Source organism: Manis pentadactyla, chromosome 16 (assembly GCF_030020395.1).
Source record: "Manis pentadactyla isolate mManPen7 chromosome 16, mManPen7.hap1, whole genome shotgun sequence".
NCBI classification, from domain to species: Eukaryota; Metazoa; Chordata; class Mammalia; order Pholidota; family Manidae; genus Manis; species Manis pentadactyla.
Window position 1 is genome coordinate 31,561,650 of NC_080034.1, and position 569,562 is coordinate 32,131,211.

At 46.8% G+C, this 569,562-nt stretch overlaps 15 protein-coding genes, 4 long non-coding RNA genes and 1 pseudogene across 59 annotated transcripts; 13 read left to right on the plus strand and 7 right to left on the minus strand.

The window, feature by feature from the left end:
• Positions 1–35,049: 35,049 nt before the first annotated feature.
• On the minus strand, positions 35,050–37,177 carry LOC118933286 (uncharacterized). Its single transcript, XR_005033065.2, has 2 exons — positions 36,749–37,177; positions 35,050–36,320 (listed from the first exon to the last, which is right to left on the minus strand). It is a non-coding gene; the product is annotated as an uncharacterized LOC118933286 (long non-coding RNA).
• On the plus strand, positions 37,177–75,968 carry LOC118933378 (platelet-activating factor acetylhydrolase). Of its 2 annotated transcripts, none has more exons than XM_036927594.2 (12): positions 37,177–37,317; positions 57,657–57,799; positions 63,975–64,096; positions 64,536–64,680; positions 66,223–66,316; positions 68,367–68,435; positions 69,001–69,124; positions 69,971–70,084; positions 71,214–71,302; positions 72,502–72,672; positions 74,920–75,068; positions 75,508–75,968. In XM_036927594.2, the coding sequence occupies exons 2-12, from the start codon at positions 57,691–57,693 to the stop codon at positions 75,648–75,650; spliced, it is 1,329 nt and encodes a 442-aa protein (XP_036783489.2). In that variant the 5' UTR covers positions 37,177–37,317; positions 57,657–57,690; the 3' UTR covers positions 75,651–75,968. The 2 variants fall into 2 exon arrangements, with proteins under 2 accessions (XP_036783489.2, XP_036783490.2); XM_036927595.2 differs by lacking the exon at positions 37,177–37,317 and adding an exon at positions 39,434–39,770.
• Positions 45,480–51,053, minus strand: LOC130681378 (uncharacterized). The gene is made up of 2 exons (XR_008994496.1): positions 50,981–51,053; positions 45,480–50,938 (listed from the first exon to the last, which is right to left on the minus strand). It is a non-coding gene; the product is annotated as an uncharacterized LOC130681378 (long non-coding RNA).
• Positions 75,969–79,094: 3,126 nt separating the features above from the next.
• LOC118933370 (tudor domain-containing protein 6-like) lies at positions 79,095–99,476 on the minus strand. Its single transcript, XM_036927570.2, is given in 4 exon segments — positions 79,095–79,124; positions 83,425–83,514; positions 84,794–84,918; positions 92,759–99,476. Coding segments are annotated over 4 exon segments (6,297 nt in total). The 5' UTR covers positions 98,811–99,476.
• A 5,815-nt stretch (positions 99,477–105,291) lies between these two features.
• On the plus strand, positions 105,292–106,873 carry LOC130681232 (uncharacterized). The gene is made up of 2 exons (XR_008994314.1): positions 105,292–106,104; positions 106,435–106,873. It is a non-coding gene; the product is annotated as an uncharacterized LOC130681232 (long non-coding RNA).
• Positions 106,874–109,240: 2,367 nt separating this feature from the next.
• ANKRD66 (ankyrin repeat domain 66) lies at positions 109,241–139,208 on the minus strand. Of its 3 annotated transcripts, XR_008994313.1 has the most exons (5): positions 139,062–139,208; positions 133,027–133,200; positions 131,185–131,413; positions 126,678–127,150; positions 109,241–110,183 (listed from the first exon to the last, which is right to left on the minus strand). XR_008994313.1 is itself a non-coding variant. In XM_036927617.2 (4 exons), the coding sequence occupies exons 2-4, from the start codon at positions 133,187–133,189 to the stop codon at positions 126,949–126,951; spliced, it is 594 nt and encodes a 197-aa protein (XP_036783512.2). In that variant the 5' UTR covers positions 133,190–133,200; positions 139,062–139,208; the 3' UTR covers positions 126,425–126,948. The 3 variants fall into 3 exon arrangements, 2 of the variants coding, with proteins under 2 accessions (XP_036783512.2, XP_057349822.1); XM_036927617.2 differs by lacking the exon at positions 109,241–110,183 and having other exon boundaries at positions 126,425–127,150; XM_057493839.1 differs by lacking the exon at positions 109,241–110,183 and having other exon boundaries at positions 126,425–127,150; positions 133,027–133,197; positions 139,062–139,180.
• Positions 110,219–119,571, plus strand: LOC118933389 (24-hydroxycholesterol 7-alpha-hydroxylase-like; annotated as a pseudogene).
• Positions 139,209–139,325: 117 nt separating the features above from the next.
• Positions 139,326–187,079, plus strand: LOC130681227 (anthrax toxin receptor-like). 2 transcript variants are annotated; one of them, XM_057493828.1, is made up of 16 exons: positions 139,398–139,459; positions 162,610–162,798; positions 167,893–167,964; positions 169,141–169,212; positions 170,421–170,502; positions 170,615–170,648; positions 171,649–171,728; positions 171,811–171,879; positions 172,250–172,330; positions 172,417–172,477; positions 176,619–176,711; positions 177,468–177,537; positions 178,082–178,172; positions 179,680–179,898; positions 182,171–182,245; positions 185,232–187,079. In XM_057493828.1, exons 1-16 carry the CDS (start codon positions 139,398–139,400, stop codon positions 185,364–185,366), a joined length of 1,485 nt encoding a protein of 494 aa, XP_057349811.1. In that variant the 3' UTR covers positions 185,367–187,079. The 2 variants fall into 2 exon arrangements, with proteins under 2 accessions (XP_057349812.1, XP_057349811.1); XM_057493829.1 differs by lacking the exon at positions 162,610–162,798 and having other exon boundaries at positions 139,326–139,459.
• LOC118933416 (anthrax toxin receptor-like) lies at positions 146,234–246,684 on the plus strand. Of its 4 annotated transcripts, none has more exons than XM_057493833.1 (16): positions 146,234–146,731; positions 223,599–224,408; positions 229,504–229,575; positions 230,752–230,823; positions 232,045–232,126; positions 232,239–232,272; positions 233,273–233,352; positions 233,435–233,503; positions 233,874–233,954; positions 234,041–234,101; positions 237,605–237,697; positions 238,454–238,523; positions 239,068–239,158; positions 240,668–240,886; positions 243,155–243,229; positions 246,394–246,684. In XM_057493833.1, the coding sequence occupies exons 2-16, from the start codon at positions 224,209–224,211 to the stop codon at positions 246,526–246,528; spliced, it is 1,434 nt and encodes a 477-aa protein (XP_057349816.1). In that variant the 5' UTR covers positions 146,234–146,731; positions 223,599–224,208; the 3' UTR covers positions 246,529–246,684. The 4 variants fall into 4 exon arrangements, with proteins under 4 accessions (XP_057349816.1, XP_057349817.1, XP_057349815.1 ...); XM_057493832.1 differs by lacking the exon at positions 146,234–146,731 and adding an exon at positions 218,090–218,233 and having other exon boundaries at positions 224,220–224,408; XM_057493834.1 differs by lacking the exons at positions 146,234–146,731; positions 239,068–239,158 and adding an exon at positions 218,079–218,233 and having other exon boundaries at positions 224,220–224,408.
• Positions 187,228–216,324, plus strand: LOC130681228 (anthrax toxin receptor-like). Of its 2 annotated transcripts, XM_057493830.1 has the most exons (16): positions 187,272–187,431; positions 193,400–193,588; positions 198,684–198,755; positions 199,932–200,003; positions 201,220–201,301; positions 201,414–201,447; positions 202,448–202,527; positions 202,610–202,678; positions 203,049–203,129; positions 203,216–203,276; positions 207,424–207,516; positions 208,271–208,340; positions 208,885–208,975; positions 210,487–210,705; positions 212,981–213,055; positions 216,034–216,324. In XM_057493830.1, the coding sequence occupies exons 1-16, from the start codon at positions 187,385–187,387 to the stop codon at positions 216,166–216,168; spliced, it is 1,470 nt and encodes a 489-aa protein (XP_057349813.1). In that variant the 5' UTR covers positions 187,272–187,384; the 3' UTR covers positions 216,169–216,324. The 2 variants fall into 2 exon arrangements, with proteins under 2 accessions (XP_057349814.1, XP_057349813.1); XM_057493831.1 differs by lacking the exon at positions 212,981–213,055 and having other exon boundaries at positions 187,228–187,431.
• Positions 246,685–248,531: 1,847 nt separating the features above from the next.
• LOC130681230 (anthrax toxin receptor-like) lies at positions 248,532–277,493 on the plus strand. Its single transcript, XM_057493836.1, has 16 exons — positions 248,532–248,593; positions 254,574–254,762; positions 259,858–259,929; positions 261,104–261,175; positions 262,393–262,474; positions 262,587–262,620; positions 263,621–263,700; positions 263,783–263,851; positions 264,222–264,302; positions 264,389–264,449; positions 268,596–268,688; positions 269,443–269,512; positions 270,057–270,147; positions 271,659–271,877; positions 274,149–274,223; positions 277,203–277,493. The coding sequence occupies exons 1-16, from the start codon at positions 248,547–248,549 to the stop codon at positions 277,335–277,337; spliced, it is 1,470 nt and encodes a 489-aa protein (XP_057349819.1). The 5' UTR covers positions 248,532–248,546; the 3' UTR covers positions 277,338–277,493.
• On the plus strand, positions 253,343–308,316 carry LOC130681231 (anthrax toxin receptor-like). 2 transcript variants are annotated; one of them, XM_057493838.1, is made up of 16 exons: positions 253,343–254,535; positions 285,343–285,577; positions 290,672–290,743; positions 291,920–291,991; positions 293,212–293,293; positions 293,406–293,439; positions 294,440–294,519; positions 294,602–294,670; positions 295,041–295,121; positions 295,208–295,268; positions 299,416–299,508; positions 300,263–300,332; positions 300,877–300,967; positions 302,477–302,695; positions 304,967–305,041; positions 308,026–308,316. In XM_057493838.1, exons 2-16 carry the CDS (start codon positions 285,378–285,380, stop codon positions 308,158–308,160), a joined length of 1,434 nt encoding a protein of 477 aa, XP_057349821.1. In that variant the 5' UTR covers positions 253,343–254,535; positions 285,343–285,377; the 3' UTR covers positions 308,161–308,316. The 2 variants fall into 2 exon arrangements, with proteins under 2 accessions (XP_057349821.1, XP_057349820.1); XM_057493837.1 differs by lacking the exon at positions 253,343–254,535 and adding an exon at positions 282,213–282,684 and having other exon boundaries at positions 284,768–285,577.
• Positions 308,317–329,787: 21,471 nt separating this feature from the next.
• TREM2 (triggering receptor expressed on myeloid cells 2) lies at positions 329,788–345,523 on the plus strand. Of its 4 annotated transcripts, none has more exons than XM_057493822.1 (7): positions 329,788–329,921; positions 339,848–339,968; positions 340,737–340,840; positions 342,343–342,693; positions 344,077–344,167; positions 344,944–345,137; positions 345,232–345,523. In XM_057493822.1, the coding sequence occupies exons 2-7, from the start codon at positions 339,925–339,927 to the stop codon at positions 345,246–345,248; spliced, it is 801 nt and encodes a 266-aa protein (XP_057349805.1). In that variant the 5' UTR covers positions 329,788–329,921; positions 339,848–339,924; the 3' UTR covers positions 345,249–345,523. The 4 variants fall into 4 exon arrangements, 3 of the variants coding, with proteins under 3 accessions (XP_057349805.1, XP_057349804.1, XP_036763093.1); XR_008994304.1 differs by lacking the exon at positions 329,788–329,921 and adding an exon at positions 330,090–330,219 and having other exon boundaries at positions 344,888–345,137; XM_057493821.1 differs by lacking the exon at positions 329,788–329,921 and adding an exon at positions 330,096–330,219.
• Positions 345,524–348,025: 2,502 nt separating this feature from the next.
• Positions 348,026–354,554, plus strand: TREML1 (triggering receptor expressed on myeloid cells like 1). Of its 3 annotated transcripts, XM_036907194.2 has the most exons (8): positions 348,026–348,120; positions 348,809–349,131; positions 349,328–349,431; positions 349,549–349,660; positions 351,617–351,749; positions 352,134–352,219; positions 352,732–352,784; positions 353,132–354,554. In XM_036907194.2, exons 2-8 carry the CDS (start codon positions 349,005–349,007, stop codon positions 353,432–353,434), a joined length of 918 nt encoding a protein of 305 aa, XP_036763089.2. In that variant the 5' UTR covers positions 348,026–348,120; positions 348,809–349,004; the 3' UTR covers positions 353,435–354,554. The 3 variants fall into 3 exon arrangements, with proteins under 3 accessions (XP_036763089.2, XP_036763090.2, XP_036763088.2); XM_036907195.2 differs by lacking the exon at positions 349,328–349,431 and having other exon boundaries at positions 353,132–354,542; XM_036907193.2 differs by having other exon boundaries at positions 349,328–349,660; positions 353,132–354,540.
• Positions 354,555–381,896: 27,342 nt separating this feature from the next.
• Positions 381,897–405,673, minus strand: NFYA (nuclear transcription factor Y subunit alpha). Of its 13 annotated transcripts, none has more exons than XM_036907176.2 (10): positions 405,535–405,673; positions 399,406–399,552; positions 397,793–397,879; positions 394,790–394,936; positions 391,137–391,268; positions 390,855–390,960; positions 389,392–389,558; positions 388,131–388,304; positions 387,240–387,341; positions 381,897–384,024 (listed from the first exon to the last, which is right to left on the minus strand). In XM_036907176.2, the coding sequence occupies exons 2-10, from the start codon at positions 399,478–399,480 to the stop codon at positions 383,971–383,973; spliced, it is 1,044 nt and encodes a 347-aa protein (XP_036763071.1). In that variant the 5' UTR covers positions 399,481–399,552; positions 405,535–405,673; the 3' UTR covers positions 381,897–383,970. The 13 variants fall into 13 exon arrangements, with proteins under 13 accessions (XP_036763071.1, XP_057350125.1, XP_036763073.1 ...); XM_057494142.1 differs by lacking the exon at positions 405,535–405,673 and adding an exon at positions 405,299–405,477; XM_036907178.2 differs by lacking the exon at positions 405,535–405,673 and adding an exon at positions 405,159–405,296.
• Positions 405,674–405,769: 96 nt separating this feature from the next.
• On the plus strand, positions 405,770–411,605 carry OARD1 (O-acyl-ADP-ribose deacylase 1). Of its 11 annotated transcripts, none has more exons than XR_008994427.1 (7): positions 405,813–406,308; positions 406,584–407,004; positions 407,330–407,474; positions 408,471–408,529; positions 409,488–409,600; positions 410,925–411,136; positions 411,254–411,605. XR_008994427.1 is itself a non-coding variant. In XM_057494156.1 (7 exons), exons 3-7 carry the CDS (start codon positions 406,966–406,968, stop codon positions 411,025–411,027), a joined length of 459 nt encoding a protein of 152 aa, XP_057350139.1. In that variant the 5' UTR covers positions 405,814–406,308; positions 406,584–406,828; positions 406,925–406,965; the 3' UTR covers positions 411,028–411,605. The 11 variants fall into 11 exon arrangements, 10 of the variants coding, with proteins under 10 accessions (XP_057350141.1, XP_057350140.1, XP_057350139.1 ...); XM_057494156.1 differs by having other exon boundaries at positions 405,814–406,308; positions 406,584–406,828; positions 406,925–407,004; positions 410,925–411,605; XM_057494157.1 differs by having other exon boundaries at positions 405,813–406,294; positions 406,925–407,004; positions 410,925–411,605.
• Positions 411,606–413,697: 2,092 nt separating this feature from the next.
• On the minus strand, positions 413,698–424,842 carry APOBEC2 (apolipoprotein B mRNA editing enzyme catalytic subunit 2). The gene is made up of 3 exons (XM_036907185.2): positions 424,560–424,842; positions 416,312–416,874; positions 413,698–413,857 (listed from the first exon to the last, which is right to left on the minus strand). Exons 1-2 carry the CDS (start codon positions 424,688–424,690, stop codon positions 416,331–416,333), a joined length of 675 nt encoding a protein of 224 aa, XP_036763080.2. The 5' UTR covers positions 424,691–424,842; the 3' UTR covers positions 413,698–413,857; positions 416,312–416,330.
• Positions 424,843–428,222: 3,380 nt separating this feature from the next.
• On the plus strand, positions 428,223–449,785 carry UNC5CL (unc-5 family C-terminal like). Of its 5 annotated transcripts, none has more exons than XM_036907170.2 (10): positions 428,223–428,419; positions 434,075–434,373; positions 441,851–442,303; positions 442,800–443,100; positions 443,850–444,112; positions 444,803–444,904; positions 445,168–445,235; positions 446,097–446,197; positions 446,351–446,464; positions 448,000–449,785. In XM_036907170.2, exons 3-10 carry the CDS (start codon positions 441,916–441,918, stop codon positions 448,220–448,222), a joined length of 1,560 nt encoding a protein of 519 aa, XP_036763065.1. In that variant the 5' UTR covers positions 428,223–428,419; positions 434,075–434,373; positions 441,851–441,915; the 3' UTR covers positions 448,223–449,785. The 5 variants fall into 5 exon arrangements, with proteins under 5 accessions (XP_036763065.1, XP_036763066.1, XP_036763069.1 ...); XM_036907171.2 differs by having other exon boundaries at positions 434,075–434,296; XM_036907174.2 differs by lacking the exon at positions 434,075–434,373.
• Positions 433,525–436,735, minus strand: TSPO2 (translocator protein 2). The gene is made up of 3 exons (XM_036907175.2): positions 434,759–436,735; positions 434,245–434,386; positions 433,525–434,008 (listed from the first exon to the last, which is right to left on the minus strand). The coding sequence occupies exons 1-3, from the start codon at positions 434,929–434,931 to the stop codon at positions 433,808–433,810; spliced, it is 516 nt and encodes a 171-aa protein (XP_036763070.2). The 5' UTR covers positions 434,932–436,735; the 3' UTR covers positions 433,525–433,807.
• A 50,907-nt stretch (positions 449,786–500,692) lies between the features above and the next one.
• Positions 500,693–510,816, plus strand: LOC130681346 (uncharacterized). The gene is made up of 3 exons (XR_008994437.1): positions 500,693–500,791; positions 509,624–509,688; positions 510,569–510,816. It is a non-coding gene; the product is annotated as an uncharacterized LOC130681346 (long non-coding RNA).
• Positions 510,817–569,562: the final 58,746 nt, after the last annotated feature.

The following is a 569,562-nucleotide window of genomic DNA, read 5'->3' on the forward strand; positions in this document are numbered from 1 at the left end:
TATGGTCGTTAACAACAATAAAATTCTGTATAGGGGACTTAATGCACAATCATTAATCAACCCCATGCCTAATTCTCCACAGTCTCCAATCTTCTGAAGCATAACGAACAAGTTCTTACATGGTGAACAAATTCTTACATAGTGAATAAGTTACATGGTGAACAGTGCAAGGGCAGTCATCACAGAAACTTTCGGTTTTGATCACGCATCATTAACTGTAAACAATCAGGTCAATTATGATTATTCGTTTGATTTTTATACTTGATTTATATGTGAATACCACATTTCTCCCTTATTATTATTATTATTATTATTATTTTTAATAAAATGCTGAAGTGGTAGGTAGATGCAAGATAAAGGTAGAAAACATAGTTTAGTGCTGTAAGAGGGCAAATGTAGATGATCAGGTGTGTGCCTATAGACTAAGTATTAATCCAAGCTAGACAAGGGCAACAAAACATCCATGGATGTAGGAGATTTCTCTCAAAACAGGGGGGGTGAGGTTCTAAGCCTCACCTCTGTTGATCCCCAATTTCTCACCTGATGGCCCCCCTGCAACTGTGCCTGTCTTAGTTGTTCCTCCCTTGAGGAATCTTACACATCTCTGGCTAACCAGTCATCTTCCGGGGCCATACAGGGAAATGTAAAGTTGGTAAGTGAGAGAGAAGCAATATTCTTTGAAAAGGTTAGCTTTTTACTTCTTTGCAGATTTATGCCCTGTGGCTTCTATGCCCATCATTTGTCTTGAGGTATCTTTAACACTTGGAAGAATTATGATACTCGGTAATTTTTGATATGAGGCACTAATTCTACTAGAGGGTTGTAATTAGGAAGGAAGAAGAAAAGCTATAGAAGTAGCAAACGGAAGAAAACATGGGAAGATTGATTATTTCTTTGACATATCTTCGTGTAGAGTAACATAAGCATGTATAGGTTTTAAACTACTAATCAAATTGCGCACACACATTAACATAATAGGAATGCAGTTACATAACCAAAGCAGACCTACAATTACCAGCCATATCCAGTGAAACCAAGAAAACCAGTTAGGCACCCTAGGCATTTGTGAAAAATTATCAATGATATGATGGATATTGTCTAACTGAATTTGAATATTTTGAGAAAAATCAGACAAATTAAAACAACACATTCCTGGGAATTGTTCACATCCCATACGTTCTTTTAACAGTAGATAGTCTATAGTTGCAAGATTTTGGAGCACTACAATTTGCACTTCTCCTAATTCTTGGTTGAGTTCCAACAGTATAGATCCAGTCAAATTTGTTGTTTTACTGTATGCACAGGCCAGCTTAGATATCTCCTTCTTCATTCCAATGGCAAGTCCAGGAACCGGTGGGATGAATGCAGCTACAACTGCAACAGCACCAGGATCTTTGTTGAAGTTTTTTGATGATCATCTTCTGGAATGACTCTTCCAGAGAATGTTGATGTTGGAAGTTCTTCTTCATATTGTATCTTAATTCATTTTCTGGGTAGCCAAATTAGGCTTTGATCCTCTGTATAAACACAAACAAACCCTTTGCCCACACTTTGATATGCCCTTTATACCACTGTGAAGAACTTACTGGAGATCACCACACAGGGACTGCCTTTTTTTTTTTAAGAGAAAGGAATATTATCAGAAAAATGTACTTCCATAGGTGATCATCTGACATCCTTTAAATGATCAAAATTAAGGATATTTAAAGCATGCATTAATCTGTGATTTGCAGTTAGTTTTATCCTATCAGGGAGTAATCCCCCTTTTCTTTCTTTTTTTGTTTGTTATCATTAATCTACAATTACATGAAGAACATTATGTTTACTAGGCTCTCCCCTATACCAGGTCCCCCCCAAAAAACCCCTTAAAGTCACTGTCCATCAGCATAGCAAAATGTTGTATAATCACTACTTGTCTTCTCTGTGTTGTACAGCCCTTCCCTTTCTCCCACCTCCCCCATTATGTATGCTAATCATAATACCCCCTTTCTTCTTCTCCCCCTTTATCCCTCCCTACCCACCCATCCTCCCCAGTCCCTTTCCCTTTGGTAACTGTTAGTCCATTCTTGGGTTCTGTGATTCTGCTGTTTTGTTCCTTTAGTTTTTCCTTTGTTCTTATACTCTACAGATGAGTGAAATCATTTGGTATTTCTCTTTCTCCGCTTGGCTTATTTCACTGAGCATAATACCCTCTAGCTCCAGCCATGTTGTTGCAAATGGTAGGATTTGTTTTCTTCTTATGGCTGAATAATATTCCATTGTGTATATGTACCACATCTTCTTTATCCATTCATCTACTGATGGACACTTAGGTTGCTTCCAATTCTTGGCTATTGTAAATAGTGCTGTGATAAACATAGGGGTGCATCTGTCTTTTTCAAACTTGAGTGCTGCATTCTTAGGGTAAATTCCTAGGAGTGGAATTCCTGGGTCAAATGGTAAGTCTATTTTGAGCATTTTGAGGAACCACCATACTGTTTTCCACAATGGTTGAACTAATTTACATTCAGTGGGCTTAATCTTACATGCCACTTTGAGCCAAGCACAGCTGAGCCTCAGCCAACCCACAGATGCATGAGCAAGAATAAAAGAGTAAATGAAAGTTGTTTCAAGTCTTGAGTTTTGGGTGGTTTGTTATGCAGCATTACTGATAGCTGACTGAAACAGCATAACATTTTTATCAGTTAGTCATAGGTTCTCTTGGAGTAACAAAGAATGAAAAAAAAGAAAGCTAAACAATAGTTTGTTTTTCAAAAAATGTTCAGAGATAGGGAATCTCAGGAGAGCAAGTTAGCTCCAGAATCCCAGGGGCCCAGAATTTTTCCATTAGATTTCTCTGTCATGCAGGGCATCCAATCCTAACTTCACTTAGTAGCTCTTGACGGCTGCTGGGGCTCTAGTCAGCACATGTTCATGTCAGGCAGCAGCATGAAGGAAAATAAAGATAAAAGAGGTTGTACCAGTGATGTTTTCATTGCTGTTTCTGAGCTCTGAGGTCGGGACTGCCTCCAGGATTTCATCCCGGAGACTCAAGGGCAGGCCAGGACCAATGTGGCTAAAATAAATCATCTTAAGCCAATTCACAGAGACCAATACACCCAGAGGCACTAGCAGTGCACCCACAAAATCGGACAAACTTGATCCTAAATTCTATTATCTACAAAATGGAGAAGATAGTATATATCTCACAAAATTACTACGAGGATTGAGTGAGACATTGTATGTAAAAGCTTGGTGCCTAATAAATAGTAGTTATTATTATTGAAAGTAGAGGGACTCTAGCTTCTTTTCAAATATTTAAATATTTCAAAATACTTAAAAAATATTTCATTCTGTACTAAAAAGATCAATAAGGGGGTTATAACATCTCAACGTTTATTTGTCCTTAAAGGGGTCATCATTTTAAAAATAAAAATAGTAAGAGCATCACATCAGACTAATTCCTCTGATCCCAGAAATTGTCCCCACAGTGGAACAGGAGGGGTGTTCTCTGGAGGTACATCAGACTCATATATACACATCTTTAATTTTCTATTTCAAGTTATCTAAGTCATAAAATCATGGTGTAAAAAAGTTGGGCTCTTGAGATACACACCCTGTTTGGGGTTTGCGTCTTCCGGGTGTTTGAAATATTTCAGGTATCTGAAATATTTGGGCAGTTGCTAAGCCCCTAAAAGTCTCCATTCTGCCTCTCTCAGATAGATAATAATAGATCTCTAATATGACTATTCTCAGAATAAATGAGTAAATCCTTCTAAACATTTGTAGAAGTGTCCGTGGCATGGTATCTCTCCAACTAATGTCTGTCATCATTAATAATCAATATCCACAATGTCATGTTTGCTTGACTTTTAATTTTACACAAACACACCAATACACACACGGAATAGCAGTACAGAAAAGTTCTGAAAGAAAGGCAAACCAGGGCGGTCAGACACTGCCTGGGGGCGGTGGGGAACGAGGCCCCGCAGTCATGCGGGACACTCATGCTGCTCTCCGCCGGCAGTGCGGCTGCAGCCCCTGTACTCGGCCCTGAAGGCCTCAGTTCCAGCCTATCAAAAGAAGCCTTGACTAACAGACTGTGGGATTATAAACTGACATCTGTTAAATGTCAAAGCAGTGCCTCACCCTGAGACAACGGGCCCGAACACATCAAGAAAGATTAATCATTGTCGTACATCCGAACCTCTGGACCTTCAAAGACTGCCTTCATAAACCCCACACCAGCCCCTTTCCAGCGGGCCTGACCTCTCTGTCTGCTCCCCTAGTATGCAAGAGATCTCCAGTAACCTCCACCTGCTTTCTTTCTTTTGAATTCAGTGTTCATTTCTGTAACACGGAAATCAAGAACCTGGTGTTTGCAGGGCTGGTAACAGTCTGATAGCCTTTGATTCTTCTCATGTCCTGAATGTCAGGGTTGGGGGAAGAAGGCAGGTATTCTCCAGGGGGTCAACAGAGCGGGATTCCAGAGGTGACGGAGGCCACCAGGGCTTTTCCTTTAACAGAGCCACAGACTCTGCCATTCCCCGACAGTGACCCCTAACCCCACGTTTCCTGGGCACCTCCCAGAGGCCCCTTCCCGCGGAGCCATGTGCCCAAGTTCCTCCTGGCAGTGCTGCACCAGCGAAGACGCGGTCCTTCTCAGGACTGGAGGCCAGAGGCTGATCTGGGGCCCACTCTCTACAGTTTCCAGTCCTGGGTCCGGCACGACTGAAGGCCCGGATGCTGTGCCCTGTCCACCCCAACGGAGGGTGTTCACTCCACAGTTCAGTTCACAGGTCACCAGTTCACACTGGTGGGGATGCAGCGCAGAGAAATGGCGACTCCACCCTGCAAGTGTTCAATACAGTGTGCTGTGAACGGATGATCCTCCTTGCCACACAGCGAAGAGCAGGTGAGAAGGACGGAAGGCCGCAGGGCGCAGAGTGTGGGAAGAAGGAAATCTTGGGATGCTCTTGGGGAAGAGGACAGAACCAGAAACTGCGGCGCGGGTGGCACTGCGCTTGCGCAGGCTGGCGGGGCCCGCGCCGTCCAGCCAGCAGGGGGCAGGGCAGCCCGCCGTCCCCGGGTGTCTCCCGGAGGGCTGCGCTCGGGCCCGCCGCTGCTCTTCGGGGGCGGCCCCGGGCGGCCCCTGCGGTGGGAGGACCTCTGTGCCAGCAGGCCTGGACCGGTGAGGCCACCGATTCACTGGGAAACCCTAAGGGAATCACCGGGTCTCTTGTGCCTCAGTTTCCTTACTGTGAAAGTGGTAGGGACGACTGCTTCACAAAGATTTTGTGGACATTAAATCAGACAGTGGTTCCCAGACTTGTCAGCCTACTGGGATCACATGCGGAGCTTCAAACACGCTGGTCCCACACCCCCGGGCTCAGGTCATTGGTCTGGGTGGGGGCCTGGGCGTTGGCATTTTTCACAACCTGCAGAGGATATTCTAAGGTGCAGACAAGTTTGGGAATCCCAGAGTTACTCTTATGACCAGGCTTTGTAAATCCAAAGTTGTGAATGTGACTTTACTTCCTCCTAAGATTCCTCTTCCCCTGCTTTATGTCCATGAAACTAAAACCCCATCTCCTCTCTCTTCGCATCTCCCAGCTCCTCTATAGCCTCTCAAAGTGGAAAATGCAGATTTCCCTCACAATCCGAGCTCGAACTACTTAAACATTCACTCCTACCACCTGCACAGAGTTATCCAAAGTGTGCTATTTATTAAAAAGCCTGCTTTGACAAGCCGAGGGAGACAGTCAGGGCGCCTGAGTCTAGGAAAGAGGGGTGGGTCTCAGCCCTCCTGCCTCTGCTGTTCTCCCTGGGGGCTAGGCAGTTGGGGGAGGAGGGTTCAGGTACCTGGAGCTCAACCAGCCCAGGCCCAACTTAGATAAAATCCTTGGTAGCTTTAACTCATTATTTCATGTTTATTTATATCAACATCAATGTCTACAGTGTAGAAGGGAAATGTAATTTGTGTCTCAAACCACATAGAGTACATGTATTCTACATACAAACCTACTTGCTAGAGACATTAAACATGAAATAATGTGGTATTTAGCATTCTGGTATTTAATACTGTGCCACATGCCTGGAGCTGGTAACCAATGTGTGAGAGGGCACAGTGGTAAGTGGGGAAACGGCCTGGGGGCTGAGTGGCCTGGGAACGTTTTACCATGGTTCCTGTTTGCTGTAATGAATCCAGACTCCTAGTACGCATCTCAGGGGCAGTGAGAGTCTGGGAGTAGGTGTCATCTCAACCATGCACCCTCCAGGCTGGGAGGCCTCTGCTCTCCCTGGGGACCAGAGGGGCTTAAGGGCTGGTCAGGCCTCAAATGGTCCCTCCCTGCCTTCAGCCAGTCCTTTCCTGGGGGGTGGAGATGGGCAGAGAAAGCCAGGACTCCAGAAGGGTGAAATGAAAGGGAGAGAGACTGAAGTAATTAGGGCATGTTCTTCCTCCACCTCCCTCCCTCCTGGGCCTTTCAGTGGGTCAGTGCTGAGTGGTGGATAGAGTGGGCAGGGGGAGCCGAGCAGTAGACACAGTGCCTGGGCTGCCAGGCCCCTGCAAGGCAGAGAGGATCCCAGAGCGGGAGGTTCCTCCAGGTGGCGCCCATCCTCCTGCTGCCCACGGAAGTCACCCTGCAGGCCTCTTACTTACCCAACCAAAGGCTTTCCTTTCTCAGTCTTACTCCTCGATGTGCTGGGGCATCTGGACAGTCAGGCCCAGCTTGTGGTCTGTCTGTCCTGTAACCATCTGTAACCCCCACTCCATGCACCCTAGTTCAAGGAGAGGGCAGTATGACATGGGAGGCCCCACACCTGCTGCTGGTCCTGGTGCTCCGGGCCTTAGGTGAGCCTGTCCAGGGGGACAGGGAGGGAAGGTGGAGGTGAGGGGAGGTGGGCTATGGGACAGTTATCGGTCACACTGCTTTTCTAGTGACAACCAGTCCAGACTCCATCAGTGGCTTGAGCACAGGTAAGTCTGGGGTTTCACCAGAGGGAGGGGGCTGGAAAGGTGGGACAGGTGACTTGTAAGGCCTCTGATTCAGGAACGGGGAGGTTGGGGGGTGGGGCATCGCGGCCTGAAAGGGGCACACAGGCGTCAGCTCAGAGCTGGGCTGGGCTAGCAAGGGTGAAGGAAAGCTGTACACCTCCTGTGAGATGCTGCCCAGCAACAGCTGCTCTCTGGAATGAAAGAACTTTCTGGGCTGATTCTCAGGTGAGGTACATGTGGCCTGTCCAGAGTCCCTCAGCTCCTTCAGGCCTGAAGCAGGACTAGGACCCAGGCCTTCGGGCTCTTGGTCCAGAGCTCCTCCTGGGCTCAAAGATTCTCTGTGGGCACCACTGGGTGGCCTCTGCCCAGGTTTGTCCATTGCAGAGCTGGGGATTTGTCCCCTCTTATTTTTTGCCTTGGGACCCGAAGACCTTCGGCTCCCTGCCCATTGGTGCTCCTTGCTGTGGCCCCCGACAGTGTCACCCGGAGAAATGACAACTCTGGTTAAGTTTTTTTTTCTTGGCAAAAACTCCCTCCACCCTGGGAGCCTGGGTGCTCGTGACCTTGTTCTGGGAGGCCCCTGTGGTCTGGCCTATAAACAAGCTCCAGCCCCATGCCAGGTTCAGGGGTTGCTCTGCAGGCCTGGAGCCTCCGTCCCTTCTTCTCCATGTTCCCACAGTGGGACCAATCTGCCTGCCGACAGTTTCCTGGTGCTGTTGTGTGGACCTCTTGTGACCAAGGACCTGGTGCTGATAGCCATCCTCATGCACCTGACCTGTAAAGCTCTGGGCTGGCCCGGGGGGCCGGGGGAGCAGGGGGAAGCTTCTCTCCTAGGAAGGGACCACAGGATTTGAGTAGCCAAGGATCACACAGGTGGCATTCTATCAGTTGCAACTTACACCAATTTAAATTTTCTTTTACCCCTTCTGTCTCTGCACACTTCATTTGGTCATTACAAGCCAACATCTCCTTTGACCTTTGGGTCATGTCCACCTGCAGCAGCCAGGTTGCCCTGCTTTGAGGCTGGCATCAGGCAGATGAGACACACACACACACTTATGGGAATTCATTCCCTCCATCAGGGTCAGAACTGCACACTCAGAAGAGTGCACACTCCTTAGATTGTCCCCACTAGCCTTGAGCCCTTACCACACCTCTAGAGCTGCCACCCCAGGACGATCGTGCTGTCCTGAAAAAGTGTGCACAGGAGGGAAAGGAGGACAGAGTCTGCCGAGGAGGATAGTTGCTAAGGGATGGAAAGGGAGGCGCGAAGCAGCCCGTGAATGCACTGCGCATTTGGAATCCCTCCTCCTCGCCTCACTCCCCAGAGCTGTACGAGTGCTGTGGGAGTGGCAGCATCGGCTGCCCGCAGCCCCACCAGGACCGCAGGGCCCACGGACAAGCCCCACGGAGCCCACCTCCTCCTGCTCCTCCGTGAACACTGAGGTCTGGGGCCTCTGAGAGAAGGCCATCCCTGTGCCTCTGGAAGACACCTGCCAGCACCCGGACACACTGCTGTGGTGGCACTGAGGACCCCAGAGTGCTTCTCCAAGCCCGTGTCCAGAGCGGGGACCCGCCACCTGCAGGACTCTTCCTGTGCATCTGGGTCACCCTTCTCCCATCCTGCCCCCTCGGGGGAACCGAACCCAACTGGCAGCTGTGATCCCCATACCTGGGTCCCTCCCTCACCAGAGACAGGGTTTCCTGCTTCTCCATCGGCCCACAGATCATCTGGCCACCCGGGTCACTATTGCCCATTGCCCTCTGCTTTGGTTCCTTTTCCTCGCTAAAGGGAATCCCTTTAGTTCATAACATACAAAAATGTAATATTTGATATTTTGAAAAATGACATCAATTCTAAGAGTATATGTCAACAAAGGGAAAGTATTTCCATCTTACAGGCTAGATAAAAGGTTTAATAGCTCTAGTACATAAACATCTTCTTTTAAATAAGACTCAGGCAAACGTTTCCATTTTAAAGAAGGCTAAGGATATGAACAAGTAATTCACTACAGAATAAAGAACAAATAATATGTATGTCTGTGTGTCTAAAATGGCTGATAGTCAAAGAAATGTGAAATCAAGTGAGACCCTGAGCTTCACCTATCAGTTCAAAGAAGATGAAAATAAATGATAATCCTATTCAGTGCTGGAGAGGGGCAGGGAACAGGGAATTCTTGTGAATCGTTGGAAGGACATAATTGATAGCCTCTTCCTGGAGGGCAATGCAGTGATGAATTAAAAAGCAGAAAAAGCCATTTATTCATCCACTGTTGATGGACATTTGGGTTATTTCTAACTTTTGACTGATGTGACTAAAGCTGTATGAACATTGAAAAAAAAAGGCAGAAAAAGAAAAACAAAAGCAGCAACTAGCTTGTGAGGCAACAGTTCTAGAACATTGTCCAAATAAGTAATTTGACATGTGTGATGATTGCTGTTGTTTGAGAAGAAAAATAATGGTGCGCCAACTATACTTCAATAAAAATATTATAGTTGCAAACATGGCCTATATTCTGGGGTGTAATGTGCCCATGCTGAGGTGCCCAGATTCCCTTGTGGGCAGAGGTGGTCGTTTCACTGAACTCTGCCAGTGTGATCAAAGTCCAAATATTTGGTAGGAATTCCATGTTATCTCAAGAGAAAATGTTTGGCTTGCTCTGTGTGCTTTTCTCCCATGTAGCAAGCTATTACTGTTTTCTTTTCTGTATAATAATTTGTTTTAATTGGAATTTAAATAATTGCTTTTTAAACTTATTTGTATGTTATAATTCAACCCCATATTCTCGGCCACTTGTCTGAATCTCCTCTCAAGACATTCTGACATATCAGGAATTCTGTTGGTTCTCTTCCAAAAAAGTCAGTCCTGCAGCCCTCTGTGGCCCCAGGGTGGGCCTGCAGCCTTCCATAGCTAGCATTCAGCCATTATCTGGGGTGTCTTTCCCCATGATCTGGGGGCTCTCCTTTGTCTCCCCTTGCACCGTTTTTCTGTTTCTTGCACCTTTGCTTACCTCTTCGTGCTGCTGGAACACCTCCTTCAGCAGCTGCTGGAGAAAGGGAGAACAGAAATACATTTTGAGACCATTTATATTTAAAAATGTCTTCTTTTCACCTTGACACTAGTAGTTTGACTGAGATATTATTTTGACTTGGAAATTATTCGTCCTCAGAATTCTGAAGGCATTGCTCTATTACCTGCCAGCTTCCCCGATTGTTAAAAAGTCTGCAGCTGTTATGATAACTATGATAATATGTGATTTGTTGTTTTCACTTCATTTGTATCTTTGTGTTCCCAGGGCCTGGATTGCCACAATGAGGAAACTCAGAGGGTGTCTGTGGCCTTTTCAATGTAGAAATTCATGGGAAAACTTCATGAATTAGGTCATGGATGATTTCTCTCTCTGTTTTCTTTGTTCTTTCTTTCTAGAACTCCTTTTATTCAGATACTAACCTTTTGGGCCAGCTGTCTTTTTTTTCCCCCTTTCCTGTTTCTCTGCTGCTGTTATTCTCTCTCCCTCTCTCCTTCTCTTTTACTCTTATTTTCTGGGAGATATTCTCAACTTTACATTCTAATCATTTCAAGGAAATTTTAATTTCTGCGGTCATATATATTTAAATTCCCAAGGGCTGCTTTGGTCCTCTGAATGTCTGTCATAACAAGTTTTCCTGTTTTTCTTAATGGCTCCCTGAGAGGGTCCCCGTTTCCTCCAATTTGCTTTCCCACTGTCGAGTTTCCTTCATTTCTCTTGCACTTGAGAGCTTTATATAGATAAAAGGCGGCTATCTGCTCAAATTCCAAAGACCACTGGGTGCCGTGAGCTGCTGGCAGGGCTTGTACGCCAGGAGGACCAGGAGGCTGATGTCCTTAGTGGTCTGTTGAGGAGGCATTCTTGTCATGTGGTTCAGCCTTCCCCCTCGGGCTGCTGGGCTCCCTGGGGAGACTCCCCTTGTTCTTTGTCTGGAGGAACAAACTTGTCTCTTGTCTGGCTGCCAACTTTCTGGAAACCAATAGGAGAAGAGGGCTGGGGTATTTCTCAGACACTGGCCTGCGTTCTTCATGTAAGCCCTTGGTTTTCAGGATGCTCTCATCATCTTTAACCATGTCTATTATCCACCTCCTTCCCACCACCCCTAGAGACCTTCGTAACCTGTCTGGGGCATTCAGTACCAGTATTTTGCTAACGTGGGGACATGTCTACCATCCCTTTGCAAAGATCACAGAGACACTGCCTGCAGGCCCCAGGAGATCTCTTGATCCCTGATGGCTCCTCTATCACCATTCCCTATCAATGGGCCAGAGTCTTGGTGGTTGCCACCCTGCCCCAGGACTATAGGCATATTGTCCAGCAGCTAATATACATCCTTCTCTCATTTAGAATGTTTTTGTTCCCTCAGTTTGCAGAAAATCTCCATGAACTCAATCCATTCCCTGTGGACTTCAATCAGTGTTCTGCTTGAAGCACTGAGAGTAAGAATATAGGAACACCTCACACACATGCCACATATATCCACTTGTGTGCACACACACTGTACACAAATGCACGTGCATGCCTACGGGCTGTACACAGATGCACATTGACAAACACACATCTGCACACCTGTCTTCATTAAGTATTGCTATGCATCATATATTGTTCTACTATATCCTTTGCTTTTCCCATGCATATTCCCTTCCATTCCCATTTTTACATGTAGGGTTGAATCACACAATGGGGCAAACATTCATGGCTGACCTTTGTAGGCTGAGACTGCAAGATCAGATTGGATGGAGCACTCTTCAGAATCTTTAAAGGTTTTTTTCTCCTTTGCAGATCCCCCGCTATTTTCTTAAAAGAGAGTAAGAGGTGATAAAGTTGAGTGGTGGGTGGGGTCAGTACTCAGAGAAAGCAAGCTATGCCAGAGATACAAATGTATTCCAGAGGCAGTGAGGCATTATGGTGACTTGTTTAAAGTTAAATGCACTTAAAAAAATAGGACTTCTGGTATCCAGTCTAGCATGTAAGGAGCTTGGAAGTTGTCATTCATCTCAACAAATAAAAAACTAACTGAAAAATCAATAACTCTCCTTAGATCTGTCAGAAAAGTGAGGTCACAGGGTGAATGCTGCTCACAGATGGGAGAGACATATGGGCAGATACAGAGAATCACAACTCACTGGAGTAAAACCCATGAGCAGAAACCTCCGTGGGGACCAGTGCCAGGGTAGGAAAATATGAACTGTCATTGACAAATTACTGGCAGCTCAGAGTGGACACATCTGAGAGATAAAACCTCCAGGGGTCCCCACTCACGGGAAGGGACCCACACGTTTGTGAGTTTTACCTTCTGGATCTGTACCAGTTCTTGCAGTGAATATTGGAGAGCCCCACCCCTGCCCTGTTTCTGGGAAACAGGAGCATTTTGGAAGGTGTCAGAACACTTCTTCTTAACAAGGTCTGCCCTAAGGAGAAACTGTTTTAACAGAGCCTGACCTGCTGCAGTTTTATCAAAGTACAAATTACTTGGGAGAAGGAAAATACCCGACTCCAGCCAGCACCAGACTTCTCCAGGGGATAAGGGAGAGACCCAGATGTACCCCCTCCAGCCATTCGGTCCCACTTACGGAAGGGGGCAAAAAACAGAATCACATGTGAGGGTCACAGTCTAGGGGCACAAGCTCATTAAAACACTGAGACCTAGTCAGTCTCCTGCTCCCCTTGCACCATACCACCATGTTACTAAAGACCTATTTACTGCACTTCCTTTACCCAGTATATGGTCTGGCTATCGAGAAAAAATTACAAGGTATACTAAAAGGCGAAACACACAGTTTGGGGAGACTGATCTATGTCAAAAAGTCTATGATGAATATGCTAAGGGAAAAAGTTGATAACATGCAACAATCATGGGACATGTAAGCAGAGAAATGGAAATTCTATGAGAGAATAAAAACTGCTAAAAATAAAAAACACTCCAACAGAAATGAAGAATACCTTTGATGGACAAAGTAGACTGGATACAACTGAGGAAAGAATCTCTGAGTTTGAGGATACGTAAATAGAAACTTCCAAAACTGAAAAGCAAAGAGAAAAGAAATGGAAAAAAACAGGACTGAATATCCAAGAACAACTACAAAATGGGTAATGCATGTAAAAGAAATACCAGAAGGAAAAGAGAGAAAGGAATGGAGAAAAAATTTGAAGCCAAAGAAAGCAGTATTAATTTCAGAGCAGTCTTGGAAGCAAGGAAAGTTCCTAGGGATAAAGAAGGTCATCAGATAACAATAAAGGGCTCAATTCTCCAAGAAGACATAATAATCCTTAATGTTTATGTGCCTAACAACAGAGTGGGAAATTACATGGGGCAAAAGTTGATAGGACTACAAGGAGAAACAGATGCATCCACTACTGTAGCTGGAGACTTCAGCACCCCTCTCTGAGAAATGGACAGATCCAGCGGGCAGAAATCAGTAAGGACATATTTGAACTCAAAAACATTGATTAATCAACTGGATATAATTAGCGTCTGTAGACTACTTCACCCAACAGCAGAATACACATTCTTCTAAAGCTCACAGGCAACATCCAGCAAAGATAGGCCACATTGTGGCCCATGAAACCTTAACAAAATTAAAAAAATATGAATCATATAATGTCTGCTCTCAGATCACAATGGAATTAACCTGGAAGTCAATAACAGAAAGATAAACGGAAAATCCCAAAATACATGGAGAGCAAACATCACACTTCTAAATAACACGTGGGCGACAAAGAAGACACCTCAAAAGAATTTTAAAAATATTTTGAACTAAATAAAAACAGAACTTATCAAATTTGTGGGATGCGGTGGAAACAGTGCTTACAGGGAAATTTGCAGCACTGAATGCATATATTAGAAAAAAAGAAAGATCTAAAATCAGTAATCTAAGTTTCTACCTTAGGATATTGGAAGATTAAGAGCAAATGAAGCCCAAAGTAAGCAGAAGAAAAGAAATAATAAGAATTAGAGCAGAAATCAATGAAATTGAAAACAGGAAATCAATAGAAAACATCAATAAAACCAAAAGCTGATTTTCTTCTATAGTCAACATTATCTTTGAGGAAGGAGGCAACGACAGTACAATGAAGAAAAGATAGTCTTTTCATCAAATGTGCTGGACATTCACACGCAAAAATTGAATTTAGACATAGACCTGACAACTTTCACAAAAATCAATGCAAAATGGGCCATAGATCTAAATGTGAAACATAAAACTGTAAAATTCCTAGACCATAATGTAGGAGTGACCTTGGGCGTCATGATGACTTTTTGGTACAATATCAAAGATATGATCCATGAAAGGATAATTGATAAGCTGGACTTCATTTACAAATATGAATTTAGAAATTCATAAATAAAATTAGAATTAAATATAAATTAGAAATATGAATTAAAAGCTTTTGCTCTCTGAAATACACTATCAAAAGAATGAAAAGACAAGCCACAATCTATTGAAAAATATTTGCAAAAGACCTAATAAAGGACTTTTATATAAAACATACAAATAACTCTTTAAAGACAATAAAAAACAAACAACTTGATTTTTTTAAATGGGCACAAGAGCTGAACAGACATCTCCTCAAAGAAGATATACAGATGGCAAATAAACATGTGAAAAGATGCTCCACATCATTTGTCATTAGGAAATTTCAAATTAAAACAGCTATGAGATACCACTACACACCTATTAGAATGGCCAAAATCCAAAACATTGACAAAATCAAATGGTGACAAGGATGTGGAGCAGCAGGAACTGTCATTCATTACTGTTGGGAATGCAAAATGGAACACCCGTTTTGGAAGACTGGTGGTTTCTTACAAAACTAAACACACTCTTACCATACTTCAGTAATCACACTCCTTGATACTTACCAGAGGATCTGAAAAGTTATGGGCATGCAAAAAACCTGTACATGAGGGTTTATGGCAACTTAGTCACAATTGCTGAAACTTGAAAGCAACCATGATGTCCTTCAGTAGGTAAATGGATAAATAAACTGTGGTGCCTCCAGACAATGGAATATCATTCAGGGCTAAATAGAAATGAACTATGAGGTCATGAAAAGACATGGAGAAAATTTAAATGCATATTGCTAAGTGAAAGAAGCCAATCTGAAAAGGCCACCTATGGTATGATTTAAGCTATATGACATTCTGGAAAAGGCAAAACTATGGACACAGTAAACAAGATCAGTGATTACCAGGGGTTAGGTGGGGAGGAAGGGGCCACAAAGGATTTTTAGGGCAAGGAAAGTATTCTGTGTGATGCTATAAGGAGGATACATGTTATTATACATTTGCCCAAACCCACAGAATATACAAGACCAAGAATGAACCCAATGTAAACTATGGACTTTGTGTAATAAATCATGTGACAATGTAGGTCCATTGGTGTGGGATGTTGATAACAAGGGATGCTGTGAGCACCTGGGGTAGGGGGTATATGGAAACTCCCTGTGCTTTCTGATCAATTTTGTTGTGAATCTAAAAATAAAGATTATTTCAAATATACATGCACCTGGTAACAACAAATCCCAAGTGGTTTAGAAGTAGCAAGTGAAAAGTTAAAGTCTTTCTTGTCCTTCCTTAGCCTTCAGCTTCTTGCCTCAAAGATAACCACAGTTAATTGATTTCCATGTATCCTTTCAGAAAATGTCCTATATTAAAAGCACATGTATTGCTATCTTTTAACATTTTTTCCACAAAAGGCACCATGTAATAAATATAGTCCTGCATGTTTTGTCACAGGAACTCCATCTTGGGGATTGCTCTTTATAGAGATCTGATCCAACTCATTCTTTTGTTCTTTTTTTTAGCACAAAATGTTTATTAATAGCAAAGAACTCATTAAACTTAAAAACTCCCTCTGCTCAAAATACCTCCTTCTTCACCTCAAGTTTACTAATCTTTAGATTTACCTCAGAAGTCAGCTTCCCATCGGGACTTTTTCTCAGATCAACATGAGCTAGATATCCTTTCTCTGTTTCCAGTTATCCTGATAAAACCCTGTATGTATGAATTTCTACATGGAATCTTTGAGAGTGCAGTCTTAAAAATTTAGGTCTTAGATTTGCTGCACTGGCATAATAAGTGTTCATTCTTTTTTTTCCTAATAGTTTGTTCTTTTTTTTTTTTTTTAGGTGTCATTGATATACACTCTTATGAAGGTTTTACATGAAAAACATTGTGGTTACTACATTCACCCATATTATCAAGTCCCCCCGCCCTTACCCCATGGAAGTCACTGTCCATCAGTGTAGTAAGATGCCACAGAGTCACTACCTGTCTTCTCTGTGCTACACTGTCTTCCCTGTGACCCCCCACACCATGTGTACCAATCATAATGCCCCTCAATCCCCTTCTCCCTTCCTCCCCTCCCCCTCCCCTTTGGTAACCGCTAGTCCCTTCTTGCAGTGTGTGAGTCTGCTGCTGTTTTGTTCCTTCAGTTCTGCTTCATTGTTACACTCCACGAATGCCAACTCATCCTTTCTAATGGCACTGTATTGCAGTTTACTCAAGCTCTTCCATAATGATTGTGAAAGTTTAACAAGACGCTGACTAATAGTGCTGCAGTAAACTTCTTTGTACCTAAATTGGTAATTTTTAGGCACATCTATAGGCAAAGTTCTAGCTGTGGAATTGCAGGGTTGATGGGTAGGTGTATTTCCATTGATTCTGTCCAAGTTGTCCTCTTCAGGGGTTACACTAACTTGTACTCCTCACAACCAGCAGTGCGCTAATGCTAAAAGTTATCAGTCATTTCAGTTTTTGCTAATCTAATAGGTCCAGATTATATTTCGTTGCTGTTTTGTTTCACATCTTTTCAGTTCTAAGAAGGGTGATCCTCTTTCTGAATGGCGACGGACTGTTTCAATTGCTTTGTTTCTGTGACCTGCTGTTCATGTCCTTTGTGCATTTTTCATTAGGTTATTGGCCTTTTAGTAATTGACCTCTTTGGATTTCAAATGTTTTCAAATAACCAAGTAATGCAGAGATGTGCGTCAGGAAAAATGATCTGAAAACTGTGAGCGGACTGGATTGAAGCAGGCGGAATATGAAGCAGTATCAGCTTCTGGCGGCTCCGACAGTGATCTGGGGAGAGGTGGCGAGGGAGTCAGTGGGAGATGGGACCAGGGAACGGGCTGGAAGGTGCAGGAGCATTGGGCTGAGACAGAATTGACTGGTCTTGGCAGAAGCGGGATGTGGGAGATGAGGGAGAGAGCCAGGAACCACAGCTGGCCCCGGAAGTAGCTGGGGTGACTGACAGATTATGGGGCGGGTGATGACAGAGGGACACTCCAGAGGAGGAGGGGGAGGTCTGGGGTGAGGAAGAGGTCTGAGAGTCCTTGGCCTGGGTGAGGAATGCACCACTGCTGCCGGGCAGTGTTCTCCATGCACAGTGTCAGGGTCCTGCCCTTCGTGGAGGCTGTGTGGCTCCCTGGCCAGGGGCGCCCCAGGAGGCATGCACAGCAGGGGAGTGAGTACACATGCAGGGTGTCCAGGCTTTACTGCAGATGCTCATGGCCCCTGTGGTCCAGACTGAACGAGAGGCAGCACCACTGATGCTCTCCTTTCTTTCTACAGGCCCCGGGGAGAAAGGAGGAGGAGAAAGGTCAGAACGTGGAATGAAGCCATTCCCTGACTCTGTCCTCAGAGCCCCTCAAGCCTGCCCCTCCCCCCAGGCCTGCCCCTTTCCTCTGGCCCTTCCCTGTCACCTGATATTTCTCCTTCCTGTTTTGCCACTATCCTCTTCTTTCAGCTCAACTGTCCACGAGCAGAGATACAGAGAGGAAATCTGTCATCCTGTCACCATCGCCCTCCCAATTCTCTGGTTATTCTCTCCTGTGCCCTCAGGGTGCTTGCTCACTGTCCAGAGATCCCCCTGAGAACACCAGCCGTGTCAATGTCTAGGAACATTTTGGCCCCTTATCTTAGAGTGGGTCCCGTGGTGGGAGGCTTGGGAAAGTCCTGGGCACTAGCCCTCCTGCGGGGAGCAGTGGGAATCCCTTTGGTCTCTCTGATGACTCGACTAGGCGACTGTGAAGGACGGAGCAGAGCAATCAGGAGCATGCATGGAGGAGGGCTTTGTGTGAGTGCTAGCAGGACGGACACAACTGATGACGGGTGGAGTGTGTCTCCAAGCCTGGGAAGGTGAGCAGCCACTGCTTTGACATCCTTTCAGATGCTCCACACTCTAAACAGGAGGTCTTCCATCTCCCTGACCCCCAGGTGTAAGTTCAAGACTAGATCATTCTTCTAGACTTTGAACCACAGCTCCCAGAAGCATGGATTCCTCAGACTGATAGCATTTCACAAAATATGTTACATGCTGACTTAAGGCCAAATTTTTATTGTATACAAAGATTATTTCCATGTTCTTTGACTGTCATTTTCTTTAAAGAAAAGGCATTTTGACATCACAAATGTTGCCTCAGATCATGAGTATAAGAATCACACCTGATGATGGCAGCACAGTGATCTGGAGGTGGCCTCGGGCCTGAGACCTTGGAGCACAGTCCCCAGGCACCTTTGAGACAGCATAGCTCTGCATTTCACAGGAGATGGAAATAAACTTCTAAGCTGTATTAAGCGCTGTTGTTTGGAGTTTTTCTATTCCATATAGCTGAACCTAATCTTAATGAATATAGCTTTCCTATTGAGAGCTTTGTTAGGTATACAATTTCAGTTCAACAGTTATTTTTCTTAAGCACTTCGATGATATTTCACTGCTTTCTGGCTTGTTGCTGTTGAGAAGTCTGTTATTTAAAGTTTCTTCGTAAGTGATGGCCTCTTCCTCTCTGTTTTGTGTTCTGCAATTTCTAGAACAACATGTCGAGATGAGGATTTCTTTTTGTTGATATTGCCTGGTTTATGATAGCCTGTATCTGTGGCTTAATGACTTTTGATAACTCTGGAAAATGCTCAGCCATCACATCTTCACAAACTGCCTCTCAAGGTGTTTATATCTAGGATGTAGAAAACTCAAGCAAGTGCTTCCCTCAACTGAATGAGAAGCAAAAGCCAGGCAAACTACAAAGTCATAGCTTTTCCTGAACCCAAGAGAGAGCCGAAGTTGTAAGCTAAAATCCAAGGGAAGACAGGCCATTCCAAGTAGAGCACTGGCTCGCCTGTCTCACAGAAAGGGAGGAGAGAGGCAGAATACTCAGGAAGTGGGTGAGAACAAGTCGGCTAAGATTTTAACAAGTTGTCAAAGATAAGTGCATGAGAGCATAAAACTCCTGGGATCCCAAGACACAAGAGACACCCACTTGCAATCTTTTGTCCAGGTGCTCATGAGAAGGATTAAGATAATCTCCTTTAGTGATGAGTCCTCGCCTGAGAAAGGATGGGGGAAATAGACCCTTGTCCTTTATGGAACAAAAGCCTCAATCACTGGAGTAGGGGCATCAAGCCCTGCCCTCCCCAGGGAGGGCACTGAAGCTAAAGAAGTGTATAAGTAAAAACTCTCTGACTTCCTAGAACACAAATGTGATGGTTGGTGCTCCAGCAGCCATTTTGGCCCATAAGAAGACAGAATTTGGAGGCCATGGGCTGGAAGGTGGGGCAGAGAGAAGGAACCAAAGTCCCTGATGATGCAGAACTACTGGACCAGCCCTGAGCTGCCTATCTCTGAACTTTCTGGTGAGAGGTAATGAACTATTATCTTGCTTAAGATGTTCCTATGCAGTTTTCTGTTACATCCAGCCAGCTAGTTCTGACTACTCAGAACCAGACCTACAACCCAATTATAGAAGAACCTCATGACTCTGGGACCCCTAGAGCATAAACACTGTATGTAAACCAAGATTTGGCTAGGCCAGAAGGCAACCTCATGTTTCCATGGGTAGATCTCCTTGCAAACTCCAGCTGCTATAACAAAATTCTTCTTGGTTAAAATTATTTTAGTGTGAAACTTATTACTAGGAGGAAACTTTTTGAATGTTGAGGCCTGAGGATAAGGAGTCTAAAAACTACTGCCCTTTAGAATGCAACCCTCCCCATGTGAAGTTGTAGAAACTTATCTAAAGATAAACTGGATAAATTGTGTCCTCTAGTGGTTACTTTGGATTTACACAAAGTTGTGACCTGATGGTTTTGTTTTGTTTCAGGACAACAACAAAAAAGTCTGAGTTTGAAACTTCTTAAAGTGATTTTAAAAACTTTTTTATTTAAAAAGTGAGTTTGTGTTTCTTCTGTTTGATAATGGTGCAGTTACTATGGGATGAATGGCATTTTCCCCCCAATAAAACTTATATGGCTAAGGGTTTCTGATGTTATTATTAAAAAATAACTGAAAGTTGCCATTATCAGACTGGTTATTGTATACATAACTAGCATCTATATAAATTGGGTTTTCTAATCTGTATAAAACTGAAAATTGTATGGATCAGTGCTATCATTCCATTTGGACCTTTTGGTAAAGTTCTAAAAGCATAGTATTTCTATGATAATTCTTCATATAGTTGAATTGATTGCTGATAATAATCTAGTTTTATGATATTATTAATAAACTTTGGACTAATACAATGCTGGGGCAATGATATTTTTATCTAAATATTTTTGAGAAATTGGAGTTCAAAATTAAAATGACTAGTATAGTTGACCCTTAAACAACATGCTTTGAACTGTGTCAGTCCACTTATATGTGTATACTTTTCAATCAATGTATCAGAAAAATTTTTGGAGATTTGTAAGAAGCAGCAAAAAACATATTTTATCTTCTCTAGCTTACTCTAGGAACACAGTATATAAATTATATAACATACCCAATATGTGTTAATCAACTGTTTATTTTATCAGTAAGGCTTCTGGTCAACAGTAGGCTTTTAGTTGTTAAGGTTTTGAGGAGTCAAATGTTGTATATGGATTCTCAACTGCACGGGGGTCAGGGCTCCTAACCCTGAGTTGTTCAAGGGTCAGCTGTAACTTTATATATTGGGGGCTGAATCTAAATTAAAGGTCTAGTATAGATCATACATACATTCATATATATAAAATATACATGCACAGTGACACACACACCCATACCTATATGTAATTTTGATCAATGGAGTAACAAACTAAGAAGACTTTAGGTAAATCTTCACAAACTTTTTCTTGTCTGTATTCTCCATTTCATTTGTCACATGAAATTCTCCCTGAAGTTATTAGATACTCTCCCTATTCTCTTCCTAAGGCTAAACCAGAAGTGTTCCTTCTCAGTTTACTGTCACTATTCTGTGGTCATGCTAACAGGAGAATGCTCCAGACAAATACCATGTAAAATAAATGCCCAGCTATTTGGACTAAGAATTATGATGAATAACTATACAATCCTCATGCAATTCCCATGAGTTCTATACCTATGCATATGTGTCAAAATATAGAATGTACTACTTCTTTCTAAAACCCAAAAGGAAAAGGTAAGGAAACGATTCTATTGTGAACATTATCCACAATAGACACTTGGCCAATACAAGCTTCTAAAGGAAGTGCTTTCTTAATTTCACTTTCAAATTGTTCACTGTTGTGTGTAGAAATGCAACTGCTTTTTATGTATTGATCTTGTATCCTACAACTTTGCTCAAACTATTAGCTCTAATAGTGTCTCTTTATTCCTTGGAATCTTCTATGTAGAGGTTCATGCCATCTGTGAATGGAGATATTTTTATTTCTTCCTTTCTATTCTGAATGCCTTTTATTTCATTTCCTTGCCTAATTGCTCTGGCTAGAACCTCCAGGACAATGTCAAATAGAATTGGCAAGAGAAAACATTTTCATCTTATTCCCCATCTTAGAAGGAAAGCTAGCAGTTTTCACCATTAAGTATGATGTTAGCTGTGGGTTTTTATAGGTGCCCTTTTTCAAGTCAAGAAAATTCCCCTCTTTTCCTAATTTGTTGAGTGTTTTTTTATCATGAAAGGGTGTTTGATTTTGTCAAGTGCCTTACCTGCATCTGTTGAGAAGCAACCCTATTTCTGGGATTAATCCACATAGTCATGGCATATACTTTTTTTTTTAATATGCTGTTGCATTCAGTTTGCTAGTGTTTTGTTGGGGACTTTTGTGTCTATATTCATAAGAGGTAGGGTTTACAGTTTTTTTCTTCTTGTGATTGTTTTTGTCTGGTTTTGGTGTGAGGGTGGTACCAGTCTCATAGAATTAGCTGAGAAATGTTTCTTCCTCTTCTATATTTTGGAAGAATTTGTGAAGTATTGGTGTTAACTCTTCTTTAAATGTTTGGTAAAATTCACCAGTGAAGTCATCTGGTACTGGAATTTTCCTTTATGGGAGGTTTTAAGATTATTAATCTTTATTAAAAAATTTTTTTTCTTGGCTCTTCTGAAGTGGCTTGAGGCAGGGTTACCTCAGTAACTGTAATACTCATGAGAAACAACTAATAGCCCTCACTTGGCACCAGATTTTGGTTTCTGGGATTGTTCTTCTGTTGAAGGCTTCTTGGACACTTAGAGGGTGGCTGATTCCATGTTTGGATAGGAGAACTCAAAATGATCCTGGGGCATCTTTCTCCATTCAGGAAGGATACATTCAGTAATTCTGTGTGGTGGTGACAGGACACAACAGCCAGCTTAAAGGACTCCCAAAAGCCAAACTGTGACTCTGTGAGCATTAAAAATGAGATACCAGACAAAAGACCCCAAATAGCCAAACCAATCCTGAGAAGGAAGAATAAAGCAGGGGGTATCTCACTTCCCAACTTCAAGCTCTACTACAAAGCTACAGTAATCAAGACAACTTGGTTCTGGCACAAGAACAGACCCACAGACCAGTGGAAAAGAATAGAGAGTCCAGAAATAAACCCAACCATATATGGTCAATTAATATGCAATAAAGAAGCCATGGATATACAATGGGGAAATGACAGCCTCTTCAACAACTGTTGTTGGCAAAACTGGACAGCTACATGTAAGATTACAGAAAACTGGATTACTGTCTAACTCCACACACAAAAGTAAACTCGAAATGGATAAAAGACCTGAATGTAAGTTATGAAACCATAAAACTCTTAGAAGAAAACATAGGCAAAAATCTCTTGAATATAAACACGAGCAACTTTTTCCTGAACACCTCTCCCCAGGCAAGGGAAACAAAAGCAAAAATGAACAAGTGGGACTACATCAAACTAAAACACTTCTGTACAGCAAAGGACACCATCAGCAGAACAAAAAAGCACCCTACAGTATGGGAGAATATATTCATAAATGACATATCTGATAAGGGGTTAACCTCCAAAATATATAAAGAGCTTACATGCCTCAACACCCAAGAAGCAAATAACCCTATTAAAAAATGGGCAGAGGATCTGAACAGACACTTCTCCAAAGAAGAAATTCAGATGGTCAACAGGCACATGAAAAGATGCTCCACATCGCTAATCATCAGGGAAATGCAAATCAAAACCACAATGAGATATCACCTTACACAAATTACGATGGCCAACATAGAAAAGAGAAGCAACAGCAGATGCTGGTGAGGATGCAGAGAAAGGAGAACCTTTCTACACTGCTGGTGGGAATGTAAGTTAGTTCAGCCATGTGGAAAGAAGTATGGAGGTTCCTCAAAAAACTAAAAATAGAAATATCATTTGATCCAGGAATTCTATTCCTAGGAATTTACCCAAAGAAAACAAGATCTCAGATTAAAAAAGACAGATGCACCCCTATGTTTATCACAGCACTATTTACAATAGCCAAGACATGGAAGCAACCTAAGTGTCCATCAGTAGATGAATGGATAAAGAAGATGTGGTACATATACACAATGGAATATTATTCAGCCATAAGAAGAAAACAAATCCTACAATTTGCAACAACATGGATGGAGCTAGAGGGTATTATGCTCAGTGAAATAAGCCAGGCAGAGAAAGACAAGTACCAAATGATTTCCCTCATTTGTGGAGTGTAACAACAACCCCAAAACTGAAGGAACAAAACAGCAGCAGACTCCCAGAACCCAGAATGGACTAGCAGTTACCAAAGGGGAAGGGGATGAGGAGGGCTGGTGGGAAGGGAGAAGGGGAGTAAGGGGCATTACGATTAGTACACATATTATAAGGGGGGCACGGGCAAGATAGTATAGCACACAGAAGACAAGTAGTGACTCTATAGCATCTTACTACACTGATGGACAGTGACTGTAATGGGGTGTTTGTGGGGGACTTGATAATAGGGGGAATGTAGTAACCGCAATGTTGCTCATGTGAAACCTTCATAAGATTGTATATCAATGATACCTTATTTAAAAAAAATGACATATGGGTAAGTCTTTTAATACAAATTGAGTCAAAAAGTTATGAGTATATAATTATTTTCAAAAATTATAATAGGATCTTTTTCTTTGTAAGTAATGAGTACTATATATAAGTTTGGTTTTTTTTCCTACATTAAAAAAATGTTCACATTTAATTGTATGTATGCTTTCGAGGGGGTAGAAGGGTTTCTATACCCTAGGTTAGTATAGTCACTGTCAGCGAGGCTTGTAGAAGACTCCCATGAGCTGCTTATTCAGCTGTCGTCTCTCCTTTACCCTGGCCGGAGCTGTTACTCTGAAACTAGGTTTCTTCTTTGCTGGCTGCTTCCCTGTTGTGCTCTGTCAGTAGGGGCGCTGGAGGGAGAGGAGGTGGGGTGAGGGCTGGAGGAGGGAGACAGGATATGCCTCTTCCTGTTTGTGTCCTGTTCTTCAGTGTTGCATAGCAATACTTTTCAACAGGGCAAGGGTCGAGGTTCCAGTAGCTGCAGTTGGTTCCAGCTTGAGTTTTCCCCTACTCCCAGTACCAGCCACATTGAGCCTTCTCAGAGACTCCAGCTCCAGGCTTCAGAGATGTGGGTCATAGCCAGAAAAGAAGATGCACATTATCTCATTGTTAAAAAATGTCACACATATATTCTAGGTAGGTTAGAATAGATATGTGATAGACCAGTCCATATTAAGAAACTGCTATCTTACCTCATCCTGAAGATTGGGACCTATTGACTTGGGCCAGTGACTTACTGATGGAAAACAACCAACCAGAATAATATTTGTTTGGGCTTTCATAATAGCACGTCTGGGGAGTGCTGAAAGCACCACTTAACAAGTAAATACAAAAATGTTCATGGTAACTTAAAAATAAATCTGCCTGGTCTTCAGGACACCAGAGGATTAAGTGTGGAAACAGAACTTTTGACTCAGATGTTTGTTGTAAGAAAGGGATTCATTCAACAAACTGTACTAACCTGACTCATCCCTATAAAAATCATATAGGCTCTTCTCTGAGTTAGAATTTTCAAAACCTCTATGTCTGCTTTCCCTCCTTGTGGGCCAAATCAATAAAGCAAACAGTGGGTCTTCAAACCAAGCACAGTTTGAAGCATGGTTTCTGATATTTATAAAACAAAGAATAGAAGGAACTTTAGTAAAAATCTTGCCTCCAATGATCTCCACGGAGTGTAACGATGTTTAAATTTCTTTATTATTGTCTGTATTTCATAAATTGCTACTCTCAAGAGTTTTAATTTAAAGAGAGTTAACCTGAGAAGCTTTTCTTTTTTTTTTTTTTAATTTGCAGACATGACCTTTGAGTTGCTTTCATACTAGAATAGCCATCAGTTTGGGTTTACAATTCTAGAGTCCTAATGCTCTTTACACATCAGCCCACTATCTCTTAGCATTTGTTACTCAGAAAGGAAATCTGGGTCCTGCTCATTTCAGTTCTTTTGAAGGAATCAAGGTTTTTTTTTTTTCTGTTTGCTTAGCAGCAGGAGTCTTTTTGTTTAAATTAAAAAGTTCTCACCTGGAAACTTCCTAGTCTTGGTTTCACTTCATGAATTTTTCCTTGCCCATGTCAAACCTCTCAACCTCCAAGTAAAGATTTCTTTTCAGATCTAGAAAGTGTTTGGGGTTTTTTTTTTTTTTTTTTGGTGTAATGAACATACAACATTATGTTAGTTTCAAGTGAACAGCATTGGTTTGGTTTCAGGTGTACAACATAATGATTCAATATTTGTATATATTGTGAAATGATCTTCATGATAAGGGGTCTAGTTACCATCCATCACTGTATATAGTTACAGAATATTTCTTGTGATGAACTTTAAAGATCTACTCTTTTAGAAACTTTTAACTGCAGTACAGTATTATTCATTATAGTTGCCATGCTGTACTGAAAGCATTTTTTAATTGTATTTTTTATCCTCATTTACTATCTACTGTTCCATGTTGTAGTTCAAGAACATCTCTTATCTGTAGATATTTTGTAGGTTGGATTTCTATGCGTTTTCTTCCAGAACATTTTGGAGCTCTTCAAAATGTCTACATTCGTTTTATATTCGGGAGCATTTCTGAAGTGAATCTTCCCTGTTATCGATTTGACTTTTCACACTGTCAAATCTGGGCTGCTAATTTGGCAACTGACGGATTTTTTTCTTCCTTAATCACTGTCCTATCCTATATGAGTCTGTTTCCTTTAAGACAAAAATTCTAAGTCTATTCTTGTTTTATGGTGGCCATGTCCTCTCAAATAATTTCTGGGTTTCCTACACTTCTGTGAGCTCCCAGGCCATGTCTGTGACAGGATGCTGAGGGCAGGTGCAGGGTGTGGGCCATCCTGGTGATGAAAAGGGGGCTGGCCTCAAGTCAGAGAAAGCAAGGCAAGCAGGGTGGGGGTGAACAGGGACAGGATGTGAAAATAACATGAGTGTCGGGGACACTGCTCAACACTTTCCACGGGGCCCTCATTCAGTCCTCACGGAAACCCTGTCCGTGAGGTATTATTATACCGACCTGTCTCTCCACGTGCTTGGCCCCCTCACCTGCATTGGACTGGATGGGAATGGACAACAGCCTCGGGAGAGCAAAGTGGCCCTCTAGGACCCTGATTACAGTAACGCTTGCTTTTTTTTTACACACATGTTGTAAGGTTGGTTGAAAAGGCCATTGTCATTATCACCAGAGAACAGGAAACTGGGGTTTGAGAAGCTTACTTGAGATTTGAGCCCTGTCTTGGGATTCCTGTGCTGTCTTAGACGTCTGGAGCCAGGCAACCAGTGATGGAAACAGAGGCTCAGACTCAGCATTGCCCAGCGATGGTGCCATATCCTGTCGGGTAACTCTCTGGAGCCTCTAGATCACAGTGTCCCCTGGTAGCTGTCCCAGGAGCCACGGCCCGAGTTGTCACCCATGAAGGATGTGGGGGGCCAGGCTCTGGGGGCTGGCCTGATGCTCTGTCTTAGGTAAGGTGAGGAGGCATGAGGCGATGAGGATCTTCCCAGGACCTCGGGAGACACCACCCTAAGAAAGGTCCCCCTTTTCTTTTGAAGCTCCGGGGGAATGGCCACCCAAGATAGAGCTGACTAGAAGGTATGCCAGAAGGGGCTTCTCTACCCAAACTTAGCAGATTCAGGAGAACACGCAGGGCTTGAGAACAGAAGTAAAGGGGGTGACTTAGGGAAACAGGATGTCTGTACATTCTGATATTGTTAGAGATATGCAAAACCATGGATGGTAAAATGATGGAGTAAATCTCAACTTGACATGATCTAAAATAATTTTATCTGAGTTTGAAGTTGTTTTCTTATATTCCATCATGATGCTTTTGAGGTTGACAGTCTGTTAAACCCAAAAGACATAATTCATTCAACCACTATTTCCTAGGGGCCTGCTATGAACTAGGAAATATGCTATTGCTGAGGACACAGAAGTGAAGAGAAGAGGGCTAGTGCCCATTTTCCTGGCGGCTGTGACCCCAGGTCCCGTGGTCTGCTGGCCCGAGCAGGCACGGAGCTCACGCTCGGCAGAGATGCTCCATCTGCTGGCCCTTACGTCTTTTATTGCACAGGTCACACCTTCATGAAAAACGGAAGCATTTCCATGCTTGCTAAAATGAAGTTGCTCCTCCTCTTAATCTTTACGAATAAATTGGGGGAATAACCACAGAAAAGAAAAATGTCAAGAGTGAGTAAAAAGAAAGGTTTCCCTTGGAAAGGCAGGAAAAATTACAAGAAGAGGGTGCTTTCCAAGAAGCCAGTACTTTAAGCACGGTCACAGTCACCTTGCAGAGTCTCCACACAAATAGTGTTTTGGTTCTTCTTGGAACTGGGGTGATAATCCAGATGGGCGGATGGGAGCTTGGTTCTCATGGACCACTGAGGGCATTTCTTTGTGCCTTATTCATGTTTTTCCAAAGGAGAAATGGAAGATGGAGGGTTGGAAGTTGCATACTTGCGTGAGAGGAAATCAGTGACATATATTTCATTGTGTCCCATGGAGACAGGTTAGGAGGTGACCTGAAAACTCCTTCTAGCTCCTGTATCCAAGGAAACAGAATCACTAGGCATCTACTCATGCTTGAGCTTGTTTCTTTCTGTCTCTCTCTCTTTGCCTTTGTTTGGTCCATTCTCAGGCAGACTATTTCCACACAGTGGAAATATAGCAACTGAAGTTTCACATCCCACTGACCTACCAACACCAGCAGGAAGGCATTTTTCTTAATAGTTACAGCAGTCTCAGGGAGGATTCTGATTGGCTAGCTCCAATCACATGTACATTTCTAAACCAATCAGCATGGCCAAAATGATGGGATTCTTTGATTGGCTAAGCCTGTGTCATGCCTATTCTTGAGAATGTGGGTAACCCCATCAGTAAAGCCACATAGGATGGATCCCCTGAGAGGGAGGTGCTCTGCTACCCAAGGAAGGAGACAGGAGTAACAGTCAGATGTCAGGGTCCACCATTTCCAAGATGGCTTCCTCATGGGTTTTCCAATAGTCTCTTGAACTGATCTCTTTCCCCATAGATGAAGGCCCTCTAGCTGTTACAAGGAGTCACTCTCTGCTAGTATGTCTTCACATCCACTCTTCACTGTGTATGTCCTTAATCTTTCTCTCCCATTATGCCCCTGTCACACATAGTCTTACCACACATCCATGTTCTGTCTCCAATCAGGCAATTTCTTCATCTCAAAAACAGTCATTGATGAATGCTGATTTGCATGAACCACATGGAGTCCAGCTCTTGCAGTAAACGAAGCAAAAAACTGCTCACAGTGAAAAGATCTGGGTTCTAGTGTGGGTTTGCATAGAAGGTTTGCATCTTCTCTGAAAGCCTTGAGGATTTTGTCTGAAAAATGCATGGTTGACTGAGAAAATGAGATAATTTCTCTTTCTCTTTTTCCAAAGAGAGAAAAGCTGTTCCTCACAGAGCTTAGCTCTGCTTCCCTGCTTACAGAGCTCCAAGCTGCCACTGAACCAACTAGGAAAAGTATATCCTAGCAGAGGGGTAGACCCTGACCGTGAAATGCCCTTTCTCCATCTTAAGTATGCCAACAACTGGAAAGCTTGGCAGAAGCTGATGGATGGAGGGGAGCCCCAGGTGCTGGTCCACACAGACAGGCCCTCCCAAGGACCCTGTCATCCTGTTAGGTCCTGTCCACCTGGTGGTGACCAAGGGTGAGTGACCTGTTGGTGAGGAGTGGGGAGAGTCAGGCCAGTCAGGTTGTGGGCAGTGGTTAAGGCACCAGCAGGGCTGTAGCTCAGGATTTCTAGCATCCTGTCCTGTCTCAGAAGATCCTTGTCTCTCACTTGAGGTCCTTGAGAGGCCTTTAGTCCAACAGTAATAAGGGACTTCTATATGTGGGATTCCTCTTAAAAGCTTAATTTGGGACACTATTGTAGGAAGTAGGGTACAGTGAAAGCTGAGCGGTAGGCTTGGGATAATTTAGACTCATTCTGTAGGTCTCCATGTAGAAGTAATTTCCTTAGGAAGCCTCTGTGATCCCCTCTCCCCTTCCCAAGGATGCATTTACTGTGCCCCTTGTGTGCTCCCAAAGTAGTGCTTCTCAGACCCAACAGTGGGTATGAACCACCTGGGGATCTTAACACAAATGCAGACTCTGATTCAACAGGTCTAGGGTGGGACCTGATCTGTTCCCAGGTAATGCTGACACTGTCGGTCCATGTTCCCATTTTAGGTAGCAAAGCTCCAGAGCTCACTTTGTGTCGCCTCTCATAGACAACCTACCTCACTGGATAGTAGTGGCTGGTTTACTTGTCTGTCTCCCATACTTGTCTCTGAGCACCTTGAGGGAAGGACCTGTGCCTTGCTTAGCTCTGTATCTCTAGCAGCTAAGGTAATGCGGGGCACATAGTAGGGCCTCAGTAGATGTTGACTGGATGAATAAGGAAGGCAGAGGGAAGGGAGGCAGGTTCAAGTTCCTAGCATCTGGGGAATTCTAAGCCTAAGGAATACAAGTATGTATGTAGAATATTAATAAAGGATTAACTTGTAAAGCAGTATGCTTTGGGTACAAGGCAGAGAGAATGGCATAAGGTGGAGAAATAGGGAATTATTCTTGAAGAGGATGGGGGCCTATGAACTGGTGAAAAATAGCAGGTAAGTGTTTTCCAATGATACAAATAGCCTGGAAATTCCTTTTTTTCTCCTCTTCCCTCCCTCCCTCCTTCCTTCTCTTCCTCTCACTCTCCTTTTCTGCCTCTTCCTCCTTTTCTCTTTCCTGTCTCTGACCCAGGTTGACCCTAGACTATTTCTTTGATCTCAGCAAAAGAAAACCTTGCTTTATGAACAGCCATGTTCACTTCTCTCCTCAGCTGCATTTGCCCTGCTACCCATCCATCCACCCATCTATCCACCCATCCAACCATCCATACATCCATACATCCACCCATCTGTCCACCCATGCGCCCATTTATCCATCTGTCCACTTACCCATCCAGGTATCCATCCATTCAATGTGTCTTCTTATAGATTCTTAGGTACCTCTGCCTCAGATAAGAATTCTACCCAGAACTTGGCTCAGATTCCCACCTTTCCTCCTGCCACTGCCAAGGCCAGAGCAAGCTCTGTATCAGTCCTGGGGCTGGGACCCTATTCCCCCCCAGGTCAGCTGCCAGCGTCTCCTCTCTTGGCCATGGAGTCAACCTCACAATGTGCTGGATGTCATCAGGAATGGTTTCCAGGTCTCTGGGCCCCTAGTTCACACTCAAAGTCCTCTGATTCCTAGTCCATGTGCTGAGAGGATGTGGCGAGTGAGGGATGGAGTAAGGTGGAGGACAGGAGCAGACTTGAGCCACTTCAGCCTGGTGAAATGTCCCAGGGCAGGAAGGCGATGGTGCAGAGTGGGGAAGAGGCTCTTGGTGAGCTGCCGTTCTCCCAAGTTCATCCTCTGGGTTTCCCTGCGCACCAGGAGAGTAAGGAGAGGGAAACTGCATCACTGCTGATTCTAGTGGACCTCAGCCACCCCCAGGGCCTAACGGTTAGTGGAAAAGCACTCTGAGTGCGGAACCCTGGATTCTTATGCCAACCAGACTAACTGGCTGTGTGACTTTGCGTGAGTCAGGAACCCTCTCTGGCTTCAGTTTTCTTGTCTGTACTCTTGGGAGGGTAGAAAAACCAGAGCTAGATGACATAATCTAGCCCAACAGTTGTCAGAAATATTCTTCCATGTTCCCACTAATCTAACAGGCTTTTCTTCTCATATTTTCTTCTAGTCTTTATTTATGTTTATACAAATATTAACATGCATATTAGGATTACCTAGAGTGTTTGCTATTGTTTGTTTTTAATACTGATGCATGTACTTTAGTGCAGACCAACAGACTCAGAATTTCTGGAGGTGGGATGGTCCTAGTATTATTACTAAGATCTCCAGGAGAGTTCTTAATGTACAGGCAAGCCAAGAACCACTAACTTTTCTGCACATGCCTCTTTACAGTTTATTATTAAATGTGGATTTATCTTAGAATGTGTTTATCCTCAAATATTGAATTAACAGAGAAATATTCTTCTATGTTCCCACTAATCTAACATGCCTTTTTTCTCATATTTTCTTCTATTCTTTATTCATGTGTATACATATTTTAACAGAGTAGTAATTCTAATTATAACCACATTCATTATTTTCCATGCTAAAACTATTCTTTGATGTTGCTACCTCACCTTTATAACTACAATTTCAATGAAAACCCATTATTTGTATAAGCACTTGACTGTTTTAGACATTTAGATGGTTTTCATTTTTGCACTCTTGATAAGTCAGAGATGAACATATTTTTGCAGGTGTCTTTGTCTTTTTAAAAATTGTTTACTCAAAAGAAATTCCCTTAAGAGAAGTTAAACATTTATATTGCTTTGTATACATATTACCAGATGGTCTTCCAAAAATTGGATGCAATTTGTAGTGTGATCCATAATGAGTAAGTGAGGCACTGTCACTGCAGGTTTGCCTACAAGCACTTGGTATTTAGAAAATATTTCTGCTAAAATAGATGTACACTGGTACTGCTTTAATATCTCTGTTACCATGGACTCTGAGCTCCCTGAGGACAGAGGTAATGCTGCTTTTCCCCTTATGGTTGTGTCACTGGCATCAGTCTATGCCTGGTATATGGTAGATGCTCATTAAATCTTTGTGGACTAAAGAAGATAAATGATCTAGCGAGAGTCAAAATTCTTCTTTTTTCACTACTTTTATTTTCCAGCATGTAAATTGAGAGCCCACATTCTTAGCAGAGGCTGCACCTCTTTTGTCTATTAACTAATATGAGCTGTTCAGGAAGCAGAGCCACTGAGCTATGTGAAAAAGAAGTAATTTAGTATAGGTTGCTGTTTGCCCAGGTGATGGAAGAGCTGAGACACCCACCTGGGGATGGATGGTGAGGCACCTCATAGGAAGCCACTGGCACCCTGCCTTAGGGTATGTTTCCCAGAAGCAGGCTGTTAGAAAAGTCTGCACCAAATGCTTTAGGAAGCGACCCTAGGTAAAACTGTTAGGGAAGTGAGACCAGGAGGGAAAGAAGTGTAGCAAGGATTTCATAACCAAGCCAAGTCCCACAGAAGATTTTGGCTCAGTACTGCAGAAGAGTACTGGGGACCCACAGGAGGTGCCTGCTTCAGGGCTGGGGAGCTGGTGCATTTACACTCCCTCATTCCCATCCTTGGCCAGGGGTGGCCCCCAGGGCACATGAATATCCAGGTACTGTGGGAGGCTTGGCAGCCTGTGTGCTCACCAGAGAGGGATGCATGCTAGCTCTTGAGAGTGGACACACCCCAGGAGCTCTATGGGTGCAAATATTAAAGGGCTGGGAAGGGACCAGGTGGGGCACTGGCAGGAGACTCTGAGAAGGTAGAGTTAGCAGAGCTCAGAACTGGGACCTGTGGACAGTAGAGCTGGGACCTGGGAACTGGCCCACACTGCTGCAATGACCAGCAGCCACAGAGCTGGTTCCTGGGCCCTGCACTGGTGTCCTGCAGCATGACCAGGCCACCTAGGACAGCTAGTTCATGTGATACAGGTGTGGGGAAAATGGAACTTTCTGACCAGGATTCCCATGTTGCCTTAATAGTGCCCATTGTGTATATAATAAGAGCAATATTTGCACTTTTATAGGATTTTTACCTGTGGCAGAACCAGTGGTTAGTCACTGGGTTGCTGGCCCAGGGTAGGAGTGGAAAGGAAGCACCCATTCTCTCCTCTCCTGCATTTCTGGTATGTAACTGGTCAGGTGCCCTGCCAGACACCAGGGATGCACCCACAGAGTTCCTCCCCAAGCAGGATGGGGCTGAGTGCTTGGGGAGAGAGAAAGCTGAGCAGCCAGGGTTCAGAGCAGGGAGTGCAGCCAGAGAGAGAGAGATAGAGAGTTGGGAGCCATTTGTGAGGGGGTCCTGAGCAGTGCCAGAGAGAGCGACTGATGTGAGCGAGGAGAGACTGAGCCATGAGAACAAACCCTTTTATTCTCAACTTTACTCCTGCCTTCTTTCAGTCTCACGTAATTTATAGAGAACTTGCCCCTGGTGGGGAACCTCCTCCTCCCAGAGCTACAATAGGACAGGCTGTGAGTGCATTTCAGCACAAAATATTAATTAAACAAGTGAAGAATACACAAATAAATGGAAAGATCTACTGTGTTCATGGATTAGAAAAATCAATACTGTTAAAATGTCCATACTATCCAAAGCAATCTACAGATTCAGTGCAATCCCTATCAAAAATATCAATGGCATTTTCCTCAGAGTTAGAACAAATAATTCTAAAATTACATATAGAACCATAAAAGGCCCTGAATAGGCAAAGCAATCTTGAGAAAGAGTAAAGCTTGAGGTATTATGTTTCTGGATTTCAGACTATAGTACAATGCTATAATAATCAAAACAGTATGGTACTGGCATAAAACTAGACACAGAGATTAATGGAACAGAATAGAGAGCCCAGAAATAAGCCCCTGTTTATATGGTCAATTAATCTAAGACAAAGGATGAGAAAATATACAATGGGAAAAGACAGTTTCCTCAGTAAATGGTGTTGGGAAACATGAAAAAAATGAAATTGGACTACTTTCTTGTATCAGATACAAAATTAAACCCCAAATGAACTGAAGACTTAAATGTTAAGACCCGAAACCATAAAACCCCTAGAAGAAAGCATAAGCAGTAACTTCTCTTACATCAGTTTTAGTGGTATTTTTTTTTTATCTGTCTCCTCAGACAAAGACAAGAAAAACAAAAATAGACAAATGGGATTCCATGAAACTATGAAGCTTTTGAACAGAGAAAGAAACCATTTCATATGTGGATTTTATATGTGGAATATAAACAAACAAACAAAAGTAATAGACCTATAAATACAGACAACAGACTGTTAGTTACAAAACAAAACTACCAAGTGGGAGAATATAACTGCAAATCATATATCCAGTGGGGGTTAACATCCACAGTATATAAAGAACTCATACAACTCAATATCAAAAAAACAAGCAATCTGATTTTAAAATGGATAGAGTTACTGAATAAACATTTTTCCAAAGAAGACATGCAGATGGCCAACAGGCTCATGAAAAGCTGTTCAACATCACTAACTATTAAAGAAATGTAAATCATAACTATGAGATATCATTTCACACGTGTCAGAATGACTATCATTATAGACAAGAAACAATAAGTGTTGGTGAGGATGTGGAGAAAAGGGAACCCTTGTACACTGTTCATGGGAATTTAAAATAGTGCAGCCAGTATGGAAAACAGTATGGAGGTTCTTTGAACAAAGTAAAAATAGAAATACCATATAATCCAGCAATTCCACTTTTGGGTATTTATTCAAAGAAAATGAAAACATTGATTCAAAAACATACATGTACCTCTATGTTCATTGCAGCATTACTTATAAAAACCAAGATATGGAAGCCACTTAGGTGTCCACCAGTAGATGACTGGATAAAGAGGATTTAATACATATATACAAGAATACTACTCAGCCACAGAAGAATGAAATCCTGCCACTGGTGACAACATGGAAGGACCTAAAGGGATTATAATTAGTGAAATAAGACAGATAAATCAGACAAATACCATATGATTTCACTTACATGTGGAATCTAAAAAATAAAACAAATGAACAAACAACACAAAACAGAAACAGACTCATAGATAATAGAGAACAAACTAATAGTTGCCAGAGGAGAGGGAGGTATGGGGATAAAATAGGTAAAAGAGATTAATTAAGAGGTACAATCTTACAGCAATAAAATAAGTAAGACACGGGGATGTAATGTACAGCATAAGGAATACATTCTGTAATATAGTAATAACTTTTTATAGTGACAGGTGGTAACTAGACTTATTTTAGTAACCATTTCTTAATGTTTATACATATCAAATCACTATGTTGTATACCTGAAACTAATATAATATTGTATTGCAGTTATTCTTCAGTTAAAAATAATCAATAGAGGCAAAAAATAGAAATTTATTGGAAAAGAACAAGAGTTTGAGGTTGTGGAGATTTCTCATTGGCTGAAAAGTAATGGCTAGTTAGTGCACTGTTGCTGGGGCAAAGAGAGATCTTCCTTCTTTTTCTTAAAAGCAGGAGATGAAAGTCCTATTTGAAAAAATATACCCCCTTGTCAAGATAATTATTTTCTTCCTTCTTTCTGCTGGTCGTGTAAGCTGCAAGGAGTGGTACCTGACTGCCCCTTCATGGCTCTCTCACTCCATTTTAGAAAATATTTCCTTTATTTATTTTCATAGGTTTTAATGTCAAAGGGAGAAGGTCCTTAGAGATCTCTTGGGTGCGGCATAATGTGTACTTTAAGATTAATATTCTGGAGCAACTTGTTTCACAGAAGGTTAGCCCAGAAAGAAGAGGGAAGTGTCAGTAGGCTGAAGGAGTTTAATTTAATTTTTCACCTATTGTTAGATTTAGATAAACCACTGCTTCTTTAAGGTACTAACATTAGATAACAGTGTAAATGTTTCCCCTGTGAGGGCTCAGTCCTAAGCATTCCATTTGCGTTTGCATCTCATTCTCTGACGGATTATTTCCATTTTACTGACAAGGAACCTGAGAAGCAGAAAAGATAAGGAACTCATCTAAAGTTATGCCACGAATAGTGTGAGAAACAAGTATATAACCCAGGCCTTCTTACTACAGAGTCCTCGGAATAAAAAGAAAATCTTTTTCACCTACAGTTAGTTCTGTCACCTCGCCACAAAATAAAAATCACTAGTTAAAAAAAATCCTTTAATAACACTATACATCAATTTCAAACTATTTTCCCCGAGTCTCTAACCGAAGCTTTAAATGAATGTTTTTATTTGACATGGACTGAGGAGAAAGCACTGGAAAATGTAGGAGGAAATTTCAGGTAAGCCCCCCAAACGGTGTTAAACTGGGCTATGCAATGGCCCCTTCTTACACCGTTTCCCCCCAAGTCATAAACGCTCTTCCTGACCGCCTGGTGTTGTATTTCACCCAGAAATGAAACTAACCCACCGGCAGGACTTCCATTCCGGAGTACAGTGCGCGTAATTCCTGAGTTGGCATCCAACCCCCAGTGTACCGACCGCGGAGCGCGCCGAGCTTATCAGATGACCCCTGGAAGCAGAGCGACTGGGAATTCAGTGCAACCGGCACGGTTGGCTTGATGCGGGTGAAGAACTCCGGGAGCACATCTGATCAGAGTCGAGTCTGAGGGGCACGATCTGGGGGGCACAGCGCCCGCCCTGGGTGTGTCCGGGTCGGTCCCGGAACTGGTTAACGAACCCCGACTCCTGAGAAGTGCAGGGAGCGCCGGAACTCGCTCGCAGGCCGGGGCCGCTGCCTGGGGGCGGCTGGCGGCCGCACGCTTCACCCCGGTCCCTCCTCCCGCGGCGCCGGGGGAGGAGAGGGTCGGGGCGAAGGCTCGCGCGGGGCGGACGGAGGACCACGCCCGCGCGCAGCCCACCCTCCCGCCGCCCCCGGCGCCTCCGCGGCGTGCAGAGCTCCGCGGTGCGGCCAGGGAGCCGCAGCTGGGGTTGGCGCGCTCGGGTTCCCGTGAGCAGCTCGCCGCAGCGCCCAGGTGAGGAGGGGCCCCAGGGAGAGGCGGGGGCCCGAGGAGGGGTGCGGGGCGAGTCCGGCCAGCGCCGGTCGGCGCCGCCCCGGAGGCGGGGATGCCGAAGCCGAGCCCCGCGGGGCGGTGGGACAGCAGCAAGCACAGGGCCTCCTGGCCCGAGCTGCGCTCGCCGTCCGTGCAGCTCTAGAATCTTCGCCCGGAGGGTGAGCGCATTCGAACCCAGTCCTTCCAAGCCCTAAAAATCGGTGCTAAGAGGGAATCAGGCCATGCTCGCTGGAAACACTGGGTGTTTTCTATCTACACGACTCCCTCTGGGACAAAACAAACGAACACATGCCTCCCTTTGGGGAGCATTGTTTCTTCCAGAGCCCAGTTCTGAGTAGCTGTGGTATGTCCAAGATTATCAAAACAAGGCACTGCCTCCTCTGCTTTGCTGTCTCCACCATCCCGTGGCAACCCCCGGCCTGCCAGCTAAGATCGAGGATGCCCTGCGCTGAGTCATTGGGCAGGCTTACTTTGTGTGTGTATGTGTGCATGTGTGGATGGATGGATGAATGTGTGTGTATGTGTGCATTTGTGGATGGATGGATGGATAGATTTAAACTGAAGTATAGTTATATACAATATTATATTGGTTTCAATTATACAACACAGTGATTTGACAGTTACCTACATTATTAAATTCTCACCCCAACTAGTGCAATTAGGATCTGTGAACATAGATGTTACAGAGCTATTGACTATATTCTCTATGCTGTACTCTCATCCCTGTGGCTAATTTACATTATGATTGAGATTTTGTGCCTCTTTTTCCCCTTTACTTATTTCACCTCCCAGCCCCTTCCCAGTGGTAACCACCAGTCATTTCTCAGTGCCTATGAGTCTGTTTCTGTTTTGTTCATTTGTTTTGTTTTGCTTTTACAGATTCCACAAATAAGTGAAATCATACGGTATTTATCTTTCTCCACCTGGCTTATTTCACTCAACATAATACCCTTTAGGTCCATCCATGTTGTTGCAAATGGTAGGATTTCTTTAAGGCTTTTAAAAAGTCAAACAAAACTAGAAGAGAATATTCTCTTCCCCACCATCCTCTGGATCCTCTAGTAGAAGCTGCTGTCTCCAAAAACAAAAAAGTCAGGCTTTCATTCAAGCCTGTGGTTCTTTCATGGCTGCAGAGGTGATGAAAACAGAAGGAAGGAGAGGTAGGTGTGTGGAAGCTTGTCGCTTTGCAGGACACATGAGTTCAGGTTTGGGAGGGATTTGCGTTAACAAACCAGTCTTGCACAAATTAACTTTGGCCAAAATAAGAATGTTGAGCTGGGAGACTGGTATATGCTAAGAGCTAGAAAATGTATCACTTTAAGTGCTGGCAATCCCAAAATGCTGCGGACCAAATCTTAGGCTAACGTTGAACTCAGGGATCAGCGCATAAAGTATCGGCCTGATCCATAAGAAGGAGATGGCCTTCTGGCCACTACGAGGCACTGGGGAGCTGCCAGCACCCAGACTGTGAGTTGCCAGCACCAGGGCAGATTTCCTCACTGGGAGTTTGGGTGGCCCTACAGAAGCTGGTGAGATCACCCACCAGCTTGGCATTTTCCAGCCTGCTGCTTCCATGCATTGTATGTGGGCACTGAGGGGTCTCTCCCTTCCCCAGACATTTGTTCAGGAGTTGCCACTGTAGACGGCCTGATGATGCTCTTCACTGAACTGGGCCCTTTGTATTCGAGGCTAACACCACAATCTGTCACCATAGACTGTCACCAAAGCTGTCACTGTCTGCAGAACCACTGAGAGTGAAGGAGTAGCAGTTGGCACAGATAATAATCTGGTTCAACCACTCGTTTTACAGTTGAGAAATCCCTTCTGAGCTATGAAGGGCTTGCCCAACACCCAGAGTGTTTCTGAGAACAGCCCTGTGCAGCTGGTTCCTTATTCTTCTTCATTGCATGTCTGCACCATTTGCACTGTGTTAGTGAGCAATACACATTCCCTCCGTCAGGTTTGTGGACAAATACAACTTACTTTCTTCTTTGAAGCTCCCAGCAAAGAGCATTGAGAAAAGTGCCAAGTTACTTGAAGAACTGGAGTGGGGCCCCCGGGGATATCAGCAGGCATTTAGGCATCATGTCCCTTTCCTGACACCCCCAGAAAATGACTGTTTCCTGGAAGGGAAGGTGATCATCATCTTAAGCCTGATTTTTTTCAAGACCTATGATAATCAGCCCAATGGACCTCTTCAGACATTGAGAAATTTCCATAAGAGGGAAGTATTGAAGAGCTAGTACTGAGTGAAGATAAATTGAAGGGGAACATTTTGCTCTAAAATCATGTTGTTCCAGAATTCTGAGGAAGCTTCATTGTTTGAAGCAATGGGCACTGGGTTCTTACTGCCTTTCCCAATGAAGCCAGGTGCCTGTTATGTGCCTTCACTGTCACTTTGCTCCATTTTACAGGTATGATTCATAACACACTACTAGAACAGTCTAATATATATAGGATTGTAGCTTTTAAAAATAAAATTAGCAGTTGAGAAGAAAGAAAAAGTCTACCCTAAAAATAGCTACTGATTGAATTAAGCAGGGCTAGTGGATTCCTAGTATAAGCTTTGTTCATTCCTTGGTTGACTTCAAGAAACATGGCACAAAGCATAGAGCAGTAACATATGGTCTCTGTTCTCATGGAGGTCACATTCTAAAATTGAGGATGAGCAAGGTAAATTCAGATTGTACTAGATATTTTGAAGAAAAGTGATCAGAGTGCGGTGGTTGTGTGTGAGTGTGTGTGTGTGATGGACAGGTGGGAGGGGCTCAGCTTCTTGGATGGGTTCTGAGAAGAGACTTTCCTGAGAGATGGCCTTGAGAGGAGGCCCCAGCAGAGGGAAGACAGTTCTGGAAAGAACTGCAAGCACAGGATGCTGGGAACAAGCTCAGTGTGTTCCAGGCATATTTGGAAGGAAGTGTGGCTGGAGTGAGGTGAGGGAGTAGAAAAACCCAGGAGTGAGGTTGAAGGGCAGAGGCCAGGTCATGCAGAGCCTCAGAGGCGGCCGAGGTTAGCAGTCTGGACTTTATTTTAAGAGCAGTGAGAAGCTATAAGTCGTGACATGATAGATTTATATTTTTCCAGAGGTTAGTCTGGGTGCTATGTGGAGAATGGATAGGAGAGGTAAAGAGACTAGCTTCAGGTTTATGATGGTGACCTAGTGGGGGAGGGTTTAGTAGTAGGTGGGTTGAAGCTATTTTGGGAGGCAGAGTGGGAATTTACTTAATGTTTCTCTCTCACATTTCCCATCTCCATAATGGGGATGACACTGCTACCTCTAGCCCACTTATAAGACAAACTAGTGAATGTGCTCTTAGAGGTAACGTCACTGCATTGTTTTATTTTGCCAATAAAATAGAATGTACTGAAATTAATGCTAAAATCATAGCTGGCTTAACTTTTGAAAGTTGAATGTGAGCAGGTAAAATTCAAAATAGAATACTTGAAGCTGGGAACTGGAAAAAAAAACACAACAAAAATTGAGCAGTGTACCTCTGTCCTAGAAATGGCACAGATATCTGTGAGAGAAGAGATCTGCTGATAATTGAAAATCTATACATGCCGGCAGAATTTCTGGAGAGGGCTGTGAACCAGAGTTGAATAGGATTGTTTCCCTTAGTGAAGTGTTCTCTCTCAGAGAAAAGAAACTCTTGAACTTCCGCTAGGTGGTCACTGACTGAAGTTTAGGTGGCCGGGGAAGCATTTCGAAACTGTTTACCAGCTAGCGTAGGGATGACCTTCTCAGTGACAGGACAGCTAACTGACACCATGAGGCAACCCTGCTTCTCTTTCCTGCGTCATTTTGACACGAGTGAGGAGATGCATCTGTTTAGAGCACAATGCAGGCTCTTCCTCATTTATGTTATGAGCAGTGGAAAAGCCAGGTCTCAGTGACATAATGGTCCTTGGTGATCTTCACTTGCCAGACCCTGTTCATTATTTATATTGGTCAGAGTGTCTGAATTTCAGCGTGAACTGGCCGGTCTGGTGATTCGAACTGAAGACAAAATGTGGCAGTCCTTCTGGGATCTGTCTGGTGTCTCTCTTGCTCTACTTACTGTCCTAGTCCCTTAGGGTTGGGGGTGATTGGGCATCTTTAAGGGGGAGGTTATAGTTTCTTCTGGAGGTCACTAATCTGTTCTGTTTGACTTATATACTGTTTGAAATGTTGAATTAGCTGCTAGTCTTTAAAAAATCAGTAGATTTTATGTACAAATATGGTTTTCCAGCCCTTCTTGAAAAAAAAAAAAGAGATGTAGTAACACAGAGCTCTCTTTCCTGCATGGCAGTAGTTGGCTGGTGTAGAGTGTTGACTCACTCTCAGACGGTCCCGGTTGCCACAGTCCCCACCATTGCCTTTTCGGTTACACAGGTCCTGTTTCACTCATTTGAGTTACCTGGTTGGCCCTTACAGAGTCTGATCTTCAACATCAGGTGAAGGTCCAGCCTGTCTTTTCCTCTTTCACCCTCATCACATGCAGGAATCTCTTCCCCAGTATTCTTGCTGGCAGTTCCCAGATCTGTGCTTAAACTCCTCTGACAGAGAGCATACAGTAATTGTTGAACCGCTCCTGCTAGGTCCACAGAGAACATGTCCCATCCTTTCCATAGAAGTGTAACTGTCATGTGCCATCTGGATTTTCCCCAGAGCAGACATCCCTGGTTCCTTTAACAGCTCCTCATGTGACTTGTCGCCTTCGTCCCCCATCAGTCTGGCCATTGTTGGAATAAACTTTTGTTTGTGAAAGTCCTTAAAGCCCCACCAGTTCAGTAGGATGTGGTTTAACTGGTGTGGAATGTACCAGAATGTTTCCAGTAGGGCAGCAATCTGCCCAGTGATCTTAGATAACTTTCAGCATTTGTAACCTTGGAGTTGTTAGGCCACTCAACACCCAACTGGATGCAGAAGAGTTCCCACATTCAAAATGTGAGTAAAGTCAATTTTATTTTACTGGCAGCTGGTAAGTACTTGTACTTATGAATGGCAATGGCTGTTTATTAAATTACTTCCACAGTAGGCGACTGCTTCTTATTTTGCTTTTTGCTTTTTCACCCTATCTTTTCTTTATCTCTTTTTTTTTTCTCCCTTCTTTAGAGCCTAGGTTCTAGAACCTTTTCAGCCAGGCCTCCCACCACTGTTCTCTCTGTTTGAGTCTCCAGGGGTGTGTGCGTGTGGTGGGGCTTTTAGACAATATGTCCCTGAAGAAAAAGGAAGCACTTAAGAAAACATCTTTGGAATGTTGAAAGGCTTTTCTGGTGTTTCAGAACATTGTGTCTGCACCCCACCCCTGCTCCAGAAGGGCAGTCATACAGGGTGCCCAACTGTCTTTTCTCTTAGGTTGTGAAATGATTACATAAGAGTTGTATATGCTGAGCCCAAGATAAGAGACTTTAAACACTCATGCAGAAGGCACTTGAGTGTTATACATCTGAGATAATGTCCAGATTAAGCTTTGATTCCATTAGCTAATATGGTAGGAAAAAAAAAGTTAATAGATTAGGTATTATCTTTTCTCTTTCCTAGTTTTTTTTTGGTATCATTAATCTACAATTACAGGAGGAACATTATGTTTACTAGGCTCCCCCCTTCACCAAGTCCCCCCCACCACATACCCCATTACTGTCACTGTCTATCAGCATAGTAAGATGCTGTAGAATCACTACTTGTCTTCTCTGTGTTGTACAGCCCTCTCCGTGCCCCCCCACATTATACATGCTAATCATAATGTCCCCTTTCTTTCCCCCCACTTATCCCTCCCTCCCCACCAATCCTCCCCAGTCCCTTTCCCTTTGGTTACTGTTAGTCCATTCTTGGGTTCTGTGAGTCTGCTGCTGTTCTTTCCTAGTTTTGATATTAACAAGTATGAAGCAGGAAATTTTTGCTGATGCTTACAGAAGGCATCACGTACCTTAGATAAAGATGGAATCTCAGAGTCCACCACAATCCAAGCACCCATTCTGTTTTCAGCAGCCCCGGCAGGGGACCAGTTAGCAGTGTTTGACCTTTTCAAGACCAAGAACTCTCTCTAAATTGGCTTACCTGGTCTGGAATACCAGTTTACAGTTATAGGCACATTCCCTACCAGTTAACTCATATTCCGTACTCTCTCTAAACATTCTTCCTTGCATTGACTAAGTATCTGCCCCCCTATAGCGTGTTTCAGAATGAAATAAGTTTTTCTTCCTTACTAATAAGGATATGGCCTGCCCAGCATCCGTTTAGACCAGGGTTCCTCAGTCTCAGGATTACTGACATTTGGAGCAGGCCTTCTGTGCTGGGGGTGGGCAGCTGTCCTATGCACTGTATGATGTTAATAATATTCCTGGCTTGTACCCACCAGATGCCCGTGGCAGTCCCCTGTCCCTTGCGACAACTAAAGGTGTCTCAGACATTGCCAAATATCTTCTTGCCCCAGTTGAAAATTCTTGCTGAAAGATCATGTGCTAGCTGCATTTAGCCTGTTTCAGAATGAAGTAAATATTGTTCCCTTATCGAACAAAGGTATAGTGGCTTTAAAACTATTACCCATAGAAAAATATATGAGGTCACTTATATATATCTAAGTAGGACCAGCAGTTCTCACTAGTTCCTGAGCAGGGGACAGAATGGTATAAAGTTACAGAGAATTTGGACTTTCAAAGTTATACCCTTCCATAATTTTTTAACTTTTGAACAATGAATATGTGACACTAATATAAAATAACAAAAGATACTGCAATAAAATTAATAAGTTGCTTGGAAATCAGGGCTGGAAGATTGACAATCTCCTGCCTTCTCTTTTTTTTTTTTTTTGAGAGGGCATTTCTCTTATTTATTGATCATATGGTTGTTAACAACAATAAAATTCTGTATAGGGGACTCAATGCACAATCATTAATCAACCCCAAGCCTAATTCTCAACAGTCTCCAATCTTCTGAAGCATAATGAACAAGTTCTTACATGGTGAACAAGTTCTTACATAGTGAATAAGTTCTTACATGGTGAACAGTGCAAGGGCAGTCATCACAAAAACTTTCGGTTTTGATCACGCATTATGAACTATAAACAGTCAGTTCAAATATGAATACTCATTTGATTTTTATACTTGAGTTATATGTGAATCCCACATTTCTACCTTATTATTATTATTATTATTATTATTATTTTTAAATAAAATGCTGAAGTGGTAGGTAGATGCAAGATAAAGGTAGAAAACTTAGTTTAGTGCTGTAAGAGGGCAAATGTAGATGATCAGGTGTGTGCCTATAGACTAAGTATTAATCCAAGCTAGACAAGGGCAACAAAACATCCATGGATGCAGAAGATTTCTCTCAGAACAGGGGGGGTGAGGTTCTAAGCCTCACCTCTGTTGATCCCTAATTTCTCACCTGATGGCCCCCCTGCGACTGTGCCTGTCTTAGGTTGTTCCTCCCTTGAGGAATCTTACCCGTCTCTGGCTAACCAGCCATCTTCCGGGGCCATACAGGGAAATGTAAAGTTGGTAAGTGAGAGAGAAGCAATATTCTTTGAAAAGGTTAGCTTTTTACTTCTTTGCATATTTATGCCCTGTGGCTTCTATGCCCAGCATTTGTCTTGAGGTATCATTACCACTTGGAAGAATTACGATACTCGGAAATTTCGATATGAGGCACGGATTCTAAAGGGTTGTAATTAGGAAGGAAGAAGAAAAGCTATAGAAGTAGCAGGAAGATTGATGATTTCTTTGACATATCTTCTTGTAGTGTAACATAAGCATGTATAGGTTTTAAACTACTAATTAAATTGTATGCACACATTAACATAATAGGAATACAGCCACATAACCAAAGCAGACCTACAATTACCAGCCATATCCAGTGAAACCAAGAAAACCAGTTAGGCACCCTATCCTGCCTTCTCTTTTTGTAAAATATCCAAAGCAGATTTTATCTTCTCCAAACATTCAGTTTGGTATTGGGTCAATTTTGAGATATTTAAACCACTTGCTTTGACCAGTTGAAAGTAAACTGACCCTTTTGCTCTCTGGTCTCATTCTATAATTTTAGGTGCTCTGTATTAGTTTTCTACTGCTATTGTGACAATTTATCACACATTTATTGGCTTAAAATAACAAATTTTTATTTATTACCTTAGAGTTTTGTGGGTCAGAAGTCTAACCCAGCCTCACTGGGATAAAATCAAGGTGTCTTTAAGTCTGCATTCCTTTCTGGAGGCTCCAGGCAAAAATCGATCTCCTTTCCTTCTCCAGCCTGTACAGGCCACTCATATTCCTGGGCCCATGGTCCCCTTCCTCAGGCTTCAAAGCCTGGCGTGGTGGGTTGAGTTCTTCTCAATCTCATCATCTGTGTTCGTTTTCTGCCCCCCTCTTCCACTTTCAGATCTTTGTGACTGTATTAGGCCCATCTGGATAATCTCCCCATTTTAAAATCCACTAATTAGCAACCTTAATTCCATCTACAACCATCGATTCCCCTTTACCAGGTTAACAACACATCACAGGTTTTGGGGATTAGGATATGGATACTTTTTGTGGGGGAACAGGGGAGTGTGATTGTTTTGCCTGCCATATTCCCCCATTCCAGAAATTCAACAGAAAGAATTTGACAAAGAGAGTACAGGTACTTGTGAAGAAGCAGTTTCTTTTTCTTTACCAAGAACAGAAAAGTTAAGGCACATTCCCTAATCTCTTGGCGGCACTAGGTTTTACTTAGGCTTATTCATCTGCTCTTGACAGAAATTCTGGACTTGAGGGCTCACATTTTACCTTTTGCTTTGGCTTGTCGTTTGATTCAAAAAGGGAAATGACGCCTGATGAGACTCATCAGTAGAGTAATCGACGTAATCGACGGGGGAAACGGGGTTAGCAGAGGTCATGGTGTCACATGGAGACCTCAGCTGAGAACTGAGGAGCAAGAAGGAAGTCAGGGTTTCTGGGGCAGACATGCAATCCATAGAAGAAAGGCAAAAAGGTCGTAGCAACTTTTAAATGGATTTAAATAGAATGTGTTCTCTGAACTTTCCCTGGAAGTTCTTGCTCGGCCAGAATGATATGTTCTGTAGCAGCAGTCAAGGAGCCAAAATGGAAGAAAACGAATTTCAGGTTTTACTATTTTTAAAAATATTGACTTCTAAAATATTGAAAAAGATCAAAGTAAAATGAAGGATAAAAAATTACCTTGAGTTTCTAGCTTTAAAAACTCTCCACATAAGAAAAACTTTGTAAATATTTATTTCTTTTGATTTGTTTTCCTTCTTCTTGCTCCTGTCTCTTCCTCCCCATTCCGACCCTTCTCCTTTTTTTCTTTTCTGTATCTAGGATCATGGATTATTCTCTTAATTCTCTATATAACATCTTATTTAATATTAAACATAACAATGTTTAATGTTCATGGTCATACAGTCTCATCGTAAATAGCCTTTAACATTATTTATTAGTAGTAAGGCAATACATTTTATTTTTTAAAAAGAAAAGTATGGCAAAAACACCCATAATTCTATCATTTTTATTAATAGCCTTTTTAGTGTGATTTTTTTTACGTGGTAATTTTACAATCTTTTTTCAATAAAATTGCATTGTGAATAGTGTCCTAAGACATAATGAATGTCATTTCCCTTTTTGAATCAAACGACAAGCCAAAGCAAAAGGTAATGTCCTAAGACATGGTTTTGTAAATACCATGTTAAAAACGGAATGAAGTCCCATTGATGATATTCCTTTGCTGTTGTACATCTGTAGGGTTTCTGTATGTGCACGTGTGGTGGTTCATATAAATAGAGCTGGAATAAACATCGTTGTGCATTACACTTTTAGGGTTTTTCTTCCCCATTGGCGAGATTTTTGTGTGTACTGATGTCAGAAATGTATCAAAAAAGGTCAAAGGATATAGACTTGTCAAAGATTTGTCAAATTACCTTCCAAAATCAGGGTAACTATTTATACCCCCTCTACTTTGTTTTGGTAAATTTTGCAGTGTTACAGAATAGGAAAGTCCTGTGTTCCCTGGCTTTTTGCTCACCGGTTATTGCTCTGTTCGGGCAGTTACGTCTTTCTCAGTGACAGTTTTGCATTGGCTGGTAGGGGTAGTCATGACTTCTCTTGCATTATAATTATGAAGACTGCTGTATCACAGGTTTTAATGTTGTCCTCTGGGATCTTGCAGCTCTAAGAGAAAAGTTCAAAGTTAATATTAGACTTTCCAAGGGTCCTAGTTTTCAAATGTAAATGCATTGGAAATCTCCTGGTTGAGAAAAAGCCACTCTTCTCTGGAAAGAGAACTTTGTGAGCTAAAAGATTCTTAGGAATCACTCGTCTGTGTTATCAAGGAGAAGCCTCCTTGATAATGCTCTCAGACATCTCCATAGCCATCAGGAAATTGAAGATGCCAGTGTCCAAGAAACCCAGGGACTTGTGGCTGATTATAATAGTTCTTTGCTCAGAAAATCAAGAAGTGCTGTTTTCATTGCAGTGTCATGGGAAATGTTTGGTCATGTTTATCTAAAATGTATCATACTTTCGTAGAGGATTCAATCATAGTGAAATGATAATAAAATCACATAAAACAGCCTATCTAAGAAATAAAGCTAGAGAAATAGATAAAAAACTGGAGGAATGTATTGGTAAGAAACCCCCAGGTGCATAGAACCTTGAGAAGTTTTAAAAGATGAAAGGTATTGGACGTTTTTCAGGAGCAGCTTCAATCTATCTGGGGAAAGAAAATGGATAAGAGAAGATTTTAAATGTTAACAAGTGACACATGAATTAAATGCAAAGTAACAGTGTAAAGTGTGCATGGTTATAGGTCCTGAGGAGGCACTGGGGGAGGCTGACTTTGCCCTCAAGGAGATCACCAACCTCTTGACTCCGGAGGAATGAGGCTGGAGCCTGGGAATGAGAACTGCTTATGGAGAGGAGGGGGTGAGTTTGGGTCTGGAATTGAGCGGAAGGCAAAGAGAAGGGCTCCCAGAGAAAGAGTAATCCTGCTGTTCTCTGTTTTCCTTGGAGAAGAATGTTTCCAGATCTTCAGTTGTGGAGAATAGGAGGGCAGAGTAAGGAGAGAATTTTCTGATCAATTTAAAGACAGAAGGCTTTAACCTAATGGCTAGAGATGAGCTAAGGCGTGAAGAAGGGGTTGCTGTGAATCACTAGCCTGCAAGTATGGCGGAACTGCATCCCGTGGACACAGCTGTGTTCAGTGAACAGGGGGAAGCTCCAGACTCCTGAACTTGACATCCCCTGTGGTCCCCCAAACACACATGCACACACATGTCCACGTCCCTGGACTCAGGGCACACAGACACCATGCCGCAGTGCCGAAGTCAGTCCTGTGTTAATTCAGCAGAGGTTCGTTGCACATCTGCTAGGCAGAAGGCTTCGCTGCTGGGTGCGGTGGGAAAAACCACTACCTGTGGAACAAAGTCCACACTCCAATGTACTGCTTGCAGGGGTCCCTGTGTTCTGGCCTCTGCTCTTGCCTCAAACCTCCTAACATCTCCCACCACCTTCCTGATGCCCAGGCTGCATTCAGTTGTAGTTTCCTCTGTGTGAAATGCCTGCCTTCTTCTCCCCATCAGCCCCGGTCAGTGAGCTAATGCTCTTCCTCTTTCGCGTCAGCTCCAGTACCTTCCAGTCTTCCAGGGGCCTTCCCGTACCTTCCAGCACCACCCACCCCCGGAACTGACCATTCTCCTTTGTGCCTGCACTGAACGCACTTCTACCAAAACATCTCAAACTTCAACTTGAGTTTAAAAAAAAAAAAACACCCTCTCTCCATGCCTCCTCAGCACTTAGCCAAAGTAGAATTAAGATCTTTAGAAGCTGCAAGTGCTGCAAATACTATAGTGTCCTCATCCTCTACATGTAATTCAAGATCAAGACAATGCTAGGCCAAAAAGCATAGAACTCATGTATGTATCAATTCATTTCCAGATTTTTCTGATTGAAATATTCCAAATAAATTCATCCAGACAAACATCTTTCCATGGCGTCGGAGCCCTGGCTGCATCATTTGCCTTCATGAGGGTCAGTGTGCTTACAGTAGAAGCCAGCCGGACATTTAGCACTCAACACTTGGCACATGGATGTGCTTAGTAAATGTTTGAATGGACAGGTAGGTCAGTAGGTGATCTGGTGTATAGGTTGTTGTGGTACAATACATTGTGGAAAAAGCAAGCACCTAAGAGAGGAATGAGATGTGGGCATTGCAGGGAGGAGCAGGTGCTTCTGCCTGGGGAGACTAACAAGGGCCTCATCGTGGAAGATCTCCAGCTAGAGAATTGGAGAATAACACAAAAGGCAAGTGCAGTGATGCACACATATCACAAGTTGAATACATGAATGAAGAATTCACATATCTTTGTAATCTTGAACAGACCAACCCTGTGTCTACTGTCAAATGGACCTACTGCTTGGTGAGAGGGCTCATGGTTACAGTTATCTTCAATGTGGATGGTTTTCAACCCTGTTCTCATTCTGAGTGCATCTTTTTTCACATCTCTAAGTAAGGTAGACCCCTGCCTGTTCCCACTTGCTCTTTATGTAGCCCAGTGGCTCTCATCTGGGGGCAATTTTACTCACCGGGGACACTTGGCAATGTCAGGAGATGTTTTTGTCACAACTGAGCAGGGGTGGGGGTGGGAGTGGGAGTGGGTGTAACTGCTACTGGCATCTGGTGAGTAGAGACCAGAGATGCTGCTACACAACCTGTAATGAACAGGACAGCTTGCACAACAAATGATTACCTGCCCGAAATGTCAGTGGTCCAGAGGATGGGAAACTGGATGGAACTCAGACCTCAGCTGCCGATGCCGCCTTGGCAAGTCAGCAGGATGGAAGTGCCAGCCTCCAGAGCACTGGCTCTTCCCTTTCTCGGAATGTCATCTCTAGAGTCTGATGTACTTTGCTCCCAATGGAGCTAAGCTGGTTCCTGGTGAAAATGGGAAAGGAACATTCACCGAGAGTTGGTGTGTCGGGCTCTGTGCTACACTTTCCCCCACCTTAAAAGCCTAGTACAAACCCTGGCCCAGGGGTGCAAATTTGAAACTGTAATAACCACAAAACCTGAGTTTTTCAGGAATGACACCCACCCCAAACTTTCAAACTGAAATGAAGTCTACCTCTCTCCAGAACGATTGCTCCAAAGCAAAGCCTCAAGCCCAATATTGCCTCTGAATTGAACCTAAAATCTCTAAGGGTCCAGCTTCTTCCTGACAAGAAGCCACTTATTTAGATTCGGTTGCCCAAGGCGAAAGCTAAGGGTTTCTCTTTTTATCTTTTTTTCCTTCTCAAGTAATATGTTTTCATTGTTGACAAATACGAAAAGCACATGTCGAAAAAAGAGAACTGAATCCACCTGTAATCCTACTGCTTAAATATAACCAGATAACATCCTAACTTTATATTCATTTAGACTAGTTTTCTATTTGTATAGAAATGTGTATATTAAAAAAACACAAGGGCATATATACTGACAGTTTTTTCTCATATAGCCTAGAGAACTGGACTTCTTGATTAAGCCTCTGAAACCTATCAGTCATATGAGTCAGCCAGCCAATCTTTCAAAGCCTGCAGGCTTTTAACCATAAATGGAAGTTGTAACACTTGCCTAACTCGACTTGTTGTGATGACTAGAGATTATGTAAGGTACCTAATGAGACAGTGCTGGCACATAGTACGTGCCCCATAAAAGATATTATTTATGCGTCATCTCACCTTTTTAATGTCTTAACTAATCCAGTAGTCAAGTTTTGGATTCAGAAGGTCTGAGCTGTATGTATAGTCAAGATGCCTCTTTGCTTATCTTTGGGAGTTTCTGTTAATATTAAAGCAAAACCAAACCAAAATCAACCCGTTGAGACATTGGAAAAACCAACCTTGCAGTGTGTCCCCAGATGCCTGTGATAGGTTAATCAGGAAACTTGATTAACACTTCCAGGAGCACATTTCATCAAGTCTCCTTCCTGGCCGAGGAGTTCTCATTTGGGTTTTTAGAAAATGTAAAACATTTAAAAATGGGTATCAAAATCTTCTCTCTTATTTTTCTTTAGACTTTTGTCCAAATCCTGGTGGTTTAGTTTCAAAGGGTTTTCTTACCTGGAACTTCCTGTTTCACTGTTTAACCTCCTGAAAGAGGACTGGTTTGTGTTTCCCCAAATATAGAGAAGTGTTTATTTCAGAAAAGGAGAATCTTCCCATTTTTGTTTTCATATGAGGTGTCACTAAAAACAGAACTGTTTCCTCTGTAAGTATTGTTTATGACCTATCTGCCCGAAGCACAGTAGTGACATCCCCACCATACTCTGAGCAACTCCAGCTCCTAATTCATAAACTGTCTCTTTATTACAGTGCTGATGGGACAGTGCAACCTCACACGTTCTTGTCTGAAGCTGGGCAGCCAGAGGGTGCTTGGGTAGCCAGAGTGGGTTACCACCCACGGGATCTCGTTTGGAGGACATTAAGGGCCGTTTTTTTCCAAAGCAGTTCTTCCCAATGACATATGATTCTTTCCTTTAGAGTAAATGTTCAGGGGCTTTGATAAGATGCCTCCAAGGGACCTTAGTTAAAAGAAAGAGCTGTGATTTGGAAGCTGATGAGGAAAGGCCCATGGACACCCAGTACCTCTTAGCAGCTTTTCACTTAGGGAACTGTTACCTTGAGAAGCCGAGGAAGGAGCTGATGGTGTGGCACATTTGATAAAGTTTTGACAGGCAGGCCATGGTGGTAGACCACAGGGGTGTCCCAGACATTACCAGGGCACTAGCAGCCTGCAAAGGGGAGGAAGGGCAGTGAACACAAAGTTGCCCAAGAAATGTAGAAGAAATGCTCATTATGGTACTTCAGGAAAAGCTAGAGCCCTTTATGCAACATGTAAGATCTATTCAGCAGAGCTGCCTGTGGCCAAAGGGGGTGATGATCACAGAGTGATTTCAACCAGCAAAGAAGTCTTCCTGTTCCTCCCTCAAGGTCTTGACACCTTAGCTTTGCTTTAGTTAACATTTACTGAGCAATTACTTCCCTTTGGGCAATGCAAGATGCTAGGAAAGCAAAACGAGTACGTTAATGTTTGCATTTAGCTCCATGCAAAAACATTGCTTTCCTTATATTTATCATTTAACCCTGAGTTAATATCACTATCATCCTTGGCTCCATTTTACAAGGGAGGGTATAAGGCACCAAAGGTTTCTGTAGTTGCAGAAGGTCACAGTACCAGTGTCAAGGTTGGGGTTCAGACCCATGCAGTGGGGCTGCGGGCAATAGAGCCCAGGCAGTCAAGGCACGCCAACGTCAGTGGAAATCACCTGAGAATGTGTTTCTGGCCCACCTGTTAACCCACGCCAAAAAGAAGACAGGATCCTCTATCCTTATTCAAGAAGCATTTACTAGTCTTTGCTCTGTGACATGCTCTTTATTAAGTGGTAATAATAAAAGACAAATGAAACCAATCTTTTCCCTGGAAGCTGCTGGACAAAGCAATTCTGTTAACAGAGTGTGGCAGCAGAGGGTGGAAAGTGCCCAAATAGAGGCATGCATGGATGCTGCCCAAGCCAATAGGAGGCAGCCTGCGGAGCGGCTGTGGCCCCACGGTCTAACTGTACTCAGACAGGTGCGCCTCTGCCTTCTCCTTTGGTGCCCATGAGAAGCCAGGACCAGAGAAGGCCTCTTTTCCTGACTGCAGGGAAACTGTGCTGGTGGTTGCCCACTGCTTCAGACACAGTGGTCTTGCCATCAGCTGAGGCCACTCTGGGCATGTCTTTCCATCCCACACAGCACACCAGCTGGAGGCAGGGGGGAAGGCAATGCATTTGGTGGCACTGGGAAGGTAGAGAGAGGAGAGGAACCCCATTTGGGTCCTTCTATCACTCAGTGCACTGGGGTAAAAGGAGGAAAGCCTGCCATCTGGTCCTGATACCCAGGGCTCACTGTGTGACCTCAGGCAGCTTGCAGAGCCTTCCTGTGATGTGCCTCTTCATCCCCAAAATGAAAAATGAAGGTGCAAAAATTTTCTTCTCTGCTCTATCCACTAGACACTTATTCCTGCTACATTTGTGAGTAATCTTTTACCATATTCATTATGAATGTTTGAAAGCCTCTCTACCCATTGGAGATTTTGAAGACAAAAATCAAATCTACCTTAAAAGTCCCTTTATCCCAAACATAGTGATTGACACGTAAGCATCATTAAAATTGAGTAAGCAAATACATGTATAAGTGAATGAATGTGTCAGCCATTCATCAGATAATTTAGAGGCTTATTACTCTGAGGTTGAGATCAGATAACGCATATGATAGGGAGGTGAACACCCTCTAAACAAGTAGTATTCTCATTGTTCTGGTGCAGCGGCATCCAAACACTACCTTCTTCAGTTGGCTGTGTCCAAATCCCCGGGGAGCTAAAATACAGATGCCTGGACCTACCTTCTGAAGACTCTGAGTCAGTAGGTCTGGGATGGGCTTCAGGAATTAGTACGTGCAAAGGTTCCCCAAGTGCCTTAGCAGCTTGCAGAGATCAGGCAGGGAATGCTAGCATGCTGTTTCACCTGGCTTGAATTCTGCCTTGCTGCTCTGTGAGGACTGAAGGTGTGGCCCTGGTGCTGGTCTGGTAGGAAACACAAGGAGGGCAGAGCACCACGTTCCTGCTTGGGAGACTTGGGGAAGACCGGCAGTTGGCTGCCTCTGACTCGTCCTGAGGTTACCAATAGGGAAGATGTGATGAATGCCAAGGAGCTGTGGGCAAGCTCACCTTCTGTGGTGTGCAATGGTCCTAAAAATCTCTGTTGATCATCTTGTGTTTCACTTTGTCTTCCTTTTTTCTCATCTTTATCTCAAGTGATTTTTCCAAAGGGGTTGAGTGACATTCCCCTCAATCAGTCATAGGCTGTAAACACCAGGGGTAGACTTTTCTAAAGCCATGTGCACACATCCCTGTAAATACTTTCTGTGGATAATGTTGTTTGGTAAAACACCAAGTCGTGCAAGTATAAGAGGGGTAATGGGAGAAGCCGGCGAGCACAGAGCCTGCCTTTAGTTTAACTTCTTCTCTTGCCTATTTATGAAACTCAGTAACTGTTTCATACACACTACTCAGCATTTTCCAGGGTTTTAGCATGCTGCTCCAAATGCAAATTTGGGCAGGAACAATGAGACAGAAACAATTTCTAACTCTTTATTAATTCATCTTCTCCAGCCAGGAAGTTACTGAACACATGAGCATCATTAAAATAATTGTTCTGTTCATTAACTTTAGAAGATCATAGTTTTAGAGTGAATAGGAAGAAACTGATGCTACACAAATGTACTATGTTGTGGCTAAAAGCAGAGACTCTGACATCCTGGGTTCAAGGCCCGCTTCCGGCACTAGCTAGCTATGTGATTAGGACAAGTTGATTAAACTCTATTTGCCTCCACTTCCTCCTCAATAGAACAGGTTGTTTTGGTGATGTTTGAATGAGACAACATGTGCCAGAAACTGTGAAATATGTTTGGCACGTAACAAGTTTTCAAAGGTTGGCGATATTATTACTCATTTAGTGAAAAAATTTTTTTGGAGCAACCCCGAAGTACCTTTATAAAATAAAAAGACAAATTTATAGTGCTGTGTACTCATATGAAAAGATGTCTACCACATATCAAAAGTGTAACTTGAAATGTAAATGAATAGTATGAAGTTTTGTAAACAAATTTTAAAATTGTATATTCATGTATATGTATATGTTTGTTTATATGTGTGTGTTTATACATGTCTGTATTGTGTACATGTGCATGTATTAAAACATAGAAATACACTTGGGGAAAATACCTTTTAACAAGTGATTATCAGTGAAGAGACAACTCAGTGTTTTATTTACCTTATTCTGTCATGTTTGAATTTTTGAAATGTGTTAACTTTATAATACAATTTTTATGAATATAAAATAAAACCAACCAAAATTATAAATAGTTACACTATGCATATTTTTTGACGCAAAGAAAAAAGATGTTGAATAAGGAATCACAGTTACTCTACAAGTAGTCCAAGAAGCTTAGCGCTCCAGTGACAATTTCCCCAGCTAACTATTTGGGTTTTCAGCTTATGTTTTCAGAGTTGACCTTGCTACAGCCCTGTCTCCTCTGAAATCTTTCTCTTTGAATTCCTGTTGCCCTGAGAATTTGTATGTATCATTTAAGAATTTTTAAATGTCCCTGTAATTTGCTTTCTTTCTGTATTGTATGTGTTGGCTTTGTCTCTGGATCCCCACTGTAAGCTCTTTTAGAACAGGGATTGTGTCCAGTTCTCTGGTACTTATCACAATTGTTGACATAGCAGAGGGTACATAGTATTCGCTTAGTAATTACCTGTGACTGAATGGCTGCAGATTTGAGCTTGCTTAGGATAGGCCATGCTGGGCAGCCATAATACATAACTTTACCTGGAAATTTCAGTGGCTGAACACAACAAAGGTTTGTTCCTGCTTGTGAAAGGCCATATAAATTGGCAGGGGGTCTCCTTGCTTTTCAGTGACTAGGGGTCCAGACTTTCTCCATCTTGAGGTACCACATATAGCTAACTTCTAAGTTTGCTGCATAAGGGAAGGGAAGGGATGGAGAAGACACACTACTCTCATGTGTCCTAGACCACTTCCATTCAATTTCCATTTATCAGAAATCAGTCCCATGCCTCTAATCCAGCTGCGAGGGAGGCCAGGAAATGTCAGGGGGCACACAGGTATTCAGGAGCTCTAATGCGCCACTGGTCCATGTTTATAGCCTCCTGCAGGAAAACTGTGCTGTCTAGTTAGTACCCACTGGTATCGGTGGGACAGACACACACATGGGTCATTAAACTTGCTCCATTTGTGTCCGTGACCATATGTGCTGGAAACTACTAGGATTCAGAATTTATTCCATTAGTTGTCATTTATTGAGTGCCTACTGTGTGCCAAGCACTATTCTAGGTCCTAGGAATACAACAGGGGTTATAAAACAGTCAAAATTCCCTATACTCACAGAACTGACTTTCTAGTGCAGCAAGATAGACTATTAACAGATAATGTCCAGAACATATTAGCTGGTGGTAAGTATTATAGAGAAAAAATTAAGTGGTCAGTGAGGGAGTAGGACATGTGTTGGTGTGGAGAAGGGGTTGGATTGTAATTTTAAATTGATCAGGGAAAGCCTCACTGAGAAGGTTGCATGGAAGCAAAAACCTGGGAATGAGGGAGCGAGTCAGTTGGGTAGCAGGGCAGAGGGCCTCCCTGGAAGAAAGGACATGTGTAGAGATCCCAAGGCAGGGCGGGGAGCGCCTGGTAGGTTTGGTGAATGACAAGGATGCAAGTGTGGCTGTAGTGAGCGTGCACGCGGGGCTGGAGCAGAGCTGCGAGTCAGGTGGGTGCAGCCTGTGTCAAACCTTCTAGGTCACTTTGGGATCTGTGCCTTTTGCTGTGTGCGATCTGAAGCCGTGTGGGGGTCTTGAGCAGAGGGGTGATATGATCACTCCCGCTGCCGTGTGGGGGATAGACTAGCAGTGCAAGGGCAAAAGCAGGGAGACCAGTGAGAGGTCATTGCCAAAATTCAAGTGAGATGCTCATGACTTTGGACCATTTCCTTCACCCCGAAAAATAGGGTGGAGGAATTATAAAGGGGAAAGGCTATCCACAAATACAAGATAGTTTTTGCTCATAAGATGTTATCATAGAGCCCAATTTAAAAATCATCCGTTGTTATCATGAGCCTGATACTGTGTTTATTGCACTACAAACATACATTCATGGATTCTACAAACATTTATTCAACACCAACGGCATGCCAGGCCCTCTCTTAGGCACTGGGGACAATAAGTAAGATCTGACCTCTGCCTTTGGGAAGTTTGCAGTGTAGTAGGGTGAGAGAGATCACCAAAAATATAACATCAACACCAATACAACCGCAGCTGCAGCAATATGATCATTTTATAATTATTATGGAAGCAGTAGCCAAAACATATTGGATATTTACTATGTGCCTATGAATATCATCATGATTGTGATATATGATGTTACAATTATTGTATTTTGTTGCTGTTCTTTATACCCAAATGAGGCCACTATAAAATTAGAGAATTAGTGGTCAGACACCTAACATAACTGCCCTAAAGAGTAATTTCTATGCTTTAAAATACTGTGTTACCAAGGATTTTGCCACCCTAGTGCTTATCAAAACCCAGCCCAGAAAATGCATGTTCCATTCTTCCAACTGTCTTCTTCCCTTATAATGTATAAAATCAGATACTCATACATTAACCTCACTGATTTTCAGCACATTTAAACGCTCTTAATGCACTTTTTTAATTTTAATAATCTGTCTTGAAGAACGTTAAACTGAAACCGCTGTGCAGCTTCGAAGATGCCGCCACCCAAACTGCACGCGCTTGTCTGCCTCTGCGGCTGCCTCACCCTGGTTCATCCTTTTGACTGGCAAGACCTCAGTCCTGTTGTCCATGCTAAATCCTCAGGTAAGAGGTATACTTGTTCACGGGCTTGAGCAACTGATCTGTTGCCAGGCACAGAGTGGCCGCAGGGAAGTCGCATGGGTGGACTTCAAACCACATGTTATAAGAAGATGCTCACAGAGCCCCTTGGGTCTCCTGGGGCAGAGGAGACCCTCGCTTTCTCCTCATTCCAGCGGAAACTGAGGATGTGCCTGTGCCTGTCTTCTTCAATCTCACGACCGCAGGACAGAACCAGGAAGAGGCATTTCCAGACAGACTGGAGGCTCAGCCTGTCATCTCTGTGCTGAAGGTCCTCACTGCCGGCCCCCCGTCTCCCTCACCCTAACGCACTCCCACCCGAGTGCAGGAACACAACTCCCCAGGAGTTCCCTCAGGGGCAACCTCAATACCTGCTCCCATGAAGGTGAAGGAAAGGCAGGTGTCATGCTCAACAGGTGCAGCTCGGGGTAGCAGGGATGAGTGACATGAGAAGGTGGCAATTTAAGATCTTGGGGTTGGGGAGGAAACAATCTTCTCTATGTAATGCTGAGAAGACGCGAGGACAAGTAGGTGCCAAGGAGCTCCCGATGGGAATGGACACGCATCACTTGCTCTTCCTTCCCTTTGGTGGGGAGAGGGAAGGAAAGGCAGGGAAGGCTTAGGCGAGCCCAGGAGGGGTGGCCGGAGTGGGACAGTCATCTCTAGACAGATGTACCAACCATCACTAAGGACCTTCCTGCCAGGAGACTGGCTCTGGACCTTTGTGAATTCCTGCTAATCCCAGAACATCACAGTGCATGAACGTCGCTATCCAGGTTCCACAGGTGAGCAGTGTAGGTGGCTTCTGAATGAAGTCATGCCATCTGTACCCACAGGCCTAGGCATTATGGATCTAGTTGTTCAGGTTTGATGGGTGACTCTTTACTGTACCATTTACAAAAGATCTTTCATAACCCAACACCTTACAGATTAAGTTTTGCCCTACTTTGTAGTTGGGAAAATGAATACATCAGTAGGAGAGGGACTGTAGCTTATGGCTACATTTGCATGGGAAATGGCGTAAGTTCTACAGGTACATTAATTCAATGTCAGGATAAGCCTCTGCTTCTCAGGAAGCAGAGGCACCAGTGATACAGTGACTAAATCAAAGAGCTTATAGTCAAGTTCAAGGAGCCTGCAGCCTAGTTAAATTAATTTTCCCATTACCTTTTCCATGGATTGAAAACAGGTTACCTCTTACATGATGAACAAATTATCACCTAGGAGACATTTATGACATGGACATTTTATCAATACAGGGTAGGAATTTCAAAACATGTTTTATATCCCCTTCTGTTTGAAAATCACTGGAAAGCTGTTACTGGACTGGCAGAAACTGGAGGGCAAGGACCTTGCTTCACTATTATTTGTATTTCCAGCATTGAGGCCAATGTCCCACTAATTCTAAATGCTCAAAAATGAATACATACATATTTTTGAATTATTGGAAATAATTTATTAAGTAAGACATTAAAATAATAGATGATACTTTATATTGTTCTTACTAAATGTATACATGGGATGATTGGTTATGCAGGTAAGAGGTTTGTAAGTATGGGCTAGAGATAATCCTATTTGCTGGTAGAGGGCATAAGCCATATAAGAGAATGTAATGTTCCTAGCATGCATACAATCCACCTCCAAACCTAGGAATAAATATCAGGAATACTTGACAAATGAAACACCACCAGAAACATATAATAAAATGAATAGTATGCCATAGGTTCCAATGTTCTTATTAAAATCAAGCTGAAGAAAAATAAGAAGGGACATACACATATAAGTTCTGTACCACAAAACTGTATCATTTAGAGCGTGGTCATTCGACCTTCCTCCGCCTGCGTCTTCCTTCATGAGGAGCCTGGTCCACTGTCAGCAGGAACTCCAGGGCCATGGCTGGGTTAGCTGCAGGCTGGGGCGCCTTCTCCACAGCCCCCTGGCACCGGCCAACCACAGGGCCCTGAAGACCTATACCCAAATCTGGGTCAGCTCAGCTGTTCCTAGAAGCGTGTCCTGGAATAAGCAGACCTATAGCCTTACCTGGACCTGTGGTTCCTGAGTGCCGAGTGAGGGGGCTTTCCAGCAGAGCAAGAGATCATAACCAGGGCACTCTTAGGGTATTGGAGAAGGTTCTCAGGGTCTTAATGGAGCTGAGATCTCAGAAGGAGAATCCTGTGCTACTAGGAACGCTTTGATGGCTCTAGAACTGAACTCTCAGTTCCAGAAGTAGCGCCTCCAAGACAGCTGTGGGTTCTCTGGGGCTCCTCACCCAATTCTGAGAGCCAGAGCCCCCCCTCAATCCCTGTACATCACATCACGGCTGCCTGGGGGAGGGGGCACAGGCCCCTCATCACAGAGGGAAAGGCTGGGGTAGCTCACCCCTGGGTCGTCGGGACTGGGTATCTCCCTGTTACACCATGAAGCTGGCTCTGTGGACAGTCTTAAATGGACAGAAAGTCTTCTGCAATTCTAAATAGACCCTCAAATGTTGGCCTTACAGGTAAAATTGCTTTTCTTCCCCTCCTTGGATTTTGCATCTACCTGAAGGGAAAATGGTGTGGTCTAGTTTTGATCTGCTAAAACTTCTTTAAGGGCTTGAATTTGGGTACCTGGAGTTGATCTACTCCAGATAAGAGACAAACAATATCAGCTATCTGCCTATTATGGACTGTTTTCTGTGCTCGGTGCTTACATTACCACTTCAGTCTTACCACTGCCATGCAGGCAGGTCGGGTGCTTTTATCCCCACTTTACAAACAAGTAAAAGAGAGGGGAGTAAATTGCCTAGGCCAGAGCATCATGGCTTGTACGAGGTACAGGTTATGTACAAAATATGATCACCCGTCTCCAACACCAAGGTCCATTCATCTCACCCTCTGCCTTCCTTGGAATTACTTCCTACCATTTGGCCTTGAATTGCTGACCCATGTGTCAGACCAGATGGGCTGGTACCTTAGTCCAGTGGGTCTTAAACTTTAATAGGCACACCTTTTCTCATTCAGTAGAATTGGGATGAGTCTTGAGGTCCTGCATTTCCAAGCCCCAAGGTTTCTCCAGTGATGCTGGCCCATGGACCAACTTTAGCAGCAAGGCCTTATGAATCAAAAGGCTCATCACTGGAGGTGCTTCACACATTAGTTAGCAGTGTGGAGGATGTAAATGGGCTTCTCCTAATGACTCAAAGTCTTTCTGGGTGATGCCCTCCAATACCGATGCAGGTGCCATGACTGACATCGCTCTAGGTGCCTTCATGGCAGAGTCTGTCTAGCAGGGTAACCAACTCTCACACCCCATAGAGGGAAAGGAGTGGGTAAGTTGATTCTAGAAAATGCAAAGACTGGGTATTTTAATCCATAGACTCATCATCTTGAAATTAAATATGGACTTACTGGGGTTTAGAAAGAACAGGTGAAACCACAAATGTGTTGGGAGGTCTTAGCATCAGAGAGAGAAAAAGCTTCCAGAGAGGTGGATAAAAGATGGATAGCCTTGAATATAAACATAAGCAACATTTTCCTGAACGCATCTCCTCAGACAAGGGAAACAAAATAAAAAATGAACAAATAGATCACATCATGCTAAAAAGCTTCTGTACAGCAAAGGACACCATCAGCAGAACAAAAAGGCATCCTACAGTATGGGAGAATATATTTGTAAGTGACAAATCTGACAAAGGGTTAACATCCAAAATATATAAAGAACTCACATGCCTCAACACCCAAAAAGCAAATAACCCTATTAAAAAATGGACAGAGGATATGAACAGACATTTCTCCAAAGAAGAAATTCAGATGGCCAACAGGCACATGAAAAGATGCTCCACATTGCTAGTCATCAGAGAAATGCAAATTAAAACCACAGTGAGATATTACCTCACGCCATTTAGAATGGCCAACATAGAAAAGACTAAGAACAACAAATGCTGGCAAGGATGCGGAGAAAGGGGAACCCTCCCACACTGCTGGTGGGAATGTAAACTAGTTGAGCCATTGTGGGAAGCAGTATGGAGGTTCCTCAAAAAACTAAAAATAGAAATACCATTTGATCCAGGAATTCCACTCCCAGGAATTTATCCTAAGAATGCAGTTTCCCAGTTTGAAAAAGACATATGCACCCCTATGTTAATCGCAGCACTATTTACAATAGCCAAGAAATGGAATCAACTTAAGTGTCCATCACTAGATGAATGGATAAAGAAGATGTGGTACATTTACACAATGGAGTATTATTCAGCCATAAGAAGAAAACAAATCCTACCATTTGCAACAACATGGATGGAGCTAGAGGGTATTATGCTCAGTGAAATAAGCCAGGTTGAGAAAGAAAAGTACCAAATGATTTCACTCATCTGTGGAGCATTAAGAACTGGGGAGGGTGGATGGGAAGGGAGGGAGAAGGGGAATAAGGACCATTACGATTAGCACACATAATGTGGCAGAGGGGGACATGGGGAAGGCAGTATAGCACAGAGAGGACAAGTAGTGACTCTATAGCATCTTACTAAGCTGATGGACAGTGACTGTAATGGGGTATGTGGTGGGGATTTGATAATGGGGGGAATCTAGTAACCACAGTGTTGCTCGTGTAATTGTATATTAATGATACAAAAAAAAAAACTCAAAGAAAAAAAAAGAACGGATAGCATAAGGCATCGATGGAAACAAGAGACCAGTGGCAGTGAAAACCTTAGTTTGGCTCATTTTCACAAATATTTATTGAACACTGATAGGTGCCAGCCAGACATTGTGTTAAGATCTGGTAATACAAAGCCATGGATATGGCTTTTAAGAAATAGCCTAGAGGAGGAGATTGGGTCTGTAAACACATAGTTTTTATATAATATGATAGAAAGAATGGTAAAAATATATACAGGGAATTGAGTTAATACTGAAAATAAATGATTGTCTGGAGTATCAGGGAAGGCTTCAGAGAAGATCTGACAACTGATCAAGATGCTAAAGGTTGAGCAGGAGTTTGCCATGGGGATTTCAAGCATTGGAAATGGAATTTACAAAGGTGCAGAGGTGCAAACAGCCCCATAGCTCAGGAGGACTGGAGCACCTGGTAAAAGCAGGAGAAGACTGTGAGGCAGTGGCTCCAAACCCTGGAGGATGCTTCTTACCGTGCCCAGGAACCTGGAATTTAACTTGTGCATGTGTGAATCTCTACACATTTCAACCCCAGAACTCTAGAAGGATAGACTACATTTGTGCCTCATGTAGCAGGGGAAGGAGCTTAGGGAGGCATGTGTAGGTTTAAACACCACCTGCAAACTGCCTTCCAGATAGATTCCAATACATTCCCCCTTCAAGAAAAACTACCTGGTGATAGGAAGCCATTGAAGGATAAGAAGAGTTTCCTGGTGATATTTTTGCTTTAAATCACTCCAAGAGCTTTGTGAAGGATGATTTGAAGGGGTCAAGATCCTAGGACAGTTAGCAGAGATGGCAACTGTCTGGTCAAAAGACAGTGAAGATATAAATGAGACAGTTGAGCTAGAGGGTCAGGGATGCATGGGAGAGGGAATTCTAAGCTAAAAACAAATGTTAGAAATCGATCCTTGATTGGATGGAGGGATTTGGTGAGGAAGAGGTAGGGGAGTAGGATGTTTCCCAGATTTCTGGCTTACATGCTACCCGGTTACATGATACAAGGAATTCTGGAGCTGCAGACTATGTATGTGGTTTGAGGATAAAGAGGGAGATTTGGGAGATGGTCATTTAGTGTGATTTTTGACCATTGGCTTTGATGTTCCTATAGGAAGGACATCAGGTGGATATGCTCAATGGGAAGTTGTAAGCCCAAATCTAAAATGTGAGATGAAGTTCAACTTTAGGTGAAACAGATTTTGGAAGTGGTCTTTCATATGCTCTGGATAGGAGTAGAAGGTAAGAGGAAGGCTGAAAGTATTAGGACGTGACAGTCCCAAGTGTCTTGAGAGAAAGACTATACCTGCCTCTATCTTTATACCCACACATAGTACTTTGCATACAGCATGCCCTCAATAATTATTTGTGTATTTTACTAGTGAGGTATAGAAATGAAGGAGGCCAGAAACTATGGGCAGACACGTGATGCCCTTGAAATGTCTGGGGTGTATAATAAATAAAGCCTGGGGTGTAATGGATGACAACTGAGATGATATTAACCTGTCTTTCAGCATGGCTCAACAAAATACAAGCTTTGGTGGCTGCTGCAATCTTTGGCCAAACTAAAATCCCTAGAGGAAATGGATCTTATTCTGTTGGCTGTACAGACTTGATGTTTGATTACACCAATAAGGTAATTATTTGATCAATACCACATACCTTTGTATCCTAATAGTGTCTGTCGCTATGACCTACTGGACCTTGTCCTCACCTGAGAATGAGTCACTTTGCCACTTGTATTGTTTCCCAGCAAGCCTTCTGCTAGGTTAAGTCATTCCCTAATTCACTGCTGGCATCTGATTAATTTATCCATAAACTCTGTATTTCCCTTCCTAATGGCTGAAACCAGGCTGCTCGTGCTTTCTTTTCACTCGGAAAGCACATTGTTGTTTTGTTTTGCTGGTTTTTTTTAAAACTATGTTCAATCACCACAGCAGCAAAAGCAGTTCTCTGGACCTCTTTGTGAACCACAGAGATATTCGGGTCCCCACTAATTAAATATGAACAATAGCTGCTGGAATACATTTGAGAAGCAACTTGACTAAAAGTACATCAATTTCTTTCCTCTGCAGGGCACCTTCTTGCGTTTGTATTATCCATCCCAAGGGGATGATCGCTCTGACACCCTTTGGATCCCAAACGAAGAGTATTTTTTTGGTCTTAGTAAATTTCTTGGAACACACTGGCTTATGGGCAAAATTTTGAGCTTATTGTTTGGTAAGATGTCTGTTGATGCTGCTTTGTAGGCTCTAGAATATAAGAAAACCTTGAAAGCTGTAAACATTTCTGGCAGTTTAAACATAAAGCAGTTTTCTATAGTCTAAACTGCTCCTAAGATGACAATGAAAGTATTTCTTAAAGCCCAGGCAGTTATCAGAGAATCAAGGGTTCCCATTTTGTCCATTCTGCATAGGGTGTGTGGGTGGAGGCAGGGAGGCACCAGGCTTCCCAATTGGCCCCAGCATGTCTCTATGGCTGCTGGTCTTCACTTTTACTTCTTCATACTGTGAAGCAGCAGTAATGTGGTGAGTAGAGTAGCTTGCTGATGGGACCACTACCCTGTGTGCTCTGTGCTAGAGTGCTTTCGGAAGGGCAAAATTAGAAAGTAGAGGCCACTGTAAGGCTATAGATCAAAAACAAAAGGGTGAAAGCTAATTTCTTACTTAACATACATGAAGAGACTCTACCTTCATTCCCATCGTCCACTCCCAACCGGCCAGCCTCTCACTAACACTGTCTGATGTGCATCTGTCACCAATCTGTCACATTTCATTAACACAGACTTTTCCTTGGCTGTTGAACCAGACACTACTGCTGTTGGGCTGGTGCTAAACTATCTACAACTTTTGGCATTGATTTTAAACATCTTCTTGGAGTTTTCTTTAAAGAAAACACACTTTATAGTAGAAATGATCAAAATGCTATACCTAAATATCTTATGGTGATGAATAACTTAGAAGTTACTTCTGCAGCAATTACCACATTCAGTCTTCATGACCACATCCCCATTTTATACATGGGAATATGAAACGCAAGTAATTGGTGATGGTAATGATGACAGTAACAACACGGCAGTGAAGGAAGAGAAGATAGTATCTTCCATTTTTGAGCCCCTTACTCTGTGGCTAGACAGGTGCTTCACATGTATTACCCACTTACATATAATTCTCACAAACCCTCTGAGACAAAAATCACTTCCTTTATTTACAGAACAGGAATCTGAAACCCAGGACAGTTCTTTTCACTTGCCTGAGGACCCACGTTAGTGGCAGAGCTGCATCCAGAGCCACATCTGAGTAGGAAGTCAAGGGTCTCTCCATCTTTCTCTTGATCGTGACTAAATTAGAAGGAGAGGTGTGTGGGGGGGTGTCTCTGGAAGATTCTGGCTCTCGTGCAATATTCCTGAGGTTTACCAGTTTGGTTTTAGAACATTCCCTTTGAGGTTTTGCCCAAACCTAGGATTGGCAATAAGAGCAGCCTTCCTGGATACACATGTAAGCAGGAAGCTGTCTCCCCATCAGTTCCGAGCTGGCAGTGTGAACGGATAATTAATCATCCTGTGGTCTTAGGGGAAAACCCATGGTTCAGGTCCTGACTGGTAGGTATCTACTAGCATCTTTATTGGATTTACTGTGAACACATAAAAACATAAATAATAAATTCCATGGATCAGGGTTTTATTACAGAGATGTAAGTTAAATTTGCCAGTAACTCTCAACTTGGAGAAAACATTATTTATAATCTCCCATTGTTGTGTAGGTTCAGTGAAAACTCCTGCAAACTGGAATTCCCCTCTGAGGACTGGTGAAAGATATCCACTCATTGTTTTTTCTCATGGTCTTGGAGCATTCAGGTAATATTTGAGAGGTGGAACAATTTTAACCCCTAGGGATCAATGACTGAGTGCATATTTTTTCTCAAAAAAAAAAAAAAAGATTTTGGAGTATCATGCTGGCCCATCCTGGAGGAACTGGGATTCCTCAAGAGTTGGCTGTGGTGTACTGGTCAGCCATAGCTCTATTCTGTCAAGGAGTTCCTTCACTCCTTCCCGTTCATGGAGACTGGCCTCAACAGAGGAGAGAAGGTGTTGGATTTTGGCTGCTATTCTTCTGTATTATAATACCATCCTCTGCGGTAGTTCAGGTCTTCTGAGATAAAGACACCAAGACTGAACCAGGTGTGAAAGATACTGAGAGAAATGCCTGGGAAGAAGAGGGGGAAGGAGCAGGAAAAGACGAAGGGGCCTTCAGACCATGATACAGGCTGGACACCGGGTAAAGAGATGGGGAGCTGAGAAACGGGGCACGAGGGATCTCAGACTGCAGTGTGGTTCTAGGAAAGATTGGGCCAGACCCGTTCCGGAGGTGCTTGCCCAAAGGTGCTTGCCGGAGGAGTCCCGCGTCTCACAGGAACGGGCCTGCGCCAGCATCCGCACTGGGCCCCGTCACCGGGGCAGCACACGGGGCGCTCAGCTGGAGTGGCGGATGCAGAGGGGGGGAGCCGAGTGATGTCTTTAGTCAGCTCGTTCTCCATGGCCTGAGGTCTAGGTGGGGCATCTGCGTGACCGCCACACCCTCTCCGCTTCCTTCTTCCATCTTCTCAACTGCCTCCCCTTCGTCTGCCTCAAAAGATTATAAGACTTTCAGAAAATAAAAGGTGTCTTTTTGTTGACAAGAAGTTGGGTGGCTTCTGTAATCAGAAATTATCTTCAGTACTTTAATTGCAGTTAGTAATTATTTGGTTTCTATGGACCAGTGGCTGGCAAGTTGGAATTTGAGGGCCAAATCCAGCTTCCTGCCTCCTTCTGTAAAGCTTTATTAGAACATAGCCACGCTCATCCATTTTTCACATATGGCTACTTTTGTCCCACAACAGCACGTTTGAGTGGTTGTGACAAATACTGTGTCCCACAGAGCTGGTTATATTTACATCCAGCTTTTCAGAAAAGGTTTGCTGATCCTTGTACTAGACCATTTCCCCTCTCTGAGTAGGTCCTGTGCCTTCAGTAGTAGAAGACAGGGTTCTTACCTACCTCTTTATTCTCCATGAGCATTTCCTATCTAATGTGTGACATAAGAGGAAAACTGTGCAGAATGAAGACATGGAAGAGGGGTTAAAACGAGCAGCTCAGCACATGATCCTGTCCAATCATTTAAATAACAGTTAACATGTGTTCGGTATTTACCCTGTTTCAGACAGGGTTATAAGCATGAAAAATGTATTTACTTACCTAACCCTTGCAATTATCTCACCAAGTACCATACCATTACTGCATTATCCTTCCACAGATAAAGAACTAAGGCAGAGAAAAGATAAGTGACTTTTTCAAGGTAGAACGCTAATAAGTGGTGGAACAAGGATTCAAATGCAGTGGTCAGACTATCAGTCGCGTTCTCAAGCACCACAGTGTACTGCCTTCCTACCTATACTATCTTATCAAAACCTTACAAGTATCTTAAAGCAAATGCTTTATCACCCTCATTTTACAGGTAACTACAAAAATCCATTAATGTAACTACCTAAAGTCATATAGCTGGTAAAAGGCAGGGCCAGAGATTAAAACCCAGAACTCTCAAAGGCAATATTTATAATCACTGCACAAAGGTTTCTCAAGCTTAGTACTCTAGACCAGATAATTTCCTGTTGTAAACCATAAACTGGGGGGTGCTGACCAGCATCTTCTACCTACTAGATGCCAGTAGCACCCTCCCCCAGGTGGTAATAATGAAAATACCACCATAGTCAAATATCCCTTGTGGGGCAAAACTGCCCCCCTTTGGGAGCCACAGCTCTCTGGTTTATCCTGGGGCTCTGCTTTAGGCCTCTGTGTTCCCAGGATCGTTAGTGGAGCCACCTTGTAAGCATGACTGGTAATTCAAGGCTTCCCTTTTTTTGTTTTGAAGGACAATTTATTCAGCTATTGGCATTGACCTGGCATCTCATGGGTTTATAGTAGCTGCTGTAGAACACAGGTATGTCACCTGGTATGTAGCTGAACTCTAATTTTCATTAAGTTTTATAAAAAATAATGATGGAATCGTCAACTGTGATGACATGATGAGCAAAAAAGGAGGCTGAGTTAAATTGTCAAGAATCAGAAAAACGGCTAATGTTTCTAGGGGGTTGATCGGGTGCCGTGTTCATGCACCACTGTTTATTCTTCATAGCAACCCTGTGACATGGTTAATATGATCACTTTTTTAAGGAGGAAGAAAGTGAAGCTGAGAAAGGGTAAGTAATTTGCCCAAAGCCCCTTAGCAAGTGGCAGTGCTGGGATTTGATTCCAGGAGTGGGTTTTTAGCACAGCCTCCCAGAATTGTGTCCATAGGATGGGTTGAGTTTGAGTTTACTTGCAACAATGTCTTTTTCTTAGAACTCCCTTGGAGTCTCTTTGATTAAAAAAAAAATTAAATTTAGAGTGAGAAGAAAGAGAAGTCAGAAAAATCAGAGTGAAATTGAGTCATGGATGGGGATGAGGAGGATGGGGGAGATGAAGAGAAAGAGCAAGTGTAAGCAGTCACTCTGTTTGTATTGTAGAGATGGCTCTGCATCCGCGACGTACTACTTCAGTGACCAGACTGCTGCAGAAATAGGAAACAAGACTTGGCTCTACCTTAAAATCCTGAAACCAGGCGAACAGGTGCCTCTACGACATGAGCAGGTACACTGCAGTAGGTGGACAGCTGATGTGGTGACTCAAAAAGCATCCAAGTGATAATATTTGCAACTCTACATTTACAGACAGCAAGCTGAGCTCCAAGCTCTCTTGCTTCCCATTCCCAGAGGATTCTCTGCATAATACACTTCCTGCAATGAAATATCTGGACAGGAAAAACAGAGACAAACACAAAAATCCTGAGAGATAACTGAATTCACATTGTTCTTTTGCATTAGAATTTCTAATTCTAATAGAATTTCAAAAGTGCTGGAAAATAAATTCATAGGTACTGTTCCCTCTGAGGCAATATTAAAAAGACTAATTTTCAGAAAGGCAGTGAAGACCAGTGTTGAGTTCAGGCCTTCGAATCCAACTTTCTATGTTTGAATCTTGGCGTCATCACTTTGCAGCCAGGCCACCTTGGATAAGTTACTCTGTTTTGGCTTCTCTGTTTTTTCTGTTACAAAATAATGACTGATAACAGTATCTTTCTCACAGGGCTGTCAGGAAGGTTGAATGAACTAAAAGCACACTTTTGTGTGCTTTATAGTGGGTGTTTTACATATGTTATTGTATGTGTCCCAATCACATTTCACTGAGGTAGGCATTATTATACAATAAGTGGAAGCTCAGAGAAGTTAAGTAAATCATCTGAAGTCACACAGTAGGTAAGCAACAGAGCAGGATTTGCCTGTGTTATTATGTGCTAGGTGGTATTTTAATCACTAATCGCTTAGATATTTCCAGCTTATAAGCAGTCAAGCATTTTCCCCATATGCAACCTTTTGACAAATTTGAAGTGTTTTGACTTATTTCTTTGTCATTTCCTTCTTCTAATAATCATATTAGGTACAGCAAAGAGCAAAGGAGTGCTCTCAAGCTCTCAGTTTGATTCTTGACATTGATTGTGGAAGGCCAGTGAAGAATGTATTAGATTTAGAATTTGATGTGGAACAACTGAAGGTGAGCTTAAACAAAGCCATTTTCCCCTGCCCTGTAGTTCTTTACTGTCTATTTTACTGATTTAACACAAGGTACAACATAATAAAGGGCTACAGAAATGAAGCATAGGTAAAGGACGGCAGCAATGAAGAGTGTACGCAGGTCAGCTGTATATGAAATTGCCAACAGCCAGTTTTGATCTACACAAGTGACAAGTTCATATGGTTCGATTCAGTACCTCCAGTGGCAGTGTACTCATTTCTTCGATGGCTCCTGCCTGTTTTTGAGCTTGAACCTGGAACATTGGTAAAAAATTTTGGATAAAATATTGGAGGAGATGGAAGAGTATCAGAGTGGGCAGCATGAAGAAAGTCTCAAATGTGTGTGTGGAGACTGGAGTACAGGGAATAACAGGAAACCGAAGTACCGAAGTACTTCAGTGTGAGCAAAAGATGATCATCTGTTCTCCAGACACAGTGGAGTTGTTGTTTCTCAACCAGCCACTCTTTCTTCTGTCTCCAGGCCTTACACGTTGTCAGCTTGGCCTGACACCCTTCCTCCTAAGTCTTGCTTTATTTTCAACTCATGTCAGGCATCACCTCCTCCCACAAGCTTTCTTGGCCTCACTGCCTACCCTTGGGTACTGGGTTAGCTACAATCTGTGCTACTGGCTCCACCCTATTGTATTGCATCATGTATTTGTATCTCTTTCCTTCCTGATAGGCTTTGAGTTCCCTGAAAATGAACTACAGTGCCTGGAACAGGGCAGGTGCTCAATAGATAGTCATGGAATGAACAAACTAATAAACATAATGTGGAGAGGGTACAGCCAGCAATGATGTTGATGGTTCATGTGTGGGTGACTAGGAAGACCATTAAGTTTACTTCTGAGCTCTTCCAAATGCTCAGCATATATGTGTGCATGTGTGTGTATGTATCTGCATATATATATGCATGTGTGTGTATTTACATGTGTGCACATATATATGTGTGTGTATGTGTGTATAAATTTCTTTTAGGAGAAACCAAGGGGCCTTAACCATGCCTGCCTGTGAAATAAGTAATAATTTTATGACTCACAAAATCATTTAATCTATTTTCTAACAACCTATGAGATACTTACAATTTTATACCATGCTTTTTCACCTAGGACTCTATTGACAGGAATAAAATTGCAATAATTGGACACTCTTTTGGTGGAGCCACAGTTATTCAGGCTCTTCAAGACAAGAGATTCAGGTAAGAGACTGAGGCAGAGAGAGAGAACTAAGTTATTGGAAGTGGGGCAGTGATAACCCATGTGACACAGGATTTTTAAATCAAATTCTTAATGAGGACAAGATCCTTTGGAGTTTACAAGTCTATTATTTTGCTATAAAGTACTCTATATGAATTTTCCTAGGCAGAAACCAGCTAGTTCTCTTGCTATTAAAAGCTTTCCACATTTCTATACATTTTCTCTCAACATTCTTATTTATATGCTTAAGGGCTTAACATTTTCATTTGAAAATTTATCTTTAAATATGCATTTTATCTGCGACATACTGATTGTGATAATAATATTGCCATCTTATAATATTTCTAGACTTCCCCAATAGGCAGGACATATTTTCATTAATTCTTTTCTCCATCTTTTAAGATGGAGTGAGGCCTGACATTACACAGTTATTTGTGTGGGAGTCAGGACCAGACCCCAGTCTTCTAACCTGTAGAGATAGTTTCTTTCTTGAGCCACATCATCCCAGCCTGATGAGGTCATGCAGAGCCAGTCATAAAGAAAGTGGGTAGGATCATTTCTGAAACTTCATCTCACATTTCTTAAAATCTGTTTCAATCTAAGGAAATTCTCTTCCATCCCTTTAGCACTTAAGATGGAGTGTCCCAAAGGGGAAGCAACATAGAATAAACTCACTTTTAAAAAGAAAGTTACATTTTCAAATGATTTGCCCTATGTTTTTCTTCAGCCCCAGACACGTCCAGGTAAAGCACTTCTAAATATAAGACAATGGGTCCAATTTTTACTCCAAAAAAGTATCATAAATAAAGACAGCCTGTCCAGAAGCTGTGAAAACACAGAAGCAATAGTGCATGTATTATATTTTCTTACAGACACCCCACAATGTCAAAGAAATTACTACTTATTAAAAATTTATTTTTAAAACAATGTAATGATAAATAATAATTTTTAAGATATTGTATCTTTCTAAAGGTCACAATTCCTAAATGCCTCCTAAAGAAAATGATAATAAAATTTCAAGTCCGCTACCTTATTAAGTTTCTCATATCTCCTTCAGACACCAAAATATAGAATACCAGTGAGATTACCCATAATAAACTAGTGTGGTGTGTGTCCATCCATCAGAGCATTGTTAGAAATTCCTGTATGTCAGCTGGTGTGTAACCAGCCCTTCTTTATCATTGTCGACAAATATCTTTAGATGCGGAATCGCACTGGATGCATGGATGTTTCCAGTGGGTGATGAAGTGTGTTCCAAAATACCTCAGCCCCTCTTTTTTATCAACTCAGAACGGTTCCAATACCCTGCTAATATCATCAAAATGAAAAAATGCTATTTACCTGGAACAGAGAGAAAAATGATTACAATCAGGTAAGTATTAGTAGGTGACATATTTCATCATCTGAAACAGAAACTTGAGACATTGATAAACATCGATACCATTTGGTGGCCATTATAGAATCGTTAAATCCGTGTTCAGGCTTCCAGTAAGGGAAGCTCTTAGATAACCTCAGGTTCTAATGCATTTAGGCTTGCTTTTTTAAAAGGCAAATGTTTTGAGTAGTGTTAATATATGTAGCTCATATACTGATAATTAGAATTTGCATTAGGATTCATGCAATTTTATCTAGACATAAGAAAAGGCCCACACATTTTGGGGGTGGGAGGTGAGGATGTATTCCATCACAAAGCTAGGCTAGGAACTCTTTTTAAAAAAAGGTCAGATCATCTGTTGAGGCCTACAATGTGTTTACCTGTTTACAAAGTATGACTTTATAAATTCCCATAAGCTGTAACGGGGTCCCCTTGAGTGTTGGCAGTATGCTTACATCATGGACATGAAAACGAAATCTCAATAGGATTTTGAACTCACAATGAAATATTCACAACGAAAAGCTAACACAACATAGAGCCCATCCCTCTCCCACCTGAAACCGGGTTCTTTTAGGAGGACAGAAGCAGTGGCAAGAAGGGAACACATGCCAGCAGAGGCAAGAGTGTGGGTTCAGAGAATGGGGGGGTCTTTTCCAACTGAGGTGGTCAGAAGAGGCTGCTTGGAAGACATGGGAGCAGAACTGGATCTCGAAGAGAGAGATGGCGAGGAAAGGTCCGGGTATTTTAGGTAAGGACTTCAATTTAGCTTATTTGTATGTGCAAGTCTATTTAATTCTAAGAGAGAAATAATACAGAATGCCCAACCTTCTCTCAACAGTACTTCCTTACTAGGCTCTCACTCTATCTTTGTTTCTTCCCTTCTCTGCTAGAAACCTTGAAAGAATAGCTTATCATTTCATACATCATGCCCCTAATGCACTTCCGCTTTGACTCCTGTGCTCTCGCTTCCTGAACCCCCACCAGTGTACCGAAACCGGCGCTACTGAGGGTGTAAGAGGCCCAGCAGCCTACTTGCAGTCTCAGCCTTTCTCTCTGCCTCCCGTCCACACTGTTGGCTATTCCTGGTTCTTTACCCTGGGCCGCCCCAGTCCTGCTCCTCCCATCATTCAGACTGCCCCCCTTTACCTCCCCCACTCTCTCCTCCTCAAGCCACTCCATGTTAGGGGCATCCGGGCTTCTGTCCTCAGCTCTCCCGTGACCCTGACTCTATCTTCTTTATGCTTCTGACAATCACATTTCAACTGCAATGTGGAGAAGAGTGACAGGGAGTCAGGGGGCTCTGTTTTGAATACAGATAATGAAAGGAATGGTGGTCTGCTTACAAGTAGCATGAAGTAGAGGAAGAGTTGCCTGGGTGGGGCTGGAAAGATGTATTTTAATTTTGGAATGTCTTAGCTTGAGACAGGGAACCTGGTAGAGATGCCTGGCCATAAACTGAGCAAGTATAGAATTTGTATGTTACAGATGAAACCTTTGGAGTAGATGAGACAGCAAAGTGAGGAAAGAATTGTTGAGAACAGAATCTTGAGGAATGCCTACATTTACATGTAGGAGTAGAGGCAGTGGAGAAAAGAGCAGTTAGGGAAAGAACGGAGGGTACAAACAAGGGAAGAGAAGGTCAAAGAAATAGAGGGGGAAAAAAATGAGAAAAAGTCAAGTGTTAAATATCTCAAAGATAGTGGAAAATGAGCACTAAAAAAGGCCATTCTGTTTGGAGTTAGGCTGCTGGCAAATTTAAAGGGCAGAATGTGTAATACATATATATAAGGTGCTTATAGTTTAATACAAAGAAAAGTGCTGATTTTAAAAAATCTACTTAATCTAAGGCTTAAATGCAAACTGTTTTGCTTAGCATCAGATAAACATCAAAGGAGCAGGTTTCTCTAAGTCAGGGTCCCGTCAGTATATAACACATTCCAGCTACGCAAATTGGAAGTACTGTAGTCCACTAAAAAGCTGGAATCATTTCTTCTAAACCCAAAATGGCAAGTAAGACAGGAATCTTTGAATTGTTTATCTAGAGGGGAAGATGAATATACATTCTCAGATCCCTAAATGAACAGCCTGTGACCCTTAAATACATCTAAGGAGGTCGGATCTACAAGTTTTGTTTCCTTGGTTTTCAGTCAACAGGCCAGCCAGGCCAGTATTCCTCCTGCACCCTAACTGTAAAAATAATTTTGTGAAACAATGTGATTTGTAAATGTCTCATTTATCTTTCAGGGGTTCAGTCCATCAGAATTTTGCTGACTTCACTTTTGCCACTGGCAAAGTAATTGGATACATATTCACATTAAAAGGAGAAATAGATTCAAAGGTAGCCATCGATCTTAGCAACAAAGCTTCATTAGCATTCTTACAAAAGCATTTAGGTAAGAAATTAACAATCTTTCACGACTGTAAACCAGGTGATTCTCAGGACAGCTGCTTATTTTAGTGTTACATTAATCCCATTTTAACTGTCCGGTTAGTTTACAATGTAACCTAGCAGTAAATCAGTTTGAAAACAAAAACTGGAGTTTAATTTTGCTGCTTTGTATACTATATATCATAGACAGCACGTCTGCCTGTTAAAGAAAAGTCTTTCTCTGAAGACTGGGGGGGACGTCCATCCTGAGGACAGCACAGTGCCTCAATCCCATCTCATTCAAGGGCACCCGCTGAAGCCATGTGGCAGCTCTCAGGGAACACCTTGCTTCCAAAATCACAATGCAGTTTGGGTAATTTGTGATGCTATGCTGCCACCTAGAGGCACAGAACCGTATAATGTTCACAGAAGTGTTAACGTGTTTATGAACATTTGTTTTACAGAACTTCAGAAAGACTTTGATCGGTGGGATTCTTTGATTGAAGGGGAAGATGATAATCTTATTCCAGGGACCAACATTGACACAATCAGCCAATATGTCAGTCTACAGAATTCTACAAGAATAGAGAAATACAATTTAGACTAAAAGCACTTTTTAAAAGTCTTGTTTAGAGACTATCTAAAAGTGTGTGTGTGTGTGTGTATGTATGATTTTAATGTACTTTTCTCAAATAACTTATATTAAAAAGTGTAGGCTATGCCATAATAATGATTGAAGTCTAGATTAAGATTCTTTTTTCATTTAAATGTGAAGAAATACTGCTGTATATAAAAATCAAAACCAGCCTAAATTTTAATTTTACTAAAAGGATCCTTTTTACTGTCAAAATTAATAACTGCTTTTATATTACTCTAATTGAAAGTATATTAAAACAAGCACAATGCCAAAGAAAACATGTTGATGGGCTAACACTCCCTAAAATTACAATAAATCATTTCTTGCCTCTTTTTTCTGTTATGAGTAGAATTGAGTTTTAGCAACATAGTATTCTAGGTAGAATTTGGCAGTACTTCCCTCTGACTCTTGGTCATGCTAAGAAAATTAGATCAAGCAGATAATAAAGCCATTGTTTTACCACACGATTAGTGATTCTGTACAATTTCAATATGATGACTAAATGGGGAGCAGATAAGGGAAAGAATTTTGGAGACAAAGCAAAGGCAGAAGATTAAAGTGGATTAAAAAACAGTCGAAAATTTCTGGGACTTCCACTCCTAGGAATTTACCCAAAGAAAACAACTCAGATTCAAAAAGACAGATGCAGCCCTATGTTTCTTGCAGCACTATTTACAATAGTCAAGATGTGGAAGCAACCTAAGTGTCCATCAGTAGATGAATGGATAAAGAAGATGTGGTACATATACACAATGGAATACTATTCAACCATAAGAAAGAAACAAATCCTACCATTTGCAACAACATGGTTGGAGCTAGAGGGTGTTATGCTTTGTGAAGTGAGTCAGGCGGAGAGGGACAAGTACCAAATGATTTCCCTCATCTGTGGAGCATAAGAACAAAGCAAAGCTGAAGGAGCAGAATAGCAGCAGACTCACAGACACCAAGAAGGGACTAGCTTTTACCAAAGGGGAGGGGTGGAGGAGAGAGGGAGAAGGGGATTGTGGGGTATCATGATTGGTGCACATGGTGTGTGCGGGGTCACTAGGAAGACAGCGTAGCTCAGGGAAGATAAATAGGGACTCTGTGGAATCTTACTGTGGACAGTGACTGCAGTGAGGTATGGGGGGAACTCGATAATAAGGGTGAATGTAATAACCACATTGTTTTTCTTGTGAAACCTTCATAAGAGTGTATATCAATGATACTTTAATAAAAAAAGTTGGAAATTTGTTTACAGTCACTTTAATGCTTTATCTGACAGATTCTCCTTACAAAAGGAAGGTAAGACAGCCCAGAGATTCCAACTAAAACACATTAGTTATTCACCCAAAGGCCATGAAGGATAACAAAGGAAACATTCAGAATTACTTTTACACTGCTTTATTTTCCAATTTAATTTATTTAATAAATGTTTTTAAAATCTCTATGCAGTAGCGGAAGTCAAATGGAACAATAAATGGAAGTAAAAAGCTAACTTAAAAATTATGCACTTACACATCTGGGAGCCATAGGAAGTGGTTTTTTTGTTGTTTCCCAAGGGGTACAAAAATATATGCCACTCATTAGCTGAGTATATTTTAGTTTGAGTATGGTCTTGTTTCTATGAATTCTCCATAATTAAGCTTAATTTACCATGTGTGAAGAGGGTTAGTCAGTAAGCAAACCTGCTTAACTATTCCACCCCTAACCCTTTTGCCCTTAATAAGTTATTGTGTATTCCAATTTGGCATTTCAGGCCTATCTTAACGTTTTAAGGTACAAAATCACTCATTTGAGATATCTGATATCCTATCCTCTACCTACTCAGGTTAAAATTTTTTAAATAGAGACTTAAACTCCTTAGCATAGAACTGAGGACTTTTTCTATAGTCTGGCCCTAACACCTTCTCTGACATTTCCTCCCAGTAGTTCACAACTCTGTCTACTACATGATTGAACCAAATTTGTCTATTCATTATCCCAGGGACAAGCAATAATAAACTCATCTCCCTCAACTGTGTTTGATTCAAATCTTCCTTCTACTTGTTGAAACTATACCCAGTTTTTAAGCTCTTATTCTCACTATCCCCATCAGGCTTCGGGGGCTGATAATGTTCCCTGTGCATACACCTGTTCCCACTGTCACACAGCAAACCATCTGATTCACTTTAGAAATGGGTAGCCCTGTTGCCTTCGTGTACCATCCCATGGCACCCACCTTAAAATCCTTTGTTCGTGGTACATGAAGACGATGACAGGAGAAAATAAGTGCTGGAAGGATCCAATGAGTTCAAGCTAAAAACTAACCTACCACACTATTGCTGAGTATCTTTCTGGGAACAAGGAAATATTTATTGAATATCTTCTCCTTTCCAAGCACTTTACATGAATTATGTCTAATCTTAGAAACACTGCAAGAAACATCTTATTATTCCCGTTTTACAGGTATGGAAGATAAGATAAAGCTCAAAGATGTTACATAACCTGCCCAGGTCACATATCTTGTAAACTGCATATTGCTAGAATCTGTTTCCTAAAGCCAGATCCATACTTTGCATACTCCCATCTATACAAAGCCATGTTTTAAAGGCATGGACTTTAAAGCTAGATGGATCTGGGTTTGATCAAGCCTCTGAGACTCACTAGGTCTTTGACATTAGGTAAGTTATTTAACTTCTCTAAAAAGCTTTAATTTTCTCTGAGATCTAATCTGTGCATCTCAGAGTCAAGGATTAGATGACAACATGCATTTAAAGTACCAGTGAGTGACTAACACATAAGAGTTAACATTTAATATTACTATTTCCCCCATTATAGACTTGTGATTCCATTACTACAGATATTCCCAAACCAGATATTCCAGAATCCTATTTCCTTTTTCATGAAATGAGACCACCAGACCTTTAAGGATAAATTTTATTCAAATCTTGCATCACATTAGAATACTTCCAAATTCAAACATAATATTAGTCAAATGCTTAACTAAACAGACAAGTCAAAGTTGCAGAAACAGAACAAAATATTCTGAAGAAGTTACTATGAACAAAAAGTCATCCTCCTAAGTAGCATCATATAATAGTTATAAACCTATCATTTTTCATTTAAAACACTTTATTCAAAGGAAACTAAAGTAGTTTTTTTAAATTTTAGTAATGTGTTAGCAAGTTGAGCAAAATAAACCTCCCAACTTATTAGAAACATAACACATTTAAAGGGAGAAGGAAGATCCCAGATCCACATGTACAGCAATACCCCTAAAATACACAGCACAGTCATTTGAGAGCTATTTTTGTTTTTGACACATCAAAGTTTTAAAAAATGACAACTTCTTCTGATTACATGCTCTCAGTTTTCTCAAATACTCTGTTGGTCTGGATAAAAGTCCACTTGCTTAAGAACGGTTTCTCATTGGCCACATCTATGGCTCCACAGTTAAATCTCTATCACCTTCAGACCCCTTTTCTGAAACAAGAAGAGAAAAACCTCAAATTGAGAAAGAAACATGAAAAGAAACAAACTACATGGATGCCACCAAAAGCATTTAATTGGGGAAATTTTGAAATATTAAATTTTAAGCAAATTAAAAATGGGGAGAAGGGACATATGAGTATTCTAATTATTGTAGAGAATTGTTCCTACAGAAATGTTTTTTCTCTTCTTAGTATTTTGGTTCTCACACTCTACCTATTATCAAGCAAAGTTTCTCTAAAAGATTATGAAATTGGCATATGTTGTATTTTGCTAGAATGACATAAACAAGGCTAATAACTAATTAGTCCTTATTCTCTGAGCATGTATATTTTTCACATACTGCAAAAGGCACCAAGAGCCGACTGCATCCACAATGTGCCTCGATTCTAAGAACAAGTGTGTTATTTATGTACAAGACTATGCCATAACCAGGTTATTCCAACAAATTGAATCTTATGCAGATAAACTAAAAATCCAGAAAAAATCCCAAGACATCCTTTAGCATGCAAAGATTGTTTGAATGCTTGAACTAATTAACACTGAGAACATGCTATAATGTATGAATTTATCAGATTCACAATCTAATTTTCAAGATGAATTCGCTCAACAAACAAACTTCCTATATTTCAAGAAACCCTCTTCTTGGTTATTTCTCCCCATAAGCACATTTCACATTTCCAGCTAAAGAGTTTCATTTTTTTCTTTTCTACTACTAACACCCAAGGACATTGATAAGCCATTTTGTTTGAGGATTCAGGGTAATGATATCTTTAAGATTTGGCAATCTGGGTGATAAAAGCATTTTAAAAACACAAGTTACCTTTAAGGGCAGTACTATCCAATGACATGAGGTAAAGATCTTTTCCCACTGTTTGGAATATAACCCAACAAAAGAAACCTCTGAATTAATACCAATTTTTAAATTATAGACACAAAATAATCAAAATATGAAAATCTGAATCAGAAAAATGGTAAACAACAAAAAACTAATTCTTTAAAAGTAGGGCAAACCGATTTCATAGTGAAGAATCACTTCAAGTACATTTTTTATTTTTCAAATATTCATTTCTCTGAAACATCTCCACTGGAGCATTCCACACAGCGAGTAAGGTATGCTTTTCCAATTTTAAGCTCCCTACGATCCACAACTTTGGTGTTTGGTGCATTGTTTACAGAGATGCTACTCAAACATATTAACCATGGTGAGCCACAGATACTTTATTAAAGACTTAATAAAGGATATTTCTCCTATATTCCATTCAACAACAAACAGCACTGTGTGCATGCATGATGACTATACAGAAATTAATTCATGAGACATATTCTTATGGTGAAATGAAATAGCTTAAATGAAAAAAAATTTTAAAAAAAATGTAGTCAGACTTCCAGATCATAGTGACCTGATGTATCACAAAAATTAGTCACGTGTAATTTAATACCTCATGATATTCACTTTTTAAGGAAATCCATTTTATTTGTGGACAGGCATATCTCTCTTCAAATTTAAGAAAAGGATCATTTAAATTGCATTAACAAACAAATCAAAACATATAAAGCCTTACCGATACTAGTTTCTATAGGTGCTACTTTGTGATTAGTTAAAGCCAGAGGTAGTTGTGTCTATATTATTTTATGAACACTTTCAATCATCTGAAATGGTTCTGTTCTACTTGGCAGGTATAGGGCAGTTTATCCAAACAGAAACTTGTTGTGTAGATCTGTGTATTTGGTTGTCATTCTTGAAAATTAATGGATGGCAAAGATCAGAATGTAAAAGAAAGTTTTAGTAAATACTGATGCACCTTAAGTGAAGCAGGCTGTTGTTTTTGACAAGTAAACAAAAAATGAAATTAACCTAAGGCAAAGAGAGATGTTCAATGATTTGTCATAGTGAAAAATTTCAAATGATCTAAATGTCCAGTACTAGGAGAAATGGTTTAATAAATTATTGACCATTAATGTCATGCAATGCTATATATCTATGGCCTTCTGGCTGCAGCCAAATAGAGTAAGCTGACTATAGCCTCTCTTACACTGATTACAACTAAAACATCTAGAAAAAATACACAAAGCAACTACCTGCAGACTTTGAAAAGTAAACAGGAACAGGCAGATGGAAGAATGAAGAAAAACTTGAATAAAAGGAGTGAGTTTAACAGGTTTTTCTTTTTTCTTTTTTTCCCTCCGTCTCCTAATTTTGACTGGGGGTTGGACCAAATCAGAGCCCAGGACGGATGGACAGCAAAACTGAGAAATCCTCTATTTCCAGCGGATTGGGAAAAGAGGCCCCTGAATGCTAGAGAGCAGGGAATAGGTGAGAAATCCCTTCATTGGTTTTCTTTCCCTCCCTCTCTCCCTTCCTTCCTTCCTTCCTTCCTTTCTCCCTTCTTTCTTTCTTCTTTTTCAATTTTTCTGCTTCTGGCGGGTCCTGAGAGTGGCCCCAGCTACTGCCTGGGGACACAGCAGCACCAGTGCGGGCGCCTGAAGATCTGAGAGAAGACTCTGGCCAGTGGAACTGGGAAAGGGGCCTTCAGTCCATCTGGAGTGGGGAGGGAGAATTATCTTCTCCTCTTTTCTCTATTTACTTCACTCCAAAAGTGTGCTCAGTCTGCCAGCACTGCAGAATAGCACAGAGGGAAGCCTTGAGAGAAACATGCTTTCTGTCCAGAGGACCAGGCCAAGGGGTCCCTACAGAGGAACAAGATAGCCCTTCAGTCAGAAAGTGTGGAAGAAATCTCACAGAGGAAAAAAATGGAGAATTCTGAACCCTGAATACCATATAAGAACTGAGATAAGTGTCAAGGTTACCCCTGAACTATGCATAGCAGAATAGAACCAATTAAGCATAGCAGTCTTTAACAGCCTATAAACCACTGCCCATGTCTCTGAGAGGCTTGTGTCCTGGGCAGACCTGAACATCACAGCAAAGACTCAGAAAACTAGACTGACATGGGAACCATCAAACACAGAAGGAGAGAGAGAACTTGTGGTGTGAACCCAACTGGTTGATGACCTGCTAAAAAAAAATCTTCAATATTTTCTAGAAGATTTTCACAGGATCCAAAGTCTTGCAACATCATATTCAAAACATTCAGGATGCAATCCAAAATTACTCATCATACAAAGAACCAGGAAAAGCTGATAATTTCTCAAGATAGCAGATGCAATCCCTGAGATGACCAGATAAGGAACTATCAAAGATTTTGAAGCAAGAGGTCCAACAAATTCCAAACAGAATAAACTCAAACGCCCAGGTATTACAATAGCCTGGGAAAATGCCACCATATAATTTTAAATGAAGAACACAGAATGTACAATTGTATGTATAATGAAATCAACTATGCTTCAAATACATAACTGACATATTCCACATAAACAGAAAAAATTCTAAAAGAAAACCAAACTGATCAGTCTTTCTTTGATGGATGTATTATATAGGTGACTGAAACATTCACCGTGTTAACTTTGCCATTTCACCAGATTTTCTGAATCAAAAGTATTTTTATAAAGGTCACAGACACCAAACGACTTTCAATTGTTAAATCCTAAAATCAAAATCAAGGAGTAAAACATTAATAACTAGTTTGCCTAAAGGGACACCTCACATAAAGTTCAGAAGCATTGATTTTGTTATTGATATTTCTCATTGTTATTACAGTATTAGTATTTTTTTCTCTATTCTTTCTAAACACAAGGGTTTTGGAAATAGTTTAAGTAGCCTTTAAAAATGAAGGGCAATGCCTTGTCTAGCTTGGATTAATACTTAGTCTATAGGCACAGACCTGATCATCTACATTTGCCCTCTTACAGCACTAAATTATGTTTTCTACCTTTATCTTGCATCTACCTACCAATTCAGCATTTCCTTAAAAAAAAAAATAAGGGAGAAATGTGGGATTCACATATAAATCAAGTATAAAAATCAAATGAATAATCATATCTGACTTGATTGTTTATAGTTCATGATCCGTGATCAAAACCGAAAGTTTCTGTGATACGACTGCCCTTGCACTGTTCACCATGTAAGAACTTATTCACTATGTAAGAACTTGTTCACCATGTAAGAACTTGTTCGTCATGCTTCAGAAGATTGGAGACTGTTGAGAATTAGGCTTGGGGTTGATTAATGATTGTGCATTGAGTCCCCTATCAGAATTTTATTGCTGTTAACAACCATTTAATATGAGAGATGCCCTCTCAAAAAAAAAAGAAAATAAAACCAGAATCTCAAAAAGAAAAAAAAAAATGAAGGGCAATGATCTCATTGATTACTATTTATGTAATTCTATACCCCAGATGGACTCTTATCCACCTCGGGTACACCATTCCAGACATCCTCAGGGTTCACTATCTCCTCCACACCATTTGAAAGGTTCAAAACCTACAAGAGAAAAGAAAATATTTACTACAAATTGGTAGTTTCCAAAAAGTGGAGCAATCCTCTTCAAAATGAAATACTTTAAAAGGCAATGGAAATGATTTTATTAAACTTCAATCTTATTTTTGAACTGAATGGCACTTTAGTTCAAAAAACATATATTGAGTATCTATGCCTAGGGATCAAAGATGGATAAAATTTAGATCTCAAGAAGTTCAAAATTTGGTGAAGAAACAGGCCTCTCAGCAGATAATTACAATACAATGTAGGAAGTACAGACTTCTGCAGCAGGAAGTGTAGGAATATAATACAGGTAGAAAGCCTTTATGGGTGATGGAGAAGAGATGGAGAGATTTAGAAAGTAATGGTAATGAATGCTTCCTGGAAGAGGCAATGGCTGGAGTAAATGTTTTAAAGAAAAGTGGAAATTAACAAGTTTGGGAAGGTGACAGAATACAGGTGAATAGAAGTGCATTATTAAATATATCAAAGAAGCCAAGTGGAAAAGTATATATAAGAGAAGTCAGGTAGTTTGATGTCCATCTGATATAATGTACAAAACATGAAGAAGTAGAGAGCTAAGGCTGGAGAGGTACATGGATACGCAACCCCAGGTCCTCTAGAGGACAATGCCATGTTAGTGAGCTTGACTTTTCTATTCTAGACTAGCAGTGCTCAAATTTTAATGTTATAAGAATGCATATTCCTGGCCTTACCCCCAGAAATTGTGAATCAGCCAGGCAGGGCATGGTCTGGGGATCTACAATTTTAGAAACACACCAAGTGATTCTGATTTAAGTGGTTTTCAGATCACAGTAGAAACACAGTGAACTGGAAGTGCCCAGGAAATGTTACACTCAGGAATGAAGAAGTCAGATCTGCATTAGGCAAACTTCACACTGGCAGTATGGAGGATCCATGGAAGGAAGACTAGAAGTAAACCCAATACAAGGTCATTAGAGTAACCTGGTTTGAAAGGAGGGATTTAACCAAGGCAGTGGCATTAGGTATAAAAAGTTTTAACTAAGAGATAAGAAGTGGAAAGTATGGAACTTGGTGACTGATAGGATTTCAGGGGAAAGGGGATGAGAGAGCCAAGGATGACTGCTTGCTAAGATGCTTATATGTGAACTTTCTAAATGATTTTCACGCTGAATCAAATAATTGGGGGACCAAACAAGTGAAACTGTTCAATTGAATTTTCTAGTCTGATAAAGTTTGGTAGAATTTCCTTAGCAGTCTGCAAGTACATGTTTAGATAAAGCACTTCAACTTTACTTACCCTTGTGCCTTCATCAGCTATTTCCAAAATCTCACATTTAGACCATGTGTTTCTTAGGCTTGACCACACAACACATTTGGAACCAACGGTAAATCCCTTCAGAGGGCAGGTGTTCTCTGTTTGAGCTGCCAAATTGAATAGAGTAAAACCCAATACATGCCTCCTAATCCTTTAATGTGAGCTATACAAACAAAGTATTTCCTTAATTTGCATTTACTATTATTCCTCTATAATCAATATCGTATCTGGTGTATGTCCTGCCTCCTTGCCTCAATTTTATTTTAAATCCGCCCAGGGCTCTCTTTCCATAGAATTCCTACTATGTTCCTCAAAAAACACCACCATCATGTAATGTGTTTTGCAAGGCTGTGAATCTGATTCCTAACACTGAAATTACTACCAAAAACTTGTTATTATTGCCACTTGTGGTGTGGTCTATGGTTACAGCAGTCATTTCTCTAGTGAAGCAGCATATTGCAAGTGAGCAGACATTCTTATCACAAAGCTACTACTTATTATTATTAAAATGTGGCAACGAGGAACAAAAATTTAAGGCAGCATTTAAATAAACTATCATATAGCCACAAGATGGCATACTATGGATTTAAAATATTTGTAAAGTTATTTGAGGGATTAAAAATGCAGGATTCAACAGTGTAAGATAGTATGATCTCTATTTTGTTTTTGAAACTATGCAAATTGACATACACAGGGCAAAAGACAACAGGAAGGGAGTAAAGCACGGCATTAATATCGTCATTTCTTGGTGGTAGGAGTGTGGTGAGTTTGTCTCCTTAGTTTATTGTTTTCTCTATCAGACACAATGACTCGAATTTAATAATAGAAAAATTGACATTTAAAATGTTTAACTTTGATTATTTTTAAAACCCTAAAAGTTAGCCATTTCATGTAATATTTAAATCTTATTAAGTAGCCAAGAAAATAGCTACTTAGCAATAGTAAAAAATAATGTAAAAGCCATAAAAATAGCAAAAAATCATCATTTATAGAAACATTAATGACAATAAATGCCCTCTAACATTATCTTATGGCTGTTAACTTTTTTGTCCATAGGGGCTCCCTACATCTGGCTTTGAGTTAAGGCTTTCTAAATGAATGGCAAGGCATATGCATGAAACAAAACAGTTGAATTTGAAAAATCTGCTAAAATGATCTCTGTCATCAATTCATACCTATAGTAGTGCTTGGCAAAGGAACACTATGATTTTTTAAAAAACTTACTAAGAAAGATAACCTCTTGATTTTTTTGGTATCATTAATCTACAATTACATGAAGAACATTGTGTTTACTAGGCTCACCATTCACCAAGACCCCCTACATACCCCTTCACAGTCATTGTCCATCTGCGTAGTAAGATGCTGTAAAATCACTACTTGTCTTTTCTGTGTTGCACAGCCCTTCCTGTGCCCCCCACGCACTATACATGCTAATTGTAATACCCTCTTTCTTTTTCCCCGCCCTTATCCCTCCCTTCCCACCCATCCTCCCCAGTCCCTTTTGCTTTGGTAACTGTTAGTCCATTCTTGGGTTCTGTGGTTCTGCTGCTGTTTTGTCCCTTCAGTTTTCCTTTGTTCTTATACTCCACATATGAGTGAAATCATTTGGTACTTGTCTTTCTCTGCCTGGCTTATTCCACTGAGCATAATACCCTCTAGCTCCATCCATGTTGTTGCGAACGGTAGGATCTGTTATTTTCTTATGGCTGAGTAATATTCCATTGTGTATATGTACCACACCTTCTTTATCCATTCATCTACTGATGGACACTTAGGTTGCTTCCATTTCTTGGCTATTGTAAATAGTGTAGTGATAAACATAGGGGTGCATCTGTCTTTTTCAAACTGGAGTGCTGCATTCTTAGGGTAAATTCCTAGGAGTGGAATTCCTGGGTCAAATGGTATTTCTATTTTGAGCATTCTGAGGAACCTCCATACTGCTTTCCACATGGTTGAAGTAATTTACATTCCCACCAGCAGTGTAGGAGGGTTCCCCTTTCTCCACAGCCTCGCCAACATTTGTTGTTGTTTGTCTTTTCGATGATGGCGATCCTTACTGGTGTGAGGTGATATCTCATTGTGGTTTTAATTTGCATTTCTCTGATGATAAGTGATGTGGAGCATCTTTTCATGTGCCTGTTGGCCATCTGGATTTCTTCTTTGGAGAACTGTCTATTCAGCTCCTCTGCCCATTTTTTAATTGGATTATTTGCTTTTTGTTTGTTGAGGCATGTGAGCTCTTTATATATTTTGGATGTCAATCCTTTATCTGATCTGTCATTTATGAATATATTCTCCCATACTGTAGGATACCTTTTTGTTCTATTGATGGTGTCCTTTGCTGTACAGAAGCTTTTTAGCTTGATATAGTCCCACTTGTTCATTTTTGCCTTTGTTTCCCTTGCCCAGGGAGATATGTTTATGAAGAAGTCACTCATGTCATGTCCAAGAGATTTTTGCCTATGTTTTTTTCTAAGAGTTTTATGGTTTCATGACTTACATTCAGGTCTTTGATCCATTTTGAATTTACTTTTGTGTATGGGGTTAGACAGTGGTCCAGTTTCATTCTCTTACATGTAGCTGTCCAGTTTTGCCAGCATCATCTGTTGAAGAGACTGTCATTTCCCCATTGTATATCCATGGCTCCTTTATTGTATATTAATTGGCCATATATGTTTGGGTTAATGTCTGGAGTCTCTATTCTGTTCCACTGGTCTGTGGCTCTGTTCTTGTGCCAATACCAAATTGTCTGGATTACTGTGGCTTTGTAGTAGAACTTGAAGTTGGGGAGCGAGATCCCTCCCACTTTATTCTTCCTTCTCAGGATTGCTTTGGCTATTCGGGGTCTTTGGCGGTTCCATATGAATTTTTGAACTATTTGTTTCAGTTCATTGAAGAATGCTGTTGGTAATTTTATAGGGATTGCATCGAATCTGTATATTGCTTTGGGCAGGATGGCCATTTTGACGATATTAATTCTTCCTAGCCAGGAGCATGGGATGAGTTTCCATTTGTTAGTGACCTCTTTAATTTCTCTTAAGAGTGTCTTATAGTTTTCAGGGTATAGGTCTTTCTCTTCCTTGGTTAGGTTTATTCCTAGGTATTTTATTCTTTTTGATGCTATTGTGAATGGAATTGTTTTCCTGATTTTTCTATTAGTTCATTGTTAGTGTATAGGAAAGTTACAGATTTCTGTGTGTTAATTTTGTATCCTGCAACTTTGATGAATTCTGATATTAGTTCTAGTAGTTTTGCAGTGGAGTCTTTAGGTTTTTTTATGTACAATATCATGTCATCTGCAAATAGTGACAGTTTGACTTCTTCTTTACCAATCTGGATTCCTTGTATTTCTTTGTTTTGTCTGATTGCCATGGCAAGGACCTCCAGTACTATGTTGAATAACAGTGGGGAGAGTGGGCATCCCTGTATTATTCCTTATCTCAGAGGAAAAGCTTTCAGTCTCTTGCTGTTCAGTATGATGTTAGCTGTGGGTTTATCATATTTGGCCTTTAATATGTTGAGGTACTTGCCCTCTATGCCCATTTTGTTGTTTTTATCATGAATGGATGTTGAATTGTGTTGAATGCTTTTTCAGCATCTATGGAGATGATCATGTGTTTTTTGTCCTTCTTTTTGTTGATGTGGTGGATGATGTTGATGGATCTTCGAATGTTGTACCATCCTTGCATCCCTGGGATGAATCCCACTTGGTCATGGTGTATGATCCTCTTGATGTAGTTTTGAATTTGGTTTGCTAATATTTTGTTGAGTATTTTTGCATCTATGTTCATCAGGGATATTGGTCTGTAGTTTTCTTTTTTGGTGGGGTCTTTGCTGGTTTTGGTATTAGGGTGATGTTGGCTTCATAGAATGAGTTTGGGAGTATTCCATCCTCTTCTATTTTTTGGAAAACTTTAAGGAGAATCGGTATTATGTCTTCTCTGTATGTCTGATAAAATTCCGAGGTAAATCCATCTGGCCCGGGGGTTTTTCTTGGGTAGTTTTTTTTATTACTGCTTCAATTTCGTTGCTGGTAATTGGTCTGTTTAGATTTTCTGTTTCTTTCTGGGTCAGTCTTGGAAGGTTGTATTTTTCTAGGAAGTTGTCCATTTCTCCTAGGTTTTCCAGCTTGTTGGCATATAGGTTTTCATAGTATTCTCTAATAATTCTTTGTATTTCTGTGGGGTCCGTCGTGATTTTTCCTTTCTCGTTTCTGATTCTGTTGATGTGTGTTGACTCTCTTTTTCTCTTAATAAGTCTGGCTAGAGGCTTATCTATTTTGTTTACTTTCTCAAAGAACCAGCTCTTGGTTTCATTGATTTTTTTCTATTGTTTTATTCTTCTCAATTTTATTTATTTCTTCTCTGATCTTTATTATGTCCCTCCATCTGCTGACCTTAGGCCTCATTTGTTCTTCTTTTTCCAATTTCGATAATTGTGACATTATACTATTCATTTGGGATTGTTCTTCTTTCTTTAAATATGCCTGGATTGCTATTTACTTTCCTCTTAAGACTGCTTTTGCTGCGTCCCACAGAAGTTGGGGCTTTGTGTTGTTGTTGTCATTTGTTTCCATATATTGCTGGATCTCCATTTTAATTTGGTTGTTGATCTGTTGATTATTTAAGAGCATGCTGTTAAGCCTCCATGTGTTTGTGAGCCTTTTTGCTTTCTTTATACAATTTATTTCTAGTTTTATACCTTTGTGGTCTGAAAAGTCGGTAGAATTTCAATCTTGGAATTTACTGAGGCTCTTTTTGTGGCCTAGTATGTGACCTATTCTGGAGAATGTTCCATGAGCACTTGAGAAAAGTGTGTATCCTGTTGCTCTTCGAAGTAGAGTTCTATAGATTACTATAGGTCCATCTGTTCTAGTGTGTTGTTCAGTGCCACTGCGACCTTACTTATTTTCTGTCTGGTGGATCTATCCTTTGGAGGGAGTGGTCTGTTGAAGTTTCCTAAAATGATTGCATTGCATTCTATTTCGCCTTTTAGTTCTGTTAGTATTTGTTTTGGTGCACCTGTGTTGGGTGCATAAATATTTATAATGGTTATATCCTCTTGTTGGACTGAGCTCTTTATCATTATGTAATGTCCTTCTTTATCTCTTGTTACTTTCTTTGTTTTGAAGTCTGTTTTGTCTAACACTAGTACTGCAACACCTGCTTTTTTCTCCCTGTTGTTTGCATGAAATATCTTTTTCCATTCCCTTGACTTTTAGTCTGTGCATATCTTTGGGTTTGAGGTGCGTCTCTTGTAAGCAGCATATAGATGGGTCTTGCTTTTTTATCCAATCTATTACTCTGTGTCTTCTTATTGGTGCATTCAGTCCATTTACATTTAGGGTGATTATTGAAAGATATGCACTTATTGCCATTGCAGGCTTTAGATTCGTGGTTACCAAAGGTTCAAGGATGGCTTGTTTACTACCTTACTGTCTAATTTAACTCACTTATTGAGCTATTATAAACACAGTCTGATGATTATTTCTCTCCCTTCTTATTCCTCCCTCCTCCCTTCTTCATATGTTGGGTGTTTTGTTCTGTGCTCTTTTTAGGAGTGCTCCCATCTAGAGCAGTCCCTCTAGGATACCCTGTAGAGGTGGTTTGTGGGAGGCAAATTCCCTCAACTTCTGCTTGTCTGGGAATTTTTTAATCCCTCCTTCATATTTAAATGGTAATTGTGCTGGATACAGTATCCTTGGCTCAAGGCCCTTCTGTTTCATTGCATTAAATATATCATGCCATCCTCTTCTGGCCTGTAAGGTTTCTGTTGAGAAGTCTGATGATAGCCTGATGGGTTTTCCTTTGTAGGTGACCTTTTTTCTCTCTCTGGATGCCTTTAATACTTTGTCCTTGTCCTTGATCTTTGCCATTTTAATTATGTGTCTTGGTGTTGTCCTCTTTGGGTCCCATCTCTTGGGAGTTCTGTGTGCCTCCGTAGTCTAAGCAACTATTTCCTCTCCCAGTTTGGGGAAGTTCTCAGCAATTATTTCTTCAAAGACACTTTCTATCCCCTTTTCCCTCTCTTCTTCTTCTGGTACCCCTATAATGCAGATATTGTTCCTTTTGGATTGGTCACACAGTTCTCTTAATATTGTTTCATTCCTGGAGATCCTTTTATCTCTCTCTGCGTCAGCTTCTATGCATTCCTGTTCTCTGGTTTCTATTCCATCAATGGCCTTTTGCATCTTATCCATTCTGCTTATAAATCCTTCCAGAGTTTGTTTCACTTCTGTAATCTCCCTCCAGACATCTGTAATCTCCCTCTGGACTTCATCCCTTAGCTCTTGCATATTTCTCTGCAGCTCTGTCAGCATGTTTATGATTTTTATTTTGAATTCTTTTTCAGGGAGACTGGTTAGGTCTGTCTCTGCAGATCCTCTCTCAGGTGTTGTCTGAACTATCTTGGACTGGACTAAATTTTTTTTGCATTTTCGTGGTGACAGCGGTGGCTGTAGGCAGGTTGCAGGTGTGTCAGCTGGGAGAAGAAAGTCCTTTCCTGCTTGCTGGATGCCTTACCCTTCTCTGCTGCCTGTGTCGGTACTCGCACTCCTGGAGCAGCCACCAGGTTAATCCCCTAAGCTGCTGTGGGCAGGGTCTCCATCAGAGCAGCGCGGAGCCCTGCAGGGAGTGGCAGGCACTCCAGGTGCGCTCCTCTGTGATAGCGGCACCCCTGGCGGGCAGCTGTATGCCAGCAGTGGCCTTTGGGTCTGGCCTAGACGGCTGTGTGTTGGGCTGGGATTCCAGTTGGCTGCTGTGAGCGCGCCTGCTCCCTCTGGCTCTGCTGCAGGTGCGCGCGGGGCTCTCCCGCGCAGGCCTCTACTGGGCTCCTTTGGCTCCACTGCCGCCGGTGCGCGCGAGCCGTGCCCAGGCTGTTCAGTCGCTGCTGCTGCGGGCTAGCACAAGCCTGTCCTGGTCCCCTCTCGTGCCATTGGCGCACGCGATCTGCTCCTGGTCCCTTCCGGCGCTGCCGCCACCGGCACTCCCTGCCACTCTCCCGCTACTGGGCCAGTGTGTCAGGGTCCGCGCCGGTTAGAGGACCGACTGGCAGGCTGCTTAGTGCCATGAGGGGCCTCAGAGCTGCACTGCCTCCCCAGGGTTTAGGGCGCCTAAGTTTCCCCGAGATTCCCAGCTGCTGACTATGTGTGCCGGGATAACTTCGTCCAGCTATGGGGTCCCTATCTCTTTAAGACTTGCAGAAAGCACTTGCTTTTCTTTTGTCTCAGGGGCGCAGGTTGTGGGGACATGCCCACAGGTTTTGCTTTTCCGTCTCTCTAATATCCAGCACCCCGTGCACCTTGTGTCTGTGTTCCGGGTGTGGATTTCTAGAGCTGGTTGTTCAGCAGTCCTGGGCTTTCACTCCCTCCCCGTTCTGACTCCTTTCTTCCCGCCAGGTTTTGGGGTGGGGGAACACTCAGGTCCCGCCTGGCAACAGCTTGTATCTTACCCCCTTCGTGTGATGTTGAGTTCTCACAGATGTAGATGTATCCTGGCTGTTGTACTGCATCCACTGGTGTCTCTTTTAGGAATAGTTGTATTTATTGTATTTTCATAAATATATATGTTTTGGGGAGGAGATTTCCTCTGAACTACTCATGCTGCCATCTTCCTGTGATCCTGAATATAACCTCTTGATTTTAAAGACAGTTTCCATTTCAAGTAAGATTACCTTTGGAGACACACATTTTAGGCATTCTATTTTTAAACAAGTAAATCAGCATTTCACCTAGCATGTAAAGTATTACTTTATACTGACCTCACAACTTAATTTCCCCATGTTTAGAACACCCCTCATGAAATCCAAATCTGATCTTCTATTCAGGTTTTAATCTATTTCTCCCGAAACTGATTTTTTAAAAATTCAAATGAGAATTGTTCTCTTTTAAGACAAGTACTTTTGAAAGCCATGGAGTTAAATGAAAGTGAAAAAGAAAAATTCACATACCTGAGGCATGATCTTGTAAAGCCTTATTGTGTTTCCTTCCATCTCTGGATTCTTCAGAGAACAAAGAGGTCAGCGATGCAAGGACATCTCTGTTTGTATATTCCGTAAGTTCTTCTTGATGCATGTTCATTCCGACCTGCATTTCAGAATCACACTTCTCTCCATGGAGACGCAGTGGTAACCTATGCTGGTCATCAAAACATTCCACACAGTTTGATTTTCTCGTATCCTCAGCACACATGGGTTCTTGGGCTTCCTAACTAACTCTTAAAGACAAAGGGTTTATTTTGTCATCTAGACACAGCTGGGCTGTAGGTAATTCTGGCTCTGGCTGCTTCTCGGCTTCACTGTTGAGGGGAAGCTTCGCTGTCAATGGTGGCAGGACAGCTTCTTCTGTGTCGCAGCATTGAGGGAGTGGGGCCATCGGAGATGCCAGGCCTAGCTCTGCTTTTTCTTCATCCCCAACTAGAGAATGCTGTAGCTCAATGGATTCTAGTTGCAAGAATTCTTGTGATTCATCATCAGGAGAAAGTGGCACCTCAAGTGAATTCAGTTCTAACAGCTCCTTTGGTTGACCAGCACGAGGGGATGATGTGTTAAATCCTGTCATTAGGTATTCGTCATCAAACTTTGCTTTGTCAACCAAATGGCACTCTACTTTACCTTCCAGTGCCTCAGTGCCAATTTTTTCTTTATCTGGGTGTTCAAAAGCTTCAAACAGGTCATCAGGTTCAGAGTCCCAGAATTTACTTTGTTTGCTTTCCATAACGTTCAGACCGTTTTCGATTCTTTCAGAGAGCTCATCCATCTGTGGTTCCACATATAGCGTTTTACCTTGTCCAGCTTTACTGCTCAGTTTCTTACGTCCACCATCAGGACTGGGGCACTCAAGTGCTTCCTTTAAACCTGCGCCATTTTTCTCATAGGGCAGATCACTGTTACTCATACCAATCTTAGAGTATTTCTTCATTTTCTCATTAATACTTTCACCTTTGCTTTTCAGGTCAACAACTGCTAAAGGGATATCACAAGCATCCCTTTTGATTTCTACTATTCTTATTTCCAACATATCTTCTGTTACTATTTCATAAAAATAGTCACTTCCTTCTTGAGGGCACATGCCTTCTGAAATATTAAATCCTGAGAGGCAACATGGAAAGGCTTGCATGGGAACCACCAAAAGTTCAGAAGGAATGTTCCAGAGTGCTTTTGGGTCCACACAGTCTTCAATGTTTCCAAAGTCCACAAGCCTGACAGATACAAGGTATTCTTCATAAATATTGGTGATAAGTGCCCTATAATAATTTCCATCTTCTCTATGTCTCACTATGCAAGGATCTCCAATATGAGGACATGAGATACAACTTCTCCCATCTGTTAGCAGTTCTCCAGCAGTTTGTACTTCTACTTCTAAATACTGCAGTATCTCAGTATCGGCAAATCGACACCAAAAATATTCAGGTCCATCTATCACAGTGGCATATGCTCTTATTACCTTCATCTTTGGATTATACCAGTTAAGAAATATTGAAATGTCTATGTCTGATCTGTTGACAGACTGTGAACTGATATTTTTATTTATTTGGGTAGAAGGTCCTATTTGAGATGTTTCATGTAAAGCATATCTGTTAATCATATCTTCTGCTATGATCCCATGTTCATCAGCAAGAATAACTTCCCATCTGTCTTGAAATTTGACAAATTCACATCTTATCTGAGCCTCATCTGTCCTTAGAGAAAAGTAATGCATCATTTCCTTACAGTTTAAAATCTCAGGAGCCCAACGTCCTCTTAAGGAGCAGTGAATGCACAATCCTGGTAATAGTGCATTAGTAAGGTCAAGCTTGCCTACTTTGTTAGTGTGAACCACAGACATATTGCCATAATCTATAAACTGTACAGAGACAAGGTCATCTGACTCTTGTTCCATGACCATGGCACGATACCATAAATTGTCTTCTGGAAAAATGGCGCACACTAAATCTCCTCCTTGCAGAGGTGGACCTGCATAATACTCAGGCCTTGCTCTAATATCATTTAATCTCTCTGAAAGACAAGTAATTTCAGCTTCATCTTCCATTAGCTGAATATAAAAATCAAAAACATCATTTATATGAGAAAGATATACAGTTGTTTTAAATCCAGGCAGTATAGTCTTCTGAGGGATCTCAGAAATTTTTAGAGGCAAATGTTTGCTGTATGAATCCCCTATTTTTCTCTCTGAAAGAGTACCTTGTAGTTCTGTGACTTTCAAAGGGGGCTCAGCAAAATTTTCTTCTTTCTTTTCTATTGTTAATGGAGACACTTGATTATTTTTATTTTCCACAGAGTCCTGATATGGAGTGATTAAGGTTGCCTTTGTTGAACTTTGTAAAAGTTTGGGCTCCTTACACGCTAAGCTGGCCTTAGATTCTCCCAGTATCTCCACAGTGTATAACTTGTTCTCTGTTTTACTTAAATACTCTGTTGGTGACAACTTCTTATTCTCCTGTTTTACTTCAGATGTTTCGGTTGCAGAGAGGAGGGCTTCAATTTCTTCTTTTTTTCTTGTCCCACCTTTATAACCAAGTAGCCCTAACTTCTCATTAATATTAGCATTAATTTGAATACTATCATCATATAGTTCTATAATCAGTCTTCCATTTGGATCTTTTGCTATGACCAAAGCCTTCAATGACTTATCTAAAATAGTCTCCTTTAACCATGTTGTAACTTCTTCTGGTATATGATCAGGAATATCAGATAATAAACATTTAATAGCTTGCATGGGCAAAAGTAAGACATTATATGCATCACTAGGAATTGGAAGCAGATCATCCATTGCCACCACATAAACGTTCCCAAAATCAACAAAGAAGACTTTACTTGGTTCTTTTTCTATTATTATCCCCCTGTACCAGATTCCATCAGTATACTTGGCAAGACACAAGTTTCCAGGAATCAAGGGAGCGGTTTTTAAATTCAGCAAAACTTTACTTAACTGTGTAATATTACGTGACAACTGTTCTAAAATATTTGCATTTTTTTCCAGTTGGCAATAAAATGTCCAAGGGTCATCAACATGTGTTATATACACTGATTCTTCACTTCCAATTCTCATATCATGTGTTGAATAGTAATAAGAATGTAGCTGAACAGAGGACTCCAGAGGTTTCAGAAGCTTTACTCGTCTTGCAAGTCTCTTTTCTACCAAAAAATGGCATACACTCTGAAAGGGTGTTAGCAAATCGACGACCAACAGTTCTTCATCACGTATTGAAGTCAACGCAAATATTGTGCATTTTAATTCTAGATTGTCTTCCCATGCATTATCCACAAAGTTACTAAAAGCTTGTATTGCCTCTTCATTCCAAATAAAGGGATTTGGACCAGTTGGTTGAATTAAATTATAAAGACTGCACCTAAAAGCCTGAGCCTTCACTTTGAGAAACTCTTCACTAATTGAATAAATATTCTTCACAGATACCTTTTCTTTGTCTCCATAATCTACAAATATTACATTGACATGCTCTGAATATTGTGCCCCACTAATCAGAGCTCTGGACCATTTTCCATTTACTGTTCGTTTTGCTAAGCAAGCAGGAGTGGTTCCCTGGTAAGGAGTAGCTGTCTTCTTGCAATAGTCCTGAATATTACACATCAGAGTTTTAAGTTCTTTTACGTTCCTGGTCAGCTGGCACCAGAAATGGCCAGGGTTTTCAATGTAAGACACTTTGACTTCTACTGTACTTCCAACTTCTAGCTCTCCTTCACAAGAAGAGCCTGGCTTATTTTCCAAGAAATTCCGTATAAGAGAAGAATAAACAGATACTCTTTTCTCTTTTTCCTGCACAACTAGTCCAGTTGAAACATTTGTAACTGTTGGGCCAGTCAAAACTTCCGAAACAGACTTGGTTTTAGTATTCCTCTTGGCTTTCTGTTCCACTTCCATCTTCTTGGCAGAGGATATTTTGTTATTCTCCACAGCAAAATGGTTTGAAACATGCCCTGGAGAGTGGGCACTTAAGGGAATATTTTCCTTTGTTTCAAATTCCTGATACTTGGCATATCCAGCTTGTGCAATTACCTTACTAATGTTTTCTTCTCCTGTTCTTGATTCATCCAGAATCTCAATAACATATTGATTATTGTGCTTAGCAAGGACATGGATAACTAATTCTTTGTGGAGCACAGTCTTTTTAAAAAAGGAAATTGCTTCCTCGCTCCAGTTTTTTCCCAAAGGCCAAATATCAGCTAGTGTGCACTTCAGAGCCAGTTTGGGGAGTTGCCTGAACTGAGGCAGCAGCATCCTCATGTCACGCCAGTCCACATTTTCTGAGTTGCCTCGGTCAACTAAAAACACATCCACTCTCTCGTCATCTAATTTGGTGATGATCGCCCGATAATAGCCATTTTCTTTCCATTTGACACAGCAGAGGTCATCAGGTTCAGGTTTCAGAACTACACCATCCAACTTACTGGCCGAAGAATAGAAACTGCACATTCTCTTCATCAATTTGCTGAAGGTGCCATTGTGTTTCCTCAACCTAATCCAAAACTCAGAAGGATTTTCAACAAACTCTACCTGGACATCATAGAAGGCATTTATCTTTAACTGGATAGATTTTAAGGCTGGGAGTGAAATCTCTTCTTCCATTTCTTTAGCAGGAGACTGAGAGTGAAGACCCCTTTCTGCTTCCTCCTCCTCTTCCTCCTCTCTTCCCTGGCCCTGAAGGAATCTGTCCACCAAGCAACAGGACTGTACTCCGAACGCACAGTTAAGATTAATCCCATCTTCTCTATACAGGGTGACATAATACACATGTTCAAAGGAACAATAAAACTCGATCTTTGCATTCACTGCCTGGCCCAGGATCAGCGTCTTCAGGTCACCCACCTGTGACCGAGACCAGCCTCCCCCACGGTCCCAGAGTCCATACAGGGCACAAGGGTAGGTCACCACAGGCATTCGAAAATATTCGGGCAGCAGGTAGCGGAGGCTACTGCAACTCACCAACTCCTTCCTTCCATAGTCCACGTGAAGCACCTGGGCACAGCGCTGGAGCGGAAATGTCTCGAGCAAGAGCGCCCTGTACCAGTGCCCATCCCATCCACAGGATGCGCACGGAGAGCCCGGCTTATCTGGGCTCTCCTCCCCCTCGTTCCACGTGGCACTACTGGAGTTCTCATCGCTTGTCCCCGTGGAACCCCGGTATGTCTGCACCATGCTCTCAGACAGGCGGTGGATCTCCTGTGAGAGGCTCCGGAGCTGGCAATGAATGCGGTGGGGGTGGCACACCTGGGTTACCACCACGGGCTCCGTCACGCCCAGCTGCAGTTGGGGATAGAAGTAATCCAGGCCAGGACGCTCTTGCTTGGGGAGGATTCTCGGGAGGCCTGGGGGCTCGGGGCCCATGCCAGCAGCGGCCGTGGTGAGGTAGGGTTTGAGTAGCAAGCGGAATAGGCTGCTGGGTACCTGCCGGGCCAGGCCAAGCGCCTGCATCTGCTGGAACACACTGGGCACCTCCAGGAGGACCAGGCGATGGAGGAGCAGCACGTCCAGGACCCGCCCGTGCACCTCCTTGCCCTGCAGGTTGCTAAGGAAGTCCACAGCCCTCGACGGCCAGGGCTGGGGCTGGTCCCCGCCTGCGCTGCCGCCGCCTGCTGGCACCAGGCCGGCCAGCACGCAGCCCAGCACGGCGGAGGGCATATGGAAGAACTCGCTGCACCCCGGAACCAGTGAGTCCGCGCTGGCCGTGACGGTGCGGCCCTCGTCAAGCAGGAAGACGCGGCTCTCCTGTGCCTGGTAGCTGACCACGCGGCAGCGGTGCCACAAGAGCCCCACCTGCACCAGGCACAGTTCCCCCGGCGAGACCAAGGCGCCTCCCAGCGCCCCGGGGCCGCGACTAGCCGCCGCTTCCTGTATCTTTCTGTGCAGCCGCAGGTACTCGTCCTGCCGCTGGCCTACCAGCCCCCAGAGCTGCACTGGGATCGCCTCAGGATGCACGTCCACGAAGGACACCTGCAGGACCAACGAGGACCCCGGCGTCGGCAGCCAGGGCATCGAGCACATCTCCGCGGCGGCTGCGCTCACGGAGCTGTCAGAGCGGCGGGCCAGGCCCGCGAAGCCCCCCCGCAAGGAGATTCCCTCAAACCCCGATTCAAAGGACAATGGGACTGGGTGGGATGCCTGGTGAAGCGCGACTCGTAGGACCCGGGCTACCTGACCAACCGCTCACCGTTGCGCAGACGCGCCGGTACTTGCAGCACGTGGAACCCCCGCTTCCGGCCACGGGCCGCGGGGGTTGGGGCTCCGCGGGGTTGGAGCGCGGCGGGGACCAGGGCTGGAGGTTGGCGTGAGGGCCGTTCAAGGGGCCACGAGGCGGCAGGACTGGGACACAACCTGCTCTCCCCAGAGTGCTAGCCTGGCAGAGCGCAGTGGGGAGGTCCACACGCGGAGTTACTTCTTCTCCCCGTCCAACTAACCCCCACCAAGCGCCGTACGCCGTGCGCGGCCCTAGCCTGGGGAGCAACGCGAAGCGGAAGCGCCAACTGCACGTTCCTGGGCGTCAGGCGCGAACTCTCAGCGGCCCGGGGGCGCTATCAGGCCGCCGCGAGGGGGCCCTGCTTGTGCTCATTCGGGGTCTGACCTGGAACAAGTTACTACCCTCTCAGCAGGCTGAGGAGTGCAAGCTGCTGAACCTGTTGGATTGTGTGAATTGATAGAGTTGTCGTGAAGGTTAGAATAAAGTGTGAGGGCCCATATGGAGACTGTTAAATGCTTTCTTTCCCACAATGACCTTGTATGCATCTCTTTGCCATTTGGTTTGCCCAGCTCTGGCATCCCTACTTTGTAGGCATATATTCTTCATTTACTCACAGAGCTAGCAGAGAACTGGACACCTAAAAGGAGGTTAGAGCATGACTTCATACTCCCGCTGCATCTGCTATGGCAGAGGGCCTCTTGGTTAGACGCTTGTTCTTTCTCCCCACCTCAGTCTTACAAGGTAACCCTTGGAAGACTGTATTTGTCAAGGGGGAGGGAGTGGAATGGAAAAGTGTGGGCAAACTATGAGTAGCTTGCAGAGCTGTGTCTGCATTAGATCTTTGTTGATATGTTAAGTTAGATGCATTCATGGGAGTTTCTCACACTTTTTCATTTTACTCCTTCACATTTTGAAATGTCATCAAATACAGTATCTGTGAGATCAAGACAGTGTTAGTATAATCCTGGCCCAGCAGTGTAAATCTCAGTGTCTTCAGTCTGTCAGATGAGAGGTTACCCTGTGCTTCCAAAGCCTTCTGTGCTGACTTTTTCATGGCACTTTAATGTTGTTTTGCAATTGTCTTTGACCACTTTGTCATCCTGCCAACTTAAAAGCTCCTTTTGGCAAAAACTGTTGCATTCCTGAAATCTATCATGGGGCTAAGGCAATAACAGCTGAATGAATAAATAAAAGAGTGAATTTTATTTTTCTAAGAAGTTAGACTTTAAAGTTAAGACTATAAACTCATTCTTAAAAATTCAATTCTATTTTCCAAATTCGAATTCATGTTTCATATTCATGATAGAAGAAAAATACATATTTGGTTTAAAAATATCTAACAACGTCTAGCTCAAATGTCTCTTCCTCATGACCCTACTTGAATTGATTATTTCTTCTATTTGTATGCCTCTGTTATCTATCAATCTATCATATTTTGCATTTTTTAAAACCATTTCTCCTTTCTACCAGAGTGTGAACTTCTTGAAAGCAGGGACTCTTCTGCATTTTTATATTCTCAATGCCAATTGAGCACAATTGCTGGAATGGGATTTTACAAACATACCATAAATGTTTAACAAAATAATACATAGATAATCTGGGACTCTGTTCTTTATAGTGAAAGGAAGGAGTTTGTTACAAAATGGTCTTATTATTTGGAACTGTTTGATCATCACAGGCAGCAATGGAGATTTCACTTAATCCTCTATTTCAGTTCAAGCAGTATAACCAAACTCTGTTACAGAGACCACAGACTTGTATATATCCTAGAGGTCAAGGTGTATCATGTAGCCATTATGGGCTGAAAGACTTTTCCTCCCATTCTTCCAGATATTTCCAGTGTTCCGCCATCTGTGTCTGGGGTATGTAGCTTTATTTTGCTCTGTCTTGATATTCTGCTGGGCAGGGAACTTAAGAAATCAGATCATTGCACTGTGAAGACTAAGCTCCTGCTGTATATAGTTCCCATACTTTTATTAAGCAAAATAGTTTGAGTTCCATACAGTAAAAAACTTCCTTCTATTAGGCTTCACAGCCCTTTGGCATCAGAAAAGGTGAGAGAGGGAATATCCTATCTTAATACAAATATTTAAGAGTTAAAAAAGAAGAGGATAAGGTGAGGAGTAGATTGTGTCTGAGAGGTATTTGGATACTATATTGTGAATTATTTTAATATAATTTTATGGGAACAAGATGCAGAGTAATTGAGCAAAACAGATAAATAATGTTTATTTTGTGTTATTTAGATCTCCATGTATCAAGAATTCTAAGCAAAAACACAGTGAACTTTATGGTCTATAGTTTCTATGCCACTATTTAGCCCTGTTTAAAGATGTTTACTTAAATTAAAAAATTTTTTTTAAAATTCTTTAAGTGAGAAACACCCTGTTAAGAGAATGAAAAGACAAACTAAGAGAAAGGACAGGGAGAAAATATTTGCAAACCACATATCTGACAAAGGACTTGTATCTACAATATATAAAGTCTTCTCAAAAGTCAGTAAAAAAAAATTCCAGTTTGAAAATGGGCAAAAGTATGGAAAGACATTTCACTGCAGAGGATATACTGACAATAAAGAAGAACATGAAAAGATGTTCAACGTCATTTGCTGTTAGGGAAAACAAAATCATAATCATACACACACCTGTGATAACAACTAAACTAAAAAGCAGTGATAACATCAACACTGGGCAGAATGTGGGGAAACTGGATCACTCTTATTGCTGATGGGAATGTAAAATGGTACAGCCACTTTAAAAAAATTAAATATGAACATGCCATATGACCTGGCAACTGAACCCTTGAGTATTTATCCCAGATAAATGAAAACTTTTGTTCATGCAAAAAGTGTACACAAATGTTTATAGCAGCTGTATTCCTAATGACCAAAAGCTGGAAACAATCCAGGGGTCCTTCAACAAACAAATGTTTAAATAGTGATGCATTCATGCCATGGGATATATACTACAGCAATGAAAAGGAAAAATGAACTCCTGATACATGCAACACCTTGGAATCCTCTCAAGGGCATTTTGCTGAGTGAAAAAACAAAACCAAAACCCAAAGGTCACATACTGTGTGATTCCATTTCTATACTATTCTTTAATTAACAAAAATATAAAGAACAAATTAGTTGCCAGGAGTTAGGGATGGTGGGAGAGGGGATGAGTGACTATGAGGGGGTGGCATGAAGGAGCCTTGTGATTAGACTGTTCTGGATCTTGAATGTGGTGGTGATTACAGATGCTCACAAAGGTGATAAAATTGCATAGAACTACACACACACACACACGTGCATGTAAAAAATCTGAATCTATGGATTCCTTCAGATTTTCTACATGGTATCATGTCTCATGCCTTCCTTACTAATATATATGCCTTTTATTTCTCTTCTTGCCTCACTGTAATGGCGAAGAACTCCAGTACAGATTTGAAAAGAAATGGTGAGAATGGATAGCCTTGTCTTGTTCCTGATTTAGGGAGAAATTCATCAGTTTTTCACCAGTTTGATGTTAGCCATGGGTTTTACTTAGATATTTACCAGGTTGAGCAAATTCCCTTCATTTACTAGTTTGTTGAGACCTTTGTCATGAATAGATACTGTATTTTATCATATACTCTTCCATATTCCATTGAGATGATTTTTTGTTTGTTAATAAGGTGAATTATAGTGACTGATATTTGAATGTTGAATCCATCTTTTATTTCTGGAAGAAAAAAACCCACTTAGGTATATTCTTTTTATAATGCTTAATACAATATGTTAAATTTTTTCACATCTGTACCCATGGACATTTTTTTCATATTTTTTTGTGGTAGTAAAATATTCATAACTTACCATTTTTTTTTTGAGAGGGCATCTCTCATATTTATTGATCAAATGGTTGTTAACAACAATAAAATTCTGTATAGGGGACTCAATACTCAATGCACAATCATTAATCCACCCCAAGCCTAATTCTCGTCAGTCTCCAATCTTCTGAAGCATAACGAACAAGTTCTTACATGGTGAACAAATTCTTACATAGTGAATAAGTTCTTACATGGTGAACAGTACAAGGGCAGTCATCACAAAAACTTTCGGTTTTGATCACGCATTATGAACTATAAACAATCAGGTCAAATATGAATATTCATTTGATTTTTATACTTGATTTATATGTGAATCCCACATTTCTCCCTTATTATTATTATTATTATTATTATTATTATTATTTTTAATAAAATGCTGAAGTGGTAGGTAGATGCAAGATAAAGGTAGAAAACATAGTTTAGTGTTGTAAGAGAGCAAATGTAGATGATCAGGTGTGTGCCTGTAGACTAAGTGTTAATCCAAGCTAGACAAGGGCAATAAAACATCCACGGATGCAGAAGATTTCTCTCAAAACAGGGGGGGTAAGGTTCTAAGCCTCACCTCTGTTGATAACTTACCATTTTAACAATTTCTAAGTGTTTAGCTCAGTGGCATTAAGTACATTCTCATTGTTGTGCAACCATCACCACTGTCCATCTCTAGAACTTTTTCATCATCCCAAACTGAAACTCTGCACCCATTAAAAACTAATTTCTCATTTTCCTCCACTCTAGTCCCTGATAACCAGTATTCTGCTTCCTGTTTTTATGAACTTGATTATTCTAGGTATTTCATATAAGTAGAATAATAAAATATGTGCCTACTTGTGTCTGCCTTATTTCACTTAGCATGATGTTTTCAAAATTCATCCATGTTGGAGCATGTCTCAGAACTTCCTTCCTTTTTAAGGCTGAATAATATTACATGGTGTGTATATACCACATTTTATTTATCCATTCATACATTCATCTGTCAATGGATATTGGGATTGTTTCCACTTTTGGCTATGTAAAAAACCCTATGGACATTGGTGTACAAATATCTACTCAAGTCCTTGCTTCAATTCTTTTGGGTATATACCTAGAAGGGGAATTGCTGGATCATATGATAATTCTATGCTTATTTTTTTAAGGAACCTCCATACTGTTTTGTTTAGTAGTTTAGCCATTTTATATTCTCACCAGCAATGCACAAGGGTTCTAATTTCTCCACATTCTCACAAACACTTATTATTATTACTTTTTTTAATAACAGTCATCCTGATGAGTATGAAGTGGTGCTCATGGATTTTTGCATCTATGTTCATAAAATACATTAGTCTGTAGTTTCTTTTTTATAAATGGATTTAAGCATTTTGATAATAAGGAAAGAAATGGGAAGTCAAGGATGACCTGTGATTTCTTGGCTGCAATAGTGGGTGTGTAGTGCGACAGGGAATCCTGGAGGAAGAGCAGATTTTACAAGCAAAATAGGAAGGATTCAGACAAAATATACTGATTTAATGTTGGGGAATTTGAGCTCACAAAGACTGTGGGTCATCTTGGTGGAAATATACAGTAAGCAATTGAAAAAACATGACTAATGTTTGAGAAATGAGTAGGAGCAGAAACACAGATAGTGGTAACATCCACCATTTATTTATTGAGAGCCTATTCCATGCTTGGGAATTACCAACCTAAATGTAGTGGCTGAAATCACAGAATGTGTGGTTCTTCCTAGAAAAAGCAAAAATTGAGAAGAGGGTCAAGAACAGAACTTTGAAGAACCAAAATTTAAAGGACTGGTAATCAGTATTCTATTTTTTGTTAGCAAAGAAACAGTGAATAGAGACTGAAAAAAATATAAGTGACAGGAAGGAATAAATAGTATCATAGAAATCAAATAGAACATGGTGTTAAAAAAAAAGAGAGAATAATTTGTCAGTGTTTAAAAAACTCCATTTTATTTTCCTGTTCTATCCTCAGCCAGTGAACATGTTCACCACTCTAATTATTAGTTATCTATTTCCTTTAGTCACAGCAAAACTGGATTAATAGGGAAAATGGGATTAATAGCAGAACTGGATTTATTATAAATAAGTACATTTACAGCAACAAGGTATGAGCATTTTTTTGCAAATATAAATTTTTCAAATCTGACATCCTAAATTAAGCCTGTTTCTATTTCAGTTGTCAAAAGATTGAAATTTAAAAATCATCTCTACATTTGCCATCATTTAAAAAAATGCAACAGAAAACAAAACCCTTAACAACCAATTAGATGTTTTAGAACATTTATTTTAAAAAGCAGAATAACACACTATATTTACTCACATGTATTCCTGTTACCAGATATTTTCAGCAAACAGACATCTTTAAGCATCTTCATCTGCTTTTATCAAACCTTCAAAGTGGCTCCTGCTGCTGTTGACAATCACAGCAGCCTGTTGGGGGTAAAGTATGGGGAGAGAAAAATAATCATGCATTCTTCAAAATTCAGAAATAATAAAATAATTGAGTGGGTAAAATGTGCATTTGTAGGGTGTTGATGAAGGCCAAAATAGTGATACAATTTCCATGCACACTCTAAAATGGAGAATACAAACTCATCATTTATTTATTAACCACTATTAATCAACTAATCAAATATTTTGTATTATTTAAAACTACCAAATTCTAGACTTTTATGGAATAGCTGTTAAACTGATGAGTACTTCTCGAAAAATTATAATTGCATATGTTGAAACACAATCTTTTGAAAATGCAGGTAAGCACTTAACATGATAAAGAATCTCATGAAATCGTGTTACTGACCCAACATAATTATTCTGAAAGTATCAAGAGAACAACATAACGACTTAATCATGTGTGCACAAATGTTTTTCTCTCTCCAACCCCCAAAAATCTCTGAATTCAACAAATAGCTAATTGGCTTCTATTTGAAGTTTATAAGAAGAACCGAGATGTGTTACATGGTCCTTCCTTGCAAGCAGCTCATTCTATATAGGAGCAGCAGGCATACCACACATACAGAAATACATCCACAGTAGGACAAGGAATGAGACGTGGAGGTGTAGAAATGTTGAAGCCTTCAGAGATCATTCTAGATATTAAAGTAGGATTTAAACAATGAAAATGAAGAATGAGTGGTGGCAGTGGGAGGAAAGTTGGGCAAAAGCACAGCATGAACACTGCATGAGAAGCAGCCAAGTGAAGAGCATCTCCAGAAAAATAAGTGGAGCCATGCATTTGCAAGGAGGTGGAATGCAGGTATGCAGTGAAATGCAGAGGTTAGAAAAACAGGTTGCAGTCAGATTGAGGGGTCTTAGATACAATATTAAAAGATGTTAATTTTTATTTTGTGTGTATAAAGGGTCATTTGAAGGTTAGAATAGGAGTAACATGCTCAGAGTTGTCTGAAGGCAGATGAATCTGCTACTCGGAAGGAAGGTTTCTATGTAAGACCTCCAGCCATATAAAGTTTGTATCATACTTTAAGGCCTGAATAAACCTTTCCTGATCTTGAAATATGAGATACTAATTAAATACAGGAAAACACAAATCCCAATAAAATTTTTAAAAATCCTATTGTTTTCACAGGACATAAAGTATAATGGCCCCCTTCAAGTAAATGCAAGTTAAGATTCAAGAGTTCAATCACGTCATCTTATAAAGGAAATGGAATAATGGAAACCAAGAGAAGCAGAAGGACTTGCTTATAATCATACCACTCTTTCAGAAGTAGAACCCAAACTTGATAAAGGTCTTTAGAATCCAGGTTCAGTCTTTCCTCCACATTACCTGGTATTTAATAATGATATATATTTGGTAATCATTCTTAAAGAGTCATGGTTTCATTAGAGAGAAGAGAATTGAAGACTCCCCTAATTTTTTGAACCATCAAGCATTAAAATAAAACATTTTTCAGTGGAGTTCCTGAGGAATTCTGTTTTCATTAACTGTTAAGAGAATTACATGTATAATTAAGGGAAGAACATGTATTTCAATTTAAATTAATGGTTGTGCTTAAAAATTTGAAGATGACAGACAGAAAATTCTTTTTTATATTTAAAATCTCCCTGAATTTGTTGCCTTTTTTCTTAGCAAAGTGAAATTTCAGACTAGTTTTACAATGATCACAGATTAAAATAATGAAGACAAAATTAATTTATTCATGTTACATGTAACTATAATCAACTTTTGTTGAGTACCTAACAGCAAAGAAATGCTACTGAAAGTAGAGATTTATAATAAAAACAAGATACAGTCCTCCTGTTAGTGGCTTATAATCAAATAGGATTTGGAGTACTTGATAAAGATACACTATTTTGCACTAAAAACATATTTAAAAAGTGTTATCTCTATTTAGATATACCTGCTAATTCACTTCTGCATATAAAGAGCAAGAACTGTATAGAACTAAAAAGAAATTTCAATAAGAAAAAAATCATTTGGGAAAAGAAAAAATGTGGAAGTTAAGCAAAAGACAAGTCGATGCTAAGTATTATCAATGCTGAGCTGAAGATAAATACCACATATAACAGTAGTATAGTAAGAAAATGAGATTCAAACAGTTAAGTCTCTTAGTATGGACACAAACTTATGAAATTTTTATTCCTATTTACTGTGGACTGTTTTGGAGAGGAACAGGGTGATTTAAGTTGTTAAAAATAAATGAAAGTTCCAAGATACATGAATGAATATGATTTCACTGGATAGTATGAATGTGATGGGATATATGTGCTGGGTAATAGGCTTTGATCAGACTATGGAGGGTCTTAATGTTCAGCTAATGCATGGTGAGCCCATTCTAAAACTTGTGCTCAAATTAATTTAAAATGTATAAGACAAAAATGCCATAAAGAAAAAATCTGTTTTTGGAAGATTCAAGATCACTGGACTGGGTGGTTGTGAAAATGACATAAAGCATTTACTCAGTACCTAATTGGTGTACAATAACTGTCAACTGTAATAATAAGTAGGAAACCTGTATTTTTGTATCCTGGCTCTGCTACTAAGAAGCTTATCAGTTTCCTAATATGTAAAATGTGAGGGTTAAGCTAGGTGATCCCAAGGGGTCATTCATTTCAGGTTAAAAATTTCCAATTATTCGTATTGAATCCAGATACCAAGAACAGTCTCAGTACTTAAGCAATGTTTTCACTCCAAGCCCCTCAAAGAATAAAACTTAATATTTTTTTTCATGGTCCAGCTTGAATGTTAAGTATTCTGATAGAGTCTTTACTTAATTAAAAAATTATAAAACATAAAAAGCAGAAGTTCCTTAAAGTGGTTCCAATGCAGAACACTTGGGATGCTTAAGTACATAGTTTAAACATATTTAACAACTCAATTCATACAGACACACAAACACAATGGAAAAACAGACCACCTAAAGATTTTAAAAAATTTATTTATTTATTTATTTATTTAGTTTTTTGAGAGGGCATCTCTCATATTTATTGATTAAATGGTTGTTAACAACAATAAAATTCTGTATAGGGGACTCAATGCACAATCATTAATCAACCCCAAGCCTAATTCTCAACAGTCTCCAATCTTCTGAAGCATAACGAACAAGTTCTTACATGGTGAACAAGTTCTTACATAGTGAATAAGTTCTTACATGGTGAACAGTGCAAGGGCAGTCATATCACAGAAACTTTCGGTTTTGATCACGCATCATGTACTATAAACAATCAAGTCAGATATGATTATTCATTTGATTTTTATACTTGATTTATATGTGAATCCCACGTTTCTCCCCCCGTTTTCTTTTAATGAAATGCTGAATTGGTAGGTAGATGCAAGATAAAGGTAGAAAACATGATTTAGTGCTGTAAGAGGGCAAATGTAGATGATCAGGTCTGTGCCTATAGACTAAATATTAATCCAAACTAGACAAGGGCAACAAAACATCCATGGATGCAGAAGATTTCTCTCAAAACAGGGGGGTGAGGTTCTAAGCCTCACCTCTGTGGATCCCCAATTTCTCACCTGATGGCCCCCCTGCAACTGTGCCTGTCTTAGGTTGCCTAAAAATTTTTAAGAGATTAAACTCCACATTTTACAAATTCTATAGGAAAACAATGAGCCACTGCGTATTAGTACATCACATTAAAATATATATTAAAATATATTTCCCTTCCTAAATGGCACTGATTAAACATTAGTGCAATCACAGAGCACTTGTAAATGTTTTCTGTTCAACATCATTCATGTCCATGATGACAAATTCTGTTTGGTCAGCTCTAACGTCTTTCTTGGATCTGAGATTTTCGAGTTTTCCTATTTCGGCAATTACAGCCTCTATCCATAACTGTGGCATCCATCCAGAAATGCCTCCTGTCCTGAGTTTGGGGCAGGTGGTATACAGGTGAATCTGAAATCTCTCACCGTTCTAAAATAAGAAAAGGGATTGGATTCAGCGACTGGAGACATAACTTACCACAGGCAGTTTATATTTATCACTTTTTAAAGGGAGGAAGTTTTGTCAAACTGATTAAGATTCAGGCTAGAGACAACTTTAGTGTGATTTCTGAGTTCTCTCTCTCTCTTTAGAGCCTTTAATGCTAGAAAAGAGATAAGAAAGAATGCATGTCAGAATGGGCCAACTTCGTCTCAGCCTTGTTTTTAAAATGCCAAGGAAAGGCTGGTAACAGAAGTCACTTAATAAAAAGGATCTATCTATCTGAGCTTTAATCAAATAAGTAGATTTTTAAAAAACATATTGAGATTCTTGAGAGCTAGCAACAAATTCAAGTTGCAATGCGATATGTAACAAAGCAAACACTTCTTTGTTTTTGTCAAGATTCAGTCTGTGGCTGTCTGGAGGTCCTCAGCATGTGCAGTGAAATGCTAACCAATTCACAAAAATCTAACAATGGGAAACTGACAGAAAGAAGGTTCCTTCCTTGAAATCCAAATATCATCTCAACTTGATTTTTTTCATTCTCCTGGCAAGAAAAGGTATATCAACTTCCTTCAACACAAGGGAAATTCAAACTGTTTATTCATGAATTTTCATTTACTTCCCTATAATTTACAGTATATACACTTTCACAACAGACAAAATGAATTACCAAATTTTAATTGAAAATAGACATTATAGGCTAAATACATTTCTTAATCACCATGTATCTATATATTCTTCCACATCCCTATTGTCTACTTCAGATCTGAGATGCTGTCTCCCTCCTGGCAAGTCTCCTCTAAGCAGTCTCCTCAGAATAGAATAGCGTCTAGAAGGTTGGATCTTCTTGCCCAAGGTAAGTGATCAGAATCGATTCTTCTTTAAAAAGTGCAGTGCTGGGTCTCACTGGGTGGCCTTGCGTGATCCAATCAGATTGCTTTTGAACAAAAAGAGGAGTAAAAAAGAACTTGGGTTTCCAGAGACAAAGTGCTGCCCCCTATAAATCACAGTCTCTGTGAAGTAAGGTCTTCCTAACGAGGTAGGAATGATAGGGGGTGTGTGTTGCAGATGACTATTTTTCAATGATACTGAACACTGTATCTTTAAGGGCTGCATCTGTAAGGGCTTAAAATGGACTGACTCCACTCATCTCTCCGATTTTTTCATAAGTAAGCCAGAACACCAGTGACCAAGGGGTCTGAAAGATTAACCAAAGAAGTTAGTGCATATTTCAAAGCAATTATATAAATATTCTACATATATGCATACACATCTTTGAATGAGTTATTTTGAATCCACTTAGGCTGAAACAAGTATTTTGGTATTTGATCCCTGCAGAGCACTTTGCAACTTACAAAACATTTCATGTCTTATGTCTCACAGATTTCTCTGAATAATTTATAATAGAAAGGAAAGGTACTGATATCCATATTTTATAGATGAGGACACTGAAGCTTACAACCAAATGCCTACTAGCATGTTGTGAAGATAGACCACAGGCTTCTGGCTCCCATTCCAGGATTCTTTGTACTGAACCATTACTAACTAAAAGGTTGGGACTGAGCATGCCTGAATTCTGGGTCCCTTTATGTGTAGTTTGTATGTGTAGTATGACAAGGAGGCACGTAATAACTTGAAAGTGAAGATGAAAGATTGTCCTTTGAGAGTTAGGTCATAAGACCAACACCTGATGTATCATAAAATGGATATAAAATTTCACATTAAATGGCAAAAAGAGCTTCTAGCTCGGAAAGACCTGAGTAACTTGAATGAAGGTGTAACAGTACCAAAAAAAATACTGAAGCGATGAGGGTTAATCAACAATGGAAGATACAAATGCTACGAAACACAGAGGGAAGTCACAGAGGGAACACTGGAAGTAACCGTCAAAGAAAGGGTGGCTTGGATCCAGTTCCTGTCTGGCTTGGCTTACAGGAGATGGGTAGTAATGATCAGTAACTCTATCAGACTAGAGAAATAAGCTTAAGCAATTAGAGTGAAAGATGCATTTGGTTAGAGAGGCTGTGAAGCGGTATTTGTGTCATGTGTTTGGAAATATTGAGCATGTTGTATTGGCAGACTGAGAATCTACTAGTGGATTCAGGAGAACACATCATGGTCCATTAAATGTGTGAAGACACAGACAGAATAAAGAATATGAAACTGTCACCATACCATATTCTCGTGAAAACAAAAATAAAGAAGCTAATGATATAACTGCAGTCAGAAGAGGGAGCAGAGGTCTTAGTTAAGAAGGGACGATGGACTCATTTCTAATTGATCTGGCAGCCAGACGTTTTCCTCATGTTAATGACGTAGGCAACCAAACCATATGCAAATGGATACGTGTTAGTCAGGGATTGAACAAAGTAAGGCCATACTTGGGACTGAATTTAGCTGGGTTTTGAATAGAAGTTAAAGGGGAAGATCATACAGCTGTATGACATGGGTAGCATATCATATACTGAGATGGGATATGCTGAGCCTCTGGGCAGGAGCATGTGTGGGCACTGAATGCTGACTTGTTCTTTCCTCACTGGCATAGTTGTACCACTGTAATAATTCAAGTATATGTGAGCCCATGTTGTCTTCTCTGGTCTGCCTGTTGCCATAACTGCTGGGAAGAGTCCTTCTCCATGCCTACTACTGTCGAGCTAAACACATAAAGGCTCTTGGGTTCATATTCTTAAATATTAAGTTTACAAATAAGCTCTTCCTGTTATTATTCTGTGTTCAGCAAGCAACGTTCTGATAATAATTTAGTTCCCGTGTAGCTTGAGTTCAGGAGGAAGCATGCTGACGAGAGGACTTCAGCATCTGGATCACCTGCCAAGTGTATTTCTCAATGTGAATGAACCAGTAATGTTGTCCAGTCATTAATTTCAGTGAATTCAGCTGAGGAGAAGGTGGCATTTGCAAGGCCACTTTGCTTGAAAGTGCCCATGAGCCAGGCTTCTAAGCTCAGGGTCCTGTACTGTGGCTAATCAACAAGGCAATGCCACCCTGGTGATCTTTGATGGTTAGCCAGCCTTTCTCTGGTAACATCTCCCCATCACCATACACTGTCTCTTTTCTTTTTAACATTTTTATAACTTACTACAGGATCTTGAGGAAGACAATTCATTATTAGTTAAGAACAGGGGTTAGAGTGGACCAGATCTGACCAGATTTCTTAGCTCTGCCACTCTATGAACTTGAGTAAATTTCTTATACTTTGAGCCATATTTTTGTCATATGAAAAATGATGACAACACCTGTTTTACTAAGTTCTTGTAAGACTTCAAAAATGTGTGTAAAGAGTTTAACATACCGTTTGTCACATATTAAGTACTTTTTTTGGTCATTTATACTTCCTGATCCCCATGTATAAAGAGAATTGGTCAGATTAAGAGGTCTCAGTATTCCCTTGTACTCGGATAATCTCCCTGCCCTTCACCCTTCCTGGCCCTGATTTTATTCTTCATCAGTGCTCTCACCCATCCTCATAGTCTCCCACATTAGAAACATAAAAGTCCGATTTCCTTCTTTCCCACCTTCACCCTCTACATATAATCAGTTACAAAGTCCTATGGATGGTGTCCTGAGAGGCTGTAGGCAGGGTTGGTTGTGGCATAATGGCATTGCAAGCAGATTGGAGCTGGGCAAGACCAGCTAGAAAAGTGTTAGATTGATTACAGCATCTATGCTGTTTTTATTCCCCTGTGGTCAGAATTAAACTGCAATTAAATGATCAGTTCAGATGTGTGTTTAAATATAATAGTCTAGACTTGATCACTAGAACTTGTATCAATTTATACTTTCACCAGCATCCTATAGGAGCACCTGTTCCTCTTCACAGCCTCTTGGCTGTCTGTATGTCTTGGGAAAAATGTTGAAACTTACAGAGTTGTGCAACTATCACCACTACCCAATTTTAGAACATTTTTATCACACCAAAGAGTTCCTCTTGCGCATTAGGCAGTCATTCCCTCAGCCCCTGGCAACCATTAATCTACTTTCTTTCTCTGTAGATTTACCTTTTCTAGAAAATGTATACAAGTGGATAGATGGGTTCTTCACAGTAAAATCATATCTCTAATACTCATAAATATGGTCAAGCACTTAATGAATACATATTAAGCACACGTTGTATCAGGCATTGTACTAGGGATTTGCCCTAGAGATAGCAAAACAGAATAGTTCTGGTCCAGCTAGGAAGGCAGGAAGTTCAACAACCAAAACCAAGAAAAGGTGGTGGTCTGTGAAAGGGGAGGCCCAGGACTCTCTGGGAACCCTTATCTGGAGCTCATAAAGTAGTATGAAGAAGTCAAAGGAGGTTTCTGGAGGAAATGGCATTTCAATGGGAAACTGAAGGGTGGGCTGGAAATAAGCAGGACTGTTGGGGAGAGGACTCTGTAGGCAAGGGAACTGCTTTATGAAGGCCCAGACATAGGAGTGTTGAGTTTGAGGGTCCAAAGCAAGGGACCCAAACAAGCTAAAGCTGGAGTATAGTGTGTGTACAGGAGCAGGGAAGGGCAGGGGAGATGGTAACATGGGGGGTTAATGACCTTGGAGGGTAAATGAAGCCAGGTCATAGTGGGCCATGGTATGATACTTAAGGAAGTATTTAGGACAGACTAAATAAGGATTTATATAATTTAGATTTGGCAGTATCAGTCAACATTTGTAATTAAGATATATAACCATAATAATTTGTATCTTGACTATAATTTCAGTATTAGTGTTTTGGCATAACCCATGGCCCAGTAACTTATTTATCAGAAATGCTTACTAATCTATATTTATGTGTTTTCTTTCAGTATGGATCAATATTTACTGTCTTTGCTATGGGTATCGAATGACCTTTGTTACTGAAAAAGAGGGAATTAACATGCTTCTCAAATCCAAAGATGTAGATTTTGAACTAGCAGTGCAAAATCCTGTCTACCGTACAGGTAAAGAATGTTTCAGATCGTTCATTTGAAATACAACATTGGAATCTAAGAGTAGTTTAGGTAGCAATTACAGTCTCACTTATCAAGAATGATGAGGGCCCATTATTTTATTCTTTAGAGTAGAGATAGAAGGAGAGAAGAGTATATGATGAGTTTGGTTATTGAAGATCAAATTTTTGGCAGCCTAATATATTTAAATCTCAATTAGACACATATTAGAGATGAGGTTACCTTACTGATGTTTACTGGAAAGTATTTGAAATCTGTATCCTATTATAGCTCCCAAGATGTGGTTAACTGTCATGCTGCTTTGTGTACAATGTTCTACAGGCTTTAGCTCTTGTCTTAATCACATGTTGCTACTCTGCTCCCTGAAAGTAGAATTCCACTGCTCAGTGAGCTCTTTAACATGGCCTTTTCTGACATATTCCATAGGGCTATTAAGGTAAGTGGGGCTTGGCTTCATATGCCCTTTCATTCTCCATCCTCAGACACTGCTAGATTGTACCCTTCAGCATGCTTCTAGTGTGACTGTCTGTCTGCCTTTATTTCTTCCCAGGCTGCAAACGTGAGTGCTGACGCCATTTGTCCTCCCCAGGAAGCAGAGCTGGTTCATTTTGTGCTTGGTTCTTTTCTCTGCTTTCACAGTATCTGTGCTTGCTTCTACGGCCTATGGCTTCTTCCTCTTTACTTTCTTTTTTTGCTTCTTTCTTAGTTTCTTTTTCATGTAGCCTCTCCTGCCATTCTTGCCATTAAGACAGAAAGTTTGTTTTAAAAGCTGTCAGTGATCCAGAGAAGACAAGTAGGGACTCTGTGTCATCTTACTACACTGATGGACAGTGACTGCAATGGCGTATGAGTGGGGGGGACTCAATAATAAGGGTGAATGTAGTAACCACATTGTTTTTCTTGTGAAACCTTCCTAAGAGTGTATATCAGTGATACCTTAATAAAAAAAATAGATAAAAATAAAAGTTGTCAGTGATCAATAACATGATTATTTCTTTTTGTTTACATGGAAGTCACAGCATGTTGGTTAATTCTTTAACTAGTGCTTCTTGATCATTGTAGAGTCCCACATCAAAAGATACAAATATTTTGAAGGCTTTTTATCTGTAAGTTCACATATCTCTTCATAAAAATACACCAACTTATTCATCTATCAGAGGCATATGGAAGTGATTAAGTTTTATTGCCTCTACTTCCCTAGGCATTTTCATGTTTAAACATTTCTATTTAACAAATTTAACAGATGAAATATGTTAGGATTTACTCAAGGCAGCTCCACATTCCTCTCATATATTCCCCTACCACAGAGAAGATGTATGCTCAGGAAATGTACAAACTATTTTTAATTAACTTACACAAAATATAACCTACAACATAATAAGATAATGGAATATAAAATTAAAAATTATTTTTGAAAAAGTTGCTTTGAAGACAATAAAACAGGATGGAAGAAAAATATAAAGGAGTAATGGGTTTAGAAACTCATATATGCTCTTACCACCTCAACCCAACAAGGAATGTGTATCTTGGAGGGAACATGAACACAAATATAAAAGAAACTCTGGAGCCAAAGGTATTCATGGTGTTAGGAAAGATCTGGTAGAAGTGATATTCGAGAAGACACTTGAAGGAGAAATAACAATTAGCAGGAGAAATGTATAGCTTTTAGATGTGGGTGTATAGGGGGAGGAGTGAGGTTGGTCAAGTAGAGAATGCTCTGAGCAGATAAAACAGCTCAATAAAATGCTGGGATATATAAAAGATTGTGTTTTCAAATATGTATGGAGTATAGATTTGGAGGGAAAAGGGACTGGAAATGTCATTGGAGATCTAGAAAGATGGTAGAAGGCCTTGTAAACTGTTAGAGGTAAGAAGCCATGGAAGGTTTTAAATATGGAAATAAAATCACTAGATTTGTGTTTCCCAGAGGCCCTCTTCGTCACCCACTTACAGATCATCCTTTAAAGTGTATCATCCTACAGATTTTTAGTAGCTCACATTATAGGTTAAATCTTCACTTGCTTTTTTGCAGGAGGTGGTTTTATGTACTAGAAGGACTTTGGCTGTAGTCTCTACTAACTAAGTAACAGTAAAGGTATATTGACTCTTTGTTCTAAAGAATTGTTGCTTCTTTTGAAAATAACTTTCTCTGCTTACAGCATCAATTCCAAAAAATATATTTTTAAAACTGCATGAAAAACTTTATATTGTGATGAAAGGGAAAATGGGGGCTTTCAACCTATATCAATTCACTGAACAACTGTCTGAAGGATTACATGGACAACTGGAGAATTTAGGTGCTCATGGGACGATGGACCTGAACAATTTAGTAAGGTAAATAAGTACAATTCATATTATTCAACCTCCTTTTTTTGTTTTTTGGGGTTTTTATGGAATAAAAAACTTAAGGCCTGTACCTTGGATTGCAAAAATTATCTGGTGGATTAATGAAGTCTACCTAACTAGGCAATTGAAAGATTATATTGATTTTTTAAATTCTAATAAATGGACAATTTTCAGTTAGCTCTCCAATTTTAAAGCAAGCAAATACACCAAGGCAATCATTTTAATACATTTACAGTAATTTCTCCTTAGTCATTCCATACAATTGTGTAAGCTTTACACAGATTTACCTCTCAATTGTCACACATCTGTCAGTATTTTATATTGTGTTCAATATCACAGTTCAGTGTAATCTGTGATTATTAGGACAAGTGGACATTGAAAGGGCATGGGTGAGGAAAAAATCATAACGTAGTTAGAAGGGGCCAGGTGGTGTTTGTAAGACTTGACAAGGTGGCTAATTCACATCAGTGTGGGCCTCAAGACTGAGCCAGCGTCCTCCTAGAGGCAGATGCCGAGAGACAGGTGAGACAGGGAAGCACAGTGGAGGGATCCTGGGAGGGATTCTGAAGCTTTCTGGCAAAGGTAAGGGCTGGGCATAGAGCCATGAAAAAAACTCCATATGTAGAAGGAGGTTTGGTAAACTGATCCATGTCAGTGGGACACTGGGCCGCTGAAAGCAGGGTTTCACGGTTCAGACTCATAACACAGAACTACATTTAATGCATTGTTAGAGGTCCAGAAAGAGAGGAAAAAGCAAAAATGAAAACAAGCAAGCAACTAAACTGTTAGCATGCCCAACGTATAGCAAAATGCAGCAAGTTCTCAAGTGTCTTTGGGGGAAGGAGATCCTGAAAAATTTCTAGTGAGGAAGGGATGGTAAATAAAAGTGTTACTAATCTAGAGTTAATTATCTAGTATTAGTGTTACTAATCTAGAGCATATTAACAATCTTTAATACTCTTTTGCTTAAATATACTACAGTGATCATTTTAGTCACATATTTATTGATGATAGGCACTATATTTCAATATGCAATAGTTCAATATCGACAGTACTTCAATAAAAAATACATGATAGTTCAGGATTATAGGGTCCTGTGAGATATTAGGAAATTTGGTGTCTAATATTAGTCTTGATTCTTTGATCATTTTTTGTTGCTGTCTAAAGGCATGGTCTTCATCTTAGTTATGGTTGCTACTATTTGCTAAATAAATCCTTGTTGAAATTATATTGTATCAATATATTTCTATGTGTCATCTCACACTTGTCCACAGTAGGCAAATATTAAAACTTCTTAAGAGTGACTTTTTCCCAAAAGAAAATATGTCACATTCCTTATCTATGTCTAATACATGACTACTGATAATGCCCTCTTCTGTATCCTGTGCCTCTCTTCTTTGGTCATTGGGTCTGAATTTTTATGTGTTTCTCTTTGCAGACATCTCCTTTATCCAGTCACAGTGAATGCACTCTTTAAAAAAGGTTTGTTTCCCATAAATGAAAAGAAAATCAGGGAGTTCCATCAACATTTTCAAGTTTATGACGAAGGTTTTGAGTATGCATCCCAGATACCAGAATATCTCCTAAGGTAGAAAGTTGTTTCTTCTAATTAATTCTTTGACCAAGCTCCTCTCTGCAACTCATACATTTCTCTTATTTCTCTGTTTTAAGTAGATATAACAATAATTTAAGTGGAAGAGACAGAAGCTATTTCTTATGACCAGTTTGTTTTTGGTATGTGTGGGAATTGAGGGAGGAAGAAGAAGAGAGGTACATTATTTCCTTTTTTACTTATTTTGAGGAGCAAAAATGAGAGAGAGAAAATCAAAATGAAATAAATTTATTTTGAGGCCTTTTATTCCATTTATAGCTTATTCTTATCACATTGATTGTGACAGTTTGGAACTGTGCTAAATCATCAAGTGACCCGTCTCAGAATCAGACATGGTTGTCCTTATTCCCTCTGAGGCAAAGTAGGTTTGGCCAAATGTGTTTCTCGTCACTGGCTCAGATAAATGTTCATAAAATGGTTCGAATGCAAAGTAACACATAATTTTTTCATTTATAGGCAGCAGTTGGTCTACAGTGCTGACCTGAAAAGATTAGAAAGATCATAGCCAGTTTGCTTTACCTGGCTTAACCCAGCAATGGGTCACTGTGCTAGTTTTTTATCTTCCTACAACTAGCAACAGCCAGAGTGAAAATAGACCAAGCAAGCCATGGGTCCTGTTTTCTTATTCAATGCTAATCCTATAGGAGGCCAAAGATTTACTTGCAGGAGCAACTAAAATGTGGCTGCTCTGCCCCCTCAATTTTCCTGGTGAACTAGTAAGTCAGTTAAAGTTCTAGCTGAAAATGAAGAAATTTGCAGGAATAATTATATAAGCATTCCTATTTTTATGCTGTGACTTATTACTCCTAAAGTGCTTTCAGATTACTTTATATACAAATTTTTTTCTCACTAGAAACCGGCCAAAATCCAAAAAGTGGTTTCTAGCATTTCTTGAGAAAAACATTCCAGAAATAAAAACACACAAATCCACAAAAGATAATTCCACGGTAAGTATTCCTTAGATTTTTTTACTAAAATATATTAGATAACATGAATCAATTAAAATTGTTAAAAATATATTTTTGCTAAAATCATGAGTTTAACTAGATACCATTTTTTGTTCCAAGTACTGTATTGGACACTTACATACATGATTTTGTGATTATATCCTCAAAACAGTGAAGTAGGTATCAATCCTCTTCTGTATAAGAAAAAAACAAGGCTATGGACAACAAATAAAACAGCTGTAAGGTTTTTTTAATTGATTATATGTTGTACAGTTGGTTGTGCCAACAGCGATAGGTGGGAGTTATGGCAAATTAGGCAAGAATAATAAAGCTCTACAAAGTAGACTTTGTTCTTGAGGCCACTACCAATAATTGCTTCTCCAAGTACAAGAAGGTAGTATAGTATAATTTAAAAAAAAAGGCCCTGGCAATCAGTGTCCCAAGTGTCCTAGATCTGTGATTCTTCATGTGTGGACCCTAGACATATGGCAGCATCATTTAGAACTTAATAAGGACTTACACAAGAGTTTACCATTATTCTTATCACTGAAACATTGAGGTTTTTAGTACTTAAAGATGGTAGCAAATGTTTTTGTTTGTTTGCTATAGTTAGTATAGCAAGAGTCATTACAGACAACTCTGCTTAACCCTGGAGAGCAAAATTGCTTTAGGAAAAAAGGAGTATGTGAACATCTAAGTATCTCCCTCCTGAATAAAGGGAATAGACAGCCATAGTGGAATTACCTCCATTGACAAGCTTTGTTTCATTAAGGATTCCATTTTGTAAACAGACTCAAACACACATTTTTATTTGCATTATTTTCCAGGATTTAAGGGTAAAGCCACATGTGTAAAAAGCTGCATCCAATAGATCTATAATCTATGGGCCTAGAAAATCAGGTTTTTAATGCCCCAGCTAAAATTCCCTACTGACAATACTACTAAATAACATTTATTTTATTTTTTTACTCTGAAGAAATGAGGCATTTTTAATCACAGGTACTTCAACTCCTTATTGAAATAAAGACAAATTTCAATTTTGCTGAAGCTAATCCAATGTTTAAGATTTGGGGACAGAATTCAGTTTGAACATTCAGGAACAATTTAACTTCATTTTTAATATATCACTGCCGTTTTCCATCAGTGCTCATACTGAGTTTTTATACCCACATATTTTTTTAACATGGGCTAAGAAGGAAATAAAAGATTCTGTTGCCTTCTATTTCATAAGTAAATTTCAATGGCCTAGTTAAGCAGAAGACTAGAAGAAGTTCTTTTTTTAATATCACACACACATTTTCTCACACCGTAAACATAAAATGTGGTGATTTCACCATGTTATACTAGATATCTATTAAACCAGTGTTTTCATTTAAAATTAAGGCTGTACTACAGAATATCATATCAAAGAATGAAATACATCTATAGGATTTTTCATGAGATATACACTTTGTGTTATAACCACTTACACTGTAAGTATGAAAGAAACCAATAAATGAAATTTAAATTTAAATTACTTTGAATTCTGTGAATCCATTATTACAAAGACAGTAAGATCACTAATGTTTATGCGGTGCTTGCTCTGTGCTAGGCACAGTATTATGCATTTCACAAATACATTACTCCTCTGTTTTTCACAACAGCTTTAACCCAGAAAACTGGGGATTATTAAAACCAGAAAGCTTGGAGATGAGTGGTTAGTCACTTCTAAAATGTTTACATGCCTTTTATTAAGTAACAGCAGCAGCCTCTCATCAATATTCCCAAACCAGCCATGGCCTCTCTAATTCCCCCGCTATCGGTTAAATACCCATGTGGACACACACACTCACAAAAGCTTTCCAACTCTGTGGCTGAATCCTAAAAAAGCATGTAGACAGTCCAGCTATTCACTTGTTCAGCCATCATTTACTCACTCAAGCCTGCTGTTGCTCCCAGTTACTGTCCAAACTAGAAACTTAGGAGCCATCCTTGCCTTTTCCCTCTCATAGCAGTTAATCTCAGGAAGGTCTGTGGGTTCACCTCATAACTAACCTGCAAAACCATCTGCTTCCCCCCTTCCCAGGAGTGCCCCATCTCAGATCAGTATCGCCACTCCCTTCTGCGACATCAACCCCCTAACGAGCCTAACTAGCCTCCCCACAAAGTCACTCTCCAGAGGCAAGAAACTTCAAGAATGTTTAAGGAATGCAGAACAGGTATTACTAAAAATTTATGTATTTGCCATACTATGTATTTATCTCGACATGTAGCCCTATGTGATTACTCAGCGTGTTAACGCTGTTTTCATGAAAGGTCTTAAATTCTTGGCAGGACCTCAGATTTGTATTGTTTTATGGTTTGAGGACAAACCACTTCACTTTGAGCTTTGGTTTCCTTATCTGTAAGATGATGTCACACCTTGATGATGTACCGTCTCAAATTCTAAGTTCTTTGAGGTCATGAATAGCCTTACTATCTACTTCTAAGATTTCATTTGCTTCTATAATTCAATACTAGGAATTCTGTGTGTACATTGGTGGGCTCTACTGCATTTAGACTGTTTAATACTTGCTGACTGAAATCTGTCTTTGGTATGATATGGTCCACAAGAGGGCGGCCACTTTCTAAAAAACTGCACACGACAGTTTTGGTTTTACAGAAATCATCACTTAAATTTCAGAGACATTTCAGGGATCACAGGATTGTAAACAATTTAAACTACATTTATAACTTGTTTAGATAGTTCAAAAGATCATTGTTAGTACCTTTTTACTTTTAACTTTAAGGAAAGAGTATCTCCAAAAATAGGTTGAATATTTTGGAGAGCAACTAGGTAGTTTTGAGGGAAGATACTTCTAACCATGGAGAGAAATTGATTCAAGGATGTACACTGATGAGGGTTAGGTAAATTTTAATGGGGTTTGGTGATGGAGATAGTGGTGATGTGAAGTGGGGGCAAAGTTACAGGGACAAGGGAAGGGGAGAGAAAGGAGTTGGGAGACTCTGGAAGGGTAGAGGTGGGAGGGGGGGACAAACAAATTAATAGCCAAAGAGACCTTGTAGGGACACCCACACAGACATTAGGTCAGCACTTCAGACACCGTAGAGCAGCTGTCAAGCAAACAGGACATGATGAGGACACCCAAAATGTCTCATAAAAAGCAGAGCAGCCACCTAGGTTCTAGAATTAGTAGAAAAAACTTGGGCTTTTTCAATATGGTTTGGAGTGACCTTAAGAACGTTAAATAAAATGTTAAGTGTAAAACACAATATTGTTAACCACAACTGCCACGTTGTACAGCAGATCTCTAGAACTTTTCATCTTGCATAATTGAAACTTTATTCCCATTGAACAGCAACTCCCATTTCCCTCTCACCCCGGCCCCTGGCAGTCACCATTCTACTCTGTTTCTATGAGTTCAGCTAGTTTAGCCCCTCACATGAGCGCAATCATGCAGTATCTGTCCTTCTGTGACTGGCTTATTTCACTTAGTACCATGTCTCCAGGTCCATGCATGTTGTCACAAATGGCAGGATTTTCTTCCTTTTTAAGACTGAATAATATTCCATTGTGTATATAGACCACATTTTCTTTATCCATTTATCTGCTGATGAACATTTAGGTTATTTCCTCATCTTGGCTATTGTGAATAAGGCTTCACTGCAGTTTAAGTATAATCACCTCAAACTGTAAGCAACGCAAATGTCCATCAAGTGGTGAATTAATAAACAAATTGTGTTATATTCATCCAGTGGACAAACTACCAACAAAATCAGTAACATAGATGAATCTCAAATATGTCATGTTGAGTGAAAGAAACCAGATTCAAAATAAGGCATACTAATGATTTGTTTATATGTAATTCAAGAATAGGCCAAACTAAGTTACGGTGACAGAAATCAAAACAGAGGTTGGGTGGACAGGAACTAGAGTGGTAAAGATGGACTGGAAAGGGGCATGGGGGACTTTCCTGGGCGATGGGAATGTTCTAATCCTGTTTAGGATGTAGATTTCACAGGTAAGCATATTAAGCTGTTCAATTAAGCTTTGTGCATTTGATGTTTGTAAATTATATCCTAATAACACTGTAGTCCTTTGGAAAAATAAGAGAAAACAAAACAAATAAAACCATGATGTTTAACTAGCCACAAAGAAATCGCAAAGCAAAGCGGAGCTACCAAGAAATATGAAGGCAGCATGGACAGAGATGCCTTCCCTGGCACACAGACAGAAGCACATAGTGATGAATAAACCAAGAGCAACTTTCCAGAAGAGTGGGCACACCCGTAGCCATTCAGAAGAACAGTCATCTGAAAAAGACCATGTCAGCAAAAGGGTCCCTCTGTGAAAGCTGGCTTGTCATCAGGCATAGTCAGGGTCTGTGGAAAGGCTTGATGGGGCACAACAAATCCTGCGCATTTGTCTATATTCTATTAATGTGTCTATTAACTCATCTATTCACCCTACAACTGGGTCCTCTGCACTCCCTCCAGAGTATCCGTAATGTGGCCACTTCTCATGACCTTCCCTGCAGCCACTGCTGCCCAGGCCACCAGGGTCTCTAGCCTGATGACAGCAATAAGCTCCATGACTGGTATCCCTGCTTCCACCGGCCCCTCTACAGCCTGTTTTCTACTCAGCAGCCAGAGATGTGGCTAAAACACCCTAGTCATTTTCCATGACCCTTCAAATGAAATGCCCCGTTCTCACCTTGGCCCACGAGGTCTACATGAATCAGCGGCTGTCCACCTCCCTAGCCTCAGCTCCTTCCCTGACATGCCCCCATCAGCCCCATGCTCCAGCCATAGCGGCTTCTTCCTTGAGCTCAGATATCCTGGACCTATCCCAGGTACAGGGGTTTGTACTTGCTGGGCCCTCCGCTTGCAATGATCTCCTCCACTGCTTCTTGCTTTTGCTTCATTTAGAGTAGTGTTCAAATGGCCTCTATCGGAGATTCCCACCCTGACTCCACTTTATAAAATGGCCCCCCCACCCCCAGTTATTGTCTTTCCTCTTGACCCAGATGATAGTTAATTTTATGTGTGAATTTGCCCAGATGTTTGGTCAAACATTATTCTGGGTCTTTCTGTAAGGGTGTTTTTAGATGAGATTAGCATTTAAGTCAATAGACAGAGTAAGCAAATTGCTCTCTGTAACACAGTGGGCCTCATCCAATCAGGTGAAGGCTTGAACAGAACAAAAGGCTCTCCCCCAAATAAGAGAGAATTCTCCTGCCTGACCACCCTTGGGAAATGGAATTGCTGGATCATATGGTTGTTCCATTTTTAATTCTTTGAGGAACTTCCATCCTGCTTTCCATAATGGCTGCACAAATTTACATTCCCATCAACACTGCATAAGGATTCTTTTCTCCACCCATCCTCTCCAAGATTGTTATTTCTGTCTTTTGGACAGTAGCCACTCTGATTTGTGTGAGGAGGTATCTCATTGTGGTTTTGATTTCCATTTCCTTGATGATTAGTGATGCCGAGCACCTTTTCATGTGCCTCTTGGCTGTCTGTATGTCTTTGGAAAAATGTTGAATCTGAGCTTTCACCACTGAGTTATGCTGCCTCCCAGTGGCATTTCTCTCCTGAGTTACTCCAACACTTTTCTAGCTGGTCTTCCTGTCTGAATTCTTGCCCAGCTCCAATCTGCTTGCAATGCCATTATGCCACAACCAACCCTGCCTACAACCTCTCAGAGGCTTTGTGTTGCCCTCAGGACACCATCCAAGTATCATACCATGGCCCGCTGCAACCTGGCTTCATTTACCCTCCAAGGTCATTAACCCCCCATGTTACCATCTCCCCTGCCCTTCCCTGCTCCTGTACACACACTATACTCCAGCTTTAGCTTGTTTGGGTCCCTTGCTTTGGACCCTCAAACTCAACACTCCTATGTCTGGGCCTTCATAAAGCAGTTCCCTTGCCTACAGAGTCCTCTCCCCAACAGTCCTGCTTATTTCCAGCCCACCCTTCAGTTTCCCATTGAAATGCCATTTCCTCCAGAAACCTCCTTTGACTTCTTCATACTACTTTATGAGCTCCAGATAAGGGTTCCCAGAGAGTCCTGGGCCTCCCCTTTCACAGACCACCACCTTTTCTTGGTTTTGGTTGTTGAACTTCCTGCCTTCCTAGCTGGACCAGAACTATTCTGTTTTGCTATCTCTAGGGCAAATCCCTAGTACAATGCCTGATACAACGTGTGCTTAATATGTATTCATTAAGTGCTTGACCATATTTATGAGTATTAGAGATATGATTTTACTGTGAAGAACCCATCTATCCACTTGTATACATTTTCTAGAAAAGGTAAATCTACAGAGAAAGAAAGTAGATTAATGGTTGCCAGGGGCTGAGGGAATGACTGCCTAATGCGCAAGAGGAACTCTTTGGTGTGATAAAAATGTTCTAAAATTGGGTAGTGGTGATAGTTGCACAACTCTGTAAGTTTTGTAAAAGTCACCAAATTGTACACTTAAAATAAAAACATTTTATGGCACGTAAATTGTTAAAAATAAATTTCATCTAATGTCTGCTGGCTCATTGCCAACCAGTTCCAGAGATTTTTCTGATGGCAGGAAAGACAACCCAAAGTCTTACATAGCTTAATGTTTCTGTAAGAGCAATAATATCCAGACCTCAAATTTCACTGCTTCATATGCAGCCTTAACTTCTCAGTGGGAGGTATTTTGTGACTTTAGATTCTTCATAGGCTGCAATCATCAAGTTTCATGGCAACTGATAAGGAGGCACAGAGTCACATGGCCATGAAAATTCCTGCACTGAACATTAAAAAAGAAATCTTTGTGGATTAATTTGTTCAAAGACTAGTGCAATGAGTGCATGTGGTAGATAAGGCCAGAGAAATGCCTCAGTGTGAGCAGGCCAGAGATGGGAATATGATACAGAGGGTACCAGCTGTTTCCCCAGTTCCTGAACTCCTTGATGTAAAGTTGAGAAACACTTGCATGATTCCTAGGGGGCAGAAGGTCTTTGATTTCTCTCCTGCAAATTTAGCAAGAATTTGGGGTCCCTAGCCCAAAAGAGGGGTCCAAGTATTTATTCATTTTGGAAAATTCAAACCAAACTTGGCCTGTATTAATAGTAGCATTTATTGAGTAATATGTAGTAAAGAATGTTAGGTGCCTAAAGTTATTGATTTAGGGAGAGAAATTAGTAAACCTAAAATGTAGGGTAGCCAGTTAAAGTGCACCAAGCCAGCTGCCTGGTGGGGGCTCCCATGGTTTTCTGGTTTCTACTGTGGTGTCATCTGATAGGGAAGAAAAGCAAGGCAAGCCACCTATATAATTTTAAACATTCTAGTGAAAGGAAATAGGTAAAATTCATATTTGGTATCTATTTTATTTGGCCCAATATCCAAAATATTATCATTTAACATGTAATTGATATTAAATACTATTAATGAGCTACTTCACGTTTTCTGTTCTAAGTCTTCAAAATCTGGTATGTGTTTTACATCTACCTCACATCTCAATTTGCATGTAATATTTTCACTGGAAATGCCTCATCTGTATTTATTTACATTTCCTAAATAGACAGTTGACAAGCAGAGCTATAATCACATGTTCCATTACCTCATGCTCTCTCTCACTAGTTAGGTGGGATGAAATTAATTCATGTCAGGATTTCCAGTTATTTCCACTGAGCCAGTCTACTGTCCAGGTTGCTCCTCCTGGGTATATAATGATATTCGTTCAATTGGCAAGTCTTGACGTTCAGGAGCTGTCTGGGAATGGGCCACGAGGAAAAATCATGTAAAGACAACACACACCTAATAACTTGACTCTGCCACCAGGGAAAGGTTTCCACCAGAAAGCAGGTCCAGCCTCTTGGCCACGGGCTTCCTCACGCTCTCCTCTCCTTGGTATGGCTGGCCCTGGTGGGGCCTCGACTTTTCTTCTCCTTTTTCTTATTAGTGTTTTGATGCCAGGAGGGAAGAGACAGCTCCAGTTCCCTTTTCTTGGCATCCCAGTCTTCATCCCGCTGGTCCAATGGCAGCCCCTTCCGCCTGGCGGTGAGGCGGTGGGCCCGGCACTCAGGCTCAGCCCTGGGGGAGGGGAGACAGCAGCCCTCAGCACGCAGACCCCAGAGCCTGGCCTGGCTGGGGGTGGGCCTCTTCCCGCCCTCCACACACAGCCGGGCCCTTCAGCCACCCCATCAAGAAGGAAGGAGGCCAAGTTAGAGCATTTCCAAGTACACTCTTAGGGAGGGGTCAGACCTGAAAGAAACTACTTTGAGAAGGCAAAAAAAAAAGGCAAAGCTGGATGCTAGGAGGATCGAAGGCAGGTGCTTAGCTTGAAGAAGGTGCTGCTAATTTTTATTTGTTGACATTTATAAAGTAACCAGTGTATTATTGGGAGGCTATTTTCCTTCATTTATTTTGTATTTTTTCCTAATTATAAAGCCATGTTTGTTCACTGTATAAAATTTTGAAGTGCAGAAACATGTAAGTAGGAAACTAAAAACTACTCATAATTGCGTATGTGCTATAGGTATAGATGGATTTATGTAAATAATAGTTCAATTATATATAATATGTAGATGACAGATATAGAATAACAGAACAGATGATAAATGGAGAAATAGATGAATAGGTCATCATACACACCTGGACAATAGGAAGCATACAAAAGTACCTTTTGTGTCTGAGGTATTTGTATTTAAGTAAGCATGTGGCTTGCTTAAAGACGTTGGTGAAGCCACTTCATGGAGACCAAATCTGAGCCAATATGAGCATGGATGGAATCTGAGGGGTGATGGTACAGGCAGGGCAAACATTTTAACTGCAAAGTGTTTTAAAAAGTACAGTTCATTTAGAAGTTAGCAAACCTGCTTGTCCTTCAGGCCCCATGCCCCCAACAAGCTAGATATGATCTCTTCATATTCAGACCACATAGTGTCCCTCTTCTGCCCTGTTCTTTTAACCAGTATCACTTTCTATCTTATATTAGTATAGTTTATGTAAGCAAGTTATGTCTTTTCCCAGGCAGGTAACTTCTCAATGTCTAGCACTGTATCTGATTTATCTTTAAATCCTTTTTAGCATCTAGTTTGATGCCATGCACATAGTAGGACTCAAAAATATTTTTTGTATGAGAAATTTACTACTTAGCATAACTTAAAGTTGAATTGTTCTACTAAGATCCCTAGGATCTTCAGAAAACTTCCAAATACTGTCTAGGCTTCTTTAGGAAATTCTCTTTATCTTTTCTCTTTATCATCCTAACCTAGGAGCCCACCTACTTGCAATATGAGTGTTAAGAAATTCTGTAAGTGATCTCCTTGCCTCCAATCCTACCTGCACAGCACCACCTCTTTCACTACAAGAGGACCTCGCTAGCATCTGTTGCATCTTGCTCCTCCCTGATGAATTCATACTCATCTGCCTGCCCAGCTGTCTGTGGTCACTCACTCACCCAAGCTTATTCTCTACTTCTCTTCATCATGAATTCTCTAGCCAGGCCATTTATCTTCCCACTTTCTCCCATATACACACTCCTTATGCACATTTCCAACTTTCTGCCTTCCCTCCAAAACAAGGATCTTCCTCTATCCCCCATTAGTCAGATCTTAGCTGTCTTTTAAGGTTCAGATTAATTTCCTCTTAACCAGAATTCCTTCTCTCTGTCAAAAGAGAAGTCCCTCATGGGAGCTAATGATGGTCAGTAATGACTTGTTCATGATGCAGTTGACCTCCGTTGTTTTTGTCGGCTCAGCACTGCTTGCCCACTTTTCCTGGTAGTAACACTCTCCACCATTTGGAGGAACTACTCCTCCTTCACTTCAGTTATGCTGGGGTGGTGGGTCATGTTCATCCACCCACTTATCACTAGGGAGGGGCTGAGACTACTCAGAGAAAGTCAGCAGAGGGCAGCCAAGGCCAGGACCCTGAGGAATTTCAGCATCCAAAAGGCTTGCAAGTACAGGAGCTCAGAGAAATCGTAAGAAGACATGGTCAGACAGACTGAAGGAGATCTAGACTAGAGCGGTGTCAGACAAATCAGGAGAGAAGAGTTGTCAAAAACCAGATTAAGTGGAGGGAAGATGTGAATTAAGAAGAGGTAAGATGCCATTGATTTAGCAACAAGAATATCCCTGGATGAGAGCTGATGCAGTACAATGACAGCAGAAGAAGTCTGAAAAGTGGGTGTGGGAGTAGAGACAATGATATAGATTAACTTTCAAGTTCCTTAGAAAAGGAGAGAAGAAAGTCATCGCAGACATGAGAATGACCTCTAATCACTTGTGTGTTTTTTAATAAGATCAATTGGAGCATGTCCATAGGCCAAAAAGGACTGAACAGAAGGAATAGTAACAAAACTAAAAATACAGAAGAGAGGATGAAAGAAGCAATGAAGAATGTAGGAATGATGATCTTAAAGGAGACAAGGAACTGGATCAAGGGTCTGTATGGGGGATGAGACTTCTTATAGAATGATGGGCAGCAAGGCAAGAAGGGAAAGATGTAGATGTATATACAATATATAGGTAATAGGGGTTTAAAATGTATACCCATGGCTTCAGTGTTCTCTGTGAAGTAGAAACCATACCTTCTGCAGGAGATGCTGAGTGTGCAGGGGACTTGAAATTGTCGATTGTCAATAGACAGCCAATCTAACTTTTAGGTAAACAGCCAAGCTGTTCTGGGGGCTCAGCTGAAGATAAAATTCTTAGAAGTTCTGGTGGTACCCCTCTACTTATCTGTGGGCTTTTGTCCAGCAGACTAAGCTTCGGAATGGAGAAGACAGAGACCGATCCAAGTTTGTGAACCCTGGTTTAGACACTACAGAAGGACAGGAGATGGAAATTTAAGAATATCAGGAAGAGAGGGGAAGGGGTGACGTCCACATGCAGGCAGTGAGCCTAGAGGGAGGTGACAGTTTGGGAGGGAAAGAAGTTGAATGAGAAGAGGTCCTGATGCACTCAAATACCTGTGTGATGATCCAGGAGCTGGTAAATGGAGAAAGGGAGCAACGGTTGCCTAGTGATATATCAGAGCTTTAAAAAGTTTGGAGAACAATGTTGCTGAGCCGCATGGAGGAGGTCCCTGAATGAGGCGATGAGAGCAGGATTGCGGAGAGGAAAGAGTCTTTGAGTCAGGGGTCAAGGTTCTACTTCTTGGTTCCACAAATCACCTCGATTATGATTTTGAATATTTTAAATGTAGGACACTGCTTTCCAGAGACAGTCTCCTTAGTTACTCCTACAGATGACTAATCTCATTGCAGGCAAAGATTTGATAGTCTAAGTTTCTGAAAATAATTTTATTTTCAAGTTCTTAGAAAGGCATTTCACTGTCACTCCCCCTGTTCACCATGAACTGCCCTATGGATCGATTCGCTATCAATCTCAGTTCAGTTTTCAAGCAGTGCTGCCTTCACTTTGCTACTTTACTGTCTCTTGCATAAGTTACTTATTAACCAAATTACAAATTCCTAAATTTTATTTCCACCCTTTCTAGAGCTGTAATTCTCAGGTACATAATGGATACTTAATTCTATTTGAATTCTTAGCTGACAAAATATTAACAAATATTAGGGAAGTTCTTATCTTTGGTGAGTGTGTGAGTAGAGATTCATAGATGAATAGAAGTTTTAAAAAGTAGAAGGGCCCTTAAGGATGATAGCCTAATTCACCTGTCTCATTTTAAATATGAGGAACCTGAGGATCAGACAGGAGACTTAACTTGTCCAAGGTCACACAGTTAATGTGAATATACAAATCTTGTCCCATGTTCCATTTTCAAACCTGGTGTACCACCTCTCTTATCTGAGATAATTTTTGTATAATTTAAAACAATAATTATAACAATTATATAATCAAAATTATAATAATTATGTGTGTTATAATTATTACAATTTGTCTAACTTAAAAACAATAGATTTTACATAATCTAAAACAATGCAGTTTATACCCCAAACTAGTCACTTCAGTGAAAATTTAATAAAAAACAACTCAAACAACATTTGGCTGGATTTTCTCATTTCATTTTCATTGACCTGAGACCGCTGAGTTGGAAAAGACCTTGATCACAGGCTCCTGTTTCTGTCCTTTCTGTAGCTGGAAATAAATGAAACTTACTTCTCCAGGAATGCCACACAGGCTTTCTGCCCGTAGATCTGCGCAATCCTCTTTGGTGTGTCTCCAAAGAAGTCGGGGGCGTCGATGGCGGCATGCAGTGCATGGAGAATTTTGAGCACATTCAGATGGCCTGACTCAGCTGCAAAGTGAGCTGGGGTCCAGCCCACATCAGTTACCAGGCAGGGCCTGGCTCCATATTCTATTAAGAGCTGCATCACGTCCAAATGCCCTTCAATTTATCAAGAAGAAACAGGAGGAGGTTAAGATTGAAACGTCTCTGCTGGACTAAGGCCAGGGCTCACCTAGATCGCACAAAGGAGGGGAGACAGTGGCAGGCCCAGCCAATTCCTTAGCATCAACCCCTCCTCCCTTCTTCTCCTGCTCCCCTTCCGGGCACTCAGTGCTCCATCCTCGCCCTGTGAACCTTGCTCCCACCTGGGGTTGGAGGCCATCCACTATTCCCTAGACTTCTTCTAGAACACCCCTCGGCCCCACTCATTCCCACAGGCCATTCCTAGGAATCTTATTTTCTCTCCCAAGTCACTCTACACTTGCCTTTGCTGGCTGGTAAGGCTTACTCGGCTTCAGGCAGTCTCGGTGCTGATTTCAAAAACAAGTATATTGTGACAACATGGATAGAACTTGAGGGCATGATACTCAGTGAAATGAGTCAGACAGAGAAATACAAATACTGTATGATCTCACCTATATGTGGAATCTAAAAAAACAAAAACCAAATTCGTAGATACAGAGAACAGATTGAGGGTTGCCATAGGCAGAGGCTGGAGTTGGAGGTGGAGGATGAATTAGGTGAAGGGGATCAAAAGGTACAAACTTCCAGTTATAAACTAAATAAGTCCTGGAGATGTAATGTATAGCATGGAAACTATAGCTAATAATACTGTATTGTACACCTGAAACTGATAGGATGCTGTATGTCAATAATATCTCAATAAAAAATATTTTAAGTCCCACTTACATTACAGTTAGCACAGACTAAGAGTACAGGCTTTCCAGTCCGATAGATATGGCTTCAGACCTGACAATAAGTGCCACTGGCTAACTGTGGCACCCCAGACAAGAACAACCATCTGAGGCTCAGTGTCCTCATTGCTTAATCAAGGGTATTATCACGGCTTCCTGAGTTTTTGTGAGGTGCAAATAAAATTGCAGACATCAAGTACACAGCATAGTGTCCAGCCTATAGCAAATGTTCATTAAAACTGCTTTGGTACAGCTACTATCACTTTGTACTTAAATTTCTTTAAAATTCTCCCAACTAATTTCTCTGCAGCCAGTCTTGCTTCCTTCCAATCCATCCTCTATAGAGGAATAAAAACAAATTTCTAAAAAGTGAAGCTTACTAGAGGACTTTCTTACTTGACGTTCTTCATTGGTGTTCTATTGCCAAAGGCCTTGATAAGACCACTGGCTGAATTTTTGCCCCTGTTGCCCTCCCATCACATAACTGAGCTGTGTTAGGCATGGGGGACCCAGCGATGGACAAGACACAGTCCTTGTCCCACCACAGGAATGATTCTCCATTCCTGCCAGAGGTCAAGAGGGAAAAGGGCTAATATTAACTGAGAGCAGACTATGTGCTAGCCACGATGCACCCATTATCTTACTGAATCCTCACCACAAGACTCCCATAAACTAAGGCCTAAGGATGTTAAATAACTCGTTTATGGTGCTACAATGAGCCAGTGGTTGTGCTGGGAATGAAATGTCCCATCCAGCTCTCATGAGATGGTCTTTCTGCTCCCCCATACAGACGACTGACCGGTGATTTCACAAATGGACACAAAGGGCTGGATTCTTCCCTAGGCATTTCCCACTCACCTTTGATCGCAGCCCAGTGAAGTGGGGTTCTGTCATTCCAGTCCATGTCCTTATAGTTTGGGTCACAGAGACCTTTCTTCAAAATCTTTCTCACCGAATTGCCGTCTCCTGCAGCCACGGCTTGGTGGAGCTTTGTCAGGTCTGACATTCTGGTCAACTCCATGACAACAACTACTGTAGGAAAAACATGCTGCTTAGGAAATTCTCTGCAACTGTATTGCTAGTGAGTGATTCCACAGGCTTCTTTGTTATCTATTTTCCTGCTCATCCCGTATATTTGCACCCAGCGTTGCTTTGTGTGTGCACTCTGCTGAGTGTGTATTTGGGTCTTCGCTCCTCCGGTTAGTGTATGCCAGTCCCCTACCCTAAAGCTATCAATGGCTCCCCTTTGACTACAGGATTATAGGCTAAACTCATGGGCTGGCATTTGCTATTTGGCCTTAACCCATTTTCCAGTGCTTTTTCCTACCCTTGCTCCAAAGTGCTAGTAGTGTGACCCTCAGTTAGTTGTGTATGCTGTGCTTTACCTTTCTCATCCATAGAATGGATCTAATTTGCCAAGATTGTTGTGAGGATACAGTGATAATCCATGGGAAAAGTTTGTATTGGATACAGAGCAGATGTTCCATGGAAATTAAATATTTACACTACACCAGTTTAGGAGATGGACAAGATGTAACATACAAATAAAATGCCTACAGTTCTTTTTAATATTAAGACCAGCAGTTCTCAAACTATAGTCTACATATGCTTAGGAATTCCTAGGTTTCTTTCAGGGGATCCATGAGGCCAAACTATTTTCATTAAAATATTACAATGTCATTGACCTTGTTTGCTGTCCTGACAATTGTTCTGATGGTTCAAAAGTAATGATGTAGACAAATGCTGGTGCCTTAGCATGAAGCAAGCTGTGGGCAGTGACACCATACTGGATATTGCAGTCATGGGGTTCTGACATTCTTCACCACCACACATGCACAGTAAGAATAAATAAATAAGTAAATAAATAATACCTAAACTAGTTTCACAAAAGAAACTAAAGAAGTAGGAATTATTTGTATTAAATTACAATCCTTGATTATATGACTTAATAAAAATGATCCTAAAGTATCGTATAATGAGACGTGTCAACATTTGGAAAGTCTGAATAATTTTGTGAACCAATATTTTCCATGTGACAAGTGTATGATGTTACAAAATCATGCATGAGTAAAGAGATCCCTTCAAAATAGCATGAAAAGTACATTTAGATTGTTTCAGATTCTAGTCAACAAGAAGGGGCTGAGATAGACCACACACACACACACACACACACAAAGGATGAGGAGAGAGCCACTTGAGGTGGGGTCAGTGGGAATGTCTCTTTGATCTCAATATTTAAGTTGAGATCTCAGGAAGAATTTGGAGTCAATCATACAAACTGAGCCCCAGCAGCTGCAATATCAGCCAGGAATTTATGAGAAATGCAAATTATTGGGCCCCAAATCAGACCACCGAATTAGAAACTGGGGTGGAGGGGGAGCCAGCCATCTGTATGTAGTAAGCCCTCCATGTGGGTCTGATACCCGTGGACTATGATGACAATCCGAGAGTAGGTGAGGAGTGAGTAACGTAATGAACAGGCAGTGCCCTGGGTGCTCTGAAGGTGGAGATTTTCTGGGGACAGAGGGAATGGTTGGCGGGAGTGGGTGAGCATGCTCTCTGCCCAGTAGCCCTCAGCTGCAGACATTCTTAGAACTAAGAGCAACCAGACTGAGCAGGTCTGAGCTGTGGGATGGTCACTTTCACTCTGCCCCAGGGATGCCTACATCCCAGCCTGGCCTCTTTCCTCTCCAAGAGTCCAGCCATCTCAAGTTGACAGCTGGTGGGAAGCAAGGTGATTTGACTGGACTGGGATTCTACTGCTCAGTGCCCAGCATTTGCCAACAGCAGAGTCCCTAAAGTGTAGGTGGTGACCAGCAGGGCCCTGGGTAACAGCTAGGCACAGCTGTGAGGTTCTCCAAGGCCTACAAAAGCAGGGAGCAAGCCAGTTTTGGCCAGTAACCATAGTTTACCAACCTCTGGTGTATATAAAGCATTTGCAATCTTGTTAAATTGCAGGTTCTGATTCAGTAGGTCTGGGATGGGGCTTGAGATTCTGCATTTGTACAAAAGTCCCCATAGCAACCACTGGTTCACAGACCACAATTTGAATAGCAATCTCTCCCTTTGGCTGTAAGGCAGGGGAGAGACAGCAGTGAGCAAGACTGGGGATGTGACGTAAGGCAGTAAGGATGTGGAGGTTGTTTCCTGTTGAAGGACCACGTGAGAGGCCCAAATGGGTCCCAGAACCTCTGAATGTGTAGGACACGCATGCCTTTCTGCATTAAGTGGGTGCTCAGTACATGTTAGGAGACAAGATGGCACAGGATGCATTTTGTCTTTTGGGCTTATTTGTTTTGGTAGAACACCTTTACACTGGAGCATTTGATCAATGACAAAATAAAATAGTAAACAGAAGTAGAAGAGGGTTTCCAACCTGCAGGTATCATGAAAAACCAAACCGTTTTTAGAATCAGTGGCTGGAAACCTTTTTGCTTGCCTTTCACACAAACTTTTCAGTGGGTTTCACTTAGACCCACTCCATTTGTTCCACATATGAGTTCATACCAAGGAAACTCCACAACTTCTCATGGATGAATTATAATTCAAGTAGGAGTGTTCAATGGGTGGCTAAATTTATTTGCAGAGGAATTGATGAAATGATCCTAAAATCTGATATATACATGCAAGGGACTCAGAAGAGCCAAACCCATCTTGAAAAAGAAGAACAAAGTAGGAAGACTCACTATTCCTGATTTCTAAACTTACTACAAAGCTACAGTAATCAAGACAGTGTGATACAAAGTATATTATGTGCATATACAAAGAGAACAAGGTGGCAGGAAGTGTGGCATAAAGATAGACAGAGCAATGGAATAGAATTGAGAGTCCAGAAATAAACCCTTACATCTATAGTCAATTGATGTTCAACAATGGTATCAGGAAAATTCAGTAGTGAATGAACAGTTTTTTTTTTTAGTGGTACTGACACAATTGGCCAACCACATGCAAAAGAATGAAAGTGGCCCTGTACCTTATGCCAAATGCAAAACTTAAAAGGATCACAGACCTATCTATAAGACCTAAAAGTAAACTCCTAGAAGACAATAATGGCAGCACATCACATTGGGGTAGGCAATGGTTCATGGATATAACAACAAAAGCATAAGCAACAAAAGAAAAAATTAGATAAATTGGATTGCAGCAAAATTAAAAACTTTTTTCCATAAATGATACCTTTGAGAAAATGAAAAAAACAACCATGGAATAGGAGAAAATATTTACAAATCATATATCTGATAAAGGACTTGTATTCAGGATATATATATATACACACACATATATATATATACATTACAACTGAATAATAAAAAATTCAGTTAAAAACAGCCAAGCAAAACACATGAAAATTTCTCAAAAAAAATGCAAATAGCCAAAAAGCATATAAAAATGTTCAAGATCATTATTAGGGAAATGCAAATCAAAACCACAATGAGACACCACTTCACACCCTCTAGGATAACTATAATTAAAAAGACAAACAACAGATATAAACCCAAGCATATATGGTCAATTAATATATGATACAGGAGCCGTGGATATACAATGGGGAAATGACAGCCTCTTCACAACTGGTATTGGCAAAACTGGACAGCTGCACGCAAGAGAATGAAACTGGAATATCATCTAACCCCATACACAAAAGTAAACTCAAAATGGATCAAATACCTGAATGTAAGTCATGAAACCATAAAACTCTTAAAAGAAAACACAGGCAAAAACCTCCTGAATATAAACATGAGCAGCTTTTTCCTGAAAGCATCTCCTCAGGCAAGGGATACAAAATCAGAAATGAACAAATCAGAGTATATCATACTAAAAAGCTTCTGTACAGCAAAGGACACTATCAGCAGAATAAGAAGGCATCCTACAGTATGGGAGAATATGTTTGTAAATAACATATCTGACAAGGGGTTAACATCCAAAATATATAAAGAACTCACACACCTCAACACCCAGAAAGCAAATAACCCTATTAAAAAATGGACAGAGGATATGAACAGACACTTCTTCAAAGAAGAAATTCAGGTGGCCAACAGGCACATGAAAAGATGCCCCACATAGCTAATTATCAGGGAAATGCAAATTAAAACCACAATGAGATATCACCTCATGCCAGTTAGGATGGCTAACATAGAAAAGACTAGGAACAACAAATGCTGGTGAGGATGCAGAGAAAGGGGAACCCTCCTACACTGCTGGTGGGAATGTAAATTAGTTCAACCATTGTGGAAAGCAGTATGGAGGTTCCTCAAAAAACTAAAATTAGAAATACCATTTGACCCAGGAATTCCACTCCTAGGAATTTACCCTAAGAATGCAGAAGCCCTGTTTCAAAACGACATATGCACCCCTATGTTTATCACAGCACTATTTACAATAGCCAAGAAATGGAAGCAACGTAAGTGTCCATCAGTAGATGAATGGATAAAGAAGATGTGGCACATATACACAATGGAATATTATTCAGCCATAAGAAGAAAACAAACCCTACCATTTGCAACAACATGGATGGAGCTAGAGGGTGTTATGCTCAGTGAAATAAGCCAGGTGGAGAAAGACAAGTACCAAATGATTTAACTCATCTGTGGAGCATAAGAACAAAGCAAAAATGGGAGGAACAAAACAGCAGCAGACTCACAGAACCAAAGAATGGACTAACAGTTGCCAAAGGTAAAGGGACTGAGGAGGATTGGTGGGAAGGGAGGAAGAAGGGGTATAAGGGGCATTACGATTAGCACACATAACCTGGGGGTGGGGGCATGGGGAAGGCAGTATAGCACAGAGAAGACAAGCAGTGACTCTATAGCATCTTACTACACTGATGGGCAGTGACTGTCATGTGGTTTGTGGTGGGGACTTGATAATGGGGGGAATCTAGTAACCACAGTGTTGCTCATGTGACTGTATATTAATGATATTAAAATTAAAAAAGAAAACAAACAAACAAAAACAAGTGTTGGTGAGGATGTGGAGAAATTGGAACCTCATACACTGTGGTGGAATATAAAATGGTGCAACCACTTTGGAAAGCAGTGTGGTTGTTCTTCAAATGGTTTAAATTTAGAGTTATCACATAACCTATAACTCCACTCCTAGGTTTTTACTTAAAAGAAATAAAAACATGTCCATACAAAAACTTGTGCACAAATGTTTGTGGCAGCATTATTCTAGTAGCCAGAAAGTGGAAACATCCCATGTCCACTAATGGATGAATGCATAAATAAATGTGGAATATTCATACAACAGAGTGTTATTTGCCAATAAAAAAGGAACAAAGTACTGACACCTGGTACAACATGGATGAACCTTGAAAACATGTTAAGTGAAAGAAGCCAATCACAAAAGACCACATATTATATGATGCCACTTATGTGAAATGTCCAGAATAGGCAAATCCACAGAAATAGAAAGTAGATTATTGGTTGTCTGGGATTGGGGAGAAGTGGATGGCAGTAAGTGACTGTTAATAACTATAGGATTTCTTTTTGGGGGTGATGAATGTTCTAGAATTAGTGGAGGGTGATGCTTTCACAACTTCAAATATATTTAAAAATCACAGAATTGTGTACCTTAAATAGATGGATTTATGGTATGTGAATAATCTCAATAAAGCTGTTCAAGTAAATAAATGATACTATTAGAGGTTTTCTTATGAAAATCAAAAATGTATTTATAGAAAACTTACAATTCACTAGCCTTCGAATGACTTCAGCAAATTTTCCTTTACATGAATCCTTGTAAATCTGATTAGTGAACTTGAATTTCTGTCTTTCTGGTACAGGTGTCTCAATGTAAAAATGTAGCCAGTAAATGTAAATTCTAATAAATATGAATTATCTATAATAACTGCAGTAAACATCTGAAGACAGGGGTAATATAAAGATACTCACTGTCCTGAGATCTGAGACGCTGGGAGCCGGCAGGCAGGCAGCTACCAGTCTTGTTGTGCGCACCCCATGGAGACTGAGCCCGCCCCCCTCAGCGAGGCTGCCAATCACCGTCAGCTTCATAGGCTGTGGGCTGGTGGCAGGCTTACTGTCGGTCTGCAACGCACTGAAGCTGTGCGGCAGGTCGTCTGCTTCCAACTGTGGTCCTTCACAGGTTTTCTTCAGATAGCATTTGATCAAAAAAACATTGCCAGTCCACAGACACTGCGAAGGACGTAAGCCACTGTGGAGGAGGGAAGAAAAGGGGCCGCCCCCCACCGCCTACATGCAGAACCAGCTATGAGATCTTGCGGGTGGGGAGCGGTAGCCCTTCACTTGGCTGAGCCTCTTTCTTCTCACCAGTAAGTGAAGCTTTGACGCTTTTCTCAAAGGGCTATAAAAGACGACTAGCTAGGATAACCTACAAAGTACATGAACAGGAGAGAGCACAGAAGGGAGGGAGGAAAACTTCAGGTGCTCTCTCCTTGCCTCCCCTCTTTGCTCCCTCACTCTAAGCTCCTACTGTCTTATGAAGATGCTCATCTCAAAGACCTTCCTCCCTCTCTCACTCTGTCCTCTCTCTTCCTCCCTTCCTTCTCCTCCTCCTCTTCCTCCCAGTTCTGTTTTTCCTTCCATTTCTCTCCTACCTTTCTTCCCACGTGTATTTATTTAATGCCTTTATCTGCCAGACACTGTACTGGCTTGTGGAGAACAAGGCACTCGTTTGAGCTTAGAGTCCGAAGAAAAAGGCAATAAGGAAGAAGACAAATAAATGTAAACTTGTAAAAGTGTAGCGTGTGTAAGTACCATGAACAGACAAGGTACAGGGACAGAGAATAATGGGAGAAGGGGGTGGTCATGGATGGCCCGAGGCAGTGGCAGGTGAGACCTGGCATAAGAGGAGCGTCTGAGGAGCTGGGGGAGGTGTCCAAGCGGAGGGAGGCAAAGAGCTCGGCTTAAGTGAGAATAAAGAAGAGGAGGATGCAGCAAGTGGTGTGGGACAAGAAGAAAAGATTTGTTTAGTATAGGCAAGGGCAAGGTCATGCAGTCTTCTAGGACATGGTGGGGAGTTTGGATTTTATTCCAAGTACAAAGAGAAGTCACTGAATGCAAGGTTTTATTTATTTATTTTTAATTAAGGTATCAATGCTATACAATCTTATAAAGGTTTCTCATGAGCAACATTGTGGTTATGATATTCAACCATATTATCAAGTCCCCCAAAACACACCCCGTTGTAGTCACTGTCCATCGGTATAGTAAGATGCTATAGAGCCCCTACTTGTCTTCTCTGTGCTTTACTGCCTTCCCTGTGATCCCCCGACGTTATGTGTGCTAAATACTGAATGAAAGGTTTTAAGCAAGGAACAAGATGGTCAACTTACATAGTTTCTGAAGGTCACTTTGGCTTCTTCATGGAAAATGGACTGAAGGGAGGAAGACAAGATCGAGAGCAGGAAGACCACCGAGGAGGCTATTGCTGGAGCCCAGTCGAGAAGCGATCGTGGCTGGGTATATTTGGCAGTGGAGATATAGAGAGGCAAATGAAATCAAGAATTATTTAGGTGAAAATATTAACAGGATTTGTCAGTGGATTACACATGAATAGTGAAGGAAATGGAAGAATCAAAGATGATGGTTGAGTTTCCGGTTTGACGGGCTTGTTGGGAAGATGGTGACATGTAGTGGTATGGTGGTGACCAGGGGTGGGCCAGGTTTGTGTCGTAGGAGGATAGTTGAATTACATGTTCTGTTTTGAATGTGTTAAGTTCTGTAAAACATCCAAATTATCGAATACGAGTCTAGGGCTAAATATCAAATAAATATTGAAGCTTTAGAGCTATAGAGTTACACACTTGGGACAGCAGGTACAAAGGAGACACCTGCTCTGAGGCCCACTATCCTTCTGAGATCTGGTAGACTAGGAAGAATTTTAAAGGAGATTAAGAAGCCCTTCCAGAAAGGTAGGAGGAAACCAGGAGAACACAGCCTCATAGAAGCTAAAGGGGAAGCATGTGGCTAGGGATGACGGTCAACCAAAGAAGGCAGAGTGTCATGGCGGCCCGTTACAGGCTGACAAAGACTCACGTGCAATCCCAGGCCCACCCTCAAAGAGCTCAGGGTCTCATGGAGCTTTCCGAGCTTCATAACAGTTCCAGGTCAGCTCAATTCCATCTACCACACATTTGATAAGTAGCTAATATGCCTTGAGTGACGCATGTGTACAAGGACAGAGCCCTGCCATCCTTGTCATCTACTAGGGAATAGTAGGTAAGAAGTTGTAGCTGTTGCCATTAGCAAACTGCTTGTGTCTGGGGCCATATCCCCACCTACATGTTTCCTTCCTCTGATAATAGGTTTCTGACACCTAACTTTTTGACAGGCCATGAGCTGGCCAGGGAGTGAGGCAACCAAAGGGAGAGGCCCCAAAATTTCTCATAAGTCAAGAGTGAAGGGAGATACTTCTGTGACATTTAAGAAAAATGAAGAAGTAACCACAAAGGATATATTTTTTAAAAATTAAAAATCTGACACAAATAGCACACAAGGCCATATAAAGATAAGACAAAGTTAAATCCTTACAAAAATACTAACTCTTTGTACAGTACAAGTTGTAGCATCTGCAAATGGAATACTGAATTTGTGTGGTCAATGGCTTTCCAGTGATGCCAGTGTGCCCTTGTGACTGAATGAATATTTCATTCGGGGTCAATGTCAAAAATCTACCCTTGAGAGTCTTTTGCCCATGCGGCAATAGGCCACAGAGGCCTCTGGGCAATATCTGTGGGTCAGTCATTGCCCTTTGGTCACCCTGCCTCAAGCATTGGAACTAAAATTTCTGACTGAGGTGGCTTCCATGAAGCAATTCTCCAGAGACTCACAGCCATTTTTAGATAAGGAAGGGACTCTGGAAATCATCAGTCAAAAACTCATTTTATAGATGAGAATGTTGAGACCCACTGACATTAACTCATTTAATGAGTCACACTGCAGTGTTTTAATTCCTCTCCAACTATCTCCCCCATGCTGGCTAAGCTCAGTATATAAAGGAGACGCACAGCGACCTTAAGTTCAAGTGTGGGCTGGGCCCTGTGCCGCCTCCTTGCATGTTTACCGCTTACTGTTGTCCCCTGCTCCCAACACTGTGATTTGATTCTCTTCTACCACCCTCCAATTCTGAGAAAGATGATCATAACAAACCTATATAGGCTTTGTTCTCCATGCTGTAACATACATTACCAAGTTTGTATGGGGCAGGTACCATAATGATGCCATCTTTACAGAAAAGCAAACTCAGGCCCATGGTAATCAAAAAAACTTGTCTAGGGTTACAAAGCTAGTCGTTGGACAACCCAGTGATTTGGTTGCCGTAGTCATGTTCTTACCTACTCTGCTACATCTTATCCCGAGATGGTAAGTCAAAGTCACATGCAAAAGTTATTGAAGTTAAGCCTTCCCTACCTGGGAAACGATGCAGTTTCTATTTCAAAGCAATACTTGTAAAAGAAGCAATGCAGCAAGAGGGACAGAATGGTGACTTGAGAACTGACAGTGGCAAGAAGGAAATGAGATATTTGTTGAATGCCTTTGTGCACCAGGAATTGTTCTAGATGTTTTGTAAATATTGCCTCATCATTCCCAATACCAAGTCTGAATGTAGTTTGCAAGCAAGGAAACTGAGGCTCAGAGGGCTTAAGCATCTGTAGGCCAAATCTGTCTGCCTCCTCTTCAGAGTCGAGAGTGAGAGCAGAGAGCCCTCAGTACCTGATGGTGTGATTACCAGGGCCCCGATCTCTGGGAAGCTCCAGGCTTCCCTGCCTCTGGGACAAGGAAGATGAGAATTGGGTTCCACTTGTGGCTTCTAATTCTTTTGTTCCCTTCTGTCTACACCCATCTCATAGGAGCTTTCAGGGACCCTCTTAGTCAGGAAGGAAGACCTTGGTTAAAATCATGAGCCATCCCTGAGATCAGACTGAACAAGAATAATGTGTTGGGTCTAGGATCCCTGCATCACTGCTGATTTGCACAAGCTGGAGATGTGTGCCAATCCAGCATGAGGTTTGCAAAATCTTGTTTGGGTGAATAAGGACGTTCAGATTGGCCGTGTTTTCTCTAAGGTGTCATTTTGCTATCTTGTGTCCTTCATAGACACAGCTGTGGTATTCCTCTCAGCTTCTACTGGGTGCTATGCAACTTGAATGTGGGTATGTGTAGCTCTCTTACATGCTGATTTTTGGATGGAGATTATACACAGGCTCTGTATCACTGTTTTGGTACCTGGTACCCCTTCCACCTAGCAGCCTTTGCCCAGACATTTCATCTTTTCCATCATCTTCTGTGGACCTACTGCCTCTGGCTTAACTGCCTCTAGGAAGTCCCTGTGGGAAACAAATTCACAACAAATTTTTATGTACAGTATCATGTCATCTGCAAACAATGACAGTTTAACTTCTTCCTTACCAGTCTGGATACCTTTTATTTCATTGTGTTGTCTGATTGCCATGGCTGGGAACTCCAGAACTATGTTGAATAAAAGGGGGGAGAGTGGGCATCCTTGTCTTATTTCCTATCTTAAAGGAAAAACTTTCAGCTTCTCTCTGTTAAGTATGATGTTGGCTGTGGGTTTGTCCTATATGGCCTTTATTATGTTGAGGTACTTGCCCTCTATTCCCATTTTGTTGAGAGTTTTTATCATAAATGGATGTTGAATTTTGTTGAGTAGTTTTTCAGCATGTATGGAGATGATCATGTGGTTTTTGTCTTTTTTGTTGATGTGGTGGATGATGATGATAGGTTTTTGAATGTTGTACCATCCTTGCATCCCTGGAATAAATCCTACTTGTTCATGATGGATGATCTTTCTGATGTATTTTTGAATTTGGTTTGGAGTATTTTGTTGAGTATTTTTGCATCTATATTCATCAGGGATATTGTCCTGTGATTTTCTTTTTTTTGTGGTGTCTTTGCCTGGTTTTAGCATTAGAGTGATGCTGGCCTCATTGAATGAGCGTAAGTCCCTCCTCTTCTACTTTTTGGAAAACTTTAAGCAGGGTGGGTATTAGGGTCTTCACTAAATGTTTGATAAACTTCAGCAGTGAAGCCATGTGGTCCAGGAGTTTTGTTCTTAGGTAGTGTGTTGATTATGAATTCAATTTCATTGCTGGTAATTGGTCTGTTCAGATTTTCTGTTTCTTCCTGGGTCAGCCTTGCTAGGTTGTATTTTTCTAGAAAGTTGTTCATTTCTTCTAGGATATGCAGTTTGTTAGCATATAATTTTTCATAGTATTCTCTAATAATTTTTTTTCTGTGGCATCTGTAGTGATTTTTCATTTCTCATTTCTGATTTTGTGTATGTGTGTAGACTCTCTTTTTTTCTTGAGAAGTCTGGCTAGGGGTTTATTTATTTTATCAAAGAACTAGCTCCTGCTTTCATTGATTACTTTCTATTGTTTTATTTTTCTCGATTTTATTTTTTTCTGCTCTAATCTTAATCATGTCCCTCCTTCTTCTGACTTTGGGCCTCAATTTTTCTTCTCTTTTAGTTTCATTAATTGTGAGTTTAGACTGTTCATATGGGATTATTGTTCTTTCCTGAGGTATGACTGTATTACGATATACTTCCCTCTTAGCACAGCCTTCGCTGCATCCCACAGATTTTTGCATTGTTGAATTGTTGTCATTTGCCTCCATATATTGCTTGTTCTCTGTTTTTATTTGGTCATTGATTCATTGGTTATTTAGGAGCATGTTGTTAAGCCTCCATGTGTTTGTGGGCTTTTTCGTTTTCTTTGCATAATTTATTTCTTGTTTCATACCTTTGTGGTCTGAGAAGGTGGTTGGTACAAGTTCAGTCTTTTTGAATTTACTGAGGCTCTTTTTGTTGCCTAGTATACGATGTATTCTTGACAATGTTCCATGTGCACTTGAGAAGAATGTGTATCCTGCAGTTTTGGGTGTAGAGTTCTGTAGATGTGTGTTAGATCCATCTGTTCTAGGGTGTCATTCAGTGCCTCTGTGTCCTTACTTATTTTCTGTCTGGTTGATCTACTGTTTGAGTGGTGTGTTGAAGTCTCCTTAAATGAATGCATTGCATTCAGTTTCCCCTTTTAATTCTGTTAGTATTTATTTCACATATGTAGGTGCTCCTGTGTTGGGTGCATATATATTTATAATGGTTATATCCTCTTGTTGGACTGACTCCTTTATCATTATGTCATGTCCTTCTTTATCTCTTGTTACTTTCTTTGTTTTGAACTCTATTTTGTCTGATACAGGTACTGGAACACCTGATTTTTTCTCCCTATTGTTTGCATGAAATGTGCCCCGTTTCCTTGAGTCCCCGTGCGGAGTCGCAGTCACCAAGCTCAGCCGCGAGATGCAAAAACAAAACAAGTCTTTATTGCTAGTTCGAACTAGGGTCTCAGCAGCCCGTCAGAACACAGGACACAATCTGAGACCCTGAACAAAGTTCCCTTTTTGCTTTTATACTTTTAGAATGTAGCAGATGCAGCAAAAACAGTTAGCAGATGTAGCAAAACAGCAGATGTAGCAAAACAGTTCAGAGGCTTTCCCAAGTTTATTATAACTTTTAAGCTCATTGGTGATTATTTCTAGCTTGTTATTTTTCCAGGAGCGGGGTACTTTCTCTTTCCTATTTTGCTTAGGACTGGGGTTTTAATACAAAATGGAGTTAGTTAGGCTAGGCTTTACAAAATGGAGTTAGGTCAAGCTGACTTTCTGGGGGTCCCACAGAAATATCCTTTTCCATCCCTTCACTTTTGGTATGTTTTTGGGTTTGAAGTGAGTCTCTTGTAGGCAGCATATAGATGGGTCTTGCTTTTTTATCCACTCTGTAACTCTGTGTCTTTTGGTTGGTGGATTCAGTCCATTTACATTTAGGGTGATTATCGTTAGATGCGTACTTACTAATGCGTATTGCAGGCTTTGGATTTGTGGTTACCAAAGGTTCAAGGGCAGCAGTACCTGCAGGGCCTGCTGCACGTCCCTAGGGGGCGAGGCGGTGCGGGAAGCCGCCTGGGCTCGCAGGTCTGTGCGAAATTCCAAGCGGGCAGGTCGGCAAAGTTAGAAAACAGGCGCGGGGGCGGGGGCGGGGCGCGGGGGCCCACGAGCCCCCTCCCTTCGGCCAATCGGCGGCCGCAGCGGGCGCCTGTGGGGCCGCACTTTCTCCTCTGCGCCGGGTGGGGAGGACGCCGGAAGCGGCGTCTCCTCAGCTCCAGCCGGGCTCTTCGGGAGCCGCGGCGCTACCCGGGCGCTCTGGCTACGGGGCCGCTGAAGGCGGTCTGATGGGCATTTCCGTGCTGACAATTTCATCGCCGCCACCGTGCCCCTCAAGACCCGCCGCCTCCCGTTAATGGGCCGCTCCGCGAGCGCGTGAGGGCCCCAGGGCGGGGGCAGGCGGCGGCGGCCCCTCAGTGTGGCCCGCGCCCTGCCCCGCCCCGAACTGTGGCGGCAGCGGCGTCTGCACCGCGGAGCCCGCGCGGCTCCCGAGAGCCCCGGCCAGGACGCGGGGCTGCGCGGCGGGCTGCCGACTCCAAAATTGAGCGCAGGCTGGCGGCGCGGTTGGTGGCCTCCCCTGACGCTCCAGCTGCACCTGCTTCAGGCGCTGGTTCAAGGTAGGACGGGGCGCGGGCGCGGGGTCCCCCTGAGGAGTGGGGCAGTGGTGCGCAGGGGTCCCCTGAGGTGCGGGCTGGTGGGTTTACTGGGACGTGGCCGCTAGGCGGGGGGTTCTCTGATTCTGCTGCTGCTTTGTTCCTTCATTTTTTCTTTGTTGTTATACTTCACAAATGAGGGAAATCATTTGGTACTTGTCTGTCTCTGCCTGGCTTATTTCACTGAGCACAATACCCTCCAGCTCCATGCCTGTTGTTTTTAATGGTAGGATTTGTTTCTTTCTTATGGCTGAATAGTATTACATTCTGTATATGTATCACCTCTTCTTTGTCCATCCATTTACTGATGGACACTGAGGTTGCTTCCATACCTTGGCTATTGTAAATAGTGCTGCAGTAAACATAGGGGTGCACATGTCTTTTTGAATCTCAGAAGTTGTTTTCTTTGGGCACATTCCTAGGAGTGGAATTCCCGGGTCAAATAGTATTTCTATTTTTAGTTTTTTGAGGAACCTCCATACTGCTTTCCACAATGGTTGAACTAGTTTACATTCCCACCAGGAGTGTAGGAGGGTTCCCTTTTCTTTGCATCCTTGCCAGCATTTGTTGTTCCTAGTCTTTTGGATGTTGACCATCCTAACTGGCATGAGGTGATACCTCATTGTGGTTTTAATTTTAATTTCCCTGATAATTAGCGAGGTGGAGCATCTTTTCATGTGCCTGTTGACCATCTGAATTTCTTCTTTGGGGAAGTGTCTGTTCAGATACTCTGCCCAGTTTTTAATTGAATTATTTGCTTTTTGTTTGTTGTGCTGCGTGAGCTGTGAATATAATTTGGATGTCAACCCCTTATCGGATCTGTCATTTATGAATATATTCTCCCATACTGTAGGATGCCTTTTTGTTCTATTGATGGTGTCCTTTGCTGTACAGAAGCTTTTCAGCTTGATATAGTCCCACTTGTTCATCTTTACTTTTGTTTCCCTTGCCCAGGGAGATATGTTCATGAAGAAGTCGCTCATGTTTATGTCCAAGAGATTTTTGCCTATGTTTTTTTCTAAGAGTTTTATGGTTTCATGACTTACGTTCAGGTCTTTGATCCATTTCGAGTGTACTGTTGTGTGTGGGGTTAGACAATGGTCCAGTTTCATTCTCTTACATGTAGCTGTCCAGTTTTGCCAACAGCAGCTGTTGAAGAGGCTGTCATTCCCCCACCTTTGTATTTGCTGTATTTTCAAAATATATATGGTTTCGGGAGGAGATTTCCGCCGCTCTACTCATGCCGCCTCTTGAGAAAAAAAATGAAGATGTGTGTTTTAATAAGAGAAAGTATAAGGAATGGAAATTCGTTTTGTTGTGGGTAAAAGAAAGTAATTGTTCTAAAGTACAGCTGTTTATTTAAAGAGGAAGAACTCTAAATGTAAAAAAAAATTGTAGAAACTAATTTTACAACATTAACAGCAAATTAGAATTTTGTTTTCAGTGAAAAGGACAAGTTTTCTTAAACTGTTAGTCTGCACTTAATGTTGAAAATTGTAGAAAGTTTTCTAATTGTTTTATCAAAGCAATTTCTCATGCTTAAAGTCTCAATGAATTGTCTGAGTATGTAAGAAAATGAAATCTCAATATTAGAAGGACTAAAAGCTAAACTTTGCTAACAACTGTGTACCCTTCTGTGTCTGCCTTTGAAGTATTTTGTTGTCATTCTAGTTAAATGGATAAGTATTGCTTCATGTCAACCTATAATCTTATGTAAGCAAGTGCCAAAGAAACTTTCTTCTGACAACTTCCCAAAATCAAATTCAAAAAGGTGCTTTTACCTCTAGTTAACTCTGATATTTTCTAGAGGGCCCCTGGAACATGTCAGAGGAATTTTTTCTCCTCATGGGGGAAAATAGTTAGCTAATTTGGCTTATTTATCTGATATATATTTACCTGGAAAGCACTGTCAAAGGGAATGATGCTAAACTTTGTTACTGAATGTTTTGTGTTACAGAAATATCCAAATTTTCTTATGTCAGCTGTCTTATAGTAAGCTCTCATCAGATCTTTAACCATTGTCATTTGTAAATCTTTTGTCACTTACAGTAACTGTTTTATTACTAATAAACAAGTAAAGAACTAGATTTCAGAAGAACACGTATTGGTTACATAGGATTAAATAAACTAAGGAAAATGATTTTGTGGCTTTATGTTTCAAATGTTGCTGATAAAGTGTTTTAAGCTTTTTCTCTTAAACTGACAACAGTTTAGTAAATGACAGTATCTTTATAGGCAGGATTGAAACATTTATCTTTCTCTCTACCTAATCCCTCCAGAATTTAAAAACTCTCAGTGACTATTTTCATATTTTACAGCAGTATGTTTATTTGCATAAGTTCATTAAGAATCTGCTTTCCTTGTAAGAGGATCAATTAAAAACACAGGTTATATTACCAAGGCTTTGACTGGAATGTCATACCTGAGAGACACGTGCATAAACTCAGATATGAACAGCTTTAAGGAACTAAGGTTGACTTTATAGAGCCAACAAAGCTCCATCGAAGAACTGGCCTGGTACCTTGCTTACAGGGTTCCCAGCAGCCTTACCAGGTGAGTAAGGAAGGTCACTTCCTGGCAAGTGCAAGAACCTCATGATGGCTTGGGGACCTTGGGAAGAGAAGAATTCACCCAAATCTACAGGTACTGCAGGCAAAACCTGAAGGCAAGTCTGGCTTGGCTTTCTGGCCTCCAGAGGCCTTTAAATGTCCAATCTGAAATTCCTTATAAAAAGTTCCTTCAAAGCACATTTAAAGGATCCTATGTAATCAATTGGTCTTCTTGATGCACTTACGCAAATAGTCAAGCCAAGTGTTAATTATTTTCTTAATCTAGTTACTTCTAATAAAAATGGGGGTGATTTTACAGAAAAGTATTGTTTCAATAATGCAGCCTTATTTATACTAAATCCTAATACTAGTCATTGAGACATAGACTTGATCCAGAATTCTAGTTTCCCCAAAATATCTAGCTATGATTCTCCAGATGTTTTAGTTTTCTCCCATCATTTCGATTAAAGTTTTACTATTTCTAGTTCTCATATTCAGCCATGCATTCTTAATCTTGTCAAGTTGTTCCAAAAAAGAAAATCCAGCTCCAGATGTTGCTACTTAACCTAATAACACGATTTGTTCTATCTTGCCTAGAAGCCATAAAACTGCAAATAGTAATAGAAATGGAACCCGGAATAGAAGTGCCAATCTTCTGAGGCCCTCTCAACTGACCAGTGATGGAGACCTAGCTGCACCTCTTAACTGCGCCCCCTCTCAGCATGAAGCAACCAGAGCAGTCATGGCCCTTTTCCCTAGCAGCAGCTAGGGTCTCTATCTGTAGAGGGGGGAATGAGACAGGGACCGTGAGCTTAGACAGAATAAGGTGAGGGCCCCCGGAAAAAGCAAGGCAGGATATTTGCAGTCAGAGCAATTGTAATAACTACATGCAAGGAAACCCCCTACCAAAACTCTGTGTTAAACATTAAGCTCTAGAGTCATTCTTCAGTGAGATCAGTTAAAGCTGAAAAGGCCAGGAGAAACTTGGCCTGGAATGTTTGAATGTTCCACAAATAAAGAAGGGTAGCTCAGCATAACCCGTGACCTCACTGTAAACAGCCCTAGCAAACAGACACAACCCAGCCCACCTTGGGGGCGGGGCAGGTGGTACAAGTCTACACCCTAAGCCCTCTCCTCACATTATCAAAGTATGTGTGGCGTGGGATGCATCCTTCCTACTCTAATAGATTATCCCGGAAATAGTCATAAAATATTTCTCCAAGCTCTGCCATCTGATTGTGACGACAACTTGAAACTTTTAGGTCCCACCTCTGTTGCAGTTGCAGCGGCATTCATCCTGCCAGTTCCTGGACTGGTCGGTGGAATGCAAAAAGAGATATGTAAGCTGGCCTGTGCATATAGTAAGACAACAAATCTGACTGCTTCTATATTATCTGAACTCAGTCAAGAGCTAGAAGAAGTGCAAGTTGCTTCAGAATCGTGCTGTTAAAAGAACATATAGGATGTGAACAGTTTCCAGGAATGTGTTGTTTTAATTTGTCTGATTTTTCTCAAACTATTCGAAATCAATTGGACAATATTCATCATATTATTAATAAGTTTACACAAATGCCTGGGTTACCTAACTGGTTTTCTTGGTTTCATTGGATATGGCCGGTAATTGTAGGTCTGCTTTTGTTATGTATCTGTATTCCTGTTCTGTTAAGGTGTGTACATAATTTAATTAGTAATTTGTTAAAACTATACATGCTTACGTTACTCTACAAGAAGTTATGTCAAAGAAATAATCAATCTTGTCATATTTTCTTCCTTTGTTGCTTCTATAGCTTTTCTTTTTCCTTCCTAAATACAGCCCTTTACTATAATTCATGCCTCATATTTAAAATTACCATGTATCATAATCCTTCCAGCTGGTAAAGATACCTCTAGACAAGTGCTAGGCATAGGAGCCACGGGGCATAAATCTGCGAAGAAGTAAAAAGCTAACCTTTTCAAAGAATATTGCTTCTCTCTCCCTTACCAACTTTAATTTACATCTCCCTGTATGGCCCTGGAAGATGGCTGGTTAGCCAGAGATGGGTAAGATTCCTCAAGGGAGGAACAACCTAAGACAGGCACAGTCACAGAGGGGCCATCAGGTGAGAAATTGGGGGTCAACAGAGGTGAGGCTTAGAACCTAACCCCCCCAGTTTTGAGAGAAATCTTCTGCACCCATGGCTGTTTTGTTGCCCTTGTCTAACTCGGATCAATACCTAGTCTGTAGGCACCTGACCACCTACACTTGCCTTCCTACTGCACTAAACTCAACTTACCATCTTTATTTTACATCACAAGATTTAAAAGATAGATGATCTTTTATGAAAACGTAAACTGTGTTAAAAAGCTTTCTATTAGAAACTGTAATCTTTATTATGTCTACCTACTAAAACATTTTATTACAAAATAAGGGGGAGATGTGGGATTAATATAGAAATTAAGTATAAAAATCAAATGTATAATCATATATGACTTGATTATTTTTCCTATAATTCCTGATATGTAATCAAGAACAGAACAAACAAGACCAAAACAGTTTCTGTGACCTAATTGCCCTTGCTATTGTTTCAATACCATGTAAGACGTTGCACTCCAGGAGACTGGAGACTGCTGAGGATTAAGTTTCGAGTTAGTTAATGATTGTGTATTAAGTTCCCCCAAAGAATTCTACTGTGGTTAACATGTATTTGCTCAGTAAATATGAACCGTGCCCTCTCAGCACCACTCTTGCGCTGTTAAGTCTCGAGTCCCCTGGCTGGTCCTTTCAGATCTTCCATATCTCATCGTGTCTCCTCCCTTACCTGCGGGTCAGAAGCAGGAAGGGACTGACACTTTTTCCTACATTAACTGAGATGGTCATGAGGTTATTTTCCTTCATTTTGTTGATGTGGCATATTACATTGATCAGTTTTCATATGTTCAGCCATCCTTGCATTCCTGAATAAATCCCACTTGCTCATGGTGTATAATCCTTTAAATATACTGTTGAATTCTGTATGCTAGTATTTTTTGAGGCTTTTGCATCAGTGTTCATAAGAGATATTGGTGTGTAGTTTTTTGTAGTGTTTTTATCTAGCTTTGGTATTAGTGTCATGCTGGCTTCAGACAATGAGTTAGGAAGAGTTCCTTCTTTACTTTTTTTGGAAGAATCTGAGAAGGTTTGGTATTAGCTTTTGTTTAAATGTTTGGTAGCATTTACCAGTGAAGCAGTAAGATCCAGAACTTTTCTTTGTTGGGAGATTTTTATTGAGATATAGTTGACCTATAACATTGTATTAGTTTCCGATGTACAACATAATGATGATATATATATATATGTATATAGTGTGTAGATATATATACATGCACATATTTTTTACTGTATACATAATGTATATTTACTATATAGTATCTCTCTTTCTCTCTCTATATAAATCATTACTTTAGTAAGTTAATTAACATCTATCACCACACATAGTTACAATTTTTTTTGATGATGAGAATTTTTAAGATTTACTTTCTTTGTGACTTTCAAATATATAATACAATATTGTTAACTATAGTCACTATGCTGTACATTACCCCCCAGGACTTATTTATAAATAGCTGGAAATTTATACCTATTGCCCACCTTCACCCATTTCACCGCCCCCTCCATCCTTGTCTCTGGCAACCACCAACCTGTTCTCTGTATCTTTGAGTTCTGCTGTTTGTTTTTTGTTTTGATTCCACATATAAGTATGCTGGTTCACAAGCTCTTTGGGATCTTCTCAGGTATAATCTGAAAATGGTCCCGTACTTGGCAGGCATTGGCAGGGAAAGACCTACAAAGACGCAGGCCATTCCAGAATGATAGGTAGCAGAGTTAGTAAGCAAAGGAATTTACAGATGAGACTTGTCTTGGGCAGCCACAAAATGAGTAGATCTCCATACCTACCCACCAAATCTTAAAGTTTACACAGAAGCTGTAACTGGGTTCGGTCATGTATACAGTCCAGATGGTATCAAACCCACATTGCTAGCTCAAGGTTATAGCCTCAGGCAGCTTCTAGGAGCAGAGAAGGCAGGCAGAGCCCACATTTTAAGGACAGGGCAGGGGTGAGGAGCCTCCAGTTGCTTGGGTCACAGGTCAATTGGTGGTCATGTCTTCTTGATGATTTCCTTCTACCCTCCATCCCTTGTGATTGGCTCTTATAATCTCATATGCTCCCTCCCCTCCCCTGCCCCTTGCATTGTGCCCTGAGTGGTCAACAAGGGGTTTCACCAGCACAGAGGGGGCTCCTTTGACAGCCCTCTGGCTGTATTGGAGACATATGCTGCAGCAACAGCACGGGTGTGTGCAAGAAGAAAACCCAGATTAGGACAATGACTCCCAAAATCAACTACAATTTTTTCCACTTGGAGCCCCATAATCCAAACTACTGATCTATTAAATCCCTTAGGCTGGGTGTTGGATCACTTAGGGCATTCAACTGTGTCCTCAGTAAATGTCCTTAATAAAGATGATAAAGTAGACTCATCAGGTATAAATACATAACATTCTGCTTGGATAATGGCACAGGTGTCTCCTTGTGTAGCCCTAATAATATGCAAATCCATCCCATTTTGAGGACAGCTTATCTCTTAAGGACACATCAGTGTTCACTAAGGACAGGCTTTCTTGGCTCTCACTTAAGGCTTGTTGAATAAATTTTGTAAGAGCTTTTATATATGCTATAAATCCTCCAGGCCAATGTGTGGAGCAAAGAGGCCAAATGATCATACCAGTGAAAGATAGATTGTGCTCATCTAGCTTAAAGGAGAGGGACTTGGGCAACTGTGGTTACACTGGGGTTGATTCTCCCCTATGCCCAAGGAAAACCCAGGGTACAGCAGCCCAACCACCTAGGTGGAGGCCACGGACAAAGATCTGTGCCACATAACCATGGGTCCCATTTGGGGCTACCTAGTATATACCTGGGCAGTGCAGTCAGCCCCAAACCAGTTGCCATCCCTTAATGTGACAGAATGACTGCAAAGGTTCAGCAATATCCATCCCAGATTCTTGGTACAGTTGTGCTAGTTTTGTTTAGAGTGATTTTTTTCCTTTTCAACACCCAACATAAGGGTGACCCGGGGCTCAAATGTCCATAACCTGGGGTAAGCCACATAAACTCATCCCACATCTGGGCATAGCCACCAATAGTCCTGATGGTGGTATTTTAGGGCCCTTGTGTTCAGTGAGTTGATGGGCTGTGTCTGCAGTTTTAGTGACAGGAAGAGTATCCATGCCCAGTGTTATGGATAGTGTGTGTACCCGAGGCCATGTTTCTGGATCAGTATTGGTGACATCACATGATTTAGGAGTACTAGTTCTAGCTTGTTCCTTCTTATTTATTTATTTATTTTTATTTTTTGGTATCATTAATATACACTTACATGAACAACATTGTGGTTACTAGATTCCCCCCATTATCAAGTCCCCCCCACATACCCCATTACAGTCACTGTCCATCAGCGTAGTAAGATGCTATAGTGTCACTGCTTGTCTTCTCTGTGCTATACTGCCTTCCCCGTGCTCCCCATGTTATGTGTGCTAATCGTAATGCCCCTTATTCCCCTTCTCCCTCCCTTCCCACCCATCCTCCCCAGTCCCTTTCCCTTTGGTAATTGTTAGTCCATTCTTGGGTTCTGTGATTCTCCTGCTGTTTTGTTCCTTCAGTTTTTGCTTTGTTCTTATACTCCACAGATGAGTGAAATCATTTGGTACTTGTCGTTCTCTGCCTGGCTTATTTCACTGAATGTAATACCCTCTAACTCCATCCATGTTGTTGTAAATGGTAGGATTTGTTACCTGCCACTTGAGGAGTATCAGCCCCTTAGGTATCATCCCAGGTTGCTGTGCGACTTGGTCTAAGTCCCATTTATTTTTTTTATTTTATATTTTTATTAAGTTATGATTGATATACACTCTTATGAAGGTTTCACATAAAAAACATTGTGGTTGCTACATTCACCCATATTATCGAGCCCCCAATACTCCATTGCAGTTACTGTCTATCAGTGTAGTAAGATGCCACAGAGTCACTATTTGCCTTCTCTGTGCTATACTGTCTACCCCGTGATCCTCCCCACATCATGTGTGCCAGTCATAATACCCCTCAATCCTCTTCTCCCTCCCTCCCAATCCACCCGCCCCTGCATCTCCCCTTTGGTAACCACTAGTCCCTTCTTGGAGCTGTGAGTCTGCTGCTGTTTTGATCCTTCAGTTTAGCTTTGTTGTTATACCCCAGAAATGAGGGAAATCATTTGGTACGTGTCCTTCTTCGCCTAGCTTATTTTACTGAGCATAATATCCTCCAGCTCCATCCATGTTGTTGCAAATGGTAGGATTTGTTTCTTTCTCATGGCTGAATAATATTCCATTGTGTATATGTACGACCTCTTCTTTATCCATTCATGTACACGATGCTTCCACATCTTGGCTATTGTAAATAGTGCTGTGATAAACATAGGGGTGCATATCTCTTTTTGAATCTGAGAACTTGTTTTCCTTGGGCAAATTCCTAGGAGTGGGATTCCCGGGTCAAATTGTATTTCTATTTTTAGTTTTTTGAGGACCCTCCATATTGCTTTCCACAGTCATTGAACTAGCTTACATCCCCACAAGCAGTGTAGGAGTTCCCCTTTCTCCGCATCCTCGCCAGCATTTCTTGTTCTTAGTATTTTCTATGGTGGCCATCCTAACTGGTATGAGGTGATATCTCATTATGGTTTTAATTTACATTTCCATTGTAATTAGCGATGTGGAGCATCTTTACATGTGCCTGCTGGTCATCTGAATTTTTTCTTTGGAGAAGTGTCTGTTCAGATCCTCTGCCCATTTTTTAATTGGGTTATTTCTTTTTTGGTTGATGAGGTGTGTGAGTTCTTTATGTATTTTGGATGTTAACTCCTTGTCAGATATGTCGTTTACAAATATATTCTCCCATACTGTAAGATGCCTTTTTGTTCTGCTGATGGTGTCCTTTGCTGTACAGAATCTTTTTAGCTTGATGTCGTCCCATTTGTTCCTTTTCGCTTTTGTTTCCCTTGGTGTTTAGTCCCTTTTAGAGCATCCAGTGCACTCCTGCTGGGCTCATCAGTCCAGGCCCTGCTGAAGGGCTATAGCCCACATTGTCTTTTGCCCCGGATGCAACAAACAGTTTTTTAACCATCGGGTCACATCAGAGTCAGGCTTTCCTTCTAGCCACCATACCTGGGCCAGTTCATCTGCTTCATCAACTCATGGGGATGCCAGCAGCAAATGGCATCTGCTCTTTTTCAGAATTTTGATGAGAATTCAGTAAGTTGGTGAGTCCATTCAAGCTACTTGCAGGGCCCCAGCCTTAACTGTCTATGGTCACATGGCCATCCATCTCGCAGGGTCTTGACAGGTCTGTCACACTCAAGGCCTAGAAGGCCTTGGCCCATTTTTCAGCAGTGAAAGAAAATGCACGTCTCATCCTAGGCCCACCTGATGCCCATTCATAACACATGGTAGAAGGGCTTCATCATTAGTGCCAAGTGTGGGATACACACTCTCCAGTAGCCTAAAGGACCCAAAAACTCTTGCAATAGTGTGATGGTTGTGGGGGTAGGAAAAGCCTGAACTTTATCTATAATCACTGCTTCTGGGGTAACTTAAGTCTTACCTGACCAGACAACCCCCAGGAATTTGACTGACAAACCAGGACCCTGAAACTTGTTGCTCTTCACAGCCCATCCTTTCTCCTGTACGTGTTGCACCAGTCTAGGTGCTGCACAATGTTTGTTGCATGCAGGACTTCTGGTAAGAAAATAAACAGTAAGCATGATATCATCAATGTAATGGTACAGCCGCACCACTGGCAGATTCTCCCATGCTGCAAATCCTGGGCTCCAAGTCCATGACAGACAGTGGGGCTGTGGAGGTGCTCTCGTGGAAGGACAGTGACAGCCCACTGCCATCCTTCCCATGTGAAGGAAAACTGTTCCTGACTGTCCTGTGCTGTGTTTATGGAGAAGAAAGCATTAGCAAGATCCACAACATAATATGTCCGTAGTTCATGACTTAGGGTATTCATGAGGGCTGTACTAGAGGGCACAGCAGCCTGCAGAGGGCTATGCCTTACTCAGTTCTCTGTAACCCACGGTCATATGCCAGGAGTCATCTGGATTTTTTACCAGCCACACCAGGAGATTAAAAGGGCTATTAGTAGGCCTTATAATGCCCACTTTTCCAGTTCCTGCAGGGGTTCTCCAATTTCTTTATGCCCTGCAGGGAATTTGTATTGCTTGGCATTACACACGTGCTGATGCACAAGAAAAGATACAGGCAGGTGCTTCGCATGTCCACTCAGAACTGCCTTTACCACACATATCCTCAGTCTGAACTCACCTGCAGTGGTCTGCAACCATAGGCCCTGGAGGATATCAATCCCCAAAATATATTTAGAGTTTGGAGAGATATACACAGTATATTTCTTCGGGTATAGATGCCCTATTCCTCACAGGATTCAGGCTTGATTAACTCTGGTGGCCTTACCTCTGTATCCAACTATAACAGCGGGGGACTCTGAAACCGCTCAGGGTTGCCAAAAATCAGTGAACATTCAGCTGCTGTGTCTGCCAGAGCTGGCATGTGTTGAACATTCACTGGGTACCAATGAATTGATGTTTGAGCATGTGGCCTCTGGTCCCCACCTGGTGCCCCGAAGCGGGTGCCTTGACCCTCCACTCAGTAAAATTATAGCCCAATCTCCGTGTGTGGGTTCAGGTGAGGATGGCTCACTGTCCAGCAGGAAGTCTTGCAGGCTCACAGGCCAAGACTGTGGCTTTGTCTCCATTTCTTGATTCTCAGCTGCTGGAACCACTGCTCTGGCTTCAGTTGTTACCACAGCTCCAATAAAATTCTGTTCAACTTCCCATGCAATTTCTCTCTGTCCGCTCCTGCGCCTCTCAAATCAATCCATATCTGGGTCCTTATGACGTTCACGGGGCCCTTTAAGTCCTTCCTCTCAGTAGGGGACTGCACTCCCTTCTGTGCCTTCATCACTTCAGTTTCCTCCAAATCTGCCAGAATATGGGTAACCTCATTTATTGGCTGCCCTAAGTGAGGGGCAAGAATGGCTACTATGGGCCCAATTCAGGGAGCCATTTGCAGCACCATTCCGTTATCTCCACTGTAAACAGCTCCCCGTTTGGGTCATAATTTACTGGGTTATAAATGGTATTTTTCATGCCCAAATTCTGTAACACCTGTTAGAGCTTGGCATGCATCTGCCATCTAGTGGGGAAGATGGTAAGTCACTGGATTGGGCTGTGTGTACAGTGTGAAGTGTGGCCATCAGCCATTTGAGTAGGGAATGGGTCCCAGGGGTCTGGTGTACATTCTGCACTGGCTGTTGCAAGGCAGGATGAGTTGTCAGGGAAGCCAGCTTTCCCGTGTCTGATTCAGACAGGAGGATACTCTCCACCTCTATGTCCCAAATGTACAGGAGCCAGGCTGATATGGATTCTGAGGGTTTCTGCTGAGACTGGAGGCCCAAATCCACCAGCTCTGCCTGTGTCTAGGGGAGCATAGAGTGCACTGTGCCCTGGAGAGCGGGCTGTACCTCTCCTGGAGGAACCTGCAGTTGCTTTCTCTTTATTCACTTGGTTACAGCTGGGCAGGCTTTCAATACAGGAGGGTTGGGGCCTCCAGCACCACCTCTACCTCCTCATTCCCCTTCAGTGTAGCCTCCTCCACTTCCGGAGCTGACGGTAGCTATCTTGCTCCACAGAGCATGTCCTCTGCTACATCCTTTACCTTCTGCACAGTGTCTCTCAGGAACGCTATCTCAGTGTGGGGAAATGGAAGCTCCTGTGGCCAAGATCCTCACCTGACCCTAAACTACTTGGTTTTCTAATTGGCCTACTGCTAGGCTAGTGCTTGCGCATCCATCGGCAATAAGCTGATATTGACTGAGTCACGATCTAAAGAGCTCTGCCCAGTGCCCTGGGTGGAGGCAGAGATGGAGGAGGATTATGGACCTGGAGACAGTTGGATGCAGATGTGATTCTAGTGCTCAGCCTATCACCAGGAGAATAGAGCTGGGTGTAACCCTTTTACCCCAGGAATGTTCCATTGTCATTTCTCAGTCTCATTGAATCCAAAGTGAGCTTGTGTGGGACTGAAACACTCAGTCAAGACAACTGGCTTAGCCAGCAGGATTCATTGTAGACCAAAGAATGGAAAAGGTTACCCTCATGGGAGGGTCACTTCAGCGGGATACCCCTATGAAAGGGAGACATTTGAGTCTCCCCAGTGGGCATGTGACCTGAGGTGGATTGCCTCCTAGAGGACTGGACCCTGTCCCAGGACTTGAGGAAGGTGCAGCCCACCGCATAATAAGGAGCTTCTTTAAGAAAGAAGAGTGGCCATTGGGCAGTGGGAACCATGGTTTGGCTGTTTCTCACAGTATTAAAAATATCTACAGAAGAGAGGAATGTGGTTCTGCAAGGGACATGAGAAATGGCAGCACAAGAACATGAACGGTGAAGGACTGTGGATTTGCTGAAGAAGAAAATGGCATTGATGCGGGAGGAGGGAGCTCGAGAATGGAAGCTGTAAGGTGCTTGGAGGAAGTAAAAGATTTGTTAAAAAATCTTCCCAGGGAGGTGCCCGCCTTCCATCCCCTGTCCTTGGATCCCGGGCAGCCTGGTGTATAAGTTTTCTCCCAGAAAGAATGCCCTCCCTTCCAGAAAGGCTCTGCCTCCCGTCCTGGGGCTGCAGGTCCCTCTGCGCTCTCAGAGCTGGTGGGCAGCCGCGGGAGTGTAGCGGGGGAAGTACAGCTGCCTGCAAGCTGGCTGTGCTCACTCCTGGATTCATTTTCTTCCTGGGGTTTTTGCTGTTGGAGGAACAGGGTGAGGGCAGATAGAATGTACAAGGAGCAGCTGTCTGGGCAGAGCACAGTCCTTTACCTCAACATCTCTGCTGCTCAAAACCCTGAAACCTCATCCTGGCTCCACATGCCTACAATTCCCAGAGTGAACCAGACCCCTGAGAGCTGTAGTTCATGCAAGAGGACAAGTGGCCAAGAGCAGGGCCTGAAGGACAGCAGGGACACAAGGCCGGGGACGACACATGGTGCCGAGGGGTGCTGTGCACCGTTCCCAGGGGTGCCGGCACCTGCCATGCTCTGGGCTCTCAGCCCTGCCCGGAGCTGCCACACTTCCTGCGTGTCACAGACACGGGAGTAGAGGCTGTTGCCAAATTTCGTCACAAGGCTCAGGCCAGCTAGGTCCCCTCTAGGGTTTCAGGCTCAGCAGTCACAGCCCCATGAGTTGAAAACCAGAGCCCAGGGTGTTCCAGAGGAGCTGCAGGATAGCTGTTCAGCTGGGTCTAGAGGACCTCTGTGGTCCTGGATTCGGCCCTGACAGCAGATCCTGACGCTCTGAATGCCAAGTGTTGGGAGAAGCCACGTACCCTATTGAAACCCCACATTCTGTTTCCACAAGAACGCGCCTGGCTTCTCTGGTTTCCATTCTGCCATACGCCCCCAGAAAGAGGTGGGGGGGGGCAATAGAGAATTGGCTCCAGGTGGCAGAAAGTCCCCAGGCTCCCAGGTGCGCGTGTGCAGCTCAGACGTGACCCAGGGCTGACTAACCAGGATGTCTTGACTCCTCTCTCAATTACATAAGGGTTGCCTGGTCCCTGCCTGTGCCCATTAGGGGCACCTTAGTATTTCAGAGCATAAACCCGTGGCTGGGTTTGCCCCTCTGGAGGGAACTAGGCTGGGTGCCTTTAATGGATGGACTTCATGGGTCACGGGACGTGGGGAGGGGCCCCTGAGTGCTCGAGGCCCAGCCCAGGCTCCTGAGAGTGGGCCCTCAGTGACCCCTGGGGAGGATCTGGCCAGGGGGTTGCCCAGATGTGGGTTCAGCTACAGCTGCCTCCTCCCTAGAGTTTGGGGGGATTCTGTTTTGGGGGCAGACTGCCATAGCTGTGATCTGAGGAAAATACCTCAGCGCTTCCTCACACAGACATATTTTTGATACTCTCGCAGTTAACAAGAAATTGAAGGTTATCGGAAAAGGCTTTCAAAATGTAGGGCCGCTGGAGGAAGTTATTTGTCAATTCAGATTTGGTAGCAAGAAATCCCCAGGTAAGTAGGCCCTCCTTTCCTCCAGTGACAACCGTCCCGCATCAGGCTGCCTCCCCACAGTGAGCCCAGCCTGGACACCTGCCGGTGACACCCAGGAATGAATCCGTCCCCAGCACCACCGCGCACCTGGGAGTAGCCTTCACTGCAGCCCACGCTGGGTTTGGGGCAGGGTGTGCCCTCAGAGCTGTGTCGCCCTCTGTGCGCCCCTGCCTGCACCCATTAGGGGTCACCTTGGCATTTCAGATCAGAAACCCATGGCTGGTTTTGCCCCTAAGGAGGGAAGTAGGCCGGGTGCCTGATGTTCACTGGTAGGAGAATCCAGACAGCAGATTCAAATCCCTCCAAATGTATCTACATATTTAACTTTATTTTGCTAAAATATTAAGAGAGGTTTAGGTGAGTGGAGAGTTTATGATATGATTCCAAAATTTACCTGAAAGAGCATGTGGGTTTCCATGGAGGAAAGTCAACCCATGCCCACTCAGACATCTCTGAATTTCTAATCCGCAGAACCTGTGAGCATATGAAATTGTTCTGTTTTTTGTCCCTAGGTCTGGGATGGTTCAGTACACAGAGCAGATAACTGGAATGTCCCCATTCACAAAGGACACTGGCCTGCTTTCACAGCCTTCTTCTAGATCCTTCTATCCCTTGGGTGACTTCAGTGTCCCCACAGATAAACTTTACAGCACTCTTGTCCCCAGCTGCTCACACTCAGTGATGTCCGTATGTCGGCCCCCTCAGCTGCCCTCTTTCAGTTTATCAAGGGGCTGGGTTTCCTTGAAATTGTAAAGACCCTGGGAGGGTTTGGGATAAGGGACAAATAGAGGCCTCATCTGACCACCCCTTCAAACTCCTGCCTGGGGTTGCCCACAGGGAGAACAGTGAGCAGAGCTGCAGTTCACAAGGTCACCATGGCAACCTATTGTCCATCATAATGGACATACCTCAGCAGGGCGGGGTAAAGGTCCATAAGTAGTGGGGCCATCACCCCACAGCCAACCACTTGCTACTTGGACCCACAGGGCAGGTATCAGGTGGCTGCTTGCAGGTGCAAGATATATTGATTAAAGCGTGAGTAGAGCTGAGGTTGGGAGTGCCGAGGACCCTGAGCACGGGAGGAAGCAGAGGAGGTGTTGGCTTGAGGTGGCCTGAAGTTCATGGGCCCCAGGATGCTGGGTCCCATGTACGCCATCTTCCTGCTGCTGCTGCTGCCGTCTCCGCTCCTGACCACCAGGAGCACCCCCGACCCCTCCGTCACCCAGGACCAAGGTCACCACCCCAGCTCCAGGCTCCAGGAGAGCCCAGCAGATGGGGAATCCTGCTGGAGCACTTACGACCTGTACTTCGTCTTGGACTCGTGAGTGGCCCTCCTGCTCTAGTCAGTGCCATAGAACAGTGCTGTCCCTGGGGTCAGTATGGGGCCCCAGGCTCTGAGAGGGGGAAGCAGGGACTGTCTTGGTCACATGCAAGGAACAGACTCTCTGAGGCCTCCCTGTTCCTGGGGCAGAAAGAATGCCCCAGGCATTTGTTCCCTGGGACTTTTTCTCCTGAAAAGGATTAAAGGCCCCCATCTGGTTTCTAGATGACTCAGTCCCTCCAACCACATGGCCCAGATCTGTGACCTGCAGGCCCCTTAGTCAGCTGGTGAGGAAATTACTGGGAGCAAACTTCTCAGCAGTTAGCTCCCTGTGGCTTTGGCTTTTGGTTTTTGTCTGTTGGCATGTTTTGTTTTATTTTGTTTTTCACACCGATGACTATTGTGTAAATGGGCCCCAGGGAGATGGCCAGGTGGCTTTTGGGCATCCCGTGTCACTACTTGGAAAGCCCTTTGCTTCAATGCTGCCAGTGCTTTACTTCTTTCTCGGACACCTTGGAGACCCAAGTTGCAGTGTGTGTGTGCACTTCCAGGACACTTTGGTTTGTCCAGAGCCTGGGGGAGGTAGGCTGTGGGTTAGGCCCCTGCAAGCCCTCAAGGAAGGAAGAAGGTTGGGGGTCTCAGTCTTTGGGGGAGGTGACCTTGCTTCCATTTTTACCTCCTGTGTGGGCTGGGAATAAATGCTACTTATTCAGTGTTGACAGTGGTATGACTGTCGATATATTTAAAGGGCTCTCTGGTGTCCAAGGACTTTCTTGGCCTTTCTGTCACCTTTAAAACCATCCCTGGAGGGAGAGCAGGGCAGGCCTGTGATGTGCAGTCTCTTGAAGGGGGTGCAGCTCTTGGAGGCTGGAGGAAGCAGCCCAGAGGCTGGAGGGGCTGCAGGACCCAGGCTCCCTGAGCTGCCTCATTCCATCCCCGGGGGGACTGCCTCTGACTCCCCCTAGTCTCCATGGAGACTGCTGATAGGGGGTGCAGGCCCAGCTGAACCCGCAGAGCTGGGAGCCTCCCCTGCCAAGGAGGAAAAGTCCCTCCTCGCTGTCTCGGGGAAGGACTCTGAGTTGCCCTGGGCAGCTCTTGCCTCACTGATCCTCAGCCCAGCCCAGGGGGCTCGTGGTTCCCACCTTGGGCTTGGGTTGGTGTCTGAATGGTCCTGGGGGACTGAGAGCCTCCTTGGGTCAGTCTTCCCAGAGAGGGCCAGTGAGTCCGCAGGGTCCTCTCAGCTGCCATCCTGTTGTAGTGCCCCTGCCCACACCCTGCTCTGTGCTGGTGGGCCTGCTCAGGCACATCTAGGCCCTGGGATGGATGGGGAAGGGCTCAGGGTGCAGGAGGGGCATGTGTAATAATTGGGCATTATGTGCCAGACAACGTGCCCTCCCATTTAGGCCTCCCAAACCTTAAGGCAATGGATCTTTCCTTATTTTGGGATGACGGAACTGAGGCTGAGGTGCAAGTGATTTATTCAGTGTCAGCCGAGCTAATTTGCTTCCAAACGTTAGACGGTGGGAAGATACTCCCCTCTCCCCCCCAAGGAAGTGTGACATGGGCCTGTGAGAAAGGCACTAGAGCAACAGCTTTTGCGCCAGGACCTCCCACTCCTGCCCCTTTCTTCCCACTGCCTCCTTTGGCTTCTTAAATGCTGGCAGGCAGCCCTCGCCCCTCCGACCACAGCTGGCTCTCCCGGCAGCTCAGGGTGAGGAGTACAGGCCTTGCCCTGAGAGTGGAGAAGGAAGGAGAGGAAGGGGAGCCACTGAAGTCCCTTGTACCCCACTCAGGCTCCAGGACAGGCTGTGCCACAGCACTGTGCTCCCTTCCCCCCACCATGGCCGTCGCCTTGACACTTGCCGTTTTGGTTGGCCAGGACTAAACCCTGCCAGATTGTGCAAACGGGAGAAGGAGCTGAGGGTGCCCAAGAAAGCTTTTACACACCCACTTCCCAGCCCTGGGCCACCAGTGGGGAATGTGCCTAGAGTGTTGCTGCAGCCACCAGGCAAGACCTGAAACCACGGCAACCTCAGCCCCAGGGCCGGGAGCTGTGCACCCCCAGACGGGGCCCGCTGGGTGACAAGTGCTTGGAGAGAGAGAACATCCTCCCTCCTGGGGCTGCTCCCTGCCCTTCCTGGGGAACAGGCAGGGGGAGGCAGCCCCAGCCCTACAGTCAGGCAGACTCCATTCACCAGTCAGGGAGCCTTGGGCAAGTTGCTTCATCTCTCTGTGCCTCAGTGTCCCCATCTGTACAGTAGGGGTCTTCACACCCATCTCACCGTGCTGCGATGAAGGTGAAGGGGAACTTGTAGGTAGTTTGCTCAGCACTACATCAGATATAGTCATGGAATATAAGTAGAAAGTGAACTGCCAGTTAAGCCAAAATCACACCTTCTGGGACCTCCCTGCCCCACAGGGGCCGCTGACCCAGCCCAGATTCCCTGACTCAGCTTTCTTCCCATGTGCCCTCTGGGGTGGGGGATGTGTGAGCCCAGTGTCTCTGCTGGGAGCCCCCCTGAGGTTCTCTGGGCGCCGTCACCATGTGATGAGTGGTCCTGTTCATTCATGCTAGGCTGGGGGAAGTCGGGTAGGATCCCAAGGTGGGTGTGCCCAGTGAGAGGATAATGGAGAGGCAGAATCCAGGGGAGCACCACGCGTGTGACAAAGGTGGAGGAAGAGGGGATGGCCTGGGGGGAGAGCAGAGCTTCAAGATCCGTCCACTCCAGACATGGAGCCCGTGCAGGATGCTCGTTAACCAGCACCTTGGCACCAACCCCTGTGTGACAACATGGGCAGAAGTAGGATTAGGTGGAGCTTCCGTGCGGGTCTGACAGCCTCAGCTGGCCCTCAGGGTTGTCCCAAGTCGGGCCAGACGTTAGGGCCGCCCGTCACTGCATGGGGCTCCCTCGGGAAAGGCAGGGTGAGAGGTTCTCAGAGAGGATGACAGCTGGAGGGGCGCCCTCAGCGAAGCATCCGGACTCGGCGTGTGTGCGTCCCGCCCAGCTTCCTCCCGAGTTCAGGTGAGCGGAAGCGCAGAGCTGTGCAGGCCTGGCTGTGGATCTGTGCGCCCCTTTGCATGGGCCGTTCCGTGTCTTCTGTTTTTTCCTTCTCAGGGCCCTTCACACCTGTTCCTCACGGAGCTAGCCGTGGCTTGTGTGCTTTCTCGGGGACAGGGGCTTCTGAGACTTGTATAAGCAATAACTCCACATGCACCCCTCCCCAACTCCGGGCAACCTCCTATTTTCTGTATCTATGGATTTGCCTGTCCTGGGCACGTCATGTAAATGGAATCATACGACAGTTGGCATTTTGTGTTTGCCTTATTGTGTGAGGTCCCCCCATGTTGTAGCATGTATCAGATTTAAGCCTCTGGTTGTTCAGCGTTTCTTTGTGGAATCGAAGGCTTAGAGCTTCCAAGTCTGCCATTTTCACACTTCTTGCCACTAGTTTGTCTGTAATTTCATTTTTAAATTTATCAAGGAAATGCTTGAACATAAATTTAAGCTGGAATACTATTATAAATACACACACACAGAAAAGAAAAACCACCTTGAGGCTCTTACCCATTACCACCCTACTTCTGATGCTATTTTTCAGAGACAGCCATGTGCAAGTATTCCAGATTGTATGTTCTAGACATTGTGACCATGTATCTAATACTGTGTTCATACGCTAAAATATGTGTATACTTTATGGTGTTTCTTGCTGCTTGAGGTTACATATTCTCTGTTAACTTCTTACTATGGAAGAAGAGAATTTAGCTTAGTTACATCTCAGCTCCCTGATATGATTCTGCTCTATGCATCCATTCACCCAGAATAGTTATATCACTAGGACGTTTGGCCTCAAGGTTTAATAGTGGAGCTGTGTATTGATGCCCATCTCTCCATTCTCATTGACGAGTGGGGCACTAAGTCATGACCGGAGCCCTGAGTGCCAGAAGCCCCCGTGCCTGCCCTGTTCCCTACTGCTTCCTTGCTGGGGACTGTAGGTCCCCGTGGTTGCCTACGAGCTCTCACATTCTTGTGTTATGGAATCAAGGGTTTCCTTCCAAATTACATCAATTAACAACTATCCCAGAATAGATAGTGGGTTGAAGACTCTTGTTTCCTATAAATGGTCTTTGGAGTGTCCTTTTCATTCAATGGGAAAGCAGAGGAGGGAGATGGGGAGGAAAATGGGAAATGGGGAGGAAAAGAGAAAGTGTTGCCATCATTAGTTAGGAATGGAGTTGTCCTGCACTTCAGTGTCGGTCTGAGAGAAAATCTCTAAGTAGGGGGACAAAGTCTGCTGCTTTGCTACCCAGCAGTTGTGTGCCTCAGTGTCACCGTGACCTGCCAAGTGCGATGGGTGGAGTGTGGGCTTTGCAGCCAGGGCTGGGTTCACATCCATGCTAGCTATTGAAATTGTGTCACATTCTATGACCTGTGGAATCATATTCTCATCTGAAAAGTGGGAATAATTGTACAATCATTGGGTTGTTCTGGAATCAGAAATCATGTACGTAAAGTGCCTGATAGATACGTACTCACTGGATAATCTTGATATTGGGGTCATCTGTCCTTAGTTTCCTCACTGTTTGCTGACGGTTTTAGATGTAGCCTTGTAGGCAGAAGGAACGGTGGGGAGGAAGAGCCGAGAGCCATGACCCACCCCCGTGTTCGAGGGCTGGAGGAGGAGCAGAGAGCTGGGAATGGTGATTCCCACGGGGAAATGGGGGACCAGGAGAGCCAGTATATCAGAATTTCGGGAGGCTTTACAGACCAATGCATCCCACCTCATTTCCTAACATTCCCATGTAGCATGACCAACCGTCCGTGTTTGCCACCAAAAGCCCCTCGTCCGAGAAGTCCCCCATCCCCTACCACACGCGTCTAATGGGTCAGTTGCTGCCACTCACGCTGACTAAAGTCACCACGAGGGTAACCCACTGACCTCACTCCAGGAGCTGTGCTGGCTTTAGCTATTTCAGGAGCTGGGGGCTCTCGTGGAGGAGCTTGCTAAGGGCCTGCAGGAAGGCAGGGAAGGCAGAAACCATGCTCACATGATACATGCACCTCCACCTCTGACTCATGTCTTCTTCTTTTTCAGATCACGCAGTGTAAATGACAACTGGGAGTTCACACAGAGCTTTGTGCGGGATTTGGTGCACAGATTTAAAAAGTATGGCTTTTCAGCTCTGTGTTGCAGGGCGTTTTCCTCTCTAACTGAGTACATTGCTATTTAGATGCAGTGGACATGGGACTGCCTCAGGTCGCAAAGCTCAGGGCAGTGTTCTGAAGCAGGAGAGAAGGACAGATCCCATTTGCTTCCTAAGATCTCTGCAGCCTTGCTTGGCTCCTTCCTGGGAGTCAGGCCTTGTTTTCAGGGGCACAGTCTTCCCTGGAGGACCTCACAGATTAGGAACTAGGCAAACTATTGAACACTGTAACTAAACATCTGGACGTGGAAATTTTATCTAGATCTTGAAGGATGAGAAATACAGGGTAACAAGAGCCATGAAGGTCCTTTGAGCAGTAAGGGGTGTATTTGGCTGAACATGATTAACATGGGAAGGCTGGGAGATGAAGCGAGAGGTCAACTTGTGGCCAAGGCAAAAGAGGCCAATAATGCCAGGAGGGAGGGCTTGCATTTCCTGCTGTGAGCCATAGGGAGCTCTGGATGATGCGTGATCAGAGACGCTGGTGGCACTCCAGAAAGACTGGACTCCAGCTCTACTCCAGGCCGAGAAGTCTCATAATGGTGGGCAAGAGCCAGGACCGGTGGGGAGCTCATATAGGGACCTGTGGGAACAATGTAACTAAAGGATAATGAGGGCCAGGCGATCAGAAGAGAGGGGACAGAAGGTGAAAAGGGAGGGGAGAATATTAATGGCTGATGAGGGAGGATAATTTCTTTGAGATGCGGGGGAGGGAGGTGGGGAAGATAGTCCAGGGAGGAGGAGAAGTGAAAGTACCAAGAATTTGACAGGAGAGGAGAGGCCAGCTTGGGAGGGCCGTCGTGGAAGAGCACGAAGCTGCCTATCTCCTTGTGTGTGCAGCAGCCCTGTGTGCGTGTGTGTGTGTGTGAGAGAGAGAGAGGCAGAGAGAGCGAGCAGGCTTTTGGGATTTGGGTCTACAGGGTGCTATGCCGCACTCTGACGAGAGGGCTGCACGCCTTCCAGGCCTCATAATCCTTCACTGAAGTGATGAGAACTTCTGGAGTCCAGGAAATGGACTCCACACGAAAAGAGACAGAATGGAGAACAGGGAGCTTGGTGGGCACCCCCTCCCTGTTGCATATCAGCATCACTTCCAGCCTGGGTGTATAGTTGCTCACAAGCCCATGTTTCCTCCCAAGCCCCAAACAGCGTATGTCGTTCATTACCTACTCGACACACGGCCGCATCCACATGAAGCTGACCTCGAACAGGTAAGTGTTTCACTGATCCCCTAAAGCAGACCCGGCGATCAGGGAGGGCCAGGGAGCAGAGGGGGCCCCTGAGCCCGCACTGAGGAACCCACTGGTGTGCAGGCACGGCTGCCCTGGACCCTCCCCTCACTGCCCTCCCTGACCCTCAGCCCTGGCCCCCTGGGCCCCGCTGCTGCCTCTGCACTGACACTGGCTGTACCCCGTGCTAGTAGACAGACTCCTCCCCTCAGAGCCCAGCCCTCCACCTGACCCTAGTCCTTCCCTCCGTGCTCTATGCTTTCCCTAGAACAGGCTGACGGTGAAGATTCCCTAATCAGGTGGAGCAGATGTGGGGGGCCTTTTGGGACACAGCCCGGCACCTGCTGTGTCACCTTCTGTCCTGGGCCGCTGGGGAAAGAGGGAGCCAATCAGAACCAGGGAGGAAGGGATGGGTATCAGCCAAGTGTGGGTGCTTCAGGAGGGGAGCACGTTCCCAGTGGGTCTGGTCAGGTGAGCCCAGGAGTGGGTCCTGATCACCAGGCTGGGACAGGGTGCTGGAGGAAGGCCCCGTGGGCCTGCATCCCAGGAGGGTCTAGGTGGGAGGTGGGACGTAATGGAACTTCTGAGTAGCAGGGAGGTTAAGATTCTCATGGAGGAAAATGACTGGAACCCCCCTGAGAGTGGGAGGAGCACCAGACAGAGCCTGAGGACCCTGCACTGGAGGGTCCCAGGGCCTGTGGACAGGAGGGGCCAGGGTGAGCACGGTGACCTTTCCAAGTGCTGCCTTAAGTGTGCAAGTACAGTGTGCCCTCAGCAGGGCCCCCGTGGGCGGTCGTGCTGCTAGTCACACTGTGATGGAGTCGCAGTTGGGATCCCCCCGTACTCACCATGGACAGTCAGGGTGGACCCCTGGGGGAGGCCCCTAGTTCTGCAAGGCTTAGACAGAGCAGAGCACAGAGAAGGCCAGGCCTCACCTAAGGGCCTAGAAAGCAGCGTCCCCTTGCCACCCTGCTCACCCGATAGGGACTGGGAAGGTGGGAACCAGGCCAGCCAATGCCAAAGGCACAGGACAGAGGGCCGGGGCAGGCCTCCTTGACTTGGCCCTCTCCCTTCCCGGCAGGGCTCCGTGCAGTGCGGATGGACAAGGACAGCCTGGGGCTGGTAGGAATAGGCAACCCCTCATTCTGTCTACCACCTGCTCTGACTTATTGTTTTTTTTTTTTTCCCAGAACAAAAATAAACAATGCTCTTGTTGAATTGCTCAATGTACGACCTTCTGGAGCCATAAATATGCAGCACGGATTGAAAAAGGTACAGAACCTAGATTTCTGAGATGTGGCTGTGCTTTATCAAGTTCTCAGAGGGTCATCATTGGGTCATCTCACTGTACCCCCGAAACACTTTGTCCTTCATTTTGTTGCAGGCCAATGAGCAGATCGAAAGAACACGAGCTGCAGGTAAGTGAGCTGCTTCCTGCCTTCTTGGCAATGGTGTCCGGGGAAAGAGCCAGGCCTGGGCCTCAGTGAGGTCGGTGCAGACCGTCCCTGGCCGCATCCAAGCTCTGACTCCTGGAGCCAGCCGCTTGCCCTCTCTGAGCGGCAGCCTCCTGCTCTGAGCAGTGGGGATGAAAACCACCCCGTGATGCTCCGCAGCACACCAAGGGGTCGCGTGTGCGACTTCGCGGTTCCTAGGAAATGCGAGGCGCTGGCCCTGGAGCTGGGCTGCCTGAAGAAGAAAGGGGGAAACCCAGTGGGTCCTAGAGCGGTGGGGCCTCCGTGTAAGAAGGGAGCCTGACCTTCCCCCTTGCTGAGCACACATTCCTCCCTGACTCCTTCTCCCTTCAGCTACTTCCCTTGGGTTGATGCTCCTGCTCTGTGTCTCCTGTAGTATAAAAGTCTTGTGCCTGCCCCAGAAACATCTTCATCTTGGCTGTAGGGTCTAGGAAAGATGTGTGGGCCCAGGGAAGGACTTTGAGCTGGGGAGGGGGTCTCCTGCTCACCTGCCTCTGACCTCAAGCCCTGAGCCTGGGTCTACAGGTGCCCGCGGAAGAGCTGTGGGTGAGGCCCAGAGCTGGAACAGGCGTGCGTGGACCTGCGGGAGTCTTGCACAGGAGGTGTGCCCGCTCCTGCTTTTGCTCATCTGGAAGGCTGATGCTTATCCTGTGAAATTGCTGGAGTTGCCTTTCAGGGGAAAGGTTGTACCGTCTGGTAGAAGTGACAGTTCTGTAGGAAGATCCCTAAGCTGTGCTCAGTCTCCTCATCTGCAAAGTGGGTCCTGGGCTAGGGGCCCTTCTTGTTGCATGATAAGCTGCAAAGCCTTCCAGACATAAGGGAGGCATGTGCTCAGGTCGGGGTGGCCTCTCCCCAGGAGGGTGAGGTGTGGCGAGCAGTGCTTGGATCCTGGAGGCCTGAGGCAGTTTGCTCTCATTGACCCAGACATGCCTCGCCTCTCCCACAGGAGCGAAGGTACCGAGCCTCATCATCGTGCTGACAGGTGAACAACTGCTGGCAGAATCGTTTGCAGAAACACAAGTTGAAGTGAGTCGAGCCCATTGTTACCAGCCTTTGGGTCCACATATTTGGACCAAATTTATTATACCCAACACTTCCTCTTTCTCAGGCTGCAAAATCCAAGCAGTTGGGGGCAACTCTGTATTTCGTGGGTGTGCAAAATTATCAGCTATCCCAGGTAATTCTGAGCAGGTAACGACGGGTCCACTTGTGAGTCTAGCTGGGGAAAGCTTCAAGGATGGCTCTCTCAGGGTCACCCAGAGGATGGGCCTGTACCCACCAAAATGTGCCTGGGGAGTGGGGTCGGGGCCCTCTCACTTAGACTGGGCCCAGGGAGTTGAAAGATGTGCAAGGTGGCCATTCACAATGAATAACAAGTGTTGTGTAAGGCCTGCACAGCAGAGGTGAGGGTGGAAGAGCTTTCCCTTCCCTGAGGGTGGGCTGCTGGTGGGTGCCAGGGTCTAGCCCCCGGTGTCTGTCTCCTGGGATGGGGACCTCTGCGTCATCACCCCTGGCTGTGGGCTCAGGTCATCTCCTCTCCCTTTCAGCTGTTGGAAATTGCTGGTGAAGAGGATCATCTGTTTCAAGTGGACAGTGGGTACCCTGGACTGGAAGACATCATTGACCCAGTGAGTGAGGGGGGATGAAGGGGGCTGCACGCCGTGCCCCCGCCGTTCCCTCCCGTGACCCTGCCACTCCTCTCTCTCTATTTCAGCTCATACTGAGCTCATGTGTGCAGATTACGTCTGTGGATTTCTCCGCTATCTGCACCAGAGGTAATTACTGAAGTGTCTGTTGTAAACACAGAAGTGTGTGTGTGTGTGTTTTGTGAATGTGACATGTGTGTGGTGGGACTGGTGTACGTGGTTCCAGTCTGTGCGGTGTGTTTGAGTACACTGTGTGTGTGTGTGGTGTGTGTGGTGTGAATGTGTATAATGTGCTGTGTGTACGTGAATGTGGTGTCTGTGGGGGGATTGTGGTTTGGAATGCGCATTGGGTCCATAGAACGTTTGTGTCAGGTACGTATGTAAGTCTGTGTGAGGTATGGTGCCTGGGGTGTGCTGGGGGGTGGGCATGTGCTGGCATCTTTGCTCAGGTTTGTAATGGGCTCCCTATCACTTTAGAGCGCACTGAACAATGGCTGGGTGACTGTACTGCAAAATGACCGCCACATAAGTTTAGTGTAATTACTTTCTTTAATCTCACACCCAAAAGATTAATTAGGAAATGTAAAAAACTGTTTTAAAAAACCTGAATGACACTACCAAATGGGACCCAAACACATACAACCAGGACAATAGGTCAAACTATTTAGCAACCACCCCAGAAATCCAAGTCTGAGTAGTGTTTGAAATGTAATTTGAATGGGTAAGGGACCTCCGGGATGATGGCTTCCAACGGAGCCAGCTTTTGGGGGCAGCTGTCTGACTCCCCATCTTCTGAACATGCAGTGTGGAGGGTGCCTAGCAACCCCACACATGGGGGCCTTCCGTGCTCCTCCTGGATTAAGCGCCCAGCTGTGCAGCCAGTTTGACATCTTCATTTCTGTGATTATGTCTGCTGGACACACAGGCCACGGCATCTGACTAACATGAGAAGCCACAATTGTCAGTGACCAGTGAGGGTGCCAGTCACCATTCATCCCCCATGGAAGCCAAGATGAAGTGACAGGTTCCCGCCACATGCCCTCTACCAGTGTGGCCCAGAGTTTTGGCTCTGATCTGTTATACTGCTGCCTTCTTGTCAAAGGCCACTACACAGAGTGACGGTCACTTGAAAGTACAAAGCAGAAACCTGGCCCCCCAAAGGAAGTAGAAGAACCTGTTTCATCAGGCTGCCCTGGGGATGCAATCAGGGGGCCCTGAGGAAGCAGGCAGGGGCTGGGCATGAGTCTCAAGGGCTCCTCCCTGCCCCTAAGCCTGTGCCCCAGCCTGTCACAGGTACAAGTGCTCAGAGAGGCCACTTACCCACCCCAGGCTGACCACGGAATCTGAGTTCACTAGCTGACAACCTGCAAGGCAAGCACCCCTCTGCTCTAAACCTCATTTGCTGCAGAGGTGGGGTTGGGCAGCTAGGCTACTGTAAGCCCAGCCTCAGTTTCCCACCCATCCTCTGAGGCCCACCTCACAGGAGTCTCACCCTCAGAGCTGCTCCTGGTGGACCACCCCCTCTGCCTCCCTCTGCCTTTGGTTCTCGCCTCTCATTAGTCACTTGTCATCCAAGCTGCACCATGACTTCTGCTGGGCTCTGTCCATGATATTATTTCTATCATGCAGCTTTCTGTTTCCAATCTTGTATTATGCAAAGCTTAAAATCTTCAGCATTGGAAACAATTGTACGATGAGCCCCCATCTCCACTAACTGGTCCTCAGAATTCCTGTGTGACCATATTGTCTGGTCATGTGTGGAACCAGTCCTTGCTGGCTCTCGCTCTCTCCTTCAATGACCCATCTGATTTCTGAAGCCTCTCACAGTGAAATATCGACATCAGGCTACCTCCCATGAAACCCTTCAGTCTGCATATCTCAAACTAGGGACTAATGATCGTTGAGAGTTCTCTTTCTGAAATGGTAACGGTGCCATCTGACAAGGCTGGGAATTGCACGGGACCCTGTGTGAGTCGGCCCATGGACATACAGACTTTGTCGCTGCCCAGGAAAAGCCCCTGGATGCCCTCCCAGGCAATTGCCTCCAGCCCTGCCCCTGGGGGCAGCTCCCCTCCTGGCATTTCCTCCAGGCAGTCCGCTGCTTTGCACCTCTCCTCGGTGGGCCCACGTGCTATGAATGCTGGCTCTGGCCTGGCGCGCTGGGCACGGTGGTCTGGCATTCATCCTGCCTGTGTATTTGCTGGGGATGCTGGGGCTGTTCACCCCCGGGGGGCCATGCTGGAGGAGGGGCCTCGAACTGTTTTCCTCATGAGACTGGCCATTGCAGGGCCTTCTGTGCAGTAAGGGACCCTCCTGCCACCAGCCTGGGTAGCCACTGTCCCTCCACTATGATGAGGGTCCCCGTTGGTCCCATCCCACTCTCTCCCAGAGAGAACTACTGTGAGGACTTCACTATACTTATGTTACATACCTGTGTAATGAGAACTTGATTACACGTGTGCACACCTATCTCAGTAAACTTGACAAGGATATTTCCATATTAGTGGGATTATGCACTACATAATATTTTCCAGCCATCTGCACAGCAGTCCGTTACACTGAAGCACCAAATTAATTTAATTAGTCTCCCTTGTTCAACAGTAAGATTGTTCTGAAGGAGATGCTAGTACAAGCCTCCCTGTGGGGTCTTCCCAAGCGTCCCTCTCTGTGGGCATGGGCAGGGTTCTCCTGGGATCAGTAGCAGCAGTAGAATAGCTGCAGGCAGGGGACATACAGGTGAACAGTGTGTGAGCAGCGTGGGAATTCTCTCCACGAGACTGTGCCGGGCAGCACGTGGTGTCCCAGCCCCTACCTGGCCGCCCCAGGGCAGTCAGCTCCCGCTATGCCCCTGCCAGTCCTGGCGGTCAGCCACCCTTCCTCACCGCCCAGCTCCACCTGGCCTTCCCAGGGAGCTGCCCTCCACCCCCTATCTTTGGATACCGGGCAGCCTGGTGTATAACTTTTCTCCCAGAAAAAATGCCCTCCCTTCCAGAAAGGATCTGTCTCCCTTCCTGGGGCTGCAGGTCCCTCTGCGCTCTCAGAGCTGGTGGGCAGTGGGAGTGTAGCGGGGGAAGTACAGCTCCCTGCAAGCTGGCCCTGCTCACTCCTGGATTCTCTTTCTTGGGGTTTTTGCTGTTGGAGGAACAGGGTGCGGGCAGATAGAAGGTACAAGGAGCAGCTGTCTGGGCAGAGCACAGTCCTTTACCTCAACATCTCTGCTGCTCAAAACCCTGAAACCTCATCCTGCCCCCACTTGCCTACAATTCCCAGAGGGAACCACACCCCTGAGAGCTGTAGTTCCTGCAAGAGGGCAAGTAGCCAAGAGCAGGGCCTGAAGGGCAGCAGGGACACAAGGCAGGGGACGACACATGGTGCAGAGGGGCGCTGTGCACCGTTCCCACGGGTGCCGGCACCTGCCATGCTCTCAGCCCTGCCTGGAGCTGCCACACTCCCTGTGTGTCACAGACACGGGAGTAGAGGCTGTTGCCAAATTTCGTCACAAGACTCAGGCCTGCTCCGTACCCTCTAGGGTTTGAGGCTCAGCAGTCACAGCCCCATGAGTTGAAATCCAGAGGAGCTGCGTGATAGGTGTTCAGCTGGCTCTAGAGCAGAGGTGGCATCCTCTGTGGTCCTGGATTGGCCACTGAGATCAGATCCTGACCCTCTGACTGCCAGGTGTTGGGGGAAGCCACGTACCCTATTGAAACCCCACATTCTGTTTCCACAAGAATGGGCCTGGCTTCTCCGGTTTCCATTCTGCCATAGGCCCCCAGAAAGAGGGGGGGCAATAGAGAATTGACTCCAGGTGGCAGAAAGTCCCCAGGCCCCCAGGTGTGCGTGTGCAGCTCAGACATGACACAGGGCTGACTCACCAGGATGTCTTGGCTCCTCTCTCAATTACATAAGGGTTGCCTGGTCCCTGCCTGTGCCCATTAGGGGCACCTTGGTATTTCAGAGCAGAAACCCGTGGCTGGGTTTGCCCCAATGGAGGGAACTAGGCTGGGTGCCTTAATGGATGGACTTCATGGGTCACGGGAGGTGGGGAGGGGCCCCTGAGTGCTCGAGGCCCAGCCCAGGCTCCTGAGAGTGGGCCCTCAGTGACCCCTGGGGAGGATCTGGCCAGGGGGTTGCCCAGATGTGGGTTCAGCTACAGCTGCCTCCTCCCTAGAGTTCGGGCGTATTCTGTTTTGGGGGCGGCCTGCCATAGTTGTGATCTGAGGAAAATACCTCAGCGCTTCCTCACAGAGACGTTTGGATATTACTCTTGCAGATAGAGATGAAGTCAAGGTTTTTGGAAAAGGTTTTAAAAACATACAGAAGGATGAAGTTGTCTGTCGATTTCGACTTGGAAAGGAAACGGCAAGTAAGTAGCCCATCCTTCCCTGCAGGGACAGCTGTCCCACAGCAAGCCAAGCCTTCAAAGCCCGTGCTGACCATTCACTATGTACACAGTGAAAATAAGCAACATGGGCAGTGGAAGGGGTAACTGGTTGGGAGCCTGAGCACCTGCCACTCGTGCCCAGGACTTAATCGGACCCCAGCACCATCCCACCCCTGGGAGCAGCCTCTCCTGCAGCCCTGGCGGGGTGTGGGGTGGGGTGTGCCCTAAGAGCTGCACCCCCCTCCCTTTCCTGGGCTCTCACGTCCCTTCAGAGGCAAGGACTCGAGTCCATTAGTCTGTGGGAGGGAAGTCGAGGCAGCCCCAGGGCTCTGAGTGTCTGCCAGTTCTCCCTGGATGGTGTGTTCACTTGAGATTGAAAGACGATGCCAAAAAAAATCCTAAAGAATCCACTCCAAAACTACCAGAACTTATATCTGAATTCAGCAAAGTTGCAGTATACAAAACTAATACACAGAAATCCTTTCCCCTGACCATACTTAGCATTTAGTTTTCATTATGAACTCCAACAAAGGGGTAAGAATGTTCAGAAGGTCGTAGCTAATCTGACAGTTGAGTCAGCAGCACGGTTCTTGGTGTGAGGTAGGTGCTCTGAGGAAGGCAGAGAACAGAAGCCGACATCTGCCAAAGGGTGGGCTCTGCTTGCCAAAGGCCACAGGAGGGGAGACGGGGATGTGGGGACATGTCCATTCACATTCTTTGCTTGTAAATTTCTTCCAGGAATAGAGGCTCTATCTGTGCAAAATACCTCCATTACATGCCCAGGACCGAAGTTAAATAATCAGCACCAGTAAGTGAAATGCTCAGGGAATGGGTCAGATTTGGCACTATGGCGTGAGCTGCATAGGGGGTGGCTCGTCTAGCCGAGCTGCTCACACCTGTTGTGGGAGAGCTCAGGGCTTCCTGTGCACCCACCTGTGTGGGTGGTCCCCTGAGGGGCTGTGATCCCCTGTCACCCAGGTTATATCAAGGAGGGCAGGATGCAAGAGGGGAAGGGCCCTAGGCAGCCTTTCAGGGCCAATCCAGCATACCCTGTCATAGAAAAGAGTTTGGAAGGTGACACCAAACAGCCAGCCTGGCCACTGTGCCCATGGCCACGAGGGCATCTGGGCCATGCAGGGCTCCTCACAGCCCACTCAGCCTTCATTGCAGAGGTTGACCTCATCTCGCCTGGGGTGGGCTCTCCTGTCCCGTGTTGCCTCCTATCTGGTGTCCTGAATGCCCACTGATCAGAGCCATTACAACGAGGACCACTGTCAGGCTGCAGGTTGAGCCAAGTGCACGCACTGTGCCGTCTGGGCTGCTGGTCACCGCCTGCCCTTTCTGCGCTTTAGGGCCATCTTTATCGATATCAGCCTGAATAATGGCCTCTCCTTTATCAAGACCGATTTTGATGTCAGCAGGAGGAACTGTGTGACTTCCAGGGTAAGACTGCAGCCTCCCTCTGGGACTATGCTCAGTCCATTCACTGGGTGGAGAGACACACTGGGAAGCAAAAGGCAGGAACAATGCCCAGGGCAGGCCCAGCAAGCAGCTTGTGCAGCTGGTCACCTGTGCAGCACATCACAGCCACTACAGTCCCTTAGCCCTTCACTGGGGAGCTGTGCCCCCACTCTCAGAAGTGCCCTGGGCCTCCCTCTGTCAAAGTGTCTGGGTCCGTGCAGCTCCTCTGCTCTGTTGCAAGCCAAGGGTCCCTGAAGGCATATGGCACCGAGCACTTGGAGCTCCAAGCGGACTCCGGGACAATGCTGAGACCGGCCCCCTGACTCCCACCTTGCCGCCTCCCTGGCCTGGTTCTCCTGGTGGGGAGTTCAGAGCTCCATCTGGGTCTGGCTTAGGTGAGGGGTGGAGGCTGGAGGCTGTGTGCAGGGAGCTCGAGTCCAGGCCCTCAAAACTGGGGTCCCAGACCCAGGAGCCCTGGAGGCTGGGACCACCTGTGGCCCTGCATAGTTGAGGTGAATTTCCACTGCACTGGTGCTCTGGCCCAGCTGTGGGTACAGCCCCTGTCCCCAAGCCTGGCTTCCAACAGCCCTGACGCTCCTGTGCATGTCTGTTTATACTTATCCCTGGATGTCTCCTCACAGATCAGCAGGCAGAACTGACCCATTTGCCCATCAGGATCCCACCCAGTGACAACCGCCCTTCAACAGGGACACTGGGAAAAGGACTCAGGAGCCAGCTGGTGTCTACGCCCAGCACAGTGGCTTCTCCCCCAGCCCTGGCCTGGCCTCTCCTCTCCTCTGGCCTGCCCCCTGGGAACTGAGTCAGTCTCGCCCTGTTCCTCTCCCACTTCTCTGAAGCATCTCAGTTGGTTTAACGGTTCAGGACTTGCAGCACCTGACTGCACAGATGCAGTGAGCTTCTCCTTGGCCATGAGTAACAACAGGACAGGAGCCCCCATTCCTTACGGGCCTGCCCTGTACTAGGACGGGCTATGAACTCTAAACCTCACAGCAGTCCACTCACTCGCTCCTACAGATGTGGAAGTGCAGGTTCAGAGGGGCTGAGCGGCTCTGTGGAAGGGGGCAGGGAGGGCGAGGCTGTGGGGAGACAGACCTAGGGTGCTGCCCTAATCCTGCTATTCACCTTCATCCCGGCCCCAGCAGCCCCCCCTGCACCCCCTGTTTGCCTTCTCTGGTGTGCTCCTCCCCAGGCCCCTGTGCTGTCAGCCCAGGCATGCAGAGGGAGCTGCCTGTGGCTCAGCACGGAGGATGCCGGACTCCCTGAAAGGGCTCTGGGGCGGAGCCTCTGAGCGGGGTCTGGCACAGGGCTCCTCAGGGGCCCTCATGGTCCAGCCCTGGGCTCCTTGTCCCGCTGGGCCCTCTCAGAGAGGGGCAATCTTTAGTGTAAAGGTGGATTTGGAGGTGTGGGGTGGGATGCCAAGCGATAGGCACCACAGGTGCACCGAGGACTTAACGTGTGCTTTCTTCAGGAGAGGACCCCTCCTGCCCTACTGGATGCCGTATCACCAGCTGCCCAACGACATGCCCTTCCACATGCTGTGCCGGGTGACACACGGCATGTTTGCCCGGATAAAAAGCCTTACAGACCAGTCCTCAGTTTCAAACCTCTCTACTGGGCTATGCCTCTCATTTTGCTGCCCTTTCTCGTGCTGCTGTGCTGTTGTATCGGGCGACGTTGCACTGCATGTGTGAGTGACCCCTGACTAACCAGACCTGTGGCCCAGGCCCTCCCCAGCCTCCCAAAGTATCAGGACTCCTGGCTGCCCCAGAATTCCGCCTGTGGGAAGGTCCCATCAGTTCCAATGTTAGCACCTGGGCACATGGAGGCTCAGAGCTGCCCTCCCATTCCTGGGCACACAGCCTGGCCTCTAAGGAGCTTTGTGCCTCAGGCTTCCCTCAGAGAGGGGACGTGTGGACTGCCCTCCCCCTGAGGAGAAGTGACCCCAGGCCCTGACTCAGGCTTCTGAAGGACTCAAAGGGACAAAGGCCAGGGAGACACCTCTACTGTGGATTGGAGAAAACACAGAACCTGCTTGGGCAATGATGGCCCCACAGGGAGGGCCAGGTGCCCCAGGATTCGTCTCCTCTGGGGCAGCTGTGCCTTTACAAACAGACGTGGCCTCTGCCCATCTCTGGAGCCCTGTCCTTCCCTCCCAGTCACTACTCAGGACCATGTTGTTCTGGGCCCCGTGCTGGGCAGGGGACAGAAATGAAGTGGCCCCAGTCGTGCCATGGCAGCTCCAGGTCTGGTGTCTTGTCTGGCCTTGGTCCCTGGGGTACTGGGGGAAAATATGTTTCATTCATGGCATGTGGCCAGCGTCCTGCCTAACCAGAGCAACAGCAAACGGCAGAGGCGGGCCCCGGGGAGGGTGAGTGCAGAGGCCTGGCTAGCTGGGCTCCCAAGGACAGGTGTGGGGACACTGTGGGAGGAAGGACCCCCAGAGGTGTGAGAGGGCAGCACCAGCAAGACACCTGCAGGTCTGAGGTCTGCAAACTGGGGGCATGAGGACAGGAAGCCAGGGTGCTGGTTGGATTTCCCTGAGGGCTAAGCGCAGGGGAGGTTTAGGGTGTTCGGAGGAAGGGGAGGAAGAGCAGGAGGGGAAGGGGAGGATCTCTTGTCTTCATAAGACATAAAGGCTGCTGATGAAAACCACCTGGTTAGACACCTGTACCAGCACCAAGCATCCCAGGCTGAATGTCTCCCCGGGGACCCACGGGGAAGTGTGGGCTCAGCTCAGGCAGGTGGAGCCAGCTGGCCGCAGACCCGCACGCAGCGAGCACCCAGATGGACACCCAAAGCCCTGTTCTGTCCCTGTGCTGCAGAGCAGGTCCCCTCCTGGGGGCATGGCTGAGCCAGAGCCCTTCTCACCCTGTGTTTATCACTCCATCTTTCTGTTTCCCAGAAGCTGCCACCAAAACCAGACACGGTAGGGCATGTTTGGTTGTGGTGGTGCCAGAGCCTGAGGGCACACTGGCCTTCACAATGAGGCCCCCCTCAGCCTAGGGAGACCTCCCCGCACCCTGCAGCTCTCATGCCCTGAGCAGAGAGAGAGGGGCCCCCTCTAAGATGTGGGACTCACAGTGTCACACAGAGGGCACCCTTCTCGTGCTCTCATCAGAGCCTGACCAAGGGCCTCTGTCACTGAATTAGCAACTCGGGCCTGTTTCAGCAACTGCTATGATTCCCACTGAAACAAAGGGGCTTTTGTTCAATCCCCAAGGGCCTGTGAGTAGGAGGCTCTTCCATAGGACTCAGGTGAAGTATGGTAAAGAAGCTCGGGTTTCAGGACCTTGTCCCCTCGTCTGGGCTCTCATGTATGTGGCGCTGCATTTCACAGGCCTTCATCCCTGAATCCTGGCTGAGAGAGGGGCTATGGTGGGGTTGGCCTTCGGGGCAGCAGTGCTGGGGAGAGTGGAGGGTGGGCATCTTATGTGCATTAGGCTGTGAGGGAGGCCCAGCCCAGGTGCGCACAGAGCCCAAGTATCAGGTGAGCAAGCATGGCTCACCTCAGGTGGGTGTCCCGGGGCAGGAAATGAGGGTGTGGGGTTAGTGGAAGGTGGGCCTCCCTGTCCGGGTCAATACCCTGAATGGATGCAGGTGGCCTGGGGAGACCAATCTACCAGGGTCACGTGAGCACAGCCCTGTCCTTGCAAACCCTGGCCACCCTCTAAGACACAGAGTCCCAGGACCAGGTCTCTAAGGGAGCTGCCGCAGGGAACGAAGGGAATATGACAGAATTTCTTGCCCTTTTGGGAACAGGCTTATTTGCAAACTAAGAGTTTGCTGGCTTTTCCCTAGGACGGCTCTCTCCTAACGGACAGGGAGCGACTCCTTGGTCCTTGAGTTCTCCCAGCAAACATTGCGGAGTGGCCAGGAAGTGACAGGTGCAGGGCAACAGCTACAGCGTCCCTACCCCAGGAGCTGCCTGCAAGGAAGCAGACACTGTTTTCTCTTTCTAGATCCCGGCGTCACTGGGAAAGAAGTGCCTTACGGTGATTATGTCGTGTTGTAATAAAGACGAAACGACAGCGCAGGTGAGAAGGGCCTAGACAGGTGCTGATGCCCCAGGCTGGGCTGAGGGAGGACAGGGGCAGCCGGCTCCTGCCCCAGAGACACGGGCCCAGAAGGCCGGGCTTCTGTGGTGGTGAAGTTATGGGTGCTGTGCTTCGATCACATGGCGCCACAGTACAAGACACCGTCCGGGCCCTAGAGGCCTGGGAGAGAGAAAAGGCACGAGGGCTCATATTCCCTCCCCACCCCCAGGCTGGTCCCAGTCCCTGGGGCTCCCCCTTGGCACGGGCCCAGGCTTCGGGTTGTGGGTGGTTGCCCGACAGGTGCCAGTCAGCGGTTCTGGCAGAGCTTGTCGTCCGCCCCAGCAAAGCTCGGGCTTCACTGGCCCGCAGGTGGATCGGGGAGAACAAACTGAATGGCACGAGCCCACACAGGGCAGGGAAAGCCGGGGAAGGTCTGTGCCAAGTTCTTTCTTCCATGAACACTCCCTGGAAATGTGAGTGTCACCTGCTGCTCTTGCAGAGGTCCCCTCCGCAGAGTGAGGGAGAGATCTGCAGGGTCCCTGTGACCCACTGGGAAAGGGTGTCGGGCGCCTGGAGGAGGGGCCTGGAGGAGCCCTACCCCCCCAGGAAGAAGTTCTGGGCAGCCCCAGCAGCCTCTGCACATGGCTGATGAGACCAGCAGGGCCACTGCCTGGCATCAGAGGTTCAGGTCTCCTGTGGAAGGTGATCTATAGGTTCTGCCCAGTGGAGTCACAACCCGGAGACACCATGCAGGAACAGGGGCAGGGACAACAGGGCCAGATAGAGAGTTCAAGCAAGGGGAGGCAAGCGACCTGAGGGTGGACAAGAGCAAGCTGCTAAGATGGCCTTCGTGCCCAGCAAGGTGTGGGTGGGGACCCCGAGCAACTGTCTGAGATGGTCACCTTTCCAAGGGCCCAGCTCAGGCGAGGAGGGTAGCAGAGTGATGGGTTCTGGGCATGTACAGCTGCCCAGGGTTTGGCCAGGCCCCTCAGGACCACCTCTGAAGTCGTCCCAGCAGTGCTGTGAGCCCAAAGTGACCACCTGTTTGTTCGCTGGTGGCACAGTGGGGGTCTCAGAGGTCATGGAAGTGGGCGAGGTCACCCCAACAGTACGTGGCAGCACGCAGGATTTCTTACATGAACTGAGCTCGTGCTGAGGAGAGCTGTGCCCTGTGCACGGGCTCCCCCCCTCTCCCCTGCCACAGCCCTGGAGACCCCAGGACTGTAGTGTTCCAGCTGGACATCCGGACCCTCTCACAGGTGCTGGGGTTTTGGCTCCTGCTCTTTAAGCCTTCAGTGTTAGAGTCTAGGCCTCAAGGTAATGATGGGCTGAGAGGCTTTGGTGTCACTGGGCCCTGCAGTTTTGCAGAGCAGGAAGGGCCCCAGCCCAGCCTGATCTCAGCGCCAGCCAGCCAGCCCAGTGTGCCTGGGGGCATTTTGCCAAGGAGTGGCCTTGTGGCCTTGCACCTACCAACAGAGGCAGCCTTGTCCACTTCTGCTCTGGCAAACAGGCCGTGTCTCTGCCCCACTGCCTTCAAATCCCAGAGGAGTCTCTCTCCTACTGCTCCCTTACAGAGCATCCCTCCTACACACACACACACAGACTCACACACACACATACACACACACACACACACACACACACACACACTCTCCTAATGCTCCCTTACAGAGCATCCCTCCTACACACACACACACACACACACAGACACACACACACACTCACACACACGTCCTGATTCTCTTCCCCGTTGCCTGAGCCCAGGGCAGCCCACAGTTCATGGGAAACGACCCTCGTAGATCCATCAGGAGAGTCAGGTTCAGGATGGAAATCTTGCCCTCTCACTGAACGGGCGCCCCAGGCAACAGAAGGGCTCCCAGCAAGGGTGACCCATGCCACCCCCTCTCGAAGTCCTTTTTAGACAAAATGGGTGTCATTTCCTCCTACAGCTCCCTGTAGCGACCAAAGCTTTTGTTTACACACATTTAGAGAATTTGATCAAAATGATTCTAAAGTTGACCTGAAAAAATAAACAGTTAAGAATATGCCCAAGAGAGAACAGTTAATCTCTTTGGGACCTCCCCGTGGGCACAAGAAGACTGACGTCAGTGCCGAGAAGGGGGATCCAGGTCCAGTGTTCTGGGGGCTGTAGGGCCAGAGTGCCCCCAGTTTGGCCTTAGGAAAGTGGCATGACGGACAAGGTGTGGGGGGGATGGGTGAGGAGAGTCTGCAAATGTGCAGTGGGCTTGAGAGGTGGGGGTGTCACCGGGCCCCTCGTGGCCTTTCATGCACTACCATAGGCAGCCTTGTTTGTTCTGTTCTCGCAAAAAGTCAGGGGCTAGGCCAGGGGAGTGGACAGCTCTCCAGCGCAAAAGCCCCAGGGGCAGAGTGGGAGCTTAGGGACACACAGGGCAGGGTCACAGGCTTTGCATGCATGCAGGCCAGGCTGGTGACAAGTGAGGGCCTTGGCGGTGAGGAGTCTAGCAAGGCAGCTGGGCCCTGGAGCTGGATTCCCAGGAGAGGGGAAGCACAGCTGAAGGTGGCAGCTGCCAGGAGCTTCTTCTCGGGGAGGGTGATTTTGTGAGGCCTGCAATAGGGTGGACCAGAGTCAGGTGCCCAGGGGAGAGGAGACGCTCGAGTAGGCCTGAGAAGGGAGGCCACGGGCCTGGCCAGGCAGTAGGCACACAGGAAGGTGAGTGTGGACTTCCTGCCAGAGACAGAGGAGCCCAGGACAGGAAACGGGCAGAGTGCGCTCTGAGGCTTGATGCAGGAGAGACAGGTTCTCGGAAGCCTGATGTTAGCGCGCTCCATGGTGCCCGTAGGCAGACCTGGCGGGGGGATCAGTGGGATTCGGGCCAGCAGGACAAGGGTGGGCTTGAGAAGACAAGGAACGTGGCCAACCCTATAAGTGAGGGAAACTACGGCCTTCAGCCCCCACTTCCACTGGCTTCTCAGGGACTTTCTCTCTCTCTCCTGTTCCCCACAGACAGGTGATTCTGCTGTCCCCCTGCTGACGCCCGTCGTGGACCATCCTGCCGCACACAGCATCAACCCACCTGCCATTGCTCCATCCCCAGCAGCACGTGCTCATGGTGCCAGGGTGCCCAACCTGCCCAGCTGAATGATGCCACTCATACCTGCTGCAGCCTGGACGCTCCGGGAAGCCGCACTGCAACTCTAACCCCATAACACGATCGCTACAGCACCAAAACCCCAATATTGTTTTTTGTTTGTGTGTTACTGTTTTATATTTTGGTATGATTCATATACACTTAAATGAGCAACTTTGTGGTTACTAGATTACCCCCATTATCAATTCCCTCCCACATGCCCCATTCCTGTCACTGTCCGTCAGCATGTAAGATGCTATAGAGTCACTGCTTGTCTTCTCCATGAAGTACCGCCTTCCCCGTGCCCACCCCCTATATTATGTGTGCTGATCATAATGCCCCTTTTCCCCCTTCTCCCTGTCTTCCCACCCACCCTCCCCTGTCCCTTTCCCTTTGGGAACTGTTAGTCCATTCTTGGGTTCTGTGATTCTGCTGCTGTTTTGTTCCTTCAGTTCTTGCTTTGTTCTTATACTCCACAGATGAGTGAAATCATTTGATGCTTCTACTTTCTCCAGCTTGCTTATTTCACTGAGCAGAATACCCTCTAGCTCCATCCATGTTGTTGCAAATGGTAGGATTTGTTACCTGCCGCTTGAGGACTATCAGCCCTTAGGTATCATCCCATGTTGCAGTGGGACTTGGTGTAAGTCCCTTTTATTTATTTTATTTTATATTTTTATTAAGGTATTATTGATACATACACTCTTATGAAGGTTTCACATGAAAAACAGTGTGGTTACTACATTCACCCCTATTATCGAGGCCCCCCTATACTCCATTGCAGTCACTGGCTGTCAGTGTAGTAAGATGCCACAGAGTCACTATTTGCCTTCTCTGGGCTACACTGTCTACCCCATGATCCCCCCCACACCACGTGTGCCAATCATAATACCCCTCAATCCTCTTCTCCCTCCCTCCCCATCCACCCGCCCCCTCCCCTCCCCTTTGGTAACCGCTAGTCCCTTCTTGGAGCTGTGAGTCTGCTGCTGTTTTGTTCCTTCAGTTTTGCTTCATTGTTATGCCCCACAAATGAGGGAAATCATTTGGTACTTGTCCTCTGCCTGGCTTATTTCACTGAGCAGAATATCCTCCAACTCCATCCATGTTGGTGCAAATGGTAGGATTTGCTTCTTTCTCATGGCTGAATAGTATTCCATTGTGTATATGTACCACCTCTTCTTTATCCATTCATCTACTGATGGACTCGATGCTTCCACATCTTGGCTGTTGCAAATAGTGCTGTGATAAACGTAGGGGTGCATATCTCTTTTTGAGTCTGAGAACTTGTTCTCTTTGCGAAAATTTCTAGGAGTGGGATATTTATATTTTTAGTTTTTTGAGGACCCTCCATATTGCTTTCCACAGTCATTGAACTAGCTTACATCCCCACAAGCAGTGTAGGAGTTCCCCTTTCTTCGCATCCTCGCCAGCATTACTTGTTCTTAGTCTTTTCTATGGTGGCCATCCTAACTGGTGTGAGGTGATATCTCACTGTGGTTTTAATTTACATTTCCATTGTAATTAGCGATGTGGAGCATCTTTTCATGTGCCTGCTGGTCATCTGAATATTTTCTTTGGAGAAGTGTCTGTTCAGATCCTCTGCCCATTTTTTAATTGGGTTATTTCTTTTTTGGTTGATGAGGTGTGTGAGTTCTTAATGTATTTTGGATGTTAACTCCTTGTCAGATATGTCGTTTACAAATATATTCTCCCATACTGTAAGATGTCTTTTTGTTCTGCTGATGGTGTCCTTTGCTGCACAGAATCTTTTTAGCTTGATGTCGTCCCATTTGTTCCTTTTCGCTTTTGTTTCCCTTGGTGTTTAGTCCCTTTTAGAGCATCCAGTGCACTCCTGCTGGGCTCATCAGTCCAGGCCCTGCTGAGGGGCTACAGCCCACATTGTCTTTTGCCCCGGATGCAACAAACAGTTTTTTAACCATCGGGTCACATCAGAGTCAGGCTTTCCTTCTAGCCACCATACCTGGGCCAGTTCATCTGCTTCATCAACTCATGGGGATGCCAGCAGCAAATGGCATCTGCTCTTTTTCAGAATTTTGACGAGAATTCAGTAAGTTGGTGAGTCCATTCAAGCTACTTGCAGGGCCCCAGCCTTAACTGTCTATGGTCACATGGCCATCCATCTCACAGGGTCTTGACAGGTCTGTCACACTCAAGGCCTAGAAGGCCTTGGCCCATTTTTCAGCAGTGAAAGAAAATGCACGTCTCATCCTAGGCCCACCTGATGCCCATTCATAACACATGGTAGAAGGGCTTCATCATTAGTGCCAAGTGTGAGATACACACTCTCCAGTAGCCTAAAGGACCCAAAAACTCTTGCAATTGTGTGATGGTTGTGGGACTGGGAAAAGCCTGAACTTTATCTATAATCACTGCTTCTGGGGTAACTTAAGTCTACCTGACCAGACAACCCCCAGGAATTTGACTGACAAACCAGGACCCTGAAACTTGTTGCTCTTCACAGCCCATCCTTTCTCCTGTACGTGTTGCACCAGTCTAGGTGCTGCGCAATGTTTGTTGCATACAGGACTTCTGGTAAGAAAATAAACAGTAAGCATGATACCATCAATATAATGCTACAGTACACCATTGGCAGGTTCTCCCATGCTGCAAATCCTGGGCTCCAAGTCCATGACACACAGTGGGGCTGTGGAGGTGCTCTCATGGAAGGACAGTGACAGCCCACTGCCATCCTTCCCATGTGAAGGAAAACTGTTCCTGACTGTCCTGTGCTGTGTTTATGGAGAAGAAAGCATTAGCAAGATCCACAACATAATATGTCCGTAGTTCATGACTTAGGGTATTCATGAGGGCTGTACTAGAGGGCACAGCAGCCTGCAGAGGGCTATGCCTTACTCAGTTCTCTGTAACCCACGGTCATATGCCAGGAGCCATCTGGATTTTTTACCAGCCACACCAGGAGATTAAAAGGGCTATTAGTAGGCCTTATAATGCCCATTTTTCCAGTTCCTGGAGGGGTTCTCCAATTTCTTTATGCCCTCCAGGGAATTTGTATTGCTTGGCATTAGACACGTGCTGATGCACAAGAAAAGATACAGGCAGGTGCTTCGCATGTCCACTCAGAACTGCCTTTACCACACATATCCTCAGTCTGAACTCACCTGCAGTGGTCTGCAACCATAGGCCCTGGAGGATATCAATCCCCAAAATATATTTAGAGTTTGGAGAGATATACACAGTATATTTCTTCGGGTATAGATGCCCTATTCCTCACAGGATTCAGGCTTGATTAACTCTGGTGGCCTTACTTCTGTATCCAACTATAACAGCGGGGGTCTCTGAAACTGCTCAGGGTTGCCATAAATCAGTGAACATTCAGCTCCTGTGTCTGCCAGAGCTGGCATGTGTTGAACATTCACTGGGTACCAATGAATTGATGTTTGAGCATGTGGCCTCTGGTCCCCACCTGGTGCCCCGAAGCGGGTGCCTTGACCCTCCACTCAGTAAAATTATAGCCCAATCTCCTTCGTGTGTGGGTTCAGGTGAGGATGGCTCACTGTCCAGCAGGAAGTCTTGCAGGCTCACAGGCCAAGACTGTGGCTTTGTCTCCATTTCTTGATTCTCAGCTGCTGGAACCACTGCTCTGGCTTCAGTTGTTACCACAGCTCCAATAAAATTCTGTTCAACTTCCCATGCAATTTCTCTCTGTCCGCTCCTGCGCCTCTCAAATCAATCCATATCTGGGTCCTTATGACGTTCACAGGGCCCTTTAAGTCCTTCCTCTCAGTAGGGGACTGCACTCCCTTCTGTGCCTTCATCACTTCAGTTTCCTCCACATCTGCCAGAATATGGGTAACCTCATTTATTGGCTGCCCTAAGTGAGGGGCAAGAATGGCTACTAAGGGCCCAATTCAAGGAGCCATTTGCAGCGCCATACCCTTATCTCCACTGTAAACAGCTCCCCGTTTGGGTCATAATTTACTGGGTTATAAATGGTATTTTTCATGCCCAAATTCTGTAACACCTGTTAGAGCTTGGCATGCATCTGCCATCTAGTGGGGAAGATGGTAAGTCACTGGATTGGGCTGTGTGTACAGTGTGAAGTGTGGCCATCAGCCATTTGAGAAGGGAATGGGTTCCAGGGGTCTGGTGTACATTCTGCACTGGCTGTTGCAAGGCAGGATGAGTTGTCAGGGAAGCCAGCTTTCCCATCTCTGATTCAGACAGGAGGATACTATCCACCTCTATTTCCCAAAGGTGCAGGAGCCAGGCTGATATGGATTCTGAGGGTTTCTGCTGAGACTGGAAGCCCAAATCCACCAGCTCTGCCTGTGTCTAGGGGAGCATAGAGTGCACTGTGCCCTGGAGAGCGGGCTGTACCTCTCCTGGAGGAACCTGCAGTTGCTTTCTCTTTATTCACTTGGTTAGAGCTGGGCAGGCTTTCAATACAGGAGGGTTGGGGCCTCCAGCACCACCTCTGCCTCCTCATTCCCCTTCAGTGTAGCCTCCTCCACTTCCGGAGCTGACGGCAGCTATCTTGCTCCACAGAGCATGTCCTCTGCTACATCCTTTACCTTCTGCACAGTGTCTCTCAGGAACGCTATCTCAGTGTGGGGAAACGGAAGCTCCTGTGGCCAAGATCCTCACCTGACCCTAAACTACTTGGTTTTCTAATTGGCCTACTGCTAGGCTAGTGCTTGCGCATCCATCGGCAATAAGCTGATATTGACTGAGTCACGATCTAAAGAGCTCTGCCAGGTGCTCTGGGTGGAGGCAGAGATGGAGGAGGATTATGGACCTGCAGACAGTTGGATGCAGATGTGATTCTAGTGCTCAGCCTATCACCAGGAGAATAGAGCTGGGTGTAACCCTTTTACCCCAGGAATGTTCCATTGTCATTTCTCAGTCTCTTTGAATCCAAAGTGAGCTTGTGTGGGACTGAAACACTCAGTCAAGACAACTGGCTTAGCCAGCAGGATTCATTGTAGACCAAAGAATGGAAAAGGTTACCCTCATGGGAGGGTCACTTCAGCGGGATACCCCTATGAAGGGGGGACATTTGAGTGTCCCCAGTGGGCATGTGACCTGAGGTGGATTGCCTCCTAGAGGACTGGACCCTGTCCCAGGACTTGAGGAAGGTGCAGCCCACCGCATAATAAGGAGCTTCTTTAAGAAAGAAGAGTGGCCATTGGGCAGTGGGAACCATGGTTTGGCTGTTTCTCACAGTATTAAAAATATCTACAGAAGAGAGGAATGTGGTTCTGCAAGGGACATGAGAAATGGCAGCACAAGAACATGAACGGTGAAGGACTGTGGATTTGCTGAAGAAGAAAATGGCATTGATGCGGGAGGAGGGAGCTCGAGAATGGAAGCTGTAAGGTGCTTGGAGGAAGTAAAAGATTTGTTAAAAAATCTTCCCAGGGAGGTGCCCGCCTTCCATCCCCTGTCCTTGGATCCCGGGCAGCCTGGTGTATAAGTTTTCTCCCAGAAAGAATGCCCTCCCTTCCAGAAAGTCTCTGCCTCCCGTCCTGGGGCTGCAGGTCCCTCTGCGCTCTCAGAGCTGGTGGGCAGCCGCGGGAGTGTAGCGGGGGAAGTACAGCTGCCTGCAAGCTGGCTGTGCTCACTCCTGGATTCATTTTCTTCCTGGGGTTTTTGCTGTTGGAGGAACAGGGTGAGGGCAGATAGAATGTACAAGGAGCAGCTGTCTGGGCAGAGCACAGTCCTTTACCTCAACATCTCTGCTGCTCAAAACCCTGAAACCTCATCCTGGCTCCACATGCCTACAATTCCCAGAGTGAACCAGACCCCTGAGAGCTGTAGTTCATGCAAGAGGACAAGTGGCCAAGAGCAGGGCCTGAAGGACAGCAGGGACACAAGGCCGGGGACGACACATGGTGCCGAGGGGTGCTGTGCACCGTTCCCAGGGGTGCCGGCACCTGCCATGCTCTGGGCTCTCAGCCCTGCCTGGAGCTGCCACACTCCCTGCGTGTCACAGACACGGGAGTAGAGGCTGTTGCCAAATTTCTTCACAAGGCTCAGGCCAGCTAGGTCCCCTCTAGGGTTTCAGGCTCAGCAGTCACAGCCCCATGAGTTGAAAACCAGAGCCCAGGGTGTTCCAGAGGAGCTGCAGGATAGCTGTTCAGCTGGGTCTAGAGGACCTCTGTGGTCCTGGATTCGGCACTGACAGCAGATCCTGACCCTCTGAATGCCAAGTGTTGGGAGAAGCCACGTACCCTATTGAAACCCCACATTCTGTTTCCACAAGAACGCGCCTGGCTTCTCTGGTTTCCATTCTGCCATAGGCCCCCAGAAAGAGGTGGGGGGGGGGCAATAGAGAATTGGCTCCAGGAGGCAGAAAGTCCCCAGGCTCCCAGGTGCGCGTGTGCAGCTCAGACGTGACCCAGGGCTGACTCACCAGGATGTCTTGGCTCCTCTCTCAATTACATAAGGGTTGCCTGGTCCCTGCCTGTGCCCATTAGGGGCACCTTGGTATTTCAGAGCAGAAACCCGTGGCTGGGTTTGCCCCTATGGAGGGAACTAGGCTGGGTGCCTTAATGGATGGACTTCATGGGTCATGGGACGTGGGGAGGGGCCCCTGAGTGCTCGAGGCCCAGCCCAGGCTCCTGAGAGTGGGCCCTCAGTGACCCCTGGGGAGGATCTGGCCAGGGCATTGCCCAGATGTGGGTTCAGCTACAGCTGCCTCGTCCCAAGAGTTCGGGGGGGTTCTGTTTTGGGGGCGGCCTGCCATAGTTGTGATCTGAGGAAAATACCTCAGCGCTTCCTCACACAGACATATTTTTGATACTCTCGCAGTTAACAAGAAATTGAAGGTTATCGGAAAAGGCTTTCAAAATGTAGGGCCGCTGGAGGAAGTTATTTGTCAATTCAGATTTGGTAGCAAGAAATCCCCAGGTAAGTAGGCCCTCCTTTCCTCCAGTGACAACCGTCCCGCATCAGGCTGCCTCCCCACAGTGAGCCCAGCCTGGACACCTGCCGGTGACACCCAGGAATGAATCCGTCCCCAGCACCACCGCGCACCTGGGAGTAGCCTTCACTGCAGCCCACGCTGGGTTTGGGACAGGGTGTGCCCTCAGAGCTGTGTCGCCCTCTGTGCGCCCCTGCCTGCACCCATTAGGGGGCACCTTGGCATGGTGGTTTTGCCCCTAAGGAGGGAAGTAGGCCGGGTGCCTGATGTTCACTGGTAGGAGAATCCAGACAGCAGATTCAAATCCCTCCAAATGTATCTACATATTTAACTTTATTTTGCTAAAATATTAAGAGAGGTTTAGGTGAGTGGAGAGTTTATGATATGATTCCAAAATTTACCTGAAAGAGCATGTGGGTTTCCATGGAGGAAAGTCAACCCATGCCCACTCAGACATCTCTGAATTTCTAGTCCACAGAACCTGTGAGCATATGAAATTGTTCTGTTTTTTGTCCCTAGGTCTGGGATGGTTCAGTACACAGAGCAGATAACTGGAATGTCCCCATTCACAAAGGACACTGGCCTGCTTTCACAGCCTTCTTCTAGATCCTTCTATCCCTTGGGTGACTTCAGTGTCCCCACAGATAAACTTTACAGCACTCTTGTCCCCAGCTGCTCACACTCAATGATGTCCGTATGTCGGCCCCCTCAGCTGCCCTCTTTCAGTTTACCAAAGGGCTGGGTTTCCTTGAAATTGTAAAGACCCTGGGAGGGTTTGGGATAAGGGACAAATAAGAGGTCTCATCTGACCACCCCTTCAAACTCCTGCCTGGGGTTGCCCACAGGGAGAACAGTGAGCAGAGCTGCAGTTCACAAGGTCACCATGGCAACCTATTGTCCATCATAATGGACATACCTCAGCAGGGCGGGGTAAAGGTCCATAAGTAGTGGGGCCGTCACCGCACAGCCAACCACTTGCTACTTGGACCCATAGGGCAGGTATCAGGTGGCTGCTGGCAGGTGCAAGATATATTGATTAAAGCGTGAGTAGAGCTGAGGTTGGGAGTGCCGAGGACCCTGAGCACGGGAGGAAGCAGAGGAGGTGTTGGCTTGAGGTGGCCTGAAGTTCATGGGCCCCAGGATGCTGGGTCCCATGTACGCCATCTTCCTGCTGCTGCTGCTGCCGTCTCCGCTCCTGACCACCAGGAGCACCCCCGACCCCTCCGTCACCCAGGACCAAGGTCACCACCCCAGCTCCAGGCTCCAGGAGAGCCCAGCAGATGGGGAATCCTGCTGGAGCACTTACGACCTGTACTTCGTCTTGGACTCGTGAGTGGCCCTCCTGCTCTAGTCAGTGCCATAGAACAGTGCTGTCCCTGGGGTCAGTATGGGGCCCCAGGCTCTGAGAGGGGGAAGCAGGGACTGTCTTGGTCACATTCAAGGAACAGACTCTCTGTGGCCTCCCTGTTCCTGGGGCTGAAAGAATGCCCCAGGCATTTGTTCCCTGGGACTTTTTCTCCTGAAAAGGATTAGAGGTCCCCATCTGGTTTCTAGATGACTCAGTCCCTCCAACCACATGGCCCAGATCTGTGACCTGCAAGCCCCTTAGTCAGCTGGCAAGGAAATTACTGGGAGCAAACTTCTCAGCAGTTAGCTCCCTGTGGCTTTGGCTTTTGGTTTTTGTCCGTTGGCATGTTTTGTTTTATTTTGTTTTTCACACCGATGACTATTGTGTAAATGGGCCCCAGGGAGATGGCCAGGTGGCTTTTGGGCAGCCCGTGTCACTACTTGGAAAGCCCTTTGCTTCAATGCTGCCAGTGCTTTGCTTCTTTCTCGGACACCTTGGAGACCCAAGTTGCAGTGTGTGTGTGCACGTCCAGGACACTTTGGTTTGTCCAGAGCCTGGGGGAGGTAGGCTGTGGGTTAGGCCCCTGCAAGCCCTCAAGGAAGGAAGAAGGTTGGGGGTCTCAGTCTTTGGGGGAGGTGACCTTGCTTCCATTTTTACCTCCTGTGTGGGCTGTGAATAAATGCTCCTTATACAGTGTTGACAGTGGTATGACTGTCGATATATTTGAAGGAATCTCTGGTGTCCAAGGACATTCTTGGCCTTTCTGTCATCTTTAAAACCATCCCTGGAGGGAGAGCAGGGCAGGCCTGTGATGTGAAGTCTCCTGAAGTGGGGGCAGCTCCTGGAGGCTGGAGGAAGCAGCCCAGAGGCTGGAGGGGCTGCAGGACCCAGGCTCCCTGAGCTGCCTCATTCCATCCCCGGGGGGACTGCCTCTGACTCCCCCTGGTCTCCATGGAGACTGCTGATAGGGGGTGCAGGCCCAGCTGAACCCGCAGAGCTGGGAGCCTCCCCTGCCAAGGAGGAAAAGTCCCTCCTCGCTGTCTCGGGGAAGGACTCTGAGTTGCCCTGGGCAGCTCTTGCCTCACTGATCCTCAGCCCAGCCCAGGGGGCTCGTGGTTCCCACCTTGGGCTTGGGTTGGGGTCTGAATGGTCCTGGGGGATTGAGAGCCTCCTTGGGTCAGTCTTCCCAGAGAGGGCCAGTGAGTCCGCAGGGTCCTCTCAGCTGCCATCCTGTTGTAGTGCCCCTGCCCACACCCTGCTCTGTGCTGGTGGGCCTGCTCAGGCACATCTAGGCCCTGGGATGGATGGGGAAGGGCTCAGGGTGCAGGAGGGGCATGTGTAATAATTGGGCATTATGTGCCAGACAACGTGCCCTCCCGTTTAGGCCTCCCAAACCTTAAGGCAATGGATCTTTCCTTATTTTGGGATGATGGAACTGAGGCTGAGGTGCAAGTGATTTATTCAGTGTCAGCCGAGCTAATTTGCTTCCAAACGTTAGACGGTGGGAACATACTCCCCTATCCCCCCCCAAGGAAGTGTGACATGGGCCTGTGAGAAAGGCACTAGAGCAACAGCTTTTGAGCCAGGACCTCCCACTCCTGCCCCTTTCTTCCCACTGCCTCCTTTGGCTTCTTAAATGCTGGCAGGCAGCCCTCGCCCCTCCGACCACAGCTGGCTCTCCCGGCAGCTCAGGGTGAGGAGTCCAGGCCTTGCCCTGAGAGTGGAGAAGGAAGGAGAGGAAGGGGAGCCACTGAAGTCCCTTGTACCCCACTCAGGCTCCAGGACAGGCTGTGCCACAGCACTGTGCTCCCTTCCACCCGCCATGGCCGTCGCCCTGACACTTGCCGTTTTGGTTGGCCAGTACTAAACCCTGCCAGATTGTGCAAATGGGAGGAGGAGCTGAGGGTGCCCAAGAAAGCATTTACACACCCACTTCCCAGCCCTGGGCCACCAGTGGGGAATGTGCCTAGAGTGTTGCTGCAGCCACCAGGCAAGACCTGAAACCACGGCAACCTCAGCCCCAGGGCCGGGAGCTGTGCACCCCCAGACGGGGCCCGCTGGGTGACAAGTGCTTGGAGAGAGAGAACATCCTCCCTCCTGGGGCTGCTCCCTGCCCTTCCTGGGGAACAGGCAGGGGGAGGCAGCCCCAGCCCTACAGTCAGGCAGACTCCATTCACCAGTCAGGGAGCCTTGGGCAAGTTGCTTCATCTCTCTGTGCCTCAGTGTCCCCATCTGTACAGTAGGGGTCTTCACACCCATCTCACCGTGCTGCGATGAAGGTGAAGGGGACCTTGTAGGTAGTTTGCTCAGCACTACATCAGATATAGTCATGGAATATAAGTAGAAAGTGAACTGCCAGTTAAGCCAAAATCACACCTTCTGGGACCTCCCTGCCCCACAGGGGCCGCTGACCCAGCCCAGATTCCCTGACTCAGCTTTCTTCCCATGTGCCCTCTGGGGTGGGGGATGTGTGAGCCCAGTGTCTCTGCTGGGAGCCCCCCTGAGGTTCTCTGGGCGCCGTCACCATGTGATGAGTGGTCCTGTTCATTCATGCTAGGCTGGGGGAAGTCGGGTAGGATCCCAAGGTGGGTGTGCCCAGTGAGAGGATAATGGAGAGGCAGAATCCAGGGGAGCACCACGCGTGTGACAAAGGTGGAGGAAGAGGGGATGGCCTGGGGGGAGAGCAGAGCTTCAAGATCCGTCCACTCCAGACATGGAGCCCGTGCAGGATGCTCGTTAACCAGCACCTTGGCACCAACCCCTGTGTGACAACATGGGCAGAAGTAGGATTAGGTGGAGCTTCCGTGCGGGTCTGACAGCCTCAGCTGGCCCTCAGGGTTGTCCCAAGTCGGGCCAGACGTTAGGGCCGCCCGTCACTGCATGGGGCTCCCTCGGGAAAGGCAGGGTGAGAGGTTCTCAGAGAGGATGACAGCTGGAGGGGCGCCCTCAGCGAAGCATCCGGACTCGGCGTGTGTGCGTCCCGCCCAGCTTCCTCCCGAGTTCAGGTGAGCGGAAGCGCAGAGCTGTGCAGGCCTGGCTGTGGATCTGTGCGCCCCTTTGCATGGGCCGTTCCGTGTCTTCTGTTTTTTCCTTCTCAGGGCCCTTCACACCTGTTCCTCACGGAGCTAGCCGTGGCTTGTGTGCTTTCTCGGGGACAGGGGCTTCTGAGACTTGTATAAGCAATAACTCCACATGCACCCCTCCCCAACTCCGGGCAACCTCCTATTTTCTGTATCTATGGATTTGCCTGTCCTGGGCACGTCATGTAAATGGAATCATACGACAGTTGGCATTTTGTGTTTGCCTTATTGTGTGAGGTCCCCCCATGTTGTAGCATGTATCAGATTTAAGCCTCTGGTTGTTCAGCGTTTCTTTGTGGAATCGAAGGCTTAGAGCTTCCAAGTCTGCCATTTTCACACTTCTTGCCACTAGTTTGTCTGTAATTTCATTTTTAAATTTATCAAGGAAATGCTTGAACATAAATTTAAGCTGGAATACTATTATAAATACACACACACAGAAAAGAAAAACCACCTTGAGGCTCTTACCCATTACCACCCTACTTCTGATGCTATTTTTCAGAGACAGCCATGTGCAAGTATTCCAGATTGTATGTTCTAGACATTGTGACCATGTATCTAATACTGTGTTCATACGCTAAAATATGTGTATACTTTATGGTGTTTCTTGCTGCTTGAGGTTACATATTCTCTGTTAACTTCTTACTATGGAAGAAGAGAATTTAGCTTAGTTACATCTCAGCTCCCTGATATGATTCTGCTCTATGCATCCATTCACCCAGAATAGTTATATCACTAGGACGTTTGGCCTCAAGGTTTAATAGTGGAGCTGTGTATTGATGCCCATCTCTCCATTCTCATTGACGAGTGGGGCACTAAGTCATGACCGGAGCCCTGAGTGCCAGAAGCCCCCGTGCCTGCCCTGTTCCCTACTGCTTCCTTGCTGGGGACTGTAGGTCCCCGTGGTTGCCTACGAGCTCTCACATTCTTGTGTTATGGAATCAAGGGTTTCCTTCCAAATTACATCAATTAACAACTATCCCAGAATAGATAGTGGGTTGAAGACTCTTGTTTCCTATAAATGGTCTTTGGAGTGTCCTTTTCATTCAATGGGAAAGCAGAGGAGGGAGATGGGGAGGAAAATGGGAAATGGGGAGGAAAAGAGAAAGTGTTGCCATCATTAGTTAGGAATGGAGTTGTCCTGCACTTCAGTGTCGGTCTGAGAGAAAATCTCTAAGTAGGGGGACAAAGTCTGCTGCTTTGCTACCCAGCAGTTGTGTGCCTCAGTGTCACCGTGACCTGCCAAGTGCGATGGGTGGAGTGTGGGCTTCTCAGCCAGGGCTGGGTTCACATCCATGCTAGCTATTGAAATTGTGTCACATTCTATGACCTGTGGAATCATATTCTCATCTGAAAAGTGGGAATAATTGTACAATCATTGGGTTGTTCTGGAATCAGAAATCATGTACGTAAAGTGCCTGATAGATACGTACTCACTGGATAATCTTGATATTGGGGTCATCTGTCCTTAGTTTCCTCACTGTTTGCTGACGGTTTTAGATGTAGCCTTGTAGGCAGAAGGAACGGTGGGGAGGAAGAGCCGAGAGCCATGACCCACCCCCGTGTTCGAGGGCTGGAGGAGGAGCAGAGAGCTGGGAATGGTGATTCCCACGGGGAAATGGGGGACCAGGAGAGCCAGTATATCAGAATTTCGGGAGGCTTTACAGACCAATGCATCCCACCTCATTTCCTAACATTCCCATGTAGCATGACCAACCGTCCGTGTTTGCCACCAAAAGCCCCTCGTCCGAGAAGTCCCCCATCCCCTACCACACGCGTCTAATGGGTCAGTTGCTGCCACTCACGCTGACTAAAGTCACCACGAGGGTAACCCACTGACCTCACTCCAGGAGCTGTGCTGGCTTTAGCTATTTCAGGAGCTGGGGGCTCTCGTGGAGGAGCTTGCTAAGGGCCTGCAGGAAGGCAGGGAAGGCAGAAACCATGCTCACATGATACATGCACCTCCACCTCTGACTCATGTCTTCTTCTTTTTCAGATCACGCAGTGTAAATGACAACTGGGAGTTCACACAGAGCTTTGTGCGGGATTTGGTGCACAGATTTAAAAAGTATGGCTTTTCAGCTCTGTGTTGCAGGGCGTTTTCCTCTCTAACTGAGTACATTGCTATTTAGATGCAGTGGACATGGGACTGCCTCAGGTCGCAAAGCTCAGGGCAGTGTTCTGAAGCAGGAGAGAAGGACAGATCCCATTTGCTTCCTAAGATCTCTGCAGCCTTGCTTGGCTCCTTCCTGGGAGTCAGGCCTTGTTTTCAGGGGCACAGTCTTCCCTGGAGGACCTCACAGATTAGGAACTAGGCAAACTATTGAACACTGTAACTAAACATCTGGACGTGGAAATTTTATCTAGATCTTGAAGGATGAGAAATACAGGGTAACAAGAGCCATGAAGGTCCTTTGAGCAGTAAGGGGTGTATTTGGCTGAACATGATTAACATGGGAAGGCTGGGAGATGAAGCGAGAGGTCAACTTGTGGCCAAGGCAAAAGAGGCCAATAATGCCAGGAGGGAGGGCTTGCATTTCCTGCTGTGAGCCATAGGGAGCTCTGGATGATGCGTGATCAGAGACGCTGGTGGCACTCCAGAAAGACTGGACTCCAGCTCTACTCCAGGCCGAGAAGTCTCATAATGGTGGGCAAGAGCCAGGACCGGTGGGGAGCTCATATAGGGACCTGTGGGAACAATGTAACTAAAGGATAATGAGGGCCAGGCGATCAGAAGAGAGGGGACAGAAGGTGAAAAGGGAGAGGAGAATATTAATGGCTGATGAGGGAGGATAATTTCTTTGAGATGCGGGGGAGGGAGGTGGGGAAGATAGTCCAGGGAGGAGGAGAAGTGAAAGTACCAAGAATTTGACAGGAGAGGAGAGGCCAGCTTGGGAGGGCCCTCGTGGAAGAGCACGAAGCTGCCTATCTCCTTGTGCGTGCAGCAGCCCTGTGTGCGTGTGTGTGTGTGTGAGAGAGAGAGAGGCAGAGAGAGCGAGCAGGCTTTTGGGATTCGGGTCTACAGGGTGCTATGCCGCACTCTGACGAGAGGGCTGCACGCCTTCCAGGCCTCATAATCCTTCACTGAAGTGATGAGAACTTCTGGAGTCCAGGAAATGGACTCCACACGAAAAGAGACAGAATGGAGAACAGGGAGCTTGGTGGGCACCCCCTCCCTGTTGCATATCAGCATCACTTCCAGCCTGTGTGTATAGTTGCTCACAAGCCCATGTTTCCTCCCAAGCCCCAAACAGCGTATGTCGTTCATTACCTACTCGACACACGGCCGCATCCACATGAAGCTGACCTCGAACAGGTAAGTGTTTCACTGATCCCCTAAAGCAGACCCGGCGATCAGGCCACAGGGAGGGCCAGGGAGCAGAGGGGGCCCCTGAGCCCGCACTGAGGAACCCACTGGTGTGCAGGCACGGCTGCCCTGGACCCTCCCCTCACTGCCCTCCCTGACCCTCAGCCCTGGCCCCCTGGGCCCCGCTGCTGCCTCTGCACTGACACTGGCTGTACCCCGTGCTAGTAGACAGACTCCTCCCCTCAGAGCCCAGCCCTCCACCTGACCCTAGTCCTTCCCTCCGTGCTCTATGCTTTCCCTAGAACAGGCTGACGGTGAAGATTCCCTAATCAGGTGGAGCAGATGTGGGGGGCCTTTTGGGACACAGCCCGGCACCTGCTGTGTCACCTTCTGTCCTGGGCCGCTGGGGAAAGGGGGAGACAATCAGAACCAGGGAGGAAGGGATGGGTATCAGCCAAGTGTGGGTGCTTCAGGAGGGGAGCACGTTCCCAGTGGGTCTGGTCAGGTGAGCCCAGGAGTGGGTCCTGATCACCAGGCTGGGACAGGGTGCTGGAGGAAGGCCCCGTGGGCCTGCATCCCAGGAGGGTGTAGGTGGGAGGTGGGATGTTATGGAGCTTCTGAGTAGCAGGGAGGTTAAGATTCTCATGGAGGAAAATGACTGGAACCCCCCTGAGAGTGGGAGGAGCACCAGACAGAGCCTGAGGACCCTGCACTGGAGGGTCCCAGGGCCTGTGGACAGGAGGGGCCAGGGTGAGCACGGTGACCTTTCCAAGTGCTGCCTTAAGTGTGCAAGTACAGTGTGCCCTCAGCAGGGCCCCCGGGGGGGCGGTCGTGCTGCCAGTCACACTGTGATGGAGTCGCAGTTGGGATCCCCCCGTTCTGACCATGGACAGTCAGGGTGGACCCCTGGGGGAGGCCCCCAGTTCTGCACGGCTTAGACAGAGCAGAGCACAGAGAAGGCCAGGCCTCCCCTATGGACCTAGAAAGCAGTGTCCCCTTGCCACCCTGCTCACCCGATAGGGACTGGGAAGGTGGGAACCAGGCCAGCCATTGCCAAAGGCACAGGACAGAGGGCCGGGGCAGGCCTCCTTGACTTGGCCCTCTCCCTTCCCGGCAGGGCTGCGTGCAGTGCGGATGGACAAGGACAGCCTGGGGCTGGTGGGAATAGGCAACCCCTCATTCCGTCTCCCACCTGCTCTGACTTATTGTTTTTTTTTTTTCCCAGAAAAATAATAAACAATGCTCTTGTTGAATTGCTCAATGTACGACCTTCCGGAGCCATAAATATGCAGCACGGATTGGAAAAGGTACAGAACCTAGATTTCTGAGATGTGGCTGTGCTTTATCAAGTTCTCAGAGGGTCATCATTGGGTCATCTCACTGTACCCCCGAAACACTTTGTCCTTCATTTTGTTGCAGGCCAATGAGCAGATCGAAAGAACACGAGCTGCAGGTAAGTGAGCTGCTTCCTGCCTTCTTGGCGATGGTGTCCGGGGAAAGAGCCAGGCCTGGGCCTCAGTGAGGTCGGTGCAGACCGTCCCTGGCCGCATCCAAGCTCTGACTCCTGGAGCCAGCCGCTTGCCCTCTCTGAGCGGCAGCCTCCTGCTCTGAGCAGTGGGGATGAAAACCACCCCGTGATGCTCCGCAGCACAGCAAGGGGTCGCGTGTGCGACTTCGCGGTTCCTAGGAAATGCGAGGCGCTGGCCCTGGAGCTGGGCTGCCTGAAGAAGAAAGGGGGAAACCCAGCGGGTCCTAGAGCGGTGGGGCCTCCGTGTAAGAAGGGAGCCTGACCTTCCCCCTTGCTGAGCACACATTCCTCCCTGACTCTTTCTCCCTTCAGCTCCTTCCCTTGGGTTGATGCTCCTGCTCTGTGTCTCCTGTAATATAAAAGTCTTGTGCTTGTCCCAGAAACATCTTCATCTTGGCTGTAGGATCTAGGAAAGATGTGTGGGCCCAGGGAAGGACTTTGAGCTGGGGAGGGGGTCTACTGCTCACCTGCCTCTGACCTCAAGCCCTGAGCCTGGGTCTACAGGTGCCCGCGGGAGAGCTGTGGGTGAGGCCCAGAGCTGGAACAGGCGTGCGTGGACCTGCGGGAGTCTTGCACAGGAGGTGTGCCCGCTCCTGCTTTTGCTCATCTGGAAGGCTGATGCTTATCCTGTGAAATTGCTGGAGTTGCCTTTCAGGGGAAAGGTTGTACCGTCTGGTAGAAGTGACAGTTCTGTAGGAAGATCCCTAAGCTGTGCTCAGTCTCCTCATCTGCAAAGTGGGTCCTGGGCTAGGGGCCCTTCTTGTTGCATGATAAGCTGCAAAGCCTTCCAGACATAAGGGAGGCATGTGCTCAGGTCGGGGTGGCCTCTCCCCAGGAGGGTGAGGTGTGGCGAGCAGTGCTTGGATCCTGGAGGCCTGAGGCAGTTTGCTCTCATTGACCCAGACATGCCTCGCCTCTCCCACAGGAGCGAAGGTACCGAGCCTCATCATCGTGCTGACAGGTGAACAACTGCTGGCAGAATCGTTTGCAGAAACACAAGTTGAAGTGAGTCGAGCCCATTGTTACCAGCCTTTGGGTCCACATATTTGGACCAAATTTATTATACCCAACACTTCCTCTTTCTCAGGCTGCAAAATCCAAGCAGTTGGGGGCAACTCTGTATTTCGTGGGTGTGCAAAATTATCAGCTATCCCAGGTAATTCTGAGCAGGTAACGAGGGGTCCACTTGTGAGTCTAGCTGGGGAAAGCTTCAAGGATGGCTCTCTCAGGGTCACCCAGAGGATGGGCCTGTACCCACCAAAATGTGCCTGGGGAGTGGGGTCGGGGCCCTCTCACTTAGACTGGGCCCAGGGAGTTGAAAGATGTGCAAGGTGGCCATTCACAATGAATAACAAGTGTTGTGTAAGGCCTGCACAGCAGAGGTGAGGGTGGAAGAGCTTTCCCTTCCCTGAGGGTGGGCTGCTGGTGGGTGCCAGGGTCTAGCCCCCGGTGTCTGTCTCCTGGGATGGGGACCTCTGCGTCATCACCCCTGGCTGTGGGCTCAGGTCATCTCCTCTCCCTTTCAGCTGTTGGAAATTGCTGGTGAAGAGGATCATCTGTTTCAAGTGGACAGTGGATACCCTGGACTGGAAGACATCGTTGACCCAGTGAGTGAGGGGGGATGAAGGGGGCTGCACGCCGTGCCCCCGCCGTTCCCTCCCGTGACCCTGCCACTCCTCTCTCTCTATTTCAGCTCATACTGAGCTCATGTGTGCAGATTACGTCTGTGGATTTCTCCGCTATCTGCACCAGAGGTAATTACTGGAGTGTCTGTTGTAAACACAGAAGTGTTTGTGTGTGTGTTTTGTGAATGTGCCATGTGTGTGGTGGGACTGGTGTACGTGGTTCCAGTCTGTGCGGTGTGTTTGAGTACACTGTGTGTGTGTGTGGTGTGTGTGGTGTGAATGTGTATAATGTGCTGTGTGTACGTGAATGTGGTGTCTGTGGGGGGATTGTGGTTTGGAATGCGCATTGGGTCCATAGAACGTTTGTGTCAGGTACATATGTAAGTCTGTGTGAGGTATGGTGCCTGGGGTGTGCTGGGGGTGGGCATGTGCTGGCATCTTTGCTCAGGTTTGTAATGGGCTCCCTATCACTTTAGAGCGCACTGAACAATGGCTGGGTGACTGTACTGCAAAATGACCGCCACATAAGTTTAGTGTAATTACTTTCTTTAATCTCACACCCAAAAGATTAATTAGGAAATGTAAAAAACTGTTTTAAAAAACCTGAATGACACTACCAAATGGGACCCAAACACATACAACCAGGACAATAGGTCAAACTATTTAGAAACCACCCCAGAAATCCAAGTCTGAGTAGTATTTGAAATGTAATTTGAATGGGTAAGGGACCTCCGGGACGATGGCTTCCAACGGAGCCAGCTTTTGGGGGCAGCTGTCTGACTCCCCATCTTCTGAACATGCAGTGTGGAGGGGTGCCTAGCAACCCCACACATGGGGGCCTTCCGTGCTCCTCCTGGATTAAGCGCCCAGCTGTGCAGCCAGTTTGACATCTTCATTTCTGTGATTATGTCTGCTGGACACACAGGCCACGGCATCTGACTAACATGAGAAGCCACAATTGTCAGTGACCAGTGAGGGTGCCAGTCACCATTCATCCCCCATGGAAGCCAAGATGAAGTGACAGGTTCCCGCCACATGCCCTCTACCAGTGTGGCCCAGAGTTTTGGCTCTGATCTGTTATACTGCTGCCTTCTTGTCAAAGGCCACTACACAGAGTGACGGTCACTTGAAAGTACAAAGCAGAAACCTGGCCCCCCAAAGGAAGTAGAAGAACCTGTTTCATCAGGCTGCCCTGGGGATGCAATCAGGGGGCCCTGAGGAAGCAGGCAGGGGCTGGGCATGAGTCTCAAGGGCTCCTCCCTGCCCCTAAGCCTGTGCCCCAGCCTGTCACAGGTACAAGTGCTCAGAGAGGCCACTTACCCACCCCAGGCTGACCACGGAATCTGAGTTCACTAGCTGACAACCTGCAAGGCAAGCACCCCTCTGCTCTAAACCTCATTTGCTGCAGAGGTGGGGTTGGGCAGCTAGGCTACTGTAAGCCCAGCCTCAGTTTCCCATCCATCCTCTGAGGCCCACCTCACAGGATTCTCACCCTCAGAGCTGCTCCTGGTGGACCACCCCCTCTGCCTCCCTCTGCCTTTGGTCTCCGCCTCTCATTAGTCACTTGTCATCCAAGTTGCACCATGACTTCTGCTGGGCTCTGTCCATGATATTATTTCTATCATGCAGCTTTCTGTTTCCAATCTTGTATTATGCAAAGCTTAAAATCTTCAGCATTGGAAACAATTGTACAATGAGCCCCCATCTCCACTAACTGGTCCTCAGAATTCCTGTGTGACCATATTGTCTGGTCATGTGTGGAACCAGTCCTTGCTGGCTCTCGCTCTCTCCTTCAATGACCCATCTGATTTCTGAAGCATCTCACAGAGAAATACCGACATCAGGCTACCTCCCATGAAACCCTTCAGTCTGCATATCTCAAACTAGGGACTAATGATCGTTGAGAGTTCTCTTTCTGAAATGGTAACGGTGCCATCTGACAAGGCTGGGAATTGCACGGGACCCTGTGTGAGTCGGCCCATGGACATACAGACTTTGGCGCTGCCCAGGAAAAGCCCCTGGATGCCCTCCCAGGCAATTGCCTCCAGCCCTGCCCCTGGGGGCAGCTCCCCTCCTGGCATTTCCTCCAGGCAGTCCGCTGCTTTGCACCTCTCCTCGGTGGGCCCACGTGCTATGAATGCTGGCTCTGGCCTGGCGCGCTGGGCACGGTGGTCTGGCATTCATCCTGCCTGTGTATTTGCTGGGGATGCTGGGGCTGTTCACCCCCGGGGGGCCATGCTGGAGGAGGGGCCTCGAATTGTTTTCCTCATGAGACTGGCCATTGCAGGGCCTTCTGTGCAGTAAGGGACCCTCCTGCCACCAGCCTGGGTAGCCACTGTCCCTCCACTATGATGAGGGTCCCCGTTGGTCCCATCCCACTCTCTCCCAGAGAGAACTACTGTGAGGACTTCACTATACTTATGTTACATACCTGTGTAATGAGAACTTGATTACACGTGTGCACACCTATCTCAGTAAACTTGACAAGGATATTTCCATATTAGTGGGATTATGCACTACATAATATTTTCCAGCCATCTGCACAGCAGTCCGTTACACTGAAGGACCAAATTAATTTAATTAGTCTCCCTTGTTCAACAGTAAGATTGTTCTGAAGGAGATGCTACTACAAGCCTCCCTGTGGGGTCTTCCCAAGCGTCCCTCTCTGTGGGCATGGGCAGGGTTCTCCTGGGATCAGTAGCAGCAGTAGAATAGCTGCAGGCAGGGGACGTACAGGTGAACAGTGTGTGAGCAGTGTGGGGATTCTCTCCACGAGACTGTGCCGGGCAGCACGTGGTGTCCCAGCCCCTACCTGGCCGCCCCAGGGCAGTCAGCTCCCGCTGTGCCCCTGCCAGTCCTGGCGGTCAGCCTCCCTTCCTCACCGCCCAGCTCCACCTGGCCTTCCCCGGGAGCTGCCTTCCACCCCCTGTCCTTGGATCCCAGGCAGCCTGGTGTATAACTTTTCTCCCAGAAAAAATGCCCTCCCTTCCAGAAAGGCTCTGCCTCCCGTCCTGGGGCTGCAGGTCCCTCTGCGCTCTCAGAGCTGGTGGTCAGTGGGAGCGTAGTGGGGGAAGTTCAGCTGCCTGCAAGCTGGCCCTGCTCACTCTTGGATTCTCTTTCTTGGGGTTTTTGCTGTTGGAGGAACAGCGTGAGGGCAGATAGAATGAACAAGGAGCAGCTGTCTGGGCAGAGCACAGTCCTTTACCTCAACATCTCTGCTGCTCAAAACCCTGAAACCTCATCCTGGCACCACATGCCTACAATTCCCAGAGTGAAGGAGACCCCAGAGAGCTGTAGTTCCTGCAAGATGGCAAGTGGCCAAGAGCAGGGCCTGAAGGGCAGCAGGGACACAAGGCAGGGGACGACACATGGTGCAGAGGGGCGCTGTGCACCGTTCCCAGGGGTGCCGGCCCCTGCCATGCTCTGGGCTCTCAGCCCTGCCCGGAGCTGCCACACTCCCTGCGTGTCACAGACACGGGAGTAGAGGCTGTTGCCAAATTTCTTCACAAGGCTCAGGCCAGCTAGGTCCCCTCTAGGGTTTGAGGCTCAGCAGTCACAGCCCCATGAGTTGAAATCCAGAGGAGCTGCATGATAGGTGTTCAGCTAGCTCTAGAGCAGAGGTGGCATCCTCTGTGGTCCTGGATTGGGCACTGAGATCAGATCCTGACCCTCTGACTGCCAGGTGTTGGGGGAAGCCACGTACCCTATTGAAACCCCACATTCTGTTTCCACAAGAATGGGCCTGGCTTCTCGGGTTTCCATTCTGCCATAGGCCCCCAGAAAGAGGGGGGGCAATAGAGAATTGACTCCAGGTGGCAGAAAGTCCCCAGGCCCCCAGATGTGCGTGTACAGCTCAGACATGACCCAGGGCTGACTCACCAGGATGTCTTGGCTCCTCTCTCAATAATTTAAGGGTTGCTTGGTCCCTGCCTGTGCCCATTCGGGCACCTTGGTATTTCAGAGCAGAAACCCGTGGCTGGGTTTGCCCCTCTGGAGGGAACTAGGCTGGGTGCCTTAATGGATGGACTTCATGGGTCACGGGAGGTGGCGAGGGGCACCTGAGTGCTCGAGGCCCAGCCCAGGCTCCTGAGAGTGGGCCCTCAGTGACCCCTGGGGAGGATCTGGCCAGGGGGTTGCCCAGATGTGGGTTCAGCTACAGCTGCCTCCTCCCTAGAGTTTGGGGGGATTCTGTTTTTGGGGCGGCCTGCCATAGCTGTGATCTGAGGAAAATACCTCAGCACTTCCTCACAGAGACGTTTGGATATTACTCTTGCAGATAGAAATGAAGTCAAGGTTTTTGGAAAAGGTTTTAAAAACATACAGAAGGATGAAGTTGTCTGTCGATTTCGACTTGGAAAGGAAACGGCAAGTAAGTAGCCCATCCTTCCCTGCAGGGACAGCTGTCCCACAGCAAGCCAAGCCTTCAAGGCCCGTGCTGACCATTCACTATGTACACAGTGAAAATAAGCAACATGGGCAAGGAAGGGGTAACTGGTTGGGAGCCTGAGCACCTGCCACTCGTGCCCAGGACTTAATCGGACCCCAGCACCATCCCACCCCTGGGAGCAGCCTCTCCTGCAGCCCTGGCGGGGTGTGGGGTGGGGTGTGCCCTAAGAGCTGCACCCCCCTCCCTTTCCTGGGCTCTCACGTCCCTTCAGAGGCAAGGACTCGAGTCCATTAGTCTGTGGGAGGGAAGTCGAGGCTGCCCCAGGGCTCTGAGTGTCTGCCAGATCCCCTGGATGGTGTGTTCACTTGAGATTGAAAGACGATGCCAAAAAAAATCCTAAAGAATCCACTCCAAAACTACCAGAACTAATATCTGAATTCAGCAAAGTTGCAGTATACAAAACTAATACACAGAAATCCTTTCCCCTAACCATACTTAGCATTTAGTTTTCATTATGAACTCCAACAAAGGGGTAAGAATGTTCAGAAGGTCGTAGCTAATCTGACAGTTGAGTCAGCAGCACGGTTCTTGGTGTGAGGTAGGTGCTCTGAGGAAGGCAGAGAACAGAAGCCGACATCTGCCAAAGGGTGGGCTCTGCTTGCCAAGGGCCACAGGAGGGGAGACGGGGATGTGGGGACATGTCCATTCACATTCTTTGCTTGTAAATTTCTTCCAGGAATAGAGGCTCTATCTGTGCAAGATACCTCCATTACATGCCCAGGACCGAAGTTAAATAATCAGCACCAGTAAGTGAAATGCTCAGGGAACGGGTCAGATTTGGCACTATGGCGTGAGCTGCATAGGGGGTGGCTCGTCTAGCCGAGCTGCTCACACCTGTTGTGGGAGAGCTCAGGGCTTCCTGTGCACCCACCTGTGTGGGTGGTCCCCTGAGGGGCTGTGATCCCCTGTCACCCAGGTTATATCAAGGAGGGCAGGATGCAAGAGGGGATGGGCCCCAGGCAGCCTTTCAGGGCCAATCCAGCATACCCTGTCATAGAAAAGAGTTTGGAAGGTGACACCAAACAGCCAGCCTGGCCACTGAGCCCATGGCCACTAGGGCATCTGGGCCATGCAGGGCTCCTCACGGCCCACTCAGCCTTCATTGCAGAGGTTGACCTCATCTCGCCTGGGGTGGGCTCTCCTGTCCCGTGCTGCCTCCTATCTGGTGTCCTGAATGCCCACTGATCAGAGCCATTACAACGAGGACCACTGTCAGGCTGCAGGTTGAGCCAAGTGCACGCACTGTGCCATCTGGGCTGCTGGTCACCGTCTGCCCTTTCTGCGCTTTAGGGCCGTCTTCATCGATATCAGCCTGAATAATGGCCTCTCCTTTATCAAGACCGATTTTGATGTCAGCAGGAGGAACTGTGTGACTTCCTGGGTAAGACTGCAGCCTCCCTCTGGGACTATGCTCAGTCCATTCACTGGGTGGAGAGACACACTGGGAAGCAAAAGGCAGGAACAATGCCCAGGGCAGGCCCAGCAAGCAGCTTGTGCAGCTGGTCACCTGTGCAGCACGTCACAGCCACTACAGCCCCTTAGCCCTTCACTGGGGAGCTGTGCCCCCACTCTCAGAAGTGCCCTGGGCCTCCCTCTGTCAAAGTGTCTGGGTCCGTGCAGCTCCTCTGCTCTGTTGCAAGCCAAGGGTCCCTGAAGGCACATGGCACCGACCACTTGGAGCTCCAAGCGGACTCCGGGACAATGCTGAGACCGGCCCCCTGACTCCCACCTTGCCGCCTCCCTGGCCTGGTTCTCCTGGTGGGGAGTTCAGAGCTCCATCTGGGTCTGGCTTAGGTGAGGGGTGGAGGCTGGAGGCTGTGTGCAGGGAGCTAGAGTCCAGGCCCTCAAAACTGGGGTCCCAGACCCAGGAGCCCTGGAGGCTGAGACCACCAGTGGCCCTGCATAGTTGAGGTGAATTTCCACTGCACTGGTGCTCTGGCCCAGCTGTGGGTACAGCCCCTGCCCCCAAGCCTAGCTTCCAATAGCCCTGACTCTCCTGTGCATGTCTGTTTATACTTATTCCTGGATGTCTCCTCACAGATCAGCAGGCAGAACTGACCCATTTGCCCATCAGGATCCCACCCAGTGACAACCGCCCTTCAACAGGGACACTGGGAAAAGGACTCAGGAGCCAGCTGGTGTCTACTCCCAGCACAGTGGCTTCTCCCCCAGCCCTGGCCTGGCCTCTCCTCTCCTCTGGCCTGCCCCCTGGGCACTGAGTCAGTCTCGCCCTGTTCCTCTCCCACTTCTCTGAAGCATCTCACTTGGTTTAACGCTTCAGGACTTGCAGCACCTGAGTGCACAGATGCAGTGAGCTTCTCCTTGGCCATGAGTAACAACAGGACAGGAGCCCCCATTCCTTACGGGCCTGCCCTGTACTAGGACGGGCTATGAACTCTAAACCTCAAAGCTGTCCACTCACTCGCTCCTACAGATGTGGAAGTGCAGGTTCAGAGGGGCTGAGCGGCTCTGTGGAAGGGGGCAGGGAGGGTGAGGCTGTTGGGAGACAGACCCAGGGTGCTGCCCTAATCCTGCTATTCACCTTCATCCCGGCCCCAGCAGCGCCCCCTGCACCTCTTGTGTGCCTTCACTGGTGTGCTCCTCCCCAGACCCCTGTGCTGTCAGCCCAGGCGTGCAGTGGGAGCTGCCTGTGGCTCAGCACGGAGGATGCCAGACTCCCTGACAGGGCTCTGGGGCGGAGCCTTTGAGTGGGGTCTTTGGCCCAGGGCTCTTCAGGGGCCCTCAGGGTCCAGCCCTAAGCTCCTTGTCCCGCTGGGCCCTCTCAGAGTGGGGCAATCTTGAGTGTAAAGGTGGATTTGGAGGTGTGGGTTGGGATGCCAACTGATAGGCACCACAGGTGCACCGAGGACTAATCATGTCTGCTTTCTTCAGGAGAGGACCCCACCTGCCCTACTGGATGCTGTATCACCAGCTGCCCAACGACATGCCCTTCCACCTGCTGTGCTGGGTGACATACGGCATGTTTACCTGGATGAAAAGTCTTACAGTCCAGTCCTCAGTTTCAAACCTCTCTACTGGGCTGTGCCGCTCACGGTGCTGCCCTTTCTCGTGCTGCTGTGCTGTTGTATCGGGCGACGGTGCACTGCATGTGTGAGTGACCCCTGACTACCCAGCCCTGTGGCCCCGGCCCTCCCCAGCCTCCCAAAGTATCGGGACTCCTGGCTGCCCCAGAATTCCGCCTGTGGGAAGGTCCCATCAGTTCCGAGGTCATCACCTGAGCTCATGGAGGCTCAGAGCTGCCCTCCCATTCCTGGGCACACAGCATGGCCTCTAAGGAGCTTTGTGCCTCAGGCTTCCCTCAGAGAGGGGACGTGTGGACTGCCCTCCCCCTGAGGAGAAGTGACCCCAGGCCCTGACTCAGGCTTCTCAAGGACTCAAAGGGACAAAGGCCAGGGAGACACCTCTACTGTGGATTGGATAAAACACAGAACCTGCTTGGGCAATGATGTCCCGACAGGGAGGGCCAGGTGCCCCAGGATTCGTCTCCTCTGGGGCAGCTGTGCCTTTACAAACAGACGTGGCCTCTGCCCATCTCTGGAGCCCTGTCCTTCCCTCCCAGTCACTACTCAGGACCATGTTGTTCTGGGCCCCGTGCTGGGCAGGGGACAGAAATGAAGTGGCCCCAGTCGTGCCATGGCAGCTCCAGGTCTGGTGTCTTGTCTGGCCTTGGTCCCTGGGGTACTGGGGGAAAATATGTCTCCTTCATGGCATGTGGCCAGTGTGCTGCCTAACCAGAGCAACAGCAAACGGCAGAGGCGGGCCCCCGGGAGGGTGGGCGCAGAGGCCTGGCTAGCTGGGCTCCCAAGGACAGGTGTGGGGACACTGTGGGAGGAAGGACCCCCAGAGGTGTGAGAGGGCAGCACCAGCAAGACACCTGCAGGTCTGAGGTCTGCAAACTGGGGGCATGAGGACAGGAAGCCAGGGTGCTGGGTGGACTTCCCTGAGGGCTGTGCGCAGGGGAGGTTCAAGGTGTGCGGAGGAAGGGGAGGGAGGAGCAGGAGGGGAAGGGGAGGATCTCTTGTCTTCATAAGACATAAAGGCTGCTGATGAAAACCACCTGGTTAGACACCTGTACCAGCACCAAGCATCCCAGGCTGAATGTCTCCCCGGGGACCCACGGGGAAGTGTGGGCTCAGCTCAGGCAGGTGGAGCCAGCTGGCCGCAGACCCGCATGCAGCGAGCACCCAGATGGACACCCAAAGCCCTGTTCTGTCCCTGTGCTGCAGAGCAGGTCCCCTCCTGGGGGCATGGCTGAGCCAGAGCCCTTCTCACCCTGTGTTTATCACTCCATCTTTCTGTTTCCCAGAAGCCGCCACCAAAACCAGACACGGTAGGTCATGTTTGGTTGTGGTGGTGCCAGAGCCTGAGGGCACACTGGCCTTCACAATGAGGCCCCCCTCAGCCTAGGGAGACCTCCCCGCACCCTGCAGCTCTCATGCCCTGAGCAGAGAGAGAGGGGCCCCCTCTAAGATGTGGGACTCACAGTGTCACACAGAGGGCACCCTTCTCGTGCTCTCATCAGAGCCTGACCAAGGGCCTCTGTCACTGAATTAGCAACTCGGGCCTGTTTCAGCAACTGCTATGATTCCCACTGAAACAAAGGGGCTTTTGTTCAATCCCCAAGGGCCTGTGAGTAGGAGGCTCTTCCATAGGACTCAGGTGAAGTATGGTAAAGAAGCTCGGGTTTCAGGACCTTGTCCCCTCGTCTGGGCTCTCATGTATGTGGCGCTGCATTTCACAGGCCTTCATCTATGAATCCTGGCTGAGAGAGGGGCTACGGTGGGGTTGGCCTTCGGGGCAGCAGTGCTGGGGAGAGTGGAGGGTGGGCATCTTATGTGCATTAGGCTGTGAGGGAGGCCCAGCCCAGGTGCACACAGAGCCCAAGTATCAGGTGAGCAGGCATGGCTCACCTCAGGTGGGTGTCCCGGGGCAGGAAATGAGGGTCTGGAGTTAGTGGAAGGTGGGCCTCCCTGTCCGGGTCAGTACCCTGTATGGATGCAGGTGGCCTGGGGAGACCAATCTACCAGGGTCACGTGAGCACAGCTCTGTCCTTGCAAACCCTGGCCACCCTCTAAGACACAGAGTCCCAGGACCAGGTCTCTCTAAGGGAGCTGCCTCAGGGAACGAAGGGAATATGACAGAATTTCTTGCCCTTTTGGGAACAGGCTTATTTGCAAACTAAGAGTTTGCTGGCTTTTCCCTAGGACGGCTCTCTCCTAACGGACAGGGAGCGACTCCTTGGTCCTTGAGTTCTCCCAGCAAACATTGCGGAGTGGCCAGGAAGTGACAGGTGCAGGGCAACAGCTACAGCGTCCCCACCCCAGGAGCTGCCTGCAAGGAAGCAGACACTGTTTTCTCTTTCTAGATCCCGGCGTCACTGGGAAAGAAGTGCCTTACGGTGATTATGTCGTGTTGTAATAAAGACGAAACGACAGCGCAGGTGAGAAGGGCCTAGACAGGTGCTGATGCCCCAGGCTGGGCTGAGGGAGGACAGGGGCAGCCGGCTCCTGCCCCAGAGACACGGGCCCAGAAGGCCGGGCTTCTGTGGTGGTGAGGTTATGGGTGCTGGGCTTCGATCACCTGGCGCCACAGTACAAGACACCGTCCGGGCCCTAGAGGCCAGGGAGAGAGAAAAGGCACGAGGGCTCATATTCCCTCCCCCCCGCCCCCAGGCTGGTCCCAGCCCCCGGGGCTCCCCCTTGGCACGGGCCCAGGCTTCTGGATGTGGGTGGTTGCCCGACAGGTGCCAGTCAGCGGTTCTGGCAGAGCTTGTCGTCCGCCCCAGCAAAGCTCGGGCTTCACTGGCCCGCAGGTGGATCGGGGAGAACAAACTGAATGGCACGAGCCCACACAGTTCAGGGAAAGCCGGGGAAGGTCTGTGCCAAGTTCTTTCTTCCATGAACACTCCCTGGAAATGTGAGTGTCACCTGATGCTCTTGCAGAGGTCCCCTCCGCAGAGTGAGGGAGAGATCTGCAGGGTCCCTGTGACCCTCTGGGAAAGGGTGTCGGGCGCCTGGAGGAGGGGCCTGGAGAAACCATACCCCCCCAGGAAGAAGTTCTGGGCAGCCCCAGCAGCCTCTGCACATGGCTGATGAGACCAGCAGGGCCACTGCCTGGCATCAGAGGTTCAGGTCTCCTGTGGAAGGTGGGCTCTAGGTTCTGCCCAGTGGAGTCACAACCCGGAGACACCATGCAGGGGCAGGGGCCGGGACAACAGGGCCAGATAGAGAGTTCAAGCAAGGGGAGGCAAGCGACCAGAGGGTGGACAAGAACAAGCTGCTAGGATGGCCTTCGTGCCCAGCAAGGTGAGGGTGGGGACCCCGAGCAACTGTCTGAGATGGTCACCTTTCCAAGGGCCCAGCTCAGGCGAGGAGGGTAGCAGAGTGATGGGTTCTGGGCATGTACAGCTGCCCAGGGTTTGGCCAGGCCCCTCAGGACCACCTCTGAAGTCGTCCCAGCAGTGCTGTGAGCCCAAAGTGACCACCTGTTTGTTCGCTGGTGGCACAGTGGGGGTCTCAGAGGTCATGGAAGTGGGCGAGGTCACCCCAACAGTACGTGGCAGCACGCAGGATTTCTTACATGAACTGAGCTCGTGCTGAGGAGAGCTGTGCCCTGTGCACGGGCTCCCCCCCTCTCCCCTGCCACAGCCCTGGAGACCCCAGGACTGTAGTGTTCCAGCTGGACATCCGGACCCTCTCACAGGTGCTGGGGTTTTGGCTCCTGCTCTTTAAGCCTTCAGTGTTAGAGTCTAGGCCTCAAGGTAATGATGGGCTGAGAGGCTTTGGTGTCACTGGGCCCTGCAGTTTCTGCAGAGCAGGAAGGGCCCCAGCCCAGCCTGATCTCAGCGCCAGCCAGCCAGCCCAGTGTGCCTGGGGGCATTTTGCCAAGGAGTGGCCTTGTGGCCTTGCACCTACCAACAGAGGCAGCCTTGTCCACTTCTGCTCTGGCAAACAGGCCGTGTCTCTGCCCCACTGCCTTCAAATCCCAGAGGAGTCTCTCTCCTACTGCTCCCTTACAGAGCATCCCTCCTACACACACACACACAGACTCACATGCTCACACACACAAACACACACACACTCTCCTAATGCTCCCTTACAGAGCATCCCTCCTACACACACACACACACACACACACAGACACACACACACACTCACACACACGTCCTGATTCTCTTCCCCGTTGCCTGAGCCCAGGGCAGCCCACAGTTCATGGGAAACGACCCTCGTAGATCCATCAGGAGAGTCAGGTTCAGGATGGAAATCTTGCCCTCTCACTGAACGGGCGCCCCAGGCAACAGAAGGGCTCCCAGCAAGGGTGACCCATGCCACCCCCTCTCGAAGTCCTTTTTAGACAAAATGGGTGTCATTTCCTCCTACAGCTCCCTGTAGCGACCAAAGCTTTTGTTTACACACATTTAGAGAATTTGATCAAAATGATTCTAAAGTTGACCTGAAAAAATAAACAGTTAAGAATATGCCCAAGAGAGAACAGTTAATCTCTTTGGGACCTCCCCGTGGGCACAAGAAGACTGACGTCAGTGCCGAGTAGGGAGATCCAGGTCCAGTGTTCTGGGGGCTGTAGGGCCAGAGTGCCCCCAGTTTGGCCTTAGGAAAGTGGCATGACGGACAAGGTGTGGGGGGGATGGGTGAGGAGAGTCTGCAAATGTGCAGTGGGCTTGAGAGGTGGGGGTGTCACCGGGCCCCTCGTGGCCTTTCATGCACTACCATAGGCAGCCTTGTTTGTTCTGTTCTCGCAAAAAGTCAGGGGCTAGGCCAGGGGAGTGGACAGCTCTCCAGCGCAAAAGCCCCAGGGGCAGAGTGGGAGCTTAGGGACACACAGGGCAGGGTCACAGGCTTTGCATGCATGCAGGCCAGGCTGGTGACAAGTGAGGGCCTTGGCGGTGAGGAGTCTAGCAAGGCAGCTGGGCCCTGGAGCTGGATTCCCAGGAGAGGGGAAGCACAGCTGAAGGTGGCAGCTGCCAGGAGCTTCTTCTCGGGGAGGGTGATTTTGTGAGGCCTGCAATAGGGTGGACCAGAGTCAGGTGCCCAGGGGAGAGGAGACGCTCGAGTAGGCCTGAGAAGGGAGGCCACGGGCCTGGCCAGGCAGTAGGCACACAGGAAGGTGAGTGTGGACTTCCTGCCAGAGACAGAGGAGCCCAGGACAGGAAACGGGCAGAGTGCGCTCTGAGGCTTGATGCAGGAGAGACAGGTTCTCGGAAGCCTGATGTTAGCGCGCTCCATGGTGCCCGTAGGCAGACCTGGCGGGGGGATCAGTGGGATTCGGGCCAGCAGGACAAGGGTGGGCTTGAGAAGACAAGGAACGTGGCCAACCCTATGAGTGAGGGAAACTACGGCCTTCAGCCCCCACTTCCACTGGCTTCTCAGGGACTTTCTGTCTCTCTCCTGTTCCCCACAGACAGGTGATTCTGCTGTCCCCCTGCTGACGCCCGTCGTGGATCATCCTGCCGCACACAGCATCAACCCAGCTGCCATTGCTCCATCCCCAGCAGCACGTGCTCATGGTGCCAGGGTGCCCAACCTGCCCAGCTGAATGATGCCACTCATACCTGCTGCAGCCTGGACGCTCCGGGAAGCCGCACTGCAACTCTAACCCCATAACACGATCGCTACAGCACCAAAACCCCAATATTGTTTTTTGTTTGTGTGTTACTGTTTTATATTTTGGTATGATTCATATACACTTAAATGAGCAACTTTGTGGTTACTAGATTACCCCCATTATCAATTCCCCCCCACATGCCCCATTCCTGTCACTGTCCGTCAGCATGTAAGATGCTATAGAGTCACTGCTTGTCTTCTCCATGAAGTACCGCCTTCCCCGTGCCCACCCCCTATATTATGTGTGCTGATCATAATGCCCCTTTTCCCCCTTCTCCCTGTCTTCCCACCCACCCTCCCCTGTCCCTTTCCCTTTGGGAACTGTTAGTCCATTCTTGGGTTCTGTGATTCTGCTGCTGTTTTGTTCCTTCAGTTCTTGCTTTGTTCTTATACTCCACAGATGAGTGAAATCATTTGATGCTTCTACTTTCTCCAGCTTGCTTATTTCACTGAGCAGAATACCCTCTAGCTCCATCCATGTTGTTGCAAATGGTAGGATTTGTTACCTGCCGCTTGAGGACTATCAGCCCTTAGGTATCATCCCATGTTGCAGTGGGACTTGGTGTAAGTCCCTTTTATTTATTTTATTTTATATTTTTATTAAGGTATTATTGATACATACACTCTTATGAAGGTTTCACATGAAAAACAGTGTGGTTACTACATTCACCCCTATTATCGAGGCCCCCCTATACTCCATTGCAGTCACTGGCTGTCAGTGTAGTAAGATGCCACAGAGTCACTATTTGCCTTCTCTGGGCTACACTGTCTACCCCATGATCCCCCCCACACCACGTGTGCCAATCATAATACCCCTCAATCCTCTTCTCCCTCCCTCCCCATCCACCCGCCCCCTCCCCTCCCCTTTGGTAACCGCTAGTCCCTTCTTGGAGCTGTGAGTCTGCTGCTGTTTTGTTCCTTCAGTTTTGCTTCATTGTTATGCCCCACAAATGAGGGAAATCATTTGGTACTTGTCCTCTGCCTGGCTTATTTTACTGAGCAGAATATCCTCCAACTCCATCCATGTTGGTGCAAATGGTAGGATTTGCTTCTTTCTCATGGCTGAATAGTATTCCATTGTGTATATGTACCACCTCTTCTTTATCCATTCATCTACTGATGGACTCGATGCTTCCACATCTTGCCTGTTGCAAATAGTGCTGTGATAAACGGAGGGGTGCATATCTCTTTTTGAGTCTGAGAACTTGTTCTCTTTGCGAAAATTTCTAGGAGTGGGATATTTATATTTTTAGTTTTTTGAGGACTCTCCATATTGCTTTCCACAGTCATTGAACTAGCTTACATCCCCACAAGCAGTGTAGGAGTTCCCCTTTCTTCGCATCCTCACCAGCATTTCTTGTTCTTAGTCTTTTCTATGGTGGCCATCCTAACTGGTGTGAGGTGATATCTCACTGTGGTTTTAATTTACATTTCCATTGTAATTAGCGATGTGGAGCATCTTTTCATGTGCCTGCTGGTCATCTGAATTTTTTCTTTGGAGAAGTGTCTGTTCAGATCCTCTGCCCATTTTTTAATTGGGTTATTTCTTTTTTGGTTGATGAGGTGTGTGAGTTCTTAATGTATTTTGGATGTTAACTCCTTGTCAGATATGTCGTTTACAAATATATTCTCCCATACTGTAAGATGTCTTTTTGTTCTGCTGATGGTGTCCTTTGCTGTACAGAATCTTTTTAGCTTGATGTCGTCCCATTTGTTCCTTTTCGCTTTTGTTTCCCTTGGTGTTTAGTCCCTTTTAGAGCATCCAGTGCACTCCTGCTGGGCTCATCAGTCCAGGCCTTGCTGAGGGGCTACAGCCCACATTGTCTTTTGCCCCGGATGCAACAAACAGTTTTTTAACCATCGGGTCACATCAGAGTCAGGCTTTCCTTCTAGCCACCATACCTGGGCCAGTTCATCTGCTTCATCAACTCATGGGGATGCCAGCAGCAAATGGCATCTGCTCTTTTTCAGAATTTTGACGAGAATTCAGTAAGTTGGTGAGTCCATTCAAGCTACTTGCAGGGCCCCAGCCTTAACTGTCTATGGTCACATGGCCATCCATCTCACAGGGTCTTGACAGGTCTGTCACACTCAAGGCCTAGAAGGCCTTGGCCCATTTTTCAGCAGTGAAAGAAAATGCACGTCTCATCCTAGGCCCACCTGATGCCCATTCATAACACATGGTAGAAGGGCTTCATCATTAGTGCCAAGTGTGAGATACACACTCTCCAGTAGCCTAAAGGACCCAAAAACTCTTGCAATTGTGTGATGGTTGTGGGACTGGGAAAAGCCTGAACTTTATCTATAATCACTGCTTCTGGGGTAACTTAAGTCTACCTGACCAGAAAACCCCCAGGAATTTGACTGACAAACCAGGACCCTGAAACTTGTTGCTCTTCACAGCCCATCCTTTCTCCTGTACGTGTTGCACCAGTCTAGGTGCTGCGCAATGTTTGTTGCATGCAGGACTTCTGGTAAGAAAATAAACAGTAAGCATGATACCATCAATATAATGCTACAGTACACCATTGGCAGGTTCTCCCATGCTGCAAATCCTGGGCTCCAAGTCCATGACACACAGTGGGGCTGTGGAGGTGCTCTCATGGAAGGACAGTGACAGCCCACTGCCATCCTTCCCATGTGAAGGAAAACTGTTCCTGACTGTCCTGTGCTGTGTTTATGGAGAAGAAAGCATTAGCAATATCCACAACATAATACGTCCGTCGTTCATGACTTAGGGTATTCATGAGGGCTGTACTAGAGGGCACAGCAGCCTACAGAGGGGTATGCCTTACTCAGTTCTCTGTAACCCACGGTCATATGCCAGGAGCCATCTGGATTTTTTACCAGCCACACCAGGAGATTAAAAGGGCTATTAGTAGGCCTTATAATGCCCATTTTTCCAGTTCCTGGAGGGGTTCTCCAATTTCTTTATGCCCTCCAGGGAATTTGTATTGCTTGGCATTAGACACGTGCTGATGCACAAGAAAAGATACAGGCAGGTGCTTCGCATGTCCACTCAGAACTGCCTTTACCACACATATCCTCAGTCTGAACTCACCTGCAGTGGTCTGCAACCATAGGCCCTGGAGGATATCAATCCCCAAAATATATTTAGAGTTTGGAGAGATATACACAGTATATTTCTTCGGGTATAGATGCCCTATTCCTCACAGGATTCAGGCTTGATTAACTCTGGTGGCCTTACCTCTGTATCCAACTGTAACAGCGGGGGTCTCTGAAACCGCTCAGGGTTGCCATAAATCAGTGAACATTCAGCTGCTGTGTCTGCCAGAGCTGGCATGTGTTGAACATTCACTGGGTACCAATGAATTGATGTTTGAGCATGTGGCCTCTGGTCCCCACCTGGTGCCCCGAAGCGGGTGCCTTGACCCTCCACTCAGTAAAATTATAGCCCAATCTCCTTCGTGTGTGGGTTCAGGTGAGGATGGCTCACTGTCCAGCAGGAAGTCTTGCAGGCTCACAGGCCAAGACTGTGGCTTTGTCTCCATTTCTTGATTCTCAGCTGCTGGAACCACTGCTCTGGCTTCAGTTGTTACCACAGCTCCAATAAAATTCTGTTCAACTTCCCATGCAATTTCTCTCTGTCCGCTCCTGCGCCTCTCAAATCAATCCATATCTGGGTCCTTATGACGTTCACGGGGCCCTTTAAGTCCTTCCTCTCAGTAGGGGACTGCACTCCCTTCTGTGCCTTCATCACTTCAGTTTCCTCCACATCTGCCAGAATATGGGTAACCTCATTTATTGGCTGCCCTAAGTGAGGGGCAAGAATGGCTACTAAGGGCCCAATTCAAGGAGCCATTTGCAGCGCCATACCCTTATCTCCACTGTAAACAGCTCCCCGTTTGGGTCATAATTTACTGGGTTATAAATGGTATTTTTCATGCCCAAATTCTGTAACACCTGTTAGAGCTTGGCATGCATCTGCCATCTAGTGGGGAAGATGGTAAGTCACTGGATTGGGCTGTATGTACAGTGTGAAGTGTGGCCATCAGCCATTTGAGAAGGGAATGGGTTCCAGGGGTCTGGTGTACATTCTGCACTGGCTGTTGCAAGGCAGGATGAGTTGTCAGGGAAGCCAGCTTTCCCATCTCTGATTCAGACAGGAGGATACTATCCACCTCTATTTCCCAAAGGTGCAGGAGCCAGGCTGATATGGATTCTGAGGGTTTCTGCTGAGACTGGAAGCCCAAATCCACCAGCTCTGCCTGTGTCTAGGGGAGCATAGAGTGCACTGTGCCCTGGAGAGCGGGCTGTACCTCTCCTGGAGGAACCTGCAGTTGCTTTCTCTTTATTCACTTGGTTAGAGCTGGGCAGGCTTTCAATACAGGAGGGTTGGGGCCTCCAGCACCACCTCTGCCTCCTCATTCCCCTTCAGTGTAGCCTCCTCCACTTCCGGAGCTGACGGCAGCTATCTTGCTCCACAGAGCATGTCCTCTGCTACATCCTTTACCTTCTGCACAGTGTCTCTCAGGAACGCTATCTCAGTGTGGGGAAACGGAAGCTCCTGTGGCCAAGATCCTCACCTGACCCTAAACTACTTGGTTTTCTAATTGGCCTACTGCTAGGCTAGTGCTTGCGCATCCATCGGCAATAAGCTGATATTGACTGAGTCACCATCTAAAGAGCTCTGCCCAGTGCCCTGGGTGGAGGCAGAGATGGAGGAGGATTACGGACCTGGAGACAGTTGGATGCAGATGTGATTCTAGTGCTCAGCCTATCACCAGGAGAATAGAGCTGGGTGTAACCCTTTTACCCCAGGAATGTTCCATTGTCATTTCTCAGTCTCATTGAATCCAAAGTGAGCTTGTGTGGGACTGAAACACTCAGTCAAGACAACTGGCTTAGCCAGCAGGATTCATTGTAGACCAAAGAATGGAAAAGGTTACCCTCATGGGAGGGTCACTTCAGCGGGATACCCCTATGAAAGGGAGACATTTGAGTCTCCCCAGTGGGCATGTGACCTGAGGTGGATTGCCTCCTAGAGGACTGGACCCTGTCCCAGGACTTGAGGAAGGTGCAGCCCACCGCATAATAAGGAGCTTCTTTAAGAAAGAAGAGTGGCCATTGGGCAGTGGGAACCATGGTTTGGCTGTTTCTCACAGTATTAAAAATATCTACAGAAGAGAGGAATGTGCTTCTGCAAGGGACATGAGAAATGGCAGCACAAGAACATGAACGGTGAAGGACTGTGGATTTGCTGAAGAAGAAAATGGCATTGATGCGGGAGGAGGGAGCTCGAGAATGGAAGCTGTAAGGTGCTTGGAGGAAGTAAAAGATTTGTTAAAAAATCTTCCCAGGGAGGTGCCCGCCTTCCATCCCCTGTCCTTGGATCCCGGGCAGCCTGGTGTATAAGTTTTCTCCCAGAAAGAATGCCCTCCCTTCCAGAAAGGCTCTGCCTCCCGTCCTGGGGCTGCAGGTCCCTCTGCGCTCTCAGAGCTGGTGGGCAGCCGCGGGAGTGTAGCGGCGGAAGTACAGCTGCCTGCAAGCTGGCTGTGCTCACTCCTGGATTCATTTTCTTCCTGGGGTTTTTGCTGTTGGAGGAACAGGGTGAGGGCAGATAGAATGTACAAGGAGCAGCTGTCTGGGCAGAGCACAGTCCTTTACCTCAACATCTCTGCTGCTCAAAACCCTGAAACCTCATCCTGGCTCCACATGCCTACAATTCCCAGAGTGAACCAGACCCCTGAGAGCTGTAGTTCATGCAAGAGGACAAGTGGCCAAGAGCAGGGCCTGAAGGACAGCAGGGACACAAGGCCGGGGACGACACATGGTGCCGAGGGGTGCTGTGCACCGTTCCCAGGGGTGCCGGCTCCTGCCATGCTCTGGGCTCTCAGCCCTGCCTGGAGCTGCCACACTCCCTGCGTGTCACAGACACGGGAGTAGAGGCTGTTGCCAAATTTCTTCACAAGGCTCAGGCCAGCTAGGTCCCCTCTAGGGTTTCAGGCTCAGCAGTCACAGCCCCATGAGTTGAAAACCAGAGCCCAGGGTGTTCCAGAGGAGCTGCAGGATAGCTGTTCAGCTGGGTCTAGAGGACCTCTGTGGTCCTGGATTCGGCACTGACAGCAGATCCTGACCCTCTGAATGCCAAGTGTTGGGAAAAGCCACGTACCCTATTGAAACCACACATTCTGTTTCCACAAGAACGCGCCTGGCTTCTCTGGTTTCCATTCTCCCATAGGCCCCCAGAAAGAGGTGGGGGGGGGCAATAGAGAATTGGCTCCAGGTGGCAGAAAGTCCCCAGGCCCCCAGGTGTGCGTGTGCAGCTCAGACGTGACACAGGGCTGACTCACCATAATGTCTTGACTCCTCTCTCAATTACATAAAGGTTGCCTGGTCCCTGCCTGTGCCCATTAGGGGCACCTTAGTATTTCAGAGCATAAACTCATGGCTGGGTTTGCCCCTCTGGAGGGAACTAGGCTGGGTGCCTTAATGGATGGACTTCATGGGTCACGGGAGGTGGGGAGGGGCCCCTGAGTGCTCGAGGCCCAGCCCAGGCTCCTGAGAGTGGGCCCTCAGTGACCCCTGGGGAGGATCTGGCCAGGGGGTTGCCCAGATGTGGGGTCAGCTACAGCTGCCTCGTCCCAAGAGTTCGGGGGGGTTCTGTTTTGGGGGCGGCCTGCCATAGTTGTGATCTGAGGAAAATACCTCAGCGCTTCCTCACACAGACATATTGATGATACTCTCGCAGTTAACAAGAAATTGAAGGTTATCGGAGAAGGCTTTCAAAATGTAGGGCCGCTGGAGGAAGTTATTTGTCAATTCAGATTTGGTAGCAAGAAATCCCCAGGTAAGTAGGCCCTCCTTTCCTCCAGTGACAACCGTCCCGCATCAGGCTGCCTCCCCACAGTGAGCCCAGCCTGGACACCTGCCGGTGACACCCAGGAATGAATCCGTCCCCAGCACCACCGCGCACCTGGGAGTAGCCTTCACTGCAGCCCACGCTGGGTTTGGGGCAGGGTGTGCCCTCAGAGCTGTGTCGCCCTCTGTGCGCCCCTGCCTGCACCCATTAGGGGGCACCTTGGCATTTCAGATCAGAAACCCATGGCTGGTTTTGCCCCTAAGGAGGGAAGTAGGCCGGGTGCCTGATGTTCACTGGTAGGAGAATCCAGACAGCAGATTCAAATCCCTCCAAATGTATCTACATATTTAACTTTATTTTGCTAAAATATTAAGAGAGGTTTAGGTGAGTGGAGAGTTTATGATATGATTCCAAAATTTACCTGAAAGAGCATGTGGGTTTCCATGGAGGAAAGTCAACCCATGCCCACTCAGACATCTCTGAATTTCTAATCCGCAGAACCTGTGAGCATATGAAATTGTTCTGTTTTTTGTCCCTAGGTCTGGGATGGTTCAATACACAGAGCAGATAACTAGAATGTCCCTCATTCACAAAGGACACTGGCCTGCTTTCACAGCCTTCTTCTAGATCCTTCTATCCCTTGGGTGACTTCAGTGTCCCCACAGATAAACTTTACAGCACTCTTGTCCCCAGCTGCTCACACTCAGTGATGTCCGTATGTCGGCCCCCTCAGCTGCCCTCTTTCAGTTTACCAAAGGGCTGGGTTTCCTTGAAATTGTAAAGACCCTGGGAGGGTTTGGGATAAGGGACAAATAGAGGCCTCATCTGACCACCCCTTCAAACTCCTGCCTGGGGTTGCCCACAGGGAGAACAGTGAGCAGAGCTGCAGTTCACAAGGTCACCATGGCAACCTATTGTCCATCATAATGGACATACCTCAGCAGGGCGGGGTAAAGGTCCATAAGTAGTGGGGCCATCACCCCACAGCCAACCACTTGCTACTTGGACCCACAGGGCAGGTATCAGGTGGCTGCTTGCAGGTGCAAGATATATTGATTAAAGCGTGAGTAGAGCTGAGGTTGGGAGTGCCGAGGACCCTGAGCACGGGAGGAAGCAGAGGAGGTGTTGGCTTGAGGTGGCCTGAAGTTCATGGGCCCCAGGATGCTGGGTCCCATGTACGCCATCTTCCTGCTGCTGCTGCTGCCGTCTCCGCTCCTGACCACCAGGAGCACCCCCGACCCCTCCGTCACCCAGGACCAAGGTCACCACCCCAGCTCCAGGCTCCAGGAGAGCCCAGCAGATGGGGAATCCTGCTGGAGCACTTACGACCTGTACTTCGTCTTGGACTCGTGAGTGGCCCTCCTGCTCTAGTCAGTGCCATAGAACAGTGCTGTCCCTGGGGTCAGTATGGGGCCCCAGGCTCTGAGAGGGGGAAGCAGGGACTGTCTTGGTCACATGCAAGGAACAGACTCTCTGTGGCCTCCCTGTTCTTGGGGCAGAAAGAATGCCCCAGGCATTTGTTCCCTGGGACTTTTTCTCCTGAAAAGGATTAAAGGCCCCCATCTGGTTTCTAGATGACTCAGTCCCTCCAACCACATGGCCCAGATCTGTGACCTGCAGGCCCCTTAGTGAGCTGGCAAGGAAATTACTGGGAGCAAACTTCTCAGCAGTTAGCTCCCTGTGGCTTTGGCTTTTGGTTTTTGTCTGTTGGCATGTTTTGTTTTATTTTGTTTTTCACACCGATGACTATTGTGTAAATGGGCCCCAGGGAGATGGCCAGGTGGCTTTTGGGCATCCCGTGTCACTACTTGGAAAGCCCTTTGCTTTCATGCTGCCAGTGCTTTGCTTCTTTCTCGGACACCTTGGAGACCCAAGTTGCAGTGTGTGTGTGCACTTCCAGGACACTTTGGTTTGTCCAGAGCCTGGGGGAGGTAGGCTGTGGGTTAGGCCCCTGCAAGCCCTCAAGGAAGGAAGAAGGTTGGGGGTCTCAGTCTTTGGGGGAGGTGACCTTGCTTCCATTTTTACCTCCTGTGTGGGCTGTGAATAAATGCTCCTTATTCAGTGTTGACAGTGGTATGACTGTCGATATATTTAAAGGAATCTCTGGTGTCCAAGGACATTCTTGGCCTTTCTGTCATCTTTAAAACCATCCCTGGAGGGAGAGCAGGGCAGGCCTGTGATGTGCAGTCTCCTGAAGTGGGGGCAGCTCCTGGAGGCTGGAGGAAGCAGCCCAGAGGCTGGAGGGGCTGCAGGACCCAGGCTCCCTGAGCTGCCTCATTCCATCCCTGGGGGGACTGCCTCTGACTCCCCCTAGTCTCCATGGAGACTGCTGATAGGGGGTGCAGGCCCAGCTGAATCCGCAGAGCTGGGAGCCTCCCCTGCCAAGGAGGAAAAGTCCCTCGTCACTGTCTCGGGGAAGGACTCTGAGTTGCCCTGGGCAGCTCTTGCCTCACTGATCCTCAGCACAGCCCAGGGGGCTAGTGGTTCCCACCTTGGGCTTGGGTTGGGGTCTGAATGGTCCTGGGCGACTGAGAGCCTCCTTGGGTCAGTCTTCCCAGAGAGGGCCAGTGAGTCCGCAGGGTCCTCTCAGCTGCCATCCTGTTGTAGTGCCCCTGCCCACACCGTGCTCTCTGCTGGTGGGCCTGCTCAGGCACATCTAGGCCCTGGGATGGATGGGGGAGGGCTCAGGGTGCAAGAGGGGCATGTGTAATAATAATAATTGGGCATTATGTGCCAGACAACGTGCCCTCCCGTTTAGGCCTCCCAAAACTTAAGGCAATGGATCTTTCCTTATGTTGGGATGATGGAACTGAGGCTGAGGTGCAAGTGATTTATTCAGTGTCAGCCGAGCTAATTTGCTTCCAAACGTTAGACGTGGGAAGATACTCCCCTCTCCTCCCCAAGGAAGTGTGACATGGGCCTGTGAGAAAGGCACTAGTGCAACAGCTTTTGTGCCAGGACCTCCCACTCCTGCCCCTTTCTTCCCACTGCCTCCTTTGGCTTCTTAAATGCTGGCAGGCAGCCCTCGCCCCTCCGACCACAGCTGGCTCTCCCGGCAGCTCAGGGTGAGGAGTCCAGGCCTTGCCCTGAGAGTGGAGAAGGAAGGAGAGGAAGGGGAGCCACTGAAGTCCCTTGTACCCCACTCAGGCTCCAGGACAGGCTGTGCCACAGCACTGTGCTCCCTACCCCCACCATGGCCGTCGCCTTGACACTTGCCGTTTTGGTTGGCCAGGACTAAACCCTGCCAGATTGTGCAAATGGGAGGAGGAGCTGAGGGTGCCCAAGAAAGCATTTACACACCCACTTCCCAGCCCTGGGCCACCAGTGGGGAATGTGCCTAGAGTGTTGCTGCAGCCACCAGGCAAGACCTGAAACCACGGCAACCTCAGCCCCAGGGCCGGGAGCTGTGCACCCCCAGACGGGGCCCGCTGGGTGACAAGTGCTTGGAGAGAGAGAACATCCTCCCTCCTGGGGCTGCTCCCTGCCCTTCCTGGGGAACAGGCAGGGGGAGGCAGCCCCAGCCCTACAGTCAGGCAGACTCCATTCACCAGTCAGGGAGCCTTGGGCAAGTTGCTTCATCTCTCTGTGCCTCAGTGTCCCCATCTGTACAGTAGGGGTCTTCACACCCATCTCACCGTGCTGCGATGAAGGTGAAGGGGACCTTGTAGGTAGTTTGCTCAGCACTACATCAGATATAGTCATGGAATATAAGTAGAAAGTGAACTGCCAGTTAAGCCAAAATCACACCTTCTGGGACCTCCCTGCCCCACAGGGGCCGCTGACCCAGCCCAGATTCCCTGACTCAGCTTTCTTCCCATGTGCCCTCTGGGGTGGGGGATGTGTGAGCCCAGTGTCTCTGCTGGGAGCCCCCCTGAGGTTCTCTGGGCGCCGTCACCATGTGATGAGTGGTCCTGTTCATTCATGCTAGGCTGGGGGAAGTCGGGTAGGATCCCAAGGTGGGTGTGCCCAGTGAGAGGATAATGGAGAGGCAGAATCCAGGGGAGCACCACGCGTGTGACAAAGGTGGAGGAAGAGGGGATGGCCTGGGGGGAGAGCAGAGCTTCAAGATCCGTCCACTCCAGACATGGAGCCCGTGCAGGATGCTCGTTAACCAGCACCTTGGCACCAACCCCTGTGTGACAACATGGGCAGAAGTAGGATTAGGTGGAGCTTCCGTGCGGGTCTGACAGCCTCAGCTGGCCCTCAGGGTTGTCCCAAGTCGGGCCAGACGTTAGGGCCGCCCGTCACTGCATGGGGCTCCCTCGGGAAAGGCAGGGTGAGAGGTTCTCAGAGAGGATGACAGCTGGAGGGGCGCCCTCAGCGAAGCATCCGGACTCGGCGTGTGTGCGTCCCGCCCAGCTTCCTCCCGAGTTCAGGTGAGCGGAAGCGCAGAGCTGTGCAGGCCTGGCTGTGGATCTGTGCGCCCCTTTGCATGGGCCGTTCCGTGTCTTCTGTTTTTTCCTTCTCAGGGCCCTTCACACCTGTTCCTCACGGAGCTAGCCGTGGCTTGTGTGCTTTCTCGGGGACAGGGGCTTCTGAGACTTGTATAAGCAATAACTCCACATGCACCCCTCCCCAACTCCGGGCAACCTCCTATTTTCTGTATCTATGGATTTGCCTGTCCTGGGCACGTCATGTAAATGGAATCATACGACAGTTGGCATTTTGTGTTTGCCTTATTGTGTGAGGTCCCCCCATGTTGTAGCATGTATCAGATTTAAGCCTCTGGTTGTTCAGCGTTTCTTTGTGGAATCGAAGGCTTAGAGCTTCCAAGTCTGCCATTTTCACACTTCTTGCCACTAGTTTGTCTGTAATTTCATTTTTAAATTTATCAAGGAAATGCTTGAACATAAATTTAAGCTGGAATACTATTATAAATACACACACACAGAAAAGAAAAACCACCTTGAGGCTCTTACCCATTACCACCCTACTTCTGATGCTATTTTTCAGAGACAGCCATGTGCAAGTATTCCAGATTGTATGTTCTAGACATTGTGACCATGTATCTAATACTGTGTTCATACGCTAAAATATGTGTATACTTTATGGTGTTTCTTGCTGCTTGAGGTTACATATTCTCTGTTAACTTCTTACTGTGGAAGAAGAGAATTTAGCTTAGTTACATCTCAGCTCCCTGATATGATTCTGCTCTATGCATCCATTCACCCAGAATAGTTATATCACTAGGACGTTTGGCCTCAAGGTTTAATAGTGGAGCTGTGTATTGATGCCCATCTCTCCATTCTCATTGACGAGTGGGGCACTAAGTCATGACCGGAGCCCTGAGTGCCAGAAGCCCCCGTGCCTGCCCTGTTCCCTACTGCTTCCTTGCTGGGGACTGTAGGTCCCCGTGGTTGCCTACGAGCTCTCACATTCTTGTGTTATTGAATCAAGGTTTTCCTTCCAAATTACATCAATTAACAACTATCCCAGAGTAGATAGTGGGTTGAAGACTCTTGTTTCCTATAAATGGTCTTTGGAGTGTCCTTTTCATTCAATGGGAAAGCAGAGGAGGGAGATGGGGAGGAAAATGGGAAATGGGGAGGAAAAGAGAAAGTGTTGCCATCATTAGTTAGGAATGGAGTTGTCCTGCACTTCAGTGTCGGTCTGAGAGAAAATCTCTAAGTAGGGGGACAAAGTCTGCTGCTTTGCTACCCAGCAGTTGTGTGCCTCAGTGTCACCGTGACCTGCCAAGTGCGATGGGTGGAGTGTGGGCTTCGCAGCCAGGGCTGGGTTCACATCCATGCTAGCTATTGAAATTGTGTCACATTCTATGACCTGTGGAATCATATTCTCATCTGAAAAGTGGGAATAATTGTACAATCATTGGGTTGTTCTGGAATCAGAAATCATGTATGTAAAGTGCCTGATAGATACGTACTCACTGGATAATCTTGATATTGGGGTCATCTGTCCTTAGTTTCCTCACTGTTTGCTGATGGTTTTAGATGTAGCCTTGTAGGCAGAAGGAACGGTGGGGAGGAAGAGCCGAGAGCCATGACCCACCCCCGTGTTCGAGGGCTGGAGGAGGAGCAGAGAGCTGGGAATGGTGATTCCCACGGGGAAATGGGGGACCAGGAGAGCCAGCATATCAGAATTTCGGGAGGCTTTACAGACCAATGCATCCCACCTCATTTCCTAACATTCCCATGTAGCATGACCAACCGTCCGTGTTTGCCACCAAAAGCCCCTCATCCGAGAAGTCCCCCATCCCCTACCACACGCGTCTAATGGGTCAGTTGCTGCCACTCACGCTGACTAAAGTCACCACGAGGGTAACCCACTGACCTCACTCCAGGAGCTGTGCTGGCTTTAGCTATTTCAGGAGCTGGGGGCTCTCGTGGAGGAGCTTGCTAAGGGCCTGCAGGAAGGCAGGGAAGGCAGAAACCATGCTCACATGATACATGCACCTCCACCTCTGACTCATGTCTTCTTTTTCAGATCACGCAGTGTAAATGACAACTGGGAGTTCACACAGAGCTTTGTGCGGGATTTGGTGAACAGATTTAAAAAGTATGGCTTTTCAGCTCTGTGTTGCAGGGCGTTTTCCTCTCTAACTGAGTACATTGCTATTTAGATGCAGTGGACATGGGACTGCCTCAGGTTGCAAAGCTCAGGGCAGTGTTCTGAAGCAGGAGAGAAGGACAGATCCCATTTGCTTCCTAAGATCTCTGCAGCCTTGCTTGGCTCCTTCCTGGGAGTCAGGCCTTGTTTTCAGGGGCACAGTCTTCCCTGGAGGACCTCACAGATTAGGAACTAGGCAAACTATTGAACACTGTAACTAAACATCTGGACGTGGAAATTTTATCTAGATCTTGAAGGATGAGAAATACAGGGTAACAAGAGCCATGAAGGTCCTTTGAGCAGTAAGGGGTGTATTTGGCTGAACATGATTAACATGGGAAGGCTGGGAGATGAAGCGAGAGGTCAACTTGTGGCCAAGGCAAAAGAGGCCAATAATGCCAGGAGGGAGGGCTTGCATTTCCTGCTGTGAGCCATAGGGAGCTCTGGATGATGCGTGATCAGAGACGCTGGTGGCACTCCAGAAAGACTGGACTCCAGCTCTACTCCAGGCCGAGAAGTCTCATAATGGTGGGCAAGAGCCAGGACCGGTGGGGAGCTCATACAGGGACCTGTGGGAACAATGTAACTAAAGGATAATGAGGGCCAGGTGATCAGAAGAGAGGGGACAGAAGGTGAAAAGGGAGGGGAGAATATGAATGGCTGATGAGAGAGGATAATTTCTTTGAGATGAGGGGGAGGGAGGTGGGGAAGATAGTCCAGGGAGGAGGAGAAGTGAAAGAACCAAGAATTTGACAGGAGAGGAGAGGCCAGCTTGGGAGGGCCCTCGTGGAAGAGCACGAAGCTGCCTATCTCCTTGTGCATGCAGCAGCCCTGTGTGCATGTGTGTGTGTGTGAGAGAGAGAGAGGCAGAGAGAGCGAGCAGGCTTTTGGGATTTGGGTCTACAGGGTGCTATGCCGCACTCTGACAAGAGGGCTGCACGCCTTCCAGGCCTCATAATCCTTCACTGAAGTGTTGAGAACTTCTGGAGTCCAGGAAATGGACTCCACACGAAAAGAGACAGAATGGAGAACAGGGAGCTTGGTGGGCACCCCCTCCCTGTCGCATATCAGCATCACTTCCAGCCTGGGTGTATAGTTGCTCACAAGCCCATGTTTCCTCCCAAGCCCCAAACAGCGTATGTCGTTCATTACCTACTCGACACACGGCCGCATCCACATGAAGCTGACCTCGAACAGGTAAGTGTTTCACTGATCCCCTAAAGCAGACCCGGCGATCAGGCCACAGGGAGGGCCAGGGAGCAGAGGGGGCCCCTGAGCCCGCACTGAGGAACCCACTGGTGTGCAGGCACGGCTGCCCTGGACCCTCCCCTCACTGCCCTCCCTGACCCTCAGCCCTGGCCCCCTGGGCCCCGCTGCTGCCTCTGCACTGACACTGGCTGTACCCCGTGCTAGTAGACAGACTCCTCCCCTCAGAGCCCAGCCCTCCACCTGACCCTAGTCCTTCCCTCCGTGCTCTATGCTTTCCCTAGAACAGGCTGACTGTGAAGATTCCCTAATCAGGTGGAGCAGATGTGGGGGGCCTTTTGGGACACAGCCCGGCACCTGCTGTTATGTGTCACTTTCTGCCCTGGGCCGCTGGGGAAAGAGGGAGCCAATCAGAACCAGGGAGGAAGGGATGGGTATCAGCCAAGTGTGGGTGCTTCAGGAGGGGAGCATGTTCCCAGTGGGTCTGGTCAGGTGAGCCCAGGAGTGGGTCCTGATCACCAGGCTGGGACAGGGTGCTGGAGGAAGGCCCCGTGGGCCTGCATCCCAGGAGGGTCTAGGTGGGAGGTGGGAAGTTATGGAGCTTCTGAGTAGCAGGGAGGTTAAGATTCTCATGGAGGAAAATGACTGGAACCCCCCTGAGAGTGGGAGGAGCACCAGAGAGAGCCTGAGGACCCTGCACTGGAGGGTCCCAGGGCCTGTGGACAGGAGGGGCCAGGGTGAGCACGGTGACCTTTCCAAGTGCTGCCTTAAGTGTGCAAGTACAGTGTGCCCTCAGCAGGGCCCCCGTGGGCGGTCGTGCTGCTAGTCACACTGTGATGGAGTCGCAGTTGGGATCCCCCCGTACTCACCATGGACAGTCAGGGTGGACCCCTGGGGGAGGCCCCTAGTTCTGCAAGGCTTAGACAGAGCAGAGCACAGAGAAGGCCAGGCCTCACCTACGGGCCTAGAAAGCAGCGTCCCCTTGCCACCCTGCTCACCCGATAGGGACTGGGAAGGTGGGAACCAGGACAGCCAATGCCAAAGGCACACGACAGAGGGCCGGGGCAGGCCTCCTTGACTTGGCCCTCTCCCTTCCCGGCAGGGCTCCGTGCAGTGCGGATGGACAAGGACAGCCTGGGGCTGGTGGGAATAGGCAACCCCTCATTCTGTCTCCCACCTGCTCTGACTTATTGTTTTTTTTTTTTTTCCCAGAAAAAAAATAAACAATGCTCTTGTTGAATTGCTCAATGTACGACCTTCTGGAGCCATAAATATGCAGCACGGATTGAAAAAGGTACAGAACCTAGATTTCTGAGATGTGGCTGTGCTTTATCAAGTTCTCAGAGGGTCATCATTGGGTCATCTCACTGTACCCCCGAAACACTTTGTCCTTCATTTTGTTGCAGGCCAATGAGCAGATCGAAAGAACACGAGCTGCAGGTAAGTGAGCTGCTTCCTGCCTTCTTGGCGATGGTGTCCGGGGAAAGAGCCAGGCCTGGGCCTCAGTGAGGTCGGTGCAGACCGTCCCTGGCCGCATCCAAGCTCTGACTCCTGGAGCCAGCCGCTTGCCCTCTCTGAGCGGCAGCCTCCTGCTCTGAGCAGTGGGGATGAAAACCACCCCGTGATGCTCCGCAGCACAGCAAGGGGTCGCGTGTGCGACTTCGCGGTTCCTAGGAAATGCGAGGCGCTGGCCCTGGAGCTGGGCTGCCTGAAGAAGAAAGGGGGAAACCCAGCGGGTCCTAGAGCGGTGGGGCCTCCGTGTAAGAAGGGAGCCTGACCTTCCCCCTTGCTGAGCACACATTCCTCCCTGACTCCTTCTCCCTTCAGCTCCTTCCCTTGGGTTGATGCTCCTGCTCTGTGTCTCCTGTAGTATAAAAGTCTTGTGCCTGCCCCAGAAACATCTTCATCTTGGCTGTAGGGTCTAGGAAAGATGTGTGGGCCCAGGGAAGGACTTTGAGCTGGGGAGGGGGTCTCCTGCTCACCTGCCTCTGACCTCAAGCCCTGAGCCTGGGTCTACAGGTGCCCGCGGAAGAGCTGTGGGTGAGGCCCAGAGCTGGAACAGGCGTGCGTGGACCTGCGGGAGTCTTGCACAGGAGGTGTGCCCGCTCCTGCTTTTGCTCATCTGGAAGGCTGATGCTTATCCTGTGAAATTGCTGGAGTTGCCTTTCAGGGGAAAGGTTGTACCGTCTGGTAGAAGTGACAGTTCTGTAGGAAGATCCCTAAGCTGTGCTCAGTCTCCTCATCTGCAAAGTGGGTCCTGGGCTAGGGGCCCTTCTTGTTGCATGATAAGCTGCAAAGCCTTCCAGACATAAGGGAGGCATGTGCTCAGGTCGGGGTGGCCTCTCCCCAGGAGGGTGAGGTGTGGCGAGCAGTGCTTGGATCCTGGAGGCCTGAGGCAGTTTGCTCTCATTGACCCAGACATGCCTCGCCTCTCCCACAGGAGCGAAGGTACCGAGCCTCATCATCGTGCTGACAGGTGAACAACTGCTGGCAGAATCGTTTGCAGAAACACAAGTTGAAGTGAGTCGAGCCCATTGTTACCAGCCTTTGGGTCCACATATTTGGACCAAATTTATTATACCCAACACTTCCTCTTTCTCAGGCTGCAAAATCCAAGCAGTTGGGGGCAACTCTGTATTTCGTGGGTGTGCAAAATTATCAGCTATCCCAGGTAATTCTGAGCAGGTAACGAGGGGTCCACTTGTGAGTCTAGCTGGGGAAAGCTTCAAAGATGGCTCTCTCAGGGTCACCCAGAGGATGGGCCTGTACCCACCAAAATGTGCCTGGGGAGTGGGGTCGGGGCCCTCTCACTTAGACTGGGCCCAGGGAGTTGAAAGATGTGCAAGGTGGCCATTCACAATGAATAACAAGTGTTGTGTAAGGCCTGCACAGCAGAGGTGAGGGTGGAAGAGCTTTCCCTTCCCTGAGGGTGGGCTGCTGGTGGGTGCCAGGGTCTAGCCCCCGGTGTCTGTCTCCTGGGATGGGGACCTCTGCGTCATCACCCCTGGCTGTGGGCTCAGGTCATCTCCTCTCCCTTTCAGCTGTTGGAAATTGCTGGTGAAGAGGATCATCTGTTTCAAGTGGACAGTGGATACCCTGGACTGGAAGACATCATTGACCCAGTGAGTGAGGGGAGATGAACGGGGCTGCACGCCATGCCCCCGCCGTTCCCTCCCGTGACCCTGCCACTCCTCTCTCTCTATTTCAGCTCATACTGAGCTCATGTGTGCAGATTACGTCTGTGGATTTCTCCGCTATCTGCACCAGAGGTAATTACTGAAGTGTCTGTTGTAAACACAGAAGTGTTTGTGTGTGTGTTTTGTGAATGTGACATGTGTGTGGTGGGACTGGTGTACGTGGTTCCAGTCTGTGCGGTGTGTTTGAGTACACTGTGTGTGTGTGTGGTGTGTGTGGTGTGAATGTGTATAATGTGCTGTGTGTACGTGAATGTGGTGTCTGTGGGGGGATTGTGGTTTGGAATGCGCATTGGGTCCATAGAACGTTTGTGTCAGGTACGTATGTAAGTCTGTGTGAGGTATGGTGCCTGGGGTGTGCTGGGGGTGGGCATGTGCTGGCATCTTTGCTCAGGTTTGTAATGGGCTCCCTATCACTTTAGAGCGCACTGAACAATGGCTGGGTGACTGTACTGCAAAATGACCGCCACATAAGTTTAGTGTAATTACTTTCTTTAATCTCACACCCAAAAGATTAATTAGGAAATGTAAAAAACTGTTTTAAAAAACCTGAATGACACTACCAAATGGGACCCAAACACATACAACCAGGACAATAGGTCAAACTATTTAGCAACCACCCCAGAAATCCAAGTCTGAGTAGTGTTTGAAATGTAATTTGAATGGGTAAGGGACCTCCGGGATGATGGCTTCCAACGGAGCCAGCTTTTGGGGGCAGCTGTCTGACTCCCCATCTTCTGAACATGCAGTGTGGAGGGTGCCTAGCAACCCCACACATGGGGGCCTTCCGTGCTCCTCCTGGATTAAGCGCCCAGCTGTGCAGCCAGTTTGACATCTTCATTTCTGTGATTATGTCTGCTGGACACACAGGCCACGGCATCTGACTAACATGAGAAGCCACAATTGTCAGTGACCAGTGAGGGTGCCAGTCACCATTCATCCCCCATGGAAGCCAAGATGAAGTGACAGGTTCCCGCCACATGCCCTCTACCAGTGTGGCCCAGAGTTTTGGCTCTGATCTGTTATACTGCTGCCTTCTTGTCAAAGGCCACTACACAGAGTGACGGTCACTTGAAGGTACAAAGCAGAAACCTGGCCCCCCAAAGGAAGTAGAAGAACCTGTTTCATCAGGCTGCCCTGGGGATGCAATCAGGGGGCCCTGAGGAAGCAGGCAGGGGCTGGGCATGAGTCTCAAGGGCTCCTCCCTGCCCCTAAGCCTGTGCCCCAGCCTGTCACAGGTACAAGTGCTCAGAGAGGCCACTTACCCACCCCAGGCTGACCACGGAATCTGAGTTCACTAGCTGACAACCTGCAAGGCAAGCACCCCTCTGCTCTAAACCTCATTTGCTGCAGAGGTGGGGTTGGGCAGCTAGGCTACTGTAAGCCCTGCCTCAGTTTCCCACCCATCCTCTGAGGCCCACCTCACAGGAGTCTCACCCTCAGAGCTGCTCCTGGTGGACCACCCCCTCTGCCTCCCTCTGCCTTTGGTTCTCGCCTCTCATTAGTCACTTGTCATCCAAGCTGCACCATGACTTCTGCTGGGCTCTGTCCATGATATTATTTCTATCATGCAGCTTTCTGTTTCCAATCTTGTATTATGCAAAGCTTAAAATCTTCAGCATTGGAAACAATTGTACAATGAGCCCCCATCTCCACTAACTGGTCCTCAGAATTCCTGTGTGACCATATTGTCTGGTCATGTGTGGAACCAGTCCTTGCTGGCTCTCGCTCTCTCCTTCAATGACCCATCTGATTTCTGAAGCCTCTCACAGTGAAATATCGACATCAGGCTACCTCCCATGAAACCCTTCAGTCTGCATATCTCAAACTAGGGACTAATGATCGTTGAGAGTTCTCTTTCTGAAATGGTAACGGTGCCATCTGACAAGGCTGGGAATTGCACGGGACCCTGTGTGAGTCAGCCCATGGACATACAGACTTTGGCGCTGCCCAGGAAAAGCCCCTGGATGCCCTCCCAGGCAATTGCCTCCAGCCCTGCCCCTGGGGGCAGCTCCCCTCCTGGCATTTCCTCCAGGCAGTCCGCTGCTTTGCACCTCTCCTCGGTGGGCCCACGTGCTATGAATGCTGGCTCTGGCCTGGCGCGCTGGGCACGGTGGTCTGGCATTCATCCTGCCTGTGTATTTGCTGGGGATGCTGGGGCTGTTCACCCCCAGGGGGCCATGCTGGAGGAGGGGCCTCGAACTGTTTTCCTCATGAGACTGGCCATTGCAGGGCCTTCTGTGCAGTAAGGGACCCTCCTGCCACCAGCCTGGGTAGCCACTGTCCCTCCACTATGATGAGGGTCCCCGTTGGTCCCATCCCACTCTCTCCCAGAGAGAACTACTGTGAGGACTTCACTATACTTATGTTACATACCTGTGTAATGAGAACTTGATTACACGTGTGCACACCTATCTCAGTAAACTTGACAAGGATATTTCCATATTAGTGGGATTATGCACTACATAATATTTTCCAGCCATCTGCACAGCAGTCCGTTACACTGAAGCACCAAATTAATTTAATTAGTCTCCCTTGTTCAACAGTAAGATTGTTCTGAAGGAGATGCTAGTACAAGCCTCCCTGTGGGGTCTTCCCAAGCGTCCCTCTCTGTGGGCATGGGCAGGGTTCTCCTGGGATCAGTACCAGCAGTAGAATAGCTGCAGGCAGGGGACATACAGGTGAACAGTGTGTGAGCAGCGTGGGAATTCTCTCCACGAGACTGTGCCGGGCAGCACGTGGTGTCCCAGCCCCTACCTGGCCGCCCCAGGGCAGTCAGCTCCCGCTGTGCCCCTGCCAGTCCTGGCGGTCAGCCTCCCTTCCTCACCGCCCAGCTCCACCTGGCCTTCCCAGGGAGCTGCCTTCCACCCCCTGTCCTTGGATCCCAGGCAGCCTGGTGTATAACTTTTCTCCCAGAAAAAATGCCCTCCCTTCCAGAAAGGATCTGCCTCCCGTCCTGGGGCTGCAGGTCCCTCTGCGCTCTCAGAGCTGGTGGTCAGTGGGAGCGTAGTGGGGGAAGTTCAGCTGCCTGCAAGCTGGCCCTGCTCACTCTTGGATTCTCTTTCTGCCATAGGCCCCCAGAAAGAGGGGGAGCAATAGAGAATTGACTCCAGGTGGCAGAAAGTCCCCAGGCCCCCAGGTGTGTGTGTGCAGCTCAGACATGACACAGGGCTGACTCACCAGGATGTCTTGGCTCCTCTCTCAATTACATAAGGGTTGCCTGGTCCCTGCCTGTGCCCATTAGGGGCACCTTGGTATTTCAGAGCAGAAACCCGTGGCTGGGTTTGCCCCAATGGAGGGAACTAGGCTGGGTGCCTTAATGGATGGACTTCATGGGTCACGGGAGGTGGGGAGGGGCCCCTGAGTGCTCGAGGCCCAGCCCAGGCTCCTGAGAGTGGGCCCTCAGTGACCCCTGGGGAGGATCTGGCCAGGGGGTTGCCCAGATGTGGGTTCAGCTACAGCTGCCTCCTCCCTAGAGTTCGGGGGTATTCTGTTTTGCGGGCGGCCTGCCATAGTTGTGATCTGAGGAAAATACCTCAGCACTTCCTCACAGAGACGTTTGGATATTACTCTTGCAGATAGAGATGAAGTCAAGGTTTTTGGAAAAGGTTTTAAAAACATACAGAAGGATGAAGTTGTCTGTCGATTTCGACTTGGAAAGGAAACGGCAAGTAAGTAGCCCATCCTTCCCTGCAGGGACAGCTGTCCCACAGCAAGCCAAGCCTTCAAAGCCCGTGCTGACCATTCACTATGTACACACTGAAAATAAGCAACATGGGCAGTGGAAGGGGTAACTGGTTGGGAGCCTGAGCACCTGCCACTCGTGCCCAGGACTTAATCGGACCCCAGCACCATCCCACCCCTGGGAGCAGCCTCTCCTGCAGCCCTGGCGGGGTGTGGGGTGGGGTGTGCCCTAAGAGCTGCATCCCCCTCCCTTTCCTGGGCTCTCACGTCCCTTCAGAGGCAAGGACTCGAGTCCATTAGTCTGTGGGAGGGAAGTCGAGGCAGCCCCAGGGCTCTGAGTGTCTGCCAGGTCTCCCTGGATGGTGTGTTCACTTGAGATTGAAAGACGATGCCATAAAAAATCCTAAAGAATCCACTCCAAAACTACCAGAACTAATATCTGAATTCAGCAAAGTTGCAGTATACAAAACTAATACACAGAAATCCTTTCCCCTGACCATACTTAGCATTTAGTTTTCATTATGAACTCCAACAAAGGGGTAAGAATGTTCAGAAGGTCGTAGCTAATCTGACAGTTGAGTCAGCAGCACGGTTCTTGGTGTGAGGTAGGTGCTCTGAGGAAGGCAGAGAACAGAAGCCGACATCTGCCAAAGGGTGGGCTCTGCTTGCCAAGGGCCACAGGAGGGGAGACGGGGATGTGGGGACATGTCCATTCACATTCTTTGCTTGTAAATTTCTTCCAGGAATAGAGGCTCTATCTGTGCAAGATACCTCCATTACATGCCCAGGACCGAAGTTAAATAATCAGCACCAGTAAGTGAAATGCTCAGGGAACGGGTCAGACTTGGCACTATGGCGTGAGCTGCATAGGGGGTGGCTCGTCTAGCCGAGCTGCTCACACCTGTTGTGGGAGAGCTCAGGGCTTCTTGTGCACCCACCTGTGTGGGTGGTCCCCTGAGGGGCTGTGATCCCCTGTCACCCAGGTTATATCAAGGAGGGCAGGATGCAAGAGGGGATGGGCCCCAGGCAGCCTTTCAGGGCCAATCCAGCATACCCTGTCATAGAAAAGAGTTTGGAAGGTGACACCAAACAGCCAGCCTGGCCACTGAGCCCATGGCCACTAGGGCATCTGGGCCATGCAGGGCTCCTCACGGCCCACTCAGCCTTCATTGCAGAGGTTGACCTCATCTCGCCTGGGGTGGGCTCTCCTGTCCCGTGCTGCCTCCTATCTGGTGTCCTGAATGCCCACTGATCAGAGCCATTACAACGAGGACCACTGTCAGGCTGCAGGTTGAGCCAAGTGCACGCACTGTGCCGTCTGGGCTGCTGGTCACCGCCTGCCCTTTCTGCGCTTTAGGGCCGTCTTCATCGATATCAGCCTGAATAATGGCCTCTCCTTTATCAAGACCGATTTTGATGTCAGCAGGAGGAACTGTGTGACTTCCAGGGTAAGACTGCAGCCTCCCTCTGGGACTATGCTCAGTCCATTCACTGGGTGGAGAGACACACTGGGAAGCAAAAGGCAGGAACAATGCCCAGGGCAGGCCCAGCAAGCAGCTTGTGCAGCTGGTCACCTGTGCAGCACATCACAGCCACTACAGTCCCTTAGCCCTTCACTGGGGAGCTGTGCCCCCACTCTCAGAAGTGCCCTGGGACTCCCTCTGTCAAAGTGTCTGGGTCCGTGCAGCTCCTCTGCTCTGTTGCAAGCCAAGGGTCCCTGAAGGCATATGGCACCGAGCACTTGGAGCTCCAAGCGGACTCCGGGACAATGCTGAGACCGGCCCACTGACTCCCACCTTGCCGCCTCCCTGGCCTGGTTCTCCTGGTGGGGAGTTCAGAGCTCCATCTGGGTCTGGCTTAGGTGAGGGGTGGAGGCTGGAGGCTGTGTGCAGGGAGCTAGAGTCCAGGCCCTCAAAACTGGGGTCCCAGACCCAGGAGCCCTGGAGGCTGGGACCACCTGTGGCCCTGCATAGTTGAGGTGAATTTCCACTGCACTGGTGCTCTGGCCCAGCTGTGGGTACAGCCCCTGTCCCCAAGCCTGGCTTCCAACAGCCCTGACGCTCCTGTGCATGTCTGTTTATACTTATTCCTGGATGTCTCCTCACAGATCAGCAGGCAGAACTGACCCATTTGCCCATCAGGATCCCACCCAGTGACAACCGCCCTTCAACAGGGACACTGGGAAAAGGACTCAGGAGCCAGCTGGTGTCTACGCCCAGCACAGTGGCTTCTCCCCCAGCCCTGGCCTGGCCTCTCCTCTCCTCTGGCCTGCCTCCTGGGCACTGAGTCAGTCTCGCCCTGTTCCTCTCCCACTTCTCTGAAGCATCTCAGTTGGTTTAACGCTTCAGGACTTGCAGCACCTGAGTGCACAGATGCAGTGAGCTTCTCCTTGGCCATGAGTAACAACAGGACAGGAGCCCCCATTCCTTACGGGCCTGCCCTGTACTAGGACGGGCTGTGAACTCTAAACCTCACAGCAGTCCACTCACTCGCTCCTACAGATGTGGAAGTGCAGGTTCAGAGGGGCTGAGCGGCTCTGTGGAAGGGGGCAGGGAGGGCGAGGCTGTGGGGAGACAGACCTAGGGTGCTGCCCTAATCCTGCTATTCACCTTCATCCCGGCCCCAGCAGCCCCTCCTGCACCCCCTGTTTACCTTCTCTGGTGTGCTCCTCCCCAGGCCCCTGTGCTGTCAGCCCAGGCATGCAGAGGGAGCTGCCTGTGGCTCAGCACGGAGGATGCTGGACTCCCTGAAAGGGCTCTGGGGCGGAGCCTCTGAGCGGGGTCTGTGGCACAGGGCTCCTCAGGGGCCCTCATGGTCCAGCCCTGGGCTCCTTGTCCCGCTGGGCCCTCTCAGAGGGGGGCAATCTTGAGTGTAAAGGTGGATTTGGAGGTGTGGGGTGGGATGCCAAGCGATAGGCACCACAGGTGCACCGAGGACTTAACGTGTGCTTTCTTCAGGAGAGGACCCCTCCTGCCCTACTGGATGCCGTATCACCAGCTGCCCAACGACATGCCCTTCCACATGCTGTGCTGGGTGACATACGGCATGTTTACCTGGATGAAAAGTCTTACAGTCCAGTCCTCAGTTTCAAACCTCTCTACTGGGCTATGCCTCTCATTTTGCTGCCCTTTCTCGTGCTGCTGTGCTGTTGTATCGGGCGACGTTGCACTGCATGTGTGAGTGACCCCTGACTAACCAGACCTGTGGCCCAGGCCCTCCCCAGCCTCCCAAAGTATCAGGACTCCTGGCTGCCCCAGAATTCCGCCTGTGGGAAGGTCTCATCAGTTCCAATGTTAGCACCTGAGCACATGGAGGCTCAGAGCTGCCCTCCCATTCCTGGGCACACAGCCTGGCCTCTAAGGAGCTTTGTGCCTCAGGCTTCCCTCAGAGAGGGGACGTGTGGACTGCCCTCCCCCTGAGGAGAAGTGACCCCAGGCCCTGACTCAGGCTTCTGAAGGACTCAAAGGGACAAAGGCCAGGGAGACACCTCTACTGTGGATTGGATAAAACACAGAACCTGCTTGGGCAATGATGTCCCGACAGGGAGGGCCAGGTGCCCCAGGATTCGTCTCCTCTGGGGCAGCTGTGCCTTTACAAACAGACGTGGCCTCTGCCCATCTCTGGAGCCCTGTCCTTCCCTCCCAGTCACTACTCAGGACCATGTTGTTCTGGGCCCCGTGCTGGGCAGGGGACAGAAATGAAGTGGCCCCAGTCGTGCCATGGCAGCTCCAGGTCTGGTGTCTTGTCTGGCCTTGGTCCCTGGGGTACTGGGGGAAAATATGTCTCCTTCATGGCATGTGGCCAGTGTGCTGCCTAACCAGAGCAACAGCAAACGGCAGAGGCGGGCCCCGGGGAGGGTGAGTGCAGAGGCCTGGCTAGCTGGGCTCCCAAGGACAGGTGTGGGGACACTGTGGGAGGAAGGACCCCCAGAGGTGTGAGAGGGCAGCACCAGCAAGACACCTGCAGGTCTGAGATCTGCAAACTGGGGGCATGAGGACAGGAAGCCAGGGTGCTGGGTGGACTTCCCTGAGGGCTGTGCGCAGGGGAGGTTCAGGGTGTGCGGAGGAAGGGGAGGAAGAGCAGGAGGGGAAGGGGAGGATCTCTTGTCTTCATAAGACATAAAGGCTGCTGATGAAAACCACCTGGTTAGACACCTGTACCAGCACCAAGCATCCCAGGCTGAATGTCTCCCCGGGGACCCACGGGGAAGTGTGGGCTCAGCTCAGGCAGGTGGAGCCAGCTGGCCGCAGACCCGCACGCAGCGAGCACCCAGATGGACACCCAAAGCCCTGTTCTGTCCCTGTGCTGCAGAGCAGGTCCCCTCCTGGGGGCATGGCTGAGCCAGAGCCCTTCTCACCCTGTGTTTATCACTCCATCTTTCTGTTTCCCAGAAGCCGCCACCAAAACCAGACACGGTAGGTCATGTTTGGTTGTGGTGGTGCCAGAGCCTGAGGGCACACTGGCCTTCACAATGAGGCCCCCCTCAGCCTAGGGAGACCTCCCCGCACCCTGCAGCTCTCATGCCCTGAGCAGAGAGAGAGGGGCCCCCTCTAAGATGTGGGACTCACAGTGTCACACAGAGGGCACCCTTCTCGTGCTCTCATCAGAGCCTGACCAAGGGCCTCTGTCACTGAATTAGCAACTCGGGCCTGTTTCAGCAACTGCTATGATTCCCACTGAAACAAAGGGGCTTTTGTTCAATCCCCAAGGGCCTGTGAGTAGGAGGCTCTTCCATAGGACTCAGGTGAAGTATGGTAAAGAAGCTCGGGTTTCAGGACCTTCTCCCCTCCTCTGGGCTCTCATGTATGTGGTGCTGCATTTCACAGGCCTTCATCCCTGAACCCTGGCTGAGAGAGGGGCTACGGTGGGGTTGGCCTTCGGGGCAGCAGGGCTAGGGAGAGTGGAGGGCATCTTATGTGCATTAGGCTGTGAGGGAGGCCCAGCCCAGGTGCACACAGAGCCCAAGTATCAGGTGAGCAGGCATGGCTCACCTCAGGTGGGTGTCCCGGGGCAGGAAATGAGGGTCTGGAGTTAGTGGAAGGTGGGCCTCCCTGTCCGGGTCAGTACCCTGTATGGATGCAGGTGGCCTGGGGAGACCAATCTACCAGGGTCACGTGAGCACAGCTCTGTCCTTGCAAACCCTGGCCACCCTCTAAGACACAGAGTCCCAGGACCAGGTCTCTAAGGGAGCTGCCTCAGGGAACGAAGGGAATATGACAGAATTTCTTGCCCTTTTGGGAACAGGCTTATTTGCAAACTAAGAGTTTGCTGGCTTTCCCCTAGGACGGCTCTCTCCTAAGGGACAGGGAGCGACTCCTTGGTCCTTGAGTTCTCCCAGCAAACATTGCGGAGTGGCCAGGAAGTGACAGGTGCAGGGCAACAGCTACAGCTTCCCTACCCCAGGAGCTGCCTGCAAGGAAGCAGACACTGTTTTCTCTTTCTAGATCCCGGCGTCACTGGGAAAGAAGTGCCTTACGGTGATTATGTCGTGTTGTAATAAAGACGAAACGACAGCGCAGGTGAGAAGGGCCTAGACAGGTGCTGATGCCCCAGGCTGGGCTGAGGGAGGACAGGGGCAGCCGGCTCCTGCCCCAGAGACACGGGCCCAGAAGGCCGGGCTTCTGTGGTGGTGAAGTTATGGGTGCTGTGCTTCGATCACCTGGCGCCACAGTACAAGACACCGTCCGGGCCCTAGAGGCCTGGGAGAGAGAAAATGCACGAGGGCTCATATTCCCTCCCCACCCCCAGGCTGGTCCCAGTACCTGGGGCTCCCCCTTGGCACGGGCCCAGGCTTCGGGATGTGGGTGGTTGCCCGACAGGTGCCAGTCAGCGGTTCTGGCAGAGCTTGTCGTCCGCCCCAGGAAAGCTCGGGCTTCACTGGCCCGCAGGTGGATCGGGGAGAACAAACTGAATGGCACGAGCCCACACAGGGCAGGGAAAGCCGGGGAAGGTCTGTGCCAAGTTCTTTCTTCCATGAACACTCCCTGGAAATGTGAGTGTCACCTGCTGCTCTTGCAGAGGTCCCCTCCGCAGAGTGAGGGAGAGATCTGCAGGGTCCCTGTGACCCACTGGGAAAGGGTGTCGGGCGCCTGGAGGAGGGGCCTGGAGGAGCCCTACCCCCCCAGGAAGAAGTTCTGGGCAGCCCCAGCAGCCTCTGCACATGGCTGATGAGACCAGCAGGGCCACTGCCTGGCATCAGAGGTTCAGGTCTCCTGTGGAAGGTGATCTATAGGTTCTGCCCAGTGGAGTCACAACCCGGAGACACCATGCAGGGGCAGGGGCAGGGACAACAGGGCCAGATAGAGAGTTCAAGCAAGGGGAGGCAAGCGACCAGAGGGTGGACAAGAGCAAGCTGCTAAGATGGCCTTCGTGCCCAGCAAGGTGTGGGTGTGGACCCCGAGCAACTGTCTGAGATGGTCACCTTTCCAAGGGCCCAGCTCAGGCGAGGAGGGTAGCAGAGTGATGGGTTCTGGGCATGTACAGCTGCCCAGGGTTTGGCCAGGCCCCTCAGGACCACCTCTGAAGTCGTCCCAGCAGTGCTGTGAGCCCAAAGTGACCACCTGTTTGTTCGCTGGTGGCACAGTGGGGGTCTCAGAGGTCATGGAAGTGGGCGAGGTCACCCCAACAGTACGTGGCAGCACGCAGGATTTCTTACATGAACTGAGCTCGTGCTGAGGAGAGCTGTGCCCTGTGCACGGGCTCCCCCCGTCTCCCCTGCCACAGCCCTGGAGACCCCAGGACTGTAGTGTTCCAGCTGGACATCCGGACCCTCTCACAGGTGCTGGGGTTTTGGCTCCTGCTCTTTAAGCCTTCAGTGTTAGAGTCTAGGCCTCAAGGTAATGATGGGCTGAGAGGCTTTGGTGTCACTGGGCCCTGCAGTTTTGCAGAGCAGGAAGGGCCCCAGCCCAGCCTGATCTCAGCGCCAGCCAGCCAGCCCAGTGTGCCTGGGGGCATGTTGCCAAGGAGTGGCCTTGTGGCCTTGCACCTACCAACAGAGGCAGCCTTGTCCACTTCTGCTCTGGCAAACAGGCCGTGTCTCTGCCCCACTGCCTTCAAATCCCAGAGGAGTCTCTCTCCTACTGCTCCCTTACAGAGCATCCCTCCTACACACACACACACAGACTCACATACTCACACACACAAACACACACACACACACTCTCCTACTGCTCCCTTACAGAGAATCCCTCCTACACACACACACACAGACTCACACACACACATACACACACACACACACACACACACACACACACACACACACACACTCTCCTACTGCTCCCTTACAGAGCATCCCTCCTACACACACACACACAGACTCACATGCTCACACACACAAACACACACACACTCTCCTAATGCTCCCTTACAGAGCATCCCTCCTACACACACACACACACACAGACACACACACACACTCACACACACATCCTGATTCTCTTCCCCGTTGCCTGAGCCCAGGGCAGCCCACAGTTCATGGGAAACGACCCTCGTAGATCCATCAGGAGAGTCAGGTTCAGGATGGAAATCTTGCCCTCTCACTGAACGGGCGCCCCAGGCAACAGAAGGGCTCCCAGCAAGGGTGACCCATGCCACCCCCTCTCGAAGTCCTTTTTAGACAAAATGGGTGTCATTTCCTCCTACAGCTCCCTGTAGCGACCAAAGCTTTTGTTTACACACATTTAGAGAATTTGATCAAAATGACTCTAAAGTTGACCTGAAAAAATAAACAGTTAAGAATATGCCCAAGAGAGAACAGTTAATCTCTTTGGGACTTCCCCGTGGGTACAAGAAGACTGACGTCAGTGCCGAGAAGGGGGATCCAGGTCCAGTGTTCTGGGGGCTGTAGGGCCAGAGTGCCCCCAGTTTGGCCTTAGGAAAGTGGCATGACGGACAAGGTGTGGGGGGGATGGGTGAGGAGAGTCTGCAAATGTGCAGTGGGCTTGAGAGGTGGGGGTGTCACCGGGCCCCTCGTGGCCTTTCATGCACTAACATAGGCAGCCTTGTTTGTTCTGTTCTCGCAAAAAGTCAGGGGCTAGGCCAGGGGAGTGGACAGCTCTCCAGCGGAAAAGCACCAGGGGCAGAGTGGGAGCTTAGGGACACACAGGGCAGGGTCACAGGCTTTGCATGCATGCAGGCCAGGCTGGTGACAAGTGAGGGCCTTGGCGGTGAGGAGTCCAGCAAGGCAGCTGGGCCCTGGAGCTGGATTCCCAGGAGAGGGGAAGCACAGCTGAAGGTGGCAGCTGCCAGGAGCTTCTTCTCGGGGAGGGTGATTTTGTGAGGCCTGCAATAGGGTGGACCAGAGTCAGGTGCCCAGGGGAGAGGAGACGCTCGAGTAGGCCTGAGAAGGGAGGCCACGGGCCTGGCCAGGCAGTAGGCACACAGGAAGGTGAGTGTGGACTTCCTGCCAGAGACAGAGGAGCCCAGGACAGGAAACGGGCAGAGTGCGCTCTGAGGCTTGATGCAGGAGAGACAGGTTCTCGGAAGCCTGATGTTAGCGCGCTCCATGGTGCCCGTAGGCAGACCTGGCGGGGGGATCAGTGGGATTCGGGCCAGCAGGACAAGGGTGGGCTTGAGAAGACAAGGAACGTGGCCAACCCCATGAGTGAGGGAAACTACGGCCTTCAGCCCCCACTTCCACTGGCTTCTCAGGGACTTTCTGTCTCTCTCCTCTTCCCCACAGACAGGTGATTCTGCTGTCCCCCTGCTGACGCCCGTCGTGGATCATCCTGCCGCACACAGCATCAACCCAGCTGCCATTGCTCCATCCCCAGCAGCACGTGCTCATGGTGCCAGGGTGCCCAACCTGCCCAGCTGAATGATGCCACTCATACCTGCTGCAGCCTGGACGCTCCGGGAAGCCGCACTGCAACTCTAACCCCATAACACGATCGCTACAGCACCAAAACCCCAATATTGTTTTTTGTTTGTGTGTTACTGTTTTATATTTTGGTATGATTCATATACACTTAAATGAGCAACGTTGTGGTTACTAGATTACCCCCATTATCAATTCCCCCCCACATGCCCCATTCCTGTCACTGTCCGTCAGCATGTAAGATGCTATAGAGTCACTGCTTGTCTTCTCCATGAAGTACCGCCTTCCCCGTGCCCACCCCCTATATTATGTGTGCTGATCATAATGCCCCTTTTCCCCCTTCTCCCTGTCTTCCCACCCACCCTCCCCTGTCCCTTTCCCTTTGGGAACTGTTAGTCCATTCTTGGGTTCTGTGATTCTGCTGCTGTTTTGTTCCTTCAGTTCTTGCTTTGTTCTTATACTCCACAGATGAGTGAAATCATTTGATGCTTCTACTTTCTCCAGCTTGCTTATTTCACTGAGCAGAATACCCTCTAGCTCCATCCATGTTGTTGCAAATGGTAGGATTTGTTACCTGCCGCTTGAGGACTATCAGCCCTTAGGTATCATCCCATGTTGCAGTGGGACTTGGTGTAAGTCCCTTTTATTTATTTTATTTTATATTTTTATTAAGGTATTATTGATACATACACTCTTATGAAGGTTTCACATGAAAAACAGTGTGGTTACTACATTCACCCCTATTATCGAGGCCCCCCTATACTCCATTGCAGTCACTGGCTGTCACTGTAGTAAGATGCCACAGAGTCACTATTTGCCTTCTCTGGGCTACACTGTCTACCCCATGATCCCCCCCACACCACGTGTGCCAATCATAATACCCCTCAATCCTCTTCTCCCTCCCTCCCCATCCACCCGCCCCCTCCCCTCCCCTTTGGTAACCGCTAGTCCCTTCTTGGAGCTGTGAGTCTGCTGCTGTTTTGTTCTTTCAGTTTTGCTTCATTGTTATGCCCCACAAATGAGGGAAATCATTTGGTACTTGTCCTCTGCCTGGCTTATTTCACTGAGCAGAATATCCTCCAACTCCATCCATGTTGGTGCAAATGGTAGGATTTGCTTCTTTCTCATGGCTGAATAGTATTCCATTGTGTATATGTACCACCTCTTCTTTATCCATTCATCTACTGATGGACTCGATGCTTCCACATCTTGGCTGTTGCAAATAGTGCTGTGATAAACGTAGGGGTGCATATCTCTTTTTGAGTCTGAGAACTTGTTCTCTTTGCGAAAATTTCTAGGAGTGGGATATTTATATTTTTAGTTTTTTGAGGACCCTCCATATTGCTTTCCACAGTCATTGAACTAGCTTACATCCCCACAAGCAGTGTAGGAGTTCCCCTTTCTTCGCATCCTCGCCAGCATTTCTTGTTCTTAGTCTTTTCTATGGTGGCCATCCTAACTGGTGTGAGGTGATATCTCACTGTGGTTTTAATTTACATTTCCATTGTAATTAGCGATGTGGAGCATCTTTTCATGTGCCTGCTGGTCATCTGAATATTTTCTTTGGAGAAGTGTCTGTTCAGATCCTCTGCCCATTTTTTAATTGGGTTATTTCTTTTTTGGTTGATGAGGTGTGTGAGTTCTTTATGTATTTTGGATGTTAACTCCTTGTCAGATATGTCGTTTACAAATATATTCTCCCATACTGTAAGATGTCTTTTTGTTCTGCTGATGGTGTCCTTTGCTGTACAGAATCTTTTTAGCTTGATGTCGTCCCATTTGTTCCTTTTCGCTTTTGTTTCCCTTGGTGTTTAGTCCCTTTTAGAGCATCCAGTGCACTCCTGCTGGGCTCATCAGTCCAGGCCCTGCTGAGGGGCTACAGCCCACATTGTCTTTTGCCCCGGATGCAACAAACAGTTTTTTAACCATCGGGTCACATCAGAGTCAGGCTTTCCTTCTAGCCACCATGCCTGGGCCAGTTCATCTGCTTCATCAACTCATGGGGATGCCAGCAGCAAATGGCATCTGCTCTTTTTCAGAATTTTGACGAGAATTCAGTAAGTTGGTGAGTCCATTCAAGCTACTTGCAGGGCCCCAGCCTTAACTGTCTATGGTCACATGGCCATCCATCTCACAGGGTCTTGACAGGTCTGTCACACTCAAGGCCTAGAAGGCCTTGGCCCATTTTTCAGCAGTGAAAGAAAATGCACGTCTCATCCTAGGCCCACCTGATGCCCATTCATAACACATGGTAGAAGGGCTTCATCATTAGTGCCAAGTGTGGGATACACACTCTCCAGTAGCCTAAAGGACCCAAAAACTCTTGCAATAGTGTGATGGATGTGGGGGTAGGAAAAGCCTGAACTTTATCTATAATCACTGCTTCTGGGGTAACTTAAGTCTACCTGACCAGAAAACCCCCAGGAATTTGACTGACAAACCAGGACCCTGAAACTTGTTGCTCTTCACATCCCATCCTTTCTCCTGTACGTGTTGCACCAGTCTAGGTGCTGCACAATGTTTGTTGCATGCAGGACTTCTGGTAAGAAAATAAACAGTAAGCATGATACCAACAATATAATGCTACAGCTACACCACTGGCAGGTTCTCCCATGCTGCAAATCCTGGGCTCCAAGTCCATGACACACAGTGGGGCTGTGGAGGTGCTCTCGTGGAAGGACAGTGACAGCCCACTGCCATCCTTCCCATGTGAAGGAAAACTGTTCCTGACTGTCCTGTGCTGTGTTTATGGAGAAGAAAGCATTAGCAAGATCCACAACATAATATGTCCGTAGTTCATGACTTAGGGTATTCATGAGGGCTGTACTAGAGGGCACAGCAGCCTGCAGAGGGGTATGCCTTACTCAGTTCTCTGTAACCCACGGTCATATGCCAGGAGCCATCTGGATTTTTTACCAGCCACACCAGGAGATTAAAAGGGCTATTAGTAGGCCTTATAATGCCCATTTTTCCAGTTCCTGGAGGGGTTCTCCAATTTCTTTATGCCCTGCAGGGAATTTGTATTGCTTGGCATTAGACACGTGCTGATGCACAAGAAAAGATACAGGCAGGTGCTTCGCATGTCCACTCAGAACTGCCTTTACCACACATATCCTCAGTCTGAACTCACCTGCAGTGGTCTGCAACCATAGGCCCTGGAGGATATCAATCCCCAAAATATATTTAGAGTTTGGAGAGATATACACAGTATATTTCTTCGGGTATAGATGCCCTATTCCTCACAGGATTCAGGCTTGATTAACTCTGGTGGCCTTACCTCTGTATCCAACTATAACAGCGGGGGTCTCTGAAACTGCTCAGGGTTGCCATAAATCAGTGAACATTCAGCTCCTGTGTCTGCCAGAGCTGGCATGTGTTGAACATTCACTGGGTACCAATGAATTGATGTTTGAGCATGTGGCCTCTGGTCCCCACCTGGTGCCCCGAAGCGGGTGCCTTGACCCTCCACTCAGTAAAATTATAGCCCAATCTCCGTGTGTGGGTTCAGGTGAGGATGGCTCACTGTCCAGCAGGAAGTCTTGTAGGCTCACAGGCCAAGACTGTGGCTTTGTCTCCATTTCTTGATTCTCAGCTGCTGGAACCACTGCTCTGGCTTCAGTTGTTACCACAGCTCCAATAAAATTCTGTTCAACTTCCCATGCAATTTCTCTCTGTCCGCTCCTGCGCCTCTCAAATCAATCCATATCTGGGTCCTTATGACGTTCACAGGGCCCTTTAAGTCCTTCCTCTCAGTAGGGGACTGCACTCCCTTCTGTGCCTTCATCACTTCAGTTTCCTCCAAATCTGCCAGAATATGGGTAACCTCATTTATTGGCTGCCCTAAGTGAGAGGCAAGAATGGCTACTAAGGGCCCAATTCAAGGAGCCATTTGCAGCGCCATACCCTTATCTCCACTGTAAACAGCTCCCCGTTTGGGTCATAATTTACTGGGTTATAAATGGTATTTTTCATGCCCAAATTCTGTAACACCTGTTAGAGCTTGGCATGCATCTGCCATCTAGTGGGGAAGATGGTAAGTCACTGGATTGGGCTGTATGTACAGTGTGAAGTGTGGCCATCAGCCATTTGAGAAGGGAATGGGTTCCAGGGGTCTGGTGTACATTCTGCACTGGCTGTTGCAAGGCAGGATGAGTTGTCAGGGAAGCCAGCTTTTCCATGTCTGATTCAGACGGGAGGATACTCTCCACCTCTATTTCCCAAAGGTGCAGGAGCCAGGCTGATATGGATTCTGAGGGTTTCTGCTGAGACTGGAAGCCCAAATCCACCAGCTCTGCCTGTGTCTAGGGGAGCATAGAGTGCACTGTGCCCTGGAGAGCGGGCTGTACCTCTCCTGGAGGAACCTGCAGTTGCTTTCTCTTTATTCACTTGGTTACAGCTGGGCAGGCTTTCAATACAGGAGGGTTGGGGCCTCCAGCACCACCTCTGCCTCCTCATTCCCCTTCAGTGTAGCCTCCTCCACTTCCGGAGCTGACGGCAGCTATCTTGCTCCACAGAGCATGTCCTCTGCTACATCCTTTACCTTCTGCACAGTGTCTCTCAGGAACGCTATCTCAGTGTGGGGAAACGGAAGCTCCTGTGGCCAAGATCCTCACCTGACCCTAAACTACTTGGTTTTCTAATTGGCCTACTGCTAGGCTAGTGCTTGCGCATCCATCGGCAATAAGCTGATATTGACTGAGTCACGATCTAAAGAGCTCTGCCCAGTGCCCTGGGTGGAGGCAGAGATGGAGGAGGATTACGGACCTGGAGACAGTTGGATGCAGATGTGATTCTAGTGCTCAACCTATCACCAGGAGAATAGAGCTGGGTGTAACCCTTTTACCCCAGGAATGTTCCATTGTCATTTCTCAGTCTCATTGAATCCAAAGTGAGCTTGTGTGGGACTGAAACACTCAGTCAAGACAACTGGCTTAGCCAGCAGGATTCATTGTAGACCAAAGAATGGAAAAGGTTACCCTCATGGGAGGGTCACTTCAGCGGGATACCCCTATGAAGGGGGGACATTTGAGTGTCCCCAGTGGGCATGTGACCTGAGGTGGATTGCCTCCTAGAGGACTGGACCCTGTCCCAGGACTTGAGGAAGGTGCAGCCCACCGCATAATAAGGAGCTTCTTTAAGAAAGAAGAGTGGCCATTGGGCAGTGGGAACCATGGTTTGGCTGTTTCTCACAGTATTAAAAATATCTACAGAAGAGAGGAATGTGGTTCTGCAAGGGACATGAGAAATGGCAGCACAAGAACATGAACGGTGAAGGACTGTGGATTTGCTGAAGAAGAAAATGGCATTGATGCGGGAGGAGGGAGCTCGAGAATGGAAGCTGTAAGGTGCTTGGAGGAAGTAAAAGATTTGTTAAAAAATCTTCCCAGGGAGGTGCCTGCCTTCCATCCCCTGTCCTTGGATCCCGGGCAGCCTGGTGTATAAGTTTTCTCCCAGAAAGAATGCCCTCCCTTCCAGAAAGGCTCTGCCTCCCGTCCTGGGGCTGCAGGTCCCTCTGCGCTCTCAGAGCTGGTGGTCAGTGGGAGCGTAGTGGGGGAAGTACAGCTGCTGCAAGCTGGCTGTGCTCACTCCTGGATTCATTTTCTTCTTGGGGTTTTTGCTGTTGGAGGAACAGGGTGAGGGCAGATAGAATGTACAAGGAGCAGCTGTCTGGGCAGAGCACAGTCCTTTACCTCAACATCTCTGCTGCTCAAAACCCTGAAACCTCATCCTGCCTCCACATGCCTACAATTCCCAGAGTGAACCAGACCCCTGAGAGCTGTAGTTCATGCAAGAGGACAAGTGGCCAAGAGCAGGGCCTGAAGGACAGCAGGGACACAAGGCCGGGGACGACACATGGTGCCGAGGGGTGCTGTGCACCGTTCCCAGGGGTGCCGGCTCCTGCCATGCTCTGGGCTCTCAGCCCTGCCCGGAGCTGCCACACTTCCTGCGTGTCACAGACACGGGAGTAGAGGCTGTTGCCAAATTTCTTCACAAGGCTCAGGCCAGCTAGGTCCCCTCTAGGGTTTGAGGCTCAGCAGTCACAGCCCCATGAGTTGAAAACCAGAGCCGAGGGTGTTCCAGAGGAGATGCAGGATAGCTGTTCAGCTGGGTCTAGAGGACCTCTGTGGTCCTGGATTCGGCACTGACAGCAGATGTTGACCCTCTGAATGCCAAGTGTTGGGAAAAGCCACGTACCCTATTGAAACCACACATTCTGTTTCCACAAGAACGCGCCTGGCTTCTCTGGTTTCCATTCTGCCATAGGCCCCCAGAAAGAGGTGGGGGGGGGCAATAGAGAATTGGCTCCAGGAGGCAGAAAGTCCCTAGGCCCCCAGGTGTGCGTGTGCAGCTCAGACGTGACACAGGGCTGACTCACCAGGATGTCTTGGCTCCTCTCTCAATTACATAAAGGTTGCCTGGTCCCTGCCTGTGCCCATTAGGGGCACCTTAGTATTTCAGAGCATAAACTCATGGCTGGGTTTGCCCCTCTGGAGGGAACTAGGCTGGGTGCCTTAATGGATGGACTTCATGGGTCACGGGAGGTGGGGAGGGGCCCCTGAGTGCTCGAGGCCCAGCCCAGGCTCCTGAGAGTGGGCCCTCAGTGACCCCTGGGGAGGATCTGGCCAGGGGGTTGCCCAGATGTGGGTTCAGCTACAGCTGCCTCGTCCCAAGAGTTTGGGGGGGTTCTGTTTTGGGGGCGGCCTGCCATAGTTGTGATCTGAGGAAAGTACCTCAGCGCTTCCTCACACAGACATATTGATGATACTCTCGCAGTTAACAAGAAATTGAAGGTTATCGGAGAAGGCTTTCAAAATGTAGGGCCGCTGGAGGAAGTTATTTGTCAATTCAGATTTGGTAGCAAGAAATCCCCAGGTAAGTAGGCCCTCCTTTCCTCCAGTGACAACCGTCCCGCATCAGGCTGCCTCCCCACAGTGAGCCCAGCCTGGACACCTGCCGGTGACACCCAGGAATGAATCCGTCCCCAGCACCACCGCGCACCTGGGAGTAGCCTTCACTGCAGACCATGCTGGGTTTTGGGGCAGGGTGTGCCCTCAGAGCTGTGTCGCCCTCTGTGCGCCCCTGCCTGCACCCATTAGGGGGCACCTTGGCATTTCAGATCAGAAACCCATGGCTGGTTTTGCCCCTAAGGAGGGAAGTAGGCCGGGTGCCTGATGTTCACTGGTAGGAGAATCCAGACAGCAGATTCAAATCCCTCCAAATGTATCTACATATTTAACTTTATTTTGCTAAAATATTAAGAGAGGTTTAGGTGAGTGGAGAGTTTATGATATGATTCCAAAATTTACCTGAAAGAGCATGTGGGTTTCCATGGAGGAAAGTCAACCCATGCCCACTCAGACATCTCTGAATTTCTAATCCGCAGAACCTGTGAGCATATGAAATTGTTCTGTTTTTTGTCCCTAGGTCTGGGATGGTTCAGTACACAGAGCAGATAACTGGAATGTCCCCATTCACAAAGGACACTGGCCTGCTTTCACAGCCTTCTTCTAGATCCTTCTATCCCTTGGGTGACTTCAGTGTCCCCACAGATAAACTTTACAGCACTCTTGTCCCCAGCTGCTCACACTCAGTGATGTCCGTATGTCGGCCCCCTTAGCTGCCCTCTTTCAGTTTACCAAAGGGCTGGGTTTCCTTGAAATTGTAAAGACCCTGGGAGGGTTTGGGATAAGGGACAAATAGAGGCCTCATCTGACCACCCCTTCAAACTCCTGCCTGGGGTTGCCCACAGGGAGAACAGTGAGCAGAGCTGCAGTTCACAAGGTCACCATGGCAACCTATTGTCCATCATAATGGACATACCTCAGCAGGGCGGGGTAAAGGTCCATAAGTAGTGGGGCCATCACCCCACAGCCAACCACTTGCTACTTGGACCCACAGGGCAGGTATCAGGTGGCTGCTTTCAGGTGCAAGATATATTGATTAAAGCGTGAGTAGAGCTGAGGTTGGGAGTGCCGAGGACCCTGAGCACGGGAGGAAGCAGAGGAGGTGTTGGCTTGAGGTGGCCTGAAGTTCATGGGCCCCAGGATGCTGGGTCCCATGTACGCCATCTTCCTGCTGCTGCTGCTGCCGTCTCCGCTCCTGACCACCAGGAGCACCCCCGACCCCTCCGTCACCCAGGACCAAGGTCACCACCCCAGCTCCAGGCTCCAGGAGAGCCCAGCAGATGGGGAATCCTGCTGGAGCACTTACGACCTGTACTTCGTCTTGGACTCGTGAGTGGCCCTCCTGCTCTAGTCAGTGCCATAGAACAGTGCTGTCCCTGGGGTCAGTATGGGGCCCCAGGCTCTGAGAGGGGGAAGCAGGGACTGTCTTGGTCACATTCAAGGAACAGACTCTCTGTGGCCTCCCTGTTCCTGGGGCTGAAAGAATGCCCCAGGCATTTGTTCCCTGGGACTTTTTCTCCTGAAAAGGATTAGAGGTCCCCATCTGGTTTCTAGATGACTCAGTCCCTCCAACCACATGGCCCAGATCTGTGACCTGCAAGCCCCTTAGTCAGCTGGCAAGGAAATTACTGGGAGCAAACTTCTCAGCAGTTAGCTCCCTGTGGCTTTGGCTTTTGGTTTTTGTCCGTTGGCATGTTTTGTTTTATTTTGTTTTTCACACCGATGACTATTGTGTAAATGGGCCCCAGGGAGATGGCCAGGTGGCTTTTGGGCAGCCCGTGTCACTACTTGGAAAGCCCTTTGCTTCAATGCTGCCAGTGCTTTGCTTCTTTCTCGGACACCTTGGAGACCCAAGTTGCAGTGTGAGTGTGCACTTCCAGGACACTTTGGTTTGTCCAGAGCCTGGGGGAGGTAGGCTGTGGGTTAGGCCCCTGCAAGCCCTCAAGGAAGGAAGAAGGTTGGGGGTCTCAGTCTTTGGGGGAGGTGACCTTGCTTCCATTTTTACCTCCTGTGTGGGCTGGGAATAAATGCTACTTATTCAGTGTTGACAGTGGTATGACTGTCGATATATTTGAAGGGCTGTCTGGTGTCCAAGGACTTTCTTGGCCTTTCTGTCACCTTTAAAACCATCCCTGGAGGGAGAGCAGGACAGGCCTGTGATGTGAAGTCTCCTGAAGTGGGGGCAGCTCCTGGAGGCTGGAGGAAGCAGCCCAGAGGCTGGAGGGGCTGCAGGACCCAGGCTCCCTGAGCTGCCTCATTCCATCCCCGGGGGGACTGCCTCTGACTCCCCCTGGTCTCCATGGAGACTGCTGTTAGGGGGTGCAGGCCCAGCTGAACCCGCAGAGCTGGGAGCCTCCCCTGCCAAGGAGGAAAAGTCCCTCCTCGCTGTCTCGGGGAAGGACTCTGAGTTGCCCTGGGCAGCTCTTGCCTCACTGATCCTCAGCCCAGCCCAGGGGGCTCGTGGTTCCCACCTTGGGCTTGGGTTGGTGTCTGAATGGTCCTGGGGGACTGAGAGCCTCCTTGGGTCAGTCTTCCCAGAGAGGGCCAGTGAGTCCGCAGGGTCCTCTCAGCTGCCATCCTGTTGTAGTGCCCCTGCCCACACCCTGCTCTGTGCTGGTGGGCCTGCTCAGGCACATCTAGGCCCTGGGATGGATGGGGAAGGGCTCAGGGTGCAGGAGGGGCATGTGTAATAATTGGGCATTATGTGCCAGACAACGTGCCCTCCCATTTTGGCCTCCCAAACCTTAAGGCAATGGATCTTTCCTTATTTTGGAATGATGGAACTGAGGCTGAGGTGCAAGTGATTTATTCAGTGTCAGCCGAGCTAATTTGCTTCCAAACGTTAGACGGTGGGAACATAATCCCCTATCCCCCCCCAAGGAAGTGTGACATGGGCCTGTGAGAAAGGCAGTAGAGCAACAGCTTTTGAGCCAGGACCTCCCACTCCTGCCCCTTTCTTCCCACTGCCTCCTTTGGCTTCTTAAATGCTGGCAGGCAGCCCTCGCCCCTCCGACCACAGCTGGCTCTCCCGGCAGCTCAGGGTGAGGAGTCCAGGCCTTGCCCTGAGAGTGGAGAAGGAAGGAGAGGAAGGGGAGCCACTGAAGTCCCTTGTACCCCACTCAGGCTCCAGGACAGGCTGTGCCACAGCACTGTGCTCCCTTCCACCCACCATGGCCGTCGCCTTGACACTTGCCGTTTTGGTTGGCCAGGACTAAATCCTGCCAGATTGTGCAAATGGGAGGAGGAGCTGAGGGTGCCCAAGAAAGCTTTTACACACCCACTTCCCAGCCCTGGGCCACCAGTGGGGAATGTGCCTAGAGTGTTGCTGCAGCCACCAGGCAAGACCTGAAACCACGGCAACCTCAGCCCCAGGGCCGGGAGCTGTGCACCCCCAGACGGGGCCCGCTGGGTGACAAGTGCTTGGAGAGAGAGAACATCCTCCCTCCTGGGGCTGCTCCCTGCCCTTCCTGGGGAACAGGCAGGGGGAGGCAGCCCCAGCCCTACAGTCAGGCAGACTCCATTCACCAGTCAGGGAGCCTTGGGCAAGTTGCTTCATCTCTCTGTGCCTCAGTGTCCCCATCTGTACAGTAGGGGTCTTCACACCCATCTCACCGTGCTGCGATGAAGGTGAAGGGGACCTTGTAGGTAGTTTGCTCAGCACTACATCAGATATAGTCATGGAATATAAGTAGAAAGTGAACTGCCAGTTAAGCCAAAATCACACCTTCTGGGACCTCCCTGCCCCACAGGGGCCGCTGACCCAGCCCAGATTCCCTGACTCAGCTTTCTTCCCATGTGCCCTCTGGGGTGGGGGATGTGTGAGCCCAGTGTCTCTGCTGGGAGCCCCCCTGAGGTTCTCTGGGCGCCGTCACCATGTGATGAGTGGTCCTGTTCATTCATGCTAGGCTGGGGGAAGTCGGGTAGGATCCCAAGGTGGGTGTGCCCAGTGAGAGGATAATGGAGAGGCAGAATCCAGGGGAGCACCACGCGTGTGACAAAGGTGGAGGAAGAGGGGATGGCCTGGGGGGAGAGCAGAGCTTCAAGATCCGTCCACTCCAGACATGGAGCCCGTGCAGGATGCTCGTTAACCAGCACCTTGGCACCAACCCCTGTGTGACAACATGGGCAGAAGTAGGATTAGGTGGAGCTTCCGTGCGGGTCTGACAGCCTCAGCTGGCCCTCAGGGTTGTCCCAAGTCGGGCCAGACGTTAGGGCCGCCCGTCACTGCATGGGGCTCCCTCGGGAAAGGCAGGGTGAGAGGTTCTCAGAGAGGATGACAGCTGGAGGGGCGCCCTCAGCGAAGCATCCGGACTCGGCGTGTGTGCGTCCCGCCCAGCTTCCTCCCGAGTTCAGGTGAGCGGAAGCGCAGAGCTGTGCAGGCCTGGCTGTGGATCTGTGCGCCCCTTTGCATGGGCCGTTCCGTGTCTTCTGTTTTTTCCTTCTCAGGGCCCTTCACACCTGTTCCTCACGGAGCTAGCCGTGGCTTGTGTGCTTTCTCGGGGACAGGGGCTTCTGAGACTTGTATAAGCAATAACTCCACATGCACCCCTCCCCAACTCCGGGCAACCTCCTATTTTCTGTATCTATGGATTTGCCTGTCCTGGGCACGTCATGTAAATGGAATCATACGACAGTTGGCATTTTGTGTTTGCCTTATTGTGTGAGGTCCCCCCATGTTGTAGCATGTATCAGATTTAAGCCTCTGGTTGTTCAGCGTTTCTTTGTGGAATCGAAGGCTTAGAGCTTCCAAGTCTGCCATTTTCACACTTCTTGCCACTAGTTTGTCTGTAATTTCATTTTTAAATTTATCAAGGAAATGCTTGAACATAAATTTAAGCTGGAATACTATTATAAATACACACACACAGAAAAGAAAAACCACCTTGAGGCTCTTACCCATTACCACCCTACTTCTGATGCTATTTTTCAGAGACAGCCATGTGCAAGTATTCCAGATTGTATGTTCTAGACATTGTGACCATGTATCTAATACTGTGTTCATACGCTAAAATATGTGTATACTTTATGGTGTTTCTTGCTGCTTGAGGTTACATATTCTCTGTTAACTTCTTACTGTGGAAGAAGAGAATTTAGCTTAGTTACATCTCAGCTCCCTGATATGATTCTGCTCTATGCATCCATTCACCCAGAATAGTTATATCACTAGGACGTTTGGCCTCAAGGTTTAATAGTGGAGCTGTGTATTGATGCCCATCTCTCCATTCTCATTGACGAGTGGGGCACTAAGTCATGACCGGAGCCCTGAGTGCCAGAAGCCCCCGTGCCTGCCCTGTTCCCTACTGCTTCCTTGCTGGGGACTGTAGGTCCCCGTGGTTGCCTACGAGCTCTCACATTCTTGTGTTATGGAATCAAGGTTTTCCTTCCAAATTACATCAATTAACAACTATCCCAGAATAGATAGTGGGTTGAAGACTCTTGTTTCCTATAAATGGTCTTTGGAGTGTCCTTTTCATTCAATGGGAAAGCAGAGGAGGGAGATGGGGAGGAAAATGGGAAATGGGGAGGAAAAGAGAAAGTGTTGCCATCATTAGTTAGGAATGGAGTTGTCCTGCACTTCAGTGTCGGTCTGAGAGAAAATCTCTAAGTAGGGGGACAAAGTCTGCTGCTTTGCTACCCAGCAGTTGTGTGCCTCAGTGTCACCGTGACCTGCCAAGTGCGATGGGTGGAGTGTGGGCTTCGCAGCCAGGGCTGGGTTCACATCCATGCTAGCTATTGAAATTGTGTCACATTCTATGACCTGTGGAATCATATTCTCATCTGAAAAGTGGGAATAATTGTACAATCATTGGGTTGTTCTGGAATCAGAAATCATGTACGTAAAGTGCCTGATAGATACGTACTCACTGGATAATCTTGATATTGGGGTCATCTGTCCTTAGTTTCCTCACTGTTTGCTGACGGTTTTAGATGTAGCCTTGGAGGCAGAAGGAACGGTGGGGAGGAAGAGCCGAGAGCCATGACCCACCCCCGTGTTCGAGGGCTGGAGGAGGAGCAGAGAGCTGGGAATGGTGATTCCCACGGGGAAATGGGGGACCAGGAGAGCCAGCATATCAGAATTTCGGGAGGCTTTACAGACCAATGCATCCCACCTCATTTCCTAACATTCCCATGTAGCATGACCAACCGTCCGTGTTTGCCACCAAAAGCCCCTCGTCCGAGAAGTCCCCCATCCCCTACCACACGCGTCTAATGGGTCAGTTGCTGCCACTCACGCTGACTAAAGTCACCACGAGGGTAACCCACTGACCTCACTCCAGGAGCTGTGCTGGCTTTAGCTATTTCAGGAGCTGGGGGCTCTCGTGGAGGAGCTTGCTAAGGGCCTGCAGGAAGGCAGGGAAGGCAGAAACCATGCTCACATGATACATGCACCTCCACCTCTGACTCATGTCTTCTTCTTTTTCAGATCACGCAGTGTAAATGACAACTGGGAGTTCACACAGAGCTTTGTGCGGGATTTGGTGCACAGATTTAAAAAGTATGGCTTTTCAGCTCTGTGTTGCAGGGCGTTTTCCTCTCTAACTGAGTACATTGCTATTTAGATGCAGTGGACATGGGACTGCCTCAGGTCGCAAAGCTCAGGGCAGTGTTCTGAAGCAGGAGAGAAGGACAGATCCCATTTGCTTCCTAAGATCTCTGCAGCCTTGCCTGGCTCCTTCCTGGGAGTCAGGCCTTGTTTTCAGGGGCACAGTCTTCCCTGGAGGACCTCACAGATTAGGAACTAGGCAAACTATTGAACACTGTAACTAAACATCTGGACGTGGAAATTTTATCTAGATCTTGAAGGATGAGAAATACAGGGTAACAAGAGCCATGAAGGTCATTTGAGCAGTAAGGGGTGTATTTGGCTGAACATGATTAACATGGGAAGGCTGGGAGATGAAGCGAGAGGTCAACTTGTGGCCAAGGCAAAAGAGGCCAATAATGCCAGGAGGGAGGGCTTGCATTTCCTGCTGTGAGTCATAGGGAGCTCTGGATGATGCGTGATCAGAGACGCTGGTGGCACTCCAGAAAGACTGGACTCCAGCTCTACTCCAGGCCGAGAAGTCTCATAATGGTGGGCAAGAGCCAGGACCGGTGGGGAGCTCATACAGGGACCTGTGGGAACAATGTAACTAAAGGATAACGAGGGCCAGGTGATCAGTAAAAAGGGGACATAAGGAGAAAAGGGAGGGGAGAATATGAATGGCTGATGAGAGAGGATAATTTCTTTGAGATGAGGGGGAGGGAGGTGGGGAAGATAGTCCAGGGAGGAGGAGAAGTGAAAGAACCAAGAATTTGACAGGAGAGGAGAGGCCAGCTTGGGAGGGCCCTCGTGGAAGAGCACGAAGCTGCCTATCTCCTTGTGCATGCAGCAGCCCTGTGTGCGTGTGTGTGTGTGAGAGAGAGAGAGGCAGAGAGAGCGAGCAGGCTTTTGGGATTCGGGTCTACAGGGTGCTATGCCGCACTCTGACGAGAGGGCTGCACGCCTTCCAGGCCTCATAATCCTTCACTGAAGTGATGAGAACTTCTGGAGTCCAGGAAATGGACTCCACACGAAAAGAGACAGAATGGAGAACAGGGAGCTTGGTGGGCACCCCCTCCCTGTCGCATATCAGCATCACTTCCAGCCTGGGTGTATAGTTGCTCACAAGCCCATGTTTCCTCCCAAGCCCCAAACAGCGTATGTCGTTCATTACCTACTCGACACACGGCCGCATCCACATGAAGCTGACCTCGAACAGGTAAGTGTTTCACTGATCCCCTAAAGCAGACCCGGCGATCAGGCCACAGGGAGGGCCAGGGAGCAGAGGGGGCCCCTGAGCCCGCACTGAGGAACCCACTGGTGTGCAGGCACGGCTGCCCTGGACCCTCCCCTCACTGCCCTCCCTGACCCTCAGCCCTGGCCCCCTGGGCCCCGCTGCCGCCTCTGCACTGACACTGGCTGTACCCCGTGCTAGTAGACAGACTCCTCCCCTCAGAGCCCAGCCCTCCACCTGACCCTAGTCCTTCCCTCTGTGCTCTATGCTTTCCCTAGAACAGGCTGACGGTGAAGATTCCCTAATCAGGTGGCGCAGATGTGGGGGGCCTTTTGGGACACAGCCCGGCACCTGCTGTGTCACCTTCTGTCCTGGGCCGCTGGGGAAAGAGGGAGCCAATCAGAACCAGGGAGGAAGGGATGGGTATCAGCCAAGTGTGGGTGCTTCAGGAGGGGAGCACGTTCCCAGTGGGTCTGGTCAGGTGAGCCCAGGAGTGGGTCCTGATCACCAGGCTGGGACAGGGTGCTGGAGGAAGGCCCCGTGGGCCTGCATCCCAGGAGGGTCTAGGTGGGAGGTGGGACGTAATGGAACTTCTGAGTAGCAGGGAGGTTAAGATTCTCATGGAGGAAAATGACTGGAACCCCCCTGAGAGTGGGAGGAGCACCAGACAGAGCCTGAGGACCCTGCACTGGAGGGTCCCAGGGCCTGTGGACAGGAGGGGCCAGGGTGAGCACGGTGACCTTTCCAAGTGCTGCCTTAAGTGTGCAAGTACAGTGTGCCCTCAGCAGGGCCCCCGGGGGGGCGGTCGTGCTGCTAGTCACACTGTGATGGAGTCGCAGTTGGGATCTCCCCGTACTTACCATGGACAGTCAGGGTGGACCCCTGGGGGAGGCCCCCAGTTCTGCACGGCTTAGACAGAGCTGAGCACAGAGAAGACCAGGCCATCCTTATGGGCCTAGAAAGCAGCGTCCCCTCACCACCCTGCTCACCGGATAGGGACTGGGAAGGTGGGAACCAGGCCAGCCATTGCCAAAGGCACAGGACAGAGGGCCGGGGCAGGCCTCCTTGACTTGGCCCTCTCCCGTCCCGGCAGGGCTGCGTGCAGTGCAGATGGACAAGGACAGCCTGGGGCTGGTGGGAATAGGCAACCCCTCATTCCGTCTCCCACCTGCTCTGACTTATTGTTTTTTTTTTTTTCCCAGAAAAATAATAAACAATGCTCTTGTTGAATTGCTCAATGTACGACCTTCCGGAGCCATAAATATGCAGCACGGATTGAAAAAGGTACAGAACCTAGATTTCTGAGATGTGGCTGTGCTTTATCAAGTTCTCAGAGGGTCATCATTGGGTCATCTCACTGTACCCCCGAAACACTTTGTCCTTCATTTTGTTGCAGGCCAATGAGCAGATCGAAAGAACACGAGCTGCAGGTAAGTGAGCTGCTTCCTGCCTTCTTGGCAATGGTGTCCGGGGAAAGAGCCAGGCCTGGGCCTCAGTGAGGTCGGTGCAGACCGTCCCTGGCCGCATCCAAGCTCTGACTCCTGGAGCCAGCCGCTTGCCCTCTCTGAGCGGCAGCCTCCTGCTCTGAGCAGTGGGGATGAAAACCACCCCGTGATGCTCCGCAGCACACCAAGGGGTCGCGTGTGCGACTTCGCGGTTCCTAGGAAATGCGAGGCGCTGGCCCTGGAGCTGGGCTGCCTGAAGAAGAAAGGGGGAAACCCAGCGGGTCCTAGAGCGGTGGGGCCTCCGTGTAAGAAGGGAGCCTGACCTTCCCCCTTGCTGAGCACACATTCCTCCCTGACTCTTTCTCCCTTCAGCTCCTTCCCTTGGGTTGATGCTCCTGCTCTGTGTCTCCTGTAGTATTAAAGTCTTGTGCCTGCCCCAGAAACATCTTCATCTTGGCTGTAGGATCTAGGAAAGATGTGTGGGCCCAGGGAAGGACTTTGAGCTGGGGAGGGGGTCTCCTGCTCACCTGCCTCTGACCTCAAGCCCTGAGCCTGGGTCTACAGGTGCCCGCGGAAGAGCTGTGGGTGAGGCCCAGAGCTGGAACAGGCGTGCGTGGACCTGCGGGAGTCTTGCACAGGAGGTGTGCCCGCTCCTGCTTTTGCTCATCTGGAAGGCTGATGCTTATCCTGTGAAATTGCTGGAGTTGCCTTTCAGGGGAAAGGTTGTACCGTCTGGTAGAAGTGACAGTTCTGTAGGAAGATCCCTAAGCTGTGCTCAGTCTCCTCATCTGCAAAGTGGGTCCTGGGCTAGGGGCCCTTCTTGTTGCATGATAAGCTGCAAAGCCTTCCAGACATAAGGGAGGCATGTGCTCAGGTCGGGGTGGCCTCTCCCCAGGAGGGTGAGGTGTGGCGAGCAGTGCTTGGATCCTGGAGGCCTGAGGCAGTTTGCTCTCATTGACCCAGACATGCCTCGCCTCTCCCACAGGAGCGAAGGTACCGAGCCTCATCATCGTGCTGACAGGTGAACAACTGCTGGCAGAATCGTTTGCAGAAACACAAGTTGAAGTGAGTCGAGCCCATTGTTACCAGCCTTTGGGTCCACATATTTGGACCAAATTTATTATACCCAACACTTCCTCTTTCTCAGGCTGCAAAATCCAAGCAGTTGGGGGCAACTCTGTATTTCGTGGGTGTGCAAAATTATCAGCTATCCCAGGTAATTCTGAGCAGGTAACGAGGGGTCCACTTGTGAGTCTAGCTGGGGAAAGCTTCAAGGATGGCTCTCTCAGGGTCACCCAGAGGATGGGCCTGTACCCACCAAAATGTGCCTGGGGAGTGGGGTCGGGGCCCTCTCACTTAGACTGGGCCCAGGGAGTTGAAAGATGTGCAAGGTGGCCATTCACAATGAATAACAAGTGTTGTGTAAGGCCTGCACAGCAGAGGTGAGGGTGGAAGAGCTTTCCCTTCCCTGAGGGTGGGCTGCTGGTGGGTGCCAGGGTCTAGCCCCCGGTGTCTGTCTCCTGGGATGGGGACCTCTGCGTCATCACCCCTGGCTGTGGGCTCAGGTCATCTCCTCTCCCTTTCAGCTGTTGGAAATTGCTGGTGAAGAGGATCATCTGTTTCAAGTGGACAGTGGATACCCTGGACTGGAAGACATCGTTGACCCAGTGAGTGAGGGGGGATGAAGGGGGCTGCACGCCGTGCCCCCGCCGTTCCCTCCCGTGACCCTGCCACTCCTCTCTCTCTATTTCAGCTCATACTGAGCTCATGTGTGCAGATTACGTCTGTGGATTTCTCCGCTATCTGCACCAGAGGTAATTACTGGAGTGTCTGTTGTAAACACAGAAGTGTTTGTGTGTGTGTTTTGTGAATGTGCCATGTGTGTGGTGGGACTGGTGTACGTGGTTCCAGTCTGTGCGGTGTGTTTGAGTACACTGTGTGTGTGTGTGGTGTGTGTGGTGTGAATGTGTATAATGTGCTGTGTGTACGTGAATGTGGTGTCTGTGGGGGGATTGTGGTTTGGAATGCGCATTGGGTCCATAGAACGTTTGTGTCAGGTACGTATGTAAGTCTGTGTGAGGTATGGTGCCTGGGGTGTGCTGGGGGTGGGCATGTGCTGGCATCTTTGCTCAGGTTTGTAATGGGCTCCCTATCACTTTAGAGCGCACTGAACAATGGCTGGGTGACTGTACTGCAAAATGACCGCCACATAAGTTTAGTGTAATTACTTTCTTTAATCTCACACCCAAAAGATTAATTAGGAAATGTAAAAAACTGTTTTAAAAAACCTGAATGACACTACCAAATGGGACCCAACCACATACCACCAGGACAATAGGTCGAACTATTTAGAAACCACCCCAGAAATCCAAGTCTGAGTAGTGTTTGAAATGTAATTTGAATGGGTAAGGGACCTCCGGGATGATGGCTTCCAATGGAGCCAGCTTTTGGGGGCAGCTGTCTGACTCCCCATCTTCTGAACATGCAGTGTGGAGGGTGCCTATCAACCCCACACATGGGGGCCTTCCGTGCTCCTCCTGGATTAAGCGCCCAGCTGTGCAGCCAGTTTGACATCTTCATTTCTGTGATTATGTCTGCTGGACACACAGGCCACGGCATCTGACTAACATGAGAAGCCACAATTGTCAGTGACCAGTGAGGGTGCCAGTCACCATTCATCCCCCATGGAAGCCAAGATGAAGTGACAGGTTCCCGCCACATGCCCTCTACCAGTGTGGCCCAGAGTTTTGGCTCTGATCTGTTATACTGCTGCCTTCTTGTCAAAGGCCACTACACAGAGTGACGGTCACTTGAAAGTACAAAGCAGAAACCTGGCCCCCCAAAGGAAGTAGAAGAACCTGTTTCATCAGGCTGCCCTGGGGATGCAATCAGGGGGCCCTGAGGAAGCAGGCAGGGGCTGGGCATGAGTCTCAAGGGCTCCTCCCTGCCCCTAAGCCTGTGCCCCAGCCTGTCACAGGTACAAGTGCTCAGAGAGGCCACTTACCCACCCCAGGCTGACCACGGAATCTGAGTTCACTAGCTGACAACCTGCAAGGCAAGCACCCCTCTGCTCTAAACCTCATTTGCTGCAGAGGTGGGGTTGGGCAGCTAGGCTACTGTAAGCCCAGCCTCAGTTTCCCACCCATCCTCTGAGGCCCACCTCACAGGAGTCTCACCCTCAGAGCTGCTCCTGGTGGACCACCCCCTCTGCCTCCCTCTGCCTTTGGTCTCCGCCTCTCATTAGTCACTTGTCATCCAAGTTGCACCATGACTTCTGCTGGGCTCTGTCCATGATATTATTTCTATCACGCAGCTTTCTGTTTCCAATCTTGTATTATGCAAAGCTTAAAATCTTCAGCATTGGAAACAATTGTACAATGAGCCCCCATCTCCACTAACTGGTCCTCAGAATTCCTGTGTGACCATATTGTCTGGTCATGTGTGGAACCAGTCCTTGCTGGCTCTCGCTCTCTCCTTCAATGACCCATCTGATTTCTGAAGCCTCTCACAGTGAAATATCGACATCAGGCTACCTCCCATGAAACCCTTCAGTCTGCATATCTCAAACTAGGGACTAATGATCGTTGAGAGTTCTCTTTCTGAAATGGTAACGGTGCCATCTGACAAGGCTGGGAATTGCACGGGACCCTGTGTGAGTCAGCCCATGGACATACAGACTTTGGCGCTGCCCAGGAAAAGCCCCTGGATGCCCTCCCAGGCAATTGCCTCCAGCCCTGCCCCTGGGGGCAGCTCCCCTCCTGGCATTTCCTCCAGGCAGTCCGCTGCTTTGCACCTCTCCTCGGTGGGCCCACGTGCTATGAATGCTGGCTCTGGCCTGGCGCGCTGGGCACGGTGGTCTGGCATTCATCCTGCCTGTGTATTTGCTGGGGATGCTGGGGCTGTTCACCCCCGGGGGGCCATGCTGGAGGAGGGGCCTCGAACTGTTTTCCTCATGAGACTGGCCATTGCAGGGCCTTCTGTGCAGTAAGGGACCCTCCTGCCACCAGCCTGGGTAGCCACTGTCCCTCCACTATGATGAGGGTCCCCGTTGGTCCCATCCCACTCTCTCCCAGAGAGAACTACTGTGAGGACTTCACTATACTTATGTTACATACCTGTGTAATGAGAACTTGATTACACGTGTGCACACCTATCTCAGTAAACTTGACAAGGATATTTCCATATTAGTGGGATTATGCACTACATAATATTTTCCAGCCATCTGCACAGCAGTCCGTTACACTGAAGGACCAAATTAATTTAATTAGTCTCCCTTGTTCAACAGTAAGATTGTTCTGAAGGAGATGCTACTACAAGCCTCCCTGTGGGGTCTTCCCAAGCGTCCCTCTCTGTGGGCATGGGCAGGGTTCTCCTGGGATCAGTAGCAGCAGTAGAATAGCTGCAGGCAGGGGACGTACAGGTGAACAGTGTGTGAGCAGTGTGGGGATTCTCTCCACGAGACTGTGCCGGGCAGCACGTGGTGTCCCAGCCCCTACCTGGCCGCCCCAGGGCAGTCAGCTCCCGCTGTGCCCCTGCCAGTCCTGGCGGTCAGCCTCCCTTCCTCACCGCCCAGCTCCACCTGGCCTTCCCAGGGAGCTGCCTTCCACCCCCTGTCCTTGGATCCCAGGCAGCCTGGTGTATAACTTTTCTCCCAGAAAAAATGCCCTCCCTTCCAGAAAGGCTCTGCCTCCCGTCCTGGGGCTGCAGGTCCCTCTGCGCTCTCAGAGCTGGTGGTCAGTGGGAGCGTAGTGGGGGAAGTTCAGCTGCCTGCAAGCTGGCCCTGCTCACTCTTGGATTCTCTTTCTTGGGGTTTTTGCTGTTGGAGGAACAGGGTGAGGGCAGATAGAATGAACAAGGAGCAGCTGTCTGGGCAGAGCACAGTCCTTTACCTCAACATCTCTGCTGCTCAAAACCCTGAAACCTCATCCTGGCACCACATGCCTACAATTCCCAGAGTGAAGGAGACCCCAGAGAGCTGTAGTTCCTGCAAGATGGCAAGTGGCCAAGAGCAGGGCCTGAAGGGCAGCAGGGACACAAGGCAGGGGATGACACATGGTGCAGAGGGGCGCTGTGCACCGTTCCCAGGGGTGCCGGCCCCTGCCATGCTCTGGGCTCTCAGCCCTGCCCGGAGCTGCCACACTCCCTGCGTGTCACAGACACGGGAGTAGAGGCTGTTGCCAAATTTCTTCACAAGGCTCAGGCCAGCTAGGTCCCCTCTAGGGTTTGAGGCTCAGCAGTCACAGCCCCATGAGTTGAAATCCAGAGGAGCTGCATGATAGGTGTTCAGCTGGCTCTAGAGCAGAGGTGGCATCCTCTGTGGTCCTGGATTGGGCACTGAGATCAGATCCTGACCCTCTGACTGCCAGGTGTTGGGGGAAGCCACGTACCCTATTGAAACCCCACATTCTGTTTCCACAAGAATGGGCCTGGCTTCTCGGGTTTCCATTCTGCCATAGGCCCCCAGAAAGAGGGGGAGCAATAGAGAATTGACTCCAGGTGGCAGAAAGTCCCCAGGCCCCCAGATGTGCGTGTACAGCTCAGACATGACCCAGGGCTGACTCACCAGGATGTCTTGGCTCCTCTCTCAAGAATTTAAGGGTTGCTTGGTCCCTGCCTGTGCCCATTCGGGCACCTTGGTATTTCAGAGCAGAAACCCGTGGCTGGGTTTGCCCCTCTGGAGGGAACTAGGCTGGGTGCCTTAATGGATGGACTTCATGGGTCACGGGAGGTGGCGAGGGGCACCTGAGTGCTCGAGGCCCAGCCCAGGCTCCTGAGAGTGGGCCCTCAGTGACCCCTGGGGAGGATCTGGCCAGGGGGTTGCCCAGATGTGGGTTCAGCTACAGCTGCCTCCTCCCTAGAGTTTGGGGGGATTCTGTTTTTGGGGCGGCCTGCCATAGCTGTGATCTGAGGAAAATACCTCAGCACTTCCTCACAGAGACGTTTGGATATTACTCTTGCAGATAGAAATGAAGTCAAGGTTTTTGGAAAAGGTTTTAAAAACATACAGAAGGATGAAGTTGTCTGTCGATTTCGACTTGGAAAGGAAACGGCAAGTAAGTAGCCCCTCCTTCCCTGCAGGGACAGCTGTCCCACAGCAAGCCAAGCCTTCAAGGCCCGTGCTGACCATTCACTATGTACACAGTGAAAATAAGCAACATGGGCAAGGAAGGGGTAACTGGTTGGGAGCCTGAGCACCTGCCACTCGTGCCCAGGACTTAATCGGACCCCAGCACCATCCCACCCCTGGGAGCAGCCTCTCCTGCAGCCCTGGCGGGGTGTGGGGTGGGGTGTGCCCTAAGAGCTGCATCCCCCTCCCTTTCCTGGGCTCTCACGTCCCTTCAGAGGCAAGGACTCGAGTCCATTAGTCTGTAGGAGGGAAGTCGAGGCTGCCCCAGGGCTCTGAGTGTCTGCCAGATCCCCTGGATGGTGTGTTCACTTGAGATTGAAAGACGATGCCAAAAAAAATCCTAAAGAATCCACTCCAAAACTACCAGAACTAATATCTGAATTCAGCAAAGTTGCAGTATACAAAACTAATACACAGAAATCCTTTCCCCTAACCATACTTAGCATTTAGTTTTCATTATGAACTCCAACAAAGGGGTAAGAATGTTCAGAAGGTCGTAGCTAATCTGACAGTTGAGTCAGCAGCACGGTTCTTGGTGTGAGGTAGGTGCTCTGAGGAAGGCAGAGAACAGAAGCCGACATCTGCCAAAGGGTGGGCTCTGCTTGCCAAGGGCCACAGGAGGGGAGACGGGGATGTGGGGACATGTCCATTCACATTCTTTGCTTGTAAATTTCTTCCAGGAATAGAGGCTCTATCTGTGCAAGATACCTCCATTACATGCCCAGGACCGAAGTTAAATAATCAGCACCAGTAAGTGAAATGCTCAGGGAACGGGTCAGACTTGGCACTATGGCGTGAGCTGCATAGGGGGTGGCTCGTCTAGCCGAGCTGCTCACACCTGTTGTGGGAGAGCTCAGGGCTTCCTGTGCACCCACCTGTGTGGGTGGTCCCCTGAGGGGCTGTGATCCCCTGTCACCCAGGTTATATCAAGGAGGGCAGGATGCAAGAGGGGATGGGCCCCAGGCAGCCTTTCAGGGCCAATCCAGCATACCCTGTCATAGAAAAGAGTTTGGAAGGTGACACCAAACAGCCAGCCTGGCCACTGAGCCCATGGCCACGAGGGCATCTGGGCCATGCAGGGCTCCTCACGGCCCACTCAGCCTTCATTGCAGAGGTTGACCTCATCTCGCCTGGGGTGGGCTCTCCTGTCCCGTGCTGCCTCCTATCTGGTGTCCTGAATGCCCACTGATCAAAGCCATTACAACGAGGACCACTGTCAGGCTGCAGGTTGAGCCAAGTGCACGCACTGTGCCATCTGGGCTGCTGGTCACCGTCTGCCCTTTCTGCGCCTTAGGGCCGTCTTCATCGATATCAGCCTGAATAATGGCCTCTCCTTTATCAAGACCGATTTTGATGTCAGCAGGAGGAACTGTGTGACTTCCTGGGTAAGACTGCAGCCTCCCTCTGGGACTATGCTCAGTCCATTCACTGGGTGGAGAGACACACTGGGAAGCAAAAGGCAGGAACAATGCCCAGGGCAGGCCCAGCAAGCAGCTTGTGCAGCTGGTCACCTGTGCAGCACGTCACAGCCACTACAGCCCCTTAGCCCTTCACTGGGGAGCTGTGCCCCCACTCTCAGAAGTGCCCTGGGCCTCCCTCTGTCAAAGTGTCTGGGTCTGTGCAGCTCCTCTGCTCTGTTGCAAGCCAAGGGTCCCTGAAGGCACATGGCACCGACCACTTGGAGCTTCAAGCGGACTCCGGGACAATGCTGAGACCGGCCCCCTGACTCCCACCTTGCCGCCTCCCTGGCCTGGTTCTCCTGGTGGGGAGTTCAGAGCTCCATCTGGGTCTGGCTTAGGTGAGGGGTGGAGGCTGGAGGCTGTGTGCAGGGAGCTCGAGTCCAGGCCCTCAAAACTGGGGTCCCAGACCCAGGAGCCCTGGAGGCTGAGACCACCAGTGGCCCTGCATAGTTGAGGTGAATTTCCACTGCACTGGTGCTCTGGCCCAGCTGTGGGTACAGCCCCTGCCCCCAAGCCTAGCTTCCAATAGCCCTGACTCTCCTGTGCATGTCTGTTTATACTTATTCCTGGATGTCTCCTCACAGATCAGCAGGCAGAACTGACCCATTTGCCCATCAGGATCCCACCCAGTGACAACAGCCCTTCAACAGGGACACTGGGAAAAGGACTCAGGAGCCAGCTGGTGTCTACTCCCAGCACAGTGGCTTCTCCCCCAGCCCTGGCCTGGCCTCTCCTCTCCTCTGGCCTGCCCCCTGGGCACTGAGTCAGTCTCGCCCTGTTCCTCTCCCACTTCTCTGAAGCATCTCAGTTGGTTTAACGCTTCAGGACTTGCAGCACCTGAGTGCACAGATGCAGTGAGCTTCTCCTTGGCCATGAGTAACAACAGGACAGGAGCCCCCATTCCTTACGGGCCTGCCCTGTACTAGGACGGGCTATGAACTCTAAACCTCAAAGCTGTCCACTCACTCGCTCCTACAGATGTGGAAGTGCAGGTTCAGAGGGGCTGAGCGGCTCTGTGGAAGGGGGCAGGGAGGGTGAGGCTGTTGGGAGACAGACCCAGGGTGCTGCCCTAATCCTGCTATTCACCTTCATCCCGGCCCCAGCAGCGCCCCCTGCACCTCTTGTGTGCCTTCACTGGTGTGCTCCTCCCCAGACCCCTGTGCTGTCAGCCCAGGCGTGCAGTGGGAGCTGCCTGTGGCTCAGCACGGAGGATGCCAGACTCCCTGACAGGGCTCTGGGGCGGAGCCTTTGAGTGGGGTCTTTGGCCCAGGGCTCTTCAGGGGCCCTCAGGGTCCAGCCCTAAGCTCCTTGTCCCGCTGGGCCCTCTCAGAGTGGGGCAATCTTGAGTGTAAAGGTGGATTTGGAGGTGTGGGTTGGGATGCCAACTGATAGGCACCACAGGTGCACCGAGGACTAATCATGTCTGCTTTCTTCAGGAGAGGACCCCACCTGCCCTACTGGATGCTGTATCACCAGCTGCCCAACGACATGCCCTTCCACCTGCTGTGCTGGGTGACATACGGCATGTTTACCTGGATGAAAAGTCTTACAGTCCAGTCCTCAGTTTCAAACCTCTCTACTGGGCTGTGCCGCTCGCGGTGCTGCCCTTTCTCGTGCTGCTGTGCTGTTGTATCGGGCGATGGTGCACTGCATGTGTGAGTGACCCCTGACTACACAGCCCTGTGGCCCCGGCCCTCCCCAGCCTCCCAAAGTATCGGAACTCCTGGCTGCCCCAGAATTCCGCCTGTGGGAAGGTCCCATCAGTTCCGAGGTCATCACCTGAGCTCATGGAGGCTCAGAGCTGCCCTCCCATTCCTGGGCACACAGCATGGCCTCTAAGGAGCTTTGTGCCTCAGGCTTCCCTCAGAGAGGGGACGTGTGGACTGCCCTCCCCCTGAGGAGAAGTGACCCCAGGCCCTGACTCAGGCTTCTGAAGGACTCAAAGGGACAAAGGCCAGGGAGACACCTCTACTGTGGATTGGAGAAAACACAGAACCTGCCTGGGCTATGATGTCCCCACAGGGAGGGCCAGGTGCCCCAGGATTCGTCTCCTCTGGAGCAGCTGTGCCTTTACAAACAGACATGGCCTCTGCCCATCTCTGGAGCCCTGTCCTTCCCTCCCAGTCACTACTCAGGACCATGTTGTTCTGGGCCCCGTGCTGGGCAGGGGACAGAAATGAAGTGGCCCCAGTCGTGCCATGGCAACTCCAGGTCTGGTGTCTTGTCTGGCCTTGGTCCCTGGGGTACTGGGGGAAAATATGTCTCCTTCATGGCATGTGGCCAGTGTGCTGCCTAACCAGAGCAACAGCAAAGGGCAGAGGCGGGCCCCGGGGAGGGTGGGCGCAGAGGCCTGGCTAGCTGGGCTCCCAAGGACAGGTGTGGGGACACTGTGGGAGGAAGGACCCCCAGAGGTGTGAGAGGGCAGCACCAGCAAGACACCTGCAGGTCTGAGATCTGCAAACTGGGGGCATGAGGACAGGAAGCCAGGGTGCTGGGTGGACTTCCCTGAGGGCTGTGCGCAGGGGAGGTTCAGGGTGTGCGGAGGAAGGGGAGGGAGGAGCAGGAGGGGAAGGGGAGGATCTCTTGTCTTCATAAGACATAAAGGCTGCTGATGAAAACCACCTGGTTAGACACCTGTACCAGCACCAAGCATCCCAGGCTGAATGTCTCCCCGGGGACCCACGGGGAAGTGTGGGCTCAGCTCAGGCAGGTGGAGCCAGCTGGCCGCAGACCCGCACGCAGCGAGCACCCAGATGGACACCCAAAGCCCTGTTCTGTCCCTGTGCTGCAGAGCAGGTCCCCTCCTGGGGGCATGGCTGAGCCAGAGCCCTTCTCACCCTGTGTTTATCACTCCATCTTTCTGTTTCCCAGAAGCCGCCACCAAAACCAGACACGGTAGGTCATGTTTGGTTGTGGTGGTGCCAGAGCCTGAGGGCACACTGGCCTTCACAATGAGGCCCCCCTCAGCCTAGGGAGACCTCCCCGCACCCTGCAGCTCTCATGCCCTGAGCAGAGAGAGAGGGGCCCCCTCTAAGATGTGGGACTCACAGTGTCACACAGAGGGCACCCTTCTCGTGCTCTCATCAGAGCCTGACCAAGGGCCTCTGTCACTGAATTAGCAACTCGGGCCTGTTTCAGCAACTGCTATGATTCCCACTGAAACAAAGGGGCTTTTGTTCAATCCCCAAGGGCCTGTGAGTAGGAGGCTCTTCCATAGGACTCAGGTGAAGTATGGTAAAGAAGCTCGGGTTTCAGGACCTTGTCCCCTCCTCTGGGCTCTCATGTATGTGGCGCTGCATTTCACAGGCCTTCATCCCTGAATCCTGGCTGAGAGAGGGGCTACGGTGGGGTTGGCCTTCGGGGCAGCAGGGCTAGGGAGAGTGGAGGGCATCTTATGTGCATTAGGCTGTGAGGGAGGCCCAGCCCAGGTGCACACAGAGCCCAAGTATCAGGTGAGCAGGCATGGCTCACCTCAGGTGGGTGTCCCGGGGCAGGAAATGAGGGTCTGGAGTTAGTGGAAGGTGGGCCTCCCTGTCCGGGTCAGTACCCTGTATGGATGCAGGTGGCCTGGGGAGACCAATCTACCAGGGTCACGTGAGCACAGCTCTGTCCTTGCAAACCCTGGCCACCCTCTAAGACACAGAGTCCCAGGACCAGGTCTCTCTAAGGGAGCTGCCTCAGGGAACGAAGGGAATATGACAGAATTTCTTGCCCTTTTGGGGACAGGCTCATTTGCAAACTAAGAGTTTGCTGGCTTTTCCCTAGGACGGCTCTCTCTTAACGGACAGGGTGCGACTCCTTGGTCCTTGAGTTCTCCCAGCAAACATTGCGGAGTGGCCAGGAAGTGACAGGTGCAGGGCAACAGCTACAGCGTCCCCACCCCAGGAGCTGCCTGCAAGGAAGCAGACACTGTTTTCTCTTTCTAGATCCCGGCGTCACTGGGAAAGAAGTGCCTTACGGTGATTATGTCGTGTTGTAATAAAGACGAAACGACAGCGCAGGTGAGAAGGGCCCTAGACAGGTGCTGATACCCCAGGCTGGGCTGAGGGAGGACAGGGGCAGCCGGCTCCTGCCCCACAGACACGGGCCCAGAAGGCCGGGCTTCTGTGGTGGTGAGGTTATGGGTGCTGGGCTTCGATCACCTGGCGCCACAGTACAAGACACCGTCCGGGCCCTAGAGGCCAGGGAGAGAGAAAAGGCACGAGGGCTCATATTCCCTCCCCCCCGCCCCCAGGCTGGTCCCAGCCCCCGGGGCTCCCCCTTGGCACGGGCCCAGGCTTCTGGATGTGGGTGGCTGCCCGACAGGTGCCAGTCAGCGGTTCTGGCAGAGCTTGTCGTCCGCCCCAGCAAAGCTCGGGCTTCACTGGCCCGCAGGTGGATCGGGGAGAACAAACTGAATGGCATGAGCCCACACAGGGCAGGGAAAGCCGGGGAAGGTCTGTGCCAAGTTCTTTCTTCCATGAACACTCCCTGGAAATGTGAGTGTCACCTGCTGCTCTTGCAGAGGTCCCCTCCGCAGAGTGAGGGAGAGATCTGCAGGGTCCCTGTGACCCTCTGGGAAAGGGTGTCGGGCGCCTGGAGGAGGGGCCTGGAGAAACCATACCCCCACAGGAAGAAGTTCTGGGCAGCCCCAGCAGCCTCTGCACATGGCTGATGAGACCAGCAGGGCCACTGCCTGGCATCAGAGGTTCAGGTCTCCTGTGGAAGGTGGGCTCTAGGTTCTGCCCAGTGGAGTCACAACCCGGAGACACCATGCAGGGGCAGGGGCAGGGACAACAGGGCCAGATAGAGAGTTCAAGCAAGGGGAGGCAAGCGACCAGAGGGTGGACAAGAGCAAGCTGCTAGGATGGCCTTCGTGCCCAGCAAGGTGAGGGTGGGGACCCCGAGCAACTGTCTGAGATGGTCACCTTTCCAAGGGCCCAGCTCAGGCGAGGAGGGTAGCAGAGTGATGGGTTCTGGGCATGTACAGCTGCCCAGGGTTTGGCCAGGCCCCTCAGGACCACCTCTGAAGTCGTCCCAGCAGTGCTGTGAGCCCAAAGTGACCACCTGTTTGTTCGCTGGTGGCACAGTGGGGGTCTCAGAGGTCATGGAAGTGGGCGAGGTCACCCCAACAGTACGTGGCAGCACGCAGGATTTCTTACATGAACTGAGCTCGTGCTGAGGAGAGCTGTGCCCTGTGCACGGGCTCCCCCCGTCTCCCCTGCCACAGCCCTGGAGACCCCAGGACTGTAGTGTTCCAGCTGGACATCCGGACCCTCTCACAGGTGCTGGGGTTTTGGCTCCTGCTCTTTAAGCCTTCAGTGTTAGAGTCTAGGCCTCAAGGTAATGATGCGCTGAGAGGCTTTGGTGTCACTGGGCCCTGCAGTTTCTGCAGAGCAGGAAGGGCCCCAGCCCAGCCTGATCTCAGCGCCAGCCAGCCAGCCCAGTGTGCCTGGGGGCATGTTGCCAAGGAGTGGCCTTGTGGCCTTGCACCTACTAACAGAGGCAGCCTTGTCCACTTCTGCTCTGGCAAACAGGCCGTGTCTCTGCCCCACTGCCTTCAAATCCCAGAGGAGTCTCTCTCCTACTGCTCCCTTACAGAGCATCCCTCCTACACACACACAGACAGACTCACACACACACACACACACACACACACACACACACACTCTCCTACTGCTCCCTTACAGAGCATCCCTCCTACACACACACACACACACACAGACACACACACACTCAGACACACGTCCTGATTCTCTTCCCCGTTGCCTGAGCCCAGGGCAGCCCACAGTTCATGGGAAACGACCCTCGTAGATCCATCAGGAGAGTCAGGTTCAGGATGGAAATCTTGCCCTCTCACTGAACGGGCGCCCCAGGCAACAGAAGGGCTCCCAGCAAGGGTGACCCATGCCACCCCCTCTCGAAGTCCTTTTTAGACAAAATGGGTGTCATTTCCTCCTACAGCTCCCTGTAGCGACCAAAGCTTTTGTTTACACACATTTAGAGAATTTGATCAAAATGACTCTAAAGTTGACCTCAAAAAATAAACAGTTAAGTATATGCCCAGGAGAGAACATTTAATCTCTTTGGGACCTCCCCGTGGGCACAAGAAGACTGACGTCAGTGCCGAGAAGGGGGATCCAGGTCCAGTGTTCTGGGGGCTGTAGGGCCAGAGTGCCCCCAGTTTGGCCTTAGGAAAGTGGCATGACGGACAAGGTGTGGGGGGGATGGGTGAGGAGAGTCTGCAAATGTGCAGTGGGCTTGAGAGGTGGGGGTGTCACCGGGCCCCTCGTGGCCTTTCATGCACTACCATAAGCAGCCTTGTTTGTTCTGCTCTCGCAAAAAGTCAGGGGCTAGGCCAGGGGAGTGGACAGCTCTCCAGCGCAAAAGCCCCAGGGGCAGAGTGGGAGCTTAGGGACACACAGGGCAGGGTCACAGGCTTTGCATGCATGCAGGCCAGGCTGGTGACAAGTGAGGGCCTTGGCGGTGAGGAGTCTAGCAAGGCAGCTGGGCCCTGGAGCTGGATTCCCAGGAGAGGGGAAGCACAGCTGAAGGTGGCAGCTGCCAGGAGCTTCTTCTCGGGGAGGGTGATTTTGTGAGGCCTGCAATAGGGTGGACCAGAGTCAGGTGCCCAGGGGAGAGGAGACGCTCGAGTAGGCCTGAGAAGGGAGGCCACGGGCCTGGCCAGGCAGTAGGCACACAGGAAGGTGAGTGTGGACTTCCTGCCAGAGACAGAGGAGCCCAGGACAGGAAACGGGCAGAGTGCGCTCTGAGGCTTGATGCAGGAGAGACAGGTTCTCGGAAGCCTGATGTTAGCGCGCTCCATGGTGCCCGTAGGCAGACCTGGCGGGGGGATCAGTGGGATTCGGGCCAGCAGGACAAGGGTGGGCTTGAGAAGACAAGGAACGTGGCCAACCCCATGAGTGAGGGAAACTACGGCCTTCAGCCCCCACTTCCACTGGCTTCTCAGGGACTTTCTCTCTCTCTCCTGTTCCCCACAGACAGGTGATTCTGCTGTCCCCCTGCTGACGCCCGTCGTGGACCATCCTGCCGCACACAGCATCAACCCAGCTGCCATTGCTCCATCCCCAGCAGCACGTGCTCATGGTGCCAGGGTGCCCAACCTGCCCAGCTGAATGATGCCACTCATACCTGCTGCAGCCTGGACGCTCCGGGAAGCCGCACTGCAACTCTAACCCCATAACACGATCGCTACAGCACCAAAACCCCAATATTGTTTTTTGTTTGTGTGTTACTGTTTTATATTTTGGTATGATTCATATACACTTAAATGAGCAACGTTGTGGTTACTAGATTACCCCCATTATCAATTCCCCCCCACATGCCCCATTCCTGTCACTGTCCGTCAGCATGTAAGATGCTATAGAGTCACTGCTTGTCTTCTCCATGAAGTACCGCCTTCCCCGTGCCCACCCCCTATATTATGTGTGCTGATCATAATGCCCCTTTTCCCCCTTCTCCCTGTCTTCCCACCCACCCTCCCCTGTCCCTTTCCCTTTGGGAACTGTTAGTCCATTCTTGGGTTCTGTGATTCTGCTGCTGTTTTGTTCCTTCAGTTCTTGCTTTGTTCTTATACTCCACAGATGAGTGAAATCATTTGATGCTTCTACTTTCTCCAGCTTGCTTATTTCACTGAGCAGAATACCCTCTAGCTCCATCCATGTTGTTGCAAATGGTAGGATTTGTTACCTGCCGCTTGAGGACTATCAGCCCTTAGGTATCATCCCATGTTGCAGTGGGACTTGGTGTAAGTCCCTTTTATTTATTTTATTTTATATTTTTATTAAGGTATTATTGATACATACACTCTTATGAAGGTTTCACATGAAAAACAGTGTGGTTACTACATTCACCCCTATTATCGAGGCCCCCCTATACTCCATTGCAGTCACTGGCTGTCACTGTAGTAAGATGCCACAGAGTCACTATTTGCCTTCTCTGGGCTACACTGTCTACCCCATGATCCCCCCCACACCACGTGTGCCAATCATAATACCCCTCAATCCTCTTCTCCCTCCCTCCCCATCCACCCGCCCCCTCCCCTCCCCTTTGGTAACCGCTAGTCCCTTCTTGGAGCTGTGAGTCTGCTGCTGTTTTGTTCTTTCAGTTTTGCTTCATTGTTATGCCCCACAAATGAGGGAAATCATTTGGTACTTGTCCTCTGCCTGGCTTATTTCACTGAGCAGAATATCCTCCAACTCCATCCATGTTGGTGCAAATGGTAGGATTTGCTTCTTTCTCATGGCTGAATAGTATTCCATTGTGTATATGTACCACCTCTTCTTTATCCATTCATCTACTGATGGACTCGATGCTTCCACATCTTGGCTGTTGCAAATAGTGCTGTGATAAACGTAGGGGTGCATATCTCTTTTTGAGTCTGAGAACTTGTTCTCTTTGCGAAAATTTCTAGGAGTGGGATATTTATATTTTTAGTTTTTTGAGGACCCTCCATATTGCTTTCCACAGTCATTGAACTAGCTTACATCCCCACAAGCAGTGTAGGAGTTCCCCTTTCTCCGCATCCTCGCCAGCATTTCTTGTTCTTAGTCATTTCTATGGTGGCCATCCTAACTGGTGTGAGGTGATATCTCATTATGGTTTTAATTTACATTTCCATTGTAATTAGCGATGTGGAGCATCTTTTCATGTGCCTGCTGGTCATCTGAATTTTTTCTTTGGAGAAGTGTCTGTTCAGATCCTCTGCCCATTTTTTAATTGGGTTATTTCTTTTTTGGTTGATGAGGTGTGTGAGTTCTTTATGTATTTTGGATGTTAACTCCTTGTCAGATATGTCGTTTACAAATATATTCTCCCATACTGTAAGATGTCTTTTTGTTCTGCTGATGGTGTCCTTTGCTGTACAGAATCTTTTTAGCTTGATGTCGTCCCATTTGTTCCTTTTCGCTTTTGTTTCCCTTGGTGTTTAGTCCCTTTTAGAGCATCCAGTGCACTCCTGCTGGGCTCATCAGTCCAGGCCCTGCTGAGGGGCTACAGCCCACATTGTCTTTTGCCCCGGATGCAACAAACAGTTTTTTAACCATCGGGTCACATCAGAGTCAGGCTTTCCTTCTAGCCACCATACCTGGGCCAGTTCATCTGCTTCATCAACTCATGGGGATGCCAGCAGCAAATGGCATCTGCTCTCTTTTAGAATTTTGATGAGAATTCAGTAAGTTGGTGAGTCCATTCAAGCTACTTGCAGGGCCCCAGCCTTAACTGTCTATGGTCACATGGCCATCCATCTCACAGGGTCTTGACAGGTCTGTCACACTCAAGGCCTAGAAGGCCTTGGCCCATTTTTCAGCAGTGAAAGAAAATGCACGTCTCATCCTAGGCCCACCTGATGCCCATTCATAACACATGGTAGAAGGGCTTCATCATTAGTGCCAAGTGTGAGATACACACTCTCCAGTAGCCTAAAGGACCCAAAAACTCTTGCAATTGTGTGATGGTTGTGGGACTGGGAAAAGCCTGAACTTTATCTATAATCACTGCTTCTGGGGTAACTTAAGTCTACCTGACCAGAAAACCCCCAGGAATTTGACTGACAAACCAGGACCCTGAAACTTGTTGCTCTTCACAGCCCATCCTTTCTCCTGTACGTGTTGCACCAGTCTAGGTGCTGCGCAATGTTTGTTGCATGCAGGACTTCTGGTAAGAAAATAAACAGTAAGCATGATACCATCAACATAATGCTACAGTACACCATTGGCAGGTTCTCCCATGCTGCAAATCCTGGGCTCCAAGTCCATGACACACAGTGGGGCTGTGGAGGTGCTCTCATGGAAGGACAGTGACAGCCCACTGCCATCCTTCCCATGTGAAGGAAAACTGTTCCTGACTGTCCTGTGCTGTGTTTATGGAGAAGAAAGCATTAGCAAGATCCACAACATAATATGTCCGTAGTTCATGACTTAGGGTATTCATGAGGGCTGTACTAGAGGGCACAGCAGCCTGCAGAGGGGTATGCCTTACTCAGTTCTCTGTAACCCACGGTCATATGCCAGGAGCCATCTGGATTTTTTACCAGCCACACCAGGAGATTAAAAGGGCTATTAGTAGGCCTTATAATGCCCATTTTTCCTGTTCCTGGAGGGGTTCTCCAATTTCTTTATGCCCTCCAGGGAATTTGTATTGCTTGGCATTAGACACGTGCTGATGCACAAGAAAAGATACAGGCAGGTGCTTCGCATGTCCACTCAGAACTGCCTTTACCACACATATCCTCAGTCTGAACTCACCTGCAGTGGTCTGCAACCATAGGCCCTGGAGGATATCAATCCCCAAAATATATTTAGAGTTTGGAGAGATATACACAGTATATTTCTTCGGGTATAGATGCCCTATTCCTCACAGGATTCAGGCTTGATTAACTCTGGTGGCCTTACCTCTGTATCCAACTATAACAGCGGGGGTCTCTGCAACCACTCAGGGTTGCCATAAATCAGTGAACATTCAGCTCCTGTGTCTGCCAGAGCTGGCATGTGTTGAACATTCACTGGGTACCAATGAATTGATGTTTGAGCATGTGGCCTCTGGTCCCCACCTGGTGCCCCGAAGCGGGTGCCTTGACCCTCCACTCAGTAAAATTATAGCCCAATCTCCTTCGTGTGTGGGTTCAGGTGAGGATGGTTCACTGTCCAGCAGGAAGTCTTGCAGGCTCACAGGCCAAGACTGTGGCTTTGTCTCCATTTCTTGATTCTCAGCTGCTGGAACCACTGCTCTGGCTTCAGTTGTTACCACAGCTCCAATAAAATTCTGTTCAACTTCCCATGCAATTTCTCTCTGTCCGCTCCTGCGCCTCTGAAATCAATCCATATCTGGGTCCTTATGACGTTCACGGGGCCCTTTAAGTCCTTCCTCTCAGTAGGGGACTGCACTCCCTTCTGTGCCTTCATCACTTCAGTTTCCTCCAAATCTGCCAGAATATGGGTAACCTCATTTATTGCCTGCCCTAAGTGAGGGGCAAGAATGGCTACTAAGGGCCCAATTCAAGGAGCCATTTGCAGCGCCATACCCTTATCTCCACTGTAAACAGCTCCCCGTTTGGGTCATAATTTACTGGGTTATAAATGGTATTTTTCATGCCCAAATTCTGTAACACCTGTTAGAGCTTGGCATGCATCTGCCATCTAGTGGGGAAGATGGTAAGTCACTGGATTGGGCTGTATGTACAGTGTGAAGTGTGGCCATCAGCCATTTGAGAAGGGAATGGGTTCCAGGGGTCTGGTGTACATTCTGCACTGGCTGTTGCAAGGCAGGATGAGTTGTCAGGGAAGCCAGCTTTCCCATCTCTGATTCAGACAGGAGGATACTATCCACCTCTATTTCCCAAATGTACAGGAGCCAGGCTGATATGGATTCTGAGGGTTTCTGCTGAGACTGGAGGCCCAAATCCACCAGCTCTGCCTGTGTCTAGGGGAGCATAGAGTGCACTGTGCCCTGGAGAGCGGGCTGTACCTCTCCTGGAGGAACCTGCAGTTGCTTTCTCTTTATTCACTTGGTTACAGCTGGGCAGGCTTTCAATACAGGAGGGTTGGGGCCTCCAGCACCACCTCTGCCTCCTCATTCCCCTTCAGTGTAGCCTCCTCCACTTCCGGAGCTGACGGCAGCTATCTTGCTCCACAGAGCATGTCCTCTGCTACATCCTTTACCTTCTGCACAGTGTCTCTCAGGAACGCTATCTCAGTGTGGGGAAACGGAAGCTCCTGTGGCCAAGATCCTCACCTGACCCTAAACTATTTGGTTTTCTAATTGGCCTACTGCTAGGCTAGTGCTTGCGCATCCATCGGCAATAAGCTGATATTGACTGAGTCACCATCTAAAGAGCTCTGCCCAGTGCCCTGGGTGGAGGCAGAGATGGAGGAGGATTATGGACCTGGAGACAGTTGGATGCAGATGTGATTCTAGTGCTCAGCCTATCACCAGGAGAATAGAGCTGGGTGTAACCCTTTTACCCCAGGAATGTTCCATTGTCATTTCTCAGTCTCTTTGAATCCAAAGTGAGCTTGTGTGGGACTGAAACACTCAGTCAAGACAACTGGCTTAGCCAGCAGGATTCATTGTAGACCAAAGAATGGAAAAGGTTACCCTCATGGGAGGGTCACTTCAGCGGGATACCCCTATGAAAGGGAGACATTTGAGTGTCCCCAGTGGGCATGTGACCTGAGGTGGATTGCCTCCTAGAGGACTGGACCCTGTCCCAGGACTTGAGGAAGGTGCAGCCCACCGCATAATAAGGAGCTTCTTTAAGAAAGAAGAGTGGCCATTGGGCAGTGGGAACCATGGTTTGGCTGTTTCTCACAGTATTAAAAATATCTACAGAAGAGAGGAATGTGCTTCTGCAAGGGACATGAGAAATGGCAGCACAAGAACATGAACGGTGAAGGACTGTGGATTTGCTGAAGAAGAAAATGGCATTGATGCGGGAGGAGGGAGCTCGAGAATGGAAGCTGTAAGGTGCTTGGAGGAAGTAAAAGATTTGTTAAAAAATCTTCCCAGGGAGGTGCCCGCCTTCCATCCCCTGTCCTTGGATCCCGGGCAGCCTGGTGTATAAGTTTTCTCCCAGAAAGAATGCCCTCCCTTCCAGAAAGGCTCTGCCTCCCGTCCTGGGGCTGCAGGTCCCTCTGCGCTCTCAGAGCTGGTGGGCAGCCGCGGGAGTGTAGCGGCGGAAGTACAGCTGCTGCAAGCTGGCCCTGCTCACTCCTGGATTCATTTACTTCTTGGGGTTTTTGCTGTTGGAGGAACAGGGTGAGGGCAGATAGAATGTACAAGGAGCAGCTGTCTGGGCAGAGCACAGTCCTTTACCTCAACATCTCTGCTGCTCAAAACCCTGAAACCTCATCCTGGCTCCACATGCCTACAATTCCCAGAGTGAACCAGACCCCTGAGAGCTGTAGTTCATGCAAGAGGACAAGTGGCCAAGAGCAGGGCCTGAAGGACAGCAGGGACACAAGGCCGGGGACGACACATGGTGCCGAGGGGTGCTGTGCACCGTTCCCAGGGGTGCCGGCTCCTGCCATGCTCTGGGCTCTCAGCCCTGCCCGGAGCTGCCACACTTCCTGCGTGTCACAGACACGGGAGTAGAGGCTGTTGCCAAATTTCGTCACAAGGCTCAGGCCAGCTAGGTCCCCTCTAGGGTTTCAGGCTCAGCAGTCACAGCCCCATGAGTTGAAAACCAGAGCCCAGGGTGTTCCAGAGGAGCTGCAGGATAGCTGTTCAGCTGGGTCTAGAGGACCTCTGTGGTCCTGGATTCGGCACTGACAGCAGATCCTGACCCTCTGAATGCCAAGTGTTGGGAAAAGCCACGTACCCTATTGAAACCACACATTCTGTTTCCACAAGAATGCGCCTGGCTTCTCTGGTTTCCATTCTGCCATAGGCCCCCAGAAAGAGGTGGGGGGGGGCAATAGAGAATTGGCTCCAGGAGGCAGAAAGTCCCCAGGCCCCCAGGTGTGCATGTGCAGCTCAGACGTGACAAAGGGCTGACTCACCAGGATGTCTTGGCTCCTCTCTCAATTACATAAAGGTTGCCTGGTCCCTGCCTGTGCCCATTAGGGGCACCTTAGTATTTCAGAGCATAAACTCATGGCTGGGTTTGCCCCTCTGGAGGGAACTAGGCTGGGTGCCTTAATGGATGGACTTCATGGGTCACGGGAGGTGGGGAGGGGCCCCTGAGTGCTCGAGGCCCAGCCCAGGCTCCTGAGAGTGGGCCCTCAGTGACCCCTGGGGAGGATCTGGCCAGGGGGTTGCCCAGATGTGGGGTCAGCTACAGCTGCCTCGTCCCAAGAGTTCGGGGGGGTTCTGTTTTGGGGGCGGCCTGCCATAGTTGTGATCTGAGGAAAATACCTCAGCGCTTCCTCACACAGACATATTGATGATACTCTCACAGTTAACAAGAAATTGAAGGTTATCGGAAAAGGCTTTCAAAATGTAGGGCCGCTGGGGGAAGTTATTTGTCAATTCAGATTTGGTAGCAAGAATTCCCCAGGTAAGTAGGCCCTCCTTTCCTCCAGTGACAACCGTCCCGCATCAGGCTGCCTCCCCACAGTGAGCCCAGCCTGGACACCTGCCGGTGACACCCAGGAATGAATCCGTCCCCAGCACCACCGCGCACCTGGGAGTAGCCTTCACTGCAGACCACGCTGGGTTTTGGGGCAGGGTGTGCCCTCAGAGCTGTGTCGCCCTCTGTGCGCCCCTGCCTGCACCCATTAGGGGTCACCTTGGCATTTCAGATCAGAAACCCATGGCTGGTTTTGCCCCTAAGGAGGGAAGTAGGCCGGGTGCCTGATGTTCACTGGTAGGAGAATCCAGACAGCAGATTCAAATCCCTCCAAATGTATCTACATATTTAACTTTATTTTGCTAAAATATTAAGAGAGGTTTAGGTGAGTGGAGAGTTTATGATATGATTCCAAAATTTACCTGAAAGAGCATGTGGGTTTCCATGGAGGAAAGTCAACCCATGCCCACTCAGACATCTCTGAATTTCTAATCCGCAGAACCTGTGAGCATATGAAATTGTTCTGTTTTTTGTCCCTAGGTCTGGGATGGTTCAATACACAGAGCAGATAACTAGAATGTCCCTCATTCACAAAGGACACTGGCCTGCTTTCACAGCCTTCTTCTAGATCCTTCTATCCCTTGGGTGACTTCAGTGTCCCCACAGATAAACTTTACAGCACTCTTGTCCCCAGCTGCTCACACTCAGTGATGTCCGTATGTCGGCCCCCTCAGCTGCCCTCTTTCAGTTTACCAAAGGGCTGGGTTTCCTTGAAATTGTAAAGACCCTGGGAGGGTTTGGGATAAGGGACAAATAGAGGCCTCATCTGACCACCCCTTCAAACTCCTGCCTGGGGTTGCCCACAGGGAGAACAGTGAGCAGAGCTGCAGTTCACAAGGTCACCATGGCAACCTATTGTCCATCATAATGGACATACCTCAGCAGGGCGGGGTAAAGGTCCATAAGTAGTGGGGCCATCACCCCACAGCCAACCACTTGCTACTTGGACCCACAGGGCAGGTATCAGGTGGCTGCTTTCAGGTGCAAGATATATTGATTAAAGCGTGAGTAGAGCTGAGGTTGGGAGTGCCGAGGACCCTGAGCACGGGAGGAAGCAGAGGAGGTGTTGGCTTGAGGTGGCCTGAAGTTCATGGGCCCCAGGATGCTGGGTCCCATGTACGCCATCTTCCTGCTGCTGCTGCTGCCGTCTCCGCTCCTGACCACCAGGAGCACCCCCGACCCCTCCGTCACCCAGGACCAAGGTCACCACCCCAGCTCCAGGCTCCAGGAGAGCCCAGCAGATGGGGAATCCTGCTGGAGCACTTACGACCTGTACTTCGTCTTGGACTCGTGAGTGGCCCTCCTGCTCTAGTCAGTGCCATAGAACAGTGCTGTCCCTGGGGTCAGTATGGGGCCCCAGGCTCTGAGAGGGGGAAGCAGGGACTGTCTTGGTCACATGCAAGGAACAGACTCTCTGAGGCCTCCCTGTTCCTGGGGCAGAAAGAATGCCCCAGGCATTTGTTCCCTGGGACTTTTTCTCCTGAAAAGGATTAAAGGCCCCCATCTGGTTTCTAGATGACTCAGTCCCTCCAACCACATGGCCCAGATCTGTGACCTGCAGGCCCCTTAATCAGCTTTCGAGGAAATTACTGGGAGCAAACTTCTCAGCAGTTAGCTCCCTGTGGCTTTGGCTTTTGGTTTTTGTCCGTTGGCATGTTTTGTTTTATTTTGTTTTTCACACCGATGACTATTGTGTAAATGGGCCCCAGGGAGATGGCCAGGTGGCTTTTGGGCATCCCGTGTCACTACTTGGAAAGCCCTTTGCTTCAATGCTGCCAGTGCTTTGCTTCTTTCTCGGACACCTTGGAGACCCAAGTTGCAGTGTGTGTGTGCACGTCCAGGACACTTTGGTTTGTCCAGAGCCTGGGGGAGGTAGGCTGTGGGTTAGGCCCCTGCAAGCCCTCAAGGAAGGAAGAAGGTTGGGGGTCTCAGTCTTTGGGGGAGGTGACCTTGCTTCCATTTTTACCTCCTGTGTGGGCTGTGAATAAATGCTCCTTATTCAGTGTTGACAGTGGTATGACTGTCGATATATTTAAAGGGCTCTCTGGTGTCCAAGGACTTTCTTGGCCTTTCTGTCACCTTTAAAACCATCCCTGGAGGGAGAGCAGGGCAGGCCTGTGATGTGAAGTCTCTTGAAGTGGGGGCAGCTCCTGGAGGCTGGAGGAAGCAGCCCAGAGGCTGGAGGGGCTGCAGGACCCAGGCTCCCTGAGCTGCCTCATTCCATCCCCGGGGGGACTGCCTCTGACTCCCCCTGGTCTCCATGGAGACTGCTGATAGGGGGTGCAGGCCCAGCTGAACCCGCAGAGCTGGGAGCCTCCCCTGCCAAGGAGGAAAAGTCCCTCCTCGCTGTCTCGGGGAAGGACTCTGAGTTGCCCTGGGCAGCTCTTGCCTCACTGATCCTCAGCCCAGCCCAGGGGGCTCGTGGTTCCCACCTTGGGCTTGGGTTGGTGTCTGAATGGTCCTGGGGGACTGAGAGCCTCCTTGGGTCAGTCTTCCCAGAGAGGGCCAGTGAGTCCGCAGGGTCCTCTCAGCTGCCATCCTGTTGTAGTGCCCCTGCCCACACCCTGCTCTGTGCTGGTGGGCCTGCTCAGGCACATCTAGGCCCTGGGATGGATGGGGAAGGGCTCAGGGTGCAGGAGGGGCATGTGTAATAATTGGGCATTATGTGCCAGACAACGTGCCCTCCCATTTAGGCCTCCCAAACCTTAAGGCAATGGATCTTTCCTTATTTTGGGATGACGGAACTGAGGCTGAGGTGCAAGTGATTTATTCAGTGTCAGCCGAGCTAATTTGCTTCCAAACGTTAGACGGTGGGAAGATACTCCCCTCTCCCCCCCAAGGAAGTGTGACATGGGCCTGTGAGAAAGGCACTAGAGCAACAGCTTTTGCGCCAGGACCTCCCACTCCTGCCCCTTTCTTCCCACTGCCTCCTTTGGCTTCTTAAATGCTGGCAGGCAGCCCTCGCCCCTCCGACCACAGCTGGCTCTCCCGGCAGCTCAGGGTGAGGAGTCCAGGCCTTGCCCTGAGAGTGGAGAAGGAAGGAGAGGAAGGGGAGCCACTGAAGTCCCTTGTACCCCACTCAGGCTCCAGGACAGGCTGTGCCACAGCACTGTGCTCCCTTCCACCCACTATGGCCGTCGCCTTGACACTTGCCGTTTTGGTTGGCCAGGACTAAACCCTGCCAGATTGTGCAAATGGGAGGAGGAGCTGATGGTGCCCAAGAAAGCATTTACACACCCACTTCCCAGCCCTGGGCCACCAGTGGGGAATGTGCCTAGAGTGTTGCTGCAGCCACCAGGCAAGACCTGAAACCACGGCAACCTCAGCCCCAGGGCCGGGAGCTGTGCACCCCCAGATGGGGCCCGCTGGGTGACAAGTGCTTGGAGAGAGAGAACATCCTCCCTCCTGGGGCTGCTCCCTGCCCTTCCTGGGGAACAGGCAGGGGGAGGCAGCCCCAGCCCTACAGTCAGGGAGACTCCATTCACCAGTCAGGGAGCCTTGGGCAAGTTGCTTCATCTCTCTGTGCCTCAGTGTCCCCATCTGTACAGTAGGGGTCTTCCCACCCATCTCACCGTGCTGCGATGAAGGTGAAGGGGACCTTGTAGGTAGTTTGCTCAGCACTACATCAGATATAGTCATGGAATATAAGTAGAAAGTGAACTGCCAGTTAAGCCAAAATCACACCTTCTGGGACCTCCCTGCCCCACAGGGGCCGCTGACCCAGCCCAGATTCCCTGACTCAGCTTTCTTCCCATGTGCCCTCTGGGGTGGGGGATGTGTGAGCCCAGTGTCTCTGCTGGGAGCCCCCCTGAGGTTCTCTGGGCGCCGTCACCATGTGATGAGTGGTCCTGTTCATTCATGCTAGGCTGGGGGAAGTCGGGTAGGATCCCAAGGTGGGTGTGCCCAGTGAGAGGATAATGGAGAGGCAGAATCCAGGGGAGCACCACGCGTGTGACAAAGGTGGAGGAAGAGGGGATGGCCTGGGGGGAGAGCAGAGCTTCAAGATCCGTCCACTCCAGACATGGAGCCCGTGCAGGATGCTCGTTAACCAGCACCTTGGCACCAACCCCTGTGTGACAACATGGGCAGAAGTAGGATTAGGTGGAGCTTCCGTGCGGGTCTGACAGCCTCAGCTGGCCCTCAGGGTTGTCCCAAGTCGGGCCAGACGTTAGGGCCGCCCGTCACTGCATGGGGCTCCCTCGGGAAAGGCAGGGTGAGAGGTTCTCAGAGAGGATGACAGCTGGAGGGGCGCCCTCAGCGAAGCATCCGGACTCGGCGTGTGTGCGTCCCGCCCAGCTTCCTCCCGAGTTCAGGTGAGCGGAAGCGCAGAGCTGTGCAGGCCTGGCTGTGGATCTGTGCGCCCCTTTGCATGGGCCGTTCCGTGTCTTCTGTTTTTTCCTTCTCAGGGCCCTTCACACCTGTTCCTCACGGAGCTAGCCGTGGCTTGTGTGCTTTCTCGGGGACAGGGGCTTCTGAGACTTGTATAAGCAATAACTCCACATGCACCCCTCCCCAACTCCGGGCAACCTCCTATTTTCTGTATCTATGGATTTGCCTGTCCTGGGCACGTCATGTAAATGGAATCATACGACAGTTGGCATTTTGTGTTTGCCTTATTGTGTGAGGTCCCCCCATGTTGTAGCATGTATCAGATTTAAGCCTCTGGTTGTTCAGCGTTTCTTTGTGGAATCGAAGGCTTAGAGCTTCCAAGTCTGCCATTTTCACACTTCTTGCCACTAGTTTGTCTGTAATTTCATTTTTAAATTTATCAAGGAAATGCTTGAACATAAATTTAAGCTGGAATACTATTATAAATACACACACACAGAAAAGAAAAACCACCTTGAGGCTCTTACCCATTACCACCCTACTTCTGATGCTATTTTTCAGAGACAGCCATGTGCAAGTATTCCAGATTGTATGTTCTAGACATTGTGACCATGTATCTAATACTGTGTTCATACGCTAAAATATGTGTATACTTTATGGTGTTTCTTGCTGCTTGAGGTTACATATTCTCTGTTAACTTCTTACTGTGGAAGAAGAGAATTTAGCTTAGTTACATCTCAGCTCCCTGATATGATTCTGCTCTATGCATCCATTCACCCAGAATATTTATATCACTAGGACGTTTGGCCTCAAGGTTTAATAGTGGAGCTGTGTATTGATGCCCATCTCTCCATTCTCATTGACGAGTGGGGCACTAAGTCATGACCGGAGCCCTGAGTGCCAGAAGCCCCCGTGCCTGCCCTGTTCCCTACTGCTTCCTTGCTGGGGACTGTAGGTCCCCGTGGTTGCCTACGAGCTCTCACATTCTTGTGTTATTGAATCAAGGTTTTCCTTCCAAATTACATCAATTAACAACTATCCCAGAGTAGATAGTGGGTTGAAGACTCTTGTTTCCTATAAATGGTCTTTGGAGTGTCCTTTTCATTCAATGGGAAAGCAGAGGAGGGAGATGGGGAGGAAAATGGGAAATGGGGAGGAAAAGAGAAAGTGTTGCCATCATTAGTTAGGAATGGAGTTGTCCTGCACTTCAGTGTCGGTCTGAGAGAAAATCTCTAAGTAGGGGGACAAAGTCTGCTGCTTTGCTACCCAGCAGTTGTGTGCCTCAGTGTCACCGTGACCTGCCAAGTGCGATGGGTGGAGTGTGGGCTTCTCAGCCAGGGCTGGGTTCACATCCATGCTAGCTATTGAAATTGTGTCACATTCTATGACCTGTGGAATCATATTCTCATCTGAAAAGTGGGAATAATTGTACAATCATTGGGTTGTTCTGGAATCAGAAATCATGTATGTAAAGTGCCTGATAGATACGTACTCACTGGATAATCTTGATATTGGGGTCATCTGTCCTTAGTTTAATCACTGTTTGCTGACGGTTTTAGATGTAGCCTTGGAGGCAGAAGGAACGGTGGGGAGGAAGAGCCGAGAGCCATGACCCACCCCCGCGTTCGAGGGCTGGAGGAGGAGCAGAGAGCTGGGAATGGTGATTCCCACGGGGAAATGGGGGACCAGGAGAGCCAGCATATCAGAATTTCGGGAGGCTTTACAGACCAATGCATCCCACCTCATTTCCTAACATTTCCATGTAGCAGGACCAACCGTCCGTGTTTGCCACCAAAAGCCCCTCATCCGAGAAGTCCCCCATCCCCTACCACACGCGTCTAATGGGTCAGTTGCTGCCACTCACGCTGACTAAAGTCACCACGAGGGTAACCCACTGACCTCACTCCAGGAGCTGTGCTGGCTTTAGCTATTTCAGGATCTGGGGGCTCTCGTGGAGGAGCTTGCTAAGGGCCTGCAGGAAGGCAGGGAAGGCAGAAACCATGCTCACATGATACATGCACCTCCACCTCTGACTCATGTCTTCTTCTTTTTCAGATCACGCAGTGTAAATGACAACTGGGAGTTCACACAGAGCTTTGTGCGGGATTTGGTGCACAGATTTAAAAAGTATGGCTTTTCAGCTCTGTGTTGCAGGGCGTTTTCCTCTCTAACTGAGTACATTGCTATTTAGATGCAGTGGACATGGGACTGCCTCAGGTCGCAAAGCTCAGGGCAGTGTTCTGAAGCAGGAGAGAAGGACAGATCCCATTTGCTTCCTAAGATCTCTGCAGCCTTGCTTGGCTCCTTCCTGGGAGTCAGGCCTTGTTTTCAGGGGCACAGTCTTCCCTGGAGGACCTCACAGATTAGGAACTAGGCAAACTATTGAACACTGTAACTAAACATCTGGACGTGGAAATTTTATCTAGATCTTGAAGGATGAGAAATACAGGGTAACAAGAGCCATGAAGGTCCTTTGAGCAGTAAGGGGTGTATTTGGCTGAACATGATTAACATGGGAAGGCTGGGAGATGAAGTGAGAGGTCAACTTGTGGCCAAGGCAAAAGAGGCCAATAATGCCAGGAGGGAGGGCTTGCATTTCCTGCTGTGAGCCATAGGGAGCTCTGGATGATGCGTGATCAGAGACGCTGGTGGCACTCCAGAAAGACTGGACTCCAGCTCTACTCCAGGCCGAGAAGTCTCATAATGGTGGGCAAGAGCCAGGACCGGTGGGGAGCTCATATAGGGACCTGTGGGAACAATGTAACTAAAGGATAATGAGGGCCAGGCGATCAGAAGAGAGGGGACAGAAGGTGAAAAGGGAGGGGAGAATATGAATGGCTGATGAGAGAGGATAATTTCTTTGAGATGCGGGGGAGGGAGGTGGGGAAGATAGTCCAGGGAGGAGGAGAAGTGAAAGAACCAAGAATTTGACAGGAGAGGAGAGGCCAGCTTGGGAGGGCCCTCGTGGAAGAGCACGAAGCTGCCTATCTCCTTGTGCGTGCAGCAGCCCTGTGTGCGTGTGTGTGTGTGTGAGAGAGAGAGAGGCAGAGAGAGCGAACAGGCTTTTGGGATTTGGGTCTACAGGGTGCTATGCCGCACTCTGACGAGAGGGCTGCACGCCTTCCAGGCCTCATAATCCTTCACTGAAGTGATGAGAACTTCTGGAGTCCAGGAAATGGACTCCACACGAAAAGAGACAGAATGGAGAACAGGGAGCTTGGTGGGCACCCCCTCCCTGTTGCATATCAGCATCACTTCCAGCCTGTGTGTATAGTTGCTCACAAGCCCATGTTTCCTCCCAAGCCCCAAACAGCGTATGTCGTTCATTACCTACTCGACACACGGCTGCATCCACATGAAGCTGACCTCGAACAGGTAAGTGTTTCACTGATCCCCTAAAGCAGACCCGGCGATCAGGCCACAGGGAGGGCCAGGGAGCAGAGGGGGCCCCTGAGCCCGCACTGAGGAACCCACTGGTGTGCAGGCACGGCTGCCCTGGACCCTCCCCTCACTGCCCTCCCTGACCCTCAGCCCTGGCCCCCTGGGCCCCGCTGCCGCCTCTGCACTGACACTGGCTGCACCCCGTGCTAGTAGACAGACTCCTCCCCTCAGAGCCCAGCCCTCCACCTGACCCTAGTCCTTCCCTCTGTGCTCTACCCTTTCCCTAGAACAGGCTGACGGTGAAGATTCCCTAATCAGGTGGAGCAGATGTGGGGGGCCTTTTGGGACACAGCCCGGCACCTGCTGTTGTGTGTCACTTTCTGCCCTGGGCCGCTGGGGAAAGGGGGAGACAATCAGAACCAGGGAGGAAGGGATGGGTATCAGCCAAGTGTGGGTGCTTCAGGAGGGGAGCACGTTCCCAGTGGGTCTGGTCAGGTGAGCCCAGGAGTGGGTCCTGATCACCAGGCTGGGACAGGGTGCTGGAGGAAGGCCCCGTGGGCCTGCATCCCAGGAGGGTCTAGGTGGGAGGTGGGACGTAATGGAACTTCTGAGTAGCAGGGAGGTTAAGATTCTCATGGAGGAAAATGACTGGAACCCCCCTGAGAGTGGGAGGAGCACCAGACAGAGCCTGAGGACCCTGCACTGGAGGGTCCCAGGGCCTGTGGACAGGAGGGGCCAGGGTGAGCACGGTGACCTTTCCAAGTGCTGCCTTAAGTGTGCAAGTACAGTGTGCCCTCAGCAGGGCCCCCGTGGGCGGTCGTGCTGCTAGTCACACTGTGATGGAGTCGCAGTTGGGATCCCCCCGTACTCACCATGGACAGTCAGGGTGGACCCCTGGGGGAGGCCCCTAGTTCTGCAAGGCTTAGACAGAGCAGAGCACAGAGAAGGCCAGGCCTCACCTAAGGGCCTAGAAAGCAGCGTCCCCTTGCCACCCTGCTCACCCGATAGGGACTGGGAAGGTGGGAACCAGGCCAGCCAATGCCAAAGGCACAGGACAGAGGGCCGGGGCAGGCCTCCTTGACTTGGCCCTCTCCCTTCCCGGCAGGGCTGCGTGCAGTGCGGATGGACAAGGACAGCCTGGGGCTGGTGGGAATAGGCAACCCCTCATTCCGTCTCCCACCTGCTCTGACTTATTGTTTTTTTTTTTTTCCCAGAAAAATAATAAACAATGCTCTTGTTGAATTGCTCAATGTACGACCTTCCGGAGCCATAAATATGCAGCACGGATTGGAAAAGGTACAGAACCTAGATTTCTGAGATGTGGCTGTGCTTTATCAAGTTCTCAGAGGGTCATCATTGGGTCATCTCACTGTACCCCCGAAACACTTTGTCCTTCATTTTGTTGCAGGCCAATGAGCAGATCGAAAGAACACGAGCTGCAGGTAAGTGAGCTGCTTCCTGCCTTCTTGGCAATGGTGTCCGGGGAAAGAGCCAGGCCTGGGCCTCAGTGAGGTCGGTGCAGACCGTCCCTGGCCGCATCCAAGCTCTGACTCCTGGAGCCAGCCGCTTGCCCTCTCTGAGCGGCAGCCTCCTGCTCTGAGCAGTGGGGATGAAAACCACCCCGTGATGCTCCGCAGCACAGCAAGGGGTCGCGTGTGCGACTTCGCGGTTCCTAGGAAATGCGAGGCGCTGGCCCTGGAGCTGGGCTGCCTGAAGAAGAAAGGGGGAAACCCAGCGGGTCCTAGAGCGGTGGGGCCTCCGTGTAAGAAGGGAGTCTGACCTTCCCCCTTGCTGAGCACACATTCCTCCCTGACTCCTTCTCCCTTCAGCTACTTCCCTTGGGTTGATGCTCCTGCTCTGTGTCTCCTGTAGTATAAAAGTCTTGTGCCTGCCCCAGAAACATCTTCATCTTGGCTGTAGGATCTAGGAAAGATGTGTGGGCCCAGGGAAGGACTTTGAGCTGGGGAGGGGGTCTACTGCTCACCTGCCTCTGACCTCAAGCCCTGAGCCTGGGTCTACAGGTGCCCGCGGAAGAGCTGTGGGTGAGGCCCAGAGCTGGAACAGGCGTGCGTGGACCTGCGGGAGTCTTGCACAGGAGGTGTGCCCAGTCCTGCTTTTGCTCATCTGGAAGGCTGATGCTTATCCTGTGAAATTGCTGGAGTTGCCTTTCAGGGGAAAGGTTGTACCGTCTGGTAGAAGTGACAGTTCTGTAGGAAGATCCCTAAGCTGTGCTCAGTCTCCTCATCTGCAAAGTGGGTCCTGGGCTAGGGGCCCTTCTTGTTGCATGATAAGCTGCAAAGCCTTCCAGACATAAGGGAGGCATGTGCTCAGGTCGGGGTGGCCTCTCCCCAGGAGGGTGAGGTGTGGCGAGCAGTGCTTGGATCCTGGAGGCCTGAGGCAGTTTGCTCTCATTGACCCAGACATGCCTCGCCTCTCCCACAGGAGCGAAGGTACCGAGCCTCATCATCGTGCTGACAGGTGAACAACTGCTGGCAGAATCGTTTGCAGAAACACAAGTTGAAGTGAGTCGAGCCCATTGTTACCAGCCTTTGGGTCCACATATTTGGACCAAATTTATTATACCCAACACTTCCTCTTTCTCAGGCTGCAAAATCCAAGCAGTTGGGGGCAACTCTGTATTTCGTGGGTGTGCAAAATTATCAGCTATCCCAGGTAATTCTGAGCAGGTAACGAGGGGTCCACTTGTGAGTCTAGCTGGGGAAAGCTTCAAGGATGGCTCTCTCAGGGTCACCCAGAGGATGGGCCTGTACCCACCAAAATGTGCCTGGGGAGTGGGGTCGGGGCCCTCTCACTTAGACTGGGCCCAGGGAGTTGAAAGATGTGCAAGGTGGCCATTCACAATGAATAACAAGTGTTGTGTAAGGCCTGCACAGCAGAGGTGAGGGTGGAAGAGCTTTCCCTTCCCTGAGGGTGGGCTGCTGGTGGGTGCCAGGGTCTAGCCCCCGGTGTCTGTCTCCTGGGATGGGGACCTCTGCGTCATCACCCCTGGCTGTGGGCTCAGGTCATCTCCTCTCCCTTTCAGCTGTTGGAAATTGCTGGTGAAGAGGATCATCTGTTTCAAGTAGACAGTGGATACCCTGGACTGGAAGACATCGTTGACCCAGTGAGTGAGGGGGGATGAAGGGGGCTGCACGCCGTGCCCCCGCCGTTCCCTCCCGTGACCCTGCCACTCCTCTCTCTCTATTTCAGCTCATACTGAGCTCATGTGTGCAGATTACGTCTGTGGATTTCTCCGCTATCTGCACCAGAGGTAATTACTGGAGTGTCTGTTGTAAACACAGAAGTGTTTGTGTGTGTGTTTTGTGAATGTGCCATGTGTGTGGTGGGACTGGTGTACGTGGTTCCAGTCTGTGCGGTGTGTTTGAGTACACTGTGTGTGTGTGTGGTGTGTGTGGTGTGAATGTGTATAATGTGCTGTGTGTACGTGAATGTGGTGTCTGTGGGGGGATTGTGGTTTGGAATGCGCATTGGGTCCATAGAACGTTTGTGTCAGGTACGTATGTAAGTCTGTGTGAGGTATGGTGCCTGGGGTGTGCTGGGGGTGGGCATGTGCTGGCATCTTTGCTCAGGTTTGTAATGGGCTCCCTATCACTTTAGAGCGCACTGAACAATGGCTGGGTGACTGTACTGCAAAATGACCGCCACATAAGTTTAGTGTAATTACTTTCTTTAATCTCACACCCAAAAGATTAATTAGGAAATGTAAAAAACTGTTTTAAAAAACCTGAATGACACTACCAAATGGGACCCAACCACATACCACCAGGACAATAGGTCGAACTATTTAGAAACCACCCCAGAAATCCAAGTCTGAGTAGTGTTTGAAATGTAATTTGAATGGGTAAGGGACCTCCGGGACGATGGCTTCCAACGGAGCCAGCTTTTGGGGGCAGCTGTCTGACTCCCCATCTTCTGAACATGCAGTGTGGAGGGGTGCCTAGCAACCCCACACATGGGGGCCTTCCGTGCTCCTCCTGGATTAAGCGCCCAGCTGTGCAGCCAGTTTGACATCTTCATTTCTGTGATTATGTCTGCTGGACACACAGGCCACGGCATCTGACTAACATGAGAAGCCACAATTGTCAGTGACCAGTGAGGGTGCCAGTCACCATTCATCCCCCATGGAAGCCAAGATGAAGTGACAGGTTCCCGCCACATGCCCTCTACCAGTGTGGCCCAGAGTTTTGGCTCTGATCTGTTATACTGCTGCCTTCTTGTCAAAGGCCACTACACAGAGTGACGGTCACTTGAAAGTACAAAGCAGAAACCTGGCCCCCCAAAGGAAGTAGAAGAACCTGTTTCATCAGGCTGCCCTGGGGATGCAATCAGGGGGCCCTGAGGAAGCAGGCAGGGGCTGGGCATGAGTCTCAAGGGCTCCTCCCTGCCCCTAAGCCTGTGCCCCAGCCTGTCACAGGTACAAGTGCTCAGAGAGGCCACTTACCCACCCCAGGCTGACCACGGAATCTGAGTTCACTAGCTGACAACCTGCAAGGCAAGCACCCCTCTGCTCTAAACCTCATTTGCTGCAGAGGTGGGGTTGGGCAGCTAGGCTACTGTAAGCCCTGCCTCAGTTTCCCACCCATCCTCTGAGGCCCACCTCACAGGAGTCTCACCCTCAGAGCTGCTCCTGGTGGACCACCCCCTCTGCCTCCCTCTGCCTTTGGTCTCCGCCTCTCATTAGTCACTTGTCATCCAAGTTGCACCATGACTTCTGCTGGGCTCTGTCCATGATATTATTTCTATCACGCAGCTTTCTGTTTCCAATCTTGTATTATGCAAAGCTTAAAATCTTCAGCATTGGAAACAATTGTACAATGAGCCCCCATCTCCACTAACTGGTCCTCAGAATTCCTGTGTGACCATATTGTCTGGTCATGTGTGGAACCAGTCCTTGCTGGCTCTCGCTCTCTCCTTCAATGACCCATCTGATTTCTGAAGCATCTCACAGAGAAATACCGACATCAGGCTACCTCCCATGAAACCCTTCAGTCTGCATATCTCAAACTAGGGACTAATGATCGTTGAGAGTTCTCTTTCTGAAATGGTAACGGTGCCATCTGACAAGGCTGGGAATTGCACGGGACCCTGTGTGAGTCAGCCCATGGACATACAGACTTTGGCGCTGCCCAGGAAAAGCCCCTGGATGCCCTCCCAGGCAATTGCCTCCAGCCCTGCCCCTGGGGGCAGCTCCCCTCCTGGCATTTCCTCCAGGCAGTCCGCTGCTTTGCACCTCTCCTCGGTGGGCCCACGTGCTATGAATGCTGGCTCTGGCCTGGCGCGCTGGGCACGGTGGTCTGGCATTCATCCTGCCTGTGTATTTGCTGGGGATGCTGGGGCTGTTCACCCCCGGGGGGCCATGCTGGAGGAGGGGCCTCGAACTGTTTTCCTCATGAGACTGGCCATTGCAGGGCCTTCTGTGCAGTAAGGGACCCTCCTGCCACCAGCCTGGGTAGCCACTGTCCCTCCACTATGATGAGGGTCCCCGTTGGTCCCATCCCACTCTCTCCCAGAGAGAACTACTGTGAGGACTTCACTATACTTATGTTACATACCTGTGTAATGAGAACTTGATTACACGTGTGCACACCTATCTCAGTAAACTTGACAAGGATATTTCCATATTAGTGGGATTATGCACTACATAATATTTTCCAGCCATCTGCACAGCAGTCCGTTACACTGAAGGACCAAATTAATTTAATTAGTCTCCCTTGTTCAACAGTAAGATTGTTCTGAAGGAGATGCTACTACAAGCCTCCCTGTGGGGTCTTCCCAAGCGTCCCTCTCTGTGGGCATGGGCAGGGTTCTCCTGGGATCAGTAGCAGCAGTAGAATAGCTGCAGGCAGGGGACGTACAGGTGAACAGTGTGTGAGCAGTGTGGGGATTCTCTCCACGAGACTGTGCCGGGCAGCACGTGGTGTCCCAGCCCCTACCTGGCCGCCCCAGGGCAGTCAGCTCCCGCTGTGCCCCTGCCAGTCCTGGCGGTCAGCCTCCCTTCCTCACCGCCCAGCTCCACCTGGCCTTCCCAGGGAGCTGCCTTCCACCCCCTGTCCTTGGATCCCAGGCAGCCTGGTGTATAACTTTTCTCCCAGAAAAAATGCCCTCCCTTCCAGAAAGGATCTGCCTCCCGTCCTGGGGCTGCAGGTCCCTCTGCGCTCTCAGAGCTGGTGGTCAGTGGGAGCGTAGTGGGGGAAGTTCAGCTGCCTGCAAGCTGGCCCTGCTCACTCTTGGATTCTCTTTCTTGGGGTTTTTGCTGTTGGAGGAACAGGGTGAGGGCAGATAGAATGAACAAGGAGCAGCTGTCTGGGCAGAGCACAGTCCTTTACCTCAACATCTCTGCTGCTCAAAACCCTGAAACCTCATCCTGGCACCACATGCCTACAATTCCCAGAGTGAAGGAGACCCCAGAGAGCTGTAGTTCCTGCAAGATGGCAAGTGGCCAAGAGCAGGGCCTGAAGGGCAGCAGGGACACAAGGCAGGGGATGACACATGGTGCAGAGGGGCGCTGTGCACCGTTCCCAGGGGTGCCGGCCCCTGCCATGCTCTGGGCTCTCAGCCCTGCCCGGAGCTGCCACACTCCCTGCGTGTCACAGACACGGGAGTAGAGGCTGTTGCCAAATTTCTTCACAAGGCTCAGGCCAGCTAGGTCCCCTCTAGGGTTTGAGGCTCAGCAGTCACAGCCCCATGAGTTGAAATCCAGAGGAGCTGCATGATAGGTGTTCAGCTGGCTCTAGAGCAGAGGTGGCATCCTCTGTGGTCCTGGATTGGGCACTGAGATCAGATCCTGACCCTCTGACTGCCAGGTGTTGGGGGAAGCCACGTACCCTATTGAAACCCCACATTCTGTTTCCACAAGAATGGGCCTGGCTTCTCGGGTTTCCATTCTGCCATAGGCCCCCAGAAAGAGGGGGAGCAATAGAGAATTGACTCCAGGTGGCAGAAAGTCCCCAGGCCCCCAGATGTGCGTGTACAGCTCAGACATGACCCAGGGCTGACTCACCAGGATGTCTTGGCTCCTCTCTCAAGAATTTAAGGGTTGCTTGGTCCCTGCCTGTGCCCATTCGGGCACCTTGGTATTTCAGAGCAGAAACCCGTGGCTGGGTTTGCCCCTCTGGAGGGAACTAGGCTGGGTGCCTTAATGGATGGACTTCATGGGTCACGGGAGGTGGCGAGGGGCACCTGAGTGCTCGAGGCCCAGCCCAGGCTCCTGAGAGTGGGCCCTCAGTGACCCCTGGGGAGGATCTGGCCAGGGGGTTGCCCAGATGTGGGTTCAGCTACAGCTGCCTCCTCCCTAGAGTTTGGGGGGATTCTGTTTTTGGGGCGGCCTGCCATAGCTGTGATCTGAGGAAAATACCTCAGCACTTCCTCACAGAGACGTTTGGATATTACTCTTGCAGATAGAAATGAAGTCAAGGTTTTTGGAAAAGGTTTTAAAAACATACAGAAGGATGAAGTTGTCTGTCAATTTCGAATTGGAAAGAAAACTGTAGGTAAGTAGCCCCTCCTTCCCTCCAGGGACAGCTGTCCCACAGCAAGCCAAGCCTTCAAGGCCCGTGCTGACCATTCACTATGTACACAGTGAAAATAAGCAACATGGGCAAGGAAGGGGTAACTGGTTGGGAGCCTGAGCACCTGCCACTCGTGCCCAGGACTTAATCGGACCCCAGCACCATCCCACCCCTGGGAGCAGCCTCTCCTGCAGCCCTGGCGGGGTGTGGGGTGGGGTGTGCCCTAAGAGCTGCATCCCCCTCCCTTTCCTGGGCTCTCACGTCCCTTCAGAGGCAAGGACTCGAGTCCATTAGTCTGTAGGAGGGAAGTCGAGGCTGCCCCAGGGCTCTGAGTGTCTGCCAGATCCCCTGGATGGTGTGTTCACTTGAGATTGAAAGACGATGCCAAAAAAAATCCTAAAGAATCCACTCCAAAACTACCAGAACTAATATCTGAATTCAGCAAAGTTGCAGTATACAAAACTAATACACAGAAATCCTTTCCCCTAACCATACTTAGCATTTAGTTTTCATTATGAACTCCAACAAAGGGGTAAGAATGTTCAGAAGGTCGTAGCTAATCTGACAGTTGAGTCAGCAGCACGGTTCTTGGTGTGAGGTAGGTGCTCTGAGGAAGGCAGAGAACAGAAGCCGACATCTGCCAAAGGGTGGGCTCTGCTTGCCAAGGGCCACAGGAGGGGAGACGGGGATGTGGGGACATGTCCATTCACATTCTTTGCTTGTAAATTTCTTCCAGGAATAGAGGCTCTATCTGTGCAAGATACCTCCATTACATGCCCAGGACCGAAGTTAAATAATCAGCACCAGTAAGTGAAATGCTCAGGGAACGGGTCAGACTTGGCACTATGGCGTGAGCTGCATAGGGGGTGGCTCGTCTAGCCGAGCTGCTCACACCTGTTGTGGGAGAGCTCAGGGCTTCCTGTGCACCCACCTGTGTGGGTGGTCCCCTGAGGGGCTGTGATCCCCTGTCACCCAGGTTATATCAAGGAGGGCAGGATGCAAGAGGGGATGGGCCCCAGGCAGCCTTTCAGGGCCAATCCAGCATACCCTGTCATAGAAAAGAGTTTGGAAGGTGACACCAAACAGCCAGCCTGGCCACTGAGCCCATGGCCACGAGGGCATCTGGGCCATGCAGGGCTCCTCACGGCCCACTCAGCCTTCATTGCAGAGGTTGACCTCATCTCGCCTGGGGTGGGCTCTCCTGTCCCGTGCTGCCTCCTATCTGGTGTCCTGAATGCCCACTGATCAGAGCCATTACAACGAGGACCACTGTCAGGCTGCAGGTTGAGCCAAGTGCACGCACTGTGCCATCTGGGCTGCTGGTCACCGTCTGCCCTTTCTGCGCTTTAGGGCCGTCTTCATCGATATCAGCCTGAATAATGGCCTCTCCTTTATCAAGACCGATTTTGATGTCAGCAGGAGGAACTGTGTGACTTCCTGGGTAAGACTGCAGCCTCCCTCTGGGACTATGCTCAGTCCATTCACTGGGTGGAGAGACACACTGGGAAGCAAAAGGCAGGAACAATGCCCAGGGCAGGCCCAGCAAGCAGCTTGTGCAGCTGGTCACCTGTGCAGCACGTCACAGCCACTACAGCCCCTTAGCCCTTCACTGGGGAGCTGTGCCCCCACTCTCAGAAGTGCCCTGGGACTCCCTCTGTCAAAGTGTCTGGGTCCGTGCAGCTCCTCTGCTCTGTTGCAAGCCAAGGGTCCCTGAAGGCACATGGCACCGACCACTTGGAGCTCCAAGCGGACTCCGGGACAATGCTGAGACCGGCCCCCTGACTCCCACCTTGCCGCCTCCCTGGCCTGGTTCTCCTGGTGGGGAGTTCAGAGCTCCATCTGGGTCTGGCTTAGGTGAGGGGTGGAGGCTGGAGGCTGTGTGCAGGGAGCTCGAGTCCAGGCCCTCAAAACTGGGGTCCCAGACCCAGGAGCCCTGGAGGCTGAGACCACCAGTGGCCCTGCATAGTTGAGGTGAATTTCCACTGCACTGGTGCTCTGGCCCAGCTGTGGGTACAGCCCCTGCCCCCAAGCCTAGCTTCCAATAGCCCTGACTCTCCTGTGCATGTCTGTTTATACTTATTCCTGGATGTCTCCTCACAGATCAGCAGGCAGAACTGACCCATTTGCCCATCAGGATCCCACCCAGTGACAACCGCCCTTCAACAGGGACACTGGGAAAAGGACTCAGGAGCCAGCTGGTGTCTACTCCCAGCACAGTGGCTTCTCCCCCAGCCCTGGCCTGGCCTCTCCTCTCCTCTGGCCTGCCCCCTGGGCACTGAGTCAGTCTCGCCCTGTTCCTCTCCCACTTCTCTGAAGCATCTCAGTTGGTTTAACGCTTCAGGACTTGCAGCACCTGAGTGCACAGATGCAGTGAGCTTCTCCTTGGCCATGAGTAACAACAGGACAGGAGCCCCCATTCCTTACGGGCCTGCCCTGTACTAGGACGGGCTATGAACTCTAAACCTCAAAGCTGTCCACTCACTCGCTCCTACAGATGTGGAAGTGCAGGTTCAGAGGGGCTGAGCGGCTCTGTGGAAGGGGGCAGGGAGGGTGAGGCTGTTGGGAGACAGACCCAGGGTGCTGCCCTAATCCTGCTATTCACCTTCATCCCGGCCCCAGCAGCGCCCCCTGCACCTCTTGTGTGCCTTCACTGGTGTGCTCCTCCCCAGACCCCTGTGCTGTCAGCCCAGGCGTGCAGTGGGAGCTGCCTGTGGCTCAGCACGGAGGATGCCAGACTCCCTGACAGGGCTCTGGGGCGGAGCCTTTGAGTGGGGTCTTTGGCCCAGGGCTCTTCAGGGGCCCTCAGGGTCCAGCCCTAAGCTCCTTGTCCCGCTGGGCCCTCTCAGAGTGGGGCAATCTTGAGTGTAAAGGTGGATTTGGAGGTGTGGGGTGGGATGCCAAGCGATAGGCACCACAGGTGCACCGAGGACTTAACGTGTGCTTTCTTCAGGAGAGGACCCCTCCTGCCCTACTGGATGCCATATCACCAGCTGCCCAACGACATGCCCTTCCACATGCTGTGCCGGGTGACACACGGCATGTTTGCCCGGATAAAAAGCCTTACAGACCAGTCCTCAGTTTCAAACCTCTCTACTGGGCTGTGCCTCTCATTTTGCTGCCCTTTCTCGTGCTGCTGTGCTGTTGTATTGGGCGACGTTGCACTGCATGTGTGAGTGACCCCTGACTAACCAGACCTGTGGCCCAGGCCCTCCCCAGCCTCCCAAAGTATCAGGACTCCTGGCTGCCCCAGAATTCCGCCTGTAGGAAGGTCCCATCAGTTCCAATGTTAGCACCTGAGCACATGGAGGCTCAGAGCTGCCCTCCCATTCCTGGGCACACAGCCTGGCCTCTAAGGAGCTTTGTGCCTCAGGTTTCCCTCAGAGAGGGGACGTGTGGACTGCCCTCCCCCTGAGGAGAAGTGACCCCAGGCCCTGACTCAGGCTTCTGAAGGACTCAAAGGGACAAAGGCCAGGGAGACACCTCTACTGTGGATTGGAGAAAACACAGAACCTGCCTGGGCTATGATGTCCCCACAGGGAGGGCCAGGTGCCCCAGGATTCGTCTCCTCTGGAGCAGCTGTGCCTTTACAAACAGACATGGCCTCTGCCCATCTCTGGAGCCCTGTCCTTCCCTCCCAGTCACTACTCAGGACCATGTTGTTCTGGGCCCCGTGCTGGGCAGGGGACAGAAATGAAGTGGCCCCAGTCGTGCCATGGCAGCTCCAGGTCTGGTGTCTTGTCTGGCCTTGGTCCCTGGGGTACTGGGGGAAAATATGTCTCCTTCATGGCATGTGGCCAGTGTGCTGCCTAACCAGAGCAACAGCAAAGGGCAGAGGCGGGCCCCGGGGAGGGTGGGCACAGAGGCCTGGCTAGCTGGGTTCCCAAGGACAGGTGTGGGGACACTGTGGGAGGAAGGACCCCCAGAGGTGTGAGAGGGCAGCACCAGCAAGACACCTGCAGGTCTGAGGTCTGCAAACTGGGGGCATGAGGACAGGAAGCCAGGGTGCTGGGTGAACTTCCCTGAGGGCTGTGCGCAGGGGAGGTTCAGGGTGTGCGGAGGAAGGGGAGGGAGGAGCAGGAGGGGAAGGGGAGGATCTCTTGTCTTCATAAGACATAAAGGCTGCTGATGAAAACCACCTGGTTAGACACCTGTACCAGCACCAAGCATCCCAGGCTGAATGTCTCCCCGGGGAACCACGGGGAAGTGTGGGCTCAGCTCAGGCAGGTGGAGCCAGCTGGCCGCAGACCCGCACGCAGCGAGCACCCAGATGGACACCCAAAGCCCTGTTCTGTCCCTGTGCTGCAGAGCAGGTCCCCTCCTGGGGGCATGGCTGAGCCAGAGCCCTTCTCACCCTGTGTTTATCACTCCATCTTTCTGTTTCCCAGAAGCCGCCACCAAAACCAGACACGGTAGGTCATGTTTGGTTGTGGTGGTGCCAGAGCCTGAGGGCACACTGGCCTTCACAATGAGGCCCCCCTCAGCCTAGGGAGACCTCCCCGCACCCTGCAGCTCTCATGCCCTGAGCAGAGAGAGAGGGGCCCCCTCTAAGATGTGGGACTCACAGTGTCACACAGAGGGCACCCTTCTCGTGCTCTCATCAGAGCCTGACCAAGGGCCTCTGTCACTGAATTAGCAACTCGGGCCTGTTTCAGCAACTGCTATGATTCCCACTGAAACAAAGGGGCTTTTGTTCAATCCCCAAGGGCCTGTGAGTAGGAGGCTCTTCCATAGGACTCAGGTGAAGTATGGTAAAGAAGCTCGGGTTTCAGGACCTTGTCCCCTCGTCTGGGCTCTCATGTATGTAGCGCTGCATTTCACAAGCCTTCATCCCTGAACCCTGGCTGAGAGAGGGGCTACGGTGGGGTTGGCCTTCGGGGCAGCAGGGCTAGGGAGAGTGGAGGGCATCTTATGTGCATTAGGCTGTGAGGGAGGCCCAGCCCAGGTGCACACAGAGCCCAAGTATCAGGTGAGCAGGCATGGCTCACCTCAGGTGGGTGTCCCGGGGCAGGAAATGAGGGTCTGGAGTTAGTGGAAGGTGGGCCTCCCTGTCCGGGTCAGTACCCTGTATGGATGCAGGTGGCCTGGGGAGACCAATCTACCAGGGTCACGTGAGCACAGCCCTGTCCTTGCAAACCCTGGCCACCCTCTAAGACACAGAGTCCCAGGACCAGGTCTCTCTAAGGGAGCTGCCTCAGGGAACGAAGGGAATATGACAGAATTTCTTGCCCTTTTGGGGACAGGCTTATTTGCAAACTAAGAGTTTGCTGGCTTTTCCCTAGGACGGCTCTCTCCTAACGGACAGGGTGCGACTCCTTGGTCCTTGAGTTCTCCCAGCAAACATTGCGGAGTGGCCAGGAAGTGACAGGTGCAGGGCAACAGCTACAGCGTCCCCACCCCAGGAGCTGCCTGCAAGGAAGCAGACACTGTTTTCTCTTTCTAGATCCCGGCGTCACTGGGAAAGAAGTGCCTTACGGTGATTATGTCGTGTTGTAATAAAGACGAAACGACAGCGCAGGTGAGAAGGGCCCTAGACAGGTGCTGATACCCCAGGCTGGGCTGAGGGAGGACAGGGGCAGCCGGCTCCTGCCCCACAGACACGGGCCCAGAAGGCCGGGCTTCTGTGGTGGTGAGGTTATGGGTGCTGGGCTTCGATCACCTGGCGCCACAGTACAAGACACCGTCCGGGCCCTAGAGGCCTGGGAGAGAGAAAAGGCACGAGGGCTCATATTCCCCCCCACCAGGCTGGTCCCAGCCCCCGGGGCTCCCCCTTGGCACGGGCCCAGGCTTCTGGATGTGGGTGGCTGCCCGACAGGTGCCAGTCAGCGTTTCTGGCAGAGCTTGTCGTCCGCCCCAGCAAAGCTCGGGCTTCACTGGCCCGCAGGTGGATCGGGGAGAACAAACTGAATGGCACGAGCCCACACAGGGCAGGGAAAGCCGGGGAAGGTCTGTGCCAAGTTCTTTCTTCCATGAACACTCCCTGGAAATGTAAGTGTCACCTGATGCTCTTGCAGAGGTCCCCTCCGCAGAGTGAGGGAGAGATCTGCAGGGTCCCTGTGACCCTCTGGGAAAGGGTGTCGGGCGCCTGGAGGAGGGGCCTGGAGAAACCATACCCCCCCAGGAAGAAGTTCTGGGCAGCCCCAGCAGCCTCTGCACATGGCTGATGAGACCAGCAGGGCCACTGCCTGGCATCAGAGGTTCAGGTCTCCTGTGGAAGGTGGGCTCTAGGTTCTGCCCAGTGGAGTCACAACCCGGAGACACCATGCAGGAACAGGGGCAGGGACAACAGGGCCAGATAGAGAGTTCAAGCAAGGGGAGGCAAGCGACCAGAGGGTGGACAAGAGCAAGCTGCTAGGATGGCCTTCGTGCCCAGCAAGGTGAGGGTGGGGACCCCGAGCAACTGTCTGAGATGGTCACCTTTCCAAGGGCCCAGCTCAGGCGAGGAGGGTAGCAGAGTGATGGGTTCTGGGCATGTACAGCTGCCCAGGGTTTGGCCAGGCCCCTCAGGACCACCTCTGAAGTCGTCCCAGCAGTGCTGTGAGCCCAAAGTGACCACCTGTTTGTTCGCTGGTGGCACAGTGGGGGTCTCAGAGGTCATGGAAGTGGGCGAGGTCACCCCAACAGTACGTGGCAGCACGCAGGATTTCTTACATGAACTGAGCTCGTGCTGAGGAGAGCTGTGCCCTGTGCACGGGCTCCCCCCCTCTCCCCTGCCACAGCCCTGGAGACCCCAGGACTGTAGTGTTCCAGCTGGACATCCGGACCCTCTCACAGGTGCTGGGGTTTTGGCTCCTGCTCTTTAAGCCTTCAGTGTTAGAGTCTAGGCCTCAAGGTAATGATGCGCTGAGAGGCTTTGGTGTCACTGGGCCCTGCAGTTTCTGCAGAGCAGGAAGGGCCCCAGCCCAGCCTGATCTCAGCGCCAGCCAGCCAGCCCAGTGTGCCTGGGGGCATGTTGCCAAGGAGTGGCCTTGTGGCCTTGCACCTACTAACAGAGGCAGCCTTGTCCACTTCTGCTCTGGCAAACAGGCCGTGTCTCTGTCCCACTGCCTTCAAATCCCAGAGGAGTCTCTCTCCTACTGCTCCCTTACAGAGCATCCCTCCTACACACACACACACAGACTCACACACACACATACACACACACACACACACACACACACACACACTCTCCTAATGCTCCCTTACAGAGCATCCCTCCTACACACACACACACACACACACAGACACACACACACACTCACACACACGTCCTGATTCTCTTCCCCGTTGCCTGAGCCCAGGGCAGCCCACAGTTCATGGGAAACGACCCTCGTAGATCCATCAGGAGAGTCAGGTTCAGGATGGAAATCTTGCCCTCTCACTGAACGGGCGCCCCAGGCAACAGAAGGGCTCCCAGCAAGGGTGACCCATGCCACCCCCTCTCGAAGTCCTTTTTAGACAAAATGGGTATCATTTCCTCCTACAGCTCCCTGTAGCGACCAAAGCTTTTGTTTACACACATTTAGAGAATTTGATCAAAATGACTCTAAAGTTGACCTCAAAAAATAAACAGTTAAGTATATGCCCAGGAGAGAACATTTAATCTCTTTGGGACCTCCCCGTGGGCACAAGAAGACTGACGTCAGTGCCGAGAAGGGGGATCCAGGTCCAGTGTTCTGGGGGCTGTAGGGCCAGAGTGCCCCCAGTTTGGCCTTAGGAAAGTGGCATGACGGACAAGGTGTGGGGGGGATGGGTGAGGAGAGTCTGCAAATGTGCAGTGGGCTTGAGAGGTGGGGGTGTCACCGGGCCCCTCGTGGCCTTTCATGCACTACCATAAGCAGCCTTGTTTGTTCTGCTCTCGCAAAAAGTCAGGGGCTAGGCCAGGGGAGTGGACAGCTCTCCAGCGCAAAAGCCCCAGGGGCAGAGTGGGAGCTTAGGGACACACAGGGCAGGGTCACAGGCTTTGCATGCATGCAGGCCAGGCTGGTGACAAGTGAGGGCCTTGGCGGTGAGGAGTCTAGCAAGGCAGCTGGGCCCTGGAGCTGGATTCCCAGGAGAGGGGAAGCACAGCTGAAGGTGGCAGCTGCCAGGAGCTTCTTCTCGGGGAGGGTGATTTTGTGAGGCCTGCAATAGGGTGGACCAGAGCCCGGTGCCCAGGGGAGAGGAGACGCTCGAGTAGGCCTGAGAAGGGAGGCCACGGGCCTGGCCAGGCAGTAGGCACACAGGAAGGTGAGTGTGGACTTCCTGCCAGAGACAGAGGAGCCCAGGACAGGAAACGGGCAGAGTGCGCTCTGAGGCTTGATGCAGGAGAGACAGGTTCTCGGAAGCCTGATGTTAGCGCGCTCCATGGTGCCCGTAGGCAGACCTGGCGGGGGGATCAGTGGGATTCGGGCCAGCAGGACAAGGGTGGGCTTGAGAAGACAAGGAACGTGGCCAACCCCATGAGTGAGGGAAACTACGGCCTTCAGCCCCCACTTCCACTGGCTTCTCAGGGACTTTCTCTCTCTCTCCTGTTCCCCACAGACAGGTGATTCTGCTGTCCCCCTGCTGACGCCCGTCGTGGACCATCCTGCCGCACACAGCATCAACCCAGCTGCCATTGCTCCATCCCCAGCAGCACGTGCTCATGGTGCCAGGGTGCCCAACCTGCCCAGCTGAATGATGCCACTCATACCTGCTGCAGCCTGGACGCTCCGGGAAGCCGCACTGCAACTCTCACCCCATAACACGATCGCTACAGCACCAAAAGCCCAATATTGTTTTTTGTTTGTGTGTTACTGTTTTATATTTTGGTATGATTCATATACACTTAAATGAGCAACGTTGTGGTTACTAGATTACCCCCATTATCAATTCCCCCCCACATGCCCCATTCCTGTCACTGTCCGTCAGCATGTAAGATGCTATAGAGTCACTGCTTGTCTTCTCCATGAAGTACCGCCTTCCCCGTGCCCACCCCCTATATTATGTGTGCTGATCATAATGCCCCTTTTCCCCCTTCTCCCTGTCTTCCCACCCACCCTCCCCTGTCCCTTTCCCTTTGGGAACTGTTAGTCCATTCTTGGGTTCTGTGATTCTGCTGCTGTTTTGTTCCTTCAGTTCTTGCTTTGTTCTTATACTCCACAGATGAGTGAAATCATTTGATGCTTCTACTTTCTCCAGCTTGCTTATTTCACTGAGCAGAATACCCTCTAGCTCCATCCATGTTGTTGCAAATGGTAGGATTTGTTACCTGCCGCTTGAGGACTATCAGCCCTTAGGTATCATCCCATGTTGCAGTGGGACTTGGTGTAAGTCCCTTTTATTTATTTTATTTTATATTTTTATTAAGGTATTATTGATACATACACTCTTATGAAGGTTTCACATGAAAAACAGTGTGGTTACTACATTCACCCCTATTATCGAGGCCCCCCTATACTCCATTGCAGTCACTGGCTGTCACTGTAGTAAGATGCCACAGAGTCACTATTTGCCTTCTCTGGGCTACACTGTCTACCCCATGATCCCCCCCACACCACGTGTGCCAATCATAATACCCCTCAATCCTCTTCTCCCTCCCTCCCCATCCACCCGCCCCCTCCCCTCCCCTTTGGTAACCGCTAGTCCCTTCTTGGAGCTGTGAGTCTGCTGCTGTTTTGTTCTTTCAGTTTTGCTTCATTGTTATGCCCCACAAATGAGGGAAATCATTTGGTACTTGTCCTCTGCCTGGCTTATTTCACTGAGCAGAATATCCTCCAACTCCATCCATGTTGGTGCAAATGGTAGGATTTGCTTCTTTCTCATGGCTGAATAGTATTCCATTGTGTATATGTACCACCTCTTCTTTATCCATTCATCTACTGATGGACACGATGCTTCCACATCTTGGCTGTTGCAAATAGTGCTGTGATAAACGTAGGGGTGCATATCTCTTTTTGAGTCTGAGAACTTGTTCTCTTTGCGAAAATTTCTAGGAGTGGGATATTTATATTTTTAGTTTTTTGAGGACCCTCCATATTGCTTTCCACAGTCATTGAACTAGCTTACATCCCCACAAGCAGTGTAGGAGTTCCCCTTTCTCCGCATCCTCACCAGCATTTCTTGTTCTTAGTCTTTTCTATGGTGGCCATCCTAACTGGTGTGAGGTGATATCTCACTGTGGTTTTAATTTACATTTCCATTGTAATTAGCGATGTGGAGCATCTTTTCATGTGCCTGCTGGTCATCTGAATTTTTTCTTTGGAGAAGTGTCTGTTCAGATCCTCTGCCCATTTTTTAATTGGGTTATTTCGTTTTTGGTTGATGAGGTGTGTGAGTTCTTTATGTATTTTGGATGTTAACTCCTTGTCAGATATGTCATTTACAAATATATTCTCCCATACTGTAGGATGCCTTTCTGTTCTGCTGATGGTGTCCTTTGCTGTACAGAATCTTTTTAGCTTGATGTCGTCCCATTTGTTCCTTTTCGCTTTTGTTTCCCTTGGTGTTTAGTCCCTTTTAGAGCATCCAGTGCACTCCTGCTGGGCTCATCAGTCCAGGCCCTGCTGAGGGGCTACAGCCCACATTGTCTTTTGCCCCGGATGCAACAAACAGTTTTTTAACCATCGGGTCACATCAGAGTCAGGCTTTCCTTCTAGCCACCATACCTGGGCCAGTTCATCTGCTTCATCAACTCATGGGGTTGCCAGCAGCAAATGGCATCTGCTCTTTTTCAGAATTTTGACGCAAATTCAGTAAGTTGGTGTGTCCATACAAGCTACTTGCAGGGACCCAGCCTTAACTGTCTATGGTCACATGGCCATCCATCTCGCAGGGTCTTGACAGGTCTGTCACAATCAAGGCCTAGATGGCCTTGGCCCATTTTTCAGCAGTGAAAGAAAATGCACGTCTCATCCTAGGCCCACCTGATGCCCATTCATAACACATGGTAGAAGGGCTTCATCATTAGTGCCAAGTGAGGGATACACACTCTCCAGTAGCCTAAAGGACCCAAAAACTCTTGCAATAGTGTGACAGTTCGGGGGTTAGGAAGAGCTTGAACTTCATCTATACTCACTGGTTCTGGGATAACTTCAGTCTTACCCAACCAGACAACCACCAAAAATTTGACTGACAAACCAGGACCCTTAAACTTGGTGCTGTTCACAGCCCACCCTTTCTCCTGTAGGTGTTGCACCAGTCTAGGTGCTGCACAATGTTTGTTGCATGCAGGACTTCTGGTAAGAAAATAAGCTGTAAGCATGATACCATCAATATAATGGTACAGCTGCACCATTGGCAGGTTCTCCCATGCTGCAAATCCTGTTCTCCAAGTCCATGACAGTCAGTGGGGCTGTGGAGGTGCTCTCGTGGAAGGACAGTGACAGCCCACTGCCATCCTTCCCATGTGAAGGAAAACTGTTCCTGACTGTCCTGTGCTGTGTTTATGGAGAAGAAAGCATTAGCAAGATCCACAACATAATACGTCCGTCGTTCATGACTTAGGGTATTCATGAGGGCTGTACTAGAGGGCACAGCAGCCTACAGAGGGGTATGCCTTACTCAGTTCTCTGTAACCCACGGTCATATGCCAGGAGCCATCTGGATTTTTTACCAGCCACACCAGTAGATTAAAGGGGCTATTAGTAGGCTTTACAATGCCCACTTTTCAGTTCCTGGAGGGGTTCTCTAATTTCTTTATGCCCTCTAGGGAATTTGTATTGCTTGGTATTAGACACGTGCTGATGCACAAGAAAAGATACAGGCAGGTGCTTAGCATGTCCACTCAGAACTGCCTTTACCACACATGCTCAGTCTGAACTCACCTGCAGTGGTCTGCAACCATAGGCCCTGGAGGATATTAATCTCCAAAATATATTTAAAGATTGGAGAGATGCACACAGTATATTTCTTCAGGTATAGATGCCCTATTCCCAGCGGGATTCAGGCTTGTTTAAGTCTGGTGGCCTTACCTCTGTGTCCAACTATAACAGCGGAGGTCTCTGCAACCACTCAGGGTTGCCATAAATCAGTGAACATTCAGCTCCTGTGTCTGCCAGAGCTGGCATGTGTTGAACATTCACTGGGTACCAATGAATTGATGTTTGAGCATGTGGCCTCTGGTCCCCACCTGGTGCCCCGAAGCGGGTGCCTTGACCCTCCACTCAGTAAAATTATAGCCCAATCTCCTTCGTGTGTGGGTTCAGGTGAGGATGGCTCACTGTCCAGCAGGAAGTCTTGCAGGCTCACAGGCCAAGACTGTGGCTTTGTCTCCATTTCTTGATTCTCAGCTGCTGGAACCACTGCTCTGGCTTCAGTTGTTACCACAGCTCCAATAAAATTCTGTTCAACTTCCCATGCAATTTCTCTCTGTCCGCTCCTGCGCCTCTCAAATCAATCCATATCTGGGTCCTTATGACGTTCACGGGGCCCTTTAAGTCCTTCCTCTCAGTAGGGGACTGCACTCCCTTCTGTGCCTTCATCACTTCAGTTTCCTCCAAATCTGCCAGAATATGGGTAACTTCATTCATTGGCTGCCCTAAGTGAGGGGCAAGAATGGCTACTAAGGGCCCAAAGAGGGTTCAGGGACGCATTTGCAGCACCATACCCTTATCTCCACTGTGAACAGCTCCCCGTTTGGGTCATTATTTACTGGGTTATAAAAGGTATTTTTCATGCCCAAATTCTGTAACACCTGTTAGAGCTTGGCATGCATCTGCCTTCTAGTGGGGAAGATGGTAAGTCACTGGATTGGGCTGTATGTACTGTGTGAAGTGTGGCCTTCAGCCGTTTGAGTAGGGAATGGGTCCCTGGGGTCTGGTGTACTTTCTGCACTGGCTGTTGCAAGGCAGGATGAGTTGTCAGGGGAGCCAGCTTTCCCATGTCTGATTCAGACAGGAGGATACTATCCACCTCTATGTCCCAAAGGTACAGGAGCCAGGCTGATATGGATTCTGAGGGTTTCTGCTGAGACTGGAGGCCCAAATCCACCAGCTCTGCCTGTGTCTAGGGGAGCATAGAGTGCACTGTGCCCTGGAGAGCGGGCTGTACCTCTCCTGGAGGAACCTGCAGTTGCTTTCTCTTTATTCACTTGGTTAGAGCTGGGCAGGCTTTCAATACAGGAGGGTTGGGGCCTCCAGCACCACCTCTGCCTCCTCATTCCCCTTCAGTGTAGCCTCCTCCACTTCCGGAGCTGACGGCAGCTATCTTGCTCCACAGAGCATGTCCTCTGCTACATCCTTTACCTTCTGCACAGTGTCTCTCAGGAACGCTATCTCAGTGTGGGGAAACGGAAGCTCCTGTGGCCAAGATCCTCACCTGACCCTAAACTACTTGGTTTTCTAATTGGCCTACTGCTAGGCTAGTGCTTGCGCATCCATCGGCAATAAGCTGATATTGACTGAGTCACGATCTAAAGAGCTCTGCCCAATAGAAGCCACAGGGCATAAATATGCAAAGAAATAAAAAGCTAACCATTTCAAACAATAAGGCTTCTCTCTCACTTACCAACTTAACATTTCCCTGTATGGCCCCGGAAGATGACTGGTTAGCCAGAGACGGGTAAGATTCCTCAAGGGAGGAACAACCTAAGACAGGCACAGTCGCAGGGGGGTCATCAGGTGAGAAATTGGGGATCAACAGAGGTGAGGCTTAGAACCTCACCCCCCCATTCTGAGAGAAATCTTCTGCATATGTGGATGTTTTATTGCCCTTGTCTAGCTTGGATTAACACATAGTCTACAGGCACACACCTGGTCATCTACATTTGCTCTCTTACAACACTAAACTATGTTTTCTACCTTTATGTTGTATCTACCTACCACTTCAGCATTTTATTAAAAATAATAAAGAGAGAAATGTGGTATCCACATATAAATCAAGTATAAAAATCAAATGTGTATTCATATTTGAACTGACTGTTTATAGTTCATAATGCATGAGCAAAACCAAAAGTTTCTGTGATGACTGCCCTTGTACTGTTCACCATGTAACTTAGTCACTATGTAAGAATTTGTTCTCCATGTAAGAACTTGTTCGTTATGCCTCAGAAGATTGGAGACTGACGAAAATTAGGCTTGGGGTGGATTAATGATTGTGCATTGAGCATTGACTCCCCTATACAGAATTTTATTGTTGTTAACAACCATTTGATCAATAAATATGAGAGATGCCCTAACAACAACAACCAAAAAAAAGTACACACTTCCAATTGTAAAATAAATAAGTAACCGGGATGTAATGTATAGCATAAGGAATATAGTCAAAATATTGTAACAACTTGGTATGGTGATAGCTGGTACCTAGAATTATCATGTATATAAATGTTGAATCACTGTGTTGTACACCTGAAACTAATGTAATGTAATACTGTGTGTCAACTACCCTTCAATAAAAAATAATTATCTAAAAAAAAATAAAAATAAAAAAAAAAAATAAAGAGCTCTGCCGAGTGCCCTGGGTGGAGGCAGAGATGGAGGAGGATTATGGACCTGCAGACAGTTGGATGCAGATGTGATTCTAGTGCTCAGCCTATCGCCAGGAGAATAGAGCTGGGTGTAACCCTTTTACCCCAGGAATGTTCCATTGTCATTTCTCAGTCTCTTTGAATCCAAAGTGAGCTTGTGTGGGACTGAAACACTCAGTCAAGACAACCTGCTTAGCCAGCAGGATTCATTGTAGACCAAAGAATGGAAAATGCTACCCTCATGGGAGGGTTACTTCAATGGGATACCCCTATGAAAGGGAGACATTTGGGTGTCCCCCAGTGGGCATGTGGTCTGAGGTGGCTGGCCTCCTAGAGGAATGGACCCTGTCCCAGGACTTGAGGAAGGTGGAGCCCACCGCATAATAAGGAGCTTCTTTAAGAAAAAAGAGTGGGCATCGGGCAGTGGGAACCATGGTTTGGCTGTTTCTCACAGTATTAAAAATATCTACAGATGAGAGGAATGTGCTCCTGCAAGAGACATGAGAAATGGCAGCACAAGAACGTGAACGGCGAAGGACTGTGGATTTACTGAAGAATAAAATGGCATTGATGCGGGAGGATGGAGCTCAAGTATGCAAACTGTAAGGTGCTTTGGAGGAAGTAAAAGATTTGTTAAACAATGAAATGGTGTTGCTGCAAGGCACTGTGGAAGAGGAAAACGCCATGTAGGAGAAGGGTGTACCCCCGTGAAAAGCACAAGAGGCAGTGTGAGAACATGAGCCGTGAGTTTCTGTGGAGGAAGTAAAAGATTCTTTGCAGAATGAGATGGTGCTGCAAGGTGCTCTGAAGGAGGCAAAGGCCCTGAGGGAGGCAAAGGACATGGAGGAGAACGATGTACTCCTGTATTGATAGTCAGTTTATCAATTGCTGTGCACAGATTTAAATGCCAATTAGGGCTCGATACGCAAGACACACCACCACAAGCCACAGCTGTTTAGTATACTTTCATTTTATTAAAAGAGGAGTAGGAGGATAAGGAAAAAGGGGGAAACAGGGAAGTTGCGGGGAAGACAAAAAGGAAGAACAAGAAAGAAAGAAAGAATCAGTCTATCGTATTACTAGGACCCCATCATCAGCATCGGAAAACAAATCATTACGGGCAAGTCTCAGAGGAGGACGATAAGGCAGCAGTACTCCAAGAACGATTGAGGGAAGGCTGCTTGCAGTTTCTCCAAGCTGATATTTATGTTAGTTTAAACAAAAGAGGCTCAGTGCAATAGGCATATGCATGAGTCATGTATGGACACGGATCTGGCCAGGAGCCAGGGCCGCGTTCACGACTCGCTGTTATAGAAATGTTCCGGGCGCGTTTCCCAAGGTAGTTATCCCAGGCACATAGCCCAAGGACAAGTATCTCTGGCACGCAGCCCAGGGTGGTTGTTCCCTTCTCCCCGAGGAGTGGCCAGCTCCTTTGGGAAAGGGGTGCATACCTTGAGCCTGATAAACTCAAATGACCCCGAGCAGGCCTTAACATTCTATACTTCATTACAGCCCCTGAGGGAAGCACAGGAAGAGGAGCACGAGAATGCCAGCTGCGAGGTGTGGAGGTGAAGGCGAGAGAGCTGTTGACTGAGCCAGCATTGCTGTGAGTCACTGTAGAAAAGGTAAAGGGGGTAGCAGAGGAGGTACTCAGGGGAGTGGAAAGGAAGCTGCCATCAGCCCTGGAAACAGGAGGAGCCTGGGAAGGATGAAGGGGTGGTGCTGGGGTCATGGACCCCTCCTGTATCGAAAGCCCACAGAGTTGCAGTAAAGAAAGAAGATGCAGCAACTGTGGGTCCTCTGGGAAAGGTGTGTCTCCCTCCCCAGATCATGGAGCACTCTATGCCCCACCCCTATACTCAGGTTATGCTGGTAGATTTGGGCTTCCAATTTTGGCAGAAGCCCTTGGAGTCAATATCAGCTTGGCTCTTGCATCTTTGGGATGTAGTGGGAATGGAATTGCTCTGTCTGCATCAGGGATGGGAAAGCTGGATTCCCTGACAGTTCATCCTGCCTTGATGCGGTGGTTACAAAATGCACACCAGACCCCAGAAAGTCTCTCCCTCCTTGATTGGCTTATGGCTGCTCTTCACCCTGGATGGTCCAATCAGGGTGATTTATCATCCTCTCCTGCTAGATGGCAAAGATATGCTGAGCTCCAACAGGTGTTAAGGGAGTGAGGCCATGAAAAATGCCATCCATAGTCCAGAGAATTATGGCCCATATGAGGAGCCTTTTACTGCAGGGATGAGAAATATGGTGCTTCAGACGGCTCCCATGTCCCTCTTTGGGCCGCTAGTGGCCATTCTTGTCCCTCACTTAAGGCAACCCATAAGTAAGGTCACCCATATGGTAGCAGACTTGGGAGAGGCTGAAACAATGATAGCACAGAAGGAAATATGGTCTGCTCCTCAGAGGAAGAATTTAAAGGGCTCTTTGAAGGTCACAGGGACCCAGATGTGGGTCGATTTAATAGGGGAAGGAGCAGACAAAGAGAAATTAGGTGGGAAGTCAAATAGAATCTTCCTGGAGCTGTGGCAACAATCGAAACTGGAGCAGCAGTTCTGGCTGTTGGGGACCAAGAAGCAGAGGCCAGAGACAGAGCCACAAGTCTGGCCTGTGTGTTTGCAAGACTTCCTGCTAGAGAGTGAGCCAGCCTCACCTGAACCCACACAGGAAGAGCATTAGAGGACTTGATTTGACTGAGGGGAGGGTTAAGGTACCTGCCCTGAGGGACTTGGAGAGGACCAGAGGTCACTTGTTGAAATATCAATTTATTGGTACCCAGTGAATGTTCAACACATCCCAGCTCCTGTAGACACAGAAGCTGAATGTTTACTGGTTTATGGCAACCCTGAGCGGTTTTCAGGGACCCCTACTGTAATTGTTGGATATGGAGGTAAAGCTATCAGAGTGAAACAAGCCTGAATTCCATTGGGAATAGGACATCTACACCTGAAGGAATATACTGTGTATATCTCTCCAATCTCTAAATATATTTTGGGGATAGATGTCCTCCAAGGCCTATGGTTGCAGACCACTGCAGGTGAGTTCAGACTGAGGATATGTGTGGTAAAGGCAGTTCTGAGTGGACATGCTAAGCACCTGCCTGTAGCTTTTCTTGTGCATCAGCACGTGACTAATGCCAAGCAATACAAATTCCCTGGAGGGCATAAAGAAATTGGAGAACCCCTCCGGGAACTGGAAATGTGGGTACTATAAAGCCTACTCATAGCCCTTTTAATCCCCTGGTGTGTCTGGTAACATATTGAGATGGCTCCTGGCATATGACCGTGGATTACAGAGAATTGAATGAAGTCATACCGCCTCTGTACGTGTCATCTCCTCTATTGCATACTTGACAGATACCCTGAGTCATGAACTAGGAACATATTCACTATGTTGTGGATCTTGCTAATGCCTTCTTTTCCATTGAAATAGAACAAGAAAGTCAGGAACAATTTGCCTTCATGTGGGAAGGGCGGCAATGGGCTTTCACTGTCCTTCCACAGGGAAACCTCGACAGCCCACCGTCTGTCATGGACTTGTAGCCCAGGACTTGGCAGCATGGGAGAAACCACCAACAGTGCAGCTGTACCATTATATTGATGATATGCTAACATCTGGTTCTCTTTCAGATCTAGAAGGTGCAGCACCTAGGCTGCTGCAACATGTACAGCAGAAAGGATGGGCTGTCAACAGCACCAAGATTCAGGGACCTGGTTTGTCAGTCAAATTATTGGGAGTTGCCTGGTCGGGGAAGACTGAAGTTACCTCAGAAGCAGTCAGGCCTTCCCTATCCCTGCAATGTGGCATTGTTACAGGAGTTTTGAGTTTTTTAGGCTACTCGAGTGTTTATCTTGCACTTGGCACAAATTCTGAAGCCCTTATACCGTTTCGTTTATAAGAGCACCGGGTGGAACTGGGATGAGACATTTGTGTCTGCTTTTACCGCTTCGAGGAAACTCCACCCGCCGCCGGTACCCGCCGCGGTCAGAGCCGTCGCGACCGCACACCGCGTCTCCTCGCGGGTCCTCGATCTCAGCGAAGGCGAAGGGCGGCCCTCCGCGGCGATTCTTGAGATGGAGTTGCGGAGAGCGCCGCATTTGCAGAACACGTCCTCAGTGTCCTTGCTTCGCATGTCCGGAGGTAAGTTACCTGCGTAGATGTGGCAATCGCTGTTCCCTGCCGGGCCACGAATCACACCACCTCCCGACAAGGCGGCCACGACAAGCATGGACCCGGGCACCAGCCTGACCTTCCCACCGAGCCTAGCGCTCGGAGCAGCGAGCCCGCAGGACTCCACGTCTGCCCCATGGCAGAGTGTTTCTGAGATTTATCCTTGGTGCCTGTATCAGAGTCTTCCTTTTTTTTTTTTATCAGGGAGTGGTGTGCTAACATGTGGATACATCCGTTTGGTCATCCATTCTCCTACTGATGAACATTTGAGTTTTTCCAGTTAAGGTACAATATTTTTTTTAATTTATTTTTATTTTTATTTTTATTTTTTTTGAGAGGGCATATCTTATATTTATTGATCAAATGGTTGTTAACAACAATAAAATTCTGTATAGGGGACTCAATGCACAATCATTAATCAACCCCAAGTCTAATTCTCAACAGTCTCCAATCTTCTAAAGTATAATGAACAAGTTCTTACATGGTGAATAAGTTCTTACATGGTGAACAGTGCAAGGGCAGTCATCACAGAAACTTTCGGTTTTGATCACGCATTATGAACCATATGTGTGGATCCCACATTTCTCCCTTTATTATTATTATTATTTTTAATAAAATGCTGAAGTGGTAGGTAGATGTAAGATAGAGGTAGAAAACTTAGTTTAGTGTTGTAAGAGAGCAAATGTAGATGACCAGGTGTGTGCCTGTAGACTATGTGTTAATCCAAGCTAGACAAGGGCAATAAAACATCCACGGATGCAGAAGATTTCTCTCAAAACAGGGGGGCAGAGGTTCTAAGCCTCACCTCTGTTGATCCCCAATTTCTCACCTGATGGCCCCCCTGAGACTGTGCCTGTCTTAAGTTGTTCCTCCCTTGAGGAATCTTACCCGTCTCTGGCTAACCAGTCATCTTCTGGGGCCATATAGGGAAATGTTAAGTTGGTAAGTGAGAGAGAAGCCTTATTGTTTGAAAAGGTTAGCTTTTTACTTCTTTGCAGATTTATGACCTGTGGCTTCTATGCCCAGCATTTGTCTTGAGGTATCTTTAGCACTTGGAGGAATTATGATACTCAGTAAATTTGATATGAGGCACGAATTCTATTTAAGGGTTGTAATTAGGAAGGAAGAAGAAAAGCTATAGAGGTAGCAGACAGAAGAAAACATGGGAAGATTGATTATTTCTTTGACATATCTTCTTGTAGAGTAATTTAAGTATGTATAGGTTTTAAACTACTAATTAAATTGCACACACATATTAACATAATAGAAATACAGTTACATAACCAAAGCAGATCTATAATTACCAGACATCTCCAGTGAGGCCAAGAAAACCAGTTAGGCACCCTAGGCATTTGTGAAAATTTGTCTATGATATGATGGATATTGTCCAACTGTACTTGAACAGTCTGAGAGAAATCAGACAAATTAAAACAGCCCATTCCTGGGAACTGTTCACATCCCATATGTTCTTTTAACAGTAGATAGTCTGTAGATGTAAGATTTTGGAACGCTACAACTTGCACTTCTCCTAATTCTTGGTTGAGTTCCAACAGTGTAGATCCAGTCAATTTTGTTGTTTTACTGTATGCACAGGCCAGCTTAGATATCTCCTTCATTCCCATGGCAAGTCCAGGAACCGGTGGGATGAATGCAGCTACAACTGCAGCATCGCCTGGATCTTTGTTGAGGTTTTTTGATGATCATCTTCTGGCATGAGTCTTCCAGAGAGTGCTGATGTTGGAAGTTCTCTTTCATATCGTATCTTAGTTCATTTTCGGGGTAGCCAAATTAGGCTTTGATCCTCTGTATAAATACAAACAGACCCTTTGCCCACACTTTGATCTGCCCTTTATACCATTGTGTAGAACTCATTGGAGGTCACCACACAGGAACTGCTTTTTTTTTTTTTGTTATCTTTAATCTACACTTACATGAAGTATATTATGTTTACTAGGCTCTCCCCTATACCAGGTCCCCGCTATAAACCCCTTTACAGTCACTGTCCAACAGCATAGCTAAATGTTGTAGAATCACTACTTGTCTTCTCTGTGTTGTACAGCCCTCCCCTTTCTCCCACCCCCCCTACGCATGCTGATCTTAATACCCTCCTTCTTCCTCCCCACCCTTCTCCCTCCCTACCCACCCATCCTCCCCAGTCCCTTTCCCTTTGGTACCTGTTAGTCCATTCTTGGGTTCTGTGATTCCGCTGCTGTTTTGTTCCTTCAGTTTTTCCTTTGTTCTTATACTTCACAGATGAGTGAAATCATTTGGTATTTATCTTTCTCTGCTTGGCTTATTTCACTGAGCATAATGCCCTCCAGCTCCATCCATGTTGCTGCAAATGGTAGGATTTGCCCTCTTCTTATGGCTGAGTAGTATTCCATTGTGTATATGTACCACATCTTCTTTATCCATTCATCTACCGATGGACATTTAGGTTGTTTCCAATTCTTGGCTATTGTAAATAGTGCTGCGATAAACATAGGGGTGCATTGGTCTTTCTCAAACTTGATTGCTGCATTCTTAGGGTAAATTCCTAGGAGTGGAATTCCTGGGTCAAATGGTAAGTCTGTTTTGAGCATTTTGATGTACCTCCATACTGCTTTCCACGATGGTTGAACTAGTTTACATTCCCACCAGCAGTGTAGGAGGGTTCCCCTTTCTCCACAGCCTCGCCAACATTTGTTGTTGTCTGTCTTTTGGATGGCAGCCATCCTTACTGGTGTGAGGTGATACCTCATTGTAGTTTTAATTTGCATTTCTCTGATAATTAGTGATGTGGAGCATCTTTTCATGTGTCTGTTGGCCATCTGTATTTCTTTTTTGGAGAACTGTTCAGTTCCTCTGCCCATTTTTTAATTGGATTATTTGATTTTTGTTTGTTGAGGCATGTGAGCTCTTTATATATTTTGGACATCAAGCCTTTATCAGATCTGTCATTTACAAATATATTCTCCCATTTAGGGTTCCTTTTTGTTCTATTGATGGTGTCTTTTGCTGAAGGTACAATATTTTTAAACCAGAATTTTGTTCATGGCATTTACCAGCTTTAAAGTGTTGTCATCTGGTCATTGTCAGCTGCATAATGCAATAAACCAAAACTTGAATTTCTTTTTTTGTTAGTAATACCGTCTGGCTGTCTGTTAGAATCATCTGGGGTGCTTAAAACACAAAACTCAACAATCAGGCCACACCTGAGGCCAATTAAATGAGGATCTCTGGAAGTGGGGCCCAGAGGCAGTGGTTTTGAAGCTCCCCGGGTGATGGCACTGTGCGGCCAGTCAGGAGAGCTCTTACATGGTCTTCCAGAGACTGGGCAGGCTGGGAATGTTGCTTGCTAGTCTTTCACTTCCTGAAGTAACTGCGTCTCACTCCTCTTAAGTCTGGTATTTTTTTCTTCTCTTGAATTTGATGACATTCAGATTTCATCTCTCTACTTGTGTTTTTTCTTTAAGGGCTTTTGTTTTCCTTCCTAAAGTATTGTTAAGTTCCTTCTTACAGGCTTTCCATGTCCCCTTTACATTCTCTTCTCTCTCAGTTCCCCCAGATAACAGGTAGTTTTTCCTTGCACTGACCCTGAAGCCTCCTAGAAGATTGCATTTTAAAGCCCAGGCACCTCTTCAGGTAAGTTCTCCTTTCATGCATTGATTTATTCAAAATATGTCTTCTAATAGGTGGAGCATCTTCAGGCTCATCCATTTATGGTCTTGTTCTGTCTTCTCCTGTGCTGCCTTGTTTCTCTGCTGGGCCATGACCCTGACATTCTCATTCACCATTGCTTCAGTTCCAGGGTCTTCTGGGTTTTGCTGCTTGCTCCTGTATGGATATTGGGAGCGGCTGATGGGACATCTTTCTCCACTGTCGTGGCTGTCTGTACCTGACCCTGAGAGCATTCTCTCCAAAGGTGAGTACTCCCCCTACCTCGCTTCTGTGCCTCCCAGCTGCGGATCTAGTGCAGTTGAGTTCCAGGGGCAGAAACCTGGGCAGGAGAACTGAGAGATTCCAGTATTGGACTGGGATAGGTTAATGGGCATTTCAGCCCCAGGTCCTGGCAATAAGGCAGCGCTTGGTCTGTGGAGATTTGTCATTGTAATGTTGCTTTAGGTTGTCTAATTTGAATATCTAATATAGATTGTTTTCCCTGTTTAATGATTTCCCACCTTTAATCTTATGTCTGTGGCTTCTTTCTTAGATCCCTGCAAGGTTGCAAAATGTAAAATAGATGAGACAGATGTAGAGAATTTAAAAACAATAATAAAACTGATGAGCTTTTCTGTTTTTTATTGTAAAACCTTGCAATCGCAGTCCTAAAACATGGAAGTGATAAAATGCTCCTCCCACTGCCCCCCAAAATCTTTTGCTACAATTGCTTTTGTCACTGTTGAATTTCAATTAAAAAACAAGTCTATCTGTGTGCTTAAAATTAGCACACTTCTATTATTTATCTTTAATAGTCTGCATGGAAGCTAATTTGGAGAATCCTTATATATATATATATATATAGTAGGAAAATTCCCCCAACACAGGCACATAAACTCCGTTGCATGGGTTCATTTGGAAAGTACGTCTTTAAAGGTTTGAAATCCTACGAGCTCACTTCCATTGTATTTTGTGTCTCCAGCCCAAATGTTCTAGATATTCCTGTATTTAATTAGTGAATATGAAATAATGATGTCACAGTGGTTGTAAAAATGAGGAAACAGAACTGGAACCACTTCAATTTTCTCAGTTTATATAATCACTTATGTTTTGATTTTGTAAATTTAAAACATGTAAATGGAGTGTAAGGTGTATTTTTTTAATGAAAATATTTATTCATACATGGAATATTCCACTTGACTGAATATTTTTAAATTTTGAAATTATTCCTTTTGTCTGTAAAACTGAAGGATGAATCAAGAAATGATTACTGATTGGAACATGATTATTGCTGAAAATAATTTTGTCTATAGAGAAAAAAGTGTTTAAATGATCCCCCCTCCCCAGGTATCAAGTGGGCAAATGCCAGTGAGCACAGATGCCAGAGCCCTCAGTGGGGTATCCTGAGAGATTTGCTCCATCAGGCCTTTTGTGTTGACTTCTCTTGGATGGCTGAATTTCACTTCGAGTGTTTTCCTCGGGAAGAGCCCATGAGAAGAATATTCCTTGAGTTTTGTATATTCAGTAACGTTTGGGAAGAGTATAAATGTCTTGGGTTACATTTGCTTCCTGCAGGATTTTGAGGCCTTACTGGCTCCCCTGTCTTCCAACTGAATACAGGTGTAGGGATGTGTCAGCCCAGCCACATCCTTTTCTCAAACGTGACTTGGTCTGTTTTCATGTCAGTTCAAAGCATTCTTTCCAGTAACTTTGAAGTTCAGTAACTAGCATTTGGAAGAGTTGGCCATTTATATCCACTTTTCCTGGGGCATGGCCTCTCAAGATGTTTAATCATGTATTTTCTTACTGCTGGAAGCAGTTTCAGGGTTCTGTCTTTGAGTCAATTCTTTGAATTTGTTTCCTGGGGGACACAGACACCAATCACATATATATTGGCTTTCTTACCCATTTGCTGCATAGGTTATTTCCTTTTAAGTCTCCTTCACTATGTCATCTGACTCACTCCTCACATTCTGGCCCTCCAAACTCCCTTCTGTGTTTTTGCAGCATCTATGCTCCCTGTGATGCTCTCAATTTCATTTTCTCTTCCTGCTGCTTTAATTTTCTTCTTTTACTTGTCTTCTAGGTTTCGTCAGCTCACATTTTGCTCCCTTTGTTGCCTTGCTGTTCTCCTACATCTTTTTACGCTTATCTTTGTGCTCTGGTTTCTTGGAAGAGTTTTTTGTTTTTGTTTTTTTACATTTAAGAGAAAATATTGAATTTTCCCCTGCTCATGGGTAACAATGTTCTAGTCAGTGGTCTGTGGCTTTCACATTTACCATGCTGCTTCTCTCCCCTTTCTCCTTCTAGTGTCTTTGTATAGGATTTCCGCTGCTCCCTCTTTGATTATTTATCTTTGATAGAGATGAGTTTTCAGGTGGAAGAGCTGGGGCCCTTTTCTAAACCAGCAAGAATTTTCTTAATGGCCTGGGGTTATTATAGCCTTTCCTTTTCCCCAGCCAGTGGAAGGCGGCAGCCACAGGGATAGTCACAATGCAGAGCCATTAGTATTGGCAAAAAACAGCAGAGTAAGGATGTCCAAAAATTCCTTCCTCCATAAAAGCAATGAAGCAATGAGGAAACTGGCAGAATTAACTTTTCCAAACCCTGGAAATTAACTAAAGGCTTATGGCAATTCAGGAAGTGCTTATGCAAGAAAAATTGCTGAATTTCAGTAAGAACAGAGAGCTTTACAGTGGTTTTTTTTTTGTTAGCTTTTTATTGTTGTGAAATACCATCTTAACTGTTTTTATTGATGCACATAAATAAAATACACCAATTTAGTGTACAGCTCAGTGAATTTTGCCCCGTGTGTACACTCATGTAACCACCACCAGATCAAGATATTGAACATTCTCACTACTTTTTTTCCTCTTCACATATTTCACCCATATACCCGCCTCCCTCTCCTACGGCAACCACCAGTCTGTTCTCCATGTCCGAGTCCATTTCTGTTTTGTTTGTTCATTTGTTTTGGTTTTCAGAGTTCACATATAACTGAAATCACATGGTATTTGTCATTCTCTGTCTTACTTGTTTCGCTTAGCATAACACCGTCCAGGTCCATCCATGTTGTCACAAATGGCAAGATTTCATTCTTCTTATGGCTCGCTAATATTCCACTGTATACATGTACCTTGTCTTTTTTATGCATCTATTAATGTACACTTAGGTCACTTCCTATTTTTGGCTATTGTAAATAATGCTGTGATATACATAGAAGTGAGTGTATCTTTTTGAATTAGTGATTTTATTTTCTTTGGGTAAATTCCCAGAAGTACAATTACTGGGTTGTACGGAATTTCTACTTTTAGGTTTTTGAGAAAACGCCATACTGCCTTCCATAGTGGCTGCACCAATTTACAATCTCACCAGCAGTGTACAAGGGTGCCCTTTTCTCCATGTCCTTGACAACACTTGTTATTTCTTATCTTGCTAGTATTAGTCACTCTGACTGGTGTGAGGTGATATCTCATTATGGTTTTGATTAGCATTTCCCTGATGATTAGTGATGTTGAGCATCTTTTCATGTGTCTGTTGGTTATATCTTCCTTGGGAAAATGTCTATTCAGGTCTTCTGCCCATTTTAAAATCAGATTATTTGTTTTTTTTTTGGTGTTGAGTTGTAGGAATTCTTTATATATTTTGGATTTTAGTTCCTTATTGGATATATAGTTTGGAAATATATGCTCCCATAGAGTAGGTTACCTTTTTGTTATGTTGACTGTGTCCTTTGCTGTGCAGAAGCTTTTTAGTTTGATCTGAACTAGCAGTGTATTGTAAAATTTTACATACATATTTTTCAAACTGTGCCAAGTTAGTTTGGTAGGTCACTATAGTGTTTTTATAAAACAAAATAGAAAAGCAAAATAAAATGCTTTGCACATTGGAAGGATAAGTATTTTTTCCACAGAACTTTTATTTTAGAAGAGTATGTGTGTGAATGTGTATGTGTGTGTGTGTCTATGTGGGAATAAGGTAAAATGTTTCTCATTGTGGTCCCTGGTCTAAAAATTTGAAAGGCATTATATATAACTTCATTAGCAAATAGATCATATTTTAATCTTATGTTTAAATTTTGAACTTTCAGTGACCTGGAATTGACTAATGTTACCTAAGGTTACTGGTTATATGCAAATTAGCCTCAGGGGTCAGTTGATTTGCTCCTAGCACTAATGTCCACACCCTGGACACTAATCTGTGCAGATCTCCAGGGATCCCCCAGGCTGGAGGCTATTTCCTGGCCAAGCTACGGCCCCTTCCCCATCAGAGTCCCTTCTGCGCCCCTGGGACCTCAAGCCCCAGCCCTATTTCGGGGAAGGGGTGGTGGGGGGAAGGGAAGGAAAGCAGTGGCTCCTCCCCCAACCTTGGCTGTTTTCTCACAGGCGAGGATGAATTCCACCACACCTGTGACATTTCAGCCCAGGAGGAGACCTCTGCGCAAAGGAAGGACACCTCACTGGCGCGGAAAGAATCTCAGCTTTCCTGGGTATCCTTATTGTGTTGTTCTTTTTTAGCTTCCCAGCTTGGTTTATTCTGAACCTGGATCACTTGGACGACTTGTGCACCTACTACCTCCCCTGCGTGCATCCTTCCCCGCTATTTCCCAGGTCAGACCCTTAGGGTGAAAGAGAAAGAGGGAGAGAAGTTGATTGACTCAACCTTTGACCTTCACCCCTGAGGGATACAGCTTTTAATGGGGGCCCACCTCGTGGATGCTAAGTCAAGCCATGGATTGGCCACCATTGGTCCACTCAGTTGTGTGGAAAGGTGTTACCTGGTAAAAACACATAGGCTTTCTTATCACAGTCTGGGGCCTGGGCCATTTCCTTGGGTGGGTCTGTCTTGTCTAAAGATCTAAAACTCTTGAAATTATAGAATCATAGGGTTGGGAGGATGTAAAGTCATTTGCTCCAACCCCCTGGGATGCTGGAATCATCTCTACAAGTGACGTCCTTCCCAAGTGCTCTTCTAGCTCAACGCTACTCAAACTTGAGCTGGCATAGAAATCACCTAGAGAACCTGTTAAAGTGGTTCCTGAGCTGTAACCCCGGAGACTTTGCTGTAGTAGATCTGGGCTGGCATCTGAGATTGTGCCTTTTTAACAAGCTCCTGGGTACTGCTGGTCCGTGGATGGCACTTGGTGTGGTCTTCCCTAGCCTATTCTTCGGCATGTTTGGTCAGGGCACCCTTGCTGCCCTCAGCCATTCCTGGAGGCTTTGTGGAATCCATACTCTGTCTCATACCTTATCCCTGTCCCTACCCTCCGCCCAGCTCTGGGCACCCAGGGGGCCACTAACTACTCGCAGCTGTGATCCGCACACTTGACATCTATCTTCTTTGATCCCCAGTGCTCCGATCAGCAGATGGGCTCTGGCAAGGACCTGGGGGCCATCTGCTATGCCTCACTTGACCTCCTGAAATACTTCGGCCCTGAAGACTCCATCTATGTCAACTGCCCCATTCGGAAGCCCAAGCCTGAACCCCCTCTGGCCGTGGAATATGCCAGCATTGCTGGAAGCAGACCCCAGCCCTCCAAGTCGGCCGCCCTCGAAGCGGAGCCCAGGATCTGAGGGCAGAATTCACTGGGCGGTGAGCACTTACCAAACGCCTACAGGGCACAGGGCAGCTCTACCAGCAAAGGGCTGACTGCAGTGTGGCAACGACAGTTGCAAACCAGCAAGGGCTCGTGCCTCCCTGCGGAGAGGGGCGGAAAGGGCAGCCAAGGAAAGAGAGCCTTACCGATTCAGAGGGGAGAAGCTTTGAGTCTGAGGGCTGCCACGGGCAGGCTGTGGGGACCCTACAAGGGGTTTCTGGACCCTTCCTCCGGGTCTGGGAGGAAAGCCAAGGGGCCAGAGCCCACCAAGGTAGGGTCTGGGGCCCAGTGCCTCTGATTAACCCAATCTTCATCCCTCTGTGACCCTCCCTTCCTTCCTGTCCAGGGCTGTGAAATCCTGACAGATTGTGCAAGTTCCCCTGGTGGTGACTCTCTCTGCCTGAGACCCTCCTCCCTTCACTGTCCTCTCGGAGCCTCTAAGCCAGGCAGAGAAGGTCTGTCCCCCCACCCTGCTCCTCCTCTCCTTACAGCCCCCCAGTGCTAACTGATTCTCACAGATGACCCTGCCAGGACATGGACGGGGGTTTCCCCTGACCCTCGGCCTCGCCGGGCAGGGCAGCGGGGTGATTGCTTCCCTGTGGGAGCACAGCTCCATCCTGGGCTCCTCTGCCTTCTATGGAAACCGTGACCCACTCTGCTAACTGAGTCTCGGTCAGACACAGTGGGCTGAGGGGCACCTCCTGCTCTGCTGAAGTACACTTTCACGGGGCCCTTCTGGAGACAGGGCCCCTTTCTGTTCTGTGCCCCAAGGGGTGTCTGAGCTCTGGGAACTCCGGACTGTTGTGGGCAGACGGGTGGTGTCCTGCCACATCATGGGGAAGATGGCTTGGAACTGCAGATTCATCACTTCTCAAGGGTGGCATTAAAAGTCGTTGAATCCAACGGGCAGTGGGGTGCCAGAACCGCCCTGTAAAATCCCAGTGAGTCATGCAGCCTCTGGTCTCATCTCTCCGAGGACAGAGAACTCACTGCCTCCTACTCAGGCAGCTCTTTTGTGAATGTTTTTGTCAGACAGGACATTGCTTACTCTCAGTCACAATGAGACATCAGCTTTGTCCATAGGATGGGACCTGAGGGTCAGGCTGCAGCATGGCCAGAAAGGAAGTGAGGGGTCAGAGAGGAGAAGGGTGGGCGGGCTGGGTCTGGCAGGCCTCTGTTTTAGGATGAGGTCTTCCTCTGGGAGGAGGGAGAGGTAAGCACTTGTCACTTGTGACATCTCTGCTGTCATCATCTACTTCCCAGGTTCCCAGGGTCGAGAATGTGGTCTGTCCCCAGTCTGGAGCTGCATGGGGACACCCAGGAACAACCCCCCGTGTTGGGGTGGGGAGTGGTAGCAGGGGCAGAGCAGGGTGCTCTGAGCTTCATCTTTGTGCCTCACGTCTCTGCCCCGTCCTCCTGTCTGAGTCCTTCTGCAGCCTGGATCTGATTGCTACTGGCTGGGCAATTGCTGCACCCTGGCCTCCCACCCAACAGGACCTTGCTCTGTGGTCTTGGCACTGAACTACTGCATCATTTGACTGCTGGTGCTTTATAATTCTAGGCTCCTGACAGAGTCTTTTAGGGTTCCTGGACTCAATTCCATGTGTGGAGTTGGGGTGCACAGGTTCCCCACAAAGGACACCAAGCAGTTCTCCAGTACCAGCAGGGTGTCTGAGACTGCAATTGAGTTCTGACCCTACCTGCCTGGAGACAGCACCAGATTCCCCAGGTGAAGGGCTCTGTTCTTGCCTGTCACAAGCCCCAGGCTGTTACCTGTGCTTCTGACCAACCAGCTACAGATTGGAGGTTCCCACGACCTCCCACTAGGTTCTATTAATTACCTAGAGCTGCTCACATAACTCAGGAAGACACTGATGTTTACCTGTTTAACAAAGGATACTGTAAAGGATACAAATTAACAGCCAGAGGAAGAGCTATGTAGGGCAAGATCCCAATTAAAGGAGCTTTATGCTCATGGAGCTTGGGGCCTGGCTCAGTAGCACTTGGAAACGTTCTGTTTCCCCAAGGTTGGGAGCTCTCTGATAAGGAAACAGGATAAGAAAGGGCCAAAACGCTGTTCTCATGGGTTTTTATGAGGGCTTCATTGCATAGCTATGATGGACTAAGTCACTGACCACTGGCTGGCCCAACCTCCAGCCCCCCTTCCTTCTTCACTCCCTGGAGGCTGGGGCCTGGGGGCTGCGAGATCCCTCCCTCTAATCACATGGCTGGTTCCCCTGGTAACCAGCCCTGCCCTTGGGTGACTCCAAAAGTCAGCTTCATCAATAACAAGACACCCATTGCACCTTTATGGCTCTGAAGTATTTTCAGGAACTGAGCCTGAAGACCAGACATATCTGAGAAATATATTTCAGTCATCTGAATATACCCACCAGGGGAGCCCTTCTCACCATGTTCTTCCCAGCCTGGGTTTCCTGCCTGCATTGCTCTGGCTGTAGCACCAGGAGCCACCCCAGGGGTCAGGTGCCTCATGAGCTGTCAAAACCCAAAGAATTTCCTCAGACTAGAGCTCCTGGAGCCATGTTTATTAGAGAAGTACTTCTGGGTGCCTGCTGACTGGTAAGCACTGCTCAGGGTTGGGGATACAGAGATTAATTCCAGTAAGCCAACATTTATGGAGTGCCACTTAGGGGCCACATTTGTCTACATATATTAATGGCTCAAACATCCCTATAAGGTAAGTACTTTTTCTTCATTTTACAGTTGGGGAAATTGAGGCACAGAGAGCTTAAGAAATTTCCCAAAATCACACAGCTTATCAGTGGTGGATCCTGGTCCCTGATATTGTAGCCACAGTGCTTCTGGTCACTGTTCCTTTAAGGATCTCCATGTGCATGCACACACATGCACATGCATGGTGGGTACATGTATGCAGAAGTGACAATACAAAGCACTCGTGGCTACAGTTACAGGAATGTTAATGGTGCTTGGGGAGGGTGGGAGGCAAGACTTTTTCTGATAGAAGCCTCCAGAAGCCAAGAGGAGATAGTTTGAGTTTGGCTGACTTAGCTGGGGGTCCAGGGGGCAGCTTTGCAATTAACCCCTGGTCCCAGGTAAGAGGACTTCGGTTCCTCCGGCCCACCCTGGCCCAGGAGAGGTCTGGCCCTTCTGCTACCACCAGAGGCCTGAACACACCTTCCAAAGCTGTGACCTCAGGAATGCACATCTTTTTTCATGTCTCAGCACCGATGCAGACACGGCCAAGCCACCCCAAGATGCAGGTCCCACAGGAGGTGATACAACTCCTTGACCCTTGGGACATAAGCAGGCTTAGGCCCATTGCGTATATATGAGTTCCCCACCATTTGAGCCTCATCCTTCTCCCTGAGGGTCTGCCCACCCAATACCAAGTGGGTCCTCCCTTCACTTTGCACCCCCACCCCAGGATCTTTATGCACATGACATCATATGTAAGATTTCATTCATCAACTTGTCTATTTTATCTTTTAGTCATTGTTTTAAGTCACTAAGGTTTGGATGGTGTGTTATGTAGCACTAAACAAAACAAATAGCCAAGACAAATTTGAAGAACAAGTTCAGGAACCAAGACTTACTGTGAAGTTACAACAATCACAATGCCGTCCTGGCATAGGAAATTGGCCAGGGCAACAGAATGGAGAGGTGAGAAACAGACCCGTGCATATTGGGAAACTTGATATTTACCAGAGCAGGCATTACGAATCGGGGGGAGAGGAGAGAGTACGGAATAGTGCTGGCACAAATGTCCACCCATACGGGGGACAAAGGAGATTAGGGGCCTATCTCATGTCTTACATAAAAATAAGTCCCACGTGGGTTATAAACCTAAAGTTCATTAGTAATCAAAGAAATTCTAATCTTAACTAAATACATTTTTACCTAGTATATTGTAGGGAAAAATATATGTAACATTTTATTTTAAAATATATATTATATATATGCATATATAAAAATGTGTATATTCATAGATAGATAACCTCATATTTTCTAATTCTGAGAGCCCATGATAATAATCACAGAAAAAAATATAATTTCTGATCACAGAACTAGATCACCAAATGGCATTTTCTCTGTAAAAATGCATCTAAAACCACCAGGTATGTGGTGTTATGTTACCAGATCTTTGTTATATGAAAGGTTTATGCCACATAGATGGAAGCACAGAAAAACACTTAAACATGGCACTTGATATAAACTTTAGTGTTAAGTAAGTTCACTATGAAATTCCATCTACGCAATACAAAGATAACAAGCTTTTAACTTCCTAGAACTGAACCACTTTTCCCTCTTTTTCTTTGTTTTTTTTTTTTCACTTTTAAAAACAGCAGAATTTTATTTGACAAAGCTAGGTGATAAGTACAAGTATTCATTATATTAGCCCTTATACACTCTGTGTACTTAAAATATTTCTTAATTTACAAAAAATAGCTATTGCGAAAGTGCAGGCAAAAGCTGCCGCAGACCTCAGCCCAGGGAGCTGGCCTCTGAGGAAGAGGGAGTGGCGCTGAGGAGAGGGCTCAGGGCTGCTGCCACCTGGCTTGGGGAGGGGGTTAAGGCCCTGAGGGCAGCAGAGGAGTGGGGATGGACATGGGGGAAAGAGAAGGGCGGGTGGCAGTTCCCTGCCCGGTATAGAAGATGGTGCGGTGGGGAGGAATTGAGGAACACACAGGATGTGCGGCCAGGCTGACTCGGAGAAGCCTGGTGGCCAGTGAGAGGGAAGGTGAGAGGCAAGTTAGAAGAGAGAGCCAGTTTAGGGAGGAAGATAATGAGTTTAGGTTTAGAAGCATTTAGAAGTATTCAACTGAAGGACAGCTAGGCTTAAGCAGTTGATGAGCACCTGTAGCCCAAAGGAGAGATCAGGACTTAGGGTCACTTGCTGACCCAGAAGAAAATGGCAAGAAGGTTCTGACTCTTAGGAGATACTTTTATTTACATGGTGAGGGAAAGATGAGGATTCAAAGAAGCCACCAGAGAGGTAGAAAAAATGCTAATATTCCACAGTGCATCAGTCAGGGAGAGCTAGCTGCTGTAACAAAAAAGCCCAATATGAGTTCATTTCTCCCTCCTGAAGGCTGGTGAGGAAGCTCTGCTCCACACGGTCAACCAGGGATGTAGGTTCCTTCTAACTAGTGGCTCTATTATCTTCTACAGCATCAGAGCCCTCCACTGGATCTACACCTGGGCAGCAAATGAGGAGAGAGAACATTGAAGGTGGCACAAGAGGTCAGGCCTGGAAGGGGCAAACTTCTAGAACCCACTCACTTGGCTGCCTCTGATTGCAAGATAGGCTGGACAACATAGTCTAGCTGTGTTCTTAGGAGGAAGCAGTTAGGTGAATAACTACTTAGTTTCTTCCAAGAGTTAAGACATAGTGAAATAAAAGTTCTTAATGAATATTCTAAATTCTAGGGCAGCTTCCTTAGGGTTCAAAAATTTGGCCCATCTTCTCTTTCCTAACTGCTACTGCCTTTTCTCCTGAATGAGCTTCTTTCTCCCCAAAATCCTCACTGGATTTCTCAAAACAAGCTCCTTCGTCCAGCTGTCATACATGGAACCAGTGAGCAAGCTGGACTATATGACGTTCCTGTCTTTCAGTTTCATTTGAGGACATCTAGGCTGACACCAACAAAATGTCTTTAAAATAATCTGAAATTGTACTCTCAAGAAGACAGCAAGAGCACATTTTCAAAGTCCACATTTATCTTTCTGTCAATACCTGGCAGCTGCCTTCTCACTGACGTCCCCTTCAGCTCTCCCTTGACCCAGTTCTCCGTGGCTCTAGTCTTTTGCCCACCCCCCGGTGGTCATTAGTGTCTCCACTGCATAAATTGTGTCTTCTCTGCCAAAAACGTAGAAATCAACAAGTTGGGCCTGAAGTAAGTGAAAGTATGAATCCTCCATATCTCTTTGGTCCCTGATATTTTAGGTCTTGTCCTTTAGCAGTTGAGATGTTTGTGGGGATGGTTTAGAGATGTGGGGGTGGGAGGCTGACGGAAGTGGGGTTCTGCTACACGACAGTAGCTTTGGAACTCAAAAGTAAGCTGAAGCCTACTGCAATGATGGATGTATTTAGATTTGCTCCACAAACCACGAGTGTTTGAAGAGACATTAATAAATGTCATGTGAAAATAATCCATGCTGGTAATAGATTTTTTGAAAATATTTTCATGTTTGAAACTGTTAGAAGCTCAATATCCATGAATAAGAGGCTGATGAAATAAATCATGATATATCCACACAAACATTAGGTAGGCATTACAGGAAGTGAAGTTAAGCTGTATCTGTGGATACAGAAAGATGTTCTGGATATATTAGATGAAAGAAGGCGAGCTATGAAACTATCCAGCATGAGCTCATTTGTGTTTGTGTCTGTGTGTGACCATATTAGAAAGACTAGAGGAACACACATCAGAATGATCAGAGGGATTCTCTCGGGGGCAATGGGATTAGAGGAGCGGAGGGGAAGTCCACTCAATAAAGTTAATCAGACTGGCCCTGGAGCCAGACTGCGTGGATCTACGTCTAGCTTCCATCTTGTACGAGCTGTATGATCTCAGGCAAGTTATTTACCTCTGTATCTCAGTTCCCCAGCACAATAATATTACCTCCCGCATAGGTAGTGACATAACACGTGTAAAGTGCTTGGGACAATGCCTAGCATATAGTAAGCACTCCACAAACGCTAGTGTGTTTGAGGGGTGGAATTATGGACAACTTATACCTTTTTAGAGTGAATTTTTATGTACTTTTCACATAAAATTAATGGACTATAGTTTTAAAAGATTTTAAAACACACTTTATACAGTTATTCTTGTAGTAGACATAATCTCCCTTAAAGTTGTTCCACTCAACAAAAAGCTACAAACACCAAATTATAAAATAGATCAGTCATGGCGATGAAAGTACAGCATAGGAAATACAGTAATAATATTGTAACTTCTTTATTTGTTGACAGATGGCAAGCACCATTATCGTGATGAGCATTTAGTAATGTACATAGTTGTTAAATCACTATGTGGTACACCTGAAACCAATATCATGTTGTATATCACCTATAATTCAATTAAAAGTACATGTGCATGTGCTGGGACTGGATTAGGTCAAGGGCAGGCAGACAGCAGTCCAGTCTGGCAGCAGCTGGTGGCGCAGGAGTGGAGATGCAGGGTGGTGGGCCCAAAGGGAAGATCTGGGTGAGAATGGATTGCCCCTTGTGCTCTGGGTCTAGCACTCAGGCCAGGGCATTGCATGGAAACACTGCCACCGTGTGGGGTTCCCTTGGTGCTAGCGTTGGGAATCAGCCCCTCCCCTGGAGGAACCGTGTTCTTTCTTTTTCAGAAAGGCTGCAGTTCTCTAATAAACCCCTTTCATTTTTAAAGCATTTGCTTCTGGCCATGGCAAGACCAGTCTTCAGTTGGCAGATCTCTGTGGTCAAAGTCTGAGTCCCCATTTCCACCCGACGGGCATCTTCACTACTCAGCTGAAGCTGGGACACTGCCACCCAAGGGTGCCTCTCTGGCTGAGATGGCCAAATATGTCCCAAACTCTTTCTGATGCTCCTTTGAGGTCCTCTCTTCACTCCCCACGCCCAGGAATTGATCTGCTAGAATCCAGCCACTACAGATTTATAATATCAACGTCACTTCCAGTGCTTCCTTTGTTCATTGCACCTTCCTAGCGCCTAGTATGGTGCCTGGCCCAAGGCAGGTGTTTGAAAAACACTTGGGAATGAATGAATGTGCACTGGGAAGAGTGCTCCGGGCCCTCCCATTCCCTCTGCCAGAGTGAAAGGAACTTCAAGAAGGAGGGGAAGTACTGGCCAGGGTCCTTCCAGGAAGACAGCACACACAGGGTTCAATTGCTGATCGTTTTAACAGGGTTCTTCACAGAGGCGTGGGCAAGGATAGGCAGCCAGCAGGGGCTGATGCTGCAGCCAAACACAGGGGCCTGGCCACACCCCCAGACTTGGAAGAGCCGGGACAGAGAATTGTGTTACTGGAGCCCAGTGAGAACTACAGCCGTGGAGAAGGGCCACCAGCGGGAGCCGTGGCTACGGGGGAAAGCAGCCGCGGTGCAAACCTTTCCTTCTAGTCTCCAGACTCCTGCCAATATCTCCCACTTGTCAGACCCAGCAGTAAGCCAGTGAGCTGGGAGCCTGGGTGGTGGAGTCCAGAGGGGTCGGTCTCTCAGGGACAGGGCAGAAGTGACCAGGGATAGCATCGGCCAGCGGAGGGGGGCAGGAGTGGAGGGTGACCAGTGGTCAGGGTCTTCAAAAGCAGCAGAAAAAGCAAGGAGGGGAGGGCTGGGAGGTGGCCATTCATGACCTCTGCTGATCAGACCAGTGAGCAGTCAAAGGGCATGAATAACAAAGCCATCTCTAAAAAGTAAAAGAAGAAAGGAAGGAGGAATTAAAGGATAATAAACGAGCAGTAATTTAATGGGAAGCAGACAAGTGAGGGGCTTTCAGGACAGGTGAGACGGCGCCCCCATGAACGGGGAGGGAAAGTGGGTGAGGTGGGGTGGCTAGAACTTGAGGACACTGGAAGAGAGAGGACAGCGAGCTCCTGGGGATCACCCAGGAGAGTGAGACACACAGGCACAGAGAGATGGGCGAAGCCAGCCTAGAAAGACAAAATTTCCCAAGGCCACATAGCTAGTAACTAGAGGCCTGCAAGAAGCCAAAACCTGTGTGCTCAAGCCTTATGCTGGGGTTCCAGTTTGTGTCCCACACAGCCTTCCAATCCCCACACTTCACCCCCATGTGTAGCCTAGACATCCTCCCAGCCCAGGCCAGAATCTGGCAGAGTTCTGATCCAGTCAAGCGGCAGATGAGGTTCCCCATTCTTCTGCCTCAGCCCCATGATGTTTGCGATGACTTGTGCCAGCTTCAGAGCCTGGGCGCCTGCCTCTCAGCTCCTGTGTCCTCACCCAGGTCTTCTTTCTGGGTCCACCATCCTGCATGTGTATGCCTGGGCCACCAGCTGCTGCCAGACTGGACTGCTGTCTGCCTGCCCTTGACTGAATCCAGTCCCAGCACATGCACATGTGCACACGTGCACACACACTCACTCACTCACTCACTCCTTGAGAGGTGTTCTGCTCTGAAGAGGGGAGCCGTTGGCCCTGAACAGGAGCTGAAATCCTGTTAAGAAAGGGGGAATTTCCTCAGCTGGAAGTACAGAGTGATGGTATAAAAACAAAGAGAGGCTGGAAGAAGATCAAGTCTGAGAGGGGTCAGAGTTTAGAGAGAGGCTGGGGCTTGAAGGTGAGGGTTTGGATCCAAGAAGGTGAGAAAGTATAAAAGCAAAACAGGACTAAAGAAAGAACTAGGGAGAAGGAAGTCACGGTGGCCGCCTATCCACAAATGACACAAATGACACACGCGGTCTCTTGTTTGTGCTTGGTGGCCCTAGCCAAGGGTGGGTGGACTCCAGCAATTACTTTCTTCAGCTCACTTCTCAGGCAGGTCTGAGGGGCTGTCCCAGTTCGGGCCAGTGGTGTACCCTACTAGAGTTTGGCTTGTTCCAGCTGTTAAGATGTCTGTTCCCAAGCCCCCTGTTCCAGCCACACCCTTCCCCCAGACCAGGGCAGGGTTTGGTGCTGGCCATGGTCCTGACCAAAATCTGGTGCTTCTGTAGCTCTCAGGTTGGCTAGAGTAGGGGTGGTGGGATAATGCAGGATCTGAAAGACATCTAATGGTCTTGATTTAAATTTCTAGGGAAGAGAGAGGGGGGGACTAGAAAGAAGGGTGTGTTTGAGGAGAGTGACAATTTGGAATAGCTGCCACCAGGAGTTTACTAGGGAACCTCTGGGCGTTCTGAAAATGATTGCCTTGCAGCTGTGAGGTCTCAGCCAAAATTAGACATCCAGAGCGTGCCATGTACCCAGAGTCTTCTGATCTGGGGCTTTCCCAGCAATGATCACCATCATATCCAAGGACAGTGTGTCTCCAAGAGACCTGAGTTCTCAGGCAGAATGACTGGCACATATGTGGTGGTTCAATAAATGCAAGCGTCAGTGAATGATGGGTTTCAGATGTAATAATAGAGGGGAAAAGATCTCTTTGTCCAAATGTAAAGTGGAAAGTTTCTTTAAACTCAGATTTGGCAAAAGGAAAGGGAAGACCCTCTGTTTGGGAGTGGGATGGGGCAGAAATGTTTCTGTGCTTAGATATGAGGATCAGAGAATTGAAGTACAAATTAGCACAAGCTAAAAGAGAACATTTGATATGCATGTGCTATGCGGAACGAGTAAAGATTTCTTGGTGCCTGTTATTTGCTATGAGACTTAAAAGAATAGAAAAGAGGAGCTCCTCAGATAGAAAGGAAGTGGGAAGGAGTCAGAATGGAACGTGAAGAGGCCAGAGAGAAAGATAAAGGATCGAGATTTCTGAATTTGCTTTTGCGTAAGACACAGAAAGCTAGAAACCCATTTAAAATAGCATCAAAGTCATACTTAGATAGAAATTTACCAATATGTGTGAGATTTACATATTGAAAACCACACAAATATTGGTGAGAGAAAACAGGATAGATAAATGGAGACCTAAATTGTGTCCATGGATTGGAAGATTCATTGGTGTTAAGATGTCTAATTTCCCCCAAACTGAAGTATAGATTCAATGTAATCCTAATCAAAGGCCTGGCAGCCTTTTTTTTGGAGGGGGGTAGGGGTATAAATTGACAAGCTGATTCAAAAATTTACATGGCAAAGCAAAGTAACTACAACAGCCAAAACCATTTTGAAAAAGAACAACACAATTGGGTTACTCACACCATCTGATTTCAAGACCTGGTGTAAAGCCACAGTGAGAAGTCAGGATGGTATGATATTGCTGAAAGGATGGACACAGAGATCAATGGAACAGAAAGGATAGTCAAGAAATAGAACTATACGTCAACTGATTTTCAACAAAGATGCTAAGGCAATTCAATGGATAATCTTCTCAACAAATGATACTGGTTCAAGTGGACATCCATAGGCAAATAAAACAAAAAGAACCACAAATCATATCGTATTTCACAGGGAAAAATTAACTTGAAGTGGATCATAGACCAAGATGTAAAACCTAAAACTGTAAAACTAACAAAAAACATAGAAGAAAACCTTTGTCACTTTCAAGTGGGCAAAATATTCTGAGAACACAAAAAGCACAAATCATAAACAAAAAAATTAATACACTGGACTTCACCAGCATTAAAATCTGCCACCCTTTAAAAGACACTATTAAGGAAATGATTTTTTAAAAGCTACAGACTAGAAGAAAATATCTGCAAATCATATACCTGAAAAACAGACTCATATCTGGAATATATAAGGAATTCTCACAACTTAATAATGGTAAGAATAAACAATAAAGATGGACAAAAATTGTGCACTAATATTTTGCCAAAAGAGCAAGTAAACAATGAAAAGATGTTCAACGCCATTAATTATTAGGAGAATTAAATTCAAACCATAATGAGATATCACCCTAAACCTATTAGAACGGTTTAGAAAAAACTTGACAATATCAAGTCTTGACAAGAATACAAAAATACAGCCACTTTGCAAAACAGTGTAACAAGCTTTTATAAAGTTAAACACATGCTTACCATATGACTAGCACTCCTACTCCTAGCATGCTAGCCAAGGGAAATGAAAACATATGTTCTTACAAAATACATGTGCCTGAAGGTTTATAGTGGCTTAACTCATAATTGCCCCAAACTCAAATGGCCATCAGCTGGTGCAACTAACTGTGGCTTAGCCATACAGTGAAATACTCTTCCACAATAAAAAGCAGTGAATTGCTGAGAAACACAACTTCATGCATGTTGAGTGGATGAAGACAAACGAAAGAAGTCAGACCCAAAAAGCTACGTACTGTCTGATTGTGTGTAGATGACATGCTAGAAGGGGCGGGAACCTACAGGAACAGAAGTCACATCAGTATTCACTGGAACATAGATTGGAGAGGAAGAGATTGGCTAAAAGGAGCATGAGGGACCTTTTGGGGGCTGAGACTAATGTTCTGTATTTTGATTGTGGTGGCTGTTTCACAGATGCAGGAGTTTGCCCAAATTCACAGAACTGGACACCCTACTGGGGTGAATTTTTGTGTCTGTAAATTATATGCTAATAATCCTGATTTGATAAAAAAGAACATCGAGGGCTAATCTATAGAGTGGTCTTCAGGTGGCCTCAGAACTCTCATTCTCCAGGCCCTGAGGTCAAGACTGGGCAGTCAGCTCTCTAAGTGAAGGACTGTCTTACATTCACTATTAACTCCCCAGCTCCAAGCACATTCACTGTACATATGTAGATGCACAGTAAACATAGGCAAATCAATGAATAAAAGAGCAAATCAGTGAGTGTGTGCAGGAAACCAAAGTAGACCCCTGTGGGCTCCTCGAGCATCTCCTGTACTTCCTCCAGCATGACTCAATTTCCTTCCCCCAGGAGTTACTTCACCCGCCTCCCTCCTGCTTCTCCAACTCACCAGGTCTTTGTGCCTTTTGCACATGCAGGTCCCTGGGCCTGGATCACCCTTCATAGGACCCACACCTATGGAGAAAGCACACCCCCACCTCCAGAACTCCAGGAAATGACACATCCTGTTCTGTGCCACAGGATAGTCAGGAGTTCAAGGTGTGTGGGGGCACAAAATAATGCCTGTGTGAGCATGTGCACATAGTAGGCGCCCTGCTACACAAAGGAAGCTAAACTTGGGCAGAAGGTGCTGGGTGGGAGTGCAAATTCTGCCTCTTGCAGACAGCCTGTTTTCCCTTTCCCCTGCTGACTAGAATAATAGTACCAGTTATCATTCACTGAGAGCTTACTGGGTGCCAGGCCTGTGCCTGTAGAAATCCATGTTATCCTCCCAATAACCCTATACACTATTATTATTCCCACTTTGTAGACACAGGAACTGAAACACAGAGAAGTTATGGACATGTGTTTGCACACACAGGAAGTGAGGAAGGGGGGACGTGCAGCCACAAATTCTGGCTCCAGCTGTCACATGGCAGGAATGCTGGTCAGGAGGGAAGGACAGAAGGGCTGGGTGAGGGTCCCGGCCTCCAAGAGGAGCAGCTGCTCTACATCCCTTGCCAGGCTGAACCAGAAGTGGGAGGGAGGTCTGAACATGGCGAAGCGCTGCAGCCCTGGACCCTGACCAACCTGGCCACCCGGACTCACCCTGCTGGCTCGGGCAGGAGGGCGGGCTCCCCTCTCAGAGGTCTGGAACCCTGAGCGTCCTGCTGCCTGGCTGCAGTGGCAGGCTCCTCCTCTCCCCTCTCCCCCGTCCCCACAGCCTCCCTGAATCATAAAGCCAGACCCTAGTCCTGACCATTGCTCAATCCCCAGGAGCCCAGTTTTCCGTGGGCAGCAGTTGATGACCCTCTCTCTTTTCTGCAGTTTAAGGGAAAACAAGATCTTGCACAAAGTACCCGGTGGCTGCCCTCCACAAGGGGAGGGTGACATGGAGCGGGTCTGGCTGCTCATCCTGTTTTCTGTCACAGGTAGGATCCCCTTCCTCCACCCCACACCTTCTTTCCTTCCCCCTCCTTGAGTACATGGCGGTGGGGGTGCAGGGAGCACTGAGCCAAGCTACGAGGTGGTTGAAATCCTCGCTTGTCCTGCACCCCACTCCAACCCTGCCTCCATTCTTCATGCTCTTCCTGCCTCCCCTTCAGACTCCAGCACAAGGAGGTAAAAGGGGCTGGTGGATTCTGGCCCCTGGGAAAGGGAAGGAGGTCTGATGGTGGCATCTTGGGCACTAGCTAGCGTTAGGGGGAAGTCTTGGGGGGCACTGGTAAGTGCTTCTAACATTGTGAACCGCTTAAGCATAAGACTAGTCCCAGAGGAATGGCAGGGTGGGAGGGAGGAAAGCGAGAGTTAAAGACTGGGATTGTTCATCTTTGGGGTGCCCCCTCTCAGGCTCTGAGGCCCTCTTGTCCTCAGCCCTGGACCGGAGGTGAGGGGGCTGGAGATCTGTGACACTGAGTTGTCGAAGACTGTCCCAGATTCTTGCACACCGCACCCTCCATTGCGGGAAGGGTGCCTCTTGCCCCCAGAGAGCCGCAGGCAGAGCTGGGGGAGGGGAGAAGCTGCCCAGTAGGGCCTCACCCCTGCGGGTTCCCTGCGGGGGGCAGAGTAGGCATGTGGGTTGCCTGGAGGCAGAGGGATGGACAGGATGCCCTGTGAGCGGGCACTGCCCGTCAGGTCTCCCTGCTTCCTAAGGCAGGCCACCAGCTCCCGCTCCTGCCTTTCAAGTGTCTGTCACCACATGGTTGAAGATGGGCAAAGGGAGGGGGACCATGAAGTTGAGGCGGAGGGCTCTGGGTCACCCTCCCGCAGCCCCTGCCTGGCGACAGACTGCGGTCTAAGCCTGTCTCCCCTACCCAAGGAGGGTCCCCAAAATAGCAGCCTCATGTCTCCCCCAAAATAGCTCTGAGACAAGTCCCTCCTGAGAAGGGGAAGGAAGCCACAGAAATAGGGAAGCTGGAAGTTCAAGGCCAGGGAGAGGAGATGCAGAGCCAGCGCCAGCGTGGGCAGCCCTGCAGAGCAAGCAGGCATGGCTGGGTAGCGGGAGGTGCCCGGATCGGCCCACTCCCCTGTGGAGCTGGCCCCTGGCCCAAGATGGCCACTGGCTCTGCTCTCCGGAGATGGAGAAGGCAAAGGAGAGGTCTTGCTTGCATGTGATAGGGAGAAGGTGTGCAGAATAGAACTTCAAGACCAAATGTTTCTGGAAACAGGCCCAGAGAGGGTCAGTCACTTCTTCAAAGATGTCCAGCAAGTCCAACGGTGATAAACCACACCCAGGACTCAGGTTTCCTGGTTCCCCATTTCCCATAAACACATGGGAAGATGTGGCAAAGGGAAGACCAACCCTTTCCCAACTTGTATAAGAACCTGAGCTCCTTAAGGACAGGATTTCTGTCTTTTTTGTTCACTGTGCATAGTAGGTGTTCAGTAGATAGTTAGTAAATGAAGGAAGGAGTGAATGACTGTCTTTCCACAGAGCTGTCCCGAGCCCACAACACCACAGTGTTCCAGGGCACCGCAGGCCAGTCCCTGCTGGTCTCCTGCCCCTACGACTCCTTGAAGCACTTGGGGAGACGCAAAGCCTGGTGCCGCCAGCTGGATGAGGAGGGCATATGTCAGCGAGTGGTCAGTACCCACCGCTCGTGGCTGCTGTCCTTTCTGAAGAGGCGGAACGGGAGCACAGCCATCACGGATGATGCCCTGGGTGGCATGCTCACCATTACACTGCGGAATCTTCAAGTCCACGATGCTGGCCTGTACCAGTGCCAGAGCCTCCGTGGTAGCGAGGCGGATACCCTCCAGAAGGTCCTGGTGGAGGTGCTTGCTGGTGAGTAGAAAGCAGACTGCATCCCTGGCCAGCCTCTGAACCGGGAGTTATGTCTTTGGTGTCTGTGCACAAGACCACCTTCTGGGCTTTCAGGGATCTTGAAAAAACCCACAGTGTGGACCTCATCCCCCTGCTCAGAGCCACCGTGGATAGTTGGACAGGTTGCTCACTGCACAAGGGGGCTGCACTCCAGCCCTGACATTTCTCACCAGGCTGTGCTCCCTGGTGCTTGACTGCATCACATGCAGTAAATGTTAACTACCATTCCCCAATTTGCACAAGGCATCAAACAAGCGGTTGTGGCCCTGCTTCCCCAGAGAGCTTTATCCATTTGGCATCCAGTTAGGACATGAATACTTAGGTGGTCCTTAAGTTGTAGGAAGAGATTCATTTATTCCCTCACTCCACCACCTGCTGGACCTACCAAAAGAAATTAAGTACCAACCTGGTAAGGAAAGTCCTAGAAAAGACCGCTGCTTGTGAAGCTGGGCAATGTGCCTTCCATGTCCTACCTTTAAGTGGAGGTGGTGGTGTTTGTCCTGATGACTCCATGGGGCTTCCATGAAGCACAAATGAGATACAGAGTTAAAAGTGCTTGGGGGTAAGTGATAGCCCCCCTCCAGCCTCCTGCTGCTCATCTGACTTGGGATCCTCATTCCAGGCCTGACTGGTTGCCCCAGTCCCCAAGCCGTGCACAGGGAATGCCCTCCGGGAAAACCACCTGCCTGTGCTCCAGGATGTGATGTGTCCCAAAGGAGAACAAATCTGGGGTTATGTACCCCTTTTCTCACTCTCCCCTACCCTAACTCCCCCAAACCTGGCTCTTACCATGCAATGAGGGCAGAGTAGCCTTTGTCTAAGGTGGGTAGGGGAGACTCCCTGTCTTAGACCCAAAATCCATGTCCACCACTTTTCTAACTGGGAAGGGTGAGTAGGGGATGAACAGACACGAATTTCCAGGCCTATCAGGGCCTAATCCTAGCTGACTCCCAAGAGGGTGGCAGGAAAATAATAACAGAAATGCGTAGTAGGTGCAGTTTGACGGTTTACACAGGACTTAAAAAAAATATCAAATACGACCATTATTCCATTTGATCTTCCCAGTTCATCTTGTGATGGGAGGGGGTCATTGCAGTTCCTGAGCTCCAGTGAGGTGCTAGGCACTCTGTGGGATGCTCCCTGAATCCTGAAACACTGTTGTTATGGTGGGGGTCCCTAATCGCCCCACTTGACAGCTGAGGAAACTGGGGCACAGAGAGGTTAATGGATTGATCCACACGGGGCCAGAGCCCTGGGGGCCTCCCTCTACCCAGAGGGACTCTCCCCATGGAGGGTGCCTCAAGGAGTAGGGGACTAGAAGCTCACTGGCTCTGCCCCCCACAGACCCCCTTGATCATCACGATCCGGGAGATCTCTGGATCTCCAAGGAGTTCGAGAGCTTCCGGGATGCTCAGGTGGAGCACAGCGTCTCCAGGTACAGTGACAGGTCTTCCCTAAGACCCCGGCAGACTTCCACCCTGCAGAACCCGGGCATGGGGTGGAGGCTGGGGGTCCTAGAACTACAAATCCCAAGGCAGCTGGGGCTCAAAAGGGCCTGGATGTGATTTTGTCTAAACACCCTGCCAACCAGCCAGTGTACGTTGGTGTGATTGCCAGTTGTTAAAATTTTGAAATTTCTTCCATTACGGTTTGGAAATAGCTGTTGCCCAAGACTCCTGGGTAGTCAGTGTCCCACCCTCCCCTGGAAGCCCTTGGACATCCCCACGATTCAGCAGCAGTGGGAGTTTCTTCCAGTACTTTAGTACAAAACAGGGACCACAGGGTTCCTGACCTTTGGGAGGTCCAGAATCAGTTCTATTGGCTTCACGCCTGCGTATGGGTGTTTAAACATTGTTAACATAACCATGGGGCACACACATGCACATGCGCATGTGTGCGCCTGCATGCACACGCACACACACACACACACACACACGCACTCCATATGATTCCATCAAGTATAGCAGGAAACTGCTTATCCAGGGAGGAGATGTGTTTAAATGTACTCAGCAGGTAGACTTGTGCCCAGAACACAGGTCTTCTGATTGTAGTTCCTCGAAGCCCCACAAAGCCCCATCCCAGGCATTGTGCTGGGTGAGGAGGTGTCCTGAGTCCCTGGAAGCTCCAGGTGTCTCCATTCCTTCTCTGAGGGCAGACTCCAGGCTGTAGGCCACCTCGAGGCCTCCCACATGCTGTCCTTGTATCTCCAAGGAGCCTGTCAGAAGAGGAGAGCCCCTTCCCACCCACTTCCATCCTTCTCCTTCTGGCCTGCATCTTTCTCAGCAAGTTACTAGTAGCCAGTGCCCTCTGGGCTGCAGCCTGGCGTGGGCAGCCGCTGAGGACACCCCCAGGCATTGGTCTGGACTGTGGCCATGACCCAGGCTACCAGCTCCAGACCCTAACAGGTGAGCTTGTAGAGCACAGTGGTGGCTGGGAGGAGGGGGGCAGGGATGGCAAGGTGAGGCTGAGGGGGCCGTGTGAGAATGTGGTCTATTGCAGGGCAGAGAGAAACATGAGAGCAGAGGACCCTGCCCAGGAGGAGAGGTGGCAGAGATCTGCAGAGCCCCCTCCAGCCCCCCACAGCCTGCACACCTGCCTCTGCCACCAAGACTCCTGCTTGTGCTTTGACAAAAGGCCACTCTGCTCCTGACCCCTGGAAGAAGGTGTGTGTGTGTGCATGTGCGTGTGCATGTGCATGTGTGCCTGGGAGATGGGGAGGACATTTGTCATTGGACTTCTGAACATTGGACATTGAACACTCTCACAAATAAATACAAGACTTCATGTTTAACTGGTTGGTTTTGGGCTTCATGAAAGTCTTCTCTTTTGCTACAGGACTAGTAGAATGAATTTGGATGGGGCAAACATGAAAGGTCTGGCTCCTTGGGGCTGGTGTCCTCGCCTACCACTTCCATTGCCACAGGCTCCCAACCAGCCACTCTTTCTTCTCCAGATTCAATGACCAAATCCTGCCTTTTCCTCTGGCATTTTTCCCATGTCCAGTCTTCCTCTCCTCTTCTTGCCTCCTGTCCATCAGTTTCTTGGGATTATTGCTGGCTCCCCCCCTCCACCTCTTCCTGCACGAGCCCATCTGATTTCCTGGTTCATCCTTTGTTTCCTGAGAGCTTGGCCTTCTTCATCCTGTTGCTCCCCCACCAGAGAAATGACAAGAGCTTGAATGTAGACTGCAGCATTCCAGAGCTGGAACTACCGGTCCACGATCCTCATTGTACAGAGAGGAAACTGAGGCTCAGAAGGGAAAGGATTTACCCAGTCTCTGGCAGAGCCTGGAAATCCAAATTTTGCTTGGTGTTCAAGGTGTCCTTCCCTCTAGCTCCATCCCACTCGTTTAGTCATTGATTATTCAACATATATTTTCCGTGCAAGGTACTGTTCTGGGCATTAGAGGCACAGCAGTAAAATAAACAGGCAAAGACTTGTGCCCAACGGAAAGCCAAGTTCTAATGGGTGGAGAAGGGAGACAACCAGATGGTGTGTGAAAAGGCAAAACTGCTGAGGAAAAATTAAAATGAAGCAGGGTTGGGGGCCTCGGGAACACAGAAGGGACAGGGCATGATGCGACTGTAAAGGAGGGTCAGGAGGTCCCATTTGAGAAGCACTTGGAGGGGTCAAGGAAGGGAATCATGAGGCTCTCCGGGCGCAGAGTATTCTGGGAAGACGAAACAGCCAGGGAACCTCATCTCTCTCTTCAATACACACACATACCCGTCCAAGAGCAAGGAGTACCTGGCGGAAGACTTCCCCAGGTGTGCCACTGGGAAGGCGGGGAAACAAGGTGGCCACATCCTCCGGCTGTCTGTCCTGCGTCTCAGGAAGGTGAAAGCGCAGGAGACCCTCTGGCCAAGGCCACACGTTGCTGCTTTGTCCCCTAACGTGGGCATGGGTACCCAGAAGGGACCCCCCAGTGCCGCCCTTGTGTCCCAGCCTCAGGGACACATCATTGGGCTCCAGGCCTGCTGCAGCACTGCCCCACCCCCTCCCTGGGCTGCTGCCCCGAGTGCGCTCCGGCCCAACCTCTTTCCTCGGCCCCCTGACTCAGCAGCACGTGATGCTTTCAGCGCTTCCCGGCCCTGGTCTCCTTCGCATGGACCTTGGCGTAGCCTAGGATCCAGGCCAGAGCCAGCTCCGCCTCTGCCTCCCTGGCGCCCCCTCAGGGCACCGATGCTGATGAGATGGCAGGGGAGGGGGCAGCTCCGGCAAGGCTGCCGCCTTCCTGCTCTCCGGAGCTCGCCCTTTCTCTTTCCTGCTCTGCTACGTTGGGGACATCCACCTCGGGGTTTGGATTGCCATTGGGATCCCCTGCCCTTGGACTCCGGGGCACACACCGGACTAAAAAGGGGGTCTGATAATTCGGTTGCAAATTTCAGCTTTTCCTATGAAACCGTAAGCAAGCTCCTTCATTTCTCTGCTCCTCAGAATCCCCACCTATTAAAAAACAAAACATCCCTGCTTTGCTGGGTTTTCATGAGGTGGAATGAAACACCATTAATGAAAGGCTTTGGCTAGATGCCTGTCACATCATAGGTCCTGGATTATCCCCGGCTTCAGCACAAAGGGATGCGACACCTCCCTAGAGGCCAGCGTCCTGCCTGGGCACCTCTGTCCTGGCATCCAGCAGTAGACTGTTCCATTTCAGGCACTCAGTTACCTAACTGAGGACAGGTCTCTCTGTCACACAACACTCCCAGGTGGCTGTGAGTCTGTAAATAATTTTGTTGTAAGGGAATCAAAGAAAGCCTGACACATATTGGCAGGACAGATATCGGTCCTCCCACATCACCTGCTAGGGTGACGCATCTGTCTTGTTTGCCCCAGACTTTGCCAGTGTTAGTACTGAAAGTCCCATGTCCTGGGAAAACCCTCAGTCCCACGCAAACAGGGATAGCCGGTCACCCCTTTTCCACTTCCACTAGGTTCAGCCTAACACATTTTCCGGCTCTCTCTGGCTCCTGCTCCCAGTTTCCCAGCTCAACTTTCCGCTCCTGAAGGAATTGGGGAGGCAGAGAGAGGGAAGGAGAGAAAGGAGGGAGCGGCTGGAGGGAGGGTGGTTCTCTAGCCCCCTTTCTAGGTGTGACTGCCCAGCCCAGGGCAGTGGCCCCTCCCAGCCACCCACTGCCGGCTCTGTTGGTCTGAGCACGGATGCCCCCTGGTGATCCAGGGCAGGACCTTTATTACTTACATTCTCTGCAGGATCTCCCAACCCCAAGTCTGCACAGGGTGACATGAATGAGGGCCAGATGTTTCCTGTACAGGCAGTGGGTTTGTGCCATGGGAGAGGAACCCAAATTATGAGACTGGGAGCTTATATACAGCATCTGGCACATTGACCCTTCATCTCCGGGGAGAGAGAGAGCTTCACTCCAGAAGGTAAGCAGATCTCCAGGGAGAGAGGGGAAGGATGAAAGCAAGTCTCTCTGGAGCTGATACACAGTCTTCAGCTTCTGAGGCTTGTTTGCTCCTCAGTCACCCTGGAACAAAGCTTGGTCAGTGCCCTTGGCTCAGAAGGCCCAGCCCCTGCAGGAATGTGAAAACAGGCGCAGAGAATTGTCTCCCAACAGAGAGGGTAGTGCACTCCTGAACAAAAATAATATGCTATAAATAAGAAATGCTTGGAAGCTAATATATCTTGTAAATTAGAAACACTAAGGAATAAAAATTCAAAAGATGATAATAGAAGGGATGGTAGAAAAAGATGAGGCTATCTTCTAGAAATCAGAACAAAGTGGGCAAAATGATGGAAAAAGAGAGAAAAGATAAGAAAACAAGATGAATACATGAGGTTCAGTGAACAACTAATTAAGGAGTTCCGGGGGGAGAAAAAGAAAATGGAAAAGTAATTATGGAAGAATAATACAATTCCCAGAACTGAGGAAACCGAGTCCACACTGAAAGGGTCTGGAGGGCACCCAGCACAATAAATGAAGGCAGACGGGGTCCAGGGCACCCCGTCAGGGTGGGGCTTCCTGCTGTGAGGTTGTACAGCCCAGGAGGGAGCTCGGACAGGGGCACTCCCAGTTTTGGAATCAGAAAAGCATTTTGCCCTCCTCCTCTGCAGCCCTGCATCCTCGGATTCTGTGGTGGGAAGGCCCTGAAGATCATCTTCCCTCTTTCCCTATTGATCCTCCTCCTACCTCCTTCTCAGCTGGGTCCCAGGCCCCCAGGCTTTGGTGCTTTCCTCGGCCTTATCCCCACCCACAGTGGGGCCCACCAGTGCCTGCCTCCCACCCTGAGGTCACCGAGAGCCCCACGTCATGCTTGGAGGCAGATGTTTCCTGTCCCCAGGGAATACTGTCAGTGCCCAGGCAGGCCGCAGAGCTGTGTCTCCCTGCCCAGCCATGGGCCCCAACCTGCTCTTGCTGCTGTTCCTGGGACTAGCAGGTAAGGTCAGAAGGAGCTGCACCCCGGGCCCCATGCACTCCACCAGGCCCAGGCATAACTGGTGTTATCATCGCAACAGTAAGGTGTGTAGGGCCCAGAAGGTGGACCTCCAGGTCCCTGTGTCCCTGTGCCAGTGGGTGGACCCGGGAGGTGCCCGCGCTCACGCCCCGCACTCCCACCACCTTCCCTCCCCCAGGACAGGGCTTGGCCACCAGCCTCCCCGAGGCGCTGCAGGCACCTGTGGGGGGCGCCATCCTGGTGCAGTGCCACTACCGGCTCCAGGACATCAGGGCTCCGAAGGTGTGGTGCCGCTTCCTGCTGGAGGGGTGCCAGCCCTTGGTGTCCTCTGCTGTGGATCGTGGAGCCCCAGGGGACGGGCGCATGTTCCTCACCGACTTGGGGGGCGGCCTGCTCCAGGTGGAGATGATCGGCCTGCGGGAGGAGGACTCCGGGGAGTACGGCTGCGTGGTGAAGGGGTCCGCAGGGCCCCTGACGGTGCACAGAGTAGCTCTGGCCGTGTTCCCTCCAGGTGAGCTATCCTAGGCCTGCCACTGCGTCTGACCTGCCCTCCCGGCCTCCACCTGTTGCTCCTGGGGCCCTGGGGGCGGGGAGAGGGGCCTTGTAGGGAGGCACTGGGAGGAGAGATCCTTTTGACAGCTCTGCAGGGAGCGGAAACCAGACTGGGTGAGAAGTCTGAGATAAACCACCCAACAGCTGTCCCCTCCCACCTTCCGCACCAAGTTGGTGTCCCCACAGGGAGGCCTCCTGCCCTGCCCATGGCCTTGACCTCCGCATCCAACATTCTCAACATATCTGATGCTATTTTTTTCCCTTAGAAATACTTTAAACAAAGTTTTAATTCAGCCGTGTCAGCTGGAATTAACTTTTTACATCTTTCAGGAATAATGTGTATTTTATTTAATTTTATGTCTTCACTGAGCATCTAGTATGTGCCTCACCTATAGGCAGGATCCCTTCAGTGCCTGAATTACTTAAACTTACTCAGTTTTTCAGATGGAAAAAGTGTCATTAGCAGTTCAGTCAATATTCTCAACCTTATTTTCAGTATAGAAAGGACTTTATTTTTACAGTTTGTCACAGCCTACAACTTTCTGATGTCCAAGCATTTACTAAAAGGAAGTTTTAAAGTATTAAAAAAACTTTTTTCCAGAAAAATAGGATGTTCCCATTAAAAAATGTTCTGAAGAGAAAACGGTCAGCTCCCTGCTGACACAGAGACCACTACTACCTTTCTCTCAGGCATGCTGACAGTTTTTGTTTTCAGGTTTCCTTTTTCAGGTAATCTGTGCCCAGTCCCCAAATAACGAAATTAAGAAAGGTGTTTTTCCCCATCTGTTAATTATGAGGATGGACTAAGTTATCATTAGAATTCCTCTCATCTCAAGTCCATGATTATTATTCTGTATTATAAATAGACTCCTGTTGAGCCTGTCATCCTTTGCCCTTCTCCTCCCTTGGCACTCCATGGTCAAGCAACTCAAGACGAGATGCCCTGGGAAGAGGGGACAGGGAGATGGGCGCCTGCAATGGGGCAGGGGCAGGGGACCCTGATGGCTGTAGAAGATGGGTGTTCAGCAGGCAGGTGGAGCGTGGTATCTGGGAGGAGGTGGGTGGCTGAAACTGCACCAGGAGGGCAGGACACGACGCAGCAAGATTGGGGCCACTGCCTCTCTAGGTCCTGGTGTGGCACGTGGAAAGCAGGAATGGGGACTCTCTAAGAACATGGCAAGACCCCCTCCTAGAGGCTCTAGAAAGACTGGCCAGGTCCCCAGGGCAGATCCTCAGGCCCAGAGAAACCAACCCTGAGTCCCACAGCCAGGAGTTGAGCATGTTTTATAGAGGTGACAGAAGCCTTGTCGCAAAGCCAAGTCTTGGGGTCTGAGCAAGGCTCCTCTGCAAGGGTCAGTTGGCATTGTCACATCTGGGCTGACCCTACAGTCCCTTAGACTTTAAGGGCAGAGCTTGAGGTGGGGCTCAAGCAGCCTGCAGGGGTCACATGGTTGCAGATGTGCGGAAAGGTCTAGCAGGTTGTGCTGAAGCCCCACTAAACACTAACTGATGAGAGCTAGGAGCATGGTGGCCACCGAGGATGAGAGTGGAGAAAGCTACTCTGCGATGGCGTAAGGGGGTGGGCACAGCTTACTGGTGGGTGATCTGCATGGTCCGAGCAGCCTGATGAGATGAGAGGGGTATGGGGGCAGCAGGTGAAGGAGAGGAAAAGCAGGGCGAAGGGCTGGGAGCTGGGGAGAGTGGGCACATTCACAGCCAGGTGAAGACATGGAGCGCCACACCCTCCAGAATGAGAGGCCCCTAAGGAATATCCCAGGCCTCCCCTTCTTTGTGTTTCTAACTCCAGAGCTCTCTTTCCTCAGCTGGCCAAGCCCCTCAGATCTCAACAGGCCCTTGAACCCTTGAACCCTGCCCACAATGGGTATGTGCTCATTAAATATTTCCTTCTGACCAGCTTCTGGCCTGAAAGAGGAGGAAGAGGAAGAGGAGAAAGAGAAGACCCATAAGGTTGGGAGTCTGGCTGACAGCCCCTTCGTGGACCCCATGGGCAGTGCCAGCCCTCTGGAACCCAGCTGGGATGAGAAGAGGTATTGACTAGAACTATGTCTGGGTGGTTGGGAAAAGGGTGGTGGTGAAGATAAGGCTGTGTTGATCCCCAGACAAAGTCAAAGGGGAACCTTAGGATTCTTTCCACCCCTGGGGAACTTCTGATCGGGCAGGTAGACAGACAGACGCACCTCTCCCTCCCAGCTCAGCAATGGTTCCTTCATCCTGGTAGGTCTCCGGCCAGGGTCCCCTGCCAGCATGTCCTCTCCGTCTGCCTCAGTCTGGCCCCCTCATTCCATCCCAAGGATCTTCTCCTAACCATGGCTCACCAAGAAGCGCGCCCTCTGCCACTGCTCCAGGATTCCTGGCGAGCAGCTCCCCTCTGGGTTCAGGACTAAGCTTGCCTGTCCCCTTCTGTCCCTCAGCATCCCCTTGATCTGGGGCACTGTGGTCCTGCTGGGCCTGCTGGTGGTGGCTGTGGTGCTGTTTGCTGTGATGGTCAAAAGGAGAGGTAGGTACAGGCGACCTACCTACCCCAGCCTGGCCCCATGGTCCTGTACCAGCCAGTTGTGCAGATGGGGCTGGGGATCCAGGTCTGCTTCCCCAAAAGATGGGCTTGTCTGGAGTTTGCTAAGCCCCCTGGACCCTAAAGTTCCCATGGCTGAGGGGTGGAGAGGAGGAAGGAGAGTCCGTGGGAGCTGGCCCCAGGGAAGGCAGGAGCTGGGAAGGGTGGGACAGTGGCACTGGGGACAGATGACTGGAGGAGGCAGGCGAAAGGGGTCCCAGGGACAGGCTGAGGGCTGAGGTCTGCTGGGGGAGCTCTATGGAAGTGGAAGTGGGTGGGGAGTCACAGGGCAGGCCGAGTGGGGTGCTTCGGAGGTCAAGGGGGAAGGATTTGCAGGTTGGGGTGGGGAAGGTGAGTCTGGGCGAGGAAAGAGGTTTCAGAGATTTCTGAAGGGAGTGTGGGGATGGGCTTTGAGCCAGAGCAGGGAGCGGACTGTACTCTCGTTCTTTGTCCTGTAGGGAACAGGCCTGGTGTCTGCAGCCCCCTTCAGAGCAGTGGAGTTTCAGGCATGGTAAGAGGCCTGCAGCCAAATTCCCCAGCCCCTTTATCTGCCGGGCTCACTGAGGGGTCCCTTGATGATGGGGTGGAGGAAGGACCAGGACCCAGTCAGGGTCCAGACCCTCTGCCCAGACGCTGTGAGCTTCGCACCAATAGACTCCCCCTTTCCCACCTTGGTATCCCACTGTCCCAGATTTGGGAAAGAATTTGGGCCTAGAAAATCTTCAGAGTGAAGTCTTCTTGCCCACTGACATACTCAGGATTCGAGACAGAGCTGGTATGGCCCAGGGCCTCCCAGCAGGGGAACTGGGGCTGAGGGAGGCATTTGCTCTCTGCCTCACTTTCCTGCTTTTGTTGCAGGTGCCCTCCGCGGTGGCGCACCATGTCAGGGACTCGGAAGTGGCTGCTGATTTCCCATCGGACATACAGTATGTTAGGCTCGACTCACCACCTTCCTTCGACAATACCACCTATACTGGCCTACCTCTTGATCCCCCATCAGGGAACCCCCCGCCCCCGCCTCCATCTTCATCACCCCCTCTGCCTCCTAAGGTCCTCTGCTCCAGGCCCGTGACAGACACCTTCCCTGGAGGGGACAAGGGTGGAGGGGCCTCCTGTGAGCCAGCCCAGGATTCATCTGATAGCCAGACTCCCCCCAGCTAAGCTGCTCACCGCACCACGCACTCACAGGACACCCCAGGTGCTGTGCATCCAGCTGGCCCAGGCCCTGGGTCCTTGGATACCAGAGCCACTAGATCCTTTAGGATCTAATCTAATGCCTAATGTCTTGACTTTTCTGACCTGGAAGATGGTCCCTGGATATGATTAAGGTGTCTTGGGAAGCCCCCTGCTGGTCCTTTTGATGTTACACCACTGGGCTAAATAAACTCTAAGTGATAATACGTAAGCTCTTGATGGTTGAGGGGCAAGGAAAGGGCCCAAATTTGGCTGTTACATAGCCTGTGACCTGAACAGACTCTGGTCCAGAGTTCGTGCTGTGTGATCCCACGCCTGTCCTGCCAGGGGAAAGTGGTTTAATTCCCTGGTCCGAATACTGCAGTGCAGTTGAGTCAAGGGGCACCAAGAAGTCTTCTTCAAAAGCATTGCTTGCCTTTCTCACAATAACTGACATACAGATTCATTTGCTTAAGTCGAGGCAATCTTCTGTTTTCTGCTCTGTACCCTGTAAACAAATGACATCTAATGATGTAACATCATAAGATGGGAGGAGGGGGATAATGATTAGTTCAAGGAGACTCAGGACACATGGGTGTGAGATGGGGCTGAAGAGAAATAGGTCTAAGGTCGGAAAGTGAAATAGATACCAAGATCCAGGAAGCAAATGACCTTTGCAGGCATCAGTTTACCACAGCGGGTCCTCTCACATGGGTGGCCCTCTGGTGGCACTGTTCCCTTTGGCCTGAACTCTGGGAGGAGCCCAGGGAGAAAAGGCATGGGGTGGGGGAAAGGGGAATGAATGAACAGGCTGTGGCCATGGCTGTGTGTAAATGAAGGCCAGTCCAGGCCGGGGCGGGAGGGCGTCTAAGGTTTCTGCCAGGATTTCTTCTGGAATTACTCAATTTGAAAATATTTGTCTCTATTGAAATGAGAGACTCAAGGGAAGAGGATGAGGTTGCTCAGGAACCCAGTCTTCTTCTTTTTTTTTTTTTTTAATTTTGATACCGTTAATGTACAATTACTTGAACAACATTATGGTTACTAGACTCCCCCCCATTATCAAGTCCCCCCCACATACCCCATTATAGTCACTGTCCATCAGCACAGTCAGATGCTATAGAATCATTACTTATCTTCTCTGTATATACTGCCTTTCCCGTGTACCCCCCTGCTACAATATGTGTGCTAATTGTAATGCCCCATTTTTCCCCTTATCCCTCCCTTCCCACCCATCCTCCTCAGTCCCTTTCCCTTTGTAACTGTTGGTCCATTCTTGGGTTGAGTCTGCTGCTGTTTTGTTCCTTCAGGTTTTTCTTTGTCTTATACTCCACAGATGAGTGAAATCATTTGATACTTGTCTTTCTCCACCTGGCTTATTTCACTGAACATAATACCCTCTAGCTCCATCCGTGTTGTTGCAAATGGTAGGATTTGTTTTCTTCTTATGGCTGAGTAATATTCCATTGTGTATATGTACCACATCTTCTTTACCCATTCATCTACTGATGGACACTTAGGTTGCTTCCATTTCTTGGCTATTGTGTATAGTGCTGTGATAAACATAGGGGTGTATATGTCTTTTTCAAACTGGGCTGCTGCATTCTTAGGGTAAATTCCTAGGAGTGGAATTCCTGGGTCAAATGGTATTTCTATTTTTAGTTTTTTGAGAAACCTCCATACTGCTTTCCACAATGGTTGAACTAGTTTACATTACCACCAGCGGTGTAGGAGGAGGAACCCAGTCTTCTTACAAACACACAGAGGTAGGCATAAAGAGGTTTTTCACCATGCAGGGTGGGGGTGCTCTAAGTTTGGTCAAGACACCTGTGGAGAAGGGACCGGCAGGGGCTCTGCTCTGGGCTCTCGCTGGTTAGCCTAGTGATGCTATTTTCAGAGAACGCTGGCAGGATGTTCTGAGCTTCCCCTGATAGTTTCAGCCTGTGACACAATCTAAACTTACTTCTGTTTGTTGTGGACGCAGCAGCAGCCTGCCAATCAACTAAGCCTCGCTTTCCTTAGCTAGGATGACTGGGCTGGCGGCGGCCTGTGGGAGGCTGTGGGGGAAGGGTAGGGTACAGTCTAAGAAGAGCCCCTCTGGGAAAAACTTACCCTGGTCTGAATGTATTCTGAACTTTTTAGAACTTGACAGGAGTAAAAGTATATTTAACAATATAAAGGAAAATACTCCGTAATCAATTGGCTGGAAGTGAACAAGTAAGGAGGAAGAAGAAATTTATTAATTCTGTTATTGCTCGTGGTAGGAAATCTAAATACCAACCAGAGTCATAGATATAAAAGTAACTTCTAAGGTGAAAATACTGATCTTCTAAGTTTTATAGTAAGAAACATGAAAACAGAGCACAGAAAATGCAGGTGACACGGGTCCATATCAGAACTTTCCGAATCAATTACAACCCTTAACAAACTTACAATCCTTAATCCAACTTTTCACAATAAGAATTAAGCATCTTACTCAAATAACTAGTTAATTTTAAATGGGAAAATGATATAACTAATACATAAATTATTCCTTGAAACAAAATGAAATGAAAGAGACAAAGTGTCAGTTAGCTAGCTGACTCATGAAGAAGGATGGAAAAAGAAATGACAAGGGGGACATAATCATAGGTATAAAAACAGTGAAAAAAAGAGACTGTTTTGTGCTGGTGGTCGTGGAGTGGGAATGACTGTAAAGGGGCCTCAAGGAACTTGTGAGGTGACTGAACTGTTCTCTGTCATGGCTGCAAAGTGGTTACGTGCTTGTAAACATTTGTGAAACCTATCATTAAAATAGGTGCGCTTTCTTATATGCAAATTTTATTTTGATAAGTTCGATTTAAAAAAATACTTGAAAGGCCACTGGGTAAGTTAAATAATCTTAGAGAGGAAGAAGCTTGTTGATGTAATACATACAAACAACTCAGGAGCCATAAAAGAATTCACAGATATGTTAAAACTGACATTAGAATAAGAACAGACCAACACCTTTTTCTCCATGACAAGGGTATCATAACCAAAGACAATACAAAGTGAGGAACAATTTTGGAACTCATACAAAGACATAGGTCTTATTTACCTAACTCCTACAAATTCAATTGGAAAACAAATAACTTAATATTGTCACAGAATATATACATATAGATCACACAAAAGGAAATAATAAACACAGTAAAGATGATTAACTTCATCTAAGGGAAATGCAAATTAAAAGTACACTGGGAGTGATTTAAAAGAAGATAAAGAACTCTGAAGATTATCTCCTCCATAAACACAAAAAATAGGAGTAACTTTTTCAGAACTTCAGAAATTAACCAATGGCTTGCATCAATACATGTAGTGTTTACTTAAAAAAAAAAAAAGACTTTTCCCCTGTCCTATTGATTTAAAAGACAACTTCAAAAGCCATACTGATACATCTGTGTTGATGGACACAACATTTATAAGGATGTAAATTTTATGACAATAGTAATACGAAGGAAGGAGGAGGGAATGGAGCTATTAAGAGCAAAGTTTTTGTATATTACTGAAATTAAGTTGGTATTAATCTGAACTAGATTGTTTTAAATTAAAATGCTAATTGTAATTCTTTCAGTGAGTAAACAACCCTAAATTATATAGTAAAAGGGAATTAAAATTAAATTTAAATTTAAATTATTTAATATAACAAAAGACAGTGGAGGAATAGAGGTTTAAAAGACATAAGACAAGTAGAAAACAAATAAGATGGTGGACATAAATCCTACCTTATTGGTAAGTATACTGAATGTAAACATATTGAACATTCCAATTAAAAGGAAGAGACTGGCAGAATGGATTAATAAACACAGATCCAACTACATGCTGCCTGTAGGAGACAAACTTTAGATTAAAAGACACAAGTAACCAACATAAGATTGTATACCAACAACATTTTAATAAAAAAAACAAGTATGTGGAAAGTAAAAGGATGGAAAAACATATATCATACAAACTAGCTAAAAAGAGCTGGAGTGGTTATACTAATATCAAAAAAATAGATTTTGAGGCAAAAATTGTTACTAGGGACAAAATAAGTACATTTTATAATGATAAAAGAGTTGATCCCTCAAGAAGCTATAATTATTAAAGATATAGGTACCTAACGACAGAGTTTCAAAATACACAAAGCAAAAACTGACAAAGGGAGAAACAAACAATAATAGCTGTAGACTTCAATATTCCACTTTCACTAATGGATAGAAGTTGATAGAAGATTAGCAAGGAAATAGTAGACATGAACAACACTACAAACCCATTAGACCAAATAGACCTCTGTAGAACACAGGAAGTAAATAAAAAAGATTAGAGCAGAAATGAATGATATAGAGAACAGAAAAACAATAGAAAACAATTTCAACAAAACCAAGAGTTGGTTCTTTGGAAAGATCAACAAAATTGACAAACCTTAGCCAGAATGGCCAAGAAACAGAGAGAAGACTCAAATTACTAAATCAGGAATGAAAACGGAGGGAGAACTACTGACCTTATGAGATAAAAAGGATATTATAAGGAATACTATGAACAGTTGTGTTCACACAAATTAGATAATACAGATGAAATGGATAAATTCCTAGAAAGATACAAACTACTGAAATTGACCCAAGAAAAAACAGTAAACCTGAATAGATTTATAAAAAATAAAAAAGTTTAAATAATAAAAAGAAAAGTTCCCACAAAGAGAATTCCAAGTCCAGATGGCTTTACTGGTGAATTCTGCCAAACACTGAAAGAATTTTAAAAACCAATTCTTCGCAAATTCTTCCAATAAACAGAAGAGGAAGGAGTCCTTCCCAACTCATTCTATGAGGCTATTTTTACACTGATGCAAAAACCAGACAAAAAGATCACAAGGAAACTATAGACCAACATCCCTTATGAAAGAGGATACAAAAGCCAAACAAAATACTAACAAATAGGACCCAGCGACAAATAGAAAAGATACCATGACAAAGTGGAGTTTATGCCAGGAATGCAAGGTTGGTTCCATAAGTGAAAATCAATACAATACACCATATTAATTGAAAAAAGGGCCAAAACTACATGATAATTTCAACATATGACAGAAATTTGACAAAATCAACATCCTACCATGATAAAAACAATCAACAAACTAGGAATAGCAGGGAATTTCCTCGACCTAATAAAAGGCATCTACCAAGAAATTCACAGCTAACATCATACTTAAAGGTGAAAATCTAAAAGCTTTCCCCCTAAGACTGAGAACAGTACAAGGACGTCCACCGTTGCCACTTTTATCCAACATTTCACTTTAGGTTCTAGCACTTGCATTAGGCAGGAAAAAGAAACAGAAAACATCCAGACTGGAAAGGAAGAAGTAAAATGATCTCTATTTACAAATGAAATGGTCTTGTACATAGAAAATCCTAAGTAATCCACAAAAACACTTAGAGCTAATAAATGAGTTCAGCAAAATTTTAGAATACAAAATCAATATACAAAAATCAGTTTTATTTCTGTATACTAGCAATAGACAATCCAAAAATGAAATTAAGAAAACAGTTCCATTTATAATAGTAACAAGAACAATAAAATATTTAGCCATAAATTTGACAAAAGAAGTGTAAGACTTGTACATTGAAAATCACAAAACATCATTGAAAGAAATTTAAAAAGGCCTAAATATATGGAAAAGATATGTCACCTTCATGGATCAGAAAACTTCATGTTAAGATAGCAATTTTCAAATTGATTTACAGATTCAAATCAAAATCTTAGCTGTTTTGTAAAAACTGACAAGCTGATCCTAAAGTCAGATGGAAATGCAAGGGACCCAAAGTAGCCAAAACAATCTTGTGAAAGAATAGTAAAGTTGGAGGACTTGATTTTAAAACTTATTACAAAGCTACAATAGTCAAGACTTTGTCTACTGGCATAAGGATAGACATATAGACCAATAGAATAGAATTGAGAGTTCAGAAATAAACCCATACATCTAATGAAACTATATACATCAGTAAAAGTGTCAAGTCATTTAAATGGGGGAAAAAATAGTCTTTTTAACTAATGGTGCTGAGACAAGTGGACGTCCACATGCCGAGGAATGAATTTGGAAACTTACCTCACGTTATTGCAGAAATTAACTCAAAATGAATCAAAGACCTAAATAAGAGCTAAAATTATTAAATTCTTAAAAAAAACCAGAGGAATAAATCTTTGTTGTCCCAGATTAGCAAATGGTTTCTAAGATATGACACTTAAAGTACATGCAACCAAAAAAAAAAAAAAAAGATAAATTGGACTTGATCAAAAACTAAACACATCTGTAATGCAAAATGATATCATCATGAAAGTGAAAATACAACTCACAGGATAAGAGAAAATATTTGTAAATCAAATCTGATAGGGTATAATATACAGAATATAGTAAATAAAAAAAGAAACAAAACCTTTGAGCTCAACAATAAAATGACAAATAACCCAATAAAAAGTGGGCTGGGGGTTTGAATAGACATTTCTCCAAGAAGATATAAAAGGAGCCAATAAACTCATAAAAAATAGTTCGATATCATCGGTCATTAAGGAAATGCAAATCCATACTATAATGAGATACTACTTCACACCCACTAGAAAGACTGATCAAAAAGTCAAACAGTAAGTGTTAAGTGAGGATGTGGAAAATTGAGGCCTTCACACATTGCTGGTGGGAATGTAAAATGATACAGCAATTTTGGAGAACAGTTTAACACTTCCTTAAAAAGTTAAACATAAGGGTTTCTGTATGACCTCCCAATTCCATTCCTAGGTATATAGTCCAGAGAACTGAAAACATATGTTCATACAAAAAGTTGTACACAAATATTTATAGTAGCATCATTCATAATAGCCAAAAAGTGGAAACAATACAAATGTCCACCAGCTGATGAATGGGTAAACAAAATGTCACATATCCATACAATGGAATGTTATTTAGCAATAAAAAGGGGTGCTACAACATGGATGGACCTTGTAAAGGTTATGTTAAATGAAGGAAACCAAACACAAAGGCCATATAATATTCCATTTATATGAAATGTCTGGAATAGGCAAATCTATAGAGACAGAGAAATTTCTGGTTACTAAAGGTTGGATGTAGGGGGGACTGGGGAGTGACTGTTAATGAACCTAGAGCTCCTTTTTGGGGTGACAAAAATGTTCTAGAATTAGACAGTGGTGAAGATCGCACAACCTTGTGATATATGAAAAGCTGCTGAATTGTACACCTTTTAAAAGGGTGAATTTTATCTCAATTTAAAAAATTGCCAAAGGGAAATAAATGCAGAAAATAAAAGGAAGGAGCAACACAGTGTGTCTAGTTAGTACCATTTGTGGGTAAGGAGAGTGCAGTAAATATATGCTACTATTTGCATGTACATAGAATAATTTTGCAAGGATATATCCATTCATCAGGTGGTAGACATATTTAATATGAACATTAAATTGGTAATAATAGCTTTTTTATTAAAAATAGTAACATTTACTCAGTGCTTACTATGTGCCAGGGACTGTTGTGTTTTATATTTATTTATCCTCACAATGATGTTTCGTTCTGTTTTATCCTCATTTACAGAAAAGGAATATGAAGCATAGGAAAGATAAATGTAGGCCAAAAGTAACACAGCTAATCAAGTAGCAGGGTTAGAATTTAAACCCAGGCTGTCTGGCTCCAGACTCCTTGCTCTTGACCACTACTCTGTATTGCCTCTCAGAAAGTTAAAGAAGTGGAGGAGGAGGACAAGGGGACAGTCAGTGAGGAGGAAAAGGACGGAGGGGGTAAGAGACAGAGGAATGGAGGGGCAGAAGGTAAAAATAGGAGGAGAAAAAAGGGACAGAGGAGAGGGAAGGGAGGGAGACCATGCAGCATGATATAAAGCTAAGTCAGGCCTCTCCTTCCCACACATCTCTCTCCCTTGTCAGTAAAGCTCTATCTTCGTCATCTGAACAGCATACTGAAGACTGGGTACAGAATAGCCTACTGTAGGCTAGGTCCCACGAAAGCTCATTTAGCCCAGTGTTCAGAGCATAAACTCTGGAATCCAATTTGAGTTAGAATCTCAGGCTCCACCATTTCGTGGCTGTTTATTGGAGTGTGTTCCTTTTCAGGCTTCCGTTTCTTCATCTGTAATATGGGGTTGATAAAAGTACTTGCTTCACAGAGTTGATATAAGGATTTAAAGAATGTGTATCAAGCACTTAGTATAGTGCCAGGCACAGAGAAAGTGAACAATGAATGGTAGCTGTCGTAACATTAGCTAACTGACTCTGAACACTAAATGATTGAGTCACAAAGTGTAAAAATCAGTGGGAAAACCATGCTCTGTGGAAGAAAAGCCATCAAATAGACAAAGGCAAAAATGGCAGCTCCAAAAAGGGAGAATAAAAATAAAGAGAGTTAGAGTCATATGCACTGGCAATTTCAGTTTCACATGGAAATGCCCACGTCACACAGTGCAAAGGAGAAATGGATTCCACAGCTCCATGTACCTCTCAAAAGACTTCTGGACTTCTTAGGAGCTCATTACCACATCTGTGCCAAAAGAGGGCAACACCAAAGCTCTCGCACTGCTGGCCTTCCTTAATTAATGACCATTTCCTTATTAGGCTGCGCTTTTCATCTGCTAATGGATCTCATCTTATACAAGATGGAATCAGTTCATTGCAGAGCCTCCCAGGTCTCAGGTCTACCCCTAGTTCTAATTTCTGCCACAGTTGTGCTGAGGACTGTTTAGAGTTTAGAAAGACCTAAGTTTTATTGCTTCAGAAATACAGGCTTTTATTTTGACAAAGGGACAGTGGTAACTGTAAAAGGCTAGTATGTTTAAAGATACAATATCTTAAAAAGGAGAACTAGGGGCATTTCTTTGTGTTATATACAGTAAGAGAATTGTAGTCCCTTCAGATGATTTGTTTGTTTGTTTTAACATATATATTCTTGAATTTCTTCCTCGTCCTTATTCTCCTTGACATCGGTCACTCTGTCAAATCCTGAAAACAGGAACATAAAGAGTATCACAAACACAAAGACTGTCCTCAGCAATTATGAATTTAACTCATGGGCCTAGAAAAGGAAGAGATTTGCTGGGCCCTGAGGCGAGGAGTCACATTCTTTCCTCTTTTTCTTGCCCACGTCTTACCATGTCCCCTCACAGACACCACACTGTGATCACCAAGGCCTTCTTTCTCCCCTAGGGACCATCCACGTAGCCAGGGGAACACTGCTCACTGAAGCTGGCACCAGGCAGGAAATTTCTATACCTAAGGGTTACAGACGCTGAAACAAAGGGCTGAGAGAGGCTCTTACATTGTTTAGGGACACAGTTTTTTAAAAGGGTGAATTTTATTTCAATTTAAAAAATTGCCCAAAGGGCACCTTATTTACATAAGGGACCCAGTTTTGCCTCACCTGGGTCCAACCCTGGTGAGAGGGTGAGAATCACCTCAGGAGCAAGGACTGACTCCACATTATCTATGTTTCCTTTCTTGCTCTGCAGCAGCCTTTGATTGCTTCTAAGAATCTGAGACTGTTCTGTACATCTCTCAAAGGATCCAGGAAGGAATGCTTACTCTCTGTTCCTACATTTCCTTCAAAGGAATTGTTTTCCTCCAGAAATTCCCCCTCTATCCAAATCCTGTCCTTTGTATAAAGAATTTTATACCAGTCAAAGAGTGATACTGACCATATCTAGCACAAAGTACAATGGGGAAGAAATGGTCAGAATGTACAGAAGTACACTGGATAAATATCTTAGTTATTCCTCCTAAACTGAGCTTTTCAATTACGAATTTGTATAAACATCAAATTGTCAGAAATGCACTGCTCAAATATAAGGCCCAAACATATATATAAAGTCAAAGGGAAATTATTTGTGGATTATATTATTTGCTTTGGGTAGTCTGTGCCACAGTTTTATTCTTTTATGTGGAGAATTCCAGATTGCAAGCTATTTAATGTATATCTAGGTTTGTTCATGTCTGTTTTAATACCACTTGTATTAATCTTTCCTTGAAAATTTCTAAAATTGAAAGTATATCTTTTTTCTTATTATTTATACCTGCAGGCCAGTAAATGATTATGATAATATATTTTGAACTGAAAATTAAATCACAAATAAGACACAACTTGGAGATACTGTGGGTTTGCTTCCAGACCACCGCAATGAAATGCATATTGCAATAAAGTGAGTCAAATGAATTTTTTCATTTCCCAGTACATTTAAAAAACTGTTTATACTATACCATAGTCTATTAAGTGTGCAATAGCATTATGTCTAAAAATACATACATAACTTAATTTAAAAATACTTGATTGCTAAAAAATGCTAACCATCATCTAAGGTTTCAGGGAGTCATAATCATTTTACTGGTGGAGGGTCTTGCCTTGGTGTTGACGGCTGCTGACTGATCAGGATGGTGGTTGCCGAAGGCTGGGATGGCTGTGGCAATTACTTAAAATAAGACAACAGTGAAGTTTGTCATATCATTCTTTCGTTATGAACAATTTCTCTGCAGCATATGAGGCTATTTGATAGCATTTTACTTACAGCAGAACTTCTTTCAAAACTGGATCAATTCTCTCAAACCCTGATGCTGCATTATCAAAGTTTTGCCATATTCTGAATCCTTTGTTATTATTTCAACAATCTTCACAGCAACGTCATCAGGAGTAGGTTCCATCTCCAGAGATCATAATAAGACTTGAAAGTTTAAATGACTCCTTGGTCCATGGGCTGCAGAATGGATGCTGTGTCAGCAGGCATAAAAAAACATGAATCTTGTTGTACATCTCTATCAGAGCTCCTGGGTGACCAGGTGCACTGTCAGTGAACAGTAATATTTTGAAAGGAATCTTGAGCAGTAAGTCTCAACACCAGCCTAAAATATGCAGTAAACCATGTTGTAAACAGATATGCTGCCATTCAGGCTTTGTTATTCCATTTAAAATAGAGCACAGGCAGAGTAGATTTAGCATAATTCCTAAGGGCCCCAGGACTTCGACTTCAAAGCACAAGCTGCATTAGCCCCTAACAAGAGGGTCAGCCTGTTCTTTGAAGCTTTGAAGCTAGACACTGACTTTTCCTCTGCAGCTATGAAAGTTCTAGATGCACCTTCTTCAAATAGAAGACTGTTCCATCTCCACTGAAAATCTGTTGTTTAGTGCAGCCACCTTCATTAATGATCTCAGCTAGATCTTCTGGATAATCTGTTGCAGCTTCTCCATCAGCACTTGCTGCTTCCCTTGGCACTTTGATGTTATGGAGACGGCTTCTTTCCTTACACCTCATGCACCAACCTCTGCTAGCTTCTAACTTTTCTTCTGCAACTTCCTCACCTCTCTCAGCCTTCACAGAATTGAAGAGAGTTAGGGCCTTGTTCTGATGAGGCTTTAGCTTAAGGGAGTGTTGTGGCTGGTTAGATCTTCCATCCAGACCACTGAAACTTTCTCTGTATGAACAATAAGGTGGTTTTGCTTTCTTATTATTTGTGTGGTTATTGGATTTTGAATTTCTTCAAGAACTTTTCCTTTGCCTTCACAACTTAGCTAACTGGTGCAAGAGGCCTAGCTTTTGGCCTGTCTTTGCATTCAACATGCCTTTCTTACAAAGCGTATCATTTCTAGCTTTTGATTAAAATGAGGGATGTGTAACTCTTCTTTCACCTGAACATTTAGAGGCCATTGTAGGGTTATTAATTGGCCTAATTTCAATACTGTTGTGTCTCAGGGAGTAGGGAGGCCTGAGGAGGGGGTAGAGATGGGGGAACAGCCAGTCCACTAGAGCAGCCAGAACACACACAACCATTATTATATTTGCTATCTTATATGGGCATGATTCATGGCATTCCAAAACAATTACAATAGTAACACCAAATATTACCGATCACAATGACTATATAATATAGTAGTAATGGAAAAGTTTGGAGTGTCGGGAGAATTACTAAAATGTGACCGACACAAAGTGAGAAAATACTGTTGGGAAAATGGTGCCAATAGACTTGCTTAAAACAGGATTGCCACAAACCTTCAATTTACATAAAAATGTAGGATCTGCAAAGTGTGATGAAATGAAGCACAAAAAAATAAAGTATGCCTGTAGTTAGCACATGGGGTTAACGAGGAGCTAGAATTCTTGCAGTGAAGACAATTCTGAGAAAAAAAAAGACTTCATTATAATCATGTCTCTTTTATGATTAAAGTAATCATTTCCCCCCATTTCTTAGCCATAGCTTAAGAGACTGAGGCCCTTCATACATGATATTGGTGCTCTTTCTGAGCACAAATACCCTCACTCAGGGCTCTCTGTTCAGGCCAGAGAACAAGGGAGCAGCTCTTCCTCATCTGACTCTTTCTTCTTCCCTTTGCTTTGTTCAATAATCCCAATAGAGGAAGGGGCTAATATTGGTTCATCAGGAAGCTCTTGGCTCTTGCTGAACCAACACAGCATGTATATACCCACAAGAGCCCTCAGCACCTGACATAGCTTATTTTTATCCCAGCTGGGCAGGAGGTGCTGCAGCAGAGCAGTGTGGAAGGAGTGGCCAATGACTGCAGCACACTTAACCAGCAACTGTTCCTCTGGGCTCAGCTGATCCAGTTGGTTTACTGCTATTTCTGCAAAAACAAAAAAATCAGCAATGAACAAGCTTTCTAGAAACATAGAATATACTGTGTTGATAATCTGTTTATTAAAAAAAAAAAATAGGCTTGCTTTTAGTCTACCTCTTCTCCACTTAGCCAGACCTCTTGAAAGAGCCTTAGCTCCATGTCCTCATTTTCCCTCATTCCGCATTCACTGTTTAACCAACAGCAATCAGGTCTTCACCACACCACTGAAACCATTCTCCAGGTCACCAAGGCCTTTTGTTTGTAGACCCAAAGCTGTGCTCTGAATCATTCAGCTCTTCTAATGATTTTACCCATTTTCATGACTAGTAAGTACTAGGCACATTTCTTCTTACTGCCAGCTAAATAAACATGGAGGCCAGGTTTCCTGGTCCCAGAACTCTAATAATTATAAAGATCTTAATTAACTCTGAGCCTTTTAGTAAATCTATCCATATTCTGACCACATTAAAGGAGCCAGTTTTGAGCGAGTAAGTTACCAAGTCCAAAACCTTGGTATCATTCTAAAGCTTTTTATTTCCCTCACTACCACTGATCACCCATGCTTCTAAATGTTCTTGAGTAGTCAAGACTCCTCTGGTACCTCTGGGGAGAATTAACTATTTCTTCCCACAGCACTTTGTTGCAGCATCTACAGCATTTTATTCCTGCACTTAAATTTTATGGTATTAAAGTCAGTTGTTTACCTAAGGAGGTAGTGTCCTTAGTTATTTCTCTTTATGTCCCTCACACCTAGCACAGTGCCTGGCTCATAGCTTTGTTCAATGAATGCTTATGAATGAATGGATTTGCACATGTGAGAAACTCAGCTATTAACCAGTCTATGAAAATGAAACAAATAGTACTTTTCTCACTTGGTTATCTCTTATTTCTTTCTATTGCACTTTGTAATTCCCCCTAGCTCTTCCTGGCAGTTCATGTTGCTTCCTTTTCTAAAAAAATGTTCTTCATTGATGAAGAATATATTCTGTATTCATATTTAAATATACATAAAGCATTTCTGGTGCTAAAAAACTATAATGATGTGATTCTGAGACTGCACTTCCAGGGTCCCCAAAATAGCCTGGACAAAGAATCATAAACCAGAAAATTCTGACCACTGGACTCAGGGAATCATCTTTCTTCTGTAAATGAACTGAAAACTGAAGGTATTTTTAGATTAGAAAGAGGAACTTAGATGATGACCCAAGGTGAATAGGGTCATTAAGAAAGGAGATGTGGGATGCGGTCCTGGGTCTGGGTGAGGCTGAAGTGATCCAGAGAAGCAAGAGCAATATTAGTATCTGCTGACACCACACAGGCACCTCCGAGACCACCTCTTACACCTGAATTATGGGTGAAGGAGGCAAGCTTCAACATCTGATTAGTGTAGCTTTTCCCAAAATAGGCAACTCAGAACATTCATTCTTCTGGATGTTTATAGGTCTTTCTGGAGAAATGTATTTGGTGATCAAGTAAATTTGGGAAATGTTTAGCAAAACAAATACAACAAATTTCTTTACTTATAAGATTACTCAGAACCTTTGATGTTAATGTGTATTTTGACCCTCTAAGAAGGAAACATTGGTTTGTATCACCTCCTGAACATATTTGGCCATGAAAATCTCTTTTCTCATGAGTTATTAAGAGACTACCAAACACACTTTGGGAAATTACTGAATTAGTAATTATCTTCAAGTTATCAATTATTAATTATCTGGAAAAAAATGCTAACCCAGAAACTAGTTCCTAGGCTCTGATATTCAAGCTGTTTGGCTTACCAACATAACCTCTGGCTCATAGTTTCCTTAAATTAACGCCAGATTAGGTGAACTCAAAGATTCTATCTTGCTCTTAACATCTACTATATTCTAAACTAAATAAAACTGAAAGGATTAAGTTATGGCCTAAGAGTCATGGAAGGCATCATTAAGGGCATTGTAAAATGACCTCTATTGGCCAAAGAAAAGACTGTGTCATTCAGGAGTAAGGGCCAAGGGCAGGACTCTTAAAGGCCACGGGTCAATGCAAAATTCATGAGCAGAGTGGACCAGCATTGGAAGGGATGGCCCACCACACCCTTACTGGAGATAAGACTGGGAAGTTGGCTGTAGGAATATCTGCAGATCCTTCCAAGACTGAAAGAAGTGCCAACACATATCTGCCTTGAGTTTGAGGATCTACGGCTAAGAGTTTGAGTACCTATGAAGCAACTGTAGCACCTTTCTTATCTGTAAGATAAGGAGTTGGAGCAGATATCTCTAAGTTCCTTTTCAATACTAATATTCTGTGGATATGCCTCTACCATGGTATCACATTAATAATGTATGTATCCCTTTTGGAGAGTATTTGCATTTATGAGAGGCAGCTGTGAGGCAATGAAAACAACAGGATTTGAGGACAGAAGATCTGGGTTTCATTACCAGCTCTGAAATATGCCAATAACTTCTCTTCTGTGGCCATAGTTTCCTCATGTGGAAAAGAGGGATAAAAACGTTCATACTGGTAGTGTATACTGAAGTGTTCTATAAATATTAAAGCACTACATAAATGTATAATTTTTATTCATGTTGAATAAGTATGGGAGGCAAACAAATCTTTGACTCAATGTTAACGTTAGAAATAACTGTTTTTCAAATTTATTCACCTATCTACTTTCCTCATAGCTCTCTAGTGAAAAGAAAAAGTCATTTGAAAAATTCTAACCAACTTTGTCACAGGGCAACTGGTGGGAGAATGGAATTTTCTATGTTTTCATTAGGACTGAGCTTTTATAGAAGATGGGAGGGTGGGGTAGGCCTGGAGGATGGAGATCAGTTCAGTGGGAATTCCAGAACAGTGAAAGGGCCTGGGAGAGACCAAAGTGAAAGCTAAGAAGGAGAATGCTAACCGGCTGTGGTCCCTTCCTGTCTAGGTAATGGCCGCACAACTTCTCTTCCCACATCTTCCCTCCCCATTAGACAGGCAGCCTTTGTTCTGCATTCCCACCACAGTAGATATATTATTTGTATTATATTAGTTTATACATTTGTTCGTTCCTTTGCAACATTCTTGAATCTGCTCTGTGTATTCTGTTCCTCCCCCTTTCTCACCCATTGGATGGAAACTTATCTTCATTTTCCCTAGGTATCTAGTACATAGTTCTGTACTTAGTGATTTTTTAACAGATCTTATTTTCTGACTTCCCTTTGCATGTTTTCTCTCCTTCAGGCAGATTCTGAATGCCTCCAACCCCTGCTACTTGTTACTGCCTACTACCCTGCCTGAGGAACCCCCTGGGGGCTGAGAAGCTCCTCTCTGCCCAACCTTTCTCCTCACTTGGTCTCATCAAGATTCTCCCAGCAGAGGGTGAAGATGCTGACAGAGCTCTCCAGGGCGTATGCACACTCATCTGGCTTCTTATCCCCAGGAAGGCCGAAAACACAGAAGAACATGTAGCCCTGGGAGAGATGACAGAGAAAGAAAGGTTTACTTGGGGAAGGAATATAGCTTGATTCAACTGAACCAACTCGCCTGAATGAAGCCAGACCCTTTTCTGACTATTCGCCTGTTAGGAATATAGGATTCTACAAGATTCATGAAATGGACACTCTGGGCTACATCAACATGGAGATTTAAAAAAAGAAGAAGAAATAGAATCTTGATTTAACTAACCATTCAGAGAACTGAAATTTAAAGCACAAGAAAAGCTGATGTGAAGAACTTTTCAAAATTCAATTTCTAGTGTAAACCTTGAGCTAAGCCTATCTGCCCACATTTGCTTTGCCTGTCTTGTCAAGTATGATGATATTGCTCTTTTTCAGGCTCAATTCCTGAGAAAGCTCACATTACATTTCCTTTGCCAGTAGAGCCGGAAAAACATTCTTCTTACTTTCACATGGATTTTTTTCAACAAGAACTGAATCAAAAAGGCTATGGAAAGTTACCCTCAGTTACCCTGAAAATTAACTAGACCATCCCATTCCTTAACTATTTATTATAAGTTGAGGTTTTAATATAGTATATAACTTGTTAACAAAATAAGTAGCAGGGGATCAGATTTATGCCTGTGTTATGGTCGTATGAGATTGATTCCCCACTCGCCTTTAATGCTGATGGGTCAGGTTCCTTTGTACTTACTTTCTCAGATATAAAGATCTGGCTCAGCTGGCTACTCTTTTCTCTATGACTGTGGAGATGTATAAGGCAGCCTCCTGGATAAGATGACACAAGTGCAACATGCACACAGTCCTGTGGAACTCTAAGCTGACCAAAACCAGAGCCACAGTACAGAACTCTGATATATATTCCATAGGTTGGCCTTCATCAATCTACAAAGACACAGTGAGTCAACTTGCCTGTATCATGCTTAGGCATTTTAATTCCATATTCCATGGTAGTATGGGAAAAGAACTTAAGGATGTCAGACAAAAAACTTGGTTTGAGAGTTAGAGAAGACATATAAACCAGTGCGCTTGGAATTAAAACGGTTTGACTTCAAATTAATTCACTGATGAAACCTGCCATGCTTTTAATCTCCTAAGAGTTACTTTGATATGTCCAACTCTATCAGTCCCCTCACTTACTAAGGGATTCATATAGACTCATATATACACAATCAATACATATTCACCAAGCATAAACTCTATGCTCTGTTTTCAGTGTACTAGCTTCTTGAGGCACAAACTGAAAAGCAAATACACCTTCTACTTTCTAGGATTGGGAAACCTAAAGACATGTTGTCACTGTAATTGGTGCAGAGGAGGAAATCTGCTGGTATTACAATGGGGAGCAGGAGATGAACTTGAGCAATACAAAAAGGTGTAAATGTACACTTGCTTATACAAACACACACAGTCCATCCAAGGACTCTAGAACTAGGAAATAACCTTCTTCAAAAGGTTTTTCATTATGTGCTTCCGCAGAGTTTGCTCGAGTGCAGAGTCTGGATCCAGCCCCAGCGCAGTTCTTGGAGTGCCTGAGAAAAGGAAAACAAGCCAAATGTCTCCAGCCACGTAAGAATTAATCTTTGAAATTCTGGACTTGGGTAGAAAGGACAAAGTAACTTACCAGCACTTGTCTGGTAATGTGGCAGGTAACTGAGGCACTTGTCAAAATGCTCATCAAAATCAAATGGGTCAATGATCCGCATACCTCTGAACTATACAGAAAGGGAAATTCATCTTTCCAGTCTTACTGTTCTGTCTTACCTCCCTAGAAGAATATCCCCTACCTCCCTCCAAAACAGAATTCCAATGGTTGCTGGTTTGGCCAGGCCAAATGTGAACACTACCAGAACACTGCCTGTGTAGTAGGAAGGCCTTTGCAGAACATGCAATGGATGGGAACAGCTTCCTACCTTCACAGCTTCATCCTCCCTCATGATTTCCACTTCAAACATGTACTGTTCACAAAGCTTTCAGCAGTTCCAGGACAAACAATCTCATTTGCCTGAGCCAAATGCTGAGCTAACTGGACATCATCTACATCTCGCCCAATCACCAAGAGGTACTGTCGCTGCTGGTCTCCAACAATAACTTGGGAAATCTGACCTGAAGAGAGACCTATCCAGAAAAAAGCACTGACAAGTAGTGAATAGCCAAACTCACTTGGAAAACCATGCAAACAGTGAGGGCCGGAATCCTCACATTGCTCTATATATCATGCAAGTCTTGTTATTGCCCAGAACTGCAAAAGTATTAGGTGAGCTCACCTTCAAAAACAATTCCTTGCCCCAGATTACCTGTCTTAAGCACACCTAGAGACTTTCAGACAAGACTGGGTTGTGCAGGGGAAGAAAGAAGATCACAGGCCTCCAAGAGTCTTGTCTCTAAATTGTCCTTCTAGTGGACAGGTAGGTCCTGACGGCAGAGACCAAACAGTTATGCTCAGAAACTGCTGCCAAAGGGACCACACATTTTCATGTGTAACCAGGGCTGAGTGAGTAGACACTCAGTATTTTACTGGACATGGGCTTTGATGTACACTTATATTCTACCTCCTGTTTTTCTTACCCTGGGGCATTTCTTACTGCTAACATAGCTGAAAAACTGGTTTGCTTGTGAGGGAAAAAAGGACTGTAACTAAGAGAACTCTTCCTTAGCCAAGTCACCCACTGTAAGCTAAAAACAAGGGGGAAAAGTTGGCCAAGATGGAGAACTTACCATAATGCCTACAACTGGAAAAAATACACAAAACAACAGTTTTCAAGATATTGGGCATCAGGTAATGAAGGACAGTGATGCTTGAGAGATGGGAAACAAACAAGATGAACCATCTGGTACCTCAGCTTACTGCTTGGAGAGAGTTTTCAGGACACATCTCAGGGAGGGGAGACCCAACTGTAGCCCAGAGGACTCCCTGAGTCGAGGATACATAACTAGGAGTCTGAGGAGGCCAAGGTAGCTAGAGTCACAGGGTATTGTGAGCACTGGAGAGAAATGCAGAAAGTAAGAACTCCAGGCATCTGTACTGGATTCCCTTCATATCTTCAGCTAAGTACTGGTAGGTACATCAGTATAAGGAAATCAGTATATAAGTATAAAGAAACTGCCTGAAGCTAGGGAAAGAATCACCTGAAAATATTAGAAGAAACAATCCCCAATATCACACAGACTTGGGAATAGTCTCTGTTCTCATTAGCCAGAGTGTCAAAATTAGTAATTCACAGGACATTAGGCTATAGCACTTAAAAGAGGATTGTCTCAGGAATGGGACAAAATTAGCCCTAGATTAAACACTGGTCTGGTCCCATCCAATAAAATTTAAAAGCAAAACCTGAAACTAACCACATCCCAGGACTAATTCCAAGAATATTTATAGAAATGTAAAAAAAGCCAGCACTCAAATGGTTAAATTCACAATGGCTGGCACCCACCAAAAATTACCAGGATTACAAAGAAAAAGATGATCCACAATACAGAGAAAAATCAATCAATCAAGTCCAACCCAGAACAACACTGATGACAGAATTAGTAGATAAGGACATCTGAAGAGTTATGGATTCCATAAATTCAAGAAAAGGTTTTGAATAAGTAGAGATATGGAAGACATATACATATATCAAAAGGACCAAATCAACCCTCTAAGTATAAAAATTTCTAGGCCTGAGATGAAAAATACACTAGATAGGATCAAAGGCAAACTAGATATTGCAAAAGAAAAGGTCTGTAAATTTGACAATGCAACAGTAGAAACTATCCAAAATGAAACACAGGGAGCAAAAAGATAGATAAATAATGAACACAGCACCAGTGAGTTGTGGAACAATTTCAAGCAGCCTAATATGTGTGAGACAGAGGAGGAGGCAGGGAGAAAAAATTATTCAGAGAAATAATGGCAGAACATTTTCTAAATTTGATAAAAACTAAAAACCCTATAGACCCAAGAAGTTCAATGAGCCCCAAGTACAAGAAAATGAAGAAACTGTACCAAGGCACATCATAACCAGGTTAATTAAGACCAGTGATAAAGAAAAAAATCTTAAAAGCAGTGGGGACAAAGGGGGTTCAGAAGGCATTATATACAAATGAACAAAGATGAAGATGAAAACAGATTTGTTAGAAACACTGCAAGCTATAAGACAGAATAACAGCTTTAATATAAGAGAGAAAAAGTCCCTATCATCCTACAGTTCTATACCCAGTGAAAATAGCTTTCAAAAACTGAGGCCAAATAAAGATTTTTCAGACATACAAAAGCTGAACTAACACATCTCCAGCAAACCCACACGATGAAAAAAGTCAAAGGAAGTTCTTCAAACACAATATGAAGTGCTGGCAAAGACACAGAGAAATTGAAACCCTCATACACTGCTGGTGGGAATGTAAAATGGTGAAACCACTTTGGAAAAAAGATTAGCAATTTCTTAAAAAGTTAAATGTACATCTACAATATGACCCAGCCCTTTCACTCCTAGGTATTTATCCAAGAAATACTAATGGATATGTTCATACAAAGACTTGTACACAGATGTTTGTAGCAGCTTTATTTGTAATAGCAAAAAACCAACAACAATCCAATCTTCCAAAAGAACAGTTGAACAAACTGTAGCATATCCCATATAACAGAATACTGTGCAGCAATCAAAAGGAATGAACTGTTGTACATGCTACAACATGGATGAGTCTCAAAATAATCATGCTGAATTAAAGCAGCCAAAAAGTATATACTATATGATTCCACTTATTCTTAAAAATTCAAAGTAATCTCTAATGACAGAAAGTAGTTGCTTGGGGATGGGGAGGGGAGTGGTGGGAGAGAGGGTTTAAAAAGTGGCATAGGAAACTTTAGTGAGTGATGGATGTGTTATCTTGTGGTGATGGTTTCAAAAGCATATAGGTACATCTATGGACAGTATCAATTATGAATTATCCATCATTAAAAAAAAGCCAAAAGAATAAAGGATGGTAGGACAGGAGAGATGCCATATTATTTAGAATGTGATTTTTCATGACTGCTCTTCAAAATACAAAGGAGTAGCTGGAGACAACTTTTGTCCTTAATTCAGAAACCCCTTGAAGTTTCTGGGCTCTTGTGATGGAGCTCTGTGTATAGAGCAGGGCTTCCCCTCCAATCCTGACTCTGCCATTGGTGAAACTTTGGCCTCTGTGTGCAGCTTTAAAATTTTTATTGTTTTGTATTATATTTTTGGTTATTAAATACAATAACATAGTTCAAAAATCAAACTATATTAAGAATATATATTAAAAAGTCTTGATGCCACCTATATACACACCTACACTATTTTCCTCTAATAGGTAGTATTAAGTTTCTTATACATCTTTCCCATGTTTCTTTATACAAATATAAACAAAGAAGAAAAATACTTGTTAGTACTCCTTCTATAAAAGGTAGCATGATAAGCATAGTATTCTGCATCTTGCTTTTTCTCTATATTTTGGAGATATTGCTATTATCATAACACATTCCTTTTTAAATTTGTGGAGAGTCCTATTGAGAAGACATATTATTGTTTATTTAACCAATCTCCTACAGATAGATTTTTCAGCCTTTCATTACAAACAATATTTCAATCAATAATCCTGTACATATGATATTTCATACATACTCAGTTATGTCTAAATGTTCAGAAGTGGGATTGCTGGTTTAGAGAATAAATGCATCTGTAATCTTGATAGAGATTACTGAATCACCCTCTATAGAAGTAGTACCATGGCTGACTCCTAGCAGAACTGTGTGAAAAGGCTTATCCTTACAGCCTCATAGCTGTGTGTTCAGGATCAGAATTTTTGTCCTTCTATAGGGGAAAAAAGATCTCAATGTACTTCCAATGGGCATTTTTCTTATAATGAAGTTGGACATCTTTTCAAATGTTAAAACCGATGTATTTCTTTGTCTATAAACGATTTGTCCTTTGCCCATTTTTCTCTTAAAATGTTAGTCTTTTCTTGATTTTTAGGTATTCTCTGTGTATTAGAATAATTCACCCTTCGTCTACAAGATATGAGTTGCAAATATTTTTTTTCCAGGTTGTCACTGATCTTTTGAATTTTTTTGTAGTGTTTTCTTTTTTGTTTGTTTATTTGTTTGCTTGTCTTTTGGTCTCTTTTAGTAGTTATGACCTATCTTTAGTTGCAGGTCCTGGCCTTCTTTGGTATGGTAGACCCCAAATTTCTCCTGTATCTCCAGGCTGCATTTTGCCACCAGGGTAATGATGTCACACAGCTGATTCTGTTTCACTGTCTAGAGTGCCAGTAGCATGTTCCCTGCAGAGACACAAGACAGGCTAACAGAGATAAAATATATGGATCACTTGACCAGGACAAAGCCCCCAGTAATGCAGAAGATATGTAGGATGTCAGGCAAGGTTTCTTGACCCTATACATTACGCTCAGTTAAAATAACTACCTTAGATCCTTAAGACCATACAGCGTATAAAAACATGACTCGGTAGAAGCCAAAATGTTCCTAAGGCTTAAGAATATTGATACTCTTCCCTTCACCATTATATTAATACTAGCACAAGTGGAGGGGTACTGGTTAAAAGGTGCACAAAATGCAGGTTCACGCTCAAATCTACTTTTAAGGGTGTTTTAATTATAATTAAATGAAAAGATAGGCCAACTCTGTGGCACATAAATGATAACGATCCTAAGTGTTCTACAGATAGGAAACTCTTGACTCCTTCCAATGTCACACTTAGCTTCTGCTATGATTGACCATGTTTCTCATTAGTATTTTCCTGTCATTCAATCTAAGTAAAATGCACAGTATGTGTGAGCTTAATATGGGCAACGCTTTCTTATTAGCCTGGGAGATCTTTTGAAGCAGAATGTGTCTTCCTCACCTTTGTCTCCCCAGAGCCCAGTACATATCAAATCATCAAATGATGATAAACAAATATGCCAAATGCCACCTTGCTCACAGTCCTTTAAATATTCAGTCTTCCTTGCTTACAGTCCTTTAAATATTCAGAGAAACAGAAAAATACCTGTGATACTTAGGATACACCTTCCCAAATAGAGCACATCTGAAATCAAATAAGGGAGAAGAAAATTAATCAAAATCAGATATATTAGATCATGGCAGAATCATATATGACCTGAAGAATGGCCTATTTAGTTTTCTTATATTTTCTGGTCTATTTTTTCTTCAAACACAATATTTTTCTGGTCTTATATTTTCTGGTCTATTTTTTCACTCCACGGCTCAGACTTCTTCTTCCTTTCCCCTAGCCTCTCCCTAAATCTGCCTGCTCCCACATCTATCTTCTCTAAAGTGGAAGAACCCCCACTGTCTTCAAAACCTGTCACCGCCCCCCCATGCCCCTGTCATTTGTGCTCTGGACAAATAACCCCTCTCACTCTCTTAAGAGCTCACCCTTCCCCTTATCTTTCGTCCACCGAGTCATTTTCATTGATATCTTAAAAAACAAAAACAAAACACAATAAATTAACCCACTTATTCTTGACTCTACTTTCTTCTCTAGATGTTAGTTCCATTTTTAAGCTACATTCCCAGCACAAAAAAATGTCAGATTTGTTGGTTATATACAATTGTCTCCTCAGATCCTATTCACTCTTAAATTCTTTCTCTACCATTTTTTTTCTCACCTTACTCCACTCTGACTTCCATCTCCACCACTTCACTAAAATTCCCAAGAACAGTACACACCTTGCTCAATTTCCCATTTTCCTGACATCTCTGTACTTCCACACCTGTCATTCTGACCCACCTAGCGTTGGCTCTTCTTCCAGACACACTATGTCCCCTTTGGCTTCAGGAACACCACAGTATCCTACCTCACAGGCTGCTTTACAGTCTCTTTTGTAGGTTCTTTCTCCCTAATCATAACTCTACCCTGGAGTTCTTCAAGCCTCAATCTTAGGATCTTTCTCTTTATTTAAACTTTCCCCCTGTGGACTCACTCATTTCTTACATCTTCACGCTATCAATTCACTTTTTATCTTTGACAGAGATCTGTTTGAGCTCCAGGCCCAATCATAGCTACTAACTCCATTTCTCCATTTGGAGTATTTAGTGACATCTCAAACTCGATGTATTCAAAACAGAACTCTTGATTTTCATTCTCAAAGCCTTCTCTTTCCCACTTTGGTAAGTGACACCACTATCAACTCAGTTACAAAAGCAGACACTTTAGAGTCTCTATTCTAACCACTTCCCACAGAAATCCAATACATCAATAAATCCTGTCTGTTGAGCCAGAAAAATATATTTCAAATCAATCTACCTCCCCACAGATTACTGCCACACCTCTAGACCAATGGTCTCAACCTTGACTGCACATCAGAATTGCCTGTGAAATTTTTTAAAATCCTAATTCCTGGGTCTACCTCAAGACATGCCGATTTAATTGGTCTAGGGTGAAGCCTACACATCAGGATTTTTTAAAGCTCCCCAGTGGTTCTCTAATGTCCTGCCAAAGTTGAGAACCACTACCCTAGACCAAATCTCTGTAATATCTCCACAACTGCTTTAATTGCCTCTTCCACCTTCTATTCTTTCCACCTACCCCCATCAACTCCCTGTAATCCAGTCTCCATGAGGCAGCTAAAATAAGCTTTAAAAAATGTAAATTGATCACATCACTCCCCTGCTAGAACCTTTCAACAGTATCCATTTGCACAAAAATACAAAATTAACTCCTTTTTGGTCCACAGAACTTGATGACCTCCAACCTTACCTCAAGCCACTCTTCCCCCTGCTGGCCATGCTCCAGTCACACTGGCGTTCTCACTTCCCAGAACATGCCAAACTTTCTCCCATCCCAGAACCTTTGAACTTGGCATTTTTCTGCTTAAAATGCTTCACCTGTCTTAACAAGGTGTTCCTCTCATTCTGTCTCAGCTTAAGTGACACCTTCTCAGAGGAGCCTATCATCATCCTAATACAGAAACTCTCACCCTGCAATTCTTATACCACTACACCGTATTTCTTTTCTTTATAGCATGGATAAACTTTATCTTATTTCTCATCTGTCTCTTCCACTAAAATGGGAACTCAAGAGGGCAGGTACTAAGTCTTATTTCCCCCTGTATTTCTAGTACCCAGCAGTTCCCGATGTTACAATTCATACATAATACGTGATTTCTACCTTCCCCTTTCACCTGAACTTGATGAGAAACATTGAAAAGACCTTTTATAATAGTTCCCAAGGGATTAGGGGTGAGATACATAACCAAATTCCTAAAGATGCCACAAAATAATTATTCTGGTGAATCTCAGAATGGGCACTACGGCACTGTGAGTAAAGGAAGGGAAAATTACTTAAGTACTAAAGGATATAGGGCCAGAGTAATTTCTAGCTAGATTGGAAGTTCCTCCAGAGGTTTTTGTACCCCCTATACCAATTACAGTGCTTGTCACAGACTAGGTACTCAAAACATATTTACTGCTCAAATAAGGAGGGCTTTTTTTTTCCAGATTAGGCAAATATCCACAAGCTGAAGACATGGTAGGAAAAAAACCACTCATTCCTACCTCACTGGAATAGAATAGGAAGATGTTTTGTAAATTATATCTGATATACACACACAAGGCACATTATATTATGTTAGAAGACAAACTGAGGAATACTTTATTTTGAAATAAAATACAAATGTGCAAAGTAAAAATTAAAAGGAGCTATTTTCCCCTTTCTGAACATTGAGTCAACAGGATATGACACTGGGTAAAATGGCAGGTACAAGCAAAGATTAAGCTTGTCAGTGGCAATCTGAAGAAATCAAAGATGGGTTACACTAAAGGAATGACCATTTAGTATCCCTTTCTTTAAGGTACACCCCTTCTGTTACAAACCCTCAGGAACCCAGCACCACACCTCCTTGCTCCCCTACAGTGGTCACTCATGCTCCACGATGTCACTAATGTAATGACTGAAGATGTGGGCCAGTTTGTCCATGTCATGTTCCGATTTGCAGGTCAGGCTGAACCTGTCCATTAATGCTGTAAACCCTGACCAACAAAACAAACATTACTGTGAGCTGCAAATCCTTAATTTCTACACCCTATTCCCTCCACGCTTCAGGCCAGGGTAAAGGGAGCAGGTTATCTTCTAGATGACTAATTTCATTGTCCTTCAATAGGGTGTTACTTAGAAAGTACTCAGGGCCTGGCTGGTAGCTGCTGCCTCTGGGAATCCATGTTTCCAGGGACTCAGATGGTGAAGATTCACCCACAATAACCCTTTTCCCACCACCAACTCAAGGCTTCCTGACCAAAGGAAATTATAGGATGTCCCCCAAGTGAGGGATAAAAGAAACTATTAACAAGGGGGAATGGATTAAACCCTTATGGAGGACTCACTGGTGAGCTACTTGAGGACAACTTGATCTTCATGTCCATGACACATAAACTCCATAAATATTTGTTAAATGAACGACTCTCAAAGCAGCTCCTAGGTCTCTAACTCCTAAATAACTGTATGAGACAGAATGCTTGTTAGGAAATGCTCGGTTTTGGGAGAAAAACTTGAGTTCAAAGCTTTCTGGGAGGCCCCAGAAAAGTCCTTTTCCTTTCTGAGTCTCAGTTCCATCACTTCTGAAGTGAACTCAAGTGCTAAGTCAGATCGTCCCGAAAGGCGTCTTCCGCTCTTAGAACGATCCTCAGTTTCCTGCGAAGGCGGTGGCGTGCAGGTAAACCGCGCCGTAAGCTGGTCGCGGGGAAAGGCCTTAACGCCGCAGCCCCGCAGCGGAGGCCCCACGGCCGCCCCTCCCGTCACTCACCCGTCACGTGGACGCCAGGGAGGACGCCCTGGGCAGTGACGAGTCGGGGTCAGATCCCCGGGGCTTCCGGAAGGGCAGCAGGTCGGGAAGCAGCGCCGCCAGCCGGGCCTCTACCGGCTAGAGGAGGGGCCACCACCCGCTTGCCGGTCGCCATGGCGGCGTTGGGCTTGGCCGCTAAACTACGGAAACAGGGTTCGCGTAGCAGCCATTCCTCAGCGACGGCCTTGGGTCCCTCCTACCAATCAGTGCGGGCTGCCTTGGGGCACCATCAATCGGAAGCCCCCGCAGGTCACACACCAGCTTCCTGTTGCCTTCCGCTAGCTCTGCTTCCGGCGTGGCGCGTTCAAAGGCGCTAAGCTTATTTTAAAATCTCTTTGAAACGTGGTGAGGCGCTTCTACGACAAAGCAGTTCATCGGCGATAAGTACCAATGGGGTGATCTCTTCCTCGTATTACTGGAGGAGAAACTTGAGTCATATCTGAATTTCTAAGGACGAGTTCCACTGGCATCTAAGACAAACTCTGGATGGTTTTTTTAACATCCTTAGACTAAGGCTGTCTGTCAGTCCATTTCCTTAATTGTTAGAGCGTTTCTCAAAACAGGCCAGGTCGGCCAGGCCAGGTGTATTTGGTCTTATGGGAGTGCGCAACAGGGCTATTTTTCTCTAGGGTACTGGATCCCTGCTGTGTGTGTGATGAAGGTACACTTGAGGTCACCAATCTGTTGCTAGATTCATTGAGAATACAAAGCAGTAATAGGATGAGCATGCTGTGGATTTTCAGCAATCATAAAAGTATCTTTGTTTTGCTTTTCTACAGAATTAAAAACAAAATCTAAAAATTACATACTATCTTTAGTTTTAGACTACCTAATCAATGCTGTTTTGGTGACAACTGAAGGTCTAATTTTACTCACAGAATTACTCCATTTCATTTTCATTAACACTTCCAGGAGTAAGGCCAGATATACACTGATCAGCCCGCTGTGACAAAATACCTCCTCAGTAGGGAGGGAGGGACAAAAAATAAGGAAACAGGATTAACTGGAGAGATGTGGCCAAGAGGCCTGGACACTAGAAGTTTGACACACTGACAACAGAGCTTGCATGTCTGCCTGTAGAGATAATTTCAACATTACAATCTAGGACCTAGGGGATGTAGACTCCTCAAAATTAATGTCACTTTTTAATATTTTTATAAATTTATTTTTAAAAATAACAATTGCAATGACATTAATGATCGATCCTGTACTCCCCCTACTGCTGGGGGAGAAAACCATTTATGTAGCTGAGACCCAAAGGAAAATCAAGACATTATTATGAGGCACCTAATAGACAGAAAATGCTGTGTTGGTCCAGTGCTATACACACTGACATGTTTGATATACCAGTGCAATTAAAATATACATTTACAATTATCCTGCAAAAAAAAAAAAAGCACTCAAGAAGTGAAGTAACTATGAATTAAACCAATTATTCATTCATCCATTCACACTTCTGCATCTAGGAAGTCATCACTACAGTCATGAAGACAAATGAATAAAATAACTTGTAGTAACGAAGAAAAAATTCAAACCTTAACTCTCACTTTGTGGGTTATTATGCTGTTAAAAAAACCATAATAAAAAGGGCCATAGCTACCTGAAATGCAATGACAAAATGACAACTGAAGCATTTAATTTCAAAAAACTCAAAAAACAAACAAAAACTCTGCAACACGAGGTTGGTATTACTATATACAAATTTACACAAATAAATTAGGACTGTTGGCTTAAGTACTAGAAATTAGGTCTGAGGAATTTCTGGACTCTGCATCTTAAAAGACTCCTAAAAACCAGGGGCTATACATTCCTCATTGTTTTTAGTAATCTATCATGTGAAAAAGTTGGGGGCTTACTGAACTCCGTTAATTATCTGAAACTCATGTGAAGAGCCAGAAGCCATCTAGCGAACCTATGAAGGCTTAGTTCCCCCTGACATCTGAAAGCCAGGGACTAGAGAGAAACTTCACTTTCTGCTTTCTTTGCATAGTTCGTATATACCTCTATTTTCTATCATCACAATGATTTCCCTTAGTGATATTTTCTTCAGAGGGCTTAATTTCTTTTCCCTCATAATACAATTAGAGTGAAATCAAAGAGCTAATCTTTACACTTGGTATTTATATTAAACCCAAATGTTCTTCAAAAGGATTAAGTTCTCCTTTGTTTCCAGAGTAGGCAGCAACCCTACTGAAATATTATCTTAGTTCTTCAGGGGTTCAACAGCTAGATGTGCTGGATGTAGAAATCTAGATACAGATTTCTGAGGCACCACCCATTCTGGTAACTGGCCCAGTTCCTGGCCCTGCAGGCATCTCTATTTTCAGTCTACAGTTTATCTGCAGCGTGTGGATGCAATGTGAAAACCTTTCTCCACAGGGCCTATGAAGAAGTGGGGAAACAAATGGAAAGTGGCACCAAAGACTCAACTGCCATGGGAAGAATGAGGTTTGCTCTCTGGAGCCAGCACAAAGCACTGCAGGAGTGAAGCCAACATCCACTTCAAGCTCTAGCAAGTAACCTGGAATATGCTCAGGATAGCTTGATTGAATCATGCTTTCCAGAAATTGTCAAGGACCAAAGCTCAGACTTCTCCTTTTCCGTGCTTGTTAAAAGGTTATAGTATAAACGTAAATTATTCTCTTCATCTTAATGATCCATCCCAGGCATCCATCCACTGGAGAATCATGCTATATGACAACACATGGGTAAATATACTTTACTCTCTCTCTTCTCCTTGTAGACTGAAACACACTCCTTCTATCCCCCAAATGCTGTCACAAAGTCTGTGACTGAAAATCTCTAGTTTGGCATTCTGTTTAGGAGTTGCTACAAATGTTCTCAGCACTTCAGTACAGGAGTTATATAGTTTTGTTCTCTATTTAGAAGGCAGTTTCACAGTCCAATATGCTCTAAATTGCTTTAAAAGTAGACATAGTAAAACTATGGTCCAGATGATCTGTCAACAGGACAAGCAGATGACAACTTGCAGGGCTTAAAAAAAAAGGGAGATTCAGCAATTCAGATTTTTAGTGCTTAAGTCTTTTATCATTCTATCCCCAGTTAGCTTTGTCTTGGCTGGAGTCCAAAAATACCAACCTATCAGCTGGGCAGAGAGATTCTTATTATTACCACAGATTAGATGAATGTTATCTCAGAGAATTTACTGTTCTGTATCATGAGATGAGACTTCCTTTCCTAGAAGCCATCTCTGAATACAAAGTATCCATTCAGCTAGTCAGTCTGAAATCCCCCTTTAGAGGGACAGATGCTGTTTAGGTTTCATGGGAAGGAGTGGGCTGTCGCTTCCCTGATTGCAGTTTAGGGTGAGCTGCTTTTCTTCCCGCTGAGATGACTGGCTGGCCTCACCAGTCAACATTCAGTGCTGTGTGGTACTGCTGGGCTGGCCTGGGTCCCATGCATCATCCTAATCCATGAAATGTTCATATCATCAATAGTCTGAAATAGGTCCTGACTGAAGGGTGAGACAAAGGCTTGCAACTTCAATTTTTCAGACATTGCTGCAATTATAATACTGAGCCACTTATTAAAAACTAAGTGGTTTCTGTCTTATAGAAAAGGGCAGAATGTGATCATCAGTGACCCATGGGGAGAGCTGATCAATTTCCTGGAACAGTGGGAAATGGTGGTGAGGAACATCAGCTCCATCACATGGTCTGGGGTTAGGACACTCGGATGATCTGTGTCATTGCTTCTTCATCTGCTTGGTTTGGATCCTAGAGAAAAAGAAAGCATAATCACGATTAAAGTCTTTGCAAAAGTAACAGGGAATTCATGGCTCTTCCTGCTTATCATCAAGGGAATGTACAGACATACCTCATTTTCCTGTGCTTAATTAGCTTTAGTGTGCTATGTAGATACAGCGTTTTTACAAATTGAAGGTGTGTGGCAACCCTACATCAAGCACATCTATTGGAACCATTTTTTCAACAGCATTTGCTCACTCACTCTGAGTCTCTGTGTCAATTTGGTAATCTCACAATAGCTCAAACCTTTTCATCAGTGATCAGTGATTATAACTTGCTGAAAGCTCAGATGATGGCTGGCATTTTTCTTTTTAGCAATAAGGCTTTTTAAAATTAATAGTATGCACCACTGTTTTTGAGTCATAAGGCTATTAAGAGGCTACAGTATAGTGGAAACATAACTTTTATATGCACTGGGAAACCAAAAAATTCACTGGACTCACTTTATTCCAATATTCACTTTATGGAGGTGGTCTGGAATGGAACCTGCAGTACTAGCTGAGGTGTGCCTGTAACTCTGCTAAGTAAACAAAAGGCCTGTAATGGATCCAGGTCTGCATATACAGATTAAAATGCAGCTCTATTAGGGAAGACAATAAACTTTATTTTTAAAAGGATTCCAGGTCTGTTCTGGCACTCCATTACCCAATACTCCAGAGTTGAGAGTATATCTCTTTCCTAGGCACCTGTATTGTGCTCCACTCTTAAGGTTTAAGGGTCCTTAGCTGGCTTAAAAAAAGACCCAGAGAAAGCATATCATGTGTATTTTTCTGTCATTACTTTCTGATCATATTTAAATACTGGCACTTAGCAGGGCTGGCAAAGGACACTGGAATTTATTTACTTTAATGAACTTATTTTGTAGATAAACCTGAAGCTTGGGTGGGTAAAGTGATTTACCTGGACTAAAGTCAAAAAGTCAGGAGACCAGTAAGAATGAACTCTCAAATCTTTTGGCTCTCATTTAGTCTTCTTTCTATTAAACTCTGCTTACTTACTGCCTCTCACTTAAAACCTACCATGTTAAGACAAGGATTAGTCCTTAGGAGCTTTTTGCAGTACTCTACAATAACCACCTTTAGTTCTAAAGCCTCAGCTGGCGTTATCCAAGGAAAATCAGATTTCTGGAGGGGTAAGAGTAGAGCTGGGTCTTGACCAAGCAGGGCAGTGATATGAAAGATATACATTTATAAAGGATCACATTAAGATCTGGAGAATGGGCTAAAGGGCACATGAGTGGAAGAAGGGAGCAGGAACAATAACCAGCATCTGTTGAGGTGTCACCAGGTGCTAGGTACTGTGTTGTGTTATACAGGTGCTTAATGTGGCTTACTGCATTAAATCCCCACAATATTCCTGTGACCTATCAATAGATCCCACTATATAAGAAACTGAGGCTAAAAGAGGCTAAGTAAGTTGACTGAGGTCATATTGTTAGCACCCAGAACTAGCAGAGTTCCCAGCACAATGCCCATACATGGCACTTTACATCCATACACTGCATGAATAATGAGTAAAGAGGAGCTCTCGACTACAGACAGGAATTAAATGCACTGAAGAAGTCACTGTTCATTTGTGGGACACCGAGGAATCCTAGTCTGATTGCTGAGAGGTGTGATGAGGCAAAGTTGCTTATGTGCTGTACAGAGAAACAGTTTGAGGTATGATGCGGTTAAGAAATGAGGAGCTAGCATACATCCGTGAGCAGGAAAGTGACATGATTATAAAAGCACTACCTTATGAAGACTGATGTGGCAATAGTGCAGACCATTTTGTAATGGTCATATGGAATGAAGTATCAGTAAATAGGAAGAACCCATTAATTTAACAAACATTTACTAAATGCTTATTCTGGACTGGGCATTATACTACACTCAATAAATACAATGTAGAACACAACAATCTTCCACACAGCTTATAGTCTTGCAAAGAAGACAACTACTGCACAATTACATAAATAAACCAACTCGATTACTAACTCAAAAGAAAAGAAAGATTTGAGAAAATAATGGAGTAGAAGAGACCTACTCTGGACATGGCCACTCAACTTAACCCAAGACATAAATGACAAGGACAGAGCCATGCAAAAGGATATAGTGAAAAGCTTTATGGACTGGCTATTTTAAAGACAAAGATCCTATGGCAAGAGACAGAACAAGGAAAGTATAGCAAGGTCATACAGACCAATTAGCAGGGGGAAATGAAGCCAGAGGAATACAAGAATTGGAGCATGCTGGGCCTTATTGACCATGGTAAACGGTTTAGATTTTAATTGTAAGTGTAAATGGGAAAGGGTGGGGGTGGAAGCAGTTTAAGCAGGGTAGAGATGTGATAAGATAGACATTTATGAAAGATCACGCTAAGATTTGGAGAATGGACTAAAGGGCACATGAGTGGAAGGGAGACCAGAAGGCAGCTGTTACATTAATTAAAGCAAAAGAAAAGAGAATTACACCAGGCTGACAGCAGCTGGGAGAGAAAAAGTAAATTGATTCAGATTATATTTTAGAGGTAAAACCAAAAAAGACCTTCTTCAAGTATTGGACAGTTCTAGATTTAGTAACTAGGTGGATGGAGATGTCACTTGTTGACATGAGTGACTGGTCTGGGCACAAAAAAATGAAATAAAAATCAAGAGTTCTATTAAGTAAAAACCAGTGTAATAGAGTAGTTACAGAGTAAGGTCTGGAATTATAATTCCTGGGTTTGAATTTCAGTTGCACCATTAATTGTTTTACCTTTGGCAGACTGCTTAACCTCTCTAAACCTCGGATCAACTGTAAAATGGAAACAATAATTCTTACCTCATGGGGCTTGAGGTTGCTGTAAAGATTCAACGAAGAAAAAAGAGCTTGTAAAAGTGCTTAACAATGGCTAGCACATGTCAATTAAGTGTTAGCTGCTGCTGCTGTTATTACACTAAGAGACATAAAATATGTTCTTTGAAAATCAAGAGAAGAACTTCAAGAAGGTATTAACAGTAATAACTAGCAAAGACTGGGAGGAAAAGGCCACTGGATTAAAGACCTTTAGAGCTTTTAAGATGAAAAGGAATCCAAGAAACACAAAGTTGCATTCAATTTAGAGAATATGATTAGTTCCTAGTGTAAAAATTGCAAGAGATAAGTGTGAAGGCTTCCACTCAAGATATGGTAATGAAGAGAAGAATGAACTAGTCTCCTCACCTGCATATGGGGACTATCCTTTTCCTTTGGAGAGAAAAATCGTCCACCTTCACCACGCTTCCGTGCCATGGCATGACGGTGCCGAGACTCATGTAGGTATTTCTAAAACAAGAGAAATAAAACTATTAGCGGGAACCAGCTTATCATTATCTCATGCACAAATTCCATCCTGAGAAGTTGAGGACAACTGTGATCAAAGCCACAAGGCGCATTATGACCTTGATTATGAAGAAAACACTACATAGCAGCTACCATATATTAACTACCATAAAAATGTGAATGCTAAATGAGTAATAAAGATTTCCCTAAAGGTACCACAGAGATCCCTACTTTCCTCCCAATATGTATATATCCTCTCCGGCGCTTTAATAACAGGCCAAATTTTAGTTGGGCAAATGGCTACTCAGTAAAAGGACTGCCATTTCCTGGCCTTAACTGGAGGGATGTGTGACCGTGTAATTAGGTTTTTGCTGAGATATACCAAACTTCTTGGAAGTTTCCTTGAAAGAGTGCCTTTTCCAATTCCCTTTGGTCCTAAGCTGGAAGCCAAACAGTCACCCTGGTCTATGAACAGCTATGAATACTAGGATTATTACAACAGTAAGATAGGAGGAGAATGGGTCTTGAGGTGTGGAAATGTTCTCCCAGCCCAGGACAACTTAATCTCTGGACTTCTTTTATATATAAAAAAAACTTACTAAGCTACTGCTATTTTTTTTTTTTTGTTACTGTAGTTGCACCTGCATATAATAACAACAAATACTAATTTTTACAAAGATAACAGCTGTCTTCACTTGTTTAGAAGGTACTCAAAAAAACAAACTATATAAAAGGTAATTTCAAAAGTAGAATCCTGCTGTTTCCCTATATCCTTCCCAGAGCTATACATACCCTTCTTTCCTTTGGAATTTTCCCTTCTGCCTCTAGTTTCGCCCGGGCTTGCCTCCTCTTAAGTATTCGGTGGTACTGTTTGGCATTCACATACAGAGGCTCTTCTTCGAGCATCTCTGCCCCAGGGAGAGGGATTCTTTGGATAGCAGGTACAGAGCCAGCACCAGGCACCATCTGTGTGAAGAGAAAACCAGAGCTTATTAAATAGTGGCATGAAGTATGGGCATAGGAAATAGTTGCTTAGTTCCTGTTAATTTATTTTCTTCTGAATGCTACAGAGTAGCTTTTATAGGGCTCTTTCTTAAATGAAGATTCCTGAAGAACACTGACACTAAAGGTCTGCATTTAAACACTCCAGATGTTTCTGTCACAGGGGGCCCAAGAGCCACACTGAGAACCGAATCAACCATGTCCAAATTCTTGTCCACCTATGGCTCCATTTTCTAGTAATGTCTGCTGCCATCTAATGGTCAGGGACAGTAATCGTTGACAATAAAATGGACAGAGAACAGTAGGTACAGATGGACCAAGGGCTACTAAATGCATATAATTATATAAATAGCTTAATTAAATAGTAAACTTACTCTATAATTCAATCCTAAGTTTTCTAAACAAACAAAAGTAAACAATGTACTAAATGTATGAGGAAACAAGTTGTATTCCACTTTCTTCCCAATTATGACTTTGAATAGATGTACTGTTTCTTCTGGTAGCTTCCTCCACCTCTGTGCAAGCTTCTACTACTAGTCTTAATTTATCTCTTCGTATTATATTTAATTTATTAATGATATTTATTTACTTACCCATATTTGTATTTATGAATATAAAAATGTATTTATATTTTTTGGTTCCTCTATTGATTACAATCTTTCTAATTTTAAGCCTCTTTCTTGTTTCACCCACTGTGGGCAATATGTTTTCCACTTCCCTAAGATCAGTGGTCTGTCATTTGAATTATGAGTAAGATTAAATAAAAGCAAATATTTACTTGTTTATCTTCTGCTGTATCTCCAGCACTTAGAATAGTCCCTGACACACAGTAGGTGCTCTGAATGAATTATGGTTCACTGTAATGTTTATTGTAAAAGTTAGATCTCTGTAAGTGCCTTAAGAATCAACCTATATCTCAAGAGTATGAGCATTATACTCAAGCTTTATGAGAAGCAGCAAATTACAAGTCAAGAAATTTCCAATGAGAAACAGATATATAGAAAAATAAATTACAGATGAGAGTAGTAAGCTGAAAAATCAGTCTTCTTACCATAACCATGCCTCCCGAATTGACCACATTGCCTGCCACTGGCAGTGTTACAGTGACAGTCCCTTGCCCACTGCTTGTTGTATTGGTGTTGGCTCCTGTCTGAACAATCTGTGCTCCTGCCAAACTGCCTGCTGGGATGGTGATCATGCCTGAAACAGGGACTGTAACTTTAAGAAAATAAAACATAAAACAAACAAAAAAACAGGTACACAGAAAGAAGGGAACACAGTTAGTCCCTCTTCTATCTGGCACACACTTACTCACCTTGGAATAACATACTAGGGAGTTCAAGGGGAGTAAAGCACTCACTCTCTGCCTGGTTTCTGTATGTAATCCAAGTAATCACAATCTTTTAAATTCTATTAACTGGGTTCTAGCTCTGAATAAAACTAGCCTTAAAATGGATACTTCTCGGCTTTCCAGTACAGTTTTCAATGGTGGTGAGAAAGTTTGGAGGCTTCTCCTTATATAGGCCTGTCTGTCTAGCTATTCCTACTATACTTGTATATAGGAATAATCTGCTTCAGGATGGACATTTTATCCTAAATCAATGAGCCAACCCATTGCAGGATGGTAAGTTAAAATTAAACCAAGCACCAAGAGCCCCCAAACTATCTATCAACAGCAGCACTTCAGGATTTGTTCACCAATCTGTCTGAGCACCTGCCAGGGATCAGTACAGTTCAGGCCCTCTCCTGAGTCCTGAGAGCATCCTTACTACACTCACTGGACCTTCTTTACTGCTAAGTTTTAACTGCAAGTTAAACTTTTAGTTAAGAGTCCGACATGTCCCTTCTAGATTTAACTATCTGACAAATGCCTCCAAAAGCTCTCAAGTTCAGTTTGAGCCATCTCTTCCTCTCTGATGTCCATTTTCCTCCTAAACCGAACAGATTTGACCTCTTATTATGCATTACCTAGTTCTAGAACATACATTTGCAAGAGCTTTGCATTGTATGTGCTCACATGTCTGTCTCCCTTAGTAGACCAGAGGCTCCTTAGAAAAAGAACTCTTTCTTAGTAAAAAGTGGTGTGTATATAGTAGGGATGTATTAAGTGTTTCTGGAATAAATTAATAATGAAGTGTCCCAGAAAAAAAGAAAAAACATAAGCACTAACGACACTAAATGACATCTTGATTTCTGATCTCCTTCTCTCTACCAATGAAGAAACCCCATTATTTCCAATCTTCTATTTAGAAACATTTCTTCCCAGAAAGGATTAAAGACTTACATAATCCTTAGAACCAGTCTTTTAATAACCACCTCAGAACTTGTACAAATGGAATCAATGGTGGTCACGTATTACTGGCAAGGAACTAACAATCAATGGAGATTTAGATGGAAATTTTTGTTGTTCAAAATATGGCAGAGGTCACTACAAAATTTCTGAAGCAGTAATTTGCTCAAAGAATAAAAGAAGTCATTACCCAAACTCCCACAAAAATGAATGGGCACATTTACCTTGCTGCAGAATGGTGCCATCTGCATTAACTGGCTGATAGACAATGGTCTGCCCTTCAGCCGTCTGTGCCACTTGCTGCCCTTGGACAGCAATCTGTTGCTGTGTCTGTAGGAAATAAATCATGATACAATTTAACAGATTTCAAAGATACCACAAAGAAAAGGACCACATAGTTCTTTAAAAAACATTTTTGATAATTTTTTCTTGCCACTTTCTACTGCATGTGGAATAGTCTTTCCAAATTGGTTGTGCTCCTGTACTGACAGAGACAGTGGAATTACCTGGGTCTGGCCAGCAGTGACGGCTGTCTGGGGCTGCTGGATGATGATCTGCTGGGTCTGGCCCTGCTGGCCCTGCACCTGCACAGCTTGCCCACCCTGGATCTGGATTTGTCCGGGGGGGACTAACTGTATCTGTGGAAGAGAACACAAAGGCTAGTACACTGCCAACACTGGTCTCTCTTGGTCCTGGAGGATTAAGAATTAAGCTACTCAATTCTTCTAGAAAGCAGGAAATGCTCTAAAGAAGAAAGAAACAGAAGTCCTCTTCTGCTCTCTATTAATGAATTAGAGATAACTTGTTTCCAATCATGAAACAATGGGAGAATTTTGACCACTGTCTGGATACTGTATGATATTAAAGAATCAATGTCATCCTTTAAAAAGATGATAGTGTTGGCAGTTGTATATTTTTCAAAGCATGTGCATTTAAAAGTACACTCTGAAGGTTTTTTTTTTAAACAGATGAAACTGGAAGACTGATTATGTGTAACTATTGAAACTGGATGATGGAGATTCATCATACCATCCTCTTTGTTTCTGTCTATGCCTGAAATTTTCCATAACAATATGTTGAAAAAAAAAATCAAGTTTTTTCAATTTTTCCAACTGGAATTCTGGAACTCTTTATATACAAAATTCTTAAACATACAGAAAAGTAGAGACTATCATATAGACATTTCTGCAGTCTTCATTCAGATTTAACAAATTAACATTGTGCCATATTTGCTTCATTTAACACTCCTTTCTCATCTAAAGGGTAATCACTATACTAAAACTGGTTATCATCCTTACAGAGCATATTTTACACACAAATATCCATAAAAATAAGTGGTATGGTTTTGTTTATGAATTTCATATAAATGGTACCATGTTGTATTTTTTTTTGCAATTTGTTTTTTTAGTCAACATTTGCAGGATAAAGCCAGCTGAAACTAGTTCATTCATTTTAACTGGTGTATAAAATAAAAGTACTATGTTAAATAATTATTCTATAATTTATTCATTCATTCCCCTTAACATTTGGGTTTTTCCCTAACAATTTTATTTTTACAAACAACAAACAAGAACTTTATTTTTATAAATAAGAACAACAAAATGATGAATGTATCTCCTTAAGCAAATGTTTAAGTTTTTGAAGTAATTAAAATTAGAATTCTGTTAAAGGAGATGTCTGCGGTAAGCAGCCTCCAAAATGGTTCCCAGCTGCTTCTGGTAGTCTTCTGCATGTGTGTGCAGGACCTAGCAACTCATTTCTAATGAACAGAATATGGTGAACGTAGTGGGATGTCACTTTTAAGATTAGAGTATGAAAAGACCGTGACATCCATCCTGCTGGCTTCTTCCCCCTCTCCTTCACTGAGGGAAGACAGCTGCCATTTTGTGAGCTGCTCTACTGAGAGGCCCACACGGCAAGGAACAAAACAAAACCATTTGCCCAGGATGGTTTGATTAATCACAGTCCTACTTGGAGATAGGGGAATAGAATAAATAACACATTCAAAGTCTGTTAAAGGCCAAACAAAACAAAACAAAACCCCAAAAAACCCCACCAACCCATAAAAGTATAGAATTTAGAGCTGGAATGAATCCTAGAAATCACCTGATATAAACTGCATTTCTGGATGAGAAAACCAACAAGCAAATGACCTGGCTAAGATCAGAAAGTTTGTTTAATGGCAGACCAGGGAATGAAAGGTCGCTGCGCTTAGAATACACCTTTCCTAGTGCTGTATCATACTGTCTCCATTCAACAGCGGAGAAGGTATGGCAAGGGGGGCTAGAGAGGAGGCAATGAAATCAAGGGCAGAAATGAAACAGGGTGAAACTGAGGCAAGTACACACACTGAAAAATTATATATAAGGCCTCATACATTTATGCATGGAGAAATGTGCAAACTATTTTATCCTAACTATTATTACTCTATCTTGGCAGAAATATGACAATAACCTTAAAAATGATCTTACCCTTTGCCCAAACAATCTCCCCATGTCCAAATTACCCTAGGAATTAAGTCAACTGAAAAATAAAGTTATCATACTCAAATACATTATGGCAACCTTACGTATAGAAGCAAAAAAACAAAAATAAGACAAAACAAAAAATCCTTACACATTTTCCAAATAAAAATTGATTCATCAAACTGATCACTATGATGAAATTAAAAATAAGAATATTATGTGGAAATATTTAAAAAATAAAAATAAAAATACTTATATGCATGGTACAAGTATGCCCAAATAGTAGGCATAAAACTAAAAGGGAATACTGCAAAAATTAAGTTTGAGTTATCAAGCAGAGTGATCATGGATGAATTTTTTCAACTTTTATTAAATTCCTCCAGAAAAACTAAAAGATTAATGTGATTATTGTAACTGTTAAAGATATAGATACGGGTAAAAAGTTAATTGTCCTCCCTCACCCCCATTTCCATTCTGAATAAACATATATATATCCATGGGGTTTGGCTATCAATCACAAAGAACACTTACTATGGCTTTCCCTGCAAACTATTTTTCACTAAAAACACTTCAACTTCAATATTAACCACCCCCTAAGCCAACAGTTCATCCTTTTAAACAATGGCATAATACTCCATATATGAATATATTATGATATATTCAACCATTTATTAATGGACATTCAGGTTACACAAAAGGTTTTTTTGCTAGTACAATGCTGCAAAAAATGTCTTTGTACATTTCTCTCTCTATAGCAATGCTTTTTTCCCCCTCTAAGATAGATTCTCATATGTACAGGACAGGCAGGTCAAAGGTTCCAGTATTTTAACAGTGAGATGGCTTTCTAAAATGACTTTTGAATTTGAAATGATCAGAAATGATGAGTGCTGAATGTTTCCCTTTCTCCACACCCATTCTAAGCACTGGATATAATCACTTTTAATTTTTGCCAGCTTGATGATAAAAATCCCTCTGATGTTAAAAAGTTGATGCCACAGAGCTTCATTACTTGTTTAACTTTGTTTTGTTATTGAATCAAAACTGTTTTGTTTTGATAAATAAGTGGATTTATCTAACTACTTTACTGATCTGTTTACATAGTCATCTTTATTTACCCCATCTACATTTTTGTTAGTTTTCTTCTTCATTAATTTCAACCTACTTTTTGCTTATTTGGTTCTTTTCCGAACATCCTGAGAAGTACTATTAGTTTATTTTCAGTTCTTTAGAATCATGTATTTAAAGTTATAAATTTTGCTCTAAGTACAGCTTTAGGTGTGTGTGATGGGTTCAGAATTAAATAGTTTTTTTCAAATTATAAATGACATGGTAAGAAATGGCAAGGATAACATTTCTGACCAAAACCATCAATCTCCACAGCAGACTGTAAATCCCCTCCCCCAGTCTCCAGGAGTGCCAACGATGCACACATCAATGAATTATTTTATTAAACTAGGTTCTCATCTTTCTATATTCCTTATATTATGATCATGCCTAATATCTTAGTCCTTACCACAGATATCCAATTTCTGTATAGTTCTGCTTTACATCCTGATACTATAAAGGTGGAAAACTGACTAAATGAGAAAAGATGGTAGGAAGCAATTAAATACAGTATCAATTGTCAAGTTTACAACAACCTATTCTTTAAAACTTCTCATATTTGTCTCAACATTTTTTTTTACGCCACTCACCTGCTGTAAACCCTGTGTCCCAGACACAGGCACTTGCATTATCGTTTGACCTTGTCCACCAGGGACAGCCTGGACCATGATGGGTTGGCCAGTTGATGTGATTAACTGGCCTCCGCTGACCTGTACCATTAATGGCTGCCCCTGGACCTGAAATGAAATAAAATAAGAACAATGAAATAACATAAGACACCAAATGATTTTTACCAAAAGACAATCACTCCAACTATTCTTTTGCCTTGCTAGAGGGGGAAAAGGTAGGAGAGACACTAACAAAGTAAGTCTCAAGTCCTTGTCCTCATTATCTTCTTAAAAAATACAGTACCTTTGACTAAATGCTGAGTTGAATACTTTAAGGGCAGATATAATGGAGTACATAAGAGTCTTTGGGAAGTCTCAATATAAGGCATTTATCATCAAATACAGGCTAAATCTACAAGAAGCATTTAATCAAAATGTCAAGACTAGTTGCCTTTTTAGACCAATATCCAGGAATAGTCTCTAGAGAAGACTGGCAAGGAGGCAATGGGACGGAGGGCTGATGGTGGTGATGGTGGTTGAGTGCAAATCCTAATTAACCTGGAAGGCATAAATCAAACTGTATCAAGCAATGACTCCAGGAGGATGGGTGGCAAGCAACTCTGGAGCTTATTAGGAGACTCTTTAACCCTACAGTCTCTCAAGCATAAATGAAGTATAGACCTTTCATCCTCTTCACCTCACTTGGGAATTCTACTCCTGTGTTGTTTTAAAGAGCCACTAGTAAAAAAAAAAAAAAAAGCTTCAACAAAAATGTTATCCTTTTCATTTCTTACCATGTCATTTATAGTATCTTCTGGTCAGTTTGCAATCACTGTGGACCCTGTGATACCTGCATAGTTATTTTAGCTCTAACAGAGGCAAGGACAAATATGGAAATATAGCACTCAAGTGTACCAAAAAACCTCCAACTTTCAAGCTCTTTGGAGTAAACAGATAACTCTGGAAGCCAGGGCATTTTAAGTGTAATATCTTCAGTCCCAATATAAAAATACTTAGCTAACTGAATACATTATGGAAGCCAAAAAACAAGCCACTTTATGTTCACAGAATAGCTGGTCCAAAACTTTCCTTTGCAGATCCTACTTTGTTTTGAAGATTTGTAACAGAACAGAATAATATTCATATGATTAAAATATTCATTCTTAATGTCAATCAAAGTATGTTCAAAAAAATAATAGTTAAAAGATCAATCTGTCCTAGATGAGACTAGACATTAAGTCCCACCTTCCCTCCCACCTCACCACCACCACCACCACCATCACCAGTGGATCAGAATCTTCAGGAACATTTCGGAGGTTTTATTAAACTGTTCACTGAGAAATTCCATTCTGCTTTTTTAAGGACTTTATAACCTGACTCTTTCATGACTTTTCCTTCCCTTACTTTTCCATCCCATATCAACTTCCCTTTGCTACACCAATGCTCACATATGCTCTATCAGAAAAGATTTTTCAGAATATGTATTTCATGAGTAACTTAAAGAACTATTTAAAATTCTCTAAAATAATGAGCCCTACAGAGGGAAGGTTTCCATTATTTCCATAAAGTGTTTCCATTTCTCTCAAATAAAATTGACATAAGTAGGAAACATAAGTATTAAGGCACAATTAATATTAATAATTTTCTGGCTATCCTCATCTTAATTTCTCTCCTCATTGACATGCTATATACGCACATGATAAACCATTTGGAACTCAAAGGGGCCCACTGTATTTACAACATAAAATGATTACAAGAACACATGCATCAGACAAGAAGCCATACAGTTAAAAGCATGTTACATTCCCATTCCACAAGTGGTTAACGACAGTACTGTTTCATATGTATCACCAAAATGAAGCAAGCAAGAAAAACACGAATAACAAGCTTTTGGACTCTGAAATTTGAACATAGTTCAGGAGTGCCTCCAAGCTCAGCTTCTTTCAGCTCAATTTATGTTCAGAATTGGCTGTATATCATCATCAAACACTGCGGGTGGCAGTTTTGGGGATGGGACTGAAAGGGTAAAGTGAAACGACCACAATAAGGGGTCATTAACTACTCTGGAAGCTTATTAACCCCATAGTCTCTCAAGCAGCACTGGTAATAGTGACATTCCAGTTCTACATTTTAGGTCCTACTTTGAATCATTTCCATTCAATGGAGGAAAAAGGCAGGACACACAATCTTGCCAATTTCTCAAAAATATGGTCATTTTAGTCAAAGTAACCTATAGATACAGAAAATACTTATGCTTCTGCTCTTATTTTTATATAAGAACTGGCCAAAATATAACCCTAATTTAGAATATTTAACTTGGCCATACATAATGTTAGGGAACTGCAAAGGTTCAGTAAGAATTCTGTAAGTCTTATGACTTAGAGAAAGCATGTCTATCTCTGCCCAAGCAAGAGGTTAAGGGATAATCTTTGCAGATCTAGTAATAAGCCATGATTTCCCAAGGAAAGGTGGTGAAAAGGCAGCAGTTAAAAGCTGAACAAGATTCAGTGATTAGATAAACCTTGCCAAGTCAATGATTATTTGACATATGTAAATATATGTATGCATATATGTAATAACATGTTACCCTTTTAATGAATATAAAGCACAATCTAGCCCAGTTAATATGTATGTATTTTCTTGTCCACCATAATACAAATTCATTAAATTTTACATGCAGATTATAGAGTTTGAACTCTAAATAGGTTCTAACGCCACTTGTAAGAAATTCTTCCCGTCATTTATATTGTTTCTTTCCCAGGCATTCCCAAAGAAGCACAGTGGCCAAATGTAATTTTAAGAAAATTGCTAGTGGGGTCACTACATTAGGAACCTGGCATCTTATAAGCCTCAAAGAAAATTAGCAGCATCAAAGACATGCAACTGACATTGCCATTCTTCCTCGAGATCCTACTACAAACAGCACCAGACATGAGATGAGGAGAAGTTCATGCAGTGCTTACAGAAAGTCAGAGAGAGCACCACTACCTGGAGGGTCTGGACTTGCTGGCCTGAGGCAGATGCCACCTGGGCCTCAGTCTGCAACTGGACTGCAGTGACACCACCCTGCTGCTGAGAATAGGAACAGGAAGAGCTTGAAATGTGTCAAGAAGGACATGTATAGTTTAAGACAAGTGTTACCTTACCTCTTGTGGGAAAGGGAGGGAGTCTTCTTTTAAGAGCCCCACTCCACACAGGACTTTCAAACTAAACAGACTCCCTATACTGAAGTTTTGTTGAAGGTAGTAGGATTAAAGATATTAGCCGTTTGGCCCCAGAGTGGAACTCAAAACACACTTCTATGACTCAAAAACATCAAAATAGTTTTCAGCATCAACACAGTCCTTCCCTCTAGAAACAGGCATTTGATCCTTTGCTTACACAGGTATTTTAATACTCTTCTTCTTTCCTCAAATGAGTTCATGATAACAAAGTTAATCGGTTTTAACAGCCTTGCAACTACAGCAAAGAATTTCTGGGATGTAAGTGCAATCACCGGAAAGGAAGAATGAAGCAATCACTGTGAAGCAAAACCATTTCAGGAGATTCACTGGTCTTATGTCCCCAAAATCAACTGGATTACCTTAGAAGCAATGTTTTCAGTGATTCAGCCTAATTTTTATATTCTGGCCAGTTCTGACAGAACAAGAATTCACCCAGCTGGGCACTCGTGTGAATGGATGGTTCTTTGTGAAAACCCCTTTTCTAAGAAGGCAGCTGAACAAAGCTACCAGAGCCACAGCAGAGTGTGGAAGGAAAAGTCAGCAAAGGAATTTAATTGTCTTTTAATTAAGTAGTTCCTTCCTTTGATCATTAGATAAGAACAGCTCACAATCAAAATTTCCTTTGCTCTCCCTAGTAACTACTTTTCTCTATTGTCTGAGTTCCATTTCAGGAACAAAACATTCTCAATCTTGGCCTAAGGACAAATCAATGCATAATAAACTTCTTTTCTTACAGGGAGAAAAACAAATTTTAAAACAAAGTCAGGCATAAAGCATCAGAAAGTGTATTCTGTGTATAAATTTAAGAAATCTACCTGTCTTAATTAGGAATAAACCAGCAGCAGGGAATTCTTTTCTAATATTTACTTATCCATATGAGTGTCTGTCTAAATATTATTCTCTTGTTAAACTAGAGCTTTTCACAATCAGCACTGTGATGGATCAAATGAATAAAGAGTGGATTTCTTGGAAACTCACTATCTTGGTTTGAACTGCTGTGGCCAAAGCCTTACAAGATCACAACCTGGCTTAATCAAAAAGGACCAAACTGAATCTCCAGAAAAAACAAAAACTCCAAATTTCCATCTAAAAACAGACAAGGTTGACTTTTAATAAGAAAAAAGGGGCAATTTACTACTAAACCAGACTCACATGAAGAGCAAATTCAAAGTGATCATGGACTGGATATACAGCTATGAACACACAGAACACAAGTGAAATCACAACAAACCCAATATCCAAAGAACACTCCAGCAGAACTCATCAAACCTATTATTTATAAGATCTGGCACTGCTCAAATAATTTCCCAGTTGAACAGTGCTATTACCACCAGGTCAATTGCTATGATGTTTAAAGCAGTTTTATTTCCGTACCTGCTGCTGAATCTGTCCCGCCTGGACAACAATCTGTTCTGTTGAACTATTGCTGTTTGCTGGGTACTGCTCCATGATCCCTCCAGGTTAGAAGCCTGTCCACAGTGAGTTTCACTCTGGAGATCCTGGAGACTGTGTGATGCACTCCTATCAAGAAAGGTTGGGAAAGAAACTAAAAGTGAGATGGCTAAAAAGGCCTTGCCAGATTATTAAACTTGATAACTTATCACTGAACTTTATTTGCAAGAAAACAGAGTAAGAGAATAGGAAATGCTTATAATCAGTATCATTTTTAACTAGAATTACATGGCACAATCATGACAACAATAACAATGCTATTTCACATGTTTTATAAATGCTTTTAGTCATTTCCTTTCAATACTACGTGAGCAACACTCACACCTTAAAATACTCATTAAGCTACAATATCACTTTTTAAGAAGAGTTGTATTTAACACTGGTTTTCAGGTATGCCCAGGTTCTTTAGAGAATGAACACTTTCTTTCATTTGTAACACACACTTGCTGCCTGCCACACCAAACATATTACTCTACTCCTCTATATATGGTAAGGAATTTAAAGCTTCAGGGACCCAGACTTGAAGTCAAACGTTTTGCTTATCCAAATTTCCATTAAGTAATGTTATGTAAGAAAGTCCTGGCAAAGGTTTAGGAGTTTGCATCTTAATCCAGAGCTAAAAAGGAATTATATTAATGGTAAAAATGATATTTATAGATTAAAGGAAAAACTTTATATGACATTAAAGCTATGATTTTCTCTAAAAACAATATAAATTTTCCCCAGTCTTCAATTTGAATACTTAGTAATATCCCACCCTTTACTGTATAATTTTGATTTTTTATTATGACAATTTTCAATTATATATAAAAGTACTTAGAACATTACAATGACTCTGCAAAACTAATCACCCAATTTCAAGAATTTTCAACCCATGGTCAATCTTGTTTCATATATATCTCATCCACTTTCTAGCCATCCTTGGGTATTTTGAAGTAAATCCCAGACTCAATGTTACTCCAAAAACCAGTAAATAGTTCAGAATCTATCTCTAAAGAGTAAAGACTCTTGCCTTTATCCTTTTATCACAATGATGTGTTGTCTCTGCATTAAAAAATTATTAAGTCCTAATATGATCAAATATCCAGTCAATGTCCAAGTTTACCCTTCTCATACACTTTAACAATTAAAGACTCCTTTTTGAAGTAAGGACACAATTAGGTAACCTGAAGTGATATTTGAGAACCATGAATAGAGACTTGGTCAAAAAAAATTTAATTATATAAATTACCAAAAGGCAATTCATTTTGGAAAAATGGAGGAGGTACAGGAACATATAAAGAAAATATAGGTAAGTCTTTCCACCAATTTTTCTCCCAGCTTTCATAAACTCAAATTTGAATGATAAAGCTTTGTGAGATAAATGAGCCAAACATTACAGCAGCAAAGAAATGCGTCACTCTCCATAAATCCACACATGGTGGATGAGATTAATCACCTGTCAGGTGTCTCAAAATGGGGTTAATAAAAATATATTCAAAGGCATGTCCATGTATTTAGGAAGAAGTGTATTGGTGCAAAAATATACTTTGAAATGCATCAAAAATTAAGATGGATTGATGGATGAATGGACGGAGATGGACAGGTATCCGATAAGGCAAGTATGGTACAATGTTAATGGTAGACTCTAAGTGATGAGTATACAGGTGTTCATTGTAAAATTCTTTCAGCTTTACTCTGAAAATTTTTATACCGAATAATTGGAGGAAAAAAAATCTAATAAAAATTATTCAAACCTATCACTCATTAACCAAACAGTATTTAGTATAAGAGTATAAGAGCTGTAAATGACAAAATAACCATGCCATCTTAACATGATAGCTATGTGGTTCTCCCACTCACAACTTTTGCGCTAAAGGAATGCCCACCAAGCAAAGATCTAGCTATAATCTGGATTTAAATATAAATCAGCTAACGGGGAGCAAGTATCAGCAACACAAGTAAACTTGAAATTATTTCTCACTGCATATTAACAAACTGGGTTTCTGATTTTTATACCCATCTCTTCTGAATTGGTTGGCTGACTGTGCTCTTGAGAGATTCTGGGAACAATACATGAAATCAAGTTTTCAGCCAGAATAAGTGGCTCTGCCAGAGAAGTGAACAGTCTTCCTTAAACTCTGTCTTGTCTCAAATTTCACAACTGTACACACAATACACTTGTATTTCTAAACTAATAAAATTAAAGAGTTAAGGGTCATGATACATGGAAGTACATGTCATTCCACTTACACGGAAAAGACAACAGTTATCTAGAGACAGAAAGCAGATCAGTGGCTCCCTGGGCCTGGAAAAGGTTGGGATATAGAGCACCTGCAACTTCCTGGGATAATAAAAATGTTTTATATTTTCATTGGGGTGGTGGTTGCATAGGAGTATAAATTTGTCAAAATTCACCAAAATGTACACTTAACACATTTCTAAACTACATCTCAATAAAGTTGATTAAAAAAATAAGGGTCACGAAGGAAGGTCCTCTGTATTTCCACACTTCCCTCCAACCCAAGTCCCCTTCTTGTATGAGATTTTTTTCCTTGACTACTATTGCCAGAAATTTACATCTTATTCAAAATGCATGGGAATGACTAATAAACATACCATCATGCAGATTTTCTTAACTAGTTTATCCGGGTAATACAAATGCTCCAATTTAAAAACATAAATTCACTGTACTTTGAAGGGTAAAAAGGGAAGCAGCTTCAAACAAGCAGCAATTCTCTCACAATGAGGGAGTGATTCAGCTTGGAGCAAGACACCAGGATCGCGAATGGTGAGTGCTGTACACAGCTGGCTTCAGTGAAGCCACATGTCCTATAATGGTGCGCTGCAGTTAGCAGGACCACAGTATCATCTGACAGTGACTTTCTTCAAGTGCTTCTCTGACCAAGATTCTGACAAAATTAAGTCAGCCCAATGTAGTCTGCCTAGCTCTTACTCCTACTTCAAAGTTTTGAAGGTTTTTTCCTTCAGAGAGAGAGGGTGCATTTATTCTGGCTGGCATGGACATTTATTCCTTCCCACTTCAAGGTGCAAAACCTGAAATGCAGTTCGAACTACTAGGAACCCATTCTAAGTGGTTCTACACACATTTTAGAGCTAGAACTTTCTGAAACTCAACTGGAATATAAGTGGGTTTAAAAAAGCATGTTAAAAGCCTCTCAAAATTACCACATTCAACAATCATTACTAGTAAAGACCAAAACAACAGCTTTCAAATTTTGACCATAATTCACAATAAGAAACACATTTTGGATCACAAATCAATGCATGCAGAACATATTAAAAAACAAACGTTTCACGAATACTTATTTCTATGTAACATGACATGCACTATGGTATCCTCTATTATAAACAATTACCAGCATTAACTCACTAAATTGATTTCACAACTCAACAAATGGGTCCTGTCTGTGTCTGACGAGACTAGAGAACAAGGAACCATGCAGGAGCCTTATTGTCCCAGGACTGGAGTTCCTAAGTGGCTCCTTCTTTCCACTAAATGATACGCCATGTGCCAGACACTGTCCTGAAGGTTTTAGAAATAAAAAGAATACTCTGATGAAGACCCTAACTTCAGAGTCTTTAGTAATGGCATAAAAATCTGTACTGGAACCTTAAGAAACAAGGTAATATGGGAATTTGGAGAGAAGTTTCTTTGTGAGGAGATTTCCAGCTGGAAAAGGAAAGCTTTAGGGAAATGGGACATCTGGCCTGGTCGTACATGTGAGAAGGATTTATACATGTGATGATGTGGGAGTGGGTGTACTTCAAATGAAGAGCAAGCATAAAAAGCGGACTAAAAAGACTCATAGCAAGAGAAAACTACAGGATGGAATACTGTCTCTTAAAATTCCAGGCAAAGTTCTTCTACAGAGAGGTGGAGGCTCTTGAGGTGTCTGGCAAAAAAGTGATCAGAATGTAACTGCTTTTTATAAAGAAGTCTAGCGAAAGTGTTCGGTGGGTTTAGTGACCACATATACCCTTTTTAAACACCAAAGTTAAAATATCTATTCCCAAGGGAAAAACAAAACAAAACACCTATGACACGCAGATCCATTTATCAATGTGGTTAAGAATTAAACGAATTTAAGAAAAATGATTTAAACAATGAAACACACTCATTCTAAAAAGTGAAAACAAAAACTGTCTCTAAAGATTTAGTAGAGGGAACACCCATCTAGAAGTGTTCTTAAGTCTACTAGTTGTATGACCTTAGCAAATTTGATTCAAAAATGGGCACCATAGACTGAAGACCTACTCTATGTCCCAGGGATTGCACTACGTGCTCCACAAGAGTAAAATCTTTTCAAGTACCAGAAGAAAAATATCCCTTTCTTCCCTAAAAGATGTCAGCTATTGCTATGAAGAACCCCAGAAGTCAAACATGATTTTCTAATCTTAGAAAATAAAGAAAATTCCTTATAGATTTCTTCTTTCTTAACCTCCACAAAACAACTGCTTCCAAAAAATTCCTTATCGAGATACACAAATGCTTTTAACAAATGGGCTTTCCAGACTAAACTCTCACCACTACCGCCTACTGCCCTATTCTAGCTTCCCCGCAAACACGCAGCACAATTTGGTGCCTCTGCAAATCTCTTCCCTCTGTGAGCAACGCTCTTCATTCTTTCCTGTCTAAACAAGTCCCATCATCCTTCAAAGCCAATCAAAAGTATGGCGATGTTGAGCCTTCCACCAAGGCTGATGGAAGCTCACATATCATTAGTTCACAGGACTGAACTTGGCCCGTTACAGCACTAACTGTAAGTATTAATTAGTTGTTCACTTTTCAATCTCCACCGGGCAGGCAAAGTTCTTATTTCACCTCTATCTACTTCCTCCCCAGCACACAGACGTGGTTGTCAATGGATTTTTTCTCGCTCTAACGAAAGCCCCACAAGTTAGATTTCTATAAACATCTGCTGAGAAAATGTTAACGGGATTACAAATATATTAGAAAAAAATAAACCAAGAGATGGCTGTGGACTGAGCTAATGAATGAATCAAGCTAGACACATTCAAATTGACAAAGAAAGGGTAAAGAAAAAAAGGACCGTACATGCCCAAGGAAAGAGTTCACAACATGAGCAAGAGATAAGTATAATAATATGAAGAACAAGTCGTGTAGACTCCAGGAAAAGGAATGCACAAGGCTGGCCATCTTCTAAGAGTAAGGTTTCAGGCACCGAATGGACTTGCCCTTACAGCCATGGCAAGAAAGAGAGAAGGCTTGGTTGGACTCCCAGCCAGAGGTGTGCGGTTCTGCCCCGGCGAGCGGGGTGGGGAGGGGAGGAAATGACGAGCCAAAAGGGGGTGGTAACGGCGACGGGACGGAGGCCTGGGCCGAGCGTGCTGGAAGGAGGGGGGCGGCGGGGATGGGGAGCAGGTGCTCCAACGGACCCCCTCCCGCGACTGGGAGACGGCGGGGGCGGGCGAGCTCCCTCTCCCCGCCGCTCTCGGGGCCCCGTGGCTGCGGCGCGCGCCTTCCAAGGCCTTTCTCCTGACTCTGTAGGCCTGCACACACAGAGACCCGGCTCCGGGAGGGGTGGAGGCCGCGGGCCCCGCGGGAACGATTTCCCGTCCCAAGGGCCGGGCGTGGAGGGTGCACGGGCGGACTTAACCGTAACGCCAAAACTACCAGGAGGAAACCGCCGAGGCCTGGGCCGTGTGTGTACCTGAATGCAGGGGCATTCGTGGTAGGCACGCTCACCACCGCCGAGTCTGGGGCCTGAGAATCGGGGCTTAAGGGTCGGGCTAACGGGGACGCATTTCCAACTGGCAGAGACACCCTGCAAGGGTCTGGACCCCAAGGTACCTGCTCCTGAGGGCGCCATCCCTGCGCGGGACGGCCCCCTGCAGGTCTCAACCGGGAGTGCCCCGAGGCGCTTGCAGACTCTCGGCCGGGGCCACCCGCCGCCCCGCACGCCTAGGCTCGGCTAGACTCCCCGGGCCCGACGGGCGCCTGGGCCTCTCCTGAGTGGTCAGCGAGACCCGCCAATCGGGGCGCTGGGGCCGGCTCTGGGCCGTTGGATATTGGCTCCTCACACTCACCGTGCCTTGCTCCCCCGGTTCGCTGCCCGCGCTGATTGGCTCCAGTACCGGACCCCGAAACCCAATCAGAGGCTCCAGCCGCCGCCGCCGCCGCCACTGCCGCTGCCTCGCAAAATGGCGAACCTGAACAAAGGGGAATCGGGCCTCCCTCCAACCGTCTCCGCGCAGGCGTCTCCCAGGCCACACCCCCTAACCCCACCTCTGGGCTCGCCCCGCCCCCGTGGAAAGAGCACCGCGCAGGCGTCCCCTGAGGCCACGCCCATTCCCTGATTTGACATCACGCCCGATCGAAGAAATACGCAGGCGCCTTCTACACGCGCCAAATCCTTCAACTCAAACACCGCCCAGAACATAGTACTACGCAGGCGCTAACTAGTTCCTTTGCCAACTGCCCACCCCCTTCTATGCAGCCGTGGAGACACACCCCTAGGGCTAATGCGCAAGTGCCGTTTTCCCTCCAACTCGCTGTCGGCTGTCTCCCTACGCATGCCCAGGCGGCGGCGGGAGACCACGGAATTTACCGCCGGAAGTTCAGCGTACACCACCAAAGAGTGCGAGTTCGACTCGCGGGCTAGAGGGGCTCGTTTCCGTCCCGCTTCGGGGTGGTCGGCGGCCATCTTAGTTGCGCGCAATTAAGGGCTGTGGCGGGATTGGCTCCGCTTGTGGGTTCGTCGGTGGCTCCCCACCTACCAGCGCCGGATTCGGAGCCCTTCCCCGCGGGGCGGGACCTCCTAACGGCTGACTCCTTTCCAGGTGAAGGGTAATATAACCCGGGTACGTTGGGACATTGCGCGAACCTCCCTGCTCCTTCCCACGGGGTCCTTGGATAGGCTCTATGCTCTCGCTGACCTAGGGTAGGAGATAGAGAACGGGAGGCTTTTTCTGTACTCCTTCCCCCACCTTACCCCTCCAAAAAGATGGGGGTGAGCCTTGAGAAGCCTTTTTCCCACTCCCCTACCTGCGGCTCGGCAGTACACTCCCCTTGGCCTGTGTACTCTCTAGTTGCGGCTTAACGGGACAGTGGCCAAGTCCCTCCTTTTTTCTTCTAGGCCAAACCCATTGGGAAAATACTTCTGCGTCGTCCGGAATAAGGGAGACTGTCCTAAGGCCGCCTTGCTCGGGCGCGGAAGAAGGGGGCGTGCCTTAGGACCGCTCCTGCGGCTGAGCTGGGCGGTGCGGGAAAGCGGGCAGCGCGTGAGGCTCAGCCGCTTCCGAGCTAGGCGTTCTCTTTTTTGCCTCAAGAGTTTTGTATTACTTCCTAGAAGTTGAATGAACTCAGATTCAACGACGAACGGTGGGACAAAAAATTAATAAGTGGGTGGTCAGGGCAATCTGAATATGATACATTAAGGCTGCCTAAGCATTTTTACTTCCTTTTCCCTTCTCATAGCTGAAGACAGACTCAAATTCTGGAAATAACGACCTAATATCATGGCCGGCAGCCCTAATGAAGATCCAGAAGGAAGCAGAGTGCGTAACAACTATTAACTTACCGGTGAACTGAAATTCAGAATAATTGAGGTCAAAAGCATAAACACTTTTTAATTAAACCAATAATTGCATTGTCTTTTTTTCTCTCTCTAGCTGATTTACTGCAGAAAAGCTAATACAGTCCTAGGCAGAGACCATCCATCACTCCTTTTACACATGCTTTACTTAATTGGTTGTAGTTAACTCCTTAAATTCTGAGGATTTAGCAGAGAGGTAGTGGTGGGGGACACAGTAAAGGAAAATGAAATAGCTTAGTATTTTTCTGTATCTAATAAAACATTTTCTTTCCCTTTGTGCCTTTTAGATCACTTATGTGAGAGGAGACCTTTTTGCATGCCCCAAAACAGACTCTTTAGCCCACTGTATCAGTGAGGATTGTCGAATGGGCGCTGGGATAGCTGTCCTCTTCAAGAAGAAATTTGGAGGGGTGCAGGAACTGTTAAGTCAACGTGAGTTTTTGAAAACTAGCTTAATTAGTCTGCCTTGGCTGCAGTATCTTTTGACCTTTTATTATATTTTATTAAAATGTATGTGCAAAGAGGAGTGTTCCTAACCACTTAGTACTTTTAACTCTTCACATTAAGTTACTCCTCTATAAAAATGGCCTCTAGTTTGGCCATTGTCACACCAAACCTGAATTTTGTAAAAAGTTTCTAATCTCTTTCATAAAACTTCCTTGATATTACTCCATTTCTCTGTAACTTTTAATAACTCCGAAGTGCTGAGCAAAGTCCACAGGGAATTACTTGGCATTCAGAATCTTCTGCTGTTTACCTGCATTGCAGTTCTTGGAATAGGAGTTCAGAAACCACCTTTTCCTTATAGACCCCTCCCATCCCTTTCTGACAGTGACTTTAAACTAGAAATGTGTATCAGAATCACATGAGGAGCTTCTGAAATAGTCACTAAGGCCACTGTCCCCACTTACTGAATCAGTCTCCTGATTCTTACTGAACGGTAATTCTCATCCCAGCTTTTTTGGCAATTTCTCACTGCTTTGTATTTGTTTATAAATATGACACCTTCTCTTGATTGGAAACTCTTTAATAAGTAGGAACTTTTTTTATACATCTGTGTTCCTTAGAGTGCGTAATACATTTTGCTCTGTGTATATAAAGAGGTCATTGAATGGACACATATTTGGCACATAAGAAATGCTGTACATCCTAAAACATTTCAAGGCAATAGACAGTAACATTTAAGTAAACAAGGGTGTGTTTGAAAACAGGCTGTGGAAAAGAATGTGAGGAAATCATGATTGAAAAAACATGATTAAGAGAGTTGGTAGTTAAGGCTAAAGAGCAGTGTTCATAGGAGACAGTTTCAGAGTTGAAAATTACTTCTTGGGGGTTAAACTCAGATCTGTATAAATATTTTTTTTTAAATCTAAGAATGGAGATCAGTGTTTTGATTTTGTTTTCTGCTACTAAATAACTTTTTCTTAGAAAAGAAATCTGGAGAAGTGGCTGTTCTGAAGAGAGATGGACGGTATATATATTACTTGGTAAGACGGGGCCAATTCTTAATACATTCTAAAGGTTGGTGAGCAGATGGGCTGTACTGCATTTGTGTTGATCGTGATGTTCCATTCCAGCAAACCAGAGATATCAAAAAGCTTCTGATCTCATATTAACTCACATCCAGTGCTGGTGGCTGTTTGGAGCACTGGGTTAGAAAGGAACATGAGGCTGCATCCCAGCTCCATGGGAAAGTGCTGTGACATCCACCAAGAGGATTTGCAAAAGTTAGGGATGCTTCCCATGGTTTAATTCCTTCCTAATCATAGTGAGATAGAAACAATAATGTCTTTAGAGATGGATTGTCCAAAGGGGTTGTTCTCTCATTCTTCTCTGTCACACGCAGTGCCAAGTAGTAACCCCTTTCCTGCCTGCTGCTTCAGTTGGGTATTCTTCCCTTGCCCAAATGGTCTTTGGCCCCAGAAAGAGTTCAGCTTCTCGGTAATGGTGCTGGGGGACTACAAGCCTGATCTGGGCAGCACATTAAATGAGGACATGTCCTGGCCCTTTTGAATGCTGTGCTTAAGGCTGACATGACTTCAGTCTTGTTCAGAATGCTAACAGTTTCTCTGAGAGAAACAAAAAGCAAGCACAGTTTCTAAATAAACAGACGTAACAGGAAATTTTCAGGTGGTCTGGGTTCTTCCTTGTTACAGATACCAGTTTATCTCTTGGAAGTGGCACAAAGACTTTCACCTACCTTGCTTAAAAACAATAGACAATAGGTTTAGCCTGCTAATCTGGGCTTCTTGGGAAAGGGAAAGACTTACACGGCAGTGTGGGTTTCTCAGTTCCTATTTAGTGGATTTTCTTGAGGGTCTCCCTGTTCTGTTCTATGAGAATATACTTGTTACTTTCATTCTCAAGATGTTAGGAGAATGTGATGGCTTTTCTTTGGCTATTGTTTTGGATTAATGAAAGTTTAAATTCATTCTTTGTACTCAGATTACAAAGAAAAGGGCTTCACACAAGCCAATTTACGAAAACTTAAAGAAGAGTTTAGAGGCCATGAAGTCCCATTGTCTGAAGAATGGAGTTACTGACCTCTCCATGCCCAGGCAAGGAAATCCAGGGCTCCAAATGAAGACTCGATGGGGGGAGGTTTACTGTCTTACCCAAAGACAAATGACTTAAAAGTGGGTAAATGTCAAAACTTCTTAAAAGCACTAGTGAAACAGGGTTCAGACCTTAGGCCAAGGTATTCCTATTTCTTAGCCTGGGTTGAATGAGCCAGAATAGTTAAAATGCACACCTGCCTCAGCCTACTTCGTAGGGATTCATTTGTTGAAATCTGGGCATCTTCTGCCTGAAGCATAGCCTCTATTTCTGAAGCAGTAAACTGAAAAATGGAGACTGAGCAATTGTGAGTTTCTTTTTCGCTATTTCAGGTATCCCAGACCTGTTAATTCTGTGTGAAGAAAGTTGTAAATTACTGCCTTTTAAACTGCATACTTACTATGGTCAGTGTGGGTAATAGAGGACATATTCCTAATGTCTCAGATCCTTGCTATTGGTAACTTAAGGGAATGATATTAGAGGTTCAATTATCCCCTTTGCTTCTTTTTCAGTAAATAGGCTTGGGGTCACCTCTTGTTGGTTAGTTTTGCGTCTGTGCTGACCATGTGTCTAGGTTTATTCTAAGCCCCAAGTTACTTGTGAATGTGACTACAGAGTCCCTCATCTTACTAATGGTTTTTAATATGCTCACGGCTTGTTTCAGAAACTTTTTTTCTTTTTTTTAATCAGAATTTTTTCAGGGGCTTAATTATCATACTATCTGAAATCAGCAACTTTAAGCCTCTCTTTTTTTCCCTAGGGATATTGAGGATCAATAATGTAACATCTTGAAAGAAAGGTGTCAGGTAGTAGGACTGATTGAGGTTTCTCACCAGGTTGTTGCAGACCTGAATTACAATCAGCTTGGCATTTCCCAACATTCCATCTTGATTTCCTTTTTGCAGAAGTCTTATCCTTTGTCCCTCTTCTTCTTATGTTTCCTTAACATTCCATTATTGTAAATGTATTTTTAAAATACCAGCCTTTTCCCATCCACCCACAGCTAGTTTTCACAGCTAGACAGAGGCATAGTGACTCTCTCATATCACAGCAGAGTTATATTTCTTTAAATGGAGCCTGAAATAATTGGGAAGGGATACTTTATGAGGCAAGAAAGAAGTGACAGCTGTTGAATGTTAGGGCTGTCTGGGAACAGCCTTAGGTGACTCAGCAGGAATTAACTTCCAAACTCCCACTATGGTTGCCTATAGGTGTGAAACCAAACAATTACTCTTTATGCTTTGGGTGGATGCAGTCCAAAGGAAGCGGGAAGGAGCGATTTTTCTAGTACTTCACAACCAATGGAGATGTTTTGTCTTTTTTCAGGATTGGATGTGGTCTCGATCGTCTGCAATGGGAAAACGTATCCGCAATGATTGAGGAGGTGTTTGAGACAACAGACATCAGAATTACTGTGTACATTCTCTGAACAGATGAGCATGTTGGATGTGTTCACATTCTCCTGTGTCATCCCTCTTGGGCCTTAGAACTGAGCAAACTGACCTTAAAATGGTCAGAGGAAAGCTTCATATGCGGTAGTATGTGGCACAGTCTTGGACTTGGGTTGCTATATTCTCATGAGTGGACTGGGTGTCTGGAGGAGGGATTGTTTGGAAAATGTTGCTGTGATTTTTTTTCTTTTTTTTTTTTTAAAGGAATGTATGGAGTAGATGGCCTGATACCAGGCAAGGAAACCGCATGTTAGACCTATGACCCGTGTTTTGCTCCAGGATATTACCTGATTTGTTTGGCTTGCCACTAGGTGGCAGCATTGATTCTACTTCTCTGCTGTTCAAGAGAAATTTGAGGAAGGATGAACATTGCAATTTATTTTGCATCTTTTGTTATTTGTGCACTTGCTTGGTATTTTTCTTATATCATCAGATTCATCCTAGTTGAGAATTACAGGTTTCGTTTTGTTTAAATTAGAAAAAAAAGTTTTCTGTTAACAAGGAATTTGTGATGACAAAAATAGAAAAATAAATACTTTTTTTGTGGTCCATTGAGGTTCTGCACATGTCTGTGTTGTTCTGGACTTGGGTAATGGAGTATTTTCCTGTACCTTAATTTGGAAGAGTCAGACAGACAAAGAGCAACAAGGTAAGAATTAAGAAACAAGAAAGAACAGGAACTGTAGGTCAACATAAGGGAAAGGCAGGTTTTTAGAATTTTCTTTGGTGAACTCTTCTGTGCACTACGTAGCTTCTGTGATTGCACCTGTCTGGATTCAGTCATGAAACATGAAACAGTGTATTTAATGCCTGGCAAAGTGCTTAGTGCAGGGTAAGGACTCAATAAATCAGTGGTTCTCAACATAGTCTATATATATAATCTTCCTTAGAAGAAAAAAGGTCTACTTCCTCAAAAAATTCTATTTTGATAGTCAGGGTGAGGTGAGGAGAGGTATGGCCAGGTTTCTTTGTTTTTTTAAGCTCCAAGAGAATTTTGATGTGCAGCCAACGGATGGAGAACAGTAAATATTAGTTTCCATTTATTCCTAAGCTAAGAGGGCAGCACTTTGTCCACTCTTGTTTTCACAGTGGTAGAATAAGGTTCACAGATATCAGTATCAGGTATTGGGAAAACTGGTGGAGTTTTCTTTTTTCCCCCTTAGTGTTCCAAGTTAAAACAGTCAGACCTACTATTGATTTTCTCCCTAGAGTGAATTCTGGCTCTGTCACAGGATTTGCTTGCTGCTTTCCCAAGTGCAGAAGAACTGGATTTTAGAAGGGGCTTGTTGAAGCACAGGAAAACACCGGTTAAATATAATCTTTGTACTTTAGACTTGTGTTCTTATCACATTGCAGCCTGATATGAGGCAGCAATTTGAAAAAGTACTTTTCTATCTCTATGTAGAACAGACAAGTTCTCCATGTTGTTGGGGTAGGAGCATGGCAGGGGCAAGTTCATTATCAAACTTTTAGGTTAAGGTTTTTCTTCCACATACAGTAAAACTGAAGGGAAAAGGAATGGAGATAATATCTACACAGCTTAAAATGAGAGTGGAATGGTAAGAGGAAACAGTATTTTGTTTAACTATGCAAATAAATTTTAATAAGTCAAAACATTGATTTTGTAAGCTACATTCAAAAGGATTAGGGCTAATTTTTTTCATGGACTGTGAGCCTTTTTTTTTTTTTTTCAACAAAACCAAGTCCTATGGAAGACTGGCTGGGATTCTGGGACTTGGCAGGGGTATGATAAGTTTTACCATTTGCAGATAGTCTTGGGGTCAAATTCTGATGACTTAAATCACGCTTGAAGCTTGGGGAAAGGAGGCATGGCCTGATAATCAGAATGAACACGTTATTCTTGGAAACTAGTCAAGAGTTAAGCAAACACCCAGACATTCATATGTGGAATTTTGCTTCTCTTTAGGACTCAAACCTAAGAAGTTGACATAGTTCTGCCATTACCAACAAGGACCACATTATTGGCCACTCTTACGAGTACTGAACATTGAAATACTACCTCTCATCCTCTCCTCTTTAATTGGGGCTAATTGCTTATTTATTGGCAGTTGGAGTGTGGATACTTTATACAGATTCCCCACACCTTTGTTTCACCCACTTGTCTTATGAGATGGGAAAAGGCATTCATTTACAAGTAATTTCAGAAGAAAGTATCTTATGAAGGTCAAGACCAGCATGGGAAATCTGCATGGGAAAGTTAGAGTCCTGTGTTGCTTAGGCAAGTCCTGGTTTAAGCCTCCCTTCCGCTTGGTTCCCTCCGCTTGGATCATAGCCTGGGACATATCTATTCCTGGGACTTACTCAGCTATGGGACTGTTTGTAGTAAACTTCTAAATGTCCAAGTTCCTTAAGAAATCTGGTCACCAAAAAAACCCACACCACTTATTTTATTAATGTGTTTTTCTTACTTAAAAAAGCCAAATGAACATAAAATGCATTTCTGGACATATTTCAAAGATCTGTGCAGACCTTGGGTCTGAGGCTTTTTGCCTTAAGCAGCCCATTTGGGGGAATAATTAGGATCTTCAGTCCCACGGATGCCTGGTGCCCATATGTGTTTACCATTCCTCCTTGTAACTCACTTTCCTCTTTCCCAAGAGCAGTCAGAAAACGAGGCACAGCTTAAATAATTTAAAGCACGAGAAGTGTATTTAAAGTCCTTGGAGGGCACATGTAGTAGGATTCACTGGTGTTGAATGTTGTCTGGTGCCAAGTGGTATTAGGAAGTCAGGCATATCCCAGATGGCCACACAGGTCATTGCTGTCTCTTGATGGCAGCAGGCAGACCTTAGTGAGAAAACAGAGGGCATGTTACTGAGAGCCCTACTGGCCTTACACGGAACAGTATGGTTGAGCTAGGGTTTCATGTGTCTTCCCAGCAAGGCCCTGAATTTCTCCTCCATACTCTCCCTTGATTTCTGGTTTGCCCAGGATTGGATTTGTTTTATTCATGTTTTGGGGTGGTTCACTCAGAGAAAGCCCCAGAAGGGATTTGCTTAAGTCTATTCTCTTGAGTTAAATACATGGTTAAATCCTACTGTCATTTTTTTCCCTGAAGAATGGAATATGAAATACAAGGCAAATTTTCTTTTAACAAATGCCCTTTTCTTGGTAGTATTTTAATTAAGCAGAGTTGTTCTTTTGGGCTTTTAGATTACAACTTGATTTCATGCCAATTTTTTTTTTAACTTGGTACATTTTAACCTTTCCCTTCAGGAACATGAGTAACTCAAATAGAATACACAGAAGCATGTTAATGGGTCCACATAATACATATGTACACTAATGGAAGGAGACTTATAATGTGGAACACATCTGCCTTGCTGGAGGTTTCAGTCTGGGGCAAGTTCACGCTTGGCTCGCTGAGATGGAATCACAACAATGGAACGTTGGGATAAAAGTTTATACCAAGCTTTACTGTGGTGGCAGGTCAGGCACTGGAATTTCGTCCACCTCCGGGGCAGTCTACTTGCTGCAAACAGGTCTCTGCCTCTGGGCCTCTCCTGCCCCGAAGTCTCAGACTCTGTCCTTAGCGCTGCCATCACTCCAGCCCTTGCTCTCTTGCAGCCACCCAGACCCAGAGCACTGGGTGGAGCTCCTTCTATAGAGTCAATAGTAACTCATTGCTCACACATGTGCAAGCATACGCCTGTGACCATTGTATATATACGCAGTGGGCAAGTATCTGTCAGGTGAGAATCCTGACCATGGTAACTTCCATGTTCCCCACAACGTCTAATAATATTTTATTTAAATAAAAAGACTTAGAAATGGACTTTTCCCTCAAACTGAGTTTCAGAGGTTATCTTTAGGAATCTGTTTTAATTACGACTTACCACCACCCAGAAGTGGTGATGTGTTTGATGTGAGCGGAGTACTATGCGGCATTACTTGGCCATAGTCTCACTGGATTCAGTCAGTGGGCCCTGCTTTTTATAAGAAATGGCTGAAAATCGTGTCTGTGGATTGGTGAATGGCAGGCTGGAGAATTATCAGGCATCCTGAGGCATTCTAATAGCAAACACCTGCCAACTCAAGCTTCAGAACATTGATATTTCCAAAACGTGTCTTTGAGTTGACATCTCTTAATAAGAGTAGACACCAAAAGTAAATGATATCTTTATGGAAGCATGCTGCTTTCCTGTTTTATTAATATGCAAATTATTCCAGAATTAAAATTACGAGGATGCTAAAGACCCTTTCTCTGTTACTTGAGGATTTTGATCAGGTTTTGTAAAGGGTCTTAGTCCTAGCATTTCTGTGGGAGCAAACTAGATCAGACTAAATTCTAGAAAAGATAGTAAAGGATCCTCTACCCTCTTTCCTGAGGGTAATCGGCCTGTTTCTGTAAAAGTCTAATTAACCCTCAGCAAGTGGCCAAATTGGCCTTAATTGCGTCCTGATTATTTGCCTAAATAACTAATCTTTACTTCCAGTTCTCCAATCACTTGATATCTGTAGGAGACTTACTTCAGAGCAGCTGCCTTATCTACAAACATCTTTTTAACCATTTAGAACACTCTTGCATAGAAGAACATGTTGCAATATTACCCCCATTCCTGCATTCAGCATTTTTCTATGCGTTCTGCTTGAAGTCTTCACAGGAAAAATGTTCTGGTATTATACTACATTCACACAGCAATTACTGGTCTCCCTCAAAGCAGAACATTTGTTTGAAAACATGAAAGTGTCTCTGGCCAAAAAAAAAAAAAGTTGGATACAAATCCATTTGGGCACTTTCAAAGTACCAAAAAAGAAACAAATTTCCCCTGAAAGAATGAAAAGCTTGTGTGAAAGAAAAATGGAATGGTCAAACTGCAAATGCCAGAGGGAGGAGGGCATCCAGAACGTGTCCAGAGTTGGTAAGTCTGGATACACGTACACAGGGATCATACTCAGGGGACTGAAATACCCTCTCTGCTGTTGTTCAGCAGCAGGTTCTTGCGCCATCTAAGTCTTCCCATGGAAAATCACTTTGTCGGATTCCTGTCAACCTTGAGTATTCCAAGTTATGGGGGAAGTTAGTTTGACATAAAGGGGTAGGAGAGAAAAGGATTTAGGGAGAGGAATTTAGAGGAAAAAGAAAATTTAGACAAGATCTTCTCAAATGTTTTACAATCAACCGAAAGCGGAGAAATGAAATTCTTTCAGAGAACCAAATGTATCATCGTTGCACCTGACCTCCAGCCTTCCACCCAAGTCAATGCTTACGCTTAACAGAGTGTTGGTGCCAGGACTCACGTGAGGCTACGCGCAGCGCCTACTTCAGGATGTCTGCCAACTTCTCCTCGTAGTACAGGAAGTTCTCCTGAATGTCCTCCCAGGGCTCAAAGGCCTTGGACTGGCCCTCCTCTTGCTCCACAAAATTCTGCCAGACGTATTCGAAGTCCTGGGGCTTCATGATGCGCAGCTTGCAGCCAGCCTCCTTCAGCTTCCGGATCGATGCCCGGATCTCCGGCTCCTCCCACATGAAGAGACGCCCCACCAGAATGAGTAGGCGCAGGTTCTTGGCGTTGCTGAGGGTTTTGACGATACGGTCGGCGCAAGCCGCGCAGGGGCTGGAGGACACGTACCAGGTGACATTGTACCGCAGGGCCGGATCGAAGGCTGGCATGATGTTGTTGAAGAAGGCTTCCTCCGCATGGGCTGCGGCGTGCTCATCCTCTAGGTATCCCCGGGTGGCCTGCACTTGGCCTCCCTTGCTCTGCGCTTCAAGCACATAGCAGAGAAAGGTTTTGTTGCGCCCGGAGCTGTATTCCACATTCCGGAACTGAAACTTGAAGAAGTTGACAGGCAGCCGCTCCCTGTGGGTCAAAGAGACAAGGGGAGGGGAAGAAGAGAGAATGCTGAGTTCTCGTTTCCAGGACCAGCTGGAGTAGGTAGCTCTCCAAGATCAGTACCTCAGAGACACATTCACTCTTACTATCTGAACAGGCCTTTCCTACACTCACAGCAGTGACGAAAAGGCAGGACAGAAGCCAAAAGGGTGCACCTGCAAGAGAGGAGAGGATTTGGAGTGAGGTGTGCATTCTGCTCACCTTGTTAGGAAGGGTCTCCGTACACTCCACATGCCTGCATTTCTGACTCAGTCTTTAACCTGGCTGTGCATTAGAACCACTGACAGGACTCTACGAAAGTCAATGCCTGGGTCCCACCAAACCCATTAAATCAGAAAATCTGGAGGGCAGCCAGACATCAGCATTTCTAAAAAGCACTCCAGATCATTCTAATATGTGGCCAAGTTTGAAAGCAGCGTTCAAAGCATAGTCTCCTTGTCACCCCTGTATATTGCATCTTAGCCATGCTCTCCTAGTGACTGTTTATCTCAAGTCTATCTTTTGCCCCAGGAGGGTTGTCACATAAATGTCCAAGAATTTTTATCTTTGAGGCCAGACTACCCAAGGTACCTTGATATGATTTAGCTTGTATATAGTATTGAGTCATTTCAGAACCATAAAAGACTTGACCTCTGCCTGTAGATGCTTATAATCTAGCAGCTTGATTCTAGCTAAGACAGCTGAGAACATAAGAAGACTAGTAGGTAGAGTGGGGGACATATGATGAAGGTTCTTGAAAGTTTAGCCTTAATTTAGGAGGCCATAGAGAATTGTTACAGATTCTTGAGTAAATAAAGACATAATAAAGGTGATGTCCACTGAAGATGACTATGGTAGCTTTAGGAAGAGAGAGTGAAGCTGGGGAAAAGACTGGAATTAAGAAGGGCTGCTTGGTGAATTTTATTGTTGTTAACAACCATTTGATCAATAAATATGAGAGATGCCCTCACACACAAAAAAAATATGTATATATATACACACTTCCAATTGTAAAATAAATAAGTAACCGGGATGTAGTGTATAGCATAAGGAATATAGTCAAAATATTGTAACAACTTGGTATGGTGATAGCTGGTACCCAGAATTATCATGTATATAAATGTTGAATCACTGTGTTGTGCACCTGAAACTAATGTAATACTGTGTGTCAACTACCCTTCAATTAAAAAATAATTATCTAAAAAAAAAAAAAAAAAGAAGGGCTGCTTGGTGTCCTAGGACAGCAGACTTGGTGATGAATATGTCCAGTGACTTCAAGGGGAAGATGGGTATTTAGCAAATGAAAGCAGCAGCAAAGGGGCAGCTTTGGGGGAAAGTCTAGTAGTAATAAGGAGAGAAAAAAGGAGAGGGAACTAGAAAGGCCCTCAGAGCTGAAGATTGTTTTTATCCTTCATGTGTGTGTATGTGTGTTTCTGAAACAGGGAAGATCTGTGCAGGTTTGAAGGCCAAGAGGAATGAGGAGATTTTAACAGGAGAGATTGAAAATGTCAGGAGAGGAAGGGATGAGTAACAGCTGGAGAGGCTGAATGTTTTCTTTTCTAAAAATGCTATCTCTGTGGTTGCACCACAAGATGTCTTATAGCAACCATTAACTCTGCTGTTGCTTCTCTATACACCTTTCCTTTTCCCAGAGAGGGTTACTCAACCCCTGGGCTGCAGAGGAATCCCTGGTATCCCAGGGCCTTGGCTTCTTAGGGATAAGCAGCAAATGCCAGAGAGCTAAATAAACTGGAGCTACTTCTCTGCAGTACTCCCCTCCCCCATCATGAAATTTCCTCACCCAAGTTTCCATGTCTCTTGCTGTCAAGTTAAATTTCCACTGTGCGGATGAATGTGTTTGAGGACCTCGCCCCGGGATTCCTTCGGGTACTATACTTAGCTCTTTAAGCTCCTCTGTTCCCAGTTGGATGTGTCTATTATTTACTTAGCATTTTGGGAGAATGGATGGCCTGATGAGTCCTTCTCCTCTTTCAGTCCCTGCTGGGAGTTCACCTACACTGTTTTTTCTCCAATCAAACTCACCCCACAAGACCACTCCTGAATTTTACTGGTTACAAAATGGTCCCTTCACTTCCTGGAGTGGCTTTCTTTCTCCCAAGAAACACAAAATTTACCTTTTTTGCTCTTCTAGGCCTTTTGCCAGACCCCTCCGCACCCTCAAGCCTAATCCAGAGCCACCGGGAGTGATGGATTCTCAGATAGAACCCTAGGAAGTATTTATGACTGCGTGGCTGTCATGACTACAGGGCTTCTGCAATAGCTGTCTGTGTGGTCCCTCAGATTTCCTCCTAGAACCCCCAAAGCATTGCTCCCACTTTGCTAAGTACAATTGACTCTTGAACAATGAGGGGGCAAGGGCCACATACTCCCTGAACAGTTGAAAATCTACACATAACTTCTGCATCGCCCTAATCTTAACTACTAATAGCCCACTGTTGACTGGAAGCCTTACTGACGACATCAACAGTTGTTTAACACATATTTTGTATGTTACATACTGTATTCTTAGAATAAAGTAAGCTAGAGAAAATAACTTTTTTTCAAGTTGAAATCTCCAAGACTTTTTCTAACATACTTTTTGAAAAAATCCACTTAGAAGTGGACCTGTGCAGTTCAAACCCATTGTTGTTCAAGGGTCCACTGTACAGCCCAGCTGAGAGTATAAATTTGGCCCAGCACGTAATTGCAAGTTGGCTGAATGGCCTGAGATTACTGCTTCTCTCAGTCCCATTTAAGCTCTGACATTCCCTACGCAAGAGGACAGGACCCAGAGAAACCTGAAACCTGAGGGAAAGGAGGAAAGTTCTCCTCTCTATAAATACCGATTTCCAGCCTCCCGTGGCCAGCAGCCCCACTGTCTACTCCGCCCCTCAGGAGGGCCTTCTGTGTTAGGTGCTTCAGGAAGGGAAATGCTTTCAAAGGGCAAAGCAAAGGTCTTGGCTCCCCGTCTTTCCTATGGGCTTGCTCAGAAACTGAGCTTGCTTGACTTCTTAATGGGCTTCTTGGTCTTTTAGAAGGAACCTAATGGTCAGATGAGCTCTCTGGATTTCCCAGAGACTGAAACAGCCAGGTCCTGAAGGGAAGCCAGGAGAACAGAGGTGTAGAAGTCTGAAATTTCTCCAAGAGTTAGACAACATGGCCGTGTTGGGTGGTATTAAAGAATCACAGAATAAGTCAAAACTATTATATCTGAGTGGAAGAAAGGACATAGTGACACTAATTTAGATAATCGCAAGCATCTTTTTTTTCTTGTTGCATCATATGCCTGAGCACCATATTTACTTATATTAGAGCCCTTTACTGTCTACCCCAACAGATGTTTTACTGCTAAAGTGGTGTGTGTGTGTGTGTTTGTGTGTTTGTGTGTGTGGTCAGGAGAGATGCTGGTAGTAGATTTCTTCATCTGGGCTCTGCCACTTCTTCAGGCGCCATAACCTACAGCATTATCCCTACCCCTCCCCCTGCCTCAGATCACATCTCTTTAGGCACCACTTCCTCATACTTTCTGCAAACAAGGCCATTCACACCTCCTTTGCGGAGACCTAGGCTACTGGGCAATGAGTTCTCTGGGCAGGAAACCCAGAATCCTAACATCTAGGAAAGCAAATTCAGATGATCAGCTTGATGGAAGGAAAAGGAGTGGGAGTAAATATAATACATATATATATATTTTTTCTCACATTCATGTTTAAAAATATTTGCATTTCTGAAGCATAGATCTATACAGTGAAAGGAAGCACTGGGAAGGCAGTAGAAGCCGGTCTGAGATTAAACATTCACCCCAAAACAATCCATGGAGTGGAAAATCTATTCACAGGTAATTGAGTGTTGTCTTGTTTCAGCTTTCCTCTCTAGACCATTCATGACCTGCTCAAAAGAGGCAAAACTGCCTGTTTCAGTTTCTTTGTCCCTCTTTCAGACCACTATCAAAGCAGATGCTAAGGAGTGGGCGTAGTCCGAGGAGAAGGGAAGCAGAGAGTTCTAACAGCCTGACTTCCTAGGGCTGAGAGGGGTTTGAGGCTCTGCTTGCTCCTGATCTGTAGTTCGGGATGGGATTCTGCCCAAGGTGAGCCCTGAGCCACCACCTTTTCAGAGAGACACCACCTTTGCACCTGGGCTTTGACCCTCCATGCTCCAACACCAACTGTCAGTGGAGGCCAGTGTGGCCAGAGTCGTGGCTGTGTTCTAGTCTTTACGGAACAAATCTTTCCAGGGTGAGGGGTGAAGGGCAATAACAGGGTGTTGCAGGCCCCTCACTCCCTACCTGTCCCTTCTCCTCTGAACCCTGCCTCACCCCTCTCTTATCATGGGGCCAGAGTGAACTACTGGCAGCGAAAGAAGTGGTTGGAAGGGGAATCACTGTGTGCACCATTGATCTCTGTCCATAACAGCCCCTTTTATAGCAGGTTCAAACCATTGTATATGGTTTTATGGAAAATGTTACTAGAGACAAAAACAAACAAACACACAGCAAGGGGGCCTGCTGGGCTGAGCACAGTCACTCATGGCTGGGATGGAGGATGAGAAGACAAGCGATTCCCGTGGCCTAGAGCTTCCCTAAAGCACACTGAATTTCAAGGCAGGCATGGCCTTTTCTCCTCAAGGAGCCCTCCATCCAATTAGTTCCTTAGCCTAACACCTGGTAGAGAGCCTAGCACACATAGGTGCTCATTCATTAATTCATTAATTTAGTCCACAAATATTTATTCAGTACCTATCAGGGACTAGGTACTATTCTTGAGACTAGGGACAAAGCAGTTAAAAGGTAAAGCCCCTGTCCTTAGTGAGTTAAATTCTAGTGGGGAAAACAGGCAGGAAATAAACAAATCTCATTCAGTAAATATTTGTTGAGTGTAAAAAGATTCCTCTTAATGGCTTTTCTAGATGCAGCATGGTGATTTGGAGTCAGACAGTCCTGGGTTCATGTCCTACTCCATCTACCAGCTTTGGGCAAATTGCTAATCCCTCTGAGACTTAGTTTCCTCATCTGAAAGATAGGTCAGGCCACCCAGCCTCTCAGATTTTGGACAATGGTCATGACGTTCAAGAAATCAAACCTAATATTGATGGATGGTACCTTCTCTGGGCCTTCAATCTGACCCCTCAGAGCTCTATCTTAAGTCCTGTGAAGTCTGATCCCTTCTCTACTCTTCCTCTTGTTTCCGGAAGCTCTCTTTCAATGGTGAGCTGGTTTAACACCCAGCTCTCTGAAAGAACTTGTAAAAAATCACCTGATTTCTAATGTTTGCTGATTTCCATAAACACTCCCACTATTGAGATTTCAAGAAACCGACAGTTCGGTCACTAAGTGCACACCATCAACTCTCAGCCAGTGTAAACTGGCTTCCACATACCACTGCACCCTTAGACTTTTTTTTTCTAGCACTTTCCACCACGTTATTTTGTTAATGTCCTTAGGTCTGCTTTCTATCCTGAGTGCCCTGTTCAAGCCAGAATCAGGATAAGTGAGGCATATTTCTCCTCATTCCTACCTTGTATTCCCTCCTCACCTCAGACTGTTTCGCAAAAGCCGCCAGCTCTTCTGATAGTTTTTGGCTCACATCTGAGGAGTGGAATGGACAGACCTATCTCCGGTGGGCATCCAGGCTAGGAGAGGAGCTGCAGGGCATCTGGGGAAGTAAGGAGGGGGAAGCCGCTCCCCTCTCTTGTGCCCGCACAGACAAAACTGCAACTCTGGGCTATTTTAAGCCATCTGTTTACCCAGCAGGCTGAGGAGACAGATTTCTACAGCTGTTACTTGTGGCCAGGACACACCCAGGGCTCCACCTCCCTCCTGAACTGCGCTCAGAGTGCCCAGAATACTGCCTTGCTGTGCGTCTTTTTCTGAGCCTCAGGTCTGGGACATCCCTGAGTCCCACTGCCTCACAGATGAAGATAGATGGAGAAAACCTGGGATCCAGAAAGAGTAAGAGGCCAGTGGGAAAGACCCTCGGCTGGAGTCAGAAAGCCTGCCACTTACGGTTCTGCAGTCTTGGACAAGTCACTCAATCTTGCTGACTCTCAGTCTCTCCACCTGTAGAACAGTAATCATCTATCTCCCTCTCCTAACATTGTGCTGAGCGTTGAATGAGCTCATGCATGCAGAGGTATGCTGTGATTGTAAAGCCCTGGACAAACGTAAATTACATCAGAGGATGTAATCCTTTAGGACCCACCATCCTGGAACCCAAAAGCATGTTCAACTCAACGCATATAGTCCAATTCTCTTCTTGACCTACCCTGCCCTGTGCTGGGGGCTTCACAACACTGCACTGAGAGGATGTGTCTGTGCCTGTGTGTGACCAGGGCAGCATGCTGAGGTGTTAGAAAAAGGATCTCCTTCCATAGAGAGCCCAAGAGGACTGGCCTGGCCTGGTGGCCCTAGGCTCTTCCTATGTCTGTATTTGTGCTCCTCTGTTCCTTTAACCCTAGGATGAGGGTGATATTAGTTGGTTGGGCATGGGTGAAATGCAAGATCAGTGGTTCTTACCTGAACTTTCCCTCAGGAACTACCACCCATTTTCCCTCAGGTTCTCTCAGAAACTAGAAAATATCTGCACTGAAGGGAACTTTGGAATCAACTAGCGTAACTTACTGGTGTTACAAATGGAAACACCGAGGCCAGGTCTGTAAAATCCCTCCAAACTTAAAAGGGCAAGTTCAAATTGCCAACCCAGGCTCATGCCCCTGAGAGCACTACGCCTCTATTCTTCTGGAAATTTCTCTTAGCGTGGCCCCTACTCTGCCTGTGGGCATAGCTGGAGACTCCCATGAAGGATACTCAGGGCTCAGGGAGGAAATGTGGCCCCATGTATTCCCTTGTTTACTCTTTGCTTTAGGAACTTAGCAGGGCCTCCCCTGAAGGATGGGACAGCGAAGAGGAGGAAGAGCACTTGGTTCTTTTGGTGGTGGAGGTGGCACAGTTTGGACAAGACAGAGGGACCCTGTATGCAGCCCCCTTTTGGAGCCTTGAGACTCTTTGCTTCAGGTCCTGGTTCCTCCAGGCTGTGGCTGAGGTGGTGGGAGGTGGGATACCTCCTCTGGCCAGAAGCTCCTGGCCCTGCCCTGCATTATGTATATGAGGTAACTGCTCTGATTCCTGGGGGTGGATGCAGACAGCCCCATGGAAGACAGAAAAGATACAACCAGAAAAAAAAATGCTTCTCCCTCAGCCTTGGGGAAGGATGGATCTGTTTTCTTTGTCTTAGGGTCTTTGGTTCCAGAGACAAGCTCTAGAGCAAGGGCAAGAGCTGTACAGAAGCCGAGGGAGAAGTGGAGGAGGAGGTACTGTGACTGGGGCCATCTTTAATGTGCCAGCGGCATCCTTGTCCTCCCAGGCCCCCTGGGACTTCAGTCTCAGCTTCCACCGAGAGAGGCAGGGGACGTCTCAATACTAGGAGGCCTGAGGTCCTTGCCTGCAAGGAGCTCCTCCTACCTCCACCTGATTAGCGAGCGGGTCCAAGGCGTCACCCTGGGAAGCCAAGGGAGATTTGCCCCTGTGTCCACTGCAGCCCCTACCGTGCCCACTTGCGTGTTCTCTCGGCTGCAGTGTTGTGACCCTGGCTGCTACTCCTACCATCCTAAATTCCCCCAGCCTGCCCCTGCCCGCGCTCTCCTAGGAAGGGGGACCCCGGCCCACATCTGGGTCTCACCCTGTGACGATCTCAAAGGGCGGCAGCTCAATCAGCTCCTTCAGCTTCTCGGGGTCCTCCAGGTTTTCCAGGTCCTCCCCATTCTGGGAAGCAGGCGCCGCGGCAGCGGCCTCCTCTTCTTTCTCGGCCATGGAGAGGTCGTAGCTCTGGAGTGGCTGAGAGGACAGATGGCGGCGGTCTGGGACCAGGGCCTTGCGGGAGACTCACAAGCAGCTGTCAGCAGCTCAGTCTGCCTGGGGATGACAGGGACAGGCCGGACAGGCCAGGCTTAGTGCTCTCAACCCCCTGGGCCACAGGCTTTATAACCCGAGGCCTCCTGCCCCTCCCCCAGGTCCTCGCCCTCTATCTTTTTTTTAATTGAGTGACAGCAGGTGCCAGGCTGGGGGAAATGGAAAATCTGGCCGTTAGTATCCCCTATTTATCAGTAGGCCAAGACAGGAAGTTGGCAGGTGGGATGGCTTGGCCTGCTCTCTCTCCCCCTGCAGGCTCACCATATATTCATATTCTCTCCTTCCTCCTCCTCCTCCCTCACCTTAGATCCTTCTCTTTGTTTCCCATCCAACTTTTCCAGCTCCACTGGGGGACTGTGGAAGGGCCTCGTGCTGTGCATCTTGACATTTAGGAGAGAAAAGCTCTCTCAGAGGTTGAAGCAGGATGAGGCATATATTGAATGGGGTGGTTGCAAAGAGACCCCGACCATTTGGAAAGAGGGATTGGGTTCAGGAAAGAAGGGTCCTGAGATGGGGTGGGATAAGAACTGCCAATTTGGAGAGCACTGGGTTGTTACTCAGAGGGATAGGGTGCTGATTTGCCTATTACAGACCCATAATGCAACGTCAAATTGACCAGGGCCTCCAGTATTAACAATAGTGCCATTTACTAATCTTTTTGAAATAAGTCTAGGCCATGAGTTTAATGGTTTATATGTGAAATTGATCTTATTGCTCTCAACAGCCCTGGGAGGGAATATGTACCATCTCATGTTACATATGGGAAAACTGAGCCTCACAGAAGGGTTAAGGGCTTTGACTGTGGTCATACAGCCCATGAGTAGCAGAGCCAGGATTAAAACCAAGGCCTTTCTACTGCAGAGGCCAAACATTCAACCCCTAATTGCTGCCTCTCAGTCGGTCCTTTATTCATTTAACAAATATTTATTAAGCATCTACTTATGCACATGCTGGTTCAGGTACTGGGAAATGGCAAAGAACAAAACACATGAAAACCTCTGCCTCACAGAGCTTGAGAGGTTGGACAGCAGACAAGATGAGTAATACATATGTGTGGTCTATTTGTTGGTGCTAAGTGCTAAGAAAAGGCAGGGAAGTGGGACAGAAGTGTCAAGAGGTGAGGTCACATCTTTATAGGGTGGCCAGGGAAGGACTTTAAGAAGGAGACAACTGAGAAAGGCTCAGAAGGTTGTGAGGGAAATTATATGGATAGCTAATGGGAAAGTGTTCCAAAGAGGGGGAGAGCAGGTATAAAGGTCCTGAGGTGGGAGCATTCCTGGTGTGTTTGAGGCACAAGCAAGGATTCCTGTGTGGCTGGAGAGTCCTAGGAGATGAGGCCAGAGAGATAAACATGGGCTAAATAACAACCCTAATGGACCGTTATAAGGACCTTCGCCTTTTCTCTAGTGAGATCGGAAGCCATTGTCTGAACAGAGGTGGTACATGGTCTGACACAGTTGTACAGGCCCACCAGGCTGCTTGGTTGAGAAGAGACCAGAGATGGGAAAGAACAGAAGCAGAAGGACCAGTTATAAACCTAGTGAAAGTCATGAGAGAAGATCCCTAAGCTGGACCAGCATCAGAAGATGGATAGATGATTTCTGCAGTCTGCAGCATGGATGGTTAGCAGGGACCACAGGTTGTATCTGGGGCAGTTTCAAACGCTCTAAGATATTCTCAGGGCAACAGATGGGTGGGGTCAGGGTCACCTAGAGGTTGAAAATGAGCAGCCTAATGACACTGGGGAACTGGTCTCAACATAGCTCCAAACGAGGTTGGGTGTTGGAGATGAGGAGGTGGGGTACCCTTCCACAGTCTGACTAGCGAATAGGCGTCAGGATAGTTTAGAGTATTTGGGGCTTTCCCTCCTCCAGAGAGTTCTGAGCAGCACAGGGCCCTGTGAGTAAGATGCCCAAGCACTTTGTTTTGCCCAGGATTGTCATAGTTTATACCTATTGTCCAGGCATAATTACTACGAACAACCCGTTTCACTATCAAAGTGCCCTACAATAGACAATGAACTCTACCGTCACCCTACCTACTGGGCTTACTTCTAAAGTCATTCTTTCCCAGAGATTCTTTTTTTCAGACATTTTTCCAGGGGTGTAAAACACAGGGTAGGGGCAGTAGAGCCTGTGTCCAAAAAGAAAGGCAGCGATCACTGATAAGTAGCAGACACCCATTATTATTATTATTATCATCGTCACCCAAACACAACATTTAAATGCAAAGCGTTTACTTCATTCTATTATTTGATCAACATCTGTGGAAGGCTCCAAAGCACCAGGCACTGTAGTAAAAGCAAGAATACAGAGATGATCAAGGCGCTGTCTCATCAGGAGCTCCCAGGCTTTGTAACATTTGGGGCATCCTCCTGGCACTCAAGCATGCATTATCTCATTTAGTCTTCACACCAAGCTCACAGAGGCATGTGTTATTGCCTCATTTTGCAGGTTGGGGATCTACAGCTCAGAAACATACAATGATTTGTGTAAAAGCACACAAAGACTTAAGTCCAGATCTCCTGAGCCCAAATTCTTCTTTCCAGGGCTGCCCCCAGCTATTTCTGACAAACCCACCCCTAAAGCATAATCTGTGTTGCACGGGACATTCCTCTCCCACTTCCAGTTTGCAGCTTCAGTGACATGCTTGGGTCAGCCAAAGAAGAATGAAATGTCTGGCAGGGGCAAAGGAAGGAGGAGAGATCTTTTCAGTTTTTCTGAACTCTTCTTCCCTGAGGACAGATTCTTATATTTTGACTGTCATGTATAACGCTGGATTGGAAGGGGGAAAAAAAAATCCACGTTCATGTTCCCATCTCAGCCCTTGATTCACTGTGTGATCTTGGCTGAATCACTTAGCATCTCTGGACCTTAGTGGTCCCACCTCTGACATAGGCTGAGTTATTGCTCTTTATTGCATGGTGGCCAAAGGGATGAAAATGAGGAAGCAGGGCTGGCTTCTGAAGACCTGCAGGATGGAGATGAACAGTGGGGTGAAAACAGATGTTGGGAGATAGTCTTCTCTGACAAACTACCCAACCCCACACCCATGTACAGTTTTTCCTTTGACATTTGGAAGAGTGCTCTGGACTGATAACTAACGGCTTCCTTTTGCACAGTTCCTTTCCTGAGCCCCATCCCTGGAGGCCTTCTGACTCCTCTGGCTATTTATGGCACCTCCTGGGGGCCTGGCTGGCCCCTGGCTTTCCCTTCCAAGTCAGACCAGTTTCCCCTGCTGGCCCCAAAGAGCAGCAGCTAATCTGGGGAATAAGGTGCCTGGAGCAGACTCCTCCCCCCACAGCAGCTGCCACTATACTCTTTTTAGGGCAGGCATTCCCCATCCCCCATGTTAACACTATTGAGTCCGTTTCTGTCAGAACACCCCTCCTGCAGAGGCGGAAACTGAGAAATAAGGTATCTAGTTCAAGGTCACCCAAGGAGTCAGGGGGGTGCTGGGATTTGAACCTAGGCCAGCCAGCCTCCACGCTGCATGCTTTCCCCACTGTGTTATGCTGCCTGGAATTGAGTAACAGTGAGAGCTGACACTGGCACAGCCCTTCCTGGGGGCCCAACACTGGTCTCCATGCGGCATGAAAATGAACTCACTGACTCCTCACAGGATGTTGGGGTAAGTACCGTTATTATCCTCATTGTATTGGTGAGGAAAGTGAGACCAGAGAGGTTAAATGACTTGTCTGAAGTCACCGAAGCCAGAGAGAGCAGAGCTATGTGCTTCCAAGGTCATGCTTATAACCCCTTCACCACTCAGTCCTACTGCTACCAAGACCCCCAAGGCCAGGCTCTGCAGATGGGGGCAAGAAGGGGACTAAGGGGACAAGGAGTTTTTGCAGGGAGATTGGACTTTGGAAGCACTTGGTATACGAGGCATGCACGCATGCGTGTGCAGTGAGTGTACGTTTAGAGACACCAGACAGTTGGTGACGAAGGATGGACAGCAGAAAGGGAATTCTCCCCATCTGTTCTTGCAGAATTCTCCCAATTCTCTCTGGGGGGCAGTGGCAGAAGGAACTGAATTAGGCCCGGGATAAGCTGCAGTCTGTTCTTCTCTGTCTCCTTTCCCATGGTCATTTCAGAAAACATTTGGAGATTCTAGGAGGTGGCTGAGAAGGAGGGGACAGGTCAGGCATGGCCATTCCTTGTGTCTCAGCTGGATGCCTAGCTGCCCTCACTGGGAAGGGAGTAGAAAGGCCAGGAGGGGGCTGGTGAAAAATAGAAGCTTCACCAGGAGAAGGTTTAAATTCTTCCTCTGTGAAAGAAGATACCTTGGGAGCGCGTTGATGGAGTGGGTGCTTTATGTGCAGGGACAGCTGGGTCCCCCAACAGCCTGTTGCCCCAGAGACCCAGCTCAGGCATGTCTGCCCCTCCGTCACTACTGAGATGAGGTACACAAACAACGGGCTGCAGGCAGCAGACACTCCCCCTGGCAGCAGGAGCCTGCACCCTCAGGCAACCGCTCTGTTGACATAAACATGAGGTGTCCCAAGCTTTGGCCCCGTGTGGGGAGGGGGCCAAGGGTCTCCCAGGGTCTGAGGCCGAGATGGCAGAATGCTCTAGAATCACAGGGCATGCCAGGGTTTTCAGTCTGGTCCTCGGCAGGACACAACGCTTGGCTTGCCATGCAGGACACCCTGCCCCAGGCAGAATGGTGACAGTTGGGACTTTCGTCCCGGTCACCATGGCCCTCCAGTCCAGCAGCCACTCCCAGCACCACCTGGCTATGCGGCTGGTGCTTTGAGTCTTTGAGGAGAAGGATCTGATAAGAATTGTGCATATTAAGATGACTAATAGTGTTCCGCTTTGTAGGGGTGTTTGCAGGGCCAAAGAACCTACTTTGCAGAAAGCAATAAACTTAACAATCAACTTTTGAGAGGTGACTTTCAGCCCTTAGAATGAAAAATGTGAGGAGGAGGTACAGATGGAGGGACTAGGGGCTTTTCTGGTGCTCCTCTGAGCAGATGATTTCTGCGTGGGCTGCGGGACCCTGGCGATATAGGTGCTAGAGGGGTCAGTGAGGCTGAAGAGACACCGTTGAGGCCCTGGGTGAGACACAGAGCTTCTTCCGGCTTGCCCGCCAGAGGAGAGAGTGGGCCTCAGTGGGTGAGGGTTCCTGATAGCTAGGGACAGGGAAGGAGCCTCCATGGACCCTGCCAGAGGATAAAAGATGGAGGTCCCAATCTGAGGGGGTCCTGACCAAAGCCAGCCTGTGTTTGGATGGGTGACTTTTATGCTAATGAGGATCAGCAATAAGTCCTTAAAACAAAAGAGGCTTGTGCTTGTTTTCTGGAACTTCAAGAAAGAGGAACTTGGGGGTACAGGGGAACCCCAGGAAATATAACAGATGTGGGTTCTATCTAAGGGCTGAAAGTCACCTCTGCCTGCCCATAGGTAGGAGGGGCCTGAGGCACACGGGGAAAACACTTCCTGGGCTCTTCCCCCTCCTAGCCTAGCTGACCAACCTTTGTCCACTGGACATACCCCTACCTGTCTGTCCACCTCACCTGCCCCCCTGTGTCTCCATGCCACAGATATTTGCAAAGGAGGGAAGAATGAAGCATTCAGGGAGGAGGAAAGGATGGGTGAGGGTACAGTAGAATGAGACAGACCGTCTCCTGGGGCTGCTATTTTACCTGGTCCTGCTCCCTGCCTCTCCAGACGTTGGATAGGAGATCAACACAGTCCAGGAGGGGCTCATCTCTCCCCCACCCACTGAGTGAACCATATTCAGATGGTATGTACCCACTCAGGCAAATGGGAATCTGCCCCAGGACAGAGAAGCACACACACATGGTCTGGGTGGTGGGATCCCGGGACACATCTGCAAAGACAGGAGGCAGCTCCGTCTCTTTTTAGGCACAACTCTAGGTAACGAGAGGGAAGGGGCAGAGTGTACTCCAGGCTGGGCTCAGGGCTGGAGTTGGGGTCAGAAAGGGCAAGAGGCCCAGCATGTTGAGCAACTGGGGGATTAGAGGCTCCCACCCAGGACCCAAGGAGCTGGTGCATAGGGAGATTTTCAGGACTTCTTTGAGGTCAGAGGATGAGAATTGGAGATTGGGATCTCATAATTTCTGGCTATTTCTGCACAAAACTAAGGGAGCCCTTTAGTTTGGCTCATATCATATCAGACGGTCATGTTATTCCAGGCTTGGGACATTGCCCAAATCAAGCTTCCTCCTAGGGCCAAGTATCCAAAATAGGAGGCCTCTGGAACCCTGGGTTTGTAGCATCAACTTACCCCAGGGAGGTCCAAGTTATGTGACAGGCATGGTGCAGCTCCTTAGAGCATCAGCTTAACTCCTAGAATTAGCTGGCCACATGAATAAAATTGGTAGCAAGTATTTATAATGCCTATATGAGATGAGGGTGATAATATGATAATGACAATTACTTCTGGGGTGTTTTCTTGTTTAAGGTCATAGCAGAAATGGAGCTGGGATGAGAACCATGGGGTGTGTGGCTTCCCAGCCCATCCTCAACCAGTATTTATAGATTACATTTATAAATTTCAAACAGCTACATGTATAAATGCAATTATAAATTTAACTAAAACCAGCTTAAAAATATTTGATCAAGGTAAAGACAAAAATCCACATGAATGTATAAGAAAAAGAGCCCATCATTTTGCGTGTGTGTATGTCAGTCTAGGCCACAGACCTGAGGGGTAGGTCATTCATTCTCTTGGCTCTTAGGAAGTTTGGGAAGTCTGCCAAGGTCTCCGAGCAGGCTGGGTGTCCAATTGTAGCGTGAATCAGAGCCATGTGTGCTTATTAAACAAGTGGCCTCCTGAGTTCACCTCCTTGGAAAGCTAACATTTATTAAGCACTTTCTCTGTGCCAGACACTTTTTAAAATTATCTCACTTATTCTTCCCCCAAATTCTATGAGGTCCCCATTTTACAGATGAAGAAAATGAGGCATAGACAGTGAAGCAAGCTGTACCAGGTTACCAGTCAACAAATGAGAGTCAGTATCCAAGCCCAGGCTGGTCTGACTCCAGGGCTGAAACTGCAAATCATTGTTCTCTATATGGGCCTCATTCCCCAAGATGATTTGATCCTGCGGGTCTGGAGTGGGGCTGGATTCCAGGCCTTCAACAAGTGCCCCAGGAGGTCACCAGGCCACACTTTGAGAAGCAAGGTCTGCGGTAACTGTTTTCCATCTGGCTTCTAATCTCAATTGGAACCACCTAATAAAATTTAAGAACTACTAATGCCCTTCCCTTTTTCAAAGAGAGGTTTTTTAATTGGTCCAGAGTGGCTTACAGGTGTTAGTGGGTACCGGCCAGCATTTTCCTTTAATGGGACGATGTGTTCATGTATTTAATTAATCAACCAAAAAAGATGTAGGAATACTTACCTTGTGCCCTGTGCTGGGGACACAAAGGTGGGTGGAACAGTGTGTGGGCCTTCCAGGAATGCAGGTGACCAGCCTCCTTGGCTGGGCAGAGCCTGCTCTGAGTGGAGGAAGGGAGGATGCAGATTTCTTCTTGCTTCTTCTCCCTTGGTGAGCTCCAGAAAGAGCCAGCCTTGTCAAACAATGGTGTCCTCTGGCTTCTCCCCCCTGTGTGGTTCTTGGTCCCTGCCTGAGAGGATATAGTTGGTTCCAGACGGGGAACTCAGTTCACAGAACCACAGATTGTCCAAGTGGAAGGGACCCCTAGAGACCATCCATGCCTGAAGCTCTCAAATTTTAGTGAGCAGCTAGTTAAATCTGAAGATACTTGGAGCCCATCCCTGAAGTTCTCATTTGTAGGTCTTGGGTGGAGTCTGAGGAAATCGCATTTTTCATAAGCTCCCAAATGGCTCTGGGACACACTCAGCATTGGTTCTCAGGCATGCGTGAGGCCCGTGGAGTTTGAAAAACGCTGATGCCCAGGCCCATCCCTGGAGAGCCTGGCTGACATATTGAAAAGCTCCTACCACAAGGTGTCTGGGCCTTCCTGCTGGCCTTGCACAAGACTTGGGGAGGCGGCTCTGGTGCAGCCACTCCTTGCTACCATGAAAGCTTTGAAACAGGAGAAGAAAACAAGAGGAAGGGTGAAATGAAAACAAAGAAGGCAATGAGAAGGTTTGGAAAGACAGAAGTCCAGACAAGCTGCTCCTACTGAATTCACTCACCAGCACTGAGGCTTTTCTTATTATAGAGGTAATTAACAGGTGTAAAAAAACTAATAGTATAAGAAAACAAAAATAAAAAAATGATCTATGATTTTACCTAGCAGAGATCATCACAAAAAGTCTTAGTATGACATATATGATGTACAATATATATTGTGCAACCATATTATATGTTATAATATGGTTTTTAATATAACATATTAATTGGAATAAATAAAATTTATTCGTGTATAATATATAGTACATAACATAGTACATGCTATATAGTACATAACATAACCTAATATATAATGTGATAATATAAATTTGACATGTATAATTAGTATCCTTTTTCACTCTATCTACTTTTATCTACTTGTTCTTATGTCACTTTTCAGAAAGATTTTTTTCAGGTAATTAAAAATCTAAGCCCTGAATTTTTTGGCCAGCTTTGGGAGGACATGTGAGTTGGGTGGAGGTGATGTGCCCAGCCTCTCACATACACGTGTGCATTCATTCACATGTGCACACACACATGCACAGGCACTTCTGTTTCCCCTCTGCTGCCCTAGACACCATAAACTCAGATACACACTTCCCATTATACCCTCAAAGTCAGTAGCATGATTTTATTGATTGATATTACTAAATTAACATTTATTAATCCAGGATTATTAAATGTAAAATAAGTTTCCTTCCTCTTTCCCATTTCTCTGAATTCCAATGGAAACTGGCACTAGGGGACCCAGGACAGTGGCTGCACTGGGGCGAGTCACCTCGAGGGACTCATCAGTCCCTGGCCACCAAACCCCTGCCCCCAGCTCCATGGACCTATCTGCTTCTGTCTGCTGTCTCTCCCACCCCTCCCCTGGCATCCTCTCTCCTCTCCTGTGCCCTGGGGCCTCAGTCACTCTTCTTCCCCGCTGGCTGAGGCTGGTGCTCTGGACAAAGGCTGTCCATCCACAGCCGGTAGGCGATGGAAGCAGTCACGGTGAGCCAGACCAGGTAGGGCAGCAGGAGCAGGGCAGCCAGCTTGTTGATGGGGTGCCAGATCAGCGCTGTGCTCACCACCAGCCCAAAGAGCAGCAGCAGGTGGAGCAGGGCCTGGGCGGGGGCAGGGCAGTCAGGCAGGCTACCTTGAGAACCGGGCCTTGACCTTTCTTTCTGCAGCAGCCTGGACCCAGTGAGCCAGGTTCCTAGGACTCTGTGGGCTCAACTGAAGCTCAGTCTGCCCACCTGCTACCTGCCTGTCTGCACTTGGTTGATCAACTGTGTTATCTGCTTCTGGGGGCCTCACCTCCCCCTCCAGTACTTCTCCTGCTGAGCACTGTACACCTTACCAGACCAGGGGCATGGGCTGCAAAAAAGAGGATCAGGACGGTCCAGCTGATGGTGAGCTGCACAGCATAGAGGCCAAGAGGCAGGGCCAGGGGCCGCCCACAGCCCCCTCCCAGGTCCTTCCACACCAGGTAGGATGCATAGCTGTGGAGAGAGAGCGGCAGGTACACTCAGAAGGAAGGTGCCGTGTGGCAAATGGAGTAAGGCCTCTGACATAAGGACTCTTGGTTACCGAGAGGGAACAACTGTGGGTGGAAATGGGGGCAAGAGGAGCTAGGTATCGTCTGAGGGGAGGAGTTGGGCATGGTGAGGTGGGTGGTGGGGCGGGGAGATGGGGGGAGGGTGGAAGAAGAGGGTCAGCTGGAATGAGAGGCAGTCACAGAGGAGACTCACCATAAGAGGCACAGTGGGCTGCCGTACCTTTAGAGGCCGGCATGCAGCAGTACTTCAGGCCTAGGGGGACTTGCTCCCACCCCAGCAGGTGCCAGGGCCATGGCATGAGGAAAGGGTGCTTACCCCATGAGAGAGAAGATGGTCGTCCACACTAGCAGCAAGACCTTGTGAGGCGGGCACCAGGACAGCTTCCTCGGGCCATCACACCAGCCAGACATCTGACGGCCGGCAAGCAGCCAGACCACGATGGGCCCCAGGAGGGGAAGAGCCACAAAGATGGCTCCTTGAGGCCACATTCTCCTCAAGAGGCAAAATCTGGGTGGCAGAGGGCATGCTAGTGGGAGCCTCCTGCTAGGCCTCTCCCCGTGGCTGCTGGCCTTTCTCTACCTCCTCCCTGATGCTGGTCCCCGGCCTGAGCCCCTCACAGGAGGCCTAGTCATAAAGCTTCCTCTCCCGCCCTCTCCTGCGCCAGCTCCCATCCCACACTGACCTGCCCCTTTTCTGGCTTCCATGCACTTATTTTCTCGACACCATTCTTGGGCACTCGAAGCATCCTGTCCAGTATTGGTAAGTGCTTCTGAGCGGAATGTCCCCCTCCTGCAATGTGTATCTGACTCTGACTCCTGGAGCTGAGGTCCAGGTGTGACCACCTTTACCTGCCACAGTGGGTGGCCCTTGGCCAGGTATAAAGCTCAGATGGAATTCAACTGAGCCAACTTAACTAACCCAGAAGGACCGTATTTGGTGGGCAGCAGCCAGAGATCCCTGGGGGTCTTTTCTAGTCAAGGATAGCCAGCCCATGTGCCCCAGGCTTATCTCACTACACCACACTGGCAAACTCAAGGGACGCACCCAGCCCGAGCTTCTGCCCAAGTTCAAACACAGCCGAGGGCCACTGTGGGCTCCCTTCTCTGAAGCCTTAGCTCTCGCCTACCCCTCAGGGGCTGGGGAAGCTTCCTCTTGCACCTCTCCACTTCCAGAGGGTCAGGGTGTAAACACAAGTGTACAGATTTCTTGTGGCATGACTTCTCAGGCAAACAACTGACTGGTTAAAAAGTTGCCACAGTCCTTTGCACATTGCTTTGCCTGTCATTTGCATGTGGGATGATGCACAGACCCTCCTCCCATCAAGGACCCCACCCATTATCATTCTTCTCATTACACATGATATTTCAGCCTCCTCCCCGTGATTGTCAGGATTGGCAGGAAAAAAATGTGGTCAGCCTTTCTCAGTGTCCTGGAGTGATGGCCTACTCTAACTTTTCCTGTCAAGGGCCCCTGACCACATCCTGGGGGTTCTGGGGACAGGGCTGACCAGCCTGCCTGCCTGTGCATCTTTCTATTTATCTTTCTCTGCTCCTCACTGTCCATTTATTCATCTTCTGTCTCCCTGACTCCCTGTTTTCTGTTGTTCTATCTAGTGTTGGAGGGTTCCTTCCCACCTTCTACACCCTCATCCTCTTTTCTCCTGCTCTCCACCACTCTCAGAGCCCCCTTCTTCCCAGGCCCTTGTCCCCCTTACCTCAAGCAGCACTCCTCCCAGACCCAGGGCTTGATGATTTACGGTATGTGGAAGGCAGAGGAGGGTGGGGGACGGAGAGAAGGGTGGAGTGGGGCTCCCAGCTGGCCTGCTTTTCTCCAGTGACAGGGGTGGTAACATTGGCTGGGGAGTCCAGATTGCTGCGTGCATGGCCCTGAAGGTCTCCTCTTAGCAGGGTTGCCCCTGCTTTGCTAGACCTGGCCTCTGCAAGGTTGCCATGATGGACTGGCAGAGGCTGTGGCACTGTGAGACTTGGATCTCCTATGACAGGTCAGCCCCAGGCTGCAAGGCTGCTGATGCCTGTGGTCTCTGCATCCTGTGAACCAGCTTTGTGTTCAAGGGGTGGTGAGGACCCTCTGATTTCTCCAGAACTTTCATGTAATTGGGATTGTCCCCTAGTAAGGCAAGCACCAGCTTTGGAAATGAGTCTATTATACATGGACACAGCTCCTGCTAATAGCCTAGTTGGCATGGCCCTTCCAGCTTGGAACTTGAGCTTGACAGATCTTGCCCTAACCCCCAGAACTTCATGACTCAGAGGAGAAGGCAGCCTCCTGTGTGACTCAGACAGAGCTTTGTTCCATAAAGACTAACACCTGCCTTCTTCTTCCCTATCAAAGTTTTTAGCACCTCTTCCTTGCTGTTCTTTAGGCATGAGGTCCCCTTTCCAGGTTGGCTGATCCCCACTGTCCCTTTGCCCCACCTCTCTACCTTGGGGACTCAGGTGCCCCTGGAAGGTGTTTGTCCCATCCTCTCGCCTCCAGCCAGGAAAGGCAGCAGGGGTGGGGTGGGGGGGTTACAGTCAGAGACCAGAGGCTAGAGAATCATTAACTGAGATGAGAGCAGCGGCAGTTACTTATTTTCTATGGGAGATGATAACTGGAGCCTGGAGGTTCACTGAGGTTTGTCAACCGCAGGAGGCCAGACCATGGGGATAACAGTTACTACTTACTAAGCACCCATTTTGTGCAAGCGTTTCACCTTTGTTAGTTCAATAATGACAGTGCTTATTATTTGCAGCTCAGAAGGTAGATATTATAATCTGCATTTGATAGGCAAGGGAAGTGAGGCTCAGAGGGGTTGAGTAACTTGTCCAAGATCACACAGCCAATAGGTGGGTTCAGTGTTGGCAGTCTGGCCCTGAAAATCACCTGTTTTTTTCTCTCAACTGGCCCACTCATTCATTTGGCATTCTTTATTGAGAACCTATTATGGAGCGGGCTGTACCAGGAACTGGGGAAAGAGAGGCAAACAGGTGGAAAAAAGTCCTTCTTCACAGGGAGCTTTCACTTCAGTGGCAACATCTACCCCATGCAGTTTCTAAGGAAAGACTCAAGTTGCAGTAACCCTGCCAACTCTGAGAGTGGGTGGTGGAAAGAGCACTGGATGGGGAGCAAATATGGGTAGACCCCAGTGCCACCAGCGACTTGTGACTCATTAGCCTTCTCAGCACCTCCTCCCGAATCTCTGTGCAGGAAAGGGGTGGAACTTCATTCTGTCTGAGCTTCCTGGACGGACTCCCGGGACTAGCATCAGGTGGGGGCTTCTTAGAGATGCAGAATCTCAGGTCCCATCCCAGACCCACAGGATCAGAACATACAGTTTAACAAGATCCCTCAGGTGGCCCCTGTGCATGTTATTGTTTTAGAAGCTCTGGTTATGGTCTTCTCTCAGCTTCTGCCATTTCAATAGCCTCTGGCAGGGGATGGCCACTCACCAGCAGAGGGCACTGGAGGGAGGAGTTGCCTGCACCTGTACCCACGCTGTCTCCCTTCCAGACCTAGACTGGTAAGTCCACTGACTTCTGGGATCCTCAGCTACTCCCTTACCTAGGCTGGACTTTGCCAACAGTCAGGGACAGACAACCCCCCAGCCCTCTTTAGGGTGCTGGGAGGCAGGACTCTGCCGGGAAGCGCCAGGCCACTCCCACCTGGATTCCCCGCCCACCTCCACTTGTCTGCTGGCCTGGTGACGGTCAGGCTGACCCCTCTGTTTCTCAGAGAAGGAATTACTGTTCCTGGACAAGCCAGCAGTCCTTGGGGACACTTACACGGTAAGGTGGGCATCCTCCTGAGGTAGCTGGTGTTATGTGGGCATTGTGATGGGACATCTGGGGCCCAGGGGAGGAGCCTGGCCAGCTCAGCCCCGGTCTACCAGAGTGTGGGGACCGTCTGATGGAGGAGAAGGAAAAGGGGCTCGGGGGAGGGCCACTACCCGGAGGGTGTGAGGACGAGGGGCATGATCCTATGCACCAAGGAAATGCGTACCAGGCTGATGAATGTGCCCTTGATTTGCATTTGGACTCAGCCATCCTACTGCTTTTATGTCCTTGGATAACTGGAGATCTATGAAGGGGCTGAGGAGGATGGGAAGAGCCAGTGATGCTGGAGACAGTTTGAGAGTTTCCTCAAGGATACAAGCAGAGCTTTGCAGCGGGGCCTAGATCCTTGTGGTGGGAAGGCAACTCCCTAGGGACATGTGACACCCTTGTCTTGGGTCCCTGCTACCCAGGATGATCTGGGGTCAGGGCAGGGTGAACTGGAGGCAAGGGCAGTAAGAAGTCAGGCATGGGGTTGGGGAAACCCAGTCTGCATTTAGCTGCTTGTGGTGCTGGAGATTTGGGACCCATCCCCCTCCCGGGGAAAGGGGAAGATAGAGTGAGGGCCAAGGAAGCCTGGAGACCTGTCACCTGGAGAGCAGGGACCAAGCACGGCGGAGGAGATAACCTGCTCCAGACCAGGTAACCAACGGGCTCCCCGTGAGTGGCCCAGCAAGGCTTTGGGGAGTGGTACATACCAACTGCCCAGGTTGGAGGCTGGGCAAGGGGATTCTGCTGTGCCGCCCAATGGGGTAGAGGGGATATGGACTCTGGTCTCTGTAGGCCCAAGGAAGGTTGTCGCTATAGAAACAGAACGAGCCCCTCCTTTCTTTCAGGTTAGCTGGGCCATTGACAGCTCCTGGCTGGGTGGGCAGGGGCTGGTGCGGAGGGTGTCACTCATTCTGGAACCAAGGATATGCCTTTGTTCCTTCCACTTATTTTTATTTTTGTTTCTTTCTCTTCCAACTTCATTTCCTTTAGAAGTGGAAGGAAAGAGACCTGGGGAAAAAGGAGAGGCAGGGAGAGAAAAGGAGTGTTTTTTGAAGTCCTGTCACCCCTGTTCATCCCTGGCTTCTTCCTTCAGTTGTAGCTAAATAATCTCCTGTCCATCCTCACTGTCCTCACTGTGGGGAGAAAACTTGGCTTCCTTATCTGTGAAATGGAGATAAAAATAACACCTTGCTCATAAGGCTGCTGTGAGGATCAAATGAGATAGGCCACATAGAGGGTTTTAACTCAGTGGCACAGAGCAGAGCTCCATAAATGCTAGCTGTTCTTATTATTATAATAATAATTCCAATTATCTTTAATGTGGATGAGCCAAAGGAATGGATGGGACATAGAGGGAAGCCTGCTGCTCCGACCCCCATTCCCACCAGATTTGGGGCCTTGCCAACGCACTCACTTCGTGTGCCTCCCGGGAGGCTGGGCCGAAGCAGGCTGCTGCTCTGTCTGCAGGGTGCGATTTTAAGGCAGAGGGGACGATGCCACCCCTTCCCTTCCTGTTTCCTGTCTACATTTTCAGTGAGGACCAGGGGAGAGAGATTTTTCCTTAGTTTTCAATCCCGAGGACACAGAGGAGCTTCTGCTTCTGCCTGGGAGGACGTGGAAGGGGGCTTACAGTTTTTGAATCTCAAGGAAGGAAGGAAGGGGTGGGCAGGGAAGGAGCAGTAGGCTTGGAGTAAGGCCTCAGCTCCAGCTGGGTGGTGTGAGGGAAGGCAGTGGGGAGCAACAGATGCCGGAAACTTTTCTAGTGCAGACCCTGTTGAATCCGCTGCGGGGAGCCGGAGGACTTTGAAGGAAGGTACTGTGAGTAACGTGGGGTGAATGAATCCATTGCTCAGAAGCTCCTTGAGAGCCGAATAAGATGTCGTCTTTGGCAGGGCTGAGCTTCCCACAGTGCCCGGTACACAGCTGGTGCTCAGGAAGTATTCATTTGAGTGGGACAACCACATGACAGCATATAGTCAAGAGTTGCTCAGTGCGTGTGAGCCAGGGGGAGGCGCTATAGAGCAGGAAAGGGTCCAGGTGGGTAGATGAGCAGGTAGGGGAGGCAGGTGAGGGGTGAAATAGAGAACAGCAGAAGCAAAGGCCAGAGGCTAGATTTAGTGAGGTGTGAGGAGCCTAGTGGCCTGGCTGGAGTACAGGGTGTTAGAAATTTAAGGGAGGAAGAGAGAAAGTAGGAGGGGGAGGCAGTAGATTCCGGAGGGCCTCAGGGAGAGCTGACAGCTGTAGGGAGAGCTGCCGGAAGGGCCAGGTGGTCCCAGGTGGTAACCAGCTAAGAGGAGGGTCAGTGTATGCTTTTGCATGGCTCATTCCGCCCTAACTGGAGGCCCCCACTTGAGTTTTTCTTTCTCTTTTTGCTTCCACTTTGAACGTTCGTTATTCTTGCTGTATTCATGAACCCCTGTGAGTTAACTTCTGACTTTTCTGGAAGAAGGTGGGGCAGAAGAAAAGCAAACATATTTGGACAGTGCTTTATCTTCTACAAATGCTTTTCACATGATCTCACACCATCCTCACAATCACTCTGAGGGGTAATTTTTTTTTTCACTTTTAATAGCTGTTAAAAAGAATGACAAAGTTAATATAAAATACATGCTTGGTGTGAAAAATTCAAAGACTATGGAAGAAAGAGTTTGAGAAAATTGAAAGTCCTCATTCACACCTTCTCCTCTCTCAATTTCTCATCTCTTTTCAGTAATGACCAGTGGAAATAGTTTGGGGGTGCCTCCTCCCAGACCTATGCTTTCCAAGGCAGAAATTACTAGTACGTATGGCTACTGGGCACATGAAATAGAGCAAGTCCCAAACGCGATGTGCTATATAAGTGCAAAATAAACACAAAAACTCGGTATGGATTTCAAAGGCTTCCTATGAAAAAAAGAGTATAAAATATCTCAGTCATTTTATATTGACTACCTGTCAGAATGATAGTACTTTGAATATATTGGGGTACATAAAATATATTATTAAAATTAACTTCTCTTGTTTCTTTTGATTTTTTTAATGTGGCCACTAGGAAGTTTAACATTACATATGTGGCTCGCATTTGGTTTTTATTACACAGCACTGCTCTAGACTTTTCTGTAATTTACATATACACACCCATAAATATGTATCTATTCTTGTATATAGTTTTGCTATTTATGTTCATGAGGTCAGAGGGTGTCTAGCTGTCTGTGACTTGCTTTTCCACTTAAAGATTTTTCTGTATCAGTCAGGACACATAGATCAAGGTAGATATTTTGACAGATGAGGAAACTGAGGTACACTTAAGCAAGATGACAAGCTCACTTAGCCAGTGACCAAAGCGGCATTTGAACACATTCTCTAGCTCTAAACCCAAGCTCTTTCTGCCTCAGAGGAATTTAATTTAATGTAGTAGGTCATGGTAGATAATCTTGAGTAAGAGAGAGAGAGGTGAAGTTCTAATAAAGGAATCAATCTGATTGGGGCACCAGGGCTCGCTGGAATGAAGACCATTTGCTCCCTCGTGTAGCTGCTTGGAAGCCAAGGCTTGGCCTCCACGACATTGTAAAGGCTTACCTTGCACTGACCCCTTTTCCTCCCCCAGGCCCTCGACCTTGGCTGGCACAGGGGAGCAGGGGAGCTGGACATTAGCATTGAGTGACCAGGCGAATGTGCTCCCATGAGAGCTGTTTCCAACCTGCCCTGTTCCTACTGCTTGTGGGGGTCCCTGTGGCAAGCGCCCTCCTTCTGGCCCAGTGCCTTCGATGGCACTGTCCTCGCTGGCGGCTGCTGCGGGCCTCCTGGAAGTTGGACAGCCAAGAAGAGCCAGTGCCCCATCCCACTCCCCTACCAGAAAATGAGGCCTCCAGGCAGTGCCCGCCAGCCACACTCCCGGAGATGGCTGCCTTCTACCAGGAACTGCATACGCCCACCCAAGGCCAGACCATTGTCCGTCAGCTGATGCACAAGCTGTTGGTGTTTTCAGCTCGAGAGGTGGATCACCGTGGTGGCTGCCTGATGCTCCAGGATACGGGCATCTCTCTGCTCATCCCACCAGGTGAGGGCACCTGGATCCCTCCTCTGTGTACATTGCACAGTGCCCAAGGGCGCCACACCTAAGGAAGCATCATTCACTGACATCTTCATAGTTTTGAAAATTGTTTATATTTTTACTATGACTTTACTGACTCCAAAGATGGATATATTACATATTTTTATGACAACTTCCTGACAGGTGGAAGCAAATGCCCTGTTCTAATGAACAGTATGTCATGACAATTCTCCAATGAAGGAGAATAGAGTGTCTGGAGAAAGAGCGCCTTTTGCAAGTTCACACAGCCCTGTGGGCTAGTGGCAGCCCTGGAAGGAAGGGGGTGTCTTGCTCAGGGTTGCACCACAAGTCAGCTCACAGTCATCCTGCTTTCCCTGTGTGCCCTGCTAGGTGCCCTTTCTCTGGGGCTCTCATCCCCTATCCCCTCCCACCGTGCCCTGGCCTCGCCTGGGGCAGTGGTATGCCTGCCTGCCAGGCCTATCTCAGCTCTCCGCCTCCCCAGGTGCTGTGGATGTGGGCCGCCAGGAACGGGTATCACTGGTCCTTGTGTGGGACCTGTCTGATGCTCCGTCACTCTCTCGAGCCCAGGGACTGGTGAGCCCTGTGGTGGCATGTGGCCCCCATGGGGCTTCCTTCCTGAAGCCCTGCACCCTCACATTCAAGCACTGTGCCCAGGAGCCCAGCCACGCCCGTGCCTACAGCAGCAATACAACCCTGCTCGATGCCAAGGCCTGGAGGCCGCTGGGGCGGCTGGGGACCCACACCTCACGCGATGAGTGTCGCATCGACCTCTCCCACTTCAGGTAGGTGCAACCCATCGGCCTGTCCTTCCTGCTTCTTTTTCTCTGTCTGCCTCATTCTCATCTGTCTGCAATGGAACTCCTTTATCTGTCCCAGATGGCCTGCAAATCCCATGTCCCCATGTCCCTTCCTGGTCCCTCTGTCCTCGTGTCTATGGCAGCTGGTCTCACCCCAACCCTGTCCAGGGCCACACATTCCAATGTCATCTCTCTGCCTGTCTACAAGAGTCTGACTCAACCCCAGCCCTCTGTCTAGAGGGGGCCTGTCCCATCTCCACCTTTGTGGATCTAAAAGTGTCCATTTCTACCCTGTGCCCTGTTCAGGACTAGGACAAAATGCCTAGCGCAGTTGGTCCCCTCCAGTTCTCTAAGACTCTTCCTTTCTAGGCTCTTAGGTCCTTCTGCCTCCCAGTTTCCCTGCCACCCACTGACTGGGGCAGGGCCAGCCACACGTGGGGCCACTCCCAGGCACGGAGGCCCTGAGCTCACCTTCCCTCGCTCCCATGCTGGAGGGTACTGGCTGGCTCTTTTCCCCACTCAGTGATGGTCAACGGGACATGACGCACTGTTCGTTCCCCTGCTGCCTCTCCCGCCCCTCAGTTCCTGCCTCTACGGGCCCTGGACTGTTCTCCTGGGCTCCTTGGAGGCTCCCCACAGAGGCCTCTGGGAAAGTGGGAGCCGAGTGGCAGGTGCACTGGGGTCCCGGCCACTTGTTCTATATGCCTGCTCCCTGCCACTGCCTCCCTCTGCAGCCTCTACACCTGCGTGCTGGAGGCGCCTCTGGGCCGGGAAGCCCGCAAATGGCTGCAGCTGGCTGTGTTCTGCTCGCCACTGGCACCGGGTCAGTCCCACCTGCAGCTGCGCGTCTACTTTCTCAACAACACGCCCTGTGCCCTGCGGTGGGCCATGGCCAACGAGGAGCCCCATGGTGGCCGCCTGCGCGGGCCCTGCCAGCTCTTCGACTTCACCGGAGCCCGAGGGGACCAATGTCTGAAGCTCAAGTACATCTCTGAGGGTGAGGGAGGGCAATAGAGAGCTCCACAGAGGGAGGGGCCTGGGGTAGAAATCTGGGGACCTCAAGTTTCTTCCGGACAATCCTGGGCAGGGAGAATGTCAGGGGGGCCACGGGCTTCTGCTGCTGTTTCTAGGGGCCCCCAGGCTTGGCCCACTGCCTCCCTCCATGGCCCTCTTAGCCTTGGTCTCTCCATGGGAGGACAGGGTGATGAGTGGTAGGAGGAGGGGAGCAGAGGTGCTGCATCCTCCCAAACAGGGAGGGAGAGGGAGGCTTTTATTGTCCCATCTGGATGGAGCAGGTGTCGGAGGAGGAGTCCCAGTCTTCTCTGCCCCCTTTCCTTTGTGGCTTCTGGAATTGCTGAGGGGCTTTTGTGTGGCTGTGGAGAGAGCACATATGCATGGCTGCTTCTGGGGGTAGGATGGGAGGTTGGGGGGTGAGAAGGGAGGGTGGAGGGTGGGGGCTCTGTGTGCTGTGTGTGTGTAGGAAATGTGTGGTGTGGGAGGAAGACCACTCAAGGGTTCCCAGCCAGGCTCTGGGGACTCCCACCCACCCTCTGAGATGCTCTCGTGTCTTTGCTCCCTCCTTGCTCCTCCCTACAGCATCCTGCATGGCGCCTGCCATGAAGGCCTCCTCAGACACCCATGGAAGGACCCACTCTCTGAGGCCCTTCCCCCTCTCTCCCCTTCCCAGGTTGGGAGAATGTAGATGACAGCAGTAGCCAGCTGGTTCCCCATCTCCACATCTGGCATGGAAAGTGCCCCTTCCGCTCCTTCTGCTTCCGGAGAAAAGCAGGTAGTGAAGGAGCCCCGAGTCCACCACCTGCCCTCTCCCCTCCCCTCCCGGCCACCCCAGAGCTCCGCAGCTCCTATTTGGTCATGCATGCAGACCTTCTCTTAAAGGCGAGGAGCCACAGCAGATCTTTGCAGAGGGAAAGATGGAGCGTCCTGCTCAGCTTCTTCAGATTTCCAAAGCCTTACTGTAGAGTTCCTTTCAACCTTTCCCGCTCTTACCCCAGGCCTTATCCCCCTCTCACCTGCCACACCTCCTCTTTGTAGCCAGTGAGAATGAGGACTTCTCGGCACTAACCAATGAGATCATTGTCACCATGCACACCTTCCAGGACGTAAGTGGAACTGAGGGGCAAAGGAAGGAGTCCTGGCAAAAACCTGGGGGAGTCCTGGGCAAAGCGGCTGATGGGTCTGGTGCCCAGTAAGCATGGCCCTAATCATATAATCGAGCCAGTGAAGATGTATTCTTCCAGGGGCTCAGACCACCTGGCCTCCAAGTTACTTTCCATCCCTGACTCTGTCTTGTGTAGCCATGGATGAATCCAGGAGGAGGGTAAAGGAACCCAACACTAGAATAATCCCTTCTCCCAGCCCAGAGGAACCTGGGTATCAAAGAGAAGTGGTTTCTGTCCAGGCGGACTGTCTGCATCTGAGATGATGTGCACCTTCAGGGTGGAGAGTGACCAGGAAGGGGGTCTTGAGTAGGCGGGAGTTAGATATCCCATTCTTCCAATGGGGAAGATATAAGGAAATCAGGGTTGAGAGTTTTTGGGGAAACACGGTGGCATCTTAGTGGAGAGGAAATAGATATCCCTCAGGGTGTCACTTGGGGAGGAAGAACCAAGGACAGGAGGGTTGGAGAGAAGGGGCCACATAAGCCTGAGTTCAGTGTCTCTACTTTTGAATGACCTCCCCCTGCCCCTTGACCCTACCCAGGGCTTCTCCAGGTTTCCTAGGATGCATGCACCCTGTTTGGTTTTCATGTCTCAGGTCCCCAAGAGCTGAGTAGGCAAACTGAAGGCTGAAGGCTCTGGGCTTAGGGAAGCAGAGGGCAGGGGGTCCTGGGTGGGGTGCGACTCTGTGTCTCTGGGTGACAGGCTGAAGGAGAGACATGAGGAATGGAGGGATATTCCCTAGCTTCTTGCTCAGGAGATGTCTCTGATCCTTAAGTGTTCCCTACCTCTCTGTTGGCCCAGGGCTTGGAGACCAAGTACATGGAGATCCTCAGATTCCAGGCATCAGAGGAGGAATCCTGGGCAGCACCACCTCCTGTCTCCCAGCCATCCCCGTGCAATAGGTGAGGAGGGGGTTTTTGGGGCTGCCACCTGGAGAATGTTTGGGGTTCCTGACCCAGTGCCATCAGGGTGAAGACAGCATTTGGAGTGTGCGTGGGACCAGACTGGGTCTCTCTGATCCTCCCCTCTGAGAACGCCATTTCTCTTCATCTCAGGCTGCCTCCAGAGCTCTTTGAGCAGCTGCAGATGTTGCTGGAGCCAAACAGCATCACAGGCAATGACTGGCGTCGCTTGGCCTCCCACCTGGGGCTCTGTGGCATGAAAATCCGGTAAGAAGGATGAGGTCTGCAACTGGGAGAGGAAGGTGGATTGGGGTGGTGGGGTAGGAGGAGAGTTTCTCAGGCCACCCTGGAGACTGAACCACAGACCAGGGAGCAACTTAAAGGTCAGAGAATGGCTACTCCCCACCTTTTCCCCATGAAAGGGTAGCTCTTTCTATTTATCACCGTGTTCTCAGTACCTAGAATGATGCCTGGCTCATAGTAGATGCTCAATAAATACTTTAAAACGAATCAATCAACATGTAAGTCATTAGGTACACATTGAGTGCTGACATTCTGTGCCCAGAAGGGCTGAATGGCAGACTATAAGAGAATGTGTGCAAAGCATGTGGCTGAGGACCGGGCACATGTTCATTCAACAAATGTTAACAATAATGGGGGCAAGGCAACCATGGTCTCTGCCAAGAGAAATCAGTTGGAGAACAATTCTGAGCTAAGCCCCAGAACCCAGACAATGCACACAGTGGTCAAGACTTCACCCAGAAGATGGGACTAGAGCTGGACTCAGCTGAAAACAAGGAGGATTTTAAAGTCATCCTTTTGTTAAACATTTATCAAGTAGCTACTATGTTCTGGAAAACTATGCTAAGCATTGGCATACAAGATGAATGAGACATGGTCTCAGCGCCCAGGAGCTCCTGCCATAGCGAGGGATACAGAGCTTAACCAAATGAAGGCAAATCCTTATTGTATGTACCCAATATTGCATAGCAAGTTGGAAACAAACAGAGATACACAATAACCAAAGCTAGAATACTAAAGATCTGTTGGAGCCACGACCAGAAGTCTGAGCTGAGGGGTGCAGAATGGTCTCCTCTGCCAGGGAAGCGGTGATTAGAAAGGGCTTCAGGGAGGCGGTGGTGGGGAAGGAGGGTCAGCCATTCTGTTTGGGGGCGGGGAGTAGCAGAGGTGAGTGTGGGAGTGGTGTGTGCGAGGTGGGGAAGAGAGAGTCCTGAGGAAGGTAGGTTCAGGAGGGGAGCAGGGGAAAAGGCAGAAAGAAACAGAGCAAGGCCACGTGGTGGATGACTGGCAAGTCGGGAGGGTGGGCTTGGTTAGTAGGCGAAAGAGATTCTGGCAGGTTTTTGAGCAGGGGAGGGTCATGGTAAAAGGCATGGTTTAGACCAAGTGTCTCCTCAGTGGGTGGACGGCACATTGGCAGGTTTTTGAGCAGGGGAGGGTCATGGTAAAAGGCATGGTTTAGACCAAGTGTCTCCTCAGTGGGTGGACGGCACATTGGTCCTGGGACAGAGGCAGGAGGAGGGGTGTGTTTGGGGTGGGGAGGGAGGGAAGGCAAGCAGAGATCATCAGAGCTGGAAGCAACCTTGGAGGTCCTCTCGTCCCCGACCTCGGTGTAGGACGAGGAAACCGGTTTAGGGAGGAGTGGCCTTTGAGCCTGGACAGTCTCGGGTCTCGAAGTCCACCAGCAGAGTCCGCTGGAAGGCAGGCAGTAGCAGGGGGAGCACCAGAGCGGGGGAGGCGTGGCTCTCGCTGCAGCACCCCTCTCTGGCCCCACACTCCGCCAGGTTCCTGTCCTGCCAGCGCAGCCCGGCAGCAGCTATCCTGGAGCTGTTTGAGGAGCAGAACGGCAGCCTGAAGGAGCTGCACTACCTCATGACCCTTATGGAGCGTCTGGACTGCGCCTCCGCCATCCAGAACTACCTGGGCGGGACGCAGGGAGGCAGCCCCGCCCCGGTCCGCGGGGGCGCCTGGGAGAACCAGGGCCTGGAGCTGGATGAGAAGCTCTGAGCGCCCCGCTGGGCCGGGGCTGGGTGGGGCGCTCTCCGCAGCACTCTGGGCACCGGGAGGCCGTGGGATATGCCTCGACACCTCGGAAGAACATAGCAGGTGTTTCCGGCTGGGATTACTGACCCCATCAGAATCCTCGGGCGGTGTTTGGGGCCACGGGGTGGCCGGAGCGCCATTGCCGGCCTTCCGGGTCTGGACCACCCTTGCACCACGCTTTGTCCTGCATGCAGATACCCTCCTGGACGGCAGGGGGCGCAGGAGCCCGGGAGATGCCCCAGCCTGACCAGTCTTTGGGAAACTTCTTTATATGGACTGTTAGGGTGCCCTGTTGGCACTCTTTGGGGACTGGTCAATCCATAAGTATTCACTGAGCACTTAGTGACACCCAGCAGTGAACTGATATCATGGGTCATTCTGGAATATATGAGAGGGTTTTGAAGTCTTGACAAGCCCACAGTTCTGTGGGAGGCAAAAGGCACTCATGTGAGCTGAGGGCCAACTCTAAAACAGCAGGTGCTTAGGGGATGTTCCTGTGGTATGAACTTTTCATGCTTAAAGAGTTTGAGAAGGCAGGGAGCTGAATATGGGCTGGAGCATTGAGAAAGCTTCCGGAGGAAGTTGGAGAGAGGATTCGGATGCACAGAGAGTGGTTCCCAGAGCTTTAGGTGGGGGTAGGGGGGGATGTTGACTGAACTTAACAGTAGGAGCCATGAGTAAGCACGGAGTGAGGTGTTCTGCAGCCCAGCCTGGTGGGTGTGAGGTGAGGGCAGGATAAAAGTTCAAGGCCAGATCTAAAGATCGGCAGCTGTACCTGGCTGTCCACTTGTCTCCTTTGCATTCCTTTGTCTCTTTATCCTCCTGTTCTTGCCTCTTTTCCTTTCTCTCTCTGCCATTATCTGTTATAAAATATTGAAACTGAAAAGGAAACTTCAAGATTATCATTCTTGCCCAAACTTTTTATCTCCTCTTCATCTTGAACTGTGTGACTTTTAAGTCTCTCTGACTTCATTTTGCTGCCCCCTCTCCTGCAGTCAGTGTCTCTGTCAGTCTATGTCTTTGCACCTTTTTGTCTCTGCCTAGTTGCTGTGCCTGCCTTTCTAGGTTTCTTTCTCTGAAACCCTCAGTCATTGCCCTCAGGCAAGTGTCTTGAAACCAATGTTACGTTGTCAAAGTATATGGAAAGACACTGGGCTGCCCTAGGAATAGGTGGGTGGGGATGTTCCCCCATGAATCAAGATCCACTTTAGGGTCAGGAAATAAAGGATAGGGATTTAAAAACACCCCAGTTAGTTAACAAATATTTATTCAGCACCTACTATGTGTTAGATACTGTATTAAAAAAAAGATCAATAGGCTGGGTCCTGATAAGAGAACAAAGAGTTTGACTCAATTCTAAAAATGTTTTTGTTTGCCAACAGGTGTTGTCAAATTTTTTGGGCAGGCAAAAACAATCTCTCTGGCAGTACTAAAAATTTGCTTCTGTATTTAATTAAAAATTATTAAAGCTTTTTCTATGATGAAAAATATTGTATAATAAAATATGAAAATTGCCTTTCATTGTTACTAACTGTATTTTGCTCAGATTGATAATTTTGAATGTGGGTATGAATGGTTTGTTGGTAAAATTGTCCCAGTGAGAGCAGACTGGAGAGAAGCGTCTTGTGGATTGTGCTTCCAGGATGAAAATCGTCGGGGTCTAGCATGGTTAATCCGGGAGGGTCATGTCCTTTTTGTTGGAAGCAAGGCTTTGGGCCCCTCCACTCCTCCCCCTCTCCCAGCCCCATCTGTCCTGTTCTACCCATCTCCTTAGTCCTCCCACCCCACCAGAAGCTGCCAGCTACTCCAGGTTGGTGCCTCGGCCTTTCTCCCCCTTCCCTGGGTTCAGGGGTGGACTGCTAAGAGCATCTGTGGCCCTGGGACTCCCAGCAGTTTTCCTTTGTGCTCCCATGTTCTTGCTTTCCATGCCAGCCAAAGGTATCTTCATTTTGTTTTCCTCCCAACCCTGGAACAACTCTTTTTAAGAGTTTCAAGCCTCCTGGAATTGTGAATAGCAGCTTTGGGAGTTTCTGTGATGGGATAGAAGGCCCTCTTGCCCCCACCCAAACTGTATGCCCAGAGAGGGACAGTCGGAAATCTTGCAGATAGCAGGCAGCCTGATCCCTGTAGGGCGGGTCCTACCTTTCTCGAATCAAACCCAAATGGCACGTTATTTGCCAGCATCCAAAGCCCAGAAGTGGTGTGTTGAGATGGGGTGGGCGTTAGGAAACTTAATGTGCAGCCTGTCTCCAGTACTAGCGCAGCCCTCATCTCCCTGGCTTTAGTCTCTTCGACCTTGGCTAAAGTGATTGTGTTCAAGGCTCTCCAAGGGCCTTCCTTTGATTGAAATGGGCCCAGAAATGGTGCACTGGAGACCCAGAGGACAGCCACTTGGGGAGTTTTTCCTTTGTGTGTTGCCTTTAAATAGGACAATTGGTCACTGCTTATGGCCTTACCTTCAGCCCTTTCTCTGACAGGTTACCTTCCTGGTCCCTAAAAACATCAAATTTGTCACTTCCGTGCATGTTTTAGAGGCCTAGGCCTGAATTTCCCTACATTGGGTTTAGAGCTGGGAGGGGAGTGAGAGGGAAAGGTTGGGCCTAGGTCTGTAGGGTTAGGGCTCCAGTGCTCAGAGGGAACCCGTGTCCTTGGCACCCATCACTGCTGAGCAGCATTCATGCCAATGACCAGAGCTGTGCTGTCCAACAGAAATACTATGAGAGCCACATATTTAACTCTACACTTTCTAGTAGTCACATAAAAAAATGTAAAAAGAAACAGGTAAAGTCAGTTGTAATAATGTGTATACCCTAATATATCTAGAATATAATAATTTCCACATGTAATCGATATAAAAATTATTAATGGTATATTTTATATTCTTTTCTTCATAAAGTACTTGGAGTCTGGTGTGTATTTTACAATTGCAGCACATTTTGATTTGTATCAAAAATGTGCTAAATTTTCGTTGGAAGTATTTGATCTGTATTTAGCTTTCATAAAATTTACAGCCAAAAAAATACATTTACTTGCACAAGTGAAGCAAGCAGAAAGTTTTCAAAAAGTGAAATTAGGTATACGTTTAAAAATTTAGATCAATTGAAATAAAATAAAATAAAAACTCAGCTCCTCAGTTGCACGAGCCACGTTTCAAGTGTTCAGCGGCTATGTGTGGCTAGTGGGTACTGTAATAGGGCAGGTCCGTTTATGGATCCAGCTGGGCATGATGTTATAGTGTACTTGATCAACATTTGCTGAATACCTGCCCTGCACAAGGTGTTAAGTTATAAAAAATTCAATGAAGAAGAATGTTCTTGCTCTGTTAGGAGCCCCTGGGATGGTGGGAGTCAAAGAGAAGGGCACTCTCCTTCCATTCCTCTCTCTACATGACTCAAGAAGGAAATAGGGGATGAGGTCCAAGCAGACACTCTCTGCTGCAGGAAAGGCTCACATTGCAGTATGGTAGAGAGGCCCCAGATTCAGAGTTAGGTATTCCTGGCCTACCCAGCACATCAGGTGGATTCTTAGTTGCTGACAACAGAATCCACTCTGGCTGGGGATTACAGATAGGTGATTTTATCCTGAAAGATAAACAATCTGGAGGGCTGAGAAATAGAACTGAGGTAAAGTTTCTGGGAACAATACCCTGCACTGCTCTATAGAACCAACCCAAGGTGGGAAATTGGCAATGCTGTGGCTGCTGCTACTGGGTACTAGACAGCAGGGACTCAACATTACTGCAGTCACCACTGCCACTTCTGAGTCAGGAACCAGCCCTCATCACCACTTCTGAAAGCTGAGGCCTCTGCTGTCATCCATGTCAGCACAACTGGAAGGTCCACACACTCCCTGCTTTTTCACGCTACCCATTTCTGAATTAAATCTCAAGCAGGGCTTCAGGTTATCAGATCACATGCCAAATCCTAGCTGCAAGGGAGTTGGGAAACTTGAATTCTGACTTTGATATTTGGGATGTGGGACTCATTACAAGCACATATCCCCAGAAATGGAAAAAGCTACACAATAGTTGGTAAACTGCCACAAACATGACAGATATCCACTGTAGCTAGGGTGCAATTAGTGCTATGGTCCCAGGCAGCAAACTTTCTGCAAGAAGTCATGCCCTCAGCAGGTGACTGTGTGATTCCACTGACCTTCAGATTCTTGTCAATAAAGCACAACAGCACACAAACCTGAGGATGGCTCTCACACCAATATACCCAAATTTGATTCTTTAATCTAGGATTGGACCTCAACATGTCTTGTGAATGAATATGCAATGAAAGCTTGCTAACAGTGGTAAACTGAATTACTCAGTGCCTTCTAAAGCCTCACATGCCTTCCTGTACTGCAGAGGCTGAAAACAAAACCTGTTTCTGAGACTCCTTGGCAGATGGGGATCCAGCTATGTTTAGTGTCTGCCAATTAACTGAACCCATGCAGGACTTTGATTTGGCATTGAATAAGGTGGGAGTTGAACAGGGTGCAACTAGTACTTATTTGAGGAGCTGAAGTGGTGCAGGAGCCACCAGCTGTGGCAGCACCTTCCTGCCTTGGTAGCTTTCTTGGTGTCCTGGTTCTATGGTTTGGTTTGGGGAGTCAGTACTGTAAATCCTGCTTGCAGTCTGTTCCTTCAGCCCTTTCAGTGGTCCTGAGAACTATCAAGACTTCACCATATATTGTTTTGTGCTTAAACTAGCTAGATGGAACTCTGTAATGTACAAGTAAGACTCCCATCCAATGTGCCAATGATGCTTTCTCCGGAAAACTGTCCTTTATTCTGTGATCATGCCTTTCTTCTTTGCTGGTGTCAAGGGTCTATTATCAAGAAAATATAATAATGGAGATGATGGTTTTATTAAGTTGTCCTTACCTGGCAAAATAAAAAGGTAGTAACCCTATATTTTTTCCCTTTCCAATTTAGAAAACAAAAAATTTTTGTTGGGCTTTGAAATACAAAGATCTGGCAATACTCTTTTATGGTACCTGTTCTCCTTCTTCCTCCTTTTAAAAGCCTTTCCTAGGTATGTTTATTCATCTACTCAGAACACATTTGATTACTTATTGTGCTTAAAATCATGGTAGTTCTTCATTTATTTTCATATCTTTAGGTAAGCTTTCTCATGCTGGCTTTATTCTAGCCTGTGCTAGTTTCTTATTGGCAGAGATGTTATGGCTTCTGGCCAACAAGAAACTAACATCAATACCAGCTAGCTAATGTATTGTCATAAAGACATTAGCTTGAGGACAAGAATACACTTTCAATTAGCTATCAAACTTTTAGGTGGGAATAGATTTGTTTCCCAAACAAATGAGGAATGATGCAATCAGAAAATTGAGCATAATATTTAGAAAATGTTAAAGTGGGTAAAGATAGGATTATATAAAAGCTCCTTAGTGAGTAGAGAGTAGGAACACTTACCTGATCCACGGAGGAGTGGCCATCTGGTCCCTGGAAAATGCAGAGAAATGTAAGGAGAGTATGTGATCAACAAGGGCGTCTGTGGCATTGGTTGTCTTGGAGAACTACCAGGAAAACCCCCCATCTTGCTTTTGCCCCCTCTCTACCTACCCATGGGGCTTCCCCAAAGTTGGGTTTCTTGAACTTTGGCTGAAGGGGCCTTCTGTGGCTAGGTGGCAGGAGTGGACCACTTTCAGTGCACACGATCCGATCTCTTGGGAAGCTTCAACTTCTAAAAACTCTCCTTCTTCATGTGTCTGTGCTATCTTTTTTGCCTGGGACTACCTCCTTCTTTCTGGGCCAAGCTGGTCATCTGTGACTCAGGTACATTCCCCACTGAGAGCAGATCAGGTGACCCCCTTACTTCAGCCTTTGTGTCTTTCCCTTAATGAACTCTCTTTAATTTATTTGATTGCATCAAAGCAGAATGTAGTTCCATTCCCTCAAGGCCCAGTCTTGGAATCTTGGTAATATGGGGCTAGTGAGGACTCGGGAACCTCCAGGCATGAACTTAAAACCAACTGCCTTACTTTCCATGAAGACCTGGACAAGTTATTTAGTGTGCTTGCGGTTCCATCTCCTTTTCTGCATGATGGGGATAATACCACCCTCCCTGAAAGACTGTTGTGAGGATTAATGAGACTATGAATGTAGAGAACTCAGTCTGTTGCCTCCATGTGGTCTGGTTCAATATTTGGGTCCTTCCTCTTTGTAACACCATGCAGAGACCCCTGGGCTAGAATTTTATTTATTTCAGCTGCAGAGCATCCCATACCTCTCTCCAACAGCACCCCAATTTGCTTCCAGCTATCATCTTTCCCCACTGGGAGTAGGCTCAGAGGGAGATAACAGCAAAGGGGCAGATCCTTTCTCTCCTGCCCTTGGTGTAGCTGGGGGCTGGGACATGAGCCATGTCACTATCACTTCAGACACTCAATCCTGGGGGAGTAGATTGAAGATTTGCTATGGACTGAATGTGTCCCCCTAAAATTCAAATGTTGAAGTCTGAACCCCCAGTGTGATGGTATTAGGAGGTGGGTCCTTTGGAGTAATTAGGTCATGATGGTGGAGCTCTCATGAATGGCATTAGGGGCCTTATAGAAAGAGACCCCAGAGATCTTGCTTCTCTGTCTCTGCTCTGGAATCGCCATGTGAGGATTCAGCAAGAAGACCGTCATTGGAGACCAGGTGAGAGAGGGAAGAGACCTCTGTCCAGACACAGATTGCCAATACCTTGATCTTAGGCTTCTGGCCTCCAGAACTGTGAGAATTAAATGTTGTTTAAGCCACCCAGTTTATCGGTCTGAGCACCCACTATTCTGTTATAGCAGCTTTAACTAAGACAGGATGTGAGGGGTAGTTCATGGCTCTTTAGAGCCTTCGAGGTGTGCCTGCCTGGCTCTTCCTTTTTTTGAAGCAGGTTTGGGGTTCTGTTGCCCAGGTTTCGTTTGGCTTTGTTTGCCAGAATTGGTTTCTCTTGCTTGAAACCAAGAACCCTGTTGAACTCCCCTTAACCTTATACTTAAGCCATGAAATAGCATAGGCTATATATTAGTTATCTATTGTAGTATAACAGATTACCCCCAAACTTAGTGGCTTAAAACAATAATTGTCATTTATTATCTCTCATAGTTTCTATGGGTCAGGGATTCAGGAGTGGTTGTTGATTCAGGGTCTGCCTTGAGGTTGCATCATCTGAAGGTTTGACTGAGGCTGAGGGTCCATTTCCATGGTGACCCACTCACGTGGCTGGCAAGTTGGAGCTGGTTATTGACCAGGGGTCTCAGTTCCTTTCCACGTGGTGCTCTCCAGAGGACTACTGGAGAGTCCTCACGGCATGATGGCTACACTGTGGATTGCTAGATATTCTGATGAGGTGCTGAGGGATAAGAACAGCTGTGATCTCACAGGCTTGGAACTGTTCTCTGCTGGGCAAGTCAGAAACACCCTCCTCTGAAGTGGTTTCCCAGCAGAGGAGGCTTATTTTCATCTGGCTACTGCTAGCTGTTTTATTCTCTAAGGTAGGATCATCTTAGCAAATCTTGAAGCAGTACTGTTTAATCTTTTCTATAAGGCTTTGTAAGTTCACAGAACTTCTTGGCAATGATTTCTCAGGGGGTCCTCACAACAGTTCCAAAGGGAGAGCAGAGCTGGAGGTAATGACTCCATTTCATAATTGAAGTGTTATGAAGTCTATGGCCAACAGGTGTTAGTCAGGTACAGTGGTTAGGGTACAGTGACAAGCCTTGATGTCAAACCTGAGTCTGCCATTTACTAGCTGTGTAACCTTGAGTGAGTTGCTTAATATCCATCTGCCTCCATTTCCGCATCTGTAAAATGGAGCAAACAATAGTGCCACAATAGTGCCAGTCTTCAGCATTGTCAGGGTTAAATGAGAGAGCGTATCTAAAACACTTAGCGTAGTGCCTGGCACATCAGAAGCACTCCACAAATGTGAGCTGTTATAAATAGTATCAGCTCAGGCTAGCACAGGTTATGTATTTTAGTAATTTGCACAATGGGATGGTTTGTTCTCATTGGTGAACATACTCATGATGCTGTGAAACAAGGACAATCAACCCTCCGCCTCCTCTCACCCACTTCCCCACGGCTGCTCCTGCGCTAGTGTTTGCTCTTCCTTCCCCTTCCTCCTCTGCTCTTTTATACTATCTCAATATTTGAAGAATGTGGGGTTGTAAAAATTTATAGGGTTCTTATATACCTATATTGCATCCAATTTACTGCAGGCCTTCAGAAAACAGTGTTCAATAGGTACGTGTTAACTCAATCAAAAATCAAGTCATCCATGTGGATAAGTGACTAGCTGCCCAGCTGGCTGAGGCGTGCGCACGTGAGAGCACACGGATGCACACACACACACACACACGAATGTTCCTGCCAAGCTTCTTCAGGTTCACTTTAGAAACCTGTTCATCCTATCATCCTAAGCCCAGACCTTTCTCAGGCTTCCCCAAAGGGTAGCTTTGGCGGTAGGAAATATAGGTGCCCTGAGCTCAAAAATAATCGCAATGTGACAGCTCTTCTTAGCTTGATAAGCCATGTCACACTCATTATCTTCCTGGGTTCTGTCCTACAGAAAACTGAGGGCTGGGATGTTCTGTGATCTTCCTAAATGAAGGCCCCAGACTCACACCCAAGCCCAAGCTCCCTTTCTAAACTCTGGCCTGTGATACCGTTGGCAAAGGTCGGCCCGAATCCCCACCCCTGGTAGAGCTGTACTTTTGGGCAAGTCTTGCAGCTCCATTAGATCCCTGTTAATAAACCATGGAAAGTACACCTTTTATCCAAAGGAGTCCAGCTCTACCTTAATGGCTGAAATAGTCAGATGAGGTAGCTATGACCAAGGTGAGCATTTATGCACGTGTGCATCTCTGGCCTATCTGTGAGGGTGGGAATGGAGGCTGACAGCTATCCACCAGAACATATTTCCCTCTTCTTCACTGTAAAAGAATTGTGCTGGGCACCCATTTCCATCTCCCTGCAGTCAGATGAGGCCAGGGGCTGAAGTTCTCACCAGCAGGGTGTGAATGGAGTGATGTGGACCTCCAGGCCCAGTGCCTCAGGGCGAGGCGTGCCTCGTCCGTGTTCCCTTTCTCCTTCCCTCTGGCTGCAAATGAATGTGGCAGTGACCCAGCTTCCACCATGAGGATGAGGACCGTGTCTTGGGGGATGGCAGAGAAACAGAATTAGATGAGTTTACCAACAAGAACTGCTTAGCACAGGGCCTGGCACATGGTAAATGCTCAGTAAATGTTAGCTCTTACTATGGCTGAATATGTTTTAGACCTTTGCATTCACTTCTGAATCTCTCAGTGGAGGTTCAGGAGTGGCTTTCACAAGGGCTCTGTAGGACATGGACTGACTGCTCTGGTGCCCAGCTGCCCAAGCAGGGCCTGGAGCAGGCATCTACCCTCCTACTGTAAGGGATGCTGAGGGGCTTCTGGCCAGTGGAGTCTGGTGGGCTTGGTTGGGTTTGCAGATATAAGGAGGCAGCTTCTTGGATCCAAGCCTGGTGACTTCTGTACCTGGTAGAGGGGCCACTGTGAGGTCATGCTCTGGAGTGCCTGAGGACAGAGGGCATCTGCAGATGGGATGCAAGTGAGCAGCAGAACACAGAAGACTGCTGGTGGGCTTGTGCGAGAGACCTGCAGAGGTTCCCAGCAATAGCGGGGTGAGATTTGTGGTGGGGTAGAATTGCAGTTAAAAACCTGTAATTCTGAGTCCCTCTGCAGACAAAGGCTGGAAAACTTGGGTTACCCTAAAAGAAGAGTCTATAAAGTAAGGGGGGCAGCTATGACATTTTATACTTTTTATATTTGGAATGAGGGCTACTCCTGCACTTTTAATGTTCTTGTGCAAATCTTTACTTGCTAGAAACTATTTAGAATCTCCTCACTGCACCCTGGCCTTCTATTTTCAACAGGTTATTTCTCTGGTTTTTTTTTTTTTTTTTAGTTTTCCACTTTGAACAAATTATAGACTCATAAGATGTTGCATAGAGTCCAGAGGGCTCTGATAGACTCATCACCCATTCTCCCAGGTGGTGACACCTTTTTAAGTATAGTGTATCATCAAAACCAGAAAATTAACATTTTTCTGATTTTTTGATTATGCAAGCAATCTTCTAGACCTCAGACCTTACTGGGATTTCACCAGTTTTTCAAGTACTCACTTTTCGGTATGTCTTTGTGCACAATATCATGATAGTTTATCACATGTGTAGATTCCATACCTCCACCATCACATCCAAATATCTTTTGCTTCATAGCAGCAGTAAGTATGTCAAAGGTCTAGAGCGCAGTGAATTTGTGCATGAGCTTTGTCATTAGACAGACCTGGTTTCGAACCCTGGCTTTTCAGCAGGGAAGCTGTGTGACCTGGAACAGAAATGACGATTTAGTCTTTCCCATCTGTAGAATGGGGATGATAAAAATAGTACTGCTGTCTGGGTTGTCGTGAAGATCAGATCAGATCATCCTCAGTAGAGGATGTACATCATGTTCTGCTTTTATCAGTATCCCGGTATCAATGCCTTTTGACTTTACAACTCAGGGTTGTTGACTCAGCTCTGGAATAATTAAGGTTCATAAGGGGGAAAAAAGTGTAGCAGAACCTGCATGTGACACACTCAGCACACTGAGACTGCCCTTCTCAGCTCCCTCTCCTAAGACAGTGGCCTGTACCAAGGTCCTTGCCGCCAGCCTCTCTGACATACATCCCACTGAGACCCCTCCTCACAGATGCCATGGAAGGAAATCTCCTCAGAGGCACCACCTGACTCTTGCCCATCTCCTTTATCTTTCCAAGGATCTTTGCAAAACTTCTCTTCCTTGCATCTGTCTTACCACCTTTCCCCTTCTTACCCTCACCTCCTTATTTTTTAATCATGGTTAATAAGAGCAGCTCATGTTGCAAGTATAACGAGATGTACAGAAACAATATACAGAAACACATGTGCAAACCAGGATTTTATTTAAAGGGGACTTGGTTGGAGAGAGGTTACTGTAACTCATATTGACATCTGTTTCTCTTTTTCTCATTAGATTGTGAGCTCTTTGAAGGTGAACATTCTTTGTTTGAGTTGTTGAGGCACATTTTGGGCACTCGTGCATACTAACTTTCCAAATAATAATTCTGCACAAATAATGACAACTTCTATTGACTGGGGCCCTACCATGTCATTGGCACGTTGCCTGAAGCTCTAATTCATTTAACATACTGCAGAGAAAGTATGGTGATCATCTCCATTTTGCAGATGCAGAAACTGAGGCTCAGTGTCATCAAACAAGCAGCCAGAATGGTTCTATTTTCTCCCCAGAACTGATGCACTCTCCACTTTGACATGTTGCCTCTACATTCATGTTGCTTGATTATTAATGTTGTTAACATGAAGCCTCTTGTGCAGCTCCCTGGGATAGTGATGTTTATAAAATGACGCTATCGTCTTTGTTTGGTTTATGTCACAGGATCCTTAGTGAGGATCCAATGATCTGGGGGTGGGCACTGCCCCCTGCAAACCGCAGCGCTGAACAGCATGCATGCACGAAGGGATCTGCTGCCCTCCGACTGCTGTGGCAGATACTTCTTATTTTTACCTGTCTTTTATTCTGTCTATTGTCAGTCCCTAACCTCACCCTACAATGCTCTCCTAGGCATGTAGGAGGAAATAAATTCAGCTTCATCTTTCATTTATTGAAAGCTATCTTTGTTGTAGCCCCTTCCACATGGATATTTTTTTTTGACACAGTTTCAGTGAATCTCACAACCACCCTGTGTTATAGGTATTATTCTCATCCTTGTTTTACATATGGGGAAACCAAGGCTCAAAGAGATTAAAGTGGCCTTCCCACCATCACACAACCAGGGAATTTGGGTTTTGAACCCAGGTCTGACTCCTGGTCCAGTGCTCTTAAACAAAAGTCTATGTATTTCCTACAGCTTAAAATTCAAAATGTATAAAAGAGACATTAGTGCCTAACTTGTCTTTTGGCCCCTTGGTTCTCTACCTCAGGGGCAATACTATCATTTCTTGAGTTTTCATCTAGAGTTATTCTGAGCCTATTAACTGGTATGTGGGAGTGTATTAATTTTCCTTACTTTTCCCGTATTCATCTACACTCTGCTTTTTTAACAATGGATTTTGAGATCTTTTCGTAGTAAATTTATAGAAATTTCTTCTCACTTTTCTGTGGTTGCATAATATTCCATTGTATGGCTGGAACATAATTTATTGAACAAATGAATGACATTTAGGTTGTTTCCAGTCTCTGCTGTACAAACAATCTTGCAGTGAATAAACTTGCTCTTTTATCATGTGCATGTGTGTGGACATATCTGTAAAAAAATCACAGAAGCCAAACTCTGGGAGCAAAGGGAAGGTTCCTTTGAAAATGTGACAGTTATTAGCACTTTGCTGTCTGTAGTAGTTGCACTGATTTATGTTCTCCCAGCGCCCATTCCTCTGTGTTGCACCATGGCAGAACAGGCGTCAAGCTTAAGGAAAGAGGCATGTGCTTCTGGGACACATTCCGCTTGCTTTGCTCACCATGCACAGCTAGGTTTCCTATCTTCTTGGACTCACCTTTTCCTCACCCAGGGAAGTTACTAGATGTTTTGCTGCTGAAAGAAGGGGAGATGTTTTTCTCAAATATGAGACACAAACGTGTCTGTTTATAACTGATTCATACCCAGAGCATCGATGAATGCTTAAGATGCTTGGCAGATGCCAAAGGAAGGTCACAGCTGAAGATGTTGGTGATAGAGGCAGGTGGCAGTCTTCAGTTAAATATTAATAACAGTATTAAATATTTACTGTGTATTTCTCCAGTGCCAAGCACCTTCCATGGATTATCTTGTTGAAGCCTCTGGGTAATCCTGCAAGATGCATACTGTTGTCAGCACTGTTTTAAGGATACAGAAATGGAGATAATGGGATTATTTTCCCAAATCCACATAATTAGCAAGTGGCACTTCTGGAATTTGAGCTGATTGTCTGATTTCACACTCAATCACTCCACGAAACCACAACTCCTAGGATGGCAGAGAATGGTCTTTCTGTCTTCCTTCCCATGCTTTGTTTCCATCCTTTCAAGAGACCCTCTACGTTCCTTCCCCTCCACACACCCCAACTATCACAGGCTGAAAAGACTCAGCTTGTCCCACTCCTTCTCCCCCACCAGCAAAACTAATCTTTCCTTTGTTTCAATCCCCCAGCTTTTAAATCCCAGCTACTCAGAGGTGTGGTGTTTATATTAATAAATAATAGTAACAACACAGGGCTTCAGTGGACCTTAACCTGGTGGAATCTCAGGTGCTGAGATAAGCTGGTGGGGGGAGATCTTTTTGAGATGGGATGCATGCGTATGTGTGCATGTGTCTGAGTGTGGATATGGGCATTATGTGTGTGTGTATTTGTGTGTGTGTGTGTGTGTCTTATCTTTTCTGTCCTCCTAAGTCACATTGTGTAGGCAGCTGTCACTGTGCGAAGGCTGGCTGAAGGGCTGCTGACAGGGTCAGGAGTCAGTTAGTTCAGGAACCTCTGTCTCTGCAGCCGGACCAGCTAAGGAGGACCATTCTTTGGTTGCTGGCCCCAGCCCTCCACCCATTGACCTGAATGTCTCACCAATCAGCCAAGGTGGTGTTGGGAAGGGCAGAGGTCAGCCTGCTGGCAAAGCTGCTGAAGACAGGGAAGGAGATGGTGATAGCATTGGGGGTGGGGATGGGGACCTTTGTCTCCATTAGTCTTACATCCATCCTGTTTATCCCTCAATGATAAAAGCTTCACAGAGTGGTTGGGAAATGCCATCCCTGGAACTTACTGATTATATGACCTTTGGTAAACTGGGGTTGACAATACCATCCTCACGTGGTGACTGAGGGTGGACTGAACTGAGCAGAGCTGAGCCAAGAGACATGTCATCACAGGTACTGCACTTGGTCCAGTGCCTGACACAGAACAAGAGCTCATTAAATGGTATTGTCATTGCTATTATTTTGTTCAGTGCTTCAGTTCTGTTCTCCATTTAGCCAAGTCCTTCACCTGCTCCTGAACATTTGTTTCTTCTTTCCTTTGCTTTGGTTAGCCAGGGATCCAGGAATGCACACATGACCCTCCTGTCATGTGAGGTCATCAGAAGCTTGCTAGACACACGCCTTGACATTCCTGCAAGAGAAGCCCTCAGGAAGGTGGAGCTTCTGGAGTCAGGAGTGAGGTCCTGGGAAGTTGGGAGAACCCTGCCTTGCTCCAGTCATAAGCAGAAGGGCATTTTAACTGATTTCAATTCAGTAGATTTTGGCTGAGAACAAATTATGTGCTGGGGAGACCCAGAGACAAAAGAAACAGACATGCCATCAGGGCTCCCTCCTGTAGTTGGTGTGGACAGCCCTACCACGGGGGGCTGTCTCAGGTCCCTCTCTTTAGTCTTCTCTTCCACTTCTTCCCTCTGGGATCTTCTCCAGGCTGGGCTTCGGGACGCCCTCTGCACGCCTCCGCCTGGCCCTCGTCAGCACCAGCAGGCAGCCCCTTAGTAGTGTCTTTGCTGCTTCCTTGTTTCCTCCCTCTGTGGTCTCAGCTAGTTCCACGGCTTTAAAGATCACCAGACATCCCACGTTCATGTTCCTAATCTCCCCTCTCTCTGGACTCCAGACTCATCCATGTAGCTGCTCCTCCAGCCTCAGTCCCCCTCTCTGTCCCCCTTTGACACTTTTGCTGCTATTATGTAATCATTGGTCTGATTGTTTCCTCAGACCACAATGTGAGCTTCATGGAGACAGAAGCTGTTCTACTTACTGCTGCATGCCCAGGACCTAGAACATAGTAGTTATTCCATAAATACCTGCTGAATGAATGAGAGAGACAGGGAGAGAGAAAAGGATGCAATGCTATGGCTCTCAGGAGAGCAATGAAGATTGAGGCTATTTACTGATACCTAGTGGGTGCTGGTCATTCAAAATTTATATATTTTTTAACTCTTACAACAACTTTATGAGGTAGGCATTATCACCCTCATTTTACAGATAAGGAAACAGAGGCACCGAGAAGCCACACAGCGTGTGCGTGGTAGCCAGGGTTCTAAGTTGATCTGTGCTCAGTCTGCCTGCCACTCCCTCACCTGCAGACCCAGGTGCCTAGAAAGGTCTATGGCAGAAGCATTTGAATTTGACCCAGTGTACTGAGGGTGCCTCATCCATAGCTAGTAGGAGTTCTGAGGACCACCCAACTCTCTCTGCCCAGCCCACTCTGGGTGGACCCTGCCTTGGAAAAGAAAGACTGGCGATTCCAGGGGAGGTACTTCTTCACCACTGGCTGTGGCTGGGTGTGTGTCTGTGGAATAGGTAGCCTTTCCCCTGCGCATCTTGGGGGCCAGGGAGTGGGGACAGTGGCCTGGCTGCAAGTAGTGTGTTCTACTGCTATGGACCGAATTGTGTCCTCCCAAACTCAGAAGTTGCAGCCTCCAAAAAGTATTGGGTGGTAGGGTCTTTAGGACATAATTAGGGTTAGGTGAGGTCATGAGAGGATTAACGTCCTTATAACGTCCTCCCACTGGGTGCATGCACCAAGGAGGAGCCATGTGGGAGCACAACGAGAAGGCGACCACCTGCAAGTTCTCACCAGAAACCAAGTCTGCTGGCACCTTGAACCTCCCGATCTCCAGAAGTGTGGGAAACAAATTCTTGTTGTTTAAGTCACCCAGGCTGTGGTGTGTTATTATGGCAGCCCTGGCTAACTAAGACATCAACCACCTCCATTTGCTGGGACCGAGTGTTTCCCAGCATGTGGGACTTACAGTACTAAAACTGAGAATGTCCTGGGAAAACTGGGATGAGTTGGTCACCCTGCCATGGGTACCATTCCCCAGAGTAGTGCCAACTGGGGGAGTTTGTCTCAGACTTTTCTGCCTCTGCTTTCTCAACCCCATCCCCACACACCTCCTCACCCCCTGGAAGGCAAAATTCTTACAGTTTTAGTGGTTGAGTCTTGTGGAGAAGAACTCAGGCTCTGAGACCACCCTGGGGGGCATGCAGTTCTTGCAGAAGAGGAGGCCCTGATCGCTGCAGAGAGATGCTGGCAGCACACAGCACTTGAGAGTCAGAGCTTGAGTCAGAGCTGCAGAGGCTGGCTGGAGACTCAGATGCCCCTGGGACCTTTAAGGGACTTATCTCCAGAGTCCTGGGAGGGTGATGGCAGGTGGTGGGGGTGAAAGATGCCATCATGAATAATGTAGGTCAGCGGTTCTCAACTTTAGCTGCACAATAAAGGCTTCCAGAGACTAAAGATTCTGATTTAAATGTTATAAAGTGGGGTCTAGGCATCCCCACCTTAAACTTAGAAATCTATAGAAAAGTTGAAAGAAGTGTATGGTGAACAACAAGCACAATAGACCTCTCACTTACATTGGCCACACATATCAATCCCTCTCTTTCCACATATACATATATATTTTTTATATATATGTACTTAAGGAAACCTGAATCATTTGAGTATCAGTTGTAGACATCATAATACTTCCCCTTAAATATTTCGGTATGCCTTCCCTTAAGATACTGTGCTATATAATTACTACCACATTACACTCAAGAAATGCACTAGTGATATAATATTTACTACACCATCCATATTCACATTTCCCCTATTGTGTCAGGTTTTCGGTAGCTTTCTTCCCCAAGTCAAGGATCGTGCACTGCATGTCTCTTTAGTAACCTAGACAATAAAGAATCTAGACAAGCTCCTTCCAACTTTTTTTTTGTCTTTCTTGGCATTGACGTTTTTGAAGAATCCATGCCATTTCTCCTGTGAGCCATGGCCTGGATCTCTATGATTGTTTCCTCTGGCTGCTTCCAGGTTAAACGCTTTGGCCAGAGCGCTGCATGGGTGGGGTGCGCTGGGGGATGGTTCACATCCGTTGGTGCTACTGTTAGTCACGCCAAGCGGATCATTTGGTTAAGTGGTGGCCATCGTATTTCTCTTTCTAATTCGTAAGGACTCTGAGGGGACTCTATTTTGATTGTACGAATACCTTACCAACCTCCTCCCTGGGGTAGGAGAATACACTGATGATCCTTCGCTGTGTAGATTGTTATATTGTAATGTGATTAAGTGGCGACTTTCTGATTTTGCCGTTCCTTCTACTTCACTAACAGACTTCTTCCTGTAAAGAGGAGTTTCTTCACTCTTCAAGTGCACCATGAATTCAAGGATTAAAAAAAAAAAAATCAACGTGTCATAATTCATGACAAATTTCAAAGCTCAGATTGTCCCAAATCCGGCCAGTGGCAGCCTCTTCAGGGTGGCTCCTATGTTCCCTCAGTGTGTCTTCATTTGAATCTAAGCACTTTCTTGATTTTAGTGCCTTCTGATGCTCTGGGCTCACCTGGTACTTTCTCTGCTGTAGAACTGAATTTCTCCAAGGAGCTCTGCCTGGTTCCTTTTAATGGAGAATGGTATTTAAAACCCAAGATCTGGGGACTCAGTGTGCATGTTAACATTGGGGTATTATTATTTCCAGATCTTTCAGTGGGTGGAGCTAGGAAATACTTTTTCTTTTAAACAAATCTTGGATTTGCTTTGATACTGCCAATTCACATCCCATGCCACAGGTTCTTCCTTCCCCTCCCGCATCCCATATGGATGTTTCCTTTCTCTCCCAGTGAGGACTTGCTTCTCAACAATGTCAATACATTTACTACTTTTCTCTATCCTACAATACACACGAAGTACTTTTAGAATTATTACACCAGAAATACTGCAATAACAAACATACTAAGTCAGATTTAAGGCTTCTTTGTAGTTCTTTTTCTCTTTAGATATCCCATTAAGGCTGTATTGTCAAAATTATTTGAATAATTTTTTTCCTATGTGAATTTGTATAGGGTTAGTTGTTGATCTAATTTTATTTTTGAGCTGTGTAAAATATTTAAATGATTGAAAAATAAAGAATATATGAAAAGGTATATATGTGAAGTCTCACCCTTAACACTTCCACTACAATGCCAGTCACTTCCTGCAGATTGCTATTTTCATTAGATCTCATTTACTCTTCCTGATAATGTTATTGTTTTAAAATAGCACTGATCCAGCTGAAGGGGAAAAGGGGCTTCAGCTAAGAAACTAGGTGAACTCTCTTGTGATCTAGATTAAAAGAGAATAGTACATGGTGGAAGGAGAAGTAATTTAGGGAGTTGGGGGACCTGCAAAGCAGAAGCCAGGGAACCAAGGGGTCCCTCAGGCTAGAGTCTCCAATATTCAGATGACCCAAAGGCAATTGCCTGGGCACAAACCTTGTAGCAAGTGAGCGCTTCCCAACAACAGAGTCAGGCAAGTGAGGGCAGGCGTGACTTCGTGAGCACTGCCCTCAGGAATAAAAGCAAAGGGGATTGGAAGTGTAGCCAAGGACTATGGCGAAGAATTTTTTAGCCTGTTCTTAAGAATGGAGATAGGGGATAAGAGAGGCAGCTCAGGCAGCAGGCTGGGTCCCAAAGCAGCTGGCCTGGGATGTAGAAGTAGCCATGGAGGTTAGTTTTGTGAAAAGGGTCCCCTTAGTGACTGAATGGGGCAAGGGCTGAATCCAGCAGTTGGTCCCCATCTGTAAAAACCAACACCAGAATGCTAATGCCTTGAATAAGTGAAGGGTTATGAACACTATGAGGAATCCTATTCATCTCTGTTGAGCATGCAAAGATTAAGGGCAAGCATGGCTTAGAGAAAATGTTTAATATTCAGGGCTGAAGACAAAGTGAGAGCCATACTGCCTGATTACTTTATATCCCTTCTTCTCCAGCAAGGAAAGTAATCTTCCAATTGGAAAGGGTAGGAAAAACATTGCAAAGAGGGGACTAGAGTCAAGGATAGGTGAGGAGGCCAGAAAGCCAGCCAAAGCAGCTGTAATGAACTCGGGGCTCCGAACCAGATGAATTACGTCCTGTGACCCTGGAGGAACTTGACATGCGATTTCAGAGCCGCTGTCATTAATCTTTGATAAATTATAGAGGAGGGGATTTGTGCTTGGAGACAAGAAATGGGCATAGGTTCTCTTGACAGTCAAAAAGGGGAAAAGAGCAAATTCTGGAAGTTAGAGTCCAATGGGCCTATGTGTTCTCACCAGCAGGGTGGTGGGAGGTGTGTGTGCCTTGAGGAGAGTTGGTTTTACATCCCAGCTCTGGTCCTGGACTAGGGCAGGGCCAGGGCAGAACTTTGGAGGCCATTGTGCCCACTTGCAGGGCCAGGAGGTTCTGGAGAGGGTCAAAGCAGGGGGAAGGTGGGCACTTCGGGGGTTTTCTCACTGCCCCTGATGTCCCACTTACCCTCCAGCAGCCACGTTGGTCTGTCTCAGGTTGGCTTCCCCAGAAGCAGACCCTGAGATGAGGGTTTGTGTACAAGTGGTTGGAAGTGTTCCCAGGAAAAATCAGTAGGGCATGGGGAAGTGGGATGGGGACAGGAAGGGAGAATAAAACAAAGTCCCATGGGTGACTTTGGATCGGCCCCACAGGGGAATCCAATAAATAGTGTAGGGCTCACTTTGGAGTTGATGGGAGGGGATTCCTTATACTGTCACTCATTGATTAAAGTATGCTCTAGGGGGATGTGAATTCCCAGGGGTGAGGCAACCTGAGAATAGTCCTGTGACAAAGAGACTCAGGCGCTGGCTGACTCAGGTGGGTGCACCCCAGGAGTTGCTCATGGGCTCTGAGGGGCATGTGGGTGCAGCACTGACAGACTTCATGCACTACCTGGCCCCGCAGCCCTGGCCAAGCTGGCCAAGCCTGGGGGAGCACCCTATCCAAGGTCAGCCAGTCAGGTCCTCTTTCCTGGGAGCTTGGAGCAGGGCTCCAGGAACATTGGCCATGTTGTCTGACTGCTGGGCACTTTCAAATACTGTTCTAATGCTTGCTGGAGTTCCAGATGTAGGGGAACTTCTGATTGGAGGCCGGATCTAGAGGACTGGAATTTTTTAGTACCCTTGGTAGCTGTGGCCGGGCATGGGAATCAGGCTGCAGTGAATCTCTGGTCAGGAGAACCTACGTGCCACTTCCATTGGGAACCGAACACAGAGCTGTAGGTGGGGTATCCATTTTACTGGTGCCCAGGCTTCTCATTTTGGGGATGTAATGTCAAATTCCTAATGCAGAGGGAACAGCAGCTTGGCTGTAGTATAGTTGAATTCCTGGCATCCTAGCCAGTCTACTTCCTGACAGGTCTGACGGATGTTATGGGCAGAGGCAGAGAGGTATGTGACTACGTCTCTTGGCCATCCAGTGGGCAGGTGATGGACATGTGAGGGACTAATCACTACTTCAACCACTTCAAAGGAAGAAGGTGACTAATGTGTTTGTAACTGGCTGGAAAGAGGTCTTTAGCGGCACACCACAGGAATCTATGTTAGCCCTGTCCATTCAACATTGCTGTCAGTGTCTTGGATGAAGACATGGAAGATGTGCTCCTTGACCCTATGGATGACACAAAGCTGAGAGGTCTCAAAAACACATCCATTTTCAAGATGATCTTGAAATCCTGGAAAACTAGGATGAAAACAAAACAACAGAATAGGCATCAGTTCTACCTTGAGTTCAGAAAAAAAGCACTGCATTAAGAACAGACTTGAAAACAGAGGGTGGAGAAAAAACTTTGGAAGGAGAGAGCATACATGTTCCTCCTTACATATTTATATCCCAGTTATTTCACAAAAGAGTTTAGGGGGCTTATAAAAATACAGGAAATGGAAAAGAGTTAAACCATATTTGAAGAATTAAAGGAAAAAAACAAAACACAAAAAATACTGAAAACACAGTTAAGACAAAGCCCCAGACACGCATATCACCCAATCCCATAGATGTTGCTTGCAAGAGATGCCCTGAGCTCCCCTGTGGCTGAAGCAAAGAGGGATATTTGGTCTAATTTGTGATTTTCTAGTGCACACGAAAGACAAACCACTGATCCTGAAGAAGCTTTTCTACCTCGTGAGACCTGAAAGAAACTTCTCCTCCAGGTCCTTATAAAAAGAACACCTTGTGAGACAGGGGATGATGTCTTCAAAAGGCAGGATATCCAAGCAAATTCAGTGAAAGCAATTCTACTTGGAGCCAGAAAAATGTCTAAGCACTAGCTCTGGATTGGGGCAGAATGTTGTCTCTCTCTAATTCAGTGTTTCTAAATTTCCTAGTTATTTCTCCCCTAAGGAAATAATTTCACTCCATTCATTTCACTTTTCTCTGTTTTACATAAATGAAGTCCTACGCAATAATATTTTACTGGGTAGTGTTGAAATTTTTAGGATCACTTTGAAATTCTGAAAATTCTGAAAACTTTGAAATTCTGAAGATTTCTTTGCTCTCCCTCTTTGGGAACCAATTTTGGCCCCCTTGGGGGCCCTGCTGTCCCTGAGAACTCAAAGGTCATGGGATGGAGGATTACATGTCCTTCAGCAACCCTCTTCAGTAGTAGTTGTTCAAAGTGCCTACTTGCTAGAGAGCATCTATTTGGGTGAATTTCTCCTCCTGATTATTTATTTATTTATTTATGTAACCAATTCGACTCATGCAGTACAATCAGGAAGTGGTTTTATTTTTCTCTAAGTCTTGTTTGCAAGCTCCCTGTTGCAGTTCCCTTCTTGGCTGTAATCTCAGGCAGAGCCTACGGCCTTTTACCACCTCAGTTATAATGAGGAGGTTTATACTGGCTGCTTCAACTCTCTTCTAGGTATTGAAGTTTCCAGCCCAGGCTAAATCAAACCTTCAATCTCACACCCAACTCAAAGCTTCTCCCTGCTCCATCCCTTAGCGCACGCCTGAGCTTGGGGACCTATTTTGGGGAGGTAGCATAGTCTGCTTTTTACCATCTCCCCAAACTTGCCTGTAGTCTCTGGCTTTCCTTTTGGGTGGAGGTCTTATCACGTACCTGGAGGAGGGATACATTCGGCAGAGGCCGTGCTATCCAGTTGTCACACCAAATGATGAGAGGGGAAGCTGTCCCCATGCCCTCCCTGCACCTCTGTCACTGCAGGCCACTCTGGCCAGCTTCCCACACTCTTTAGAGTTCTCAGGGCAAGAAGCAGGTCCTGCTCCATGTTCCAAAACCTTGGGGCCCGCCCCAAGCTTCTGTCCAGCAGGAGCACAGTGCCAGCCAGCTGTTTCTGCGGCTCCGCCAGCATCCAGCTGGGCCCTGGATTCACTCTCCCCTCGTGAAGGTCTCCCAGCCTCCGAGCAATTCCCCTGGACCCCTGTGCCCTGCTTGGCGGCTGGCAGCAGCAGTTCCCTCTGTTCCTCGATGGAGAGTGGAGGAATGGGGAAACGGCCCAGCCTTTCTCACTGGGCTGACAGCTCACTGCTCTAGGAATGCCCCTACTTCCATGGACTCTCCCTAAACATGTCATATTCTCTTGGGATGTGGAGGTGAGTGTGGCAGGACTGGATTAGGCACCTTTGAGTGAATCCTGCAGGTAAGTTCTGATCATGTCCTCCTTAGAATGTGGGGGCGCTTTGGCCTACTGTTCTCCATTTTGGCGTGTTGGTGGAAATTCTGAGACTGCAGGAAGAGTCCCAGTTGATGCCCCATTAAGTGTTTAAACTTCTTTGACTGGACCCACTTCTGGGGATCTGCTTGCCAAGGCTTGCTTAACCCCCGGCTCAAGGCCACCCCCCTCCAGTGGTCACAGGACCCACATAAACTGCTGTGACCCCAGCTGCTCTCTGGCTTAGTGATTGCTACAGACCTTGTCTTCCCCCAGTTTCCCAGCAAGTGTCTCTCACCATCCTCTCTGCTGCTATGATTGTTCATTTCCTACCTGGTCTCTTCCATTGTGCTGTGTGCACCAAGTTTCTTAGGAACACAGTAATAGAAAAACTCAGAACCTTTCTTCTCCTGCACCCTTCTGAGGGGCTTGCATGTGGGCCCAGCACTGCAACCCAGCTGATCGGGGTGTTGGTTGAGGAGGGCAACGGGAAGAAGGCGAGCCTAGTAACACATGGGAGAGAATGAGGAGAAAGGAGCTGAAAAAGTAAAGGGTGGGTAAGAGGCCTTGGCTGGAGTTTTGGAGAAGGAGCAGAGAGAGAGCTTTGGCGAGGAGAGCGGCCCAGGGCTGGGAAGTTGTGGGCTCTGGGGGGGTAAAGAGCTTTTATAGGAAGAAACAAACTTTCTTCAATAAATGCAAAGTTATTCTCCATGGTTTTGGGAGTCAGACTGTTTTTTTAAAAGTCGGGTTAGTTCTGAAGTTCTAAAGGTAGGAACGAGAAGGTCATTTTGTGGGTTTGTTTTGTTTTGTTTCATTAAAATTAGAACTGGTGAGCCTGCTCCAGTCCGGCATTTCTGAGAGATGAAAGTTCATTGTTCTGCCTGCTCAGCTCCAGACAATGGTCTGTGCCAGTGGTTAGGCACAGCGTACTTCCTAAACCACACCAACAGCAGGGCCTCAGAGCCTCCAGTCCTGATTTCCTAGAAAAGGGAGTCTGCATGGCAACATGTCTGAAATCTAAGGGGGTCATCAGGAGCACAATGACTGTGCACTAATGGTGGGGCTGTGGACAGGTAGTGAGAAAGTTTGGGTAAGGATAAATCCAGCCACAGTTCAGTCCCATGGGTGGTACATTAGTCAGATAGGTTAGATTTTGCTGTAATCGCAGCACAGATGTCCACAGGTCTCTGGCTTACAATGGAACTTTACTCTCCATCTGGGCTACCTGACCACGGCGATCCGGTTCATAGCTCTGCTCCGCAGCTCCTGGGGAACCCAGCTGTTGGATAAAGTGCAGTCTAGACACATTAGTGGTCATCAAGGTAAGCAGGGGGAAGACAAATTAGAAAACCCCGTGCTAGCTCTTAGAATTTACACGGGACAGGGAGGCACATGACTTTTGCTCGCATCTCGGGGGACAAACCAAGTCATAAGGTCATGGTACCTACAACAGAGTAGAGGCGTATATTTCTCCCACAGGGAGGGACGCTTGAATATTTTGGACAATAATACAGCCTTTCACGGGAGGCTACCAGTTCTGCCTAAAACACAGCAGTGGCCTGCTGTTTGAAGTCTGTCAAAGAAGATTGTCAGAAAAGATCTGAAGGAAACAGCCATGTGGGGAATTGTATTTTTTTACCCCTGAAGATCCTTCCATGCTTGTTGGATTCATCGTATTCTGAAATCCTTTTGCTGTGCCACAGGTATTGATAAGTGGAAACTGTTCAGTCTCATAGCTATTAGCCACATCATTCCATAAGTACCCGACATACATCTGAATGGGTTTGTGTAATTTTCTCCCTACTAATTCCTATTTCCCTGATGCCCCACCTCCCCTCCCCCCCCCCTTTTTTTTGCCCCACTTCATTTCTTCTCTGAGCTCCCAAACCCAGATAATTGTCACTCCTCTGTGGTCACCTAAGATTTTCAAACTCCTGTCTCCAGACACTGATCATCCCCACTGAGGGGATTTTCCTATTTGCCCAGTTCAGCAGTGGGGTCTTACGGCATCTTTCCAGCTGAGGAGCGGAATTTCCACATAGATGTGATTCACTGAGAGAGGTGAGCATGCTTATTTGTCTTCACCATTAAAAAGAATTTTAATATTTTATTAAATCATCTGGCCAGAAAGGAAATGACTGAAAATCCTATCTGTAAGGACGCTTTAACAACCAAATAGCTGGGACCCCCTGGGTACTTTCCTTATCGCTCTTTCTTTTGCAAGCCCCAGCTAGTTTTTACCCTTGTTTTATGCCCAGATTGGATCCTGAAGTGTGTGTCCTACTCTGGTGGGGGCTGGCTAGCCGGATTCTGGGATCCCTCACCAGCATCCATCAGAAACCTTTCCTGGAAGGAGGCTTTTGTTCCACTTACAGGGCTGCTTCTGGGCCACGGCCACTGCCGCCCATTCACCCTCCAGGTGGGGGGAGCTCAGGAAAGAGGCAGCCTTAGGTCACTTTTTTTTTCTTTATCAGCTGGGACAGTTTGTTTTTTCCCTCTGACTCACGGATTCAGAATTTCAGGACTGTGAAGGGGCTCCCCTGCTGTTTCCTTCAAGTGACAAAAACACAAAGAGCCCAGCCGCTTATAGAACATAATACCTTTCAGCTTGAAAATATTTATAATTGTCTTCTCTAATCAGACATTTTCCTAGCCAGTTTATTTACCTCATTTTGACTTTGAGGTGGCCTATTTCCTACCTTGTTTTGTTTTGTTGTTTACCGCCCTTAACTGGGTCTTTTGTGAGCTGGTAATTTGCTTTCTGGTTTCTTAGCAACCAGGAAGTTTTCCAGCTGCTGCTGAATCAGACCTTGGAGTGGCAAAGTTTATAACAGAACCTGCTGAAGGACGACAGTACCTCTCCCAGAGCCAACAATTTTAAAACAATGTTTGAACAATAAAATTAACCAGGGTTTCAGGACATGTACGTTCATAAAGGCAACAACTAACAAGACGCACTTCCTGCTCTCCAGAATGGTTGGACTGTCTCCCGGTTCCAGTCCCAGCTGGCTGAGTTCTCTCTGGCTTTCTCTGTGCCCCCCGCAGCACACGCCATTGCCCACTCCCTGCTCTTAGGCTGATGTGAAGCAGAGGGAGCCTGCCCAGGGAGGAAATAATGGAGCTTTTCCTGGAGGAGGAGGACAGAGGTTCTGGACCTGTTCTTGTTATCAGGGATCCGGCATGCAGCTGATCACCTGATCTTTGCCAGCTTCATTTCACACACAGTGATTTCCTGCCCACTGTGTGCCAGGCTTTGGCCTAGGGAAATGCACGGAGCACAGTGGTGCCCCGTAGGGCTGTGGAAATTAACAAAAGGGAAACCTGATAAAAGTCTGGAGGCCAGGAGAGAGCCATACCACTCCACCTCAATTACAGGAAGGATTGTCAGTTACAGACCTCAAAAGAATCTTCAACAGGAGGAAATAATCAGTTGCAGGCCCCTAGAGGGAAAGATGTACATTGCATCTTCTACAAAAAATTGACTAGCCCTGCAATTCAGCCAGTGAGAAGTCGTCATTACCCCAAACTCTTGCTTTTCTCCAATAGAATTTCATTCAAAATATCTTCTCCCAACTCCTTCTTCTCCCTACAATAACGTTCCTCTCCTGTTTGTTGGACCTGCCTATGGTTTTGCTGTAGTTTGCATGTCCTAAATTGCAATCCTCTTTTGCAAATGAACCCATTTTTGCTGGTAAAATAACTGTTATTTTTAAGTTAACAGAGCTCACAGTCTAGTGAAAACAGGCATAAATAAACCAGTGACTATCCAGTCTGATGATTTCTAACATTCATGATATACACAAAGCCTATGGGAGGAGGCAGGAGAGCTCCACCAGGGGAGTGGGGTGAAAGCCCATAGGAATGACTGGAGGCAGGCTGGGGTCCAGGGTGGGAGGAGACAGGGACTTCCTTGCCTCACTTTCAGTGGGTATGCTGGGAGTCACACACTTCCAGTGTAATTCCCTTGGGGGCAGGGAGCCCTAAGCTCAGCTATTAGCCAGTGTGAGGCTTTATCAATTTTGGGATTATCTATGGTCACATAAAAAATTACCCCCAAACTTAGAAGTATAAAAGAGTCATCATTTTATTATGCTCTTGGATTCTGTGGGTCAGGAGTTACGGAGGGACACGGGGAATGGGTCTTCTTGCTCCTTGGTGTCTGAGGCCTCAGGGAAAGACTTGAATGGCTGGGGCACCTTCAACTGCTGGGGGCTGGAGGTAATTTGCAAACTACAGTTTCTTTACTCGTGTGTCTGGAGGCTGGGCTGAGCTTAGCTGAGACTGTCGTCCAGTTGCCTACATGTGGTTTCTCCAGCGTGGAGGTCTCAGGATCGCTGGACTTCTTGCATGGAGGCTCGAGGCTGCAAGAGCAAGTGAATGATCTCTGGGGTGAGGCAGGAGCTGTGTGACCTTTTTGCCCCTGCCTCGGGAGTCACGTGACATTACTTCCGTGTACTGTATTGGTGGAAGCAGTTGAACGCCCACCAGGTAAAGAATAGGGGGCATACACCCACCTCTCAATAGAAGGAGGGTCAAAATATCTGTAGTCATGCTGAAAGCACCACACAAGGAGCTAGGAGTAGTGAGTTCTAGTCTTACTCTGCCCCTCAATAGCTGTGTGACTTTGGGTTAGTTGATGCTCCTCTCTCAGCTCCAGCTTCTTCATCTGTACAATGAGGGGCTCACTAGCTTGGTCTAAAGTCCATTTAATCAGGAACAGCAGTGTGCAAATACTCCTTACTGACCATTTATTAGAATAAGCTGAATTTTAACTAAAGGAATGATTGAGTCATGTAGCTCAATGGATAAATATGATTTTTAGAATTTTCACACTGAAAGGGATTTGAGGAGCCATAGTCTAGCTCCCCCTGCTCCATCATTTTTTTTTAACAGATGAGGAAACTGAGCTCTAGAGAGACTAAATGTCCAGAATAAGTTCATGGCGGACATGAACTGACGAACAGAACCTGGGTCCCTGAACCAATCATACTGTGTGTTTTCCACTTACCTTATTGCATGTGGAATTACCTAAGGAATTTCATTCAAATATCCACCTTCAGGAAGACATCTTTTACATAAACTTAAGGATACCTGTAAGTATCCAGCTGGAAATTTTCCCCTGGATCCAACCTGAGAAGTTGTTAATCGAGCGTGAGGGCTTGTTGGCCAGATCCAGGCTTGCTGGTTGGCCTCTTGGGGGACCTTGGCTGGGGACTGGGGCAGAATGACAATGGGTCTGGGAGGTGGGTTGAGAAGAGGTGAGTCTGTTTTCCGGTTTGGATCCTAATTTTTTTCATACCAGCCATATTTGGAAATGGTTCCTGTGCTTATGTAATAGCGTGATTGAGTTTAATAATATGTAACAAGAGGCCACGGGAGGTGGGAAAGCAAAGGGAAGGGAAGGAGCCTGATTTCAGTTTAAATCGCAAAGGACATTGAGCTGTGGGGAGAGGAAGATGGGAGGGCAGAAGGACCCTGTGGTAACAGGAAGAAATAAGAGCTGGCAAAAAGAGCCCCACTGCTTGTTATAGCCTGGGGAAGGCTGAGAGAGAGGACCAGGCCTCTGTGGAAATAGAAACAGGACACGGGCGTTTAAGAAGTGGGAGCGGGGGATCCTGAAGTCACATTTAGTGCTAGGGAATAAAGCAAAAAGTAGAGAGTAGGCCATGAAACATTGTATCTTCATGAAAAATAGGCTTTTTCGAGCTGAATCAATCACAAATACGGCCTTAGAGTGCGCTGGGCAGGCCTCATTTTGTCATGTTGTTTGGACATTGACCAGGAACAAGGATCGTCTGTGCACGGCCATCAGTTAGGATGCTGGGGAGATGGGGGGGAACACTGGAAGGCCAGTTGGGCTTTTTCTGCAGCAGCCTGTCTCCCCGATCTCGGCGGCCCCATCCTCAGTGCACGCAAGTCCCATCCGTTCCCTGTCCAATCCATCGCCTCCCGTTCTTGCCACAGTTCACGCTTGACCTGCCGCCACTCTCATCCCTTCCAGTCCCTTCCATCCTAGTTCACAATCCATCACCACCTCACATCACCATTTTCAGGCAGCCCATTCCCATCTCAACCCTCTTTTTCATTCTCTTTCATTTCATTTACAAATCCATTTATTTGGCACTTAGCACTATGACAGTCTAAGCCTTCATAGATTAAACTCTCAAGACTCTCCACCTTAGGGGTCTAGGAATTTGACACTCCTAAAGCAGAGCATTTCAGTCTTTTCCTTTTCATGAATGCACAAAAATGGTCTTTGCGCAGCTCATTGGGATTGCTTTCTCCAGCCCACCCCAGGCCCCATCTCACTACCTGAGGGGCTGAGGCATGTACGCAAAGCTGGAATCCATTCTCAGCTTGCTCGCTATTTTGGATACTCTGCAAAGGTCTGTAGGATTCTGCACACTCCCAGTCACAACGTGCTTTCTCTATAGACTTGAATGTTGCCTATTTGCCCTTTGGCTGACTCAGTAAATGAATCTGTTCCAGGGACATGAAGGCCTCATCCCTCTTCTGGTGTCCAAGGTAGCAGCAAAGTGGAAGAGTTCAGTGGTTGTGCAGTTCGCAGCAAGACCTGCTCGTTTGCCTCCGTCGGGGACAAGCAGACTTGGTGTTCAAACATATTTAAAGGGACGCCCATCAAGCTAGTTACAGACCAAGTAATAGTGCTCTGGTCGAAAGAGAGACAGAGGGAGTGTCATGTGGTTCCTGCTTTGTGAGCTTTTATTCCAGCGGCAGGAGTGAGACTAGCCCCAGAAGACTGGAACAGACGCCTGGAAAGATGACAACCGTAACAGGAATTCACAGCCACCAGGGGCGAAAGGAGGCAGAGGGTCTGTCCAGCTGGGAGAGAATCCTGCAGAGTTCCACCAAAGTCATGTCATTTCAGATGGGCCTGAGGGAGGGATGGTATTTCCCCAGGAACAGAGTTGGGCAGAAGAGCACATTCTGGGCCCGGTGAGGAACATGAGCAAAAGTACAAAGGGGCAAGAACAACAGATGGGGTGGAGAAGACCATATAGTCTGGGAGACAGGAGGGTGTGTGTAGACTTCAGAGGGGGAGTGTGAGAAGCAAGGTTGTGGAGGCTTTGATTCCGGGGCGAGGAGCGGTATGGAGTTAAGAGCCAACTGGGAGCCACTTGTTTGGACTTTCCTCCTTGATCCATGGCAGCGCAAGGTGCTGGCTGTGAGAACACGGAGCAGGCAAGGACCGATCTGGAGGCTGCAGAGCCCAGGGCGTGCACACCTGAAAAAGGGGTCAAGGCTGAGCTCCCCCTGAAGCACAGTTTCAAAGAGATGCATATGAGAGGTGGGTCCATGTACAAGACAAAAGTCTGGAGAGTTGTGACTCCAGACAAGAACAAGGATTCTGCCCAGAGGTGAGAGAAAGCCCTTGCAGAGCATCCTGGCCCAGCTGGGGCACAGTCACAGCCTTCTTTGGAGGGTAGGGCCTCAGCCTTAAGCCGGGAGGGAGTGATTAAGAGCCCTAAACCAGCTCAGGCTCTACTGCCATGTGACGGAAGGGCTCAGGTGGCCACAGCCATGGCATTTGGGAGCTCTGGCTGGAAGCCACATGTAGGTTTTGGGAGGGGCAGTCCACCATGGGCTCTGTGCTTGCCTGCACTTTCTTGCTGAGTGATGCAGATTGCAAGGCTTCTCTGTCTCTGGATACCAAACAGTTCTGCAGCTGGTCAGATAGGAAACTAAGTAGGTCAGGGCCACCACAGTCTGCCTACTGTGTTGCTGTTCCTTTCCTGGGAAGAGAGGAAGGGAAGTGGCTTGTTTGCTGTGTGCTGGTGTGAAGGCCCTTGGCTTCAGGTTGTTTTCCTAAAAGGTATCTCAGTGTGTAGATAGGTACCCTATAGGCCCATAGTGTCGTCCCTGTGGGACTTGAGGGCAAGGGGAACCCATGCATATGTGTTGTTTTGCTGTACCATGAGTAATGCATTTTTTTTGCCCTTGACCCAGGAGGTCTTGTGCCTTTTGACAGCGTCCAGCTTAAGTTGTTCTCTTGTAAGTAGGGTAAAATCTAAGACTCTTCACAGTTCTTGACAGATTTGAAGATGGATTTGAAGGGGAGAGTCTGGAGCTCTGGGGAAGAGTTAGGAGGTCATAGAAGTTGGGATGTTCTTGGCTGCAAGTAAAACAATATGCAACTAAGCATGGCTTAAACAGCAAAGTTATTTAATGACCTCACATCAAATATGAGACTGGACAATTTCAGGACTGGTTAGTTTGATAGCCCAACAACATCAGGTTCTGGATTAACTTCCATCTGATTCTCTCCACTTTCTCCTCATGGTCCCAAGATTGTTGCCATAGCTCCAAGCATCAAAGCCTCACACAACAACAGGTCCTCTCCTACACAAAAGTGTCCAAGTTCGAGGAAGAGTTTTCTCTTTGTGGGGCTCCTTCTTTCTATCAGGTAGGAAAGTTTTTTTCCCCAGAAGTCCTCCTGGAAGACTTTTATGTTTCATTGGCTACAACTAGGTCACAGGCCCACTGAAATCCAAGCGCTAGCAAATGGGAATGAGAATCTCATGATTAATTTAGACCCCTGGGTCTCCAATTTGAGTGTGCTTGTTAAAATTTGGGGGACTTGTTACAACAAAGATTGCTGAGCTCCAGGTTTCTGATCTAGTAGGTCTGGTGTGTGACCCAGAAAGTTTCATGTCTAACAAGTTTCCAGATAGGCTGCTGCTGCTGGTTGAAGGACCACACTTTCAGAACCCTGGTTTACAGTGATGGTTCTCAACTCTAGCCATATGGTAGAATCACCTTGGGAGAGTTTATATACATAGAAAACTGTAAATCCCAGGGAGATTTTAATATGTATATTTGTGTCTGAGCCCTATACCCAACCTACTCCCTGAGCACTGGGGTTTAAAAAAACCCCAAGTGATTCTAATGTGCAGCCAGGATTATGAATGCTAGCCTAAACCGAAATGGATTCATCCCTGGGGATAGGCACATTGCTGCCTGTTATCTAAATAATGTCAGTACTCCCTCAACAAGGAACAGGGGAAAATGGCTTTGGGAAGCTAGTCACTAGTGGTTTCCATGGGGAATATCATAGTGTTTTGAACAATCAGTGAAAGAGCCCCAAGGAGGAGAGGGTCTGGGGAGTGACAGGGAGAACAGCTCTGGGGGCCTTTGAAGGTAGAAGCGACCATCCTTGGTGACTGATTGGTTATGGAAAGAGACAGAGAGTGAAGAGTTGATAATGAACTTGGAGGGCTGTGGGGTTTCTAGGGAGCGGTGAAGAGAGTTAGGAAAACCTGGAGGAGCAGGCTCTGGGGACCTGTGATTGCTCCGGTCAGGACGTGATGAACTGCGGACACCTTTGGGGTGCCTGGTGGGAAAGATCCAGAGGGCCGTTAGTTGAATGTGATCGAGGCTGGTGACACATGGTTAGGAAGTGCTGGTTGAAGGCGGTCACAGCTGCAGAAGTGGTCTCCCTCTGGGGGCACCTCACCAGCCCCCAGTCATTGCTGCGTGCCCTCAGGACATAGGGGCCCTGAGCTGGACTATTGCAGTAGAACCCTGCCTGCGCTCCTTGCCTCCAGTCTCACTTCCAATAACCCATTTTCTACATAACCTTCAGAATGGTCTTCCTAACGCAGAAAGTACTGTGGGCGTTTGACTCCATTCCTGAAAGCTCTCTGCCTATGCCTAGTACTGTGGAGAGATGTCTCAGCCTTGGCCGCACATTAGAATCACTTGAAGTTTAGCAAACTCTGGGGTCTGGACTACCCTGACACCACTTTCTTCCAACTTTTTTATTTAATTGCTCTGGGGTGGCACCTGGGTGTTGGTGTTTTTGAAATGCTCTTCCGGTGACTCCAATGTGCATCTAGAGCTGAGATGACTGGGTCATAGGACGAAGTCCAAACTCTTGTGCATGGCATACAGGCCTCTCCTTGCAAAGCTCCTATTGATCTCACTCAACTTAATTCCCTCCACTTGCTCCTGAACTCACGCCATCTCATCCCTGCCATTGCCTGAGCGCACCATGTAGTTTCATGCTTCTGTGACTTCACACCTGTTCTCACCCCGCACAGAAAGCCCTTTCTGCTCATTGGCTTTGTGGACATCTTTATTCCAGGCTCACTCAGCCTAAGTGTCATCGCCATCTGGAGGGCCTCCTTGTCTCTCCGTGGTGGAGTGACTGCTTTCTCTTGGTGCCCTCACCTGTCCTCTTCCCCCACTACAGCCCTTGCCACTGCACGTCCCAGACGTGCATTCATCTCTCTGCTGGACTTTGCTCACCCACTTACCTTGGGTCTTTGGGCAAGTTGCTTTGGTCCCATGGGTCACCACTTAGTCTGTAAAAAGGACAATGATACCCACTTAGCAAGTTTATTATTATGAGGATCACATGCAATGACTTGTGTCCAGCGTAGAGTCTGTGTGGAGCAAAACACCTGGCACAAAGCAAGCCCTCGGTAAAGGGTAGTTGTGGTCCTTCGATTTTCTGCCTCTAGACCAGTACTGCCCAATAGAAATATAATAAAGTCCACAAAAGTGAACTACTTATGCCATTTAAAATTTTCTTGTAGCCACATTATGAAGGTAAGAACAAATGACATTAATTTCAACAGTAGGTTTTACTTAATATACCCCAAATATTATCTTTAACATTTTACCCCCCAAAATTATTAATGAGGTATTTTTCTTTCATATAAGTCTTTGAAACCCACTGTTATGTTACAGAAAGAGCACATCTCTTTCAGATGAGCCGCATTTCAAGCATGTGCAGCTCTTGTTCTGGAGAGCACAGGGCTAGATCCAAGAAATTCTGTGAACTTTTTGAGGGTGCACACAATGTCTGATTTTTCTCTGCATCAGTGCTTGGCACATAGTAGTGCTTAATAAATGGTTATGAGACATTTTTGAGCTAAGTCAGGTAGGTACACAGTCATATAATTGGGTAGGCTGCCAAGGGGAATAATTGGTAAACCATGGCAAATGAGGACAGGCTAGGGAGCCCAGGCAGTGATCCTTGGTGAGCCAGCGGGGAGGAACACGAGCCGCCTTGGCAGCAAGTCTGAGTTCAAAGCCTCGAATAGGGAAGGCTCAGATCTTAGTCCTGATGCTGTGGCCACTGCTATTTGGGTTCTTTTCAATTAGTTTCATGATAAGTTAATGGCACCTACCTTACCACATGACAGAGTGGGTGGCCTCATTTTGGGTAGGAACTTGGGGTCACTGCAGGAAAATCACTGGACTCCAGGAACCTCCCTGACTAGGCTGAATTCCAGCGAATGGTTATGAAAACAGATTTGTGTTTGAATTCTGGTTCTACCAGGACAAGGAAGTTGTCCAAGGTCACACAGCTCATTGATGGTGGAACCAGGAGAGAAAAACTAGTAAGATGAATGCATGCATAATGGAGTTAAGCATCTGTGATTGTGAAGCCTGCTCAATGGTGAAATTTAATCGATCACAATGTACCTTGTCTGGGAAACAAAGTATTAACTAAAGGTGGGGTGGTCTGTGCATCGTGTAGAGGAAGGGACTCCAAGGAGCCGTGATTTGTTGGTGTTTTTCCAGCACTGTCCAGAGCAAGGCAGCCGATCTGGCTGACAGAAACATCCACTCTGCTTGACAGGCAAGCCCGAGAGGAGTTGGAGCATCAGGCAGTCATAACTCACCGACGTGAGCCGTTAAGATCACTCTGCTGCTCTCTGGCTTGGAGTCCTGGCTTACCATGCAAACTTCTGAAGAGAATAATTCATTTCCCACATACGTTGGCCTCCCACCAAGGGACACGAAGTTCTGGTTTCTCAGAAGTTATGGTTTTCTCTGGAACTAATGAACTCATATCCTGGCCTATTCATCTGTCTCTCTTGAGAGTCTGCACTGCTGGGGTCAGCCTCTGACCTCTGGGACACTGACCAAATAGAGCTGCTGTTTCTCGAAGCAAGTGCCTGTGACTTTGTGACCTCCTGTCTTCTCTCCCTCCCTTCTATTCTTTCTCTTTCTTTTTTCTTCCTTCTGCCTACCCACCTTCACCCTGACACACACACATAGACACACACACACACTCAGTGACTCTTATCTGAATCATGGTCTCATAGCATTTTGGTTAAGCTGATGGATTCTGGAGCCAACGAGGTTCGAGTCCTGGTCCTGTCACTTAGTAGCTGTAGGCTTTTGGGCCAGTTACTTTCAGCTCTGTGACTCATCTGTAAAATGGGAATCATAGCACCTGCCTCATCAGGCTGCTGTCAGGATTAAATAAATTGGAGTAGTGGTTGACATTGGTCAGTTTGCACTCACCCAGTGTTAGCTAATAACGAGTACTGAGTGCCTGCCAGCTGTCAGGCCATGCTGGGGCAGTGGTGGATGATGGGGAGGCACAGGCCTCCCTCCAGGGTGCCTACTGGGAAGACAGGGAGGCAGGGACATCAGTAGGCCATTTCAAAGCAAACGCCTACCAGATGCTGACTCCCTGTGAAGGCTGGTGTCCTTCGGGGCCATTTGAGTCTCATTGTTTTCTCTTTTTTCATTGCCACAGGGGTCAGTGCCCAGGAGCAGGAGGGGACAGCATGAAGGGCAGGAGCGTTGTGTGGGAGGCTTCTGAGAAAGGAGCAAAATCTGCAAGGAGAGGGGAGCAGGGCATGGGAGACAAGGTCTGCCTCTGTCATAGGCTTCCAGACCTGCAATGGGGGCTGGACCTCATCTTTTGCACTGGTCAGTTGCTTAGATGCTGAGTGATGAGGTCTTCCTCCTGGTTTATGGCCACTGCAGCCCTGGTGGGTCTCCCCAGTAGACAGGCGGGCATGATGGTGCGGATGCAAAGGCCACATGGTCCTGATAAATCTGTGTCAACTCTGGGATGACAAGGGCCTGATTGTGGAAGCTGGCAGTGTCCAGGGAGACCTGATGCCATTAGCAGGAGTGAGCAGAGAGATGCAGTTGTCTCCTTCCAGTTACAGAAAGGGAGCCATAAATGTCACCACTATTCTCTCCCAGAGGCTTTGCACCCCACTCCCCAGGACCTCCCACTAAGGGGTTTGCTGCCAGAATCTGCTTTCCCGAGACCTTTGTCCTTTGTCATATCCTATTAAATGCAGGAATTCTGTGTCTTTGTTATAGGTGTTGCAGTTTTAAACTTAAAAAATTAATTTCTTTTTGGAATAGATGATGTGTTGGCATGCATACAATTCAAAATGTACTAAAAGGCATGTGAAAGTGTCACTACCTTCCCCCTCCCCAACCACCTGATTCTTCCCTCCAAGGCAATTGGTGTTGCTGGTTTCTTGTGAGATAGTAAGATCTTAAGATAAAGAGACCAGGATTTCTGAGACTTACGTCAATTCAGCACTTCTTTATTGAGTATCAACCAGGTGCCAGGCACGAGAGGTACGAAGACCAATAGGGAATGGTCTTGGTTCTCTGAGATCCCCTCAGGGAGCAGCCCAGTCAGCCAACAGTTATAACCTGAGTCTCTTAAAGGAGAAAGAGAGATACGTGCAAGATGCAGAGGGAGCACCAAGGGGGAGAAGAGGAAAATAATCTAGCAACGGAGAGAGAAAAGGTCCGTGACCCACCTTTTGGGCTTTCCACAGCCACCACAATACAGGTGTGTCAGAGTTCACCTCTTCCCTGGTGAATGATTTTTCAATTTTTTTCTTTTAGCCTCGTCTCATGGAATTTCAAGTCTATTTTGGGCCATCTGCCAACTTTTTAAAAAACACCTTTATTGAGATATAGTTTATATACTGTACAATCAACTATTTGAAGTGCGTAATTCCCTATCTTTTAGTATAGTCATAGAGTTGTACATTAACACCACGATCAGTTTTAGGACATTTTCATTACACCCGACGGGAACCTCATACCTCTTGTTGTCCACCAATCTCCCCTCCCCTCTGCCCCTGGCAGCCGCTAATCTACTTTCTGTCTCTACTGATTTGCCTCTTCTGGACATTTCATACAGATGAAATCATACAATATGCGACCTTTTGTGCCTGGCTTCTTCATTCAGCATGTTTTTGAGGATCATGCGCTGAGAGTGAGTCGGTATTCATCTCTTTTTATGGCTGAATAACAATCCATCTTGTGGATATACCACATTTTGTTCCTCTATTCATAAATCAATGACATGTGGGTGGTTTCCACATTTGGGCTATTGTGACTAGAACTGCTGTGAACATTCACGTACACGTTTTTGCTTGAGAAGTTGCTATTAAGTCCTTTGGGTATATACCCGGCAGTGGGATTGCTGAGTCATATGGTTTCTATGTTTAACTTACTGAACCATCATCTGACTGGTTTCCGCTGCAGCCGTAGCACTTTATATTCCCACCGGCAGTGTTCGAAGGCTCTCCTTTCTCATCTTCCTGCTTTTAAAACTGGACTTCTCTCCTTGTGGAGAAAAGATGCTCCTTTTCAAATCACCTACTTGACTCCTCACTCTGCTACCTGTGGACTTGTGGTGCTGCTGAAGCCACCCCAGACCTCAGTCCCTGATTATCAGGTAGCTAACCTGGACAGAATTCCTAAGTGGTGCCTATCTTCAAACTTTAAATGTGCTACTTACAGGCCACCACACCCACACTCACTTCTGGAGGGCAGCAGGGAAGCTCTTAGGAAGCAGACACAGGGAGGCGCGGTCCCTGCAGTAGCTGTGCTAAGCTTCCTTTGGGCCCTGGGAGCAGTGACTCGTTGCTTCTCTTTCTTGCCTCCCTACCTCCCCGCTTGAGGGAAGGCAGAGCCCAGTCTGGGTGAATCCAGTGGGCACAAGCGGATCAACTGGGAAGCCCAGGGCAGGGACAAGGCAAAGGTCGAGGACCGTGTAATCAACCAAGGTCAAGCCAGGACAGATCTATGGGCCAGGTGGTGTCTGGATGGGCCAGAACATGTGCTGCCCTGTGGTGAGCAGCAAGCCAGGAGCCCTGGAGCCAGGAAAGAGAAAGGTCGGGCCGTGGTCCGTGCCGTGGGAGGCAGGGCAGGCAGTGGTCAGTGTGCCGTGGCAGCAGAGCACATCACAGGGGCTGCGGCTCCGGAGCCCCCTTGTTTAACACCAGCTGTGGGCAGCTGGGCACGGGGAGGCAGAGGTGATTGTGGATATTGGGAAGGAAGACTTTTGCTGCTCCTGGCAGGGGCAGAGGGAGGGGAGCCGTGATGCGGGGGACCAGGAAGTGTGACCCATGGGGAGGATGGTTGCCCCCAGAGAGCCCACTCCATATTCTTGCAGCACCAGCCAGCCAGGCCTCAGGTGTGCTATGTGCTTATCAGACAAGACACTGACTGCAATTCTTTTGCAAGAGAAAGAATTTGAGTCCTTTGGCTGGGTCATTGTCACTTCTGAGTCCTGTCCTGCCCATGATAAATACCCTCTTCTACTCACCAATTTTCTCCCTTGGGGTGCTTATTTTTTACTTTTGGAGTCAAGTCAGATCCTGCAAGATACTTTTCCAGTACATTTTGACCTAAGTTAATTCTGAATTTCAACTGTCAATTGAATGAACTCCCCCATCCTCCCGATTTAAATACTGCAGCATTCAGGTATTTTTTAAGTAAAGATGGAATATCTTATGCGGCTTGTTAGCCAAGCAGTGCTGTTAACATTAGGTTGCCTTGTAAGGTTTTTTGGCCTCTTGTTCAACATTTTCCCTGGGCTTCCTGAGAGATGCTAGTGAACATTCTTCAGGATTCCTGTGACCTTTTTTCCTTCTTTTTATTTTTAGCTCATTCTCACATTTTCTTAGTTTCTGTGTCAAAGCCTGAGGAATTTTATTATGGATTTCTTTTCTCTTGGATGGTTGGGGTTAATTTTGTGTTGTAATGTTAACAACAGCTAACATTTATACAGTGCTTTACGATTTACAAGGCATGTCTCATACATTTTATTTTATCTTCATGAGCAATTCTGTGAAGCAGTTTAGGTACAATTGTCCTTATTTTATGAACAAGGCCTCTGAAGACTTGGCTGGCAACAAAAGACTTCAGATACTTGACTGCTTTCTTTTATTCTTTTCCTTCTTAAAAAAAATAGTATTTCTTCTTTTTCTTCCCTCCAAAAAAAAAAAGACAAAACATGACTTTTAGGAGAAAATTTGGAAAATCTATAAAAGACTAAAGAAGGAAATACACATTGCTAGCCACTCTATTGTCTAGGAACTGCTATTGTCAGCATGTTGTAGAATTTTGTTTTCTATGGATTGGTAAAGACTTTATATAATTAGAAACTAACTACACCTTGATGTTTGCCCCTGACTTTTAAGTAAGGCATTATATTGTGTGAATTTCCCCATGTCATTCAACATTTCAAAATTCCTTCTAGCAAGACCTTGACATTGTTTCCATTTTTGCTTGTACAGAAATACTTCATGAACATCTTCATGCCACAAACACCTGTGTGAATCTCTGTATTTTGAGCACAAGGGTGGAATGACTGGATGAAAGAGCATATTGTTCAACTGCATTCCACAGATGTGCCAGTTTTAATTCCAATAAGAAGCATGCATTTGTGCCTATTTTACCACACCCTTGCCAGCACCGAATATTATGTTTTAAGCTAATTGTTAATGTTATGGATGAAAGACAAAGTTTCATTGCTTTGTTTTACATTTCTTTCATTGTTTATGAGAGACCTTTTCTCCTTTGTTTATTGTTTGTATTTCTTCCAATAATCTTATCCTTACACTCTCTGCCTGAGGGTCTGTGGCACTTTCAATTTTGTTATTGATATTTAAGTCTTTATGTGAGTCAAATGCCCTCTAACTCTTGATGCTCCCCCGAAAACCCCATGCATGCATGTTGCCTACTTCCACCACAGACACCACCCTGAGAAGGTAAACACCCGCTATTGGAGGACAGAATGAATCAGTTCATACTGAAATATAATGACGTATCCTCCTCTTCTCCCATCAACCCTTTCAGGGCCTGGAACCTGGCACATGATAAGTAAAAATATAGATAGGTACAGATATGCTATAGATAATTGTTGAATAAATAAATTCATGTGGTTCCAAGGGATTAAATTAGATTAGGATGAGGATGGAGGGGGAAGGTTCTGGTGAGAGTGCTTTCAAATTGATATAGTCTTTCTATAGACTCAGTTGCTTAAAGATGGAATGAACTGCAACAAACAGTAGTGAGATATCCTGTGGGGACATCCTAGTCTTTGAGGAACTCTAGCATCATCCCAGGGACTGGAATAGATTATTCCAATGCCCCAGTGGTTTCCTCTATGCCTGTGAATGTGGCCTCAAATATTGTACAAAATTCGCTATTGGTACCATTCTCCTAGGTCAGGAATGGCCAACACCCCATGTGCCAGTCTCCATGTGGTGGTGGTGCCTCCCTAACGGGCTGGTTGGGCAGTATTGTGCTGCTGTCCCTGGGTTCTGCAGAGCAGAAGATTGTGATGAGTAGTGATGTCTTCCATGGGGGCTGGAGCAGAGGGGTTAGTTACACATTCATTAGATAAAGTGTACAATTCAATGGTTTCCAAATACATTTACAGAGTTGTGCAACCATCACCATAGTCAATTTTATAAAATTTTTCATTATCCCCAAAAGACTCCTCCTACCCTTTAGCAGTCACCCTTCCTTCCCCCAAAACACCCCCCTCCCTAGCAATACCAACATGAAGGTTTATTTGCTAAGTCGTCTTTATCTTAGGGAATCCCTCCAACCCTGCCTCCTGAACTTGCTTACTCATCTTGATGTTCTTATAGAACTCCCATTTGGATCAAGTTCTTGTTCTCCCTCCACTTGTTAGGTTTGAGAGTTGAAAATCACTCTTGCTTCCCCCAATCCTGACTGGCTCTAGTTCCCCGTCAAGGAAGAGCTTGCACGAGATTGCCTGTTGGACATGGATGACATTTTTAAAAATTAGCTTTATTGAGATATAATTGATATACCATTACATTCATCATTTAAAGTATACAATTCAATGGTTTCAAAATATATTTATAGAGTTGTGCAACCATCACCATAATCAACTTGTTAACATTTTCATCATCCCCAGAAGAATTCTCCTGCTCTTTAGCAGTGTTAAGTCTGGGGAGAGGAAATCCCATGGCAGAATACTTCTAAAAACCGAAATCAGTCAAAGGGAGAAATAAAGTTTAAAATCCGTTTATTGCTCCCAAGCGGCAGTCCCAGGTGGTCTCTCTTTCCTGCTCCAGAAGAAGCAAAACTGGCCCTCCCCTCACCTCTCAGGTACAGAGAAGCCCTCCTTGCCCAGGTAATTACCCATTGACATGGAGATGAATTTCTCTCCACCCCTGAGGAATGATGCAAATGCATTAAAGCCATACTTCTTTCAACCTCTGAATGCCTAATGATATGCAGATGTACTAAAGCCAGGCGAGATATTCTGGAAATACTACAATTTTACCCACAAGCAGTCACCCTCCCTTCCCTGAAAACACCCTCCTCCCTAGCAATACCAACATGAATCTGTTTTATTTTTCTATAGATTTGTCTATTCTGGATATTTCACACAAATGAAATTATATAATATGTATTCTTTTGTGACTGGCTTCTTTCACTTAGCATGTTTTCAAGGTTTATCCACGTTGTAGCATATAGCAGTACTGCATTCCCTATTATTGCCGAGTAATATTTCATAGGATAGGTATGCCACATTTTGTTTATCAGTTCACCAGTTGATGGACATTTGGGTTGTTTCCACTTTTTGGTTATTAAGGATAATGCTATTATGAACATTCATGAACATGTTTTTGTATGGGCATAGGTTTTAATTTCTCCTGAGTAGGTAAGTCTATGTTTAGCCATTTGAGGAATTATCAGACTGCTTTCCAAAGTTGTTGCATTATTTAACATTTCCACAAGCATTTTATGGGTGTCCCAATTTCTCTATATCCTCTCCAACACATGTTATTGTTTGTCTTTTTGATTATAGCTATCCTGGCGGGGAGAGGGTGTTATCTCATTGTGCTTTCGATATATATTTCCATGATGGCTAATGATGCTGGGCACCTTTTCATGAGCTTATTAACCATTTGCATGTCTTTTTTGGAAGAAATGTCTATTCAGAGCCTTTGCCCAATGTTTAATTGGGTTTCTTTGTCTTTTTATTATTAAGTCCTTAGAGTTCTTTGTGTATTCTGGATATGAATCATTTATCAGATATATAGATTGCAAAAATCATCTCCCATTCTGTGAGTTATCTTCTCATTTTCTTGTTGTCCCTTGAAGTACAAAAGTTTTTAATTTTGATTATGTTCAATTTATGTATTTTTTCTTTTGTGGCTTTTGGTGCCTTATCTAAGAAACCACCGACTAATCCAACACCATGAAGATTTATGACTCTCTTCTTAACTAAGAGTTTAGTAATTTTAGTTCTTACATTTAGGTCTTTGATACATTTGAGCTAGTTTTTGTATATGGTGTGAGGTATGGTTCTAAAATCATACTTTACATTAATGTATAATTATCCCAGCATCATTTGCTAGAAAGATTATTATTTTCCTTGCCAGACTGGGAGCTTCCTAAGGGCAGGACCTTCACTTCCTGGGGCAGCACCATGTCCGCAGTGCCTATTGCAGTTCCTGGTCTGTGGTAGAGCCTCAGCACATACTTACCGAACACATGGTGGGCGAATGAGCGTGCTTTGCCAACTGGTAAGTGCAATTCAGCAGTCTGGCAGAATGATTATTTATTACTAGTTGTCATCACCTGGTTTTTCTTGGGATTCTTGCATAGCTCAGAATCTGGAGGGTTCAGGACACCTGATGTCTAGTTCATTGGTCTGATGCTTCCTATCTACAGGATCTTCAGGGTCTTGGGGATCCAACCACTAGTAGTCACTGGGCAGGGTCTTGAAGACATAGGTCAGCTGAGCGGGAGGAGGCAGTGGCTCAGGATTAAAGACTCTCCTTATCCCTTTGGCCAGAAAACTCGGTGAATCAAAGCAGGCATCTGAAATGCAAACTCTCATAAGGACCAGAGAGGAAACATAACAGATCAGTGCTGGGGGGTGGGGTTGTATTTTTGCTGAACTCTGGTTGGGCTGTATTGTTTTGAAACATGCACAACTTATTAAGCCCTTACGATTATTCCTCACTTCCACCAAGAATTAATTTACACATGTTATCTCAGATTGTGCTGTCCCAGTGGTCCAGCCTTGTTTTCTCTAGTTCTGGTATAGACACCGATGCAGAAAAAAGTGTCCTCACAGTTAGAAGAATAAGGAACAGGCACCATGATAAACGACACCTGCTTCTCAGCCTCAGGAGGTGAGGGGTGGTGGCAAGTCGGAGAGCATGGCCCCCTCTCAGCCCCAACCAGTTGCTGTCAGTGGATGCCACACGAAACTGTGGGACTAACGTTGCAGGAAATGTAAAGATTTCAAGAGAGGGTGAAAATTTGCACCCTTAGATGAAACCTCTTAATGTTCACACAACAAATGAAAAAAACGTTCTAAGCTCTGTGAGTCAAGCAAAATACCTCTGGCTTCTGTTCAGCCTGCAGCCTCCAGCTTTTGATTCCACCCAGAGGTAGGAAGACAGCTCAGGGAGGCACCCAGGGCCCTCAAGAGCAGCCACTCCAGAGGGGAGCAGGGGTCCTTCTCCTGCTTGTAGAGCTGTTCTTCTTAAAGCAGCTCATAGGGTTTTTGTGTGCAGCATCTCACACTTGGTTCTGGAGGTAGGATGACACGGATGAGGGGACTGAGGCATGGAGAGACTGAGAGGCTGGCTTAAGGTCTGAAGCTGAGACTCAAACCCAGGTCTTCTGACATCAAGCCAGGGGCTATAGCCTAGAGAAGAAAGAACAGAGGAACATACAAATCAATCACATACAGCTAGAAGTGAGTACTGTGCAGGGTAAATGCCAAGGGGGAAGGTCAGAGCTGGCATGCTTTCAGCTGCAAATAACAGAAACTTAAGTAAGAGTGGAGTAAACCAGACACTTTAACTTAGTAAGAGGGCTGGAGGAAGGCCATCACAGTGTATTATTACTATCTAGTCCATCCAGGATTGCTTTTTATCCCATCCTTCTGCTCCCCCATTCTGCTTTTGTCTGTGATGCCTCATGGCCTCAGTGTGGCTGCTACATCACGTTCTTGTAAGGTAGCATCCCTAGCAGATAGGAAAGGAGGAGGATTTCTCCTCGAAGTACTTTCTGTCTCCTCTTCTCCAACTCTCAAAAGATTACCCAGCCTTTGGGGTACAGATCAAATGCCTCCCTTTCAGTCATCCCATAAATACAGCCCACTTCCTCTAAATTCTGGTGGTATGTGGTTTGCTGGCCTTTTCTCAGCTCAAGTGTTTTGCATTATAACTAAAGCTGACTCTTGAACAAAGCAGAAGTTAGGGGCACTGATCCCTGAGGAGTTGAAATCCATGTGTAAATTTTGACTCCCCAAAACCTTAACTACTAATTGCCTACCGTTGACTGGAAGCCTTACCAATAACACAGTTGATTAACACATAATTGATATGTTATTTATATTATATACTATATTCTTACAATAAAGAGAAAAGAAAATGTTTTTTGAAATTGTTGCAAATCTCTAAAACATTTTCCAACATATTGATTGAAAAAACTCCATGTATAAGTGTAAGGGAGTTCAAATCCATGTTATTCAAGGGTCAGCTGCCCTTGTACTTGGAAGCAGATCTAGTTGGTCCCCTCTGAAGACTCAGGAAATGAACTGTCATGACTATCATGGAAAGGTTCCCTGGTGCCTGAAAATCTCAGGGCAACTGTGAGCCATCATTCTGGAAACCCATACCTACGGTCCCGACCTGCATGTCTGCAGGATCACAGATGAGAAAATGCTATATAGCTGGAAATCAGAGAGTTCTTAGATAAGAACATCTCTCCTTTTATCCATGAAGAGGCTGATTGTGGCTCAGAAGGCTTAGGAGACTTTCCCAGAGATATCCGGCTACACCAACATGTAGGCCCCAGCATACCCTATATATTTTGATTTTTAAAAAAGTGCCACAAATGATCTTATGATTGGCCTGGTTTTCCCAAATAAAACCTGGTGGGAAAAGTTACTTGGTTAGCTGGTGAAGGATCCTTAATATGTGATTGCTCCTCAGGTGTTTATGGGATGAGCTTTGTTTGATAGCATGAGTTCCTTGAGGCCTGTCACTACCACTTCTTTCTCCCATTGTACTGAGTAATTTTCCAAGTACATAGTAGGTGTTCAATAAAGAACTATTAGATGAAATTTTTACTACACCCACTTATACATCTCTTTCTCTATATTCCTCACTAATGGACTGTGGTGACATGCTTTAATTAAAAGACTGGGATTAAAAATGGAGCCCTGATGAGTAAACATGGTAATATATAATGAGGAGGGATAATTCACTAGCTTCCAGCTACCAAAGTAATTAATACTGCTGTAATGCCATTTAATGTCACTGGATGCTCACCCTGGAAAGGCCAGCCCCTTGCAGGGAGCAGAAAGAAAGATAAGCACACTCTACCCTCTAAGATTCTCATTGGCTGAGGCCCACAGCTATAGTTCTCCTTAATTAGCCTCCTTGGCCTCATAGCTTACTCATTAGGTGTTTCTGGTCCAGAATTTACTTTTTCCATAAAATTTAGTTTTAAATGTGTAGTCAGCACCACACTATTCTTCCTATAGAAGTAGCTCTATTTTCTTCTTTCTTCATCCATTGGGGTGTTATTATTCCTATCCATCCATCCATCCATCCACCCATCTATCCTTTCATCTACCCATCTATTCATCTATCCATCTAACCACCCACCTATCTATCCTTTCATCTACCCTTCCACTCATCTATCCATCTAACCACCCACCCATCTATCCTTTCATCTACCCTTCCATTCATCTATCCATCTATCCACCCACCCATCTATCCATCCACCCATCCATCCATCCATCTACCCAGCTATCTGTCCATCTACCCATCCATCCATCTATCCATCTATCCACCCACCTATCTATCCATCCATCCACCCATCTATCCATCCATCCACCCAGCTATCCATCCATCTGCCCACCCATCCATCTATCCATCCATCCACTCAGCTATCCATCCATCTACCCACTCATCTATCCATCCCCCCACCCACCTATCCATCCAGCCAGCTTGCTTTGAGTACCTTTTTTTGTGCTAGATGTTGTTTAAAGCTAGGATCCTCCGTGAACTGGCCCTCCCTTACCCATCTCCTACAACTCTCTCCTGCACTCTGCTGTCACTCCAAGTGTCACAACAGCCTTCTTGTTACTCCTTAAACAATCCAAGCTTGTTCCTGCTCCGAGGGCTTTTGCACTGAGGTTCTCTCTGACTAAAACTCTTCTGCTGAATTCTTGCTTGGCTCATTCCTTTATTTCATTACAGCTTTTTCTCAGTGGCCCCAGTGGTACCACCACCAGCAGTGAGGGGGGCAGCAGAATGTAGAGAAAAGGCAAGGGTTTGTATGTCAAGAGTCCTGGGTTCTGCCTTGGCTCTACCACTAACACGCTGTGTGCCCTTGGACAACTCTCTTGCCCTCTCTGGACCTTGGCCCCATCATTGGCCTTGTGAGGGGGTGGGCTATCTAATCTCTAATCTTCCCCCTTGCTTTGGGGCTCCATTACAGCCTCATGCTTTGCTTTCCTTCGCTTCTCCCCTCCTCGTGCTGACTCTGACCACCTGCATTTGCCTCTGTCTCCCTCTCAAGCCCCAGGAGCAGAGCACAGTTTCGAGGGCTGGCTGGTGAAGTGCCCAGCTTTCCTTGTCCCTGCTAAGGATAGGTGACACTTCATCCAGGCAGCATTCTTTGGGATCCTGGAGAAAACTGTTTTCTCTCTGCCTGAGGTGTCATTATTGTTAATAATGATGACATCAATCTACCTCATCAGGACCCACAAGTGCTTAACTAAGAAAAATGCTTTTGTTAGTAAATATAAAGTGTGCCTATTCCATCAGAATGACACCCCCAGACAGGCGAGTCTGCTCCCTTCTCCATACCCTGACTGCTCGTTTGCAAACCTGCCCTTCTTCAAACGACAGTGTTTATTTTTTATTGATGTTTCAGCACTATGACAAATACATTTTTCCATGAAGAGAAACATAATTAACTTAAGTCATTTATATTAATCACAAGGGGGGAAAATCATGCAAAACAGGGGTTATTTTATATTGAACAAGGCATGTTATCTAATGAATATAGATGATGCTGATTTATGTGTTTATCCAAAAAGCACCAGTAGGAAAAAAAAAAGACTAACATCAAACTCCACCCCATCCCCCCAAAAAGCTGAAAAAAATTCCCTCAAGGTCTATTTAATGATGCTTCCTGGTTTGGTGGCATCCTGCCCACAGACTGAAAAATAAAATGACTTTTCAAGTGTTTACAGAGCTTGAAGAGCAAGAGAAATTCTCTGCCTGCGTGGGTGTCCTCTGCCTGAATCCCAGGGAACTGTAATTACTTATTCCTGAAAACACTGGGCTGATACAGCCAGGTCTACACAGGTAGGATGGTGTGGACTGCTTCCTGCTGAGGCTTTGGGACTAGTCCCAAGGTCCGTCACTGCAGGGTGTGGTCAGCAGTGACTTGGCCACCGAGGCTCAGATTCCCAGCTGTGCTGACCAACAGGTGTGAATCCTTTCCATGGGAAAGTTGCAGTGGGAACAATTCACCGCGGTGAGTAGAATGCTCATGCCTCTTCCTCTCACACTCCTGAGTAAAGCAGTTGGCTGGGGTTCCCAGATACAAAGAAGAAAGGTGAGTGGGAGGGGAGAGGGAAGCATCACAGAAGTGTCACGCACAGAATGTTGCAGCCAGAAGCCAACACACTGCATGAAACCCAGCCCCTTGTTTCCCCAGTAAGTGAGCTGAGAGGCAGAAAATAGTAACAGCGGGAATTTATTGAGCACTTACTATGTGCCAGGTGTTGTTCTAAGTATTTTTAATGTTTTAATCCTTGCAATAATTTCATGGGATAGGTGCTATCATTGTTTCCATTTTACAGATGAGGAAACTGAGGCTCAGAGAAAGGAGAGGGATTCTACAAGGCCCCATAGCGAGTGACTGGCTGAACCAGACCCCAGACTGCAGTCCTTCTAAACCCCTCATCTGGAAGGAGAGGCAAGCAGGTCATTCTGCGTGTATCAATTACCCAAGGGAAGCTTTTGAGTAAGACTTTGGAAACTTTTTTAGAGCTCTGTTCTGTCTCTTTGTTTTATGTGGGCTGTTCCCTTTGCTGTCATAAACATCCCTACAAAATCTCAAATGACTGTGAGCTTGCCTTAGGGACACAGAGGTGACAGCTCAGTGAGCTATGAGATGGTACTCTGGGGGAGTCCAGGTTGGAATTATTGGGTGGGGGTAGCCAGTGTGTGAAGGCAGAGGATCCAGTGCCTGGGACTCTCAGAAGAACAGAGAGAGGCCAGCCTTGGAGCCAGGCTGGGACCCCAAAAGACCGTGCGGCAGCAGTTGCTCATTCTACAGGTGGAGAAACTCAGGTGGGGTGACCTGTTCCTGCCCACCCAGCAGGTTAGCGCTGAGCCTGGCAGGGAAGCTGGATCGCTTGTTTCTTCTTCCTGCTGTCTGCCCCGGACTAGCACCCTCCATGCAGACCCTCAAATAGGACTCCCATGCGGCAGTGGATGCTGGAGCCAGACTGTCTGGATTCAAATCCTGCCTCTGCCACTTGCTATGTGACCTTGGAGGAGTCCCCTAACTTCTCTGGCCTCAGTTGCCTGTACCTCCACCAGGGGATGGCTAAGGATAGATGTTCAGATTTAAGATGGTGCAGTACATATACCCACTGGCTATTATAATTATGGTGGAAAGAACCCCTATCCCAAGAGTATGCATCTCCTTGTCTGTGACTCCACACAAGTCCTCCGCAGACAGCAGGCCTGGCCAGGCCTCGTGTGGTAGAGAGGAGCAGGGAGGGCCTAGGAGGGCTTCAGGGTGGAAGCAGGAGGCGGAGACCGATGGAGTGTGGTTTTCATGGTTCCTCTGCACACTGAGCTCTCTGAACCTCCTCCCTTGCGGACCAGATTGAGATTTGTCTCTTGCCTGGTTCCTGGCTCCCCGCGCAGGCCAGGCTGAGCAGGATCCGGGGCCCCATCCATCCTTGGCTGCCTGGACAGCGATGTTAGAGCGCACATCTGTCACTGTCTCCAGTGCCGTGGATGACTGGAGTGTCATCTCTGACAAATGTCTGTGCAGGCAAGTTCTGTGAGGCTGTGGATACTTACAGATGCTGAAAACTCACAAACACGGGCGGGCTGCTTCATAGAACACAAGTGAGGACCTGGGATTCGGACTGGTGGCAGGAGAGGGGGGCTGACAGAGGATGGGACTTCAACTAGGAAGACCTGGGCTCTGCCTCTCAGTCTTCATGAAACTGGGCAAAGCATTTCCTCTCCCTGGGCCTGGGCTTCCCCACCTATGAAGTGGTGATAAAGGTGATAAACAACAGCGGTGCTACAAGAATCTGTCTTAATTTTCATGACACGTTAGCAATGATAGCAGCTAATCCTTCTCAAGCACCTGCTTTGGGCCAGGCATTTTGTGCATGCTGACACTAGCTCATCAAATTCTCCAAACAAGCCCATTTTACAGATGAGGAAACAGTTTCAGAGAAGCAACTTCTCTGGGGTCCCGTAGCAAGTGGCAAAGCCGACTTAGAATCCAAGCTGGGAGCAGGCAACCCTGACGGGTAAGGGTCCAGGAAGTAAATGTTCTATGCTTTGCAGGCTGTGTGGTCTCCTCCACAGTTACTCAACTTTGCCACCATTGTTTGCAAGTCAGACCACAAATAAATGCGCATGGCTGTGTGCATTGCCACTTCGTTTACAAAAACAGCTGGCCAACTGGCTTTGTCTTTGGGGCTTGCAGGCTGTAGTTTGCAGACCCCCTGCTCTAGGCTTCCAAATCAAAGGAGATGATTATGAGAAAGGGCTGTTCACACTTCAATGGGGCAGTATAGAGTGTGCTTGAGAACATGGGCTTGGGAGCCAGACTGCCTGTGTTCCAGCCCCAGCTGGGCCACTTACTGGCTGTGGCACCTGGCATGAGTTACTTAATAGCTCCATGCCTCAGTTTTCCTATCTACAAAGTGAGAATAATAATATTGGCTACCTTATAGGGTGGTTGTGAGATTTACATGATTAACCATGTAAAGCTTTGGACTGTTGGCCTCATACATCAGGAACACTGGGCAAGCATCATGTGCTGTCACTTGCCAGGGAACATTATCATCAACACCTGAGAGTCTGATGCCCATATAAATGGTGAGTTGGACCGGAGGTCCTGGCTCAGCTCTCCTGATTCTAGATTCCTTCTTTCTTCCTGCCATCAGCCCAACCCTCAGTGGGCGATGCTGTCTGCTTTATCATTCTGCTCCTAGCCCCCTAGGATGCTGTCTTGCCAATGGGTTTCAGCCCGGGGCAAGTTTGCTATGGATTCAGTGTGACCAAATAAATTGACAGCAAAACATTCTTTGGGGTGAAAGGGTTATACCCAACTTTATTTCCAGGTGGCAGGTCAGTTACTAGAATCCCATTCACTCAGAGCGAGTCTGTATGCAGCAAGCCGATCTCTGCCTCTGGGCCCCTCTGTCTGCACAGCTGTCCTCTGGGCCCTTCTGTCTGCACAGTCGTCCCACACAGCCATCCTCTGGGCCTCTCTGCACAGTCGTCCCACACAGCCATCCTCTGGGCCTCTGTCCTTGGCACTGCCAGCACTCCAGCCTCTGCTCTGCTCTCCTGCAGCCTTGCAGCCCTGCCACCGTGTCACATGCAGAGCACTGGGCAGAGCTCTTTATATAGAGACAACAGCCATGTGTTGTCCACAGGTGTGCAGTGAGCTAGTCAACCAGGGCCAGGTGAGAATCCTGGCCACAGGAACTCTCATTTTATCCACAGATGCCAAACAGAGGGACCATAGGGACTAGCCTGCTTCTTACCATTGTAAGGACATTGAGGTCCAGAGAGGGGAAGCAGCTTGCTCAAGGTCACACAGCCTCGGGTGTCAGATTCACTTCTATCTCCTTAGTCAATGCTCTTTCCCAAAGGCAGTAGCCACCTCTCAGACCAGTTCTTCTGGCTTGGTGAAATGTAAGGCATCTGCCTGCAGGTGAGGTCATCCAGGAGGAGATGGTTCTCCACTGCCTGGGTCTGGTAAACACGCTTGTGCAGGACAGAGACTGAGGCCAACTTCTTCCTATCCAGACACAAACCTTGGAGAACCCTCTGTCCAGCAGAGCCCAGCTCACCCCCAGCCCATGTCTCTCTCCTTGCTAATAAAGCTAAGAAGTCTCCATTCTCTGACCTGCTGAACTTTCCTTAGGGAATGATTAAAGGTAACATTTCCTGGAAAAAGCTGCAAGTAGATGCTATGTGGAATATGCAAACAAATCACCCCTGATTTGTACTTATGGTTGGTACTTATGGTTGTATATTGAGAAAAAAAAAAAAGAAAAACAGTTCGGACAGCTGGCCTGTCAACTATAGCTAGGCCCTGGTGGCTGCTGTTGAATGTCAGCCATTTCATATAATGTCAGCATTAGACCAGTCTCTCTGTGACCATAATGGAACATGATAAACACAAGGATATTATGAGACCCCAAGCATTCATGAACATCCTTTTCTCCCAGCTGACACAAGAGACTTCTCTCTTTTACCAGTGACAGCTCTAGGCTTGCTTCATTCCTTCATTCCTCCTACATAACAATGATTAAGATACCCGCTCAGCAAAATGCCATTGCAGCCTGATAGCAGACAGTCGAGAACAACACTTGCTTCCTCAGCTCTCGCTAAAATCGCCCAAAACAAGCCCCAAGCCCCCCAGCAGCCTCTTGCTGAGGCAGTCCCTGGGTCCCCAAGATGCATGCTTTCCCTCTCTGCAGTAAGTTCGTACGTAAACCTGATTTTATCTGACTCTGAGGGTGTTTCTGTTGATCTTTGGGCACTGGGCTTTATCAACATATTTATCAGTATTGAAACATGGATGTGTGGGTGGAGAAGGAATGCCCAGTGACAAGGAGGGAAGGTGGGAATCATAGAAAGCCAATCTTTGAGTCCTATGGGGAATCAGGTGTTTTGGATGTAACGCAGCTCTTGGGAGGTGGAACCTGCCATGAAGGAGTTATTTCATTTTACCTCCTTACTAACCTTGGTGGAGTAGTAGCATTCCATTTACAGATAAAAACAATAATAAAACCCCCTGAGTTTCCCAAGCTTAATGAACTTGCCTGCCATTCCTCAGCTGGTGAGTGGTGGGTGCAGGAGCTAGGAGTCCGCTGATGCTAAGCCCAGAGTTGATGAGTTGATATAAGGCTAACCTATGGCCTACATAGCAAGGAAACCCTATACACCATCTGGTTCTCGTTGACAGCACTGATGACCTTAAGTTGGGTGATATCCTCTAGGACGTGCCAACCACGTGGTTGGAGTCAGTGAAAGGGTTTGGTGGCCACAGTCTCCATCTTTAGAGCTGACGTTGCCCCCCAGAGCTGGGCTTCAAATCCACTTGGTTTGAAGGATACAGCCTTTGCTACTGACCCTGAACTGGGAGCGGATGATCAGGGAGAAGCCCTGCTGATGCTTCACCTTGACCCTATCCTTTGCACCCAGTACTCTTCATTTACTTTCTTAAGCCATCATTTCTATAGTGAGAATATACAGAAGGGGACACCCCAGCTCCATCAACGGGTGTCTGCTGCAGAATGGTGGGAATTGCACTGTGTTCATGAAGCTTCTCTTCCAGCTTCCCCATTAGGTTCCATAGGCCTGCACCTCCGTGGGCCAGGGGGCATCTGCAAGGTTGCATTGTGGAAGCTTAAGGGCAGGAGGAAGGTGGGCAGGGGAACTTTTTAAGTGCCCTCTCCATGGCACACATTATGCTCGTGCCTTTCATAGACATGGAAGGCTATCAGAGCTGGATTTTATTTTAGTGGGAGAACTGTCACTGGGAAGCAGCTAGTAGTGTGAGGATTTTGGACATTGAAAAGTGGCTTCTATGTAATGGGAGGCTGACTGATGAACCTGCTTCCCTTGTTTTGGGAAAACCAGCAGGCTGGGATCTTGGAGAGAGAAATGTAGACCAAGCACCCAGCTATTATTCTTGGAGAATATGGTGATGTCACCCAAATCCTCAACAGATTAAGAATGGGTTCTGTCTAGCCATGGAAATTTGGTATATTACACCAGTCTGTGTCCTTGAAGGATTAGAGAATGTTTTTCTAATACACAGATCTTTGAAATCCCTGATATAGTGTGGTTTCCAGGATGAATAAACCAGAATGTGGGAGATGTACCTATTAGCTGTTGTGATGGATTTGTCTGGCCGTGAGAGTCAGCCCAGCCCTGTGGGTCCAGGTATGGGATTTCCCTTGAAGAATGACATCATCTCACCTTTCACTGGGTCTGAAGGTTCTGCTGGGAACCCCGAAGAGGGAGGGGGTATAGTGATTCTGAGGCAAGGGTGCTCAGCTGGCCTGCGCACAGGGCTTGCCAAGGGCAGGCAGAGGCCTGGAGCTGGGGCAGGGCCTGTGAGCCGAAGAGTAGCGGTCTCTGGCGGCAACATAAGGCACCTCCTGTGTTGTCGTTGCTATGCCACAGGTGTTCAGTGAAGCTTGGCTAGACACCCATAGCACGGGTGCAGCAGCTGGAGAATTAACATCCTGTCCTCCATCACCAAAGGACACTGGCCTTCTTGAGCTGTTGCTCAGGGTACTTGTGCATGCCCCAGAGTCTTGACACTGTTGTTCCCTGTGCCTGGAATGTCCTTCCTTGCCCTTCCTTTAAGTGTCACTTCTCAGTAACACTGTCCCTGACCACTTGAAAATTCTAACTTCCTATGCCCTGCTCTAGGTTTTTCTCCTTAGCATATATCCCTAATATAATACATACTTTCTTTATGCATCCTGTGTATCATCTGTCTCTTCCTAGAATATGAACTCTCTGAGGCAAGGAATTTTTGTCTAATATAGTCACAGTTACAGTCCTCAGGGTTTAAAACTCAGTAAGACACAGTGTAGGCACTCAATCTGGAGGAATGAATGGATTTCTTCTATTTCTATTGTACTCAGAGTGTGTATTTCATCAAACAGGGTCATCATTTATTGGTATGATCATATTTCCCCCTTGCATTTGTTGGTATAATAAATTATTTTAATTGATTTCTTGTTATAAATCTGTATGTTACTAGGATAAATCCCACTTGATCATAAAGACATTTTGCCAGATTTCATTTACTAGTGCTTTATTTTGAATTTTTACATTTTTAGTTGGAAGAACAATTGGTCTACAGTTTCCTTTTTCGAAGCGATCCGTATCAGGCTTTGGTAGTAGGCAAAGCAGGCTTCATAAAGTGAATTGCAGTGTTTTATCTTTTCCTGTGATCTGGAAGAGTTTAATTAACATTGGAATTATTTGTTTTTTAAAGGTTACATAGAACTCAGCTATGAAACCATCTGTTCCTGGTCCCTTTTGTAATGGCAGAGCTTCCCCACCTTTCCAGTCTCTTTGTGGTAATTGGCCTTTGCATTTCTTACTTTTCTTTGGGTCAATTTTGGTCATTTATTTTTTACTAGGTAAACATCCACTTCTTGTAGATTTCCTATTTTGTTTCCCTGTGGAGTTGATGTCAGATTCCCCTGTAGTGTTTAAATCCTGAGGGCATCTATGCTTATGTCTCCTTTCTCATTCCTAACTGCTTGATTTCATTCCCTTTCTTTTCCTTTTAATCAAGTTCCTGACAAATTTGCTTATTTCAGCACTTTGGCGAACTAGAGAGGTCTGTGTCCACACTTGGAGACCAAGGTTCATGTAGAGAGGCGCCTGTAGGGGGCGCATGGAGCAGTTCAGGATGGTGGGCGCAGGACTCGGGCTGGTGAAGGAGGGTGGATGATGCAGACGGCTGTCTCCTCACTCCTGGTTAACGACTTGGCAAAGCACTCAGGTTCTCTGCATTTCAGTTTCCTCATGATAGAGCAGAACCTAACTCACGTGGGTGGAAAGGAGGACTAGATGTGTGTATATGTGTAAAGCACCAGGCATAACACCTAGCAGAGAGCAAATGTGTAATTAATGTCAGCCCTTATTGTGGAGGGAGTGTGCTGGAGGCACAAGAGGCCTCAAGAATTCCTGGAAATCCCAGGGAGTCCTGTAGAAGAACGGACTTGGAGGCCCCATCCTGCAGATATTTGGGAGGAGTGGAGATTGCCTACTACAGGGAGTATGACCTTCCTCTGTGGTCCCAGGCTAGTTAGATATGGGAGCCATAGCAGTGACACAAATACTCTTTCACTAAATCTGTCCTGTAAGTCCACAAGGTAGGTATGATGTCGAACCTATAAAAATGCTAATATAATATTCAATCATTTCTAGCCTACAAACAGGCTTTTTCATATGGTTCACCCTATTGTTACTATCATTTCCATTTTTCAGAGGACAGGTTGAGAGGGGTGAAGCAGCTGTCCTAAGGTCACACAGCCTGCTGGTAGAGGATACTTTTGTCAAACCAGGGTCATACAATTCCAAAGCCTATGTGATACCTCCCAGCATGGTCAGCAAAATGAAAAAACACACAGGTCATTGCGAAGATATGCTGCAAACCCAACCTGAATGAGGGGGGTCAATCCTGATGGCTGAAAAATGGTAACTGAGAACCTAGGAGGGTGATCTGCACAGGAGGGGAGGACCGGGCTCTGATGGAGAGAGCGCCTGGGGTCTGAAAACCCTGTGTCCAGTGCTGTGGCCTTGAAAGTGGCCACTGTCATTCTAACATTCTATGTATGGAACTATTTCAGCAAATATCCTAGTAAGAGCAGGTGTTTACTTCCAGTACCTGGGAACTCTTGAAAGGCAGGGCTCCTCTCTCATTTTTCTTGTAACCATCTTATAGGCAACAGAGTCCTGACAAATGGTCAGACTTTAGCTTGTTGTACAAGGGCCTGCTCATCCGGACAGAATGTGGGGAGGGAGGGATGGCTGTTGTTTACCTGGTTCTGCCCAACATGGGCTCTGATAGTCATGTAGGACTGATCTCTCTGGGGCTCTATGAATATGAATGACCATGCCTAAGGTGGGCCTTAAACTTGGGACTTTATGAAGATGACAAAATGCTTTGCTGATGTGAATGCCTGGATTGCAGTGAGGATGCATATGGGTTTATGTACACACGCGCATACAATAAACTGACAAGGATAGTAGAGAGGGTGTGATGTGAGTCTCCAGGTCTGCACAGTAAGAATGAGGCCAGCCTTAGCCAGAAGGGCTAGGATGCCAAGTCCATGGTCTGGCTTGCAGCTCTAAGCAGGGACATCCACTTCTTGCCCCAGAACCCTCCTTCCTGATCCTCAGTCACTGCTTATGCACTTATTGAAACCTTACTAAGAGCCTGAAGAACTGGATCTCACCTATTTCCAGAGGAGGGTTGCCTCTCCCCACCACACAGCAGAATTCTGACTCTGGTTGACCACAGCCCTGGTCTCCAAACTGAGAGCATGCAGGCTGCCTTCCGTCTTCAGGTCCAGTGGGAGACTCTGCCCTGGAATTTCTCCTTCTGCTTATGGGAATGGTAAGTGTCATTCATCTCAGCCCGGTTTTCTGGGATGAAGATGGTTCTTGGAGTCCAAATAAGAATAGAGTGCCCACTTGTGGCACCCAGCCGTTCCTGTGAAGGCTGCTGTGGTTGACACGGTACCCTGCCAATCCTCTTGGTACTCTGGTTTCAGTGCGCATGGTAGCTTCTGGCTGCGAACACCTGCTGCCTCTGCTCCAGGGTTTTCTCTGGCTGCAGGGCAGTGGGCGGCTCAGACAGTGGACAGACTAGAAGGGTTGGGAAGTTAACGTCTATGGGAAAAACCCTCAACCAATGACAGATGAGAGTGGATGAATACCCCAATTCCCTTCTGCTTGGGTGGGATGCCTGTGGCATGTTCTATGCAGCCTCTTGGAGGGCAGCCAGTGGAACAGGTAGGTAGCATGCTCATGCCCCCTTACTTCCCCACACTCCTGTTTCCTGGGCTCACTTCCCAGGTAAACCATGCACCCGAGTCCTTGCCTTAGGGTCTGCTTCTGGGGAGCCCCACTAAGGCATCCCTTAAACATCCCTCCCTCTCATCCAAAGGCCCATGTGTACCTGCTGATTGATTGGGTGATGCTCTGCAAACACCTTTCTCTTAGCCAGTCTGTCCTCTTTGTAGCTCAGGCCTTTGGGGTTTGTGTGGATCTAGAGACTATTTGTCAAAAGAGCTCATTCTGCTGCCTGAGCAAGGCTTACGCTAACCCACGTCACTCACTGCACAGCCCGTTCCCCAGAGAGCCCCCGGAGGCTTAGGATGGATGCACCTGTGGGAGGCTTTCATCTTCACTTGTATCTGGACACAGCATGGGCTCCAGTTAAGTGTAGCACTCTGGTGCACTGGCTGTCCTGTTGCTGAGGTCCCTCCGTGCAGTGGTGCCCCAGGGACCGAGTGGAACTTCCTCATGCCAGCCCAGGCTTTCTGGAATGATGGACTTCTCTATGTTCCAGAGCTCATGGCCCTGCCCTGGCACGTCTGTGACTCTGCAGTCAGAAGCAGTGCAGCTGTGACTCCTCATGTTCAAGGCCTGACCCTGTCCTGTGGCTTCATCTCTGAACTGACTCCTGAATCCACTGCTTCCTGCTCACCAGCACCTGCATGTCTAAGGGTATCTCACGCATATGCTCAAATTGGAACCTACTCTGCACAGGTTCCTCCATCATGGCTAATGGCAACTCCTTCCTTCCTTCCAGGAGCTTGAGACAAAACCCCTCAGGCCATCTTGACCCCTGTCTTCTTCTCACAACTCACGTCCCATCCTTCAGTAAATACTGTTGTCTTAGTCATCCAGACTCTGATCATGCTGCCCACCTCCTCGGCTGCCTCTCAGATTCAGGCCATCATTATTTCTTGCCTGGATTTTTGCAGTGGTCGATCTCCCACCGTGGTCACCCTCCCCCCGGCTAACCTTCTGTCTATTCCCAACACAGCAGTCAATTAAAGCCGAAGTCAGAGCAGATCCCTGCTCTGCCCGGAGCCCTCCCACTAGAGGAAAGGCCAAGTTCTTACAATGGCCTCAAGGCCCCATAAGAACTGGCCCCCAAGCCTGTCCACACTTCTCCCCCTTCACCCTCTAGGATTCACCTCCTGGCTAACTCCTCTCCAGTTACACCGCCCTCCTTCTTTCCTTCAAACACCCAGCCACGCCCCTGCCTTAGGGACTTTGCACCTACTGTTTCCTTGGCCTAGAGCATTCTTCCCCCAGAAGAGGCTCCCCCATCTCCTTCAGGGCTTTACTCGAATGTCTCCCTGCCTATAGTGTTCCTCACCTCCGAGGCACTCCCTGGCCCCCTCCTCTGCCTCATTTGTCTCTTTGGCACTTATCACCATTTGACATCCCATATACTTTACTTGGTTATCTTGGTTATAACAGATGGGAACGGAAGCTCCTTGACAGCTGGGGCCATTGTTCACTGTTGAATCTCCACCATTAGAACAAAGCTTGGCAAGGGGTAGGTCTTGAATAGCTGTTTATTTAAAGATAAATACATGTACGAAAGGCTGGCTGTTGAGTAAGTCATTGTTCTCTGGACCGTTTGCCAAGGCCCTGGGCCTGCTCTTGCCGTTTGGATTCACAGAAAGGCCTCCTCTGAGAAGCTGGCTCGAAGGCCAGGGATGTCCCCAGCACTTGCCAGGATCATCAAGACTGAGCTGGTTTTCTTTGCTGAGGGATCATTTAGTTGAAACAGAAAAGTGGGGTGTCGGACAGTAGAAGCAGGGGTCCCGACATCCACCCCTGGGGACACCCGAGGTCTGTGACCCCCCTGGCCTCTTTGTCTAACTTGCTCTAACCCTGGTGTTGGACTCTGAAGTGCCTGTAACAGCTTCCTTTATCCCCCAGACTGCTGTGTGTGTGAAAATACCCAATAGCCATCAGATAAGGACTCTGGAATATGGGGCAATGTCACAAGGGCAACAAGCAGGCCAATCCCAACACCAGTTAGCCAGCCAGGTCCCCGAACCTTAGTCCCCAGCTATCCCAGGCCTTCGGACTGCTCTTCCCACACCAGAGCGCTGTACACCTCACCTGCCCACATAGCCACACAGCTCCTTCTCCCTGGGAGTGGAGCTCACCCCTCTTTCCACGGCTCGCGGTAGCAGAGCAGCAGTGTGTTCCTAGCCGGGGGCCCTGCCCCTCGGTGTGGGGCTTGTTCCAGTTGCTGCCTGGGAGTCCGAATGGAGGCTGTACCCAGCATTGGAGGGGGTGGGCTGGTGGCGATCTGGTTGTTGCAGGACAGGAGGTGCCTCTCCGTTCTGGTAGGGCATGTTCGGGGGCAGGGTGGAGCTGGCCACCTCTCCTGCCTTCTGGCTGGGCTGGCAGTGCCCCACCCTGCTGAGCTGGATGACGGCAGAGCCCTTACTGACCACCACCCTGGTCCTCCATGCAGCAGCCAGAGTGACATTTCTAAATAATAAATTCATGATGGTTAATTTTATGTATCAATTTGATGGGGCCGCAGGTAGCCCAGACAGTTGGTTAAACATGATTTCTGGATGTGTCTGTGAGGGTTTCCTGGAAGAGATTAGCATTTGAATCGGACTGAGTGAAGTAGATGGCCCTGCCCACTGGGGGAGGGCACCATCCAACACGAGGAGGGCCTGGATAGGATAAAATGGGGAAGGCAGGTTGAATGAGCTCTCTGCCTGACTCCTGGGGCAAAGTCAGCCATCTCCCGCCTTTAGCGTCCCGTTCTCAGGCCTGCAGACTCAGACTGGAATCTACACCATCAGCCTCTGGCTTTGGGGCTTTCGTACTGCCACCAGCTTTCCTGGATCTCCTGCTTGCAGGTGGCAGAGTCGTGGGAGTTCCATCACTGTGTGAATCAATTCCTTATAATAAATCTCTCTCTGTATGTATAATACTAATACTAATGTCATTACCATGCTTGCAGCTCCTCCATGATACCTTTCTGCTTTTAAGACAAAATACATCTCTGTAGCATCGGTTTGGCACATAAGGCCTCTGGTGAGCTGGCCCCCGGCTGCCTCCTTGCCTCACCATCCTCTCGACTGTTAGGCAGCATCAGGTCTCCCTCCTCTGCTCCTCTGTGTCCACGAGCCCCTGGTGGCCTGTCACAGCAGTGTGTGATCACCCGCTTCCCTCTCTGGACCATGAGCTCCTGAAAGGCAGGGGCTGGGCTAAATATTTTTGGAATCTTTCACATTTGGCACGGTGCCTGGCCCATGGTAGAGCTGAGTGTGTGTGTGTAGGTGGGTGGGTGTGTGCTTGGACATGCATGTGAAATGAATGGATGAAGGCCAGCCTCACAGGTGTCCCTCTCCGTCTTTGGCCTGCTGTGGGTGGAAGTGGCCAGGGTGGACCCTCTAGTCCCCTCTCTAGCTTCCACCATCAGGGCCACAGGCTGCCTGCTGCTTCTGATTTCTCCACGCCAGGTCACTGCAGAAGCTGCTCTGAATCTGCTCCACCTCCTTTTACTTCCCGCTCACCCATTCTCAGGCAGCCGGTGTTCCCACTGGCCTCCCAAGCCTCAACCTATCCCCAAGGCCAAGTAGCCTCTTCTCTGGTGCTGTGCCTCCATCTGGCTCCATGACCTTGAGCACGTCACTTCACCTAATTCACAGCCTCAGGGGGCCACAAGAGGCCCTCAGGTTAGGCACCGCACAGTGCCGTGGACCATGCAGTCTGTGGATGTTGCTGCTGGCCGGAGCAGCACAGTGACTGCTTCAGTCTCCTCTCATCAAGGGGACAGCGATACTGCGAGGGGTGGCAGGCTTAGACATACTATAACATGGGCAAACACACAGCGCCTAGCAAGGGAGTACTTACAGGCACTCAGTGAAAGGGCTGTATTTAGAGTTGTTGGATTCTCATCATCATTACTTCTGAGTGCCTCCCTCTCCTCTGACCCATGGGTATGGCTGTGGCCTCCCCTGGGGTTGGCGGGAAGTCGGGGGTTTCAGTCTCACATGGCATTCCTCAAGCTGGGCGCTCACGTCTGCTTGGATTGCTTCGTCACATGGAAGACGTCTCTATTGCTCCCCACTGTGGGGGGGAACCAAGGCTGTTTCCATTACTGCCTTGGCGGAAAGGAAACATACATCATCTGCAGGCTCATGAAATTAGATCACTGAGCTCCGTCCCTCTGGATTTCTGAGTCAGCAGGTCTGATAGGAGGCCCAGTAATCTACATGTCACCCTTTCCAGGTGATATGGATGCTCCTGATCCAGGGACCACATTTTGAGAACAACTGGGCTAAAGAAACCTTTGCTCCTCCCCAGTCTTGGTTAGATAACAAAGTCATCCTCCTTGAACTTGAAAGCAGGATTGCCTGGACTGCAAAGTGCATGTGAGGTAGGGGGAGAGGGAGGATGTGGAGGAGGGTGGGTTCCCCACACTCTTATGGTTAGAGTTGGCACACAAAAACGTAGCTATTTAGGAGCCTAATCATGAACAAGGCATTGTGTGCAAATGTGACTAGGATGAGATTTCTGTCAATAAAGCACAAAACCACCCATCGGTGCTTTGTAGTTTATAAAGGGCTTCCATATGCATTTTCTAATTTAATCCTTAGAGAGACCCTGTGAGGTGGACAAGGCATGTATAGTTGCCCCATTTTACAGCTGAGGAATCGCAAGGTGAATTAACCTTTTTTCTTGCCTGCTGTGTTCCAGGCACATTACATATAGGAGCTTACCCAATCCTCCAACAATGCTCAGAAATAGGTATTATTACTTATCATGGAGATACGGGACTTTGAGTTTGAGGGATCTATTGATCTGTCAAAGATTGTGCACTTAATTAGCAGCAGAGCCAGAACTAAAATCAATTTCCTCTGACTCACCATTGAGGACTCTTCCTAAGACACCATATTTTGTGTGTGTAACGGGGATGACATTTATAATGACTCGAGTAGTTGTAACTGAAGAGAATTTTGTTGTCCTTTCAAATTCTCTGAGTTCAGTTTTTTCAATCTAGGTTTCAGATCTTTTGTGAACGGAATCAAGATACTGGGGAGAGAACCTTGAAACAGGCAGACCAAGGTGAGTTACAAGAAGGAGGGAGTAAGTGGAGAGGAAGTGGTTGGGGAATGCCTTCTGGGTTGAGTGATGGAAGTTTTGTGGATTTGGCAAGTGGGGGAACTCCAGACCAGTTGCCAGGTGGGAACTGAGGGGAGGAGCAGGAGAGGAATATCACAGTTTGTCTGTGGCATTGAAATTGGGTCTTTATGATTATTCTTCAAAAGTTGCAGGAAAAATTGACATAAATGTAAAATAACATTTGGCAATTGGACTGCGCTCATTGATATGTGGTGCTGTATAGAGAATGGGTTGCATGGAACCCCAGCTTAGGGGAAGGTTATTCATGCATGTGTTTGAAAGAGAAGATGCTTGAATGTGAAAGATAACGGTATAAAAAAAAAGATTCAGTGACAGAGATACTTAGACTAGGAAAGAAAGAGAGAAGGGGGAAAAGGAAACAAAAGTGAGAGAAATAAGTAAGAAAGAAAAAAAGGGGGGAATAGGTGTCCAAAAAAATTGACAGACTCTGTAAATCTAGAGAGACGTATAGGGAAAATAAAATAGAAACCAAGGAAAGTAAGTTCGTCCCCTACCTGTATCTCAAGGCTCTCTACTACTGTGTTTCTCCAACCTTTCAACTATGATTAACTCCTAGGAACATATTTCCCCATTGCTATACACTACGTATACACATACGCACCTAGAAAAAATTTTTTTTGTATTTTTAGGAACTCATGCTTACCCTGCAGTCCCCCGTGAACCACATCTGCTAGTACTCACATCCTGTGTCCTCCTCTCTCACAATGACCCTGGGCCTGGCCGAGTGACTGGCTTCTGCCAGCAAGACATTAGCAAGGGAGGTGCAAGTGGAGGCTTGCACCATGGGGCTTGTCTTTTGCAGGTTAGTCTTGGGATGTACTCCCTTGGAGCCCAGAAGTCATGTTTTTGAAGCCCAATGAGTCATATGGAGAAGCCCCCTGTTAGAGCACCGAAGCCCTAGCTGACCACCCCAGCAAAGCTCCCAGGCCACAGACAGACCAACATGCCAACCACGTGAGGGAGGCTTCTTGGAACTGGGTCCTCCAGCCCTTGTGAGTCACCCCATCTAACGCCCATGGAACAGAGAGGCACTGTCTTCACTGAGCCCAAATTTCAGAATCATGAACAAATAAATGTTGTTGTTTCAAGACCACAAAGTTTTGGGGTTGGGTTTGTTATGTAGCAACAGATAACCAGAAATTCTTACTATACACAATGCACCATGATATGTTCTATGGAAGTTCATTCTATTTTATTTTTCAAAGTGCTGCATTGATTTCATGACCCACCGATGAGTCATGGTCAACAGTTTGAAAAGTGTTGCTCTAATCAATGGCGGATGTGTTTGAAATGTCTGTCCTCTCCCTCTATCCTGTTGTTCTAAGAATCATGACATATAAGAGGTCACCCAGTCCAGGACTGTGCCTCAGAAAGGGCTGCTCCAGAAGCCATCTGGGTCTCCAGGTGGACCTTTCCTTTCAGTAGATAGTACTACTCAGAGGAAGTCTATAGTCTTTTTGTATGCTTGCTCCGAATCTTATAAGCACAATTTACAGCCAAGCATTGTCTCCTGGTACCCAATTCTGCCAGATACTGAATTCATCCCTCCACATGGAGGAAGGGTATGACTCCCCCCATACCCATCCTTGTACCCATCTACATCTCAAGTCTCTGGGTTAAATAAAATGAAGTAGGCATCTTCTGATGTCATTCAAGTTTCCTGTGACACCTACCAAATAAATGGTTTCTTCCTCTGATGCAGTGATTCCTGAATCATATTCCACAGCCCATATGTACCAGAACTGCCAAGGGAGCTTTCAAAATGCAGATTACCAGGCCCCACTAAGTGATATGGTCTCAAACAATCTCTGGAGGGAATCTCTGGAAGATGGTGCCTGGAAATCTGCATTTTAACAAGCTCTCCAACTAGTTCTGCACATTGGCGTTTAAATTCAACTATTCCAAATGCTATAGTCTGGGTCAGTGCATGTCAGCCTTCCTTACCTCAAGTCACAGTGAGAAATACATTTACATTCTGTCCACATGCACAGGTACATGGATGTAAAGGAAACAGAAGCTTCAACAAACTCTGAATTGATGTATGCTACACTTTGACTTTTCTGTCCTGTTTTGTTTTTTCAAATGCTGGCTGTCACTCATTAAACTGATGTGATGATTCACCAGCAGATCACACTATACAGTTAATAACAGAGCCGACCTAAGCAGACACAGGCTATGTGTCTCCTCAGTAGACATGGCCGACCGTCCAGATTTTTGCTGTAATAATATTTGTTTGGAGTTGCAAGCCTGGTCTTCCTCTTTTCCCAACACGCCCTTTGAGTCTACTAACAGGGCTTGCATTCATGGAGAACTCACCTAACCTTCCTCTCTGTCAGTGCTGGGTGTCCCTCTGGGCCCAGGCTGGAGCTCAGGGTGCAGCTGAATTGGGGGCCTGGGGCTCCCTCCAAGATTCAGTTTGCAAGAGCCAGTAGTTCTAGGAGCTTTCAGTTGAGGGGAGATGGAACCAGGATGGGGCAGGACAGAGCAGGGGTGTGATGGCTAACCCCTACTTCTTCCCCTTGATGAGCACCCCTGAGTCCTCAGGAAGCACGAGTTGGGGTTCAAAGTCCAAGAATGGAGTCCATGAAAGGCCAGGTGAGCCTCCTTGCAAAGGCAGAGCTTCTTTGGTGTCCAGCTGCTCAAAGTACCTGAGAGACACTTCTCGGGACTGCCAGAAATGAATGGAGACCACGGCTGAGGCAGAATGCTGTTGTGTCTTCATCTGTGTTATCCAATAATTTATGTAACCTCCTCTTGAATTTCTATTTTAATCTTATGTCACTTCTTGGCCTGTCGAGTTCCCTAGGTTCACTACCTTCTGTGTAAAGAGTGCTTGCTTTCCCTAACCTGCCTTTTCCAGGTGCAAAGTGGATGACCGCCATGGTGATGCCAGGACCAGGGACCGGTCCTGTTCCCTGCTCCATCCTTCCTGCTTCTCAGTCTTCATCCTTCACCCTGACGGGGCCCCAGCTTCTCTGTCTGTCCTCGGAATTCAGCCTCTCTATCCTCTCCTTCATTTTTGACACTGGAGACAGCCACAGAAATCAAAATGCATTGAAAAATGTGCCATTTATGGTGTCCAAGAGAGCCAAACTGATCCCCAAATGATTGATTTAGTGGTTGCAGCTGGGCCTGGAAGCAGACAGACAGCTAATGAGGTAATTTTTCTAAATGCAAAGTGTAAACAAGATAACAGCTCCCTCCCTTCTCTGTGAGTCTCTTTGGGTTTCTCTTCTGCTCTCTCAATTTTCTGCGGAGATGCACAAAACTGTTTGTATTTTTGCCCTGTCATGGGTTGAATTGTGTTTCCTCAAAACGGTATGTTGGGTTCCTAACCTTCAGTATCTCAGAATGTGGCCTTATATGGAAACAGTCTTTATAGAGGTAATCAAGTTAAAATGAAGTCTTTAGTCTAATCCAATATGACTCGTGCCCTTAGGAAAAGGGGACATTTGGACAGAGACACACACACGCATAGAGGGAGGATGATATGAAGAGACACAGAAAAGACAGTGATCTCCAAGCCGAGGAGAGAGGCCTGGGACAGATTCTCCCTTGCAGCCCTGAGAGGGCCCAACCCTGCCGACACCTTGACCTTGGACTTCTGGCCTCCAGAACTGTGAGAGGAGTGTGTCTTTTGTTTAAGCTGCCCAGGCTGTGGCTTTGTTGCTTCAGCCCTGGCAAACTAATTGTAACACATACATCTAATGTTGTCTGCTTCTGTGTTCCTTGTGTTGTTAATTCTCCTCTGTGAGGCTGGGGGGACAAAGAAGGTGAAGGCTGAGGCAGGTTTCCCGTGGGGCATGGCAGGTTGCCCTCCATTCCTTCAGCCGCACTGGCCCTCCCGAAGCCCAGACGTGTGACGTCTTCACATGGTGAGATGTTTCTGTAAAATTGGTAAATGATATTTAAATTGTAATCCACTAATACTGCTGACTCTTTTCACTACGGCGTCCCTCCGGTGCACTTCCCACATCAGGTGGCCATCACTGGCCACAGGGTACTCTTAGACCTAGATGGAGGGAAGTTGAGTCAAGAGTGTATACAGTGGGGGTTCAGTGGCTTGTAGATATGGTGTGCGGTCACTTCCACATAGAATTAAATGTTGGTACCGTCCCAATGGGGGAAAGCCTTCCAGCAATGCTTCTGCTGCTCTTGGTGACCTTTAACCTTGTGATGTACACAAAGGCGTAGGCCGACATCCTATCTGTCTGTGAACAGCGCCCGCGGCACCCAGCACTGGAAGTATGTGTGGGTAGGGGAGAAGAATCAGCTTTGAAGTATGGAGCCAGAAGCTGCTCTGCAGAAATCCTTCCACTCATCAAAAATGTAAACTTGTAAGTCCTTGTAAATTTAGTATTCGAGGAGCATGGCAACCAGTTAATTGATAAAAATTTATTTTTGTGGATTGTGTGATATTTGTAGCATTTGTGAGCTTTTTAGAATTTGTCATGTGTTACAGTTTCTTTTCTTATTTGAAATATCTTTTTAAGTTCATAGTGTTGTGGTATTTTCCTTAAAAGGGCTCCTCAAACTGTACAAGCTTCCGGTCCCAAAGGACTTGAGTCGACCCTGGGTGTGAGAAATGAAGAGGGAGAACTAGATGGGGCAGTGGGAAGTGAGGGGGTATTTGGGACACTGTAGAGAGGGGAGCACCAGGAAGAAACAAGGGGGGGAGAGTGAACAGGGCTTTGGACCGAAGCTGGAAGACCCACTAGCCAAGCCCAGCTCGGGTGCTTGCTCATTTTGCTGTGTGCTCCCAGACAAGGCAATGCTCCTCTTTGGAATTTCTTAATAATCTGCATAAGAGCTGAGAGCTTGTGTGGGGCAAACTCTGAAAACACCTTAGGATCCACTAGCCTAGGATCCTGGCCTCCTACCACCAAGGGAGAAGCTGGAGCCAAAATAGTTAGTGACTGGGAGAGCCGGTGCCTAGGGGGGAGGCACAGGAAGCACCCGTCTCCCATGGGGTGGAGTTGCCGGGCCCTGGCTGGGAGTCCCGTGGGACAGGCAGGGCCGTGTGGGGCAGGTGAGGGCTCCACGGTCATTCGCTCCTGTCTCCACTCATTCCTTCCTTCAGCAGCTGCCCGCTAGACAGATCCTATGTGCTAGGTCTGCACGGGGACCGTGGAAGCACCAGGAAGGAGACACAGCCCTGCCTTTGAGAAGCTGCACGCCCGTTGGGGAGACAGAGCATCCACCAGGCAGCACCGCTACAGAGGTGTCCGAGCTCTCATGGGGCAGGCCACCCGCAGTGAGGCTGCTTAGTGACGCTGGAGAGCGTGGCTGCGTGTGACCCAGGGGTCTAATCCTGACTGCACATTTGACTTACCAGAGAAGCTTCTAAAATAAATATATGTATGTGGATCCACTTCCAGAAAATCTTGATTAATCTGGGATGGGGCCCGGCACCAGCATTTTTTAGAGCCCTCACATGATCATATGCAGCCAGAGTTGAGACCCCCGGTTCCACAGAAGTGCTTCTCAATCTTAACTGTGCATGGGACGCTCCTGGGGATCTTGGTTGGTGCAGATTTTACTTAGTAGGTCTGGGGGGAAGCCCCAGATGGATTTTAGCCAGCTCCCAGGTGACAGTGCCCTTGAAGCAGCAAAGCTCCAAGCTCAGACCCCCACACCCACTGATCTCAGCTTCCTTACCTTCCCCCAGCTTTTTCTTCCAGCCACACTGGCCTTCTTGCATATCCTGCAATATTCCAGACTCACTCACTCCTTGGGATCTTTGCACATCCTCCATCTGGAACATCCATTCCCCAGCTGTCCCCACGGCTTGCTTCCTCACGTCATCCAGGTCTCTGCTCAAGTCCACTCATTGGCCAGGGCTCTCCCTGAGCACCTGACTCTCTGATGGAAAGTAGCACCCCCTCCAGTCATTCTCCATCCCCATCACCCTGCTTTACCTCTCCCCACAACACTGATCCCCACGTGGTACTAGATCATAGATCTGCATCCGTGTTTGTCATCTGCCATCCTCACTGCAAGACCAGTCTCATGAGAGCAGGAACTTTGTTTCCCTCCCTCTGATAACCCCCCATGTAGCAAAGTGCCTGGCAACTCAGAAAGTATTTGTTGAATGGAGAAAGGGGATGATAGGTGGAAAAGGGATAGTTAGAACTTGGGACTCACAGACTTACTAAGGCTGGCAAAGCCTCTGAGTATAATCCAGTGCTCCTCAGTGAGTTTGCCGCTGAGAGTCTGGGTGGGAGAACTCTCTCATATGTCACTGTTCCAGGCATTGTACATCTTTTAGGATTCATGACCTTCCTTACCCACTAAATACCAGTAAGCATCCCAAGTCACTGGGACCCCCTTAGGTGGGAGACTGGGCCCCAGGTGAGAACCACTAACGTAGCTCAATTATCTCATTACATAGGTGCAGAAAGGTAAAGCCATTTGCCCAAGTGCTCATAGCAACTTGGTATGAGAACTGAGGCCAGAGTTCAGGAGTCTAGACTCCAGCTTATGGTAGGTTTTTTTGAACTATAGTACCACCACATTGCTTTCAGTAAAGTCCTCCTGAAGGGCCTGCAGGATGGGGCTGTGGCGGTCATGGTTCCCAAGCAGCCAGAGGGCATCGGGAGTTCTCCTACCTCACCGTGGGGTTGAGATCAGGGTATGAGAGGTTTGTATAATTGAGATGGTGCTAGAGAGAGCTGACAATGCCTGGCCTCCTCCACACTCGCTACTGGGTGCCCTGGGAGGTGAGTCCCTCTGGGACCCACGACAAAGCACCCTGGCTGAGAGTCATTCTTCAAACCTTCTCAGTCTATTAAGGGAAATGCATTAGAAATTGACCACTAGTCAGTATAGCTTTGGGAAACCACTTTTATTAATCAACATTGATTTTATGCTTCAAAGTTAAGTGATGATGCTGTAAGTTCTACTAGGCAAGGGTTGTGGGACACGTTGGAGGTAACGGCTGTGCGCCTCAGGGTCCCATGAGATTCTTCCCAGGAGAATGAAGGAGCTAGGTCAGCACAGCCTGGCAGAACACCTGCTCGGCCTCTGGTGGTCAGGGGTAGGGTAGCTCTGCTGCTGTGGGCCTGGAGCCATGCAGTGACCTCTTGGATGTGCATTGACTTGGCTGGGACGGGTCTTGGGTGCATGAAGTGGAGGTGGCAACTTGAAGGCCTTTAGTGCATTTCACATGAGATTATGGTGGCCCGGGACCACTCATTAGTCCAGAACAGGGATGTTCAGTGAGGGGTATACATTTCATGTGCAGCCTGCTGCCCTGTGCTGGCACATAGTAGGAACATAATGCAAATGCCATTTGAGTCAAAACAATTGAATGATGATGCTCTAGCGCCTCTCTTTGGTCCCATAGAGGATTCAGGCTATGTGAGGAGGGGTGGTGGAGGCTGCAGATGAGGTGTTTCAAGTATTCCAAGGCCCTTCCAGCTCTGGCATTTTTGGGAGTCTGAGATGAACAGCTAGAGGCAATCCTGGCCTCAGAGCCTCACTGACATGGCTGGTCCAGGTAGGAGGAGTTTGGCTCCTGCCCTGCGGGGGGATGGATGCTCCAGGGCAGCTCTGCCCCGGGCCCAAGTGGTGGGGCAGGAAATCCACCCTTTCCCGAACTCACATTCCCATGGTTTGGTCAGCAAATGTCCACCCAGCACTTCCTGTGGCCCTCCTAACTCTGTCCAGGCTCAGGGGGAGACACAAAGACATGACACCCAGTCCCTGCCCTCAAGGGGCTGCTCAAGTTGAGGACACTGGCAGGCACACCTGAAGGAGCAACAGCAAAGTCCAGTGGGATGGCGGCTGGGGGCTTGGGAGAGAGATCTGTCTGGGAAACATCCTAAACACCCATGTCCTGAAAACACAACCATTCGGGCAGTTTCCCGGCTTTTCCCTGAATTGCATTTCTGTCCAGAACTATGATACTGGAGCATAGCTGCACAGAACATAAGTTCTTGCATTCATGCACTGAGTGAACGATTATTGAACACCTGCCACATGCCAAGCACCAAGGACCCAAGAGTAAACCAAGCAGAGAGCTGACAGTCAAATCAGGGAGGAGGCTGACACCACCAGCACCACAAAGGAAATGACTTTGAACCATTGCCAAACTGTTCTGTTTTCCTTGGGGAAAGATTGGTCACTGTGAGGAGGAAACAACATTTTCTTGCCTCCCTTCCTGACAACCCCTGCGTAAGTGACAGATGAGCAGAGTTGGGAATCTCAGACAGAACTTAAACCTGGGGGCAGGATTCTGCCAGGTTGAAAGTCACTCAATTCCAAAACACCAGCCTTAATGCAAGATGTTAAACTCTGTTTCAGCAAAATTTCAAATTACCATGGGTAGGGGCTGATGGGCAAATGACCCAAACCGGAACTGTTTACCTGCTTTTGCTGAGGCTCCATGGTATCAGGGGGTTTATAAAGTGAGGGCTGACCAGAAAGGGCATTAATTATCAAGTATGTGGGGCTTGACCCAAGGACATACCGATCGGTCATCACTTCTGATCACGCAGCTGCACAGCCCCTCTCTGGTCTTTGGGAAAGTTCAGAGTTGCTACCTCTTTTGCTTCAAGCCACAGGAGTGGATTTGCTGAGGAGGGGTGGAGAAAATGAGGTGATCTGGAAGACAGACTAACAAGGCTTGCAAAGAGAACAATTTGAGGTTGGGGGGGCATTCGCTAGTGCAGATGAGCCTCACTGGGAAGTAAGGAGCTGAGATGAGGGAAATCAGGGGGCAGGAGATGGTTGCCGGAAGTACTTTCATTCGAGTGTGGATTTTATTCTATGGGCCCTAAGGAGCTATTGAATGTTCCTGAAGCCCATGGGGGAAAACGACCACAGCTGTATTTGAGGAGGACCAATTAGTCAGCCAGGGGGCAGGAAGACAAGTTTGGAAGTAGGGATGTAAATTCTTGGTTCCTCTGTTAATTCTGGAGACAGGTGTTGGACTGAGTGAGGCTGAAGGTAGAACCTGGGCAAGAGTCTATAGCTCAGAATATAGGGATGGGAGAGGGAACGGAGGGATTAAACATGAGCATGACGGGTCCTGGTCTCAGCCTAGGCAGAGAGTGAACAGCAATCAGGTCCCTGGGCCATGCGAGCCTGATTCAGCAGCTTCCAATCACCATCCTGTTTAGAACACTCAGACGCAAGGGGTGTGTCTGTGATTGTGTGCTTTTGCACTAATTAATTTACCCTCATCAGAGGAAGCAGTCCGAGTGCAGAGTTTGGGGACCAGGGCTGAATAAACCACAGGCCAAACTTTCTAAACTTTGGTGGTGTTGCAGGAAGGAAGAGGTGGGGCTATTTGTCGTGGTGAATCACGACTGTGTCTTCACAGGTGCCCAGTGCAGGAAGACGGGAAATCAGAGATAAATTTCTGAGACTGCTTTACAACAGCCCTCGAGAATCTCCTTTGTTTTACTCTCCCCGAAGCAGAGCCTCTGAACCATGACTGCTTTCCAAACAGCAGCCTCCGCTGCAAATCAAGACAGTCTTGCACCTGCAAGATGCAGGTGGCCAGAGGTGGCTCTGCATGAGCATCTGTCTTTCTCTGCCGTACCTCGGGGTCCCCAAGTCAGCAGCAGCCACCTGCCTTTGAGTCAGCTTTGGCCACAAAGGCAGAATATAGTTATCCCAGTAAATCAGAGCTCCACCCATGCCATCTGTTGCTTTACTGCTCACCCAGTTGCCAGCCAGTTGGGCACCTTTCCTCTGTGAAGTTATCCATCCCAGCCCCGGAGACCTCGTCCTCCTCTGACCTCTTGAAGACTAGACTCACTTGGTACTTAGTCTATGTCTCCCATTTCTTCTCTTAAGATTTTTCTTTCTTTTTCTTCTTCAGGGTTGAGCCTATTCTTAGCTTCCCCCAATAAATTCATTATTTGAGAGGAAGGATTGTGTCTATACTTATGGTGACATATAATCTTTCATTGAAACCAGGACACTACCAAAAGCAGTAGAGATGTTGCTGATGCCTGCTTATAATTGCTTGACTCTCACTGTTCTTACATGTTCTGGCATTTTCTTACTGCAAGCCTGAGGCCTTTCTCTATTCACTGAAGCAGGCTGGAAAGGCCTTAACCCACAACCCAGGAGCAGCCCACAGCCGGTGATGGACAGGAGTGGGTGCATGGGTATCCCACTTCCTCTGTTGGGACAACTCTGACGTGTGTCCTATGTGTCTCCCTGGGGTCTCCACTGGTGTTGAGCCCCAGATGCCCACAGTGGGAACCTGCTCATGAATAGACTCTGGATTGGCACCTTCCCTTCACTTCCCCAGCCACCTACCCTTACCTCCCAAATAAACTGTTTGCCTTCAGATCTTGGTCTCAGGGACAGTCCTGGAACAATAGAGATGCAAGGACTTCTTGGTCTGGCACTGCCTAGCATGATGCTTACCCAGAGCACTCAGTCACATTTTGTCAAATAAAAATATGAAAGCATAAAAAATGCCCCATTGTGAGGACATGTGAACCAGTTTCATATGGCACAAAAAGAAATGATTCATTTCCCTGTCCATTCTTGTTCACGCTCTCCCATGTAACTATTTCTAGTTTCTCCCCTGTCCTCCAACCACTGACATCTCCATCCACATCCTCACACTCAGCTGATGACCCTGCTTCTTAGCTCCCTGTGGACATAGGAATCATGGGAAGAGAACTTCCCCTCGTTCCCACGGCCTCTACCCGCCCACCTGCATCTGAGCTCGGGCGCTCGGCCTGGCTTCCTGTTACTGCGGGTGGTCTGTCCACACGCCCAACCCGCTGGGGCGCGTGTGCCTTCTGCCCCTCCGTTTCCCTCTCCTCCTCCTGGTCTTTGCTCAGGTGTTGCCTCTTGGGGAGGTCTTCCCAGTTATAGTTCACACCCTCTTTCTTGCTGTCCCCCGTCCCCTGCCTGATGTTTCTCTACAGCACTTCTACCTCCCTGGTGGCAGGTACATTTTGCTTGCTTTTATTGTCTGTTCCTGGCACTCCCCCTGAAATGTATACTCCTCCCAGATTCCCAGCCTGGGGTTCACTCACAGTGAATCACCACAGACCCGGAGTTCTCATCTCTGGTTCTGTGGTCTGTGGGGGTGAGCTTACTCTCGGGTCAGTGTGAATTAGTTACTGGTCACGTTCTCTACTGTGGCATTAGCTCCCTCACAGAGCCAAAGCCCTCAAGATCATGAACTGGGGCTTCTTCCTTTGAATTTCCCAGTGCATAACCCAGTGCTTCATGATGAGCTGGGGACCCTGAGAAGACCTCCTGCCCTCTTCTAAGCCCATGACCATAAAAATAACCAGTTACTGAGCACCCTTCAAGCCAGGGGCTTTAGGTATGTAAGTGAATTAATCTTAAAGAGTTAATCTTGGCACTGTTTCTACATTTCAGGGGTGAGGATGCTGAGGCTCAGAGAGTTGAGCAAGCTGCCTCAAGATTGAGCAAAGCTAGTAAGTGGCAGTGCCAGGATTCATTCCCACTCCATAATGGCTGGAGAGCCGTGGGGTGGGAGAGTAGAGGAAAGAGGGCATATCGGAGAACTTGCATTTGCCACCTGCTCCTTCCCTGATGTTTAAGGTCCCTCAGAAATGGACAAAGCTGTCCTTTGAATAGGTTGGGCTCTGGGCTAAATGACTGAGATAGAGTCTTTGCTGAGACAGAGTTTGATCGGATGCAGGAGTGGGCAGGAGGCAACTAGGTTCTGGAACAAGGCAGGGGGCCTAGATGGTGCAGAGGCTGCAGGCAGGGCACCAGAGACCAACTGCCCAGTTCACAGGTGATCTGACGGCTTAGGACTCGGAGCCCACAGATATTGATGGCTTGGTGGGTTGGTTTCCTTGGGCATATCCCACTTCAGCCCCAGAAACAAAGCCCTAAGTGCCGACCGTCTTCCTGATGTGGGATTTTAGCGGCTGTAATTTTCAAGCCGGAACCAAAGGTAGACACACACTGAGCCGGAGCACTTTGCTTGCAAGTAAATCGCGCGGCCTTCATAGCCATAAACAAGTGTTGATAAGGAAAGGCTGGTCGATTTCCTGGCTGAGAATCTCACAAAGCCTCTGCCAGAGGTGTTGATTGATATGCTGAGACTCAAAAGTGAGCACCACACCTGCCTCTTCAGAACAAGATAAATATTTAACAACTTCCCAGGCAACTCTTCAGGGGGAGGGAGGGCCTGGCCTGACGTGGGGGCTACTCCCACCACCCAGAGGAGAGGATGGATAAGATGGTATCTGGTCCAAATCCCCTGGCTTCACTGAAGGGGAAATTGAGCCTCAGGGGTGGCAACTTGCCCAGAGAAAGGGATCTGGTCAGAGGTCACAGTGGAACAAGAAATACACCTGTGCCCTTTCAAGGATGTCACTGGGCCGTGCTCCATGGCCATTCGGGGCAAAATGGATGTGGACATGTCTAGATTCCTAAAATCTCAAGACTGCAGGCATGGTCTGGACCTGCTGTGTTATTATCAAAGGCTGGACCACCTGGGCACAGGCTTTCACTAGAAGTATGCTGAGAAAAGGTTTCCATTTTTCTGAACTGGAAGAGCTTAAAAGGAGAGCATGAACCAAGTCTCATGACATTCCAGCCCCTGGGACTTGTACTGGGAAGAAAGCTGAGAGTATAGCCGTGTTGGAATAAGAGAACTATGCCAGGAAGGAAAAGAACACATATCAAGAGAAGAGAAAAAATCATCCCTTAAAGTGCGATATTGGTGAGTTTCTCCCAGAGCTGCTGTCTTAGTTTCAGGTCTTGATCACTCTTTTCCCAGATTCTTATAGTTGCCTCTTAAAATGATTTTTTAAAAAATTATGAAAATATTTTAAAATGCAGTCAAAGAGAGAAAACATAACATGTGCCTACCACCACAATTTAGTAACTGTTTACATTCTATCATTCTATAGGTATGTACATTATATATATTACATGCATGTAGATATTGTACACATATAATACATAAGAATGTGTGTCATCTTCCACTGAAACCCCTTTCCACCCCCCTGCCATCCCATTCCCATTCTTCCCTGCCCACAGTTTCTGTTATCCTGAAATCGCTCTGTATCATTTCCAGCCATGTTCCATAATCGGTCTCATACTGAATATACTTTGTGCAACTAGTTTTTTTTCCAATCAAAATGATGTTGTCAAGCAGTGGCCATGTTGATACATGCAGTTTTAGTTCCTTTTTTTAATTGAATTAATTTTAATTTTAGTTTCACGCCCCCTTTGGAGTCCAGTGTGTTAGATTGCTAGGGCTGCCATGACCAAGCACCAGAGACTGGGTGGCTCAAACAACAGGAATTTATTTCCTTACATTTCTGGAAACTAGAAATCCCAGGTCAAGGTGTGGCAGGGTTAATTTCTTCTGAGGCCCCTCTCTGTGGTATGTCAATGGTGTTCTTCTCCTTGCGTCCTCACATGATCTTCCCTCTCTGTATGTCTGTGTCCTCATCTCCTCGTCTTCTAAGGACACAAATTATATGGGATTACGGGTCATCCTAATAGCCTCATTGTAACTTAATTACTTCTTTAAAGACCCTAATCTCCAATTCTGAGGTACAGGAGAGTAAGGAAATCAACATATAAACTTTGGGGGACACAAGTCAGCCCTTAACAGCTATCATTTGGGTGGTTTCTCTCTCTCTCTCTTTCTTTTTTTTTCCTATTACAATCAATAATGAAATGAACACCTTCATATACGTCTCTGTGAACACACTGGAGAGTTTCCTTCAGACCAGTACTGGGAAGTGGGGTGCTGGATGCAGGGTGTGCATTGTGAGACTTTATTTGTTGCTGACAAATTGCTTCCCAAAGCAGTCTTATATTTACACTCTCGCTTTCAGGGTGTGAGCGTTTCATGAATGCTTGGTATTGTCAGACTTCAAAATTTTGCCAGTCTGATAGCTGTGAAATGATAACACATCCTGGTCTTCATTTTAATTTCCCTGATCGCTCATGCGGTCAACGTCTTTGCATATATTTAGTGGCTGTTTGTGTTTTCCATCCTGTGAATCGCCTGTTCATATCTTTCCTCTTTTTCCTGTCCTGCTTTTTCCTTATCGATCTGTGAGAAATTTATATATATGCTAGATACCTTTTCTCAGTAAACTATAGCAATGTTTTATCTGGTCTCCTTGCCTCTGCTTGTCTCCACTTGTCAAATCCTCTTCAAAGATCTTTACCCTCTTTCCAGAGACCATGGGATAAAATTCACAGTCGGTATGGCCCTCCAGACCCTCCTAATCCAGCTGGGGCCTAACTGCCCAGCATCACTCCCTCACCACACTCCCTACAGACTCCAGCCACCCAGGGGTGGCCCCAGCTGGTTCCCTCTGGGCACAGGCAGCATGCTTACATTCTCACGTCTTAGCGTGCTGTTCCTACTGCCTGTAATGCCTGCCTTCTCCTTTGCTGACTGTAGAAATGAGGCATGCCTTTCCATGTCCAGCTCCACTGTCAGCTCTTGGGAGAGGCCCCGCGGTCCCCAGGAAGAGAGAGAGGACATTTGAGCACACCATGACCCTGACACTTGCCACCTGCTGCTAGGGCTGCTTGCTGAGTTCTATTTCCTTGGCCGAACATGAGCTCTACCAAAAACAAACAAGTTTTCCCCTTATTCATCTTCATGTTCTCAATACTGGTACATGTTAAGTGCTTGATGTTTGCTGAATTTTGTTTTTTAAATCCTGAGATGTTATTTAAAAGATTACAATTGTTAATGAGTAAGCGACAATAATAGAATTGTTTAGCTTATTCTTCCTATTTGAAATTCACTTGTTATCTCTAAGGTCTCTTGGGTTTATAAAACAAACTCCACAGGGTATATGATGGGAGAGATGTAGCTTAGCAGCTGCACAAGGCTGCACTAGGAATGGGGTGTTAGGAGAAAACCCATTGTGAGTGAACACTGAGAGGGGTCGCTAATAAAAGCTACAGCAGTGCTAAGATGCAGTAATGGAAGTGTAGTGTCTGGAATGAGAACAATAGACCTGTTCTCTTGCCAGATCATTACTGGAGCGTTGTGTTCTGAGCCCGATATTTTAGAGGGTGGGACACAGAGCACCAGAGTATCTTCAGGAAGGAGGGAAGCCAGGAGAATATGTGGGCAAGTTCCATGTCACCAGAGGCAGGACCGACAGAGCCTGGGCTATTTATCTGGGAGGCTAGAGGAAACAGTGGGGTGTAAAACTGCCTTCAAATGCCACGTGCAATGGACTGCCTTTTGGAACAAGGAATAGAAATGCTCTGTATCGTTCCAAGATACAATCAAGACTGATGGAAGGGATTTTCAAAGAGACAGATTTCTGCCTAATAGATTAAGAAATGTTAAGCATCTGACACATTAGAAGATGGTTTGGCTGCTTTGAGGAATGAGGACTGTTCCACTGGGGTAAATATTTATGCAGTGGCTGGATGACCAGTTGGTGAGGGAGGATGTCCAGGGGGCTTGGGGATCAAATGGTGATTGGATTTGGATTAAATGACCCTTATGGTCTTTTGCAAAGCCGGAAGTCCATGAATTTGAGTCAGAGAGTTCTAAATGGGCGATCAAAGTCTCAAAGCATCTCTGAATTTTGTTAAATGAAAGTTGCTCTTTGATAGACAGGATCCCCGGATGATGGCCTTTCACTGTCCCCCTCTCAGGCCCGGACACCATCTGAAACAAATTCATATCTTGATGTCTCAGCCAATATGCTGTCTGTGCTTCCCACCTGCAAAGATCTTCTGTTCCCTTGGGTACCTACTCCTGTGGCCAGACCCTAGACCAATGGTTCTCAAACTTTAATATACCCTAGAAAAATCTGGATAACCTGTTAAAAACACAGACTCCTGTGCTGTAGGAGTGAATGTACAATCTAGGCTGAGGCCACTCAGCACATCGCATTCTCTCAGCTCTCGTGATTGGTCTGGGAATTGACATACGAGCAAATCAAAGCTAATAAGATCTAGTGAGACACTTTAGGCTAGATGGCGAAATTCTCTTCCACTGGCTGAGACATCATTAGGTCTGAAGTTACCACCACTGCCATCCTGTTACCAGGGGTAGACTAGAAGCAAAGCCAAAATATAGGAAGACGGAGTTGAGAGACTAGGAAAAACTTGTTCTAATGATGCAATTTGAGCTCTGAATCAAAATGTACCTGAAGCCAGACTCTCCTGGTTTAGTGCTTATCTGAGTGAGTTAATTCTGTCCTTTGCATAAGTCATTTAAATTGGGTTTTCTGTAACCTGGAAGATCCTAAGGGATACAGACCTGAACGCCATTCTTTGTTCACAGATTTGATGGGTTGGGCTGGCAGAAGAAGTGTGCTTGTCACAAAGTCACATGGCTGCTATCCTAGCGCTGGTGGATCAGCGTCTGTCTATCACAGACTGAGGATCTATTAGGTGCTGAGCATTCTGCAGATGCCACAAGTGATAAACAGAAATAGAAGACTTGGCCTTTCCCCTCCAAGAGTTTATGCTCTCCAAGGTGCAAGAGACAATAAGAGGCGAGTGTCAAGTGAATGATAGAGGGGTAGGATTTTGTGGGACGTCATCATGTGCTCAGTTGGTGAAGAAAACTTGTGGACAAGAAGGCCTGAACAGGGCCTTAAAGAGTGTGGAGTAAAAGGGAGAAGGCTTTATTAAAAGCTGGAATACCATCTCCAAGCATCTTATGTAAACTATGGACTACAGGATGAAAATAAAGAGTTAAATAAAATTCCATGTAATTCCACCACATGGTATGCTTTGGGTGATATAATTATACAGGCAGATATATCTGGGCAGAAAGATGAAAAATCCTGAGGGCCTAGGAAATGGAGACCTTTTGGGTTATAATGCACTAACCCTATGCGGCTGACGATGACATAAATGTTTAATTGGATAAATTACATGCTTTGAATGTTGCCAGGTTGCATGTGTTTCTGCAGCTTTACAGGTTAATTGCTCTGTTAATTCTGAACAGGGCTTTTGCCTCCTCTAAAACTGCTGGTAGGCTTAATCTCCATAGTCTTTCTCCTCCTCTTCTAGGAAAGCTGGGCTAGAGGTAACCTTACACCATATTCTGTGCTTGTGCTTGATTTTAGAATGAGGTTTACGAGCATCCCATCCATAGGGCCTCATCTCCTGCCTCCCAAACTAGGGGAACCTTACTTCCTACCAGCACTGAGAACCCTGGGCCAGTACCTAAAGTCCTTTCCAGTCCTTCACGTGGTGACTTGGAAACTTGGTGCTAGCTATTTCCATGCTCATTCCAGTTATAAAACACCAGCAGACCCTTATTTTACTTGTTTCTGCTCCACCTCTATAGTTAATTCATAAGGGCCTTGGAGAAAAGCTCATACTTTTTGGCCACACTAAAAACTAATATCTATTACCCTCTCCTACCCGAAAGCCTCACCCAGTGCTTTGTATACAGTAGATACTCAATATGAAGTTTGCTGATGAAATGGATGTGTACATGTAATTCTGACCCAAGAGTTTGGAAATTCGTCACACCACAAGGCTGGACCACAACGACACAGGTCTTTATCCTTCCCCTATGTCACCTTTCCATCTCCAGGCAGGTGCCTGGAGACCCCCCTTCCCTGAGGTCTCCCCTTCAGTCACTGTTCCCAAGGCCAGATTTCATTTGGCACTGCTCCTTCAATATACTCTAGTAAGTCCTTTCCCCTGGGTCATTATCACGTTCTTTGGAATGGAGTTCGTGGAAAACTAAGAAGTCACTCTTGCTCGTGTGTCATATGTCATTAGGCTAAAAGGCCTCATTGCTATCAGGAGTGAGGCTAGGGAGGGGCACAGGGGTGACAGAGATGGACATTCACATTCTATCTCAGAAAATAAGTGCAAATCCATTAAAAGGATGTTTAATGAGGCTTAGAGAGGTTCCCCCTGGCAAATGGCTATCCCTGTAACAGCCAATTTCTGATGCTAGAGTTTTCAACTTTTGAGCTTAAAGCACTGTTTCATGTTAAAGACTTTTCACCCATCACATTAAACTATGATCGTATATTATTATCTTAGGGTGAATGAGTCATATGGGCTTTCAAGCACGCCGGTAACAAGAGGCCAAAGGGGCACAGAGTGGGGGAGGACTGATCAGGATGCACTATGGAGTGAAGCAATCCCCAGAATCAGGGTCAGGTTAAGGGCACAGGGTGCCTGGAGGCCACAGGCAGGGAGAAAGTGAAGGAGCCTCTTAGTGTCAGTCCTGAGTTTGGAGAGAGGGGAGGGACCCAGCCACTGGGACCTGGATCAACAAGCCTCATTCTCATCCCCTCCTTATTCAACACATGTTTACTAAGTGGGTAATAGAGTGGATCATTTATCAGACAAACTAGGTTACTTTTTAGGGTAAAAAAGGTCACTATTCAATACCTCTGCCGGGACAAAAGGCAAATCAGTATGTATGACGTTAGTGGCATCGGCAAGACATGTAGGACCCGCATAAACACCCTGCCACACTTGAGGTGCCTGCAGATGAGGTGCAGAGCAATGACATGCTGGTAACAATGAAAGCAAGCAGAGGAATTTTTTTAATGTGCCAGGCACTGTGTGAAGGGCTTTTTGGGGCTCCTTTCATCCTCCCTGTATTTACTGACGTTGCTCCCATTACACTATTAGAAAGGAGATGGCAGGCCCAAAATGGAGCCCTAAATCCTGCATCAGCAAACCAAGACTTAATGCCCAACCTAACTGCAGTGCCAGCCCTGCAGGAACGTGACCTTTAACCTTATTCAACACATGTTTACCAAGTGGGTAATAGAGTGGATCATTTGCTAGCATGTCATTGCTCTGCATCTCATCTGCAGGCGCCTCAAGTGACCTGGGTTACCTGGTTGGCACTAGTGAGGGAATCCACCTGGCAGGCCCTCCCATTCTCCTGATAAAGGTGACCTTTCCTGAAACAATATATTCTTTGCTAATAATTTCCTTTCTTTGCCTCCTTTTCCACCTTGAAAAGCCTTTCCTTTTCTACAGCTCGGTGGAGCTCCTTTGTATTTGCTGGATGGGATACAGACTGATTCGTGAATTGTTTAATAAAGTCAATTTGATCTGCAAATTTACTCAGTTGGATTTTGTTATTTAACAACACAGATGGAAAAATGTGCCAACATGACATGGCTGGGCAGAGGTGGGGCCAGGATTCCCAGGCAGGCTGGCTGGCTCCTGAGCCAGGCTTTTCCATACCAAGGGAAGAAGAGACAGAGTACTGAGGGAATTCCAAGGAGGGAGGCAAACGTCCATCAGGGGAAACCAAGTTGGGTTTCCTGGTGCAGAAAGCATTGAGTCTGCTCTGTGAAGGAGATGAATGAACATCCTGGTGGGAAAAATGGTGGGATCAGAGGCATAAAGGAAGAAAAAACATGGGCATGTTTGGAAACAGAAAGGATTAGGTTTCAGCCAGGGCATTTTGGAATTAATAATAGCTAACAACTATTGAGGGTTTACTAAGGAGTGTGTCTTTTGATTGTCACAGCAGCCTTGTGGGGTTGCAACTATTTTTATTCCCATTTTACAGATGAGAAGATTGAGGCTTTGAGAGGCTACTTAATTGTCTATAGGTCAATCAGCTGGTAAGAGGTGGTGCTGGGAAGCCCCTCTGGGCAGTGCAGTCCAGAGCCACACTCTTAATCCTTGTACTACACCACCTTCCTATGGGGTGGGTGAAATGAGACACCTGTGATTCTAACTAGGTTGTGGAAGGCTTAATTCCTCATGGACATGGTATCAGGATGTAAGGGAGGAGGGTGTGAAGGGCCATGCTGTTGATACTCTCTGTGTGGGGTCAGAAGAATCAGGGAAATTCATTTTCGTGGGGCTGTGTTGGTTTTTAATTTGTTGGAAAAGGGAGTATTGGCTGTGGGTGTCCTGCTTCACATCTAACTTATGAACTCCCACAATTTCTCATGAAGCCTACTGTATGGCTTTAATTTTCCCTTTATATAAACAAATGAGATTCTCTAAGCAAGGGAGTCAGGGTATTAGAATATTAAGTGATTTAGTTGCCTCTGTCAAGAAGGTCAGCAAGTGAGATGAATGTGGATCATTAGGGTCTTTAAAGTCACTGGGAATCCGCGGTCCCCTACCTCTACTGAAAATTGTGGTGTATACCATTCCCTCAAAGTCCTTTAGAGAAAAGACTGTGCTAGAAAAGGGAAAGGAGAGACTCTCCTTGATGTCTTTTGCATTGGATGGAAAGGACTTCCTTCTTGATGCTGCAATTCTTCAGCTAAGGTCCCCAGCCAGGCCGAGGATGGTTCTCAGATGAGTCAGATGAGAAGATTCAGCCCCCCCACCCACACCTTCCTCCCAGGGGAGTGCGTCCTGTTCCAGCAAATGCCAGCTCCCTTGAGGCTGGCACTGCTACGGAAGCCTGGATGGGTCTTCCCATCCCTGGGGGGCTAGATGGTCTTGGCTGGACATTTATAGCTGCTTTCCTTAGGCACCATGCCTGTGGGCTGGGTTGGGCCCCCCTGGCCCAGTGATTGGGAATCTTGGAAGGGTCAGAGACATCTCAGATCTGCTAGCACATGATTATGAGCCAGTACATTTTTCTGTAGAAATCAACTCTGGGATTAAAAATATTTCCTACTCACTAGGAAGTGAGAGAGAATTATAAATATCTAAGTGCAATAGCTAGTTACCCACCATTTCAAATGTCATCAATTACGACTCTGATTTTCTATTCTGCTTTAAAGAGAAATTTTACTTACTCGTTTATTTATTCAACAATTAGTTAATAAAATGCCTCCTGTGTCAGGGACTGAGCTTGCTGGCGGGTGGGTGTGGAAGGACAGAACTCACCCCTGCCCTTGGAAAACCTGCAGCCAGAGTGGGAGTGAGGTGGGAAGTAGACAGTCTTACTGGTGACAAGTTAAAATAGCGAGGAAGTTGTGAGGAGAAGCTCCGTGTGTAAGGCATCAAAAGCACCCAGCGTGCATACATGGTCTGGGTAAACATGTCTACCTAGTTTTTTTCTCTATAAAACTTCAGGTTTTATACCATTCTATCTGAAAGGCCATTTCTAGTGTCATTAAATTCTCAGTGGTTGCAGCAAATCTCTTCTCTGGGTTGACTTATTTGCCCCAAATGTATGATAAATTCCAGCCTGATTCTTGGAGCATTTCAGGAGTTGTTTTGTGATGAACCCAGGGAGACTGAGCAAAAGAACCCCTTTCTTCCAATCTGCTGCTTAAGCAGCTGCGAATGGCAGACATGAGCCCCCAGCAGGTGCAGGAACACCTTCTCCCAGAGGCTGGGGCTGTGATGAAGTCAGTTAAGGCACCCTGGTTTGCCTGCATCTTCCTTATAAATCGAACCGAATGAGGGAGGGATGAGGGTTTTCTCCCTCCTCACATTAAAAAGATAGCACATAAGGTGATGCATGACCTTTCTCTCCTTGCCCAGGAAAATCAGCTTCCTGAGAGCCAGGCTGTGGCCTCCCAGGGTTTAAGCCAACCCAGCCGAACCCAGAACAGGGATTAGAGTCCTGCTTCCTCTAAACTTTGTAATTTCCAACTCCTGTGCCAGGAGTCTCACTGATTTCCATGATATGGGCTCTAAATGGAGACTCAGCAGAAAAGAAACAAGTCATGGATTCACCACGGCTTTGCATGGGGACATGAAATGTTAGGATACAGTAATGACGTTTCCTTATCCTCGTCAGCTGCCCTTTTGTAGAAATGGAAGACTAGAAAGTGTGACCCCGAGCGTCACTGAATCTGACAGTCTGTCGCATTTTGGCAGCCTGGCCCAGCAAGTCAGGGGCGGCTCTTGGGTTCCAGCGTCTCCCTTGCGGCAGCCTGCCTGTGAGTGGTTCATGGACTCTATCAGCATCTCAGAGTTCCTACCCTACGACGGGCACTGTCCCCGGGGGACAGGATGCAGAGTTGGCAAGGGCCCCGTCTCTCCCCTCAGGGCACTCAGAGTGTAGCCAAGACTGTGTGCTGGACGTGTTCGCGTGTCTCTGGGCTTACAGAGGCTGGGAGAGCACAGGGGATGGCTGGAGCAGGTGGCGCCTTCCCACACTGCACAGGCGGGGCTGGCTTGTCAGTTTCCACGGCGGGGTCGGAGCCGAGCTGGCATGTGGTCAGGGCAGGACACAGTGAGTTGGTCACGGCATGGCTGCTGGGTGAGTGCAGGCTCCTTCCTGCGTGTGAGGAGCACTCAATGGGGAGGTAAGCAGAGGCTAAAACTGCTGCTGGCGTCTGTGTGGCGATATCACAAGAAGCCAGCAGGGAGATATCGCAAGGAGGCCCTGGGGAAGGGTGTTGGGAACAAGGTGAGCAATTGGCGTTCAGGGGCAGGGATCCAGCCTACAAGAAGCTGGGCGGTCTCTGGAGGGAACCCTCAGGTGGGAGCCTGGTGTCCGGTGATCCGGGGGACACAGCTTGGCACAGTGCACGGTGACCCAGCGACCTCAGGCTCCCCATGTCTGGACCCTTGGCGCACAGACTCCTAGGAGGCAGGCAGCTTAGGCTGCTGCTGCTGATATGCCAGCCTGGTAAGATTGTGTTTGGGGACGGGGGTGGGCCTGGATCTTGTATGTGTGTTTTGTGGGGCATCTATGAATCCAGCTTTGGGGCTTTGTGGGACAGAGGCAGGGGAAACAGGCCTAGTCAGAGGCTCTCTAGCTCTGCAGCTTCTTCCTAGGGAGCACCCGTGCTCAACGGCTCCCGTGTCTCTGTGTCTGCAGGGAGCCCCCGGCCATACACCCCAGCCTGGCTGACTCTCCACCTCTCTCCTCCCCGCATTACTACTGCCCGCACACCATTATCCATCTACCTGGCTGGTATTGTAGGAAGGATCCTATGATGGCCCCTAGATCTCAGCCCCTGCTGTTCCCATGATTATATTACATTTTATGGCAAAAGGGACTTTGAGGAGGTAATTCGGGTTACCGGTCAGTTGACTGAGAATGGAGATTATCGGGGGGCCTAACCTAATCACACACACCCTTTCAGATCAGAGTTTTCTCTGGCTGGTTTGCACAGGGAAAGTGAGATTTGAAGCACTTGGTTGATTTGAGGTGCTATTACCTTTCTCCCTTTGGAGATGGAGGGGCCACATGGAAAGGACTTGGGAACTGAGTACAACCCCGACTGATGGCCAGCAAGGAAATGGGGTCCTCTGTCATACATCTGCAAGGAACTAAATCCAGCTCACAGTTTAAGTGAACTTGGAAGTGGATTCTTCCCCAAAGGTCCAGATTAGAGTCTAGCCTGGCCAGCCCATCGATTCTGGTCTCATGAAACCCTAAGCATTCAAGCTCTCTCAGACTTCTGACCTACGGAAACTATGTTACAATAAAGGGGCTTTTTTTAAAGCCACTGAGCTTGTGGTCATTCCTTATGTAGCACAGAAAATGAGCGCAGGTGGCCAGAGCAGCACACAGCGGGGACAGGCCCTGGTCCCTCCACTGACACCCTCCCTCACCCCCAGTCCCTTGGAGTCTCAGCGTTCCCATGTAAGAGGAAGCCCTGGTTGGAAGATTTCAGGCCTCTTCCTGTTCCAGCCTCTTCAGTTCTCCCTTTAGGATTCAGTTGTCCCAGATGTCCCCAGGTGCCCAGGCCCAGTTTCCCTGGGGGCCTCCTGGGGCTCTAGGTTAGCAGGCTGATTTAGCTCTTCATCTGTTTGGCTTCCTTCCCCCTCTTGTTCTGGGTCCCACCCCATAGTCTTTCTTAGGCTTTCACCATAGCATCTCAGGAGCCATAGCTCGTTCAATAGCTCAGGGCTGGGAGTAAGTTCTTACACATTCCCTACTCTGGAGGGAGGGAGCCCCATGGCCAGCTTCTCTTTGCCTGTTGCTTCTGCTTCCCACCACTTGGACCTTGCCTGGACATGGCTCCTCGGTGTCTAGACCCTGAGGTCTTGGGCTGCTGCAGCCTGGGGTCCTGATCTCTGCTGAGGAGCTGGACCCCTTCAGCCCAGGATCCACCAGCCCCTCTCTGGCTTACACAGTCTCTCCCCACTGATTAGCTCTCTCCTCTCTCGCCTGCCTCTTCCTGCTCATCTGCACTGCATGACGAGCCTCTGGCACAAGGCAACATGCCCTTTGGATTTCTCCCTTGCTTCCATGGTGAGGTCAGAGGCTGCCACCAAAGTGAAAGCCAGCACGGAATAGCTCAGCTCACCTGTGCAGAGATCAGGCTGTAAGCGTCCCATGGGTGGCACAGAGGGCCCCGAGGGGCAAGGCTGTTGTGTTCCCTGAGTGGCTTGTAGTTGAAGGCGTCCATACAGAGGGAAGGCTGAGATGCCCATGAGGGGTTTGTGAGTGGCCAGTGGTCTCTCCTTTGCCACAGTTATCCTCTGAGGTTAAACTTTGATCTTGTGTCCACAGGTGACTTGTTCCCTTCAGTCAAGTCTTCAGGTCTTAACAAGATGTTCAAGGCCATGTGTGTCCCAGGTTATCTCCACGCCAACGTGAGGCATACTTTGGGGATAATGCCGGCTTTAAAGATGTATCATCTGGATTAAGTGCAGGCATTATCAGCCTTTAAGAGTTCACTATTCAACACATGGTGCTAATTTTCTATTATTATCTCTCCTAAAGGCAGTGGCTTATCAGCTTCTCAGTTCCGTTCCAGCTCAGGAATAGAAAATGAAGAGGAAAGTCTTAAGAGGATTGGCGGGGATGTTAGTTCTAGGACCCCAGAACAGGGAGGGGCTCAGAAGGTCTTGTGGTTCTGCCTTCCATTTGTGGCTGGCCTCCTGGCTGGGTGGTTGCTCTAATTTCTCCTGGAATAATTCCAGGGTGAGCAGGTTCCCCACCAATCAACTGAAGCAACCCATCTTGGGACACGCAAATAGATGTGCCCTTATGAGGAGTTGATGTCTCTTTCCCTGCACTGTAGTGTTGCACATTATACAACACTAGGCCTTGGGACCTCACAGGCCATTTTTCTTCACATTCATTCACTCGACAAACTTCTACTAAATGCCTGTTATACCCTGGGCAAAGTTTGGAGTTTTTGAAGAATAATAAGACCCAGACATGTCACCAGCAGCAAATGGACCCACAGTGCTTGATGAGGGCAGCTGGCCCCTCCCCACTCATCTTTTCTTTGATGAGAAACCTCTGAGCCCCTCAGAGTCTTTACTGGATATTTTTGGAGTCCAGTGAAGGAGTTTCTTCAAAGAGGGACACATTGTGGTTGTTCTTTTCCAGCAACACCCCAGTCAAGAGCTCCCCCCTTCCTATCTCTACCCCAGGGCTCCCAGAACAAAAACTGAGCCCCCAGGGAGCTCTGCTCAGCACAGAGCAGAAGGGGCTCATGCTAGATGTTCTGCTGTTGTGCACGCAACCCAGACTGTGGGAATGTGACAGGCAGCCACAAAACCCTTGCTGCACCTCAGTTTCCTCATCTATAAAATGGGAATGATTATAGTCCAAGTCTCACAGGGATGCTTGAAGAAGAAATGAGTTAATACACGTACAGTGCATAGCACAGTGCCTGGCACACAGTAAATGCCACTATAGTCATCCTCATGATCAGCAGCAGGATCCCTCAATCGGCCTATTAGCTATGCTGTTGGAGCTGATGGAAAATGAAACCCTTACAGTTTCCCTTGGCGTTTACATTTTTCTTCCTGTCTTGTCCTGGAGAGGAGTGGAGGGTTTGCATCTAACTCTAGGAACGATCTTATTAGAGCTGGTTCCTTTCTGGTCTGTTGAGATAATAGAGCAATCCATTGTTGAGCACTGTGTATGTGTCACATATCATTGTCTTGCATCCTTACAGAAACTCTGGGACGTACATATTATTATCTCTCCATTTCACAGACTAGACAACTGGGACTTTAGAAGATGCAAGGGGCCCAGGGCTGCTTAACTGGTAAATACCAGAGCCCAGGACACAAACCTTGATCTAGGTGTTTCTGCTCTACTTACTCGTGCACGTTTGCCAGGTGGTTCCTGCCACTGGCATATGCATGTTCCCTGTCCTGCAGCTGCAAGCCACCCACAAACAGTGGGTTCAGTAAGTCACCCACACTCTTGTCCAGGTCACTGCTAAGAGTTTTGAAGTTTCAGGGCTCCCAATACAAGCTAGTAAGGACAAACCCGAACAAGCAGGTCAGAGGGGCCTCGGGGAATGGGAATCACTGAGTGACAGAGTCCACAGGAGAGGGGAGGAGACGAACCCAGAACTAGTAGGGTCTCTGAAGCCACATTGTCTGGGGTCAGGACCACCATCCCCCAGCTGTGTGACCTGTGGGTCTCAGTTTCTTCAGCTGTAAAATGGAGAATAAAATAGTGGTACCTACTTGATTGCCTGGTTGTGAGATACATTTCATAGTTTTAGTGCAGGGTTCCATCTATGTTAGCGATTGTTATGGTTATTATAGTTTCCCAAGCATGGTCAGTGCCAGTTCCTCCTTCATCGAAGGCCACGCTAAGGCACAGACCAGCTGCCTGAGGGCGAGAGGGGGCTGGGGTGAACCCCCTCTTGCCTTCTCCATCCCGGCTCATTGCTCATGCAGACCCAAGCCCCAGCTCCCGTCCCTGCTTCCCTGAACCCTGGTCAGGCCCGGGTCCTTGTTTTCTGAGCATACATACCTCAGAAATGCCACACGCGTTGCCAAGAAACCACTTCCCCCACTATTTTAAAACCTTGTCAAGCTTTCTGCTAAATGTTTTAAAAGGTTATGTTCTAAAGAGGGACATGGTTAAGTAAATTATGGCACATCAACCTGATGGGATATTAAGCAGCCATTAAAGTGATAATTATGAGGATTGTGTAGCAACACAGAAAGTGCTTACAGATGAATATAAAATGAAAATCAGGATAAAAAATGGGGTTATACAATGATGCAACTAATCAAAGCTACATATCTATGAATAAACTCAGGAAAAGAGTGGCATTCCTTTCCTCCTTTTATTGTTTTTCTTCCTTTCTCCTTCTCCCTCTCTCTTTGCTTTCTTCTCTCCCTCTCTCCTTTCTTTCATTCTTCTGTATCTTTTCTCCCTTTCTTTGAACAGTAGTTTACTGAGCTCCAACTCTGTGCAGAAACTATGCTCATTACCCCGTTTGGGGAGGTGAAAAGACAGTTTCTGTCTTCAAGATCTAACCCGAGAGACAAGTCTGAAAAGCAGCCTTGATGGGTCAGCATATAAATAATTCAGTGTGACAAGGAAAGTAATTAGCTCTGATCAGGGGTGTCAGCAAAGCCTCCCTAATCAGTATCCCTCTAGTTGAATCAGAAGGTGTTCAGTTGGAGGGGAAGAGGCTTCCAGACAGGGAACAGCATGTACACAGGCCTGGAGGTATGGGAGAATGGGGTTCACACTTCTGTGGACCTGTGGGGCATTGACCCCTGGGTTCTGTGTCCAACAGGGAAGCCAGAGACTGCACATCCACCTGACAATGCCCTCTGGGTAAGGGGTGCCTTGGCCCTTCTATATTTAGGATCTCATTAGAGTCCTGTCATTCAGGAATTTTTCAAAATCATTGTGAATTCACTCACTGGTTTCATAGGCTCTGTGGATGTTAGATTTAGGAGAAGCTTCCAGGGATGCAGCCCCTGGTCACCTCACTCACCCTGGAAGCTAGCTGGAAATAGGAGTTCACCCCCATATGAGGCATTGGGGCATTATTGATTAGGTCCATCACCTTCATATCAAGAGTGAGCAAACTGTAGCTCTGAGAGGAGGCATCAGTGATTTCTTCAGTCACCTAGCAGATTACTGGCTTGAACTCAGCTCTGGTGGCACCGAAGACCGTGCTCTTTGCAGTGCACCACGTTCCCTTTCCAGGGGAGACCCATCTAACCTTTTCTCACCCATGAGCCAGCACTTCCCTGTTCATCTATTCTTACTTTTCCTCAAATTCAAGGGTAGGATGCCCTTCTCTGGTGCTGTGAGATGTCATGGACAAGTGATCCTCTGCACTCATGACCGTCATGAGTCCGTCCTCCATGACTTTCACTTCTCCAGGCAGTCCAGTTGGCACAATGCTTGACCCCCTCAGTCTGCTCTGGGGAGCAGCCTCTGGGTCTCAAGGTCACAGGACTCATCCCTCCTACACCTGCTGCTCCTTCCTGCTCCCTTGAGAAACTGCATCTAAGTAAGACATTCCAGCTAGAGTAAGAAACAGAGGCCAACTAGGAAAAGAGTCCTGGGTTCCCATGTTCCTTCCAGTCCAGAAGCTGCCAAGAGAAAACCCTTCCTGATTCTGTATCTCAGCCTCATTATCTGGCAATGATGGGGCCCTAGGAGTGCTTGAACCAGTGACCTCCAGTCCTCCGGGTCTGACAACCATATGATTAAGTTTCGGAGAGTCTGCAAGTGGGATGACAGGGACCAGCTGCTGCAGATGACAATGACATCTTCAGTGCTGATCCACATGCTTGGGGATGCACAACAGAGACCTGAGGGCATGATGTGGGTCATGAGCATCATGATGGAAACAGGGCTATGAGACAAATTGACCGCTTGGACCACAAAGAGTCTTGGGAGATTTGCCACTTCTTTTTCTGTTTTTCCACCTATAAATGTATTCACTTGCTTTGGCATTTTTATGGTTTCAGAATGCTATTATCTTGTCAACATTGTTCTACAGCATTAACATTATCTTTTAATTACACCATTACTTTGTTATGTACTGTAGACCTCGTAGTAAAATATTTGAAATGTTCAAGCACAGCCTGGATTTTTAAAAATACAGTTTGAGTCAAGCCATCTTGTAAGAGTCACTAATAAGTGTCACAGTCAGATGAGACCTTTGCAGTGCTTATTCCACTGGCCTCAATCTCTCCTTTGTGTCCAGGAATTTTGTCTGTGGGAAGTTCCTGTTAAGAAGCAAATTGTCAATTGTCAGAGGTGAGGCATGAAACCATTTCTGCCACTGGTGATTGTTAGTTTATTAGGGATTAAACCTGAAGAGACAGCATGTAGGACAGGTGAGGGTGGGTGAGGGACAAGGAGGAGAAAGACAACTGGAGTGGGTGCCCTTGGGATGGCAGGTTGACTTGGGGCATTTTTTGAAACTGGGAACAGCAGAAGAATAATCCCCAAAAGGACAGAATATAGCCTTTGATGAAATTCACATTTCATCCCATTGCTCTCGGTTGCTTGTGACCCAAGTCTAAACCAGCTATGGCAGACAGTTGGTATCACACCCTGCCATGACAACAAAAGGCCTTGTGGACCACATTCTCCCTCTGAGCTTGGAGGCAGCCCCAGAATTCTTCCAGAATGAAAGGTTCGCAATCTTCATCTCATTTTCCATCTGTTATGGTTTGCATTGTGTCCCCAAAAACATATGTTGATGTCCTAACCACCAGTACCTGTGAATGTGACCTTATTCAGAAATAGGATTTTTGCGCATCAAGTTGTGATGAGGTCATGCTGGATTAGGATGGGCCCTAAATCCAATAACTGATGTCTTTATGAAAAGAGAGAAATTTTGACACATGAGGAAATTGCCATGTGATGATAAAGGCAGAGTTTGGAGCACCTACAAGCTAAGGAACACTAAAGATTGCCAGCACCCACAGGAAGTTGGCACATGCAAGGGAGGAACCTCCATAGGGAAAATGGAAGTTCCCATGGCCAGGATCCTCACCTGACCCGGATCTACTTGCAATGATGTAATCCCTCAGTAGGCCAATGCTTACACACTTGTTGGCAATGAGTCATTATTGTCTGTGTTGCTATATAAAGAGGTCGGCCCTGGGATCCCAGCTGGTTCCCAGAGGCAGAGCTGAAGACAGATTGCGGAAGCACTAGAGGAAAATGTGATTCTGGCACTCGACCTGCCACCACGAGAATAGAAGCTTGGTACGAACCCTTTTACTCCTAACACTCCGTTGTTGTTATTCAGTCTAACCGAAAACAGAGTGAACTTGCCAAGGGGCAGTCCCCCTCAGGTGAGTCTTCAGAGGGAGCACAGCCCTGCTGATATTTTAATTTCAGACTCCTGACCTCCATATTGTGAGGGATTTGATTTTTATTGTTTCGATCCACCAGTTTGTGTCACTTTGTTGTGGCAGTCCTAGGAAACTAAGACACCACCTCTGGAAGTGGCCTCATTCTATTCTAGAGCTCTATCTATTTGGACTTTTCTCCCATTAAATGTGTAGATGAAGTGAAGGTTCCTGTGGTCAGGATTCTCACCTGCTCTGGTTGGCTAGCTCACTACACATGTGGGGACAATGCATTTTTATTGACTCTATATAAAGAGCTCCATCCAGTGCTCTGGATGGCTGCAAGGCTGCAAGAGAGCAGAGGCAGAGTGGTGGCAGCACTGAGGACAGAGTACAAGATGGCTGTGGGGGCAGAGAGGTCCAGAGGCAGAGACCGGCTTGCTGCACGCAGACTTGCTCTGAGAGGATGGGATTCTATTGACTGACCTGCTACTGTGGGAATAAAGTTGGGTATAAAGCCTTTCACTCCAAGAATGTTCTGCTGTCTATTTTGGTCTCATTGAATCCATAGTGAACTTGTCCAGGACTGAAACCCACTGGCAAGACAAAATGTCTCCCTATTTTCCATCCTCTCACCAATTCTTTCCCTCCTCTTTTTTTTAACACTTATTTTGCATCATCATCCTGTCCCCAGATGTCCTCTTCCTTTTCCTTGCCTAAGACCTTCTTGCCTGTCTGGGCCCAGCATAGATGGCCCTCCTCTATCTATCTTCCATGATCCTTCCAGAAATGCATTTGTCTTTCATCTGGACTGTTGCTGCATAATTGCTTGAACCTTTATTTGGCCCCTGTAGCAGAGTGGGAACCCCAGAAGGGGAAGGTGAGAAAAAGGCTTCTCTGGTTTCAGAGTTGTCTTCATTCAGCCCAGTGGTGACTCAAGGGTGGTGGTCGTGGGGAGACACCTCATTCCTTCAAAGCATGAAGCTGTGTCTTCAGATAAAGGCTCTAAAATATCACAACAGTGTTTTGAGAGCAGAGGTTGCCTATCCTCTTCTTTTCCACAGTTCCAGGTTTTCTAAGGGAAACAATAAAGCATAGCTGACTCTACCTCTGAGCCTAATAGTTTTGTTTGGCATTTTTCAGTTGGATTTGGTCAGAAGGATGGAACTGCTCCACCATTGGGCACCTCAGACTCAGTGATTGGCAACCACAGGGTCCATCCTGGGATCTTCCCACATACGCAGAGGTGTGGAGAGGTTCAGGGAGATGCCACACATACACACACACACACACACACACACACACCATCTTGTTTGCTCATCCTACATTAGCTCGGGCTGTCCTGTCCAATCATCTGAGTGTACTGTGTTCTGTTTCCAAGCCCCTTACTCCACAGGGTGTCCTCTTTTCCTGGAATGTTCTCCACCAAATGCAATTCTACACCTCCCTCAAGTCTTAGTTTAAACGATGTCTTTTCTATGAGACTTTGCTGGGGTCCCTCAGACTGAGCCAATCAGCCCTCCTCCATGCTCCAGGGTGCCATGTATTACCACCTCTGTTATTGCACCCATCATCCCATGGTACTGGGTCTTCACAGCCTTGGGGACTACACTTTGACCTTTCCACAGAACTGGGACAAGGAATGCAGAAGGATTTGATAACCTTTGTTGAATAAATGAATGAGTGAATACATGCATGCATTACACAGTGTTTTATAATGCAGATTTAAATTTTTTAAAGAAGCAGATTGTACTTCTTTATACAAAATCCCAAAGTTCAAACAGGATGTATGGCGAAAAGTCTCCTTCCTACACCTGTCCTCTAACCACCCAGTTCCTTTCTGTGGAATTAAGGGCTGAGTCCTGGCTTGTATGTATCCTTCCAGAGACTCTCTGGTGATGTAAAGGAGCATGACTTCCTCTTTTCCCCTTAGCACAAATTGTAGCAGCTTGCTTTTTATATTTTACTTTGTAATGTCTCTTGTAGATCCTTCCATATCAGTCCACTGAGAGCTGCCTAGCTCTTCATCAGCTGTGTGGTGTTCCACTGTAAAAATGCACTGTGATGCTTGGCCGGTTGGCTCAAGCTGTTTCCAGCCCTTTATTGGTACAGTCCATGCTGGCATGGATGACCTTGTACATTCATTGACAATACTGCATCCTGAGAAATTGCTTTTGAATGGTGGGATTTCAGACTCCAAAATGGTAGACAGATGGACTTCTCTGTCACTGTGGCATTTACTGCTAATTGGCTCATTCAACACTTGTTTCAGCCCCTCTCTAGTGTGCGGAGTCTGAAAAGCTAAGAACTACATTTCCCAGGCATCCTTGCAGGTAGATTCGGGGTGTGATATAAGATCCACCAAGCAGAGGCCCTCCGGTAAGACTTTAATTTGGACGGAGTTCCTGAGAAGAGAGGTGGAGTGTGTATATTTATTCTGCCAATGGCCGTCCAGCAGAGGTGACCAATTCTGTTGCTGACAGCTGCAGAAGGAAATGTCAGACACAGAAGCTTCCTGATTGAGGGTGTCAGCAGCTCCTCAGGGGCCCCAGTTCTGTGGTGCAAGCTTGGGAGATGATGCTGAAAGCTCAGTTTTAGTACCTTTTCCCTAGATTGTGGTCCACAGATCAGGAGCAGAATGCAAGCCCTGGCCCAGTCCTAATGAATCACCTGCATTTTAAAAGTTCCCAGGCGATTCACATGCACATTCAAGACTGAAAATTACTCTTGAACTCTAGTGATTCTGAGCCAAGGCTACAATTACAATCACCCGGGATGCTTTGAACACTCTAGAAATCAAGACCACGCCCTTGATTGATTAAATCAGAATGTCTAGGAGTGAGGGTTGGGCATCAGCATTTAAAAACCAGCCAAGGTCACTCCCCGCTGGCCTGGAGTAATAGTTCTGAATCTTGGTTACTCATTAGAATTACCTGGGACTTAAAAAATGTTAATAGAAACGGATTTAATTGGCCTGAGTGAAGCTTTGACATGTGTATTTTATTTTTTTAAGTTCTTTAGGCAATTCTAATGTGCAGGTAACTACTGGTCTAGATCTGTAGCTTTAGCCCTTCCCTACTATTTATACTCCTTAATAAATACCCCTGTATTTAAACTAGGTAGAGTGGATTCTGTGGCCAGCAATTAACAACTGTGACCAGTATACCTCTTCACATCACATGGGATGTTACCTGTTCCAGGTGCATCTTTAACTGTGGTCTGTATCATTTCAGCTACCTTGGAACTTAGAATAGAAAGAATGTAATTAAAAAGGGCTGTTGAAAAAACCCACTGATAGGAAATGATAGGGAAGCTAATACCAATGGACTGGCTAAGGACAGGGCACGAAGGAGGCAGGCAGGGCATGTGTCTTGTCTACTGATCAGAGAGGGCAGACGGACAGGGGCAGAGCTCTGGTGGGAGGGAAGCAAGATTTACATAATTAGACCTGTGGTTATAAAAAAAAAAGGGTAGAAGGGCTGGCTGAACAGATGATGATGTTTTGTTTATATTTCTGTTGGGTGGGATCCCAGTTGTGTAGTGACACTGTAGAGGAGAAATTAAGGAGTCCAGGGCTTGGAGGAGGGGTCTACCTGTGGAGGGACAGGGGTTCTTGGCCTGTGCTTCTAACGCCTTCCTTATACATGGTGTCCTTTCCTTCCTGGGCCCATAGTGTAGGCGCTACCTGCTTCCCCTGCTCTGGACTCTAAACAATAGCTACCATTGTCCCCAGCGTTTGAACTTGCCCACCTGTGCTTCCTGCCCTCAGGGTGGGGAGCCAGCCACTGCCTGGCCAAGCATTAAAAGCTCCAGTCTCAGACTGATGCCAGGATTCACAGCAGTTCCCAGGCTAGTTAGGAGGCAACTACACCACCGTCTGAAAAGCTCTGTCACAAAAGCAGAGGGTATGCATGGCATTGAGGAAGAGATGTTCACAAAGGCAGAGTCACAGAGAAGGTACATGATAGACGATCCATGAAGTGAGTAAGGATTAGGAGAAACATACATGAACAGAGGGCATGAGAGCCTTGGGGGGGCTCCCAGGTAGTCACCTGGAAGGCAAGGAGGGCTTGGGCCATTCTCACTGTTGTATCCCTGGTGACTAGCTCAGCTCTTGCATGTAGATGGGCCTATACGGATAATGAAGGAATGATGCTGTATCAGAAAGCTGTCATCTGCAGCTAACAGAACACTCAGAGATGGAATGTACTAGTCATATACCAAGCAGAGAGCAGGGGGCAGGGTTCTGCCTCCACATTTTTGCATCAGTTCCAGGCCTCACATTCTGACATAATGATACCCAGAGGCAGACACGGGCCATGTTTTGTGGAGTCGCTGTCTTAAGAGCAAGGAAACTTTCTCAGGAGGGCTCCAAGGGAACTTCTCTCAGATCTCATTGGCCAGACCTAGACCTCAAGCTCTTCTGTAAACCAGTCACTGGCAAAAGGAATGGGGTAGCCCTGATTGGCTGAGACCAGTGTAACTCTGGTGGGGGGAAATCCTGGGGCAAAATACCTTCAAAATCGAAATCAATCAAAGAGAGAAATAAAGTGGGAGCAACCTGTTTATTGCTTACAAGTAGTTGTCCCCTTCTGCTCTCCCATGTCTCTCCTGGATCAGGCTGAAGAAGGAGGGACCCCAACCCAACCTCTCCAGTCAGTTATACCCTTGCTCCCCTTGTAATTACCTATTGCTACGGAGATGGACTACTTCTCTCCACCCCTTGGAAACACCTATTGATATGGAGATGCACTAAGGCCAGGCCAGAGATTCTGGAAATAGCAATTTTAAGCACAACCAGTCACTGCAGGTTGAATGGGGTCACATCAACAACAATGAGAAAGACGGGTGGTGGTTGCAAAGGGAATCTGGGACCTTTGATTTAGCTTCATCTTACTCTTTGGGAGTTTGTGATCACTGATGTTAATTTCCATTGCTAAGGATTATTCTTTTAAGAGTGAAACCTTTAAAAATTTAAGAATCTGAGCAACTATAAGCAATTATAAAATATTATATCATTATTAATATATCAAGGTTGTTTTGGAGTAACAAATAATAAATCTTCTTATGAATTATTCATTAAAAAGATAATGTATAAACTTGGTTAAAAAAATAAACAGATTTCCAGCGAGACATAACACTTCTTTCATCCCTGTTTCCCCTCTTTTGTCCTCCCCAAGGCAGTCACTATTGGGGATTATTTTGTATCCTTCCAGATATTCTATAAGCATGTTCAAACATATACTTATCTATATTTAACACATAAACATTAAGCAAACAACCTGTATTGTCCTTCATGTTGTCTTTTACACTTAGATATAACTGAAGAATCGATATTCCTGTCTTCTACATTTTGCTTGAAGTGGTAAACTATTAACTCTTAAGTAAGCTGTGAGAAATTAGGTGTGCATATTATATCATCTGGAGCAACCACTAAAAAAATAATATAAAGAGATATAGCTAAAAAAGCCAACAGATTAATTAAAATATAATACAAGAAATATCAAATAATACAAATGAAGGAAAGAGGGAACAGGAACAAAAAACCAGAGGGGAACAAAAACTAATGAAATAGTAGGCCTAAATTAACCATGTTGGTTGAATTACAATAAATACAAATTATACTAAGTTACATTAAATGTAAATGACATCAGCAATTATAAGATAGAGGTTGTCAGGTTTGACAATAATATCCCAACTACGTGCTGTCATAGGAGACACACTTTAAATATAAAAACACAGGTGGATTAAAAGCAAATGCTGGAAAAGATGTACCACTTAAACATTAATCATAAGATAACTGAAATAATCAAATGGTGCAGCCACTATGGAAAACAGCTTAATGGTTCAGCAAAAAATTAAAAACAGAATTACCATAGGGTCCAAAAATTCCATTCTGAGTGTATATCCAAAATAATTGAAAGCAAGGTCATGAAGAAATATTTGTACACTCATGTTCAGAGCAGTGTTATTCATAGTCTCCAGATGCCCATTGACAGGTGAATGGATAAACAAAATGTGGTCTACACATATAATGGAATATTATTCAGCCTAAAAAAGGGAGGAAATTATAACATGCACTACAACATGGACGAACTTTGAGGACATTACACTAAGAGAAATAGTTTGTCCAATCACAAAAGGATAAACACTGTATAATTTCACTTATATTGTTACGGAAAAAACTGGAAAACCTGGACTGGATCACTGACGGAAGAACCAAGTGGCTCTCAGAGGTCTTGGAGTTGAAGTTTTATTTTACACAGGCAGGCTCAGAGGGGAGTAATCTCCCAAGGTCTGAGCCCTGAGCACAAGCTAGGGGAGCAATTTGTATTATTTTGATATGTGGCATTTTGGCATGCGCAGGCAAAATGGGAGCCTGGAGGAGGGGAGAGGGGAGCTAGGAGCGCTCTGCTGACTTTGCCAGTGGGAGGAAAAAAGTGGTTTGCTGACCTTGATTGTTGTGTTGAATATTTTCCTTATCAATATGAGGTATCTAGAGTAGTCAAAATCAGAGATAGAAAGCAGGAGGGTGGTCATCAAGGGCTAGGGGAAGGAGGAAATGAGAGAGATGTTATTTAATGAGTATGAAGTTCCAGTTTCACAAGATAAAAAGGTTCTGGAGCTTGGTTACCTGACAATGTGTATATACAGAACACTAGTGGACACTTTAAAATGGTTAGGATGGTAAATTTATGTTATGAATATTTTACCACAATTAAAACAAAAGATATCTGAGGTGGCTAGATTAATATCAAACAAAGTAGACTTCAGAACAAGGAAAATTATGAGGTAGAAGAGGAACAGTACAGAATGATAAAAGAGTCAGTTTACCAAAAGCCATAACAATTTTAAATGTGTATGCATCTAACCACAGAGCTTCAAAATAATAAAGCAACAATTGAAAGAACTGGAGGATGAAATAAGAAACATATAGTTATAGTGGAGCACTATACTTCAACATTCCTCTCTCAGGAATTGATTCGACAAGTAGACATAAAATCATCACATGGAAGACCTAAACAACTCTAGTAACCACCTTGACCTAATGGGCATTTATAGAATCCTTCATAGCAGAATGCACGTTGATTCCAAAAGTGACATTCTTAGTATACAAAGACCCTCCCAAACTTCTCTTCTCTAGCAATTCCTTCCTATAATTATTTCTCTCTTCCTCCCCTCTCTCTGTCTTTCCTTTTCCCACCTATTTCTTTTCTTTACTCTTTTCCATTTCCTCCATTCCCACGCCTTTTTCTCTTTTGCCCTTTCTTTAATGGGTATATATTCTGTCTAGCACTAATTTCACAAAATTAATTTTTTTTCCTGTTCTTAATTTGAAAGCAAGTGAGTTAATGTTTTCTTTCTAAATAAAAAATAAACAATTTTGAATTAACTTCCCTTTGGCATAAGGTGTTCAATTGATTTCCTCTTCTAGATTCAGGTCCTGGATATCTGCTATAAGTTACTTTGGAACTTTACAGCAAGACCATTGGGGATTGCAGTTACTAGGGGAAGGAAGACTTCCTGGAGGAGGTGAAATTTGGAATTAGACAGAGCTTGGACTGTTGGAAGGCGGTCCAAGGGAAACTTCCTTTTGGTGTATTTCTTTGTCTTCCAAGCATTATAAATGCCCTGGCTGGTCACATGACAGCAAATGAAGGGAACACAAAATGTGGGCTCCCTCATCTCTCCATTGTGCCTTTCTCTCATACCTCCTTTAGTTTGGGGATAATCTCCCCTATCCTCTTAAAATCCTTTTCCTCCCTCACTTTTCAGAGCCAGGACTGTGGCTCTGGCCCTCTGTGATAACTGTAGGTTTTCCCCACCTGGGACTCTCCGTTTTGCTGTAATTGCCTTACATTGTCTGGCTGGGGGTTGCCATTAGCTTTGCCATTTCTCCTGGGGCCTGCCAGTTTATTATTGGTTTGTCTCTGAATTCCCTGCAGCTTCTGCTACTCACTCTCACTGGCCTTGGACCAGGGCCCTGTGTGTGACCTGGCTGCATGTTACCTGCTTCCGGAGGACCTGTGGGGACCTCTTCCTGTTCTCCTGTCTCTCTAGGTGAGCGGTGCTTTCCTTCTGGAGTGGGAGGCCGCTCTCCTAAGTATGCTCTTCTACGAAGTGTTTGTGAATGCTGACGTAGGTGGTCCAGCGGTGTGTGCAGGTGGGTGTTTGTGCTTAGGGAGATGTGCGTGTGTGTGCCAGAAGAGAACATACTCAAGAAACGGCCTGTCCCAGCAGCTTAAATCAACAGCATATTCTTGGTAGTTCAAATGAAGAGAACTGCAGACCCAGCTGGAATATCCATCCATGCCAGTCCACCACTTCTAGAGGTTTCCTATATGTTTATCAGTTTTGCATAGGTTCTGAGTTAAGATTTGAAGGAATCCAAGAGGGCCTCCTCTGCTCCCAAACACTTGCTCCACTGGGGCCTAAAGCTCTGTCATTTGGCATTTCTTAATTTGGGTGAAGTATTGCCCTTTAGAGACTCCCTTTTAAAATACAAATACTTCTGGAACAAGGCACCCTTGAAGTCCTTGAGGTCACTTAGCAAGAGGATGGCAGAGCTAGGATTTGAACTCAGGCCTTCTGAGCCCTGGTACAGCACTCATCACATCCCTGGGTAACAGGGCATCACTGTGGGCCCTTCACATTGTGCCATAAAGTCTTCCTTACCCAACAGGGAACATGGTGGGCAGGACCAATAAGAGAAAGGCAGTGGTGATGCTGATAAATTTAGACTTTTTCATAACTTGGGGAACTGGTATTCCCTCTAGACCAGCCCTATTTAATAGGAATATAAAAGGAGCCACAAATGCAAGTCACATATGCAATTCAAAATTTTCTAGTAAGCACATTAAACAAAAGGAAAAAAAACAGGTAAAATTTTAATTTTAATAATATTAATTTAATAAAATTTAATTTTAATAATATACTTAATTTAACCCAATATTCTAAAAACCAATATTGAAAATACATGATCACTTTAACATGCATTCTGTATAAAAATTATTGAGATCGATTTACTTGTTTATTTCACTGAGTTTTTGAAATCTAGTGTATATTTTACACTTACAGATCATCTCAATTTGGACTGGCCATGTCAAGGGTTCAATAGCCACATGTGGCTAGTGGCTCCCAAACTAGACAGCACAGCTCTAGACTCTCCCAATTCAAAGCCCAGGATTCTGTGGCCCCTGCTCTGACCAGGGCATTGTCTGCACATACGTTTCTCCTCCAGACCCTACGTAGGGTGCTTTAGGAGCCATGCAGCGCATGGATTTCACATGATATTTATCCTGTAGAGTCCTCCAAGATGCAGATGGGGGTGGCTGGGGGGATATGGAAGGTGCCTGAGGCATTTGCTCTCAGCTGTGTGCATTTGATAACATTATTTGCAAGTCCTCGTCATGACACCCATATTATGGCTGTGATGAGGATTGCAGGTTACCTTATCAAAGGTTAACAACCTAACTCCCACAAAAGGGCAAACAGCTTACAAATTCCTCTACAAAGACATCACAGATTGAAGATAATACCTGTAATGCAGGCACAAGGGGGCACTGAGACATAGCCTGGCTGGCATTTTCCTACTCCCAGGATAAGCTTTGGTCAGCCATGTGATGAGATTATAACACTGGTGATGGGGCCAGCCTTTCCATTTCAAAATTATCAGGAAGGCCACCTAAAATGTGAATTTATATCCATTATCATTACCAGAGAACTTTACGCTAAGTGTATTTTATGGCTGGAGATATTAGTGTGTGATATTTCTAGTTTTTGGCATGTGTTTTATCATGTAGGCAATCTATTTGTTCTTTAGTATGTGGACATAATTCAGAAATACATGTAGACTCTTAAAACATAAGTTGGACCAGGTCACTGCTCTCCTCAAAATCCTGCAATAATTCCCTACCCCACTGAGAGGAAAACGCCAGGGCCTTATCATGACCACAGGCCTTAACCCCAATGTGCCTCCCCATTGTCCCTGGTGTCACCTTCTCTATCACTGCCCTTCTCTCTGCTTTTCATTTTTCTTGTATCCGCAACAACAAAATACATTGTTTTGCACATTTTTTTTAGCATTTTGTAAGTGGAGTCATACTATACAAATCCTGCTATTCTTTCATCAACTTTATACCCTAAGATTCGTCCATGGTAGTGTATGCAGCTGTAAGTCATTTATTTTCACTACTGTACAGTATTCCAGTGTATAATTATACCAGGCTTATAAGGATATTCTCCTGCTATTGTTTCTAGTTTTCTTTTGCTTTTTTCTTTTCTCCTGTTTGAACAGAGCCACCATGAACATTTGTTCAAATGTCCTGGGGTACCTGTGGGTCATAGGTGTGCCCATCACCCACATGCCTTTCCATGCTCAGTGCCTTTACATATGCTCTTCCCTAAGCTTGGAATCTCCTCCTCACTGTCCTTTTGTCTGCCAAGCTTAAGCCCAGCTCACAAATCTCCTCTGAGGATCTTCCTCCCCAAGTCTGGACCCTGCTGCTTCGTCTGGGCCTCCACTGACACGCCTCTCACTGTACGTCATTACAGAGGTGCCTCTTGTAATGCTCTCTGCTGGATTAAGGGATGCTCTGCCACTGCTCTGCTGCTCACTAATCAATGCCTGGGGCCCACCGGCTGAGCCCTAGGGCTCGGAGGCTGCCTTCCAGTTCTCCCTTCTGCTTTCCCCTGTTGAGGTATGCATTACCAGCAACTTGTTATGTTTATTCTCAAACCTGCCTAGACTAATTTCACTTGTTACAGTAGTTACATGATTTAATTGAGTGACATGAACCAATGAAACAGACATGTGAAAAGAGTAGAGTTGTTTGCTTCAGAAACACACACACAAGAACAGGTGTGCAACGGTGTTTAAGCAAGCTGACATTCACAAGATCCTGTTATTTGGCCACATGTGTGTGTCTCCTCAAGGCTGAGCTTGAGGACAAGATACTAGGGGGAGCCCATCTTTATGCCCCGTGCTCCAGCCCAAGGCTCGAGACCCAGTGCGAGTTGATGAATGTATGTTGATTAAAAATGAATAAACAAATGTTGAGCTTTTAAAAGGAAAGAAGAGGTGAGTCAAGAAATGAAACTGCTGTAAAAGGAGGTATGGGGGAAGCTACTATAAAAGATTAGAAAACGACCTGAAAAATCTTGAAGAATTCTGCACTTGGATTGCTTTAGCAAGTGACCTGAAATCCTCATTTCAATTTGAAGAAAAAGAAACTGGGAAATCATAGTCTATACATGAAGGATGTTGTTTATGCATGAACAGTGACGTGGAACTTCAGCCAGCAGACTCACACTCAAAGAAAAGGGCTTGGTTTCACATTAAATTAGAAGATAACTAGTACATTATTTTGTTTTAAGATAAGAAATATTTAAAGGATAAGTGCCAGTTGGTCTCAGCAAGAAAAGAATGGCAGGCTCAAATGAGATACTTTGAAGATAGTTTAATAAAAGGACTGTTTACAAAACTATGAGCAGAAATTAGGGAAACCACAAGAGAGAGGGCCACAGGCTAGGGGAACTCAGGGCACCTCCTGGCAGCAGCCGGGCTTCGGGTTGAGAGAAGGAGCTACAGGAATAAATAGCCCAGATTCTCACTTCTCATTCCCTCTAAACAGGGAGACAGGAGGCAAAGGAACACATTGATAGAGTCCATGCAGGCGAACCCCCAGGGGAGAGAGCAGATGGAGAATGGGGGACAGTGAGTCTAGGGGCTAATGGGAGATGTCCATCATGGTATCATTTTCTTTTAATGCATCTTTACTTTGACATTTAAAATTTTCTGAGAAACTAGGAGTCCCAGTCCTGCCAGATTGGAGGCCTTCTAATCTGTTTGTTTACATCTTTGTCTCTTCCACTAGATGGTGAATGTCTAGAGGCAGAGGCTCTGTCTTGGGCATCTTTGGATCTCCAACCCTGGCCCAGGGCTTGGCATGTGCAAGAGGCTCAATAATTATAATTCATTGAACGAATGCTGGTGACACTGTAAGGAAAATTATTTGTTAAAAAATCAGTCATATGGGATTAAAGATGGCGGCATGAGAGGAGAGACAGAGGCTTCCTCCTAAAACTGGATACACTTAGAAAATTTAATTGGCTCAACTAATCCTGAGAGAGCAACAGGAAAGAGGACGGCGTCAGACTGCACACAGCTGGAGAAAAGAGCAGACCTCAGCGAACGTACCAGCAGACCTGGTAACGTACCAGAGCTGTGGCTCCACAGGACCCGAGCCCCTCCCCCACCCCAGCTCACAGGCGGGAGGAAGAGAAACGGAGCAGGGAGGGAGTGGAAGGCCTGGAACTGCTGAATACCTAGCTCTGGAGATCTGCGCTGGGAGCACAAACCTACATTTCATGGTGCTTTCATGAGACTCGCATGACTACCGGGTTGGAAACTTAATACAGGCAGAGTTCCTGGGGAGACTGGGACTCTGGCCGCTTGTGGAAAGCAGGGATCCATATCTGCTGCTCTGGGACAAAAACTTATACCCGTGTGCCCGGCCCACCGGCTCAGGCAGTGGAGACAGGCACAGCAGCCGGGAAGTGGGGAACAGCTCTTTCCTCCCCACTGGCACCAGTACCGCTCCCCTGCGACCCCCGACATTGCTTCAGGGGATCAGCAGCTCCAGAATAGAGCTTCTGGACACTAGAGGGCGCCATATACAAGCATGAAACGCCAAAGGAACCTTGTCCAGAGTAAAATTATTAATACAACTCCCGAGAAAGATTTAAATGATATGGACCTCGTGACTCTTCCTGAAAGGGAGTTCAAAATAAAAATCATCAACATCCTAATGGAAGTACGGGAAGACATCCAAGAACTCAGGAATGAATTCAGGTCAGAGATCCAATCGTTAAAGAGCATGATGGAGGGTATTAAAAGCAGGTTGGATACGGTGGAGGAGACAATAAATGAAACAGAAACTAGAGAAGAGGAATACAAAGAAGCTGAGGCACAGAGAGAAAAAAGGATCTCTAAGAATGAAAGAATATTGGGCGAACTGTGTGACCAATCCAAGCGGAACAATATTCGCATTATAGGGATACCAGAAGAAGAAGAGAGAGAAAAAGGGATAGAAAGTGTCTTTGAGGAGGTAGTTGCTGAAAACTTCCCCAATTTGGGGAAGGAGATAGTCTCTCAGGCCATGGAGATCCACAGATCTCCCAACACAAGGGACCCAAGGAAGACAACACCAAGACATATAGTAATTAAAATGGGAAAGATCAAGGATAAGGACAGACTGTTAAAAGCAGCCAGAGGCAGAAATAAGATCACATACAAAGGAAAGCCCATCAGGCTAACATCAGACTTCTCAGCAGAAACCTTACAGACCAGAAGGGAGGGGCATGATGTACTTAATGCCATGAAGCAGAAGGGCCTGGAACCAAGATTACTTTATCCGGTGAGATTATCATTTAAATTTGAAGGGGGGATTAAACAATTTCAAGATAAGCAAAAGCTGAGAGAGTTTACCTCCCACAAACCATCTCTGCAGTCTATTTTGGAGGGACTACTATAGATGGAAGTGTTCCTACGGTTGGACAGCTTTCACCAGAGGTAGTAAAATCATGGTAGGGAGGGTGGAGCAGCTGATTGTGAGGCAAATGCAAAATTAAATTGACTATCTCCAAAGTCAATCAAGGGATAGGCAAAAAGTATAGAATCTGATACCTAATATATAAAGAATGAAGGAAGAAGAAAAAGGAGGATAAATAGAAAAGAACCTTTAGATTGTATTTGTAACAGCATACTAAGTGAGTTAAGTTAGACTCTTAGATAGTAAGGAAAGTAACCTGGAACCTTTGGTAACCACAAATCTAAAGCCTGAAATGGCAATAAGTACATACCTATCGATAATCACCCTAAATGTAAATGGACTGAATGCACCAATCAAAAGACATAGAGTCACTGAATGGATAAAAAAACAATACCCATCTATATGCTGCTTACAATAGACTCACCTCAAACCCAAAGACATGCACAGACTAAAAGTCAAGGGATGGAGAAAGATATTTCATGCAAACAATAGGGAGAAAAAAGCAGGTGTTGCAGTACTAGTATCAGACAAAATAGACTTCAAAATAAAGAAAGTAGTAAGAGATAAAGAAGGACATTACATAATGATAAAGGGCTCAGTCCAAAAAGAGGATATAACCATTATAAATATAATGCACCCAACACAGGAGCACCAGCATATGTGAAACAAATACTAACAGAACTAAAGGAGGAAATAGAATGCAATGCATTCATTTTAGGAGACTTCAACACACCACTCACTCCAAAGGACAGATCCACCAGACAGAAAATAAGTAAGGACACAGAGGCACTGAACAACACACTAGAACAGATGGACCTAGTAGACATCTATAGAACTCTACACCCAAAAGCAACAGGATACACATTCTTCTCAAGTGTACATGGAACCTTCTCCAGAATAGACCACATACTAGGCCACAAAAAGAGCCTCGGTAAATTTAAAAAGATTGAAATCCTACCAAAAACTTTTCAGAGCACAAAGGTATAAAACTAGAAATAAATTGTACCAAGAAAGCAAAAAAGCTCACAAACACATGGAGGCTTAACAACACGCTTCTAAATAGTCAATGGATCAATGACCAAATTAAAATGGAGATCCAGCAATATATGGAAATAAATGACAACAACAACACAAAGCCCCAACTTCTGTGGGATGCAGTGAAAGCAGTCTTAAGAGGAAAGTATATAGCAATCCAGGCATATTTAAAGAAGGAAGAACAAACCCAAATGAATAGTCTAATATCACAGTTATCAAAATTGGAAAAAGAAGAACAAATGAGGCCTAAAGTCAGCAGAAGGAGGGACATAATAAAGATCAGAGAAGAAATAAACAAAATTGAGAACAATAAAACAATAGAAAAAATCAATGAAACCAAGAGCTGGTTCTTTGAGAAAATAAATAAAATAGATAAGCCTCTAGCCAGACTTATTAAGAGAAAAAGAGAATCAACACACATCAACAGAATCAGAAATGAGAAAGGAAACATCACGACGGATCCAACAGAAATACAAAGAATTATTAGAGACTACTATGAAAACCTATATGCTAAGAAGCTGGAAAACCTAGAAGAAATGTACAGCTTCCTAAAAAAATACAACCTTCCAAGACTGACCAAGGAAGAAACACAAAATCTAAACAAACCAATTACCAGCAAAGAAATTGAAGCGGTCATCAAAAAACTACCCAAGTAAAAAATCCCTGGGCCAGATGGATTTACCTCGGAATTTTCTCAGACATACAGAGAAGATATAATACCCATTCTCCTTAAAGTTTTCCAAAAAATATAAGAGGAGGGAATACTCCCAAACTCATTCTATGAAGCCAACATCACCCTAATACCAAAACCAGGCAAAGACCCCACCAAAAAAGAAAATTACAGACCAATATCCCTGATGAACGTAGATGCAAAAATACTCAATAAAATATTAGCAAACCGAATTAAAAAATATATCAAAAGGATCATACACCACGACCAAGTGGATTCATCCCAGGAATGCAAGGATGGTACAACATTCGAAAGTCCATCAACATCATCCACCACATCAACAAAAAGAAAGACAAAAACCACATGATCATCTCCATAGATGCTGAAAAAGCATTCGACAAAATTCAACATCCATTCATGATAAAAACTCTCAGCAAAATGGGAATAGAGGGCAAGTACCTCAACATAATAAAGGCCATATACAATAAACCCACAGCCAACATCATACTTAACAGCGAGAAGCTGAAAGCTTTTCCTCTGAGATCGGGAACAAGACAGGGATGCCCACTCTCCCCACTGTTATTTAACATAGTACTGGAGGTCCTAGCCACAACAATTTGACAAAACAAAGAAATACAAGGAATCCAGATTGGTAAAGAAGAAGTTAAACTGTCACTATTTGCAGATGACATGATATTGTACATAAAAAACCATAAGACTCCACTCCAAACCTACTAGAACTGATATCGGAATACAGCAAAATTGCAGGATATAAAATTAACACACAGAAATCTGTGGCTTTCCTCTACACTAACAATGAGCCAATAGAAAGAGAAATCAGGAAAACAATTCCATTCACAACTGCATCAAAAAGAATGAAATACCTAGGAATAAACCTAACCAAAGCAGTGAAAGACCTATACCCTGAAAACTATAAGACACTCTTAAGAGAAGTTAAAGAGGACACTAACAAATGGAAACGCATCCCATGCTCGTGGCTAGGAAGAATTAATATCGTCAAAATGGCCAACCTGCCCAAAGCAATCTACAGATTTGATGCAATCCCTATCAAATTACCAGCAACATTCTTCAACAAACTGGAACAAATAGTTCAAAAATTCATATGGAAACACCAAAGACCCCGAATAGCCAAAGCAATCCTGAGAAAGAAGAATAAAGTGGCAGGGATCTCACTCCCCAACTTCAAGCTGTACTACAAAGCCATAGTAATCAAGACAATTTGGTACTGGCACAAGAGCAGAGCCACAGACCAGTGGAATAGATTAGAGACTCCAGACATTAACCCAAACATATATGGTCAATTAATATTTGATAAAGGAGCCATGGACATACAATGGGGAAATGACAGTCTCTTCAACAGATGGTGCTGGCAAAACTGGACAGCTACATGTAAGAGAATGAAACTGGACCATTGTCTAACCCCATACGCAAAAGTAAATTCAAAATGGATTGAAGACCTGAATGTAAGTCATGAAACCATAAAACTCTTAGAAAAAAACATAGGCAAAAATCTCTTAGACATAAACATGAGTGACCTCTTCTTGAACATATCTCCCCAGGCAAGGAAAACAAAAGCAAAAATGCACAAGTGGGACTATATCAAGCTGAAAATCTTCTGTACAGCAAAGGACACCATCAATAGAACAAAAAGGTACCCTACAGTATGGGAGAATATTTTCGTAAATGACACATCCGATAAAGGCTTGACATCCAAAATATATACAGAGCTCATGCTCCTCAACAAACAAAAAACAAATAATCCAATTAAAAAATGGGCAGAGGAGCTGAACAGACAGTTCTCCAAAGAAGAAATTCAGATGGCTAACAGACACATGAAAAGATGCTCCACATCACTAGTTATCAGAGAAATGCAAATTAAAACCACAATGAGATATTACCTCACACCAGTAAGGATGGCCACCATCCAAAAGACAAACAACAACAAATGTTGGCAAGGTTGCAGAGAAAGGGGAACCCTCCTACACTGCTGGTGGAAATGTAAATTAGTTCAATCATTGTGGAAAGCGATATGGAGGTTCCTCAAAATGCTCAAAATAGACTTACCATTTGACCCAGGAATTCCACTTCTAGGAATTTACCCTAAGGATGCAGCACTCCAGTTTGAAAAAGACAGATGCACCCTTATGTTTATCACAGCACTATTTACAATAGCCAAGAAATGGAAGCAACCTAAGTGTCCATCTGTAGATGAATGGATAAAGAAAATGTGGTACATATACACAATGGAATATTATTCAGCCATAAGAAGAAAACAAATCCTACCATTTGCAACAACATGGATGGAGCTAGAGGGTATTATGCTCAGTGAAATAAGCCAAGCGGAGAAAGACAAATACCAAATGATTTCACTCATCTGTGGAGTATAAGAACAAAGGAAAAACTGAAGGAACAAAACAGCAGCAGAATCACAGAACCCAAGAATGGACTAACAGTTACCAAAGGGAAAGAGATTGGGGAGAATGGGAGGGTAGGGAGGGATAAGGGTGGGGAAGAAGAAAGGGGGTATTATGATTAACATGTATAATGTGGGGGGTGGGGGAAAGGGGAGGGCTTTGCAACACAGAGAAGACAAGTAGTGATTCTACAACATCTTACTATGCTGATGGACAGTGACTGTAATGGGGTTTGTAGGGGGGGACTTGGGGTAGGGGAGAGCCTAGTAAACATAATGTTCTTCAAAAAATAAAAATAAATAAATAAAAATAAAAAAATAAAAAAAACATCAGTCATATGCATGCTTATGCATTCATTTAACAAGTGTTCATTGAGTGGCTACTATGTGTCCGGTACTACTCTATAAACAAAGACGCAGTGAACAATAAGACTACAATCTAGGAAGAAAGGCAGTCAACAAATTCTTTCAGTCATTCAACAAACATTTATTGAACAATAACTATGTGCTGGGCACAGCCCTGTTTCCTGGGAGTTAAACAATGAACAAAATAAAGCTCTGCCCTCATTGAACTTGCATTTGAGAGGGCATATTTCCCCCTTTAGTGGATGTCTTTAAAGCTGAAGGTAAGGCACCACTTTTAGAAAGCAAATTAGGTTGTGGCTCCTGATAGATGAGAGGCAAGCAGGATGCTGCTTGAGGTCATGGAAAGACAATCCCCTAGGTGGCTGGATGCCAGGGCTTGGGGGTGAATGTCCTTGCAGGGCAAGGGTGTCCTTGTTAACCACATCTGATCCTCTGGCATTGGGTCGCTGGGCTAGGTCCCAAATAAGAATATCTGAACTCTTCACACTTCTTCAATAACAGGGCTTTACATGGAGGTAACCATGTCAATTAATTTCTACGGAATCAAGTGGACTCTCACCAGCCTTTACTCAAGATGTGGGCTACCCAGAAAGGCTTGGGAGGTGAAGAGCTAGCTGGCAGCTCAGAAGAGCCCTGGCAGGGAAGGGGGATAAGATCGCCTTGTTTAGATGCCTGGGGTTATTTTAGAGCATGTGTCACTTGGCTCTGTATGCTAGAACCAGCCTTTTCTGGGAAGCCAAAGAGTGGCTCAAACCTAGCTTCTAATCCCATGTATACTCCCCAGATTCTTACGCTCCCAAGCTTTGGGCATCTGTGTTCCCTCTTATGGGTAAGGAACAAATTGCTGGGGAAATAGAATTTCTCAGGGGATAGAAGACTGGGCTCTGGTCCCATATTCCTCCCATCTTGGTGTGAGGCCCTGACACTCAACTGTATGGAACCATTTCTTAGGGTCCCCTTCAGCTTGGCCAGTTCCTCTCTGAGAACTTTTTCTCCCTCCCAGGACTTCGGCTGTCGAGGACAGGCTGCTTCTCTTACCTGCGCATCCTTGGTCCCCACGTGAGCTGCTGTGGATCCGCCAGATCGGCCTGCAGCACTGGTCGCTGGAGACAGCTGCCTGCCTACCCGGTGTGATGTTCTAGGTTCCAGAAAAGGGACTTTCCTCCCAATTCATGTCCCCAGATACCTTATCTATCAGCCTCTTAATGTTTGGGATTGCTTTCCTGTGGACAAACCCTTCCATTCCCCAGTGAGGACCCAGAATAGAAATGAATGCACAATGGCTTGGCGTTGCCACCACACACTGTTCTTGGCCACCAGGCTGTTGCTTGTGCTGTCCCCTCTGCCAGGAATATCCCCTCCATGCCCTCTTTCCCTTCTGATGATCCTATAAGAGTCAATTCAGACATCTCCAGCCCTAAGGAGTGTTGTAATTGGCTTCTCTTGATTGCAAGAAACAGACTTACTCAGCCACGCTCAAGTACAGACTGCAGGGGGATGGACGTGGCAAGGATAATAGTCAAAGCAATAAGGGGGACGTGCTCCTGGACACCCATGAGGAAGCCTAACGATCTGCTTCTACAGTTTGTCTCCCCACATAGACTGACTGTAAGATCTTGAAAGTAGGGACTATGCTTTATTCGTGTTTGAAATGTCAGACCTAGCACAGAGCCTAGTGCCTAGGAGATAGCCAATAGATGTTTGTTGTACATGAATGAACAAATCATTCACTCCTAAGTATGGCTGGAAAATGTCAGCTTTGTCTTTGAGAGACTTAGAGTCTGGTTGGGGAACTAGAAAGCAGGTGAAAAATGAAATAACATAAGAGATAAACACAATGCTTAGGCACTAACACAAAGCCTGCAAGATGAATACATCAAAGGTGCCTTAGGGGAGATGAGGTTTAGTTAGCAAAGAGCCCAGAGAAAGACTTCAGTTCACACTAACATGCAGCTGACTGAAGTCAGACTTTTCTGGATGAAGGCTTTTGATGGGGAAAAATGGAGTGAATGTTGAACTAGTGTACAGGTTCATATAGGGTTCCACAAAGGGTGGCCAGGGTTGACAAAGGGGTAGACAGGAGAGGCTCAAAACAAATCCCAAAAGACTTTGTAACTTGGCTAAGGGCTGGCCTGTAGCATTGGGGTACATCAGACACCGTCCCAACTCCATAGGGGCCTGTGAGCAACATTGGGTGGTGGCTCAGTGGTCCCCATTGGTCTAATCTGATTGGCTGATCCAACAGGAAGAGCAAGGCCTGTGCCCTGTGTCGGCTGAGTCACTGCCAGCTGCTCGTGTGGATGCACCAAGAGGCCCCCGGGTGGCTCTCAGGACTCTACAGTGAGCATCCAGAGGCTTCCTGATTTTACGGACTTAAATCAAAGGCTAAGAAAGAAGAGGTCTTTGCAGCAATTTCTGTTTTAGAGGCTGGCCTGCGGTGAGTCCTGTACTGTTCCCTATTCTGTTTTGATGTGTTCCTCTGAACCTTCCCACTGAATTTGTTGCCCTTGGACAGGCTCTGAGCAGTTGTGAGGGATTCCCAAGATCTCCTCTCCCACACTGTTTATTGTCAACCCCATGCACCTGGAACTCATCTTTCCTTGTACTTGAAATGGAATATGTGGCAACCCACCTGAACACACGGAGCCCCACCCCCTCAATGAGAAAACCGGCTCAGAGAAATTAATCTGTTTCCACATTTGTGCAGTGCTTTAAGTTTAAGCTGTGTTGTCACATATATTCATTTTTTTTTTGTATTTCACGGGTTGAGCAGGCTCTTATAGGAGGCTTATTGTGTGCCGGGCACTGTTCTAGGCAATAGAGTGTATGGGCTGGGCTGCAGGTGACAGGATGCTTAGCTTAAACAATACAGACATTCATTATCTCCTGAAATAACAAAGAAGCCCAGGGCTGGGGTGTCCAGAGGCTGCCAGCTCACCAGCTCAGCAGTGTCACCAAGGCTTTTGCTATTTTCCTGTCACATGCCTATTCCTATGCCAATTGCAGGCAAATGGTAATGGAATGCTAGCTCTGGCCAATTGTGATGCACCATTCATGGGAAAGGCAGAATAGTGTCTCCATTACGGCACAGACTTGGGAGCCAGATGGCCTGAGTTCAAATCCTGATCTCACTAATTCTCAGTAATGTAACCTTGGGCAAAATGTTTAACCTCTCTCTTCCTCAGTTTTCCCATTCTGTGAAATGATGGTAATGATACCTTAATGGTTGATGTAAGTGTTAAGTGATGTAACATTTGGCTCATAGTGTTATCTATTAATAGAACCACTCTCCTTTGGGATGAGCATTTTCTTGTTTGAATAAAGCAGGAAAAGGTGTAACGGATGTTGGGTAGGTAACTCCAGTGTCTGCCGCATAGGGTTACAAACAGTAAACAGTGTTAAAATCTTGTGAGTGGTCTGCTTCCTCAGTGTTCCACACAGATTTATGGGGTGCCTTCTCTGTCCTAGGTCCTGAGAAGTGGGGATGAACAGTATCTGCTGTGGCATTGTCAGAGTGGATTGTAAATGTCTGCGAATGTGTCTTACACCTCAGTTTGCTACCACCTAAGGTGAGGGGCCCAGCTCAGTGGCAGGCACCTAGAAGGAGCTTAGTGAAAGTTTGCTGAATGAATGAATGAATGGTGTGAATGAAGGTTGGCGGTAGAGTCTTTCAGATTGCATCTGAGAGGCCAAGACAGGGAGGATGGGGAAAAAATATCTTGTGAGTGGTGCCATGGTACACCATAGTGGTGCTGAAGTTACCTAATCCAGACTTGGGAGGTGTCAGGGAGGGCTTCTCAGAGGAGGTGGCACTGATGTACCATTTCAGCATATGTAGCAGTTACTCAGGGCAAGGTAGGGTTTGGGTGGGTGGAAAAGGAAGGTTTTCCAGGCCTAGAGACTCATGAATGTGATAGTCCATGGCATACACAGGACAAATCAAACCATTTCTTGTGCCCAAAGTATGAACTGGGTGCAAAGGATGGCTCCAGGGGGGTGTGCTGCCAGGCTGGGGAGGGCCCTGAATGCCAAGCTAAGGGGATTGAGTCTTCCTACAGGCTGTGGCTCAGAAGCTGCAAGTAGCCCTAGATTTGCAGTTTTGTTCAGTGACTCGGGCTGTGATCGGGAGGCTGGATGGGAGGGGAGGGAGGCTTCGGTAGGAGGCCATGACAGTATTTCAGGGGATGGAACAGCTGCTGGCACTAGGTGGGAGAAGAGGGAACAAGGGCAAGCCAGCAGGATGTGGTCATTAGATGTGGAGGGACAAAGGACAGCCCAGTAAGACTGGCTTGTGTGAATGAAAGAGGCAGAGAGTGAGAAGCAGGGAGAGAGAGGAGAATACAGGTGGGGAGATGCGGAGCAAAAGGGGGTGGTGCATTCAAATCTGGCCATGCTCCTGGGGGCAGCGGGGCAGCTGGATATGTCAGCCTCCAATGCATAGAGTCTGAAGCGCAGGAGAGAAACCTGGGCTGAAGACAGCAGATCAAAGAATTATAACGAAGAGGAAGTAGACAGACACTTGAGATAGCTGGAATGGTCCTGGGAAAACAGAAGTACAGACAAGGGATAAGCCTGTGGTTCCGCGCATCGCGGGGGGTGGCCAGTGCTGTTTTGTATGGGTGCTTTTTTGGGCTGGGTGATGGTTCAGGACCTGTGGCCAGGCAGGGGTTTTACTTGATTGTCACACAAGCTGCTATTGTTTAACACTTGGCCTGCTGTGTGAATTTCTTCTCGCCCACTGGGTTATTCAAATTTGCAAGCCCTGAAGTAGGGTGAGAAGAGAAGAGGGCTGAAGATGGAGCCCTACAGAGCACCAGCCACGTGGAGTTAGAGAGCAGCTGGAGAGGGAGAGGAAAGGAACCTGCGGGAGGTGGGAGGGGCCATGCTAGAAGAACGTCACAGGACCAAAGGGAGGCCATGTTCATGTGGAAGGCATAGTACATATTTCTCTTCTATCCTAGCAGAGTGCCAGTGCCAGGTATTTGGTATAGACCCACTTTCTCTGTTAAATTGACAAAGAGTCAGGCATTCAGAGTGGAGAGGATGGGGAAGCAGGCTATCATGTTGACAACACCCTGTGGGTGGGGTTAATGTCATGGGCTCTGGAACCCACAGAGCTGAGGTTGAGGACTGGCTACCTGTGTGATATTGGGCCATATACTCGGTGACTCCAGGCCTCAGTTACCCTGTCTGTGAAACGCAGACACTAACACCTACCCAAGGATGTGAGGAGGGTTCAACGAGACACGGGACACTCATGTTTAGCCCATATGGACCCATCTGTCAGTGAGTGCTCCTAAGTGCTGACCACCACAGACCCCAGCTCCTCACTCAGTACTCAGACCATGACTGGAGCTCAAACATCACATTTTGAATGAAGGTGGTAAAATAATTTTGCTGGTGGAAAAAAGCCTGGAGTAGTGTAGGCTTGCCAAGAGCTGAGGGGGCCAGTTAGGAAGAGGGTGTAAGAGATTGAGCCATTCGGGGGATCCCACCAAAGGATGCTCCAAAAAGACCAGACTGGCCCAGGAGGTTTGTTACAGTGATGCAGAATGGGAGAGGTGACTGGAACATGCTCCAAGTCTACGCCTCATGACTAGTCTGTACCTGAGCGATTTCCTGTCTTTCTGGAGTCTGTCTCCTTGGATGTCCTCATGCTTCTAGCTGGTCAGCCTGGTGGAAAGATCACGGACACTGGAGCCAGAGAACTCTGGGTTCCAGTCCCCGCTCATTCACTTTACCACCTGTGGGATCTTGTCAGCTTTATTGAACCTCTCTGTGCCTCAGTTTCCTTACCTGAACAGTGAGGGTAGCCCGCTCAGCTGGTTTATTCTGTGTAAATGAGTTATTACAAGTAAAGGAGATTAGTGTATGTAAACCAGCTGGCATAGTGCCTGGCACATAGTTAGGGGCTCAGTCATTGTTTCTGCCTTATTTTTCCTTGTGTCTTAAGTCAGGTAGTTTCTGTTGCCCTTAAGAAAGGCTTGAAAGTGTATCTTGACTAGTCAAGAAAGCCCACCCTGAGGAGGGAATAGTGAAGAAGCACCCAGAAGGATCTTGTTTGCTGTCCCAGGGCTGAGAGAAGGGGGCCCAAGCTCTGGGGGGTGGGAATGGTAGCAGGACCCCACTAGTGGTGGTGGTTGCCAGCAAGCCGTGGCCCCAGCGGGCCCTGTGGAGTTCCGGCACTTTACCTCTCCGTCTCCAAAACGATGACAGGTCTGTCTCAGCCTTGGCCTTCCTCTGCTGACTGTATGTACTCCAAGGTCCCTGGGGCTGCAGGAGGCCTGACTCTCCAGGGTGTCAGGGCTCCAGAACCCCTCCTCTGCTGCCTCCCAGAGGCCACTTCTGGGATGGCTGCCCCGCCTAGTCCTCATCCCAAGACACAATGGCCTTGGCCTGCTTGTCCCACCTGGACCAAGGTCCATCCTAGAGTCTGTGGGGTCTGGGAGGAAAATATCTCCAGGGGCTCCTGCTTCCTCCTTTCCCCCAATATATTTGTAGTTCACAATTGTATGCACTGGGCAGTCCTCAAAAAGCTTTCACATGACCTAATGTAGGCAGGGAACTGGAGCCACAGAGAAGTGACCTACCTAAGATCACATGGCCAATAAATGGCAGAACTGGGACTAGAACCCAGGAGCTCCAGCCCAGGCCACTCTGAGCCATAACATATTGAGGGCTGTGCTCCCTCCCTTTGGGGATGGTACTAGTGGGTGGTTTGTGGGCAGTTTGTTTGGATATGAGCCTCACCCGTGTTTTGATGCTGGTAGGGAATCTGTGTTCCTTCTCTCCTACCATTCCTCTCCCACACTCACTGTTTCCCTGAGTCCCTAAAAAGTGTCCTGAAGGACAACCCCCCACCCGCATCCCCCAGAGAGCCTTGGCCAACCCTCTGTGGGTGGCTCTAATACTCAGATTCTGAGAAATGAAGCTGTTCCTGGCCTGCTTCATGATATTGCCTGCAGCTCAAGAATGCTGCACTTTCCGGTGACTTATTGTCATACCCATCCACGCGGGCGTCGCTTCCCCTCTAAGTGCATCTGCCACAGCAGCTCAGCTCCAATGGCAGGCCCAAACCCTGTCTGTTGTATTCCATTAAGGAGCAGGAAGAAGTTACAGCAGTGATTGAAATTCTCAGGTAGAGTGAATCCGGGTGGCATTTGAAGACGGGAATTTAATTCGATAGTTTATATTCCACTTAGATTCCTCGTCTATCTGACTGCTAGCAAACAGCTGTAAACTGACACAGCTGTCTTGCATTGGAGAGGAAATACAACCTGGGGGCTGACATGGTGATGGCAGGACACAATATCAAGAGGATTGAAAACCCCAGGGGAATGGGACTGGGTGGCCTGGTGCATACATAGGGCTGGACCCTGGGTGCAGGAGACGCTATTCACTTCTTCCTTCCTGGGCCTCAACGATAACATGATGGGCTCAGAATAAATGATCATTCAGGCCCCCACCTGCTCTGAACTCCACACTGTCACAGGGAGCTCAGCAGTGTGGTGGAATCGGAAAATCAGGGCTCAAACCAGTCTTGGCACTTACCTCCTGTAGAACCGTGGGCCAGTCAGCTGACCCTCTCTGACTCAGTCTCTGAGGATGAAATGGCAATCCATGCTGGCTACCCCTCCAGGGTGCAGTGAGGCCAGAGAGAATGTGTGAGACAGCGTTGCATGTGCTGGAAGACCCTGTCCAGTGTCAGCGGCCACTGTCACCACTGTTACTCTAGCAGAGGAGCCTCTACCACCTGCTCCTCACGGGTTCCTTGCAGAAGGGTTGTGGCCCTGCGCGTCTGGGCAGGGCCTTCTTCCTTCTTTGGGGGTCCAATGTTCTGCTAAGTCAAGTAGGCAGTTGTCCTAGGATTTAACAAGTGTGCAAACAGTCCCCAACCAACCCTCCAGCAAAGCTTGTCTCCAGAAAGCACCTTTCAGACACGTTACTGTGTTGTCTTGGGAGGCAATAGTAACAGCTCTCAGCCCTGGACCACTCCCCTTCCTTCCTCAGCCACCAGGTGGAGCAGAGAGTAGACCCCCAAGGGGAGCAGGACCTGGGATGGGCAAAATGCACTCATCCTGATAGTTCTCGGCTGACTTCCTCCTGTGCTCCAGCCACCGTGCCGGGCCCCGGGGCACAGAGCAGCTAGCCTCTCGCCCCTCACTTACTCATCCATTCATTTAGCAGACACTGAGGTAGCATCAGCTCCGAAGGGAGCCATGGACAGAGAAACGAATGGCGTGACGGGAGCTTGGGAGCTTCACACCTGGTTGAGGGGACAGACACACACAAAGGGTCTGAACCATCACGTCAGGCTTGCTAGCTCCACTTCAATGTGTGTTGCCCACCAGCACCTCAGGAACTTTACCACGATCCATCCCTGGCTTCCTCCTTTGAAAAAAAATATAATGATAAATAAAACAATGTGATCTGTTTAAGACAATTATAGGTCAACTATAGATCAATATAATTCATCTCTTACTCTTGACTGTCCTGGGTAAATTGTAATGTCTTCCTTCCATAATGGTGGCCCATATATTGACTAAGTCTCCAGTTGTTTTCTGAAAGTGTCATCTGGACTAACAATGCAAAGAAAGAGGAGGACAGGAACCACAGACAGCCTTGCCCCAATGCGGGCTCCAGTCCTGAGAATGTTCTGGCAGCTCTGATCCTGGATGGAGTCTCTTCACATGTCTGTGAGAGAAGGTTTGGCCTGAGAGTGTGAAGGGATTGGTCCAGCCTCGCCCCACTGAGGCATCAGAGTCCCCCATCATGAAATTTCTAAGCCTTTGCTGCTTGAAATTGCAGCTACGTGAAGGGGTCATGCCAGCGTGGGCGCTGCTTGGGGGTGAGGTGGGAGACGAGGGGCTGGGGTGGTCTGACTCTGGTCCCCTACCCACCCACCCACTTCTTGCCGCCCTGGCTGTGGTCCCTCTGTTTTCTGAGCACCCTGTTTTATCTGTGTGGCTGCTGCTTGCCCACCCATGTCCCTGGACACTGATCCTTTGCCTGTGCCCACCCTGCTCCCAGCTCCTGAATGCCTGCCCGGGTCAGATGGCTCCCACCTCCCTGGAAGAAGCACCTGGGAGAAGCAACGGAAGCATGTGATGGAGGTGCTCGCTCAGGAGGGGAGCACCGAGAGCAGCTCCCGGCCCCGTGATCACTCTGTGATCGGGACAGATGTCATCCTGATGTGCAGCAGCCACCAAGGGAGATGATGGTGACAGCAGTCAGAATTTATAAAATATAGTAGAATCAAATGAAAGACTCTGACCCCTTCTCACCACCCAACTGCACCACCTAGTGGAAGCTACCGCCCTCACGCACCTGGCTTGCTGGACCGGCCTCCAGCCAGTAAGTATCCCGGTGTCCACCCTTGCTCCACACACCTGCCCGCATCCCTGCTGTTCTCCCCGTCCTCATTCTCCCCCACTGTGGGTCTCCCCGAGCATACCGGGCACACTGCAGCACTGCCCCAAGCCTTTTGCTCTTGCAGGTCTGTTGATCTAGATCCCTCTCCTGCCACTTCATTCAGGTCCCTGCTCAGCTGTCACCTCCTCAGACTTTCTCTGACTGTCCCACCTGAAATCAGGCATCATCATTATGTCCCAGTGCCTAGGAAAATGCTGGGCTCATAGCTGATATTTAATAAGTATTTGCTAAATGAATGAACACGAGGAGGAAGCAGTTAGGGTAGCAGGATGGGGGCATGAGGTTGCCACAGGATGGAGGACTGGGCTGCCGGGCACCTGCCTGACTCTCTCTGGGCACTGAGGGGCACCAAGTGGGGGAATGAGGGTTAGCAAGGTCAGCACTCCTGCTCATCCCAGGGTCCCCTGAGCTGAGTTCCCTCTCATGCCCCCAGTTCGCCAGCATGCCTCTGTCATTTCCACCCCTGCCAGTCCCTCTGCAGAACAAATGAATAATGACAGGCCCATAATTAGACTGACTCCTGAGCCTTCATTGTCCCAGACAGTCAGCTCTGGGAGCCAAAGATCTCCCCTCCAGCCTGGCACTGTAGCTTTTCACTCGACACCCTGCCTGTGGCCTTTGTTTCATGTAAAGTAACATGTTTTCCAGGATCCTGAACAGTCAGAAAGGAGCCAGATGGGAAGCTTGACTAAACTGGGGAGGCACAGAGTGCCTTTCGGCTGGTGGCAGCTGGAATGAGAAAAGGCTGAATGAGGAACCTAGGCTGGGGTCCCTGGGGGTGTCACTTCACCTCCCAGGTTTCAATTTTCTCCTCCATAAACTCTTGAAGATTTGGACAAGATCACTAGTTTTTATACTGTGTTTGGAATAACCTGGGGAATGCAAGTAACATTTGGACTCATCCTGGAATACAAGAGAGGAACAAAACCATGACCTTCATCCAACCGGGAGGTCTCCGTCAGGTCTGTGGACCCCTGTGGGGCTTCTGAGTGGGCAAAGGGCAGGGAGGGCAGGGCACCTTCCCTACTTCCACCAGGGCAGCCCCCTTCTATCTGTTTCAGACTGAATTCAACTATGATTAAGATTTCACTTGAAGAAGGACTTCTCCCACTAACATTTGAGAAGCCCCAGAACAGATGGTCCCCAAATTCTCTTCCAGTTTCAACACTTATACTCTTCATTTCGCTAGAACAGGCAGGCTCAGGGGCTCCCAAGACTTTGCTGTTTCTTCTGCTGAGAGGTGTCCACTGTGGGTGCTGAAGGTGTACAAGGACAGCAGGTTGGTGCAGGACAGTCAAACGTGCCCCTCAAGGACAAGTGATCAGCATAGGAGGCACTCACTCTCTGCTGACTGGAGGGCCTGAGCCAGAGACATTTCAGCAGGAAGAGGTGTGACAAAGACCCCAGGAGCCTGGGGCACTGCCCTGGACAGGTGAGTGTTTGGCTGGACTGCCTAACCCCAAAGGCCCCTTTTGTATCTCCAGGGAGAGGCTGACAACAGCAATTAGCATGAAATCCTTGAGTGTCCCCCTCCCACTACACCCCATCTCCACCTAAGGGGGGGACGGCACTTGTCTGAGTGAGTGACAGCTCGTTCAGATGGGAATGGAGTCCTGGGCCTCATCCAGAGCCGGGGAAGCATTCATTATCTCCTGATCCATTAGCAAACCGTTTCCAAATCTCTGCCCAGCCTACCCTGCTGTTGTCCTTGATGGAAGGAGGTGGAGTGCAGTGGGTGGTGCAAAAGCAGAGGCTGACAAGGGAGCGAGTGCTAGAGGGAGGGGCAGGGCTGAGGGGCCAGAGGAAGGCCGGTTGGAACCAAAGTCAAGAGTCAAATGCAGCATCGTGCGTGACGAGGAATGCGGTACCTCGCTGAGAGCACTGAGAGCTTCATGTGCAGCCTCCGTGTGAGTGACGGATCCTGAGTAGTGTCTCTGGCTGTGGTTACAGAAACTGCATCAAACTAGCTTAAACAATGAGGACACATACTTTCGTCTCATAAGGAGGAGTCCCGAGGAAAGGTGGAGGTGCTTCAGAGTCACACAGCTGTGAGGCAGCAAAGACACAATTTGAAGTTTGCCAACAGGTGTGTGACATTGCTATGCAATGTGGAGGACTGGGGGACTCTCCTCAACTCCCCCTTCCCACAAACCTTGCTCTCTGGGTCTCTGTGGGGAAGCCCAGCACCCAAGCCTCTGGGGAGGCTGGCCTGAGAGAGCAGGATGGGGCCTGTTGCCTGAGCCTCCTGGCTCCCGGGCTGACCCGGGACACCAGTGCGCGGGGGGGAGTGAGGGGGAGCAGCCTTCACAGAAGTTTGGGGTGGGTGCAGAGACCTGCTCGTGAAGGGGAGCTCCACCGGGACAGGGAGTAAGTGGCCTACTGGGACAGGGCGCGGAGGACCCAGGGCTTGGGGCAAGGCAGGGGCCTTGTGATTCTGAAGCCCAGGAAAGAAGGAGATGGATTAATCTTCACATAGGGCAGACATT

Bases quoted from the DNA above. Each gene is read 5' to 3' on its own strand.
- LOC118933378 (XM_036927594.2), top strand. From the start codon at position 57,691: ATGCCGCCACCCAAACTGCACGCGCTTGTCTGCCTCTGCGGCTGCCTC. The intron at 64,097-64,535 runs GTAATTATTTGA...TTTCCTCTGCAG, and splicing joins TGTTTGATTACACCAATAAG to GGCACCTTCTTGCGTTTGTA. The intron at 64,681-66,222 runs GTAAGATGTCTG...ATTGTTGTGTAG, and splicing joins AATTTTGAGCTTATTGTTTG to GTTCAGTGAAAACTCCTGCA.
- ANKRD66 (XM_036927617.2), bottom strand. From the start codon at position 133,189: ATGGAGTTGACCAGAATGTCAGACCTGACAAAGCTCCACCAAGCCGTG. The intron at 131,414-133,026 runs GTGAGTGGGAAA...GATAAATTGAAG, and splicing joins TCACTGGGCTGCGATCAAAG to GGCATTTGGACGTGATGCAG. The intron at 127,151-131,184 runs GTAAGTTTCATT...CCCCTCCCCCAG, and splicing joins TGTGTGGCATTCCTGGAGAA to GGCTGAGCCTGAGTGCCGGG.
- LOC130681227 (XM_057493828.1), top strand. From the start codon at position 139,398: ATGAGATCTTGCGGGTGGGGAGCGGTAGCCCTTCACTTGGCTGAGCCT. The intron at 171,880-172,249 runs GTAATTCTGAGC...TCTCCCTTTCAG, and splicing joins AAAATTATCAGCTATCCCAG to CTGTTGGAAATTGCTGGTGA. The intron at 177,538-178,081 runs GTAAGTGAAATG...TCTGCGCTTTAG, and splicing joins AAGTTAAATAATCAGCACCA to GGCCATCTTTATCGATATCA.
- LOC130681228 (XM_057493830.1), top strand. From the start codon at position 187,385: ATGGCATCTGCTCTTTTTCAGAATTTTGACGAGAATTCAGTAAGTTG. The intron at 187,432-193,399 runs GTGAGTCCATTC...CATGGGCCCCAG, and splicing joins GACGAGAATTCAGTAAGTTG to GATGCTGGGTCCCATGTACG. The intron at 210,706-212,980 runs GTGAGTGACCCC...TTCTCTTTCTAG, and splicing joins GGCGACGGTGCACTGCATGT to ATCCCGGCGTCACTGGGAAA.
- LOC118933416 (XM_057493832.1), top strand. From the start codon at position 218,187: ATGGCATCTGCTCTTTTTCAGAATTTTGACGAGAATTCAGTAAGTTG. The intron at 230,824-232,044 runs GTAAGTGTTTCA...TTTTTTTCCCAG, and splicing joins ATGAAGCTGACCTCGAACAG to AAAAAAAATAAACAATGCTC. The intron at 232,127-232,238 runs GTACAGAACCTA...ATTTTGTTGCAG, and splicing joins TGCAGCACGGATTGAAAAAG to GCCAATGAGCAGATCGAAAG.
- LOC130681230 (XM_057493836.1), top strand. From the start codon at position 248,547: ATGGCATCTGCTCTTTTTCAGAATTTTGACGAGAATTCAGTAAGTTG. The intron at 254,763-259,857 runs GTGAGTGGCCCT...CTTCTTTTTCAG, and splicing joins CTGTACTTCGTCTTGGACTC to ATCACGCAGTGTAAATGACA. The intron at 262,475-262,586 runs GTACAGAACCTA...ATTTTGTTGCAG, and splicing joins TGCAGCACGGATTGAAAAAG to GCCAATGAGCAGATCGAAAG.
- LOC130681231 (XM_057493838.1), top strand. From the start codon at position 285,378: ATGGGCCCCAGGATGCTGGGTCCCATGTACGCCATCTTCCTGCTGCTG. The intron at 293,294-293,405 runs GTACAGAACCTA...ATTTTGTTGCAG, and splicing joins TGCAGCACGGATTGGAAAAG to GCCAATGAGCAGATCGAAAG. The intron at 295,122-295,207 runs GTGAGTGAGGGG...TCTCTATTTCAG, and splicing joins TGGAAGACATCGTTGACCCA to CTCATACTGAGCTCATGTGT.
- TREM2 (XM_057493821.1), top strand. The intron at 340,841-342,342 runs GTAGGATCCCCT...GTCTTTCCACAG, and splicing joins CATCCTGTTTTCTGTCACAG to AGCTGTCCCGAGCCCACAAC. The intron at 342,694-344,076 runs GTGAGTAGAAAG...TGCCCCCCACAG, and splicing joins CCTGGTGGAGGTGCTTGCTG to ACCCCCTTGATCATCACGAT.
- TREML1 (XM_036907193.2), top strand. From the start codon at position 349,005: ATGCTTGGAGGCAGATGTTTCCTGTCCCCAGGGAATACTGTCAGTGCC. The intron at 352,220-352,731 runs GTAGGTACAGGC...TTTGTCCTGTAG, and splicing joins TGTGATGGTCAAAAGGAGAG to GGAACAGGCCTGGTGTCTGC. The intron at 352,785-353,131 runs GTAAGAGGCCTG...CTTTTGTTGCAG, and splicing joins GCAGTGGAGTTTCAGGCATG to GTGCCCTCCGCGGTGGCGCA.
- NFYA (XM_036907176.2), bottom strand. From the start codon at position 399,480: ATGGAGCAGTACCCAGCAAACAGCAATAGTTCAACAGAACAGATTGTT. The intron at 391,269-394,789 runs GTGAGTGGCGTA...TCTCTTCCACAG, and splicing joins GGACACAGGGTTTACAGCAG to ATACAGTTAGTCCCCCCCGG. The intron at 384,025-387,239 runs GTGAGGAGACTA...CTTTTTCTCTAG, and splicing joins AGGATAGTCCCCATATGCAG to GATCCAAACCAAGCAGATGA.
- OARD1 (XM_057494157.1), top strand. From the start codon at position 406,966: ATGGCCGGCAGCCCTAATGAAGATCCAGAAGGAAGCAGA. The intron at 407,005-407,329 runs GTGCGTAACAAC...TGTGCCTTTTAG, and splicing joins AAGATCCAGAAGGAAGCAGA to ATCACTTATGTGAGAGGAGA. The intron at 408,530-409,487 runs GTAAGACGGGGC...CTTTGTACTCAG, and splicing joins GACGGTATATATATTACTTG to ATTACAAAGAAAAGGGCTTC.
- APOBEC2 (XM_036907185.2), bottom strand. From the start codon at position 424,690: ATGGCCGAGAAAGAAGAGGAGGCCGCTGCCGCGGCGCCTGCTTCCCAG. The intron at 416,875-424,559 runs GTGAGACCCAGA...TTTGACCCACAG, and splicing joins CCCTTTGAGATCGTCACAGG to GGAGCGGCTGCCTGTCAACT.
- TSPO2 (XM_036907175.2), bottom strand. From the start codon at position 434,931: ATGTGGCCTCAAGGAGCCATCTTTGTGGCTCTTCCCCTCCTGGGGCCC. The intron at 434,387-434,758 runs GTAAGCACCCTT...CTCTCTCCACAG, and splicing joins ACCATCTTCTCTCTCATGGG to CTATGCATCCTACCTGGTGT. The intron at 434,009-434,244 runs GTAAGGTGTACA...GCCCCCGCCCAG, and splicing joins CAGCCCATGCCCCTGGTCTG to GCCCTGCTCCACCTGCTGCT.
- UNC5CL (XM_036907170.2), top strand. From the start codon at position 441,916: ATGTGCTCCCATGAGAGCTGTTTCCAACCTGCCCTGTTCCTACTGCTT. The intron at 442,304-442,799 runs GTGAGGGCACCT...CCGCCTCCCCAG, and splicing joins CTCTCTGCTCATCCCACCAG to GTGCTGTGGATGTGGGCCGC. The intron at 445,236-446,096 runs GTAAGTGGAACT...CTGTTGGCCCAG, and splicing joins CCATGCACACCTTCCAGGAC to GGCTTGGAGACCAAGTACAT.